At 38.4% G+C, this 405,000-nt stretch overlaps 2 protein-coding genes and 1 long non-coding RNA gene across 14 annotated transcripts in view; 1 reads left to right on the top strand and 2 right to left on the bottom strand.

Annotated features, from left to right (window-relative positions):
- Positions 1 to 19,714, bottom strand: part of zbtb16a (zinc finger and BTB domain containing 16a) — a 111,218-nt gene extending 91,504 nt beyond the window's left edge. Inside the window, exons 1-2 of one of the 2 annotated variants that reach the window (XM_017492930.3) lie at positions 19,595 to 19,714; positions 15,828 to 17,182 (exon numbers count right to left, since the gene is read on the bottom strand). In XM_017492930.3, the coding sequence (XP_017348419.1) occupies positions 15,828 to 17,089 (1,262 nt within the window). In that variant the 5' untranslated portion in view covers positions 17,090 to 17,182; positions 19,595 to 19,714. Of the gene's footprint in view, positions 1 to 15,827; positions 17,183 to 18,749; positions 18,874 to 19,594 lie in introns of those variants that run through there. The other variant, XM_053687701.1, reaches the window with a different exon arrangement.
- Positions 18,900 to 21,822, top strand: LOC108279033 (uncharacterized). Its single transcript, XR_001815445.3, has 2 exons — positions 18,900 to 19,035; positions 20,680 to 21,822. It is a non-coding gene; the product is annotated as an uncharacterized LOC108279033 (long non-coding RNA).
- A 20,674-nt stretch (positions 21,823 to 42,496) lies between these two features.
- On the bottom strand, positions 42,497 to 361,248 carry ncam1a (neural cell adhesion molecule 1a). 11 transcript variants are annotated; one of them, XM_047162039.2, is made up of 22 exons: positions 361,003 to 361,248; positions 158,302 to 158,376; positions 156,485 to 156,691; positions 154,190 to 154,333; positions 150,115 to 150,252; positions 149,758 to 149,875; positions 147,146 to 147,306; positions 146,269 to 146,411; positions 135,809 to 135,838; positions 122,768 to 122,918; positions 117,148 to 117,332; positions 113,951 to 114,047; positions 109,170 to 109,337; positions 101,610 to 101,735; positions 97,641 to 97,655; positions 91,163 to 91,210; positions 78,402 to 78,526; positions 77,633 to 77,813; positions 61,043 to 61,250; positions 57,988 to 58,104; positions 53,780 to 54,214; positions 42,497 to 46,277 (listed from the first exon to the last, which is right to left on the bottom strand). In XM_047162039.2, the coding sequence occupies exons 1-22, from the start codon at positions 361,052 to 361,054 to the stop codon at positions 46,154 to 46,156; spliced, it is 3,048 nt and encodes a 1,015-aa protein (XP_047017995.1). In that variant the 5' UTR covers positions 361,055 to 361,248; the 3' UTR covers positions 42,497 to 46,153. The 11 variants fall into 11 exon arrangements, with proteins under 11 accessions (XP_047017995.1, XP_047017997.1, XP_053543968.1 ...); XM_047162041.2 differs by lacking the exon at positions 97,641 to 97,655; XM_053687993.1 differs by lacking the exon at positions 135,809 to 135,838 and having other exon boundaries at positions 361,003 to 361,246.
- Between the last annotated feature and the right edge of the window lie 43,752 nt (positions 361,249 to 405,000).

Raw genomic sequence — 405,000 nt, 5'->3', positions numbered from 1 at the left:
AGCCAAGAAAATTTAGCAAACTGCAGGTAGAAATCATCAAAGTTCTTCAATGTCTGGCTTCGATGAAGTTTGGTGCAAAGAGACACAAAACTGAGAATGCAACCGATTTGGCTTCAAAAATGTTTTCATCTCTGTGATGTTCAGTTTTACAAAAATAAATAGCTAAAATAAATAAAGTCTGAGATACTGAACAACTCAACATCTCAACTCAAGAGTGTGTGATTATACATGCAGCTTACTAACAGTGTTATTGTTACTACTCCTCTTTTGTATTAGCGAAATTTGCCTCATATCTCCAGTGCAAATCTAAAAAAGCAAAAATGTGTTTGCTGATCAGAGGTCAAACGATGACAAGTTTTTTTTTGTTTGTTTGTTTTTTGTTTTTTGCTTGAACTAGCCCTTAGAATAGAAACATTTAAAACACAACTCTGACACAAAGGTAGACGGACAGCCACACATACCCACACAAACACAGTGAAAGTCTCACACCAGGTGTGAGAATGTAGGTCTGGAAGTGAAGGACAAGATCCAGCACCTTTGAAAGAATTCTGCATTGCTCCCATAAAATAATAAAAGTGCTCCCTCTGTCACTCTGAATGGAGCCAGAGAGTAAATCAAAGGCATGAGGGAAAACAAGAGATCAACAATTGTCTAGTCCTGTACATTTCCTCCATATAACGAGTCTTGCCTCTGTGTCTGTGTGTAGGCTAAAAAAAAGTCAAGGTTAATATAAGCAGGAAATAAGTGAATACACATTAAAACAGACAAACAGCCTTCTTTTGTCTTGCAAAATACATTTATCTTTAATGCAGGTGTATTCTATTAAAGATAAACTCACATTACACATTCAGTGAAAATATAATTAGGAACAATGTCAGACACAAAGCATGCCTAGACTTATTGACCAAGGTGTCAATTTGATCAAATATTCTTTTAAGAAGTATTTGCTAAATTTGTGTACAGAAAAACAAGAAGTAACCCTCACAAAAAAAGTTCCCTCACAATACAAAATATGAACAAACAGCCCAAAAAGGGCAAAGCGCTCACAGTGCAAACAATGTCAGATTCTTTGAATTGGGAAGACAATGCAGGGTCTCAAGGTTTCTGAGGTTTGAAAATTAGTTCCAGTGCCACTATTAACATGGTGAAGTAGAAGACTCAGCAGGGGGTCGAGGGTGCTCCAAGAGCCCACTTCTCGCTGAGGAAAATCGGACTCACGGAACAAAGGCGCGGGTCAAGACCTTGAGGCCAAGCAAAAGCCGGAGAAACTCGCACCACTGAAAGCCCATATAGCTGCAGCTCTGAAGCTCGTGGCCTTCAGGCTGAGATTCAGGCCTCTCTCAGCATTTATTACATGTCATAAGCGAGATGACGTCACCCTATCCAACTCGACAGAACAACAGTCTTGAGACGACCAATTCTGACCGTTTGCATTGCAAGCACTCACCTTTGCCCAGCTGTGTCAAGGAGATGGAGGAGAATAAACAATGCAAGGCAGAGCTTTCCAACACAATGGGATTACAACCTAGCACTCATAAAGCAGCAAAAAAAAAAAAAAAAGTGGGACAACCAATATTTTAATATTTCCATTCTTGTGCTCCCACACAAAATAATGGCCAAGGGCAATATTTAATGACAATTAAATTGCAAATATATCGAGTACAGGAGGGGAGAAAACCTTACATTTACATTGTACATTAAACTTCTTTCATTCTAGGGATATTGTTAATTCCTATAACATACAACAATGAACCACATAACCTTGTGATCTCTGCAGGCTGCGACACATAAATCTGAAACCAATTTAATCAGTAATGGACAGAACCCAATGTACCAAAGGCTTTTACAACTACACTTTGTGTTTATTCAAGTTCATTTAATATTAATTTGGATTTCTGAAAATAACACCCAATGAAAATTTTTCAGAAAGAAATTAGATAAAGAAACGTCAAGCAGGCTCATTGCTACAGTGTAGCTCCTCAATGAAGAACAAACTAATTGAGTTGTAGCAGGAGTATGAATGCCCTTACACTGTACATTTAAAAAACTATCACAACCAAACTGATTATGGAAAAATCAATCCTGAAAAAAAAATCAATCTTGAACCTCCAAGTAAGGCCTCCATGTTTGTTTTGCTTTTGCTATCTTGTAGTAAAGGGAAAGCATGTTTTTTGTATGAGTTTCGATGTTTCCAGTTCAAAAACTAGCCGTTAGCGTGCTTCCCATAAGTTTTTATTAGGCAGAAAAATCAGTGGGGAAAAATGTGAGATGCCACATCTTAAATCTCTCAGAATTTTAATTTTAACTTATGCAGTATCCAAAGCTTAAGATATCATTTGCTCTGGTTTTATTTTTCATTCCTTTAACTGGTTTGAGGCCTGAACTCTCAGCTGTACTCATGAACATTCCTGATCAGACATTGGTTTTAAAGAATTTTGAGTAAAATATTGCTAAAGGTCAAAGAATCTCTGGATTGAGACGCAGGCGAAATGGATTCAGGCTGTGGCAACATTCCCGATTGTAGTCCAGCTTACAGGAAAGCTATCTGACCTCTGAGTGTTTACATGGCACAGAAGATAAAAAAAAAAAGCAGTATGATCACATTTGACTACTCTGTTTAAGGGGAGTTTCATTTTTCCTTTAATCAGAACTTCTTTTACGTTAAAAACCCCTTAATCCTTTCACATCATGAACACATTACATGTCAAATGAACCAAAAAACATGCCACTATTGATCCAATACTTCATGACCAGGCTTGCCTCAGGACCATTAATGTAATCCATCTATAGCTTGCTTTTCTCTGCCTTGTATCTGTTGGAAGCATATGCACTGCCCGATCACTAGCATTCTTCCCCTCCCTGCATTAGACTCCAGGCCTCACTCACTGGATATTTTCTCCAGCTAGTGTACACAAAAGGTTTATTTTTAACCATTCCACACATTAGACAACAGAGCACAGCTGACAGGCCCAGAATGAAGGAGCCATTACCTCATCACAATAGAGGGGGAGAGGGGATGCAGAGACAATGGGGCGAGGGGGAGAGGAGTCGAGGCCACTGAAGCTCACACAGGCCTCGCACAACTCTATTTGGCCCTGGAAGGCCAGCAAGATCGAGAGAGATGTAGTGCTCATGCCGACTGGGCTGGAAGTGGAGCTCGGAAATGACTTTAGCCAGTGGAGTGGAAGGACAAAATGAGCAAAGGCTGATAAATCTAAAAAGAAAAAGGAGATGTTGCTTTTTGTAGCAACAAACCAGAGTACCAGAGTTTGGTACCTTCGGAAAGAAAATTATGATCCGATTAATATTTCACTTGTATGGGATCTTCAAGCACACTTTTTTATAATTTAAACAAAATGTTCTTTCCTCACATTGACTGGCCAGCATTTTTATAAACCAAATTCAAAGCCTCTGTCAAACTAAGCTTGAGGACAAAGGGCTTAAAGGTTGGGGTCATGCTAGACCCCACCACCCCACCCGGAATACAGACCTCTGCCCCTGAACTCTGACCCTCCTGGCATTGTGTAACTAAAAATAATAAAACCTGTTCCAGCAGACGGTCCTGTTCTGTGGGTTAGATGTAAGCTTCACTTTCTTTGCCTGCTCGCTCTTTCTCTTTCTTCTCGAACATTTAAATCAAGATTACGCCAAGATTACGTGGGATTCTGCTGGCAGATGGTGCTTTTGCACCGTGCTTAGAAGAGCTAAGAGTTGGCTGCACCACTTTCTCTTTCTTAATGAAAGAAAACAAATATTACTGCTTTCAAACGGCTTTGGGGGATTGGATCCAACGAGAAGGCATATGACGAGTTTAAATGTGTCGACTTGCATCTAAGTGTTAATCAATAACACGTCGAAGCACATGGCCAGTGTTATTACCAAAATGGAGAAAGTGGCAAGAGGTTTCATGTGGTAGAACAAAATTATGTAGAGCGCTGCATCCCAATCTGACGAAAGAATGCAGACAAAAGAAAGCTTTTACATTGTCTGCGAAGTCCTTTGTGCATGTGACGAGAATGACAGTGGTGTGTTCTGTCCCGTCCTACAATCTGAACAGCTCTGGTCCTGACCACTCAATGTCACCCCCACTTGGCTTTTCTAAACTTTGCCTGTGTGACAGAATTCTTTGCTGATCAATAATAAAAAAAAGCCTTACTATGAAAGCCCCTGGAAGTCAGCTGCCCCCACCCACATTGCTCTTTGACCTTACTGAAGGCCTGACTGAGCAAAAACACTGCTTTTCCCATGAGGCCCCTGGAGGCTCCTGTTTCACTAGGGCAATGAAAGGGACTACTGTAAATAATGGGGGCCTGTTTGACCCCACCTTTGTCTGCAACGAGACCCCTGCATCCACTCTACTGTAACATAGCCGACCTCTCACAATGGAGGCTCTCATGGCTCCGAGACCCCCAGGCTCCCAGCACTATATCTACAGAGGTGGGATTTAAAGCCAGGCAGACCCGGACCCTGAGCTCCAACACTTCTGTGCTTTTCTACACGATCGATTGGCCAAAACTTACTGCAGAGTTCCAAATCACCAACACTGAGCCAGAGGTTAAACAAACAGCTCTATGGCATGGTATTAGTGCTAAAATGGGACGTTTTAACTGTTTAAAATTAATAACACCAGAAACAATCACATTATACAGGCAAGTTGTGATGCAACTTTTACCAATAAGAAACTGGGAGTCCATTTGCTTAATCTGTGACAACAAGCAAACTGGTTCTACAAGCTTGTCTTTTGTCCTGCCCACCATTTACCATCAGCACCCGATGCCATCTGTGGCAAATGCAACTGGTGATGGTGAGCCTCCATCCCAGCCAGAACTCGCTGAGGACTTGTGTGTGTTTGTGTGTGTCCATGTACAAGAAGTCAGAGGCTAAGTGAAATACTTCCTCACGCTGAAGCAAGTGTTAGGGTACAGGAAGCTGAGGCCCAGAGATAAGACATGATATGGCGATAAGGCACAAACACCTGTTAAGGACTTCAGTTTCTATATACAGTCAATGAATGAAAGACCCAGAATTAATGTGACTTTCCTTCACTGCGGAGGTCAAACAGGAAACTCAGGGCACAAAATCACAAGACATGGCTACAGAGGATGGCACGCTGGGGGAAGAAAACATGGAGACTCTGCATCACACTATGCCTAATGGTGTACGGCGCCTCCTGACAGCATCATCTGTATCGCCCTGCCATGGACACAAACAGCAGAAATGATGCGGTTTGAGTCATGACTTGTCACAGCGGGCTGCACTGGTGATCAGTCCAGTAAACGAAATGGCTTTTGGACTCCAGACAGCGAGGGAACATAAAATACTTCAGCCTGAACTGAAAAGAGAAAGCTCAAGTCCCTGTAACGCGTCAATAAAAATCCAACCCCTATTTTCAGTGACAAGTCAAAAATGGGTGAGCAATAAAAAAAAAATAAAAAAAGGGGTAAGAGCTATATTCATTCATCCACAGAAACACATTTCGACTCGTGTATACTCACTTTGGATTTGAACAGGTCATAAGAATGATAAAGTGCAGACCACAAACAATATGGCTGTATAGGAGCATCAGAAAACAACAGTGGCATGGTTTAAAGATTTGTCGAATATTTCAGTTTTACATAATGGTCTTACTCTTATGGATGATAAAGTGAGCCTTAACGGTTGTATTGTTGACCACGTAATGACCATTTGTACTGAGGGAAAGAGAAAGAGCCTGCTTCGGGCATAAATGAGAGCAGTGTGCCTGGTGAAATCATCCCTCGTCTATTGAATTAGACGCATTATGAATTCCATAATGTAAGTGTTTCGAACCCCGTCACTCTCCCAGGCTCAGTCTCCTAAGGGCATGCCATCCATCATCCAGCCATTCCTACTGGCAGTCACAACGGGTGCCTCAAGTCAGCAAATATATAAATTAATTATGGTTTTAAGCTTCATTCCACACTTTATCCAACTGATCTCCCAGGATTACAATGCGGCTTAAAACATACCACGCGGATTTGAGTTTCCTTACTTTGTCCATTGAATGCCGCCTGCTCAAGATAATGCCTTGAGACAGAGTGAGGCTTCTTTGCGCCAAACCAAAAAAATAGAGAAGGAAAGAAACACTCCAGTGCATGGGATACCATATATGAAGCAACACCAATATTGTTTTCAAAGACTACTGAACCAACACTAGGACAGGTTTAACAGATAAACAAGCACATGGAGTTCTCCTACCTGTCCCGGCTGTACACAAATCTATTGTGATGGGTATTTTATGGCCCCCTTCTTAGCACACTTGTATCGCTCTATCGGGGGCCCCTTGCCAGTCTCTGGCACCCTATTCAACAGGCAACAAAGCAGCTAATTAGAGCCCCTCTTGGTGGAAGCCCGTGGAAGGCTCTGATTTGATACTTCCAGGGGATTCCGGAGCCCCAGCAGTGCATTCACACAGCCCCCATGCACGCTTGGCTTGGCTCTTTGCTCTGGCCCTTCATTGTGCACGGAGCTCAGCAGCGCATTAGAATCACCGAGGGGGAACCGACATGTCTTCTTTCATGTGGCAAGAGCCAGAAACCAGATGCTAATGGGAAATTGATGGGATTAAAACACTGTACTTTGCCGGAAAGAGGAAACTGCTGGCTTATAAAGACCACTTGAATGAAAACACTTTCATAAAGCAGTGAAACTTTTCCTGGAAATAAGTAGAACACAGGGATGCTGGTCATTTTCGTTGACACAACTTTAAAACACGAGTAGGTACTTAAGTACATTGTTTGAGGACTTTACCTGCCATATATTTCTATTATTACAACATATTCATAATGGCCACACATTTAGGACATCTTCCAAAATGCACTAGCTCATTACTTTACATTAGGTTAGATTACTACACTTTATATTCCCACACGTTATACCAGGCATAGGCATCAGGATTACATTTGTAACATCACAAATTAACACCTTTTTTAAACTAAACTAATTTACACAAACGACCAATAATATAAAAATTCCCAAATTTTTGTCCTAGACTGTTTGCTCGTAATTTGTGAACACGGTGAATGCAGTGCTCTCGTTCAGGATGTCAGCTATTTTGAACATTTCAAACCACATCAGTCTCTTACTGCTCCACCTGAAGAGATCCTGGATCTGATTGACATACCAAAAAAAAAAATAGAGTTCTTTGGATAATTAATTCGTTTTAGCTGCTTAATTTCTTGAACTTTAAATCCTCTGTAACAGGGAGCACAAACTGTTATACGGGCCTGCGAAAATGTTACGGGTTTCCCCAGAAATTTGAGTGGCAATATAACACGTGTGAGAGCTAAAAAGTATGAAAAAGTGTTGTTTTTTTTCTCTTTTTTCTTATGTGAAGACATCTGAAAGGCGGATAGATTTGACTTGCCTCCGCTTTCCTTCCCTTCCTTAACGAGGTGCATAGCAGAACAGTAGCCTATCTAAGAACCCCGTGGTGACAAAAGAGAGTTCGACTAAAGCCTCCTTAAGCCGAGCTTGCTTGATGGGTAGAGGGTCAGACGCCCGTTAACCAGTGGCTATTCAACACCAGTGGCCAGGTGAGGGAGGGCTCGGAGCAAGCCAAAATAAAATAATAAAAAAATAGGACACAAGGCCTCCTTCGTTCTTTACGCCGCCCTGTTATCTTCGCTAGCCTGTGCTCGCTTCATCTCCATCGCTATGGCCACTGCTTAAACCTGATTTCTGTATGTGTGTGTGGTGAGGCAGAATGGCTTTAGATGTTCACAGAAGGCTTGGTGTGCCACCTGGCACCGTCCTGGGCTCCCAGCACTCTGCTCGGACTGTAATCCCTTCATCTCCAGTTGCAGGCTGCAGATAAGGAGACGGCTAGTGAAAAGCACCTCGGTTAGAAAGCCCTGTGCACAACCAGCCTGTCTCTCCACTAGGGCACACGATGCTTATCGCTTTAATAAGACGAGGCTGCCTTGTCTGCCTATCTGCATTTACTTTTACTTGGTATTCATGCCAGACTCACTCACACTGCTTCTTATTTTGTAAAGCCTACAGTGAGTCAGTGACACTTTTATGTAAATTTATCATCGGTGACAATAAAAATGCAATCTTTTTTTTTTTTTTTTTTTTTTAAAAATCACAAAATGGAGCAAGAACAAGCTACTTGTTGGAGAGATGCTCTGACACTCGTCCTGTGCTGTAGTAAAGACACGTGGTCCAATTCATGTGATGTAACCCTGTGATAATTCTTTAATCGATACATCTCACTTCTCGTCAGGGAAGACAGAAGCCAGATCTCAGATCAGAGGGGTGCCGGTGTAAATCTTTACAGTTCAACCAAGGCCTTTTAAAGCCTGTCCATAATTGGGTGTCCGCCAGCGGACGCTGTATTTGGGTTTAATAAACAAACGATAGCTACTTATAAAGCACAGCAAGACATGTAGTTTTATTAGATAATAAAAATCTAGAGCTTGCCAATTGTACAGAAATATAGAAGAATCTTCCTATTCAGTAGGAAGTAGTTTAGTTTTTCCATGATGTGCAATGATAGAATCAAAGCCTGTGAGAGGGATCAAATAATAAAATCACATACAGCTATCAAATGGAGTGCCTGTGAGTGCTCAATACATTGATGAATTAATAAAAAAAATTTTAAAAATAAAAAGACTTTGGAAAAATAAAAAGACGACTTAAATCCGACACAGATACCTGCTAAGCAAAACAATATAATGAGCAATTAAGGGTATCTGATTGGAGAAATTATCTGCAAATAAAATGAAAAAAGAAATTAGAATTAACATCATGAAGGCATGTCTTACCTCTTCATAATAAATTAATATAAAGGGTTCATTCTACAACCCATTTTCTCCTTTCCAAGGCAACCTTTCTGACAAAAAAAAAAAAAAGCAAGTCAGAATGAAGCTATTTTAATTGGCCAAGCTGAAAGTCACATAGGTTTAATTATCATCATACTCAATTAGCATATTGTTAAAGAGTTAGGGACTGTATTAACTCAATCCAATCAGCTGGTGAAAGGCACATTTTACACAAAACAGGGCAGATAAATGGACAAACTTTAATGGCACCTTTATAGGCCCTTGGAATTTCAAGGGCTCTTTAAGATGTTGGCTGGGTGTCCCATTTGGCCATGTTTTCTCCAACTGATTATGGAAATCAACTAGTAAAAGACAATACCTCTGTGGGAGACTGGAAGAAAAACTTGTGGGCCAAGTTTATGGAGAAGGTGCATGATGTCCTGGATATGAAGAGCATTATACTGTCTAAAAGCACACAGTGAACTAAATGCACCAAATCTCTTTTTGTGCAAATGGTGACTATAACTTTTACAGCCAAAGTGTTGGACAGCAGTGAGTGATCGTTATAAGCCACATGGTCTGGCTTCGAGTGCTGCTCGGAGTCACAGTTTGTTATGCTGTTGCGTGAGCGTTGGTGGTTTTGTGGTGAAGCTCAGCTGCACTCATTGCCTCTCTCACATCGCTGCAGCCTGACGCTGGTGTTATCTCACCTCACAAGCTCCATGAAGCTTATCGGGCCAATCTGCTCTTGGTGTACTGGAGAGGAGAGTGCAGGATTATCAGTGCCTCCGATATTCAAAGATAAGACCGGGCTCCTGTTTAAACACCGAGGCTAACTGGGGTGCTAGGTGCATCCAGGAAGCCCGGGTTGGGCCTTTTAATCTGCGGAATCAAACCGTTTATTCATGCAACTGTAAAGGTCGTTATAAAATAATACCACATTAAGATCTAGCTGGTGGAAGAGCCAGTTACGTCAGTTAATTGAACTCAGGTTCTATTGTACCGTAGTGCGAACGTCCATTGCTACTGCACTCAAGTTTACAAAAAACCAAACATGCACGTCGGACCAAGTAAACCTAATCTATTTTCCAGCACTAATTATATGTATAAGCATATTTAAATGCAGAATAAGTTAGCAGCTACAGTGAGGGGAAAAAAGTATTTGATCCCCTGCTGATTTTGTACGTTTGCCCACTGACAAAGAAATGATCAGTCTATAATTTTAATGGTAGTTGTATTTGAACAGTGAGAGACAGAATAACAACAAAAAAATCCAGAAAAACACGTCAAAAATTTTATAAATTAATTTGCATTTTAATGAGGGAAAAAAAGTATTTGACCCCCTCTCAATCAGAAAGATTTCTGGCTCCCAGGTGTCTTTTATACAGGTAACGAGCTGAGATTAGGAGCACACTGTTAAAGGGAGTGCTCCTAATATCAGCTTGTTACCTGTATAAAAGACACCTGTCCACAGAAGCAATCAATCAATCAGATTCCAAACTCTCCACCATGGCCAAGACCAAAGAGCTCTCCAAGGATGTCAGGGACAAGATTGTAGACCTACACAAGTCTGGAATGGGCTACAAGACCATTGCCAAGCAGCTTGGTGGGAAGGGGACAACAGTTGGTGCGATTATTCGCAAATGGAAGAAGCACAAAAGAACTGTCAATATCCCTCGGCCTGGGGCTCCATGCAAGATCTCACCTCGTGGAGTTGCATTGATCATGAGAACAGTGAGGAATCAGCCCAGAACTACACGGGAGGATCTTGTCAATGATCTCAAGGCAGCTGGGACCATAGTCACCAAGAAAACAATTGGTAACACACTACGGTGTGAAGGACTGAAATCCTGCAGCGCGCGCAAGGTCCCCCTGCTCAAGAAAGCACATATACATGCCCGTCTGAAGTTTGCCAATGAACATCTGAATGATTCAGAGGACAACTGGGTGAAAGTGTTGAGGTCAGATGAAACCAAAATGGAGCTCTTTGGCATCAACTCAACTCGCCGTGTTTGGAGGAGGAGGAATGCTGCCTATGACCCCTGGAACACCATCCCCACCGTCAAACATGGAGGTGGAAACATTATGCTTTGGGGTTTTTTTCTGCTAAGGGGACAGGACAACTTCACCGCATCAAAGGGACGATGGACGGGGCCATGTACCGTCAAATCTTGGGTGAAAACCTCCTTCCCTCAGACAGGGCATTGAAAATGGGTCGTGGATGGATATTCCAGCATGACAATGACCCAAAACACACGGCCAAGGCAACAAAGGAGTGGCTCAAGAAGAAGCACATTAAGGTCCTGGAGTGATCTAGGCAGTCTCCAGACCTAAATCCCATAGAAAATCTGTGGAGAGAGCTGAAGGTTCGAGTTGCCAAACGTCAGCCTCGAAACCTTAATGATTTGGAAGAAGATCTGCAAAGAGGAGTGGGACAAAATCCCTCCTGAGATGTGTGCAAACCTGGTGGCCAACTACAAGAAACGTCTGACCTCTGTGATTGCCAACAAGGGTTTTTAAACCAAATACTAAGTCATGTTTTGCAGAGGGGTCAAATACTTATTTCCCTCATTAAAATGCAAATCAATTTATAACATTTTGGATGTGCGTTTTTCTGGATTTTTTTTGTTGTTATTCTGTCGCTCACTGTTCAAATAAATCTACCATTAAAGTTATAGACTGATCATTTCTTTGTCAGTGGGCAAACGTACAAAATCAGCAGGGGATCAAATACTTTTTTCCCTCACTGTATGTCACTAACAAAGAGCTATTGGAGCAAATGGTAAACTGCCACTAAATTTGTTGAGACATAAATAAATAAAGCCTAAATAAATTAAGATAAAGCACAATATACATGAATTTGTCTATGACTGAAATGTAGCCAGCTTCAACAGACACACTTTCTATGCAACTGTGTGTTCTACGGTATATGCAAGGAAAAAAAAACTAAGGGGCACGCCATTAGAGGAAAATAAGCAGTGATGGAGAGGTGCATTATGACCTGGCACAAAGAAAATTGATCGAAATAATTCCGACCAATCTAGAATGAGTCTAGAATTCAACGGCATTGTAGTAGAAGAGAAAAGTATCACATGACAATACACAATTTTCTAAATACACAACGTGCCTCACTAGAATTAAAACACCCACACCAAATTTAGGCAAGATCAATGGTGTTGTGTGTTAAACAATTTAATCATTTTCTACAAGAATATCAATGCTGGTACCAACAAAAAAAAACAACCACCAGTAGATCATATCCTTATATTAACCAGTTTCCTGTTAATGTCATATAGTTTTACTGACTGGCTAAAGACTGAACTATGATCATTTTATGCAGTTATGATGTACATTGAGTGTCTTTGGTGCAATTAAAAGTCTATAAAGCTCTAGTTTAACATGTTCAAGCCTTGAAATATGGTTTAGGACACACTTTACACCCTTACTTAAGATGTTAAGCTCAACTGGAAAACAGGACTGACCTAAGATGACCTTTTGGTTAGACCATATGTGAAACACCAAGAAAAGAACTTTTAGTGCATGAGCTTTCACCTGAATTGTTGCTATTCTCTGCAAGCTGATTATTTTCTTATCAGGAGGTTATTAAAATATTCCACTAATCCTGTCTCTGATGTCATGGCACCACAATCTCTGCTTTCCATAGCAAAATAAGTCAAGAACTGCAAGCAGAGACTCAAACTATGTTGGAAAAAAAAAAAAAAAAAAAAAAAAAAAAAAAAAAAAAAAACTGCGATACTGCTGAAAGAGAGCTGCGATTTAGTCCCGGCAGGAAACCACGGGTGACTGCAAAACAAACAAACCCTTTCATTTTAGGTAATCCAGAGTCGTATATCTCTCCCTGATTCCGTCACATAACTCGTGAGGTCCATTCCAGCAGGCCGTCTCCTCGGCTCTCGCTTCATCCTGGACCAGATCCACATCACACCGATTTGCCCGGGGCGCCATGACATAACTCAGGGCACGGCTGAATAAATGGACCACACTAAATCCACGCAGTAAGCGAGTACTTATTTATACACATGCATACGTGTATATGGTCCCGTGCCATGCCTGGAAACAATTATAGCTAATTACGTTGACCTGTTTGTGCAAAATGAGCTTTCAAATAGAAAGATTTTTTCACATTTGGAACTGGTGATGGCAGGGTCCCTGGCACAAGACGCTGGGAAATAATGTGTAATTACTCACAAGACCCGTCTCCCTGCGTGCCGCAAGCTGTCAGGAGTACAAGCCTGTAAATAGCCTTAGAAAACAAACACGGCCGTCTCTGTCACACGACAAAATCAGCACTTGCATTCAAAAAGGAATCGAATTAGGATTCGTGCCTTCACTTGATATTATGGGCAATAAGAGAAGGAGAGAAACGGCAATTAAAAGAAGCCTTTTAAACACCACAGCTGCAGTAATGAATTCTTTTCTATAGGAAATGATTTCCGTTTCAAGAATAATGGAAGAGTAAATATTAATTCAAGAAATGACAAAATGAAAATGCCTACTTATATACTGGTATGTAATGACAAGGATAAACACCACATTAACCTGTACTGAAATACATGTAATTCAGTACTACTTACAGGAATTCAAACCAGTTTTATTTATCCGGGATCGTTTTCTTTTCTAAACACACACCATGATACACCTTCAACACTCAAGCTCAATGAGTCAGCTCCTCATGATTCACTCATGCACCAACAACTTTTACATCACGCAAGCTTGTCAAGTGTTTTTTTTTTCTCTTTCACTAAAAACATGTTTAAATGTCATTGAGAGTGACGCAACCTCAAGCTGGTCCTTATCTAATAAATATTTCTTTATTGGTTAAAATCAGCTCATCTACTTCCCTGTTCCCAGCCATACTCTGAAAGAGGTCTGAAACTGAATCTTAGACAAATCTTGAACTTTACCCAACGTGCATTCCAGCAGATTATGTAAAATCTCAACTGACTCAGTAAATAAAACCACTGAAACCAAGCGTGTTGAAAAAAAAAAGCCATTCAGTCAGCAAGTGGCACCCAGACAAGCGCTTATGTAAGCAAATCATGAGGAGAATCCATGTGAAAGAATTCTTGGAGGAGAAGATAAACACTACTAAGTTATCAGTCTTCTATCTCTGTGCAATTTGTATCGCATTTGTGAAATTCTAGTTGGTAAAAAGCGATGCTGCTTGTGTTCCCTGGAACATAAACACGGTGAACGCTCCAAAACCCAAGCGTTGAGATTTCCATCCCTCGACAGCAGCACCCCCTCCAGCTATGCTGATGAGAAGCAGAGGCCAGCCGAGTGGCCAAAAGGTTACAGCGTGGAGGCTGGCCCAGGCCCTGCGCACAGCCCTCATTTCCTGATCTGGACACTCGGCCCCCCTCTCATAAACCTAATAAAGGCTGTGGTGGGAGGCTCGTCACTGGCCACACGGTGGGGGTCAGAGGCTGGACTGCAGGCTGCTTCCCATTAACCAGGCTTCTCCCCAGGTGTTGCTAATGGACCCGAGCAGCGCCTCTCCAGGAGCTCTCACAGCCACTAGAGCAGGCCTGGAAATGATCAGGACTCAAAGCTGAAGCTCCACCTCAAGCAGCACGCGCGCACATGCGCGCACACACACACACACACACACACACACACACACACACACACACACACACACACACACCACTCACAAGACCAAAATGAGGCATTTCTGCTAATCTTGAATGATGATTTTAAAATGTACGCTAACCCAAAGTGTGGTCCATGAAGCATAGGGGGTCCATGAATTTTTAATCACAACCCACCATTATTAAAGTTATTATATTTGAGCTTGTTTGACTAATCCCTTGAATGGACTGGGTTTACACAAAACCTCAATAACTCACAAACATGTAGCCAAAACCTAACCACAAAAAAAAGCTCAGGAATAAAAAGCTATATAGCTCTAATGGATAGAGGAAAATATTATTAAATTAAATTAATGTTCATGGAATAAATCTGTACTGGGAGGGTCCATGAAATTTATTTTACGTTTAATGGGATCCCCAGCTCTGAAATTGTGAGAGCTCCTGCTCTAAACTATGTAATTATGTTAAAGAGTACACACTTTCGAAATGTTTTTTCAGATCATTTAATCTGAGTAATTTTCCAAGGCTTTAGAGTCCTCTTACGAGCTATAAACCTCCTTTTGTTTCATGTTTTGTTGTGTTGATTTGAATTATCGCATTACATATCACTACATTATATTTTACATACACATAAAAATATATACACCTTTTAATACTATTTTTATAATAGCAAAATTTTCCCTCGTTCTAACCTTTTTAGTGCCCTATAAAATCTAAATAATTATATTATATTATATATATATATATATATATATATATATATATATATATATATATATATATATATATATATAAATAAAACACAGCACTAAAATATAATCATTCCCAGCTGCTAGTCAACAAATCATTAACCCTCCAGTTGTGAAAGAATAGGTTTATGGTTTCTAAATGACTTTTCTGTCTTCAAGTCAATCTGCAGAACGTCTGAAAAACATCAACACTGACTCCTTATTTCGTCATTCCTTTGCTAAAGGATAAATATATTCATGTTTGCGGAAGATCAATTTCCTGTGTTCATGAGGAACTTATATTTTTATACAAGAAAGACCTACAAGGATAAATTGGTTATGTATTAATGCATTACCTTCACTGCATGTAGTAACGGAAACTGACCTCTAACATTAAGATAAGCAATCAGCAGCCACCTTTGTAAATGATCTTCAGCTGGCAGCTTCCTTAACCTGAGATCTTTAATCAAGGAACTTACACATGCATATCTTCCGTTTCTTCACTTCACTGACCAACAATACTAATCGTATTGTGGTAGTGCATGCACCTTTCCCCGAATTAAAATAATGAGGTGAATTGAGGTGAAGACTGACAAAACTCCTCTGTGTCAGTCAAGATGAAGAACTAAGCCTGGAAACTTTTGAAACACCTCCACAATGCTCTGAAACATGACAGGAGATGATGAGTATTAGAAACCACTCACCTGTGCTGCTCCACAGCCTCGTTGTCGGGCAGTTCGGCACCGCACACGTTGCAGCGCTCGTTTTGCCCGCCACGCCCATCAGGCTTCATGCCAGCTGCTAGCTCGCCCAACTTGTTGAAGAACTCTCTCTGAATGAAGCTCTGTGGCAGGAGGCTGCTGTAGGCGCTGAAGTCCATGGACATGGCCAGAGCTGGAGACATATGCAGGGTCGAGGCCATGGAGGCAGGCATGGAGAGCAAGGCCTCACTCTTATGGTTGGGTGGCAGGCCGTAGAGAGAGGCCAGGTGTTTCTCGGTCATACCTGCCATACTTTCCAGCCCCATGTGGCTGGCCTCGGTTGGGTGATCTCCTCCCCCATCCTCACGGACATACTGTAACCCACGGGCACTGGTGATTACACTGCTTCTAGTGGGGGTACCAGGCCCATCACGGCTCTTATCACCATCACTATTGCGGTCTCCGTTGCTCGAGGTGCTGGACTCCATGGGTCTGGGGCTCTCACGACCATTAGCGTCATCCACCTGCATCATCTCAGTTTTGATCTCTGGCATTATAGAGTGAGGGTTGCCCTGTAGGTTCTGATCAGTGCCCAGGCCATGCTGCATGCTGTTCTGTAACAGTGACTGGCCGATGCTCATCAGGCTGTCCACTGCAGCTTTGGTTGGGCTCATCGTGGAGAGACCGAAGGAAGTGGAGACAGATGGGCTCTGATCTATGATGCTGGACAGTGCCAACGCTTGCTGGGCAGTGGATATATAGCCACTGTCCTCAATGGAATGCTTCTTGGAGCTGGCAGTGCTCCTGCCATGCTTCCCTTTGTGCTCGTCATCCTCCTCTGTACCGCCATCATTCATATTGACCTCTGCATCGTTCTCGTCTGAAGACTGGATGGTCTCCAGGATCTTCAGACATTGCTCTTCAAGATACTCTATCTCGAGTATCTCTGCTGCGTACAGCAGGTCATCCAAGTCTTCCACTTTTGCTTGGAGCGTGGCAGTGTAAGCATACTCAAGAATCTGTTGGAAGGTCTTTGGTGAGAGAAAGTCAAGGGTATAATGCTGGCTGTTGCGGTGGAAAAGGATCTCGAACATCTTGCTGGTACAGGCCAGCACAGTCCGGTGAGCATGGAACTCCTGGCTGTCCACCATGATGACCACATCACAGAGCGTGCCGGCCAGGCGCATCTGATTGGCCTTGTGCAGCAGCGCAGTGGGGTGGTTGGGGTTCTGGAGCTGTATCATACCCATTTTAGTCAGATCCATAACGTCTCCGTAACCCGCCAGGCCAATTCATGAGTCTCGCTCTTTCCACTCAGCAGTCTGTTCAGTTATCTTTGTAAACAAGATAAGGTGAGTCTAAAGAGAGAGAGAGAGAGAGAACAAGAGAAGCCACAGTTAAATATAATCAGGAATGTGTATTACATGCTCTTCATTGATCCAAGTTACAATGTATCAGACTGTTGTTCTGTAATTTAAAACTCTGACACTGATTGTCCAAACCTGTAAGATTCACATATAAACTCCAGTAACCGGTTTTAGGAAATGTCAGCTCTCGACAGATCTAAATCTCAAAGCTTCACAGCAAATCCAAACTACTGTAAATTACTACCCAAACAACACGACCTCTGTGTTCCAGTCTTGCAACAAGGGTGAAAATCACCACCTATGCCTCGCAAAGAGCTAGTCAGCCCCAATGCGAAGCCTGAAAGTGTTGCATTAGCACTAGGAAACCCTGCCTGTAATCACTCTTTTGTTTTGGTGTTCGAAGCTTGCTTCACAAAGCCCATCAACAGCCGCCTGAAATGAAATGGCATCTTATTCAGTATTCGCATCACAGAGCGGGATAGGGAGCGGAGCATGGAGGGTGAGGCAAGCTGTTGCCAGGAACAGTTGGAACAGAGGATGTCACAAAAGCTCTGAGTGGCAACAACGTGCCCACCTAAAGCTGCTTTTTAACGCACTAAAGCATTAACGACTGCAGCGCAAAGAGCACAACACAAAGGTGTTTGGCTTTAAAGATAACATTATGAATAAAGCACCATATAGTGGATAGGCCACAGCGTGTCTACGTGTAGACGGGCAGTTTGGGTGTTTTTTTTTTTTTTTTCGGGGGGGGGGGGGGGGGGGGGGGGTCATTTCGATGTGAAATAAAGGATCATTTTTCACACCTGCATAAGACATAATAAATCATTTTAACACATGATGACTACAAGATTAGTCACACCAATATTTCTACATAAGACAACTCAAAGGTAAATATTGCTCTTACTATAATATATATGTGTATGTATGTATGTATGTATATTATATATATATATATATATATATATATATATATATATATATATATATATATATATATATATATATTTATTATCTCTCTCTCTCACACACACACACACACTCACAATGTGTGGTAGCCTCAATCTTCTAAAGTGTAATCACTGTTTAAATGTTAGGCTCATAAAACTGATAAAACGCATCCAATGAGAAAGATGGATTCAACCATCGCCCCAAAATACATTATTAATACAGTATAATACATACTATTATTTTACATGTGTCTGCTAATAATTTAAGCTCACGTCGCATGTTATTTCTTGTCCAGCCAACCTACTCTGAATGAACACACCGAGGAAATGTTCTTAACTTCAATACAGCGTAATATAAGCAAGAGTAAAGAGTCGCGTGCGCCGATGCGGAACGCTGCAAAACGCGTAGGTCACAAGCTGCAAATAAAACAATCAAAGAAACAAATATACGCTCGTGCATTCTTTGGAGTGAAAGATCATTGACTTGTTAAACCGCACGTCTCCATAAATTCAGGGTGAAACGGCAATCAGCGCAATTGAGCCGGAGCGCAAAACGATGCACTGTGCGTGTGCGCGCAAAAAAACCCACCAGCAAATAATCAGATAACAACCTTTGGAGTCCTACGAAACACGTGAGTCCAATATCTCAGCTATTGTGATACCACCGAGTCTACAAGGCGAATTAAAGAACACGCATGCAGCAGGTCGATATTGGAGTTTACAGACGAGTTACAGACGAGTTTCGGCTCGCAGGTGATTCTGTTTAAAGCGAAATGGCAGCTCACGCGCGCACTGTACGAAAATGACGCCGTTACCTGCATGTAATCAGTCAATCAGCATGAAAAGCGTTCATTAGGAATTCATTAAGAAGAGATAAACAGTTGCCGAGCACACATCGTGAGTATGGATGATGCATAGAGGTCTACTCTGTGAAAAGTGGGCAATAATAATAATTTACTTAAAATAATAATAATAATAATAATAATAATAATAATAATAATAAAATACTCGTGCAGTGATTTAGTAATTTGGGCATGTGTGTGCAACAGTGAGGCTAGGAGGAGCAGTGTAATCACCGATCTTCCAAACAAACACTGTCAACATTACATCTGTGTACGGGTGAAGCGTGGCAGATGAGCGCCGACTGTAATATGCATCAGGTGCTTCACTGACAGCGGTGCCACTTGTACTTAAAGCAACTTCCTCGCCTGGTCTTCTCTCCGTTTCAACACGCCGTGTCCTGCGCTGTCGCTTTAAATGGAGCGAGCAAACAGGCGAGGAAGTTGAGCTCAAAGCGTGTTTTGTAAGCAAACACGTTACATTTCGTCAAGCACTGACGCCAACAACACTCCGACTTGCGTTGCCAACCCCCCCCCAAAAAATACTCCAGCTTTCCGGTAAGCCGTGACCATGCCGAGCCGCGGTACCGCTCCCCGCTCCCCCTCCGATTACTCACCTGCAGGTCGCTTGCACGCGCCGCTTCCGTACAGGGCTCTTATTGAGGAGACTCGTGCATACAGAGCGCAGTTCACAGTACCCGCTCTCGCGCGCACTGACTCCCCTCCGCGCGCGCCTCAGCAAATCAACGGCGCGGTGACGTCAGCGGCCGCTCGCCTTCATTAAGCGCCTCGCGCACGAGCGCTGCGAAAGCGAGACACCTAGGGGGGCTGCAGAGGGGCTGCAGAAATCAGGCTGCAAAACCTAGGGTCACATCCAGCTAGTCTACTACTACTACTACTACTACTACTAATAATAATAATAATAATAACAACAACAATAATATAAAAACAATAATAATAACAATTTTTGTTTTATTATTATTATTATTATTTTGTGTTCAACGTGTATTTAGTTTGTAGCACATTTTATACAGTTTGTAAACAACAACAACAACAATAATAATAATAATAATGCAGTATTTATAAATAAATACAAATATTTATTTCTAAATGTATACATAGAAATTGAATTGTCATTTGTTTATTTATTTATTTATTTATTTTAACTGATACTAAGTACATTTAAATTGATATTTTTGGGTGATGTTTATTTTATGTATTTACTTTTAAGCACACTATGCTGCATGTTTATATATTATATATTTTTGTTCAAATAAATAAAACAAATGCAAGTAACTAAATTGTTACGTAAATTAAAAATGTATATATTTCAGATTTGTAATAGGTGCTATATACTAAAATGATTGTTTAAAAAATATTGGAGAACATATTTTAAATAATTATTATTGTTGCTGCTGTTGCTGATGCTATTACATTTCATTACCTTTACCAACACTTGTCAGAGACCAGACTACAGATCTTTACATCACAGTCATTTTGATGTTTAAAAAGTTGTCACAATTAAAACACACACACACACACACACACACAAAAAAAAAAAAAAAAAAAAACACACCACAGATATGAAATAGGTGTTGAGCAGAAATCAAGATTAGGATGAGTCTCCTTTGGTTATAACAATTGAGTTTCATTATTGACTTTCTTTAATAATTTTCCTGTTTTTCTTTCTTTCTTTTTACAGATACAGCACATGCTCCATAAATCCTGGGGCAACTGTCTCTCCCACCTGTTACATTTCTCTCCTCTTCACTCACCTGTACACAGGCTTAAAAATGAAATGTAAAGTTTGAAAATGTGTTTCACTACAACAGGCCTGGTAAAGTTTCACCCAGCTTCCTGCCCATCTGGCATAATCAGGGATAAAGAAAAAAATAATCACGACTACAAGCTGCACATAATCCCTGATTTATCAGGGATGAACAAAACGAAAGCAAAATGATAATTCTGTACTGTACTTGACTTACTGAATCTCAGTGCAGTCATAGGATTTAAAATCTCTTCATGTTTGAAGCACATTGCAACACAGAGGCTGCTGACAGATGTGCACAGTTATGTCTTTGTTAGTGTTTGACCACACCAATGTATTGAGCTAACCAAGGGATGGAATATTCTCTTCATTGCCAACTTCAATACAAAGCTTCTTTAATTGTACAAGTAGACATGATGATGATTCATACCCAGGAGTAATAATGATTATTAAAGATGTACTCTGTAAGACCATAAATGGCAGATCAATTACATGTGGTATACATCTGCTGTCCCTCTTTTGGTCCATCAATGACAAATACTCTCCAGATGAGAACACGTTTTGCTTTCACTGTTCCTCGCCCTTTTACACAATAGGCAGAAGAGGTAGATGTGGACCTAACAGTTGACTTTTGAGCTCCTGCATTGAATAGGCTCTTTTTACACTCATATAATCCCAGTCATGCCCTGGGACTCGGGGCCCTGCCTCCATGACCTCTGACCTCTACCTCTGACCTTGGCTAGATTTCCTCCTGTACAAAACCCCCTTCCTTGTGACCAGTAAAAGATGCCTTTTCCAAGCTGTTAAGCACATACACTTAAAAGCTACCTTTAAAGTTATTACATCAGGAATATACAGGCTGTTGGGGTTAATGTTGGACGAAGTGTGTATGGTGTACGAAGTGTGTATAGGAATGACAGCATTTAGAACATGGAATCATGTATTAGAAAGAAAGTCAGACTAAACTAAGACAACAACATTATGCAAATCCTCAAGACCTCAATTTAGATTTCATGATATGTATGACATTTTTTATATACAAAACCATAATACACTAAAAATGTTCTTGTATTTCAATTTGATTGATGCTTTTGATTTTTGGTACGTGAACAATAAACACCATATGGTACCAATATGCTGGAACCAGAATCTGATGGAAATGTAAATCATACCATGGCATTATGTTCTTCATGGTGATGACAATAATGAAGATGCTTCACACTGTTTAATAGAAAAATGCTTTCATTACAAAACACATATATTTTATTCAGTCAAGGCAATATCACAGGTTTATACCACAGTGCTGTAGAATTCTTGTTTCTGATCATTTTCTATAACAGCAGATCTGACAGTAATTGAAATCAAAATAAAAATATATTAATGTACCTGTTCTAATACATTACCGTTTCTATAGTAACAGTTTACACAGGGAATTGTATGCTGGACACTCAACATAAATGGATGTTAAAAAGATGGTTTTCTGTAAGGAGTTGTTTAGTCAGCATTTATGGAAGGAGTCGCCAGTGTCAGCAGTCAAAGGTAAAGCTATTTCTTTGCTTTTTCAGACATGGGAACGTATTCAGGACAGAGGGCTTTTCGATTTCTCAGTACATAAAAACCTGCATCTTATTAACTTCAAGAGCGAGAAAAAGGAGAGGCAAACATGAAACTAGCTCATTTCAAAGACATTCCACAACATTAAATTTAACTACAAATAGATAAAAAGTACAATATGAAACAAAAATTTTGGCAAAATGCTATGGTATTAGAAGAATAAAGCACTTTGGGATGCTCAGTTATAGGAAAATAATCCATATTGGTGTGGTAACAGTAGCTCAGCTTCATCACACCAACAAGTCATTGATAGTTTTCTTATAACAGCACACCCCCAAGTGTTTTATTCCTTACATAATGTCTTCACCCTGCCTATTTTAGGTTTATGTTTAGAATCACAGGACAGGGTGATTTTTAATAAAATTACAATGCCCTTTGGAACTCTAAATCTAGCTCAGATTGGCCCACCCAACATGTGACATCTGAATGAAACCAGACGTTCTCTCCTCCAGCTCTGGAGTAGAAGAATGGCCTCCGTTCTCATTGTTAATGGGTTGAAATGGCAATGTTGACCAAGCAGTTTTATTTACTGAGTGTGTGTTTGCCAGACCCCCCCCCCCCCATGTCTCTCTCTCTCTCTCTCTCTCTCTCTCTCTCTCTCTCTCTCTCTCTCTCTCTCTTGGCCTGTGACTGTTTGGTCAGATGCCAAGGTGATCTCCTGATCAATACAGATCTGGTATCAGCAAGCAGGAGGGAGAGGAGCTATCTTATTAACCCTGCCGCTTCCAGGTAACACAAGTCTCCTAATCAGAGGTAACTGACCCTACAATCACTGAGCACCACCTTGGACATTACAAGAGACAAATACCAGTTACCAATTAAGTCTCTTATTAACCTGTGACACAAAAAAAGTACGCAATTATCCAGTAGGTCTAATTACACCTCTTAGCTCACCTTGTGAATATACAGCCTGCTATTAGATTTAATGTGTCATAATGTGTTTCAGAGCTGCTTGATGAGAGGAAAGGTTAGTGAGTTCTCTGTAAATCTGAATCAATGTGCTCCAGTCAGGGAGCGCTCAGAGGAATTCCAAAGTCTCTGCAGAAGGAAGAGGAGGAGGTGGTGGTGGTGGTGGTGGTGGTGGTGGGGCAGGGCCACATCGGTGATTGATGTGTCTGTATTTGTGCTTTGTTAGTTGTGTCCTTCTAATGGACTGCAGATGCGAATGGTCTTGGTGCAACAGCTAATTGGCCATGTTTAGAACTGGAAAATAAACTGGAAAGACACAGTGATGTTGAACAGACAAAGTTATTTAAACCATGTAAAGAAAGTGAACAAGCGGGTTTTGTTTACAGGGCTCTCCTTTTTTCCGTCTCACTTTACGAATCCCAAAAGATTTCCAGAGAACGTGCGAGAAAAAGAGAGAGAAATGATCATTTTTAACATCCCTCCATTACTACACTCTTTATCTAATCTTTAATCTTCTGTCTTTCCTCACCCACTCCTCAAAGCACTTAGGATCACAATGCACAGTTTACTGTAGAGATCACCTCAGTGTTTTCTCATTATTTGATCATTGATCATACAGATAAAGGCCTTTCTAAGTACTTGATGTATTGCCTGAAATATTTGCATTTTAACAGCTCATTTAACATTGACTTAAAGTTTGTTAAAGTTTATCAAAGTACCTCCACTAATACTGGCAACCTTGGTAAATATGAACAAAGAATGCTGTGAAAAATGATCTTTATTCACAAAAATACTCTGCTTTCATGGATATCAAACAATTGCAAACACAACACAGGTTTATTAAAAAAAACAAACATATTTGTTAAATATATGTGTGCAACATTTATTGTCACCCCTATGAATTCATATGAGAAAAATATATTTGAAGTATATTACCATTGATATTTTACACTTTTTTTAGTACACCTGTGTGACTATGAACAGGAAATTGTTCAACCATGACTTCCTGTTTCACAGGGGTATAAATATGAGGTAACACATAGGCCAAATTCCCTTAGTCATTCATAACAATGGGTAAGACCAAGGAATATAGCTGTGATGTGTAACAAAAGGTTGTTGAGCTCCACAAAATGGGAAGTGTCTATAAGAAAATAGCACAAGCATTGAAAATGCCCATTTGGAGGTTTTGGCGCACACAGAGAGGTAGCCATATGGAAAAGCACCTCATGCCCATGGTTAAATATCTAGTGGCTCTTGTTTTGGGGCTGGTTTTCTGCCAGAGGACCTAGACATTTTGTTAGGATACACAGCATCATGGACTCTGTCAAATATCAACAGATATTAAATGAAAACCTGACTGCCACTGCCAGAAAGCTTAAAATGGACTGTGGTTGGATCTTCCAGCAGGAAAATGATCCAAAATGTACATCAAAATAAACAAAAAAATGGTTTATTGACCACAAAATCAATGTCCTGCCATGGCCATCCCAGTCCTCTGACTTGTCTGCATGTAAACCCATAGAAAACAGGTGGGGTGAAATGAAGAGTAGAGTCCACCAGCATGGGCCTCAGAATTTTAAGGATCTGGAGAGATTCTGTATGGAGGAATGATCTCAGATCCCTTGTCATGTATTCTCCAACCTCATCAGGTATTATAGGAGAAGACTCAGAGCTGTTATCTTAGCAAAGGGAGGTAGCACAAAGTATTGACTAAAAGGGTGCCAATAATTGTTGCACACCTATATTTAACAAAGATTTTTTTTTGTATAAACCTGTGTTTTGTTTGCAGTTGTTTGATATCCATGAAAGCAGAGTATTTTTGTGAATTTTTTAATAAAAGGTCAGTAGGTTTAAAACTAAAGACAATTCACAGCCTTCTTTGCTCATATTTACCAAGGGTATATTATATCAGTGTATGGCCCTGTATATACATTAACAACATACATAAAACAATATACTATTATTTTGTGAGCTAAAAGTTATGTTACTTAAATTCTTCTCAATATAAATGAAATTGTCCACTTATTTTTATTTCCATTAAACACAATGCTGTTTAAAAATTTATGGTTGATACTATGACATTATAGCATCAGCACATTTATAATTTAAGAGATATCAAATAACTATAAAATACTGTATGTAGTGCATGAAAAAAATCAAGAGAAAATTTCTTCTTTTCGTTTCTTACAGTAACTTTCCCCTATGCTAGTAATAAAGTTCTATAAAAAATAATACATTTTAAATGTAATAAAAATAATAAATACATGCAAAACTATCTCAATCTTACAAAACAAAAAAAAAGTTTATCACACCTTTCCTACATAATATATCAATTAAGACACTTTCTGAGTCAGAACTTTCAGCTACAGGTGTAACAGAGATTTACAACCTCCACACTTAAACGTTATTCCATTTCTACATAGGAGTTTCATACTGTAACAGTCTAAATGTAATCAAATAGGCAACTTAAAGTGTAACTACATTTTCATCTGAAAGCCATTCATCCTACCTGAGTCCAATACTGGCATGAATTGAATATATACTGAGGAACTCGATACAGTTTGCGGTGAATGTGTGATGATTTAGGCATGCAGCTTGTACAATGCTAAACTAGCAACTATAATCTTCCTCATTTTTAACTTCATTGCTCAAATGTACGACTTAAACAGCAAACATTTTTTGGCTGAGAGACTAAATTGAGATGAAGAGGAAGTTGTCTAAAAATATTCTTAGCTGAGTTGTCACTTTAATAGGGCAAGTATCATTCAAAGTACAGGAGGCTTTATAAAATGTTTCTGTAATGCTGGCCACTTATGTACTGTATGGTTAGTGATTAGCACACCGCCAGGGTTGAGGGTTCGATTCCCGCCGCTTCCCTTTGTGTGCGGCGTTTGCATGTTCTCCCCGTGTTGCGGGGGTTTCCTCCAGGTATTCCAGTTTCCTCCCCAGACCAAAGACATGCACTGTAGGCTGACTGGCATGTCCAAAGTCTGTGGTGTATGAATGTGTATGTGATTGTGCCCTGCGAGGGATTGGCACTCTGTCCAGGGTGTATCCCGCCTTGTACCCGATGGTCCCTGGGATAGGCTCCAGGTTCCCCTGAAGGATAAGCAGCTTAGAAAATGGATGCATGGATAGAGAAATAAGGCAACATATACAGATATACAGTACATAAAGAAATATATAGATAATGTTTACCCAGTCTTCAGCTGTCCAGTTTCAGTGAGCCTGTGTATACTGTAGCTTTAGATTCCTGGTCTTAGCTGACAGGAGTGGACCTCACTGTGGTCTTCTGCTGTTCTAGCTTATTCACCGCAAGGTTTCACGTGTTGTGCATTCTGAGATGCCTTTCTGCTCACCACGGCTCCAAAGAATATTTTTTTAGCTACCATAGACTTCCTGTCAACTTGAACCAGTTTGCCCATTCTTCTCTGACCTGAACAGAACTGCTGCTCACAGGAAGGTTTTTGTTTTTTACGCCAATCTGTGTAAACTCAAAATACTGTTGTGCATGAAAATTACAGAAGATCAAACCAGCTTCTCTGGCACCAACAACAATGCAACAGTCAGAGAGATCCCATTTTCCCCCATTCTGATGTTTGGTGTGAAACGAACTGAAGATTTTGGCCTGTATCTGCATGATTTCATGCAGTGCACTGCTGCAACAATTTAGGCATGCAGCTTGTACAATGCTAAACTAGTAGGTGTAAGCTTCCTCATTGTTAACCTTATAGTTCAAATTTAAAACTTAAAAAACAAATGTTATTGGCTGATATACACTGTCTAAAAGTATTTTTTGCTGAATTGTCACCTTAATGTAGCCAAAGAATGTTCATTTAAAAGTAAAGTAGGCTTTATAAAAGGTTTCTGTAGTGCTTGTGCTGGCCAATTATGTATACTCATTAGTTTGGACCAAATTATAAAACTAACTAACTAACTAACTAACTAACTAACTAACTAACTAACTAACCACTTATTTATTTAAAATGGAGATCAAAACAGTCTGTTTGGCATCAAGAACCATGCCATAGTCAAAGTCACAGAGACCATATTTTTCTTATTGTTATGTTTGATGTGAACGTTAACTATAGCTCTTGATCTGTACCTGTATAATTTTTATGAATTGGGCTGCTACCACATGATTGGCTGACTGGATAACTGCACTGATGATCAGGTGTACAGGTGTCAGTGAGTATGTACACACTATATAGTATACAGTCCCCTCCAAGAGTATTGGAACAGCAAGGCCAGTTCTTTTGTTTTTGCTATACACTAAATACATTTGGGTTTGAGATAAAAAGATGAATATGAGACAGTAGAACAGAATTTCAGCTTTCATTTCCTGATATTTGCATCTAGACGTGTTAAACAACTTGGAATATGGCACATTTGGTGGCAGACCACCCGATTTTTAGGTGAGCAAAGGTACAGGAACAAATAGTTGTAAAGTAATTAAAATAAACAACACTTAATGGTTGCACATCCCTTGCGTGCAATAACTTCATCAAGCCGGCAACCAACTGATAGCACCAAATTGTTGTCTTCTTGTTTTGTGATGCTTTTCCAGGCTTATACCGAAGCTTCTTTCAGTTGTTTTTTTTTTTTCGAGGGTTTCTCAATTCAGTCTCCTTTTCAGGAGGTGAAATGCATGCTCAATTGGGTTAAGGGCTGGTGACTGCTACTGTAGAGGTACAAGTGCTGTATAATACACTGAGTTTCCAGTGAAACTGCATATTTCAGATAAACATCCTTCATCAGGAGTGCTTCTGAGGCTTCTAAGGCTTTTTTAACATTTGTAATTTGCTTGCCATTTCATACCACCATACAGTTTCATTAAATATGTGTCATTGGATCCATTTCATTAAATGTTCATTAAATTCAAATAAATTAAATTACCTTAATTTGTACTTAATCAAATTACCACTTGCCTTATAAAAGCTGTGCATGGTCTTGTGACTGTGAAAGTGAAATTTGTGCGTGTAATACTTTATATTTCTGCTCTTAGTCTCACTTGAAATGTCCAATAAAAGATATAACATGGAAGCTATCTTTTTCGGATGTATCGCACAGAAAGTGTCCCCTCTTATGCGTGTCCAAATAATTGTTGTCCCAACTTGCTGAGTAGTAACTAGTTGATATTAGCAGGCTGTGTTGTATTGGTGCAGCTCTGGATAATGAGCTGCTGGGAGGTGCTGCTTTGTAAAGATGCAGGAAAGGTCCTAAACTACAGAGAGCTCTAATGAATAGTGATGCATTTAAAAGGCACTTCCCTGCAGTTTCCATTGGGTGGAAATTTTATAAACTTTCTTTTCGGCCTGAGTCAGCTTGGAGTGACCATTGTCTGCCCCACTGAACGGCACACGGACACTCAATACAGTTTAAACAAAGGCTACTATGATTAACGACAGGGCCATGAGACAAACAATGCTTAGTTAGGCTTTCACTCCCAGAAACCCCGGGTCACAAAAAACAACACTCTCTGGCTTCAAATCAGACAGGTGAAATACAGCTGAGGTGATAGTGCTCTTTAAATATTTAGCGAGCAGCTGTGAATGTGTTTTATGTGTTAAAATCAGCACGGATATACACTTAAAGCAACAATAAAATAAAATAAAAAATCCTAACAAGGACTTACTGAATCAGTGCCATGACCACCCGAAGACAAGTTTACAAACAGAGTAAACATGTTTCATTTTTATAAAAACAGGAATTTTAGTGTTTGTATTCTCACAGCACGGATATTGTTTGAAAGCCTATTCGGTTGCAGTACAAAAAGCTAAATGATTTTTAACTACAGTACTGTTCAAAAGTCTTAGGCGTCCTATTTTCTTTAGTACAAACTTTGTTATAAAAGTTTACTTTATGACTTTATAAATAAAGTTGAGTATGAAAATGTGGATAATTATGAGTTTGTTTTTTATAATGGGGCAACAGTAGAGGAAATGATACGGAGGTTAAAAAGAACTAAGTTTTCACTGCAGATTTTTAGTCTTGCATGATAGGACACATATGGATTTGATGTAAAGTCAGTAAGACTTTGAGATTATTTAAGTGAAACAAGCGTTTCATGACAATAGTATTTTTCAAATATGAAACCCTGTGATCATGGACAGGTATCTGAAGTTATAGCAGAATTAATGTAAAAGGTTATTTGGCACGAAACCCCTGCAATCACGGACAGGTATCTGAAGATATAGCAGTATAAATGTAAAAGGGTATTTGGCACGAGACCCCTGTGATCACGGACAGGTATCTGAAGTTCTAGCAGAATTAATGTAAAACCCCTGTGATCACGGACAGATTTGCAGCCAATGACTTTTCTTCCCATGATCGTTGGCCTATGAAGATTCTCAAAATAGGCCACGCCTACATGATGACCTGATGATCTGTTATGTTGTCCTGAAATCCCTTTTAAAAAGTGCCTGCCACGATGACATGTTAACTTTGACACATTCTTGCAAGTGGGCCTCACAAAATTTTTATCCTGGTTATGGCTCTGGTAGGTGGAATTAGTTATGGCACGTTTCCCCTGCACGGTATGGCTCGACTCGACTCTGCTCGCTTTTTGGGGACTTTCCACTGTGGATAGTACCTGGTACCTGGTACTTTCTTTAGTACCACCTCTGTCGAGGTTCCAAGCGAACCGAGCCGATACTAAACGTGAGCCACGCACTGAGGGAGTAGGGAATTCTCCTTAACAAGTGGTTTGTTATTGTACCTGAATAAATGTGTCATTTAATAGATACTTTGCTTATGGTAATATTCTATTAATTGAAAATTATGTATCGTTTATTTCATTACAGATAAAATTACAACAAAGGTTTTTGTATTAGGTTTTTACGTCTTGCTTGTTACCAATTTCCAAACAGGCGTTAACCAAGTCACTCCTGTTGCGGCTGAATCTGACTTCGTCATATTGAACACTAAGTAGGGTCTATAACGCCGTTATTTTACATCCTTAATAAGGTTCATGTTCAGTGAACAGAAAAAGCATTTGGAATACGGCCTGGCCATGTATTTGTACAGGGCTTTGTTAATACAACATTATTCCTGCGTGAAGGTGAGTGGAAGATGGCACCCACGTTGATGCGACACTAAACTGCAGCTCAGAAAAGTAAAGCGAGCCGAACCGTGCGGTGGAAAAGTGGCTTTAGAAACATGTCCCCCATATGGACTAATGAAATGTGCCTGAGAGTGCTTCCCGGTGGAACAGTAGGTGTGTAGGAGGGGTTCTGGGTCTCTGTGGAGATCCAAGGACTCCTGCTGACCCAAGCTGTTGCACCTCTGCTGACCAGCGCATTACAGAGCACTACACAGCTGCCTTCCATTCAGCTTAAGAAAAGAACTGTTTTTTTCTCCCTTCTCCCTCTCTCTCTGTCTTCTTGTGTCTGAGTGTAAGACCCCAGCTGTCCCCAGTGGAGCAGAATTCCAACCTTCCCTCCAAAAACTTGCTCTCTCTCTTACTCTCTCTCTCTGTCCCTGCCCCCATTGTCCATCCGGGAGCATAGTGCTTAACCACTAGACCGGGCGCAAACAACAAAGTAATCATATTACAGTGTCCCTGGGGAAAAAGGGACAGCTATCCACAGGGAATCTCCTGCGGCTAATCCCTGCAAGAGCGCCGCTTTTCTTCTCCAGGGCCAAGCCCACCTTTTCACAGCAGCTCCGGAGGCACAGTCCTTTAACCGCTCAAGGATATCGACTCTGCGGCTGTGCTCCCGCAGTCCCTGTAAATGCCACCGGCTGGGGACAGTGAGGGGGCTAACATTATATTGGCAATGTATTCAGTAGTTACTTGCACACACACACACACACACACACACACACACACACACACGGAATGTGTGTGCATCATCTGCCTCTGCTTTTCTCATTTATTCTGTTTTATTTCAGTCCTATCATTACCTCACCTTCATTCCCTATTCCATCATACCTCTTTTTTTTTTTTTACTCCTTATGACCGCAAGACACGATCGCAGCTTTTTATCAATTATTAATACGCCACAATAAATCACCTCTAATTAAACACGTTCGGCGGCCGGGTGTGTAGATTTACCACCCCGGATCCTCATCCAGCCACATTAATAGCAGCCCGGTGCACATGAATGATGCACTATAAACACAAGTCTCCATAGAGTCAATGCAGCAGCGGGGTCTCTCTAGAGAATGAATCACTCGGTAGTGTGTTTGAGTGTAAATAATCATGGTAATGCTCATGTACATTTACACCCTTATGAATATTCTCGCCTTTTTTTAAAGTAGAAACCTTCCATTAAAATCTCTCTCTATCTTTCATCCTCCTGGTCAGTCCTTCTTACTTTAATCTCACAAGTCAGACTTCTAGCTTTTACTAGAGAGTCTGGTGATTTTTTGTGACTATACATGGAAAAGAACTGCCTACTTTTACAAGAAAAGGTGGTTGACTGATTTCTATGAGAGTGTAGACTTTGACAGCAGCTTACTCTGCCAGTCAAAAGTTTTGACACCTCCAAAGACCATGTGAAGTAACAATTAAACCAAGAAACTAAAATCTTTCTGGCAATTATTAACTTCTCTCAGACCTTGAAGGGTCTCTAAACTCTATAAATGTTCTATTAATGGCAGGTTCATTTGGAGGGTAAAGCAATTAAGCTTATAGATAATACACATAGAAAGTGCTAGTAGTAATTGCCCTTTTGACCTTCTCTGATTTGATTTACTAAACATTTAACAATATTTCTCAATTCACATATTCCTTGGTGCGTTTTTTTGTTGTTATACTTCAATTGAGGTCATTCAAACAATCTTAGCAAGTGAAATTATCTTGAATATAATCACATTTATCTAGGATTTCCTATTTTTTGATTACAATAAACCAAATATAATATTATTAAACCTATTTCTATATATATTTTAGCTTAAAACCATCTTGTTCTATTAGCGGATAATGTTTAAAAAACTTTAAGCATTTATTTCCAGAAAGAGACAAAATTATCTACCAATAGAATACGCAAAAATAAAGCTTGAAATGATTATTAATATCTAAAAATGAAAAGTTGAATAATCTTACAGTTGATTTGAAATAATCTCCTAATAATAAATATTAGATCAATTCACCCATATTAAAGATATTTTCACTTGCTAAGATATATATATTTTTTCCTGCTCTTTATGACTGGCAGTGTTAAAAGATTCAGAAACTTTCTGAGATGTTTATCCTTACATTTTAAAAAAGAATCATATATACAATTGTGACAGAATCCAATCTAAGCACAGATCTGAGCTGTTTAGCGTTGTGTTCACAACCTTGTGTTCACTCACTAAGAATCGAAATCACAGAGACACAACTGTCCTACATCCACTCACAGAGCGGCTCAATCCAAGAATCGACTATAAAAATGAAAAAGTGAACACACACACAATATGGAAATAGGAATAACTGAAACAGGGAAGCAGGACAAAGTACAGAAAGGTCAAGGCGCTCTCATTTAAGAGTTGCACCTGCAGAGCGGCAAATGAAAGGCGCCAACAAAACCAGCAGCTGGGCTGATGTGTCAACAGCAAGGACGGATTTAAAAGGGAAACTCTGAAACTATGGAAGTTTTTCTCCCCTAAGAAGGACAGTTCAAAAGCGAATGCTAATAATACCATCAGAGCCAAGCATACAAGTTTTAAAATATATGTTAGCTCTGCTTTGTCTGTCTTTAGAAATAAAACCTCAGACAGATCTAGAGGGAGAGAAACTATTAGTAATGGGCCTACAAACATCTGTGTGAGTCTCAAACACTGACACGAAGCAGTTAGTATTCCAGATACAGTGATATTAAGACACTGTTTGCCACTGCACGGCTGAATTCTGAAAGCTGATTGGCCGGAGGGTGTTGAATCATCTTCTATAACCGCAGCTCTGAGATAGTTCTGGCTGCAAAGCAAATCACAAGTTTATATTAATGCACATGTTCTAATACATTATTTTATTCTCAGGGATGGCATGTAGTATAAGACTAATAATGTAACATGCAAGATAATTGTTGATATGGTGAAGTTTTCTGTAACGAGATGTTTATTTAATAGTTTTTCATTGTAAGTGTCAGTGCATTGTAAAAGCCAGAAATAAAGCTTTGTTTTTGAGTGGAAGGGCTTTGCTCTTTCTCAGTTTAAATGGATAAAAAAAAAAAGTATGATACAATCCCCTCCAAAACTATTGAACAGAACGGCCAATAAATTTGTTTGTGCTATACACCAAAGACATTTGAGTTTGAGATCAAAAGATGTGACGAGATGAGTTTAGGATTTCAGCTCTTATTTCCTGGTATTTACATCTAGATGTGTTAAACAACATAAAACATAGAACCTTGTGTATCAGACCACACAATTTTAGGTGAGCGAAAGTATTGGAGCAGATAAGTCTTGAATAACACTTAATATGTGGTTGCATATCCCTTGTTTGAAATAACTGCGACTCATTGGCAATCACCAAATATTTGTTTTCTTCTTTTGTGATGCTTTTCCAGGCTTTTACCGCAGCCTCTTTCAGTTGTTGTTTGTTTTGGAGAGTTTCTACCTTCAGTCTCCTCTTCAGGAGGTATAATGCATCCTCAAATGGGTCAAGGTCTGGTGATTGACTTGGCCAGTCTAACTTCCGCTTTTTCTCTCTTGATAAATGTCGTTTGTTGAGTTTGCAGTATGTTTTTGGGTTACTGACATACTGCATTATAAAGAGCCTCCCGATTAATTTGGATGCATTTCTCTGTAAATTGGCAGACACAATATTCCTGTAGACTACTGAATTCATTCTGCTGCTACCATCATGAGTTACATAATCAACAAAGATTAGTCAGCCTGTTCCAGAAGCAGCCATGCAAGCCCAAGCCATAACGCAACCTCCACCATGTTTTACAGATGAGCTTGTATGTTTTGGATCATGAGCAGATCCTTCCTTTCCCCACACTTTGGCCTTTCCATCACTTTGGTAGAGGTTAATCTTGGTTCCAGAACATTTGTCAATCATCTCTGTATTTCTGTGCAAATTCCAACCTGGCTTTCTGATTCTTACTGCTGATGAGTGGTTTGTATCTTGTGGTGTGGCCTCTATATTTCTTCTTCGAACAGTGGATTGTGATACCTTCACCCCTGCCCTGTGGAAGTTCTTGGTGATGTCACTGACTTGGTTTGGGGTTTTTCTTCACAACTCTTTCACAACGTTTCTGTCATCAGCAGACCCATTTGGTGTCTGTTGTTCAGTACACCAGTGGGTTCTTTCTTTTTCAGGACATTCCAAATTGTTGTATTGGCTGTCCTCAATGTTTGTGCAATGCCTCTGATTGATTATCCCTCTTTTCTCAGCTTCAAAATGGCTTGCTTTTCTCCCATAGACAACTCTCTTATCTTTATGTTGGCTTATCCTTTTTAACAACAAATGCAGACTTCACAGGTGATACTGAAGGCTAAAACCAAGAGTAGATTTTCAGAGCTATTTATTGTTTAAACAATCAATCTAACAGGACACACAGGATGTGTTGTTTTTGGAAATAATCAACTTCAGAGTAGTAACAGTAACTCACTGCATGCCCTGACATGTTTTATTCCTTACTTAAGCACAAGATAAATAATACGCTATTGAAAAAGCTGACAGCTAGAAACTAACAGCATAATCTATAATAGTTTACATGCAAGTAGGCAGATGCACAATAACATTGCACAACTATTGGCTAAGTTTGTACAAGCTGTTTCTTCGGATTTACAGCACAGTTAAAAAAGAAAAGGGTTTCACAAAAAATCTAATCTATACAGTGTTCCACTTCCTCCAAATGATGTTGATGAGTCAAGCTTCACATTTGAAATTTTGCACTGGAGCCAAGTAGCTAACAAATAACAAAAGTTGATCTTTCCCAAAATATTACATCTTCATAAATGTTTTTTTTTTCCCCACATGACATCACTAAGCTACTTGTTAAATTTTCATTTTAAATAAACAGGTTTGTGAAAGTCAGCACTTACAACTTTAAGTTCAAAGTTTAACATTATTATCATTCACCTGTCTAGGTGGAATGATACAGAATTGCACTAAAATAGGCTCCTGTTGTCCAAGATGTCTGCCCAATAATGTTACAGCGTTTATGTTTATAGGTTACAGCAAGTCACACGCATCAGCAAGTCTGTTACTTTACTGGGAAACTGAATGTGGTTCGAGGCAGATATTTACAGAAAAAGATTCCATGTGAGATAGGCTTCCATTACTTGTTGCCAACATTAGCCAGACTTGGCTGAACAAATGCATTTGGGATGAAGGGGACAACTGTATAAATTCTTTTTTTTTTTTTCATTGCAAGTAATTTCTTTGGAATTGGAAGTTACACCATGGAATTTTTTCAATCTGCTTATTAAAAAGCCCTTATTCTCATTCATTCTTTATTTTTTGCTTATTGATATGGTCTTTTCCTCACAGATCGAAGAGGAAATATCAGCTGTGTCTAAGGCACATGACAGTTCACTGTGGAGACTTTAGGTATACTGGAACCAAAACTATATTCCAAATAACACAGTGAGTGATGTAACAACAGCATGATTTAGGGTTGGAATGATGATATGAAGCACAGTGTTCTTGAATGGAATGCTAGCTGGCTAGAAGTGTGGTGTGTCAGGACGAAAAACACTGAAGGCATTGGAACTACCTCTATATAAGTAGTTATGGAGTAAAGCATGGAATCCGGATCTCTATTTTTAAATAAAATGTAGCTAAAAGGCCTTAATTTCTTTAGTAAGCAATGAAATTGAGAGGGTGTTGTTTCCTGTTACAGGAAAATAATGAACAATCGGGCAGTATGATATGGCTAAAATAAAATAAGTCATATATATATATATATATATATATATATATATATATATATATATATATATATATATATATATATATATATATATGACTTATTTTATTAGAAAAAATATAATTGCTGTGATATAAGAGGAATAAAAAATATTTTTGAGGAAATAATGAATATATATATATATATATATATATATATATATATATATATATATATATATATATATATATATATATATATATATATATATACATATATATATATGTGTGTGTGTGTGTGTGTGTGTGTGTGTGTGTGTATCTGTTTACAGTTAATCGGAACATCCACAAAACAAATTAGTTCCTGCCATCACTTATGTTATCAAAAACAATATGTTATATAAAAATATATATTTTTTAAAATGTCATGTTACGTTTTGAGGAACTGTAATACATAGTAAGTATAGAAAAAATCCTCTGCCCTGAAGACCTTTCCATTGTGGAAAACTTGAGGAACAGCCTCCTTTTACCTCTGACTTTTGTAAAGCATTGACACTAGAGACTCCATCCAGTAATGCTAAAAATGCTTAATCATAAATGCTTCAAGAAAACGTCATCATATCGAGAATTACACACTTTTTCAAAATCCTGTTATGTGGAGCCTTCACCATACAAGTCCCTGTGAAAGTTGTTACTATAGAAATTCTAACCTACAAAAGTGTGCATTAGTTTAAACTTGTGATTTGCCTTGCAGCTAAACTACTGTCAGAGCTGCTGTTAGAAAATTAATCACCACTGACCAATCAGAGTTGAGAATTCAACAGCGTTATCTGTTAGCCTAAGACTTTAATGAGTTCTAAAGCATAAGTTGGGAAGACAGTTGGACTATGTTTGGAGGACTGGATCCTGGGACACTATCTGGGTGAAAGATCCAAACAAGTCTGCGACTTCATCATGTGGTCACAGGTCAGGCCATTGTTATGTGTCAGGGTTGGGACAACTGGCTTCAGGGGGTTCTTCTGGCATGTGTTGTTGTTACTGCAAAAAAAAAAAAAAAAAAAAAAACCAGGCAACAGAGATAACACAATTGTCAATGCTGGTAAAGAAATGGTGTTCATGGGTAATTTTACGATCATTTAGAGGTTGTAACTCTAAAAAATGAAACTTAATTAAAAGTATTTTCCAACAGTGAATCTAAGAACATGCACTGAATTAAACTTTAAAAAATGTGCTAACCCATCTCTGGCATTGATGTATCATCTTGTTCCTTGTATCATCGTGTATCACCTTGTTCATCTTGTTCTCTTAAATAAGTAACATATTTGATAGTAACACGGTTGAAATTTTTAGCATATATTTAACAAACACACAAAATGTGGTTAACAAGCATCCATGCTAATGGCATGAGGACATTGGACACTGTAATAACTGACTCAGTGTATACTCTACTTAATAATTACTTTCAATATATAATTTGAGTAATAAGGAAGTGCTTTCAAAGTGACTTTGTCAGTCAATATCACTACCACAATATTACAGAAAAAGAAAATAGATGATCATTTCTCATGATATTCTAGAAATTTGGATTATGCAACTTCCTTTTGAGCATGTGACTTGTGGAATATTCCAAATATTTCATCAGGGTGATTCGGGTGAATGTGTGCAGGTAACAGGGTTGAGTGAATGTTGACAGAACCGAAATGTAGCATGAGATACTAAATTCAATTTGGATTCAATTTGAACATTCAAATGGAACACTAATGCAAAGAAAAAAAATAAAAATAATAAAATAGGTTTTGGAAATACTTTAATGATTATATAAGGAAAAAATATAGTTATAGTAGACTGTGACAGACAAAAATGTTGTTTTCTAAGGACTGTTTTCAGTTATTTATCTGAAATATCCACATAGGTTGTTGTGAATGACACTTCACACACTTGTAAATGTAATGTCAGTGGGACGCAATAGGCACCTCTATCATAAAATCACCCTCCTACACGCATAGCACTTGTTCACGACTTTAACCAGATGGCGTTTCCATCTCCAACGTAATTCCCTCCTCTGTAAATTCCTTAAAATCAACATCTTGAAAAGTTTAAGGCCAGAGCATCTAAACAGGAAATATCAAAAACAGCTCAATGAGTGAACACATGCCCAATGTTTGGACAAACGAGTGAGTCACGTACATAATTCGCACGCCCAACATTACATAATCTACTTAGAGCTGAAGAGGACTCGGGTGGCCTAACACTGTTGCCCAATACTGCATAATCTAACCAGACACCACAGCTCCTCAACAAGAACCCAGAGGACTTGAGAGACAAATTTGTGGCATTTGAGGTCATTTTGGGACAGCACTTGTCTCTGGCTGTCCTTCCTGTATATTTCATAACCAGGCAACAAACCACAGCCACAAAAAGGCCGCCAGATGTGGCCTAACTGCAGGCAAAAGAAAGCAGTACAATCACTGCCAGTTCCTATCATATTCCTGTCACCATACAGTCAAATTTCCACTCGTCCAGACATTCAGCCAATGTTGTGTGTGTGTGTGTGTGTGTGTGTGTGTGTGTGTGTGTGTGTGTGTGTGTGTGTGTGTGTGTGTGTGTCAGTGTGGACCAAACCAATTCTTCTCAAGGCCACAACTAGCAAGGATAATTTCTGTAGTTCACCAAAAATAATTTATAAGCTTAATTGAGTCTTGATAACGGATATAAATTCATCACAAAAATAAAATGGCTGTCCACTGGTTTAAGCTCCAGGATGATGAAGGTTATTTGTGAAGGAATTTGGGTATAAAGCAAAAGCTTGTATTGCAGTGAGAACAAACAGCTCAAAGATAGTGCTTTTCTGTCACCTTGTGGGAATATTTGTGAATTGCAACTGTTCTTTTTTGTTATAGGCAACTGCATGTCTGTGCAAGCATCCATTCATTCATTCCTTCATTAGTTGATTGATCGATTCATTCATTTATTCTTATGATCTTTTCTTTCAGTTTCCCCAACAAACATGGTAAACAAAATACACCACACCACTTTTAATCGACGTTATGGTAATACTATACCTTAAAGGCATTGCAGTGGATATCATTGCACTCACAGCTCCAGGGTCTCTTTTTTGATCCTGCACTCAACTTACTGTCTATGTGGATGTTCTAATCATGTTCTCCTTGTGGATTTCCTCTCGATTCTCTGGGTTCATCCCACCTCCCAAAAACACTCCAGCAGTGTGCTGGTTACACGAAATTACCACTAGGTGTGACTGTGTGTTTGGTACGGGAACTGCACAATCTCTGACTGCAAGACCCTGAGAACAGCTGAAAAGATCATTGGGGTAGTCTCTACCCACCAGTGACACATTATACAATAACCGCTGTAACCGCAAAGCCACCAGCGTAGTGGATGACCCATCCCACCCCTCGCATGGACTTTTCACTCGACTGCCATCTGGCAGAAGGTATAGGAGCATCCATGCCGCCACCACCAGGCTCAGTTTCTTCCCAGAGTTAAGAAGATTACTCAACACCTGTATACCAGCTTATTTATGCAGTTATCCAAACAACAAACAAAACAAACAAACAAACAACAACACAAAAAAACAGTGATTGAGCGACAGTTCCGTGGGTGGAAATGCCTTGTTGATGAGAGAGGTCAGGGAAAATGGTCAGATTGGTTAGTCTGTGTTAATGGTAGCCTCATAGTCCTGTTCTTTCACCTCAAGGTGTGATGTGTGGTGTGTTCTGAGATGCTTTTCTGCTCACCACTGATGTAAAGAGTGTTATTTGAGTTACTATAGACCTCCTGTAAGTGCAGACCAGTCTGGTAATTCTCCTTTGATCTTTCTCATCAACAAGATGTTTCAGCCTGCAGACCCTCTACTCACAGGATGTTTATTTTTGTTCTTTTGTGTGAAAATCCCAGATCAGCAGTTTCTTAAATACTCAAACCAGCCCATCTGGAACCAACAACTATGCCATGGTTAAAGTCACAAAGATCACACTTTTCCCTCATTCTGGTGTTTGATGTGTACATCTCTTGACCTATATCTGCATGATTTTATATTTTGATTTTATATTGGATAACTGCATAAATGAGCAGGTGTTCCTATTAAAGTGGATGGTGAGTGTATACTAGCTATATAGAAGAATGACAATAAAAACTTACTTGACTTAAATGTGTGTGTGCATTCTGTGATGGGCTGGAGTCCCATTCAGGGTGTTTTCCCACCTTGCGTCCAGTGATCCCGGGATAGTCTTCAGATCCACTGTGACTCTGACCTGGTCAAAGCTCTTACTGAAGATAAATAAATAAATTAATTAAGTTTTGCATGGTAACTTTTCTGTACTTAACCAAATAAGTCAAATGATCAACAACTTCATTAACCATCAATTATTCATTAATTCAAGGCCACAGTGAACAACATGAACAACACCTTAATGTACATGTTTGTGGTTGTTAAGTAGCGAAATTCAGAGCTGTGGCTGAAGCAAGTTACAAAATTTACACCTAAACATTTATTACCATGCTGTAGGATTGTATCAACAACAGTCAATGCAGGTGTGTTTCAGTGTGTGTTAACTTATGGTTTAATAATAAAGTTCATGGTTTGCTAAGGTTCATTAATGCTGTAAATACTGTTAATAAATGGAAACGTAACTGTATTGCACTTTTATTTCCAAATCATTGTTATTGCTAGCACCTCTCTAGTTTCTGTGTGTATGTTGAAGTTAAGCTTTGTCACCACCTGGTGGTCATGATGTAGAAAACATCAGTCTGAATTCACGTAGTACCTATGGTTTCCAATCCCAGTTTGGTGGACAGAGTTGACAGAGTCTGTCTCGGTGAAAGATGACTTGTGCTTGTCTGCCACAACCGATGGGGCATAGCCTTTGTGCCTGCCTGTCACAGCGAAGGAGGAGTGGCCTTTCAGTCGCAGTGAATGATAACTTGGGGTGTTTCTCAAACAGAAGGCTGCGTCCTAGTGAAGATGTCTTTCCTAGAACAGTCCTTCCGAGGCTTCTAAGACCTAGTAAGGCCGCATGGCTACGTTATGAAGGTTTCATAAGAACATATGCATACAGCACCAACAGCTTGAGCTAAATAATAATATATTCAAGCTTAATTTAAATCTTTATATTAACTGACTTTATATAATGCAACACAGCGAATGCAAATTATATGACAACCGTCTGTGACCTCCCACACATAACATGGGCAGAATTTAATTTACAACAAAACAAAAAAAACAAAAGAAAACATGAATGTTTTCATCTCCAAAACATTTTTGGTCTTACATTTTATAACAAACTCAGGGAGCTCAGTGCCGGTTCGTGTCCCGCCATTTGTTCTGTGAATTTCGGAATGTGTGTAAAGAATTGTGGGTGATTGGAGGGCGCAAAGGATACACTGATGCATCCTTCAATATCTCTGAATGAAGGCCACAAAACGTAGGCTGTCTTCCAAGTATCCTTCAAATGGAGACAGCCTTTGATGGTGCTTTATGAGGTGGCAGCTGAGATATGGGGCAGCTGTGGCTCATGTGGTAGAATGGGTTGTCCACTAATCACAGAGTTGGCGGTTCAATCCCCAGCCCACATGCCAAAGTGTCATTGGGCACGACACTGAGCCTCAAGTAGCTCCCGATGGCAGGCTTATTGCTGTGTGTGATTGGGTGACTGTGAAACAGTATAAAGCTTTGCAAAACCGCAAAAAAAAAAAAGGTTAAAAAGCACTATATAAGTTCAGACCATTTACCATTTGCAGCCTTCCATCTAAGAAACACTCTTGGACTTGTGCCCGTCTGTCTCACTGAAGGTGTGGTCTTTGTGCCTATGTGTAGTCGCCTGTGGCTCAGGTGGTAGAGTGGGTTGTCCACTAATCGTACAGTTGGCGGTTCGATTCCCAGCCCAGATGACTCCACATACCGAAGTGTCCTTGGGCAAGACACTGAACCCCAAGTTGCTCCCGATGGCAAGTTAGCACCTTGCATGGAAGCTCTGCTACCATTGGTGTGTGTGAATGGGTGAATGAGAACCAGTGTAAAGCACTTTGGAACCGCTAAGGTTATATAAGTTCAGACCATCGACCATTTACCATGTGTACAGCATAAAGAAGCTGGGGTAAATTTGTGGTGTGCTATACTAATGCACTTTCAGAAATGACTGCTATAAATATCTGCTCTAATATTGAATTCTTTCTGCAACAAAACTTCCATTCCTAATGAGGTGAACTGCACTTTCAGGGCATTTTTATGAGTTATCAGATGCCACCAGGCGAAGTGAAAGTTAAATGAAGTGTATCATTTAATTACTTAGCTGGGCCTCATTAGGTCCTGGTAACTGCTCATTGGCTAAATATTAGCCTGTAGGAATGAAATTTCTCTAGAATACTTTATATTTCATCAGGCAAATGTAGTATTTCTGGTTTAAAAAAAGCAAAGCAGACAGATGAGAGCTTACTGTTTCCCATTTTATTGAACACATGAAAAGTCAAAATGGTTTGAGTTAGTACTCAGTATTTACACCAGTGAGAGAGAGAGTAGAGGGAGAAGGTGGCACCGGTGTATGATGTGGTAAAAATCTGTATACAAGAGTGAGAAGGCCCCTGCAGCTCAGAATGGATGGGTGGATGAGTATGTGAAGAGGGTTTTGGGAGGAGAGATGTGATTGATGAAGAAAGATAAGAATGTGAGTCAGCTCTAAGCCAAAAGACAGTTTCGGGATGGACTCGTTTGCTTGGCTAAGAGTGCGAGCTGTTGGAAACAAACTTTTCAGCCTTTTTTGATGGTTTACAATGTTGGAATGACGTGAGTACAGTGGTAAACTGCTAGCATGTAAACTCACATAGAAATTGGTCCCACATTTCAATCCCCAACACGACTTCAATCAGAGAAACACATGACATCATGAGGTGCAGCTTCTGGGTTCATGTACCAGAATTCCACAAATGAAAAAAAAATAAATTAAAATTAAAGAATAGTTTGGACAAAAATGTACACAATTTTCCACTCGCCCAAAACGTAGTTAATAATCCAAGACATTATGGGATCTGAAGTTGCTTCTTTAGTGTTGCATTGGAGCTAAAAGCTAATGTAGCTAACATGGAATGTACGCTTAATCAGGATTCATCTCAAAAGACATACAGGTAAGTTGGATCAGTAATACCATTTGTAATGAAATAGTTTCACAAAATAGAATACATCTGCATGAAAAGTATTACAATTCCACATAAATCTGCAGCTTTATGTCCTGAGGGAATGATTCTTCAACATGGCTGCTAGGATTCTTTAGCTTTGTAACCTCCTTTTGTCTTAAAAAAAAAAAAAAAGATATCAGAAACCACATAAGTAAGTCTGTTTGAGACATTGAACAATTCAATGTAGTCTGAGGTGAGTGTGTAATGATTTAGACAGAAACTAGCAGCGATAAACTTTCCTTACTTGTTAGCTACGTTAGCTTTTTGGCTCCATTACTTCCGAACAGGCAAATGTCAGACAAATGCTTGGCTGGTTGAGTTCATGTGTGGTGTAAATGATGTACATTTAAGACATTTTGCCAAACTATTACTTTGGCCTGTAAGTGCAAAACACGTTCACAAACCAAAAATGCAACAGCAACTTCAGTAAAACATCGTCAACTCAAAAATGGAAAGGCCCTTATTGAACATCACATGCTCGTCGATGATTATCTACAACGTGCAAGAGTTGGTGGGATATGGAGAGTTGGAGGCTGTTTATGAGCGATGTTTATTTTTTTAAAACAAGATAACTTAGATGCGAATGCTGAAAAGCCGGCTAAAGGAAGCAGGGTTATTCCAAAGAACGAATCACTCCTCACTATAACAACATCGTAATAAATTGTTATTGTTACTTATTGTTGCGTATCTCCAACGAGGATCTAACGTTTCCATTTTGAGTAAATAATGATGTTTTTCTGAATTTGCTGGTGTGTTTTTGGTATTGTTGTTGCATTTTTTGTCTGTCCCTTGATTTGCACTTACAGGCCACCACATTTTAATGTAATGTAAAAGAATGTCAAAAATACAAAGCAACAAAACATACAAACAAACAAAAAAAGTGACAATGTTAACAGCACATTTGGACAGAGCACTCAATTAGACCCATAAACAACAATGAAAGTCTTTTGTCACTGTTCTTCATTTAACAAATTTACTAGCAAACCTCAACACTAATGACATCTAGTTAAGAATACATTGCATGCTTGTTTCAGTTTTTAAAAAATAGTCGTTATGGACATGGTTACATTTTTGACTGGACCACAGCAGTGCTGATCATGGAAAAGGGACTCGGGCAGCTCGGCCGATTGATGTGAAGATGACGTGTCTGCATTAGTGCCGAGCTTTTATGTTCTTGGGGCACTAGACAACAAGGTGCTATAACATTTCTGATCGTGAACACATGATCTTGTTTTGCATCAGTTAAAGAGAGGCAAGTCGTGAAGGTCTTGGGCTTGCTACTAATCGATCACACCCATGTACACTCTCATACCTCCGAAAGTACACAATACAAACACGCTTAGAAAAGAAACCATTGTATTCACAGTTTACAGAGCAAAACCGTTTCCCAAAAACAAGAACGTGATTCTGGTCCCGAACTAACTCTTCTACTCCCATAGTGGTATGGAACGATCGAACCACTCAAACTACACACCTTTTAACATTGAAGGCACCTTCTCCTTTGAATCGTGATGAGTTTTCACGTATATTGGTTTGTGTCATTATATTTTGAATGGAATTTTACGGAGATGGAACATTATCTGTACTAATAGCTACACCTTTCACAACCTATGGATATTTCAAGTCTATGACAAAGAACACACTGTATTCACACTAGGATATATCACGCATTCACAGTGCACAAACTGGCAGACTAAAGGAACTGGAAAAAAAAACAGATAAAAACCTTTTTTTTTTTTCAAATATTTTAAATTGAGTACTATGGCTTAAATAAAGAAAACAATATGGCCATTTGTTTATTATGCATACAAAAAAAAGGTTTATATAAATGAAAATTCTCTATTAATTTTGCTTTGTTAGTGTTTAAATAGTACTTCATAATAGGTGGTACTACTGTTTAACAATTATTCAAGCTATGACCATTGCAGCAGTGGCCTTGTTCTCTTTAGGAGTCGTTTGATCTTCATTTCCAAACGCTCCGGTCTGGTCCTATCAAAGACGGAAATCTGGAAAATAACAGCAAGCTCCCTTTCTATTGATTTACACAAACAATTACTTAGAAAAGAAATAAAAAAAAGAAATGAAAAGCTGGACGTGATAACTAGGTGTTACTATAAAATGATCACAATATCTGAATCTGACCAGACTACGCCTCTCAGTCATTCAACTGTGCCTTCGTTTGTTGCATTGTGTGTTAATGGGAAAGCTTTTTTTTTGCTTCATGTTCATCAACATAAAAAAATATAAACTCGGGGTCATAATGAAAACAATAACCGTGGGGCATTATGGGACAAAATCTGCAAAGCAAGCATGCGAGCAATCTATTTCTAATTCTCAAAAATAAACAGTGAAAAAATAAAATAAAAGGCAGTTACTTTTATACATTATTTAAACACAACAAAACGGTTAAAATAAAATTCCCCAAATCCATGTGTAAAATAATAAAATAGGGCAATACTGCATGTAATAAAACAGTACTCAAAGATGGTAAAAGTATCGACTATATGTGTGTGCACAACGTAAAAGGCATTATTCAGGAGTAAAGCTAACGTTCCCAGTTATTAACTATTCACACTGATATTATGCTTCTCTTCCGAGTAAAAGACAGCTGAGATTGTTCTGAGGAGGTGAAGTAGAGTGCGCTAAAGGTTATAAAATTAAAAAAAAAAACAACAACCTTCCTGCTTTGTCTGAATAGGAAAAACAGAACGAGAAACAAACAAACAAACAAACAAACAAAAAAACCCAATAAAAAAAGGCATTTGCACGAGTTCTTTAGGCGCTCTATACATCTACAAACTCTTGTTCTGCAAACTCATAGAAGACACTGACTGAAGAAAGGAACCCTTTTTTAATTAAACCATTTGTTTCGATGTGGTAGTGACACTCTGAGGCCCTCGGATCAGAGGATCACGCTTTGCTCTCATTGCCGTTTGTCTGCGGGGCTTCATTGGGGACCGTCTTCACCTCAGCCGAGGGTTTCTTCACCTCCGTCTCGGGTGCTTTACTCTTCCCATCTTTGACAATCTTACCACTGGGGAAAGAGAGAGAGAGAGAGAGAAAGAGAGCGATAGAGAGGCACTTTGTGAGCTATAGCAATCATCCTCGTGAGTACACTTTAGTGTTTTGGGAAATTTATCCCAAGAGAAACAACACATTTCACACATTTTATCCTGACAGCAGAGATGGACCATTACAGGTCTTTTAATGAGAAGACGAACCCAGACAGAGTGATGTGATGTTGATGAGGATGACCGAGACAGTTTTTGTGAGCGAACAATAGCCAGATGATAATGGCGGCTCTCTCGCAGAAGCCCAGAAGCATCTACGCAAATGTTAACCTTCCCTTTGCTGTCACTTGAAATGTTTTTTTTTTTTCTCTGGGGGATGGCTGAAACAGCATACAAAAGCACTGCAGTATAAATTGTGTATAAATATGAGACATTAAAGAGGTAGTTTTCTGCCTATGCCTGATAAAAGAACTTTTTTCCCACATGATTTCTCAATGGACCAATTCATTGCCAGGCTAAATTGGCAGTAATGGAATTGACTAGCCTTGTACCAGTGTGCCAAATCATTCATAAATGGATAATGAATCATGAAAATGAATGACGAGCCTTGCGAGAGGAAAATTGGGGGAGACGCCACTAATTGCATGTCTGACATGTTTCCTCCCTTCAGACACGCTGTTTTATTTTGTAGGCCATCTGATCTGCAGTTATTAGCCAGTTATGCATGGCTGCTCGTTACACACATCGAAAGCAATGTGAGAGAGGCGACTGTTCAACTTCGGCTCCCTTTAAACCAAAACATGGGACCTCCAGGATGCGGTCAGTGCCCGCTACACTTTTCCACACCCGTCTGTCACAGCCACAGAGGACTATTGTGATGAAGAGAATGGGATCGGTGGAGTGCAGCCATCTCCCGTTACCATGTACACCATATCAGTGGCACGACACAATCTCAGCTGGGGGCTTAGTCAGGTTCAGCGGGCTGAGCTTTTGTTTCCTGTCCGAAAGTGATCTTCAATGCTTGGGACAGAGGCTGAGTATCATTAACTTCACCACTGCCAGCAGTTGAGTGGTATGACCTTCATCACAAATGAGGCCCGAGTCTGCTAGCAGCTAGCAAAAGCGAACAGGCACTTGGTGGCAGTCACACAATAATACGCTTTGTTTAGAGTCTTTAAAGCAAGAATAGCATCACTGAGGTGATGTAAAAAGTCAAACGTACACACATCTACTTCTTAGCTCAAGCAAAGGTGGTAACATTGCTAACAATAAAATCCCAGTAGGAGATAAAGGGGTAGTTTTCAGGTAACTGTTGTATCGCCCTAGAAGTGGGTCAAAAATCATAAAAGCTATGGCTAAAGTGCAGATGTCAACACTTCTGCTGAAACGTAGTCAGTTAGCTGAGATATGTTTAGCATTTGAGGATCGAGTAATATTGGAAATAGATTGCACCCAAAATGTTTTCTTTAAAAACATGGCCTACAGGTAATTCCAGTAGGAACCAGTAGGCAAATCTTACTATTTTCAAAGAGTGCAACTGGTAAGCAGTGTTGGGGAAGCTACTTTTCAAGCTACAAGCTACTTATAGTTTGAAGTTATTAAGCTACAGTCAAACTACCCTTTTAAAAAAGTAGTTAGCTACACTACAAGTTACTAACAAAAAGTAGCTAACTACTGTACACTGAAGCTACTTAAATGGGCAACATTTTTAGTATGTCATAATTGTGAATCAGCTCTGTGTAGAATTTTGCATGTGAATCATAACTGTGTAGAATTTTGCATAAAGGAAATCAAACACAATTTGAAATAATTCAGAACAATTATGAATTTATAATGTGCACATTAGGCTACTTATCCATTTAAATTGACAATCGCGTTCATCTCTATACGTGACCTTAAATGTGTGCGTGAACTCTTGGATGTCGTATTATAATCGAAGTATTGGACACAATATTTTATCTTTGATTTGCCAAGATTACATATAAAAGGTATAAGATTTATTATTTGATTCCTTAATACAACTTCAACAAATAAGCCATTTAATGCTCCATTATGGATAATAAGGATGAATGTGTCAAACTTGAATAATTGATACTTCCAATAGGCCAATAATAATACAAACAATTATTATTAATATTATTATTATTATTATTTGTCATGTAAGGTGAGTGCAGTCAGATGCAAATGCAGTAAAGGCTTTGTTGAAGAAAGGCCAGCAGACAAATCCAAATCGTATGGCTAAAACATGGTCATAACCAGGCAGAGAGTCAGGCGATCAGCAAACAGGTAAAACAGGATAAAAATCTGAATCACAGAACCAGAAACAAGAACAAGATCATATAACTGGGAAAGTGAGACGCAAAACACTGAAACAATACTTCGAAACTTAACAATGAGACAGGGGTTTAAATGTACAAACTAATTAAAAGGGGGAAACAGAAACAGCTGTGGACAATGACAACACATAAGTGAAACAACCAATGACAATACAGGGGCGGAGACAGGACAGAAACCATAAGAAAAGCACACGTGGAAACATAAAAAAAAGTCAATGAAAACGCAGAAGCACACGCTGTTTCGCTGTGGGCAGTTCACGTATACTGAATGCTCTGGTACTCAGTGCAAGGGGAAATTCGTGACATTATGATTATTATCAATATTTATGTATTTATTTAATTACCAGTGATTAATTAATTAATCATGGAAATATAAGAAAATATGTTAAGTTTTTTTTATCTATTTTTTATATCAGCTTTTATCATGCTGCTCCCTTAAACAAGAAACACAGTCAGACTGCTGCATTAAGAATATAAAATAAATCCGTCGGCATGCACCGATAAACTTATTGAATTATTTTTATTTTCTGTACCGCTTATTCTACTGGGTCACGGGGAACCTGGAGCCTATCCCAGGGAGCACGGGCACAAGGCGGGGCACAATCACTTACACACTCACACACCCACTCATACACCCCGGACAATTTGGACATGCCAATCAGCCTACCATGCATGTGTTTGGACTGGGGGAGGAAACCGGAGTACCCGGAGGAAACCCCCGCAGCACGAGGAGAACATGCAAACTCCGCACACACAGGGCAGGGGTGGGAATCTAAGCCCCAACCCTGGAGGTGTGAGGCAACTGTGCTAACTACTAAGCCACCATGCGCCCCTATTTTATTTTATTTGTAAGTTCACGTCTTCGTAGAACTTGTAATTATAACTTGTAAACTAGGAGTTTTCTGAGAGACTTGTACCACCTGACCACTGCAACGTCATGTGGAAACACTCAAATTCAGCAGTAAAATGTAGTTAAGTAGTTATCTCATAATATTTGTGTCATAATTCGTGTAATTGACTATTATTAATATCTTAATAAGCAAGATTAATCTGAAACTAAAGGAAAGACAATACAATAGTTTCATGTCATTTTGTAGTTGTCAACTGGTTGTCAACAACCAAGTCCAAGGACGTGAACAGCTCCGAGTAGAATGTCCAGGTTGTCATCTCGTAATTACGGTAATTCCGACATGGCGTGAATCATTGCCCCATACATCACGTAACAAACTGTGGTTGTTCGCTTTACGTGTCCAACAGACGATCTCTTCTTATCCATGTGAGGTACAATGAGGCTTTTAATTCCTGTGGAGCAAGCGGGCACTGCAGATATGCAAAGAAGCGCACCATTATAATTGGACAAAAAAAAGTAGCGTTTGCTTGTGCTACATTACTACTCATTTGAAAAAGTAACTTGTTACTGGAAAAACCACACTATTTTTAAAGTATCCGAGCTAATGACACACTACTGAAAAATGTAGTTAAGTTAGTAGCGTTGCTAGTTTTAGTTAGCTACTCCAACACTGCTGGTAAGAATTAGTAATGAAGCCTACTGGTTTAAATCATTAAATGGAACATATCAACTGGTTTGGCTCATGATGTTTACCAGAGAGTTAGTGACTATTGTTATTTATTTGCACAGCAGGTAATCTCACAGCTTCAGGGTCCCAGCTGGCTCCTGAGTTCAGGTTACTGTGGAGTCTCCCAATGTTCTCATGGGTTTATTCTGGCTTTTCCACTTACTTTCAACCTTCCAATACATGCTAGCAGGTGAGTTGACAAGTCTAAATTGCCCCTAGCTGTGTATGATGCAATGGACTGGAGTTCCAGCCAAGGTGTATTCCTGTCTTGCACCCAGTGTTCCTGTGATCCACTCCGGCTCCATTATTACCCTGACCAGGATAAAACAAGTGCTAAAGATGATCAGTATTAATATTAGTTTTATTCTGTTTTTCTATGGTATTTTCTTGGAGCCCAAAAAGAATATTAATTCTTTTCATTAAAAGACCTTTACATAGACTAATCTATCCCAATTATATTAGACCCCGCATCATAAAGCTTGAAGCTGGAATTATGAGGTTGTGAGGATTATAATATGGCTTCACTTCGAATTCAAATTTGTGTATTTAAAAATGAAATTTTGTAGTTTACCTATCTTGATCAATGTAAAGACATGATAATTTACATTGTCATTATATATATTTACAGAAAGGATTTGGGGTGAGACAGGCTTGCATTACTTGCTTACAATTAAAGATGCTAAAACTAAAGATGGTGATCTATGACATTTGGGGCAGAGGGAAAATCTGATCATTTAAATCTGATTTTTCAACAAACTGTTTAATCAAAGTCGCCATTTACATCCTGATTAAGTACCTCTAGATGCAGATTATCCACATAAAAACCTGAAAGTGCAAATGCACCCATTTGCAATAGATCTAAATGCTATCGCTCAAAACACTTTAGGAGGTCTGAGACGCATTTTAGCCATCTGTCATGCCAAGTCATATTAAATAACAAAAAACCCTCCCAATAGTTGATGCACGTGCTTCATGAATGCTGATGTTGCCCCTTTTAAAATATCTAGTGAGATTATGATTTTTTAAAAAATTTTATATGGCAACCGTCATTAAAAAAACACGAATTTAATGACCTGGTGTTTGAACGTAATGACCTGATGTGCATGTTAACACATTATCGGATTTTGGTCTGGCCAACTGGAGATGCATTTCACTACAAGTGTAGACATGGGCGGTGGTTAAAAATCTCAAGATATGATCCTGGTCAGGGTTGTGGTGAATTCCCAGAACACTGGGTGCGGGTTGGGGTTACACTGTGGATGGGACGCCAGTTCATTGCAGACCACCATCCAGACACACATTCACACTTAGGGGCAATTTTGAGTAGCCAATCGACCTGCCAGCCTGTTTTTGTGAGGAATCCAGAGAAAATCCACACAGACACGGGGAGAACATGCAAAACTCCACTTAGATGGTAACCTGTTACCAGGACTCAACCAAGGACTCTGGAGCTGTGAGGAAACCGCTTTGCAGCAAAATCCAGATACAATCCAGAGACGCAATGAAACAACCAGGTGAACATGAGGTCAAAGCTGCATGCCCAGTGAGAGAGAGAGTCAGTTGCACTATGGCCAAATCATATCAATTCATTCCGCCTGGATTCACAGTTTGAAAGCATATTCGAGCTGACCTGACACTCTGACAGTAGCAATAGTGGGCGCGCTGACGACGAATCACCTGAGGGAGCAGAGATAGTACCACCTCCCCGTCACACTCATTAAGACAAATCTCTTTCTCCATCAAGATTTAGCATCGCCTCAATCACACCTCGACTTGGGACACATTAAGACCACATATTGACTTTTTATTGTGCCCGTCCGTTTGTGAGTGCCTTGGGCATGAGGGAAGCTAAACAAGAAGGAATGCTCCGATTTATTTATGGCAGGAGCTTTCTGTTTGCAGTCACTTCTCTCAGAGATAACAGAGAAATCAATTAGTTCGTCCCTGAAAACAATTCCCCCCAAAAACGCAACCAATTTCACACTTTCATAATGGTGTTTACGTTTAACACCTGCCACAAATGATCCAATTTTCACCAGTGGCACAAAGTGATGCAGAGCAGCTATGTTTAGGAACACTGTACATCAGAGCACGTAAGAACAGACAATAATGGTGGCTACATGAGGATAGAAGATGCTTGTCCTTATTTTGCCAGGTAATAGGTGTCCTGGGTCTACAAGGGAGTAAAATTTGCTAAAACAAACTCAATCACCAATAGACTTTCTTTTCTTTGGAACAATGACCTGATTTGCAGTAAAATAGTGGTTTGAGTTATGCAGCATTCATAATGGCTTGTTCACTCACTACATGGCTAATCAAAAGTTATTTTTTTTATATAGTTTGCAACCTATAGAGATAGCTATTTTGCTTTAAGAAAGGATTATCCGTTTTATTTAAATGGTGCACTTATATAGCGCTTTTATCCAAAGCGCTTTACACTGTGTCTCATTCACCCACACACACACTCACACACCAATGGTAGCAGAGCTGCCATGCAAGGTGCTAACTTGCCATCAGGAGCAACTTGGGGTTCAGTGCCTTGCCCAAGGACACTTCAGCACGTGGAGTCATATGGGTCGGGAATCACTGCCAACCCTACGATTAGTGGACAACCTGCTCTACCACCTGAACCACAGCCACCCTAGTTCCATCACAGTTCAGGAATATTTGTCTAAGTCAAAGTTCAAATTGAAGCTAAATAAACCAATGAACGACATTTTAACCTATTATAGCCATATGGTTAGGAATAATAACGTCATGGTCTATCGCAAAGACAACAACAGCAGGACCCTAAATCAGCATTTTTGTTACTGTAAGTATATTAAGGGACCACCTTTTCCAGTTACACTTCCACTCAGTATGTGAAAGCAGAACAGAAAAGCACACACCCTAGCATCACAATTTCAAATCCCACTGATGCCACAGCCATCTGTGGCCTGGGGCAAGGAACCAAAATTGGCCATGCTCTCTAAATGGGAGGGATGGTATACTCTCTGCTGTCAATCACAGCAACATTTGAGGGTGTCTTTGAGATAATACATACGAAACAGGGCAGACCAGCACCTGTGAGTGGCAGTTCAAAAAGATGTGGTTGGCTGGCTTCACGTGTCTCTGAGGAAACACACATTAGCCTTCACTCTCCCCTGTTCTATGATAGGGGATAACTGGCTGAAGAGTAGAAATTGGCAGGTGACCAAATTGGGGAGAACATGGGGAAAAATTATACTGAGTATTATTATGCATTTTATGCTATGCACTACATCAAGCCAAACTGGAAAATAAAGTTTTGGTGATGTCACTTTACCAAGTTTGTGTTTTGCTGATCATTTTTTTTGGCTCAGGTATACATCACTTGGCAGAATCTCGACATACATCAAATATGCTTTCATAAGTAATGAATGTTTCAGGGCTGGAGTGCCATTTCCTCATGAAACACACTCAGATTAGTGAAATGAGGAGAGGCAAAGTGAGTGGAATGAATGTGGGTGTGTGGATTATTGAGGGAAGAGAGACTAACACTACCAAAAAAGGTAAAAAGTAGTGAGGACAAACACACACACACACACACACACACACACACACACAAACACACACACACAACTAGAGCCATACTCGTCCTGGCTGGGCACAGCTGGTGCACTGGTGGAGTTGGAGTCATTGGTCAGATCAGCATCTGATGCGTGGTGGGCTCCTCCATCTACCTGTGAGACTGTAGCTGAATCTGTATTTTGGATGGCATCTGTAGCATTTTTGGGTTTGGATGAAGAGGGAGTGGATTTGGGGATTTCTGAGTGCCGAGAAGCCTGGGTGGAGGGACCATCACTCAGGTCCACCAGTGGGGTGTCAGCAGGCAGGGAGGTAGGAGAGGTTACGTTGGCTTTGGGGGAGCTAGACTGCGGAGGGGCTGTGGTTTTGGGGTCAGGCGCAGGGGCGGTGCTGGAGTTGAGGGTGGTGCTGTCACTAGCAGGACTGTCAGTGACTGACTCTGAGTTAGTGGCTAAAGAGGGAAGCAAGTCCACTACTGTGGCAGTGGTATCAGCAGCATGCCTGAGAGGACAAGGGGAGATGAAAGAGAGGGTGAGATAGAGCAACAGAAAGAGAGAGAGAGAGAGAGAGAGAGAGAGAGAGAGAGAGAGGGAGAGAGAGAGAGAGAGACGGCCATATTATCAGGGAAAAAACAAGAAAAGAGTGGGAGGGATGCCAAAGCACACACATATGCATACAGTATAAGTGAGGGGTGGACGATATGGAAAAATCATATCACAATGCTTGAAAACATTGTCACAATACACAATATGTATTATGTTATTTAGCTTTGGAATAAAGTAGCAGCAAAGCAACAGAATCACATAAAAATGGTGATGACGGTCATTTCTAGTCCTGAAACCTGATCATTTTTCGATACAGGACCTTCTGTTTCCTGCATTAGTTGCAGATAATATGAGTGGGTTATGATGAGGAAAGTGTGTCTAAATCAGGGTAGAAGCTGAGAGAGAGACAGGAAGACATCGAAAAACGAGCTAATATCTGAATGGGAAAATGGGCTAAGCTAAAGTGTTGACCAGCGCCACTCACGCTGAGGCACTAGTAAAAAATAGTAAAAACATTTTTTTTTTTAAATCTTGAAGAATCAAGACACTGAGATTTTATGTATTTATACTGTGAATTAATGCACTATCTTTCTGAAACATTTAGCTGACATGGAAAAAAATACTAAATGTTCTCACTAAAGGCAAGCTAGCTACATAGCAAATGTAACTTAGCCACAATGAAGGAATAGCTATGACGAATGCTATCATTCCTGCTAATTAAAAATATTAGCCAGTTGTAAAATAAATAAATAAATAAATAAATAAATAGTCTAACAGCCAATAACTTTTCTGAATTATATTTCTTGATTCCTACATCACTATAACATTCCTGGTAAATATGGCTAGTAAAATTAGCAAGCTAATGCTTTGCTAGTGACAATGCTCCCCAACATGTTAAATGGTAACTTTTGTACAAGTGTCAACTTTTCAACTCTGGCAATTGTACATCTGAGAAATTGATCCTGTGTGAAGAAATAAGATAAGCTATTCAATTAGGATGAAAATAATGGCACCCAATAACAGGAGGAAGATATAGTGTGAATGTAGTGAATGTAGTGTGAGTGTAGTGAATATGATGCAATAGCTGAGGTGCATTACTGGAAGATTAACCACTGCTCTTAGGAGGCATTCTTTCATCATTTTGTCATTTAGAGCTCTCTGTGAACTTTTCCTTTTATGGGGCTTTGTTGGTACAACTAAATATCAATCAGCTGTGCCTTGAAAGCTTGGTAATTTACAGGCGATTAGCATTATCATCATATGCATGTTAGTATGAAGTAAAGCTTGTTTTGGCTCTATGAAAACATTTACAAAACTTACTCAAACATAACTGATAACCGTGCTGAAAAAAAAATAGAAACCATCAAAGAAATTCTAATGGTTTCCACTAAAATACAAATACAAACCATCAGCTGTTAACTATTAAAACCATTACCAAATGGTTTCCATTATATTACATTACATTAAGTACGTAGACTAGACATAACATGCAACCAATAGAAGGCATTACTAATAGAGACCCACAGGGACCATTACAATTTGCATTAAAACCAATACAATTCCTATTATAATCATTAAAACCATTACAAATTCTATGAATGTTTCTATTGTTTTTTCAGCAGGGAAATGATAAATGAGGCCCAAACTGCCAGCTATTTTCATTGTGCCATACTACTGTCAGAAAAAGAATGTACAGTGCTGTGAAAAAGTATTTGATTTATTCTGTTTTTGTCTATATCTCGTACAAAATGGTTGTAGATCTTCAAACAAAATACCACATAAAAATAAAGGCAACCTGAGTAAACTCACAATACAGTTATTATTTTTATTATTTTATTTAAGCAAAAAAAGTTATCCAAAATCTATCATCAATGTGAAAAACTAATTGCCCCCTTAAACTTAAAATCTGGTTGTGCCACCTTTAGCAGCAATAACTGCAACCAGACGCTTCCGGTAACTGGAGATCAGTCTCTCACTTACTTCTAGGACTAGGACTTACTCCTATGCTTTGGATCATTGTCTTGCTGCATAATCCAGTGGCACTTGAGTTTCAACTTACAGATTGAAGAACCGACATTCTCCTTGTATTTTGTTGTAGGGAGCAGAATTCATTTTTCCCTCAATTACTGCACGTTTGCCCAGCAAAGTATCCCCACACCATCACACTTCCACCACCATGCTTGACCGTAGGCATGATGTTCTTTTTGTGAACAGATGTAACAGGACCCTTGTCTTCCACTTTTGACTCATCAGTACACAGAACATTTTCCCATAAGGTTTGAGGATCATCATGGTGTGCTTTGGCAAAATTAAGATTAGCCTTAATGTTCTTCTGGGTTAGCAGTGGTTTTCACCTCGCCACTTTTCCATGGATAGCATTTTTGCCCAGTGTCTTTCTGCTAGTGGAGTGACCACTATGAACAGTGACGTTTATTGATGCAAGAGAGGCCTGTAGGTCCTTTGATGTTGTCAACGGCTCTTCTGTGACTTCTTGGATGAGTAGTTGCTGTGCTCTTGGAGGAATTTTGGAAGGTTGGCCACTTTTGGGAAGGTTCACTACTGTGTCAGGTTTTTCCATTTGGAGATAACGGCTCTCACTGTGGTTCTTTGGAGTCCACGCTCCTTTGAAGTAGCTTTGTAACACTTCTCAGACTGATGTATTTCAATCACCTTCTTCCTCATCATTTCTGGAGTTTCTTTCAATTTTTGGATAGTGTGTTACTGGGTAAGACCTTTTAACCAACTTCATGCTGTTGACAAAGTTCTATTTAAGTGTTGATTTGATTGAACACGGTTTGCAGTAATCAGGCCTGGTTGCATCTAGTCCAGCTGAACCCCATTATGAATACAATTTCATAGATTTGCGGAATTAGTAACTAACCCTAGGGCAAATACATTTTCACACAGGACAGTTGGTATTGGATAACTTTTTTGAAAAAAGTTTTGTGTTTATTCAGATTGCCTTTGTTTCATCTTAAATTTCTGAAACAATTTAATATGAGATATACACAAAAACAGAAGAAATCAGGATGGTGCAAATACTTTTTCACAGCACTGCATATAATTTATAATAAGTGATGTAATTTACCATGCTATCAATATAATATCGTCATCTAACACACTGCCCAATTGTAATGACTGCACCATGCAATTTCAATGTGAAAAAAGAACACATCTACGTTTGCACCTTGTCAAACACTCACGTATATAAACATGCACAGATAAAGCATAACGTAATTAAAGCACAGCATGGCGCATCTGTGAAAAACACTACATGACCGGAAAGACAAACATTAGACTTGGGAGTGTTCCTTCCCTGGAACTGAGCAGAGTAATTACACCAAGAGCAAAACCTCTAAGTGTCTGAATCACGTGTAGAATTCTGAGCATGGCTCCATTTCATTAACTGACCACGCGTAAATAGCTCTCCAGCAGGTAATGTATTAGCTTCTATTCAAATCACTCCCCACGCTGACTATTCTGACATTGGTGTTATTAGCTGCCTATTCTCATTGGTGTTATTAGCTGCCTATTCTCATTCTCATTCTTTCAAAATAAGCTTTAATGCATGCCAAGGCTTAGTCACCCAGACCACCATTAACTCCACCTGAGAAACCTTTTCCTTGCTTTCCATGAATGACTTATGAGTTCCGTGCATAACTGTGTGTGTATGTGTATATGTGTGTGTATGTGTGTGTGCACGCACGCATATATGTAAGAGAGACTCACTCAGGGTCGGTAAGTGGGGTGGTCTCATTGGGTTCAGTGGGGATTCCTCCCTCATGGTTGGGGGTGCGCTCTTCCTCAGTCCTCACTTCCACTATGGGCTCTTTTGACTCATCTTTCCTGTTAGAGGATAATGGATAAAAGATTTATATTTTTCAGATCCAGTACAATGTTATGACCTTAGGTACATATTATTGTCCTAAACAGCTTTACAGATTCTCGACAGAGCAATATGGCCACATTCTTTTTGTGCTATAAAATGAATGGTTGTCTATCGATGTAACTTAAAAGTGCAGATATAACTAATAACTAATCTGTCTAGTTGTGCTGCATGTTCCTGCAACAACACCAATTGTTAGACATTTTATGTATACAGTGCTGTGAAATAGTATTTGCCCCATCCTGATTTCTTCTGTTTTTGAAGAATCCTAAGATGTCTGGTCTTCAGTCCATAAATTGAAACTCAAACTCAACTGGATCATGCAGCAAGACAGTGATCCAAAGCATAGGAGTAAGTCCACCTCTGAATTGCTTAAAAGAAGCAAAATTAAAGTTTTGGATTGGCCTAGTTAAAGTCCTGACTTGAACCAATTGAGATGCTGTGGCAGGACCTTAAATGGGTAGTTCATGCTCAAATACTCTTAAATGCGGCTGAACTAAGGCAGTTCCGCAAAGAAGAGTGGGCCAACCCCCCCCCGCCCCGTTTTTTAAATTTTATTTAAAAAAAACAAAAAAAAAACTGTATTGCTTGTATCCACGGGTTTCCTTTGTTTTCATATTGTATTGCGTTTAAAGATCTGAAACTACTTAGTATGAGATATACACAAAAAACATAAAATCAGCATGGGACAAATACTTTTTTACAGTACCCATGTAACCGTTTTTAACTGATTTTTAGCTAACTATAAACACTAAATAGCAACTTTAAACTATTTATTTTCTCAAGTATAATTATGGAAGAGAGGCAATTTAATTATATTGAGGAAAAAAAGAGCTTTGTTCACTTTTTGTTAGTTGAAATTTTGAATTAATGAACCAAAATCAATTACATTGACCAATTATATTATTCCCTTCCTGTGTCTCATAGAAGATTTATAAACCTAGGATTACCAAAAATCGAGAGAAGTCCATTCAGCTCAGTAATATCTACATCTATGGTTATGACATGCATTTATTAATTTGTTTTAGTATTATGGTACATTTGTGTTATGATTTTTTTTCCCAGATGTGCCTTATTAACAGTTTGCATGAAGTAATCTGTGATTGGTTGCAGTATTACAAATGAACACATATAAACAGAAGAAGTTTAACAGCATGGTGTCCTGCTTCTGCTTTTTGCCCCAACCAGGCCAACTTGACTCTTCATTAGCTAAATAAATGTTCTCTATAAAGCAACTCATGGCTCCCTGTTGGTTCATAACTGACTTGGCTTTGGGTATGTCTTAAGCAGCTTCCTAGTTCTGTAGGCTGCGAATTAGTATATTGTGTACACAAGTTCGGGCACTGGTAAGGACCCTGGCTCACTACACAGTGGGACACTGATAACCGAATTTCTCACGACATGACTATGTATTAGCGTTGTAAAACGTCACCAAAAAATTCAAAACTTATTATATTAAATTGTATATGTCATATAAATTTGTTAGCTTAATCACATGCATTTCTGTCATAATATGTCAAGCAAGATCTTAGATTAGATTAAACAACAGAATGTAAAATAAAGTAAAAAATCGCTAACATAAGTAATCATTTGAGAAATACAATAACGATAACAAGCTACTTACATTTTTCGAGAAAGTTGGCAGAGAGCTTCAGAAAACATGACGTCATATCCAGTAAGGGAACATAGTGAGCATCGATGCTCCCTGATTTTTGCGGTGCATTGTGGGATTTTCCCAGTGCACTGGAAAGATTTTGTGATTGAGACAGCCCTTAAAATGGCCGACTGCCTGATCTGTGCCCTGGCTACTGAACTAGGGAGCTGGTTGAGACCCACCTTTTGTTTATGCTAGGTAGTTACGCAAATAAAACTACACTAGAAAAACATTCACAAAAAAATCTGACAGGTTCTAAAAAGGTGATGTACATTATTCTCCTGCAATGTTGTGAGTTGGACGATCAGTATAGTATAAAACAATATAGTAAATTTTAGTGTTAACATATTTACACAGAAAATTTGTTCTATGGAGGTTTTACTGATGTGGTTCAATAACAAGTGTTAACACATGGTGATCTGTTACTTCTGTTTTTTTTCTTTTGTTTGTTTATTTGTTTATTTATTTGTTTGATTTTGCTAAAAATTACCATTTGATTTGAAATGATACTACCAGACGCAAAAAGTCCAGGTACTACATACATTCTCAAGGACAAAATGTATAATGAAAAAGTGTTGTGCTTATAATGTGATATTTGAGACACAAATTTTCAAAAATGTTCTTAGAAAACACAGAAAACTCAATAGATCTAGAACGTGAAAAAAAAAAAAGTTCAGAAAACATTTTGCTAACCTAAAATTTGTAACCGGTTCAGGATTAATCATTGTATTTTTATTTTTTACTTTTCTAGCTTATTTTCAGGCATATCTCTGATTCCTGAAGCCATTTCACTTTTCAGATTATAGCAATGTGATTAGCATAAAACACCAGCTTTCAGCTCAGGTTAGCCTGGCCAATTTCTTTATAGTATTGTTCTTCCATATATTTAGGCTTCGGAGATTTTAACAGGCAAGATTTCCCTTACCTCATTGGCGCTCTGTGCTCAACACACACAGAATTATACCACTTACAAACCAATTTCACTGTAACAGTTAACTATAGTGATTTTATGTCTATGACACCGAGACTCCACATTATTCTTATTGCAACCTACATCATGGTGCCCTACTCCGAGTGAGCCGCCCATCATATTGCCATTATTCTCATTCATAGAGTCAGATAAGCTCCAATCAAGCCTGTTACTGATGGAGATGATAATGAAACTGGAGGTCTGATGAATGGCACAGTGCCTATAGCACAGATTGACACAAAACTGAGGGAAGCAAAAGAAATTAAGTGCTCACGTGAAAGCTGCCTTGCCCTCTTCAATGTCCTTGCCCTTGGCGGTGGGGCCAGACTTGCCGCAGAAGTTGACAGCAATGCACATGAGCAAGCCGCATTTGTTGAGGAAGTAGCAGGTGACGTCCACGCCGATCAGCAGCAGGAGGAAAACCACGATGAGAATGCCCACGATGGCTCCTGTACCAAGGCTTGAACCACTGGCCACTGGGTCTTAGGAAGAAAGAGAAAGAAACGTGCTAAGTGTAGGGTTCTTCGATGCACAAGACTTCTTCTGTGACTACGTCAGCACCAGATTGTGTACATTTAGATTAGGATAACACTTTACTAAAAATCTAGTTTGTGGCCAAGACCAAAAACATGAGTCTCCAGTGTCAGAATTTAGCACCATAGGTGATACCAGGAACTAACTTACATTTACGGGACTCAAGGGTAAAATGTATGACCTGCTGTTCTTAAATCAGTAAAAAATTAGGCAAATTGCCGGTGTATAATACTGTGTTTAGGACGTGTTATTATGGGAAAATAATCACATTCATGGTGTTACCATTAACTTTGCTTTGCGCTGGGCCACGTTACAGAACCTCTTCATTGATTATTTTTCTAAATTAGCACACCCAAGTCTTTTATTCTTTACATAAAAGGAATAGTGTAACATTTTAACCTAACCTTTATCCATCACATTTTACCGTGTGATGATCCACATTTTGTCCATGATCACCACAGTCAAGGATTTCAACATTTCCTTGTACTGAGAAAACAACATATAACTCACTGGAAGGATAAGGGCATTATTGAACGGTCAGCAAAAATTCAGCAGTCTTACGAAACAGACATGAAGGATTTATTTCTTCATGCGTTTTTAAGAGTTTATTGGATAATTAACAGTTATTATCTTTAAAGAAAAAAAAAAAAGGTTCCACTTTGAACAATTTCTCAAAAGGAAACACTCTCTTGTAGAGTTCTACTTAGAAACTATAAGGGTTCCCCCAAAGGGACAACCAAAGAAACTTTAATGCTTATGAAATTTCAAAAAGTGAATAAGGTTATACACTTTCCTCAAGGTTTTGTGGCAGCCATGCACCATCAGGCCATAATTGATGCACTTTGATGTTTTACTTTGAGTTATACTGATTACGTCTTGCCAAAATATAACCTCAAATAATTCCCTCTAAATAGTCCTATCTCTTAAAATATTAATTATACAGATTTAGAGCAACGCACACAAACATACTTGAGAGAAGAATTTAAGAAATCATTCCAGGAAAAATATTTTGAGAACACATTAACATTTACTGTCTGTCTCAACAACTATTCAGATTTTTTCCCCCAGTACAGGGAAGCAGATTAGATTAGAAATACATTAGATTAGAAATACAAAGGAGTGTTCCTGTAAACTAAACTCATCAACTCATGCTATTACTGTGCGTATCCTGACATAAAAAGAGTGATTGGAAATGTATTGAATTTTATTACAGATGATCACTTGTCTCTTAATTGTTGTGACCTAACTGTGACTGATAAAGAATAAGCTTTAATAGGGGAATCATACTTAATTTGTATAGTGATAGATGACACTATGGTTATGGGTTATAGGTTACTCAATGGTTCTTTGCATGTTTGATTTGAACAGGTTATCAATAACCAGAGCAAAACAACAGAAACAGTAAGTTAAAATATAATGCATCATTACTCATCCAGCTGAACAAATTTTTGGTGCGTCCCTAAGGGGAATAAAAAATATAATTATTCATTCCTCAATGAAGAACAAAGCCAGACACACACCACACACACAAGCTTCCTGTGGTTAAATACAATAGCTGAAACATACAAGACAACACCTTTTTCTAAGGAAAGACTCCATAATGTTTATGCAGTATAACACAGAATGCTGAAAACCTGATCATCCTGCATTACTCATCTGCACAGCATCCACTTTCAGAGGCAAAGGTTTTTGCAGCTTGTGTCTTCCATCTAACAAAGTTTTTTTTTACACAGAAACTGCGCTGGCATGAAATTGAGACTCTAGTCTTATTATTAAGGGTTTCGTGCTTTAGAGCATTGCTACTTTAGAAGACTGCATAGCCATATAAAACACAGGCTTACACATTGACAAACTCTGAAATTGGACCATGCTATGCATTTCAACAGGAAAAAAGTAAACAGGAAGTGCTGTACTACTTACCAGTGATAAAAATGTTTACACCATGGTTTACACCATGTTTACAACAACCTGCTACTACAAGATTTTCTTAGATATATGGACACAATCTGAAAAGAATCTAAATGTACAGAACACTTTGAAGGAGTGCGTGGGTGGTGGAAACATAGTGAGAACATTTGCCTTTGGTCCATGAGGTCATGAGTGCAATATGAGCTGTTAATATCCTGTTAATGTTCTGCTACTGTCATTGTGCCCTTGAGCAAGCCTGCACCCACACAGTACTCCAGGGGGAATGGAGTGGTAACCGAATTTGTGCTCAGAGCAAAAATATCAGCTGTCCATAATAATATGAATACATCTACAGCATTTTTAAAAACAATTATGCATATCCCACAGCCTTCTGATTGGTCAGGAGGTGGTGACTGATTTTCTATAACATCAGCTCTGACAATCGTTCCAGCTGCAAGATTCATATAATATGCTCATTCTAATATGTTACGGTTTCAATAGTAACAACTTCAGGGACTTGTATTGCGGACGCTCCACATTAATCGACAAAACAGCCTGGCCTGGCCTGGCAAATGGCTGCAGTATAAGAGGAATAAAAAATAAATAAATAAATAAATAACACTTGCTTGGAGGTGCTTTTATAGGAATATAATCAACTTCAGGTGGGAACAGTAACTCCACATCGCATGAGGCAACATTTTTTTCAATACTTAATCCCAGTCTGGGATAAAGTATGACATCCATTAGTGGCTTTACAATTAAAAAAAAAAAACCTACAGTGTAACAAGGTGTGATCCTGAATGACCCATAATTTATAATGTAAAAATTATGGAGGAGTAAACATAAATATACAAATGGTGGATCTTAAGTGTAATGGCTACAGATTAAAGCAGCAGTGTGTAATGTTTAGGGAAATCTGCTGTATGTGAGGTGAATTGCAATTATTATAAAACATTGACAAGACTTACTTTCATGCCTCCAACCTATCACATCTGACCCCACCTATTCTATTGAAAATAAGTTGTCTGTTAAAGGAAAGATGGCAGACGTGAGTGACTCTGTTCTGGGAAGAGGTCATCTCAGGGCCAGAAAAATGCAAATGAAAACAATACTTTAGCCACATTTCATGAGTGACAATATTACAAATAACAGCATGTAAAGGTGTTTTAAAATGTTTTAATATGCTTACTGTTTGGAAATATGATGTGGTTTTTCAAGGACACATGTTTAATATCACAGACTGCAGCTTTAAATATAGGAGATTAGATGAGATCAGATGGCAGGCCTGCTTGTTGATTAATGAAGATTATCCCAGAGTAGAGTAAATGCTAAATATGAGCCAGTTTGCAAGTTAATTTTTTTTTTTTTTAATGGAAGTATAGTCAGAAGCAGAAATGTAATGCAAATGTATCCTTGAAGGTGCAACAGTGGTCCTTAGAGTCCCCAATTATATACTGTGAATAACTTTAATATGTACACTACATCCTTTTGGTCTTCTACAGAAAGTAGAGGTACAAAAGACAAGCGACAGGTGTTTATACCCTGAAAGATACAGTTTATTTGTATAAATGTTGTATAGAGTTGTATAGATGACTGGAGAAACTGAGAAGCACAAAGTAGTGAAAAAAAGAGGGAAAATAGGAAAAAAAAAGGTTTTGCTAATTCAGCTCTTCTGCTGAATTAATATTAATTGGCAGCATTCACTGCTTCTTTTCCTCCATAACAGCCTCTGTGAATCCCTGTTATCTTTCTCCAGCATGTGCTTTCCAGTCAGTCATCACTGCCAGGTTCTATGCTTTTCAGGATTGAGAGCCTGGGCTATAAGGGATATGTCTGATTGAAGCACAGAGCTGAACATGAACACCTCTTTCAAGTTGACTTATTATTTCTTAGCTTTCGAAGATTAGGTTGGAAAACATTATTTCTGCAATTTTCTAATATACCAGTCTTTACTTTCACTCAATAAACATTTCTGCTGAACTCTTCTCATCAAGAACCGTTCAACTCAGGAAGTACAGTCTTAGCCAAAAAACCCTCAATGCTGTATTGGCTGTGTAATTAATTATCATTAGCTGACATTCTGTCAGGGTCTAAACTAAAATATCTATATCTAATGAAATGTGCCCTTCATTTACAGCCTTATAAATAAACACATTTAAATGTTTCAAGAGACCATGAATTATTGATGCGTTCAAAGCAGAGTTAAGACGGAAATAGATTAGAGAGAAAGCAATTCAATTTTCACCATGCTTCACATCGTAACCTGCAGCTTCAATGTGCATCAGTTAGTAAGGCATACTGTGTGAAACTTCTCTTAGAACACTTTACGCAAAAATCTGTCTTAACTAGTCTCTGTAGTTATATGAAATACCTCTTAAATCTAAAAAAAAAAAAGTGCTACTTCTTTCAAACAATATTTGTATTCATAATACCAAATACTTTTTTGCATCAATTTTTTGAAAGAACACCAGATAGCATTCTTCAGTTTGTCTCTCTGAGGGACTTCCTGGAGGGTTTTACTTTCAGAGAAGCTGTTAAGTAGATCTTCTTTAGGAAACTAGGACCCTTAGACATGCCATTATTCCTTGAGGAAACACACTTTTTAAAGCATTACTTTCCAAATACACATATTCTAAACTTGTAAACTACACCAAGTCACTACTTTGACTTGTATTTAAACAAAAAAACATATAAAGATAAGGTATTTGATGTTTTACCTAATCAACTGCATAGTTTTTTGAAGGTAAACATTTATTTTGAAATTGATGCATGCAACATGTTCGAAAAAAGTTGGGACAGAGGCAATTTAGGACTAATGGTGATGTGACAAGTTGAAATAAGAAGGTGATGTGAAACAGGTCAGGTAATCGTCTAATCACAGAATATAAGGAGCCTCCAAAAAGGCCTAGTCCTTCAAGAGCAAGAATGGGTCGAGGCTCGGCAATCTGCCAACAGATGCGTCAGCGAATAATCCAACACTTTGAGAACAACAAATCTGTAGGATTTTGGGCATTTCACCTTCTACAGTGCACAATATTATTAACAGATTCAAGGAATCAGGTCAAATCTTGGTGCGTAAAGGGCAAGGCCAAAAATCACTTCTGAATGCACGTGATCTCCGATCCCTCAGACGTCACTGTCTTAAAAACAGTCATGAGTCTGTAATGGATATACTGACATGGGCTCGGGAATACTTTGGTAAACACCATTTACCACTGCATACACAGATGGAAGTTAAGGGATATTAGCTGTCCATAATATGATGATTATTGGTTGTTCGATATGAGCAAAAGGGTGCTTGCTTACATTTATGCAGAGAACTGCAGACACAGGATGTGTAAAGCTTTCAAATTTTGCTCAGTTTGCCTCTAAGCAGTTTCTGCAACTCAGAGAAAGGCATCTTAAGATAGGCTATGTGGTAATCTAAAGCCATTATTAGATCATACATTAAAAAAATATTTTTATGCAAATCTAAGTTATGAACATATTTTGTGATTTTGATGAAACAGAATACGGAAAATGGCACACGGTTAGCAGGTTGTCCCGATTAAAACCAAAACACAAAAGTAGATGATCCCTACCCGGGGTCAAAATAGACTATTTTATTTAAATAACACATCGATACATAGTTTATCCTCTTCTTTCTGATTCGTCCAGAAATCTGCCATTTTACCCACAACGATTTAGCACGCCTAGCACCTAGCACACAGGCTTTCATTTCTGTGGAGTTCTCTGGGATCTCATAGAAACAGTTTGTGTCCAAGTCAGATTATATCAGAGTTTGTTGGAATATCATACCACACTGCTCAGACATTTCACGACCGACAAACGGTAATTGAACATTTTCAGTTTGTGAAAACAAACGCCGACCAATGCCAACAGGATTAACACACCGATCTGACAAAATCAAACAAACGTGTCTGTTGGTGTTGGTTGGCGTCTGTCTAGTGTGAACTAGGCTTTAGAAGAAAAAAAGATCCATCTAGTCCCATATATAGTCTTCTTTGTTTTGACCTTCTGGGGTACCACTTAGAGATTTCTATGTAGATCCATACAACAAACGGTTTTCCTTTCAGAAAAGATGGAACCCTTTTAAACTATGCTCTAGTTGTTCTTTATGTACTTTACGGCTCTTAGCTTCTGCTTAAAACTCTTTCTCTTTGGTAAACACTCACTTGTAGGGTCCTGCACAGAACCTCTAAAGGTTCCCCCAGATAGACAAGCTCCCTCAAGGGTTCTAGGTTTATTTAAATTTTTTTTTTTTTTTTGCATCATATGCGTTCTTAGAAGAAATGGTTCCACATAGCTGTTTTAAACACCCTTAAAAACACATTTGTTAACAAATACAACTATTCTTATAATGTACATTTCTTTCTCTTTTTTAAATTATCATTGGTAAACACTTTACACTGAACCTCCAAAGGTTCCCCCAGAGGGACAACCAAAGACTCCTTAAGGGTTCTAGATTGATCTTTTCCCCCCTCAGTGTTAAAAAACTATATTCTCATAAGAAAAAGCATAATCTAGCACCATAAAGGGTTTTTCTGTTGATAGTCTTGAAGGGACTCTTAAAGATTATATGTAGAACCCTACAACAGACATGGTGAAAGATACTAAACAAGTACATTTAAGTAGTTAAAGGTTCCATAAATTTTGTGCATTCAACAGGAACAGATTAGGATTCTACATTGGCGTCCTATAGTAAACTACCTGGATCAAGCAAAAAAATTTTTAGCATGTTTCCAATGGATCTTCAAGTAAAATTGGCTCTTCTTTGAACTATTCTTGAACCTCTGTGGAACCCTTTTACATAGTATACCTACAAAAAAAGGTTCTAGAAATCTACAACTTTTTTTCAGCTTATCCCTTTAGGGGCCCCTTAAAAGTTCTAATAAACTTACAACACTAGGTATGCTCTTCAGGAAGAGTTTTAAGCAGAATGCATTTAAAAAGCTAATAAACCCTTAACTATCCAAAACAACCTATGGCCCTGTTCACACCTGGTATTAACATCCGTATTGAGTTATCTGATCACAAGTAAACAAGATGCATAACCATTCACACCTGGCGTTAGTGAACACTTGTGTTCAGATATCATACATCATTTCCTCTAGAGGAAGGGTGCCACACATTTATAATGTCAGCCTTCTGCTGAATTTATTTTCAGGCAGAAATGTCCCACAAATCCTATTTTATATAAATGTAATAGGCTGTTTCAAATGCTTCACTTGCGTGGTCTGCTAACAAAACCTATAAATTAACAGGCGGTGAGACAACACAAAAAAGCGATGTGTCTCGCAATGATTACGTATTTTTTACGGATAGGACGATGAAGCCTTTGATTAGGCGGTCCTTTGTTGTTGTCCGAGACGCATTGAGATATATTCACGTTCACAGTACAAATTTGACCAGACCACCTCCAAATTTGGACTGAATGATCGGATCACAATGTGTAGTCAAGACGCATTTGAGTCGATTCACACCTGTACTTAGCGCTGTCCACTTACGATTGGATCACCCAGGATGCATGTTAATGCCAGGTGTGAATGGGGCCTAAGAGTGACCTACACTTATAGGCCATTTTATCAGTACGACTTACCATCTAGGTCACTCTGAGGAAATATAATATTGGTCTGTAGTCCATCTGCCTCAAGGTACAGTTTGCCACCTAGTAGCTACCCCATCCTTCAGTGGAAAGGTTCCTCAAAGGACCACCACAGACTACATATATTAGTACCAGCACAACACAGACTACTGTAGTATCTGTTCTGAAGTGGTTGACAGGCAGCTTAGAGGTGAGCTGACAAACTGTGCACAGCAAAGGTGGGCTACAATCAGTGGATGTATACACTATACAAATGGGTGACAAATTAAAGGAAAAAAACAACAAAGTGTGTTAGTTAGATCCTGAGCCACAATAAGTCAGCACAACAACTTCAATCCTACTTGGCATCAATTTTACAAATCTCTAGAACTGTACTGGAGGGATGAACATCACTCTTCTAAAAGAATAGTGGTGTTTTGATGGAGGTGGAGTCTAACATTGCACTCCAAAATTCTCCCATAAGTAAGCAAATGGATTGAGATCTGAAGGTTGTAGCATATGATTGACATCATTTTTATACTCAACAAACCATTCAGTGAGCTCTCATGCCCTGTGGATGGAGGCAGGGTCATCCTGGAAGAGACCACTCCCACCAGGATAAAAATGTTTCATTATAGGGTAAAGGTGACCAGTCAGAAGAACTTTGTATTGATTTGCAATGACTTACCTCAATGGGGACAAGTGGATCCAAACCATGCAAGCAAAATAAATACATTCCCCCATAAGATAACAGAACCACCAAGTTTTCCTTTAATTTTTCACACATCTGAGGCACACTTTCCCCAAGCATTCTTTGGATATGTAAGGGTTCTTAGCTTTCTAAAGGGATTCTACTTGGACTCCCTTCTGATATGGAAACGCCCTGTTGAAACTTAAGTGACAAACAAAAGAACACTAAGATTCCAGGTTTAACTAAGGCAAAGCTTAGAACTCATATTTTGGTTATCTAGTGCTGGTTCTTGATTTCACAGTTCTATGTGTTTGAGATGCCTCCTTCTTTAGTGTGTTAGAGAATTCAATGCTGGGATTATCACTTCTAAAATCTTCAACTGTTAGCACTTTTCCACCGGGTCTGGAGCCGGAGCCGGAGCTGGAGTCCAATCTTGAACCAGGTTGCGCTTTTCCACACAAAAAAACCCTGGACCCAATTCCTGGAGTTGAACCGGCGCTGAAATCTTGCGGGTCTTGAACAAGGGCACCTGACGCTAGTAGGCTGAGCTTTCACTACAGACCGCAGTTTGAAAGGTGTCATTTTTAAAAGCTTATTTCTGAGTTGCGTTAAACAATCACAATTAGAGATTAAACATGTTCAACAGTGGTCGGCAGAAGAGATAAATGCCCTCCTTGCTGTCTGGTCGCTGAGAGAAATTCAAGACTAATTGGAAAGTAGCATCAGAAAATGATGAGGAGATAGCATGGGAAATGGCCACCATAGGATTGTGAGATGAGATGACAAGAAAAGGCAATGGATTAGTGGATAGTGGGTTCAGCTTGCATTGTTGATGACATAGTGGGTTCAGCTCGCTTGTCACTGGAAACACGAGCTGGTTCTGAGCGAGTACCACCCTCTGGCCAAGCACCGGCTCCAGCTTCTCCAACAGCCCTGGTGGAAAAGTGGTATCTGTCTTATAGATAAGAACTGATCACTTACTCGGGCAGCGATACTATACTGCCATTCAACCTCTATCTCTCCGTCTGTATGTCTGCCAGTGTTTTTCTCCATCTCTGATTCCAGCTGTGTTTTGGAGAGCACATCTGGCTTGAGAAAATTGGAGACATGACTGGCAGCTTTAATCTACTGCCCAGCTCGAAATGGTTCAAGGCTCTCTGCGGCCTAACATTTGTTTTCCTCTGCACTGGGACACATTTTAAGCGCAGCAATAAATCACATCACACGTCTTAAGAACAAAGGCTGGCTCTGAGCTCTCCAACACCAAAGCCCCCACCTGCTGAGTCAGCAAGATGTCCAGAATGTCCTATAAGCTTCTCACCTGTCTCCACAAATTCTCACTGCACAGATGACAACCTGAATATGGAACACTAGCTGGAACATGAGGAGAAATGTATCAGGCTGTTTAAAAAGTTTCTTCTAGGTATGATGTATCTTCTAGCATGATATATGTGCATTTTAAAAGGAAATGAATATGTGATTCATGATTGTAAGCTGGAAGCTCCTCTTCTCTTCACAGAATACTGGATAAGTGCAGGGTTTAAAGCTAATCTGTATTTAATAACACATTTCCCAATAATATTTAATGAGCCAAACTATGTAATGCAATTTATTTTGCAGTAAAATTTGCTCCTAATTACTGTATGTCATCTAAGACTTTTTTTTGCTGTGTATAAAATAATGAAATAAACCATTGAATAAACTATTGCTCATAATAATAAACTATTGATCATAATACTGTGATAAAGCTAAGACAAACTGCTGTATTATATAATTGTATTGTAAAAACACAGAAAACATGCTAAAGTCTTATGTTTAGCAACAGATACAGCCACTTAGAAAACACAGATGAAGTTAATTAGACATTCCTTTTCAAACAGAATTTATAAGAATTTGCTTCTTGGCATTCTACTTCAAGCCAGCTCCAGACTTTCTGACATTCTCTAATAATTTTGCATTTAATATAAGTACAATAAATTGAATGGACCTGCTGTGCTAAATACTAAAAGTACCATGCTCTAGACTGATGGTCAAAAAAGTGTTCATCACGCAGAGAAGAGATTTAGCTACAGAGGGCTTGAATCACCCCAGTTTGTATTCCAGGTGGTTTCTGCTGGCTCAAATACAGAACAGAAAAAAATGATTAGCTGCATATGTCTCTGCAATGGCAAATTAAATATTGCAAATGTAGTCATTCATGAGATTTTTTTTTGTTTGTAACCTACAGTGGTGTTAATTGTTTGTGAGCCTTTTAGAATTTTCTATATTTCTTCATAAATATGACCTAAAGCATCATCAGATTTTCACATCAGATTTTCTTTGTCTACTTTAAGGACTTGTGTGAAAATATGTTGTTGTTTTAGGTCATATTTATGCAGATATATGGAAAATTCTAAAGGGTTCACAAACTTTCAAGCACCACTGTCGCTAAGTTGTGTTAGTCTCAGGTTAGCATAGTGCTTAGCTACATAACTATTTACATGTGGTCATGTCTTATGTTTTATCAGTGGAATGGAATTATCAGTATTGCTGGACTACAATGTGGTGTTTGTGGAATCAGCTTCTGGTTAATTAATTCCTACACTTTTTGGTATGCTATTATGTGTTGTCCTTTTTATAGTAACATTTCTGAGATTTAATGCCATCTATCCCACCAACTTATAACCAATTTCTCTTCCCTAGAATAAAATTGCTGCTATGATATTACGACTATGTCTGCTGTTCGCAAAAGTGGATACCAAGAGTGTGAAGCATGGATGAGGTCATGAGGGGGGCTGAACCATTTAAATTTGAAGCCCAGGCCAGGTCATGTTTCTGATGGTTCTAAAACCAAACCAAATTCCAATCAAACCAAAGCAAACCCAAAATAAAAACCAAACCAAACCCAAAATTAACACCAACTAAACCCTAAATAGAAATCAACCCAAACCAAGCAAAAGAGGAACCAATGGATTTGTGGTCCATATCACTCCACTGCCATTCATGTCTATGTGATTTCAGTGGTAAAATGTCCTACTGACTGAAATTTTTCTTGACTGCTTCTCACAGCTGACTAATGTACTCATCCTAAGCTGTTTTACTGAAGTTGACTGCAAGCATGTTACCTAGCTAGCATAACAGTTATGGCATGTAAACCATTTTCATTGCATGTTTTTCCAAGTCACTAAAGATTGAGGAATTAGTTGAGTCCTTGGATTAGGACAAGATAATCACAATGTTCAACAGTCAACCATAATATTTACAAACTTCGTACAAAAAGTATATAATGACACGAGCATGGGTGTAATCACAAGGAAGTGGGCCTGAGCTACCCTAATGTGGATATCAGGTCCATCCTAGATTTCTGATGGCAACAAAAAGGAACAAAAGGGCCCATATGTAGCATCATTACCAACATAATATACCATAATATCTCAGTAAATATACTATTTAAATGATCTTATTGGTAAAATGTGTTGGCAAACTGTTATATGCAATCTTGGCAAGGAAACAAATTTCAGTCTTAAATGTTGGTATCGTAAAAAATTTTTTTTAAGAGAACATAGCAGAGTCATTGTTCTACAAAGAGATAATTGCAATCTTCAACAGTCGCCTTAGATGTCTACAGTTAGTGTTGCAAAAGGTAGGTCTCTGGTCAATTAGCCTATACATGCCATGGTGCCATTAGCAATTAAGCAGTTAAACGCAAGGACAACAAGGCAATTGTGCGTTGTTTAAAATTGAAAAAATGTGGTTTTCCCCTCTCTGTTTGTGATAATGAGGTTAATTATCATTCTCATTAGGAGACATAATGCTTGCTTACTCGCTTTCCTGTTCTTAACCAGGCATCCGTCTAAAAACTAAAACTTTGGCTATAACCCTGGTGTGGTGTTAAAAAATGTCTAGGTGCTGTAATCCTACCAATTATTTTATACAAGTAAATAAATAAATAAATGTAATGAATAAAACAACCTCCTGCTTAACAGGCAGACCCAAGCAGGTGATTGGCAAGTGTTTCCAAGAATCATAGTGCATAATTTTTTATAATTTTATTATTATTAGAATCAGGAAGCAAACGTCACTCTAGAGATGTTCCCAACGTCATATGCGACTCATGAGCTTTTACATTGCAAGACATTTTGACATTAGTCATTTGACAACTGATTCCCTCCCTGCAAGTAAAAAAAACAACAAAAAAACAAAAGGGTTTTCAAACAACTTAATGCTTTTTGATGCACCAACCTTGGTTAATGACAGACAGTTGGCCAGAGGGATTAATATAGCAAGTGTCACAAACGTTCTTTTATTATAAGTGTTACAGAAGAAGTTCACACAAATGCCTATGGGTGTCGTGTTTGGTTTTCAGACAAGGAGTGAGGTATCCTAAAAAATGTCATTAAGAAAAGAAAACAAAATAAAACAAAAAAAAAGCTCTAAAAATTTAGCAGTCCACATGATGATGGATGATGACGAGAAACCACCAGTACAGAAGAACACACTTGCCTTTCACAGCTGAAGGCTTTGTGGGTCAGTTTGAACCAACAATCAGCACCATGGCAGTGTGGAGAAAACACACACTACAGTACGTTCACACTGTATTATGATCCAATGTATTATGAACTCAAGCTAGCATACGGCTATGACTCAAGATCCCATAGTGCGTCTTCCTATTGATCCAAGCTCTCATTACTTCTTCATTTAAAATGCATTTATCTTACTATTTTGTTTTCTTAAAGCCTACAATGATTACTGCATGAGAAGACATTGGTATGTAGTTACAAAACCGTATTACAGAATAGAATCAAATCACACTTCGGACAGTGGTAGTATGTTTTGAATACTGCATGTTCTTTTTCTTTTTTCCCCCTCAAGTAAGAAGCAAAGAAAAGAACAAAGTAAATCAAAATGAAAAAATCCAGAACAAGAAGCACACCGTCATAATTTGTTTTTAGAATTATCTAAAATTATGTACATTTTGTCACAAAAAAAAACATTTTTTTATATTAACACACAAACCTGACCTCTTGAAAATAACCTTCCATTATGAGCCCTGTGATCAAACTAATAGATCTAGGAAGAAAAAGGAATAAGAAACTGAATATAAATTCATGTGATCAAAGCAGGACTTGTATAAAATCCCTTGGTTGAAGATGCCTTGTCAGTGATAGTACACTGAAAGCATCACTAAGAGAAGCCTGGAGACGTTCTTGGTAGGCACAAGATGTTCTACAGTGCTTCAAAAAGTCCATGATTAAAAACAAAACAAAACAAAAGCTTTCAAACCACACAGATGGTGCCTAATTTTGACAGAAAAAGTCATAGGAATAAACAACAGAGAGTGTAAAATCAATCAGAACGAAAAACAAACATTCAGAATGATGCAAGTATTGAGTACTCGGCGTAACCCCGTTAACATGTAATTGATATTTCTTTCTTTTTAGTGTTGATCTTGTTTGTTAAGCTTGCAGTGGGATCAGAAGATCAGAGGATCAGAAGGTTGGAGGTTGGAGAGTGGGCCAGGGGGAAGCAAGCACTCTTCTCTTCAGTCGAGCTCCAGTTTATGAGAGCAAGAACACAGTCAGCATGGGGAGCATGAGAGTGACCAGAGCGTACGTGACACAGGAGCAGCCAAGTGTAGCTGAAGAAGCCAACACCGCGGCCACACCATAAACACAGCGGCAGGAGACCACAGCGACAGTGCACACCACCGCAAAAAAACCCCCAAAACAAAACAAAAAAAAAACAGAACCACGTTTCCAAAGGAGAGGGAAAAAAACATAAAGAGAAATCAAGACCGAAGTGTTTTTGCATATGAAAATGTGATGGTCCAGCAGTGTCCAAGATTACGGATAGAGACAGAACAAGGGAAAAAAGAAGGGAAGGAAATGGGAAAAAAGAGAGAAAGAGACAGAGAATATGTCAAATACAGAAACATAAACTTGAAAGATTACTATAGATTAGAAAAGAATAAAGGAAAATTCAAGCACATTAATACAAACAAATAAAGAAAAGTCATAGCATGTTAATAGTGCAGAATGAAGGGGCAGCATAGCAAGCCATTGGTAGAGGATATACAGAGATGGTAAATGATGAAGGGACTGGACAAACAATGCGTGGCGTAAAACATTAAGCAACTTCCCTGTTATTAAACATAATGAATATTTTGTAAACAAATTTGAACCCTGATTTATTTAATAATTTCTCAATGTACAGGTGTATATATATATATATATATATATATATATATATATATATATATATATATATATATATCTATGAAATTAAATAATGGTTTCTCCTACTGAACTGTTTTCACCAGGGAATGTTGCAGTTGGACCAAAACCTAAAGCATAAACAAGCAATGATGCAACATGGTGTAAATGGTTTGTTGGATGACTGACTGAGCATTCCACTGTTGCTAAAACTGAGCAACGTTAGCAGCCATTGCTTTAGAACAGCCTCACTCCTGGTCAGCTGTATCTGGGGAGATTTGGATAGCTGAATGGAAATTTACGATGGATTAATGTTAATGCCTCAGTGTTACAGTTCCCACCAAAAGACTTAAGAGTTTACATTGCATTATGTGTCTCATCCATGTACCAAAGACAAAAGGTCAGGTATTATGTAGTCTCAGATTGCTGATATCTTTTCCCCCTACCTTTTTAGCCAAAAACTTCAGGATCATGAACTTTGCAATCTGACTGGCTCGCTGCACTTTGTTAAAATGTGACAACAAACTTTTATATCAAATCCCATGACACAATGAGATTTTTGGAGCACAATAAAGTCACTGGATTTAAAAAGTTCAAACAATCTTTAAAGTTCTTCAAAAAGTTTTGGTTGAATCAGCGGGCGGGTAAATAAGATATCTTTACACGATAGAGAAATGTTAGGCGGCTTGTCGTTTTCAACATCAGTCAAATGACGTCTTTTTAAAAAAAAATAGTTTCATGATGAAATGTGCTAGACTCTCTAACAAAAGCCAGAGGTCTGGCTTGTGAGATTACGTATGTATTACATAGATCTAAAGCCGATAGACCTTTATGTAATCTGGTACTAATAAAAACAGAGAAAATAACTGAGACAGTTTCTGAGCAGCTGCTTTCGAGGCTGAAGCAATGCAGATGCTCGACCAAAAATAAAATCCTTGATGTCTTTTGATTGCCCACATGTTACACACTGGAGATAACTACTTTGGCACAACAATGTGTAAGCGTGGGCCCGTTCAGTAAATAAGGAGCAAAAGAAAAACACATTGAATCTATCTTTTTAAACTCAATCCATCTGACCCTGAACCATCTGCTATGCCATAGCAGTCTAAGATCCAAACCTCCCACTGTTTTATTTGACTGCTTCCCATCAAGCGGATGAGAGAAAGCAGGTGCCATGCACCAGCACAAGCCTGTTAGGTCCCCAGAAAAGCATTAACAGATTAATCTGGTTAAAGCACCACCATGCAAAACCAAAGGCTGCATCCCCACAGAGACAAGACCCACAGTCCAATCAGCAAATGCTTGGTACTGCAGTGAGCCTGCAGTAAGCTGAACCTTAGCCTTTCAGACAAAGACAGAGACAGAACTAAAGCAAAACAGAAAGAGAGGGCCCATTTCTTTGTCCGTGGGGAGGCAGGTTACATAAGAATGCAAACTTGTCTGAAACCACAGCCCTGCAAACAAAGCACAAAGCAGCCAAAGCCAATGGAAGGGAGGGGTGTAGGGGTGACAGGGATTCTGTGTGGCTTTGCTTCTTGAGTACCAAGCAGAAAATCTCATCTTTGCCGATAGAATCTTTGAGTGGGGCAATATAGCTGGGTGAAAGAGCAAGCCGAGGGTTGCCAGAAGAGTCAGGCTGCAAGTAAAGACCTGGAGTGATACGAAACTTGAGTCACATCTCCAGGCTTAACCCCCAGCAGCTCTCCTAGCCATCTCTTACTGTTTTATGGCTCTACTGAGCTAAACCAGTCTCATCAAACTCTGACTGTATCGCTGTCTGTAAAACCAGGAGAAGCCTGGTCACAATCCAGATAGCCCACATAATCCCTAACCAGAGCAGAGGAGAAAAGAGTTAACTAGGGCTAAAGTGGAGGCTTAGCGGCTGCGGGCTGTGCTGATTGACAGGGGCTATGGCTGGGATAGGGATTACAAGGGAAGAGTCAAAATGAATAATACCTGGGATGGCTGTGGGTTCTGCAGAGGTCCTGAAGAAGAGGATGCCTGGCTGGGAGCGGCCCTGCTGGTTCTCTGCCACCACAGAAACCTCATACTCTGTGTTCCAGTCCAAACCTCTTAGCACCAAAAACTCACTGCCATTAGGAACACGGATCACAGGCTTCCAAGTGTTCTGGTGTTTCTGTTTGCAGACAGGCATAGAAATACACAAATGGTTAGTATGGGTGCTCTCCATGTAACAGTCTGCAACCTGACCTCCAACATAAACCCAATCAGAAACAGGAAAGACAAGAACTATGGAGAGGCAACCCCCCCCACCCCCCACCATCCTTAATTACTGTTGCGTCTCTTTTTTTTCTTTTAACTAGAAATCTGTTTCTGACTAGACAACCATAGACTAACATGTCTGACTTATGATATCGATTATGTGGCAGTGTGTCTCTGACTGGAGAAGTTTTTTTACTGGAGCACTTTGGAGTAACGTGCTTCTTACTGGAGACCTTTGTATCTGACTGTAGAACAATAGGTGACATGAGTCTCTATGGACCACTCTGGAGTATCATGTAACTGATTGGAAAACTATGGATTGGTGTATTTCTGACTGGAGAACTATGGTGTGACATATTTCCGATTGGAGAACAATGGAGTATCATGTAACTGATTGAGAAACTATAGATTGGTGTATCACTGACAGGAAAGCTATGGTGTGACATGCTCCTCACTGGAGGACTATGGAGTATCATGTTACTCCATATCCCATCATACTCACAGGTCTAAAGCTCACTAGGTACTGTTTGATGGGGGAGCCCCCATCATCCTGCTTGATCCAGTTGACCTTCATCTCATTGCCTGGGGACTGCAGCTTGGCCTCCAGCATTGGAGGATTTGGTTCTCCTGAGGAAAACACATGTATAGTGAGAGAAGAAACAAGATTTGCTTGGGTATAGTGTGAGTGTCCTAGCCCAGGCCCCCGACACGTACACTGTAAACACAGGAGGCTTAGCTCACACCCTTTAGAAATCAGTTATTAACTATAATATTCAATCCAATTTTTGCTTAATCCTGAGCGTATGGTATTGCGGTGTGCCAGGAAAGGTCACGATTAAAAGGCCCTTATCGATGTTGAATCAGTGAATGTTCAATTTAAAGCCTACTAAATGGTAGAATCATTACTTCCTGAACTGGGCTTTATAGCAAAAGTGTCATGCAAATGACATTACTTACAATGCTAATGAGTTTTAATACAGAGACAATTGTTACCCTTCATGTATTCAAATAATTTTACAGCTGGTTTAGAAGATATGCTAGGAAAAGTAAAATGAAGTAATTTTCTCAATATAGGCTTATATTTTCTGGTATCGATATGTACTTGCTTTGATGTCATGAACCGAGAATGGTTCTCTCTGCCTCCCTGAAGTATTCCTGGTCCTACCTAAATATTGAAGATGCATCATTACCATACATTCCAACAGGCACAGAATAAAATATCTATAATTCACTGTGACACTGCTGACTAGGTGACTCATAAATGTTCACTGGAGCAGAGTACGCAGCATCCTTCAAACACTTATAGGAATGTTCTTTCTTATCACGCTGTTCAGCATTTATTTTCCAAATGAATGCTCTATGTCAATAGTTGGCACTAAGCTAGCTAACATAACATAGGTTAGGTCATGTTAATTAACATAACATAACTAACAATCGGTGCAAAAGAGAAATGTAACACAATGGAGTGTGCTGTTTTAGAAAAATTTGTCAATGACAGGTCGGTATGGTGTGGTGGTAAAAATGGATCATTTTCTTATAACAGAATGTCTCCAACAGCTCTATTTGTCTTACAGTAATTTGGCAATGATATATGTTTATTTATTAAAAAAGATATGTTTTACTTTTTTATCCATTTATTTTTCCATTTACCCATTTTAATGCTGTGGAATATGCGTTATAAGAGCTATGAACAGTTGTTACCTCACCAGCTTCTCTTTTTCTTTCTCTTGAAGTTAATAAGGAAAAAAAATGCAGCTTGGCATACTACTGAGAAACTGAGCTGACACTGGAGACTCCTTCTAAAAATACTAAAAAAAAAAATTTCCTCAAGGAAAACTTGAGGAGATTTGAAACAGATTTAAAAAATCTGTTTATGTGGCGCATCCATCATGCAAGTCCCTGTGTAAGCTGTTACTACAGAAACGATAACTCATTAGAACGAGCATATTAATTATAAACCCATGACTTGCCTTGCAACATCTTCTGAGCAGTCTGCACTGTGGTTATTAGCTGCTTGATAGCAGGGATATCTGTTGTTAAAAATTGCACCATTGTCCAATATTTCTTTATTAGCTTTTTATATGCAAGATCAATTCCCATTAGACTGTAGGGATGTTTTGTACTGTACACTTTGGAGCAGTTTAACAACATGGTAAAGTGAGAACAATTAATCTGCTGATTTTAATCGTAACCATCCTGGTATGGGCAGTAACTTAGTGCTGGAGCTGAGTGTTGAGAGATGGCATTGCGGTATATATTTTTGAGAGGCATAATGAGGTCTTTCGTTAAACCATTTTCTGAATATTGAGCATTAGTGAGAGTTCCTGGCTCCTGAGAGAGGGGAGTTAAGACATGGACCGTGTTTGGCGGTAATGAGAAGAGGGCTGGAGCAAGAGGGCACTGCTGCAATGTACTCTCAGTGGGAGCTTGTTATCTCACTGAGTCTGCTGCCTAATGACAGTGCTCCCTTAATTATCCTGCTCACGTTGATTGGAGGAGCTCCTCCATTATTTTTAATAATATCAGCGAGGCCAAGGGTGAGCATAGGCTGCTTGTTTGGATTGTTAGCTGGCCACCTGTGTCACCAGAGGAACCTGGGAGGAGACTACAACTCTTGTGGATTAATCATAGCAAATAGTGGCAAGTACAGCCCCATTAGCAATTGGTGTGACATTGGCCAAAGACGCCACTGCTAGCTTCTCTACACACAAGACGGACATGGGTTATGAGATGACGTAAGCTATAGCTACATATCTGCGTGGATGTAGTACTATAATGGAATGAGAGAAAAAATTCATGACCCTAGTGGGAAAAAAAAGGATGGATTAATCTTGAAATATTGCTGTTCATTTTCCCCTTGTGGTGTTTTACATCAGGCAAAGGCACTTTTACAAAGGTACTTTAAATAGATACAGACCATTAGCTTATTAGTTCAAACATGCAGGAAACTAGATCTTAGATAATACTTGGTTATTTTTGGCACTGCATGACCCTAATATTATATGCATGCATGGCACTGTATGACCCTCATCTAAATGAACATAAAAGGCCTAATAGAACCTTATAACATTAGTAAGATCATGGCTGTCACAACACATGGCTTGATGCTGAAATCCAAATAAACCTGGGTTAGTAATAAAGACAGCATTTCATTCATAGATGGCACGCATCAATGGAAATTAGCGATCCAGTCACCAGCATCATTCCCAGTTAGGTGAAAGTTTTCCAGATGCTACGAAAGTAAAAGGGTTAAAGTAATAAAGAAGACAGATGGACAGACAGAGGCATGCTCTACCATGCAAGAGTGAGACTGCAGTCTCTGATTTACATCCCAGTCTACCAGGAATGCCAAGAAAATTAAACAAAATCAGAATCCAAGTCGTCAGTTTCATTTTCATGACCCAGGGTAATGACCAGTGTACAGTACCTTAAAAAGAGAGAGAGTGATGTGCTCTATCAGCATACATGAAAACCAGACTATGACAGTGCAGACGTGGACACAGGCACACATAGAACATGCATGCGAGAAAACCATGGGACCAGGACAAGTCGCAGGCCTGAACAGAAGTGTGTGTAAACTTGCATCCGTGCAGCAATGTATAGTGGAACTGTTGTATAACTGTTAATTTAATCAGGAAAAGTCATATTAGAGATGGTGCATGCTGGAAGTGGAACAATATAGTGTAGAAATACATGATATGCTGTTTCAATATTAAATCATGAATAGCACAGGAGAAGAGTTTAATTTTATGGGTAAACTGATTAAATATTTAAAGAAACAGACTTCATTAATTAGAAGTTTTTTTTTAAATCTGGTTGTTCTTTAAAATAAAAGAAATAATAATAATAATAATAATAATAATAATAATAATAATAAAACATATTATAACCTGGAGCTTATATATTTTGTGACATATAGAATACTGATTAATGCTGTAGTATGTAACATTTGGGTATTTAGAGATTTGGTGACCTCTCTAGTAGTGATATGTTACTACAGGCAACTTTATTGTAGAACCATCACAATTTTTATTTTTAATTTTCTATTTGAACTGACATACTAAGATGAAAGTGTTATTTATCCTCTTCCACATACATGAGCTTACTGACACCCACGAATGGCCAGTGCCTCCATGATTGAGGGGAGACAGAGTTCCCTCCCACCAAGACAGCATGGCCAATTTTGCTCCCTTGGCTCTCAGCCATGGATGGCTGTGGCACTGTTGGGATTTGAACTTGCTATTCAAATTGTAGTTTCACCACTTGGAAGTACTGTTTGTTTGTTTTTTGCATAATAGTAACCACACAAAAGATTTCTTTGGTATCATGGTCCCATTTGAGTTGTGGTTCCCATGGCAATTAACACCTTATACTTTGTTTGTTTTGGTTTCTTTTCTAGTCCTGTCATTCGATTCTGTTAACCTGTTTTGTGTTAGTTCCTGATTATGTTGCCCTTTTATATCCTCTGTTTGTCATTCTTTGAAAAGTCTTGTCATGCTGAAGGTACATTCACATATACAGCAATTTTATCACTGCACGTTGCCAGTCGCTGTACTATGAAGTCACCAGTAGGTCTTCCTACCACCAGCATTGAACTTTTGGCAACAAATCAGTTTTCTTGCCAGTAATTTAAACATTCCAGAGGGAGAGCATTTGTATACAAAATTCACCAGTGTATATACAGTCATGTGACAAAATAAGTACACCCCATGGAAACGGTTGACTTTTTTGACATATTTGGGCAAGCAAACATTTGATGATCTTTGAAACAGTGCCTATTAATGAAGTTGATATACTTCAACTTACACCAGGCTTGCCGGAATATTTGACCACTTTTCCATGCAATATTCTTTCAGTTGCAAGATGTTTGAGGGTTTTCTTGCATGTACTGCCCGTTTCAAATCCGGGCTTTGACTAGGCCATTCCATAACCCTTAATTTCTTCTTTTTGAGCCATTCCTTGGTGGATTTGCTAGTGTGCTTAGGATCATTATCCTGTTGAAAGGTCCACTTTCGGTTCAACTTCAACTTTTGGACAGATAGCCTCACATTATCTTCGAGTACTCTTTGATATGATGCAGAATTCATAGATGAATGAATGAATGCAAGCTGTCCAGTCCCTGAGGCAGTGAAGCAACCCCAAACCATAACATTTCCACCACCGTGCTTCACAGTTGGTATGAGGTGCTTCTCCTGAAAAGCTGTCTTTAGTCTGCACCAAACATATCTGCTGTTACTGTGGCCAAACAACTCTATCTTTGATTTGTCTGTCCAGAGCACATTATTCCAAAAGGCCTGGTCTTTGCCTATATGCTCATTGGTCTTGCAAAGGCTTTTTCCTGGCATGCCTTCCATGCAAGTCATGCAGGTCAAAGCTCCTTCTGATTGCAGAAGCATGCACTTTGACACCAACAGCTGCAAGACTTACTAATGGATTAAATTTTGGGGTTCTTGGAGACTTCTTTTTGCATCAGACGGACTGCTCTTGGGCTGAATTTGCTGGGATGGCCAGTCCTGGACAAATTGGCAGTCTTTTAAAATCAACACCATTTGTAGATTATTTTGCTTACAGTGGAATGATGTATTTCAAATAATCTTTTTAAATCCCTTGCCAGACTCAAAGGCATCTGCAACCTTTTTTCTGAAGGCCTTAAATAACTCTTTAGATCTTGGCACGATGACTCCATATGCTTCAATAGCGAAGGAAACACCAAACACTAGATATGAGAGGGGTATAAATAAGACAGGTTCCACCTGCACTCCCTAAGCAGGTTCTAATCACTGGCACACCATCTTGAACATTTAATTCTAATTTTATGGACTTGAAGGTGTGATAAACGTAGGGGCAAACTTACTTTTTCCATGTGACTGATCTGTTTTTTGTTCATTTAAATTGTGAAAATTACTACAAAATGTCAAAGAGGATCAAATGTTTGCTTGTCCAAATATGTTAAAAAAAAAAAAAAAAAAAAAAGGCCAACAATTTCCATGTGGTGTACTTATTTATTCACATGACTGTATACATCATATCCTATGAGATGAAGGAGAAGCAGTGTGTGCTCTTTGCCACTGCGGCCATCTATCTGCGGTGAAATCGCCAGCGCTGTACTGCCTTTTTCAACGAAACAATTCAGACTCGCAGGCAGCATGGCGGATCACGGATCATGTGTGCTTGTCTGTCATCATTCTCATTGGTAATCGCTGCACCAAGTTGTCACAAATTTGCATTAAGTGAAACCTTTCTCAACTTTCTCGTGTTGCTGGACACGCCTGCATCTAGTCGCCAATAGTCGCTACTGCTCATGTCGACAGCTTTCACTGAAAATGAATGATTTCCAGTCACGTTGTCACTGTGAGTCACTATATGTGTGAACGTACCTTGAGCCTTGATTTTTGTGTTTTCTAATTCCATATTCTCCTTGTTTTGACCCTTGCCTCTTTTCCTAGTTTCTGATAGTCCATTATCCATGTTTAACTATGACTGAATATGTTTTGACCCCGTTATAGACTTTACCCCAATAAAAAGAGTTCTATATCTACTCATCACATGATATACTCTTTTTCAAAACAGGGGTGGGCAGGATATAGAACAAATTTACAAATTTTTAGCTGCATAAAATAAATATTTTGCTGCAGTCCATCAGTCTATTATTTAGCACTCTGCATTATCCTTTATTTTATTGCACACTTTAGTGCATGTTTTCAATTGTTTCTACTCTTAAAAAGTGTGGTTTTAATTTAAAAGTAGGCACCATGCTATATAAATATTGAATAATTTAAGTAAACTAATTATGAAGGCTACCGTGACAACCTAAACACCAATGATGATTGGCTCTTATGGGTTCAGGTAATGTTAATACTCCCTGCATCAGGATTAATCTCATGGTTTTGAATGGTGTGGTAATATATATATTCAATGAGTATTCAATTAATTTATATGTTTGTAGCATGATGACCTATTTCTGATGAAGCTTGAAAAACCTGTGCCAAATCACACCAGCCTATACCACATTTTATAGAGATATTTTTTCCCTACTGATTCTTCTTTAATAACAGAAAGGTTACATACTGCAGCTTTAACAATATTATAATCAATATTTCTGATTTGATTATGGTGTATACATAACACCCCTAGTGCATTACTTTTACTTTTAAATGGTTATAATGGCATCATAAAAACCATGTAGTTATGTGATATTAAAATGATGAAACACTAATAGTAAGTGGTATTTCATTCACATCTCCACAAAACATTGTAGGCACCAGGGCTGAGCCAAATAAAAGTTTGAGTTATTGGATATTAAGCTTCTGTTTGGACTCAGCCACAAATCAATACAAATCTCGGCAGTAGGATATTAACTGAAAATAGAAGTTGTATAAGTAAAGAATTATGAATGCTGCATTCGGAACTATATATATAATATATAACCTCTGTTACGATTCACTATTTGCTGATTAGTAAAATATATTAAAGTAGAGGCCTACAGGTTTACCGTTCAGACAGAGTGTCTGTTTTTAACATCCAGAAATGAAGTGGGCAGTATAAAGTGAATCAGTGGCTCATGAATGAAATGGTCCATGAAGTTGATGGCTTAGGGTGAATATATTTTCTCTAACTCATGACTGATTTCTGTTTTCTCTCCTAACGTGCAATGCAGCCAAAACGGTAAAGAAACAAAAAATTACCTTCTGTTCACCAGCGAAGACGACATCATCAGCACCATGCAAGAGCCACATGACAAAGTCACATGATACGCACGTGCAACATTGGTTGAAAGGAAAAATGGGACGGGATGAAGGGGGGGATCACATGAAAAATACAAAACATCGTAAATCAAATTACACAAACGTGGAACGGAAAACGTAAGAGTGTTAACACACACACACACACAAAAATACAAACGGGAGACAAACAAAAGAGAACATAAATTCAAAACATAATAGGCACTTCTCTAAAACATTAGATTATGTATACAAAGCATGGACATTAAGATATCAAGATCCATAAAGCAGTTTCAGGATCTTCAGGATGCAGTATTATGTCCAAATTGTACAAAAATGATGTTTTATGTTAAAAATGATATTCACTCATTTTACTGGCTTTGAGAAAAACTGCTTTCTGAATCCTGTCAAGACGGACTTTCCTCTGAACAAGAGCATTTTATTGGGTCAGGAAAAAACAAACAAACAAACAAACAAAACACAATGAAAAACATTTATTTTGTTGGCTTGTGCTTTTCGCCTGTTATCGATGACAGTAAGAAGAGGGCAAGCAGAAGCAAAGGCAATGATTTACAACAACAAAACAAAACGAAATATCCAATGAGAGAACAGTGATTATAGAATGACATGTTAGGACAGAGGCAGGCCTCAGCATCATGGCTGAGACAGTACAGTACATTAGAGCGAAGGGCAGCAGTCCAGTTTAACTCTCCACCTACAGAACTGTGTGACTGAACCATACTAGCTGGTGGACCCCAGTGTGTGAATACAGGGAGAAAACTGTAACAATGGTGTAGACATGAGCATGTAAGACAACAATCTAGATCTAAACCTCATGATACCCAATAAGATCATGAGGAATACTTACCTGAGCATTAGGCACACAAAACCCAGAAATGTAAAGGATAAGTTTAGTTTTTTGGAACCAAATCAAAAACGTGTCACATAAAACAGTGTATTTTATCCTCAACACTGTGTGATTTCCTCCTACAGTAATTCTATATGGAAAGTTGCAATGGAAGTCAGTGATATAAGAAAAAATGGCATATGTAGGTTTTATAATTACGTCCTGAATTAAATCTTTAAAGCTGAATGTTTACTGCAGGCACATTCACAACATTTTCTTTCGATTTTATTTCACATTCCCGGCACTTTGAGGCATCAATACGACAAGCATGACTGGGAAAAATAGTAAACAACGGAGCAGAGTTACATTTGCCATCTCAATGGTTTTTATTATTATTATTATGTAATTGCAGCACATAAGTGTTTTATTCCACTTATACCACAGTGATTTACCATTGCTTACATTTTTGTTTATGAAAGAGTGACGTCATTCTTTTTATCTGTTTACTGCTATATTTAATGTTGTAGAAGGTCTGCGAAACAAGTTATCACTTACAGCATGTTGTAGCAGCTATAAATGGCTGTTCACTCACAGGTCTCTTTTTTTCTCTCTCTCTTAAAGTTAATTAGACAAAAACACAGTTTGTCGTATTACAGAGAAACCGCAAAATGTGACGTAAAGTACTCCATCCTGAAGACTTTCCGGGGTCCGAAAAAACCTACAGCTTTACCCTTGACTGTTACAAAGTGCTGACACTGGGGACTCCTTCTAGAAATGTTAAATAAACATTAACAAAGTTAACTATGAAAATGATTATATATTTTTCTTTGTTAAACAATGTGTAAAAAAAAAAAGTTTATTATTAGTGTTATGTCATGTGGAGTATTCCCAATAAAAATCCCTGAGTAACTTGTTACTATAGAAACGATTATTAGAACAAGTACCAGAACTACTGTCAGAGTTTAAGAATTCAGCACTGTGGTATAATAAGAATTACTTGTATTAAATAAAGTAGGACCCATTGGTCTATCCAGACGTCTCAGTCTTATAACCACACACTTTTAAAAAGTTCACTGTAGTTATTAAATATGCTTAAAGATGAATGTTAAGGTGTTAAGGAGTTACGGATAGGATAGAATGTACATACTGTTGTTAAACTACATTCGCACTACAAAATTGTTGCTAATGAATTCTGATGCCATGAAATTTGTTCTTGAATGATTTAAAGGATTTGTTTCAGAAAGAAAGTTTCAGACTTCCAGTGCAGCTCCATGATGAGACCCACTGTTGCAGTAAATTACTCAGTACAGAGCAAATCACAGAAATGAATGTCTCGGATGAACGCTGCTCACGTGATCCAAAGTCATTTGATTCAAAACTTATCCTTTAAGGATTAAAGTAATTATTATGATTTCCAACAGTTTACTATAATTATATTGGATCATGCATGCTTCATGGTAGTCCCAAGATTTAACACGGAAGCTTGGCTCCTTGCTTCATCCATAAAGGATAATCAATAGAGTTAATATTTCTGATTTTTCCTACCTGCCTTTACCTTTTTTTTCCCTCTTCATACAATAAACATCCTCACTGTGAAATTTCTTATTGACTGAGTATTTCAAGGGTAGCATTTCACGCATTTAGGCAACACTGATTGAAATTTCTGAATCAATTGCTTCATATATCAATATATTGTCATTACTAAAAAATCCAACATTCTCGGGTTAGCCACAGGATGCATCAAACTCACCAAATAAACCTGATTCATTTGCACAATTGTGTACAAAATATGTATATTATAATATTCCTTGTTCTGCTTTAGATAAGTTATAACTTCTGGCTGTTCTCTGTAAACTATATGCACAGGAGTCTTGTACTTGCCGTTGCAGAAAATCTCCACCCATGCCTATTTTTTTCTGAAGAAACCTTTTCCAAAGACCCATATTTGTTCTCTGCTTTTTTTTCCTATTAATTTTCACTCCTTCTAGTCAAACTCTGCTAAATTTCACCATTTTTCCAACTTGGTATTTTTTCTACCAGCCACAAAGCAGCCTAATAATTATCTTACAGAAGTGCATGCCTCTGGTTCCGCATAAACCATTTACTGGCTTTAAAATCTAATCTAAAGTTAAGTCATGATATTAAAACAATGATACATATTATTTATGTAATCAAATATGAATACATTATTTTGAATGAACAGATTATTGTGTTCTAAACAGCTACAAATACAGATGTAGGTTAATAAAAAGGAGGTTTGTATATTTATTTATTTATTTTTATTTTTTTTTTATTATTATTATTATTATTATTAGAAATGTTTTAAAGAAAGCCTGCCAGAAAGGTTTACGGAGCATCTGGTTGGTAGAGGTGTGCAGAACTGGGAACCTGCTGGACGCAACAAAAAAGCTTTACGCAAACCAACAGTCAGATCTGAAGCTTGCTTGACGAAGAAAGCTCACATTCATTAACAGCATTAATTCATTCATCCTTAGTAACTGCCTGGTCAGGGTTGCAGTGTTTTTAACTACCAAATCAGTTATAAAATATTACAGTTAGGTACAAGCAAATATAATAATAGTGCAAGCTGGATTTCAAAAACAGTCCCATTCACATCCCTAATGGAGAATTATTATTAACTCGAGTGATGTAGCTGAGGTTGAGGAACTGACAGAGCCAGAATTCACAGATCATGCTGCATTGCATTGAGTTGCACCTCTAATACAAACATATTTCTGTATATACTTTCTGTGGAAGGGGGCTAAAAGTGGAGGGAGGTGGGGAAGGACAGTGCAGGGCCCCAGGTGACCACCCCTTACACATCTATACCTCTGAATTGGATTGGACCAAATCTCATCTACCTCTCATCGTGTCCAGGATATTCCTGCATGAACATTCTTTTTTGCCTTCTTTGACATTTGACAAAGGATTTATTCAGGCATAATAGCAAGGCTGCCATTCAAAAGCCAAAAAGCAGACAGTTGCCTGACTGAGTCCAATTCTAACACCTTGTCATCCTTTCAGCGGAAAATGAAAGGACATTGTCAAAAACGTGTCAGTTTTGCGTTGTATGTGTACTTGAGCTATTGTAATCCACGATATCACGTTAACCCTATGTTAAGGTCAACCTACATGAGGCACACTTAAGGCGAGTGCCTGGAGACACACGTTAGTCCATAAGTTTGACATCTTTTTTTATGCTGAGATTGAAAACCAAAACACACACACATAAAACGTGGGACAGCGGATTCTATGAAGTGAAGTTATGCAGCATCCTCAAGGGCTACCAATGAGGCACTAAAGTTAACCAAAATAATATGTTGCTTATTTTGGTTAACAACGCAAGGGCAGATCTCTTGTTTTCTGTGATCAAACAGCATGCAACACAGCTCATGAATATATGCTAATGCACTACACCAAAAAGGCGCCATGCTGTGTTTTTCAAATGAGACAGGGCAAAGTGGGGGAAACCTTCCACAGAATAATCCAATGTTTTAAAGAAGTAAATTAGAACACTAACACAACTCCAAGCATCAGTGATTTCACATTTTGAACATCCTACATTCAAAGGAAACGTGCTGATCCAGTGAACATATGCTAGGTGCTGACGAGAGAGGCCACTCTACAAGCTGGGGTTAGTAATGATATTCTACAGTATAGCAACCGGATGCACCAGCTGAACGCAAGCTCTATCACAGCCTAGTTTGATCGTAAATGTTGGGAGTTTATAAACTACTAAAAAACTAGCGGTTGCACCAAGTAACATCGTTTTTATGTAGCCTGAAGTTATAATGAACACCCCTAGTAAGTAAACATTCTGCCACTGTAGCTCATTCACCTCAAGGTTTGACATGTTGCAATGCCTTTCTGCTCAACACAGTGGTAAAGAGTGGGTATTTGAGTTAGCCTTCCTATCTGCACAAACCAGGCTGGACATTCTCCTCTGACATCTCTCAAGAACAGGGCATTTCCACCCACAGAACTGCTACTCACCAGATGTTTTACATTTTTTGCACAATTCTGTTTTTTTTTCTTCATTCTTATATTTGATGTTAACATTAACTGAAGCTTGTGTCCTGTATCTGTATGATTTTATGCATTGTGCTGCTGCCACATAATTGGCTGAAAAGATAGCTGCATGAATGAGCATGTAAACAGGTGTTTCCATTAAGGTAAGTGTATATAGCACTAAAAAAAGACAGTCATTAACCCGTTCCCCTGACACGCCTCAATCATGGACGTAGCATTTCCTGTTTATGTTAAATCATGTTTCTTATTGGCTAGTGATGGTGAAATATGATACTATATTTATGCAGACTTTACATACTACTAGTTACGACATAGTGTCTGTGGTGCAACCAGAATTCTACACCGCACCAGTTTTAAACTCTCGACATATGGTTTGGTCCTACTTTACACACTGACTTATGATCGAACTTAAGTTCAGCTGGTGCAACTGGCCCCTGGGGTCTGATGTGATGAGATGGGTCTCCTTCAGGATGAGACTATCTCACTCCCTCAGCCCTGACAAACATCTACTCAGGAAATTTGTCTCCCTTACTATGGGTGCTCTTTTGCTTTCTATGATGAGTGCCAACATTATGGACTTCAACAGTCTAAGTAAGAAACGCAGCAGTATAGCAGGCAGGTTAAGAGGGGCAAACAAAACCACACACACTGCCCAGGCATACTCACTAAGGGCTGCAGTGGTTGGAAGATTTGTGGTTGGAGTCACTGAAGACACTGGAAGATGTTGAGAACATAGTGAGGTGTGCTTGCTTTGCCACTGCATTCATAGCAGCACATCATAATCTCATTCAATCAACTCATCAGGTTGCATTCAATCCAGATGAATAACATAACAGCATACATACAGTACCTGGGCAGAAGATCCATTTATGTTGCTTATTACATTTGGATTTAGGCTAGTACTACAGTCTTTTGACATATAACATGCATCAAAAGCAAGCATGTCCTTTCTAACAGCTTTGTCCTATCTTAAAGTCAGATGTCATGAATCATTAGAACATTTTTACATCATCTAAACAGCTTTGAAAGCAAATAGCTAAACCTCTTCTAGATCTACTGTTGGGGACAAAAGGTTGAGAGATATAGTCTTTTCTGGATCAAAACACTTCAAATCTATTGAAAGAGGACTGAAAATCTAAGAGGAAGAAGCTTTGAAGTCTGCTCTATACCACTGTCCATTAATCATTAAAAAGGATTCATACATCTTATCATCCCATCCACATTTCAAAGACATCTTTCAAGTCATTCAAAAAACATTTCTCATAGAGTTGCTTTATGAAAAGGTATGCGAACCTGTACTTTCTTGCTGAAAAATGGTCAAACAAAAAAGAAATGAGTATTCGGGCACTTTAAAATACTATTCCTGTCGTATCCATGTCAAGACAAGCTTCAAAAAGAGAAATATTCTAATCTACGCCATGACTCATATCACGTCATGATGACTCCAGCTGCACACTTGCCTAGGAGCGTCTTCTCCTTTAGGCTACTTGGCGAAAAATTGGATTCGCACTGTAGAATAATTGCCTGGGAGACCGTTATTGCCGATGACATTATCATCTTCTAGACTTCCACATCAATCTAACTCGTGTCTCTGAGTGAAGGATGGTGTGCACTACCGTGAACCAAGAGCCATGGTGTAAAATGAAAAGCTCTTTGAGTGGAAGGTAATAATATAACAAGAGGCAAAGAAAAAAAAAAAAAACTATTGCCTATTTCCTGCTAGGAGCCAAACTTAATAATAAGGAAAAAGCTCAGTCTGTTAGTGAGCTCAATTTCTGACAGATGTCAAGGGGAAACTCATTTATGAGTATTTGCTAGTATAATAAGGACTGCATAAGACATGTATGCAGCAGGCCTGTAAATTTCTGCTTTATTCGTGACAGGGGATTCTTAGATACAAATGAATTGATGGGTATTAAGAAATATGAGGAAGCCATACAATTCATCTAAGCCTATTCCTTTGAGCAAAAGTCCACTTTCAAATTCTAAATCAAATATGTGTCTTTATTTGACACATATTAATTAACTTAAGCCATTTTCATCTCCACCACTGTCAGCTATATTGTATTCATGGCTTAGCACGTTTGCCTCACACTTCCAGGGTTGAGGGTTCGATTCCAGCCACGGCCTTGTTCCAGCCAGGTTCCCTGCGACCCAGTATGGATAAGTGGTACATGGAAAATGGATGGATGGACCTATGGGATGTGCTAAACTGAAATATGTTCTCTTCTGCATCTGAAGTACAAGTAACGTTATAACAATTTAAAGTCTAGTTATCCCCCAAAACAGTGATAAAATCACATTTAAACATGCCATTCCAGTTCCAGCAAAAGATAACCAGACTATCTCTACATGTATAACCTAATCTACTTAAAGGAAAACATGACTGACAACTTTTTTTTTAATGAAGTATAACTTTATGATGTCAAATGAGTTCTCATTTTGATTATGAGCGTCATCCACAGTATCTGTCTCATTACCTGAGGTAAAAGTCACTCAAGGCTTTTAAAGACAAGCCTCATCGTCGTCTCTTTACTTGTCTGATCTTTTCTTTGTACACACTAATATTTGTGTTGAAATAATCAACGATTAACTCAATTCAACTGCATATTAGGTCAGTACTGTTTGTTTTTAATGTATTTTTCCTTGTCCCCTGTCATCAACACAGAGTGTATAAGCGCTCTTCTTTTTTTGATGCTGACGTGATGATGCAGGACAGACATTTTGACAGGAACCACAGACATGTTGACAAGACAAGGTTTATGTGCACTTTGCTATGCCATGTAACTATCCAAAAACATTATCAAATCATGATTAACGCACACTTAGCTAGCAAGGTCTGAGACATATTTAGCCACACTGTTTGCATTTCCTGTAAACCGCATGATCCTTGAATGCAGAAACCCAAGGAGATGTTAGAAATTAGCCTAAATAAACACTTTTCTACTGTAAGTCATTTTGGTAAAATATGTCTATGTTTTCAGTGTATCACATTTGAAAATCTGTGCCTACTTTTGGGTTTCCTCAAAGGTTTGTTAGATAGTTAAAGATCCGAGCTTTCTACTGGAACATTATTTCCATAAAACTTTATATCTGTCTAGGAGCTTGCACCAAGGACAATCTTTAGAGCATAGGCTGAATATTAACAGGCGGAAATAATTGCCTCTATGGACTATCACTTATTATCAAATCAGAAGTGTTTTGTATCAAGTAGAATGGAGAGGTAGTTGAATATTCCATCAGGAGACATTGAAATTAATGTACTTACGGTAAGGACACTGACAAGGTACAGGATTGCCTTGTCTCCTGTTCCTCTGGCTTTAAAGTGCACTCATGAAACGGAGATACTGGCATAAGACAGCAAAACATTATCATCTCTGAATTTAATTTCACAGAGTAGCCTGAAAAGAGTGACACAAGGTGCTGACTTATTACTATTGACGACCATCATTTCCTGACCATCATCATTTATACTGAAGGTTTCAAGACTCAGTTGGATGTTGTATTGAGATGGATTGGAACACAGCAAGCATGTTGGAAATGGATTGGTCTGTGCAGGAGTAAAACTCTGAAGTATTTGAGCTGATGACTCTCTGGGACTGAACAGTCTCTGCACTATGGGCTGTTGCACTCGTATTACACCCTGCTCGACTTGTAAATGTCATAAAGATACAGTAGTAAGAACTGACACAAATCCATCCACTTCCACTGTTTCATGCTTCACGGGATTAACATGAGCAGAGAATGAGGTCTCCAGATGAGCTGTTAAACCTGTCATCCTTGATATAGCTCTGTTTAGTTTCTCCACTCTGGGCCTCTCACTCACTTGGGCTTATAGGTAGGTAATCATGCCTGGTGTTGGTCACTGCCATCCAGACATATTTCCTAGGCTGCAGTTACAGTACCCTCCACTAATATTGGCACTCTTGGTAAATATGATCAAAGAAGGCTGTGAAAATTTGGATTTAGTGTTTAACCTTATATATTTAGATATTTTGTTAAATAAAATTCACAAAAATACTCTGCTATCATGGATATCAAACAATTGCACTGTACTGGGCCTTTATACACAGTTATATTTCTGACACAGTCTGTTAATATATACCAGTGGTCACCAACCCTGTTCCTGGAGGGAACCTACCTTCCTGAAGACTTTAGTTCCAAAAATAATTGTGCCCACTTGATCATCCAATCATTGCCTTAAGAAGCTCTTGATCAACTAAAACTGGTGTGTTAGATTTTTGTGGAGATGAAACTTACAGGAACAGACTCAATAAGAGGGTTGGTGACCACTTATATATATGAAAGAACGGATCCATATCTGTTTCTGATTTTAGCATGATTTCTCTGCCAAAATACGCACAGCTAAAGACAGTGATTACACTCTGATAACTGCATCTATACCGTCTTTGTATTTTGTAGGACCGACTGTATCTACATTATGCCACGGCCCGAGAAATGTCCCTGAAGTCTGGTAGTCTTGGGAGCATACGTTTTATTCCTGCTAGTGTAAGAATTTAGTGCTCGTAATTTTTCTATCTGCAGGCTCATATGCCATTAACAGGAAAACAAGAAAAAAAGTATTTTAAATTTGAGTCAAATGACCAGATATCTGATATTTTTAAAAAGCAGCCTATGTTGGATCTGAAAATATCCGATCCGAACCGTTTACATGTATGCAACAATATCAGATCTGTGTCAGAAGTCAGCGAAAAAATTGGAATTGGATGGCAATGTAAATGCAGCCCTTGTGACCACCACATTCAGGGGTAATGGTGGCTCAGTGGTTAAGACTTTGGGTTCATGTGAAGGTTGGGAGTTCAAATGCCAGCTGTGACTGTTGGGTCCTTGAGCAGGGTTCCAACTGCTCAAACTGCTCCAACCTCCAACTGCTCAAATGCATCCTGTCAAACTTGTAAGTTGCTTTGGAATTTACATGTCAGCCAAATGAATAATTGTAACTCTTCAGATTAGTGTATTTTCAATTAAAACTACATGGAGTGCTCGATCTCAGTGTCCTCTAAATGTTTAACATCCTTTTACACAACTGTCTCTAAGAAGACTTTGTTAAAGATGTCTGCTGTCTTTTCCATAAGGAAGCAGATTAAAGAATGAGGAGAGGCTTTGGCAATGGGCATCATTTCTTTGGTCCCTGAATTGGGTTTTGTGGGCTGGTCTCCAAAGCTCTAGTGTAGAAACAGGCAAGGTGGGAGCGGCTGCCAGAGCTCTGTGTGATGCCACCAATCATCTTTTTCTCTCTTCTGTGACAGACCTGGATCAGTCAGCTAGAAAGTCAGCTTTCATAAACCTCCATGCTGCGTGTCTCCTAACAAACCAACCCTGCCACTGGCTGTGAAGTGTCATGGACAATGGCCAGGCCCTGCAGCATTTTTTGTTCAGGATTGTTTACATGCCTCGCTATTATGACTTCCATGAGCATTGAGGTGGAGCCAGAGACAGCTTTCTCAGCAGAACCAGTCTCCCAAGTACCACCGAACATGACATTCTCTGAGTATCTGTTCACACTTCCACCGTCTTCCTCCTCTGGAGATTTCTGTCATCAGGGGAATGCCTCTGGTGCTGAAAATTCTGATGAGTACCTGTCAGAGCTCCTTTAGCTCTCAATAAATGTCAAAAACGAAGATTTCTCCACTGTGTGGAAAATTGTAGAGTGTTGTGTGATAGCACATGATGCCTCTTCTATATGTCACATAACATTCTGGGCTGGAGAAAGCAATGAAAATATGGATGCATCTCTCTCTGTTCTCTTTTCTTTTAACATACACCAACAGTTCATACACCAACACCAACTTAAAAGAAAGTGAGTTTCAAGTCAAAGAACTTAGGTTATACTCCCAAGTGAGTGCACATAATGTCCCAACCAGTACCTTACTCACTACATTCAATAATTTGCAACAAGTTCAGCAAGTCTTCAACTTTATATTCATTCTGGTTCTATTCCCGTGGCCAGGGATTGGCAGGTAAATTCACTCCAGACTGTCAACAGGGCTGTTTAGCAGTAATATGATGACTGTCTGAGGCACTGAAGTGTTCCAATCCTGTCAACTGTAAGCTGATAAATGTTTAGTGAATGTTTGCAGCATTTGGATCATTATGTCGCCAATCACCTCACACATCCATGGAGTCTATCTCAACAACAAGAGCAGACAATGCCATCCATCTCCACTGAACATGATCACATTACATTATCATTATAGGATATGCGCTCCACCATGCCTGTCTGCTTCTTTTCTCTTATAGCATAATGACCATGAGGAAGTGTCCTCAGGCAAAGTGAACCAGATCACTAGCAAATGGGAACTAAAGATAGTCATACCAAGACTCGACTATAAGTCAAGCAGCAAAAAAAATATGTGCTTTCTTCACTACAAACTGAATACTCATCACTTTGAAGCAAACTTTTTAAATGCGTTATAGTAACCTAAGTCTTAAATCACTGTATGATTAGTGCTGGAAATAGCCATGTCTAAACATCTACTATGCTGCAAGCTGCAGAAGTATGGTTTTATTGAACTACAGATGATGGAGGAAGGAAAGTATGTACTGGTGGTCAACAATCCTCCTGGAAATCCACCTTAATGAGTACAACTTGAATGTACTGATTGAATCAAGTATGTGGCCTAGTTTATGAAGGAACAGGGCTGATGACCACTGGAGCAGGGACAGCTTCAACGTAGCAACACACATTTTCAATTACTAAAAATCTGCAAAACGATCCCAAAAATAAAACCTTTGCCCATATTCAAGTAATAAAATAGAATCATATCTGTAAGAATATGTGTGTGAGAGAGAGAGAGAGAGAGAGAGAGAGAGAGATGTGGCATGAGCTCTCTAGGGGTCTTTAATGCAAACATTCTACTTAATGCCTTGCTTCAAGGAAATGAGCAAACCGGCACATAATTCGGTGAGAAAACAGAATATTTCAAATCCAATTTCAGAGAGGTGTATGAGTCCACATGAAGCAGGGAATACTTTAAGTCCTCATTTGAATTTCTCATTTAAGCTTCACTACCTTTGGCTAATAGCTTCCATGTGGATATAAAAGACATGTTCGGAGCAACTGGTAGAAAAAGAAACAAACTAAGATGTGAGAGTCTGAGCCAGAGAGAAATAAAGCACTTACTTGTGAAAGTATAGGCTGAGTTGTCCGGTGGAACAAAAACAAGATGGGAAACATGACGAGAAATGCAAAAAACAGAAAGAGAGAACACATGAGAACAGAAATAGACAAGATGGCAGAAAAGAAAGGTGAATCCAACTGGCCACTTTCGAGTTAATTCAGCAAAACTTTTATAAGAACTGCTCGAAGTCCTAAAGGGACCCAAAATGGCACAGAGGAACGACCTGATTAATCAGAGAGAAAAATGAGAGCAGGAGAATGGGAGTGAATGGAGGTTGCTATAGAAGCAAAGGGTGGCCAAGCACAGATGGAAGCGTGATATACCAAGCAGATTGGAATTACTGTCATCCTGCCTATGACTAATGGCAAGGCTAACCATAATAACAAACTACTGCTCTATAGTAATCATTCACTTGCATGTCTACCAAATAAATATGACAGAACTTCCCTGCACTTTCGCTCTAGTTTGACAATCTTCAAAAGGCAAAACAGCCAAGAAATGCTGCTGCGTGAACTCTTTTCTTTGGTGATTTCATTACACAGCACTTCATGAAGATGAATCAACTGAATCGTATCAGTGGAGAAATTCTTTTAATAAAAGACTGCAGAGGGACCAGTAATTATGTGCATTTTTATAAAGTCACTTAATCCCTACTAGTTTGGAAGGAATCAAAGAGTTGTTGCTTCGCTATCGTCACTTTTCCTCACACTCACTTATTTTTCTAATCTGCTTCTAGGCAGACTGAGCAAAAAGACGCCTTTATTACATTCAGTAATTATCCAGCGGGTTGAAAAAAAAAAACCCTTAAAGATTAAAACACGTTTACAATCCATGGAATGTGCGCCTTAAAAAAAAACCCAAAACACACACACAGCAGAGAAAATCCATATTTTTCTTTTGAGTTCTAATTTGACATCTGTTCTGTAAGTACAATCCCGACCCATTCAGTTGAAAACACTGCCATAGCATCAATTTTCAAAATGAATGCTGTTAGTTTACCAGTGCATAAATAAGCATAAAATGGCACAAAAGATTTAATAATGTAAAAACCTTTCTACCTTATTCAAAACATAACTGTAAACATTGTTGCTTTCACCAACCTAATCATTTAGTGTGCCTGATACTTTTAGGGATTTTATCTTTTCATTTATATATGCACAAACAGATAGGTGACAAATTAAAGGGGAAAAAAACCCCAAAGTGTATTAGAAAGGTGTTGGGCCACCATGGGCCATTAAAACAGCTTCAATGTGCCTTGGCATCGATTGTACAAGTCTCCAGAACTGTACTGGAGAGATGAACACCATTCTTCTAAAACACATTCCCCCAGTTGATGTATAGTCACTCCAAAATCTCTCATAGACGTTCAGTTGGGTGTGAAGTGTGAAGGCCAGACCATAAGATTAACATAATTCTCATCCTCATGAAATCATTCAGTGAACCCAATGCCCTTTTGATAGGGGCAGAGTCATCCTGAAAGAGACTACGCCCATCAGGATAGAAATTTTGTACTGATTTGCAGTGACATTTCCCTCTACACAACACAACACAACAGGACCACAAGTTTTCCTTTTAATTTGTCACCCATCTGGTATTCATATACTGCATTTATTCCACTTGTACAAAGTATTTGGTTCCTATTTTGAGATTCTTCATAATATATGGATTAAATATAATCGACAGTGATATTTATGAGCTAAGCTAAAATGATTTAATTTGCTAATGCTAGATATTACATTTTATTGACTCTGGAAAATTAAAACACATGCCTTCCATGCATGTGTTTAAATGTCAGATAATTTTGTGGCTTCTGGCTTTCAAACACATTGAGAGTGCAGAAAAAGGCAATTTCATTCCGCTAAAGTAGGATTTTGTGAGCTAATCGAATCCAGCTCTCAAAGAAAATCCTGCAGAGGTAAAACTGAAACTCTAACTCGCCAAACAGGAATAACTGCATGACCAGTATAATATCTAAAAAGACTGTGAGATGCTCTGGGGGGAAAATAAGGTTCAAAATATAAGATGGATGCAAATTACAGTGTATATTTTGCTTATAACAAAAACACAGGCTCTATTTAACATTGTGAACAAGTTGTGAATATATAATATGAATATAATAAAATCGTATAAATATATCATATAAATCAACTAATATTAATAATAGTATATTAAGTGATATTAAGTTAATAATATTATGTGATAATTTTAAGGAACTTTCTGATCATTAAGGTACTAAAGCATGATCTTTTAAACCTTCTTGTTAATAAAAACAGCATGAATGGTATCATTTCGTCAACTGGAGCTAACAGACTTTAATGCCAATTTAATACCTGCCATTCCATTGTGATAAATTGCACATGCAGTCGCTGTTTAGGTTTAGTTCAATCACATTGTGGGGGCTAAATTGTATATACACGATACAGCCAAATATACGTGAACACCTAACCATCACACCAATATGTGGGCCTTCCCCAAACTGTTGCCACAAAGTTGGGAGAACACATTTTACAGGAAGCACAACTGTATCTGATGTATTTGTATGCTGCAACATTGCAATTTCACTTCAATGTATTCTAAGGGGCCCAAAACTGTTCCAGCGTGAAAATGCCCCTGCACACTAAGCAAGGTCCCTGAAGACATTATTTGCCAAGGATCGAGTGGAAGAACTTGAATAGCCCTGACTTCAACCCCACTGAGCACTTTTAGGATGAACTACAATGCAGACTGCACCCCAGGCCTTGTCACACCATATCAGTACCTGACCTCACTAATGCCCTTGTGGCTGAATGAGTACAAATCCTGGCCACAGCCACGCTCCAAAAGTGGAAAGCCTTCCTAGAAGAGTGGAAGTTATTATAAAGCAAATGGTAAACAGTCTGCACTTATATAGCACTTTTTAACCTTAGCAGTTCCAAAGCACTTTACACAGTGTCTCATTCACCCATACCAATGGTAGCAGAGCTGCCATGCAAGATGCTAACTTGCCATCGGGAGCAACTTGGGGTTCAGTGTCTTGCGCAAGGACACTCTGGCATGTGGAGTCATATGGGCCAGGAATCGAACCGCCAACCCTACGATTAGTGGACAACCCACTCTAGCACCTGAGCCACAGCCATCCATAGCAAAGGGGAACTAAATCTGGAATGGGATGCTCAAAAAGCACATATAGGTGTGATGGTCAGGTCCACACACTTTTGGCCATATAATGAATGTATGAATATATTCTGTATGCTCCAATTCTCATCCATTTAAAGGAGACAAAATGTCAATGGTGCAATTGACACACAGTCCTCTGTAAACAATGTTAGTAAATCAGGTTGCACACTTTTTGCAGGTGATATCAAGATGTTTTACATGTATGAATCATTAGTAAGTCAGTAGACTTCTCTCAGTTTTTCTTCAGCAGATTCTATGAATTCTGATTTATACAATTTAAGGATGTACTATGTTCCTAAACTGGCCATATAATTGGGAAAAACATGATAGGATTTGATGTGACTGTCTGTGCCCTAACCCTACCATTGCTTAGAGGTGAATCTAAAGTTTTCAGTAAGTCTTTATAGACAGAGATAAACAGATCCAAGGATAATTTTGTAATCTAAATCTCCATATGAAGCAGGGCTTGAGCCCATCAACTCAGACCACACTCGGAATGGATGCACATGCCAACTGTTTGGCACTGGCAAGAACTGGAGGGGGTGAGGGGGTGGAGAGGGAGATGCTGGACAGTCAGACTGCAGGGAGCACTGGTAGAGCTGGAATCAGACATTAGCCAAGCAACTCTCAGTACTCTGTGGCTTTCTTTCACTCTCTCTCTTTCTCTCTCTCACACACACACATAATGACTGGCAGCACATTTGCTAGGTGAAGCATCCTGATTATGGCGTGACCTGCTGCTGGACTAAGGGTCGGTGAGGGAGTGTGAGCACCAGAGTTATGTGGGATAGAGAGAAACAGAGAGCGGTACTTACTGACAGGGAGCGTTTTAAAAGTCTCTGGGGGACTGCTTTCTCCTTCACCCTTGCCATTGATGGCAGACATCATGACCTCGTATTCGGTCTCCGGCTTGAGCCCAACGATGGTGATGGTGCTGTGGCCTGAGGAACGACAGGATTTTCTGATAAACAGGCTGACACCATAGCACTGAATGAAAGAAACTGCTCAGTGGATATGACTTGTGTGCATAAAGCACATCCAAAAAGAATTCTCTAAAGGCTTCAAAAATAATGAACTAAAATATTGCTAAGTATCGAAATAATTACTGTATTGAGCAATAATCAGTAAAACAAATGATAAAATGCTGAATCAAATCAAATGTGCCTTTTTTTCATTTAAAACTTCATAAATTCTCTTAGGCACACTCACTCACTCACTCACTCACTCTCTCTCTCTCTCTCTCTCTCTCTCTCTCTCTCTCTCTCTCTCTCTCTCTCTCTCTCTCTCTCTCTCTCTCTCTCTCTCTCTCTCTCTCTCTCTCTCTCTCTCTCTCTCTCTCTCTCTCTCTCTCTCTCTCACACACAGAGTTTTCAAAGGAAATTGGCTTGTGGGTTGTTGCAGGCTTCTTGGAGTACCTGCTACATTTCTTCTGTCTCTGCAGGTAAAATCCCAGATAGATTTCTCTAGAACACTGAATTTGATAAAAAGGATAAAAAAGTTCTGGAATCTATTTTACTCCCTACTCGCACTCTAATGCATTAGGCCTAAAATAGACATCTAAGATAAAAATTGCTTGGTGTTTTTCCAAGAGTCTGTAAACCTGTGCCTACTGTAGCCTCAGATTCTTGTTCTTGGTGGACAGGAGTGGAATGCAATGTGGTCTTCTGCTGTTTTACCTCATCCACCTCAAGGTTTGGCAGGTTCTGAAATGCCTTCCTGCTCACCCTGCTTGTACAGAGTGGTTATTTAAGTTACTGTAGCCTTCCTGTCCACTCGAACCAGTCTGGCGATTTTCCTCTGACCTCTCTCACTGACTAGCTGTTTCCACCCACAGAACTGCCACTGACTGCATGTTTTTATTTTCCCCACCATTCTGTTTAAACCCTAAAGACTGCTGTGTATGAAAATTCCAGGAGTTCAGCAGCTTCTGAAATACTCAAAATAACACCCACGGAATGGTCAATGTCACTGAGATCACACTCAGTACGTTTACATGGACAACAGTAATCCGATATTAACCCGATTACCATTCTGATTATTAACAGCGCTTATTGATGACCTTAATCCGACTAAAGTCATACTCAAAGTAAACAAATCGAATTAAGACGTGGAGTATTCCTGTTTTAGTCGCATTTCGACGTGCATTACAGACATTTAAACACCTTAATCACACTATTAACGTCGTGTGGGAGTTTTCGCCACATTTTGCATCAGGACACGTACACACACGGCAGTGCTCAACCATTTGACTGCAAACAAGAGAGCACAGTTGCGTCCGAAACCATGTACTTACCTACTATATAGTACTTACCTACTACTATATAGTAGGTAAGTACATGGTTTCAGACGCAGCCCACGGCTTCAAGCAGTTGTCTATTTGCACGTATAGCACGACTAATAATGAACTGCACTTGAAGCTTCCATAAAATTAAAAATGAAACACCCAAAACTGTATACGATACCATAACGAAGACGAACTGTACGTTGATCTGAACGTTGGACGGCCTGGCTTCAGGACGTAACGATGTGTGCCGTTAATCAAACTATGTTCTATAACATATAAAACGGGAACATGAAAGGAATATTCTAAAAGCAACTCATGTAAACACCTTAATCACAATATTGTCTTATTCAGAATAAGGTCAATAATTAGATTACTGCTGTCCATGTAAACGTAGTCACTGATGTAACATTACCTGAAGCGCTTGACCTGTATACAGTATGCATGATTTTATACATTGTGCTGCTGCCACGTGATCTACTGATTTTATGATGATAAAATGGTAAAGGTATGCCTAATAAAGTGGGTGTTTATATCGAAAGAAATATTGGGCACCTAAGATTTGTGCAACTTTTTGTTTATTTTTCAACCTTTAAGGTGTTCTTTGCTTGGTTTTCTTGCTATTGCTGGATCATAAAAAAGAAAAGATAAGTACAGCCCATTAGTAAATGTCTAAGCACGAAAAATTATTAATGGTCCAAACTTCCTCAATGGTAAGATTAACAGATGATAGTTAGAGGTCGATGGTAAGTATAAATACAGCATAATTTTGCAAATGCTTTTCTGACAGATTTACCAACTTCTCTGTGGAAAATGTTAACATTTGCCGTTAGTGCAGTTGCTTTAATCTGGTGATCCCTTTAAGATTTTTGTGCTTACGATGACGTCGAAAGTCACAGGACAATGGCAACATGGCAGCTGTAGTATGTCCGGGATTGTGTTCATGCTACACACACATACTGATTAATACGTATGTACGGTTTCAATGGCCGTGCAGTAGGTACTGCATCGAATGCACCATGTACCGTCACAGTACACGATTTCGGATGCAGCCAGTGAGAGACAGACAGATGACCAGCACAAAGACATGTGAGCATGTGTGTGTGCTTGAATGATTTGAATAATGCGAGCAAAATAGGAGTACCTGTTAAAGGAGAAGCATGTGAAAATAATATTTGCACAGACACAGAGACCTTATTTAGGTGTGTAATTGAAAGCGTACTTTGTCTAATGTATGTCTTTGCTTGTATTTCCTCATTTCTAAGTCGCTTTGGATAAAAGTGTCTGCTAAATGAATAAACATAAATGTTAATGTGTGCTTCGTGTTAATATTTTTACCGTACATCGTGTCTGACAGATGTTGATTTTGTCGGACATTTCGAATTTTTTACGGTCAAAAACCGGTATTTACCAGCTAACGGAAACTCCAAAAGATACAGTTTTTTTGTTTTTAAATCACAATAATATGTTGTAGCAGCTTGCTATTTCAAATAACAGTGCTGGATGAGACTTTCTCTGTTTATCTAACAGAAGGTGTGCAACATCCTGTATTTTCATTAGTTGAAATGTTTGATTAATTACAACAAGTTGCTGCCCCCAGGCCTGTTCTGAGTGACTACTAGTGGCCAGTGAGAGAGAGCGAGCAAGCGAGAGAACTCATCCCGTCAGCTACATTTTTTGGACACTAACCAAAGTAGTGCATTATGGTATTTCTAAAGAGAATTGGATACATTCTGTTTTTTGAGATTTCATTAGGAAAGAAAGGTTCTAGGGAGATATTGTGGAGAGAGGTATACTCCAGGGGTAGCTGTAGTGCACTTATCCCCAACTGTACCCTTTTTCTTTTTCAAACACACAAATGTGCTTGTATGCACATCTCAAGCTTGTTCTCATGAGTGTCCCATGGAGGACTGGCTGATTGAGTGGGCTGTCAGCAAGAAGTGAGCTGACATTTTCCCCCTTGAGATGGACACTGGACGGCTTCAAACAAACAGACCACATTTCAGCCTCTGACAACAGCTTGCTTACTTAGTATTCAGCCAAACCCTATGCCATCCCCACTATTGTGCGCTTTATTTTAAGGAGATTTTATATTATACTTCATGCCCGCAACAAACAGCTCCTGTGAAACAGCCAACAGTATTCTGCCTGTAGAAAGAAAAGGTTTGGTTTTGCACAGTTCCGACTGGCAAAGGTTGTTCTTCTGTCGAGCCATAGATGATTTTATTGAGATGCCAGTGATCCTGACCCTTTCTGCTCTTCGGACCTGCCCGATCCATCTGGTTACCCTACCTCTAGATGGAGCTCTCATCAACTGGAGGCTACAGCCTGGAGATTGCTTAGGATGGTACTGCTTGAAGTACCTTAAAATAGTTTTGGACCTCAATTCCACATGGACATTCTCGCTGTGGTTGCTGGGACTACAGCTGCTGCTATGGTCTTGGGACTGCAATTACCACATGCAGTTTTGCACTCAGGTCTCCTTTGGTGAACAGTGGACTAGTTCAACAAACACTTCCTTTTAAAACCATAATGAACTTTCTTTTACTTTTACGCTATCCGTTGTTACCCAGATGAGAACGGATTCCCTTCTGAGTCTGGTTCCTCTCAAGGTTTCCTCTTTATATCATCTTAGTGAGTTTTTCCTTGCCACCGTCACCACCTACTTGCACAATAGTGATAAATTCACACACTTAAAATCTGCATCCTGTGTTTATATGTTTCTATAAAGCTGCTTTGAGACAATGTCCATTGTAAAAAGCACTATACAAATAAAATTGAATTGAATTGAAAGTTGTGGGAAGGGCTGAGTGCAGTGCACATGGGAGTATATGGTGACACTGAGTCATTAGCATGGTTATTTTTTCACTTTCTTCCACCAGAGGTCATTTGGTGTTTTTTTTAATAGACGTTTAGGTTAACCCTATTAGACCAGCACTATGTATGAAGCACCACTGCTTCTCAGTTCGATGTATAAGAGAGGTGCAGTTGTTCCCTGCAAACATAGATAATGCACCAGCAAGCACTGGTGTGATAATATGGGTCAATTCCTTCTGTCATTTAACTGTTGTACAAATGTGTTTATACCACAGTGCACAACTGGTCAATTCTCAACTGGTCAGAAGTTCTGACAGAAGTTTCAGCTACAAGGCAAATCACAGGTTTACATTAACACGCTCATGCTCATGTGTTATACTTTCTTCCCAATTGTTTTGACTTCATCCTGTTTTTTGGTCACCTGCCAATTCCTAGCCGGTTCTCCCCTATCATATGGCAGTGTGAAGACACATAACGCCAGCCAACTGCATCATGTCACTCTGCTGCAAAGCGCTATCTACCCTCTCCTGCATACATGAGCTCAAAAATGCCCAGGACTAGCTAGTGTTGCTATGATTGACAGGGAAGAGATTGAGATGGAAGAGAGGGTATGCCATCCCTCCCACCCAGACAGCATTTTTCTCCATTGGCTCTAGTAACAACCTAGAGAGCTTTATGGTGGACACTTCACATAAACATATAAAAAATGTATAATTGTTGTATGTAATTGTTGATATGGGGAAGGTTTTTGTAAAAAGATGTTAATGTAGCACTTTTGAAAAGAATCTCCAGTGTCAGAGTTTTCCAACACAGGAAAGTCTTCAGGCTGGAGGACATTGACTTTGTGATCTCTCTTTAACATGACAAGCTGTGTTTTTTTGTCTTATGAGATTCAAGAGACAAAAAAAGGTGCTGAAGAACGATTGTTAAGAACTGCTATAATGTAAGTAATAACAGGATGTAACTTTCACGTACGTGCCACAAAATTAAGTATAACTATAAATGGATATAAAATATGATGTATCATTATTGTAACTGTTGGCAAGTTGTTCTAGAATAAGAGGAATAAATAACTTTGTGACATGCTTTTATATGAAAATAATTCAAGCAGTCACTCAGCTTCATGATGGACCACATCACATCATCCTGTTGTGTTCCGTTTCAAAGGGAGCTCAATGTTGCGTGAGCGACATGCTGTGGGAAGCAACCTTGCGTGCAACTTAGATCTGAATTCTGTGTAAAATCAGGTCAGGTAACGTGGCATATCTCACCCGGCGTGACTATAATACATTGGAACGAGGAAGATCCTCCTGTGTCCAGTGAGGGCTCCGTGTACTCACGTCCACCATCCACCGCTCCGGCCAGTGGCACACGCGAGGGTGCTTCCAACAGCGTGAAGCTCACGCAACATCTCGTTCTCTTCTCACGGAACAGGGTTACATGCGTAACCCAGACGTTTTCTTCCGTCCCATAAAGCACCAGACATCCATGCACGTTGTTTTTTGGGCTAAATGTGGTCAGCCCATCATGGCCTTTAGTTATCCCCAAAATAATCATCTAAAACTGGTCTTTGTTTAGTCCGTCTGATTTGGTCCTATTTTATCCCAAGAAGCCATGAAAATAAGATCACATTGCAGCATGTGGGGAATTATATCTCGATAAGAATGTGTGCTGTGTATCTGACGTATCAATAAATGTTTTAATGGTACTTTTCAAGAATTGTCTTAATTTGAGAGTAATTATGAGTATACTATTATGATATAATAACAAATATAATATATAATCATGAATTATTGAAATTGTTGAAATTAGGTTGAATGAACTTAATCTTTTCAACATTCACATTGTTACCAAATTTAGACTTAGAGGGACGTCTTTTCGACGACCTGAAAAAGATGGCTTTTCACCTGTCACTTTTCAATCAAATCTCAACATTGTTGAGATGTCTGGCTTCTTGGTGTATTACTTGCTCTATAGTTTTCATCCACCATCTTTGCCATGTGGTTTCATGATTTGTACACATTGTAGTCTTCTGACTCTGGTAGGTTGAACTGCAGACAATGAATCCATACATTCTTAGTGTTGACTCTGATTATACAAAAGCTCACATGCATTCATATTTATTGTTAGGTTTTACAGATGATTCTTCATTATCACAAAATAGTAACAAAAACGCTCAGAAATGTGCATGTTAAGATATTCATATTAATAAAAATCTAAATTAATTTCTACACTTCTACATTTCGAAATTACATATACATGGTATATACAGTAAACTTCTATTTCACTTGCCTCTGGAGAATTCTCTCTATTATTTTCTCTATTATTCTCTGTAATATCTTTGAAAGTCCCTAGACATTATTTTTCTTTTCCTCTTCGGTCGTGACTTCGTGTCTGTGCTTCTTCCCTTTTCTAAATTAGAACTGTCACGGTTGCTTATGTATCGCTAAACAGTTTCATATTTTGTTATGTCATTTTCTAGTGAAACTTCAGAATTTCTGTTTTAGATCTTGTGAGAAGTGTTATTTGTTTTCCGTTTCCTTAACTCTTGACTTGACTGCTCAAAACAAACTTACATTTTTTTTCGCCTTAAATGCGACTTAAAGTATAAATGTTTTGACTGTTTTAAGTCTTGATACATCAGCAGAATCGAATAAATTAACTAGAGCATGTCACCAGGAATGTAAACTTGCCAATGAAACAATAACTGCTCACTTAGACACAGTTGCTGTAATACTGTGCTGTAATGCTGTAAAAGCCAAATACTAAACATGGATTTCTGTTTTATAGAAAATCTTTCAAATGTACACATTTTTTTTTAAAAGAAAGCTACTTTATAGAGGAATTGCGATTCCTTAAGAAATAAAACATGACAGGTTATAAAAATGTATGTCACAAAGTGTTGTATCCCTCTTATACAACAACAAGTTTCTTACTTTAACAGATTTTTGTTTATTAAAGACCAAAATATTTTTTTTATTTAGAGAAACCATAAAAGCACAATGTCCTCTGACCTGAACACTTTCCCCATGTCAGAAAACTTTACCTCTGACTGTTACGAAGCACATATAAGAATGAGTGCTTTAATATAACCCTGAGTTTACTTGAAGCTGGAACTACTGTCATATCGTCTGTTATAGAAATTTCATCAAAACCTTCTGACCAATCAGAACTGAGAATTCAACAGTGCTGTGGGATAATGCTAAATAATAATCTACTCCTTTTGTCATTGCAGATTTATTTTGTGTGGAGAACAGTGCAGGAGAGAGACACTTACCCTCCACCACGTTGTACACTTTGCTAACCCAGTCTTGACCCTTCATCCTCCACTCAGCCTTGTACTTGAGAATAGGCACTCCTCCGTCTGAATCGGGCTCATCGAACTCCACCATGGCTGTGCTGGGGTACGGTTCAACACGGTCGATAACTGGAGCCGATGGCACCTCTATACAACAAACAAGCAGGTTACATACAGCAGTCTTGATGGTTGTCAGGTTACTCTATTTTCCTTTTTTTTGCTCCTACTAGGTGCTGTATTGTATATAGTATATTGATATGCAGTAGTACATATGTTATAATTTCTGCATTAGCACATTTTTGCCATACAAAGGCAAGCTGGCTGTAACAAAGTTAGTATTGAGGAAAATGTTCTACCAAATGTGTAAACTTTAATTTAGTTTCTCAAAAAGACAATAGGTTTGAACCTGGTTGCTTCTCCAAAAGTTTATTTGAAGTCAATTTTGACCAAAACTGTAGTTACTGAGCTGATCCACTGCAGAGCAGAACTGTAATATGCAAATTCTTAATAGTTTTTTTTTTTTTTTAAACAGTAGGAGAACTAGTTAACTTAGTTTGCCAGCACATATGGAAAAACTAGCATTATTGTAGTGGCAGTGACTGTAAAAACAAATTGACTTGCAAGTGAATTACAAAGTTTCATCATTCAATTCTGAAACATAATTAAAAGCTTTATAAGCTAGATTTGCTATTTGTTATTATTATTGTTTTTTTTGTTTTTTTTTTAAGCTAAAGCCTTTGCTACCACCAAGACAATAAAGTAATGCTAGTTTGTTTTCATCATCACTCTTATGCTCCTTTATGCTAGCACCAAGATGAAAGTAGTGTAACTTCCTTTAATCTTCTTCATGGTTAGCACAAAACAGTGACTAGTGAACAAATTATATTGTAGTAGTAAATACTGAAATCGTATAATTCACTTCTGTTAGTCTGGTGCTACTGTAGAATTAAGAAGTACAGGAGTGCTAGTGGAAACTAGCATTACTGTAGTGTCAGTGACTTTAAAAACAAAGCCACTTGTAAGGGAATTAAAGTGTCAGCCTTAAATAAATACTGCTGCATATTCTTCATGATGTAGTTTACTATTTGTTTGTATTTTTAAACTATCTGTGCTAGGAATTACAGGAATGTTACAGGAAGCTACATGACTGCTATTTCAATGCTAGCATAAAACTAAACAAAGCCAAAGAAGTGTGGGTAGCAATTAGCATTAGTGTAGAGGCAGAGATTGGGCAAAGTAAGACTAAAATTAATTATCAATCCATGCATCCATCTTCTACCGCTTACTCCTTCTTCAGGGTCGTGGGGGAACCTGGAGCCTATCCCAGGCAGCATCGGGCACAAGGTGGGATACACCCTGGACAGGGTGCCAGTTCATTGCAGGGCACACTCACATACACACTCACACACCCATTTATACACTACGGACACCTTAGACACGCCAATCAATTACAAATTACAAAATTGCAAAGACTTAAAGCTCAAAACTTGTTTTGACATATATCTGTTTAGTAATGCTGGGAGAGGACATCTGTAGTAATTATTTCTACTAATCTTTTTATAAAAATGAACATGGAATTGTTTCAGACATGTGCATGTGCAGTCCATATAAAATATTGAAATGACAGATTCAGATGGGACTAAAATCCCAAAGATTGTCAGATAATAATGACACCTTCCCACATCTTCAATTTAAACTAATCCCAATCCGAATAGGGTTTTTAACACCAAAAGTGCTGTCTGATTGTTCTCTGATTTTTTTAAGCACACATATGGCACATTTTAAATTACATTAGCTGGAAGTATGGCATACAGAACAAATAACACAGGACTAAGGTGAAACAATGATGCAAAAAAAAAGATTTTAAAATAACTTTAAAAGGATGAGTAAATTGCTGACTCACTGAACAGGATGTTTACCATGAGAAAACAACGACTTCCTTCAGAGCTTTTATTTCCTCACATAAAAGCTTTCACCAAGAAACACTTTAGAGAAATAATACAAGTCTGGCTTTTCCAATTTAGTTGCTGATTGGGCAAGTGGGGAATTGCGGACGCACGGACGAAGATGGGGAATGGCGTCATGCCGGCACTGTCCATCGCGCAGAGTCTAAATAATCGTCTCAAAGCCACCCATGCTGGTTCACGGCTGACCCACTTTACAGAGCGTCAAAAATATCTGAGCTGGCGGCATCTCTGACTATCTGCTGTTCAGCCTGGAAATTATGTCCCGCTGCATTTATTACTCTAGAGCCTCAACCTAAAAAACTACATGCAGAGCCTATACTACTGCAGCTAAACCATTTCTGTATGAGGGTAAATTACCTTCTTATTTGCTGCAGTTTTGACAGTTAGCAGGACAACTTACTGTATATATACATATGCCATTTTCCACGTGTAAGGAATATATATATATATATATAGGCATTGACAATAGATTGGTACTTCTTGGTACTCTCATTGGTTTCTGACTTTGGATTTTCTGACTCTGTGTATTGTCATCTGCTAATGACATCGTTCTAGTGCACGGAATGATACCAAATAAACATGCACTGATGTTTTAGGTCAGGGGTTCCCAAACTTTTCCAGGGCAAGGCCCCCAAATGGCATTAACATTTGACCGAGGCCCCCCTTTTGCAAGATGTCTTTAAAACACATTAAAAATACAAAAGAATTCTGAATATATCCCCCTTTTTTATTATTAATAATTACATCTTACATCTTTCCATTACATTACATTACATTAGGAATTGATTGTGTGTGGTTGTCTGAGAGTGAGAATTTATTTTTCACACCAAATTGTTGAGGCCCCTCGGGCGCCCCCTGGTGGACCCCAAGGGGGCTGCGGCCCCCACTTTGAAAAACACTGTTTTAGGTCATATTTATTCATATTTATGCAGTAATATAGAAATTCCAAAGGGTTCACAAACTATATAAACAAACTCTATAGTTCATAAACTATATATAATATTATATACAATATTGCAATATGCAATTCAGATATATACAGTATCTCACAAAAGTGAATACACCCCTCACATTTTTGTAAATATTTGATTATACCTTTTAATGTGACAATACTGAAGAAATTACCCTTTGCTACAATGTAATGTAGTGAGTGTACAGCTTGTATAACAGTGTAAATTTGCTGTCCCCTCAAAATAACTCAACACACAGCCATTAACGTCTAAACCGCTGGCAACAAAAGTGAGTACACCCCTAAGTGAGAATGTCCACATTGGGCCTAATTAGCCATTTTTCCTCCCCGGTGTCATGTGACTTGTTAGTGTTACAAGTTCTCAGGTGTGAATGGGGAGCAGGTGTGTTAAATTTGGTGTCGTCACTCTCACACTCCCTCATACTGGTCACTGGAAGTTCAACATGCCACCTCATGGCAAAGAACACTCTGAGGATCTGAAAAAAAGAATTGTTGCTCTACATAAAGATGGCCTAGGCTTATCTAAGCTATAAGAAGATTGCCAAAACCCTGACACTGAGCTGTAGCATGGCGGCCAAGATCATACAGCAGTTTAACAGGGCAGGTTCCTCTCAGAACAGGCCTCGCCAGGGTCGACCAAAGAAGTTGAGTGCACGTACTCAGCGTCATATCCAGAGGTTGTCTTTGGGTAATAGAGGTATGACTGCTGCCAACATTGCTGCAGAGGTTGAGGGGGTGGGGGGCCAGTCTGTCAGTGCTCAGACCATACGCCGCATACTGCATCAGACTGCTCTCTATGGCTGTCGTCCCAGAATTCTAAAGATGAATTCTAAAGATGAATTCTAAATTCTAAACTTCTAAAGATGATGCACAAGAAAGCCCGCAAACAGTTTGTTCAAGACAAGCAGACTAAGGACATGGATTACTGGAACCATGTCCTGTGGTCAGATGAGACCAAGATAAACTTATTTGGTTCAGAAGATGTCAAGCTTGTGTGGCGGCAACCAGGTGAGGAGTACAAAGACAAGTATGTCTTGTCTACAGTCAAGCATGGTGGTGGGAGTGTCATGGTCTGGGGCTGTATGAGTGCTGCCGGCACTGAGGAGCTACAGTTCATTGAAGGAACCAAGAATGCCAACATGTACTGTGACATACTGAAGCAGAGCATGATACCCTCCCTTCGGAGTCTGGGCCACAGGGCAGTATTCCAGCATGATAACGACCCCAAACACACCTCCAAGACGACCACTGCCTTGCTAAAGAAGCTGAGGGTGAAGGTGATGGACTGGCCAAGCATGTCTCCAGACCTAAACCCTATTGAGCATCTGGGGGGCATCCTCAAACGGAAGGTAGAGGATCACAAGGTCTCTAACATCCACCAGCTCCGTGATGTTGTCACGGAGGAGTGGAAGAGGACTCCAGTGGCAACCTGTGAAGCTCTGGTGAACTTCATGCCAAAGAGGGTTAAGGCAATCCTGGAAAATAATGGTGGCCACACAAAATATTGACACTTTAGGCCCAATTTGGACATTTTCACTTAGGGGTGTACTCACTTTTGTTGCCAGCGGTTTAGACGTTAATGGCTGTGTGTTGAGTTATTTTGAGGGGACAGCAAATTTACACTGTTATACAAGCTGTACACTCACTACTTTACATTGTAGCAAAGTGTCATTTCTTCAGTGTTGTCACATTAAAAGATATAATCAAATATTTACAAAAGTGTGAGGGACGTACTCACTTTTGTGAGATACTGTATATACTAGAATTGCATATTGCAATATTGCAATGCATATTTCAATTCTATTCTCACATTACATTCTCACCTGCTTGGATTAACAGCAACTCCTTAGAGTCGCTGCCAATTATATTGGTGGCTGTGCAGTTGTAGCTCCCGAAGTCACTCTGGGATTCAGGGGTGACCTGAAAGCAAGCAAGAAAGAGAGAAAGAATGAATCATGCCGCTGTGTGCTCTGACCTAGCATGACACACACAGTTTGTTATTCGGGTGGATGGCTTCTGGGAAGCTCATGGCCAGGGCACCTACAGTGGCCTTTTATTCCGTGCTTGAGGCAGTCATGTTGCTCTATAATTACTGAACGACTCAGAGATAAACAGAGAGCGATGGAGAGAGAAAGGGAGAGTGAGAGACAGATAGAATATAGTAGTGGCACCATTAGCTCCAGCAGCCTGGGAAAGTGTGCCACAAGTGCTGGGACTTTATGTCACAGAGAACATTGTGAGCTCCATGAAATGGCCTGAAAACCTGACAACTTTATGGACACAATTTCTCTCTTGTTCTCTTTTCCTACTGTGTCACCATGAGGTTTTTTTTTCCAGGAGGGACATGATGCCTGCCATTAAAAAAAAAAAATTAATAAAATGTATTTCTTTTTCATTATTTGTGGGGGGCACAGTGGTTTAGTGGTTATCACTTTTGCCTAGGACCTCCGGGTTTGGGGGTTCAAATCCCGCCTCCGCCCTGTGAGAATGGAATTTGCATGTTCTCCCCGTGCTTCTGGGAGTTTTCTCTGGGTACTCCGATTTCTTCCTCAGTCCAAAGACATGAGTTGTAGGTTGTTTGGTATCTCTAAATTGTCCATAGCATGTGATTGTGTGTGCGATTGTGTCATGTGATAGGTTGGCAACACATCCAGGGTGTCCCCTGCCTTGTGCCCTGAGCTCCCTGGGATAGGCTCCAGGCTCCCTGTGACCCTGTGTAGGATAAGCTGTATGGAAAATGGATGGATGTATTATTTATTTGTTTGTTTATTCAGTGAGTTTTTGTGTTGCTTCCAAGGCAACTGACAATGCTGTTTATGCATTCATTATTGAGAAAACAGTTTAATTAGTGTAATTAACGTAATAGGTCGCCTATGAAGGAAAACAAAACAATGAGAAAATCATGCTGTTGTAGAAGCAAAATTATATATATTACTCAGCAGTGTCATTAAGTTGATCGAGTGCAGTACATTAAAAAAATGGTTATTAAACTCCAACCTCCTGAGCTCTTAGACAAATAAAGTTGACAGATGCATATTCCAGCTTAATTTAATATGGAAGTACACAATTTGGGGTGATATTACATTAAGTAAACACAAATTTATCAAAGATAATGGTAAAAATATAATACAGTTTATGAAATGCCTCAAGTGGTCACGTGGACAACACAAGTAAATGAAGTACCCTTGTAGATTTATCTCTTTCAAAATAAAACAATTTATATAATATATATTCACTTAATTTGAACAAAATGAAAGAAATGGTGGGTTTAACTTTTTGCTCACTGACTTGATCGAATGACTCCCTGAGCTGCAGTGTCTAAAACCTGAGCAGGATTTGTTTAGGTCATTTGTATACTACATTATTAAGATATATAAATAACAAACAACAAGTGCTAATTGGTATGTGCGCTGGAAAAAACAACTGCATAATTGCTCAGCTAGTTAAAAAACGTTTAAGATATTAATCCAAAATGAAAGAGCGTATGTTCTGTTAGTAAATTGTGAATAAATCATTTTTACAGGTTTCTTTTTTAAATTATACCATTTCTACTTTATTAAAAATGTTGGTATCAAAGGTGAATATGCAGTCATTATCGAAAATGAAAACAACTGTGGCATTGTAATATTTAGTAATAATTTAAAGAAATTTGGCCATTTTGAGATACTAAAGTATATTCATGAATAGTTTTCTCATTATTACAATCTACAGAATGTAGCTTTGTCTTCAACTGGCTGAAATGGTCAATAAATGGTCAATCCCCATCATTTGTATTCCGAGATGTCCCACCCTCTGTACTACCTTTTTTTTTTTGCATTGTTTAGCTATAGTTGCTATGGTGATGACCTATGTTGAATCCTATCTTTAAATGTCAGAAATGGTGTCTGTGGACTGGCTAAACTAGCTTGATACCTGTATGTAGCTTGGTTGATCATTTGGGTGAAATGTATGTGGAAAAAATAAATAAATAAAAATATTAAATTACAGGGATGATGGTCGGGTCATTGTGACACAAGAGTAGCAAAGTCTAAAAAAAAGTGTTAAAGGGGTCATGTGATGCTTTATAATGTTTTCCTTTTCCTTTAGTGTGTAATGTATCTGTTTGTGCATGTGTAAGATCTGCAAAGTTACAAAGTGCATAGACTCTCACAAAGGGATTTATTCTATCTAACAGAGAACACTGCTCCAGACCTGCCTAAAACACCTCGATCGAAGTCCAGATATTACGTCTGTCAAAGTGTACATCACAATTTGAAATATCAACATAATGCCTAATTACATTTTTTTATTCAATTTTTATAAACTGTATTTTATGTTGTCACTTCAAGACATAAAGTTATTACAGTGACAAATTAAACCGTTATAACATCACATCTGGAAGGTAAGAGCGCTACCAAATAAAAACTTACCACTGTGAAATGTTCTGCTCAAGTTGTGCTTGCAAAGTTGGTTCTGATCGAACTGCTTGATCATCCACATTTTCAGAATCTGACTCGGGCTTGTACTTGATACGGTAAAACTAATGACATTAGTAACTCTCTTTCTAATTGCTTTAAAAACCATGGAAGTAGAAGCTCGTGATTATGGTAAGGTGCGTTATATTTCTGACACAAACTTGAGGTTTTTGGCCTATCACAACGCAGTGGGTCAGCTGGCCAATCAGAGCACTCTGGGCTTTTTGGAAGGAGAAGCTCTGCAGAAACCGGAACTCAATCAGAGTGTTTCAGACAGACTGGGAATAGAGGAACTGCACTAATGTATAGTATGTGAAAAATAATGTGTTTTTTGAAAATTAAAGCCTCTATACTATTATACCCAATAAACAAAATAATTAACTTTTAAAATCATCATATGACCCCTTTGAAAAAAACAACTGTTCTTTATCTAAAACAAAAATGTGCCATATGGTCAATGGCACAGAACACTGTTAGACTGAAAGCATGATGTTTAGTTATAGCTAGAGGTTTAGTTAGGGTGTCATGACACGCAAGCAGAGGCAGTCAATGGATGATGGACAAACCTCCAGGTAGCTGATGGTTGGTGTGCTGTAGATCTTCATGTTGGTGGTGTTTACTGCTGGCAGCTGCAGTCCATCGCGAAACCACTGCAATGTTGCACTTGGATGAGCCAGAACCTCACATGTGAGATTAACAGCATTCCCTTCCCATGTAAACCTTGTCACTGGGCCCTGGATCTTTGGAGCATCTGTAATGAACCCAATCAAAGCATTAGTCAAAAAATTATTTGAAAACAGAGGCAAGGTGTAGTCTAGTTTACGGTTTGCCCTGTTAATGTTGCCAAAGCTCAGTACTGTATTGTTTTTTGAGTTGACACTTTTGCTACCGTCTGGATTTTAATCCCTCTCTCTGAGCTCCGGAAAATATCTGTCTGGAGGGATAACCTAAGCCAGGAGGCTAAAGGTAACACTCGGCATGATGCTACCACCACCATGCTTCCTTGCAGGGATGCAGGGATTACATTTTGTTCTCATCAGACCAGAGAATGTTTGGGGACTCCAACATGTCTTTGGGCAAACTTCAAACAGGATTTCATATGGCTCGCCAGGTGTTCAGTGCTCGCCCTTGGCCTCTTGGTTCCTTTTCTGGCTAATGCCCTCCTTATCCAGTCACTGACTTTTAGTGGATGTCCTCCTCTAGGCAGAGTTGTGGTTGTCCCATGTTCTTTCCATTTTTTAATAATGGATTTAATATCACTCTGCACAATGTACAAAGTTTAGAATAATTTTAGAACCAAAGCCTGATTGGTACTTTTCTGAGAACTTTGCTCCTGACTTGCTTTGACAGCTGCTCGGTCTTCATCGGACTGTTTGTTTAGGTATTTTCTCTAACAAACTCTAGGACCTTCAGCTGTATTTATGTTGAAATCATGTGACAAGTCATTATTGCACACAGGTGAACTCCATTTCGTTACCTCTGATGGCAGCTGATTGCATCAGATCTACAGTTATTTAGGGGTTTCATACCAACAGGGGTGAATACTTATGCAAATCTTTATTTTTTAAATTTGTAAATATTCTTTTTCCCACCACTTCAATATTATGAACTACTTTGTGCAGATTCATGACATATAATCGCAATTAAGTCCATTACAGTACCAAGTTCAACGGGGTAAATTTTTATTTTGTCATTTTATTTTTTATTTTGTCTCATATTTAAATTTTGTGATTCATCTACTTAAAAGCTTAAAACATTCTGTTAATAATTTCGGCAAAGACGTTTTGACATTTTGGACTTTTTCTACAAAAGCATTTCTCATGCCTAACTGTCAGGCGATATCCACTTGGCACTTGTGTAATTTGCCTGGCTGTAAAGCTGGCCGTACGGGAGAAGAAGGCTCCATTGGGTAATTGAACTCTCTTATATTAGACCGCTAGGCACCAGAAAGTCAGCACATCTCCATGGTGCTGCTGTGATAAGGCAAATTCGCCCTCCAATCTTACTGCCATCTGTGAGCTCCTCTCAGGACCATAGGCTTAAACGCCGGTGTTCAGACAGCACAAACACATTAAACAAATAAGGTTATTTAGGAGTCCAAAATAACCTTATAATTGCTCAGCCATCCAAAAGAACATAACAAACCCTACACACATCAGAGATAACTTCCTAGGACATGTATTTTATCTCTGAAAAGCCTGTCAGATGATGGTCCAGTTATACTGATCTATAACATAGTACTGCTGAATTCTTCACAGAAGGAGTTGATTAATTTTCTATAACAGCAGCTCTGATAATAGTGCCAGCTGTGCCAGATGAACATCACAGGTTTATATTAATACGCTCATTCTACTATGTTATTGTTTCTATAGTAACAGCTCATTCGAAGGTATGGTGGATTCTACATATGACTAAGTAAAATAAAAATATTGGTTAACTGTTGCTTTTTAACAAAAACAAAAAAAATGTTTTACTTGTTTATATGGTGATGATTTCTGTAAGGATATATTTATTTAAAGTTTATGGAAGGAGTCCTCAATGTCAGCACTTTGTAAGTAAGTTTTTTTTGCCATAGGAAAGTCTTCAGGTCTTTACAGTTTGTGGCTTCTCAGTAATAAGCAGCATTTTCATCTGTTTACAGCTGCAATAATGTAAAATGGTAACAGGAAATAATTTTGAGGATGTGCCGTAAAATGTGCTGTTCTTAATCGATCTTGGCAAACTGTTGCCAGGTTGCTGTGGTATAAGAAGTATAAAACACTAAAGGACCATATCACACTCCCTAAAGGCAACATCAGACCTCGATGCACTATAAGTCTAGTTGTAGGTTTTCCTGATGTACAGTCCCCTCTGAAACTATTGGAACGGCAAGGCCAATTCATCCATTTTTGCTGTAGAATGAAGACCTTTGGATTTGAGATCAAAAGTTTAGATTTTCATCTTTTATTTCCTGGTATTTATATGTAAATGTATTAAACATAACACAATTTGTAGGTGAGCAAAAATATTGTTTAAAGAATTAATAGCTCTGAGCATCTACTCTTGGTTCTAGCCTTCGGTTTCACCTGGGAAGACTGCATTTGTTGTTAAAAAGGATAAGCCAACTGAAGATCAGAGAAATGTCTGGGAGAAAAGCAAGCTATTTTGAAGCTGAGAAAAGAGGGGAAATCTATCAGAGGCATTGCAGAAACATTGGGCATAGGCAAAGTAACAATTTGGAATGTCATGAAAAAGAATGAAATTACTAGTGTACTGAGCAACAGACACCGAATGGATCGGCCAAGGAAACCAACAAAAGCTGATGACAGGAACATTTTGAGAGCTGTGAAGAAAAAGTGGAAGGTTTTAGACTGGCTAGGTCAATCACCAGACCTCAACCCAATTGAACATGCATTTCACTTCTTGAAGAGGAGACTGAAGGGAGAAATCCCCTGAAACAAACAAGATGCTTTGGTAAAAGCCTGGAAAAGTATCACAAAAGAAGAAACCAAAAATTTGGTGATGTCACTGAGTTACAGGCTTGATGCAGTTATTGCAAGCAAAGGATATGCAACCAAATATTAGGTGGTACTTTAATTTACTTCCAGACTTATCTGTTCCAATACTTCTGCTCACCTAAAAATTGTGTGGTCTGATACAAAAGTTTCTATGTTTTATGTTGTTTAACACATCTATCTCTCTCTCTCTCTCTCTCTCTCTCTCTCTCTCTCTCTCTCTCTATATATATATATATATATATATATATATATATATATATATATATATATATATATATAAATACCAGAAAATAAGAGTTGAAATCCTTATCTCTTGTCTTATATCCATCTTTTGATCTCAAATGTCTTCGGTGTATAGCGCAAACAAATGAACTGGCCTTTCAGGTCCAATAGTTTTGGAGGGGATAGTAGTAACGAATAAACATGCACCTCCAGAGGCATGGTTGGGATTGACAGCAAGCAGCAAATTAGTGGATTTTGATTTTTTTCTGTCCTTGCTCTCAAAAGCTGTGTCCTGGATAATGACTGTCCAGGCCATTGAAAGGTTGTGTAACAGCATGAACTTATTCAGGTTCACCTGCTCTAAACAAAGCACCTTTCTCTTATTGCTAATTAATCCAACCCTCTCCAAGCACTCAGTCAAGCACCTGATTACAAGCAAGCCGTACTGCGTTGAACTGCAATTGCACATCAGTCGTGCATTGTGATGTTATCTCATGACTGGAGCAGATTACTTGTTTTTCGGGTGAGGGAAATTAATCCAATCAGTCTTTTTTCAGCTCTGTGTTTCTGATTCCCGGAACCCATTTGAGAGTGCAGAGTAAGATAAAAACTGATTTTGATCTACCCTTTTCTGTAAATTTCTTAGAAGCTAATGGTGCGTAGATGCTGCTGAAGAAAATATAATTTGATCAGATTAAAAGCTTTTGCATTACCACCTCATACTTTTTTTTTTTGTAACTGGCAGTCAGAAGTGTCATATTTGATATGCCCAAGATTGTTGTGCATGTGATTATGCATGAAGTCTTCTTAGGTACATTCAACATTTTTTTAATTCAAACTCTTGAAAGAAATGTGTGCTAAGAAGCAGTTTATGGTACATCTAACAACACAGATCAATTTTATCAGCATTTTTTAGTCAGTGTTACTGATACCAACATATAAAATATCCAATATTCAAAATCTTGAGAGATATCATTTTATATGACAAACGTTAAGCAGCTTTAGTTCTCAAAAAGTCAAAATGTTGTTTTTTTCCCCCAGACACAGCAATATCAAAACGATGTAACTAAAAAACAACAACAACAACAACAACAACAAAAAAACAGTAACATAAAATTTTACAACCCTGGACTCTCAAGAGCACATTTTTTTTGGCCCAAATGCTCAAGTCTGTACCCAGGACCGATTCTGGGTTGCGTTGAAGGAGCACATTTTTATTACAGGTTTGTTATTTCAAAAAAATAAATTCCTTTGATAACTTTGTCATTTTTGCTGTATGCAAAGTCTTCACAAAATAAAAGACAATAAAAAAAAAACATTCTGATTGCTATTGTTTATTGTTACTGTTGAATTCTCAATTCTGATTGGTCAGAAGTTGTGAAATCACACCGCTGTGTCGCTGATTGTTTTCCTTTAACAACATGACCTTTCATGTTTTATTCCTTACTTAATTGATGATTCATCGATATACTGATTAAAAGTTCAGTTTGTTTGTAATCCTTTCTCTTCCTTTCTTTTCTCATGCGCAATTTATTGACCGGTCCTTCAGTTTCTTTGACAACCCTCATATGCCTTTCTCTACACTGGTGAAAATTAACACAGGAAGAAGTGCAAATCACTGCCTGACACCAGGGGCAAATTTACACCCGAGTTAGCCTGAAGCTAATGGAGATTGTTTTTAGTTTTAGAAATTAGACATTTTATTTAGCTTTTCAAATCTTCTATAACCAAAGGTAACAGTTTTTCTGGCTCTTCTGGGGACTTCTTTGGACTTCTTCTTCCAGGAATTCTAGCATTTTCTAGTTCTCATTACATCCACTGCAAAAGTATATCTTAGCAAGTGAATAAAGATAAATGATCTAATATTTCAAACTACAAATTTTCAAATGTTTACTATTTTTTAAGCTTAAATTTGTGTAATTGTTTTGGCAGATAATTTTGCTTCTTTCATGAAATAAATGCTTGAAAAAAAAAAAATCTATGAAAAAGCTCAATAATCTTATACTATTTGTTTAATAACGATCTATTAAAGAGAAATATTGCTTGAATTGGACTATATTCAAGATTTTTAAAAGATGTTCGCAGTGCTATCTAGCCTTGTGCTTATCTTCAAAAGTCAGAGTAATACTCTAGTGATAGCCTCTAGTCCTGTCAGTGTGTTTATTTTGATGGTCTAGTTTATCTGGATTAAACATCTCATCAATCTAGTCTCTATCTCGTTTCAGTTTGTTATTGCCTCAGCTTACCTTGTGTTGTATTTGCTGTGTAAAATCATGCACACTCATGTCCACACACAATGTAGTCTTATACTTTGTCACATTATAGTTTACATCATTAAAAACCAGAACTGCTAAATAAATCTATTAGTTTGTTCAACCGTCAACCTGTAAAAATAATCTACTTGTTTTTTTTTTTTTAACTAGCGGAAGAGAAAGTACATATGAGAAAAGACAGCTGGGTTTCTTACAGCGCACTTCCAGGTACATGCTCTGGATGTCCTGGCCGATGGAGTTGCGGGCGGTGCAAAGGTACTGGCCAGCATCTGTAAACTGGACGTACTTCAGGGTGAGAGAGGACACACGGGCATCGCTGTGCACTATCACATTACTGTCCAGACTCTGCAGTGAAAGAGAGAGAGGGGTAGAGGAATGAGAGATCATAATTAGAAACTATCAACCAAATTTGACCCCATTCAATGTCACATCCATCGATGCATCCATCCATCCATTTTCCCTACTTCTCCTACACAGTGTCACAGAGAGCCTGGAGCCTATTGCAGGGAACTCAGGGCACAAGGTGGGGGATAGCCATTCACACACTACGGACAATTTGGAGATGCCAGTCAGCCTACAATGCCTGTCTTTGGACCGAGGGAGGAAACCAAAGTACCTGGAGGAATCCCCCGAAGCACGGGGAGAACATGCAAACGCCACTCACACAGGGTGGAGGCGGGATTCAAGGCCCCAACTTTGGAAGTGCGAGGCAAGCGTGCTACCCATTAAGCCACAGAGCCCCCCTCAAATATCACATTCAAATGATAATGAATTAACAGATTTAGTATTCAAATGCATTTTAGAATGAATAACCCTGTCATGTTATTTCACAAAGACAAAGCAAACATTTGTAGTAGCCACACTGTGTTCATATCAAAGAAGCCAAAGATTTTCACTTTCAATAGAAAACCACAAAGAAGCAATACTATAAATTTATCACAAAGTTTCAGATCCGCTGCTATTTGTTTTTTATTTATATTCCATATGCTGCACTCACACCAGGAGGGAAGTGACACGGCAAAGCAGCCAAGTTATTTATTTCTAACAAGAGCTGCTGATTTAAAGCGAGCAATGTGAGCAGGGCAAGTAACACACACACACACACACACACACACACACACACACACACACACACACACACACACACACACACACACACACACACACAATGAACTGAGATTCTGCAAATGAAGTAGAGAGGTTTCAGGATTATTAATGGGACGAAGGGGACATATGTTTTTCAAGTGTTTGATTAATCTGAACACAATGGCGGCGATTTTTTTCTCCTGAAATATACAGCTGTGATCACAAAGATACACTGCATGGATGCACAAGCATTTCCTTCAGAATCTTTCATTTGAGCTTGAAGACGTCTATTAGATTTGTGGTTCAAAAAAGTTCTAAGCTAAGTTTTGTAGCTAGTTATGTACTCTGAGTGCAATCAGGGAAATCAAGGCAGCTAACAGAGAACTGATTTAGGGTTAATCTGTAAGATCTGTGTAAAAAATACATTACATGGCTAAATGTTTCTGGACACCTGACCACTAGAAGAGTGACAGTTAATATAACAGCAAAGGTGAACTAAATCTTGAATGGGATGTATACCAAGCACATGAGAGTGTGATGGTCAGGTGTCTACATACTTTAAGTCATATAGTGTATCTCATCCATTTTTAGCTCATAGTGCGGTGGACCGTGAATGGATTTCTATTTACTATATACCAGAGTTTCCACTAAGAAATTATGTAATTTAACGTTTCGGACTATGCGTAGTATGTGAGATTGTGGCAGCGGGGGCGTGGTTAAGCAACAGCTGTGTATGTAGAGGAGGCGGGTCGAATCGGCAGGTGTCTGTTTGTGCTTTCAGAGCCTCCCTTAACGAACGAGCGAGAGAGAGAGAGAGAGAGAGAGAGAGAGAGGACCAGCACAGAGGCGTGTGTGTGTGTGTGTGTGTGTCGGTCGTTGAATGGGTTCACTGAAAAAACTCATTTTGTGCAGACAGAGACCTATGACATACTATGTCTAGCATCTGCTTTGTATTAATATTTTTATAGGACATTGTGTCTGAAAATTTTTGATTTTATCTGACATTTTGAATATCTAACTTTGAAAAGCCGGCATTTACCGGCTAACAGAAACTCTGCAATGTACATACCAGCGATTCAACCAGCGCAAACAAACAGGTCATGTAATATTACACATTAGATTTATATTAGAAACCTGATGCATAATAGAATTTAAAAAAATAAAATAAAGTATGCCTGAACGAATGACATGCATTTATTAAGACTCCTTTTCCTACATCACATGGCAGACGAAATGAAAAATTTTTATAAAATGCATTTTTACAAACTTAGGTGGAGGAAACGGGTATCTTAAACATTTATATACAATATGGATTTTTTGGTGGTAAAATATGTGGCTTTTATGAGTATTCAGACAGGGAAATTAGTTCCGTCAGTCCTACTTACTAGAAAAAAATATTGTGCTTAAAAAAAAAAGGAAAACATAAACAAGAACTCTGGCCTGAAGACAAAACAAGCTGAAATGTATTAAACGGCATGTGTTAGTATACAGCTCCAGAGTGACTGCCGTATTTCTCTCAAAGCTCTCCCAAGTGTGCGCTGGGATGCAGTCAAACAGGAATCAGTAATGAAGTGGACCACACAGCAACAGCCACATGGCTTTTGCCTGGTGAAGCCTTTTTGAACTGCACAGCTGGACGTTTAGACACTGCTGAACACACACACACACACACACACACACACACACACACACACACACACACTCTCTCTCTCACTGCATTAAGCTTTCAAATGGGCCCTAATATTTTGTTCTAGGAGCCTCTCTAAAACACTCACAAACACACACACACACACACACACACACACACACACACACACACACACACACACACACACACACAGCATTAAATCTGCCAACTCATGTCTATAGCAACAAGACCCTCAGAGAGCTTTGGACCGCATGGTGAGCTCTACAGTGAATCTCAAAGCTTTTGGACAACAGCGGAGAGCCATTTAAGAAACATTAGCGATAAGACAAAAAATATACATCATATGAGGATACATGAGGACATTTTCATTAGACTTAATGTGTATCTTGATATTTAGGTTTGCTAACAAAGTGCCAGTGAAAGCTCTGGTGACAAAAATAATACTACTGACACATCCGAAAGAAATAAAACACATACTTTCATGGGAAAACAATCAATAACGAGGTGCTGTGATGCAGCCTGACACAAAGCAGAGTGACTCCTACCACCCAAAGCTCATCATCTTTGTTATCACTTACGTTAGTACACCCTTAGTGTTCCTGTTATACCTGAGCAATTTGCCAAGACTTTTATTCACTAACAAACAACACGTCATACTTTCACATCTGTTAATATCAACATTTAATATTGTAAAAATGTCCACATATCATGAAACGTGAGTGGAGACGGGAGCAGTTGCAGTTAAGCATTTTATTAGAGGCAGGCAGACAGATCCAAATCGATAGGCAGAGACAGTATCCAAAAACACGAGTGGGTCAGGCGACAGGCGATAAACAAAGAGGATGAACTAGACAGGGCAAAACACAGAAAACAGGAAACAGGCAGAGAATATACAAACAACACTGAAGAAAGGCTCGGTAAAGTCAGGCGGCGAAACACTGAACAATACTGCACAAAGAACAACAACACACAGTGGGGTTTAAATGCACAAACTAATGAAAGGGCAAATGGAAACAGGTGAGAACGATCATGATACATCAGGGAGACAACCAATGACGAAGACAAGAGTGGAGATAAGACGTGAATCAAAACAAAACCACGCATGGCAACATAAACTAAGACAGCCCAGAAGCATGCTGCTTATGCACACTTCGGCATGCTGTGCGATCGGTGCTCGGAGGAAATCCCTTGACACCAGGAAACAATTTATTTCCTGCTATCACTTAGGTTATATATATAAACATCTGTTTCTTAACACTCTCTCTTTTTTCTCTCTATTATAGTTAAAAGGATAAAAATACAGCTTGTTATTTCCAAAAAGCCACAAATAGACATGTCTGTGGCAGGAAGCTTAAAAGAACAGCTTTTTCATCAAAGTGTAGACACTGAAAACTCCTTCAAAAATGCTAAAGAAATCGTAACATAGAACTTCACCAATTACATACATTTTTCAAATCTGTTTACATGACTGACAAATGGAATTTTAAAAATAATGTTGCTTGGTTAATCTGTAGGGGGAATTTATTTATTTTGCTGGCATGGTTTGGCTTCACTTATCCCCTTAGATGGACGGGTCAATACAGATCAATACAAAGTTCTTCTGATTGATCACCTTTATCCTATGATGAACCATTTATATCCTGATGGGAACTGTCTCTGGATGGATGACTTTGCTCCCAGCCACAGGAATACGATGGCTGACTGAATGGTTTGATGAGGATGAAAATGATGCAAATCATATGCTATGGTCTTTGTAGTCAGGACATCACAACCAATTGAATGCCTATGGGGGAGATTTTGGAGTGATGTGTTAGACTGCAATCTCCATCACCATAATTAACGTACCAAATGAGGGACTATATTTTAGAAGAATGTTGTTTATGTTTCCAGAGACTTCACGCTGTTTTGGTGGATTATGGTGGCCATATTCTTTACTAAGACACTATGTTGGTTTTCCTTTGTCACCTGTCTAATATATCATGTTGTACTTTTAATTTCCTAAATTTTTACTCATAGTGACTATGGCTTTGGGCGAATGTAAACGTCGTAACTATTGAACCGTCCATACTGGATTTTGCTGAGTTTTTTTATGATTGGTGTGGCCAAGAATGCTTGATTTTGAGTTTCTGTGCTTTTTGTGGAAAACTAGTTGAACTGGCAAAATTGCAATTGCACAAAATTGTTTTGTAGGGTTTTTTCACAGTGATGTTGGTAAATGAGACCTTTTAGCTCTACTCACGTTCGAAACATGTGACTTGAAGAGGGCTTTGGCTGAATGAGCATTGTGAAAAGGTCACATGATGTGTCTTGGCCTAAATCTGTGGTAATTTTGAAACATTGCAGGCTCTGCATCCTCTGCATATTCCGGACTCTTGCTTGATCGCAAAATCTCAAAATCCTGGTGGGACTGATTATGTATATAGTTATATGTATATATGTATATATATATAGAGAAAGTTGCCATAGAAAGGAGACTTGCTGTAGATCGAGGAGTGAAATGGCTGCAAACTACAGGGCAGAGAATACGAAACGTACCACCAACTGATGAGTGAGTTGTTGATGAGTAAGTTGCTCTAAGTACATCTGCCTGCTTATTAAAGCACAGCACTGGATGATAAACACTGTAAAACTAGCCTCTTCACTGCCCGAAAACTCCCTTCTGAGAAGCGCTTCTTCACACTGAACCAAGACAAGAGAGTCAGAACCCTCATAGATGTGTCTTAAAATTCAAGGCATTTCATAAAAAATTTGCTGATGAATGTCTCTCACAGTACATCATGTACATGGAAATTAACTGACTGAATGCGTCTGAGTTGCGTGACATGGCCTATGCTAATCAGCTGACGCAGCCTTTTTTATTAGTCAATGCAGATTTATTAGTCATGCAAGATGACTCCCTATTACTCAACTAATAAACATGAGCTTCTCCTGCATCGTCTTATTGAAACTATCGGCCATGCACATCACGTGCCGCGGCACTCTGCGCAATCAGTTACGGAACATTTGCTGTGAAAAAGTGGTGTTTTTGAAAATAAAATAGAAAAAAAGAAGCCATTGAATAAATTGAGTAGGCTTAAAGCAAAGCTCATGAGAGACATTTCTCACAAGAGACATTTCTTCCAACCAAAGTGAGTCGATTTCAGCAACGCTAATTCATCCCTGCCTCTGCGGACAAATCACACACAGGACTACTCGGAGTGCCAAGTGTGTATTCCCTTTTTCAATCCATTGTGTCACTAGTTTAGAGATTCCAAAGAACTGTTTTAATTATTCACCAAGCAAGCAAAATGACAAGCCCCTGCCTGAATCATCACTGCTAACTTTGAGCATTGGGATTAGGAGAGGAATGTCAGAATGAGACATTTCTGAAATTTGCAGTGGCACTTCATTTATAAAGTGCCTGCTCAATAGTCAGTGAGAAATCTGACTGCCGAGCAGGATGGGAGCGAACACCGCTCGGAAATTCAATCAATTCCCAGACTTGATTTAAGGCACCATGGCTTAGTCACGATCGAAAGCATGGGTCGTAAATTTCATCCGGTTGGTGCCGTGCATTCAGATACTTGTTAGCATGCAGTGTTGCCTTCTTTCGCATAGTAATAAGCAGCAAGCTGCATGTGCAAGGCCTTGTTACGTGTTCTGAGCTGGCGAGATCATTACAGCGATGTTTTTCCATTCGCACCGCCTGAGGTGTTACTGTGAGCGATTAGTTTGACCTTGGATAGAGCTGCAGAATCGCAAGGCGCCTCCGCTATCTCGTCTGTTGTGAGATTTCACAGAGAAAAACACACCAGAATAAAAGAGTCATGAAAAAGCAGCTCAACTCGCTGGCGGCTCGCAATTACGGGCCCGTGTGCATCTCATTATCTGCTCCAAAGGAGAATGCAGGAAAGCATCGTTTTACTCAGACACTTTCTTATAAATGTGCAGCCAGTCAGCATGCTGTGATTTTTCTAAAGGTCTTCATGTGGCAGAGAGAGGAAAAAAAAAACACTTTTCTTTTTTTTTTTCCCCCAGCAGAAAGGGATGATTGGTGCATGTGATGTTACTCATACTGTGTGGAAACAAAAGGGGAAAAATCACTGGCTAAGCATGATGTACCTGATCAATATGTCCCACACTTCAGCCGGGGCTGACACACATCTAAAAACTAACAGAGAAACAAAGAAGCCCTCAAGCACAGACAGCTATGCACACGGGCACCCACACAGCACACAGAATGACTTAACTTCCAACAGTGTCCGAGGACAAGGCAAAGGAAAATGAACTTTTACTAAAAAAAAATTACTAGTAAAACATTAGGGCCACATGATCTGAACATAAATGATTTCATTTGAATGTTTTAACCATGTCTTTATTTCAGTGGGTTTATTATAAGCAGCCAGTTCTATAAAAACAAGGGAAATTTATTTTAGTAAGTTTCTTTTAATAAGTAATTTTAATAAATTAAAATGAAATCAATAAATGAAGAAATTTTACTGTTTAAATTTAAAGTACTTATGCAGGCAATGCACGCATCCAGAGTACGTGATCTTCTGCAATACCCACATGTACAAAACAGACACTCCCGTCTCTGTAATAAACACGGAGATGTTAGTCCTGTCCAAATCGATACATGGACTCATAGACAATGGATGATAAGAACTATATGTCACGCTTCAAAGGTGGAGATGGATGCAGGTGCATAAATTCAAACATTTAATAAGGAAACAAACAAAATACACAGGCCACTAAGAGTAAGACAAACCACAGCAACAGAGACAAAGGTATTGTAAGACAAACGTGAGACAAAGAAAGTAGTGAAAACTGTGGCTATATACACGAGTGCTCGTTAACCAGAAAGTGATTCAGGTGCAGTTGATCATGTGACTGATGAGTACGGTGCAGTGGCTGCAGGGAACTGAAGTCCAGAGTTCCTTCTCTGATGCCTGACACTATAACTCAAACTACATTGAGAAAACTAGTCCCATCCGAATAGGACTTATGACTGATAATTAACATTAAAAAGTATGTTGTTATTTAACAAATAAAATTCATAGTTACGGTGAAGTTTTCTGTCAGCAGACTTTATTTAACATTCATGGAAGAAGTTTCCAGTGTCAGCACTTTGTAACTTTGTAACAGTAATGTTCCACAATAGCTATGTTTTCATCCACGTATTTTTATGCGATTTTGGGATACGCTGGATCGACATGTATGTGCTCAACTGAGGCGGATAATATTTTTAATTCGATAAGAGCCATGCGCATACACTATGATGGAAACACATTTACTGCATAAATTCCTCAAGTCACGTGATTTTGTCCCCCCAAAAAATCCCGGATTGGATAAATGGCTGATGTGATTGGATATTCAGAGAATGCAGCCAATTTATACTGGCAATGTGTTTTTCTGTCGGAACTGGGTCGCAGTGGGTCGCATCACCGGACTAACCAGTGCACAGCATCTCAAATGTTGTTTTGTCAAAAGTCTGTCATCGAAATGATTTGGTATAATAAGTGTCTCCTGGAACTGTCTCACACGATTCCATTCACAAATGTAAAGCATCGCGAGATAACATGAGGTTTGTGATAGTGTTTCCTCTGCATGCTATGAAGCGCAAGTCTATTAATATATTGGGAAAAAAAGAGTCATAATGACTTCCCCGGTTGCAACAACTTCCATTTGTTTTGATACTTTGTACCAGTTTCCCCTGAAGTGACGATTTTGTTCTCTTGAACACATGGGATGGAAATGGTGCTTTATTCGCAAATGTTTTATGCGATATTCCGATTTTTCGTAAAAGTTCAATTTACAACTTGGATGAAAACATGGTTAATGTCAGGTCCACTCAGTCCATGAGCTCCACTTCCCAGGACACACCTCGGCTTACGTACATGAACACCCCAGACTACACGCCCCAGAACCCACTTCCGCTAACCCGCTCCTAATCACCAGACTTTTTATTACATGCACCTGTCACCAATCACACATAGACACAGAGAGAGCTTAATAGAGCCTCTCACTTATGAGCTCTGCAGAATAAATGCTCAGTTTGTGCATCTGACTTTTACTGAGCTGTTTGGTTCTGTTCAGTGTTATCCCAGTAACTTGACTTTTGCTATCTTCCTGGTTTGGTGTTGTCTTTGCCCAGTGAATTCTGTTTGTAGATCGCCTGACCCAAGCCTGTTGCTGACCTTGATCTTGCCTGATGTTTAGATTTTTTTTTGCATATCTCTCAAAAGATTCTTTACGTCAGCCTCATCCCTCATCCCATCCATTTCATGACACACTGCATGAGATATAACACATTAATCAATAAAGAAAACTTTAATCACTGGAAAAATTGCTGTTGTGTAGCAGGAATAAAACACAGTAGCTCATCACACCACTGTGTTGTTGATTATTTTCCTATAACATCACACCTCCAAATGTTTTATTCCTTAATTAACACCTGTATCTTGGTTGTGCTAAATTGCACACACAATCTCTAGTCCCAAAGTGACTTCAGGCTGCATTAATTCACAGTGCAGGTGCTAAATTAATCTATTTGCATTGATTTTGTACTGTATTTTGCATTTTTAGGTAGAAACAGCCCAGACTGCATATTCATTAAGGCAAACGTGCAAAACGGGCAAGATGTTTTATTTTGCTCATGTGAAAGACTCAAGCCTCTGTAGACTCAGTTAGCATATCAGAATTTTTTGCAAGTGTTATCTAATTATTTTGATTTGTCCCCCCCCCCACGTAAACCTCATAAAATCAGGACCAACTAATCCTACCATGTAGAGTGGATATACAATTACTAACTGTAGCCTATCTGTTGCTATGAACTATTTGCTGTTCAATGTCCAGTGTAGGACCACAAGGACCTCAGGTTCGAGGTCAATTTAGGGTTTATTTTGAGGTAATTTGAGTGTGTGTGTGTGTGTGTGTGTGTGTGTGTGTGTGTGTGCTAATGTAAGTGTATCAGCTGGATCAGTGTTGCTAAGCTACACTAGCACTGCTTGGTTTGAAAAATTCCACCAAACAGAAATCTCCAGCCTAGTCAGAAAATGACACAGATGAAGTCTATATAACGATTAGCACAGGCTGTACACCTACATGGTGAACTAACAAGGGAATAAAGTGGAGTGCAAGTTGTTTAAATGTTTTAAATCCCCAGCAACCCTGTAGCACATGATACACTAATAACAGCACTACACTCAGTATGGGCTTTAAGCATTGATGGCTGCAGAGACTGCTACAGTGGTCAAAATTAAATCTGTGTCTACGGCGTAGCCATGGAAACCAAAGTAAAGCAGAGCTCTAATGCTTTGGTGGAAGAAAATATCATAAAAAAAAGTAAGAGAAGATTTGCTTTCTGCATTAGAAGATAAGTTCATTTCAGAGGAAGAGTTTGTACCAACAGGAAGAGGAAGAGTATGATGCCAACAGGTCTGTTAACTTAGATTGTTGGATTTGTGGATTCAATGGATTAAATTATAAGTGCCTTTGACTAAATTCCTCTGAATTCATTAAAGGAATAGTGACATAGTGACATCTAGAGTAAATAAATACGAATTCAACATTAACAATGTGGCATTACCATAATGAAACCTCATATTTTGGTGAATACATCAAACTGTTTGTGTGATAGAAGAACTGCAGGCAGGAAGTGGTGTGTCAAATTTTTTACGTATACGCTGTACAGCTTGGTTTTTCTACGTCATTGTATAAAGTCCCTACTGCAAATGGATCACAACCGGAATAATACCTGGTCACTAGAGGTTCTGTGGTGGTTCTTTTCCACTGATGGGCTACAGTTAATAAACCTATGAAATGATCTATATGGTGGGTAAAGCTGATAAAATAGATGTAAAGTAGGTGTACTTAATAAGAAGCACTGCAATCCTCAGTGGATAATCTTAACTATCCATCCATCCATGCATCCATTTTCCTTACCACTTATCCTACCCAGGATCGAGAGAGAGAACCTGGAGCCTATCCTAGGGAACTCGGGGCACGAGGCAGGAGGACGCCCTGGATGGGATGCCAACCAATTGCAGGGCACAATTGCACACACATTCACACACTATGGACAATTTGGGAATGCCAATCAGCCTACAATGCATGCCTTTGGACTTGGGGAGGAAACCAGAGTATCCAGAGGAAACCCCCTAAAGCACGGGGGAGAGCATGCAAAATCCACACACACAGGGCAAAGGCAGGATTTGAACCCACAACCCCGAAGGTGTGAGGCAAACATGCTAACCACTAAACCACTATACCCCTAATCTCAACTAGATACTGAAAATTTGTACCCAAGTACAGCTGCTTTAATCGTAAGGACAGTATGTCCATCATAGGACTCTTATTCACAACTTTTTAACACATACACTTTGACTTTATAGCAAACAATTCTAAAAGAGTAATGATTTACAATCACGCAATCCTGTGTCATCCAGAAGAGGACGGGTTCCCTTTTGAGTCTGGTTCCTATCAAGGTTTCTTCCTCAGACCATCTCATGCAGCTTTTCCTCACCACTGTCACCTCTGGTTGCGTATTATAGATATAAGCCTACATCCGAACTTATAAAAAGCTCCTTTGTGACAAAGGCACTTGTTAAATACACTATACAGATAAAACTGAATAATAAACTGTTGTCTCAGAACTAACTATATGCATGCCTGAGACAACATCTGTTCACAATGTTCCTTAAAATAGCTTTGAACAACTTTGTATTGGTGTAAAATTTGCACATTATAGGGGCCGTGATGCTGTAGATGGAGACGTGCAGTAATGCGTAGGTGGTCATATAATTGCAGGCTTTCATCTTGTGCAGATCGTGTGCTGATACCTTCCCACACCTTCCATATGCATCTGAATCACTCATTATCAGCTGTGCAGCAAACACATGAATATTTACAACTAAACCATTAAGCAAGTAAACAGGAGCATCTAAATTTTCGTTTTCCACAGGCAGAGTGGTGTTCACAATTTACATGCTCTCATAATTCCTCCATAGTGTATTTAGCATGGGTAAAGTGTAGTTAATGTGGGATTTATTTGTGCGCTAAGGTTATGTTCACGTCTACAGAGCAGGATAGGAGGATATTAGTGTACACTCTGGTGCTGCTACATATTGTCTTTTTGTCTAATTATTCCTAATGTGTATTAGCCATTTGTATTATTATTACTATAGTGTATAATTATTATTTATACACTAAATAATAATTCCCTCCACCCCAAAAAAAGAAAAAAAAGAAGAAAAAAAAACCCCAACTCAGACAAACATTATATGTGCACAATTTTCTCCTAATCCCAAATGCGGTCAATCAGCTTGGTGTCATATGTTTCGGAGCTATAAGGCTAATGCTGCTATCAAGTAAGGGAAGCTAATGGCTACCAGTTTGGCATGATACCATGTCTAAACCATTACACACGCAACTCAAATCACACTCAATATTTCTGACAGAATATGACAGTGTTTTCTATAAAAATGCTGTTAAAAAAAAGATGGAAAACTTCAAAACTGTCATAGCTCTATCTTCAATGCTGATCATATTTTTCTTTAGCACATACAGCATCAGACTCAGGTAGCAGGCATGTATTATCTGACACGAGATGTTAAGCCAAATGAAAACTTTAAAATTGCGAATTACATTAGAGAAAGTCCAGATTTTTTGGGGGGGAAAACATTTTTGTCTTATGAGAGCTTTGTGCAAATTGATGTATTAAGGAGACTCTCTCATATGAACCTTGATTGAGTGACTGTATAATTCTCAACGAGTTATTGCAAGTTTATATATAGATTACTCGGTCATGATTAAATCGCTCATTTATTTCAATTACACACGCAAATGAACTTGGATGAGTCATATTAAAGACATGAAAGAAAACAATCCGAAACAAATCCAGAAATGAAGACAAACAAGACTAGACATTCAAATAGAATGGTACCCTAAAGGCAAAAGAGTTAGGATGTTTACGATAGCCAATGTTTAGTCTTAAGAGCTCTTTCACTTTGTACTCTTTGTACTTGCTTCAGACACCAAACATGTCATGGCTGATTTCACAGCATTTGTGTAAGGGTAACAACGTGTCAATTGTATTCATTTTGGCCTGAGCTGTTCCTTTATGTTTCATGAAAACAATTCTGCTGAGTGGAAAAGAAGAAGAAGAAGAAAAAAAGGCTGTTCTCATACTGGAAATGGTTCTTGTGGTTTAGAAAAGCGCTGATAGCATCTTCAAGCCTTCTATACACAGAAGCTATCAGAGAAAATAATAAGGCATATAAGAAATAAATGAAACAGCACTTCTTTTGGAAAAAGAGGGCTACTTCATTAACCCTGTGTGTGTGTGTGAGAGAGAGAGAGAGAGAGAGAGAGAGAGAGAGAGAGAGAGAGAGAGAGAGAGAGAGAGAGAAAGAGAGAGTGTTATGGGTTTGTGAAGAAGTATCTAACACTAACGATCTGCTCTAGTAATAGTGGGTCTTTCTAGCATTAGTGCCTAACTGGGCTATGTGTTCAGTAGCTGTACCTTGTGTTTCTCAGGTCGAGTCCAAGAAGCCTGCAGAGGACACACAAAAAAAAGAAAGAGAAAAGGGAACAAAAATGGCAAACAAAGCCTTAAAAATGACATATCTGCCACAGGTTTTAAAGATAAACCACTCACAGCTTGTGTGCAGCTGAGCAGTATGAAACATTGGGCAATATAAAATAAAACACTGGAAAGGAAAACAAATCCAAGCTCTCATTATATGGTTCAAAATGTTCAATGTTATTCAATTGAACTATGCAACATGGCATGCTTTATTCATTCTGTTTGTTTAGAGATGTTCAAGGTCAAGGAGAGCTGTAGTATCCACTTAGTAATTCGCCTAACTATACTAGTCTCTCTAGGACAAGGCCATTCAATCCCTGTCTCTATTCATTTACCTTCTGTTTATCAGGCAGGATGGATTTCAGTTCTATGATCCTTTTCATGCTAAATAAATGAAAAGAAGTTCTTCTAAGTAGCAGTGGAGTGAGTGAATTCTTAGATCAAGGCTATTTGTATGTGTGCCTGTTAAATGTTTCAAGAGAAAGTCTAATCTAAACAAACTTCAAACCCATCCTTGTCTTGGGTAACAAGAATACTGATATAATGAGTTACTGAATAAAAAAACCCTTTAGAAAGGTAGAAAGATTCATCATCCTAATCAGCCAAAGAACTTCTGAGGTACCCCTTTCTTTCTTTTTTATCTCGATTTTCCTCCCATTTTCTTCCTAATTTGGTCTTGGCCTATTCCTACCCACTAGCCAGCCCTCCCCATCATACCACAGCTACTCACCAGGGATAGTGAACACTAGCAAGTGCTTCCTCTGAGACACATGAATCCAACTAATTACATGTTTTAGCTGTGACAAAGAGCATTGTAACACACTCAGAGGAAAATGTTATCTGCCCTCTTCCACATTCATGAGCTCACAGACATGCACAATTGGTGAGGTTCACTGTGATTATTTCATCAGTAACTCAAACAGATCAAAAAACAAATAACAATAAAAAAAAAAAAAAAAAAAGAGTGAAGTAAAATATTGCAACTGTGAATAAATCTTCTAAAGGAACCCCTTCAGAAAAGTCAGAAGTTTTATTAATCAAAGAAACCCTTCAGAATTTATTTTTTCAAAGAATTTGATTGGTAGAAAGAGCCAATGATGTGAGGGTCCTGGAGCGACTAGATAATTTGCAAATAATTCGAACAAATTCAGAATAACATATATAAAGCTTTCATCACTGCCATTAAAAAAATATATTAACGACATTAAATAACCATGAATTTATCCAAGCAAAAATGAATATTTTTACTCGCAATTGTAATGAACTAAACAGGAACAACACTGTAGCCTCGGGACAGTTGACGAGCGTACTGGGAATTGTTGATAGATTCCAACTATCGCGATGGTTATCAAATCAGATGATGGGGCAGTGGTGGTTTGGTGGTTAAGGCTCTGGGTTACTGATCGGAAAGTTGTGGGTTCAAGCAACAACACTGCCAAGCTGCCACTGTTGGGCCCTTGAGCAAGGCCCTTAACCCTCTCAGCTCCAGGAGCACTGTATCATGGCTGACCTGCGCTCTAACCCCCAACTTCCTGACATGCTGGGGTATGTGAAGAAAAGAATTTCACTGTGCTGTAATGTATATGTGATCAATAAAGACTCATTCTCATTACCTGTCTGTCGGAAAACACGGTGTCTGCAGCTTTAAAATGGACGAAAATTAAGTATATTTAAATTATTCTGCATTCTATATGTATATAATTTCAGAGCAGAGCAGCACAGCATCTTTCTCTGACTACTGCTGCTGTCACCAGAGAGCACATACATGTGTAGTTTATATAATTATTTAAAACTTGTAATGAGCTTAGTTACAGCTTAGAACTAATTACAGTATAATGTGTAAGCATTCTTGACCTTGTCAACATGTAATTAGGCAAAACAACCCCCCCCCCCCCCCCCCAAAAAAAAAAAAAAAAAAAAAAAAAAAACATGACTAAACACTAGCGATTACAGCTACAGCTTATTGTAACCAGCATACAGTATTTTTGCAATGTAATGACGTGAATTGCGTTACATATGTCTGGCCACTCCCCCTTCACCCAGCCCCCCCGTCAACTGGTGATCATTACGGGGCATTACAGGATGATCTCATAAGCCTACTACACTGCTAATACTATTACTAACAAATACACATTTGAGTAGCTACACACTCAGAATAAATGGCTAAAATTTTTATAAAGTGTAAAGGTATTTCACATCTTGATGTCCTTGTGCTCTGAATATGCAGCAGGATTTGACTTTGGATAATAAAATATCTTTTCAAAGCAAGAAGCACAGCCTGTATTTTCACTCCAAGCATTAGAAAACCTTCTAAAGCTGACCTTCAAACTTTAACTACAAGAGGTCCACATCCTGGAGGTCCTAAATGTTTGTGAAGCTAGTTGTAGACCTCTGTAAAACCTTTTGATTCGTCTTCTCCCAGAGCAGCTTGACTGTGTCAGATGGATGGACAGGATGTTCCAGCCAACCGTGCGTTCCTCCTGTCTAAATATCTAATATCTCTTTTCCGGGAATGTGTGGGTTGTTTGAAAAAGAAATGTTACTTGGAAAATACCAAATTCTTGTCGACCAAGATGAGTCAGCAAACTCCCTAAATACAGCAGATGTGATGGGGCTACTCAATGATTAACCATTAACCAAATTATTTATGGTAGAGAGACTTTCCAATGCTGCAACCGGAATATCTACCTGCTCTGTAGGACTTGGTCAATAACAACCCTATTTATCACGTGCATTCCTGAGATGATGCAGATGCTGATTGGCACGTTCGTATTGCCAGGAAGCATTAGCAAGTTCCTTATCTGGACTCATTTCTCTATGTGACTAAAAAGGGATCAGAATGCTTTGTAACGACTGCCATGATGAGTAGGTTTCCCAGGAGCCTTTTATACCTGAGTCACATTCATTAAGCCAAAATCAATGAAGGGTCTTTTTGAGCTCCATGTTTTATCAAACAGCTCACAATGGTGTTTTTTTTTGCAGATTTTATCTGCACCAGTGATAAATTAAAAGACATGAATAGAAAATTAATACATATGTCAAGATTCTCTTGTGACTCCTGACATGCTGACAACAAGCCAGCGAAGCTCACGTTTTTTTTTTTAATACTGCATAATAGCATTGCTCTATTGTGGATGTCCTTTCATCCAGTCATCCAGTGATCTGGCACAGAGCTAAAAGGAGAATAAAGGCCCAGCACTGGGAAGCAGAGTTGCAAATGGAACCTGGCATGAAGGGAAAAAAGGAGTCATAACTCATTCTCTGAGGGAATTATTCATAAAAGTATCAACTGGCCTACCAAAGTCTTTGAAAACACATTTAGTTAATTGGAACAGACTTTAGGAGGCTTGTCTGGAGCACGTTTATACTTAATGGAGTTACACAACATCTAACGGATAAGAAACTCTGCTGGAATAGGACTTGGAGCATGACAAAGACTGAATGCTCACACTCGGCAGATAAAAAGAACATAAAAAGTTGAACGTGTGCTTTATTAGACTGACTTGTAATAACGATTTTCAAATGATTTCATTATCTCTTCTTCACCAGTCTGCCATCGGGTCATCAGGGCTAAACCCTTGTGTTTTGTCCTGACACTCATTTCATCTTACTTTCTCTGCGATAAACATATTCACAATCACACAGCCGTCTTTTCCTGACCTCTCCGACACATGCTGGGTATTAACACACCCACTCAGACACTGGCCATGCATACAGCAATGAGTTTAGTCACTTGGACTCTTGTCTACTCTGAAAACGCTTTGTAAAAATTGGGTTTTTACAAGTGCTCTTGATGGTGATTGTGAATGGGATTATGCAAAAAGCTGAAATATCAGCTTTCCAATTCCAGCGAGATTTCATTCAGCATTGATATTCATACCTGACCTCCCATTAAGTAAGGCTAATAAGGGATTAGGGTCTTACAAGCCAAGCACTGCTCTATACTGAGGGCGAGAACAAGAGTTGAGACTCCTAAAATGCTGCACTCATAGCTGAATCATGTTAGAGAGATGAAGATAAAAGAATATTCTACTTTCCAGTCATATGTCTGTACCTAGTTTTTGTTATCATCTGCATTGTAACTATATACACTGTATTTTCTGAACAAGTTGATTTCAAATATTTAAAAAAAAAAAACATCTATCTCAAAAAAACAAAAACAAAACAACATTAAACATATTTATACCACAGCTCTGATCTGACCAGTCAGAAGGTGTTGACAATAGTTCTAATACCATATAATTTCTACAGTAAAGAGACTCGTATGGTAGATGCTTCATATAAACAAATTAAAAATGTTCAAACTTTGTGATATAGTGACGTTTTCTGTGAGGACACATTCATTTAGAGGTAAAGCTGTAACTTTAAGGTTTTTGACTTTGCACTGTCCGTTTTCTCAGTAACATGACGAACTGTGCTTCAAGAGAGAAAAAAGAAGCTGGTGAGGGAACAAGTGTCTATAGCTGTCATAACATACACCGATCAGCCATAATATTAAAACAGGTGAAGTGAATAACATTGATTATCTCATTACAATGGTACCTGTCAAGGGTTGGGATATATTAGGGAGCAAGTGAACAATCAGTTGTTGAAGTTGATGTGATGGAAGCAGAAAAAATAAGCAAGTGTAAGGATCAGAGCGACTTTGACAAGGACCAAATTGTGATGGCTAGATGACTGGGTCACAGCATCTCCATAATGACAGGACATCTGGGGTGTTCCCAGTATGCAGTGGTTAGTAACTACCAAAAGTGGTTCATGGAAGGACAAGCGGTGAACTGGTGACAGGGTCTTGGGCACCCAAGACTCACTGACGCGTGTGAGGTGCGAAGGCTAGCCCATCTGGTCTGATCCCACAGAAGAGCTACTGTAGCACAAATGGCTATGATTGAAAGGTGTCAGAACACACAGTGCGTACACAGCTTGCTGTATATATCAGAGTACCAATGCTGACTCCTGTCAACCACTGAAAGCACCAACAATGGGCATCAGAACTGGACCATCGAGCAATAAAAAAAAAGTTGGCCTGCTCTGATGAATCACAAGTCCGAACCATGGAGGTCCCACTTTGCAACTTAAAGAACTTAAAGGATCTGATGCTAACGTCTTGGTGCCGGACACCACAGCACACCTACAGAGCTCTTGTGGAGTTCATTCCTCGACAGGTCAGAACTGTTTTGGCGGCGCATGGGAGACCTACACAATATTAGGCAGGTGGTTTTAATGTTATGGCTGATCGGTGTAAGTGATAACAGGAACTAACTTGTTTTTATGGACATATTAAATGTAAATATAAATGGATAAAAAGTACAATGTGTCATTGTTTAATATGTCGGGTATACCAATAACTCATATCAGCCTGCAATGCAGCAGCCAGCTGTTGATTATTTTTCTTTAACAGCATTTCTACTCATATTAAACAGCAGTTTATTTAATACCTTAATTTGTTTATTAGATAACTATAACTTTTATGTTTAACTAAAATTTTCAGCACATAATTAAAATGTGTTATGTTATACCACATAACCTTTGTATTGGCAACACAGATAACAACGTGTGTGATTTTAGCTACAACTCCTGATGTATTTAACACCTAGCTAACTAGTTATGTTGAACCCTCTGTGCAATGATAACTAGCTTAATAGCAAGCTAACACTAGATAGCTAGCTTTAGTGAACACTTCTTTTTCAAGATTAAATAGTTTTAAATATTGCCGTATGGTATGATACTGTATTACTTGCCCTTTGTATTAGCAGCATTGCTAAAATTATGTGTGATTTTTTTCTATAACCTCTGAGGTAAATTACTTACAACTGGGCTATCACAATTTGACTAATGTAAAAATGATGACAGGTACATGATTTTACTGTTTATATGAAAAAGAAATGGTCTTTTCTAACATCAACCCTGGCTCTGTTTTTGTCTCAGAGCTCATGTAATAATAATGGAAAGACATCTTCTCTGCTTCTGGGTGGAACATGAAGTAATACAAAAACAGAAGCCTTTTCATTATTTATCTGGTTTGTCTTTTTGGATTAAGTGAAGGTGCCAGGCTGAAATACATACCGAGAACACTGAGTTCTGCTGTTCTTCACAGGGCTACTGTGCATTTCTGACATTTAAAAAATAATAATAAATTTATTATGACAATAAAGCCTAAGCATGTGAAAAATTGGAGATTAGATTGTGATTGGTAGGTGAGCTGTAGCCACTGACAAAATATGCTTATTTTCACTCAGATCACAAGGTTTTTGAATACATCATTAAAGGCTATTCATATTCAAATAACAGCATATGTAAGAACATACATGATTTATTCAAAAAGCACCAAACAATTGCTCATAAATAGAAAATCAGAAACGTTTTAAACCTGGCTATTGTTATTGAAAGTTCAGAGCTGCGTAATGCTGTCTGAGCATTTCACACATTTAAAAGGGGCTACGTGAATGGGAAAACAAGAGCAGATTTCATTCCAGGATAGAGGAGACTGGCAAGAGATCTGTGTAAATGATCAAAACAAGATTATCTTCTTAAGATAGTATGCCATGACGGTTTAGCTGCATTACCTTTTTTTTTAAATTCAGGTTTTCTAAGAAGAAAAAGAAAATCACACATGCTGAATGGATGAGATGAATACTCTTTCTTGTCATGATTTTACTCAGGCATTCTCATCTTGGGTGTATAAACCGCTGTATATGGCAGCCTTTGTGAGTTTCAAAGAAACAGTGACAATATACTTGGAACTGAATTCCTTTTTTTTTTTTTTTGGCTAGATTTCCAGGTTAGCTCTGGATAAAAACATTTACAAAATCCAGCATGCAATCAGGTGGACTATTGTAACTCAAATATCACCTCTTCTAGACATAAACATGAGGTATATCTCGTTCCTGCAGACCAACAGCAGTCCCCGAGGCCAGACAGACAGGTCTTTAACCAGGCGCTTTCAGCAGCATATGCGATACATGAAGCCAGGAGCTGGCTCTGACACATCAGCTGTTCAATTCAACACACTAATCCCTACACACAAGGAGCAAAATACATTCCAGAGAGGAAATGTTCACCCAGAACCTTAACCACACAGGTCTTCCAGCTCAGATAAGGCTGTGTAAGAGAAACGCATACAGAATGGCTGAGAACGTGCATCTCAGCGAAACTCGACACACGGAGCCTGTGACCGTAACTAGCTCTGAGTACAACAAGGTCCAGACTTCAGTAGTTCCGGAAGGTTTCATTTTAATTTTCCTCCCATGTAGCATTTCCAGCTGTCAAATTTAATATGACAACAGTGATGTCATGATAATGTGGTGGCAGAATGTAGACTACTGCAGACTAAATGCATCCAATTCTCGACTGACCTCAGAGTAGCTGAGGAGGATGTATAAGGTTTTCCCATAGATTTAATCACCCATTATGTTTACAGACCTGCCAACTGCAAAGAGGAATAATGCATACTCCTACCAGAGGCGGTGATAATGGGAGGCACAAAATAAAGCATTAAACAGAGAACAAAATGTCGTTTTTGATCATTTTCAGTCAAAAAATGTTGGTGACTTCACAAACAAACATAGTTAGCTGTTGTTAATTACATATTTGTGTAATTTTAGCTAAATCAAACATACACCAATCAGCCATAGCATTAAAACCTGTCTAATATTGTGTAGGTCCCCCTTGTGCTACCAAAACAGCTCTGACCAGTTGAGACATGGACTTCATAAGACCTCTGAAGGTGTGCTGTGGTATCTGGCACCAAGACGGTAGCATCAGATCTTTTAAGTCCAGTAAGTTGCAAGGTGGGGCCTTCATGGATCGAAACCATTCCTGAACAATTTTTGCAGTGTGGCAGGGCGCAATATCCTACTGAAATAGGCCACTGCCATTAGGGAATACTGTTGCCATATAGGGGTGCACTTGGTCTGCGACAACATTTAGGTAGGTGGTACGTGTCAAAGTAGCATCCACATGAACACCAGGACATTAGGTTTCCCAGCAGAACATTGCCCAGAGCATCACACTTCCTCCGGAAGTTGGTTTTCCCAAACATTCTCCAATTATCTTGACAGAAAGCACATTTTTCTAGAAAATCAAATCAAGACCACTGACTAAAGAGTACGAATGTGAGATGGGGAAGGGGGCGGGGCCTTCTTGAGATCGGGTAATGTTGGAAAGTTCGAATCACCTTTGCAACAGTCTGTGCAACGTAACAGAAACGATACATTAGCAATTGGTTTAATGCATATTCAGTTTTGTGACAACTATGAAGTGAACCTCAGTATTTTCATCCTGGTTATGGCCCGGGCATTCGGGACCCAAATTATCAGTTCTACTTTGCCGCATCAGGTCAAAACCGTTCTGCAACCTTCCTGTTCAACAAGTCTGATTATTACGCTCAAGTGCAACTAACAATTAAAGCAATTCAGATGTCAGTCGAGACCTGTGTTCAGAAAGAGACGCTAGACACTGTGTAGCCTTATCATGTTTTTCAGAAGAATGCAGGGAGGGGAATAGGAAGTGGAGCGAGGAAGCCAAGTAGAAGGATAAAGGACAGTGAGACAGACAGACAGAGAGAAATTGGTTCTGTGCAGGGCTGAATATCGATAAGAGCTGTGAGCGGATGTCGATTGATGCTGTTCGTCTGTTTCCGGATGAAAAATGAAGGAATGGAAATGGGCCATTTCATGGCTAATAATTATGTGTAGCGGTGGAAAGGTGCAGAGGGCAGTGTATTTATAGCACAAAAGCTGCTTCCTGCTGTTCCTACTGCATCTATATGATACCTTTATACATACATACATAGACACACACACACACACACACATATATATATACATATATATATATATATATATGCATTAATATATCAGCTAGAGTGTGATAAAACTGAACTGTGTGACAATGCTTTTCTGGCTGCCTCTTTATTTATTCATTACTATACATTATTTATATTGTGAAGACATTTAAAAAGAGTGTTTTCACACTTTAGGATTCTGTGCAAAGGAAGTTCGGGAGCTATATGCAGACGTTAGCTTAAACAAGAGCTTACGCTAAATGCATATGAGAATAGAATTGACAATTTAGATTTATATACTTGTACTAAATTGGCATTTATATTCATCGTCAACAGTTATACACTTAAGGTGCATTCAGACATACAGCGACTCACAGTGACAAAGCAACTGCAGACCATTCATTTTCAATGAGAGCTGGTGACTTCCAGCAACACTGGCGACTAGATGTGGACATGTCCAGTGAGAAAAGTTTAACTTTATGCAAATGTTTTAAAAAAAAACAACTTTATGACATGGTGCAGTGGCTACCAACGGGAGTGAAGACAGTAGAGCGCACGTTATCCCTTATCAGCCATGCTGCCTGTGAGTCTGAATTGCTTCGTGGACTTGGACAATCAGGAGTTTGCACTTTTGCCACAGATAGGTGGCTGCAATGGCAAAGAACACACACTGCTTCTCCTTCATCACATAGGATATGACGCATGACGGAAATGCTCTCCCTCCTGAATGTTTTATTTTAGCAACAAGAAAACTTGGTATCTTGTCAAAATGTTAATGCTAATTGAGCCACCCACTGATAAATGTTACTATGGCAACCAGTAGTAGGAACACATACAGCGACTGGCAACTTGCAGCGATTAAATCACAGAATGTGTGAACGTACCTTTATACTATACACAACGATCCACCGTATGCAAAAGTGTGTGCCTTTACCAGACTCTTTCAAAAAACTGAGGCCAAAATCAAATCTAAAATGTCAGGGCACTCTGAACCTAAGAACTTAAAAGCAAATGTTGGATTAATACAATTCTGACAATCATTATTATTACTTTAATACATTTTGTTCAAAGACACAGCTAAGACACACCAAGCTTCTAAAAAATTCAAATCAAAAATAAAAAGCATTTATAAAAATGATCACAACTCAAGTGTTACCGGGTGGATTATCATTCTAATAGATAAACTGCACCAATGCTGTCATACTTATTTTTTTTTATCTGCGAATAGCTTAAATGAATGATTTAATAAGCCTACCAAACAGAATGGACGAATCTGAACTTTGCACGTTCTTAAAAAGAGCAACAGGGCAATCCTCTGACCTTTAAATGCCTGTGGCATGACCTTTTGATCAAATCTGTATGGAAATTTAGCCTTACTAACTCCCCTGACCTCATATCAAACACTCGAGGTCAGGAAGAATCCATTTAATATATTACACTGGCTTCAGCCACCGAGTAATAACAGGCTGGGGAACAAAGCTGAATAAAACACTGTTTAAATAACTCATCAGCAAACAAAAGATGACCCTGTCCTGACCAATGCCCTCTGAACCCAGAGTTTCCCCACAAAACATCCAACCCCCCATCCCCCCAACCACCCCAAGCCCAGCACCTGTTCTCCCTCGCTGAAGACGCGCCTGCCGAAGCTCCAAATAATGCTGGGAGTGGGGTCACCCGTGGCCTCACAGGTCAGGACAGTCTGTTCCTCTAGCTCTGACGCTGTCCGGTTCTTCAGGTATGTGATCTTTGGTTGCACTACACGCACACGCACACACACACACACACACACACACACACATACACACCCAGTACAGAACTGCTGATAAACTGCTGCTGAGAAAATATCGATCATGCATATGTTAAGACTGCTAAAACACTTGCCTAGACGCAATGAGCTGGAAAATGCAGTGTTGCCAATTCAACAAATCTATTTCAACATAAACTGTATCCTGATGTACCTAATTATTTAATGTCTAAATTGTATATATTTTTTATTCAGCTTCATTTGTTGAATGCTTTAAGCGATATTTAACTTGCCTAAATAAAATCACTTTCTCAGTTAAGCCATGTTTGGTGTTCGAAGTGCGCTTTTTCACTTATAATTTGGATAATTTGGATGCATATGCAATATGATTCTAAACGGATAATTACAAGCTTATGTTACTTGTTAGCTACATTAGCCTCACACCTCCACTGCAAAAATAAACATGCAAACATCAGACAGCAAACACGTCTTGGCTGATCGAATGCATCCGGCTTATGTGAACAGTTTTCATTTTTGGCCAAACTATCACTTTAAGCATTGCTCATCCAGGGCACATAAGGAGCATGTGCAATTTCATCTGACAAGATGGGAGTATCACTGAAGAAGAGCTATCTAAAAACTTGCTTAGGATTGCAACCTAAACCATTGCTCATCCTTCATATAGACTATAATTTCAATTCTCCTGCTGAGGCAGGACACTCAGGGATGATTATCTGTCTCTTACCAAACACCTTGAGGCTGATCTCCTCCTGCTTCTCTCCTGCTTTATTGCGGGCGATGCAGGTGTAATCTCCCTCGTCCAGCTTCTTCACATCTTTGATTGTCAGCTCTGAGCCGTCATCATTCAGGCTGTATTTCTCATCGGCCACCAGCACTACATTATTACTGTGCCAAACAAGAGGGAGAGCGGAGAGAGAGAGAGAGAGAATTACTGACCTTCATATTCGCTATACATCTGCAGTATCTTGAATATATTTGCTTCCTTTCTCACATGCCTTAGAGATGTTTTTTTTAATAAAAAAGCCATTCTGTAATCATATCCAACAGTATACTGAATGATATCCAGTGTCCTCATGAAATCCCAGAATGCATTGCAATTGGTTAGCTTCCAAATGATGGTACAAAATACCCATAATGCACATTGACAGTTGTTGTAGTAGGATTTTTTTTTTTTTTTTTAATTGTGGTTGTTCAACCAAGCCATGTTTAGTTTCTAAAGTTTGCTTCTTTAGTTCTTGAGGCATGAGGCTAATAAAGCTAAGCGTGGATGCAATGAGAGTCTATTTCAGCCTGTAAATATCTGCCTCAAACCACAAGCAGTTCTTCAGTGAAGTCACATAGACTTGCTGATGTGGTTAAGGACATGTGTGGTTAATGTGACTTAGTGTTATCTATAATCTATAAACATAAAGAAAGCTTCACTGTATAGCTAACGTTGTCAGAGATCTTGGACAACTCACTTTTTCCTTCAGTGCATGTTTATTTGGTATCATTCCGTGCACTACAACGATGTCATTAGAAGATGATAATATACAGAGTGCATGTTCTCCCTGTGCTGCGGGGGGTTCCCTCCGAGTACTCCGGTTTCCTCCCCCAGTCCAAAGACATGCATGGTAAGCTGATTGGCATGTTCAAAGTGTCCGTAGTGTATGAATGGGTATGTGAATATGTGTGTGCCCTGCGATGGACTGGCACCCTGGCCAGGGTGTACCCCGCCTTGTACCCTGGGATAGGCTCCAGTTTCCCCGTGACCCTGAAGGAAGGATAAGCGATATAGAATGGATGGAATATACAGAGTGTCCAAAGTCAGAAACCAATGATAGTACCAAGAAGTACCAATCTATTGTCAATGCCAATCTATGTCAGTGTGTGTGTATATATATATATATATATATATATATATATATATATATATATATACATACAAACACACACTGCAATCATCCATATCATCTTCACCAAGGCACAGCTGATTTACATTTAGTGATGCCCACAAAACTCCATAAAAGTTCAGAGATGAAAATAACAAAATAACATCTAAATGGTTAAGAGTACACACACACATAAACACACACTAACACACACAATTACACACACACACACACACACACACACAAACCCATCTTTTTATAGGACAGCATTACTTTTGTTCTGATTGCATGTCTTATTTGTCTTAATTTAGAGATTTGTTTTGGATTGCTTTCTTTCAAGTCATTAATATGAAATGACAGATTTGTGTGTAATTAAAATAAGCGATTTAACCTTGACCATGTAATCCATATGTAACTTATCCCCAATTACATGCTTTGAAGCCAATAAATCAAAGTTTACATTAGTGAGTCTCCTTATATGAAATTTAAATTAACTCATTGGATACAAAAGTTTATCTGAGCGAACTGGATTTTCTTGTGTAAATGTTTCTGAGACTGATTTATGAATAAATTAATTGGAATCCAGCTTGATAAACAAGAATGTACAAAGCATGTATTTACAGAAAAGATTTTGGGTGAGACTTCCATTGCATGTTAGATCTAGTGCAGAACAAAAGAAACAGCCTTCAGAAACTAAATGTCTTGGATGAACAATCACATTTGGTGTAAAGAGAAAATTGTGTACATTTTTGGTGAGCTGTTTCTTTAAAACCGATTGCACAGGGCTGGCACAAAAGAAGGAAAGATTGTATAAATTCAGATCCACACTGCTGCCAAATCAGAGTCAGTGCTAGAGAGTGAGAGCAAATGAAGAGGAGGTGAAAAAAAACAAGGCTCATTTGCTCTGTCACACTTCGTTGTTTAATAGTGCGGTCTGAGCCGACATAACAGCCATAAAGAATACTCGGAGGCCATAAAAATCAAGTACTGATGTGAATCTTGGTTCACGTTCCAAACCGCAGCTGTGACCCCTGTGACTCTAAATCAGGTCGGATCAAATCCCTGACCCAACCAGCTCGAAACAGCAGCAGCCATCCCAAATGGTGGCCAAATGACAGTGCTGTCAGTGCAGTGAGGAATAAATAAGGTTCAGGTAGTGAGGCTTGATGTAATCTTCTTCTGCCTTGCTCTCTTCCTTGCTTCTTTTTCCAAAATAGTCACTAATGCTTCAGGGAAGCGCCCACTAAAGGCTGCCAGACATCGCTGCTAACAGCATCTGTAATGATAAAATAGCACTTGGCCACCCTTTTATTTATTTCTTTTTTACAAGCTACGATAATGCTGAACTCCCTCTGCTCTGGATGGAGAGGGTAGCTAGTGTTGGTGAGTTACTTAATGGAGACCTGGCTAAACTAAAACTGCGACAGAGGTACAGTAAGTGTTTGTGCAGTGCTGCCCTACTTACCGCACCCATGTGACTGTTGGCTCTGGGTAGCCATCCGCATAACACACCAGTGTCACAGCCTGCTCGATGTCTGCAGTGGCATTGAGCTCTGCATAACGGGTCCTAATACTAGGCAGAACTGAGAGAGAAAGGAGCATGTGCTATAAATAAAGTCCAACACATGCAGGTCAATAGCGTATGCGCTAATTCACATGTACAGCCCCACTGAATCACTTTCACTAATTGAATAGTGCTAGTATCCACAGAGATTGGGTCAATGGTACACCCCCCCTTCTTATCTCCCACCTCCCAAAATGGATTAGGTTGTAAATCCAGGCTTTCAGAATTGGATTTCATGCATTTGGATTGACTCCTCACCATTGACGATGACCTTAATGACCCTGAGGTCGATCTCTCCCCGAGCCATGATGCGCCCCTCGCAGATGTAGTCGCCCTCGTCTGACTTTTTGATGCCATGGATCTGGAGGTGGTTGTTGCTGAGGAACTTGAAGCGAACTGGCAGACAAAATACAAAATCAGTCAGTAACTTTTCCTGATTGGGATAAGAAGGTCATTTTAACAAACTCATCATTACACACCAGCCTGCATATTCTGTCTTTGGGAAATGCTGTAAAATAGATCCATATTGCAGCCACATAGTAAAACACTAAACCCTGACCAATGTTTATGGAATAAAACACTCAAGGGTGTGCTGTTATAGGAAACTAATCAACGATACAAAGGATAGTGACTGTTACCACCCTGAAGTTTATTAGTTTTCAATAACAGCAAGTCCCAAAGTGTTTTGTTCCTCTTATAACACAGCATAACACAGCAATTTGGCACTGTTACCGTTTATGTTATACTGTAACAGCTATAAACACTCACTCCCTCACCTTTTTTCTGTTAATAAGACATAAAAATGTAGCTGGCCATGTTACCAAGAAACCGTAAAGCCCTCTGTCTTGAAGACTTTAGCTGCTTTCAATGCATGTCATAATTGCCGTAATTATCGAAATTACAAGATTCTGGCTTGTACAAAGCATTCATGTCCTCATAGAACTTGTAAACTAGGAATTTCTATAAAGACTGGCTGAAAGACAACACAGTTTAATGTAATTTTGCAGTAGTCAACAAGTCATGGATATACCGGAAAAAGACTAAAGATTGCGATTCCCATCATCCACTGCACCATAGCACATGACTAGTTTCACCTGTTTCATATTTGTTGGTTAATTAGCACTTGTATATATGGTCACATTTGTATATATAGTCACATTCTGCTGTTGTCATGTTGTGCTATCCCTTTATTGTGTTCTAGTCTTTGTATCTTACCACATGTTCATAGTTTCTTTTTGTGTTTTGGTTTTTTAATCTTTATTAGGCTAAATCTGCATTTACATCCGCCTCAACCTGCTTATTCTGACACAACAACATCATCTCACACATCATTCATTTAATTCCGAGGCCAAGGATGTGAACAGCTCAGAGTAGAACGTCCGGGTTGTCATCTAGTAATTACGGTAATTCCGACATGGCGTGAACACCGTTTCCCACATTGAAAACATAAGGCTAGAGTGTTATGTCTGACTATTAAAGATGCCAAAAATCTTAGCAAAGCAAAAGTAACTACCAAAGTAAGTAACTACTAAAGCTACTCAAAATAAATGTGCACATTTCCCTTATATGTTCCATGTCCTTTCCCCTTCAGTGAACTGGCTTTTCATCCAGGCAAATTTTATTAGCTGCTTTAGCTGAGTAGTTTTTAGGTGGATCCCTTATCACTGTAGCAAGCAGTCACACTGCAAACAAAGACATCTTAGCAGAAGTAGTAGAAATACCTTAAATATAGTCAAATATAGCTAGAATTTACTTTTATAAGATTACCATAAACCAAATATAAGATTATCGAACACAATCCTCGCCATTTGTACTAATCTCAAGCTTGAAATAGTCTTCTGTCAATAGAATAAGAAATATAAAGCTTGATATGAATAAAAATTACTATAAATAGGTTCAGAAATCTTATGTGGTTTATTGCAATCTTATAATAGGAAATACTAGACACTAGTTGACTATATTAAGATGTTTTCACCTGTTAAGACTTTAAAACTGTAAAATGATAGTTACAATGCAGATGTTGGCATCTCTGCTGTTACAACGTGCTGACACTGGAGACTCTTTGAAAAATGCAGAACATATCCTCACATAAAACGTCACATTATAAATGTTTCCGCATGTTTTTGTAAATCTGTGTAAGTCCCTGTGTAAGTGGTGACTATAGAAATTATAACATATTACAATGAGTGCATTATGCTCATTGTAAATCTTTTAATATGTTATATTAATATAAAACCAATATAGCTGCTGTTATAGAAAATTAATCAATACCTTCAGAAACAACCATTCAGCAGTATTGTGGAATAAATGATTTTTATTATTAATAAGTGTTATAACAACACTCATGCATGTGATGTTAATTTGAACAACCCCCAAACATATCGTCAGGTGATAATAACTCACAGAAACCGATTTTTTCTGCATGATCACAGTCGTGATTTTACTTTCTTGGATGCATTAATTTTTTCTTGACAATAGAATAAAACCTTATCCTTAGACAGGTGCACCACTTGGAGGTGACCTCCCAAGTTTGCACTTTAAATTAACAGTTGTTTGATAGTTTCTGCAGGTAAAATCCCAGAAAGCTTAATGTTTTTTTTTAAATTCAGAAACATGAACTATTACTGAATATGATCCATTATTTAACAAAATACAGACATTTAAATGTAACATTAATGACTTTCTCTTTTATACTGACACACTGGTGCAATAAGCATAAAATGGACATCTTCGACTTTATCCTAGTCAGCTGAATCCTAGGACCATGTGGCACAAATCCACCCGTGATGCGATACTAATCGATCGCAGAACACCGTGCACATCTAGGGGCAAGTTACACTAACAAGAAGTGAGAAGTAATGGAACCCAGAGGAAACCTCCATGAACATGGGAGAACGTGTGACGATTCAAACTGACACTGAGACAAGCTCAGGACTGAATAAAATGGACATGTGAAACAAAATCTATATTAAAACAATGCACAGTAGTTCTGCACAGTACTGCATACTTTTATGATTTTGTGAGTTTCTGTTTATCAGGAAGCAGTGTCTTTGTAATTTTATTTTATGCATAAAGTATCATCTTATGGGCTGATATCATCCTCCATCCCTTTTCTGTACCATTTATCCTACACAAGGTTGCGGGGAGCTTGGAGCCTATCCAAGGAAACTTGGGGCACAAGGCGGGGGACACCCTGGATGAGGGGGGCAGCCCATCACAGGGCACAATTGCACACTACAGACAATTTATAGACAATCAGCCTACAACACATGTCTTTGGACTGGGGGAGGAAACCAGAGTACTCAGAGGAAACCCCCAAAGTACAGGGAGAACATGTAAGCTCTGTGCACACAGGGCAGAGGCAAGATTCAAATTCCCAACCCCGGGGGTACAAGGCAAACATTGCTAACCACTATGTCCCCCTGATATTATCATATAAATTATATTTTTTATTATTGATTATTACTGAAATGATAATGGCCATGATGTTTTAAATAACAAAAAACAATTAAATAAAAATTATAATACAAGACAATTAATAACAATTAAAGTTATTTTGAGGAATTAAGTCACCTGAACAAAGTTGTGTACATTAACAGTTTTACATGCTGTATAGTTATGTTCAAAATTATTAAATACATTTGTAAAATCCTGATAGAATTTCTATTTTAGTTAACTATTTTCTTAAAATCACTAAGGCTTGGCCAGCCCATCCAGCACAAATGTGAAACAATAATGTGACTGACTAAGTGTACTGACTAATTGATGATTTGCTTATTGTCTCATCCCTAAAAAAATATTATAAAATAATGTTTTTGCTAACCCAGTTGATGTCTTCCAGAATTCTGCTGATAAATTAAAGCACCAGGGTTTATAACCTCCAAGACCCGCTTGCAGAAAGTTTGGCCTTTAAAGCCCCGAGGAGGATAACTGTAGAAAAGTGGAAACTTTGCTACAATACATATTGCAGTTTGGGTTTCGGTCTCTGCTATAATTAGTGGTTTTAAAGTGGAAAACATGTCCACTAGCCAGCCAGCACAAAGCTGCGGTCACTCTTTTCCAGTGGTCTGTGAAGGAGGAACACTGGGAAGTTAAAATAGGTCTATCCATGAAAAGATTGTGCAAAAAAAAAAACAGCACAGAGGGATGAGTGCTCAGAATACATACAGTGGTTTTGGGGGTAAAAACATCACAGCTTTCGAAAATGCTGCTATTTGACAAGGTGTCCACACGAGTGAGTGAGTGGGGAGGAGGAATGTGTTGATCATTGGAAAAATAACAAGAAAAAAAACAGGGAGGTGACTGCGAAAATGGCAGAGATTGCTCCTCTTACCGTCTTTTTCCGGCTGAATCTTGGTTCTCTTGTATTTCCAGATAATTGTGGGTGGCGGAGAGCTGATGACGTCACACACGATGACAGCATCATCCCCCTCGTTAAACTCCTGAGGAGACGGAGCGTTCTGGAAAGTGAGTTTTTCTGTAAAAAGAATAATAATTGGATTTGGTATATGCACCTACAAATCATACAACAGAAGAAAAAAAAAAGACACACAAGACACACGGACAGTATTGGTTTCCTCATGGGGTTCTGTCCACAATAGCACAGAGTAATGACAGGGCATGAAAAACCACAATAGAGTTTGTCGTTCATGGTGGTGAGCCCTCAGATCTTATAAATAACACTGACTGGTATTCTCATGACACTGAATGAATTCAATGTATTCCAAATACAACACACAATATGTTTTGCAATGGCACAGTCAGCTAAAACGCAGTTAATGAATAGCCATTCTACTAAACAGAACACATTGCAAGCTGTGATATTTTAAGATAACACCCTAGGATCCCTAATATAGCTTTGTTGTCAACAACAACAACAACAAAAAACCTTTGCATGATACCAAATTGGAGTGTTACATTAAACATTCATGGGTGAAAATTTGGGTGATTAAAAAAACCCAAACAAAGACAGTACCACAAATGAAAGTGCACATAGACCAACATGAAAATGGGTGTGGCCTATAATCTAATGAGGATTCTTTACTGGTACTCCCCAATACAAGATTCTCATAACAAATCACTGAAGCTGTATTTGTCAATTCAACATTTATCAACCTACGGATGCTACAGTTGCTAAACAAGCTTTGTCTCACTAACGTGGCTTTAGATTGCTTTAAACGAGGACAAGCTTCGGCAGCCATAAAGATTATGCAGGTTCCCCCAAAAGACATGCCCACTTTACACTCAAACATGAAGTAAACTGAATACAAATGTATTATTAGGAGTGAACAGATAATGTGTTCTGAACATATACCAATACATATATCAATAGCAGGTGTAAAGCTTGCCAGGGCATCTGGTTGAAGCTAGAAGTGTGCATTAGATATGAAGCTTCCAATGACAAACAAAGGTCACTTTTATTAACATGAACATGCTGCATTCATCGATCCATCCTTGGTAACTGCCTGGTCAGGATTGTGGTAGCTTAAATTGGGCTACTAATTTATAGAACCAACTAAAACTTATAGAACTTATAAAACATATAGAACCAACTAAAAAACGATCCCATTCTAGTTGAGCCTAATTCGAGTGATGTAGCTGAGGTTGAGGAACTGTTGGAGCCAGAATTTACACAACATGCTGATAGTTCCATCATTTCTGTCCAGAGTAGGCCACTGCTACTTTGAGTTTAAATCCGAACACAGATACTGTTACGGATATTTACAACACTAAACAGATTCAAATAGTGGCATTGTGTTATACCCTTAATGTACACAAAGCTTTGTAATTTGTACCATAACATGGAAGCATGTGTGGCAGCCTGGGAAAACGCTCCACATAATGAAATTTCAACATTTTCTATAATATATATAATTCTGATGACGACAGACTTTCCTGAATAGAAATATTTTCCTCATTGTGAAATAGGTTTCTGTCATTGTAGCATACCCTCAGATGTGAAAAGAAAGAAAACTGCTTTTAAGGATTTAATTGTGAATTATTTGAAAGCTGGTATCTGATTATAAACTGAACTGATTAAGTTTATGTCCATTCACTACAACACCTTGCTATTCAACAACATGATCAAAGTGTGATGTTCACAGTGTGATGTAAGTTTTTTAGTAAGTAGGAAGTGTTATTAATTTTTTTCTTTTTTTTTGTTCTTTGCTAAGCTCCCTGGGATAGGTGCCAGGTTTCCCCGTGACCCTGAAGGAAGGATAAGCGGTATAGAAGATGGATGGATGGATGGATGTTCTTTCCTAAAATGTTGTTCCGTTTCACTTCAATTGAGTTGGTTGCTATGTCACATTAAAGGTGGAAAAAGACCTGATGATTTATCATGGTTTCATATTTTACATCACATAATACGGCAATTTTAACAGGGGGTCTAGACTTTTTATATCCATTGTAGCTAGCAAGGTTTTAGACATCTTTACACATGCCGACTGTTTCTACCCAGCATCAAGTTTATAAAGTAAATGTGAAAAACATTTCCATTTTATTTTGGTGAAATTTATGACACGTGCCATATTGTTATACGCAGTCTGCTAGAATTCAGCTGCAGGAACATCTCACACCACTACAAATACACTTCTAATTTATTATGGTATATATTGCAATCACTTACGGTAGATCTTGACGTTGACGGTGGCCTCGGCTTCCTTGTCCCCGTTCTTGGCCACACACTTGTATATGCCGGCGTTGTCCACGGTAGCACTGTAGATGGTGAGCGTGGAGGTCTCATCATTACGGCTCACACTGATGTCCTGTCTATTTGGCAGTAGCTTCTCTCCATTGGGAGCAAACCAGTCGATGTCCTTCACATCACCGACCACTGTGACCACAGTGAAAGAAAGGAACCTCAATGAACTGTCCGTCAGCTATCTTTAAACCAAAAGAGACTGCCAACCATTCTTCTTTAAAACCTGAATTTGTATTGCCAAGCTCTGCCTTAATTTTTTTATTTTTTTTAAAAAGGGCAAACCTCAGAGCTCATGGACATGTTGGATATGTGGTCGAATTTCAATATCTGTCACAAGCTTTAATGCCCATTGATGTGTCAGGGAAAGGTGCAGCAAAATCAGCTACGTCGGGTGTTTCTCATTATAATTGAAACATTAGATCTAGCAGGTTTAGCAGGTGGGACTAATGACTAATGGCCCAGTGCCAGTCCACGTACACCACTTTCATATGGTCCATCTGCAGTCATGGAAGGACGGAAATGGACTATTCCAGATCTAGCTTGCACAAAAGCTACAACTTACCTTGTCTCAGGCAGGATATGGAGCAGAACTTACAGTTGGGGCACTTTGGGTCCAAATTGAATATCAATTACATATGATGGTTTTATTTGGGCCATTTTTTGGTTTAGATTATATTTAACATAAAAACCGTCAGCCCATAATACACTTAGGCCTATTGCCAGAAATTACCCTTATGTGTGAAGTGTCTGCTATTAACGTTCAGAATTAAGTTAAGCTCATGTATTGAGGAGCTACTTAATACTGAAATTGTGCATATAAGTCATCAGACACCTTGACATAGCACATTTACTGAACAATGTTAAACATAAATAAATATAACATGTGCATATGTTATAAACATGTTAGAATATAATTAACTGCTGGGAACCCTGAAAAATGTTTTTCATGCATGTTTGATCTTTGTCGTTTTCAATTTGTTGATTTGCACACATGCATAACAATTTTTTTCTTTGTGGCTTTAACAATCCAAAAAACAATCCCTCCAGGATTTCACAATTTTGTGATCGCAGAAATGAATGCAAAATCATGCAAACTTTGCAATATACGGAGGAGCTTGCAATTTTTCAAAATTACCGCAGATTTGGGCCAAGGCATGTCGTGTGACGTCAAACATGAGTACAGCTAAAAGGTCTCATTTACCAACAAACATCACTGCAAAATAATTTTGTTCATCGCAATGTTGCATCACAAATTCAGAAAAAAAAGCTGCAGCAAACTCAAGCATTTTGGTCACACAAAAAAATGCAATCCAGTGCAGACTGATAAAAATGGAAATTTTATAGACTGCAGACAAGGTTTAAAATCGCTCATTTTGTATAATATTTAATTTGTTTGAATTAGATTTTTATTCACTTTTGCTTTTAGACCACATTGTATTGCAACTGGGAGCAAAACAGAGATCTATAGACATAAACAGAGATACATTAAGTTATCAGGTTGCAGTTTCTTGCTTAAAGATGAGTCTTTGATTTAAAGACCATGGTCTTGATAGTATTAAAAAAAAAAAAAACCTACCTGGCAATGACTTGAACTGTGCGCAGTTCATTTTATTAATCTGAACAGTCGCCCAGAAATTCAGCCCAGCACAACTCTGTATAGTGATATATGGCTCATGAACACAACCCTGAATACTCAGAAGAGCTCTATTGCTCAGGTTTGTTTCAGTATACTTATGACTTACCTTCACATAAAAAGAACTTGGATTCTCCGACGCTGATTTCTCCATGGTGTGGAATAATCTCCACCTGCAGTGAGACTGCAAGGAAAGAGAGAAAGAGAAAGAAATTGTTAGAATGGGATATGTTGAGAGAAATACAGATCAACCAGACAGGAAAATCGGAAAGCAATGGGCCTTAGCTGTCCACGTCGCCTTAATAACACTGTGGCACATTCATTTTAATTAACTACAGAGACAGTTTCCACAGAATTACAAACATCCTGGCAGAAATCCATCCACCGCCCATTTGAGGTTGGTGAGTGATTAAAACATCCAATTTGGAAGGACAGATTTGTGGGAGGATGAGGACCAGAAGGCCATTTTTTAAGACCTACAAATAACAATATGTCAACCATCTTATTGCAGTCTAAGCCCGAGTCTGTTTTTATTGACCGATTGGAGTGAAGGGTTTCAGAGAAGCAGGGTGAGGGGCCTAGGTACAGGGATGAAGGACTTAATGCGGGCAAATCAACCCATAACCCTGCCAACCCCTGAGTGCTGTCAGGTGCATTTACTGGAAAAGCTATCTGTCTGATGTTCTTCAACTAAATATGACAATTAGGACAGAGCAACATAAATTACAAACCTCGCAAAACTTATTTTCTACTAACAATTACCCACGAGTCCTGAGTCCTATTTATAATTCACCATAAGTCTCCATTTTCTCCAGTTTAATCAAAGACACCTGGCTTTTTTTCTCTCCCACACTATGCAGTTGGGAAGAGTAATACCATAAATCATTGCATATTAACGTTCTGAGATGTAAGCTAATATACTTCCTCTCTCTTCATCGACTTTAGCTGATGACAAGATTGAACTCCAATCCGTCAAAGAAAGTCATGTGCTGTTTGATATGGTTATTATTTTTACTTTCTTTTTTTCTGCATTACTGAGTAAATTGGAAATAAATCAAACTGCAAAAAAAGTGAAAAGAATTATTTCTGCCTTCCTCCATAAGCCTTTATTGCTTTGCACACACCCAGACACACTATTACATCATTATTCTGATGTGATTGATGCACGCTTTATCTTGTTCTATAGCTTTAGAGTCAACATATGAACTGCTCAAATAACACAATGAGATACAGGCCATGGTACACATTGGAATATAATACCACAGGACATTGCTGTTATAGTAAAATAATCAACAACATTCTGTAATGTTATGACATCCGATGCAAAGCAGATTTACACTCAACACCCTGAAGTTGATTGTTTTCCAATAACAGCACACCCTTAAGTATTGTATTCATAGTATACCACAGAAACTTGCCAATGTGCACAAGTTTTTATTTCTTAAAGAATGGCAATTCCGTCCATCCATCTATTTTCCATACCACTTATCCTACACAAGGTCACAGGGGACCTGCACCTGAGCCTATTCCAGGGAACTCAGGGCACAAGGCAGGGGACACCCTGTCCAGGGTGCCAACCCATCGCAGGGCACAATCGCACACACATTCACACAGTACAGACAATTTGGAAATGCCAGTCAGCCTACAGCAAATGTTTTGAAGGGGTTGCCTGAAGGAAACCCCCGATCCACGAGGAGAACTTGCAGGCTCTGAGGTGGGATTGGAGCCCCCAACCCTGGAAGTGCGAGGCAAACATTCTAATAACTAATCACTGTGCCACCCTGAACAACACTTTTTATCCGTTAATAGTTTCCTGCTATGGAACTGAGGTCAGGTTTCTGTCTGTGTGGAGTTGCACATGTTCTCCCGTGTTCATGTGGGTTTCCTCCAGGTTCTCCTGTTTCCTCCCACTTCCCAAAAACATGAGGGTAGCTGGATCTGCTACACTAATTTCCCCTTGGTGTCGCGCACACAGTGTTGCCAGCTTAATCCGTACCCATACCAGGATAAAGAGGTTACTGAAGATGAATGAATGAATGAATGAATGAATGGACGAATTAATGAATGAAAACAAAACATTATCAGCAACTCTAATAATCCTGTGGATGGCCATGTAGAGTGAGCTGTTTGGTAAATGACTGAAATCTCAGATGGACTTGCCACACATTCTCAGCGATGCTTATCACAGAAAAACTGAATGAATGTGCTTTAACTCAAAGTGCCTTTCAGCGCTTTGTCAAGTGGAATGCAGTCCATTCTGTCCAACGCAGAGCCGACAAATGCTCCAGGTAGAATGCTTCCTGCATTTGGTTTATATGTTCAGGAAACACCTTCAACTTGAGATGTTAACAGCTCTTTAGTCACGATATTTTTCAGCAGTTGAATTTTTAGTTTTTTGCCATATACGGTGAGAGTATGCTAGCTTGTTTTAAATCATTGCATTTTCAATACAAGGTCTCTGAGTGGGACGGTGTGTACTCTTCCAACCACTACAGCTGAGCACAGTTGCACTTGTGGCTGAAATGAGAATGTTATGAATATAAACCACTCAGAAACAAAGTTTACAAGATGACAAAACAACAAGCCAGATTGCATTGAAAATGATATCTGTTATCTGATAAACATATTTTTATGTTTTATGTCCCAAATCAATGTATTGTGAAGAGCAGACACTAGGTCCAGTGAAGATGAGATTCATACTTGATTAAAAATAAATACCTTAGCTTGTGCAGTAGGCAAGCTAGAAGGCCCAAAACATTCAAGCAACACACTGTAGAATACAGCCTATCTAGGAACAACATAAGGCAGTGGTTCCCAAACTTTTCCAGGGCAAGGCTCCCCAAATGGCATCAACATTTGACTGAGGCCCCCCTTTTGCAAGATGTCTTTAAAACACATTAAAAATACAGACTTCTGAATATATCCGCCCCCCCCCCCCTTTTTTATTATTAATAATTACATCTTGCATCTTTACATTACAGTACATTAGGAATTGATTGAGTGTGTGTGGTTGTCTGAGAGTGAGAAAGAGAAAATCATGTATTTATTTATTTTTCACACCAAACGTTGAGGCCCCCCGGGCACCCCCTGGCGGCCCCCAAGGGGTCCGCGGCCCCCACTTTGAAAACCACTGACATAGGGCATCGTTAAACAGTAGATACTGACAGTGGTAAAGAAACAGCATTTAGACTCCAACTACTTCAGAAATCACCTGCCAAATATTCTTTAGTATATTGTATACAAAGGATTTTAAATTTGGTCAGTTAGTGGCCCCCTGAAAAATTTTTCAAGTCAGACTTACTGTAGTTATGTCCAAATATGAGAAGCTGTCTGGGAAAACCTGTTGAACATTTCTGTGGCTGAATTATTTCAAAAAGCCAAAACTGTTTTTTCTGCCTAATTTACTATTACATCAGAACTTCAAGAAATATATTTCACCAAAACAATGTGGAAATGTTTTAATTTACTTTTCAATCTTCCTTAGTAATATATGTATACTGTATGTAACTGTGGTGGAAATTTCATATGTTATGCATTTCTTCTTGATATTCTGCACATTTAAGCTTTAACATGGTAGTATGCATTAAAGTTCTAACTACTGAAGGTGAAAGACACAGGACGAATGTGTTCAAGATGTTATTAAAACACAATCTGTCTTTTTTAGAAAGACTCTTGTACTTTTTTATCTTAAGCTTCTAGACACCAGAAAACAACTCCATATATGGAGTAGTTTTCATAGACCTGTGATCATTAACTGAATAGTTCATACAAATATCAATAGAAAACTGATACGTATTGATTCTTGGTTGCTGGGCAGACGAGAATAACAAAATTACCCATCTGCACAATCGTACACCGTGCGTTAGGTGAGTGCGCGATGCAGGGGTGTAACCGAAAGCATAACATCTTCTTTTTCTATGTAGGTACTAAAGGCCTCGACCAAAGCGACTTTCGCCCTTTCTATATCTTCTAATTTTGTATGTGAGCCTAGCCCAATGAGCCTAGATGCTTAATAAACTTAATGATCTAACCTACCTATGTGTGCAGCTTGATAATTTTTCCAGAACAGTGATAATGCCATGTTGTATCCTGAGCCTCGTTATCATCCATTTCATGTCCTCTTACTAACTTCTACATAAAATAACAAGATTCTAGCTTTAATAGAAAGAAGAAAAGTAAACTTGCGAGTCTGAAGTCAGTGGTAAAGTCACTGCATGCTGACCAAGACCAGAAAATGCATTGTTGTTATTTCTTTCACTATTGGATGAAAAACGCCACCTAATTTTATTGCACTTGATTTTACACCACATTACACCGATGAAATAACTCTGTCTGACATGACACTGTGACTGAAGTCGTAATCAGTGGCCAGTGAAACGTAAGATTCAGCTCTGAACAGGCAAGAACAAGACACAACAATTGTTTAGCACTAGCTATTAAATGTATTGAAACATACAACGAGATGTCTTAAAGAAAGAACGGCTTGAATGTATTTTAAACAAACTGCTTGTTTTAAACGATTCAACCCGATAAGTGAACAAAGGAGCGGAGTGCAGTGACGCTGACACTGCTGTAGAATTTCTAATGCGCTCTTACAAAGCTAAGCGATTGGATCTTACAGACTGTTGACACAGCAAAAGTAAGACTGTCTTCCCTGACAGCTAAATAAACCCAAGGAAATACAAAAGGATGGTAAATCGATAAACCTAATTGCAAAATAAATCCAAAGCTCCATGGCCTTCATGGTAGCAGCAGTACCATTCTCTAGTGTGCATAAACCCTTTATGTTTTTATTCCTAAATAACAAATAAGTATGGCAGGGTAAACTTACAACTGATGAAGTAGACTCAATATTAAACTCAATACCCCTGCTAGGTTTAATTGTTTTATATATATATATATATAATATATATATATAATATATGTATTATATATATATAATACAACAAATATATATGTGTTGTTAAGACTCAACTGATATTACAAATCTGAGAAACCACAGCAAGACAAATTAAATGTGCCACTTTGTCACTTTATGGATGAGGAAATAACGGCTAAGTTTGTAATATCAACATGTGTCCTATCTATACCACAGCTATGTTCCAATTCTCGATACTGCTCAGAAAGTTTTGATTAAATTCTGTAACAGCAACTCTGACAATAGCTCTGGCTTCAAGATTTATATTAATGCACTCATTCTAATATGTTACCTTTACTACAGTAACAGCTCACTCACAGGGTGAGTATGGAGGATGCTCCACACCTAAGAGACATTTATTTAGCATTTATGGAAGAAGTGTCAGCGCTTTTTTTGACACAGGGAGAAGAAGAAGAAGCCTTTATTACAGATATATTACAGCACAGTGATATTCTTTTCTTCACATATCCCAGCTTGTTAGGAAACTGGGGTCAGAGTGCAGGGTCAAGCCATGATACAGCGTCCCTGGAGCAGAGACGGTTAAGGGCCTTGCTCAAGGGCCCAACAGTGGCAGCTTGGTGGTGCTGGGGCTTGAACCCCTGACCTTCTGATCAAAAAACAAAAGAGAGGTGAGGGAATTTGCCTACTTATGCTATGCACTAAAACTATGAACTCTTTTTGTGAAGAAAATGTACATACTTTTGAGTGTCTAGCAAAAGAGTATGCAAGTACTGGGACATACTTACATATGTAAAGGAAGAGAACATTTTTGCCTAGTTATGCCTCACTGTCACCGCTAACACACTCCTTGTTGCATTTCAGCTTTTCCTCATTCATTATTCCTTATATAATTTATACTATATCATTAAATTTACCATTCCCTTGATTTATTTTTCCACATTTCATTTACACCTCTCTAAAATACACATCATCAAGGTTACACTCGTCCACTCGTCAGCTATTCATTCATTCATCTTCAGTAACCACTTTATCCTGGTCAAGGTTATGGTGAATGCAGAACCAGGAATACACCACGGATGGGACACCTGTGCATGGTAGAATACCATACACACACACATACACAATTACACCGAGTGCAATTTAGAGTAGCCAGTCTAACTAATGCCATGTTTTTGGGAGGTGAGAAGAGCTAGAGAACATGACAGAAACCCAGGTGTATATGAGGAAAGCATGTGAAACATGTCAGACAGCAACTAAAGCTCAGGATTGAGACGGGGACCCTGGAGCTGTGAGGCACCAAGGCTACCTGCTGCACCACTGTGCCGCTCACAGCAGGTATTACATTAGAAATTTGTTCCAGTAATTGATTCTCACTGACAAATTGAGGGTCAATAGTTTATGCAATATCTCCAGATTCATGGGAAAAATACTTCTCCCATAATACTCTCTCTCTCTCTCTCTCTCTCTCTCTCTCTCAAAGAACACAGAAGCAACAATGCCCCAAATACAACAGGAAATTTGTGAAGCCAGTGTGATATTGCACTGTAGTATTTCATTCATATTAACCTACAACTCTGCTGAATGAGCCAGCATTCCATGTGATATACATAATACATACCTAAGAAACTAACACAAGTGACCTATAACCTGAAGAGCTGCTGCTAATCAGAGAGAAGCGAAGAAAAGACGAGCTGTACACACACCATCGAATTTAACTGTCAACTCAGAGCAGACTTAAATCTTTGCTGGCCAGATTAAAGCAGGGAACGACTTTCCTCCTCCGCCCTGCTAGTTTATTTTTATCATTTTGAGGTGGGAATAAAGGTACTTTGAGATGCCATACCAGGCAGGGCACGAAGGAAAGATGAAAGCAGAAGTGCAATGTCATATTTTATGACTGTTTTCTTTCCCTCAACAGATTTAGATTTAGGACTAATAAACACACACCAGTTCACAGAGAAACTTGTTACAGGTTCCATCTGAATTAACAGACTTTAGGTAAACGTCTTCATGTGACAATCAAAAATAAATTAATGTAAAAATAATTAAAAATAAAAAAACAAAGCTCTGAATGAACATCTAAAAGCAGCACTGCACTATGAACTAATGAGAAGGTGCTGCTGAGTGTGTGTTCAATCAGGATTATCAAATTAGCATATTTATATTAAATGACCTAAAATATGCACTTCGCTCATATCACATAATCCAGCAGAAGGTGTAAATTGTGTCACTTTATTAAAACAAGGAAAATCACAAGGATGAAATAAATTTGTATCACAATCTTAAATGCCTCAGATTTGTTTTTATTTATTTACACTCGATAATGTTTTCCTGTTGATGATACCGAATTAATGAATATTTTTCATTCCTAAGATCCATGTAAAGGTGGGAAATAGCAGATAATTAAACAGTGTGGATGAGCAGAAGGAAAAAGGAAAAAGTATAACAATATATAACAATACTACTACTATTACTATCAGGGGCAGCTCATATCTATGTTCTAGAAGAGCTAAGCCCCACATCTTTCAAAGATTAAGTATAAGGTTTCTTTTTGTATTTTTTTGCAATTAACAAATGTCTTAAAGAGGATTGTTTTGGATTCACAGAGATGATAAGTGACTGTCATGCCAGGTGATAAGACAGAGTGACATGCCCCATACATTTGAGCTTAATTTAGGCTATGATCTTTCATCCCGTTTCGGAGACGCTTCCATTATACATCGTCAGCAGCCGTGTTACGGACACAGTCGCAGGTCGCACTGTCTTCTTATTCTTATTATCATCATCATCATCATCATCATCATCATCATCATCAAAACGTCAGGATAGGTATTAGTCAACCTAATAATTCAATTGTTGAGCTATTAATAGATTTTAGCCCTCCCATCTAATATCACCACTGGTTACTATTACTACTACTACTGCTACTGCAAATCATCGTCATCACCATCATCATTTATCAAGTGCTTTTCAAATGATTAAAAAAAAAAGACCAACTGCTTTACATCCATTATATTAAACCTAGTTATTGATAATGGCCTTGGGACAGACCCCTAATGGCCCAATTATTTTCCTATCTCAAGGCTAAAAAGTTTAGAAATGTATGTTATATACAAAATAAGTATATGTGTTTTTTTGCCTTCAAATATTATGAACGTTTCCAATTGCAGTTGCACATATACAAAATGAATACGTCTGCTTCACTTTACGAGATCATACACTGATTGTAAGTAGCAGATATTTCATAATGATGTATAGCCCAGTTGCTTTAAGACATTGTTTTAGTCCAATGTAACTGCATTACAATCTTGCTCATTTTTCTTATTAAAAAGGGTAATTCAATCAAAACAGCTGCTTGGAGACAAGACAAATGTAACATTTCTAGTACACGGCTGGCTGAAAACATAAGTGAGATTCTGTTTAAAAAAAAAGAAAAAGAAAAAAAGAAATCATTGTTACACAAATGATCCACCAGTTGATCTGTTAGTTGAACCAGTTTGGTTGAACCAAAACAGGAGTGCTTCTTACTCTGGAGTTAAAAATTCAACCTCACTGCCTTTCCTCAGACTACTATTTACAGCAATTCTCTGAAGGATGCAGCAGATTGAAGCGGCTGCTACTCATGTGATATGTGAGGCACTAACTTTTCAACATATCAGTCATTAGTGCGCTTTTTCTCTTGGCGTGCACCCATACGCTTCTCTGATTAACTACACAAGAGAGTAATTGATGTTATTCCAACTTTTATGCAAGGCATAAAACAAGTATGTGTGCCTAATTTGAGGTTGGTGCTAAATGAGATGTTACAATACGACGCTGTGTAAAACAGCTGTTTCAGTTTAATACTCCAGCCGTGCATCATAGCCACGTAGCCAGAACAAGACGGCGTATATCTGTAGGGTTATGCATCTCAAGAAATCTGAACGTGCCAGGCGGTAGTGTGAACGTTTCATGGAATTTACACTGGTGAGCAACATTGAAAATATGGCAGGCACTCCACATAAATGGATTTAAAATCGTTGATTGCTGATATGGTGACATTTTTGACGAGAAGTCATTTAACATTTATAGAAGGAATCTCCAGTGTCAGCACTCTGTAACAGTCCGAGGTCAAGTTTTCAATCATGGGAGGGTCTTCAGGATGGAGAACTTTGTGCTTTGCAGTTTAACAGGACAAGCTGCTAAATTGATTCAAAGATATTCCACAACATAAAAGTTTAACAATACATTAATCAAAAAATTCTTACCCTTGGTATAAAAACACATCAGGATGTGCTGTTACTGGAAAATAATCAACTTCAACTTCAGGATGATAACGTGACCTGATTATTTTCCTAGAACAGCATACACTCTTGTGTTTTATTGCAGGTCAGAATGAAACGTGCACATTTTTACCAAAAGTGAGCTAATTACAGTCCTACGGTCCAACGAAAGCCAGGGTTTATATATCATTAAAAAATTTCTGACTCCTCTGCTGAACATAACAACCCTTTCCCTGGCACCATGAAACTTGAAACAGGAAGTAACGTGACCAGTTGAAACAATCACTTTACTCGGCATGCAGCACCGAGCGTGAATAGCTTCCACATCACAAATTCAGTTGAAGCGAATCCAAGACCAGGCCTGTCACAATAACTACTTTTGTTGGACGATATATTGTCCCAGAAATAACTGTGATAAACGATATTATTGTAATTTTAAGTCCATTTTATTCCACTGACATAATGATAATATAATAGCATAATACTACAAGTACACGCTTTCAAAGAGCAATGAACTTTTAATTCTTAAGAATATTCAGACATTATAAATACAATATAGTGAATTCTTTAGGCTTTAGTTATTCACTGTCTGTGTTTTAGTGCATTGTTATGGAAAGAGTGCATTTACGACGTGATTTAACATTCTACCTTAGCGCTTTCTTAAAGTTCAAGTTCACTTATGTATCCGCATCATTTTGTGTGGAAGCAAGTTGTAATATTACGTTTATGATTAATCCCATATGTGTATAGGATGTGTCTGGATGAGTTAATTAATCCGCTAGTAAAGCACAGCAGTTTACTGGTGTTCATTCACTGTTCGGCTTCAGCTCAATAGGAACCCCTACTATGAAGACTTGTAGGCCTTAACACACAGTAATTTCCCTCTCCTACTAAAATACGTTGTTAGAAACACAAGAAATATCTTAATTACTTTTAAAATCCCTAATATTAAATACATATTTTAACCTACGGAGGCCAACATTACGTGACATGCGCAGTGCACTCTGAATCGATGACGTAAAATGGTTGCACTTGAGCACTCAAAAGAATTAGCTCACAGCAAGAAATTAAAGCTGTTCTTGAACCATTTGGAATACATGCATGGTTTTGGTCTTTTTTTTAAAGGTGGACTAAATATTTCTTAATTGGATATAATTACAATTATAAATATAACCTTTGCCAGTGTAACAAGACTGTTTTTGTCAGGATGTCATGGATCATTGGATTACTATGAGGCTTCATAAGAGTTGCCTCCATTTTGTAAGTTTTTTGTATGTTGGTGGTCTGACAGAGACATTGATTGTAGCTGCAATTGTGATTGTATCTCAAAACGGTTTATATCAATCGAATCGTAAGAATCTTAGCTTTCCAAAGATATGTGTACCTTCGTACACTCAGAAGCTGTGTAGATAGCACAGATTTGCTCATAACATGATGACAGCGCACTGGCTGTTGGAATTTTAACAGGATAAAGTATACGATGGCGAGATGGCTGATAATCTCTATACATTATTGATATTAGAATATGTTTAATCATAAAGCAATAGTTTAATCCATATCAATTCCTTGAACCAAAAAAGCTCTCGGTTGGCGTAGAGATGCAATTTCTGCACAGACACCATTGATTTTGCCCCACTCTCGCCTCCTCACCTCTCTGATCGTCTTAATTTTGATGTACATTTTGAGTAGTGTCTTCTATATTAGCACTTATGTTACGCTCGACATGTTTACATCTGTGTCGGGTCGCTGGAGAATCAAGATTGTTGCAACAATTTAACCTCACTACCCAGAATGCATTGCGACGTAAACAGCATTGGCAACCTACGAGTGCAAGGATTTGTCTTATTTTAAAAAAAAACTGACATCCAGATATATAAATTAGCGAATGTCAGCGTTAATCTGATAAGTCATGCAAGTCTTTATGTAACTGGTTGTAGTCTGCGTTGTGTGTTTTATTTTATTCGAAGAAAAATAGGCGGACGGCAACTGGGTCGACTCTTTGTTTATTCTCTCTCTCCCCTCTCTCTCTCTCCCATTCAAAAATAACACAAAATACCTGTAACATACCTGTTAGATTTATATTCGAGGTTCCCTTTAAAGGGAGTCAATCCCTGACATTTTTGACTAGGACTGGATTATTTAAAACACTAGAACTATCCTTTCTAGATTTTTCTTCTTCAAAAAACGTTGTTAGAGCATTTTTAATATCTTGCGTGATATTTTTTCATCAGCATATATTAATTAAAAATTGGTGCTACACATCACAGTTTTTGCATTTGAATGTGCATTTCTAGTTTTAATTCAATGAATATTTGAAGTTCTCATTTTAATTTGACAGCCCTAAAGCAGATGAGAGGACAGAAGCAGCGTGAATGCTAAAATGTTGGTGACATTCATTTTTATGTAAACAAACACGCATATAAACACAGCGGGCAATATCAAGGTCAGCAAATATTATTGAGGTTATGTCCATATAACGTATGATTAGTCGATAATGTAATTAACGTGACAGGCCAGGCCAAGCCAAGACCACCATTGCAAGCGGACCAGGGATTGGTTCTCTGTTGTACCTCCAGGCTCTGGAGTAATAAGGAGTACCTTATTTTCAATCTTGAGCCGAAATAAATGGTCTGCGTTTCTTGTGTCCATATGCAAAACCAATATAGGGTCAATCAACATACACTCTCATATCAGGTCTAAAAATGAATGTTGATTGAATATTTTAGGCCAATAACAAGCTGATTATGAACAATGCTCATATTCAGACTGGTGCAACTCTTGTACAGGGGTTAGGATGACAGTATTCTTCTCCGACCGAGCGAACAAAATATGCAGAGCATGCAATATCAGTGCTCTCCCACTGGCCAGAAAAATGTAAGGAGCAATTATGATAGCATTTTCAGCATGTACTGTTTCACTGTTTCACACAGAAAGTATGATTAATTTCTATTTCGATGCTACAGCATGTCGAATCCAATTACAAACCAAAGAAAAGTGCTCAGACATTTTAGAACATAAATCCACAAGGTTACAAGGCCACCTCACAACACATTGAGCAGACAATGGAGTGGCTACTGAGCACCATTTCCAGAGATGATGAGGCGGAGAGATGAAGGATGAACATAATTCGGCATACACGCACACTCCTCGCTGGTCATAATTACATTCTCAGGGCGGTCGTGTTGCCTCGGCGGTGGACAACTGTGCATTGCTGCCAAAAATGTGGTTTTGTTTTCGCTTTACCCCATTTACAAAGAAAACGGCAGACAATAAGGAAGGACAATAAGTTCAGGACAATTACGATCGGGGCTATAACTCTGTGTACAACACTCACACACTATACTGCTTTCAGAGGACCTCATCCCTGACTAATTGTGTCAAAGCAGAGGAGGGAGAGATAAAGCAAACCAGTGACAATCTCTTTGAGTTGACAGAACTGTAGAATTACAGCATGAGAAATGGAGGGAAATCAATGCGTAGGACAGACAGATGGGCAATAATGTCCTTTAAAGAGATATGAAATGGACTAGAATGACATAAATGGTGCTTTGAAATGAAGCTAATTATTTAAGATGCTTTGGTGCCCTTTAAAAAGTTCTTAAGTGTTGACAAGGGGGGCTTATTTGCAATAAATGCTGAAAGCTACAAAGCTAATGAGATTACAGACGGAGAGTAATGAAAATCTCATGAATCCAGACAAACACACACACATACATACGTATCAAAGTGTATAGAAAAAATGTTTTTTGTTGATATTGAAAAACATGTGTAATACAAAAGAAGGGGGAAAAATGCAAATCACTATTGGGACTATTGGGAAAACATTGAGGAGACCAGTATTTAATTCAGGGAGAGATTTTCAAACAGGACAGACTTCTCCTTTGCTTTCTAACCTCATGTACAGTGGCACATTTCAAAGCCTGGACTAAAGACCCTAAAGAGCCATGGAGCAAAAGCAAAGCCTTACGAGCCTCAGTCCAAATGGTGCTCTCATCTGTGCCATGCAGAGATGAAGAGGCTGGAGGCATGGTTATAGATGTCTAATGCGGAGAGTGACACTGCTGTGGCGAGCAGAAGGGCACAAGACAGCGGGCCTTGAGGCTACTGAGTGAACTCACGCTGTTTTAATATGACACGTCGGTCTATTACAGGCCATGCCAACCTCTCATCATTTCTCACAAGCTGAGCTCCAATGAACCAAAGAAATGATTTGGCATAGATGTTGGCATGGACCCATGGCATTTTCAGAAAATAAAATATGAAACAGAACATAAAACCACTGTGATAGTAACTAATAGTGGCTTTTTTTTTTTTTTTTAACCTAAACTCAATCTGATAATATGATGGTATAGAATTGAACAAACGGCAGATTATAAATGAGATGCACGAAGTCACTGGAGCATCTGCTTTAATCATTAGGCCTACCAGAAATCGGAGATTCTTCTCAATAGTAAATGGTTTTCTTCATCAACATAGCTAAAATGGCATGTTTTTTCTTCCTTACTGTCTGTAAAAAGTAATTATCATACAAACCTGATCGTTTTCTGGCTTATGAGTGAGCAACTTTGTAATTTGTTATTCTAAAATCGTCCATGTGCTCTGCCCATTACAACCCCTTAAGACCTGTTCACACTGGGGGTTTTTTTTGTGTGTGTTTACACCCATGCATTAAACACGAGCGATGCACTTGTTGAAAAGCAGAAATACCCCGGTACACAAGGTGGCGCTGCACAACTTTCCATTTCTGACACTCGCTTATCACTGAGAAGACGAAGAAAGCCAGTATTTACGTCTTTGCAAAAAGCTGTTCACACACTTTTTACAAATTGGCTAACTGAGATTAGTACATAATATCTATAAGCACCGGCACTAACTACAGCAAGTGATATATAATATTTTTGATCTAACATGTTCTACATGTTCTGTCGAAATGTAAGGTATTTGGTGATTTGGCCACTGCAACAAATACTTCTTTAAAGCTAAATAGTATATACTCTTTTTAAATAAACAATGATATGAACTAAGTCACAGCAATAGCATTAACATACCCAGAAATCTTTTTTTAAGGTCTTTAGTGTATAAGGCATTGTTCTGCCCAAAAATGTTAAAGTTTCTGCAAATTGATGAATACTTTATAAGCTGAATAAGAATACTCTTTTTTAATACTCAATACTCAATAATGGGGCACTTAGCTATTTGAATAAGAGGTCAAGAATACTTATAACAAAAGTGAGTACACCCCTAAGTGAAAAAGTCCAAATTGGGCCCAAAGTGTCAATATTTTGTGTGGCCACCATTATTTTCATATTATTTCATATTATTATTTTCACCATTATTTTGAGTGCTGAACATGTGCACTCAACTTCTTTGGTCGACCCTGGCGAGGCCTGTTCTGAGTGGAACCTGTCCTGTTAAACCGCTGTATGGTCTTGGCCACCATGCTGCAGCTCAGTGTCAGGGTCTTGGCAATCTTCTCATAGCCTAGGCCATCTTTATGTAGAGCAACAATTTTTTTTTAGATCCTCAGAGAGTTCTTTGCTATGAGGTGCCATGTTGAACTTCCAGTGACCAGTATGAGGGAGTGTGAGAGCAGTGACACCAAATTTAACACACCTGCTCCCCATTCACATCTGAGACCTTGTAACACTAACAAGTCACATGACACCGGGGAGGGAAAATGGCTAATTGGGCCCAATTTGTACATTTTCACTTAGGTGTGTACTCACTTTTGTTGCTAGCGGTTTAGACATTAATGGCTTTGTGTTGAGTTATTTTGAGGGGACATCAAATTTACACTGTTACACAAGCTGTACACTCACTACTTTACATTGTAGCAAAGGGTAATTTCTTCAGTGTTGTCACATGAAAAGATATAATCAAATATTTACAAAAATGTGAGGGGTGTACTCACTTTTGTGAGATACTGTATATATATATATATATATATATATATATATATATATATATATATATGCCAGATACAAAATAAATACAATGGACTATCAATCAGTGGATTATCATTTGCATATTTGCAGAGAAGAGACAAAGAAACAATATATAATATTCCTTCCCACAACTCCCTCTTATCAACATATTTGTAGTCACTGTGGTGTTTATAATAAAGTTCTCTGTGTTCGGACACCAAAGACTCCAGCAGCTCCACGGTCATCTTGCTACTTGTTGGCATCTTCTTCTTTGCTTCTTTTTCGTCTTCTTCTTCTTTGTCGGCAAGACAGTTTTGTACTTGAGCACCATCAAGTTGTACTTTTATGTAACTTTAGCGGCTCTGAGCATGTGAACAAAAGCGCAAATCTCATTGGTTGGCCAGATTTTGATGAGGTGTGTAAAAAAAACAACTAACCCCTTCACGTTAAAAAAATTTGATGCCACGCATTTTACTTGGGGTGTGAACACTCCCATTGACAGCCATTGGTGCGTTAAACGGACCGGTGTGAACGGGCCTTTAGTTAAAGCTTTCTTCTACAATTGTATAAACCATTAACCAAATTAAACTCTATTTTTTTTTAGGAAAAGGGGTTCTGAACATAATTACTTTGTGCATATATTATTAATAAATTACATTGTGCATTCTGAGATGCTTTTCTGCTCACCTCGGTTGTAAAGAGTGACTGATTTACCATAGACTTCCTTTCAGCTCAAACCAGTTAGGCCATCTTCTCTGACCTCTTTCATCAGCAAGGCATCTGCAAGCATTCCATTTTGTTGGGAATTTCCCCTTCTCTGGTTTATCCGATACGATTGCAGAGTGTTGCAATAGTGCTATTGTTCACGTTGCATGTGGCAGTAAAACATTACCAGTGCTGGGTAAATTACTAAAAAAAAGTAATCCACTACAGATTACTTATTACTACTTTAAAATTGTAATCTGATTACATAACTGATTACTGCATGTAAAAAGTAATTAGATTACTAATTACTTTACTACAAAAATAGACTACAAAGTGAAACTCACAGTTCTTTCAGTAATTTGAGCACGCGTCAATGTATGACATGATCAGAAAAAGTCAGATTTATCATGACACTTGCTCCGGTGTTGTCACTGTTTGTAGTACTATTAGACCGATAAAATATTAAACTTTTCTAACTAGGCTAGTTTGGTGTCACTAGCCAAGGAGAGGCACAACTAAGCTATCATTGTATGAGTCTATACCAGCTGTTACACAGCCATGCAAAGTACATGATCTTTCCTTATGCTCTGCTCATATCATGTTCACATAAAATGGAACTCATATAGACATTTACACACCTTGGTTTTCCTGCTCAGCATGAGAGGAACATTACACACAAAAGACAATATTCCTCTGCCCAGGAGAGCAACCATCAAGAAAAGGTGTTAAAACCAATCCTCACCCAGGACAACTGGAAGCTGCTAGAGACTGGAAAATGCTGACAGATGTTGATCAACGACTTCTTTTTCCACCTGAGATTGTCACTACAAACCTTTGACCAGATATTGCCTTGTGGTCTGGGTCAGCAAGCCTTGTTCACCTGGTAGAGTTAACAGTACCATGGGAGGATGTTGTAGATGAGGCATATGAGAGGAAGAAACTGCGGTATGCTCAACTAGCCACTTAAACAGAACAGCGAGGATGGAGAGTCTGGGTTTACCCGGTGGAAGTAGGATGTCGAGGATTTGTGGCACATTCTACAACCCGGTTTCTTAGAGATGTCGGATTCAATGGCCAAGAGTTGCGTCACACAGTGAAGAACTTATCTGAAGCAGCAGAGAGGAGCAGCAACTGGCTGTGGTTGAGACGGAAAGATTCTGGCTGGGAAGCTCAAGCACAATAGAAAGAAAGAAAGGCTGAGGTACAGGTAAGTAAGCTGGGTTGAGTTGAGTGGGGGACGGTGGGGGGTGATGCTGGGACGCCAGAATCACCGCTGAGTCCTCTTGAGGTGTTGTGGGCTAGTCGACGAAACACTGAGGATGGAAGGTGCCCACTTGAAGACCCCAGAGATGTACCCTACTTAGCTCAATCCAGACGGTTGTCAAGCTGATGCGCTGGGGAGACTTTGGTTCTTTGGTTGATCCCCGGAGCCTGCATTGCAGCCGTTGTGTGTGCTGATGCGCTAGGGAGGAAATAAGCTGATCCCTGGAGCCAGAATTATACTTCAGCCATCAACACCAGACAGAAGGATATCAGTATATGGAAGGAAATGGATGGAGACACATATGGATCACATTAGTTTGCTGTGAAGTTACGTCTTAGTTGGTACTTATCTTGGCGAGAGCCAAGTTCACTGGCCTAAAATCAGCATGAAGTTTTAACATCTACTCTCATGTAATGGAAATCATAGTGTTTCAGTTTCAATCCATTTACTGGTTAAACAAAATCGGCATATTATCCACATTTCCTAAGAATCAAATGCATCTTGTATTGTGTGTGTGTATTGTTCCGTATCCTTGAACTGTCTCATTGTGTGCCTAGAACATAAGTGAAAATCTTTCCTATCTAAAAAAAAAAAAAACAGTATGGGAGGTATACTTGTAATAAGGATAATGAAAACCAGTAGATTGTACAAAAAAAGCCTGAAAACTCAAGAGGCTCTCTTTCACCTCTATCACTACTGAGAGTTGTTTGCAGAATGCTAATTGCACTGAGAGAGTAAACTGATGATTTGGATGACTATACTCAAGGGAAATCAAGTGAACTCCCTAAAATGTGTTAGCAACCCAGCAAGGACACCGTTAAAAATACATTGTGTTTTCCACTAGTTTCTGATCTAAGACAAGGCAGGAATGAAAATTAACAAAAAAAGACAGTATATATTATAAACAAATCATGTGCTATGACCTTCGCAGTTATAAGATCTCAACCCTACTGAACACCTATGGGAGATTCTGGAACGATATTTTATGCTGGTTTTATACTTCCAGAATTACAAATTATTACTGTGATTAATTTTAATATTATTACTTGTCACACTGTATAAGAAGATCCCAATCCAATCTTGGTTAAATTCGATAACAGGTTAATATATGTCCTCTATGTGTGTCAGATTATACGATGAAGCTCCCTTATAGATAGACCTGTAATTGAAGAGGTTTTTCTTACAGCATCTTGTGTGATCTGGGTTTGTGTGGAAAATGGGCTTACATAAACAGAAATATTGTTCAGTAAAACTTAAGTGATAAGAATTTTTTTTTCTTCATTAGCATGTTTCATGTTTATGTTTTGCCATGGCTAGTAATGTATTCATTACTTTTTTTTTTTTTTGCCATGGCTAGTAATGTATTCATGAGTTCATTGTAGGTCATCCTTCTGCTGGTGGGCAAGACTCCTGATCTCAACTTGCTAACAAAAACATTATATGCAATTTTATCCACCACAGCAAAATCAGGCCAAAAAATTGTACAGTGTATAGCTCTCTACAACCATCATTGGGGGGGGGGGGAAATAAACAATTGAGGAATTGAGGGAATATCGTATAGTGTTAACTTTTAAAATAATGGTGTTTGAGCCCTCCAGTACAATTCCAGAGACTTGTAGGATCTATGCCAAATTTCATTGAAGCTGTTCTGGAGGCTTTTAAATATTGGGTTTTCCTTTAATTTGTCACCCAGCCTACACTAGTCTTGGATGTGGCTTATCAAGTTGAATGAGGTAGACTGCAATATACATTGCTCAGAGGAGGAGCAGAGCAGCCAGAAAGCACAGTGCTGGCAGTCAGATAATGTTGGCATCAGGGCTAATTAAACAAGGAGAAGGTTTAAGAAGAGAAAGAGGATGAAGCTCCTTGCTGGGTACCGGATTAATTCTTCGAGTTCGATATGTGCATGCTTTACCCAGATAGTCAGATGCACAGTCAGGTCTGGTTCGGTTCATCTTAATCACATTTAATTGACTTGTTAAAAGTCATCAGGAACAGTCAATCATTTGCAGCATTTGCAAAAAAATTATTATTATTTTTTTAAAAAATCAGCTTAAAAAAGAACAAAAAAACCCCTCATCTGTCGATCTCAGCTTCTAATCCGGGTTTCCTCAGGGATCTCAGAGATCTTGGAAACCTCTCCAACTCGATGTTGTACATTAGTGGTGCTTTACTGCTTAATCTTTAATTTAATTTGATGCTTTGATGCAGCGGGAAAGCTGGAAAATGGCCATGTCAGCAAGGCATCTGTTTGATCTTCTCTAAAACAAGTGAGAGGCAATGTAGGTAGCTACAAATTAGCTCATCCCTTCAATCACAGTGAGCCACCGTGGCAGACAGCTCCTCCTTCAGAGATCATACATTTGCTGACTGCAGTTTAATTCGATCCATAAGCCAAAAGGAAAAGGAGCTTTAAATGGAAGTCCTAAATTGAATTCCGGAAAAACTAAAAGTCATGATAAACCTGGCTTATATGGATCAACAAGTCATGAGCGCTTCTTCCAACCCGAACCCTGGTAGGACACATTGAAACTCTTTTTGCTGCTTGTACGTAAGAGCCCCAGGATGGCCTTAAGCAGAGAGTGTAATTAGTTTGTGCTGTAGACCATGGTCCCCTAGGCAGGGGTGCTAGGCAGAGTGATAGTACACGCAGTAATCCCTACTAAGCCGTGTGGTGGACGAGGGAGGAGCAGTGTAGTTAGCCAAGCTGCAGCTCTCTGCATGCCTACTGTGTCTGTCCCTGCCTGATTAAAACCTGGCATTCAGACCAGACACACAGACAGAAAAACTGCCAGACACCTTCATAGCTGACCTCTTCTAGCACGGGTCATACAATGAGACCACTTATATGGGTGTTGCTGGTCTTTCAACACCTCATGGCAAGGCACGAATGCATACAGGGATGCATTAATACACCTATATACACAAGAAATGTATCTATCAAGAAAGATATGCAGGGTGGCACGGTGGCGCAGCAGATAGTGTTGCCAGCACACAACTCCAGGAACTCTGATTTGATCCTGAGGTTGGGTTACTGTCTTCATGTCTCTGCGTATCCTTTGGGTTCGCTTCCCTCCTTCCAAAAACAATACAATAGGTGGATTCCCTATGCTAAGTTACCCCCATGTTTACTGAAGCCCCATCCCATCCACGGGGCCAGGATATTCCTGCCTAATGCCCAGTGTTCCTGAGGCTCCAGATACACCAAAAACGCTGATTAGGAAAGCACTGACTAAAGATGAATGAATGGAGGAAAGAGATGTAAGATACCCTGCCCAAAATCCTGAAACAATTCCCTACTTGAGGACTTTTCATTCATGTTGGGACAGCACATGATAAATATCTCACTGAGAAACTGGACAGACAATACAGGTTCTTGAAATGGTAGTTTGTTCACATGGGTGTTTTTTAAGGTTTGAATGATATATGATTAAGCTGATAAAATCAGTCAATGTACTATTATTCCACAGAATCGTTTTATTGATTGATTGATTCATCTCCAGTAACCACTGTATCCTGGATGCAGTAGATCTGAGGCTATCCAAGGAACACTGGGTGTGATGCTGGAATACACCATAGATGGGATGGCAGTCCATTGCAGGGCACCACAAACATACACGCACATACTCACACATAGAGGCAATAAAGCCAGTTCAAATACTGGGATGTTTTTGGGAGGTAGGAGGACACCAAATGGCATAAAATAAAATTGATGTCCAAAACAGAAGGCAAATGAGATGTGGTGATGAATGAGAATGAAATACACAACTTTTTCCAGTAACCAAGTAACACCTGATGTCTTTTATAGTCTAGATATCAAGCAACCAATGCGTTTGTAAACAAATACACTTTCACATCTAATTTCATCCATCCATCCATCTTCCATACCGCTTATCCTCTTCAGGGTCACAGGGAAACCTGGAGCCTATCCCATGGAGCATCGGGCACAAGGCGGGGTACACCCCTGGACATGGTGCCAATCCCTTGCAGGGCACACTCACATACACATTCACACACATTCACACACTACGGACACTTTGTACATGCCAATCAGCCTGCCATGCATGTCTTTGGACTGGGGGAGGAAACCTGAGTACCCGGAGGAAACCCCGGCAGCACGGGGAGAACATGCAAACTCTGCACACACGGCCACAGTGGGAATCGAATCCCCGACCCTGGAGGTGTGAGGCGAACGTGCTAACCACTAAGCCACCGTGCGCCCACATCTAATTTCAGATTAATCTAATTCTACCCCATATGTGGTTCTTCCTCAAACTGTTGCCAAAAACTTGGAAGCACACAATTGTTTAGGATGTTTTTATATGCTATAGCAGTACATTTTCCCTTCACTTGTCACTAAGAGGCCCAAGCATGTTTCAGCATGAAACATGCCCCTGTGCACAAAGCGAGATCCATGAATACACGGTGTGCCAAAGTTGAAGTAGAAGAACTCTAGTGGCCTGCACAGAACCCTGACCTCAACCCCACTGAGCACCACTTTGATGAACTGGAATGCTGACTGTATCTCAGGCCTTCTAGCCTGACCTCATAAACACTTTTGTGGCTGAATGGTCAAATTTCCACAGCCACATTGTAAAATCTAATGGAAAGCCGTCCCAGAACATTGGTCGTTACAGCATAGCTAAATCTAGACTAAATCTAGAATGGGATGTTCAAAAAGGATATATGGGTGTGATGTTCAGATGTCCAGAAACTTTTGGTGTACTTAAAGCCAAATAATGCCACATCCACAGTCCACAAAATCCCCCAAATGCACAGAATGCAAATAATTTGTTTGACCATTTGTCGAAAGTTGAGTGATTTAGTGAGAATTTGCCATGTCACTCTGACAGGAAACCAATGATGTGCGTAGGAGCAGCTGCAACAGTGCAGTGGGTGGTGCATATACAAAACATTCTGCACCTTTGCACCCTTGATGTTCCATGACACAGAAACACAGTATTCAAGATGACAAATTATTATTATTATTATTAGTAGTAGTAGTAGTAGTAGTAGTAGTAGTATATACAATGAGGTCCAAATGACAATGGAAATCTGGGAATTTAATTTTTTCATTTACAACTGGAAAAAAACAGAAACGTTTAGAATTTTTAAATATTTAAAAGATAGAAATAATATTTAATATTCAAGATTCTGCACTATTTATAGGCCCCTATTTAAGTATGCATATTAGTGATATAGACCATGATAACTGCTTTGTACAAAAGGTCAGATTTTCCTCATGCCTAATCTCTTCTATTGAAGCATGTGTCCAAATGACACTGAAGGATTGGATCATAAGGTTTCGCATAAATTTGTGGAGTCCATGCCAGCTTGAGTGCACAATGTCATTAAAGCAAAAAGGAGACTTACAAAATACTAGGAAAGTCTGAAATTCATGTAAATATTTTAAAGATTCTACCTTTCACTCAAGTTGTTGTCAGTAATATACTTTGTACTTAAAACTGTTGTACTAAATTAGACAAGAGTGCAAAATAGAAGCATTTTCACTAGTGCTCTCAAACTTTTGGACCACACTGTATATTTGAATTACTCCACCAGGTTAGTAATTCTATTTGAACTGCTGAATTATTGTAGGCTTGACTTATAATTATTTTATATCAAGACTGAGGTTCTGCTGTCATACCAGTGGAGCCCTGTTAAACTGAAGCTGTTTTTGGACTCAACAGTCTTTTAAGATTACTACTGGTCACACTTTATGAGACGATCCCAATAAATATCTTGGCCAAATTTGTGTCCTGCATGCCATATTATAAAATGAAAATCCTCTCTCTCTCTCGCTCCATCTCTGCAGTCATAGAAAATGTCTAGGTTTTGCTTATATCATTCAATCAACACAGTGCCATACTGAGTGCTGGGGTCTTACTGTTTGAATTTTTCATGGTATGATATAAATGTAATGGTTTAATGAACCATTTAAAAACAAAAAAAGGTGGTGGTAAAAATTTTATTCTTGTAAAATCTTTGCACATCTTTGTATATATAACAAAAACAACAACAAGAAAAGATCAAATCCCATAAATTAATATCCCATTTCTTAGAAATATATTTTTGAGAACTTTTCCCTAAAATCTCTTACATTGTCACAGTATTACATTGCTGTTGTGTGATGAAGAAAGAGTCTGTGAGGAAAGGAGGCTAGCACTGTAACACCTCAGTCTATGAACAGGTCCTCCCTCTATCAGAGGGTGCCGTCACCTGAGTTTTAGTGGCACTTCCTGTTTACAGATTTATGAGCCATGTGTCTCATACAACACATTGTGAAGTATTGTCAGCATTATTCTGCTTTACCAAGCCATTGCTGGTATCATTGTTTTCTTGTGCCTTGGCCTTCTGCCTGTTTATTTGATATTCCGTTTTGTCTATTGTTTGGATTTGTTTGCTTACTCGTTCACCTCTCTGTTTGAAACCTTGCATGGACATGGCTACAACCTTGCCTGACACCTTGGATGGTTTGCTTATTGTCTTCCTCAGTAAAGGCCCTTTGCATTTGGATTCTAACACACCTCCCGCTATGGATACCTCACAAGCACGGCGGTGTGCAGCACTAATTAGATACTAAAAATAGATAGTTTAGGTATGATCAGCAATGACATGTTCATCTGTGCATTTGATATACAGTACAGCAGCTTTTTTTCCCAGAGTGCCTGGTGTTTACTATAAACTCCCCCTGTATATACACACTCCTGTTTCTACTGCAGTTAGTTCTATTGCTGTGGAGAAACAAAGGTTGATGTACAGTATGATGATTTAGTCCAGAGGGAGGAGAATTGCAAAAATATTTGGATAGTCACATCAAGTCACAAGGGATGAGAACCATTGGACTAAGGATCTTGAAAGATAAAATGTAGGCGTGTGCTTGTCCTGCTCCAAACCAGTTTCCCTGTGAGCCAGGAAGAACAGACTTGATCTTTATTCTTCATGACCGCAGCTAGGAGATGTAGCCGAACAAGTCTCAGGGCGCCCAGGGGTATTTGCGCTTGGTATCGGCAAACCCATCTGTGTCTGATTTCCTTAGAGAGACACAAGGGCTGTGAAGCATCTCCCAGCTTTTCTCTCACAGCATCACTTACCCTCCTACAAACAAGACCAAACAGGACAAAAATCCTCATTCAATAGGACGGTTTAAAAAAAGAATGTTTGGAATACGTTCCAAGAAAACTGGGTCCAATTCAGAACTAACAGCCAAACGCTTGAGTTTTTGTTTCATGCAGTAACGTCGCTGGGCAGCTCTATACATAAACTGTTTGGAGTATTGCTCTCATTCCAGTAATTTACACCTTGTGAGAAATCCATTGTTTAAATGAGATAAAGACTGACAAAAACACCTTCAAAGAATAGGGGGGAAAAAAACACAGTATTTTTTCTCTGGCATCATTTCCATAGCAGCTTTCAGAGGACTAATCACCAAATGTAGTAAACAGAAAAGGACATGAGAGGCCAAGAGAGGATGAGAGGGTGACAGATCAAAGTATGAAGAGAGCGCCTATGGTTAGGTGAACAGGCTTGGAGAAAATGCCCCAGGGATTCTGCATGCTGTACAATGCTTCAGCGACTCCATCAACAGTGCCAGTGCAGGTCACTTTGAAAGCCTTTTGTGATGCTTGCGGGAGTGATTAAAGCTTTCAACAACATTATTCTTAAACTGACAATCTGCCGGAGGGAATAGAGGAGCTGGAGAAAAATGGGCAACATTAAAAATTAAAATCATTATGTTCAATATTTATAATGACGGAATTCTCACAATGTAATTATGGAGTCTGACAGATTCATTTTTTTGACCAATTTTTACATGTTGACTTGCTTGCTAAACCAAACACTATGGGTGTTTTAAAAATCAACAATCAATATTAACATGTAAAACTATAGAAAAAACAGTAGACCCTCAGGGGCGCACATACAATCAGAAAACTCTAAGGTTCTCCTGTTAAAAAAAAAAACCTTTATTCACACACTGTCTTCAAAAATTTTATGACACTTTGCCTTTTTTTTTTTTTTTTTTAATGTTCCGATGTTCAATTTTCAGTGTTCACAAATGCACCTTAAAGCTCTGCAAGAGGTCTTTCATTCTGGACCAAGACAGTGCTATCTGTAATAGAATGGCTTGTCCAGTCACCCAACCTTAACCTAATCCTGCTCTGGGATGAATCAGACAGAATGGATTGAGAGATGTGTCCAACTTGCTCCGCAAACCTCTGGGACAAACCTGACAACATGGCGTAGCATTGCTGAAGAAACTAAAAACAACAACAACAACAACAACAAAAACTGTAAAAAAAAAAAAAAAAAAAAAAAAAAAAAATCATGTGCCCTGCAGTTTCATTGTCATTTAGTGACTGTCATGAATATGTGCATGTCGGATAATATAGTTTTCTGAATGAATACAGCAAATATCAGTAACAATGGAATATCACAATACAATTAACAATAATATCAGATTTATTTGATTAAAACAGTATTGTGGAAGCACCACAACACTACAAGACAACTAACTAAATAATATTTAAGGAACTCTGCCAATCTAGATAGCCAACATAAAAAAGCTTACACAAGCTAAGAGGATCATACAAAATCCAATTTTAAGGAACAATATAGCTAGCCAGGTATGTACGATAGCTAGCTAATTATAAAACAAATCCCCAAAACTAGCAAGCTATCATTAAAGACTAGTGCATCCCACATAGTAACAACATACACAAGGTCTGGCACTGCAGAATTTCCATGTAAACGGATTTAAAAATGCAGCTTTTGATATAGTGAAGTTTTCTGTGAGGATATATATATATATATATATATATATATATATATATATATATATATATATATATATATATATATATATACACACACACACTTATTTTAAGTATTTTGTTGGCAGTCTCAGTGCTAATAGTGAAATGTGACATTGTACTTAATATGTACTAATATATTATATTCAACTCATTTAATCGTGTTTTTATTCTAAAAGCAGATCTACAGGGAGTTTGGCCTCATCACGTAGGACATCAAAAGAGTAGCTCCTTAGCAGCTAGCCAGCTAGTATAAATAACATTAATTATGCTAATGAACAAATGACACCTGTGAAACTCACCTCAACATGTCTTTTACAATCATGTAACCCAAAAAGTCGCTGTTGAAAACCTGCAAAACTGTTATTTTTGACACTTTAGTGTAATCTGTGGTGAAGTGTATTGTGTATTTTCTTTTCTTTTTTTTGGACATTCTGCCATGACGCTGCGTAACACTACAGTGATAATGAACTGATGGATGAACTGAAGAGAGAGAGAGAGAGAGAAAGAGAGAGAGAGAGAGAGAGAGAGAGAGAGAGAGAGAGAGAGATCGACTTTAAAGCCCGCACTCAGAGAAAACTGATAAGTCTACCTAGCAAAAAGAGAAAGAGAAACCAATCAGGATACGCTCTCTGTTAATCTCTTGCTTTTGTCACTCGTTCTCTGTTCCTATGGTCTCTTGCTCGCTCTCAAAATTGTCTGTGATTGTTTCTGTCTACCAGCATCTCTATGTTATTCATAAGAATATGATGTGACTGATTTGGATCCACAGGCATATCCAATGATTCCATGGGGTTAATTAATCGAATTTTGTTATTTGTTTGGTGATAGAAAAGAAAAAAACAATTCAAGATGTGTTCTTAATGGGGGGGGGGGGGGGGGGGGGTTATCTACTTTGTTTCACTCTATCAGACCACCCCATCTGTGATCATATTACTACAATTACTAGTAATATACTGTATATTATATTACTATAATTTCTACATACAAACTTAATACATTACTGACTTTTATTTTCATTTCATTATTTCTTTAAAGAAAGTCCACAAATCTTGATGTAGTGCTCTGCCATTTCTTAAGGTTGAAGCAAAGTGGAAACATGAACTTTGTGACCCGGTGTGTCAGTCTAATTAATGGAATAAAAATAGCTATAATAGACATCTAGTGACAAAAAAAAGAAAAAAAAAATCCATTTTTGCAAAGGTCAGGATTCCTGTCATGCGATTACCTGATTACTGAGAGAACAGTGCTCCTGTTTTATTAAAATACCCATTTATTAAACCAGTTTGAAAAGCTAGATGTCCCTGAACTTTTGACAGACAGGTTTAATTACTGACTTTGAGTGAAATAATATAAATGAAGTATAATCAATTAAACAATAATCAGTCTATTGTCTGTAAAGGCCTATAAATTACCCAGTAGCAAGGAAAAAAGTAGGGAAAAAGCAAGGAAGTAAGATGACTAATCACTCACTTTAGGAATAATTTTCTTACCATTTATTGCATTCTAATAATGGCATATACATTACAAGAAGGGTAAAAAATCAATTTCTCCCTTCAAATCAGATTATAAAATGGTTTTAGCCTCAGTATCACATTCACTGTAACCTATCACCTCCCATAATTTGACTCAGGTTGAATGCATTCTTCCTGGCATTTGGCCTCTCTGTAATGTAGTGTTATTAGATAATTCGAACTGAAATATCGGATGGTCTTTCTGCGTGCTTTGACTTAAGTGTTCTTGTAATGTAAAATTATCTGCATAAGCATTTTAAAGAAATGTATGTACAAGAAGTTCAATTTCCAAAATGTTCCCTTTACTGCAAATGATCGCAAAATAGTTGAGCTATGTAGTCATTTGGTTTTGCCCTGAAGCTTTAAGGCTATTTTTTTAAAACACATATCTTTATTGTGTATTTGTGTATGACATGTTATATCTGGAAACCCACTTTCCCTGCCTTTCTCGATATTGATGTGCTTTAAATTCTACAAAATGTAAAAACAAGTAGAACTTGAAGCCAGCAGTGTTGATGGAAATGCCTGTGCCACCAAGTCGAGTCTTTCTTCTGTCTAATTTGTATGCCTGAAATACCATTACAATATACAATATACAATATACAATATAAAACACACTTCAAACTGAAAGGAAACTATTGAAGAGAAGTTATTTCAGACATTTGGCCCTGGTGTGACCATAACCTGGGTTGAACCAGTTCATCTGCTGGGTGCAATGATAATTCCATATAAATCCTACAAACATTCAACCAATCCTTCTTGAGATAACACAGTAACAAATATAACGGATGGACAACCCGAAAACATCAGTCATAATAAAAATGACACTACAGTATAAGTATAATATGTTATGATTTCTCCTTGAGACAGCGCTGCAGTTTGCAGTAAGCTCGGAAAGCCAAGTCGGTTGTTTTTCTTTCAACCTTTTCGGTTGTTTATGACTATGACTTTGTTTACTGTGGACACGTGCGTTTGTTTTGATTATGTTCTGTCTCCGCCCCCGTTTAGTCATCGGTCATTTTCCGAAGGTGTGTCAATAGTGTTTCCAGTTGTCCGTGTTTACCCATGATTACGTTACTCATTTAAACCCCTTGTGTCTCTGTGCAAATTGTGAAGTATTGAGTTTAGCTCATCACCTAGCTCTCGTTTCTCGTTTCCCGGTTATCGTTTCATGTTTCATTTTATTAACCTTGTTTCTCATTTCCTCGTTTTTGATTCCAGCCTAGCCCAGTTTATACCCAATTGCCAATCGCCTGACCCATTGCCTGTTTTGACCACGTCTCCGTATCACAATTTGGATTTGTCTGCCTGGCTCTCTCTTTAATAAACGTCTTTATCTGCATTTGCATCCGTACTCACTACAATACATCCCGGAACATCACAGAATACTGTGCATTAACATGGATACAACAGGAAAGCGAGGAGAGCATCAGGCAGTGTACATGGGGATATCTGGCCACCTTTCATGTCAGTCCAGTTTCCCAGTGGACTGCCATCAGCCTCCCGGAGGAGAATTGTGGATTGTGTGACTACCCGAGGCAGTTCTTGTTCCACAGCCAGATGTACTTCTCAAGCCTAGCGCACCCCAAGTCGGACAAGAAACAGTGGCTTGGGTTCATGGTGTACCGGTGTTATGGCCCAGCCCATGACTGGGTGGAGCATCTGGCCAGTACAGGGTCCAGTGCCCTCTATAATGTAATGCAGTTTGCAGAACTATTCTTGGAGGTATTTGGGCATCCAGGGCAGAGCAAGGACCTGGATCAACTGTTGAGGATAATCAGTGTGACGAACAAGGCTGACCTGCCATTCCACACCTATTACGAGTGGATTGACAGGGCAGCCTCCACAGCTCAGCTTCAGGCTCCAGCCAACAGGGCAATGGTGGAGGTGACACGACCTGCATGACCGAGGCTTGCTGCAAAGAGGCCCAGCTACAGTGTCCCACATGCAGGAAACGTGGGATCCAGGGATCATATTTCTGCTCTCAGGGGTGCTTCAAGAGCAGCTGTCGTCCTCACGAACGGCTCCACAAGAGAGCACCTGAAGAGCTCCAGCCAGAGGTCAATGTGGCGACCTCAGCTCCAGAGCTCCAACCTGAGACCCACGAGGAGGGCTCACCTGCAGAGCTCCAACCAGAGGTCAATGTGGCGACCTCATCTCCAGAGCTCGAACCTGAGACGTACGAGGTGGTCTCACCTGCTGAGCTTCAGCCGGAGGTCAACGTGGGACCACAGAGCTCCAGCTCGAGACCTCTGAGATGTTTTCACCTGCTGAGCTCCAGCCAGAGGTCAACGGGGTGACCACGGCTCCAGAGCACGAACCTGAGACCCATGAGACCAAGTTCTGCTCACACCCGAGTCTGCTGACAAGGACATCCAAGTTCTGCTCATGCCCGAGCCTGCTGACAAGGACGACCAAGTTCTGCTCACGCCCAAGTCTGCTGATACGGACGAAAAAGTTCTACTCACACCCGAGTGTGCTGACATGGACGACCAAGTTCTGATAAAGCTCGAGTCTGCTGACAAGGACGGCCTAGTTCTACTAATCCCTAAAGCAGACTTCATGACTAACCAAGTTCTCCTCATGTCTGAGATGGATGACACAGCCAACCAAGTTCAGGCTGCAAAGTCGATGGAGAACGACGCTCAGACTCTCTGCGTGACTAATGCCACTCAGCCACCCTGTTCTACTGAGGAAGTTTCTCCATCTCCCATTGCAGCCAAAAGCTCCATTTTGCTTCCCTACGCTGCCGTGGATGCCTCTACGTGAAGATTCGCTGAGGACGTCGCTCTGCTTTCCTGCTCCGCTGAGGACGTCGCCCTGCTTTCTTGATCCGCTGAGGACGTCGCTCTGCTTTCCTGATCCGCTGAGGACGTCGCTCTGCTTTCCTCCTCCGCTGAGGACATCGCTCTGCTTTCCTGATCCGCTGAGGACGTTGTTCCGCCTCCGCGCCCTGCTGAGGACATCGTTCTGCCTCCATGCTCCGATGAGGTTGTTGCTCTGCCTTCCTGCTCTGCTGAGGACGCTGCTCAGTCTCCTGGTTCAGCTGGGGACATTTTGCCATTGTTTGACATTGTGTAAGACTGTGACTTTGTTTACTGTGGACACGTGAGTTTGTTTTGATTATGTTCCGTCTCTGACCCCCGTTTAGTCGTTGGTCGGTTTCCGAAGGTGTCAAAAGTGTTTCCAGCTGTTCGTGTTTACCCATGATTGCGTTAATCATTTAAACCCCTCGTGTCCCTGTGCAAATTGCGCAGTATTCAGTTTAGCTCATTACCTAGCTCTCGTTTCTCGTTTCATGTTATTAACCTTGTTTCTTGTTTCCTCGCTTTTGATTCCAGCCTAGCCCAGTTTATGCCCGTTTACCAATCGCCTGACCGAATGCCTGTTCTGACCACGTCTCTATCACGATTTTGATTTGCCTGCCTGCCTCTCTCTTTAATAAATGTCTTTATCTGCATTTGCATCCGTACTCACTCCATTACATCCCGGAACGTCACATAATAATAATACAAAAATGTTAATCATTTAAATCAATAGAGAATATATTAGCACTTCAGTGAAGTTTAGAAACAACATAACTTTAATTATATTGTTTAATTGTACACTAGCTAAACATGATGCCAGTTATCCACAGGGTTTAAAATGAGCAGATTAAATTTTTTCAAGATATAGCAATCAAGCATGATTTAAGCAAGCACAGAGTAAACAGAGGTTCACAAAGCTGAATTCATCATTGTTTTGGGTAAAACAAAAATGCAGATTGTAGGACTTATTGGAATGTTTGTGACAGTCATTCTAGAGATTGTTTTAAGTATATGTTTTGAAAACATTTGCACTTTGATTGTAATTTAACTAACAACATATGGTGGCTAGCAGTTTAGCACCAAGAAAATGCCTAAATCACACATCAGCCAAAACAGTGTTAATTTGTTTAACAGCTCAAACCAGCAAAAGGATATTGCAGATCTAATAACAGTTGTAATCTTCCCCAGCACATGCTGTAGTTATCAACCTTTCAGACAAACTCAGCTCAAGTATCAGGCCCAAAGTCTAAAGGAGGTATTGCACTTTAGATATGATTCAGATGATTAATATAGTTACAAATTATTTTGTATTTCATTTCTTTATTTTTATGTGAACTGTAGATTTATTAAAATACTGTACAGACTGTGTCTTTTCGAGTGAGTGTGTAATGATTTAGACATGCTATTAGCCTTTAAACAGTTTTATATACTATGTTTTAGAGATAATTTTAGAGATAATTCAGAAAATCCAGCAGCCTTCATTGTGTTTTTTAATATGCTTTCTTTACTGACATACAAACATTTTTCTTTAACATAAAAAAATAATAATAATACGGTGCTTAAGACTTACACACACACACACACACACACACACACACACACACACACACACACACACACACACACACAAACTATATATATATATATATATCTGTTTGAGAATTAAACACTGAATGACTCCAGGGTCTGCTAGCTTGCTAGTTGATAAACTAGACCCATGGTTTTCTGAGCTGAGAGATGCATGTTACTGGAGATTTCCATTCATTTGATAAAAGTTACAAAATGCTCTCTCTCTCTCTGTCTCTCTCTCACTCTCACTCTGGCTTGGACAAGAGAGACAGTGTGTTTCCAATCTAATCAACTAATGAAGAGCACACAAAGATCTCCTCTGGATGGAATATCCCCTTTTCAGAGTGGTACAACATGGGGGCGTTTGGGGGGGGGGGGGGGGTCGGAGATATCGTGGCGTGAGAAGGAAGGTCTGGCACTATTCAACTTCACTTATATTGGAACTTTTGGGGTCATGGACCTTGTCAATTAAGATTTATGTGTTTGGATAAAATGTTTCATGTGTCATAAAGCGAAGGTCTTAATCCAGAGCCAGATGGATTTTTTTTTAACCCAATGCCAATATATAACAATATATTGTTTTCAGTGGTACCATGCCTAGAATGTTTTCAATGTCTTCCATTAATACATTCAAAACTGTATTTATCAAATGTCTGTGGTATAAGAGGAATAAAAGACTTCAGGATATGCTGTCACTGGAAAATAATTCACTTTGGGGCAGTAACAGTAACTTCATCTACTTCATGTCAGGCTACATCACACCACCCCACCATTGATTATTTTCCTATAACAACACACCCCGTCTTGGTTTATTCCTTACATCAGTGGTGACCAACTCTCTTCAATGAGATCTACCACCATTATGCTTGGAGCTAAACCCTGAATGCGTCCAAAATCGCATACTGTGACCATACTTACTGCATTCGATTCACTACCTACCGCTCAGCTGTTGATACAGTATGTACTGATCAGTGAATGAATACAATCCGGACATACTACAGGGCATGGATTCTGACAGTTCTTCCATGGCAGTCCCATTGTCTTATGGGATAGAGCAGTGTACACAGTGTCCAGTGGTTCCACACTGCAGAATCGTGGCGGAAGCAGTAGGTCACCTGGGTATTTCTCCCCTACTATTTTGTGAATACGGAGAACTTGGACATACTTCTCCTGTGGTTTAGTGCTTTTCACCTACTGTGTAGTAGGGTAGTAGGGAAATTTTTTGTGTGAAGAAAAAGTTCATACTTTTGAGTGTGTATTAAAATAGTATGTAAGTACTGGGACATACTAACACATCGTGTAACAGAAGAGAATGCTGTTGAGAGAACAGCGGCAGAGAACACTATCACCGTATGCAAACTCCTTGTTACATTTGAGCTTTTCTTCATTCATTATTCCTTTCCTATGTATATAATGTATAGTATATCATTTAATTTATTGTTTCCTTTATTTATTTTTCCACATTTCATTTACACCTCTCTAAAATGCATCCTTGAATTCGGCAAAGCAAATCATCACAAAATGATTCGAGCAAGAAGTTGTGGGCAATATTAGCTGAAAAAGCGTCCACGGATCTACACTTTGAAAATTTACTGGAAATAGCAGACCATCCTGGTACCTTTGGGATACTCATTTCACCATTCTACAATTTTGGACACACTAATTCTCATCTTGGATACTATTTAGTACAGATTGTATGCAAATTGTGACGCAGGGAAAGTCTTCAGAAAGTAGATCTCCAGGAACAGGGTTAGTGACCACTGCCTTACATAAAGAAGGTATTCCACAGGTCTAGTTCTTTGCATAAAAAATGGTTTAAAAAAGGAATTCGTAAACAACAACATTAGACAGAGACAAAAACTCTATAAGACACAGTCACAGCTCTATTTCTGGCTTCATATTCATAGTGTTGCTTATTGCTAAATAATATGTAACAGTATGTGTGTGCTGAGAGGCAAAGGTAAACTCATCACAATTAAGCTGAGTCTGTTTGCTTTTTGAGTGCTGCACTTTTCACCTCTCCAAATGCTGGAGCAAGACGTTGATAACTTCTCTAGTGCAATTTAACTGTAGTTAAGGGTACTTGCACTCACCGTTAGGTAATTGCATGACTTCTCTCTCTAACTCTAAATGCCTTGTGGTAGTGGAAATTCTAAAGCAACAGGAATAGCAAGAGTATTGAAGCACAGAGAACTCATAGAAAGTAGAAAATCAAGCACACAAAAAAAGGTCATGGTCTAGACAAAACCTGAATATGACTATTGTTTCGCTTGTGCTTTTATGGTATTATTGATTCAAAAATTTCAATGAACACAGGGTGCAAACTTTAGCCGCCTTGCTAAAATCGGGCCATAATGGCATTCTGGAGAGCTGCCTCTGGAAAGCTGATTTCATCAAATCTATTCATGTGAGGTTGTCCTGTGTGGCTCGAAACAAATCGGCCGCATTTAAGACCCGTCGACACTTCACCTGGCACCTCTTATCATTTGGCACATACAATGCAGTTAGGAGTACGTGGAGTTGAAGGAGAAAAAAAAGAAGAAAAAAGTCTAAGACACATCTCCAGTGCAATCTATCTCGCCGGGTGCTCTAGTCCTCTGACGCTGAGGAGATTTGTCCATTATCAGCCAGATAGAGCCTTGCTCTGGACTGCCTCCTCTTTAAGGGTTACTTGCTGGGTTTAGGAATCTCTTCTACTCTGTTGCCTGGCAACACGCCATAAAATAAGGCAGGATCCTGAGCATCAGTGGCAAGGCCGGCTAAACAGCATCTTTGAAGGGAAGATGGTAAGACGAGGCCAGGGAGTCTTTGTGTTGATCCATAACCTCAGAAAAGGGCAAGAACTCAACTCCACCTCTGCCATATTCATTATATCAGCAAAAAAATCACTTTACTTTGCATACTGATAGCTTTCTTTCTGTCTTTATTGCTTTCTTTATATATTTGATCTGTGCAGCTACTCTGCTGCGTGCAGCCGAGAACTAAACAACTGCACCCGCAACTTTATGCTCGACGAAGTGAAAAAGTTTTCTCACAGGAACGACAGTCACATTTCTTCTACACACCACCACAGGTCATGATCACACATTCTTGACAACATCTCTCAGTTGCTGGAAGTGTCATGGTGATGGGCTGGGAAGTAAATACAAACAAAATGGATTCCCTTGGACAGCTGCAGTGAAACACATGCTTATGTGAGAGAAACGATGCATCGCATCCAAGTCTCTAAACAAGTCCGCACACAATCCTCGAACAAATGGGGGAAAAAAGAAAGAAAAGAGATATGCTGAGCCCTTTGTGCCCTGACATTGCTTACCCGGTCCATTCTGAGCGGCAGAGATAGCACAAAATGTCTTCAATGCCTGTTCAAAGTGCTCTCAAGTCTATTCCCCAGCCAATGACCATGAACTAAAGAGTTTACGCTAAAAAAGAAAGTGTGCCCAACACACACACACACACACACACACACACACAATCACACCAAATCACACTCACATTCCCAAGTGGAGTTTTCGATTTCTTGTTCAGAAATAGAGAAAAATAATTAATAGGCTATCACTGCAACAGAGTGTGAAAAACAAGACTAATGCCACTCAGTGATCTCCACCCCTGAGAAACGTGACAGTCTCAGCTCAGACAAATCGCCTGTATCGTTCAGAAACAGCTGTGAAAGGAAGTCCCTGAGCAATTCTGGGCCATCTTAATCCTTCTCCCTGACACCGTGTGTGCACGTCTATATGCTGAGATGATGAGCACACTTCTATTCCCAGCGAGAATCGAAGTACACACCAACTATAATTAAAGCAGAACGAGGAAAGCTCCTTCACTTTGTTATAAGTTAACATGCAAGCGAGCTTAAAATTAGAAACGAAACAGAAAAACAGAACTCAAAGAAGCGCTCTGTTAGTGCTGCGCTACCCTAATTATCATTTTTACCACCCTGTTGCCTGATGCTTGTTCCTTACAACAATTATCAGAAGAGTTAAGGATAAAAGAGTTGAAAATACCTTATGGTTGGTGGGTTTAAATGCAGCAGGCATCTGGTGGTGTCACACACTAATTTTCACATGAGGCAGTTGCTGGGTACTTGAGATCATCTGACTCTCTAGCATACATAGAGTTGCTGCCATAGTGTTAGCAAAATATGTTGCATTCTGCTCTCAGTCTGTAAATGTGACACTGGGACACCTGCCTTGACTGATATGAGTGTTGTTCAACAGATGCGCCTCTGAATGTGATTTACACACATCGACCGTGTGTTCAGCTTAGGCCTAAACAAACCGCAGCTGAACACCCGAGCCATGTCAAGCTGTCATAAATACAAAACCGACGATTGATTTCCCGCCTGCATTCCATTATGACTCAGCCATGTGTCACCATCACTCTCACCCCACATCCCACTCTCGTTTTCTTGCTCAACAATAACTTATGCTAATTCATCAAATTCTTCCAGAGGCATAACTATGAACCCCCTGAAATATTCTATGCCCATTCCAAATGCTTATCATTCACTGGTTAACTTCACACACACAGTGCAGCTGAATTTTTGCAGTAACTGGGCTATACAGTTGAGGTCATACGTTTACATAAGCCTTGCAGAAGCTGCAAAATGTTAATAATTAAAAAAATAAAAATAAGAGGGTTCATAAAAGTTGCATTTTGTTTTTTATTTAGCACTGCACTGAATAAGCTATTTCACAAAACAGATGATTACATATAGTCCACAAGACACAATAATAACTGAATTTATACAAATGAACCATTTCAAAAGTTATGACCTTATGACCTCAACTGTCACGGTGGTGCCAAAAGGCACAGAACTACCGGTCAGCTACCGATCAGCCCCAGCATGTCACATGCCTTACTAATCACTTTCACCTTGTGTTTTGTTATGCCTTGTTAGCACCTTTAATTAAGTTCTAGTTTTTCAGCATCTCACTGTCAAGCTTTTGTTGTATTTGTCATTTGTTGTTGTGTGTTTGCCACTTGATCACGTACAGTCTGTATGTTTCTTGCTGTGTATCCATAGTTCATGTTAATGGTTCTTGTTTTTTACTGTTTTATTTGTTCTGGCTTTATCTTCTCCCATAAATTACCTGCACTTGCATCTGCCTCATTTGCCATTCCTAACACTATACCGATGTTCATCATTATGATGCCCCCATATTTATCATACCCAGTTGTCAAAAGAATGTCTCATAGTTTGTTTCATCACATTTTGTTAGCTACAAGACATGAGATGGGGTGTGTTATATATCCCAGGTCTTAGACACATCAAGCGTGCCTACAGTTGCAATCAAAATTATTCAATCCCCATTGCAAATCAGGTTTACTGTCAAGATTTACAGACTTTCAGCTGTTTGCAATGAACAAATCAAACAAATGCAATTGAAAGAGGTCAACACAACGAATGCTTCAAGTGGTTTCCCCAAATTCAACTGAAAATGAAACTCATTATGACTTCTTCAGTTTAAAATTATTCAACCCCCTGAACAGAATCCCTCGCAACAACACAAATATGCAAAACAGGTGTTGTTTCAAGCAAATCTGATGCAACTAATCAAGGGCTTCATTTGTTTCACCAGGTGTGCTTGAGCTGGAACACATGAAATGCCTGAACTGGCTAGGGGCGAAAAATGTATGAAATACCTGGACGGAGCAGAAAAAGGAAGCCAGCAATGGCTGCAACGAGATGTCTGAGGAGGCAGGTTTGTGAATAACCCTCGAATAACTGCAAAAGACCTGCAGCAAGACTTGCTGGCAACAGGTACTGAGGTTTCAATGAGCACAGTATGGCGCGTACTAAATGTAGGAGCTTCCTATGCCAGAACTCCAAGACATGCGCCGCTACTGACCCAAAAGCACAAGAAAAGTCGGCTCAAAATCATATAAATAAGGCACAGAAGTTTTGGGATTCTGTTCTGTGCAGCAATGAAACAAAACTGGAACTTTTCAGCACGATGGATCAGTGGTATGTCTGGAGGAAGAAGAATGAAGAAAGAACATTCTGTCCACAGTCAAGCATGGTGGTCGCTCGGTGATGCTTTGGGGCTGCTTTGCATCCTCTGGAACTGGAAACCTGCAGCGTATGGAAGGCAAGAAGGATTCATTGAAGTATCAGGAAATACTAGGAGAAAATGTCATGCCGTCTGTGAGGAAGCTGAAGCTTGGTCGTCATTGGACCTTCCAACAGGACAATGATCCCAAGCATACCTCAAATTCCATCAAGGCTTGGTTGAAGAAGAAGTCCTGGAAAATTCTACAGGACCATCACAGTCACCTGACTTGAACCCCATAGAAAATCTCTGGTGGATTTGAAGAAGGCGGTTGCAGCACGAAAACCCAAGAATATTACTGAACTGGAGGCCAATGCTCATGAGGAAGATTCCTCAGGAATGCTGCCAGAAGCTGGTGTCTGTCTATGCATCTCAGTTGTAGCAGGTCATAACAGCAAAAGGGTGCTCTACAAAGTATTAAAGATACTTGCCGTGAAGAGGGTGAATAATTTTGAAACTGGAGAAGTAATTATAAGTTGCATTTTCAATTGAATTTCGGGAAACCACTTTGTTGTATTTGGTTGATTTGTCCATTGCAAACAGCAATGAAAAAAAGTTCTATTGTTTGATGAATAATGCATTATTAATAAAATGCACAATAGATCATTTTTCCACCACGCAATATAGCATGCTAACAGTAAGCTTTAACACCATGGGCAAAGACCAGGGCATGCCATGAACAGAACAATGACTTAAGTGTAACAGTTTAAAACTTTTGGTTTAAAACCTGCTGCATTAATAGAGAATTCATTTTTTGGGGTTGGGTCACAGGTGAGTACATCAATGATTTTACTACAGTTTCTAATGCGGCTCAGCCAATCCAATTTTAGAACTGAAACTATCAGTTTTTTTTTTACTGGAGGTCAACTTCTGGAAAAGAAAAAGAAGGGTAGATCTGGTTTCATGAGATAGAACTGTCATGAAATAGATGCATTTTATTTTACGACACCTATTAGAGTTATTAATATGGCAAAATTTGTTTAAGGGTAGACCGAGAATTAAATAATTAAACAACAAATTCTATCTGGCATTTGAGGAATATGCATGAGTGGATCATATTAATTAATTAATTAAATTGCACAGATCACAGAGTGATTTTTTTTTTCTACTTAGCACATTTCATCTTCTGCCCCCTGAAATTTATTCCTGGCTACACTGCATGCACCAGGGGAACACTGCTGCCCTTTAGAAGAAGAATTAACACCATGTCTCCTATCCCAAGACTTTGTTTTCTTTCATGCGGGAGATTTGTAGTCCACTTGTTGGTAGTTGGTCTCTGAGCCACTCGCTCCATGATTTGTAGGGCTGCACCCTTGGAATCATTGCTTCCGCTGGTCTGAACCATGTGCCATCAATCAACACAGCTGAATGTGAAGAGCGAGAGCTTTGGCACATGCTCATGTCATTAAAAAGCCTGTGATGTTGGGTGAGAGGTGAAAATAGGTGTGTGGTGTGTTTATCTGTAGTATGAGTCCAGTGGTTTAATGCCGCATAGCTGTCTATCACTTCCCTCTTGACCTGGAGAAGCCCCACCAAGACATTTCCCCAACGTCTTCCAAATCCAAACAGTGTGGACAAAGAATGGGGTATTTGTTCTCAGCCTGCTCTCTAAGTTGAATGCATTCTCCATCCATCCATCCATCCATCTTCTATACCGCTTTATCCTTTTCAGGGTCACGGGGAAACCTGGAGCCTATGAGGCACAGTCTCTTTAAAATAATCATTCTATATATCATTAACTCAAACAGTGGGATGTCTAGGTGTGTCTTCCCCACAATCTATGGATCCACTAATTTGTTTAACTGATTCATTAAATGAGACGGTTTATTTTGAAAATCCCCATGAGATTAAATGCACATTCTACTCTAAAAGAGCAAAACAGAGAAAACAAATCCTCATTGCAGAGCCAGTGATGAACTCCTGCAGCTCGTTTGCTTTGCCTTTCATTAAGTGAAGGACTGTTGCAATGCAATTTCAAAGAGCTTCACGCAGCGAACAGATTCAATCAGATAAACACATTACTGTGGGCTATGGAATCGCGGCATAAATGAAAAGACCCAGGTTTATCATGGAAATGAGAAGGTATTTGTAGAACTGATGTCGAAACCTCTAACTCCTGTCTATTTTTGCAGGTACTTCCTTTCCAGAGCTTTAATATAATTATACAGCATGAAACAGGCATGCAAATAATGATGGTACTTCTCTCAAAAGTATGTATGTATGTATGTATGTATGTATGTATGAGGGATGTAACTGATTATGAATACATGTTCAGTGTACAGTGTTTATTCATTCATCTTTAGTAACTGCCTGGTCTGGGTCATGGTGGTTTAAATTAAGCTACTGGTTTGTTTATATTTTGGGAAACAAAACCAACTAAATTTGATAAATTTGGCCTCTACTTGAGACCAATTGTGAACTTAAGTCATGTAGCTGAGGTTGAGGAATTGTCAGAAACAATAAATCCAATCTAGGCCATCCGAATACATTTCAGATTTAAATACAAATACAAATATGGCTATTTGGAGCACTAAACAGATAAACAGATACAAATAGTGGCATTGGGTTACACCTCTGTAAGGTAGTGAGAAAGGCAAGGGTGATGTAAATGGGTAAATAATGGACCTAAGCATGAAGTCTAGAAAAAAGGCTGCAGTAAGTAGAACTAAACAGGGATTTCATCCTGTTCATTTTTGTGTCAGGGTTTCACTGAAAAGGTGCTTAATTGCTATCTCCCCCAAAACACATTGAGCATTGTATTCTTGGTCCAGCAAGCATTTGCCAGGGACCTTTTTTTGTAATGCCCCAAAATGGCTCCAATTTCATAACTGTCAAATTACAGCACTGACAGCATTACAGCACCACAGCTTTCCAATTTCACTAACGCCACCCAAGCCTGTTCTGGGACCTGCACTGAAGTGTATGCCAGACAGGGCTTTTGGACACAAAGTCTGATTGAGCTGTCTAAAAAAAAAAAACAGCTTTTCAGAATGCTTTCTAGGCTTGATGTTTCTGGAGGTTTTTTAGGTGATGTTCTAATTTAAGTTAGTCTAAAGCTAATAGTCTTACTTGTTGCTGCTTTTACAGTTGGCAACCTTTCAGGAATTATATAATTTAGTTTTGTTAAAAAGAAATATTTGATAATTAATGTTATTACCTTAATCTCCCTTTGAAGAATGCTTCTGTTTATCCGAGCACATTTTCTGTATGATTCCTGATTGCACTTTTGCACATTGATGACAGAAGTAGAACACAATTGTTTTCTTTTTTTTAGGCATTACGAAAAGCTAAAAGTAATTACTCAGTTCCAGCATTAAACCTTTGAATACATACATGATATATATATATATATATATATATATATATATATATATATATATATATATATATAATGTATACAATATAATGACTTACATAGAAACAAGAACTGACTATACACTTAACTACACCAAGACCAACACGAAAATAAACTAAAGTAAACTCCACTAATAAAGTGTGTTTTTAAAAATATTATACAAAATATGTTTCTATTTAGTGTGCTGCATTGTGTACTCTGGGAAATATATGAAAGTATGCCCTGCTGTGCTACTGCCTAAAGACACGATGGAGCTGTAAGTCATTAACACTATGTTCATCCCACCTTGTAGCATTAAAGGTCAGTCTAACCCTCATAGACTGCTTTTTTAATTTTGTTATATCATCTCTCCATCTGTTCACAGAGCATGATTAGTCTAAATCTACTGTGCGAACCAGCTCATCTTCAGCGAACTATATAAAAGACTTCATCACTTCTCAACTTCATCATGATATAAAACTAAAATACTTCTCTGTGTGGGAACTCGACTGATAGTTAATTTTATCTAAGGCTTAATCTATAAACATAAAACTTGCTTAAGTCTGATTTAATCACAGATCTTTTCTGTTTTGGCCGCCCTGTGAGTGACAGTGTTCTGGCTCGAGCTGGAATAGATTAGCTTTTCTGGCCACGCATTACTGTAGATATGCAAGTCACTCTGCAAGATGAGGAGACATCCCTGCTTTTTCGGGGCTGTCACTGATCTCAAAAAAGAGATTTCTTGAATCTTTCATCTAATTTTCAGATAAACATATTCTATGTGTGCAGAATACTGTACATTGGTATGTTGAAGAAAAAAATGCTGGACGTTTTGTTTGCCATGATCTTAACCATTGGTCTGGTGACTTGGACTAAGAAGATGAAATACGGAGAAGACAAACATAACTAATACATTTCTCAGGACTGTTGCAATAGCTTCTCTGAAGTTTAAATACTTGTATGCAATATTAGGGCCTTTATTGCACAAGCAATATGATAAATTGTGGGTGCAGTTAGTGGATGTGTTGTGAGTGATTTGGAAATAAGAATTGCATAAATTACATAATATTTCAAATAAACACTTAAAAGGTTTTTTTTTCTTTCTTGTGTGTGTATGTGTGTGGTTGTGTGTGTGCTATCTATGGTGAATTTGGAGCTGAAAAATAATCTCAAACTGAAATTCAAGCATAACAGCAACTAAAGGCAATGAGAAGAGTCAAATAAATAAAATACAATAGGAATATACAATTAAATCTTGTAGACATGAGTGTTTGTTCTCTTCATAATGAATATGTGAATAAAACTTTTTATAGGCTCTTTAAATGTTATTGGAATCAGACATGTGGTGAATATCTAACCAGCTTTACTGTGGTAATATTTACAAGATACGTTTCCAGGAAATATTTTGAGATACTGGGATTTTACTACAATAATGGTTTTAATTTGTGTGGGATGATGGAAACAGGCTTAAGCCAATTTAATACATGCCCTTCAGTTGTATTAATTTGCACACACAATCAAGGTTCCCAAAGTGAAGTGAGTTTCAGGCTGCCGTTAATCACACTGCAAAATTAACCTATTTATCAGTCACCTGCCTATAAATTGCAGTTTAAATTTGATTTTTAAATTAAAATTTCAGTCTGTAGGCCCTGTTAGTAAATCAACTTGCACATTTTTTGCAGGCTTTCATGTGTTTTTACAGGCAAACCTTTATTAAATCAGGGCCTGGGTCTGCTACAACCCATTGCATTTGCTGCGTTTAGTTTAACTCTTGACACAATAAAACTGTCAAATGGAGCTAAAACTACGAAGTTTAACTCAGTACTTATATAGGTTAGACTACTGACATGAAGTTACTCCCTCTAGTACATACTGTAGAACTGTAGAATTCCAACATAAATAAGTTAAACCACTTACAGTGAGTAAATTATTTGAGTATTTTCTAGAATATTGCTTTCTGCCTGCCTTTATTAAACAAAAAACAAAAACAAAAAAAGAGAAACCAAATATATGGCCTCTGAACCTTAGGTTTTAATGAAGCTGGTAACATGAACACTCACTGATCGATTTTGTGTAAAATGCTGAGAGCAAAGTAATTATATATAACTAATTAGCCTGGAACAATTAAAAAAATTTGGTCTGATTACTCTCATAGATTTTGAATCTCTCCAAATAACCCATGGTCCAAATGAGTAACATGAAATGATAATCAGATAGCCAAAAAGACAGGATTTTCAAATTATACACCAAATTAATTCACTCATCACTGTGAGCAACATGCCTGTTTTTGCTATCTAATTTGAATGTGTACAGTGACAATCAGTCTCAGTTATTCCTTTAATCTGGATTGATTTCCCATCACCCCTAGTCGTATCATAAACAATACAAAACGGCAGTAATTACATGAGTTTGTCTGTTTTTGCAACTAATGTATGCCATATGACAGGTGAGTCACTACGGTTTTTTTTTATACAGCTTCCAAACCTCTAACAGGCTGTGATGATGCACGATATGCAAAATGCACTCGGCTGTTCTATAAGCAATGTGAAAAGCCGGTTAAGTATCAAAGTGAACGCATACTTTTGTATTATTGATGCAGCACATGAATGCATATATCTATACCTGCTCTGATACTGACCTCACTCATACTCATCCATCTGTTGTCAGAGATTAAAGCGGTACAAGAAGGTGGACTAAAGTTTGTTTAGAAGCCACCTTATGCTTCTCTGGATATTGCCTTGAAGTATGATTACATCAGCACTTATTATTGTTACCGTGCCTCGGCAGGTTAGACCAGGTATATAAAAATGGCTTTTTGTGGACAACAGGTATAGAATACTAAACATAGTTGAGAAAACTGTGGATGGCCAGCACTGAGCAGTCAGTCTTTTCATAACAAGCTGCTGGACAATCTTCTGACTCTGGTACAGTACTTTCTAATGACATCTTTCTTAGAAAAAAAAGAAGGTACTGAAAGTTTCAGACTGCACTTTAGGGTAGAATGTGGTACATGGTATACATACCATGAGCCGACACTTCTTGGTGTGGATGCAGCTTTATGGATTCCATGACATTGACTCAAGTAAAAGAGCTGACTTTAATAGAACAACTGGCAGAGAAACAGTTCCTTGCTAGGTACTTCATGCCGTCTGTCAACACTGTCATAATGCTAGTGGCTGTACTGACACAATGTATCCTACAACAAAGTGAATCAATTTCAGGAAAGTTTTGGAAGGAAGTTTGCTGACCAAACTGCTAGAGCTCAGCATATAATCACCAGGCTCTCACTGAACTCCAGGAGCATGAGAGAGAAGACAAGGAGTTAGGGAAATTTCAGCAGCTATTCAGGCTGTCTATGTCAGGTTCTATCTTATCCAGAGGGAATGAAGTTTGCAGCGATGACTCAGACACTTTAATGGAACTTAAACATGACTGTCAAAGACACTAACCAGTTGTGTTTTTTTGGTTGGTTTTGATAAGAGGCAGAGTCCCTTCATACTCCTTAGCTAACTACATTAAAAGCAAATGAAATTAAAAGGAATCTCATTTTCTCCCTCATTGAACAAACACTTTATAAGAAACAGAATGGTTTAAAACACAGTAAAGTCAAGCACATAGAACTTCTCCAATAAGCACAACTGTCTCTCTCTGGTGGCCGTTTTCCATCCCTCCAGGCCACAAACTGCCTACAAATGTCATCCCTTGCTATAATATATAAAGGCAGGGATAGAGAGTAAGCTAAAATACTCAGGTACCAATCTGCAGACGTCAAATACGTGCCCTGACTCTGTTTCTAATCCCGCCTCCTGAACCGCTCTACATTTCTAATTTCCACACTCCTACACATGCATTGGCAAGGCACCAATTACTATAATCCCCATTCCACAGCTAGTCTTGGTGTAAATTGTCCTAATGATGGTATGTTGATGGCAGGGAAAGGCTACTAATAAGAGAGATTCTGAGGATACAATAGGAGCGGGTATGCTTGTTAGCAAGGTGCAGGGCGCTCTTTGCTTGTTAAATAATGGATGACAAAAGACAGCCTCTGGCTGTGAGGACAGCAAGCAGTTGGAGACGCATGAGCACCTGACAAAGAGCGGCAGCAAACAGAGACCTATTTACACAGAATCTTGCCCTTGAAATAGAAGGGCGACAGAGCCAGACGGGACCTAGCTCTGGCTCTGTGGAAGGAATGAAGGAATGACTGGGCTCTGTGTTGCATTCCAAATAACTTTTCCCATTTCACAAAATACAGCCATGGCTCCGGGTGTACCATGGAAGCTGGATCACTTTTTGGCTTTCTTTGTGGAAATAAAGGGCATTAAAGGCAAATTTTAACGAAATTTAATTAATTTCGTGCTCATGCTCAGACATGCATAAATTCTGCTGCCCTACTGTGTTTCCTAATGGCTGCTAGGCTCACTGTTGTGAAAGTAAGTTCTAGAAGCTTCATTTCCCTTCCATCTTTCACAGAATGAATGGTTTGTAGATGTCACTATTAGCATGTGTTTTCTGTAGGGGGTGCTCTTGCATTCAAACCCATCTATGGCCATCTCCAGATAGACTAATCGTATAGTGTATTTATCTGGCTTGAACCGCCTATAAAATATTCTCTATGTGATACTTCCTTGGCTAACCCTGTAAACAGACCATTCAGCCATGGATGTGAAGATGTAAGCTCCTGCCCACTCCACCACAAGCTGCTCTATTATTGCCTTTGATGTTGTTGTAACACAGCATGTGAGTGGCAAGCCAATATTGCTCATCCTCGTCCATCGAGATGTGCTTTTGTTGCAACACATGATAGTGTTCATCCCTACAAGGCTGTCACTCTGAATTAACCAGTTAACATCTGTCAACTAGCCAAAAGTATGCTGAACAAGAGTTTCATTACCAGAGAAGCGACCCAAAGGGAGGACTATTTATCACACTATTTATCATACTACCTCATAGATAAGAGCAGATGGCACTCTTTAACAAGGGGAAGCTGCAGAACTAAACAACCCCAGTACCAAATGAAAACTTCATTAAATACTGAGCAACACTAAGGACCGAAACATGTGTAAAAGAGTAGCAATGACAGAGTGACTTGGCCTAAATATATAAACTGGAAGTCTGGTTCAGAGTTATCCAAGTTTACTTGCTGCCAGTTATTGCCAGCTATGGAGTTTTTCCCATTGCATGACAGCTACCTTATGGACACAGCAAAGATTAACACATACAGTATTTCCTTTAAAACATTTGATCTCAAAGGAACATACTTGGGGCCCTAAGTTCTTTAATGTGTACACATAAGTTAAGATATTGGCTAGGTTAACAGGGTAAAAAAAAAAAAGAGAGCAGGGGAGTCAATTGGTTTTGGCAGTGTCAGCATTTAAACTCATGATCCTCTAAAAATAGGGTGAATTTTCAGACCACTGCACCACTTGGATGCCCAAAAAATCCAATCAATAAAATAATAGACCTTTGTTGAGGAGCTTTGATAGCAGAGCCAGGAGTACTTTATACTGAGTATTCCAAGAATAAACTGAGGTGAAGCAAAGGTACTGGCCGGGATTAGGGGTAGTCTATCAAGCAATTGACACCCACAGTGTGTGAAGTCCAAGACTTCCAGGAAGCAGTAGACTAATGTATTTAAAAGGCAAACAGTTAAGCTCACCTTCATCTGCTACTTACCAGGAGGTTAAGGTAATAGGAGAAAATGAACAGAGATGCAGAGTGAAAAGGGAGACAAAGAAAAGAAGAAAGAGATTGGGAGAAAAGACAAAGATATAAAGTGACAAGAAAGGCTTGCTTGGCTCAGTTCAACTCCAGGCTTTGAAACCGGTGTTTGAACACAGCTCTCAAAGAGAGACAAGAAGACAAGCTAGTTTCTACCCAGTCATGTCAAATTTAACATTCAAAGTTTGTGGGTGAAAACAGATAGAGAGATAAATGCTGATCAGTCTAGTTGGTGGCAGGTGTTAATTTTCTTCATTCATTTTCCTAGGTGGAAGCTTGAGATGACATGGTTCACCAATACAATGTCACCCATTTCAAATGAGCCATGCGGGAAAAGAAAAGGGTTGGAGCACTTCAAAAGTGGTAAAAGAATTCAACCACACACAAAAAAGACCTGGAATAAACAAGCAATACGATACTTGAAGAGTTGAAAAAGACTTTGTTTAGAACAGTGGCTATGTATTTGTCCTCAAGCATCTGTTATTAATCAAGAATGTTCCAAAAACATGCCGTCCTCCAAATGCCTTTCAGTGCTGAATACCTGTGGTTGCTGAGTCGCAAGAATTGAACATGCTCTGAAAAGAGAGTTTGTGCTGGCAGCTGAGACCAGTGGTTTCCGCTGTGACTTCTCCTTGCCCCTGGCTTTGTCAAGCTAACAAACATCCAAGGCCTCCCTCCACTCATGCTTGCTGTATTCTCCTAGCTAGTGCACTGAGAAGAACCACTGCAAATATTCACAGAAAAAAGAGAGGTAAGCTTTACTTCCGGAAAGCTTTGCCTCTCGGGCAAATATATTAAATATATTGATATTTAATTTTTTATGCTGTACATGTAGCTAGATATATGTAGATCAGACAATGAATATTGCTTTCATCTTCCCAACAGCAGCGTAAAATGTGGTTCGCATTTGGTATCTGTTTAACAAAAGGACAATGGAGATGGTGGGTTTGTGCTGGAGAATGTGGTTCAATGCCATGGAAGGTAGTTACAAAAGCCAGTTTTACACTGTGCAGTTGCAGTGGTCTTTTACAATTATTACTTGTCACACTGTACAATAATTCTGTAACAGACTGTATGATAACATTAAATGATGAAGATATAACATGTGGTAGGCAAGTAAGGTCACAGTTACAATAACTTAGGACACTAAAGAGACCTATCTACTAACTCTGAGAAACACCAGAAGAAAGATGCCTAGGGTGCCTGCTCACCTGCATGAACATGCCATAGACCTGCTGCAGGGAGGCATGAGGACTGCAGATGTGTCCAGAGCAATAAACTGTAATGTCCGTAATGTAAGATGCCTAAGAGAGTGCTACAGGGAGACAGGAAGGACAGCTAATTGTCCTTGCATGTAACCATATGTCCCCCCAGACGTGATCGAGAACTTGCAAATGCCTTGGTGGAAGAGTGGGGTAACATCTCACAGCAAGAACTGACAAATCTGGTGCAGTCCATGAGGATGAGATACTGACCGTTCCTTTTGATATTGACCCCCCCCTTTGCTCATGGACTCATTATTCCATTTCTGTTCGTCAAAATGCCTATGAAACTTGTTTGGTTTATGTCTCAGTTGTTGAATGTCTTTATGTTATACAAATATTTACGCATGTTAACAAATTTGCTGGAAATAAAAGCAGTTGAATGTGAGAGGGTGTTTCTTTTATTGCTAAGTATATATCTCACTGATCTTTTTTGTTTAACAAACCAATGAACCACCGATGTCTTGTAGTCTTGAGCATGTGCTAATTCCCATTCGACATACCCCGGCTGCCCTTCCTCTCTCCTACAAGCTAAATTTGCTCCCTTTTCAGGGATATGTGGAGCACTCCCCAATTCCCAAAGCCATTTATTCAACTCTGTGCCTGTCAGGAATTACGCTGGGTCAGAGCCGTTGCCAAGGAAACGTTCTACACCAATTAAAACAAGCATGCATATAGAAGACAGAGACAGAAATATATAGTGCTGAAACCTCGAGTTACCCCATGAGTGAACATATCTCGTCACCGTCTGTGTGTACTTTTCGAAGAGACAAACCAAATACCACAACTCACCCTAAACTTTGCTTTTACATGCTTCTTTTTGTTTCTCCGTTTCTTTCACTTAATCCAAAAACCCTCTGTGCCCATGCCAAGCTGCTCGACTCGCTTTGATCCAGAAAAAAAGTGGTCTGTTTGTTCAACTAAGTTTGTTTCAGAGGGCGATATGTAAAAAAAAAAAAAGAAAAAAAGAAAAAAGGACATGAATACATGTATTAGAAGGCTGGTGCCAAATGCATAAACACTTTTAAACAGTTCTTTCAGGTCTCGTTCAGAAACTGTAAATTTGAGTCTGATCCAGGGAAAGGGTGAATGCAGGGGTGGATCCCTACTAGTGTCCTTACTTCTCTCCCCTCTACAAGCTCTTTTTTGTTTCTAACAGTTCCTCTTTTATCATCTATCATTGCCAGTGGAGGATGAGATGGCAGAATTGTTTAAGCTGCCAAAGACAAACCAGGACACATCTGAGAAGACAAAAGAAAAACAAAACCAAGTATATCAGTGCAACTTAATTGCCCCGTCATGAACATTCATTGCTACTGTTGTTTCTTCAGGATTACCACAGACTGCTGAGAGCTTTTGAAATTGTGCAAGCCATGAAATGTACAACTGCTAAAGGAATGGCTATAAATGGAACAAGTAGAACTCGACACAAATGGAGTCGACAGTGGTTGCCTTTGCCACCACTAGTTTGTATTCCACAGATACCTTTAAAATATACTTCAAACAGGAAATAAGCTATTGAAGGAAAACTTTTGACCTTGCTGTGATCTTGACCCTATTTGGATCAATTTCAAAATCTAAGTTTATTTGCTTGTTACAATAATAATTCCATATAAATCCTACAAACATTCAACCACTTGTTCATGAGATCTCATGCTAATGACATGCCTATACATAATGCCTCCATCACCTGATATATCATACTTTTTCTCTGTTTATAGTTACTTTTCATGTTGTCGAATGTTCATGAAACAATTAAGATCCTGTTATCACTTACATTACAGCAGCTACAGTATAAACAATAGTTTCCTCACCATCTTCTATTTTTTCTCAGTCCTGAAGTTACACTCACACTGGAGACTCCTTCCATAAATTATAAATAAATGTCTCCTCACAGAAAGTTTCATCATATCAATGATTAAATGCATTTTGATGTTAAATTAAAGTATGTTCTAATCCATTTATTATTAGGCTTAGATTATGTGGCACATCCACCCTATTTCCTTGTGAATGACCTGTTATTATGGAATAGGCAACGTATTAGAATGAGCGTTCATATAAACCCATGATTAGTCTTACATTCAGGACTACATTCAGAACCATGCTGCTATAGAAAATCAACACCTCCTGACAAACCAGAATAATAACTCATCAATAAATAATAGTTCAAAATGCAAGTTGTTTAGATGTCGGCCATTATGTCTCTTCATTAGAAGCAAAATTTCAGCTGGATGGCGGTCTGCGAGAGCAAAAAATAAATGCTTTAGTCAAGCACCATGGAGGATACTATCTGAAATGGCAAAGCAGATGCCTCGTGGGAAGCCATTTTGTCTGTTTACATCTGGTACCTGCTATGAATATTCCACAAGGCTTTCATGTTGTATGATCAGCAGTGTTGGGTAAGTTACTCAAAAAAGTAATCCACTACAGATTACTAATTGCTAGTTTACATTTGTAAACTGATTACGGCCTGTAAAAATAATCAGCTTACTAATTACTTTACTTTCATATTACAGGTTTTACAGGTTTACTTTCATGTTTATAGGTTCAAAACCTATCAAACCTACAAAAATACACTACAAAGTGAAACTAATAGTTCTTTCAGTAATTTTAGCACGCGTCAATGAATGACAAGATCAGAAAAGGTTGGATTTTATCATGTAATTGCAATCAAATGACATAAATTTAAACTGTTATGCATTACATTACCGTACTTAGATTAGAGTAACTAAAACCACCCAACTCTGATGATCAGAAGATCATGATTGGAATGCGGAACCATCCCCAGCTGCCAGGTTATGCCAGAATACTTCTTAAAATCGGACTGTGTTCGATATTGATTCAGCCCAATGTAAAAATCATTCAACTGTGGTTTTAGTAGGACTCATATTTCACTGTGAGGGTAAGTAATACAGTCAGGGGCAAAGACTAACAAGAATTTGCCTGACCTTCAAACACCGAACTGACCTCAGGCATGACATGGCCATAAACAAGCTGTAATTCCTTTTCTGCCATGGAAGCAGTTTAGGGATTGATAGATTCTACATAGGCCGATCTGGGAGACCTTATGTGCCCTGTGCAATCCTGAGAAGATTAGCCTGGCACATCACGCACACACGAACATATGGCACAAGCCAGCTATCCTGGTCCGGTGGCCTGTCAATCAGCTGCTCATGACAGTGTGACTGCTTACAGCGTCTGCTTACTTCTGGAGACAAAAGTGATGCATTTTTTTTCCATATTTGAATGAAATAATCGATTTTGATGCTGTATACGTAATGATGATAGGATTCTGACATCCACAAAGATGTCAGAAATCAAGCATACTCTCTGCAAGTTGCTCAGATATACTAAACATCACAGAATATGTGTTTACTGGGGATGTGCTATCTGCTTAATATTAATATTAGAAAATCAAGAGTTAATAACTGAATAAAAGCAAGTTGAATGCACCATATTTAACTATCATATGTCCACTGCAGTAACTTTCCTTCTGTTCACATTTTTTTGTTTGACAGATGTAATATATAAGGAATGAAACTTAACAATGCTATTATAGGAAAATAATCAACAATGGGGTGGTGTGATGCAGCCTGATGCAAAGCAGAGTTTCTTCAACCACTCTAAAGTTGCTCCCCACCCATTTGGCTGCTCACCACAGCTGATAACCCCTCCACATATTTTGATTCTGACATAAGTATTATGCTAGATGCCCTTCCTGGCACAACCCTCCCCATTTCCCAAGCTTGGGACCGGCACGGAGAATACACTGGCTCATGCAACCCTTCAGTGGCTGGGGTTGGTTCCCTGACCAGGAATCGAGCCCATGCCACAGTAGAGAGAGCACCACATGCTGGCCACTAGTCAACCAGGGAACCACAACCCTAAAGTTGATTATTTTCCTATAATAGCATGTTGAAGTGTTTTATTCCTCATATACCACAGTAATGTGAGAATGACATTAATGTTGTTTAATGGAATGTCTGCAAAATAACTTCCTGTCATCAGCTACATTGTAACAGATACTGTATATACAGTCATTCTCTCACCTGCCTCTCTTTTTTTCTCTTAAAGCTTTTACTGAGAAACTGAAATATGCTGTTTTCCATAAATATTACATCTGCCACTGAAAATTTCTCCATATCAACTATTAGATGTTTTTTTTGTTAAATGACATGTTTTAATCTGTTTATTATAATGTTTCTTTATGTTGAGATATTTTACCATTTTATATTACATTAGTGAATGAAAACACAGAAATGAATGCTCCATGCAAGAGTAGTGTGTGTACTGATGTGTGATGTGCTGTGTGTTTAGCATCACTTCTGGCGTAAAATGGGCTAATGTGAAAACCCAATATGTGATTTGTGTCCATTGTAGTGTAGGAATTTTAATGGAGCTGTACTGTGGGCTTAATATCTTTTTCATATTTTCACATTGTCTATGTGCATCTCTGGCATTTACACCAAACAATATTTTGACAAGTTCTTGCTTATAATGGACATCTGGTGCAAACAATAACATTTGCAGGAAATATATTTATATACTTGTGACATGGTGTCTGCAGCAGAATAAACATTGCAGTGTTGTGTCTTAAATTGCATCCATATCTACTATTCTAGACAGTTATTTAGTACTAATATTAATTGGTTTTCCTTTTGTTAGTTAGTGTTTGGATTTTAAAACCTCTCATGTAGCCTTCAAACTTATGAAGGTCTGTCTTGAATACCTTTTAGATTAGTAAATACTTTTGAATGTAAGGTCATAGTTTTCGATTTGACATGCAGCTCATGACAACAATCATGATGACGGCAAAATTTTTTAAAGAGAAACCGTTCATCAGTGTTCATGAAATCGAAACATTTTACAGACTGAAAAAAAAAAACGTGACGTGACGCAAGTGTGTGTGTGAGCAATGCTGCTTATTTTGCCATTGAATGTGGGTGCAAAGTCACGAGTCAAGTATAAACCTAGCCTTGGACTTCTGTTACAAGTTTTGGCAAGTTTTTTTTTGTACTTTCCTCAGTATAGGGAATCAAATTTCAGAAAATCTTGTCTATTAACCGTTCACTGGCTACAGATGCTGTTGATAGATATAAGGTTCCTGGAGTATTCCTTTAAACACTTTGTGACAATTAGTGGTCATGAGCAGAACTACATACATCAGAGGATTATAAAAGATATACATTCCAAACTAATTCAGCCCAATACTAGCTCAATACCAGTCATCAGTATCAGATCAGCGCCTCCTTACTAGCTTATTTACAAACTCAGAGGTGAGAAAGAGGTCAGAAAATTGCATAAAACATCCTGGAGAAGACAAGACAGTGAGTGAGCTTTGGTCCAGGTGCAGCTGATTTGTGAGGAACGAGCTCACACTCATACAAAACACTTCTCCTGCTGTTACACTGTCCCTCCCCTGACTATCGCTACCATGGTGACGGCTCCCTCCCTCTGCCGCTCCCTCCCTTCCGCCTCCTTGCTCGTAATCCTGCTATAAATAGGATGCAAGAGCGAAGATTTGGGGGAAAACAGCTTAACGTGGCAGAAGATGGAGGCAGACATCTGAGGGTTGTCACATCCTCATGAGGCGTTTTCTCTTGCTGTCTTTTCTTTCCTTCTGTAATGTTTTAACCATTACTGCTGTATCCAAACAGTATCCAAATGCTGTAAAAACTGGTGGTTTGTGGATTAGCGGTTTATACACACACAAATAAAAGGCTTTTTATAACTTCTTTACACTTTTGTGCGTGGTACGTTTCACAATCCCATTGTATCACAATATGCCTTCGAAATTATGGGTCTGTGGAGTGAAACATTGCTACCAGAAGGCAGAAAAAAAAAACATGCAAGGGAGTTGCAAACTATCGCACAAAGGGTCAAGTTCACGTCAAGTGATGCAAGTAAAATTTGACCAAAAATAACCCTGCAAAAAGATTCAAAAATTACACTTAACCATACTTAGTAGCTCCTATGCTCAGCAAAATGTAGAAAGTCCAAGCTAACAGAATGAAGATACGTTCAATTCTATGACATTTCCTTTCATGAATAATCCATGAGGCAACTTCTAAGTGCTACGACACTTCCAGGCAGCTATGAAGGCCAAGATTAAGTGATTGGAATCTAGAAAGGACGTGCCTCTTCTGTGGGTGTGTGTCAACGACCAACCTCATTGAATTATCACAAATATCAGCTCTGGGTGTGGTGCGAGATAGGTTGCTTTAGTCATGGTAGAAGATAAAAACTATATATAATAACAAGCAAGAGGAGAAGAAAGGAGAAGAGGAGCTTTAAATCTTCACCTGGCTTCAAAGCAAGTTCATAGTGCATCAGGATCCAGGACTGGAAAACTATTAAGGGAGAGTGGAATATCTATTTGGGGTGAAACATGCCACTTGCTTTGGTTGGGGTCTTAAACTTGTTGTGTGTACTGTTTTTTTGTACAGTTCTTCCTAAATTTTAGGTAAAGAGGAGAAAATGAAAAGAGACACACACAAAGAGCTCGACCGAAGAGATTAGAGCAATGGAGCAATGGCGAGATCAAGAACAAAGCGCTTACCATTTCTCTCTCCTCACATTCTCTTCTAATCTCATGTTTTTCAACTTGCATAAAATGAACTCCTTGCTTTGATTCATCCCATAAAGCCAGAAAGAGAAGAAGAAGTGACAAGTATGTAAAATATCAGAGCCGAAAGCCAAGATGTAAGACGCGTTTATGGTTATTTTATGGCCCCATTTCAGCATTTGGCTAGAGCCAACAGGGGCTAATTTGGCAAAAGCGGCGAGCTGTTTCGCTTCATGTTATTTATGCATTCCTGACATCGTGCATGCATTCAAATGATGAATGCACCTGAATATTTAATAGCAGCGACTCATGAGACTGAGTACTGTATTCCATCCCATTAAGAAATCAACAGCTATTTTCGCAGAAAGATAACTGTCTCTCTATTTATGCGAGCAGCCATTCCAAACCAATAACAGGCCCTCGTTCATCATCTCCTTAGCAGATGGAGGAAAATAAAAGGAGTTACAAATCATTGACATACATCTTGTCGTCATTGGTGTGGAACCCTGTTTTGTTTGCTGTCCCGAGTGAGATCAACACTTCCTGCGGTTCTAGCAATGCAATTAGGATGATTAAAGAAGCATGAATTATGCTCAGTAAAACATTCTTACCTTTAAGCAGCAAGAAGATGGGAGATAAGCATCAGCCACAGCGTTGGAAGGGCAAAGGACAAAGAGAGAGAGAGAGAGAGAGAATAAATTACTATATGGTATACCACTGGAAGATACATATAGTCAGCCGCAGAATTAATGAAAATTTAATAAAATGGTACTGAAAAAATATATATATATATGTAAATATAAATGATATATATACAGTATATATATACACACACTCATATATGTAGCTAATGTAATATATATATATATATATATATATATATATATATATATATATATATATACACAGTGAGGGAAAAAAGTATTTGATCCCCTGCTGATTTTGTACGTTTGCCCACTGACAAAGAAATGATCAGTCTATAATTTTAATGGTAGATTTATTTGAACAGTGAGAGACAGAATAACAACAAGAAAATCCAGAAAAATGCATGTCAAAAATGTTATAAATTGATTTGCATTTTAATGAGGGAAATAAGTATTTGACCCCTCTGCAAAACCTGACTTAGTACTTGGTGGAAAAACCCTTGTTGACAATCACAGAGGTCAGACGTTTCTTGTAGTTGGCCACCAGGTTTGCACACATCTCAGGAGGGATTTTGTCCCACTCCTCTTTGCAGATCTTCTCCAAGTCATTAAGGTTTCGAGGCTGACGTTTGGCAACTCGAACCTTCAGCTCCCTCCACAGATTTTCTATGGGATTAAGGTCTGGAGACTGGCTAGGCCACTCCAGGACCTTAATGTGCTTCTTCTTGAGCCACTCCTTTGTTGCCTTGGCCGTGTGTTTTGGGTCATTGTCATGCTGGAATACCCATCCACAACCCATTTTCAATGCCCTGTCTGAGGGAAGGAGGTTCTCACCCAAGATTTGATGGTACATGGCCCCGTCCATCGTCCCTTTGATGCGGTGAAGTTGTCCTGTCCCCTTAGCAGAAAAACACCCCCAAAGCATAATGTTTCCACCTCCATGTTTGACGGTGAGGATGGTGTTCTTGGGGTCATAGGCAGCATTCCTCCTCCTCCAAACACGGCGAGTTGAGTTGATGCCAAAGAGCTCCATTTTGGTCTCATCTGACCACAACACTTAAACCCAGTTGTCCTCTGAACCATGCAGATGTTCATTGGCAAACTTCAGACGAGCATGTATATGTGCTTTCTTGAGCAGCAGACCTTGCGGGCACTGCAGGATTTCAGTCCTTCACGGCGTAGTGTGTTACCAATTGTTTTCTTGGTGACTATGGTCCCAGCTGCCTTGAGATCATTGACAAGATCCTCCCGTGTAGTTCTGGGCTGATTCCTCACTGTTCTCATGATCACTGCAACTCCACAAGGTGAGATCTTGCATGGAGCCCCAGGCCGAGGGAGATTGACAGTTCTTTTGTGTTTCTTCCATTTGCGAATAATCGCACCAACTGTTGTCACCTTCTCACCAAGCTGCTTGGCAGTGGTCTTGTAGCCCATTCCAGACTTGTGTAGGTCTACAATCTTGTCCCTGACATCCTTGGAGAGCTCTTTGGTCTTGGCCATGGTGGAGAGTTTGGAATCTGATTGATTGATTGCTTCTGTGGACAGGTGTCTTTTATACAGGTAACAAGCTGATATTAGGAGCACTCCCTTTAACAGTGTGCTCCTAATCTCAGCTCGTCACCTGTATAAAAGACACCTGGGAGCCAGAAATCTTTCTGATTGAGAGGGGGTCAAATACTTATTTCCCTCATTAAAATGCAAATCAATTTATAAAATTTTTGACATGCGTTTTTCTGGATTTTTTTTTTGTTATTCTGTCTCTCACTGTTCAAATAAACCTACCATTAAAATTATAGACTGATCATTTCTTTGTCAGTGGGCAAACATACAAAATCAGCAGGGGATCAAATACTTCTTTCCCTCACTGTATATATATATACATACATACATATATATATATATATATATATATATATATATATATATATATATATATATACCTTTTAACTGATTTATGAAGGTCAACACACGTTTATGTCATTTCATTGACATTTTCTCTAATCACCTCCATTGATGAATGATTAAGAGAATTTGGTCTCTGTGTCACCTCATGTTCATACCCCAGTAAACCAGGAAGACAAAGGCCTAACAGGTGACCAGGAATAACAGTTCCTAAACACTTATATCAACTTAAAAAAAGTAAAATATAAATTGGAACATGCTTCAGTTACATTATGTTCATATAAATTTCTATTTTTGTGATGTGTTGTTTAAAAATATTTATTTTGTCATGGAATAACATTAGTTCAATTCAAGACTTACCTCGGATAAAACATAGTTTTTCATAGTTTACCTTTTTGCCCTTCTTTACCAAGGGTGCCCATAATTCTGGAGTTATTATAGATAAAGCCATAGATATACATACAGATAAAGATCTAAACAAGTGAATGTGGAAAAATGACATTCCCTTCAGCAATTTAGTTTCAGCCAATTTTCATATTCTTTCTCTGTCACACCTTTCCACACTCAATGTTTGGAAAGCTAAACAGCTGAAAACAGCACTAACCACTCACTTCTTCATATATAGTCATGAATAGCAGGTGTACTATTCCTTTTTATTTTTTACAAAATTCTGCCAGACAGTTTGAAATTAGAGGTGTGCATTAGAAGGTTTTTACATTCATGCGTGCATGAACAAGCAGTCAGATATGTAGGTTGTGGGACAAACAAAGACTGTGTTCAATAATATGAATGTACAGCATTTATTTATTCATCTTTAGTAACTGCCTGGTCAGGGTCATGGTGGTTTAAATGAGGCTCAAGGGACACAGCTGATTTTGAGGACATGTCTGAGCAAATGTTTGACCCACCCATTTTTCTTACTCCAAGAACATAACTGAATATGCTCTCCTGGACTCCTCCCCAAAGGTGACCACAGTGTGAAGGGAAACACTTAGATAGTTTCACCATTCAATAGCCAATCAGCTTTTTGTAAACCTGTGCAGCATGTCATCAATTATTAATTAGATTCTTGCAAATAATAACGGCTTGCACCAATGCTCAGATATGTAAATGTATCATTATGAGTGTGTCTCAGGCTTTTATCCTCTCTGAGGATGCTGTTAATTGGTACAGTGGTGAAAGTTGAATTACATCATCAGTTGGTGGTCTTTGATGGGGGATAATAGGTCCTCCAGAACAAATTTCCCAGTTTGATTAAAAAAAATGTTTTAAATAATATTTACAGATTCAAAGGAAAGGAATTCCTTTTTGAGGTTTAAGAGCACATTTTCTGACAGATCTTTCCAAACTTATGGACAAATAAAACTTTATATAGCAAAAAGCATCTAAATTCATGTCAATATATGGCTTTTATTAGTTTTTTTTAATAACATACAATACTTTTTATTATGTAGCAAATTCATAAGGAAAGAATGAACTATTTTATAGAGGATTTCCTTGTCGGAAAATATCAAATTTACATTTACAGTCACAGGAAACCACCATATCAAAAGGTATACACATTTTTAATCCATTTATGTGGATCCATTATGTTACTCTAGAAACAATAACATATTATAATAAACGCATTAATATAAAACTGTGATTTGCAGCCAGAAATACTGTCAGAGTTGGTGTTATAGAGAATTAATCAACACCTTCTTACCAATCAGAATTAACACCTCAACAGCATTGTGATATGAAACAATTCCCACAACCACTGTGCAGCTCATCTACCTATCGTTTAAATGTTTCAATTAGTGCTCTGGTAGACATTAGGAGAGAAAGCCATCCATACTGAATGATGCTGATTATGATGATTAGCTTTCTCTCCTACACAATCCGAAGTAACACTCTCTTCGCCACAATACCTGACCAACAAGAACTGCTAATTTACCCAGAGTACAGAAAAGCAAAGCCTGTAATCCAACCAAAAGCCAATTTAGCTGGATGTAATCCATGCATGGACGGGATGCGCAGAGAGAATTAGCAGCAAACGACTGCTATATATCAAATTATTGGAGTCCCAAGGCTGTGTCTGCTGATTCCAACACAAGCACCCTGCATCTTATTAGCAGGCACGCTCTCTGCCGAACTGAAGAGAGATGTTGCTAAGGGTCTGCTTGGGAAGACAGCGAGATCATCTCTGGACAGCAACGTAGATGCACAGTTGAAAAAGCCAAGATAATCCTACGCATGCCTTTACGCGGAACATCAAGTGATGCTTTGTTGTTCTGCTGTAGAGTTTCACATCTGCACTCCTGTGCAGTCTCAGCAGCTTATAATTACTGAACAGGGGTTGTGCTAGGAAGTGATCTTTCATATTTACGTTGGTCTTAGTACTGGTATGCTTAAATCAGCAAACACTGATTTCACACGGACTTGGTGATTATTTTATGTGAACTACTTAAATCTAATATGTAGTTTGAAGATCATGAATAAATCAAACCTTATGGACATCATGAAAATTAAATCAATAATGCAATATATTTCTATTTATGTTTCATGGCATAAAAAACATAAAAAAAAGGAATAAAACACGTATAGGAAAATAATCAACAATGGAGTGGTGTGATGCAAGCCGATTATGGCACGTCCTAAAGTATTTTATTCTTCTTATACCACAGAAATTTGCCAAATATTACAGTGTTTCATTAATTAAGGAATAACACAACATACTTTTTAGCGGATTATAGCTGCATTTAATGTTGGGGAACATCCGTGAAACAAGTTCCTGTTATCATTTACATCATAGCAGCTATAAACAGTCGTTCCTTCACCCTCCCTTTTCTTTCCTATGTCTTGAAGACATTCCTGTTTCGATTTATTGACATTGGAAACTCCCAGTTAAATAAATGTCTCCATCACCATATCAAGTTTTATACAGTGGGGTCCAAAGTCTGAGATCACAGTCAAAATCTTTTTCATTTAAAATTGGAAATATACAGAAGGTTTGATAATTTTGAAATATTTCAAAGAAAGAAAGTAAATGTTCATTATCTTCAATATTTTAATGTTCAAGATTCTAGACTATTTAAAATTGTGATATTGACCATGTTAACTGCATGGTACGAAAGGTCATGTTTTCTTCATGACTAATCTCTTCTACTGAAGCATGGGTTCAAAGATTCTATTTTTCACTCAAGTTGTTGTCAATAATATCATTTGTAACGAAAAATACTATATTAAATTAGAAAATAATACAAACTTCTATTGCTTCTTTATGTAAAATGTTCACTAGTTGTCTCCAACTTTTGGATCCCACTGTATATGTTAAAAAACAAGCACGTTAATTTTGTTATTAGTCTTAGATTATGTGGAGTGTCCAAGTCCCTGTAAATTAGCTGTTACTATAGAAATGACAACATATCAGAACAAGCACATTAATACAAATCTGTTGTTTGCCTTGCAACAGGAACTGTCAGAGCTGAAGCTATAGAGACTTCAACAGTGCTGTGGTATAACTATAACTAAACACTTTTCTGAGTATTGTGAGTATTATCAATTGCCAGTGCTTTTATAAGGCCATTGTTAGTCATTGTAACAATTAAATAAATGTATGTTATCTTTAGAGGACCGTATAAATTAAACAAAACGGGGGCATAGGTTTATTATTAGTGCACAAATTTTTTGAAATATCCTTTTTGTAGGGATACTCCAAGGCTATGTAATATCTTGGTCTGAAAAGCTACAAAAAATTTGCATCACTGTTCTAAAGGTTTGTCAGAACCTGGCACACAAAAGTCCATCCATCATCTTCTACCGCTTACTCCTTTTCAGGGTCACAGGGAACCTGGAGCCTATCCTAGGGAGGATCGGGCACAAGGCAGAGTACACAGTTGGGTGTCAATCCATCGCAGGGCACAATCACATACACACACTACAGACATGCCAATCAGCCTACCATGCATATGGGGGAGGAAACCAGAATACCCAGAGAAAACCCCCACAGCACAGGGAGAACTTGCAAACTCTGCACACACATGGCCCCGCCAGGACTCGAACCCCGGGCCCTGGAGGTGTGGGGGCGAACATGCTAACCACTAAGCCACCATGTGGCAAACAAAAGTGCAGAAAGCTAATCAGTAACATTCAAGATTTTAAAGCATTATGATCAGAAATATGAACTAATGGAAAGAAGGATGGCAGTTATAATTTTATATTGTTTATGGGGAAAATGGTGGCCTGTTATTGCTTATGTGGATGACAGGTTGTGTTGCTGGTTTGAAAGAATCAGAGGATCAGTAATAAAGAGCTCTATTTGCTGATGATGGTAAGTTTCGAGCTGACTATAAACTCTGTGGCCAGTAGCATGAAATGACCTTGACTCCTCAACTCCAGAATGCCAGCAGACTGCCAGGCTGGTATGGAGCGTGGGAAAGTGATACATCACTACTGCTTTCTACATGGCAGATCACATATTCACCCTGTGGTGGAGTGAGCCATCGATTTCTTTGAGATACCAAAAAAAAATCCATCAATTGGACTTAATGTGTATCTGGCCAACTGTAAACTTCATCCTCTTCACAGTTGTATACCATTATATCCACAAAATGATGCAGAATCAATATTAGGGTCTTATTGTGCAAACGCTATGATTTCTGAAATTGTTTCGCCTCTACTGTGCACATGAAACAACCTTGGGAGAATCTAAGCAGAGCAGATTTGATGAATTGTGATTATGAAAGGTTTATGTTCTGGCATTGAGTATACTTTGTGCACAGCACAATGAGGAATGTTCGACACACCAGAATGGAAGATGAGAGAATAACAGAGAAGACAATTAACCACAATACACTTAAAAAAGTGCCTTAACTTTTCTGCAAGGCAAACTGCTGTCACTTCAGTACATATTTTTTTTCTATGTTCCATCACCTTTAAATAAACAACCATGCTCCCATAATATTAATTTACTGCACTGAAAGATCATGGCTTTATGAAAATCTGAAGCCTTTCCAGCCAATATGTATAATTAGCTAACTTTGCCAGCAGTGCATCAATCAGTAACCACATGACAGCATATGCTCCATATAATTATTATAAGATCAGATCAGATCATTCTGTCATACAGCATTAAGCTTACCTGGCCACATGAACATATGTGATGCATGTGGAAAAGGAAAAGGGTAGATTTCTCACTTTCATGAGTAGCAGGAATTAAATATATTCTTGAATCCTGTGTGAGTAGCAAGGACTGAGGAAGCATGACATGAGGACAGGGAAAGGAAACCAGACAATACGTGTGCAAGACAGTGAAAATGAAGTGCTGAGTGAATCTGTTAGTCCAGATGTTGAATTAATCATCTTTACCACTCGCATTGAGGAGCTTGCAAGTCATAATATCCTGAATTATTCATATCCCAGAGCTGGAGTAATTTGTCTCTGAATTATTGAATTCAGCAATTCAAAGACTTACTGGCTTATTGGCCTTTTTAACTCTGCTCGGCCTACTTTGAAGAAATTCCAGCCTCCCTCATTGACTGGTTTGGAGTCACCTTGATGGCAGAATTTAAATTTCAGTGAGAACTAGGTAAAGGGAGGAGAGTGAATGCATCTAATCTATATGCAGTGCTTTAAAGTTCATTCATTCATTCGTTGATTCATCGTCAGTATGTGCTTTATCCTGCTGGATCTGAAGTGGGAATTAGCATGGAAGGGAAATCAGTCCAATTACCACACACATTTGTAGTACTCATTCACACCTAGGGACAATTTAATGTAGCCAGTCCACCTTCCAGCATGTTTTTGGGAGATGGGAGGAAACCGGAGAGCCTGGACAAAACCCACATGTACACTGGGAGAAAGAACAGACAATACAGACGCTAATTTGAGCTCAGGAACGAACCACAGAAGGCCACCCTGCGTTAGAGTTGCACTATGTACTGTTCAAAACCTGAATAATCATATAATTTCCATGATAGCTTTCAAAAATTCAGAATTCCAATATCACCTTGCAACGATCTGGCTCGTTGCTTTGGTTTTAAATTTCCTTTATATTTTTCTGGCCCTGAAAAAACTGCTCAGCTCTGCCCATTTTCCTTAAACAGCAACTCACATGACATAGGCAGTTTAAACAATATGGGGCAGAGCACTTTGGGGAGAAAGTATGTCTTGATAATCTTTTCACTGCAATTTTACTGCAAATTTACCTTGCAGGCAAATATCACATTGCTCCTTTAATGGAGCAATATATTTATATTCAGAGATATTTATATTTGACCCAAGACAACAACTAGCCAGTTTGGCTATTTTTCACGCAATATAAATCCACTACTGTTATATATTTAGCCTCTTTCAGCAACATACTTGCATTGGCATTGAATATATTTGGTAACATAAGATAATTATAAACATTCTCTCCAAGAAGCATGTGTTATTTTCCTTACATGTATATCAATGTTAGTGTGATTATACAACACCTAAGAGGAGTGTGAAACAGCTTGGAACTGGTGGATGCATGGTCCCCTGAAATATTAAATATCCACATTTTGCTCCAATCCTGTGGGAAACCTGGAAAACAGGCCGATCCATTACTGTGAAATCCTCACTTCACAGAATCAAAGCACTGGATGAATTCTTTGGCTAATCTCTGTTCAGCTCTTTACACTCTCCGTTCCCGTCAAGCAAGGCTCTCCTGCTTCATTGCTTGGCTCGAGTCTCTGAGTCTTGACCAAAATCATTCCATTTGCCCAAAAAAACAAAAAAACAAAAAAAAAACAAAAAAAAAAAAACACAACAACAACAACAACAACAAAAAAACAGCAGCAGCTGACAAACTTTGGTGAGTAAGAACAGAACAGGACAAAGCTACCGTATAGCGTCCGTCGTCACGCATGATATTATGAAATTGTCCTACCTTTATGTAAAATAACACAAATAAATAGTGAAAATGTTCCTGAAGACAAGCCAGCAAAAAAGCAGTTAGAAATGTCAATATTCTGCCACTTTGCACTAGTGAATGATGACACATTTGCTTAGTGTTAATTAGACTGCAGTTGCACGTCACTTATTTTAATTTAGTTTTTTCTGTCTCTTCCTGGTATCCAAGTCTGAAGTACATTTTTCAGGTCTATAATTAATTAATCAGTGCGATTAGAAGCAGCAGGCTACCTTCCTATCCTGCCAATTAAATTTCTGTCTCCCAAATGCATCTCATCAGCTACAGGTGAGACGGTGCTTAGTTATCTGTCTCCTTTTCTTCTTGCCACCACAATCTGCTGCCTGAACTAATGCAAGACCTGATGTCTTTGACAGTCTGGTTCCAGTGGTAACAGAATTGAACATTGTTTCATATGCCTGGCTAAGTTACAGTGCTCCAATCTGAGATGGCAGGCATCATGGTGAAGCATTCGCTAGCAGAATGAGAGTGCTCCAGCTGCCGGAGCATCAGGTGTATCAGCTCTTTCTTTTTTTTTTTTTACTCGTGTCTTTACGCTGAGTGCTTCCTCCTATGGTGTGCCTGCCACACATAACCACTATCTCATCTCTGCCATTCAGCACTGCCTGGGGTACAGGCTGATTTTAAAGGCTTGATTTCTTCTGCTAGTGTTGAGCAAGGAGTGCTTAAATGTAGACCAAAATTGTTGATTTAAATGACCACCTACAGAAGGGTGACAAAGGGGGAAAAAATTATGCCTGTTATCTGGGGACACAAGGAACTCAAGGCTTTGAAACTGTTCTGGAAGCTTGCTTTGGTCCAAGTCCTTACTAACACACACCACGTTGTTTTTGTCTTGTAAACCCCTGTACAGTATGTGATATTGGAATGCTGTATCCCTAATATATCCCTAATATATAGATCATTCTTTAGAAAGATTAACATAAGTAACTAATCATTTATAAAAATCAAAGATTTTGACTTAAGGCACTTATCAGTGGTGTTCATAGTCAGGAAGAATAAAAAGGAAAACAAAATTAGGTTGAATTAGCTATAGTCTGGTACAATAACAATTGTACTTTCACCGCAAAGATGCCCATTTGATTTACATTTCAACTCACCAACCACACTTTTTTCCATAGCCTGTCAGCATATACACAAGGCTGTAATTTACTTGGCACTAAGCACTTACAACACAAACTCTGAAAATGGGCTGTCAAAGTTTTTTTTTTTAATGTAGTGACGATATATATTGCATTAAAGACCACTAGTGTGACCATTTGGTTTTTTGGTGGGTTCTAGAACCAACTAATATAAACTAATACTAAGATATGTAAACAGGCTCATGAAACTGGACAATTGGAGAAACATCGCCTGGTCTTTTTTGCAGTAGCCATCTGTCTAGTTTTGGTGAACCTGTGCCTACTGTAGCCTCAGATTCCTGTTCTTGGCTGACAGAAGTGGAACCCAATGTGGTCTTCAGCTGTTGTTGTTGTCGACGTGTTGTGTGTTGTGAGATGCCTTTCTTCTCATCATGGTTGTCAAGAGTGGGTATTTGAATTATTGGGTAGTCATGTGAGCTCAAACTGGTCTGGCCATTCACATCTGACCTCTCTCGTCAAGAAGGTGTTTCTCCTTGAAGAACTGCTGCTCACAGGCTGTTTGTTTTTCACAACATGCTGTGTACACTTAAATCTGTTGTGCATGAAAACAGTGGATCAACAGTTTCTGAAATAAGCACACCAGCCTTTCTGGTACCAACAGCAACAAATTACTGGCACCCTTATGAATTCATGAGAAAAATATATTTGAAGTATATTCCTATTGATATTTGACATTTTTTTAGTACACCTGGGTGATTAGGAACAGGAAGTTGTTCAACCATGACTTGCGGTTTCACTGGAGTATAAATATGAGGTAACACATAGGCCAAATTAGTCATTCATAACAATGGTAAGATCAAGGAATATAGCTGTGATGTGTGGAAAAATGTTGTTGAGTTTCACAAAATGGGAAGTGTTTATAAGAAAATAGCAAAAGCACTGAAAATGCCTATTTCCACGATCAGGGCAATAATTAAGAAGTTCCAGTCAACTGGAAATGAATCAACCTGGAATTGGACGCTTGTCTATACTGTCTGAACGCAGTATGAAGAGGATGGTTCGATTGGCCAAAAAAATTGCAGAAGTTAGTTGCGTCTTTGGATCAGAAAGTCTCCAAAACTACAATCCGAAGTCACCTACATCACCACAAGTCGTTTGGAACGGTTTCAAGAAAAAAGCCTCTACTCTCATCCAAAAACAAACTCAAGCATCTTCAGTTTGCCAGACACTACTGGAACTTCAAATGGAATGGGTGTCTATGGTCAAATGAAACCAAAATAGAGCTTTTTGTCAATAAACACCAGAGGAGTTTTTGGCACACAGAGAGGAAGTTATATGGAAAAGTACCTCATGCCCATGGTTAAATATGGCGGTGGTTTTTCTGCCAGAGGACCTGGACATTTTGTTAGGATACATGGCATCATGGAATCCTGATGTGTTCTTCTGCTGTTGCAGCCCATCCACCTCAACTTTTGATGTGTTGTGTGTCCTGAGATGCTTTTCTACTCATCACGGTTGCAAAGAATGCTTATTTGAGTTACTATAGACTTCCTGTAGGCTCAGATCAGTCTGGTCATTCTCCTCTGATCTCTCTAATCAATAAGGTGTTTCAGCATGCAGACCCTCAGCTCAGAGGATATTTGTTGTTTTTAAAACTATTCTGTGTTAACTTTAGAGACTGTTGTGTGTGAAAATCCCAGGAGATCAGCAGTTTCTTAAACACTCAAACCAGCCCATCAGGTACCAACAACTACGCCACAGTTAAAGTCAAGAGATCACACTTTTTCCCATTCTGGTGATTGATGTGAACTGCTGAAATGCAGCTCATTGCAAGGAATAAACTATTAGTTAAAATTTCTATACTTTGGATGACTGAGAGTTCTGGATGTCAAATGGGGCTCCACTTACAACCTTCTCTGAAAAATAAACCTTCTGCTTTAGGGATCTACATATAAACTTTAACGATTAATCTAGGGGAACAAACCGAAGAACCATTTGAGTGTTAGTTTTTTCTGAATGTATTTTCTATCAATTCTCCTTGGCTGATTATTGCCTGTCATGTGTCAGTCATTGCCAGTATCTTATTACATCCTATCTCCAGACCTAGTGGCAACCTAATGTGCATTTCATAATGGAATGAATGGCTCCTACATTCATTTTTACAATGATAGGTCAGTCAGGTATGCTATATTCTAGGCTTGCTGCAATAGACGCTGTTCTCTGTGTTACCGGTGTACCGCTGCACAGCGATTACATCGCTTTCCCACCGCGACACCGCCCCACTGTCATTTTGCCTGTTTATAGTAATAAAAATAATTTACGAGAGAGAGTGAGGCAAGCTGACTGACAACACGATGGCGGAAGATTTGGTTTAATATAAGTGAGTTTGTCATTGTACTGTTTTGTAGTTGTTCTGTTTTTCATTAAGAATAATAATGAACCCACCATTCAAGCAATTGCTGCCCCCGAATTGCCGCTAATTCGAAAGTGATAGTGAAATGCATACAGCTGCACTGGCATTCATAAGCGAAAGCCTCCCCCACCCCCACCCTGGTGACATCAGTATTACCGGTGCTGTCACACGTCGATTAACCGGTGGGAAAATTTCCTTACCATCACATCCCTACCATATACTATGTTTTTTTTTTCTTCTCATCAGTACAATGTACTGGAAATGAAAGTGACAAAATGGGTTTTGATCAGTACATGCCATCAGAAGTTTGTTCTGACAGCAACAGTGTTTTAAAATCAAACAAACATTGTTCTCATTCTGTAACTATGCCCTAAAATACTACTGAGGGATTTCTCATTTCTGAGCCTTTAATTAATGACGGTTATGATCTTACATCAGTAACGTTTATTATGATTTAAGGCATCAAAGCCATTATGCATGTAATGCGGCCTCTCCACAAGCTGACTGAATTTCTCCTTCACTTCGGTGATCATTAAAACTAATTAGAGGAACTAAAACGACATTTCAGATATCACGTAAAATATCTATACACTACAGTGGATTTAAGGCTGATTACACAACCACCATTTAGCCCTCTTAAATCTTAGACAATATAATTAAAAATACTTTTTATACTAATATATATTTTTTTCAACATTGAATCTAATTTAGCCATTAAATGAGTTAACTCATCTCCGACAACAATCTCTCTCTCTCTCTCTCTCTCTCTCTCTCGCTCTCTCTCTCTTTTTCTTTTTACAAAATTGGCTGTGTACTTTTTACAATACTTGGCTGTATTTTGCTCTTAAGTGACTCACATGGTTTAAAGTAACAACAAGCAAACACACAAAATGTGGTTGACTAGCATCCATGCTTATTGTGGACATTAAGAACATTCTAATGATTGTTATTTTTTAAAATGAATAAATTTGATTATGTCAAACTATAATTTGCGTAACTGCTGTACTTTCAAAGTGTCCTTGACAGTTAATATCACAATATCATTGAAAAAAAATAAGGATAAAAATAAGTACTTATTTTATTTTTCTTTCCGTGATCATCTGGAAATTCTATTGATGCGATTTCCTGTTTAACATGTGACTTGTGGAACATTCCAAATATTTCATAGGATTCAAAAGGATGATCTTGTGTTTAAGGTTCTAAATTGATTCACACATTAACACAAAAAAACATTATAATATATTTGAACTATTTTAATGTTTATATTTCAAAGTAAAGTATAGTTATAATGTTACATGTATACTGGTACAGACAAAAATGCAGTTTTCTAAGTGTTTTAGATGTAATATAATTTAGACACATATGGCACCCCCTAGCATCGAATCACCCTTAAGCTAATAGCTTTAACATGTTGCGTAGGGGAACTACATTAAATAAGAAACTCTTTTGGATTTAGCCCAAGGTTCAATTCTCAGATGTTTAAAGTGTTCTCATTACATATGGATAATCATGCCTTCTCATTTACCCAACAACTGTTTGCCTGCTAATTGTAGCATGTTAGAGCCTAGAGAATGAGGGAGAGAAAGAGAGAAAGTGTGTGCGTTCTTTGTTGGAATATATATAAGATCCCATAGCATCTTTACATCTGGAGAGACGCTGCCTCTCTTAGATACTCTTTTTATACCAAATCGTGTTACTGACCTGTTGCCAATTAACTTAGTTTTCCAGCCTTTTGTTGCCCTCGTCCTCATATTAAAATGGTACATTTACTCAGTTTAAACATTTGATATGTTTTCTATGTTCTATTGTGAATAACATATGGGATTATGCGATTTGCAAATCATTGCATTCTGCTTTTATTTACATTTATTTACATTTTACACGGTGTCCCAACTTTTTTGGAATTGGGGTCGTATATTCTGTGGGCAACATCAGAACATTTCTCTGGCACACCCTCCAAGTTTAGGAATACCTTTTTTGATGAATACAGCTACAAGTTCTTTGTATACCAATGAATAACCTACTTAGCAATAATCGATCTGTTGTATCATAGAATATGTTCTTCAGCCCTGTTTAGATTTAGTAGTTAATTTGAAATGAACTGCATTACTTAGCGACATTAGTTACCTTCGATCGAGTAGGGTTGCTGCAGAGAAGCGTGGGTTTTGTTTTCACTTCAGAATACCACATCTGAACTTCAAGAACAACATCCTGGGTAGGATATTTCACTAACCTAAAGTTTTTCTCACCTAGCTTTCTTTACCTAGCTTCCTGCACTTTGCTGCTCCACTGTAAAACTGGATAAGTCCATTTAACCCAAAACATTTGAAGAAACTAATTACCTCAAAATTTTTAAGTTGATAAATCAATTTCTTTAAGCCAAATACACTTAAATATAACAAGTTTGAGTAAAAATTTTGTTATATTTAAATGTATTTGGATTAAAGAAATTGATTTATCAACTTAAAAATTTTGAGGTAATTAGTTTTTTCAAATTTTTTGAGTTAAATGAACTTATCTGGTTTTACAGTGTGTGTATAGTGTATATTTAAAATGTTTTATCAGGTTATTTATATCGTAGGAAGATGCTGTAGATGCCTCCTTTTGCAGAGTGCTGTTTGCAGTCTGATTTGCTTTATTGTCATCATTAATTATGAAATATGTCCAGATATGTGCATATTTCATGTTGTTCATTAGAGAGGTAAGGTACACTACGTTTACACTGCATAATATTATGTGGTATCATATGTTGGGATCAAAAAGCTCTTTTTCATGAGAATAAGTATGCGTAAATGAGCCAGATATTGAACAGATACTCAATACTAGTATTGGTTAAAGGTTGACCGATTGATCGGTTCTGCAGATTAATCGCACCGGTTATCAGCAAAAATCCAGTTAATCAGTTATCAGCAATAATCCACTCTGATAGTTTTTCCCGGTTACTTCAGTTGCAAAAGATCCTGAGAAGGATCAGCTGTTGTTATACAGTACGAGAGCTGCATCTAGAGGCAAAATAAAAACTACCACTGACTAATTTTGTTGTGTTATTTGAAGTGTTTTTTTTTATTACTCATTTTGGATGTCTCCATTTTTATTTGATATTTGGAGTGTTACTTTTTGGTTCAGTTTGAATGTATAACTCATTAACTTTAATATATATTAATATTTATATGTTTATTTCATTTTAAAAAGTAAAGTACATTTTCATGGTATAGTCAGTACTGTTTATTTTTGCAATAAAGTTCAGCAATATTTTACTTTTAGTATTATGTTTTCATTAGTTGAGTAATTGATTATTGGCAGGTACTGTCCAACTTAATTATCAGTAATCTGCTAGTATTGGTGCATCTATGGCATTTGGGCAAACATCCTTATCCAGAGTGACTTAAGTTTATCTCATTTTATACAACTGAGCAGTTTAAAGTTAAGGGCCCAGCAGTGGCAGTGCTTGGCAGTGCTGGGATTTGAACTCTCAACCTTCTGATCAGGTAATCCAAGGTTATAACCACTGAGCTACCACTGCCCATGTACTGCTAGTGACGCATCAGTTTACAACAGTCCCGTCTCAACCGATTGTGTGCAATATTGATTTGGGTGGGTTGGGGGTATGCTCAGGAAAGCAAGGTTGAAACTTGACAAAGGAAAAAGGTACACAGGACAATCTCGAAACAGAACAACTGTGGACAGGGCTGACCCAAGCACAGGTCTGCTTGAGCAGCTATGATGGACCACTACTGTTCTTTACTTGGTCAAGCCCATTGTCCCCCCCCCGCATGCTTCTTGAATTGCCATAGAGGTGGAACAACCCCATAGCACTTTTCAATCACACAGTCTAATGCATTCTCGAGGAAAAAAAAAACATTATAAAACATGACTGACATAAATGCCATGCTTCTGAGCACCATTTTTTTTACAAGCTCTTCACCTCAACCAGACATGTTTGTATTGCAAAAAAAAACCTATTAATTCTCATAAGACTTTTTTGTAAGCAAATTAGTCACTTGATCTTACTTTCCAGTGTAGGAATCAGATGCACCACTCTTGACTTATTGGCTTGTTATAGGCAGTCTTATCCTATCTATGACTCTCAATAAAGCTCTTAGACATTTTGAAGATCTGGGTAATGCAGGCAATCCATCACCATAACAACAGAGCAGAAGCGTTTTGCTGTAAGGAGCCTGGTTATTCTCACAATAATTCAATAATGCTGAAAGCACTCACCAGGCAGCTTTTTTTTTGCAATATAAGATTATAACCCCAATCAATGAAAACATAAGAAGCTTCATCATCATCCTAAGAAACTTCATTCATCATCTTGTGCTTGCTTATTGGTAACTCCACCAAAAATACTTACCAGCATTACATTAGTGTCTATACTGTATAATGCTGCAAGGTCTTTCATCAACTTGAGCTTATACCTCTTTTAAATCCAATAAGTAAAATGCAGCTTTTATACTACATTTTACATAAAAGTCCACTTAAACCAATGTCATTTATTACATTTGTCTTTAGACTTTTGTTTCCTCAAGGACAGCATTGGCATACAAAAAACACACACACACACACACACACAGTTATTTTGTTTAAATTATGAGTTTCGAGCTCTGGCTCGTAATGACTACTGGGATTAGTGTACTGCTATATACATAAATAAATTCATCAGCTAGTGGCTTTGTTTCCTACGGCAATATTTTGTGATGCATAGAAAGACAGTTCTCATCCAGTTCCACTGCAACAACCAAAAGATCAAGATGGTCTCACACTTTGTAATTTTACAAAGTATGCAAAGGTTAAAGTTAGGATTCAGGCAGGGTTATCATGTGTAGGGTTAGCAGGTGTTTGCATAAGGGTGTGCCATGTGCTAGTTCAAATTCATACTTTTTCATCAGATATGATTAAAACACTAAAAGAATCAACCACTAAGTACAAAATTCAGAACAGAATGTGACCCAATGATTTTTATAGCTTTTTCTTTTTTTTTAATTATCTCTGCTTGTCCTGAGGTAATTAGCAACATAGACTTTGTCAGCTCAGTTTCTTACTCAGTTATGACTTGGTTCACAGCATAACCTTTCTTAGCTTAAGATACTCAGTTAATGACACGGCCTTTGTTAGCTCAGCTTGTTCGGTTAGTATTTTAGCCCTTGTTAGCTAAGCTTACACAGTTACCATCCTAACATTATTAACACAGTCTGCTTGGTTAGCGCTGTAGCCTTTTGATGGCACAGTTATTAGTGTCATTTAAGCCTGTGCTTATTTTCCTCATAGGAAAATAGGTAAAAAAATAACAAAATCCAAATATAAGAATCCAAGAAAAACAAGAATTAAACAATTTAGGACAGGAAAGGTCCCTAGTTTTTCCACAAGTATTTGTAGAGACTAGCAAAAGTACATGCCTGAATTTAAACTCATACTCCTGAGGACAATATTTATCAAAATTTTATTCAACATTTACATACACCATAAACATGAAATTGAAATGCCAAGCATACTCTGCTTTACTTATCTGCTTTCCTGTGTTAACAGGATACAGATCAGCTCCCCTGACCAGCCTCCAGCTCCCTCCCTGCCCCCTCCACTACATACACACATACACCACACACTACCCAAATAAAACATACCCAAATACACCCACAAACAGATAACATGTTGACACACGCCAGCATCACCACCATCAAGCCTTCCAGCTCTCACACCTGGTGTGTACAAGCTCCTTTGGGACCACTAGTCTGGCTGCAGCTCACCCCCAAAATCACTCCTGCTTTGCTCAACCCCAGACAGTGATTTACATCCCTTTGTCTGAAGGCCGACGTAATTCTCCATCTTTTCCATTGTGTATATGGATTGGTAGGGGCAAGGAGGGGCAGCTGGCTCTCTGAAAGCTCCAAAAAAAAAAAAAAAAAGGGACAGATTGGGGAAATAACATTGCTCAGTCCACCTGCTTAGCAGGATCCTGACACCCTAAACTTTTTGCAAAGAGCTATTTTTCGACTCTTTGCAAATGTAACAATGGCGCATGCAGCAGGTCTAAAAATACCGCCTTATTACAGGGATGATTTATCAACATAAGGTATGACATATGCATTAAGCAGCAAATCATATCAGCTGTACTTGAAGCTATTTATACATGGCAATACCAAATCCCAGCACTCCAACACAAACTTAGATGTGCAATAGCCTAAAGAAAAAGGAGACAACACCGCCTCGTGCCACCCTGATTACAATTAATCTTACTTTGCATTAGAGGCAGATATGGTCGTTAGGGCTAAGCCACTACAAGACTCCTCTACGGCAATTTGCAAAGCCCTTGAGAGGCATCGAGTGTCACCATCCCCACTAATGAAGGCTTTGAAAACAAAGGCTTTTCATTGGGCCCTAGGGCCCCTGGGACATAAGGGCTGATGTCATTGTGTCTATTCAGTCACCAAAAACAACAACAACAACAACTTCACCATGACAACCAGGGAGATTGTTCTTGTGAAAATGGGGGAGGGTGTTTAAACAAAAGCATGAGTCCCCTTTAGCCTATCACATGGAGCTAGCCCTTGCTTAGCCAGGCTGGAAAGTTTGCAGAGCTGACCCTGCCATAAGCACGCAAGTCCTTCAGCGTAATGCTATTATATCTGATGCCATCAACCATAATCCAATCTACAAATGTTATGTTTATCCGGGCATTACCATGAGAGTTTGCAGTAAGGATAATACTATAGAGGGCAAAACAATGATTATATGACAAGAAGAAAGACCTTACTCTGCTTTCACAGTAGAAATAGAGAAGTTGGTAATGTCATCACCCATTTAGCTCTTCTGGGCATGTCACAATCACTTGTTCACTTGTGCCTGTATGCTAGATGGCTTTTTTGCAATTCTTGTAAGAAGTCTTTGTAAATATTTAGGCTACATTAGGCTATTTTAATATTGTTTTTAGTTATGTATTCAAATAGTTTGCATTAAATATTCACTACCCTATCATGCACATTCATTTGCTCATTCATATTAATCATAAATCTTCAGGAACCAGGACTAGGATTATGAAGTGTATCCCAGGAACATTGGGAGCGAGATGAGAATACACCCTGGACAGGAAACCAGTCCATCACAAGACACCACACGCACACACATTTATACCTAGTGGAAATTTACCAGCATTCATAACATATATTCACCACTTAGTGTAACCATGAAGCTTGCTTGTCTCCTGGTTATTACAACGCTATATTACACTGGACATTGTTTAAAACTTGAATTTTTCTTGAATCCAACTGAAAGTGAGGTTCATAGGGACCAAACACAAATAGGATCTGAAAGGTCTGACATCAGACAATAGTACCATATGATTGGTCAGAAAATCTAGTAGACCCAATAATCATGTCACTTGTCTACTGGTTGCTGTGTCATTTTCAGCAGCTATCACCAGAATGGCAGCTCCAATTCATGCACTGCAAAAGGAGATGAATGACTGCATGCCATTTTGTTGCTTGTGAGTGTGAACATAGAGTCCGAGCCTTTCATCAGTCAAAACCTGAGATTTAATAGGCGTTTGACCTTTGATCAGGTTTGCGTCATTCAAGCTTGGAGCCTTCAAATGGCATTTTACAAGGATGGACATATTTACATTTGCCACGAATGTCTCATTAGACAGGATTGATGTACAACAATGACCATATGCAATATTGTGTCCTGGAATTGGTGGAATATATTTTTCAAACACCTGAATTTACTAAATCACATGTATTACGTCTCTATATGTATGCCATATTCTGCTGGTGATACTGTAAATGACACATCTCATACTGATGGTGCCACTCAATCTGTAATTTTCTCCTTTATGGCCAACAGCAGCATCATTCCTCTGTTCTTCAGGCAATTCTATTTTTTTTGTATAGCACTTTTAACAATAGACATTGTCACGAAGCAGCTTTGTAGAAATCCCAATGTAGATTTATAATTAGATCCCTAATTAACAAGCCAGAGGTGACTACTTAACAAGACATGAGGAAGAAACCTTGAAAGGAACCAGACCTAAAAGACACTGGATAGTGAGATTATAAATCATTAAAGTATACAGGTGTAGAAGACTAAAGACAAAAAGTACTGTGTGTGCTAAGATCAGTTCTTAGGTACAAATCTACTTAGGTACAAAGTATGAGCGCATCGTTCCCAATACCGTATAGATTTGTGTTTACCGCTTGTTAAATTCCTCCACTAGCTCTAATTCTGGTAGACTGGTCTAAGGATTTCATCTCTGGTTTGTATTCATTCGATCTGTTCCCAGTGAATTACAGTAATTTCAGCATGTGAAAGGGCCTTTAGCTAGTACTTTGAGGGTAAACATGGTCAACTTGAGGGCTGCTATTGCTGCTATGTATTGACACCGCACTCTCATGGGAAACAATGCTTCCAGTTTCCTTTCTAAACATGCAAACTGCAAAAGGAAGTTTCAAAATTCACCACAAAGAACCACAAATGGTATTGCTGAAACAAGGTAAGACCATTCCCTGTTGCTAGCCTTACTGTAAAGAAGATATCAATTTAAGTAATTTGTAATTAGTAATCTATAATAGTAGGCATGACAAATTTTTCCATTAACAATTACATGACTATGATGCAGGGTTTTTTAGTTTGTTTGTTTTTTTATAAATCTGCATGAATGCTATCTGCTGCAATAAAACTTCTGGCTTGTTCAAGCCACAATCTAAACAGCAACCTAATATTCCATGTGACCGTGAGTCCGACAAAAGTTCTCATTTTTCAGCATTTGGTACATGGTGTCTTGATAAAACTCACATCCACTTTCAGCCAAGCTTAAAGGAAGTGAGTATATTCGGTGAAGGATGAAGTCATATATCTTGATCCCCATGCTGAGCGGGTGATATGTCTCTTTTTAAAAACTACATTGTTTGTGAGGAATGAGTGTTGCTCTCTGCCATACGATCTGCGGCTCGCGCAGGTGTTTTCCTTTTTCATTTTTGGCTAGGAAACTGGACTTATTTGGCAATGAGGCAAGGAGCTTTCAAAGTCATGCTGGAAGACTAATTCTTGGTCATGCTTCAAATCCATTTTAATTGCAAACGGGTTAATGAATGCATTACTGCAAAAGAAAATGAATGAATAAATAAATAAATAAATAAATAAAAACCTAATTAAAAACAACTCACATTATGCATTTTGACAGCCCGAAAGTTCTGTCAGTGGAAAGTAACCATTCCCTCCAGACACCTTCTGTTTAGACTACAGACTTGCTAATGGCCTGAACCATTAAGGAAAACAAGAGGAGGAAATTCTATTACTGGATACGATACCCAGACCTTTTTGGTTGATCGATTGAGAAGTAAATAGTGCTAGCCTTGTTGCTCTACTCATGTAATTGATTCCATGCATTGTACACTATGATGGGTTAACCTGGTCAATATGCTCACTGCTCTGTCCTGTGTCTTCCTAGAAAAATGTATTTGCACTAACTATGCTTTCTATCTAAACATAAAGCAGGAGCACGCCAAGGTCCAGTGAAGAATGTCAAGCCTCATTCAACTTCTCTGGAAAATGACTCCCCAGTCGTTTAACTGCCCGAAATGGCTCACAGAGGAAATCCGTGACAGGCATGGTTTTTTACAGTTCCACATATCTACTGGATGAGCGCACCTCTTTTCTACTCAGCATCTGCCCAGCCATGTTTTCAGCCTTGCCATCTCAGATTACAAAAATCGTTTTGTTGAATGAACCCTGCAGCTTCTACACTGAAATTTTACAGTTCCATTTCTCCACCAGCATAACTAAATAGCGAGAACTATGGGTTCCTTTGTCACCAGCTGGAACTGAGCTTCGGGCTAACTTTAATATCACATATGAACGTCTTTTCTGATGCGTCTACAGCTTTCCACACAAAAAAAGTCTCTGCCAGCTCCAGTCTGGTTTTGGGTTTTTAAATGAAAAACGACTCCTGAGTCTTGCTACAGAGGCCTTGTTTCGACTTAGTGTTTTCCCTGCAGCTAATGTTCCATCTTCAAAATGCTATGGTGCAAGAAACAACTAAGTGCAGTTCTGTGTGGATCGAAAGTGATTACTTTTAGTGGGTGGTTTACTGATTTTGACAATTTCTGGAGTCGGCTGGCTTAGTAAAAGTGAAAATTTATGTTAATGACTTAAAAAATTACATAAAACCCAAAGTATTAGAGCATGTTGCAACAGATGACAATAAGTATAAAGTATTTTAATGTTGTTCTGGATGGTGTTAAGCACTTTAGTACTTATTACCATTCAATATGTATCATTCATTAAAGTCTATTTAACATAAACTGTTTAACCTTAAATATAACAAATGAATTCATTCATCTTCAGTAACTGTTTTATCCAGGTAATGGTTGAGGTGATTCCAGAACACACCCTAGATGAGATGCCTGTCCAATGCAGTGCACCTTCACAGCTAATGGAAATTTAGCATAGCTAGTCCACCTACTGGAATTTTAGAAGATGAGAAGAAAGCAGAGAACCTGTGAAGCTTGCACATACAGTGACCTGAGCTCAGGATCAATCCAGGGACCATGGAGTTGTGAGGTGGTAATGCTACCAACTGCACCACCGTGCTGCCCTAACAAATTCATTTGTCATTATGACATGTGTGCCACTGCATGTCTCCTGGGTCCAGGGTGTTCAATCCTGATCTCGGGTTACAGACGTATGGAATTTTGCATTTTCTCCCCATAACTTTACTCACAGTATTCCTGCTTTCCAATAAAATTCTTGTAGGTAAAACAGGCCCTTATGAACACTGAAAATTTGTTGAAATGATCTGAGTGAAGAGCTTAAAATGTATTCAAGCAACTGGAAGGATGGTTCCAGATACATTTGGGAAATACATGGGGGAAATAAGCAAAAGGAACACAACCGTTAGGTGATAAATGAGAATGAAAGCCAGCAGTCAAGCGAGTGTGTGAAGACTGTACATCTGCAGATGTTCTGAATAAACTACCAGCTCTGCAGTGGGAGCCGAGGCCAATCTTGCACCGGATGAAAAATAAATAGACCTGTGGAGCCACCGAAGAAGAACTCCATTCCTCCACAGAGACGTAAACAAACAGACACCATTATCCCTTGCTTATCCTTGGTTATAAAGGACATTCTTTGTTTCAGGATTAGTTTTGTTTTTAATTTCTCAGCCTCGTAGATTAACATTCTATACCATGCCAATCTCACCAGTTTGTTTTTAATTAACCCCTTCTGCTTTTTATATACAGCAATTACGACAACAAAAGAATGAAAGAAAAACAAAAGAGTTAGGGAACTCTATTTTAACAGATGGCGGTATTAACTGTGTACTTTCTCACTCAAGCATAGCAAAGCTGAAGTGTGACACAGGCAGGACGAAAAAAAAAGAAAAAGAATAAAACGCTCCGCTTTCAAACCCACTGGCTGTACAGAACAATACGTTGCAAAGCAAAGCATGAATGCCACATCTACAAACAGCGAGCATATTTTGCTACCATAAATTAAAGTGATGGCTCTGAGACGAGCAAATGAAGACAATGTATTCAGTGCCATCCTGCTTTGCTGAGCCCAATTTGCACCCGTTTCCCAGGACAGCTCATTTCACCAACATTAGGAGGCGATTTCACATTGTCAGCAACTGCCATCATTCATTTCCATCAACAGAGTGCCTCTGAAAGAGGCCCGGAACTCATTCACACGGGCCATTGAAGTTCCTGTGGGCCTTCTCTTTCAGGATTTCATGGGCTTTCACAGAGGAGGGTTATTCAGTAAGGGAAAACTATTATTCAGCAATATGATCAATGTATTGCCTCATTAGAATATTAAAGAGGATACACTTATAGGTAGATTACCAGTGCAGGAAATATGCTTTCTGAAATCTAGAGTCAACTGCTATAGTTTATGCACCCTTGAAATGAAAAAGAAAAAATGGAAATTATGCCAACAAAACATTTAAATCTGGGGTCGTCAACTAGCAGACTGTGGTCCAGATGTGAATCGAGCAAAGTATTTCAACAGACCAGACTGAATATTTGAAAAAATATAGCCCATCTTATATACATATGGGGAAAAAATGGCTGTAGTTTACTTTTTTAAACATAAACCAATGTGGTGTCTGTAGCAGATTCTCTTTCATGGCCAATCACATGCAGTCATGTGAATTATTTAGCTGAAGGATGATTATCAGACTAGACAATACCTACAGGGCTAAGACATTACCTCAGAAAGGGGCAAGATTTCACAGACTTTCATAGATTTTTTAAAATTTATTTAGCCTCTCTGGTCTGATTAGTGATTAGTGACTCTGCATTCTTGAAATCTGTTCTAGACACTTAGGGGCCGTTTACACAACATTTTCAAGTAAAAAAGGAAAACTTTTTATTTGGTTTTGTTTGAATGGGGATCGTTGACAACCTTGTTGTCTGTACGTGAAACTTTTAAAAAATGCAAAGAAAAAACTTTTCCGTTTTTAGTACCCTGTTGTCATGTAAACGTGTACCCTTAGAGTGCACTGGTAACTCTATGTGCAAGGTTTTTCTTATGGTTGTTTTCATTTTAAGTATTTTCCTATTGATTTTAGTTTCTATTTTGGATTGTTGCCTTTTGCAAGGATAAAAAAAAAGATTTTGGATAGAATTGATTTTATTTGCAGATCAACTGTAAAATACAGACATTTTATTTTTTCCCCATTTCCTATTACAAAAGCCATGGGGGATACAAACATTCGCAAACTATGTCACCTATATGTGAGTGTCCAGTTACGTTTAATCAGTACTCCCATCTATGCATGTACTAGATGTACTCTAACTAAACCCACATTCACATACACTAAAGCATTCCCGTCTTGCTCACTCAAACTGAATGTAGATGGAAACACTGGGTGCAGAAACTTGAATCGATGCCTCCTTGACTCATCAGTCCTATATCCTTCAGCTCATGACCTGAAAATCAATCAAAGTCTGCCAGCTTTCAAAGCAATAATACACAGGTGCTTTTTATTGTAGAGTGTGATGTAATTCTATGATACACAGGTCCAGTAAATACAGAGATATAATTGTACAACAAGAAATCTTCAAAAAGACTTCGCTCTATAGCAGACAAGGGCATCGTATTTAGCAAATATATTTGTGTTAAATCCTCTATAATTACATCCTGTGCATGTATTTTTATAGGACGTGTGAAGATGGGAAAGAAGGAAGTTCTTTTTATTTGCTTTATTATAAGCCATAATCTGAGGTCTTAAATCAGGAAAAAGAACACACAGGGGGAAAAAAAAACTATTAAACTTTAATCACTACTCAAATATTGAAAAAATCTACACTTTTCAAAGACAAAAATATTAATAACAGCAATGCTCATCTGCTTTCTGCTGCTCATAGGCCAGAATTCTCTAAAAAATGTTGTTGTTGTTTTTTTTTTTTTTTTTTTTTAGCTTTTTTGATAAAATTTTCTTTTCACATCACTGTTGAATTCTCAATTCTGATTGGTCCAAAGGTTTTGATTATTTTTCTATAACAGCAACTCTGGTGGTAGCTCTGAATGCAAAGCAATGTTTATATTAATGCACTCATTTACAATTACCTCTTTTGGCTAATGCTTTTTGTTTTTTAAACCAAAGCAACTTATAATTGAAACAGAATGCAACTAAGCAATTATGGAAGGTATATGGCTTTTGCACAAGGACCCAACAGAGGAAGCTTTGAACTTGAATTTGAACTCACAACCATCTGATGAGGGGTAAAAGATTTTAGAATTTTTTTTTTTTCTCTAAGGCTGTTTTACCATCCAAGGTTTATACACAGCACAGAAACATCACCGTAGAAAGTGATAACCCTTACAATGATCACATCTTATTTTAATTGTTGTTAAAGTTATTAAAATGAACTAAGTAGCCGAACAAGTTGCTGAACAATTGTTAACAACAACAAAATAACACCACCTCCCAATGCTCCTAATTTTGCCGGCCAAGACCATTCACTTTTAAGACTTACGAGAGGAGAGGAGCTGAACCAGAGGGAAATTAATAGTCAGTCTGCACCAGTTAACATTTATCCTTCGAATAGATATGATTGTAAAGAGTACTAAAGTACTTTCCTCTGCCTCCTTCTGAAATGCGTACTGTATATATAGTGTCTCACAAACCCCATTTTTGGGGTTTGAATTGAGAAGGATTTTACGGAACTTGCACACTTATTACGCATCAAATCTCATGGAATTGCAAGCAAGACTTGAAAGACTCAGCATAAAGTAACTTGTGTTCATATAGACAGCTGTGTGAATGCATTTTGAACCATTCTTCATCTTGAAAGAAAGTAAAAATCCATCCATTTTCCATACCACTTATCCAACACAGGGTCGCAGGGGAGCCTGGATCCTATTCCACGAAAGTCATGGAACAAGGCAGGGGACACCTTGAATGGGGTGCCAACAAATCATAAGGCACAATCGCACACACACACACACACACACCCATTCACACACTACGGACAATTTGGAAATGCCAATCAGTCTACAATGCATGGAAACCAGGGAGGAAACTGGGACAGGGCAGAGGTGGGATTCAAACCCCCAATGCTGGAGGTAATAGTAAAAATTTAACTCATAAATAACTTGTCATTATTAATACAGCATGAAATAATATTACACATTTCTATTATGTCATCTGTTTAAACCGAGGCATTCATGTAAATGTAAATATGTCTAAATCTATCAAAGAATTAATCAATCTAGTCAAACCTCTTTGCTATTGTATTTTAATTGTCATTCATAGTCATGTTCATTTGTAAAGTTACTTTATGGGTTTGGTGGTGTAACACAATGACTTAAAACACTTTAAAGCACCTGCACACATGCACAATACAGTGGCTTTATTTTATCATTCTAGAACTTAGGTAACATCTTGTTGTGACAGCAAAATATCACATCATCAAAATAAAATGAGAAGCTCATTGTACCAGCCAAGGTGAACAGAAATCCAACAAGCACACCGTTTAGGCCATGAAACACCACCAAGTGGAACCACAAGGACATAATTTCAAGCTACATCACAAGAACACAGAAAGAATAAGAGTGGTTAAAGCACAATCATGGCTAAAGTGTCATTCCGGAAAGAAAAATACGTCTGGGTTATAAATGTAACCCTGTTTCCTGAGAAGGGAACGAGATGTTGCATACACTTCATGCTGTATGAAGCGCCCTCGCACGTGAACAGTATCTGTAGTCTGTGTAAAATTATGCCTATTTATTGGCCTGCCATGGTCAGTTGACATGGCATATCACACGTCATGTGACTATAAAACGGCGCCTGTAAACAATGTCATCAGCTTTTCTTTGTCTGAAGTGCAGACTCAATTTACCGGCATACCCCATTATGACAAAGCTACACAATGTCTCATTCCCTTCTCAGGGAACAGGGTTACATGCATAACCAAGACCTTCCCTTTCAAAGGGAACTCAACAATGTGTGAGCTTCACACTGTGGGAATGACTATACCCACTCTGTAATATTGATTGTAAAGCCAGTCACAGAGGCTCCATCAATAGGGGCATGGCTGGCAAAAATGGCAGCCACATAGATCCTAATTGTAGAAGGAGCCAACCTTGCAAAGAAACATTCCTGTAAGAACTCCAGGACTGTAGCCATTGCACAGTTTACTGGGTCTTACTGACGTTCCTAGTGTTTAACATGGTCTCTACAACCTCGGTTGAGAGACCGGAATCTATGAACTGGTGCCCCTCAGGGACCAGACTCACAGTTTCAGCTGAGGGTGATAAATCAACCCTCTGGCATGAGACAATAGATCCCTGCAAATGGGAATCTCACAAGGAGTGCCGTCCAACAGAGGTATTATCTCTGAGAACCATATACAAGCTGGCCAATAAGGCCAAACTGTAATACTAAAGTATAAATACCAAAATACAAAAAGACCACCCTGCTGCAGCACACACATCCGCTAAGTGTACCTCTTACATAAAGCCTTTGAGGAGACAACCCCTCCTACTGGAATAAGCTCCTATGGTAGCGAAACCACGCGCCTCATAAGCAATAGAGATAACTTCCAATATCCAAATAGAGAGATGTGCTGCTTTGATGCAACATCACCTCTACTGTCACTGCCGAGCAAACCAGCAATGCTCCGACATACGGAACAATCTTCCTCATTCAGGTGTAAGGAACGGGAGGGGAGAAAGCCTGCAACACTACCAGCTGGGCAGCAGACTTGGGCACTAAGGAATAATCCAGCCTAAGATATAGGGAGGCCTTGGCTAATCCAGGGGCAAAGTCAAGGCAGGGAGGGGCAACAGAGATGTCAGGGCCAGCCAAAAGAGCTACCTGTAGGGTCAGAAGCTTCTCTGAAGTTGACTCTAAGGGCCCAAAAGGGGCACCTGACAGACCATAGACCACAGAAAGGTCCCAGGAAGATATGCTTGGACTACAGATGGGCCTCAGCCGAACTTTGGCCGTATGGACTCACCCACTTGTGGATAGAACCTCCAATCCCCGGGCCTCAGGCCCTGCATTGACAGGATGTCTACCCCAACATTTCGGTTGCCTGGAATGTACATTGCATTCACTGACAAAACTTACCCTCTGCCAGAGAAGAATTAGTTGAGCCTAGGGCTGCACTATTGTGGCTAAAATGATAATCCCGATTATTTTGATCGATATTGAGATCTCGATTATTTATCACGATTATTTTAGGGACAACATTTTTATTGCACTTTCACATTTAAATAAACAGACCGCTGCTTTCACCTCCATGTTATGCTACATTCCTGCTAATGTACAAATCTTTGCATGAAATTAGACTGGTCCTTAAAGTGCATCATCTCATAGAAGCAAAATATAAATAAAATTGTACCCAAAATATAGGATAAGTAAAAATAAAAATGCCATCAACCAAATGAATATATGCATCAAATATAACAATATGCAACCAAATGAAAACAATTCAGGCGTATGCAGAAAAGGTAATAATGTTTACAGGAGGAGAGACGCAGACAAATCACCCAATAGAGCGGTGCAGGGGTGATGTCATTTTGTACCGAAACCCGGAAGTTATCATCACACCAGTTCCCTCAACAAAAACCCAATAGGATTTTCACATAGGCTTTTGGATTATTTGGATTATTGCAAAAAACATGCTCTGTGATCAACAAAAATTTACAACACTAACACATTTTGTCCATCAAGATAATTTTCACAAATGAACACAACTTTTATGAAGTTTGAAGCCTAAATACAATCGGCAGAAATAAACAGCTAACCGTACGCTATAAACGAACTACACTACAGTCGCTCGACTTCAACATCACCATCACCAAGCTTCCGACTACTTCTCCAAACTTGATTTAAAACATTTTCCATAATACAGATTTCTCTGTGGATGAATCTTCATCCACGTTTTTTGGGGGGGAATTGTGAGAACCAGTTTCAGGGCTCTATGTGAACAATTTATTTACAATTACAAAATTACAAAAATTTAGGAGCACAGTCAAAAATTTTGGAGCACGGTTGAAGTTTAGGTTTTTTTTTTTATTATTATTATTATTTTAGAGATGGTAACGTTAATGTGCCACAATAAAACACATAAGTAGGCATGAGAAAACTTGAGCTTGTCAATTATGACAGAATTTAGGAACATAGTGTGAGCCATGACAAATTAATTTATTTTCTGATAAACTAAATTTAATATTTTCAGTTAATTTTAGACTGTACTCAAAAACAACCTTTAACCTGTTCCACCTTGTAAATTACAATAAACCTCACTGTTCAGTCTTTTAAGTCTGCTTGTCCTAAATATATTTAAAGCTACACTATTAGACATTTTCCATTGTCATGGTTCTGGGCTGGAGTCAGTTCTCGAACCGCTCTGTGTATATTGTGTGTATATCTGAATAATCTCATATAGGATGTGATTGGGTGAGTTCATTTACCCATCAGATGCAAAGCGCTTTAGTTTAATGGTGTTCATTAGGGACGCTCCGATCAGGATTTTTACAGCCGATACCGATCCAGATACCAATCTTTTTTTGTTTAAGCTTTAATCAGGAGGTCTGTCATAAACAGTTAAATGTAAGCTGTCTGCTCATGGTCACTGTTAATTGAATTAAAATAATAGCAATGAGATACTGTTGGTTAATTGATAAATAAACAAGCATAAAATATTTATTTTTAAATATCTTAAACAATAAAGAGTCCTAATTAAAAGTAGATTAACAAAAAATGATCCATAATAGGAAAAAGGCTAATAGCTTTCTAATGAAATAGCGAACTAAGCTTAATGTCAAATTGATATTAAATGCAACCCATAGTAATTAAACATTTTCATTTGTGATTTTATTTATATTTTATGAAGTTATTATAAGATCTATTTTATATATTAAATGATTTATTTATAACTAAGCACATTTTCTGTCTTTACATTTTAGTATTTTGTGTGTGTGTGTGTGTGTGTGTGTAAATGCATTTTGGACTTCCTGTAGTTTTTATTCTTTTTTTACTCTTATTCTTTTTATTCTTTATATTGTATTATACAACTCAGAACAGGTCACTCACACCGGTGCAAATAAATGTTTATTCGCAGTCGCACAAAGTACTTTTCAGTCGTAAATGCGAGTGAAATTGTTGCACAGTAGAACCCTGAGTTTATCTGCAAAGTTTTTTCCTGTTTGGCGTGATAACGTTTAATGTCCCTGACAACCTCTGTAGTGTCATGATTTCTGAAGCGAAGTTAGCAGCTCGAGCGCTAAAATTCTAACCCCGTTTCCGGGTTTTGGCATTACAAAATTACGTCATTCCTGCGCCGCTCTATGCTGATTGGCTATAAGTTTAGGAAGCACTCGATTTGATCTGCAGTGGAGTTCTCTATGAGCGGAGGACGAACTTTAAAGGTTAATATCGCAGTCAACCATGTTCATGTAATCGTGGGGAGTCAAAATCGTAATCGTGATCGATATTCGATTAATTGTGCAGCCCTAGTTGAACCTGCCTGAAAAGCGGGCGAAAACGTAATCCTCCCTGGTGGTTGATATCGGAGACCACTGCTGTATAGTCTAACACATGGTGTCCTCTCAACTGAGGAGAAGAATTTCAGTGTTAGGAGTACGGCCAACACTTCTAGGCGATTTATATGTCACACTAGATTAGGGCTGCTCCAGAGACCATGAGGGAGGCATCTGACATTACTGTCTTACGATAAGAGATGCCCCTCGAATGTGAACCGAGGCTAGAATCTTCCAGGGACACCTCCAAGTTCTCAGAGCATGTAGGCATCACCGTGTGACACTGATTACTGTTAGGGGTTTCAGGGGTTAAGTGGTTGTTAGGACAGTTAACCCCCAGTATGGGGGCTAACTGTCAACGCATGTCTTTGGACTGGTGAAGGAAACCAGAGTACCCAGAGGAAACCCCCAAAGCAAGGGGAGAACATGCAAACTCCGCACACACAGGTCGGAGACGAGTATGCAAGGTGTGGTAATTAAAAATAAATGTTGCCTTACATCAACCTAAAGAACCTTGCAAGTCATTAATAGCTATATGAATGTATGCTAATATGCTGGATAAAAACAGCCTATTTACAAGTATGCAGCAAGCACTTTCAATCCGTCAGTCAATCTTCTAAAACACACATCTGATCGATGGAGGTTGAAAAAAAGACAGGGTTGAAAAACAAAAACACACAAAAATGTAGTGCTGGAAAAATAAAGTAGAATCCATAAGGCTCTTTATATATTAACCTCTAATGATTTATGCGTCAGATGAAAGCTTGTTGACTCTCAGTTTGATGGTTTTGCTAAATAATTTCTTAAGGACTACAGTGCTAGATTGATTTTTTTCCGAGTCTACCACATCCAAAAATATACAATTACACTTTTCTTAACCTCTGCCTTTTAAGCACTGTGGAAGCTTCTTCCTGTTTCACCCAAATTCATACCCAGTGACTGAAAATACAACTTAAAAGACTATTTATTGCTTTCATCAACATGGGCAATTGCTTTTAAGAATAATGCTGCACTCCTGGTGGGCTGTAAATTCATTCAATGTTACTGGACTTGCTGATTGCAAGTTTGCCTGCCCATTTGCTGCTCAGCAATTTTATAACCTTAGGTGACTGTTGTTTGATTAAGAGCATTCTGAACTTTGTAGAGCACTTTTAGAGGTTTACATGCCATTTTTTCCATTAACAAAGGTACAATGGGTACACCCGTGCCATAAATTAGGAGAAAAAAGCCACAGATTTGTAGAGCACAGCTGGATGGCAGCTACTTTCCTAGCATAAATTCTGATTCCTCTACAGAAAGGGTTGGAGATCTGACCTGAGCTGAGTCTCTAGAGGCCAGCAAAGTGGAAAAAAAAATACAACAAAGAAAAAGTCTGTCAAACATAAAGAAAAAAAGATGAATATAAAAAAGAAACCCCAGTTTTTCAGTCTCCTATTGAGCCACGTTGAGAGGACGTTGAGTAAGCACACATCAATGTGCAACAGAGCTTACGCTTGTTCGGTTCAGGCAGCAATGTGTTTTGTAATTAATAAAGTGGCTAAACCTATTCGCAGTGTGCGAGTGACCTACACAAGCCGCACAATCATTGTGCTGTTTCTAATGGAAATTATTGATCCCGCTGTGGAAAAACAAGCTGAGAGAGGAAGCATGTTTACTTTGTTCCCTAGCTGAGGCTGTGTTAGTTACAGATTAGGAAAGATAAAGGATAAAGACTGCATACAACCAAAAAGGGTAGCGGAAAGTTTAAGCAGAATGTAAAGCATACTGCTCTGGAGTTTTCAGCCAGTACAGATGCAGGTATTGCAACAGAAACTCTGTCTATTTTGTTGTCCTTACCACTTTTTCAGTTTTATACTATTTATGTATGAGACATGGTAAACCAACAAATACAAATGATGGGCTCCTGTAAATTCCCATGGTGTGAAAGGTCCTACATCCACCAAATTCATTACTCGCTCAGATTCAGCATCCATTACAGTGCACCGACCCCACCTTTTTCCATTTTCATTACGATACAGACAACACAGTTATGGGTATCTCCCAACGCTCTATACCATGTGGTGGCCCCTTTAAATGTCAAATGAATTTTACAGACCCCCACAGTACAGACATATTTAATTTTTATCATTCATGTTTAATTTAAATGTATACAATCTTTTGGATATTTACTGGACCCATATAGCTTTTTTTTTATTCCTGAATGGTCCACCCACTGCACACATTTTAATAAATATTTTTATTAAATTCAAGTTATTATAATTATTGTTATTTCTAGACCTACTTGTTTTTGAGTTATTAATGTTTGTATTGAACCCAAGTGAACGGTCAATAAACAAATAGCTATAAGAATGCAATAACAATTAAAGCTGCAAGCAGTGTTTAAAGGGGCCAAGCACCAAAGGCGTATGCAAGTGCAGTGTGGAGCCTGAAGAACACAAAGCAGAGATGAGAATAAGATTTAACAGGAAATGAACAGAACAGATGCATTTATTTGCATATCAAGAGGCTGAAAGGTTACTGCAATACTGGGCCACAAAAGAAAGGAACCAAAGATCCTTTCGTTCAACAATTATAACCATTTGAAAAGTGAATATTTGAATTAGAGGTGGTGCTATAGAGTTGGGCCTAGAGACCCCATAATTGGTCCAGATACTACTCATGGTCATATGTATAAGTCTGCCAAATTTCATAATTTTCCTACTCATAGGGCTGCCATAGACTCCCAATGGGGAATAATAAGAAGAAGATGAAGAAGAAGAATGATAGAAAGAAAGAAAACTAACGGATAATGTAGGTGCCTACACATTACAGTAGTAGTGGTGATTGGCCACTAAATATAAAAACTTTAACATTAATAGATTGTGATTTTCAATGCTGTCTATACCTCGTCTTCTCCTGGGATTCAGCAAATGAAACTGAGAAACAGTGCTCTATAATAATCTAATGTTGACACTTTCTTAGTAAACAAGTAACTCTATAAAAGCTTTTGTCAGCCATAACACTAAAAATGGCAGGATCTGTATCATGTCAATCACCACTGTAAGCTTTCAAGGCATAAAATAAGGAAGCTCATATCTGAAATGTAGTTCAAATCAATCTGATATCAATCAACCATTTCAGCCCAGTATCCTCGCCTCCAGTACATCGCATACATCAGTGTTTGCCACACAAAAAAACAAAACAAAAGAAGAACTCATAATCATGCGACCATTATGTACTGAAATTTCTTTAACAATTATCTTCAGTAACCAATTTATCTTGGTCAGGGTCACTGTGGATCCAGATCTATCCCAGGAACATTTTTGTGTGTGAGGTTACTAAAACAAAACAGGGATTATATTATGTAGACTGTCCGCCATACAAGTCCCTTTGAAGATGCTGTTACTAAAAAAATTATAGTGTTTAATAAGGAGTGACAGCACTACTGTCAGAGCTTCTGTAATAGAAAATGAATCAAAACCTTCTGACCAATCAGATTCATGGTATAAATAGCACGCTGATGTGTATGAATGATACAATCGACTAGACACGTTTGGGCTAAAATTTCTTATTACAAAACTATTAGACCGGCCACGCCTACAATCAATATCTGTACTGCTTGTATATACAGTCCCAAGACACCAGAGACTTTTGTTTGAACTTTAGAAATTCAAAGGACGTGCCTCCACGTCCAAATCACATGATGCCATTTCCGTGGAATAACTCTAGGAAGATAGAAAGATAGAAACAAACAGAAAACTGCACGAAAGAGTGTAAGACAAGCTTTCTTAGAACCTTACAGTAGTTATCAGTCATCAGTAGAGCTGTCTGTATATGAAAAGTAAGCAGAGATATTTCAGGGTAAAGCTAACCAAATGGTAAATAAAGAACAGAGTATTCATTTTTCATTTTTCAATTTTCATTTGGGCCACCTTTAAATGAAAAAAAAAAGTATGTGTCCGAGTGACACACAGTACTCAGATAAAATGGAAATGAAATGCTCATCTGAAATCCTTAAAGAGTTTCTAGCAGTGATTATGTATGACCTTTATGAAAACGAGTCATTCTCTCACTCCAGTAGGATCTCCCACACTTTTGCCACACTGAATTACTTGCACACTAAGAACCGTGCTATGACATACACTTTAATAGGGACATATATAGATACACCTGCTTATTCATGCACTTATCCAATCAATCAATTACGTGGTAACTGCACAATGTATAAAATCATTAAACATCAAAATGGTGGGAAATATAGTGATGTCAATGATTTTGGAAAAACCCCAAAAAGTATTCAGTTAGTGGCGGTTTTTGGGCAGAAACCCTTTGTTAAATGGTCAGTCTGATTCAAGCTGACAGGAAAGCTATGGCAACTCAGGCACAATCTTGGTGAGAAGGAAAACATTTCAGAATACACAACATGTCAAACACTGAGGTAGTTTGATGTTTTTGGGAATGCTTTTCTGCTCAGTATGGTTGCAAACAGTGGTAATTCGAGTTACTGTTGTGCATGAAGAACCCAGGATTTCAAAGTCACTGAAATCACATTTTTGATGTGAACAGTAACTGAAGCTCTTGACCTGTATCTGCATGATTTGATGCATTGCACTGCCACCACTTGATTAGATGATTGGATAATTGCAGGTGAATAATCAGTTGTGCCGGTGTTTCTAATAAAGTGGCCAGTGAGTGTATATGTGCATGACAGGCTGCCTTCAATCCTCTCTATGCTGTAATCATGAACAGAATTATCATCATAAGAGGTGGAGGTCTTGCTGTAGATTTTTCTCGTTTTTTTTCTCAAAGGGGCGGGTTTGTCATAGCCGAGTAACCTTTTGAAATTGCTTGGAAAGTGGGCAGATCGATAAAGGGGCAAATTCTCAACAGGAATGACATAATATGCCTTTCACAGAGGTGTGAACCTGGTATTTGAAAAAGCAGTCAAAATGTCTTTCTGAAAGTGACCAGTTTGACAGAACTTGTGCCCCTTCAGGCTCAGTCATAAGTCGCTCTTTTTTAGATGACAGCATGTGATTGCTTCTTCTGGTCATTTAATGCAATCCAACACACTGACTACTGTGCAAGAATCAGTACATAGGCTACAGTATAATAGAATAACCCAACCCTGGGCCTGACTAGATTCGCCAGTTGAACAGGGTTTCTGTTATGTGTTAAGTAAGATTCTGTTTTTTTGTGCTGCTGGTGGTCTTGTTTACATTCTCTCCACCTGCCAATTTCCGATCCCCAGAGAAGCTTAAGACCTTCAGGAGAGCAGCATCCATTATGGAATAACTTCCGAGTTTCATACACAAAGAGAAGACACATTTCATCTTAAACTCAGCCCTAACTGCAGCAAGTGTACATTCACGATTGTTGTGCACTTGCCAAACTAGCTTTTGTCTGCAAACCTCACCAATCTATTGATTTTGAATTCAGTCAGGGTGGGGATCCTGTGGGACCAAACAAAAAAAGTCATGGTAGTGTTTATTCTAATGTGGATGTAGGTGGTTAGATCAGGTATATGGCTGCACTACACATACACCAAGTCTGGTATAAAATCGACTTTCATTCCTTCCTTCATTTTAGTAACTGCTTTATCCTGGAAAGGGATAATAACATCATATTTTGTGAAGTAAAAAGAACTAAGTTGATCAGAAAATATTGTGGGAGGATACAAGCAAAGTAACCACGGGAAAGCACAGGATTGGTCAAACTCTCTGCGTGAGCATTTGGGATTGAACACCATGCCATTTCTCTACCAGTATTATTGCTCTAATTCTAAAGTTTATTAAAACACTCAGAAAACCTGCCTGGAACCTCTGTGAAAAAAGTGGTTAATTAGATAGTCAATATTGCATTAATGATTCAAAAATGATAAATTGTACAGCTCTATTTGTTACTATGCCGATTTGACATTGTGATTAGGGTGATTAGTCCATCCAATACCATGCTTATTTACTCATACTCATGCTCTATACTGACATCCATACACATACACTATATGTAACTATGTCAGATAAGCCTCATCCTTTACGAACAGACAACACAAAATGACAGCTATCCGAAGGCAAGCGAAAATAGCAGCTCTTGCCCAGTATATTCTACTTTACGATCATTCTCTATTGGTCATTTACAGTAAGGAATTTCAACACAATGGAGACAATAAAATTTGCATTACTTATAGCTGTACAGATACATTTTTTCCAAATTGAAACAAAACCATCTCACCGCTGCTACCCTACCTGATTCCATGCATTCATTTAGGGTGCATCTAAGTCAGCTCCCTAATTCAGTAGTCAGGGCACTGATCAGGGAGTCGGCCATTTTGAGAGCTGTCTCAATCGCAAAAATCCTTCCAGTACACTGGAACGTTCAGTTGATGCTCACTATGTTCCCTTACTGGAAATGACATCATGTTTTCTGAAGCCTTTCAGCTCGAAAAAAAATGGGGGACAAACTCTTAGCCAACTTCCATCTACAAATGTAAGTAACTTCATTTTCAGTTTGCTTGAGTCTAATGACTTTTAAGTTAATAATATATATTTTTTTAATCCACTAGCTAGCCAATGCTTGATGTACCATGACAAAAACACGTGTGATTAAGCTAACAAATGTATATAACATATAAAACTTAAAAATTTTAAGTTTTACTTTTTGGTGACATTTTACAATGCGAGTACGTAGTCATGTCACCAGAAATTGAGTCAGTCTCCCAATGTGTACTGAGCCAGGGTCCTTACTAGTGCCCGAACTCATGTACACCATATACCAATTCACCACCTAGGGAGCTACGGAGCTGATCAAGACATTCCCTTAGAATGAACTAGCTAACTTTATAAAGAATGAGCCTAGAAGCTTATGGGTATGAACATGCACATGTGCACATTTCACAGCCACTATGTTAACAAAGGGAAACATAAACAGATCTAAATAAAATGTTCCATGACACCCCTGACTGATTAATACTAAGTTTTTTGGTGTCTGTTCTGGTTCACCCTTAGTTATACTATAGTGATACTACAGCTTGTAAATTCTCTACAGCTGGATTCTTTAATTTTTATGCTTAGATTCCGGACAGTACCCAAAATCCTCTCTGAAAATGTTTTCTTTTTATTGTAAGAACAATAACATTGTTATATAAATGCTTCCTATGAGCATCTGCTGCAGGTTTGTGCTTCTTGCCTCTTCATAGCCAGAGGTGAGAAAAGACTGTCTGGTGCTTCACAGCTATAAATGAGCATCTAGGGAGGGAGTCGTGAGATAATATGCTCTCAAACCAACCATGGAATCAGACCTTATTGATTGCTATGACAGAACGAATATAAAAAGCACCCAAATGGAGTGGCAGAGATGCAAGTAGAAAAGCCAGTCACTCATGATCCATTAGTGGCCTCTGTTCTTCTTTGAATATTGATTGCAGCCTGCATGCTCAAACAGATACATACAGCTCTTGCCATGGAAAATCTAAATATATAACACATCTGATGGCCTTTTAATTATTTATCGCTAATTTTAACCATGCTTCCAGTAAATATCATATGGTGTCTATAGCAATACAGACTATTAAACCCCTTATGGGAGGTATACATGACCTACTCGCAGAAATCTTACACAGTATTTATTACTTATCTTACTGAACATATATTTGGACATTGCAATAGGACATATATATGCTCAACAAAAAAAGAAAGGTCCCTTTTTTCAGGAGACTGTATTTTAAAGATAATTATGTAAAATCCAAATACGCTTTACAGATATTTATTGGAAAGGGTTTAAACAGTGCTTTTCAGTCCTTAAGACACTAACAGTTTGCAGGCAGTAGGCAATTAAGGTTACAGTTACAATAACCTAGGACACTAAAGAGACCTTTCTACTGACTCTGAAAAACACCAGAAGAAAGATGTCTAGGGTACCTGCTCACCTGCATGAACATGCTATAGGCCTGCTGTAGGGAGGCATGAGGACTGCAGATGTGTCCAGAGCAATAAACTGCAATGTCTGCAATGTAAGACGCCTAAGACAGTGCTACAGGGAGACACGAAGGACAGCTGATCATCATTGCAGTGGCAAACCATGTGTAACCATGTGTCCCCCCAGACGTGATCGAGAACTTACAAATGCCTTGGTGGAAGAGTGGAGTAACATCTCACAGCAAGAACTGACAAATCTGGTGCAGTCCATGAGGATGAGATGCACTGTAGTACTTAAAACAGCTTGTGGACAACAGATACTGACTGTTACTTTTGATACTGACCCCCACTTTGTTCAGGGACTCATTATTCCATTTCTGTTCGTCAAATGTCTGTGAAACTTATTCAGTTTATGTCTCAGATGTGGAATATTTTTTATGCTAATACAAATATTTACACGTTAAGTAATTTGCTGGAAATAAAAGCAATTAAATGTGAGAGGACGTTTAATTTTTTGCTGAGTATGAGTATATATATATATATATATATATATATATATATATATATATATATATATATATATAGTTTTGGATTATATCATCATTTGGAAGCTAAGAAGTATCTGCTGTATTGACAACATGCTTCTAGTAGGGGCAAATGTGTAATTAATTAATAACAGATTACCCGCAGCAGAGCCAGCGATTCCCTCTCCATCCCTACCGCCTGAGCCAAGTTCTACAGATCTCTTGAAACCACACAGATTTTATTGACACCTGACAACATGAATCAGCCATGTTTGTTCTTGTTGGAAATTCTTCTCTCTTTTTTTTTTTTTTGATTTGCCAAACAAATTTGGAAATGGACCCTGCAAATGTTGGTAAGCCCTGAAGAACAAATCTGTCCATGCTTAAATCTGTCAATGAAGCATAAAATGTGAGAAAAAAGAAAAGAAATATATATATATATATATATATATATATATATATATATATATATATATATATATATATATATATACACTAATAAATAAAGCAATGCATGAATTTTAGAAATAAAGAAATAAAGAAATACAGATTGCGGATTAGTGCCGCAAGGGATTACCAGTATTTATAAAGATACCAAATGCATACCATATTCCAATTTCTTTTACATGTTAGTGCTGTGCAGTATTTATGGGTTAAAACACAACAGGGGAAGCAACATGTATTCCAGGTGGCATGATACAGCCTGATGCCAAGCAGAGTTATTGTTACCACTGCAAAATTGATTATTTTCCATTAACAACTCATTCCAAAGTGTTTATTCCACTTCTATAACCACAATTTGCCAATGCTAGTGATAATTCATTCACTAACAAATGACGTTATACCTTTTATCCATTTATAGTTAGGATTAATGTCACTGAACATCAGTGAAACAGGTTAGTTCTTGTTATGGTTATTCCCTCTTTCTCTCTCTTCTCTCTCTTAAATTAAATAAGATCAGTCAAATTACCCAGAAACCACAAAGCACAACATCCTCCTTCTTGAAGTTATATCTTTATCTCTGACTGTTACAAAGCTCTTACACTGGAGACTCATTTCCAAATTGGTGAATAAATATCTCCTCGCAGATAACATCATAATATCAATAATTTATTTATTTAAAATCTATTTAAGACCCTGTGTAAGTTGTTACTATATAAATGATAATGTATTTGAACAAGCACATTATAATAAACATTGCAGCTGACAGAGCTGCTGTTATGTAAAATTAATCAACACATCCCAATTGAGAATTCAACTTATATATGTTCACATTAATGGGATTTTGTGGTGACAGATGATCAACAGCATTATATTTTCAAATCATTAGCCTATGTTTCTATGTAATTGTCAAGGAAATGTAGCTGGTACACTTGAGCAAACATGAAGTTAATTATAAGTGAATTTACAGATTTACTAATCAGATACCAGTTATAATGTAAATTGTTTTTTAACCACAGTAAGGTAACAGAGGATTTAAAAAAAACACCTTAAAGTATGGGCCTATTCATGCTCTTATTACGCATTCACATCATGCTTGAATTAACAGAATTACCAGATGAAATCAGAGATTCTCAACAAAATTTCTCAATGAAAATAACTTAATAACTTAACATATTTTAATGACTTGTAGGTAGCATTGCAGGTTAAAATTCAGTGTACTGCACCCAAAACTACAAACAGTATAGAAACATAGTTAAATCCTGACATTTCACTCCTAACTACACCTAAATGTCCAAGCTGCTCCAATTTTTTTTTCTGGTTTATAATGTGACATTCAAAAAATTCCCAACTGCTAATTATGAATTCAGCAGAGATGAGAGACACTTTTTGCAAGCTGAAAGCTTGTAATTATGGTAATTCGGACATGACGTAAATGCACTATTCACGTTTTATTCTTTGTTTAATCATAATGTAATTGTGCATACATTATCCCATGTAAGTTTAAATTCCTTATGTACTAGTGATGTAACTGAACTGGCTTGCAAAATGCCATACTCCATCCATCCATCCATCCATCCATCCATCCATTTTCTGTGTATCCTAAACAGGGTCATGGGGAGCTTGGAGCCTATCCCAGGGGACTCAGGGCACATCACAGGGCACAATAGCACACACACTCCGGACAATTTGGAAATGCCAATCAGCATTATGTCTTTGGACTGGGGGAGGAAACTGGCGTACCCAGAGGAAAACCTCAAAGCACGGGGAGAACATGCAAGTGCCATGCACACAGAGCAGAGGTGGGAATCAAACACTTAAAGGATCCCTTTTTTGACTGTTTGAAGTAGGTTCTGATAACATGTCCAATGAGCTTTTCTGCTCTTTCTGGAACAAACCCCAAATCTAAAATTATCTATTAAATTAAATATTATTATAATGCCATTGTTGTCATCTATGAACAGCATTTCCCTGATTTGGGATAGAAATTGTTGTTTTGAAAGATTTTCAATCACACTGGCTTAAAATTCTGCCAGAAATATCACAGGGCACCTAGTTAAGACCGATTATGAATTCAAGTGACATAACCGAGGTTGAGGAACTGTACAAGATGAAGTTATGTACTGCAAATTGGTATTTGTTGTTATATAACTGAATAAAAAGCAGCCTTGTTTTTTTACCCCAGTGCTTCCAGAGACATAGTTTTACGGGTAACATTTAATACAGATATTGGGTGTATTAAACAGTTACACATGCAGATAGAAACATTATGCTTCACCCCAATACCATACATTTCCAATAACCTTTTAGGATATTTCTAGGATTTTTTTCCTTCCACTGTACTTGGGAACTTAATGAGGTATAAGTGTCAAGGTCACAATTCTTGTATCATGACAACACTAACAAGGAGCTGTTGGAGGCTGAAGTTAAATGAAAGGGAGTTTTCTGTGCTGAAACACAAAGAGGTCTGTTTCTCAAGGCCGATTCTCTTGTTAATTATCAGCATGCCCCGGAAAGTTTCTTTCTCTTAACCTAATCCAACATTATTGAGGACATCAATTGCCTTAGATCAGCAGCAAAGCGTCTGCTGGCATGGCTCTCTTCAGGCTTTTCCTAGATGGAGAGGAATCAAAACCTTCACTTGCACTATACATGCAAATATATATACACACACTCATGAACGGGTAGGTCTTGATCAACATCAGCAACAGGAGGCCGACCGGTTGTCATGACAACATATTCTGCTGCTGAGAGGGCACCGAAGATGCCTGTGGAATAGCAATGACCCCGGCAGTGACTTCAGAGAAATGGGCCACCATAATAATTTTAAGAACCACTCATGGTAATATGCTTATCTCTTTAAAATAAAACTTGCTACATATGTTTTTGAGAGAATGTTCACTGTAAACAGTAATCATTTGTAACCTTCAACATGTTTTTCGCAGAAGGAACGGCTTAATAGTGTAACTTTCTAATATCTAATATCCAATAATTAGATGGATATTCAATAGTGAATATTTCACTATTCATGAAATAGTGTAACTTTCATCATTCTTTACCCATCCCTGGCATTTGACCAGTTTATTTTCTATGTGATTAAAAAGAGATAAAAGGCAAAAGCCATGCTTTCTGATTCAAGTAAGAGGTTGGAAGAAATTTCTATGAATGCCACGGGCTGTACTGCACCTTCCACACTCTCAAAAATACATAAAACATCAAGATATGATGAGATCCCTATCTTGTTTTAAGTTATTGTTATTCCATCAGATAATGCTTCATCTCCCAAGAAGCATCGGATGTAAACTCAGCAGAGTGAAGACTAAAATTGTTTTTGTTAAACATACCAACTATGTGAGGTATAAAAAATGAAAATGTCTTATTAAATCTGAATAGTGGAGGAGGAACTGAACTGTAGCACTTGTAAAAGCAGCAGTGTGGGATGAGTGTGAACTTCCAGAGACCATTCCAACACTAAATGTGACATTGAGCCGCAGTACCAAGTAATGCCAAGTGCCTTCAGATTTGATCAGGAGAAGAATCCTTTTTTAGAGAGATAAACCATGGCTATGTGATGATGCAAATGTAGCAACAGGTACCTGACCAGAGCATTGTGATTAGATTTTGTTCGATTTCAAAAGTCGTTAGAAAAGGTACATTAATCCTGCCGTTTAACCCTAAGCTTAAAGGAAATTTCAGCCTCAAAAATATGGAATATGTTTTTATTGAAATATTTATCATATTCTAACTGATTCTATTGAAAATTTGTTGGTTGGTGTTGTATTTTCTTAATTCACATAAGGACTTAGCAGTTGTATGATGGACTAATGTCACAGGGGGACATTGTTATTGCTTGTGCAGTTGCACAATAGGAGATTAATAGGAGAAAAATTTTCATTTATTTCAAACATAAGACATAATCAGGTTTGACTTTTATATTCTAAAAACAAAAGAACTAGAGCTTCCTTTCTTACTCACCATTTTTCAACAATATTCAATGTAATATTAATGAGAACTCCAACATAGAAATAGTGAAGACATAGTGAAAACGTTGGACTCAGAGTTATAGAATACAATGCAGCTACTGTAAATGACACAGTTACGGGGTATGGTCAACAACCTTAGAGAACTTAGAGATCTACAAGAAAATCATGACGGTATTGACAATGGTAATAGCATGGAAGTTGAAGTTTTGAATTTGATCTGTTTGAACAGAGTGTACACATGAGGTGAGAGAACTGGACAGACTAAAGGACTAAAGCTCTACTCTCTGTTTAGGCTAAGATGTAGCAAATACTGTTACCAGTATAAGTGGGTACTCCAATGGCACTGTAGGTAATTGTAATGTAGGAAACAGTTAACCAAAGTCAAAAAGTCAAATTTGTAGTTAAATGAGTAAGGAATGTCAAGAAAGTTAGGAAACACCAATGATTCCATGGAAATGTAAGGAGTTAATAGTCAAAATGTTTCATTTTAACCTGAATCTAAGATCATGATTTTTTGTGTGACTCGGCTGCTTCACCAGTACACGTTGACTCAGTTGGTATGTTCTTTTTGATAAATCTGGGACCACGTTGACCCATTAAAACCAAATTCCATCTAACTTTATCTTCCTCATTAAAATTAATAATGTCGCTTTCCTCCATCTCCCTGTTTTCTTCTTCTTAAAACATTTACAATGGTGCCAAGTATACAAAAAAGGGGCTTGTGGAATTGGATCATACTGTACTTAAAATCCTCCCTTAGAGGGGGTGCTGGTAGTAACCTTTCCAAACAAAGCAGAGAAAATAATTATTGGGTTTCCTCTGGGGGTCGAGTTAGAGATGTACTGTATGTGAACCTGTGAACTTGTCATGGGAAGCCAGATCAGTGTGGAAAAGATAATTTTCCCTCTCACACTCACACTGAGAGCAATGTAGGGGTTCTCTGCCTGCCAAGTCAGAGAAAGAGGCAGCAGGGCCAACAACCAGCAGTGATCACACTCCTCCCACTTTCTCTCTCTCTCTCTATTCCCTTAGCCTAGTACTATTGGAGTGAAGATTTCAGGTTCGGACTTTCATCAGTTATCACTTCTCAGCACCGTCTTATGAAATACACCGCTGCCTATAAAAGCCTGATGAAAGCTTGAACGCTGTTGGTTAAGACACATTAAATGGTCACACATGGGTAAACCATGGTACTGCAACTCATTCATAACAATTTGTTTTGATTTAATGACTGTATACCCTGATAACAATCTAGAGACTGCAGATCACAGTAAGGTACTTCAGTGTGCTTTTTTTTAATGAAAACTTGAAAGTGTCACAACAAGGAAGGACACAATGCTGCTAGTGAGAACAAATCTCCTTCATTCACATTTCCTCTTCTGTGACGAGTGAAGGAGGGGATCAGTATGTGTGCCCAAACAGCCTTTAGAAGGGTTGGACGGAGGAAGGAAAAGAGACTGATATGTCAGCCCATCTTTCTCGCTCTGGCTGAGCCTTCATGGTGCCAATCAAATATATTGTACTTTTTGAAATATGTCCTTTCTCCATGGTTTCAGGCAACAGGGAAAAACAGTGGGGGGAGGACAAAGTTGGCACTGGATCTGGAAATGAATTCATTGTACAATTTATGACCCAAAAAATGAACTTCCTTTCCCCTCTGAGATGCCATTATGACAAAGATTAGCCTGTCAGTCTATTAGAACAGGGGTTCCCAAACTTTTCCAGGGCAAGGCCCCCAAATGGCATTAAAATTTGACCAAGGCCCCCCTTTTGCAAGATGTCTTTAATACACATTAAAAATACAGACTTCTGAATATATATATCTGAATATACCCCCCCCCCTTTTTTTTAAAATTAATAATTACATCTTACATCTTTACATTACATTAGGAATTGATTGTGTGTATGTGTGTGTGTGTGGGGGGGTATTAGAAGGTTGTGTTGGCCACTTGATATCTACAAGATACTATACTAATCAAGTACTAAGCATAAAAGTAAATACATTTTGGACATGTACTGAATCTGGATACCACAACAAAGTGGAACGACACTAACTTGAATGGCATTACAAAGCCGATACATAGCTAGCTCGTTCTACAGTGAGTTCTAACCTCTCCCATTTGTTCCAGCTAAACTTGCCTGACCGTTAATCCTAGCTGGGTTCTAGGCTAAATCTGTCTGAGCTATCAATCACAGCAGCCTGATGAGTGTTGAAGCAGTCAGCCATGCTCAAGAGATCCACTTCTGTCCGTCACACAAGTCTTTTTATATGTGAAAGTACAACATGAATAGAAGCTACAGGGAAAGATATTATATAAAGAAGTGCCAAAATTGCTAAGAAGAAAATCCACAGAATTTTTCCACAAAACCCCTATCATATGTGGGTTTCTTCATGCTAAGAGCGTAAAAGAATAACAGCACAAATGACAAAAAGACCATTCTACCTTGTGCTTTTACCAACTAGAGACTACAGCCCTGCCATATTTTGGTTCTGTATTGGTTCTCAGTACAGAAATCTCTGCTTTTCTATTGGTTCACAGAACATCTGAGTTACGTATGCAACCCTGTTCCCGGAGAAGGAAACGAGACCTTGGGTCATGTTTGAAGTTTTTGGAATGCCCCTTAGTGGAAACAGTGTCTGAATACGTGTGAAATCATGCCAATCAGACTGGCCTGCCTCAGTCAGGTGACGAAGTAGAAACGTGTCACGAAGACTATATAAGGTACCCACAAACTACACCATTCAGCTTCTATCTGTTTGAATGAAGACACAATTTGCAGGCATGACAAATTATGGCCAATGAGATGCAGCGTCTCATTCCCTTCTCAGGGAACAGGGTTACATGCGTTACATTGCATCACGCTTGATGTTTTGGGAACGAGAATACCCATTGCGCCATACTGAACCATGTCTGTCAAAAAATGTCTGTGAAGTATATTACACACAAAAACACTTCTTGAACAAACATAGAATGTCTCATCTTACAGCATACCCTCAGGTAATGCCTTGGAGGAAGCCAAACCCTCAAGTGTAACCACCTAAGTCTGCTTGAATGTGCCCCTGCAGAGTCCCAGCACCTCAGTTACTGATTCTACTGGCAATCTTTATACCACAAAAGAATAGACACGTATTAGAGCATACATTTCCTTGTAAAGCTCTAGTATTGAAAACATTCTCCCAACCTCATTTGAGAGACACCTATGAGTTGGTACCCGCTCAGGGGCCAGACTTATAGCCTATACTGCCTCGACAATGCTATGATGTCTGAAACCTTACTTGGAGTTGGTCAAAGCAGAGCTACCAACAGCAGACTTTACTGGTTTTGACGAACCCCATGTTCTGAAAACAGAGCTATCAGGAAAGAGACATGGCCTCAACCACTCCACTCCCCAAGCCTCAGCCCCTACCTCAGTAGGATGTCTGTCTTCAACAATATTCCCCTTATAGATATGAGAAGAGATATTTCCTCAGAAATAGACCGCATTCATACCAGCCCTAACAGACTCGACTGAAAGGAGGCGGGGTGTATGTGGGAGTGTGCGACATTTAGATCTTATTGTGACAAATCAGTACTCAAACTGAATGTACAATACGGTAGAATATGTGTAACATATTGAAACTGCACGTATGATGAGCCCGGTTTCAGGTAACGCAATCTAACCTCAGCTACACTCCAAAAGGCCCACCAAGAAGCCTTGGGCTATGACCCCTCAAGATCAACCCCAACCTTTACTTTTAGGACCCCTCAGGCAACCTAAAATACTGCTTCATGTGGTAGGGACTTTCCCCCTAAATATGAGAGAAATATTTCCTCAGAAATATTATAGACTCATAACCACCCCAACAGCCTCAACTGAAGAGCGAAGGGAGAAATGTCGATGTGGGAAAAGTGACTTTGGATAAGAGTGTCCAAACTGGATAAAACATCCAGAAACTGCACGTAAGAGAGCACGGTTTAAATAACGCAATCTAAACCAGCTAGCTCCACTCATCCCTTTTGCCCCTTAATGAGCATGTGGCTACCTAAAAAGCAACTACGCAGTCAGTTGATAAATAGCCACACCTCCAGTCTGCCAGTGAAACGTCTCGTAGCCCCGCACTTCATTATCCGCACCACGAAGTGAAGTAACACATATTCAGAGTATTCACTTCCCCGTGGGTTAATTTGAAGCGTTTGTAGAATCCACAGCACTATCCTGTTAGTCACTGGGTCCCACTAAGCTACTGGAATCACGATGTGTAACAGATGTGTAATAGAGCGTACAACTTCCCCGTGATAATAAATACGCTTTTTAAACATGAGAAGAAATATTTCCTCAGAAATATTCTGCGTTCATAAAAGCCCAACAGACTTCATTGAAGGGAGGGGAATACGGATGCAAGAATGTGCGATTTTCAGATCCTATCGTGATAAATTAATACTCGAACTGAATGTGCAAACGATAAACTGAGTGTAACACACTGAAACAGTGCAAATAATGAGCAGAGTTTCATGTAACACAGACCTAACTCAGCTGCATTCCCGCACCCTGACAGACTCAAGGGAGAGAGAGACACTTTACTTTTTTTTAAAAGTGAAAGTATCATAGGTTCGTTACCCTGCCCAGCTCACTAAATAGGGACATAAGAACATGGGAGATCATTGAATAGATGACGCCCTACAGAAATACTGGGGGCAAGCACAACCTCAAAGTCCCCGTCACCCCACTTTATCAACCCCTCGGGACTACTTCCTCAATCTAGTGCATAGAATGGTCCTCAGATCCATTCTTGCACCTCTGGAGAATTGGGATCACGGCTGCCTGGACCCCCTGACTCTGCATGGAGGGAGGCAGGAAACCACACTAGCTTTCTCTTCCTCCCTATCAGTGCTAGTTCCAGGCTGAGGACTACTCAAAGCCCTCGGGAGCTCGAAGCAGCGAGCGAGGAATTCATTGATTGATTCTGACTGGTTCTTCACTTCCAAAAACCTGTCCACGACAGTATTTTCTGCATCGCTGGACAAGCCAGCAGGAGAAATGGGGCATTCAATAAAAACACTTTGTCTCCCTCTTTTATTGCCAACAAATTAAGCCACAGATGCCTCTCCACAGCCACCAAAGCAGCCATAGAACGGCCGATGGCACCGACTGTCTGCTTCATGGCATGGAGAAACAAATCCGTGGCTCAGTAGAGCGCCGCAACTGCCTCGGGACCAATATCGTTGCTACTATCGAGCTCTATTAGCAGGTCAGCTTGATAAGCTTGAAGCACAACCAGAGTATGCAAATCCTCACAAGCCTGACCTGTTGCCACATAAGCTCTGCCCATTAATTGTGAGGACACCCTGCAAGGCTTCGTAGGCAAGGCTGGCCTCTCTAAGTGTGCTACTGTACCAGGAGAGAGATAGCCCTCAAGCGTCTCTTCAACTTACGGCAGTGCACTGTAATCGTACATCAGAACCGGAGGAAAGTGCACGTGAAAGGGACTCGCCTGTCTCTTACTCTTCCTCCAAATCCATCGGAGACCCCCATGATTTGAGCTGGCAGGCTGCCTCGACAGCGCCCAGTCCGGAACCATGAGACGCAGATGCACAGCTCACTTCACTCGAGAGGAGAACCAGCCGAGCAGAGTTTTTTTGGGGAGAATTCCTCACAGTGCATGCACCTCCTCAAGGACATGCCTATAATGCTCTGCTCCCAAACATTTAACAGAGAAACTGTGCCCGTCATCCTCCATGAGTGAATGGGAGCATGGTGGGACACAATTTCTAAAACCCCTATTGCTCATAGTTTTTTGGACAAACAAAATGACAGACAATCACATATAGTGCACAGACATGCGCTTCCTGAAAACACAGAAGCTGAATGACATAGTTTGTGGATGCCTTATATAGTCTTTATGACGTGTTTCTACTTCATCACCTGACTGAGGCAGGACAATCTGATTGACATGATTTCAGATGTATTCAGACACCGTTTCAGCCAAGGGGCGTTACCAAAGCATCAAGTGTGACGCAACATAGAGTTCCCTTGAAAAGGGAAAAAAGGTTATCAAACTCAAAGAGCAAAGATAGCATGAAGCCAAAGAAAGCACAAAGAAAAGCACTCGCACATCTTTCACATCCAATATCCTATCCCCTTCAGTGAATTGACTTTTCTGTGGGGTTAATTTTATTCACATTTAGTCTGACCTCTGATTCTGCTGAGAAAGCAGAAAAGCACTGCTTTCAGGTTTCTCCTGTATTGCCGTGGCAAGGGCTCAAAGATCATAAATGCTACAGCTAAACCATAGCACCTCTGTTATATATTCCAGAACATGCAGTCAATTAAAATGCTAAGTGCTTGGACTATAACACCAGGAAAATAAAGAGCAATTTTGAGTCTCAGCTGAGTTTATCTGTCACTGTTGTAATTTCTGTTTCTCTAAACTTGACAGGAAAATATATTACACTGACATTAAATCTATGCAGATGGTTTTATCCAGAGTTACTTAGAGAAAGTCTAAATAGATGAAGGCACAACAGGACACAGAGTCTCTCCAAAGTTCAGTCCAGGTTATCACTGAACAGGCTCCTCAGTAAACCTGGCCAAGAACCACCTGCTTTCACAGGAAGCAGCAATTTGACTGACACTGCAGATGACCAATCTATTCCTGGAGATCATTGGCAAATGCACAAGGATATCTCTTTTAAACACCACCAAAAAGATTTAAAGCTGTGAGTTCATATTCAATCCAGTAACAATATCTTGCTCCAAACAGCTCTTTGTGTCACAAAGAGTTTGTTTACCCATCCAAAGAATAGAAGCACATATACACAAAAGTTAATAGGCAACAGATTGCAACCTTCTAGGTTCTGAAGCTTGTAGACAGATAAGTGTACAATAGGTATCAGAGCCATGTAAGTAGTCTACAGAGCATCTGAAGCTGAGAGTAGAGGTCAAACATAACAAAGTCTACAACGGTGCAATTTTTTTTTCTACATCCAAAAATAAAATGAAAATTTAAGTGATCTTTAATAAATGGCAGAGAAATTCAAAAATATAATATCTTCAAGATTGTCTGAAGAATGGGAATTACATCCTGTGTTGTCATTACAGCATTGCTGCTTTGCACGTCTTTGATTAGAAAAACTGTACTGTAGTTTGCTTCCAAAAAAAATAAATAAATAAATATACAAAGTGCTAGCAAAGTGCTTTTGTATATTCCTCAGTGTTAATCCATCATCTTCGTTAGTGCTACATAGTGTTAAGGATTTATACACATTTTAAACCACAGCCGATATTTATGCACCTATTAGGAGTGTTTGACATATGAATGACATATTTAATCAACTCAGTTTGTTTTGAATATGAGGATACGTGATGTTACTGTCAAAAATGTAACGGATATGCAAAAGCAGAAAAGCCATCATCATTTGAATCTGAAGTGGACTGAAAAGAGACACTGTGTATCTAATGAAAAGTTCTCATTGGCTCATCATCCTTTATATTTTGTTCTGCCATCACCACTGCTATTCTCTAATGGGGAAGATTTTTTTAATTGTGGTTTCATTTCTGCAGTCACTCAAATTTAGTCTGATTTCAAAACCTTCACAGCAGCTGCATGTGTAACAATAGGAAATAGTATTTTGCATTTAAGGTTAATTAATCCTAAACTTGAATAAACAAAACAAAATCCGTAATCAGAAGCCATTGCGATCGTTCATAAAAATAAGGAAAAATCTAAATAGCTAATCTAGTCATACCATCTGGAACTGCTCTAAGTGGCTATACCACTAGTAAAGTATATTACAGGCAATTGGCCACTTGTTATTGTTTAAGAAAATTATACATTCACAGCATGTGAAGCTAGCCTATATATGTATATACAAGTATACCCACATCTGAACATGTAATTGCTAAGCATTCATGTTTGTCATTAGACATGATTGGCACTAGGAAAACAACCTAAATCTGGTCAATTGCCCTGGTCTCCATGTTATTTACAGCAAACAAATCCTTTCTTGTGTCATGCAGATGGAGCCTGGGCAAATAACGGAAAATTCAAAAGTCTCAACTGTGGAGTACAAGCCGAGCAGCAAGGACGTCTTCTTATAAAGCGCTTTCACTTGTTGTTAGTACTTTACTGATGTCTTTGTTCTGACGCCTCCCATTGTTACATATAATTGATTTTTCCATGGTAGCACCCCAGGAGAGTTGTGATGTTATAGAAGATTGTAAGAAAGAGAGTGGTTGGTTATTCTTGTGTCTCACAAGAATAGGCATGTGTATATGCCCTGGGGGTCAGCGTCAGGATGAGGTAATGCCTTCTCTATCATCTCAGTAGGCTGAGGATCCTCCACCCCCTCCTCTACCCAGTCTGGGTGATGCAGGTCCCTGGCTCTGCCTCTTCGGTGGACACATCACACCAACAATAGACTGCTAACATCTGCGCTGAGAGCCCTTCATGCACTAAGACTGTGGTGTGTGGAGCTCTTCTTTTCGAAGGACAAAAGCCTTGCCACGTCATGCAATGAGCTGGCCTTTTGTGTCCCTTTAGAGAGGGGAGTCTCAAGCATCCAGAGTCTAGGGAAATTTGCATTCAAAAAACATCCATGCCCTTTATAGTGCTGAGGATTGCTCTGTTCTAAGATAGAAAGGTTGAGGAGGAATGATCTCTAGATGAACAAACAGGAATAGTAAAGGAATAAATCATGAAACCATACCATCCCATTACAGACTGGTTGTGCCTAGGTCAGTTGTAAAGCATCATCAGCAGAATGACCTCATACTGACCACACATTCTCTTCTCTTGATTCTTTCACCACTGGCCTTTCATTGCTGGTGCACCATCCAATCACAATGAAGATTTTAGAGTCTAATCCTATTTCCTACTAACAACACACACAGGGACTAATATGGTGGATGCTCCACATATGGATTTAACAAAAACGTGTGTAATTGTTGATATGGTGAAATTTTTTATGAGGAGGCATATATTTTGCAATTTTGGAAGGAGTCTCTAGTGTCGGCAGTTTGTAATAGCCAATAACACTCTATGAAAAATCGATCTACATTAAAAATGCTAATTATGAACCAGGTACAGTGCAAACTATCTAGATTTTCTATTAATTTAACTAGAAGGTTGAAGACAAAAAGAAAATACTAAGAAAAAAATAACATCCATGACCTAGCATTTGACAATAAACCTGAGCTGATATAATCATGTTGTTCTGACATGAAAGTTCAAGGGCCCACAAACAGAATGTAAATTGAAACCTAGCTCTAAATGCTTTGTAATGTAACATAGTAATAGCTGGTGCAAGTTAAACTTTACTGCTAAAACTAAGCATAGTGTTAATTTTAGAGCTACAAGAAGTAATCGATAACGTCGATAATAATCGATTATGAAAATAGTCTCAACGAATCTCATTGTCGATTAGTTGGTCTGCGTGTGGCACCGGGCACATTTACTCATTGCGTTACTTCTTCTCCGAAAACACACATCGAAGAGTAAATACTAAAGTTATGTCCCAAATGACAGACTATACACTTACACTATGCGCTCTATGGTCTAGTGTATGAATTTTAGAAGGGTAATATTGTCTCATATGGAACACTAGCATTTTTTTACTAGCTGGAAATATAAGCCATTTCCCAGACGATGGCACATGACGTCAAACACACGTATTGCGACACCACAAGCTTTGGCAGAATACATCAACGTTAACTTTTATGCCCAACATCCCCAGATCACCACCAGACGGAGGCAAAATCGTCAAGAGACAGCGGAAAAAGGTGTGTGGCCCAAGTCCTCCGAGGAATGGGAGCATTTTATATTAAATGTAGTGTAGAAGATTGTAACCTGCAAATTTTACAAAGTGGAGCTTGTGTAGCATGGACACAGCATGACAGTGATGCACGAGCACAAACTTATGTTTATATCCAAAATGCTCCACTGTGTGCAAGGGGTTGGGGAAACTGGTGTGAGTTGCTAAAGAGGTTCAGTTTAAATCAAGTTTATTGTCATTATATGCTGTATTTGCACGCTTGCAGTGTAATTTCTGTCATTTATTATAACGGGATAGTACTCATGCCTCCGTGTAGCAGGCCTATGGCATGTTCAAGCAGGTGAACAGGCACCCTAGGCATCTTTCTTCTGGTGTTTTTCAGAGTCACTAGAAACGTCTAGTTAGTGTTTAGTGTAAAGTTATTGTAATTGTGACCTTAATTGCAGACAACCTGTAAACTGTTAGTGTCTTAAGGACTGTTCTACAGGTGCATGTGCAATAATTGTTTATGTTTCACTGAACAAGCATGAAAAACATTGTTTAAACCCTTTCCAATAAAGATCTGTAAAGCTTATTTGGATTTGTACAACCCCAATTCCAAAAAAGTTGGGATGCTGTGTAAAATGTAAATAAATGTAAATAAAAACAGAATGCAATGATTTGCAAATCTCATAAACCCATATGTTATTTTTCAATATAACATAGAAAACATATCAAATGTTTAAACTGAGGAAATGTACCATTTTAAGAAAAAATAAGTTATTTTCAATTTCAGGGCCGCAACACATCTCAAAAAAGTTGGGACAGGGCAAGAAAAGGCTGGAAAAGTAAGTGTTAATGGTTTTACCCTGTGTAACAACACGTCTTATAGAACAGTACTTTGCCAATGATTAAAATGTTCTGTTAATTAAAGGATGACACATTATAGCTTTTATTAATTTATAATTACATTTAATGTTGTGGAATGTCCATGAAGTATGTTACTTCCTGTTATCACTTATTTATACCAGCTATTAACAGTAGTTCTCTCACTAGCCTGCTATGTCTTGAAGTTATTAAGACAAACATGCAGCATGTCATGTTACCTAGAAACAGGAAATCCTCTTTCCTGAAGACTCTCAAGTTGTGAAAACATCTGTTACAAAGAGCTGACACTGATGACTCCTTTCAAAAAGGCTAAATAAACATCTCTTCACAGAAAACTTCACCATATCCACACGTTTTGTTTAATCCAACTATGTGGCATGCCACTATAAAAGTCCCTGTGTAAGTTATTATTAGAAATTATACTGTATTAGAACAAGCCCATTAATATAAACCTTGAAGAAGGAAATACTGTCAGAGCTGCTGTTATAAAAATCAATACCGTCTGACCAATCAAATTCGAGCATTCAACAACATTGTGGTACAAAGTATAATTAATGTATCTGATGTGAATTGTAGCAAATAATCCAATACAGTGGCATGTTAATAGCAAAAGAAACAGCGACATTGTCAGAAGGACAGAAAATGAACCATCTATTGTTCTTTCCTAGAGACAGTAATTCATGGCAGAAAAGAGAACGGAGGAAAAAAAGATGGGTACAGAAGTCTCAGTATGTCCTGATGGATTCTGTGTGCATCGAACCTCCTTCAGACTGACGACCTCCAAGGGAAAAACTAATCCGATTTTCCAACACTCCTATGTCATTAACTGACAGCACTGTGGGAGAGCGAGGGGAACCAACACACGATTTTTCAATACCGTCACCACCTACCTGATCCTTCATACTTCCATATTTCCCTTTGGATTTTTTTGAGTGGGGGGATTTTGTAATTCCAAGAAGACTCATCCTGATATGATCAAAAAGAGCTTAGTGCTCGGAAGGCTGCTGTTCCATCTAAAGCTTACAGCTTCCGGCACTACACAAAGTGCACCATGTCCCGTGTGCTTCATGCTTGTTATTCTGATGTTGAGGAATAATGGAAGTATAAAGAACTGGAGGCCTTACCTAAGTAGGATCCAGTTGATGCCAGGCAGATAGGAGAGAGACAGCAGTGACACACCAGAGCAGAGGAGGGAATAAAATAGAAAAGAGAAAAATATTACTACGAGCAAACAATAAATTAATGACATTTCCTGGACACATCTGACCATGTGTCCAAATATAATAAAGCCTTTATAAAGATGTCTATTATCAAGTCCACTTGTACTTTCTGAGATCCCTGACATATACAACATAATACAAGTACATTTTAAAAAGAAAATACACTCCAATGTGACAGTGAACACCTTCAAAAAGGTAGTGGTCACAGATACCCAGAGTAGAAATCCAAGGATTAGGGCACATGTTTCTACAATGGGCAGCCAAGTGTGAAATTAATAGAGCTGGAGGGGAGTGAGCTAAGCCACAGCCTCCTAGTCTCACCTCAATACTTGCCGTTGAGTTTCTTTTTGTCTTTGCAATTGCCTGCAATCACTCTGCACTGCTACACTCCAATACGCTGCACACAGTTAGGAGGGCTAAACCAAACCCAGTCACCTCTATCTCTAAACACAAACCAGCAATCTGCTAAAGTGAAATGTTGCTATCAATCACCGTTTATCTTCATACAGTTTACATTAACTCTGAGACACTCTCAGAAAAAGGGTACTAAGGGTACTAAACTATACCTTTACTTATTACTGGAGCCTTTCAATATGTATTTTCCTGGAAATTTGGATATAGTGTACCAAAAGACTCAAGTTACATAATTGGTCCAGGTAAAAGATACATACTAAAGGTACAAAAGATGTACACTTGAGGGTACCATGCCACAACAAGAAATGATACACATTAGTACCCTTTTCCCTGATAGTGAAGCAGCCAACTGCTTTAAGCCTTATGTTCAGTTCACTACACTCTTAGCAAAAGGGTTCTTCAAGAATTCTTTTTCCCCCAATATTTATCCTATAAGTGTTCTTAGCTTCTTAAAAGGGTTCTAGGTTTTTAATCTTTTCTGTTAGAACAACCAACAGACAAATCGTCAGATTAGTGCTGATAGTGGCGGAGGACTACAGCACCCATCAGTCACTGCACACCACATGTTCACATCATGCACCAAGTCACAGTAGGCGACAAACAGTACGCCAAAGTAGTAGTATGTACGAATTCTCAGTATACATAAAATAGTAGGAGAGAAATACTTGAATGAGCTGCTGCTTCAGCCAAGATTCTGCAGTATGGAAGCAATGGACATTATGCTATCCCATAAGGCAATGGGACTGGTGCAGAAAAGCTGTCAGAATCAAAAATGGCGGAAGGCAGCTCATCGGCTCTGTGTAAGTTGTAGGTCACATAACACTCACTTATAATGATCAGTACGTAAATTATCAATGGCATGGAAACAGTCACAGTACACAACTTCAAATGCAGTCTTTAAGTCACATTTGTATGGTACCCTTTGTCTAGCTTCTGTTGTGAGTAGCATCATTGTATATCGTTGTATCCATGCTATGCTTATGAATGATTCATGCTTGTCCAGTTTATGTTTGTAGTTATGTTATGTCTCCAACCGATCCGTGACAAAAAGTTAAAGATTCTATATCTTACCTTTTATTTATTTAAGATAAAAAATGTAATTTGATATTTTAAGAACTCAACTGGAATACCCATTTTATCGTTTCACCACTATACATAATATGCAGTGCTCTACACTAATATTGGCAACCTTGGTAAATATGAGCAAAGAAGGCTGTGAAAAATTGTCATAATTGTTTAACCGTTAATCTTTTGTTACTTAGTGTGATGTGATGTGCAGAAAAGGGTTGTTGAGCTTCACAAAATGGGAAGTAGCTATAAGGAAAGAGCAAAAGCACTGAAAATGCCCATTTCCACCATCAGAGCAAATAATTAAGAAGTTCCAGTCAAATGGAAATGTTATGAATCAACCTGGAATTGGACGTATCTATATTGTTTCAGCGCACTTTGAAGAGGATGGTTAGAGTGGCCAAAAAATCTCCAAGGATCACAGCTGGAGAATTGCAGAAGTTAGTTGCATCTTTGGGTTAGAAAGTCTGACTACAATTCGAAGTCACCTACATCACCACAAGTTGTTTGGAAGGGTTTCAAGAAAAAAGCCTCTACTCTCATCCAAAAAACAAACTCAAGCGTCTTCAGTTTGCCAGACACTACTGGAACACCAAAATCAACACAAAAATGGTTTACTGACCACAAAATCAAGGTCATTCCATGGCCATCCCAGTCCCCTGACTTCAAACCCATAGGAAATCTGTGGGGTGAACTGAACAATAGAGTCCACCAGCATTTAAAGGGTCTGGAGAGATTCTGTATGGAGGAATGGGCTCAGATAGCTTGCCATGTATTCTCCAACATCATCAGGCATTATAGGAGAAGACTCAGTATAAAAGGTTGCCAATAAAAGGGTGCCAATAATTGTTGTCCACCTACATTTAACAAAGATTTTTTTTTTTTTTTTTTTGGGGGGGGGGGGGGGGGGGGTAAACCTGTGATTTGTTTGCAATTGTTTGATATCCAAGAGAGCAGGGTATTTTTGTGAATTCTTTTTTAACAAGAGAGCAAAAGGTTAAACAGTAAAGACAATTTTTCTATCTTCTTTACTCATATTTACCAAGGGTGCCAATATTAGTGGAGGGCACTGTGCAAACAATACAATACAAACAGTATTGATGAAAATGGGGCATTACTTATTTTCCCTTGGAGGAGCACTCTGAGAAAGACTTTACCATTTCTCCCAATTTGGTCATTTTGACAATTCTCACCGACCAGCTAGCTGTCTTTCTAAGACATCCACATCTTTTCAAACTGCAGTTCATGCTACATTACAGTACAGTTGGAGCAAACTTTCACTCACAATTGGCTAGTGCTGTAAAGATTGACAGAGGAAAGAATAAAGGGTCATTTTGACCCAAACAGGGCAAAAACACACAAAAAAACCCCAGCCAAATCATCAATTACATGGAGCCTTGAAGGCCGGTAGGAACGTTTTCGGTACAGATTAATGGGTGGGGACACAGAAACCAGAACCCTGCTAATGCATTTCCTATTACTTGGCTCACAAGTCATAGGCAGAGCTCGAGGTTCAGCAACAGCATGGTTCTTAAAACAAGAAACAAAAAAACTTTAAATAAAACAGCCATTTCTCTCCTCATGTGCACAGCATGTGTCGAAGGAAAGCGTGTTATTATGGACAGACATCAGAGAGTTGTTTCTGTTCCACATGAATGTTTTGACCTTGTCCTAAACCACTCTGAGATAATAACAGCTTCTGCAGTACATAAAAATATCCATCGTATTCTAGTCAAAGCGATAGCAGCGCAAGTGGGGGTGTTATCCTGGTCATTTTCAACCACAGAATTCACCATCCTATGCAATGCATCATTAAGTGCAGCAGTACCGGGGTTTGGGTTTGACAAAATACTGCAATGTCATTGCGCCTGATCAGAAATTCTGATTTAGATGTTATGCTAAGGTTAGAGTGCATTCAGAGAGCATGATATTAATTAGTACCCAGCACTTTCTCAGCTGTTTCATCTTTTATTTCGCATTACGTGTTGCTTGTTTCTTCCTTTAGTGCTACGAAAGCTGCATATTCATGTCTCTTTTCATGTGTGCAGACACAGATGTCTGCTCTGATCTCACTGAGGTTCGACGAGTAAAAACGCTTCTTTGCATTCTGCATGTCTCTGGCTGCCTGCTTTTTTAACACTGGCATGTGGATTTGTAATGCTACTATTCCTCTTCTCCGCTCTGAATTAATTAGAACCATTGCTCTCCATTAGCCTGTGCATGCTGAACAAAGAGCTATAAAGCTGTCTGCAAGGACAACAGTGAAATCGGATTAATTTACCAGGTTCAAATACATTTTGCAGTTTGACCATGGTATACTTTAAACAAACATTTCAGGTTAACAGGATAGACATTGGTTGACATGAATGATATGTGGGCCAGAGTTGACATATGGCCAATTCAATTTAGAAATGGGTAATACAATAAGTAACAGCATATGAATACACACAGACCGAGCCAATGTTCAGGTAAGCAGCCCAAATCTGATTTTCTGTAATATGACAAGCCAAAAAAAACACTTTAAATCGGACTTTTCCCATTTTGTATTAACATTTCTGGTTAAGCATCCAATCAAATCAGATTTCATTATTTATTTTTTCATCATCAGAAATTTGCAAAACAATCACAAAAACTTTGTGTCTTTTCTTAGTCTTTTCTTGTGTAATGTGCAGTGAACAGAGATTCTGTGCAAGCCAAGTGTGCAAGCTTGGTATTGTTTTATTTTGGTGAATTCAGAAATCATAATCAGAGTCTATGAAAGAAGGTCAGAACACAGGTATGCAAAATTAAACAATAGGAGACTAAATCAGGAGAACTAGGAACTAGGAAATGTGAAAATCAAGGTGTGATAAGCCTTTGCTATGAATAATGACACAGAGTATGTAAAAAGGCAAAATAATCAAGAACTAACACAAAACAGTGGAACACAATCATGTAGCAAATCAATCACAGGTCAGGGGTTGAGAGAGGACTAGAACAGAAATCAAACAAATATGAGAACTTGGCATTCATCGTCATAGGAACTATGATGAGAAAGGGGGAAACAGTGACATCTTGGTGGTGTCTGTGCTGAATACCTACATTATGTAAAACACAATCCACAATATGGCTTTCGCATTATATTACAATGCTAAAATACTATTCAAACATTGATCGTATTCATGAATTAAAAGACAAAACTCCACAATAGAATATTTAGGATCAGCTTTTAATCCACTTTAAAACCTATTAAAACATGGGTTTAAGTTTAGGGAACATAGTATCTACAACACATTTGGTTGTACCCTATGTAATGAGTATATATAGTGAAAAAAAGACATTTAAGATTCGGCTGCATTGTGTCACGCTCGGTTGCCTATGAAATTTAAAATGTATCACAAATCAGCATCAAGAAACTATTGTTTTAGCGAAATAATTGTCATGTGATCTCTCATCAGCCCCAGCAAATCATATGATCACCCACACCTGTTTTGTGTTCCCTTTCAAAGGGAACTCCACGTTGCGTGAGCTTCACACTGTGGGACCGGTATCTGAAGTCTGTGTCAAATCATGCCTATTTATAGGCCTGCTGTGGTCAGGTGACATGGCATTTCACGCGTCACATGCCTATAAAACGCCGCCTATAAATCATGTCATCAGCCTTATTATCTTAAGCAAAGACCACATGTCGGCTGTTTGTGTGAACGCTCGTAAAATTATTCACTTCCTCTCTATTTTTTTCAGCAAATCTTTTTTCAACATTTACTTTTCTCTCCCTTTGCAAAAAAAAAGTATGAATCAGAGAGACTTCAGGAAGTGTGTTACAAATTGCTCCCATTTTGTGCAAAGTGTCTGGGTGTGGAGCATGCCGCAGCAGCCCTTGAGGGCCCTTGTGAACACTTAACAATCAGGCAGCTACGCTCTCAACTCACTCTCTTCTCAGCCAAAGGGAGTTGGGTTGTGGAGCCTCATGGCTCTGGACTGGCCGCTGCCAAGGCAGCCAGCCGGCATAGGTCCTGGGGATCATGTATGGATCTGAAGGAGGAGCCTGCTCTATCTCTTGCTCTGTCCTCCATGTCCGACTCTACGCATCCGAGTTTTAGAGCTCGCGTTGTGACTCCTCCTTCCGGTATGAAGAGTCATCCCACCCTCTCTGACTCCGAGGAGCCAGAGGGGGGAGCCAGTGCACTAAAAATAGAGAGCAGCTCTCAAGAATATAAAGAGCTGCTTACAGTGATTACTAGAGCTGTAGAGAAACTGAATTTAAACTGGCCCAGTGAAGCGGAAGTGGCTCATAGCAGGGTGGGCAAGCAGTTCTCCCCAATAAAAATAAATCTCCCTCACACCGCAGAAAACTCCCCTTTTTCCAGAATTGATTGATGAAATATCATGCTTCTGGGGAAAACAGTACACCAGCCGTATTTATAACCCCACGACATCGGATTATTTGGCCATCGATTATTTGGCCTATCAAGCTGAACTGCTGAGTGAGCTTGACAGAGGGGAGGGAATTGGGCCTGAGACAGTGGCGGAGCTTTGCTGCTCCACAGATTTGTCTCTTCGAGCGACCAAGCAAACAGCCTGTCATATCAGCCATTCAATGGGTAGCTTGGTTGTGGTTGAGAGGCACCTATGGCTCAACCTCTCAGAGATGGGGGATAAAGAAAAGGTCTCCCTGCTGGACGCCCCCGTTGAACCTTCTGGCGTGTTCGTCAGCGTGGTTAAAGCCATCGCTGGCAGGTTTTGCGAGGCAAAACAGCAAACGGCAGCGTTCAACCATTCCCTTCCTGCCGTGTCTAGTTCGCCCGGGCATCCATGAGTGGAGCCCTGGCCAGCACTAGTATAAGAGAGGCACAGAAGGCAAGTGTGGCGGCCCGCCTCCCCCCACGGAGAGCCAAGGGGACCAGGTGACCACAGTCGCAGCCTGCTAGTAGGCCTGATCTGAGAATAATCATTAATGCCAAGCAGGCAAAGAAAGAGCGGTCCTGATGTGTCCGAGGGAAGTATCAGGGGACGTGAGGTTGTTAGGGCAGTTAGCCCACAGTATTACTGTAGGGCCAACCTAGCCAATGTCGTCTCAATTTTTCAGTCTTCTCTGGTCAGCGAGCTGTCGCAGGGCAACGGAAAACTGATGTTTTCCCGCCAACAGAATGGGGAAGAGTAACTGTCGCTAAAAGACCATCTGGTAGCATGGAAACTACTGTCAAATGTGTCTCCATGGGTTCTGTCTACAATAAAAGGAGTTACCAGGTCCAGTCAGAGTTCAACCCCCCCGGTTCAGAAGTGTACTCACCACAGTAGTCAACACAGACAAGAGCCCAACGTTACCGCAGGAAGTAAGATCCCTCTTGGACAAAGGTGCCATAGAACCATGTACCCCCTCTCTAAGGGAGGGAGGTTTTTACAGTCGTTATTTCCTGTTCCGCAAAAAAGAAATGAGTATGTGGCCAATTTTAAGTCTGCATCATCTGAACTGTACTCATTGGACATACAGGTTCAAGATGCTGACGCTCAAACTTATCATTCCACAGATTCAGTTCAAGATTTTATGTATAGTCTGTTGTTTTCTAAAGTCTGTTGTGTGTTTCATGCCACATTTCCCTAGCTTCTGTTTTACTATTTTTATGATTCTACTTTTAACTTTGTGTTTTTTTTGTCTTTTTGTTCATTATAAACCAGCACTTGCATCTGCTCCCATCTCTGCTGCCTGACAATATCTGTGAAATCTGTGACGTGAAAATCTATGATAAAATTATGTTGCCTTTGTGTACTTTCTTGCTTAAAAAGAGACAATTTTCACATTTAGTGTGAAGTGTAGTTTAACTGAAGGTATCAAACTGTAGGCTAATTAATATTCTAATGCTTTGGAATACCAAATCTATTCACAAATCAAAGTCTGACAGCTCTTCTCCACAGAAAAAAAAATCTGATTTGGTAACTTGAATTTGAGAACTAAATCAGATTTTCCCTGCTATCTGCACATAGCCTGAAACCTCACAGAAAATAGTTACTCTGGACTTTATTGTTATGTGTGCAATCATCCAATTAAAAAGCATCTAATGCAGCAGCAGCAGCCTATAAAGAACTCTATAATAAGCAGAGAAACAACACAATGTGTTCTGCTTCTGTTTATTTAGGTGCGGCTGGATTCTTGACTGGAAGCCAGAAAGAGTTCAACTAATTTAGATATATTATTTCTAATTCAGTGAGCTAGATATGAGATTGAGATAATTACAGATTCACCTCATTAGTAACTTAGAGGTTGCTGAGGTTACTGTGAGGTAGTTGGAGCAAATGGAAATTCCTGTGGTATAAAACTCCTAGAATAAGTTTTTCTTTGGCCAGAGTTTGCATTAATTCTGGTTGGATTAAAGGTCGTTTGAGGGCTACACCGACTGATTAGAATCGCCTAATTTTTTTCTGCTGTGCTGTTCCCTGTTTTTCCTCCAACCAGTATGATTTATTATCCATGTGAGGGGGTTCATGAACACTGAAAAAGATCCTGTATAAAATTGAATGCTGATTTTTGCTAATACTGCTAAAATTATACAAGGGGGAGACTTGAAATATGTACATCAAGGGTTCATTGTTAAGGAGGGGAAACACAAATATTATGATTAGTAGCAGATTGTGAATGAATGTGAAGGAGTTCTGAGATACACATCTCCATGCTCTTTGAGAAGTCTGAGTATACTAGCAGGGTTCGGTAGGTCAGTCTCTGCTTGAGAGCTACAACATTGATATCATGACTCTTGTACTGTCGAAATAAGGTAGCAAAAGAAAGGATTAATCATCCAAATAATATTTTGAGGTATCAAAGTACAGTAGGAGGTAATGCATGGGAAAGAGACCTTGTTTAATAATAGGCATAGTGCCTATTGTTTTGTAACTTTGAGTGTTTTGCTATAATTTCAACAGGTTTCCACAGTGTGGATTGTAAGTATTGTATCCTTCTTATGATTCATTCATTCTAACATCTTCAGTATGTGCTTTTCCCTGGTTAAGGTCATGGTGTATCCAGGTGTAACCCAGGAACACTGGGTGTGATGCAACAATACACCATGGATGAGTCATACACCATGTCCACCAGGCACATATTCAGTCATACCAAGGGGCAATTTAGTGTAGCCAAGCTACCTATTGCCATGGTTGTTTTTTTTGAGGTGGGAGGAAACCAGAGAACCCAGAATAAACCCACACAGATTATGGGGAGAATATGCAAAACTCCACATACGCAACCCAAGCACGGGATCAAACCCTGGAGCTGTGAGGGGGAAAAAAATGCCAGACACAAAGCTATTTGAACACAACCGATCACCAGCCATCATCAAGTGCAATTTGATGTGTTGTGAATAGCATCATCTCTAAATCAACTGGAGATTGGATGGAAATGAAAGAGGGAAATAAAGGAGAATAGATGCAGAGGCATATGCACAATTTAGTACCACAGCCAGCACTGATATCTATTTAGCAGCAGCTCCAGATTTATTCACTCTCCCAGGAATTCAGTGAATGCAAATACTAACTAGATGAAAACCTATGCAGTATAGCCAGAGCTAAACCCCAAGGTCTCAATCATACCTTCCCCACCTATATCGCCCTTGTCGCCACTGGTGAAATATGGCATCTCTGTCACAATTTGATACAGTATTGCTTTGACTAATGTTCCCAATTATAAATTATAAGTCTTTCTGCAGGAGAACCTGAGGCAAAGCTCTGGAACATTCTTCAGGCCAAAAGGAATACCAGTAATCTCTTCCTTCAATTCTGCCAGGGGTATAAGGAAAGTGTGAATCTTGTGGCAAGCCATTAGGGTTCTTGCAAAAAAAAGTGGAAATAGCATCGCTCCTCACTGATAAAAAGGTCACCACGTATCCAATTACTACTGACATTTTCCACTGAATTCTCAAAGATGGGTGACGAGGTTCTCTGGGACCATTTTACTGCTTAACCTGAGCATGCTTAAAGAGACTTAACGGTCTCACTGTGTGTCAAATGTATCTGTCCATCACCATACTCCCAAGCTTTTCACAGGTAATTAAACCTGTTTACTGAGCCCTTGCCACTGTCACATAACAGGTGCTTGTATACTGCTCAGTGCACAGTAATGGCAGAGGAAATAGAATACAGACAAGACTGGTATTTTAGGAGAATCAAAAGAAATGCAAAGGCATATTAATCAGTCTAGTTCTCTGGTTATATATAATTGTGCCAGTGCAGGAACAAAGAGACTCCTGCTTAAGGTCTTCTGTAGTATATGATATAGAAAATGCAGATGTATGATGTCTACCCTGAGCTTGGCTAGACTGCATCCAAGGCCTGAGAGACATGATTTATACAAATCATTTGTTTCATCCTTTCACCTGATGGATCAGTCCAGGCTTTCCGGACAGCCATTTTTCAATCCACCTGAAAATATCAATGAAAGCCTGAAGCACAGGTGCTAATGACAGTTAAGCTATTCTTTCAACCAAGGTGAATTAACAAACATGTGATGGTCCATGAGTACAGTGAGAGCAGATGAGTATAAGGGCTCTTTTGCTGGTGCTGCAAATATGCAGTGGCCTCTCAGGCCCTTAACCCATAAAGCACACATGAAATGAACAGTGGCCAGACAGCTAAGTTTTAGGCAAGCTTTTTTCCACAGAGCACTTCACCCCACTACACATCGGCCTGTCTGCGCTCGAGAACTCAAAATGCTGTCTACACTTGAATGAGCCCTAAATTACACGCTGTACTGAATTATTCTGCAGTCACATTTAGTCAGTTGCACTCACAGAGCCCCTGCGTGTGATGAAATGAGCCAAGTTTATTTATCAAATACTGTAGGCCAGAGAACCATGTCTGCAGAACTACTGGTAAAGAATAGCATTGACTCAATGACTACACATGCAGACAGATATGCAACAAATGAATATAACATGGTGTGAAGTCTTTGACCAGAGAAGAAGCTTAATTGACTAAGAGTTGCCTAAGTACCTTTATACCACCATTGTGTCTCAATTCTGATTGGTCAGTAGGTTTTAGTAGTTCCAGCTGCAATGCAAATCACAGGTTTATTAATTTAATTAATATACTCAATAAAACACATTACTGTGAAATTTCAAAAAATGTAATTAGTGATATAGTGAAATGTTCTCTGAGGACACATTTATTTAGCATTTTTGGAAGAAGTTTCCAGTGTCAGCATTTTTAACAGTCAGAAGTAAAGCTATAAACTTGGCTTACTGTAGTTTCTCAGCAACATGATAAGCTGTATTACTTTGTTATATTAACTTAAAAAAAGAGAAAAAATAGAGGCTGGTAAGGGATGCCTGTATATAGCTATAATAATGTAAGTGATGACAGGAACTAGCTTGTTTCAAAGACATTTTTAAACATTAAACCTAACGATAAACTGATAAAAAGTACAACTTGGCATTCTTTGATTTGAAAAAAACAAATATTGCAGTTGTAATTTGCTGTGGTGTAAGACGAATTAATAGTAAATGTAACTCTGCTTCACATTGGTGATTCATTTCCTATAACAGCATGCCTTACTGTGTTTTATTCCCTACATACAGTATCTAGCATCTTGCATATAGCACCTTGATGTATAAGGAAAGAACCTAATAAACAAAAGGAACAGAATGCTAGGCAACACTGTGCTCACCACGTGTGCTCAACGATGTGATATAAATGTGCCTAGCTCCCTCTAAGAATTCATGAGGCTTTTCATTCTGCCAGCACAGCGGTCCATATACCACATCTAAGCTCACCCTGCTTCAAAGGCTTTTTTTTCGCAGAAAATGGCAGCGATCAGTCCTCAGAGTTTTGAAATCTGAGACAATTCTACTGACAAATTGCCCATTCAAGAAACATACGGCATTGGCACCTCGAGAGAAGAATGTAAAGTCATTCTTTCTTTGCTCCCGTCTTGACAAAGTGAAGAAATATTGATAACGAAAATGGCTGATGACAACAGAATTTAAATGTTGCCTGTGATCTGTCTCAGTGGTTCAGTTTTAGATCACTTAGCAAGTCTGAGAACTGCTGGTAAACAGGCAGCAATATGGACAGCCTGGGTGAGCTGACCCTCAAATAACCTTGTGTTGTTTTTTGAGCACTTCAGAAGACGTGTGCGTTGAGAAAGGTTGAGAGAAAGGGATGTTTCTATGCACCACTTTCTCAGTAACACACTCTGCTGATAAATAGATGAGCAAAAGGTTAAGCATGACACAGCTAATCCTCCTGGGAACTGTCTCACCTCTGTGGTGCCTCCATTTTGTATAAAAAAATGTCTTTAAGGAGGAGAAACCTTGGAGGCAGAGAGACATTTTACATGGGGGAACATAGCCTTCCTGGAGACCAAAAGAACTCTTTCAATTACTGTTTTTTTTGTGCAAATATGATTTTATATATATATATATATATATATATATATATATATATATATATATATATATATAAATATATATATATATATATATATATACATACATATATAACTGCAGGAGAGTGAAAGTGTATTGAGAGATTGTCAAAATAATAACGCAAAAGCTAAACTTTAAGGTTCAATTATGCCCAGCATACTGTATATTTTAAGTGACTTCATCATCTTTCTGGAATGTTAAAGTTGTCTAGACAGTGGTTGGGAAACACTGATTTTTTAGAAGTGTTCTGCTAGATTGGAGTTCTCAAGCTTTTTACAGTTAGTGGCCCCTTAAACAGAAAAAAAACATCATTACAAATTTATTTTACAAACTATTAGGCCCATTAGTAATTATTTTTATTTCCTGAACTTTCCATGCATAGATTCCATAATTATAAAAAATCAAATGTTGATTATATTTCTATGATCATGATCAACACTTAACAACTTTGATAATGTTGGGCTATAACAAAATTAGCAAATCACAACCCCCTGGCTATGCTTCACAAACCCACTTTGAGAACCATGGTTCTCGATAACCTCTGGCTCCCAGACTTCCAGCCTGAAGTGTCTGTTTCTGGATTCATGTGTCTGGGCTTTATTAGACATGTCTAAGGGCCTCCCACACTTCACTCCAGGCCTCCAAACCATACAGTCACATGGCCCCAGTGCTGGAGAAATGATTAGTCAAGTCTCATTTGAGGCCCCTAGGCCACTGGAGCGGACACATATATTATTTCCCCGTGTCATCTGCTAAAGTCTTCAAACGACTGCAAACTGTCCTGACGCGTTTGTTCCACTCGGATTTTTCCACATAATAAACCAAGCGCCTGTGTGACACTGAACCCGGGTGATGGTGAATAACTGTAAAAGTTCCGAGAAGGTGGAAATTTAAAAAACCATCACTTATACAACATCCGTAAAGCCAAAGATCACACCGGATCAGTTTTAGTCTGCAGCTGGTAGATTTTTTTAAGAGAGCAAATCACCCAGCAGTCATGAGGCTGAACTGCTGAAATCCAGCAGACCAGGAAAAAAATCTTGACTATTGCTAGAATCCTTGCTATATAATTCTCGCTGTTGAATCATCAGAAGCTATTTGTACGTATAGGCTCTATTGTGCAAATCACTCGTAAGAAGACTTTTAATCTGCTACAATAGACTTGAATGCTTACACTGTGCTATACAATATGAAAATTTCTCTAATAAAAGAAGGTTGAGAGGATTCTTGTCAGATTACTCATGGCTGTCAGAGACATGAAAGGTGTTAAATAAGTAGTAGAATAAATAGTGCCGCAGGCTCCTTGTGTACCTTCAAATAGGCTTGTCATAGTGATTAGAAGTTATTTGGTATGAATTTATAATAATATTTCCATAACCCTAAAATGTTACAGTTTTATATTTTTGGACCTTTTAAACAACAGTACACCTAGAATGCATTAAACCTGCATTAAAGGCTACAATATGTATAAAGAATGAACTTCCTACTCATTAGCAACAAACTAGACTAATCTGCTAGACACAGCACTGCTGAGTTCTCAATTCAGATTGGTCAGATGGTGGAGATGAATTTTCTATAACAGCAGCTCTGACAGTAGTGTTGGCTTCAAGCCAAAGCACAGATTTATAATTATGTACTCATTTGAATATATTAGCATTTCTATTGTAGCAACTTACACAGGGGTTTTCAAAATAGACACTCTTCATAAGCTAAGTCTAATAACAATCTGGTTAAAAATGCTGTTTCTTAACAAAGAAAAATGTCTGTTTGTTGATATGGTCTGTGAAGATGTTTATGAACTATGGTGATGTAGTTATGTTTATTGATATGGTGATATGGTCTGTGGAGATGTACATTTTTGGAAGGAGTCTCCAGTGTCAGTGCTTTGTAACAGTCAGGAATAAAGGTGTAACTTTATTTTATTCGTCAGAGGAAAGTCTTCAAGACAGAGGATTTTATCAGTATCATGACAACATGGGCAGGCCAAAGCATTAAATTCTAACACTTCCTTGAACTAACCGTTCTTCCTTTTAGGGGTGTAACGATTCTTTCAGATTCAGAAAGATATTCACAAGCTAGTAACACAGATATTTGCCTGAGAAATATTAGAGATGTCTTTGTTGAATACTCTGATATACTTGGTGTTTAGTGTATTGAACTGAATCAATCTTAATTTACCAAAATCTCATTAAAACGGAATCAAAACCAATGAATCAAATCAAAGCGACTGACTCTCTGCACAAAAATCCACAGTCTTTCCCAGTTCCTGATTGTATTCCTTTGTATTAATGTAACAAATTTATAATAGTTGAAAACATACAAAAGAAAAGGAAAGTTACAGCAGTGCTCTAGTATACAATAAATGAATATGTCATGATTCTCAGCTTATTATTCATCCCTAGTTTTTAGTTGCATTGTTCCCTAGTTGCATTGTTGTTGGAGCATTGACGCAACTCTACTAAAAAGTTTGCTAAGGTCACAGTTGTTATGGACAATGGAATACATTTGCATAACAATATCCTTGGACTAGAATGGCCTTAAGAGCAATATCTTTCTCTCCTCCTTGCTTTTGTTTTGTTTTTATAACCAAAGGCCTTTTAAAAATAAATAAATAATAATAATTTTTAATTATATATATATATATATTAGCTACAGTTGATCACAGTGGAGCTGTGAAATAGGAAGGCTGTTATCAGAGGCATAAATTTGAGGAAATTAAATACTGGTGACTACTGGACTATGCAGGTGAACTCACTCTCACTTTCTGGAAATGGCTGGAAGCAAAAGAGAGGGACAGCACCACACTTAACTCCCCTCTCCCAGCGTCATGGGCTGTTAAAAGGGCCCATCAGGGCTCGTAAATTAAGACAGAGCTTTTTATCTCTTTAATGGGAGAAATGTAAAAGCAGAGGGTGGCATGGAGTGAACAAAGCACTGAAAGCACTATTTCAGTTCTCTGGCTTCCCAGTAAATAAAATTTAGGGGAAAAAACACAACAGTTCCTCAAGGGTTCTTTGGACAGTTCCAGGCTTTTAACTTCCAAGAAGAGCTCTACTTAGAAACCTCTCTAATAGAGCAAACTCTGTATGGTTAAACATACAGTAGGGGTTTAAGGGTTCACCCAGAGATATACAAACCAATGAACATTATAAATATTATATTTTTTAGACAGAGAGGATTTCTTGCATGAACATACCTTCACAGAAAAAAAAGTTTGCTTGCAAAAGGTTCTGTCCTTTCAAAAGGGGTTCTACCAGGAACCCAATCTAATAAAAAAAAAACACGTAAGGTGCATCCCAAATTGCATATTTATGCTCTGTTCTATGCCATTTTATATTGTGAGTGGTGTGTTCACACTGAAAATTCCAACTTCAAGTACCTGGATGATGCACTTATTCAACTGAAAAAATTAAGTGTGGGATGTTGGACACTTCATGCACTCAACAGTCACAGCTTTGCTTGTATAGAAGAAGAGGGGAGGGGCTACCAGTTTGCTCAGAATCAAAAAAGGTCATGTTGGGCATAAAAGGTAACATTGACAAACAGTAAAATGAAGAACTCCATATTCATTTACTCTAAGTATTCTGCTACAGCTAGCCATTGACTGGAAAACAGCTTATACTTCCGGTTAGTAAAAAAACCATTAGTGTTCCATTTGAGATGATACTACCCTTCTAAAATTTATACACTAGATGGCAGGATATATAGTACATAGTGTAAGTGCATAGTGTATAGTACGTCATTTGGGACACAACCTTATAGAACCTTTAAGATTTGATCCAACGAGACAGTTTGCACATAATGTTGCTGTTTTTTGCTTTTAACCGACCACACACATGGGTTATTTGCATGGGTTTCAAATGGGTTCTTTGCATAGTTTAAGATCTGACCCATTAAGGTATAAAAGACCATGCATACATTTTCTTTTTACCAAGTGCACACTCCCCTTTAAAAGTGTTATTCAGGGGTTCCATGGGAGTCTCCTCGCTCTACCTTTTTAAGGGTTTGAACCTTTATAGGTTCCATGAGATGGACAAATCAAAGACACCTTTATATTTCTAGATTTAATCTTTTTACAAACTAAAGTGAAACTAAAATAAAATTTGAATCTATTTTTATTTGTCTTGAGATTTGATGTAGCACAGTATAACCTGAGGTCCTATTTTTCTAACGTTGCTGCAGCTGCTTTCTCAACGCATTTATTTTCACACATTTCACATTCTCCACATAACTTGATGAAATCCTGCCCAGGTCACTGCTAGTCTACTTTCCTGAGTGCTTAATATTATTACAACTTGACTGTACAGTCGAACGGATCATGTATCATCATCCTTTGAATGTTAAATTTCTACCGTGCATATAACCAATAATCTGATTTTTCACCTAAGCCTGGTGGACTAAAGTGCAACATTAGAGAACCAAGTTTCTACCTCTGCTAATTGTTTTAGCTGAATAGCTAAAGTGATATGTCTAGCAGCTGGGGATCTCTAGTAATCTATTTCCACAAGTGCACAGTGCTCAGCATTACGCCATCTGTATAGCTGTCTAAACAAAAGAAAAAAGACACTATAATAGACCAGCATATACAAGAGGACAAGAGGACAAAGCACTTGTTTAACCTTGTGTCATATAATCAAACAGAGATAAATATTAAATATGATGTGTGATTATATAAGAGCATTGATACTTGGCTCATAAGTCTATTTATAAACTGGATTTATATTACATGTTCATGATATATTGAGCTAAGAATAACAAAACGGCAAGTGATTTTGTTCTTGGGCACATTCCAGAGCTCACTTAATTACACTCCCATACACACTCAGAAATAAGGTGCTAAACTATACCCTTCATGGTACCACCCTAGTAACACAGAAAACTACAGTTTCATACCTTTCTCAGCTGCATACCTGTGGACACTTGTCAGATCCACAGGCTTGAGAAGAGCTTTTGGTTCTCAATTTTCAACATTATGGTTTAAACTGCTAACAACAGAAAAGGGGATTTTTAAATAAATGTTACAAATGTATTGCTAAAAAACAAAAGATGCCATGGGTAGAAGTTGAAAGTCACAAAGTACAATTACTTTGTTACTGTACTCAAAGCTGGTATTTAAGTATCTTAACTTACAAACTTTGACAAAAAAAACAACTCTATATACAAATCCATAACTAAACTATACTACATTTTCAACATCACTGCTTTCAGCTTCAAGGAGTTTATCTAAATTCATAATAAATCCAAACTTTACCAGAGTGAGACCTAATAACTGTAATCTATCAGTCACTATATACACTCACTATTTACATCTATTAGCATTCAACTAGTTTGTAACATCAGAGTTCTCATCCTAGCTAAAATGAGAGAGATTAGCAATAAAGCTGCTGTTAGTTAGCCTTAGCTAATGCTTTCCATTGTTCCTTGGTGAAAGTGGAAATAATTTAACATCAGTAAAATATCAGTGTGTGATCTGAGGCAGACATCTTTTTCTTTCATGGAGCTCTTCTGTACTTTTACTTTCACACTTAAAGTGAAACTTTTGTACTTGAAGCTATATTTTAGCTTGAGTAAACAGTTTAGTTAATTTTACCACCTCTGGTCTTTTGTCAATAAGACCTCCACTGTCAATGAGTGAACAAAAACAGGAATGTTAATTACACTGTTCTTAAATAATATAAAGAAGGTCACATGAGAACCCTGCTCTAGGTCCAAAGAAACTTTACCAGTCACTATGTTAGCCTGAGTGAGAAAACAGCAAAACATAGTTTTTATGGAAAATTCTATGGAAAATTGCAGAATCTATAGTAACTGAATCACTGTTACTCTTTAACAGTCTGCAATAGCCGTTGAAATATAAGGCAGCTCGAATTCCAAGCAGTATGAGGTTACCAGGATGCACAGATGTAGCAGAGCTAATTCATAGCACTGATCATGTTAAAGGGGTAGTCCTTACATAAGAGTCCAGTATGCTTCCTCTATAATTAGATTGGCCATGTTCCTCTGGCCAGAGACAATGCAAAATGCTAAAACGGTTGCGATCAATAATGAGCTCATGAGAAATGTTATTCAATTATTCACAGACTAAAACCTACAAATCTGATTTGACCGAATGGTTCTGTTTCTAAAGATCCATCTTCAGTAATCCCTTATTAGTGTAGGACTGGCATGGCGTGGCTTAAGGATCTACAGGTTATCCATTATTATGCTGATGCATAATATGCATTTTTTTCTGGAAGGTGAAAAAATAACACAATGTTAATGTCATTTTTCCTAACCTGCGTGACTGATACTGATGAGTCATGCACAATATAACCAGAGACATGAACTAATAAAGGGGGAAAGGACATTGTGGGGGCCTCCTGTGTGATGCAACAGCGAACTGTTCTCACATTTGTGAAATCTTGACAATGCCATAGCCAGCCCTTCTGTTGCCATATCAAGCTTTTCTCTATAGACCTTGGAAATTAGAGATCTTCTGATATGTTGAAAGAGGAAGGTTTTTTTTGTTTGTTTTTTTTCCATTTTTAATTTAATTTTTTAAATAATGAGGGGTTGGCATTTTAGTGGTTAGTTAAGTGTTCACGAAGAGGTGGGTCTTTAGCTGTTTTTTGAAAATCGTAACAGATTCTGCGGTCCGGATTGAGGTTGGAAGTTCATTACACCACTGAGAAACAGTTAGCTTGAAGGTTCTGGAAAGGGACCTTGAGCCACGCTGAGTAGGCAATACTGTTGGTCCATTAAAAAAAAACCCTGAAAAAAGTCAATTGATACATTTCACCTCTGAGAAAACTCAGGAGAATGCTTTGAAGTAGGTGAAGATTTTGGGATGAATATGTTTTAAGTGGTGTTTCAAACTCAACATGCTCTCATATCCATTTACTCACTCAGCTTCAGTAAGCACTTTATCCTGGTCAGGGTCAGGGTGGATCTTGAGTCTAGCCCAAGAATACTAGGCACTAGGCAGGAATACATCCTGGATAAAAGTCCAGTCCATCACATGGCTGTTTCCATATCCATATTTATTTTCCAAAGTGACAGAAGGCAGAATCTAATCCAAACATGAAGCTGAGCAATCTATTAAGAGGGTTTAAGTCTTACTTAATGGTTAAACAATGGCTCTCGGGCAGATCTGCTAATTGATTCCCACAACCTTCCAGTCACAGGCATACACTGGGAGGTTATTCACAAAGCAACAATTACCATTCATTATTTCTGCTTGACAAGTAATGAACCATCATACATGTCTGGCTATTGTATAGGTTCCAAGAAATAAAATATTAGTAATGTATTATATGGTACAGTGCTGTGAAAAAGTATTTGCCCCATTGTGATTTGTTCTGTTTTTGTGTATATCTGTTTTTGTGTATATACTAAATTGTTTCAGAAATGAAAACAAAATCTAAGATAAAACAAAGGCAACCTGAGTAAACACAAAATACAGTTTTTAAATGATAATGTTATTTACTGGAGCAAAAAAGTTATCCAAGACCAACTGGGCCTGTGTGAAAATGTATTTGGCCAGTAGTTACTAATTCCCCAAATCTAAGAAACTGCATTTATAATGGAGTTCAACTGGACCAAACACAACCAGGCCTGATTACTGCAAACCCTGTTCAATCAAATGAACTAGAGCAGCAACAACTAATCGATAAAATTGATAATAATGGATTATGAAAATCGTTGTCAACGAATCTCATTATTAATTAGTTGGTATAACCAAAATAGAGCTTTAAGACAATAAACACCAAAGGCAGTTTTGGCACACACAGAGAGGTAGCCATATGGAAAAGTACCTCATTTCCATGGTTAAATATGGTGGTGGCTCTTTTTCTATTGTCTGTGCCTGTTTTTCTTCCAGAGGACCTGGATGTTTTGTTAGGATACATGGCATTCTATCAAATATCAAGAGATATTAAATGAAAAAATGACTGCCTCTGCCAGAAAGCTTAAAATGGGCCATAGTTGGATCTTCCAGCAGGACAATTATCCAAAACATACATCAAATTCAACAAAAAATGGTTTACTGACCACAAAATCAAGGTCCTGCCATGGCCATAACAGTCCCCTGAGTTGAAACCCATAGAAAAAACTGTGGGGTGAAATGAAGAGTAGAGTCCACCAGCATGGACCTCAAAATTTAAGGATCTGGAGAGATTCTGTATGGAGGAATGGTCCCTTGCCATGTATTCTCCAACCTCATCAGGCATTATAGGAGAAGACTCAGAGCTGTTACAGTATCTTGGCAAAGGGAAGTAGCACAAAGTATCGACTAAAAGGGTGCCAATAATTGTTGCACACCTAAATTTAATAATTTTTTTTTTGATAAACCTGTGTTTTGTTTGCAATTGTTTGATATCCATGAGAGTAGAGTATTTTTGTGAATTTATTTGACAAAGTATCAAAAGGTTAAACAATAAAGATAAATTTTCACAGCCTTCTTTTTCAAGGGTGCCAATATTAGTGGAGGGCACTGATTATATATATATATATATATATATATATATATATATATATATATATATATATATATATATATATATATATATATATATATATCAGCTGGATTAAAAGGCCAATTTTTATGTTCAGTATTAAAAAAAACAAAACCATGTTATTTCACATTCTGCCCAATGTTGTCCTTCAAACATTGTGAAAAATTGAAGGCTATGAAAAATTTATTAAATGTATCTGTGTGGGCTATGCTATACATTGTGCAAAGGATTTATTTTTAATAATGAAATTATATTTTGAAAACAAAAACACAACTGATTGTCCACAAGCTTTAAAGCAGAAGTTAAATAACTAAAAACTAACTAGGTGTTAACTGGTAAGAGGTTGAATGTTCTGCAGTAACACACACATTCACTCACTTGAACATAGTAACATGTTAACACGTCTTACATTTATATACAACTGTATTTATATACAATTAAAAATGTTATAACCTCATTATAATTACTGCTCTCATGAAAAACACAATTATTTTTGTTTCTAAATATAGCTAAATATAGCATAAAACAACATATTTGATCAAAATTAATATTTTAGTCAGAGTTATTCCATTTTATTGTGCGCTGTTTGACTGACGCGCATGCGTGGACTTGCGCTCAAATCGATTAGTTTTTGCAGTGGGAATACTTGCTTGCCCACCTGTGCACACACAAACACACAAACAACACACTTGAGGCCACATGAGCAGGAACATAAGCACTGAAATAACCTCAAGAACAGCAGGAGGTAGAGGTGACTCAGAATCAGGTTGTTCTGGCACACCTCAGGTATGGGAGGAAATATTAACAAAGATTATTGTATAGATAAATGGTCACCAACCTTGTTCCTGGAGAATTTACCTTCCTGTAGACTTTAGCTCCAACCACAATTGCGCTCACCTGACCATATAATCATTTCCTTAAAATGTTCTTGATCAGCTAAAACAACTGTGTTAGATTTTGATTGGAGATGAAACCTGCAAGGAAGGTAGATCTCAAGGAAGAGGCTTTGGTGACCACTAGTATAGATCGATTATTGAAGTTAGTGCCAGAATAAAACTAATGTAACTTATATCATGAGAATTTTCTAAGAAAGTTAAGTAGATTCTCCTGGTGTTTCAGAGACATTGTGAATAATGATAATTGTATACAACATTTTTTCTTCTCTTGAAGGGTGCCAATACTTCTGGAACTAATGTATATGTATACAAAATACACTCACAGCTCAGGGTATACAGTCACTAATGCAGTGACTGTGCCAAAGTTAGACTCATGTTAGGGTTTAATTCCTGTGTGTATTAACACCACTTTTAAAAGTCTTTTATAAGATGGTGAACTGCAGAAAATGCAGAATTTCTGCATTCCGGCTCATCCATTATGATCTGGATGAGGCAATAACCCATTTTAAGCTATTCTTATACTGTATTTCAGGCTACAGAGCTGAATCCTGCACCTTATATCTCATTTCCATTGCCGCTGAAACTCAATAGCCTAATTACATGTTTGTGTGCGGTTCATTGTGAAAACCTGTATTTCATACTCTCTTTGCGGCAAAGTTTCTTTTATTTATTTCTTTTTCTCACACTGGGTTTGATTTGCAGTCTCACTGATGCATTACTCATGCTAATGCAATCCCATTCAGTGGTCGATCAGCAGACTTAATTTCGGGGCTTAACCCAAACCTGGTGTATAAAGACACCCCGAGCCATGCTGCATCCTTCTACATCTGCCTCTAAATATATGGCAAAATTTAAAAAGGCATTTTTCTCCTTGCAGGAATTAGCGGTACTTTATAACAGTCAAATGCACTGCAATGCTTGTGTGAACATTCTTCTCGAATGAGCAGGTTTGGTAAGTGCTGACAGCTTTTGCTAGATTGCCTTTCAAGGATCAAAGATTAATTGAGCCCATTAGAATGGGATGACTCGATGTAGGGACAAAATTAAAGTGAGAATGATTTCCTACTCGCAAGGACTTTCCTACTCGCAAGGAATGTAGGTCCAAGTCATTTACAAGACTTGTAACTGTACGAAAATTATTTATTTATTTATTTTTTTTTACTGAAGTCAAATGTACAAATGCGAGAGTGCATTTCCATGCATAATGCTGTATATACACGTATCACCCCATTAGCCATCTGACCTCATTGTAGCAAATCTTTCCAAACTGAACATACCCATATGCTGCTTATTTATACACTTTGGCTAGATAAAGAACATTATTTACCCTGTTACATGTACAGAATCTCTTAACACTACAATATACTCTATATACACTACAAAATACACTCCATATCACTACAATTTCGTAAAGTTGTCTTCTTCAACTCAATAAAATTTGATGTGTATATTGCTTTTATTAATAGACACTGTCACAAAGCAGCTTTACAGAAATCCAGGTGTGGATTTAGATCCCTAATGAATAAGCCAGCCAGAGTCAACAGTCGCAAGGAAAGACTTCCTGAGATTACACAAGGAAGAAACCCTGAGAGGAACCAGAATCAAAATGGAACCCATTAACTTCTGGGTGACACCGGAAACTGGGATTATAAATCATTACAGTGGTAGAGAGTAAAAAGAAAGAGTACTAAACATGTTGAAAAGATGTTCAGAATGAGTATAATGTGAATAACAATCCTAGGATGAGCATAAGAGAGTCTTTATGATTATAGAAGCAGTTCTTAGGTACAAATCTACAGTCTCCATTTGAGATTATCCACTGAAGCAAGGGTGAGATTTGGGAAACCTCTTTTTGAAACTGCACTGAAAGGACTAAATCATTTAATAGTTCGTTTCACAATAAAATCAGTCTGCACAGTTTCACAGAGTTTTTTTTGTGATTGTTGTGGCCAAAAATGCTTGATTTTTCCTGGGCTTTTTCCAAAATTTGTGCTAAAAATTTTTATGTGCATTTTTGAGGATTACTTGAATTGCCAAAATAATTGCACAAAATTGTTTTGCATGGACTTTCGTAGATTTGATTATTGTTCAACGAGACCTTTTAGCTGTGCTCATGTTCGAAGCACGTGAATCGAAGAGTGGAAAGCTTGTGGTAATTTTCAAAAAATGCAAGCTCCTCCGTATATATAGTTTGCTTGTTTTTGCGTTCATTTCTGCTATTGCAATCCTGGAGGGACTGTACAATTAAAAACTATTCACAGATAACCCACAACTTGTTATAACTCATAACCCTATCTGTCACAATTCATTATTAGTTAACCAAAATTGTTTTTGATTTATTAATGTACTTTTAATTATTTATTTTTTTTTATCCTAATGAACTCCACACCTGAGGTTCTGCTAGCTATGGCATGCCTGTAGTGAACGAAGATGATGGAACCCTGAGAGCTGGAGGACTGCGAATCATATATTGCCAAGCACTGCACCTGTCTGGAGATTAATATTGTGCTTGTTCAACAGGTGTTTTGCCAAATTGCATTTTATGCCTCCCCTAGTAATGTGGGGTTTATTGCATTTGAGGCAGCAAGCATCATCATCATGGACTCAACTAAAATATAACCATACATTAATGTGATCCTCTGCCATCCAGGATTTATTCCTACCTCATGCCCAGTGTTCCGACGACAGGCTCCAGATCAACTGTGACCATGACCAGGATAAAGTGGCTATTAATGAATGTGACAAGAAATGAAATGTCAGTATCAGTAAGTTCAGCTGGTACTGGATTTTATACTGGACCTCCAAATACTCACTTTTTATATAATTATAACAAATCCAGCTTAGAAATGGGTTCAGATCTCTAATCTATGTCGATGAAGCCATATGAAGGTCAGTTTTTTTTCCATTTCTAAATGCACCATCACTCTTGGTTGCTAAGGTCACACCAGCATTCAGCCTCCAACCTCCACTCTCTTTGCTAAATCACTATCTGTCCTTGGGCATTCAGAGCCCAAAGAATTTCAAGATACAGGCTTGTATCTCACTTTTACATATAAAGTTCATGAACAAACAGTGACATACAATACATTAAGTCCAAAGGTTTCTTTTTAACTGTTATCCATACCAGGATTTGAAGAGACCGCATATCCTGTTTAAAAGTTCCTCTGAATTTGTTGTGAAGTAGGGTTGTCAAAAGTACTGGTACTTCGGTACCAAGTCGGTACTAAAAAGAAAAAAAGTTGACGGTAACAGATTTTCATAAGTACCGGTAGTACGGAGTACCGGGTCAACCCAGGACTGATAGTCCTGTCAGTCGGGAACCCAGTTACTCAGTCGGGAACTTTTCATGGGTGCACCATGCAGTACGAAGACATGGCGACCGGCGGAGCTGCTGTTGCAGCGGCCCCACAGCCACAAAATTTGTGGACAAGAAAGTTGCAAAGATCCACATCTGGAAATACTTTGCATTTGAGTACCATAGAATGTTACTGCTATTGGTACCGACTACTGAAATTTTGGTACCGTGACAACCCTATTGTGAAGCTAACCGTACATACGTTAAAACTTCCAGTCAGAAGAAAACCACAGGATTGAAATCACACAAACCCCATTACTTCATCATTTCACATATCTTTATGAAAATATATTGTGTTTTACTCACTCCTCAAACTCGCTGGCGCTAACGGCTTGGGTGCTAATGGCAAACACATTTAGAAGGGGATCTTATAAGCAGAGATGGCATGTTAGCTATAGATCTAATGGATCAAAATGGCAGCAATAAACACAAACATTAAAACAAGAGATAGTTTTCCCGGAGCAGACAGCGAGCACTATGGGTAAGTGTTAGGAAGCCAGTAAAAGCCTTTGTCAGAGGTTTAATCGAGTTTCACCGGCACTTGGAGAGAGGAGGATCTGATTAGATGCGGAAGGGAATGCAGTGATGGATGAGGCAGACTCTTCTAAACCCTTTGAGCGGCACACAAAATGGCAGCTCGGAAACTCCCTCAACACATTGATCTCTATCATTAACCTCCCAGGGCCATATGGCAATGCTCCATACCACATGTGTGCCCTAGCATGCCTGTTCACCTACCCTACAGCTGGGCTGTTTCTACCTTTATTCCTTCCTGCATGGGTTCTTTCTTTGGTTGTTTACACTGCAGGTCTGTTTTAAAAGTGCAATTCATTTTTAACCAATTGACTAATAATTTATTAACTGTAAAAGTCAAACCTATACAGTATTTTCATACTGTAAATTATTTTTTATGTGTATATGTATTATTTTGTTGCTTTATCAGGTGCACTGTTAAAGGGATTAACTAAATCAGTGCATTAAATGTGCAAAATAATTCAGTGTATTATATTACACTATTTAATGCCATGTTGACTACAGGGTGTCCCCAAAGTCTCCAAACATAGGGGAATTAAACACTTTTTTAGCAAACTGTGTTAAAAGATTTTTTTATACATGCATATGTATATATATATTTATATATGTATGTATATATATATATATATATATATATATATATATATATATATATATATATATATATATATATATATATATATATTTCAGATAGCCTTTAACAATGCCTTTGACAAAAAAAGAATATATTAAAATCATTCATCATTCTCAAGGTTGCAATTAGGGCTGTAACTAAGGATTATTTTCATAATTGATTAACTGGCCAACTATTATTATTGTTATTATTGCTATTATTTTTATTAATTGATTAATCAGATTTCTTTTTTTTTAAATCCTAATTTCTAATACCATTTTTTATAATACACAACCTGAGTGTTATAAATATAAACTTCAGACTAAAACTTTACATTAACTGTTTGTCCAACTATATATATATATATATATATATATATATATATATATATATATATATATATATGTACACACGCACACACACACACACACACACACACACACAAATACTTATGTGTTATTTCTGCTGATAATTATACTACAGTCCTAATTTTTAAAAAAAATTACCTTAAAAAAAAAAAAAATCACTTTCACTGCACCTTATGGTTTCTGTGTCTCACTACCTTTAGGCATATTGTTTGACTTTGATTGTACCATTTTAATTAAACTTTACAGATCTTGAATGTGCTACCACTGTTTATCACCGCGTTTACTTTGTGAGTGAGGAACAATGAGGTTTCTTTACTAATAAATCGCTGCGTTTATAATAAACGACAGAATTTACATTGCAAGTGTGCCAATACAGCATATAATGACAATAAACTTGAATGAAACTAGACTTTTTTAGTGATTCCCATCTATTTCCTGTCTTGCTTCCGTGCTACCAAAGCTCCGCTTTGTAAAGTTTGCAGTTTACAGTCTTCTACACTGCATTTAATATAAAATTCTCCCATGCCACTGTCACCTGATGATTACGCCTCCATCTGATGGTGGCTGAGGTTATGTTTTGCATAAAAAGTAACATTGACAAAAACTGTGAATGAAGAAATTTATTAATATTAAATTAAGAATTGAAGAGCATAGTGTAAGTGCATAGTGTATAGTACATCATTTGGGACACAACTTTGGTCTGTACTCTCTGCCATATTTCTGATGCGTGTTTTTGGAACAGAAGTAATGCAATGAGTAAGCGTGCCTCATACTGTCGCAGATCGATTAATCGATAATGAGATTCGTTGACAATGATTTTCACAATTTTATCGATTAGTTGTTGCAACTGCAGTTGCGATGGACATGCAGTTACATGCATAACACCAGATTTGTTAACACGAGTTCATCATCGACTCTGTGCGTGTTTACAAAGAAATGGCAATCACGTAGAGGATCGTTTGTAAATAAAGTTACATTTTGCTAAAATGAGTTAATTTCCCCTGTGTTTGGAGACTTTTAGGACACCCTGTATAATCATAGATACTGGAACTGAGACGGAGCAGCATGGAAGCCCATGTCTATCAACAGAGCCCTCCTTATAGCTGGAGGCTACTATGTCTACAGCAGCAACTAAAAGATTTTTTCCCAGGCCGATTATGACCCAGGGCTTGAAGTGCTTTTATCCACCAATAACTCCATTCAGTGCTGACTAATGAATGTATACGTCGATTAGTCTAAGCAACCGCAAGTCTATTTTTCTGTTGTGGTTGAACTGAAGAACAAAGACAGGAGGCACTTTACACTGAGCTTTAGTCAAACGTAAGGGTATATAAGTCGGCTTTTATATTAATCATCACAATACTATGAGACTAAACTGTGCTGTTAAAGTAATCACTGATGTCATTTTGCACAGCTGACAAAAGTGGTAAGTAAATACATCACTGTGGATGAGCTGTATTCTAGCGGAATCGAGTCCAGCTTACTGTGGTTGTCGCTCCTTTTGTGAAAGTGGTGGTGGAGAAGTGCAGCGCCTTGAATAAACTAGCCATTGCTAGCCTATGTCCATGATAATCAAGGAAGTGGTTAATGCCAAACAGTTTCCTGTCTGACATGCCTTCAGGAAACTGTTTTTCATTCCTACAAAAAAAAAGCCTTGATGCAAACAAACCTAGTTCCACTCACTTTGCCACATATGCCTATAAAACACTTGCCCAGCCTTATTCGAGTCAAAAATACTTTAAGTATAATCATATAGGCATATGGTAAAAATCTATTCTACATGACACTCAAAAAAAATCACAAGAAAATCTGCAGCACATGCTAATATCTGGTTGTCAGAAACAAAACCCAACATAATCCATAAATGGATTGATGCTATTTTAAAAGAGAAAAGTTTATTACCAAAAGTTTGGAATGACTCATAGCTATAGACAGGCAACATTTCTCAAAGTGATGGAAATATTATACCAGAAATATAGCAAGAAGAGCCTAAATTTCAATATTACAATGTGAAGCTTGAATGAGCAGGTCTTGCTACGAGCTAAAACGTCCTACACCAAAGCACTTAGTTGTTAGCAGCCTGAAGCATAGCTGTCATATATTTCAAGGAAGGAAAACAATTCAAAGTTGTTTTTTTTCCATCTGGAAATAAACATGCTAACCTTGTCAAAACTGGTGTATTGTGGGCGATCAGTGTAAGGGAAGAGAAGGAGTGCACCACGGGCTATGAGGTATCCTCTTATATTCATTTCAGTTTATTACAAGACCAGGAAGATTAAAAAGCTCATATGAGCTAAAGCCGAGATATTAATGCTCCATGTGTAAAACAATTAACTCCCAACCCCCGCATTTAATCAGACACTGTATATACGAATCCTGTTACACACTCTAAAATGGATTCGGCAGCATCAAACGAACTAAGAAATCGTGTCTTTATCAAAATTAATCAGATGTGTGTTGTGATATTGGTGGCGAAACATTACCAATGCAGCAAGACAAAAAAAGCTGACTATTAATTTAGTTTTCCTAAACCAAGCTCTTTCTGTGTGGACTGCAACAGTAATAATATGCTCCAAAAATAGGCTAAAGCCAGCACAACTCTAGTCAAGCCTCAGATTCAGCCAGAATTCACTTGACCTCTTTTCCTTTTTTTAAATGTGTGCAACCACAGTGATCTCTACAAAGCTGAGCTTTAACGCTGTAATTGTGGTCAGCTGGGGTAATTTTCAGGGCAATGGCCCAACTTCTTTTCTTTTTTTCTTTCTGTTGAACGTGAGTGCGGTTTTGAGCTTTGAGCTTTCAACTCCAAGTTCTGTTTATTTGTTACTGAAGCTATGCTTCATAGGTCCAACAAGATTGCCATGAGTTTGACCTCCATTTCAGAGTCATCAGTGGCAGAGCGGCAAGAGGCAGGCATGGCTGGGTGAAATTGAACACTGTGGGGAATAGCTGAAATTGTCATGTCTTCAGAGAGAAGAGTCATTGGTAAGAACCTTCAGAAAAGGCAACGTCCTGTTTTCAGACTAACTAACAATGGTCTGACAGATGGCTTGGGATACCACGTAGCTACCAAAACTAACCTTGTGGCCAATCAGAGGTTGCCCATGGAAAGGCGATGAAACCAACAGCACTGGAATATGAATGCCAGAGGAGTGCTAACTCTGGCATGCTATGCTGCGTTTCCACAAGCCCTCCTGACATCAGCAAATTGGAACGCTGAGCATCTCTGTGGCCCTGCTGAAATATGCACAGCATTCCAAGAACCATTGTCTATTTGTGTTCAGCTGCAATCTCTGGACTCTCACAGAAGGCAGCATGAAATAATACTTATCAAAAGGAATGAGCATATGGCAGACAACAACAGCCTCAGGGACATCTTTGATTCTTTAGCCCGAGCTCTGCCAGGGCCTGCCTACAAAACATAAGTAACAAAATAAAAGCAATTTGAAGACGGAGACAAGGCTGTGCAGCCAAAAATGCATTCCGTCTTAATAATTTGTCAATTCCAAATGCGGCATGAGTCATTCTGGAAAGCACTTTAGGTAACCTGTAAATAGCAGTCAGTAAGCTGGTATCTACTTTGCTCTTATTTGTGTTGGATTTCATCTTCTTGGATAGATGACTCCCTTCAATTTACCATGGGCAGTGCTAAAGTTTGGGATACTCAACAACAAACTGGTGTTTCTCTCACCAAGTACAGCAGAGAATGCAAGAAGGACATGGCCAACTCTGAGGAGTTAATTTCAGAAAGACTAATTAAAGTGTCAATAGCAATTAGAGAGTCCTCGGTGAGGGACAGTCTGGAGAAACCTGCCTGCCAGACACCCACAGGCATCTGCCACAGCGAAAATGTTTTTATGGGACCTTGCTAAACTAGCAATCAATATGAGATGTGTCACATCAAATGTCATATCTGGGCAAGAGCCAGAGCTTTTATAAAATGCTGGATTTATTTGAAGTATCAGAAAGTGCTCTTTTTTCTGGTTAATCTAATGTCTACATGAAACTTTCCGTTTTCTTCTCGTGAGAAGGTAAAAGTAAGGGTTAAACCACCAGGCATCTTTAAGGTTTCTTGTGCTAAATGTTTTGGACTGCAGATCATGTAGATAAACAATTCAAATATCAGATCAAATCCTTCCAAATAGCTTTAAAAGTAATAAAAATAAGAAAGTGATTAAAATACTGTTTGCTCTCATGGTCCAGTCACTGGATATGTGTTTGAACAATCAGAGCAGCAGATTAACGGTGAAAATGTCAGCCATGTGGAACGATTTCACAGTTTCTACAAGGAACATTAGACAAGCGGTTTGTAATAACTGTTCATGCCAAGTATCAAAAGGGGGTACAATAACCAAGCACTTCTCCACTATGGCTTTCACACACAACTTGAAAACACAGCATCCCACTCAATATGCAGAATATGAAAATACAGAAGGAATACATGCTGGAAGTCCCTGCTTGCAAGCTGAGGCCCTCTGTAGAGGTTTTTTTTTTTGGGGGGGGGGATTTTTGTTTAAAATAATATGAAACAATTGGGTTATTGCTGTTATTGAAAGTCATATTAGTAGATTAGAAGTAATAACTTTAGAAAGTTCATTTTATGTTAACTGTTTTTATTTACTATCAGCTTAATTTTGTCATATTGACAGCTCAGGACTATCAATAATCCATCCATCCATCTATTTTCCGTACCATTTATCCTACACAGGGTCGCGGGACCCTCGAGCCTATCCCAGAGGGCTCGGGGCACAGGGTGGGGGACACCCTGGACAGTGTGCCAACCCATAACAAGGCAATCAAACTACAATGCATGTCTCCGGACTGGGGGAGGAAACTGGATTACCTGGAGAAAGCCCCTGAAGCACAGGGAGAACATGCAAACTCCATGCACACAGGGTGAAGGCAGGATTTGAACCCCCAACCCCAGAGGTGCAAGGCAAACATGCTAACGATTAAGCCATAGTGCAGACCTTCCCCCTCCCTCTTATCAACAATTAACATATTTCTTCCTTTAAAAAGTATGTTGTATTAAGACAAATGGATTAAAAGTGGATTTTTTTCCTTATTATCCACTTAATGAAACTGGCTTCTATTTGGTTCATCTTGTCAGTCTGCAATGGAAAATTCAAGGATGCAAAACAAAGCAAGGCATGTACTGTACACAATTTCCAATATACAGTACTTGAAATTCCTCATGGAAACATGTCAAAGCTTTTTTCAAATGGAAACAAACCAAATTCACAACTATTTGCACATTAATAGAACTAATACTAACTCTTGTCAATGGATTTAACAGCCTTGAAGCATGGACTTTAAAAAGCATTCTTATTTTTATCTAATGTGACATATGCCATTGGCAAAGAGGTTCAGGATTGCTTGAGAACAGCCATGTGATCAGTTCTGTCTTGCTGGTGTTGGAGCATTCACTAATGACTTATACCCAGGCCACTTGGCTGCTGGAATGGGATGACCCTGAACGCTGAGGGCAAATCCGGAATCAAGAAGCTGTACCTCAGCCAGGAATAAAAAGCTCTGTCACAAAACAACAAGCACAGCAGCTCTGGATTGAGCCCAGCAGGCCAGTGCCCACTCTGCATTACTGCTTCAAACTGGCTGGTGGACTGGGAACAGAGGACTTTCTTATGAGGAAAGTGAGTAGATTAATTAAGATACAGGCAGAGAGACAGACATGCCGTCTGAGGGTCTAATCCTCTTTCCTAATATCTGCTATCATCACAACTTATCCACACAGTCCACCTGGGCCCATTGATGGGCCTGAAGGAGTGGTCTCAAACCTCCAAAAGCATACAGAGTTAATTAGGTCTGGTATCTGAGCTCTCTCCTCCCCACTGGCCCTCTGCACTTACATTAATACATCCTCCCCAATGCTAACGATGGCCAGCTAACAGGGATTTCAGAGTGAATATCTTACATTTCACTCCTTTACTATGAGTTATCCTTAACTTCTGCAATAACTTACAATGTTGGAAGCCCACCAAGAAAAACAACATTTCAGGGACACAAATCCTGTCTTCAGGGGTGCAATCAATTTCAAAGTGACGGCAAGAAGAAGCCATCCTCCCAAAACGAGGACGGAGACTAATAGGAGTCCATGGAGGCCATGCTCCCCACTCTTGTTAGCGCTGCTTCTGAGCTTGGCCTGCTTCACCAGAATGTACACCAGATCACAGCTAATTTTACCTTTCAGAGCAATAAAAGGTAGCTGCTACTGTTCCTAAGCCCTGGCTTTGACCCTGGATTGCAGACCGAGCAGGAAGGGGGATGGAATGGGGCCTAGCACACAGCACACACAGCGTGCAGATGCTATCGTTTAAAAGACAAGCAGCATAGAGATGGCCTCCAGAGAAACTCAGTGAGCTGGTTAATCACAACCAGATTTGCCGCATTAAGATGGAAACAAAACTCAGACAGCTTGTAAAGTTTATGGCTCCTAGATTTGTGTACGCATGCATGTACACTATGTGTGTGTGTGTGTGTGTGTGTGTGTGTGTTATACAGTTAAAGTTAGATTATCAAACTGAAAGTAGGGATGAACAAATCCAATACTGTCTATACTGAGTGGATTTAACATTTTTGATCCAATCCACTAAGATACTTTATGCATACCAAGGATCTATTTTCATGGCCATGCAAACTTAACAGTGCCTCCGAGATTTAGGAATTTTGAGATTGCAGAAATAAATGTAAAATCAAGCAAACTCTTTTTCAAAATTACTGCAGATTTTCCACAGATTTGGACCAAGGTGGGTCACGTAATATCATCACAACACGTATTCAGCCAAAGCCCCCTTTGATTCATGTGCGTCAAACAAGTACAGCTAAAAAGTCTCATTTACTAACAAACATCACAGTGAAAGACCGTGCAAAACAATTTTGTGCAATTGCAATTTCGCCAATTAAAGTAATTTTCCACAAAAAAAAAAAAAACTGCAAGTTGCATCGCAAATTTTGAAAAAAGCCACAGCAAAACCAAGCATTTTTAGTGGCTATAATAACAAAAGACTCTTCGAAATCCTGTACAGACTGGCTTAATTTATGGCTTAATGCCAGTATGTTGCTTTTTTTTTCATTTGCATTCTGCTGTTGTATTCATGGTCATAAATTAATATTAGGGCTGGGCGGTACAGCTAAAAAATTCACGATATAATGTTTCATATCATTCGGTTTTGATCATTATTGATACATTTTAATCATCTTTCTACAAAGGCGAGTAGAAAGAAAGGTTTGAATTTAACCACTGTATTTTGAATTTACCCACTTTATTAAGGTAAACAACAAATAATTTTAGTTTTAACAGTCAAAAACAAAATAGAATTTAAACAAATATCTTCTCTTATATCTTATATGAAGATTAAATAAATAAGTGTTCAAGAAACTATTGAACTTCGTAAATAAAATGTTACAAAATATATGCAATGTAAAAGTGCAAATGTAGAATAACTTAAGGAACACTTTGAGGGACATCAACATCGCATTATAGCGCAGAATGGGCCTCCTGGAGCTCTGGTTTGTGCTCAGCCTAAACTTACACTTGAACACTTACTTACGGATAACACTATACTGAGGTCCACATCTGACGAGCCGAGCTCTTGCTCTGAGGACTCACTGATCTCCCAAGAGCCAACATTTTAACAGAAAACACACAAAGCGGCAAAGTGTCACCTTTCTTCCTCGCCCGCTGTTCAGAGCCTGCCAAGGAGATTGTGAATAAAAAAGGACATGTCAGCTCACCAGTGTGGCCCTTTTTTCACATGTACAGTGCACATGTGCGGAGCACTGTACATACATGCGCACTACAAGTCTCTCACAGCTTGTTTCTCCATACTTGGCCGGGACATTTGTTTTTGCAAAGCACACAAAACTGTTCTGATTTTGGTCAGACAAAAAGAAACCAAAAAATGGCCACACTGGTGAGCTGACATGTCCTTTTTTATTCACAATCTCCTCGGCAGGCTCTGAACTCATTTTCACAAGTGTTTGTGTGTTCTGATGTCACATGGCGATGGCGTAACCGAACCTCACAGATACGCAACTTCTTATTGGCTGTTTGCTTGTCACTCATAGCACACTAGTTTAAAAAGGCATATGATAGGCTGTTTATGATCCAGGGACGGTGCATGCTTGAGGGTTGTTCATGCAACCAAACTTCATGTCTGTTTACATTTTACTGAGCGTTATACCGAACATTTTTTCTATCGTTACAGATAAAGATGTACCATCAATAAATACCGATACCTTTTTGTTGCCCATCCCTAATAAATATGCTGCATTAAAGTAGGCGGAACAGTGCAAAAGGGAGTGTGATGTTCCAAATCATTTGGGATTTCTGTCATTCAGTAGAAAAATGTGAGCACTTCTATTTAAGTCTCTTAACTTGTGGAAATACAGCTAAAATACCAACTATAAATTGATAGAAATTCAATAAATCAAAGGTCACTACATTGAACTGTGCACACTCGGTTATTAAAAGGAATAAGAAGAGCTGATCTGATCAGATTACGAAAGTATATAATACACCACATTTAGGCCCTGCTTTTTTCCCCCCACATGCACTATGATCACCAAACTGAACCTGGTACGTTTGCTGATAAAAACTAAGATATGATAAATAGTTTAGGACATATTGGACATAAATAGTGGCATGCCACTATAAAACATGTGAACTTTAGGATTCATCTTGGTCACTGTTAAAAAACTATATTGTATTAGTATCACAAAAAAAATTTGGATGAGTGCATCCCTAATGATTTATTATTAATAAGCTTTTGTTAATACTAAAAAAGAACAACACCCTTACCTTATGAGGAAATGAATGATGAGAGCAAATTGTGTCAAAAGGCACCCAGAAAACCATACCAATTCAAGGAAGCAGCACATAAAGAGAGAAAACACAAACAAGTTAGAAACACCGGCCTGAAAAAGAGTTCACATCACATGAAACAACATACAATGGTGCTTGAAAGTTTGAATTTTAGAATTTCAGGAGTTTAGAATTTTAGAAGTTATGTTTTGTGATGGCCGAATGAAAGTCCTGACCTTACTCCCATAGAAATGTTGTGGAAGGACCTGAAGCAAGCAGTTCATGTGAGGAAAACCCACCAACATCCCAGAGTTGCTGTTTTGTACTGAGTAACGTAAAAGCCGATGTGCAGGACTGATCAACAATTACTGGAAACGTTTAATCACAGTTATTGCTGCACAAATGGATCACACCAGATACTAAAAGCAAAAGGTTCACATACTTCTGCCACTCTTTTGCCACTTTTGCCATTCTCATCAATAAATAAATGACCAAGTATAATATTTTTGTCTCATTTGTTTAACTGGGTTCTCTGTCTACTTTCAAAACTTGTGTGAACATCTGATGATGTTTTAGGTGATACTTATGCAGAAATGTAGAAAATTCTAAAGAGTTCACAAACTTTCAAGCAACCCTGTATGAAACACACAACCCATATCCCCCAAGCTAGAGGAAATTAAGCATCTTTTTTATTTTACACTTTGTACCATCACAAAGAGACATCTCTCATGTACCTGGTAAGGCCATAAATCACACAAAATAGTAAAGGAAGCCCTTGACCAAAATTAATCCCTTTTAGTATAGTGCTGATGAAAAGGATGAGAAGATCACCAGTGCTGTATGAAATATAAAAAAGTGTTGCTTTATAAAAAGTTTTAAACCACTGCCTTCATTTTCTCACAGCAGGAAAATCCAGGCAGCCGTCAGACTGTTTGCTGTTGGTAATTAAATTTGTGTTAGCTTAAAAGATTAGTGCTATCTCTAGTTACACATCACTGGGTCAGTGCTTGGGTCACACAGTGATCAAATGTGAGCGCAGAAATAAGTGAGCCACATCTATACGATGCATTCTTGACTGAGTAGCGTGAAGACAAGTCCTCAGGGAATCATAGAGGTATATGTCAGGTATTTCCATATGAGTTGGTTTGGACGTCTCCTGATTAAATTTGTGTTGACTGGAACATAATTCACAAAGAAAATCGTTCAATTCAGCCAGAAAAGCCAGGCATGGTTATGTGAGAAGCTAGTGTTAGGTAACTATACCATAGCAGACCACACAGAGAATTCCGGCTAACCTCTTGACATAAACATCATGACTTAATTCATCTTGTAATGAAATTAGAATGAATGGAAGGCCAAGAGGCCCTGGCTAGGAAGTGCACTGAATGCTGGGAGAGGAAATCAAGGCACATTAGAAGCAAAAGGCCTTAATGAATGCCAAGGGTGAGCATGTTCACATGAGAATGTCATTTATATGACCCGATGTGAGAGTGATAATTAGTGCAGCAATGCAGAGCATTTATCAAGCCAAAGGGCATGCTTGTGAGCTCAACATGACTGGGGCAAATAGTCAAAGAGTGGGGGCACCTTTCCTCATTGTAAATGCCTAAAGCAATTCCTTTCAGGCTGGTGGTCTTAATGCTCAAAGCTCTTACTAAAATGATACGTGGAGGGGTATTCAACTAGACTTTATGAAGGTCCAGCTACATAAAATTTAATTAATTACATGTAATGGTTAACCATTAATAATTAGTTCATGGCTATGATATATTTTGCTTTGCATGGGCCTTTAAAATTACCACCACTTTTGAATAGTACCATAGATAGCTGACTGACATTATTTTTGAATTTGATGTCAAGAGAAAAAAAAAATACTACACCCCACCTTTCTTTAAACATTATTATCGTCAAGATATTTTGTCATCAGTGATAAGCTTGCTTATCAGTCCAGACGAGGTAAATAAAATAAAAATCTATGAAAATATATGTAAAGGGTGTGGTGGCTTAGTGGTTAGCATTCAATAATTCAAGTAGGAGAAGTGGTATAGAAAATGGATGGATGAAAATATGTGAAAACTCACCTCTTGTGACCTAATATCCCTAGCCTTGTAGGTAGTCTCTAGCTATTTTTTGTTTGTTTGTTTGTTTGTTTTTATTACATATATGGTCTGTGAGTAGTTGGTTTAGTCCAATAAAATTCTTGGCTGATTTTGCATCTGGACCACTGTCCTCGGGTTGATAAGCTCTTATGTAAAGTGTAAAACTAAGTTTCTTAGAAAACCAGATTCCATTTAGCACCCTAAAAGTTTTTCATTGACCTCTAAAGTTACAGATTGAGGACTCATTCAAAAGTCCTTTAAATATTTCTATTTGTGTTTCAGAGGCATAGCCCTGCTGGAGGTAGGAGCAATCCTATTTGCAAAGAACACAAGCAAGAAGCTTGAAAGCAACTCTTTCCTGCTGTGTTCATCTCATTCTCTCTACCCCGTGTCTCTGTGTCCTTTGGTACACAAGCACCAGCTACACCTCACCTAACATATACATGACTCAGGCAAGTCTTCGTTAAGATTTACTCCAGGAACCAGCCTTAGAGTTGGCTTTACTGGTGATCAAAATAGCCATGCCACAGGGCATACTTCACTTGCATTTTTCTTTACGACACCACCAAGCATAACTTGGACTTGCTATTCTGTCTCCTAGTCACCTGTTTGATTATCTCTGCTCAAAATAGGCTTCCATATGTTAAGCACAAACACATTGATGTTCTTTGCAGCATTAGAATTGTTGATTCTCTCTGATGCTTCACAGCTGTGACAGTGCAGTTGCTGCTTCCGCCAGATTTCAGAGAGGGAACAAATTCTTGCTGTCTATCGACATCTACCCATGTCCACGCCATATAAAGCAATTTGTTTGTAAAATTGATGGCAGGAAATCACAGGCTCTGATGGATTTTGTTGTTTTGGGCGAAAATGTGTATAAAGGAATCAAACAAAAGAAGAAGCCAAACAGGAACACAAACATGCATCATGTAGTGCTCAGAAAAACAGGCACCATTGTGTCCTTTAGTATGTAATTTTCATCTGCAAAAGTATATGCAGTGTACCTTTAATACTAATTTCAGGTACCATATTAGATTATTAGATATTCGGATTAATATTAAGAACCATTACTGAAAAGCACTGAGCGCCTTAAATGACTTTTAAAGCAAACAACATTCACATTCTCAGATGAAATATGCATAGGAGTACAAGACCAGTGAGAGGTAATGATATAGCTTAGTACCTCTCTAAGTGCACTTTCACACCTATTAGTCTCTATGAGTCTGAATCAGAAAAAAAAGATACTGTTGGTTCATTTGTTTTGGTTTGGTTTGATACTATAGATAATATAGTAAACCAAAAGGCCAAAAGAAAATTTTTAAACGCTTTTGACTGAGGGGCGTATTTGGCAGAAAACATACTCGTGAAACTATTTCACTCATTAACAGAAATACGGTGGAAAAAAACTTCAACAAATGTTTGTAGAAATCATTAAAAAATGCAAGTATGGAGAATATGGAGCATGCTCTAAATAAACGATTTGATGTGTATCACCTGAGTATTAATGTTCTCCTTTTGTTCATCAACCCAAATGTCCAGAATAAACAGCACTTCTGCATGTACTACAGTCTGTGCCTTAGTTTGAGCCTCAAGAATCAGTTTAGGAGCTCCCAAAATACACAGCATGTTTTGTTTACTTCTTGCAGTCAGGTTGATTCAGGGTTGAATCGCTTGCTCACTGCACAGAAGCTCTCATACTGGCTGTTTTGCTGTTTTGCTGTGCGCAAAAAAGCCGCACTGACGTGGAAACCAGTTTTCCAGTCAACTGCACTAAACAGTGTACATGTGAAAGCACCCTGAGAGTGTCCATGCTCAGTTATAGTTTGAAGTAGTGGTCAGTTGATGGGTTTTTGAAGGCTTCAACCCAATACATATATTTTGACTTGATATATACCAGCCAAAAACCAGTACTGGATTGTGAGTAAATTCCTTTTTTTTTTTTTTTTTTTTTTTTTTGAAACAACGGTTACAATTTTTAACACATTAAGCACATGACATTCACCTGTCCCATATTCATTTTCAATAAGAGGTGAGTAGGTAAAGTGATGTGAATGGATGAGCAGACAGTGTGGTGAGTGAGTTCAACATTCAAGAAACTTTCGCACGTGTGCCTGAGATGAGTACACACCTGAAAGGTTATCAACTTGACCAACAGTTCCTGCTTTGTTAGTAAACTTATTTGATACTGATGCACAGAGTTTGCATATAATGTGATTAATCAATTCTGTAACGTAGCAAGCTAACAACTAGCTAACCTAACTTTATTGCTAGTGTTTAATCAAAAGACAGAAACACCATTTTTCACATGATGTAGTAAATGCTGCCAGTGTGTACAAACGTATTCTAATATGTAGAACTGTAAACTGTATGTAAGGATACACACTGCTTTTGGTAACTTTTGTAAGCATTTTTCATCATTATTGTTATTATCTTTTAGTAATAATAACCAATAGCCATCTGACTGACAGTAAATCACATTCCGAGGAGTATTAGTAAAATTCTTTCTGTAATATTAAAGGCCTGAAGATAGATAATAAACCAGTAATTTGTGTTTTTTTGTTATTGCTAATGTTAGCTATTTGCCAGAAATTCAGGTGGTCTTCCAGGTGGTCTTAAATTTTCCATAGGTTTTGAAACCTATAACAGGTCAATCAGCTGTATACAACTATGTAGCTAATTATACCAATTATGTCTATTAAAAGCCCAGTCCATATAAAGCATCCCGTTACAGCAAATGCCTGTGTCTTCATCAACCAATGTTTAACGTATAATAGTCCTAATGCCAAGAATTTTTAACACAACTGTGCTTTTTAAAATGCTCTTAAATAGCAGGCATATTTTCAACAAACGCAATGTTATTACTATGGCATGTTTTTGAAGGCAGTATTACTTAACTTAACCAGCAAACAAGAAAACCACAGAGTCTGTTTCAGATTTTTGTTCCACTTAAGACTGGCCTATACATTTACAGTAACCTAATTCCAGTATCAACACAAAAGATCTAGGACCACTGAGAAGCTATGGCCTCCCTCCTCCCTTGTGTCAGATACCGAAACCATGCCAGCTATTTGAGCTGCCGGTCACACAAAAGAGATAAAACAGAACAAAGCTGCATGTAGAAACCTCAGAGACATGAAGATGCAACATCTTCATCGTTTAGTGTCAGGCCTCAAAAACAACCAGCTTACCTGAGAATGTGCCAAGAATACTCCTACAACTACTGCTGGCCTGCTGGTTTTTATTTAAATTCAAAATCATGCCTACAACCGTGGTTCCATGCAACAAAATCGTTTTTTACCCCTTGTCTCTGTGTCATCCTGAAAGTGGAAGAACAACAATGACGGAATTGCCGATACATGACTGACAGCTTTGGTAATTTGAGTGCTGTCATCTTGGTACTGACTGAAAATGAGCTATCGCATTAGGATCAGGGCCTGAGAAAATGGAATGAGAAGAATTTATCACAAAGTCATCAGCTTTATAGGGCATGGGGAGAGCGTTGGTGCACTACAGAGCTCAGTCCAGACTCCTGGTGAGAGCACAGCACCATTATAATTTATGAATTTTATATATATATTTTTTAACTATTTATTTATTTATTTTATAAAAGCTATAATTTTATGACAAGAAAAGGTTTAAGGTTAGCTGGTAGAATTTTATATATATATATATATATATATATATATATATATATATATATATATATATATATATATATACACACACACACACACACACACACACACACACACACACACACACACACACACACTTGTGTGTGACTTCCACTGGTACTAAAGGGGCTAATATTATTCAGAACATGCTGACATACAGAACTGGCCTGATGCTTAATCCTTGGCAGGTGTTTATTTTCCATTATCACTGATGGATGGATTTAAGGGAGTCTAATTAGAAGTGCAATTTTCACAGTGCAATTTAGAGGTGGTTTACAGAATAAGTACATAAAAATATACAGAGGACATTTCTACAATACAGAATATGCATTATGATATATAACTTTGCTAACAATCTGCCAGTAAAACAATCATGTTTCTCTAAAAATCTGGAAGGCTGTAAGCTCAAAGAAACTTAAAATGTTTATAAAAATAAATTACTTAATGCCCAAAAGATAATAATTTTTTCTGTAATTAACATTTTAACATAAAATCATGTATTTCCAGAGTTTAACAGTGATGATTCAGAAATCAGAATATCGATATCACTGTATATCATCATATTTTCCAGCCCTAGTACAATTTTATGTACGGCTTAGCGAGACATTAATATTGTCTACTTGAAAATGCTGATAATATTACATAGAGTTTAATATGCTTAATAGGCTTGTATAAATTTTAAAGCTCTTTAAGGTTCATCATATTTCTGCAAGTTTCCACAACAAGAGCAGAACTGAGAGAACTCACAATCCTGACTCATGATAGGATGCCTCCTAACGTTTTTAGAATAATACCATAAAGCTGGGAGATTGTTCAATGCATAATATAAATTCTTCCTGCTGTTTTACAAAATTACATTATGAAACATGATATTGCTTGAAGGAAGTATATGAATATTATATTTTGAGTAAGGCTGGACGATTAATCGAAAAGTAATCGGAACCGAAATTCAGAACCTCTAACCGATGTAATTTCCCCTTGTCAATTATTTCGGTTTTTTAATCTCATTACTACTTTCCCCTTAACAACATACTATGTGTAGTCACGTGACTCTGCCCCATCCAGTCAGCAGCATGGAAGCAACTAGGAGGCGGACTCAAACACCGAGTCAACTGAGCAACAGAAGCAGCTTGTACCAAAGAAAAAGCAGTGTCCGTCATTTGGACGCATTTTGGCTTCCGTAAAGAAGACACCAAACAAAATGGCGTCAAATGTAATCACTGCAACAACAAAAAAAACGTTTCAGTGACCAAAGGTAAAACCATCAACACTTGGGGCACAATCACTTTACCACGTGGCCAGCAACAAGTGCCTCCACAAAGCAGGTGTCAATAACACAAGTGTTTAAAAAATGCTAAACAATATGAAAAGGATTCAAGAAGATGGAAAGAAACAACTGACGCCATTTGTTACTACATTGCGAAAGATATGGCTCCCATAGCTGCAGTGGAGTGCAGTGGGTTTAAACACCTCATTAAAACTCTCCACAGAAGATACACTGTGCCATTGCAACCATATTTTCCCAAACTGCGCTGGCCAACGTACAAAACATGTCATAAAAAGGTAGCTGCTGAACTGAAGTCTGCACTTTGCAGCCACATCTGATTTTTGCTCAAGTAGGACCATAGTTTATATCGTTTAATAATTTGTGTTATATAGTTTATAGTAGTTCAATAGTTTGTTTCCTTCAATTATTTTTAAATCAAAAGGATAAGAAACGCATGCTTTTATTAGAAAAAAAATATCCCACCTTTAATAGTTGAGCATATTTACAGTACAAACCACAAACCTTGTCAGTAAACTATGAGGGCAAAAAAAAAAAAAAAACAAAGACAACGAAATAATCGTTCATTAATCGTACTCGGGGTAAAATGTTCAATTAATGTTCAATTAATTTGGATTTTAGGTCATATCTTCCAGCCCTAATTTTGAGTCGTATTTTAGCCCAGTGAAAAACTAAAGGAACATGATACAACATGTGACTATGACAATGTTTGTGAACATGAGTAAATTTGATTTGACACCAAACCATTCCTTTATTAGTCAGTAATGTTAAATTAGCACAGCAGTACAGCTGATGTTACTGATAGTATAAAGAGCGTACAAAGTACATTCAGTTTCAATTTTATTTAATATATATTGTGCTTTTAAGAATAACTGACACAAAGCACCTTTACACAAATCCAGATGTAGTTTGGCAATGGATGCAGTGGCAAGGAAAAACTCCCTGAGACAACATGAAAAAGAAACTTTGAAGAATCAGGAACCATTCTCTTCTGGGTGATGCCAGATAGTGGGATTATAAATCATTACAGTATATAGGTGTCGAAAAATGAAAGCAAACAGTACTAAATGTGTTGAAAGGATGAGTAGATTTTAAAATCACACTTTTGAGTACTGGAAGTCATAGTGTGAGTCCTGGGGTGAGTTATCTTTGATTACTGCAGAAGTTCTTAGGTACAAATCTACCGTATGCAGATGGGATTCTCCATTGAATCAAGGGAAACTTTGGAGAATTGTTTTGGGGAAGTGCAAATCTTTAGGATATCCATGTGGTACCTTCCATAGCAGAAGGTGAGTAACTAATTGCAGAAAGCTCCAATGGGAAGTAGAGCATCAGAATGAATCTACACATCAGCCAATTATCACCATTTGTGTCTGCATAATTTCCTTATCGTAATAATCTACAATAAAAATGTTGGAAGCTTGTAAAAACAAATATCCGGAACGAAACATGAGGCCTGCATGTATTGTGATGTGTTTTTGCTTACACCTTGGTATTGTTCTGAGACATGTGTACAAAGATATCATCAATGGCTGCAATATCTCTACAGCAGAGCTGTTTTTAATATGCAGTGTGTTTTAATATGCGAATGAACTTCACAATCGACCAATTAATAAAAAGAAAGAAGGAAAAATAAAAGAAAATTAATTCAAGATCCTGCAAGCAGCCTAACTGACACAGTCATAAATCTTCATCATTAAATTGTGCATCCTTATGGATTTCTATTAACAGTAAAAAAAACACCAAAAAAAACCCAAACAACAAAAAAATAATTTCTGTTAACAAAGATTCGACTTTTATGTTACTCATTTTTATGAGACAAATATCTAGTATCTTCTTGGTCCATATTTGCTTTTACAGAGAGCATAAGGAAGCAGACATTGCAGTTATTTTGTCATGCTCATGAACAGAAGGCTCTGGGATCCCGTCTGTCCAGGCCTAGTTGATATGCACAAGCCAAAAAACAGTTCAGAACGTGCTTCATCAGATGGCTGATAATATTTTGTCAAGCCTACTCAAACCCACACAGGCTTTTCATCCTGTATTATTTGTTGAAGCTGAAACTGTTTGCCATATAAAACAAATGACGGGAAAAAAATTCAAGACCAACATGAAGGCAGCTAAAAAAAGGCATTAAAGCTTGATGAAGTGGAGTATCCTTTTAAGTTTGGTAATTAAATGGCACATCAAGCAGCTGAAATTTAGGATAGGTTTTAAAGATGAAGTGCAATTGACCATCAAAGATAATTTTTCTTCATTTGAATATCATGTTTTTTCTGTCCCTTTTGTTCGCAGTTATTTGCCTTCAACAGGCTCGGGGGTGGATAGAGACAACAAACACCAGTTTCAAATTTGCTAAATATTTTGGAGGACCAAATGATCCCAGGTTTAAGGTTTCCAGGTTTCCCAGGTGGATGAAAGCAGAGCTGTAGTCCACACTTTGGTGGTTTGTTTAGTTAAAGAACTTGGCTTACATTGTCAGAGATTAAATCAACACCAGACTAATATCAAATTACAAAGTAAAGAAGTGACCATGAACAATACCCCATTGCTAGGTTAGAGGACAGGCTCCAGTCAGGATAGGTCAATACCCCACATCAAGTAAACCAAAGAAATCTCAGTGAAAAACCTGGGCATCTTGCTTTTTTTTTCCAAAAGAGCAATATGTCTTGTCTTATTGACAGGATGAAAGCTGTAGTTGCCATCTCTCAGCTGTCATGTATAATAGAGAACGGTTCAAAAGTCTCATGCGATACCTTTCCTACTGCAGCACTGCTGTCATATTACGCCTAACCTTGGCCAAAAATGGCACCCTTTCTGTTCTGAATCCTAGCTGTCGCTCTGTCAGAGGAAAAGGAAATGAGACTGAAGACAGCCACCACCCTGCTATGCTCTGGGCGGATGGTGTGCTCACAGCTGCCAGGCAATTTTTGGAGATGTATTCCTCTGTGAAATGTCACTATTTATTATTGGTATCATTGGGATGTTTGCTAGTCAGCCAATCATTCAAAAAAGTCAACTGAAAAGGTACAAACTAAATTCCCAGATTCAATGCTTCTTTAAGCTATACGGTACGAATCAGTGCAATAAATGTGCAAAATAATAAATCTGTGTATATTACAATTTTTTTTAAAACCATTAGACACTTAATCATGGAGGTGAATTAACATACTTAATTGGAGGTGAGCATCAGGACTCAAAAAAAAGTTTTTACTCAGCGAGGTCGGATATGAAGCTCATGGGACAAATAAAAGTCATTCTGATTAACATGGGAGCGTATTGGATGCAGTGCTGTGTAACATATTTACTGTATTCATTCATCTAACTGCATTATCCTAGTATCCCTCACCAGGATTTAAATGACATACTTGTTTCCATTGTTTGAAATACTAAGTATACTAGAAAATATCATGGGTGGGTATGAACAAAAATGACTGCTGGAGCAGGGACTGGTCAGAATTTCATTGGGAGTGGGCAGGAGTGGAATGCCGTCCCTTATACACCTCTACACGTAACCATAAAAGTGATATGAACATGGCAACGTTCAATTAAAACAAAAGAAAAAAAATCCCTGTGTAGTACTACAGTTAACTGTAGAATTGGCTTAATCTAGTATGAATCAGGTAGCTTTGCCACCTCAAAGTTCCAGTCCCCAGTTCGATCCAGAACTTAGGTTACTGTCTGTATTTCATTTTGCATGTCCCGTGTTTGTGTTTCCTCCAGGGTTTCCTCCTACCTCCTGAAAAAAATGCCCATAGGTGGATTGGCTACACTAACACCCCTAGGTATGAATGTGTGTGTGTGCATGGTGCACTGCAATAGTCTGTCATGCCACCCAGCATGTATTCTCCGCTCACGTCCAGTGCTCCCAGGATAGGCTCTGGATCCACCTCAACCCGAGCCAGGATGAAACTAAAGATAAATGAATGTCTGAAATAGTTTAACTAACAATGCGCATTTTTAGTTAATGCTCCTCAAAGAAACTGTAAAGTGTGTGTGAAAGAGTTAGTGCAGATGCTCAGTATAATATTTATTAGGGCAATCCATAATCGGAAATGTGGGAAAGAGGCAAATTCAAAATCAAGAAAAGGGTATAAAAAGACAAGTTAATCAAGAACTAACACAATACAGGTGCATACAATTGGATAACAAAGCAAATACAGGAGAGGGGCGAGACAGGGCTAGAACAAAAACCAAAACAAACACAAGCTCATGGGAACCACAATGAGAAAGGGGAATCTGTGACAGCAATGACTACTGAATGTATTAGCAGATTAGTCTATGCAACCACTAACTCTTGAAAAGACAAAAAAAAAAAGAAAAAAAAAGAACAAGCAAGAGGTCTTTACCTTGAATATGCACCAAGTCAATTTAAGTGAAAATGATGAAGCTCGTATAAGAAAGTGGCTTGAAACACTATGGCAGATTATTTTCTTAAGATAGTATCTTAAGATGTTTTGAAAGCAATACCTAAAATTGCATTTCTGTTGCTTCATATTGCATGAATGCATGATCTACAGTCAAACAGCAGAAGGTATAGTGTGACCATCTGATAGGCACTATTTTCAGTTCCAGAGATTTTAGATATGAGTGGAAAATTTCCTTCTGGTCAGGAAATTCCCCATGTGCAAACCCCAGCTGAGTCAGTTCTCATTTAATTCACACCTTTCTTCAGCAATCCCACTTTATAAAGCTGCTTCCTCCAATCAGGCCATCACCCAACAAACCCCTTTACTCCAATTTGCAGCATTCAAACCACTAAACAGCACCTCAACAAACACTTGATTAAAAGCAAAACTCTTAATACACCGTAGTGGATTTGTTCCATCCATGTGGGGAAAAAAATAGCCATAGTAGCCATAGTAGTATTGACAAGATTTAAGCATCATTAGCATCATCCCATGCAGAACGGTATCCAAGTGCAGACTCCCAAAAATAAAATAAAAAAAATTGCTAGTATGGGGTCTGCAATGTGTGACGAACTTAGAAAGTCTCTCCACCTCAGTTAATCACAGATGTTCCCAGAGAGTCCCACTAAGGAAACGGCACACTGAAAATATAAGACGCTGCTGAGCTGCAGCCAATAAAACCTGAAACAGTACTGATCCTGCGATAGTGTCCAAGACGGATCCAAAAAAGCCCCCTGATAAAGAAAATACTGCGATCAGCCGTACCGCCTGCTGCTCAGGAATGCACTCAATTGTACCGTTCTTCTGCTTTCACACAAACATATTTCAGTAACATTCGAAATAATAATAGAAGCAGTGAAAGTTTCCAGATGTTGAGGTTCAAGGACTGGAAACTCCAGACCACAGATAAATATTTCACTACAAGTTCATACAATTTATTGTTTTCCTGCTTTCTTTAATAACAAGGTCATTTACTACACTGTGAATTCTGGATTCCGGCTTAGTTGAGGTTGATCATTAAGGCTCGAGTGGGTGCGTCCTTAGGGATGTGACCCCAGACTTCAACTTCCCCCAGCTCCCTGCGGAACAACGATGAGAAAATGAACACTACTTCGGTAGCACTGACACTGCTACATACTCTTCCCAGCGGACAGCTTGAGATGTTAACCTGTACGGTGCTTTACTCAGGCAAAACATGATGACTGAGGGTAATGTCAATAGCACTGTGAGAAAAGTTGCCCTCAGGGGCTGCATGCCATGTAGTGTACATGAATTCTCATGCAGTTTTTCACAGAATAAATAAATAACCAAATAAATTTTAGACTCTCTGGGGATCACACAATTGATTTTTTTTAATGTGTCATGATGCAATTGGTGGCACAGCGTATGGAGTTGCTGCCTCACGGCTCCAGGCTCCTTGGGTTGCTGTCTGTGTGGGATAATCAATGCAGTACTACAATGCCATTATGTTTCACCCCATTCAGTGAGTGTAAATAGTGAATAAGAAGTGAATAAGAAGTCATTTAGGAAGGTAGATTTGGCCTATCTGGGTCAATTTACCTAAATAAAGTTGGGTTAAATATGGCACATTTTATATGGATCGTCCAAAGACCCCAGCATACTTCATTTGGAAATGATGTTGTGTTGGATTCCAAGAACAATATGCCGCAATTGCAGAGCAAATAAATATTCTGCCAAATGGCAGCTGGGAAAAGTAGATGAATTAGCATGTGACCAAGCCTGTGATTGGTCGTTTCAAAACAAGCTATGCCCAAGATATTCATTCCAAGACTAAGTTATCATCAATCTTTTTCCTGTAGTCAAGAAAATTGTCATGAAATTTTAATAGCGCCACCTGCAGTACTGGAGCACTCACACACGGAAATGCAGAGAAAATGTGAGCTTATAATCTCACAGAGGTGATTTAAACTTCCCACAGCTATCGTACAGTAGATGTCATCTCTGGATTAGTATGCTGAGGGCTTAAGATTGATCAAATCTAGTCAAATAACAGCGAGAGGAAAACTATTTTGAGTAAATAAATGAAAATTAAACAATAAATACTTATGATAAATATGTGATACTTTCAGATCTTACAGATTTGCAATACTGTTTTGGACTACTGATAATATCTGTTTTGTAGTAATTAAGTAAATAAATTTCAATGCAAGAAAACTGACTCATAACTCATCTCATAATGTTAAGTTATAGAAATAGAAAAAGTTATAGTTATATAAAAATCTAATTCATATATTGAATCAGGAACTAACTAGAAACATCTGGTACATTTTCAATCCAAAAAGCCCAATAAGAAAACAAACAAAACACCATAAGCTTATGTCCAATTAGGCTGGTTTGTGCATCGATGCATAGAAAATTAGAAAATCACTATGTATCAAAGAGTTGATTTTTTTTTCCAGGCCTAATAAATACTGTACTTGGTGGATTTTCGCTTCATTGGTTCTGTCCAAACTACAACAAATCAGCATCCTAACATGAGCTTGAACAGAGCTTCCAAAAAGAGCCTGTCATTAAAGTCCACTGTTCCTGTGCTGTTCATTAAAAGATAAGGCCACATGGTCGACCGGTTCTTCTACGTGAATCAGCTTCGAGTTGCGAAAACAAGGCTATTAGGGAGGCTGATGGACACTTTAAATGACATGAGTTAAATCATTTCCTCATTATGCCTTTCAAATGGAGCACTCCTGTTGAAGTCACTGCTGTTAAGATAAGTAAGATTAAATTTTTAATATGTTCTCAGCGGCTCTCTCTAATAGGCAACCTGTAACCTGAACACTTCATAGAATAATTAACACTAACTAGTTGAAGACCAATTATTCCTCTTAGACATTTTCTCGCTTACAAGAAGACAATGTGCAGGCTGAGATTCCTGCTATGAAATTCTGAGAAAAGTTATTTCTCAGAAGAGCAGTCTGATGATGAAGACCTCAGGTGCATATTGTTGTGATTAACCAGACAACCAGAGCACTCTACAGAGAGGTTTCACAGGAACACAAAGAGGACAAAGGTCAAGTCAATAAATATGAGGAACAACTGTTCATAGACTCTAGAACCTAGTGATAAAAGGAACTAACCTGTTTTGCCAACATTAAATGTAACTACAAATAGATAAATATTTAAAAAGTGCACTGCATCATTCTTTAATAAATAAAAATTGTAATCATTGACAAATTGCTGTGGTATAAGAGAAATAAAACAATTCCTGATATGCTATTACAGGGAAATAGTCAACTAGTAACAGTAACTCTGTTGTGCGTTTGACCATATCACACCACCCAGTTATTTTCCTTCTTTCCTTATATAAGACAGCACGTGTACACATCATGGTGACAGTGGCAGCCACTAATATGATCATAAAATATTATTATTATTATTATTATTATTATTATTATTATTATTATTTTATAATGTATGGAGTTAAATAAATAAAGCATGTGTAGTCTAGATTTACTAGAAACTGGTACATAATAAATGTGATGCTGTTTTATCCACCTGTTTAATTTTATTTTATGCCTTTAAATTGAACTTGAATGTGTAAACACGCAGGACTAAAAATCACCATGTAAAGCAATCAAATCCTCTGTAACGCAACCTTATAGAAAGTCCTAACTATTGTCGCATAATTATCAACTGTATTTTTTGCCCCAAAATTTATATCATCCATCTCTAAGCTGTCCTGCGCTGCTCATTTCACAGAAAAACAATATGAGAAATAAGTTAAAGGCTGGCATTCCTAAATAAGATGCTACATAGCGATACATATATATATATATATATATATATATATATATATATATATATATATATATATATATATATATATATATGATAGAGAACATTCTGTAAGCACAATCTAAGCGAAATTGTCAGACAGGACCAAATGAATTAAACGTCCGTTACAAATTCTTTTGTTGCGCTACATGTTTGGCAGCACTAACACCACTAAAGTGTCTCCCTAGTGCTTTATGGGAAGGCCTGGCGAGGCCACGCTGGAATTCTGAGTGTTTACTGAGAGACCGGTGCTGGTAGCCAAGATAAGTTAAATGACTGTGATTGCCTCCTGGAGCTGATAGATGTAATCTAAAGTACTGATTACTGACACAGACCTATACCCATCCATTAGAGCATCACTTCACACTGTGCCAACCATATTTTACACGACTTCAGAGAGAGGAAGTAGTGGAGAGTGCCAGATTGTGCTCACTCATATGCGGCAATTTAAAATGCATGAAATGAAATTCTATAAGTTTGATTTTTCATTCAAACTGGACTGAAGTAGGGCTGGGCGATAAGCCCATATAATAGCAATACTGAGATATATTACATCACAGTACACATTTCACTGATTTTAACAGTATTTTTAGAAAACTCACCAACTCTGACGTTAATCGTAGCAACACTGGATGTAGGAAAAGACACGTTATTTTATGTCCTTTTCCTTGTAAAATCATGCAGTTTTGTAGACATGGTGATATGTAAGGTAGAAAACACTTTGGGACATGATGTTACAGGGAAAACAAAATCAATGCCAGACTTGTGTGATGTGACCTGACACAAACTGGAGTTACTGATACCACCCTAAAGATGACTATTATCCAAAAACAGCACATCATGAGGTGTTTTATTCTTCTTAATCCACAGCAATTTGACAACAATTAAATTTAGATCTATTAATGAATGGAACACCATACTTTTCTTCCATTTATCATTGTGTTTAATGTTGTGCTGACACTGGAGACTCCTTCCATAAATATTATCAGCGTCTGCTTACAGAAAACTTCAAGATATCAATTATATAACTTTCCGTTGTTAATTAACAGCATGTTGTCTTTACTCCCTTTGTAGAGCATCTGCCACACATGAATTAGCTGTTATTATAGAAACAATAATATATTAGCATTAATATAAACCTGTGATTTGCCTTGCAGCAAGAAATAATTAAATCAACTCATAAACACAATACACAAAATATAATAACTGGTTCAGGAGTTTGCTGTGAGTAGCAATAGAGCTGACAAGTGTTGGGTGGTACCTGCAATACCTTGAAAAACTGTACTGTGACATGACATCACAGTATTTATAGAATATTTCCAGGAATAATCAAATAGAATTATCATTCAACTCGGTTTTTCACAGTTTTTGACATACAGCATTCAAGTTATCCTTAGCAAATCAAAAATAAAATTACTATATATTGTCTATTATATATAATACACAATATATAGTACAACTGTTAGTTCTGGTCCACCAATTTGATTGGTTGAGCAGCATTCCAAGAGTGCCTATATTTCCTTTAACCACACTGGGATGTTTCACAATGTGTATTACTTTGTTTGTCTGCTTACACCATGTCAAATTCTTCATGGTTACTACAGTAGTGTTTAACGACATCATCAGCAAACATGGCAAACAATATTTTTTCAGGAATATATCTTTTGACTTAAAATATGAAAGTTCGTCAGATGAAGATGAAAAGGAAGAAGGGACACCAATTGGAATTCCAATTACTGGAAGCACCTTTAATGGGATTGGACAAATGGGATTGTGGCATCTTCAGAATCTATTTCCATTAGCGGTGCACAAATGATCAGAACATTTGGCCATATCGTGTCTGAAGTGTCACTTACTCAATATTAATTTCTTCTTTATAGAGCTGTTGTATAAAAGCAATATCACAGTCACAATTATACTGAATATCAGTGCGGCTGTGTTTCGCCGCAGGCATGAGCATGCAGGGTGATTGCTAAAGGTAATCACAGTTGCACCCATATTCAGTATAGCCGCACTCTTGCTCGTGCAATATTGTTTAATCATGAAAATGTCCGTAGGTATTGTAGCCTAGTGAATGTACAAACAATGCTAACCCAAGGAATCATAATTGTGTATGAGAGATGAAGCAGCTGCAGGGCCAGTAATGAACTCTGTTAGAGACATTGTGGCATTTCATTTTACAGTCAAATATAACCTAAGATATTTAAATTTTTCCCGGAATGCCCCTTTGTGGCAGCCAAGCTACACATCACCTTTCACACTGGGCTTCCTGTGGGGAGAAGCAGCACGGCTGCATGAAGCTCAAACCAAACTCTGGTCACGCTGATTAACAGTAGCGCAAAGAAACTTAAACTGCTGGTTTGTTATGCCTTATTTTCCCCTTGAAAGTCGAGTTCTGACTGAACGTCAAGAGGCAGCAGTCAACTCCTCTGAGCCAAGGAAACTTTTTCTGGAAACTCTTGTGACAGACTGCATTATAATAAATCACAATGAGAGTAATTAGCGAGTGAGAAAATCTGCTCAATTCTGTTCGGGTCTCTCTGCCGCTGGTGATGGAAGACGGTAAAGTTTTGTGACAATGATTCTTCAGTGTGACTGCAAATTCTGAGTAGCGACTAATCCAGAAAAACAGAATGACAGAATGTAAAGGCAGATTTATGTAAAAGACGAAAGTAATACAGAGCAACCGTCTGGCAAATACACTGAACAGAGAATCAGGACAGGCTATGGAAGACAGATGTTTCCTTCATGCCAAATAATTACTTCTGGCACCAAGGGTGGGTTTAAATCCAAAGTCAAACTAGTTATGCTCTAATACATTCGACAAGTGAGGAGAAAATTTGAATTAAGCCACTGTGTCCTTTGGAAGCTGTAGTTGGACTTTTAGTCTTCAGTGGTAGTGTTAAGGACAAACTGTGCAACCATAGGTCAAAAATCTTGGAGATATTTGTGACTCCAACTTGCACTGTGATAAACAAACCAGTGCTGTTGTTAAGGGAAGCTTCTTTCATTTAAGATCTATTGCAAAATTAAAACAGTTTCTCTCCAGAAAAGACATAGAAACCGTGATTCATGCTCTTGTTACATCATGGTTGGACTACTGTAATTATTTGTATGTTCATCTCTTCACTGGCTTCCCATCAAGTTTAGAGTTGATTTTAAAATTCTAATTTACGTATACTCTTTCTGGTTCTCGTTAACAGTACATAATTGACCTTCTTCACTTTTACTCTCCTACTAGAGCATTGAGATCATGTAATCAACTTCTTTTATCTGTCCCCCATTGTCATACTAAGACAAAGGGTGATCGAGCCTTTTCTGTGGTTGGTCCCAAACTTTGAAAGTCTCCCTGTTCACGTGAGGTCCGTTCCATCTTTAGCTATTTTTAAATCTTCTCTTAAAACTTATTTTTATTCTTTGTGTTATAATGATATTTAATGTGATGAATTTTAATCTGTTGTACAGCACTTTGTATCAACTGCTGTTATCTTTAAATGTGCTTTATAAATAAATTTGACTTGTCTTGACATAGGCAGGGAGAGAAAAAGAAAAGCTGCAAAGTGAAGATGAATGTGAACATTCAGGAAGGAAACACAGGGCCAGACTAACTACCAACAAACATACCAACAGCTGCGTCAGAACTGTCTTTTTCCTTTAATTCCTTTTCCTTGTCAATACTGGTCTTGTTATTGTGCCTCTCAAAGGCATTCCTTATGTACTGTTCTCTCAACACTACTGTTAAACTGTTGAAGCTCCGAAATGTACATTATTAGCCATTATCCATGTCAGAGAGGAACTTCTGCACCAAGTAGGAAATTTCATTGACTTGATATGCCAAGGACCAATTTGAAAACCAATAACTCAATAAGTTTCTTGTGCAGAGCTTTTTAATCATCAATCAATGGTATCCTTCATTTATATAAATCTTAAATGCAAACATGTGTTCAGAAATAGGCTTCAGATCTATACAAAAGAAACCCTAATATCCCTTAATAATAAACCCTTTGATACATTTTTTCCAGTATATACCCATGAACATGCCTCCTATATTTGTTTAAGTGTTAGATATGAGTGAAAAAGTTCACATCAATAAGGTTTATGACCTTGACTAATTCCTGTGCATGGGAAAAATCCATCAAAACAGAAAGAAAGTAACACAAATGGACACAGTGATTACTCCTGGCCCTTGCATGTATTACACAAATACACCATAGTCTTTTAACTTAAGTTGAAACTCAACCTCCTCCTGCCTGAGATCAAAACATACACACTCCAGGATCTACAAAACAAGCCACCAACTGTTTCTCACCTCTCATATTATACTAGCAATAGTGCAAACCTGTCAAACTAACATCACTCACACTTTTTTATATGAACTCTGTGTGCTTACACATCTGACCCCTCAAAATAGACTTAATTTTTCTCTATAATACAAAATGTTATGGCTTTGAAGGGTTTGTCCAAGCAATCAAGAAAACTCAGCAATATTCGCAGGAGCTTGCAATTTTGTGCAATTGTAATTTCACCAATTTCTGCTAAAAAATATCAAAAACTCCTTAAGTTGCAAAAAGCCATCGTTTCAAACATTTTTGGTGGCAACAATCTAAAAAAACTCTGCAAAATCCAGAATAGACTGATTATAGCTCAGTACTTTTCAGTAAATTAAAAGTTGGTTAGGGCAATTTCAGGAAAAATGAACCTGACCATAAAATTAGACTTAACTTGAGTCCTCTTGAATGCTTGATTCTGATTGGTCAGATGATATTGGTTAACTTTCTATAAGAGCAGCCTTTTAGCCTTACGTGTCATTCTTTAATAAATAAACGATTGTTAGTACTGTCAAATTGCTGTACTATAAGCATAATAAAACACTTGGTGACATACTTTTATTGTAAAATACTTGATTTTAGGAGGGTAAGAGTAGCTCTGATTCATATCAGACAGCATCACACCACCGTCAGTGATTATTTTCGTGTAATAGCCACCCAGTTGTGTTTTATTCCTTACTTATTCATCCTTAGATTCAGTTGTTTCTGCAATTAAGTAGATACATACAGTATGTGATTTCTACAGTTCATGAGGCAATGTAAACAGCTATAATGGGACATTGTAGATGGATTTGCACAAACCTTAAAATACTTCAGGACTAAAAGATGAGGGCATGCACTCAGGATGGGGCATGGTCATCCATAGGGATAGGGGTAGTTTCAAAGAAATGTTTCTCAGGCACCATTAATGACAATCAAGTTACATCTGTAACCCAAATTGTCACATTTGTAACACTAGCGCTTCCTTGGTAATGTACGGTACATTAAGGTACCAAAACAAAGGTCTATAAAATTAATTACTTGTCTCCTAAAAATGCCAATCTGATGTGACATTCATTACACTGATAAACTGCTGGATATCTGTAATATGTATATTAATATCTTTTTTTTTTTTATTATTGGTCTGTATTTTGCACTGAAAGGTGCCTTGAAAAATATGTAAACTGTTTCTCTAATGGTGCACTTGTGCAGGTCGTGACCCATTTTCCAAGCCTTTACGGATTCAAAGGTCAGATCTGTAACTTTGGAATTGCCTGTTAGTGAATTACTGTGTTTCAGAGGGCATGCTGCTGATCATGGGGTTATTTTGTTACACCCACCAGTCTGCTGCCCTTTTTATTTTAATTTAATTTAAAATTATAAATTCATAAAAATCACCTCACAAACTTATGGGAAGGAAGCTGGATCATATCCTGAAAAACAAACCATTCAACATTTAGACTATCCAGCATTGATAATAGGGATGTTAATGCATGCTACGCAGGGTAAGGCCTTGCTCTAATGTATAATGGATAAAAGCGCCTATAGATTTGTACGTCTGAACCTATGACACACTCGTGGCACCATTACTTATAGTCTGCACTCAGAAATCAGTCTGTACATGGCCTGGAGGCTGCTAAGAAGAAAGCCATTACTGTAAGCTTCTCTAGCAAAACACACAGGGCACTGTCTTCCACATAGTTAAAACTTTCACAGGATCTTATCCTATTCAGAAAGTAAATAACTAATGCACTCCATTGTTTCAGCTATGCGAGCATGAAAAACTAAACAGTAGCATTTATTTCAAATGAGGATAATAGAGACTACTTTGTCCCACTTCCACAGCACCGGAACTCCAAATACATCGGAACACCAGGCATGTAAATATCATTACTGATGGTGGTGACCCAGCAAGACTCCAATGGACTACCAGCAGCAATTTTTACCACCAATAAGCCAGGAGTCCAATCGCCACTCTAGCAGGGAAAAGAAAAAGAAACCATGGATAATTCTAAAAGCAAGAACTCAATCTTCTTGGGTTTTTACGGATAATAAATGGAACGGCATTCAAATTTATGGAAAAGGGAAAAAAATTGTTCGTGGTTACTACGGCTCTTCAGAGACAAAGAATTGCACATCTCTGGCTATTATTACTTATACATGGCTTTAGAAAGAGCTGTAATGCATGCAGCGCACGTCCAAGGCACAGCACACCTCCCCGCTGTCCCATTAAGATGCAGCAAAGGTTTTCAACCCACCACCATTTGAACATAGAACTGCAAAATTTATAATTTGTAGAATCAAAAAAGACAGAAAAAAGTGAGGCCCCTTGAAAGTCTTTTATATAGTCTTGAGAACACAAAGCCACAAAGGAGGGCGCCACAGCTATAGCGTTTTAAAAAGTGAGCCACTCTCTGAAATATAATCAGGGGTCTAAGGTGAAAATAAATCCAGTGGACAGCTGCTACTTTTGCGCATTGTCCAGCCGACCCGCCAAAGTAACATATGTCCCCCTTGGAGCCTGGCAGCTGAAGTGTAAAAGCAACTGTGGACACAATGAGAAAGCTTCTACACAAGTGTGGAGGCAAGCAGTGATTTGTAAGACTTTTAAAATATTTTACAGTTGTCACTTTGCCCAAAAACAAACACACATTTATTGTCATGTCGTTTAACTCGGCGGTTCTCCAATTTTTTTTCATCAAAGGCTAGTTAAAGGATAGTTAAAGGATGAAAAATCTACTTTTGACCAAAATTAGGTTCTCCTGTATAAAACATCATTCGATATCCCAACTTTAAAAAAACATAAACATATTTCAACAAAACAATGTGAGTCACGATTCAAAGTACAGACGGAAGCAAGCGTAGATTCTTAAACATTTAATAACAAACAAACATATGAAACAATACAACGAAACAAAACACTGTTACCAAGACAAAATACGGCAGCATAGACAATGCTATAGTGAGACGATAACGTGAGACAAAGAGTGCATTGCAAACTGTGACTATATACAAGAGTGCTAATTACCAGGAACGTGAACTGTAGTTCAGACCCCCAAGCAAGCTTGTCCCGGAACACCCAAAATACACTCCCTCCCTCTGGCGGACCTGGCCCCCTGGGCAAGATGTCCCCAGCTGAACCAGGAGACTGAACGGTGTCCTCAGCGGAGCAAGAAAGCAACGCAACGTCCTCAGCGGAACAGGTAAGCAGAGCGACGTTCTCAGCGGAACAGGTAAGCAGAGCCATGTCCTCCGCGGGGCTGGAGCTCAGAGCGAGTTCTTCTGCGGGGTAGGACTGCGGGACAACTTCCTCAGCAGGACAGGAGAGGGGAGCGCTGTTCTCTGCAAGGCCCGAGGGAAACTCCAAGATTTCCACGAGGCCAGAGAGGGGAGCGAGGTTCTCCGCGAGGCCAAAGGGAGGAACGATGCTCTCCACGGAGCACAATGGGGAAACAACGTGCAGCAAAGAAGATACAACGCGCAGTAAAGAAGAGGAACGACGTCTTCAGCCGAGCAGGAAGGCAGAGCGATGTCCTCAGCCGAGCAGGAAAGCGGAGCGAAGTCCTCAGCCGAGCAGGAAAGCGGAGCGAAGTCCTCAGCCGAGCAGGAAAGCAGAGCGAAGTACTCAGACGAGCAGGTAGGCGGAGCGACGTCCTCAGACGAGCAGGTAGGCGGAGCGACATCCTCAGATGAGCAGGACGGCAGAGCGACGTCCTCAGCCGAGCAAAAAAGCGGAGTGCCTTCCTCAGCGGAGCGGTAAAGCCAAGCAATGCCCTCAGCGGTGCAGAAAAGCAGGGCGAGTTCCTCAGCAGAGCAGACAAGCACAGCGGCATTGTGCGTGGGTTTGGCAAACAGAGGGGGGCACTTGGGTATGTCGGGAAATGGAGCAACGTCTTCAGCCAACCAGGGCAACTGAGCGACGTCCTCAGCTGATTCGAAAGGCTGAGCGGTGTCCTCAGACGAGCAGGGAGGATGACTCATGTTCTCCACTGACTCCGTCCACTGGACCAGATCCACAATAGGGGAGGGAGGGTGGGAGTTGGCACCAGCCTAGTCAACAGGCTCCCACTTGTACCCGGACTCCTCCATGTCCTCCTGCTGCTTACGTAGCGCTGCTTGGTGCTCCTTCTCCTGCTGGCGTAGCGTAGCATAGTTCTCCATGAAAATAGGTGGTAGAGTGAAGCCCAGGTATTTCATGATTATGTGCTGCTTCTGAGTTATAGGTTTCACGTTCTGTCACGATTCAAAGTACAGACAGAAGCAAGCACAGATTCTTAAACATTTAATAACAAACAAACATACAAAACACTACAACAAGGAAACATAACACTGTAGTAAACACAAAATACAGCAGCATAGACAAAGTTATAGTGAGACAATAACATGAGACAAAGAGTGCATTGCAAACTGTGACTATATACAAGAGTGCTAATTACCAGGAACATGAATCAGGTGCGGGTGGTCATGTGACAATGAAGCAGTGGCTGTTGGGAACTGTAGTTCAGAGTTCCCTTACTGATTTCATGACAACGTGAAGTTGTTTTTATGTACTTATTAACATCTAGGTTTTCTTTCTGTTTTGTAATCTCCTCACACAGTGAATGATGCCACTTTTTGATCCATATGTTGAATAGCTATATTCCAGACTGAAATGGATAGAAACCTATTCAATTCAGACTGTAATCAGATACCAGCTGTCTTAATGTCTATAATCCTCCTTCGCTGCAGTTGGAATGCAATGTTTAAATCTAATTCTTTCTACATTTTCCTTTTTAAATGTATCCAGGTTTTAAAATGCTACAACTTTACTTGTGGATGAAATACATACAAAAGAGAAGCATATTTCATTTCAGGTTCAATAATACATGTATATAGAAGTAAAAGGCAAAATTTCACTATGTAAAGGGTCTTCCAAGGCCACCACACATAATTCACTGGTTTACAGTCATACAATATATTGCCAAAAGTCACACTCGTGTGTTTGTTGAATTCCAGATTTAGTTCTCCCTTACTGATATAATAACATCCACTCTTCAAGGAAGGCTCTCCACTAGTATGTATGGCTGTGGGGATGTGCCCTTTTAGCCACAAGAGTATTAATGAGGTCAGGCACTGATGGTGAGCGAGGAGGCCTGCTGGAGCAGTCGGCGTTCCAGTTGATTCCAAAGGTATTCAGTGGGGTTGAGGTCAGGGCTCTGTGCAGGCGAGTTCTTCCACTCCAAATTTGGCAAGCCATGTCTTCATGAAGCTTGCTTTGTGCACAGGGGCATTGTCGTGCTCGAACAGCTTTGGGCCCCTTAGTTCCAGTAAAGGGAAATTGTAATGCTACAGCCTACAAAGACATTACATACAATTGTGTGCTTCCAACTGTTCAGGTGTCCATAAACTTTTGTCCATATGGTGGATAAGCTCTTTGCTTTCAACATTGGGCAGTTGTTACCTCATTTCCGAATTTAAAACTCAGTGGTTGATAATAACACTTACAAATTTCAAACACATGCATAGGTTTGTACTGGAAAATCAAGGGCAATGTTTTTCAGGCACTACTACTCAATGTTCAAGGTATAAACATTATTCAAAGTTAATTACTATTAATGTTTTTTGTTATCTGAAATTTTTCTTTTTCATATTTGGTGCTTTGCTATGTTCAATTAAAGATTTGATTTATACTTGCCGAAAAAGAATCTTTCATGACGGTTATAGCATTTTGTATTGGGCCAAACCGGCAATTCCATTTTAATGAACTATAATAAACCTACTCTTAATGAAAATGTGTATATTTTCAAAAGGTTTCTCATCCGTATAATATAAGTTCACCAATTAATAAAAGGTTGAAAATGAAAGCAAATAAGAACATTTCAAATAACATCTGTTTAATATTTTTATTCAGTTTTCAAAGAAAGAGTCAGGTCGATGCTCGATGTAAAAATGAGTGGTCAAGACTGAGAACACCCAGAGTTTTGTAATAATGTATCAGTCTATTTGCACCTGCGTGAGAGAATTCATGATCAAGATTAATTGCATGTTGTTTTGACTTAACCACAGAGCGAGAGAGAGAATTTCCTTCCATGCTTCTCCAAACCTGTGATTGGATTAATTTATGTGCTGCCAAAAGCTAAAAAGTTAGCTTGTCATTTTTACAAGTTGCAAAATTGGCAACTATAAGCCATTATACCATGGTCTGTCTGAATACTCAATTCTGACTGACTGGAAGGTGTGCGTTAAAACTGTATGTAGCACATGTAGTTCCTGTCAGTTTAATCACTGTTGTAAATTAATGCGCTGCCTATAAACAACTAACTATAGTAACATACACTAGTTAAACTCATGGCTTCATTATTAGTATACACGTCACAGATACAGGTAATTAACACAATAATCCAAATAAATATAATCTTATTGCACTACTTTATCTCGACTTGTATATAAAATAACTAATAAATTAACCGTTATTTTTATCCTTTCAGTCAAATTTTACACTGGTTGCAACCTCCGCGTTGTGCATTACAATTGTGTAATGCACATCTAGCCATGGATTATCCCTTACTTATATCGTGCTATTCTCAATTCTGATTGGTCAGAAGGTGTTGAATAATAACAGCGTCTCTGACAATAGTTCCATCTGCAAAGCAAATCACAGCTTTATATTCATGCACTCATTCTGTTATCATGTCTATAGTAACAATACAGTAAATATATTAACAATATGGTGGACATTCCACATAAACGGGTTTTGAAAATGTGTGTAATTATTGATATAGTGAAGTTTTCTTTGACGAGATATTTATTTAACAGCGTTTGGAAGCAGTCTCCAGTGTTTGGAGCAGTCTCCCCCTCACTTTTAAATCACTTATGAATGCCTGTGCACATTTCACTTTCGCTTTTGAATTCGGGGGCGGCAATGGCCAGTGCATGAAGTATTTCCGGTGAAATCTCAGGATGTCCGATTACTTCCGCCGATCGTAGAGTTCTATGCTACTACAGGAACGCTAGTCACCAAAACAGCCACAGCTAATTTTGTTGATGCTTGTTTGCTTTATATAGATACATGTATTTATGTTTACTTAATATCATAATGACATGTACACTGCATCCGGAAAGTATTCACAGCACTTCACTTTTTCCACATTTTGATATGTTACAGCCTTATTACAAATTGGATTAAATTCATAATTTTCCTCAAAATTCTACAAAAAAAAACTCATAATGACAACGTGAAAGAAGTTTGTTTGAAATCTTTGCAAATTTATTAAAAATAAAAAACAAAAAAAGCACATGTGCATAAGTATTCACAGCCTTTGCAATGATACTCAAAATTGAGCTCAGGTGCATCCTGTTTCCACTGATCATCCTTGAGATGTTTCTACAACTTGATTGGAGTCCACCTGTGGTAAATTCAGTTGATTGGACATGATTTGGAAAGGCACACAAATGTCTATATAAGGTCCCACAGTTAACAATGCATGTCAGAGCACAAACCAAGCCATGAAGTCCAAGGAATTACCTGTAGACCTCCGAGACAGGATTGTATCGAAGCACAGATCTGGGGAAGGGTACAGAAACATTTCTGCAGCATTGAAGGTCCCAATGAGCACAGTGGCCTCCATCATCTGTAAATGGAAGAAGTTTGGAACCACCAGGACTCTTCCTAGAGCTGGCCGCCCGGCCAAACTGAGCGATCGGGGGAGAAGGGCCTTAGTCAGGGAGGTGACCAAAAACCCGATGGTCACTCTGACAGAGCTCCAGCGTGTCTCTGTGGAGAGTGGAGAACCTTCCAGAAGAACAACCATCTCTGCAGCACTCCACCAATCAGGCCTGTATGGCAGAGTGGACAGATGGAAGCCACTCCTCAGTAAAAGGCACATGACAGCCCGCCTGGAGTTTGCCAAAAGGCACCTGAAGGACTCTCAGATCATGATGAAACAAAGATTGAACTCTTTGGCTTGAATGGCAAGTGTCATGTCTGAAGGAAACCAGGCACCAGTCATCACCTGGCCAATACCATCCCTACAGTGAAGCATGGTGGTGGCAGCATCATGCTGGGGGGATGTTTTTCATCGGCAGGAACTGGGAGACTAATCAGGATCGAGGGAAAGATAAATGCAGCAATGTACAGAGACATCCTTGATGAAAATCTGCTCCAGAGCTCTCTGGACCTCAGACTGGGGCGAAAGTTCATCTTCCAACAGGACAACGACCCTAAGCACACAGCCAAGATAACAAAGGAGTGGCTACAGGACAACTCTGTGAATGTCCTTGAGTGGCCCAGCCAGAGCCCAGACTTGAACTCGATTGAACATCTCTGGAGAGATCTGAAAATAGCTGTGCACCGATGCTCCCCATCCAACCTGATGGAGCTTAAGAGGTCCTGCAAAGAAGAATGTGAGAAACTGCCCAAAAATAGGTGTGCCAAGCTTGTAGCGTCATACTCAAAAAGACTTGAGGCTGTAATTGGTGCCAAAGGAGCTTCAACAAAGTATTGAGCAAAGGCTGTGAATACTTATGTACATGTGCTTTTTTTGTTTTTTATTTTTAATAAATTTACAAAGATTTCAAACAAACTTCTTTCACGTTGTCATTATGAGGTATTGTTTGTAGAATTTTGAAGAAAATAATGAATTTAATCCATTTTGGAATAAAGCTGCAACATAACAAAATGTGGAAACAGTGAAGTGCTGTGAATACTTTCCGGATGCACTGTAAATGCATGAAAGTATCATTTCAAAGATGGGAGGACAGCACTTCTAGCCACCACTGCTGTGTGCTGCAGTCTACAGCATCTGCTAAATTTAGCACTTTTCTCAGTTTTCACACGTTTCCCAAAGACAAGGAAATACAGAAGAGATGGGTAGTTAATATACGACGAGATAATTTTACAGTTACAAACCAGTTACAAGCGTGTGTAGCCGACATTTCCAAAGTCCAACTCCAGCTGGACAATAACATCTGAAGAATGGAGCTTTTTCTTTGGAACAACTTCATTCTTCCAGCCCCAAGGATCAGATTTTGGGAAAGGATAGAGCGACCAAACACGGACACATTGCATACTGATGACCTCTCTATGGATGTAGAATATTCGGACCACGACTACTGCTCCACTGCTGTTTGGAGTGGTTTGCTGCCTCCAATGATGACATTAGGTTTTACAGAAGGTAAGCTGACAAATATCAACAGTGTTTGTCAGATTAATATAAAATTACTAGGGCTATCAACAACAACTAGCAGCACAGTCTGCTTTCAAGAATAGCTGGAAAATAAAGTAAACAAACTCCAAAATGGCTGACTGTCTTGATGAGGGTGTTGGGAATGGATTTGTGATCCAGTTTCTGTTCTTGTTAACTTTCTTATTCTGTAAACGCTGGCATTAGGCTTTTTATTCGGTCAATTCTTCGCACACATTGATTGTAACCTTGGGCAAATCCAGCAAACCACGAGTAAACTTCGATGACTCTGCCATAATCCCGTTTCCCTCTGCTTTTAATCTTCCCTACCAGAAACTGAAGAACGGCCTTGTGTCAAACACGGAAGTTACGCGTGCATAAAGTCTATTGCTTGAGTGGTGGGTTCATTATTATTCTTAATAAAAAACACAACAACAAAACAGTACAATGACCAAATCACTTATATTAAACCAAATCTTCCGCCATTGTCTTGTTAGTCAGCTCGCCTCACTTTCACCACATGATAAATTAAATCTGACTCCTGTTGATCCGTGCTGCGACTCTGACTCATTCGGCTCATGCTGAATTCAGTTTTTAATTGTATTGTCTGTTTTCTCGTTCAAAACACAATGTTGCATGCTGCACCTGTGTCAGACTCAATCACGATAACTGCACATGGTTTTAATGATAATTAAATGTGACACGGTATTACTAACCGTCTGGGAATTTTATGGTGTTTTATTGTGAAACCGGTAACCGTTTCATTCCTACAATCCTCCACATCCCATACTTCCCTACAATTGCACACCCTAGTGTTTCATTCATTACTTATTAATTGTAGGTCTGTAATGTATATCTTGAGTGCATTAAGGGAATCACTCGAAGCTCAGTAGTATTACAGGAGTATAAAGGCTTTAGTATTCTGAGCACACTCATAATCATAACTGTATAATTTCAGCTAGCTAGCTCGTTGTTTGCAATGTATTATGTACTGCTGTAAAAAAACACTGCCCTGCTTAACGGGGAAGCATTATGACTCATTTCAACATAACAAGGTTAAATCTCATCTGAAGCCCACGCATAAATTCCTCTGTCAATGATTTATCACGTCTCCCAAGACCAGAAAGAAGTCGTGTTTAATAAATCTCGCAGGGATAAGCTGTTTCAATCTAACCTTGACACATTTCGCTTGGTGCTATTTTAGGAGCTGGGCCAGAAGCTAGGACAGGACTGACAGTAGGAGAACACACCAGGGGGAGAGAGAGAGAGAGTGAGGCAAAGAAAAAGGTGACACTATTTAGGGAAGTAGTATGTGATTTTGGATGTAGCCTATAGGTTAGATGATTCCCTTTAATTCATTCTCCTTATTATCGAAAGAGTAATTCAATGATAAAATGGCATTTCGACACTGTGTTTTTTAACATTTCGTTAAATTAGCAACATTCACACACAATCTCACAAAGACAAAAAAGGGACATTGTTTAATGACATAAGACAAGAGCCAGCATGGAGCCACACAAGGCCATCACAAGTCATTCCTCACCCGCAGGCGTAGATAAGGCCAAACACCAAATCTCTATCTCAGTGACATAAATACAAGTTTATTGTTCATAATGCAATCTTTTTTTCATCAACAATATTATCTAATGTATCCAATATCGCTTTTGAACTAGGCCAAATGTGTCATTTTAACCAATAAAATTATTAGAAAAATAAAAACTACCAAATATGGCCTAAGAACTTGTTAGCTACAATGTAGGTCTAGTGTAATGTAGTATCTTAAATACAGGCAAATGTATTAAATTAATTTAAAAGGAAATTGTGATTTAGGCATTCTGCGATTGTCGGTGTTCCCAGTCGGTGTTCCCGGTGTTCCACAGTGTTTGACCGCACACCGATTACATCGCTTGCCCACCGCGGCTCCGCCACCACTGTCGTTTTGCTTTTTTATGGTCATAAAAATCATTTAGTTCAGTTAGAGAACAGACACTACAATTAAAAACTGATCGCGTCTGCTCAATTCAGCATGACCCAAAAGAGTCAGAGTCGAAGCTCAGATCAGATTTCATTTACCATGTAACGAGAGTGAGGCGAGCTGACTGACAAGACGACGGCAGAAGATTTGGTTTCAAACGTTCTATGTTTAATATAAGTAAATTTGTCATTGTACTGTTTTGTTGTTGTTGTGCTTTTCATCAAGAATAATAATGAACCCGCCATTCAAGCAATTGCTGCCCCCCGAACTGCCGCTAATTCGAGAGCGAAAGTAAAATGCGCACGGCTGCATGGGCATTCATAAGCGATTTAAAAGCAAGGGGTAAAAGAGGGAAACGCCTCCCCCACCCCGTGATACCGGTACTACCGGTGTTGTCACACGGTGATTAACCAGTGGGAAAATGTCCTCACAGTCACATCCCTATTGTGATTGTTTAATGCAAAATGCACAGAAAAAACTAAAAACATAACATTAACATCACATTACAGTGTTACTTCTCTCGTTTATATATGGTTATATTTTTCCTTCTTTAAGTAGACTAAGCGGTAATGTTTGCCCCTGCAGCTGGAGATAAAGAAAGAGAAGATAAAGCCTGACATCATTGAGCCACCCTGAAATCCAACAATGGATTGTATCTTGTAATAACAGGTAGCGTGAGAAGCCATGGCAAACAAGGCCCTTTAACAATGCCTAAGTGAATATGGTGTCCCTATGAGACACTTATAATGTGCAGCCAGCACCAGCAAGTCTCTGTGTCGCCCGTGAGCTTATCCTCAGCCTCCACTGCTGCTCTGAAGAAACAGCCTACCATCCTAGAAATTGAGCTAATTTGTATACCTGAAATGCTTCACGCATTTTTTACCTAATTAAGTCTGCTCTTTAGAAAAAGCCGAATACGGGATCTAATTTATGCGCTGACAAAAAGACAAAGGTGCTTGGTTCTGTGTCTGTGCCATAACCCCCCCTCCTAACATCACCCACCCCAATCTGCCACGCTGACTCAGTGTCACAGGTGAGGCCAGGCAGACGACGACTGCCCCCGAGGAGCTAGTGATTCAGGACTGCAGTCTCGTCTGGCTCCCTGTGGACCCAGGAAAGTGTGTCTCCCAGAGAGTAGTCACACATCAGGCTGGCGCCAGGCCATCTGCTACATTCACCTGGCACCAGAGCTGCCAAGACCTCTGCTCCCCCAGATACCACCAGCCTCCTCCCTCAGCTACACAGGCAGAGAGTCTGAGTCAGCGGCTGAACTAGTGGGCTCACTATTTATTATTTAAGAATCCATTTAATTATTCATCCACACACCATTGTGTAAATACTCTCCTGGCAGAGACATGGCAAGCCCTCGTGGTTCCACAGCAGTGTAGCTGGCGCCTGGAGCACAGTCCTTAAGGACAGTGGTATTTCTCTGCTTATTTATCATATTTTTGCTTCATTAAGTAAATCCTTGATAATTCATAAACCTGTTGTTGCGCTGTAGGTTGGAAAATGTTAACTTTGACACATGAAATGCTTAATGCACTGTCGTACGGCTTTATGTTGTGTACATTTTTTCACTGTATGGGTTTTCATTTTGTAACTAAGGAATGTCAGAAAAAGGGCTGGCCAAAATACATTTTCACAATACGTAATATGTATCACTTCATTCGGTTTGCTTACATAGTGCCAGCAACATAGTAGTATCACATAAAAATGTTTAAATACGGAAATCTTATTTGGAATGATCCAATTACTGTACTGTCTTCAACGTACTGTATTTAATATTGTATTAAGAGCGGTTACTACACCATAATAGTGTGAATAAAACCCACAAAGCTGTAAAGAGTAGGAGTGTAAAGAAAAAAATTATTCAAATTGGACAATTGGTCAAACAGTCTCCAATATGGCTACCTAGAATTTATTTGAAACCAAAAAGAAAAACAGTTTAAAATGCCATTGGCGTTGAAAATCAATGCATATGAGAGAGCATCTTCTTGTCATGTAATGAAGGCGAAGAGGGATGCAAGTGTAGAATTTTATTGTGCATAGTGTAAAAATAGCTAATAAAATAGTGGGTAAACCCAAAACAACAAAACATACAGACTTTTTTCAGGCAAAGTAACAAACAGAAGCAACAGGAACTTGACAACAAAGCCCAGAAAAAAACTAGAACTTAAATAGTTGTGCTGATTAGGGTGAAACAGGAAACAGGTGAGCAGTGGAACATGTGACATGCCTGATGAGTAGTGTAGTCCGGCGCCCTTTAGGCACTAACCTAACACTTAAGTATTAAATCAAAACTTTCAATCTAATTTGAATACAATAAAAGCTCAGCAGTAAGTCTCAACAAAAGCACTGCTATATGCATAGCTATATGCAACACTGCCATAAAATATACTTGCTGCACCACAAACCTTGCTACACACCTACGAATGCAGCTTTGTAAAGGTGAGCCTGCAGGTAAAGATGCAACAGGTAATGTTAGCCTTAGCAATTTCTTTCATAACTCACTACCCCACACTAGCCAATTGAAGGCAATAACTGACGCAATTGGTTACTTTATTTGCCAGACCATGCACCTCTATAGCATTACAAAAAATATTAAATTCAAACACGTGATAACTACACTTGAACCCAAATAAGAATCACTGACTTGGCATCATTTTATTGAAATTTGGTCCACATGCATCCACACTAGGGCTGTGACGGTGGCCATGACAAGCGTACCACCACGATGGTAGTTTGCCACCGCATTGGTGGAGTGTCACCTGTGGTGGTGTCACATCACACGCAACGTTAATGTTTCTGCTTGAATGGGCACTATGACAAAGTACAAATTTTGTTTACAAGTTGCCAGTTGCTATATTAATTCGTATTTATAGCTTACCATATAGCAAGTGTTTTTATGTTAATACACAAATTATATAATCATAATCAAATTCTGCTATTTCACTTCGGGTTATTGCCACTGTGATGGATCTTGTTGGGAAACCAGATGGTTTCCCATTTGGGAAAATGTTACATCAGCGATCTGGGAACATTTTGGATTCGTGCCTAACGAGAGAGGTGAACCAATAAATTTGGATGAAGCCATATGTCGGCTTTGTGGGGAAAAAGGCGTGTCACCCCACTGCGTTTTTATAATTTTATTTAATATTTTGCTTTTTAGCGGGGCGCACGGTGGCTTAGTAGTTAGCACGTTGACCTCACACCTCCAGAGTCCGGGGTTCGATTTCCGCCGGGGCCATGTGTGTGCGGAGTTTGCATGTTCTCCCCGTGCTGCGGGGTTTTCCTTCTGTCCAGGGTTTACCCTGCCTTGTGTCTGATGCTCCCTGAGATAGGCTCCAGGTTCCCCCACGACCCTGAAGAAGGAGTAAGCGGTAGAAGATGGATGGATTTTGCTTTTTAACATATTATTTAGGTTACTGTCCTACTGGTATTTTTTAAATAAGTTTTATAGGCTTGTGGTATACTACACTTGTAAAAGAAATAAAGGATTCGTCAGAAAAACGTGCGACCGTGTACTCTATCTCTTTATTATCCACTTCTTCTCCTTCTCCCCGGGGTCAATCACAATACTTTATCCCCTCACAGCGCCCTCAAGCTGTTTCTCATTGCAACAACACAACGAGGCTTTATTGAGTTGTTTCAGTGTCGGATGTGCTAAAATAAAGCCTCATTTAATTTGTTTATATTTAGGATTTTATTTAATTTAAGCTTATAAAATTATATATATATATATATATATATATATATATATATATATATATATATATATATATATATAAACATAATATAAATATAAACAATTAAGACAAATGAAGACAATTAAGTAATGTTTGAAACTGTTCCTTATAGAGCCAAAACAAGGACACTAATTACATGTTAAATTTAACTGAACTGAATCATACAGGATCTGTAGTGAATCGAAGTGCATGGAATCATTTGTTGTTTTGTATTGTATAGTATAACACGTATCAATATACTCCAATAGTAAAGAGTGCACACTAGTGATGGGAATTCCCGCTTTTTTTCACTAAGTCAGATCATTTGGTTTGGCTCCTAAACGGCTCATTGTACTGAACTGTTTTTCTCTGTGAAGCAGGTTATGAGATTTCAAACAGTGATTCTTCTCCTTGGCCTAACTGGCTGAAATTGTTTCATAAAATCTTACTGCACCTTCAAAATAACAAGACAACATGAGTATGCATTACATTTTATAAAAATCTATATAAAATTTTAATGAATTTGATAAAAGGGATTGCGCCTTCATCTCCACACTATACAAGCACACGGGTAGAGTTGATGCAGCATAATTGGCAAACAGATAATGATGGATATTATTATTCATGCAACAATAACAATTGAAGTGCAAAACCAGCTTTCTTCTCCACTGCCAGCGTCCATACACAAGAGCAAATAGAGGGTCAACGATGAATGAGGCAGCATGTGTCCTGTATTCTTACTCTCACCCAGTCCAACCTCTGCTAGTCCATTATTGCTCAACCACTCTTCTGACAGATTCGTGTCTGCTATTGACAGACAATACAGTGTCCTTTCTGAGTAACAGTAAGGGCACGAGTGTGTCGTGCACTCATCTCCAGCTTCTGCATCATCTGTCAACGTTGGAAAAGTCATGCTGCACTCATTTTGTCTGAGCTGAAATCCTGAGTAATGGTCACAGCCAGAGGTCGGCATGCAACAATACCTAATGTAGGTTACGACAATGATAAATGTGACATCCTTAAAAGAAACTTGTATTGCATATTCGTGTAGCTTTTCAACAACACAGTGGCAAGAAATTATGCTTCCTTTAAAGGAAGGAAAGAGACGTCCTAGTGACTGAATAGTGATGTGACTACTCAAACACAGCTGCAGCCAAATAGCCGTCTCTTGCCATCTCTTTCTGTCTCTCCCCTGGACACTCGCCTTTCATCCTCTTGTCCCTTCATTACAAAGCAATGCACAGCTGTCACTCTGTTGCCCAGAAACACAATAACTACACACTCCCTGTCTAGCACAGGACGGCTGTTACTGACTGTCTGTGTCTGACTCAAATTTCCTTGAGCTTTGGTGAGAATCTAAAAAAAAAAGAAAACATTAAACTTTCAATCTCACAGTGCATAACACAAAGGTGGCAATATTGCCAACAAGCAAATTCTAGCCAGCAGAGAAAAAAAAATAAAAATTTTACCACTAAAACCTTAGCACATATTGGTATACAAGACAGCTTTGTTTCAGATATGCACCAAGCAACAGTAACAGGTCCAGTGTGACCACTACTTAATAATAAGCCTCTACTCCTTTTTATGGACTAAACAGACCACACCCCACCTAAACCAAGGTTGACAAAATCACAGGTAAAAGTTCTACCAGAAGTAAAGGGGCATCTTTTCTGTCCTATGTCCTTTCCCCTTCAGTGAAATGGCTTTTCCACCAATTTTTGGTCTGACCACTTTCAGTATTCAGGTGGCTCTAGTATCACCATAGCAAGCGGTAAAAATCATAAATGACACAGCTAAAATGTACCTCTCATAGCATGAAAGCATGATCATAGTCTGACGTCATCATACATCAAATTAAATAAAATAAGCCTCAGCGTGTGTGGTTTTTTTACGTGAATTCTGTTGTATTCTGAAATTTCTAAATACTTCATTAAAGGTTTCAATGAAGCACAGCATGAAATAACTATCATAAACTGACTCGTAATGAAACTGTCAGAGAGCCCTGGTGTACAGTGTGCCAGTGTGTGTGTGTCTTTTATTGAAGAAAGAAAGTCTATGAAATCACTGTTGACTGACTTTTCAGACTTCAAATTATCAATCAGCCTTGGCTTACAATATGAAATGTTCTTGGCAAACTTAAAAAAAGACATTTTCAGAATACAAATAATGCAATAATGTTGTGTATACTGAGAAAACCATACTTTTAATTTTCTAATGGAGCTTAGCATTAAATTAATGATCATACTCTGATTCATACTGAAATCTGAAAATGATTGATATAAAAAACACCATTTTGACTTCCCTTCCAAACCTCCAATATCAAACAAAAGAACTGAGAAAATCGAGCAAACTGCTGTACCCTAAACATTTTAATGAAGCACAGCATGAAATAATGATAATAGACTGACTCATTAGACAACATCCAATTGTGTCAATGAGCCTTGGCATACAATGTACTATTCTGCATGATTTCTGTTCTGAACCTTCAAAATCATGTAAAATGAAAGTAATAAAAAATTAAAGCCTCCAGGGACACGGTTTCAAATTTGAAAAACACAGTCATACTAAACATCTTTCATTAAATAAGTATTATCAATGGTAGAGTGAAGAAATATATAACTCTAAACAGGAGTTAATTACAACAAAAAGCTACAAAAAAGGTCATATTTTCTGTGTGATCAAATCTGTATAGGTACAGTGCCCTCCACTAATTTTGGCACACTTGGTAAAACGTTCTGACCCCAAGAAGCAACTAAGTTCTGCAATTCTCCAGCTGTGATCCTTGGAGAATTTTTGGCTACTCTAACCAACCTCATCCCAGTGCATTGAGACAATATAGACACACGTCCAATTCCAGGTTGATTCATAACATTTTCAGTTGACTGGAACTTCTTAATTATTGCCCTGATGGTAGAAATGGGCATTTTCAATGCTTTTGCAATATTCTTATAGCCACTTACCATTTTGTGAAGCTCAACAACCTTTTGCTGTACATCACAGCTATATTCCTTGGTCTTACCCATTATTATGAATGACTAAGGAAATTTGGCCTGTGTGTTACCTCATATTTATACCCCTGTGAACAGGAAGTCATAGTTGAACAATTTCTTGTTCCATCCAGGTGGACTACAAAATGTAAAATATCAATGGGAATATACTTCAAATATATATTTTTTCATATGACTTCATAGGGGTGCCAATCATTGTTGCACACCTATATTTAACATTTTTTTTATAAACCTGTATTGTGTTTGATATCAATGAGTGCAGAGTATTTTTTGTTAATTTTTTTAACTAAAGATCAAAAGGGTAAACAATGAAGACAATTTTTCACAGCCTTCTTTGCTCATATTTACCAAGGGTACCAATATTAGTGGAGGGCACTGTATGTCAGATCCTGTCTAGCAACGTAAACAACTTTAGAATAGTACTTGTGCTCAAAAAGCATGAAGAAATGACAGAGGAACTTCCTCCATATGTAAATCACGAACATTTATCAAGTTAGATATCAACACATTTATTCATAAATTGTTCACAAGAGCATTTACACAAGAAATGTGGTAAAAAAAAAAAAAAAAAAAAAAAAAACATTTGAGTTCGTGAGTTTGTGTAAATTTATGTACAAGGAGACTTATTAATGTAAAGTTCAACTGACAGGAGTTTAAATGTTTCACTGTTTAGACATTATCTTTTCATTATCAGTGCTCTCTGAGCATTGATATTTATGGGGTTTTGAGGGTGTCAGTAAATGTAAATCAGTTTTGCTGTGAATGTGTTTAGTAATTTACAGGTGATTAGCATTTATCAACATACATATGTGAATACGAAGAAAATCTGTTTTTCTGTAACTTTCTGTAAATCCGACAGGATTCTCTTTAGCATAGTTTTGCCTACCAAACATTTACACACAATGTAACTAAAAAAATTTCATGAGAACCATGTCATTGATGTATTTTGTACCTATTTCTAGTAGCATAGTGCTCTCCCAGCTCTAGTCACACAACTCACAAGCTTCGTAACAAAAAAAGTGACAATAACAGTATATCCTTTGGTCAAGGTCTTCTTATGTATGGCCTCTTGAAGCTCCTGAAGATACTTTCTGCTGACTAATAAACAAGTACAGAAAAAGATGCACTTGATGTGACTGTAAGTGTTTGAGAGTTAAAATGGATTTGCCTTAGTAATAACGAGTGTGAGAATATTACAAGATGTCCTCAAGTGGCACTAAGCTTTGTGAAGCTGGATCACCATGTTGGCAAATGAACTAATTAAGGGCTTTTCCTTATCCTGGTCAAACTGGTGTCCAGAGACTGTCTTTCCCAATAATGCTAATGAGAGCAAGAGTCCTGGGGACTCATGAGGTGCCTCCATCAGCACAAAAAGAGAGAAGAGACACGGTGCTCTGTCCACTGGAAGAGTAAACTTATTCCATTCTGAACTGGGACAGTGGCCTCCTCTTTGTTCAGTTGGCTCCTTGCTGCGATACTCATTAAGCTCCATAAACAATGGAAACAGCTTTTATAATGAGAGGTCTTCAAAATGGCCTGTCTTTGGAAAGCCAGCCAGGCAGGATTTCTGCTACGGCTGAGCAAGCTTTAGAGTTTAACCATCCAGAATGGGGTCCAGTTCACTCTAGCATCTTCTATCACATTTTTTCCCCTTACATTTTGGGGTGGTTTCTAAAGCTCTGACAGGATGATTAATGTTGACTCTACTGCCAAAAATGTAAAGTATGGAAAAATGTTCCCCTTTGTGTTGTGGTTCCCAGGTGCTAGTGATTGTTTTTGCTTCTGTTCTATTCCTGTCTCTATCACTGTCCTGTCATTGGTTTGTTGGCCAATTGTGTTCACCTTCAACTGTCTTTGTGTTCACTGTGAAGTCTAATCAAGGTTTTTGTTTTTTTTTTAAGTCCGAGCCTTGATTTCCATTTCTAAGCTCCATACACTCCTGGTTTAGACCCTTGCTTGTTTTTCTAGTTTTTTTTCTTAATATGTCACTCTTTTGATGCCAGATATAGACGTGGACTGCGATTCTTGAATTGACCCCATTAAAACATATACCAAGTTTATACACTTGCATCTCGTCATCAACAGAAATTCATATAACAAATGTTAGGATATTGGCATCTGTGCAGAAGTCTCATATTTTATCATCTTTAATGCTATCCTTCCGAGCAAAGTGCAGAAATGGATGTTACTAGCTTCAAGACTCTGAATTAGAAGACAGCACTGCAGAGACATGGTGACTAACATTACACTCACAGTTGTTACTCTGTTGACACAGCCCACATCTCGCCCACTCCACACCATCTGGCCCAGTCATAGACAGACGAACAAATGAGGAGGCCTCGGAGCCATAAAGACCAACGGTCTCCGGCAGGCTTTTAGAGCAATCTGCTCCGCATTCACTGGCTTCACCCTAAACGGTTGTCAATCTTAATAGATTTTCTCCACCTGGCCCCAGTCTGAGACTCAGCTACGCATTAAAAATCAATATCCAACTGTTTTTTTGTTGTTGTTTTTTTACAGAACTGCTGTGACATGGTCTCAGAAAAGTAACAAAACTTGAGTTTTAAAAAAATAATAATTAGTGCATGCAAAGATGTAGGCCACTGCTCAAAATTCACAGCATCCAATCAATCACCAAATTCAATGAAGGCTGTAATCACAATAGCATGAACAAACAAAAATACTATTTTAGAAATCAAATCTGTGACTACAGCAGAATCTTCACAGAGTCACAATTGCCCATCCATCTTAGAAACCTTTGTCAATTATCTGAGGCTTGACATCTCTTTGTTCCTAAAACCTAAACAGATGTCCAAACTCGGGGGCTTTGTGTTAGCAGTGATCTCACTGATGCCTCCGCAGCTACCAAAAGCCACAGGATATATGCAGGAATGAGAACTCTGGTTATAAAAACATCTTTTCAGAATGTGTAATCCAGGGTAATGTTTTTGTACTTGGAAAAGTAATTTCATACCTTTGTGATCAAGGGTACTGACAGAAATGACCACGCAGAAAAAAAGCCATACTTAATCCTTAATCCGTAACCTTTGTTACTTAGAGCACCACGGTACTACAGAGTGAAAAGGCAGAGGAGACTATTTTTTTTCTCGTAATCACCTAAAGCCTCTAAACTCCTTTGCTAGAGTAGATACAGAAGGAGTTTTCATCTCAGCAGGCAACGTCATGCCTGGAATCTTTATGAAAGGAATGCAAAGAAGACCTGGGATTCGGACGATAAAGCAGATGGTTTGTTTTTAGCTTGAAGGCTGAATTAATGGCCCAAAAGTTAGCGACATTTGGCAACATAAACTAGAGTCATTATCTTCATAACACTGTAATATTACAGTCAGAAAGGGCTTCCCTGGGCATATATTTCAACACTAACTGTTAGAAACAGGAGTATTATTTACTTTAATGGTTAGCATCTTGATATTCAAGCCGTGCACTGTGATTACGACGTATTGCAGTGGCAATGGAGGAGTGACACGAGGCAGTATGAAGGGTGGCAGAATATAGAGAGGCGCACAGAAAGCGATCAAAGGTTAGGAGGCAATCACAGCGATAACATCACACTCCCCAGCCTCAGCAGGATGCTCAAAGGCTTGTTCCAGGAGATTGTAGAGGTAAATAACAATACAATAGAATAGCATGTGGTGCGGCATCTTTCCATTGCAATTTTATACAAGTAGCAGATCAAATGTCATTGATGTTTCCTTCAGTGATGCCACTTGCTATTAAAGAAACAGATGCTGATATCAAGAGGCCCTTCCTAGCACCTTTTACTCTATTGGTTATGAAATTTACACATATTTTCTTAACTGGAAAGGACTGAAACCAAATCCCAGCTGGGTCACCAGTGCAATGATCTACTAACCTCAATATCCAAATAAAAATAAACACTGTCGTGGTCCATATTGGATGTCTGGATAATTTGACACCCCACACACACATCAGATAAGGACTTTACAAGCATGTGCACTTTCATTAGGCACGTTTGTCATCTCCTATTCAGAGCATGTGTGTGTGAAAAGAATACTTTCAGCACTCCTAGAACAATGTCAATATTAGTCCTAAATAATGATGTTTGTGAAGAGCAAATGGCCCAGCTCGATAGAATAAATAAAGCGGTATTTAAAATAGCACACTATGACCTAATACTTACTGGTATTTACTACGCACTAATGTAAAAGTTCAGTACACAGAAATGCACCTTGTTCATGTTACTGAGAAACTGTACACAAAGAAGCCCTCCGTCCTGAAGACTATCTTATGGTTGAAACCTTAAAGTTAACTATTTTACCTCTGACACTGGAGACACCTTCTAAAAATGTTTAATAAATGTCTCCTCACAGAAAATCTGTTAATATGGTTAATATGGTTCCGGTGCAAGCTGTTACTATAGAAATGTGTTAGAATGAGTGCATTAATATAAACCTGTGATTTGAATTACTGCCAGAGCTGCTGACATTAAATATTAATTGACACTGGGAATTCAACAACGCTGTGGTTTAAGTGCATTTTAATGCCTTATGTATGAACCCACATAACAGCATTTTTTTGACTTACTAACTTTTAGTGAGAAAAAAAGAGGTGTTTTGCAGATGTTACACAACATTAAATGTAACTAGAAATGGATAAGAAAGTAAGACATGTCATTTTTAAAGTAAAAAAATGCTAATGTTGACAAATTGCTGTTAATTAAAAAAAAAAAAAGAAAACCACTGGGGTGTGCAATTATTGGAAAATAATCAACTTCAATGTCATAGTAACTCCATCTGTGATAATACTCAGAAGAGCATGTAGCAGTGGACACTATTCCAAACACTGTAATAAACTGCAAATTTTCTACTTTGAGCATTGTCTTTTACTTTTGTTGAGACAAAAAGAAGGTTGAATATTTATAGTTTGAATGACTAAAACATTACAAATCCCTCCCTAGCATGTAAATTCCCCCTTATTTAGAGGAGACACTTATTGTATATTGATGTATATAGTATATAAGGAGGAGCACCACCCATGTGGTGGCATTAACAAGTAATAATGTAATTTCATAGCTTTGTGATTGATGGCTATATAGCTGTATAGGTTTAAAAAGAAACAAGGAGCCATTACCAGTAAGTTTAAGCTTATAATATTAAAGACGTTATCTTAATCTTTAATTAGGCCACATCTCATTGATAAGGATGTTACACTAGACAATGCTGGTGCTTGAATCATATAATATTTCAGGCAACGAGTAGAGTAAACTTTTTAGGAGCAGACGCTTGTTTCCAAGATTGGGTACCTTATTGCTTGAACTCAGCATCCACCCTTGAAAATGTTATAATCTGGCTATTCCTTACAAATGAGGCACAATCCAAACCAAGCACAGAGCTGATCAGCTGAGAATTTTGTACTCACAACTTTCCAGGCACTTACTCAGAATCTGAACCACAGAGCAACCCACAGTACTTTTTATGCATTTTATGAATGCTGTATTACAGAACTGCATACGCATAAGAAATCCCAGTAACCCCAGGCCAATGAGGATGAGGTCAGCTTTGTGTGTATGGGCTCGCTTGTCCTTCACAGTAAAAGAGTCCGTTCAAAGTCAGATCGGTCTTTCAGCTGTACTGAAGTCTTTGCTATTGAAGAAAGTTATCTGTAAAAGAAGATTGAATGACAAATGACAAAAACACTAACAGCTAGCTGAAACTTGCATGTGTATGACCTTTAACCTTAATGGTCATTCTGTTACAAGTTAAGCACCCCCCATTTTCACCAGACAAAAGAAACACATTTTCACTCTTGCATCTAAGTTATGTTTAATATATTGTTTAATGTCCTTGTCTCTAAAGAAAGTCCAAAATCCAAAATCCAAACTGGGACATCCAAGAAGATTCAAGAGTCATTTCTTTCTGGTGTCATATTAATAGCCATAAGGTGAAATTCAACTCCCAAAAGAATAAACAAAGCAAATACAGCACTCTCAGCTCATCGCTCAAACATAGCGAGACATTCATCTGGGGCTGTCCAACGCCCCAGGATGCGCGAGTCACCATTGCTAGGTATTACATCAGAGACTGATGAGTCACTCAGAATCACGGTCCCAAAAATCACTATGCATCAACATCTGCAAGCCACAGAGGAGGACAGGGATGAGGAGATGGATAGACAGTCAGCCAAAGAGTAGGTCAGGGAAAAATAGAAACAGAGAGAGAGAAACAGAGAAAGGATAACCCCTTTTCCACAGATTTGCTGCTAATGCTCGATTTGGGGCTGATCCAGGCAACAAGCGAATATTTTAAAGGACCGGGCAAGTGTTTTTAACTGCTATAAAAGATAAAGCATTACATAATCAATAGTTTTGAAATGCAGTATATAAAAACAGCAACACGTTACATCTGGCTTTAGGTCTCAAACATGTCAATTTTGTACCAGTTTACAAGTTAAGCTCAAGCAGGTATAAGGACATGGGGAGAACAAGCAAAACTCCACACAGACAACAACCTGAACTCTGGATCAAAACAGGGTTCATACCTTACCTTAGAAATTCATTAATATGAAATGGACAGAGTGCAACCACTCCATGTTCTTTCAAATTTGTACAAATGTCTCATGTGATAAGTTTGAATCTCTCAGCTTCTTTTTATTAAAATTGATTTTAGTTTTTATTTTTTGCTGTGTAGCTGCACAAACGAGGTTATATTAGTAGTAACAATGTATTCAACCATATTTTTTTCAACAATAATTTTAACCCCTTCACAGTACATATCATATTTTTCATACACATTAACTGAAACTAGCTGTTTTAAAACTCAAAAGCCAAACAAATACAGATCCTTCTTCCAGTGTTCCCTCCAAAGCCACACCCCCATATACAGCACATGCACATGCCCTGCCTCAGACACAACACCTGAATGCTAATGTGAGTTTAGAGTGTAGCCCCTTGGTTTCTGCATGAACAAATGACACCATATTCTACAGTTTATTGGTCGTCATTTAAGATTTGCCTGAGTTGTTGCCATTGTGACAAAATAATCCCCACCTAAAGCGATCTCTTCATGATGGAAACGTGAAGAATAGTTTCAGAACTGGCACCAGAACCAACACAAGCACTGTGTCACTGGACAAGGGCTAAGCTGGAGAAATGCTTGGTCCAGAGTTGGAGGTTCAGTTCTCTAACATCTGCACTCTACTCATGAGCCTGTCGGCCTGCAACTTTATCCGACCCCTCTCCTTCAGTGAGGAGAAAGTCTTTCAGAGCTGGAGGGGGTTAGTGGCTTTTCAGCATGACAAAGCCCACTCCATTTCCATCCTTTTTTCCCTCTCTCTCTTTCCCCTCACTCCTCAATAGAACGGCTCCGAAGGCAGCACAATGCAAATCAGCCTGGGTCCGCATTCATGCAATGATTAATATGCACAGACCTCCCATTCTTATCAAATGACAAGCAGTGAAAAACAGCAAAGAATTAGAAGACGTTTTGTTGCTACATATGCTTTACATAACAAATTACAGCATTTTTAAAGTCTTTTTATATGCAGCTGCAGTGTAAATAATATTTACATATGTATGCACAATCAAAACAATTAGGCATGTGCACACTGCCTAATTTTAATATTCGAACAAGCATAAGAGTTAATGAATGGATATTAACTGCTATGTAGGAAAGGGAAGGGAAAAAATGCATTTTAAATGTGCCGTAATCAAATATCATTTTTTCCACTGCAATTAACTTTCCTCCTGTCTGTAACATACACAATATAGCGTAATGCTGAATCGAAGGCAAAAGCTTTACTGACTATCAGCATTACTGGATGTCAGCTTAATATTTCAGGCTGTGGTCTGGCTCTAACCATGCCTGCTCTATCACTGGCTTAAACTCATCATGAAAAAATCATGAAAGTTCTAACTACAACAGAGTTTAGGAAGAAAAAACCTGATTTGATTCTCAAAATTTCCTGTGATTACAAAGGCAATTCACATTTATTAAAATCTGATGGTCAGTACAGAAAGTGTGTTATATTTAGTAATCCACACAAGAACCAGTGTAGTGTCCCAGAGCATGCAGCATCTCTTTTATCCTGCGAGGTTCCTATCTAACACCTGCGTGAGATTAATAATTTCCCGTTTACTCCTGATGCACAATGTAGCAGTGCCATTCTCTGCCTCAAAATATTACAAGATGTGGCTTTTCTTTCTTATATTTTCTCAAGGAATTATCGTCCACTTGACAAATACCCGAACAGCAATACGTTTTCTTTCTATAGTACCAATTGATTTACTGGGATTTGCATGACAGATGTTCCATATATTAAAAAAATAAAAAATAAAAAATAAATAAAAAATAAAAAAAACAGGTTTAATTGTTGAAATGGTGAAGTTTTCTGTAAGAGGTGTTTATTTAGCATTTTTGGAAGGAGTCTCTGTAACAGTCAGAGGTAACTTTTCCAAAACATGAAGGGCTTTTCAGTTTTGGGCAACACAACAAGCTGTCTTATTTGTTTTTGTCTTATTAATTATAAGAATACGGTAAACAGTTAACCATACAGGTATTTGAATACTCAAACAGCCCTAGAAACAATGGTTCAAAAAAAGTCCTGCATAATTGATTCAGTCTGTCACTTCACTTGTCTGAGATGTTTTTTTTTAGCTCGGTTCACACATGTATCTTACTGTAAAAGACATCAGGTTTAATGGGCTGCTGAGCTTCTAATCCGATGTCAGGATTTATTTCTCAGACATCTGGCATCGCTAGTGGAAACACTGCTGAAATTACAGATTCACAACTGACATAAGGTCAATACAACATGAAAACAAATGTACTTGGAAGATTATCATTATTGTAATGCTATTTTTCACAGCTGTAATGAGTACAAATACGTAAAAAAGGCGCAAACAAGTAATCAACTTCAGTCGCCATCACTGCTCAGCTGTATCTATTTTTTAAAGCACTTCCCAAGATCAACTGTAATGAGTTGCATTTTAACCGTCATCACAGCACAAAACTTGGTTGTAGATATTTGTCCTTGTCAAATGAGATGTTCACAGTCTATTGAGTAATAACAGTGGAACAGCATAAGGTCCTGGGGTCAGATATGGCCATCTATTAAACTCCATCCATCTCAGTGTTACACAGCTTATGATATTTCTTAAGACAGGTACATTTTCTTTCACTGAAATGGTTTTCAGCTCTGCCTCACTGCTTCAGAATGTCTACTCCAGGCAATTGTATGGATCATTACGATGCATTGCAATCGCTAACAAGCATTTTTCAATTGCAAGTTCACTTTTCCAAAGTGTTGCACACAGTTCACACAACAGCCCTCAATGTTGTGCCAAAGAGTGAATTATTTTTTTTCCCTCTCTTTGACACAAAAAGCATTCATGTTTTCAATGGTCTTGCATTCAGGTCTCATTCTAGACTCAGCAACCAGCCAAACTGTGTAATTTTAAAGATCAATTTGTGAAAGTATCTAAACAAAGGGCCGGAAATTGCTGGATAATAAAATACTAGATCGAAGTGCAATGAATACCTTAAACCATAATGGTTCACAATACCTAATGATGAATAAACAAAACAAACCAAGACATCATGGCGAAAAAGTGTAATATGTAAGAAATAAAACACAATATTTAAGTGACCATTTCAGAACTGCAAAACTTTACACATTTTGAGTAGCTTCGCATTTTAACAGCAGAATGCAAACATATACCAAAGAGCAGTCTTCTATTTTCCCCTATTAAAAAAAGCAGATGAGGCAATCGACATTTGAATCTGAAACGGTTGACAGTTGTGCAGGTGTCTGAAATATGCTTGAAATAAGCCCTGATACAGCTCTCTTGCTTTCCGTCATGGTAAATTGAGATTTTTTGAGTTCATTGTGAATCTATCAATGTGTGTCCGACTTAATTATCATTAAATAAGTATATAATATTAAAGTCAATTGGCCTTCATTGAAGTGTAAAATCTAACATTTCACAAATAATGTTGATGTTAATTACAACTGAACAGCGATATACTGTAAAAGAGTCTTCAGCATATTTGTGCATGTGTGCATTATGGTAGCTCATTTGCCAGTGGCCATAGAAAATGCTGCATGGTCTTTCAGAATCATTAAATACATACTACTGGGAAAAAAAGCAGTCTAACAATAAGAAAGTGTGTATATATGAATGCTCACTGCACAAAAACAAAAATGTGCAGGTTAAAAGAAATAAGAATAAAATATTTCCTTCTCAGAAACTGTCAGGACTAAGCCTATATAATTCTTATTGCACAGAAGAGTCCACAACATTATGGAAAATTAAAATTTATTAATAGTAAATGTTTATTAAGTCACATTATATTACATAAAGTCCACAGGATTAATAATGAGGACTTCAGGTACTCATGACCTGACTTTTATACTTTACTATCGATGAATATTTAGTTTTACATGTTCAATTACATCATTTTATATTTAAATTATAAAATGTATACGCTTTTCTGAAGTGCGGATGGCATGACTGTGACAATCAGAAACCATTCATGGGCCAGTAGGGTGTTAGACAAGTGATTTGTAAAAGGATTATTTTTATTTCGAAAATGTACTGTTATGTTTCTTACTGTTAACTGCGTTTACCACCATCCAGTGTTCTGGTGTATTATAAGACTGTGGTTTTATAATAGAATAATATTCTATATAATAGATGTTTGTTTTTGTTTTTTTTATTGCTATTGTCAGTTTTGGGGGAACATGGATGGGGGGTTGGGGGGTTCACCATACAAGTCCCTATAGAACTACACAAACAATAAAGTATTCTAACAATCACATTAATATAAATCTTTTGGTTTCCCTTTCAGTCAGAACAATTGTGAGAGCTGTTATGGAAAATAATTCATCACCTTCTGACCAATCAAAATTGAGAATTTTTTATTGGTGCTGTGGTACTCAGTAAAGCAGACAGAGCATTTTAAACATGTATGGTGGAGTTGGTCTGTGTAATGAAGAGCTGATATCATCCATTGTATTTTCCATAACTGTATCCTCAGCAGAGCCATGACATGGTTCATGGAAACCCTCCACTGCCAAAATAATAACCAATTAGTGGTAGTCCCTTTCCACTGATGGACAAAGCACAGCTACAAAGTGACCTTTATCATACATGTGCATGATAAAGTGACAACTATGGACACAATACACTATTTCTTACCCACACAACTCCATCTTGAGTCATTCACATCGTCTAATTTGGAATATAACATCACCTACAATAGTTCCTGCTTCCTCTTCACACACCTGTCACAGTCAACACTGCCTTTCACTTCAGTTAATGCAAAAAAACTTGCTCACTCTGCAAGGGTTATCCGGTAGGGAACACTTTGCTTAACAATTTTCCCTGTTTGTATTATACTGCATTTCTATCCAAATTGCTGGTTTTCTGACCCACAGAATCGCACGCAAAATAACACCATGGTTAGACCAGAGACACCCCAGAGCAGTCAAGAAACCACAAATGAATTCTCTGCAGCTAAAAGGCTGAATATGCATAAAAAATGTAAATGAATTCATATATTAAGGAATGTCTTGCTCAGAAAAATTTTTGTTTTATTGCTGGTAACCGGCATACATAAAAGTGCACAGAACTGATCCGATTGCAACTTTCTGAAACTAGATTCTGAAGCTTGTGGCCAGAAAAGTATGCAACAGATGTAAAAAAAAAATCTGCAATTATATGCATGCTCCAACAATCAAAGATCTAATGTACTGCCCAGTCCCATTTTGAACTGTAGCAGATCTAGAGAGGGGATGCATATTGATATTTAGTTTAAATATACTGTACATATTAAATAAAAAACTTTTCTGAGGATAGCAATAGCAAGGAGTGTTGTTTCTTTCTGTTTGTTAAACGAGAGAAGAAAAAACATACTGAGGACCGCTAGCATACTGAGCCTAGTTCATCCACACTGATAACTATAAGTAAAAACAAACAGCCTTAACACAAGTGAGGTACTTGATCACTCTTCACTACGCTACACCTGATACATCTGTCCGCTGCCATTTACTGGAATAATCCACTACTGACCATGATTTAGTCCTAAACAGGGGCGTAACCTGACCTGGGCATTTAGGGCTGTAGCCCTGAAGATTTTTTCTTTAGCCCTGAATAATTCTCCACTTGGAGAATTTGGAGTTTGTCACTACGTAACCGAACATTAGTGAATGAAGAAGGGGCAGTGTTGTATTTTTGAATCTTCAGTGAAGATTTTAAATCTTCAGAGGCGAGACCAATCAGACAGGGTTTACAGGAAAATACATGGAAATACTGGTGTCTTATTGGCTGTCAGTCTCAATCTTGCCAAACGCTAGCTCACACTGTCAGTTAGTGTAAGGGGAAAAATGGATATACACAGATTTTTTATTTTTTTAACCAGTGAAAGGGTTGAAACTGAAACACTAATATCCTCTCTTGCTGAGCAGGATAACAAGGTGTGTAAATGTTTCTTTGAGTTCCAAGTTACATGAACTTGATATGAGCAGAGCCTAAGAACAGCTAACGTACTTTGCATGGCACTGTAGCAGCTAAACCCATACAATGATAGCTTAGTCGTGCCTCCCCTTGGCTAGCGACACCAAACTAGCCTAGTCTCATGTTAGATAGCCAAAATGTTTTATAGTTTATTTGTCTGATAGTCCTGCAATTACTAGATAACACCCAAGGCGTTATGATATTTAAGATAAATCCTAAAAAATTTTTTTTCCAATTTTCACATTTTTTAAACAATTAACCCTCACATGCAAGAAAAAAAAGAAACTGTCTATATAGTACGTTAAAAGATGTTTTTTCTGATGGAGAAAAATCAGGGCTCAGCCCCGGATGATTAACAGTCCAGCTAACACCCCTGGTCCTAGTCTATTGACACTAACACATTATGTGGTGTTGCTGTGTGGATACAAGGTAGATGAAACCGACAACAGAGTGTATAACCATTATATAAAACCTCACTAAAGTGTTCTTGGTACATCACCAGTCTTTATTTAACAACAGAAGGTGAGACAGGAGCGTGAATAATGTTGCCCAGCGTAACATCAGCAAACCACCTAAGCTAATGCATTAGTAACAGCCAGATGAGGCAGGATGTGACGGCTTCACAGCACATATTCATATTACAATTCGCAGGTATGTAGTTTGTGACACAGGATGATTTCCCCATACACTATTAACTAAAAAGATAAAATCACACAAGATAATGAATCTGCTGAAGACAATCATCGCTCACGTTGCACAGATTACAGTTATGTTTAGATGGGTATCTGTTCATTTTTCTCTTGTACACATTCACATGACTAGGTGATTTTTTTCTGATTAGCATCAGGATGTTTCTTTTTAAAATGTATTAAATTCGAGGGATGAAATTCTTGTCAGCCTTGAATACAAGGTGTTTATGCAATGTGAAATTGTATTTAGCCCTAAACAACTGCATGTAGACTATTTAATCATACTGTATATTCTTTTTTAAGGGATCCCAATAGGTATATATAGCTGTGTAAGGTTTTGCTCTAGTGGGTGGAGGAAAGGATTCCTCTCTCGCTGGTCGATCAGCTCGACACGAAAGACGGTCATGGTGACTTAGCTAATATGAGGGAAGTGGATATGACTATAAATTACCAGAGAACACTTAATGATATGTGATCATAAAATGATATGTGATTACAAAAATAAGCTACTAATAATGTTCCATCTTTTTCCAGCAATTAACCACAGTTGTGATTTTTCCTCAGATTTTGTTTTAAACTCACCTGAATTTTGTCACATTTCTGGACTTTACACAAGCCATAGAATTCCAGAGCAAAGACAAAGTGGGGTATAATTTTCTCTGGTTAGACCTATTTCCCCATTTTTTTCCTTTCGCTCGTTCTTTTTTTTTTTTTTTTTTTTACAGTTTCCCCCTCGCAAAAATAGGCCGTTTATGTTTTCATAGTGGCTTTGAACTCACCGCATAAGTTTAAGTTCCAGATGTGAACAATTTTGAGACTTTTCTCCCTGCTTGTGGTATTTCTTTTTTCTTGGCTGTTGACTCATCTTAAACTTTGTCTTTCTCTTGAGGTTAAGCTGCAGATGAAACACTTAGGAATGGCACTTTCTTAACTTTGGTTACTTTTTTAAATGCATGTTTATGAAATCTGTTGATTTCAGTTTATTTTGTAGTTTAAGTGAAATCTGATGAAGGTATGGAGGGCACACATATCAGATTTCTGTTTCATGCCTATTGCTGCGTCCCAATTCACCTACTATCCATCCAAAATAGTATCCGAGATTAGAATAAGTGTGTCCCAATTCGTAGTATGTTGAAATGAGTGTTCCAGAGGTACCCATTTGGTCTACTATTTCTGGTGTGTATCCATAGACACTTTTTCAGCTAATATTTCTCATGACCCCGAAACGGAGTTAGCATTTTAGCCCTCGAGCTGCCAGCTTCGCTTTGAGCTCCAGCGCTTTGCGTGAGGAGAAATCATGGCACAATAAATAGCACTACGGAGGTTGTCGGGGACATAAAACGTCATTACGCCGAACGGGAAAAAACTTTGCAGATAAACTCAGGGCTCTACAGTGCGACCATTTCACTCGCATTTGTGACTGAAAAGTATTTTGTGCGACTGTGAATAAATATTTATTTGCACCGGTGTGAGTGACCTGTTCGGAGTTGTATAATAAAATTGGGATAAAAACTACAGGAAGTCCAAAATGCATCTACACCGAGCCACAGTTACTTTCACACTGTTTTTCATCTCCTCAGTCAACCAAACAAGTGTGGAAATACTGCAAAGAAGCCATTATGATGACAAGTAACTCTGTACATCATCTGCTTCAACTTCCCGATCTCACAAACCGCCATCTTTTATTGATCCCGCAAAATGACCTGAACTTGCACCTGCTCGTGTAGACACAGCGGCTTGGCGCGATATAAATTAATAATAATGCTAACGGTACATGGTGGGTTTAATTCAAACTTCTTTATTAAATAATTCCTCACCAATCATAATCAAGAGTAGTAACTGTTCGGTCTGTAAACATACAATATGCTGGCGTTCTCCTTCACTAACTCTAATTCACTTCATTTAAACTCACGGTTGCCAGATATCACTAGAAAAGTCAACTCCAGTTTCCATGTTTTGATTTAATCCCCCAAAACACAATATTATCAGCAGACATGGACACTGTACTGGGGGACTGATAAACAAACTAAAAATAAAACTACTAAAATGTAAAGACAGAAAATGTGCTTAGTTATAAATAAATCACTTAATATAAAAGAATAGATATTATAATAACTTCAGAAAATATAAATAAAATGAGAAATTAAATAATGTTTAATTACTATGGGTTGCATTTAATATATATTTGACATTAAGCTTAGTAAGCTATTTCCTTGGAAAGCTATTAGCCTTTTTCATAATATGAATAATTTTTGTGCTAGTCTACTTTTAATTAGAACTCTCTATTGTTTTTAAGATATTTAAAAATAAATATTTTATGCTTGTTTATTTATCAATTAGCCAACAGTATCTCATTGCTATTATTTTAACTCAGTTAACATTGACCATGAGCAGAGGGCTTACATTTAACTGTTTATGACAGACCTCCTGATTAAAGTTTAAATAAAAAAGATTGGTATCTGGATCGGTATCGGCTGTAAAAATCCTGATCGGAGCATCAGTAATAAACGCCATTAAACTAAAGCACTTTGCATCTGACGGGTAAATTAACTCAACCAATCACATCCTATATGAGATTATTCAGATATATACACAATATACGCAGAGTGGTTCGAGAACTGACTCCAGCTCAGAACCATGACAGCGGAAAATGTCTAATAGTGTAGCGTTAAATATATTTAAGAGGAGCAGACTTCAAACACTGAACAGTGATGTTTATTGTATTTGTTTACAAGGTAGACAGGGTAACAGTTGTTTTTTGCATGCAGTCTGTAAATTTAACTGAAAATATTAAATTTAGTTTATCAGAAAGTAAATTAATTTGTCATGGCTCACACTATGTTTCTAAATTCTGTCATAACTGGCCAGCTCAAGTTTTCTCATGCCTACTTGTGTGTTATATTGTGGCATGAGAAAACTTAATAAATGTGAAAGTGCAATAAAAATGTGTTGTCACTAAAATCAATTCATACTCATGATAAATAATCAAGATCTCAATATTGATCAAAATAATCTGGATTATCATTTTGCCATAATCGTGCAGCCCCACAACTCCTTGTGAGAGGGAGGAGGAGTGATTATTTGCTTCACTGAATTCAACCTGCAAACATGGTGGACTATTTGGGCATTTTAGAGAGAAATGAAATGTGGACAAATAAATCAAGGGAACGGTAAACTAAATTATATCATATAAATTATGTAAAAAATAATGAATGAAGAAGTTTGTTGAAGTTTGTTATGGTGACAGTGTGAGTATCTAGGCAACAACGCTCTCTAACGTTACATGACATGTCAGTATATCCCAATACTTTCTTCACAAACCGAATACATTCTTTTAGTGCATAGTATAAGTAGGCGAATTGGGGCGCATCATATTTCTCTCTCTTTCTGTGTCTTGTATATATTGATTGCCTACCCTCTACCATATATTTCATACACAGACACACAAAAGCAGCTGCAAGTCAACATTAACATGTCAACACCTCATGGCACTGAAAGCAAAAGAATCAGTGCAAAAGAAAAATGGAGGGAGAATCAAAAAGACTGACAGGTGCAAGCGTGCTTTACAGTTACCAGCAGCAATTATTTTTTACCCATCTTACTCTAGTACATCACCATATTCCTGAGCAATTACTCAACAAATACATCTTAAAAATAGAGCCATACACAGAGAGAAAAAGAGGGAGAGCGGAAAATTGGATGGGGACGGGAGAAGAAACACACTGTGGGGGGGAATAGAGAAAAAAGAGAAATACTGAGAAAGAGGAAGACACTGTGAAGAGTGTGGGGGGACACATACACAGTGGGATGCACTGCAAGAAAACAGAGATACTGAGAAAAAAGACAGTGAAAGGAAGAGAGAGAGAGGTTTGAAAATAGAGGGATGGCAGGAGACTGAAAGGACACAACCAGAGAGTGATGGAGAAAAAAATGAGTGACACAGAAAGAATGAGAGGGTGATAGACAGAACAGAAAAGGATAGAAGTGATGAGAAGAGGAAAGAGAAAGAGAAAGAGAAATAGAAGACACTGAGATAGAAAAGGTGACTGGGGAAGACATGGAAAAAGGTGAAAGATACAAATAAAGAAAGAGATAGAAATGGGGTGAGAAACAAAAGGGAAAAAGAAACAAGGATGAGAGATATGAGCAGAAGAAGAAAGGGAGAAATGGAGAAGATTGAAAGACAAGGGAAAGGGAAGAGAGAGTGAGAAACTGAAAACAGAGACACTTTTAATAAAAGAGTAGTGGTATAACCCCGGTGTCCTCACGAAATTCCCCCATTGGCCCTTCTCTATCATGGCCCCCTAATAATCCTCATCACTCTCTCCTCTCCACTAATAGCTGGTGTGTGGTGGGCGTTCTGGCGCACTATGGCTGCCTTCACATCATCCAGGTGGATGCTACACAGTAGTGGTGGTTCAGGAGATCCCCCCATACTATGTAAAGTGATTTGAGTGTCTAGAAAAGCGCTATATAAATGGAGCTGTAACTGTAACAAGACAGATGGGGACAGAAATGAAGTGAAAGAGGGATATGAGAAGTAAGAGAGACATATAGAAAGAGAGATACAGAAGGAGAGAAAGGCAGCAAGATCGAGAATGAGAGCGAGATGGGGGGGTGCGCGAACGTGTGTGAGAGAGTGTGTGTGTGTGTGTGTGTGTGTGTGTGTGTGTGTGTGTGTGTGAGGAGCAGAGAGAGAGAGAGAGAGAGAGAGAGAGAGAGGAGAGAGACTGACTGTATCATTCTCTCCCTCCTCCCCTCCAAACCAAGCAGGTCCCGCGCTCTTTAATAATAACTGAAATGTGGGCTAATATTGAATCAAAACGTTTAATAACTGTACGGGTTTGTTTTGTTTGTTTGTTTTTCACATCTCGGAAGGCAATAACCTTCCCGCCTACACAACTTCCCAAAACTTGGTCCAGATTGCGCCTAAAAAATTCCCTCCAATTATAGGTACTAAAGAGGGTTCATGTAGCCTACTTAGAGATTGTGCATTTACTGTTGCGCGCGCATGTATGCATGAACGTGCACAAAGCAGACCAATATTTTGCACAGCAATTCATTAAATACGGACAAAAAACTCTTTTTGAAAATACGTTGGGCACCTAAATTATACTCTAACTACGCTATTGTTTCAGGAAATATAGGGCACCAGGTCAGCCTTGTATGCCTACACAAATCCCACAACTTTTTTTTTTTTTTTTTTTAATGTGTTATTGCACACACAGGAGCGCAGAAATAATAAACCGAGGTAATGTTGCACTAAGGGCAACGCGCGCGCTTGGTAACTATGCATCTATAACATCACAGTTACATCATCACAAGCAGATGCGCGAGGTCAAAATAAAACCACTGGCTTGTTTACTATCAAAACAACACTTTCCCGATGTGCACTCTTCAGTGAGTCGCGAGTGGCTGTTTGTTTATTTTCGCAAAAACGAGCGAGAGCGCACGTCGCGCGCACCGCCACTGTTTCACATCCAGAACAATTAGAAGCTACTAAGAGGCTCGATGAAACGCGGGCCTGTTATTGGATCAAATGTGAATATATATATATATATATATATATATATATATATATATATATATATATATATATATGAAATCAGCGCGATAATCCGATGATATAATACTACCTGCACCATGCTTCGTTAAAACGCTGAAACTCAAACTGCACGAGACGTTGTTCGATAATAAAATGATGGACGTTAAACGGCACCACTTTAAACGTTAAACTTAGTGAAAACGCAAAATTACAAAGTGCACCAATCAATGCATCCCGTAGGCTTTAAGCAGTTAAAACCGCATCAGGACCAAAACGATGCGTGCAGGATCTTAAAAGTTGAATCCCTTCATAGCACCCCCCCCCCCCCCCCCCCAAAAGAAACAAACAAAAAAAAAAAATCTTATTAGCATCTTTACCTGCATGTCCAACGAGCAGCATGGTCCAGATGAGATCCCGTGTTTGAAGCATTGCAATCTCTCTCCGTGAGGAACGTGAATGATGATTGAGCTCGGTTCGTATTTTCAAGCCTTAGCGCGACGCTTCCTGGTCGTTTCCCGGTTATTTGAATAAAGTGAGTAGAGGAAAGAAACGGGTCCGCTGAAAGGAAACGCGCTGAGCGGAATGAGAGAGAGTGGAGCGCGGTAGCCGAAGCACCTCCTTCACAGGAATCAATGCGCCAGTGCGCAGAGAGTGGAGTCCCCTTTCCACAGTATTAATGAGCCTGGAAAGAAAGTAGTGCGTAGTGCGGCAGATAGCGGCGGTTAATTTGGATTTTTTTTAAAAACTCCTAGAGCTCCCAGTGGTCGTATATAAAGGTCACGCGTTTAGATTGTTCTTTCTCTTTCTCCAGTTTTTCTGAGAAATCCAGAAACCTAATTACAGTCTCTTGGTGAGTAAGAGATTTTAAGAATACACAGAACTCTTGAGAAAGAGCAAAACTGTGCAAAAATGCTCCTTTATTCAAATGCAATCAAAATCAGACATATAGTCAAAAATTTTTAATGGTTTAAGTGTACTACTAATCTATAACAACTTCAAACTAGCACTAGTAGTGGCAGCTACTGCGGATCACTGGCATTTGTTTACAATGAGGTTGAGGCATGAGGTTGAGGCATGAGGGCAAGTTCAGGAACGCAAATTAAGATCGGCCACAAAATTTTAGGCATAATTGAAGCTCCAAAGGTGGCTAAAATGCCTGTCCCAATGAGTTCTAGGAAACGGGGCTTTGTCAGTTTTTAACCATCATTCTCATTCAGTGTGTTGTCACTGATTAATTATTGACAAGATTAATTATTGCAAAAAAAAATATGTCTTAAAGTATAAATCTTTAGGAAGAAAATCTGTCATACTGCTAATGTAGTACATCAGGCAAGATATTGTCAGTGTCCAAATTTCATTATAATGATTTTCCACCAGAGTTATGAGGTTAACATGGCTAACAAAACATGGAAAGGTATAACCACCAATTTTCTCCAAAGTTCAATGAATGGCAAGGCTAGGATCAGGCCACTCTTTTGCCTAGTACACTATTATATAATCTAAGGACAGGACATACAAAACACCCACTGATTATTTTCAAGATGACAAAGCATACACAAATATCCCCCAACAGAACTCTGATTCTCTGACAGTAGAAAAATGATACTTTTTCTGATGCCTGTAGTGCTCTCTGGGACCAGATGGTTTCTCAACAAAAGAAATTTAGTTTAGAACTGAATGCACTTTTGAAGTATCTCACATGCATGCTTTTCAAGGGAGCTATAAATAAGGAAATAAATAATCAGATTGGAAGTAACACCAACTCCTGCCATAATTAAGGCTAATAAAGGATAATGATAAAAATCCTCCACCATGTAAAACTGCCATCTTAGCTATCTATCTCCGATGGCTTACCATCATTATGTGATATACTGTCAATTATCAATAACCTTCAAAGAAAAAAAAAAGTGCTGTTGATTGTCTTTAAAACTGTTTTTATCACAACATTGTTAAATTCTTGAATTTGATTGGTCAGAATGTTGTTATAAACCCTCTTTAACAGCATCTCATAGTAGTTCAGGCTATAATTTAGATACTATGTGAGAAAGACATGATGTAGGCGGGAGGAGTAACAGTGTTGAAGGGGAGAGGGACATGATGTGGGATTGGAGAGGTTAAAGGTGTTGAAGGTGAGAGAGACATGATGTAGAAGGGCAGAGGGACATGGTGTGGAAGGTCAGATAGACATGATGTAGAAGGACAGAGGGACATGGTGTGGAATGGGAAAGGGACATGGTGTGGGATTGGAGAGGTTAATGGTGTGGAAGGTGTGAGCGACGTGATGTAGAAGGGCAGAGGGACATGGTGTGGAAGGGGAAAAGGACATAATGTAGAAAGGGAGAGGGACATGATGTGGAATGGGAGAGGTTAATGGTGTGGAAGGGGAGAGGCACATGGTGTGGAAGCTCAGAGAGACCTGATGTGGAAGAGGAAAGGGACATGGTGTGGAATGGGAGAGATTCATGATGTGGAAGTGTAGAGATGCATAGTGTGGAAGGGGAGATGGACATGGTGTAGAAGGGCAGAGGGACATGATGTGGAATGGGAGAAGTTCATGGTCTGTTCCCCCTTACTGACTGTGTGAGCTAGCATTTGGCAGATTTGAGAGCTGACAGCCTATAAGACATGAGTATTTCCACGTAATTTCCTGTAAACCCTGTCTGATTGGTCTCGCCTCTGTTCACTGAAGATAAAATGCAATACTCTGTTAACTGAAGATACAAAATGACAACCCTGCTGTCTTCTTTGATTGACGTTCAGGTACATACTGACAAACCGCTCCAATTGCAGAATAATTCAGGGCTACAGAAAAAATCTTCAGGGCTGAAGCCCTGAATGCCCAGGCTAGGTTACACCCCTGGTGTGGAAGTGGAGAGGAACATTATGTGGAATGGGAGCACTCCATGGTGCGGAAGGGGAGAGGTACATGAAGTAGAAGGGCAGAGGGACATGGTGTGGAAGGGAAGAGGTACATGATGTGGAATGGGAGAGGTTCATGGTATGGAAGTGGAGAGGGACATGATGTGGATCTTACACAAAAATACGTGTAAGGTGGATGATCTACATTATCTTCAACTAACAAGCTGTTATCTAACAAAGAAAACAATATAATAATTGATTTTGTGACGTTTTCTGTGAAGTGACATTTATTTTACATTTATGGAAGGAGTCTCTAGTGTCAGTGTTTTTTTAACAGTAAGTTTTCCGCCACTGCAAAGTCTATCAAGGACAGAGTACTTGCGTATATGTCAAGCTGCAATTTTTTTTGTGTTATAAACTAAAGGAAAAGGGAATGGATGGTGAGGGAATGGCTGTTTATAGCTGCGATCGTTTAAGTGATTACAGGTTCTAATTATAGAGTTATAAAGCATAATGTGTCGTTCATTAGTTAATTATAAAATCATTGCCAAATTACTGTAGTATAAGAGTAATAAACATTTTGGAATGTCCTGTTGTTGAAAAATAATCATCTTTGAGGTGGTAAGATGTTGTAGACAGCCCTGCCTCTGATATGGAGTTCTCAACCTCTCGTTGCGTTGTATATCCTATCTCACCAATTGAACAAATTACACCCTGAAACAAAAATGTAACTCTTGGTGACTTCTTCCCAAATATTACTAAAGCCTCCCTCAGAGGACATTCTGACATCTCATACTGCAAAAAAGATCCCACAGGGACAAGAGAAGAGCCAGAAAGGAAAGAGCAGAAGAAAAGGCAAGAACAATAAAGAGTCATCGGGAAGTGCTGATCACTGACAACTACCACATGATCCTGCAGTCTCTGAGTGCCCAACAGATTGCTTTAGCTGCAATGGCTGGAAATGCCATGGAGATGTTCAGAAACAGATACAAAAAGTCATAAGAATACACAGAACTTTAAGAACTAAAATGTATGTAGAAAATATTACGGTTAATGAAGCAGCCAGCACACAAGTCTGCTTCTTGATTGAAAAAACACTTCCTGCTCTAGTGTAGCGTACATATTAACTGAATGAACACAAAGTGTTAAAAAAACAAAAAAACAAGGATGCTGTACTGCTTTTGCTTGCATGTGTGATATGAAAAGTGCAAGGTGTTAGAACAACAAGATGCTGAAAAACTGATTAAAGGTCACTGAGGCATTATGAAGCCAACAGGTGGACGCAACACTATATTGTGGGTTAGCTGAACATCCTGTGCCCAGTGACTGAAAAACACACACACATACTTAAAGAAATGCTTAGCAGATGTATACTAAATTTCTTTCTTCTCTTTTCTGAAGGACAGCCCGTAACCTGTCAATGTTTAACTTGTTGCTAAGGATACCAATTATTCTGACGTTAAGGATCCAATGTGCCTTATACTATATATTATATATTGTATGTGAAACTGTTTCTTCTTGGCCAAGATTTTCATGGTGAAGATCTACGCCGTAGTTATTGTTAATTACTGTATTGACAATTGTTATCCTGCTTGAAACTATTCTGCAATAAACCAAATCCACTTAGGTGGAGATTTGGAAACTTTAGAAGTGACTGGTGAGTCCTCTTTTTCTATGATAGACTAAGACTAGAGTTTATTATTTTCTTCATCAATTTGGACCGAAGAGTAAGCCTGACGTGTAAGGCCGCTCCTGCCCCAGAGGCTCAGACCTTAACCTGAGTAAGTAAGAAAGCTTCTCATTATGATGTAGACTTGAACAAGGTTAAATTGTATAGCAGGGAGCTAGTATGTTCTTTTCCCGATAGAAAGCTCACCTTGAGTAAGTATTTTTGGGGAATTTGTTGCATATTAGCCGGAACCACATCAAAGAGCAACTCTGCATCTCATCTGGACACTTCATGTCACCCCATCATTGATTATTTTCCTATTATAGTAAGCATCATCATGTTTTATACCTAAATTAACCATGTGAAATAGTCCATTATGGTTCCATTATAGTTTGGTGTGGGTATTCTTTATGTGTAGAGATTTATTTATTTATTTATTTATTTTTACGTCTGTAGTAAGATTCATTATAGCCTTCAAATGGGCTTTATGGCATTTCAGTGCAATTTAAAGAATTTTTTTCATCACATTTATATTTTTTTCTAAAGCTGAGTAGGCTTTCTCCTGAGCATGAAAATAGACAGTTGAATGTTGCTATACTCTCAACTTGTCATCTGTCGAACCTACCATTCAGTCCTGAGAAATTCCTTAAAATTTAACCACTGGCTATTTGGTTAGACTTGAATATTCTGTATTAGCTTCTCCTTATTTATAATTTCTGATGTAAGGTTAATGCTCAGTAACAGCAGGATGAAGAAGTGATTGAGTTTTCATACATATGCATATACAGACGATTGATCATTTAAAAGAAAAACCAACATAAACTATTTTAGTAAGGTTTTGGGTCACCATGATCCACCAGAACAGTTTCTCTGCACCTTGGCACAGATTCTACAAGTCTCTGGAACTGTACCGGAGGAATGAACAGCATTCTTCCAAACGATAATCCCTCATCTGGTGTTTTGTTGATGGTGATGTCTCAGATGTTACACCAAAACCTCTCTTAGGTGTTCAGTTGGGTTGAGATCTGATGAGTGTGACAGCATATGATTAAGTTACAGCATACAATTCAGATAATTTTTCATTCCCATCAAATTGTTCTGTGAGCACATGTGGTTAGGGGCGGAGTCATCCTGGATGAGATCACTCCCATTAGGATAGAATATAAATGTTTTTTATCATGGGTTAAAAGTGATTAGGCAGAAGAATTTCATACTGATTTGCAGTCACACTTCCCTCTAAGGGGACAAGTGAAGTCAAACCAATCTAGCAAAATAAATATATGCCTTCCACAGCATAACAGAGCCACCAATTTTTCCTTCAATTTGCCACCTATCTGTACATATACACTACATATCCCTTGATCTTCAATTTTAGAGGAATAAACTGTTTGTTTAAGGGAAATTGAAGAAAAATGAAGCCCATTGCTTTGGTACCTAGAATATAATATGGCTGCTGTTTCACAACATTCATTGAACATCATTAATTACAGCCACATCAGGATCATGGGATTGTATTGGAATTCCATCCATCCATTCATCCATTTTCTGTACTGCTTATCCTACACAGGGTCGCAGGGAGCCTGGAGCCTATCCCAGAAGACTTGGGGCATGAGGCAGAGGACACCCTGGATGGGGTGCCAACCAATCGCAGGGCACACATTCACACACCCATTCACAGACTATGGACAATATGGAATGCCAATCAGCCTACAACATATGTCTGTGGACTGGGGGAGGAAACCAGAGCACCCATAGGAAACCCCCGAATTACGGGGAGATCATGCAAACTCCACACACACAGGGCGGCAGTGGGAATCGAGCCCCTAACCATGGAGATGTGAGGCAAACATTCTAACCACTAAGCCACCATTGGAATTGTATGTTGCTATTCATCAGAAATATGATAGCACCAGAAATATTTATTCATTCACCAAAATGTGGTGACACCTGAAACAAATAAGTTTGAATGGTAAATAAAGATTGTAGTATTAAAACTAGATGAAACTAAAGCAATCCATAAAATGCAATAGTACTAGCATGGATATTTTAACCTTGAACAGAATTACTTTAAAGTAATTTATTTCTTTATGGAAACCAAAGTTCTGTTTTTGGAATGCAGAAGTATCCCAAGCTCAAGATCAAACCAGGAACCTTGAAGATGTGAGGCACCAATGCCACCCATCATATCACCCAGTGCTGAAATCGAAGTTTAACTAAAATAAAAACAAATCTTTGATAATTTAATTCAGTTTCACATACACACATACACATACAAATGCACCATTCAAGAATAAGAAATAACACCCAGTGTGTTGTAATGACATACCACAATCTGTATGTGCCCGCATGAGAGAATTCATGATCAAGATTAATTGGCTGTTGTTTTGCCTTTTCGTCCTACAGTGAAAGACAGAATTTTCTTCTACGCTCCTCCAAGCTTGTGATCGGTTTATTTAATATACTGACAAAGTGTAGCCCGTATGTCTGAGTGTGACAGTGTATACAATATGTATGTAGGATGGGCAAAGCTGAAATATTTGTATAGCCATGCATAGATAATCACGTGCCAAAAAGAAAAAAGAAACCAGTTTAGGTGCTTTTAATATGATACTAGAACAGGATTGACTATTATTCAGTAAGAAGTAAACCAGAGGAAGCATTGTTGTGATAAATGACTAAGTCATTTATCAACAAAAATACTCTGTACTGTCACTGCTGCATGTCTGTACAGGAATAGTTTGGTAAATAATAATGATAATAATAAGTTTGCTTCTTTATTTTTTCACAGGAGCTACAGTGCTAGCAGGAAGTTGCTAACAAGAAGATTAGATAAGGGAAGCTAAATAGCTAAAAGAAAACTTAGCTACTTGTTTAGCTATAATTAAATCATCCCACACCTTAAACCTTGGTTGTATTGGAAACAGACTTCCTACTGCGGTTTCTGACACTGGGTGGCATGCAATTATCTATATAATCGACAAAAGGACAACACAGAGCAAAAAACAATCATAGCTCTACCTTGAAGCTGAAATGCTTAGCCCATCAGACTGATGTGTCATCAGTCTTCAAGTGCCTATGAATTCAGAGGTTATGAACGTTGTGACTATATTGACTAGCTACTATCTAATTCACTCACTAATATGAATTTGGATTAGATTATAATTAGATAGTAGCTAGTCAATATATTTCAGTCTTTAGAGTCAATAGTTTTACATGTTTATGTTTATTTCTGACCTCCATTTTACGAACTTCATGCAATGTAGCATTTTTCTTATTTAACTGTATAACTGTGGTGTGGTTTTATTACAACATATGTTATTTATACATTCATATTTTTGCGAAATTTTACAGAAAATAGATTTTCTTATTATCCAACAAATTGTTGGTGAAGTTGCACTTTACAATATACCTTTTGAGTTTGCACATTGTCATTAGGTTTGTGTTCAAGTGGTTTTGGTCATTAAAAAATGGATAGTGTGAGAAAAAGTCTTTTGTTTGGACTTATTTTTTAGTAACATTGATGACAACAAGCAGTTACTACCTAAATCTTAGCATCTGCTGTATGCATCACATATTGGCAGCCAGCATGAAATTTTATTATTGCCACTCCCCCACCGCAGAAAGGTCAGGGGTCATAGACATGACTTTTTGAGCTTTAATTGTGGTTGTGCTCAAGTGCAGTCATCTCTTAATTTACGATATTTCTGACAAAAATTGAAGACAGCATCAGACCCTGTGTTCCCAGGATAGACTCCAGATCCACTGTAAACTCCCCACTGTTTCCGTTGCCTCTGGCTTGTTTATTAGGGAACTAAATCAGAATTTTGAATTTAATAAAATTTTGTGAGTTTAGTGTGTATTGTTAACTGTGCTACAAAAATTTAAATGATCATTAAATATAAATTGATGTAAGCAGATACACCCTTAGGTTGGGTATTGGGTTAAACAATTCTAATGTTCTATACAGTTCCACCTTGTATCTCGTTTGTTCCTCATGGTTTGCTAATTTCCACTGGTCCTTAAACTAGCCAGCTGGAGTGTGTTTGCAGCACCTGCAGGGGAGGTTTCACTGGCCCAGTCAGCAAGTGTACACTGATGAGGAGCTGTTAATGAATGATGACCTCCTTCCAAAGCTCTTCATCTCCCACACCTAATGAGACTTGCTACAGGTAACAGCGTGCCCTAAGATGGGAAGTGCAGCCAATTAAACAAATGAGGTCAAGTAATTATCTAATTACATTAATATAGGCATTATCATAAATAAGCATATTGTAGTAATACGTGTTACCTATTAGAGGAATATTGAAAGTGAATCGCTGAACGCTGAGCTTCATTGGTTTCTTTTTATAACCTATATTAATATGAAACTGAGAACAAGTCTCCTTAAAAATCTTCTGTGATGGTTTTAATTACCATCTCACAGAAGAAGTGAAAACTTCTCTTGCTTTTATCTTAAGAAAAAAAACTCATCTTGAAGACATTAATATTAGATTTTGAGCTTTGACTTTTAATCTTTAAATCCCTCTTTAAGTATATACTGGAGTTATACAGAATACTAATAAATGAAGATAGAATTCAGGAGATACATAAATGTATTAGTAAGATCAGCCTCATAAGCCTACGACATACTTCATGATGCCTAAACCATTTTCCCCCAAAACTGCTATTACGTATGAGATTTGGTCCTGAATTTCATTTTTGGATTCATGTCTAATTGACTATATTGCTATTTTTCCATGCTTAATGTGACTGGCTATATAAAAGAGAGTGTCCAATGCCTATGTTATCAGTAAATAGCTGCCTACATGTCATTAGAGATGATGATTGTTCTTAAAACTTATCAGAATCTGGTTATCAGAGGTTTAATGTGAGATCTGGGTCACTGTGTCAGACATCAAGGAAACAGTCAACTCCTGATTAAAGTGCACATAAACACAGAACAATGAGATATCGTAATTGTTGATTGTATGGCAAGTAATATATTTGATTTATGTAATTTTATAAAATAGCTTCTAATTTGGAGACATGGACACACAAAGGGACATTTTCACAAGCCAGCCTTCAGTCGTTGGAGGTCAAGGTTGAGGTGTTTACACTTTACAGCAGATAGAAGTGAGAGGAGAAAAAGGTCTGGCTGTGTTGAAGTGTGAATCCCCCCCCCCCCCCCCCCATGTTTTCCCTCATATACTCTGTTATATAAATCTATTATTTAATTATCCAAGGATCCTCACAAACAAGCTCAGCAAAGAATAAAACACAAGAACTCAACAAACATTGACGTCTGAACCTAACCAAGTGCCAGATGTTCTAAGCTGCTTGTGTCCATTTTCAGGCGGAATTACACTGCATTCTGTATGAAAAACTTTGCGTGTTATCTACAAAACTGGTGTACAAGCATAAACACTCAGTTTAAGCAGCATTTGCACAGCAGATCACATATCGCTCTGAAAAAAGCAGGAAGTAGAGATGCACAGGTGGTTTCTACTCTCATGCTGGTGTGAGTGGGCATTCAGATATTAAGCTCATACACTCTAATGCCAAAATTATCTGGACACCTGACCATCATACGGTGCTATGGTTGTGCTAATAAATGTACATACCCTTTGCAGAATCTGCAAAATGTTAATATTGAAAAAAGAGGGATCATTAAAATTGCATTTTGTCTGCATGTAGTCCAAAAGACACAATAATAACTGAATTTACACAAATGAAATAGTTCAAAGTGTACATACCCTTGATTCTTAATACTGTGTGTTGTTACCTGGATGATCAACGACTGTTTTTATGTTTTGTTTTTCATGAGTCCCTTGTTTGCCCTGAGCAGTTAAACTGCCCACTGTTCTTCAGAAAAACTCCTCCAGGTCCTGCACACTCTTTGCTTTTCTAGCATCTTCTGCATATTTGACCCCTTTCCAGCAGTGGCTATATGATGCTGAGATCCATCTTTTCACACTGAGGACAATTGAGGGATTCATACACAACTATTACAAAAGGTGCAAACATTAACTGATACTCAAGAACACAACACGGAACATTAAGTCATAATAATTGCTTGACAATAAGACAATAATTGACAATACAACAAGGCATAATGTGACAAGTTGCAAAGTGACATTACTGCTGTTATAAAGTGTCATTACTGTTATTACACATTAATGTGTGTTGAACAGTATTATGGCATTGGGGGAAAACTATTCCTGAATCGCTTAATGTGTGTTCGAATAGTCATGAGTCATTTGGCAGAGGGCAAGAAAGAGACAGAGAAAAGTACCTGTTCAGGGTGACTGTGATCATTCATGATGCGCTGTCTTACTGAGGCAGCATGAAGTGTACATGTCCTCAACTGCTGGTAGCTGTGTGCCAATGATTTTCTGAGCTGCTTTAACAACCTTTTGTAGGGCTTTCCTTTCCAGTATGGAGCAGCTGCCATACCAGGATGCAATACACCCTTTAGGGAAAGACTCCTCCGCCCTTCTGTAAAAACTGGTGAGGACTGTATTGGACATACTGGCTTTCTTCAGATGCCTGAGGAAATAGAGGCGTTGGTGAGCATTTTTGATGATGGATGCTGTCTGACCCTTAGGAATCTGAACCTCTCTACTTTGTCCTCTTTGATGTAGATGGGTGTGTGTACCTTATCCTGTTTCCTAAAGTCGGTCATCAGATCCTTCATTTTACTGATATTCAGAAACAGGTTGTTGCCCTGGCAACAGTGTCCCAAGAGTTTCACCTCCTCTCTGTAGGCCGTCTCGTCATCGTTGGTGATCGACCCACAATGGTGGTATCGTCAGCAAACTTTATTTAAACATTAAGAGCCGGGGGGGGGGGGGGGGGGGGGGGGGGGGGGTTGTAAACTTTTGAACATGATGATTGGTATAAATTGTTATTATTTTGTCTTCTGGAAAACATGTAAATATCTTATTTAGCTTCTGAGGGGCAGTACTAAATGAAAAAATAAGATCTTTAAACAAAATAATAACAATTTACACTGATCATCCTGTTCAAAAGTTTACACCCCCCTGACTCTTAATGTATCATGTTGCCTTCTTGACCATCAGTGAATGTTTGCCGCTTTTGTAATAGTTGTGGATGAATCCCTCAGTTGTCCTCAGTGTGAAAAGATGGATCTCAATATCATAAACCACTGCTGGACAGCACTAAAATATGCAGAAGATGCTAGAAATGCAAAGAGTGTGCAGAACCTGGAGGATTTTTATGAAGAACAGTGGCCAGTTTAACTGCTCAGGGCATATTACGAATCAAAGGTGTGTAAACTTTTGAACTGGTTCCTTTGTGTAAATTTAGTTATTACTGTGTCTTGTGGGCTATATGTAAACATCTGTTATGTGAAACAGCTTATTCAGGGCAGTACTAAATAAAAAACAAAATGCAATTTTAATGGTACCTCTTTTTTTTTTTTTTATTATTAACCTTTTGCAGATTCTGCAAGGGGTGTGTAAATTTATAAGTACAACTGTGTATGGGGCATTCCCCAACCTGGTGCCACAAAGTTTGAAGCAAACAACTGTGTAGAATGTCATTGTATGCTGTATTTTTTAAGATTTCCCTTCACTGGAATTAAAGGGCCCAAACCTGTTCCAGCATGAAAGCGAGCTCCATAAAGACAGGGTTTGACAAGGTTGGTGTGGAAGAACTCGAGTGGCCTACACAGAGCCCTGACTCAACCCCACTGAACACCTTCAGGATAAATTGGAACGCTGACTGTTCACCAGGATTTCTCATCCAGCATCAGTGCCCAAACTCACAAATGCCCTTTTGACTAAGTGAGTACAAATCACCACAGTCACAATATAGTGGAAAACCTTCCCAGAAGAGAGGATGCTGTTATAGCAGCAAAGAGGGGACCAACTTTGGAATAGGATGTTCAACAAGTACATACAGGTGTCAAGTGTCCACATACATACAGTGGGGGAAAAAAGTATTTGATCCCCTGCTGATTTTGTACGTTTTCCCACTGACCAAGAAATGATCCGTCTATAACTTTAATGATAGATTTATTTGAACAGTGAGAGACAGAATAACAACAAAAAAATCCAGAAAAACGCACGTCAAAAATGTTATAAATTGATTTGCATTTTAATGAGGGAAATATGTATTTGACCCCTCTGCAAAACATGACTTAGTACTTGGTTTAAAAACCCTTGTTGGCAATCACAGAGGTCAGACGTTTCTTGTAGTTGGCCTCCAGGTTTGCACACATCTCAGGAGGGATTTTGTCCCACTCCTCTTTGCAGATCTTCTCCAAATCATTAAGGTTTCGAGGCTGACGTTTGGCAACTCGAACCTTCAGCTCCCTCCACAGATTTTCTATGGGATTAAGGTCTGGAGACTGGCTAGGCCACTCCAGGACCTTAATGTGCTTCTTCTTGAGCCACTCCTTTGTTGCCTTGGCCCTGTGTTTTGGGTCATTGTCATGCTGGAATACCCATCCACGAGCCATTTTCAATGCCCTGTCTGAGGGAAGGAGGTTTTCACCCAAGATTTGACGGTACATGGCCCCGTCCATCGTCCCTTTGATGCGGTGAAGTTGTCCTGTCCCCTTAGCAGAGAAACACCCCCAAAGCATAATGTTTCCACCTCCATGTTTGACGGTGGGGATGGTGTTCCAGGGGTCATAGGCAGCATTCCTCCTCCTCCAAACACGGCGAGTTGAGTTGATGCCAAAGAGCTCCATTTTGGTCTCATCTGACCTCAACACTTTCACCCAGTTGTCCTCTGAATCATTCAGATGTTCACTGGCAAACTTCAGACGGGCATGTATATGTGCTTTCTTGAGCAGCGGACCTTGTGAGCGCTGCAGGATTTCAGTCCTTCACGGCATAGTGTGTTACCAATTGTTTTCTTGGTGACTATGGTCCCAGCTGCCTTGAGATCATTGACAAGATCCTCCCGTGTAGTTCTGGGCTGATTCCTCACTGTTCTCATGATCACTGCAACTCCACGGGGTGAGATCTTGCGTGGAGCCCCAGGCCGAAGGAGATTGACAGTTCTTTTGTGCTTCTTCCATTTGCGAATAATCGCACCAACTGTTGTCCCCTTCTCACCAAGCTGCTTGGCAATGGTCTTGTAGCCCATTCCAGACTTGTGTAGGTCTACAATCTTGTCCCTGACATCCTTGGAGAGCTCTTTGGTCTTGGCCATGGTGGAGAGTTTGGAATCTGATTGATTGATTGCTTCTGTGGACAGGTGTCTTTTATACAGGTAACAAGCTGATATTAGGAGCACTCCCTTTAAGAGTGTGCTCCTAATCTCAGCTCGTTACCTGTATAAAAGACACCTGGGAGCCAGAAATCTTTCTGATTGAGAGGGGGTCAAATACTTTTTTCCCTCAATAAAATGCAAATTAATTTATAAAATTTTTGACATGCGTTTTTCTGGATTTTTTTTTTGTTATTCTGTCTCTCACTGTTCAAATAAATCTACCATTAAAATTATAGACTGATAATTTCTTTGTCAGTGGGCAAACGTACAAAATCAGCAGGGGATCAAATACTTTTTTCCCTCACTGTATGTATTATGTAGTGAACGTTAGAAACACATCTGTACATCTTTAAAAAAAATTTTTTTAAAAGACATTACCTTTTGAGACATTACCAATTTTCCCAATGTTACAGAAGCCACAGTTGACCATTTGAATGATTGTATACAGTTTACTTGCGCATCTTTATGCAAAGTAGCATATTCTGTAGCTTACACCACTGTATTTACAGTCATATTAAAGCTGTCCATGCTGTTTACCTGTTCTCACAATAATTATTTTAAAAAACTTACATTTACATTTATTCATTTAGCAGACGCTTTTATCCAAAGCGACATGCAAATGAGGAAATACAAGCAAAGCGATAAATCAAGCAAAGAACAATACAAGTAGTGATACCATACAAGATCTTTAATTGAGTTCTAAAAAAAAGCAAAGTGCACAGAGTAGAGGTGTAAGAGCCAGAGTCATTTAGCTATTTATTTATTTTTAGGGATTAGTTACGTGTTCATAGAAGAGGTAGGTCTTTAGCTGTTTTTTGAAGATGTTGAGAGATTCTGCGGTCTGGATTGTGGTTGGAAGTTCATTCCACCACTGAGGAACAGATAGTGTGAAGGTTCTGGAAAGGGACCTTGAGCCATGCCGAGTGGGCACTACTAAGCATTGGTCATTAATCGATCGCAGATTGTGTGAGGGAACGTAAGCCTTCAGGAGAGTGTTGAGGTAGGAGGGTGTGGTTCCAGACAAGGTCTTGTACGTGAGCATCAAGGCCTTGAACTTGATATGGGCGGCTACAGAAAGCCAGTGTAGAAAACTTCCTGTATTAACACATTATCTTTATTACTGAACTTCCTCTGTTGTTGACCATTGATTATCTTCACCACTTCACTTCAGCTTTTAATTTTCCCGTTTCATGGAGATTGAATTAGTAGGTGGTTTCAGGGCTTTTTTGTGTGATGAGCTACAGCCTCACAAAATTGATCGTTAATTTTAGATGCACTGCAAGTGCATTATGTGGCTGGATCAAGTTGCTTTGAGCACTGTAGCTCCTTATGTATAGTACATCTTGTCCTGGATCTCTTAGAAATGAGAATTACATAATTTATAGTTCATTCATTATTCATTCATAGTTAGTAACCACTTTTCATGGTCAGGATCACAGGGGATCCAGAGCCTATCCTGGAAATACTGGGCATGAAGTAGGAAAACACCCTGGAAGTGCGCATCAGTCCATCACTGGGCACTATGCACACATACATTCACACCTATGTGCAATTTACATGCAAATCCCCAATCCACATACTGTCATGTTTTTGGGACGTGGGAGAAAATGAAGAAACCAAGAGGAAACCCAAACAGACACCTGGAAAAACATGTGAAACTCCATACAGACAGCAACCTAATCTAAACACACCCTTACTTTTTTTGCATTCATAATATGCAAATGCAAAAATGGTACAGGGTCTAAACAAATAATTCAATGAAGATAAATGTACAAAAAAATATAATAAACTGCAACAGCTTGAAATATGCACCTTGGTCACATTTCAACATAATTTTCATGATTAATTTACCCATTTCATTTTAATCACGATATCAAAGTTCTTGGAGTGAGCTCAATTCCAAATCGAATAAATTAAACATAATAAATATAGCAATTGTCTCACAGCTAAATTATATTCATATTTGTATTGCATTTTTGTATTCAGCCAAGGCTGATTTACCTTAAAGTGGCACAGACCAAACACATTGCTGCAAACTATTCACAACAAGTTTAGATGTTCTTACCTGGTAATATTTCTGAGCACAGTGCTCAAAAATTAAATATATATATATTTTTTTAAAAACACCTGCACCTTTTCATATGCTTCCTCAGAATATGATTATGAAAATATTTGTGATCATTCACAGTACAGTAGGAAAAGAGTGCATGAAGTCAAGGCTCTACAGTCTGGTTTTCATTTCATCCATGCACCATAAAGACGTGACTGATAAAAAAAAAAAGAATATGAAAAGAGCATGAAACATTTCCTTCCTGTCTTCTGAGATGTTGAATGTACCCAGAGCCATGTCTCAGAAAGCCTCGAATACATGCATGAAGCTTATGACGTTCACACTGTGACAGACTTGCGCACGACTTCTCTAAGCGTCTCAAAGCTGAGCAATTACTCTGCAAAACTGAGCATTGATCATTTTTCCAAATTAAGTCTCATTTTATGGTAAAATGGCACACAAGCCGGTTCCTGAAATTAAGCACTTTATAAACTAATTACCTGTCAGATGGATATCAGCACAGAGGGTGAGTAAGTAAAGTTTCCAAAAAATCTAATGGCAATATACTTGAAGTGGCTATCAGCAATCCAGTGGGCACTGGACAAAAGAAAACAGCAATAATAAGCCTTCACTGTGCTGATAAGTAACCGTCTGTGACAGCATGGTAATTAGAATGAATTATGGGAGGAGACAAAAGGTTAGCAATTGCTAGTGTGGTTTTCTGAAATAAGAACCATCTGATGCCATTTTCTTGCCAATCATATGCATGTGTCAGTTTTCCTCAGGCCCCACCAGCATGTCTACAGATATTTCTTGAAAACGTAGCTATCTGCTTTCTCTCCCATCTACATGAAAATGGTACTTTGGGTCAAAACAAAGCTTTTAAAAACCTGTGGATGCCCTTTACGGTTTTATGTGTGTTACAAATGTGTTAGGGTTCTGCTTATCATTGCTGCTAACCAGCAATTAATTAATGACCAGTAATTTCTTGTTTGGTAATGTGTTTGAAATTTTATTTCACTTTATTTTTATATATATATATATATATATATATATATATATATATATATATATATATATATATATATATATTTTTTTTAATATTACACCCTCATACGGAGGCACCAGAACATGCTGTACTGTTCCTGAATCCAGCTGTTTGAATGAACAAATTGCATTCCGTACTGAAATTTTGGCTAAGACCCAGACTAATATTGTATTCAAGTATAACCTTAAGCAGCAGATTCACCTCATTATTGCTGCATGCATATTAATCCTTGTGTTTGTCATTTTATGTTTTTACCGACTTCTCTACCATTCAATGTGCATATTATAATGTTATAATGTTATTCATGAGGCTTTTAATATAAGAGTTTATGATGTACTACCAACACCTACTGGACTGGAGTGCTTATGTGAGTGTTTTACTATTTTTTTCTGTGTTTGCCTGGACAGAGATATTTACAAAAATAAATCTTGTTGCTGAGTTTCTGTCAAAATGAAAGGATAAAAACTTCACTTTTGGAAATATCCATATACCTGTGGATAGGGCCTCAGTCATACAGTATTTGAGACTCACATTCCAGCATACCTTGCTCCAGATTCTGTTAGCAAACCCTAAAGCTATGTATTGAAATCTGTACCTAATATGTGAAAATGTTATGATTACAATGTAAATTTTGTCCATATCAGAATTTCTACAGATATAGTGTTATCCAAAATATAAGGCAAAATCAATAGAAAAACATTCTGAAAAGACTGAAAAAGCAAGAAGTCACCCTCTTGCACTCTTGCACAGATCTGTTTTGGAAACAAAATGCATTAGTGTATTACAGTACATCTGCTAGAGTTTGCACATATATGTTAAAAAGAATGTGCAAAGGTTTGCCAAGCAATCTGGCAGACTTAAAACATATGTGTGGAGACCTGTGAAAATCCTTCACATGGGTCAAATGTTGACATTTTCTACTATATAGTATATAATTCTTAAACTGCAGGCTTTCTTGAACAGAAATTACTCTCTTATTTGCAAGTATCTCAACCATAAGTAATGTTTCTGCATTTTAAAGTCTGGTTAGCCCCAAAACTGTCTAACAAGATTGGAGACACATATTGAGCATCTTAGACCAGTCCTCCATGCAGTTTTATTGTGACAAAGTAAAAAATGAAGCATCCACCTAAGTGGCACTGATCAAATACTGAACTGTATGTCAAGCTTTTAGAGCCTTCAAGATATGAAGATAAACATTAGGACTTTAGTACTGGCGTCTACTTTGTCTTTAAATTAAAACCTGCATCTATAATAAGCACTTAATTAAACACTAGTCATACACTTGACACAAAAAGCAATCATGAATTACTCATGGTTCAGCACACACTCTTTTTTTTCTAGCTTGTTATCTTTAGATTCTTGTCAAACTGCAATAAGCATAAGGAACTATTTTCTGAGCACACAAATAAGCAGTACTTAAGAGTGTCTGCCAAATGTTAATGTAAATGTGCTGCTTTGCTCTATTTTAGGAGTGTTTGGGTTCACAAGTTCACTCCTTGTTTAAGCTTCAGTGTAGTGCCTCATTTCTAAGTTTATTCACAGAGTCAAAGAAAAAAGCTTCAGTGAGACATGTTAAATCAACAGAGATTAATGTATATTAAATTGCCAATCGGCAAAGAAAACTCATCATATGCTCTGTGATATATTGCAGTTGAGCATTTGCAGGTGTCAGTCAACACAACAGTCACTGATATAGGAAATACCACATATCATTGCATTAGAAGCAAAATCCTGCATTGCCATGTACATACTGCATATATTAGAGACTTTATGACACTAATAGTATTATGAGGCATACATGTGAGATGTAATGAACATATAATTATCTTGTAATTTGTCTGAGATCTCTTGTAATTAACACGTATTAACGAGTGAATTAAGAAAGAGACATTGGAAAAATGTGGAAAATGAAAGCAGGAGCTGTGAGGAACAGTGTGGGCTTGTGAACAGGAGAGAAATGAATCACCTATAGAGAATGTAATTTGCAGGAAGAACTATCCTAGACTGGGAATGGGGCTTTTTACATAACCCATAAATTAACTCTCGATCTCTGGTTAAGTTCGGTCTCTGGCGCCTTTGCTTCTCAGTAAGCAGGAAATTAAATTTGGGGCCATCTGACAGATTGGTGTTCCATTCTGAACAAAGGAAATGTATTACACCAAGCTTGATGTGAATTTTACTGTTAATGCTATCTCCGACTAGGAACAAAGATCACAGAAGAAAGTATCATGAATTTCTTGTGGGCTGCAAAAAGGAAAAAAAGATACTCCTCTGCTCCTCTGGAGCACAGGCAACAAAAATCCCAGCAGCAAGTCACAGTCAAATATACATTGGATTTTATATATATATATATATATATATATGTATATATATATATATATATATATATATATATATATATATATATATATATATATATATAGAGAGAGAGAGAGAGAGAGAGAGAGAGAGAGAGAGATTTGGGATATTTTTTCAAAAACTGTAAGTGTAAGTTTATTGGAAGATGGATGGTTGTGGTATCAGGTAGGGCTGGGCGATATATCGATATTATATCGATATCATGATAACTTATTATGCGATACACTTTTCTGAGATATCGTTGCTAAGGGGATGTATTTTTCACATTTTTTCACACCTTCTCTGTCTACGTAGGCATTAAAGAAAAGTATCGTCAAACTCAGTTTAACGTTTTTTTGTTTATTTTAATACTGTTTTGCAGACAGTTTGTTAGCAAAATTATTTATCATGATACGCATTGTGTATTGTAGAAATGTATCATGATATGATATTTTTGTGATATTTTCCAACAAGTATATTATTTTATCAATGAAGAAATGACAAATTATACAGTATTATGATCCTTTTATAGTTAAATAAATGTCTCCTTACAAAAAGCTTCCCCATATCGATCAGAAATTGTACATTTTTATTATTGGAAATTAATGAATGGGGGGCACAGTGGCTTAGTGGTTAGCACATTTGCTTCACACCTCCAGACTTCGGGCTTTGATTCCCACCTCCGCCCTCTGTGCACGGAGCATGTTCTCCCCATGCTTCGGGGGTTTCCTCTGGGTACTCCGGTTTCCTCCCCAGTCCAAAGACATCGTGTGTGCGATTATGCCCTGCGATGGGTTGGCATCCCATCCTGGGTGTCCCCCACCTTGTGCCCTGAGTCCCCTGGAATAGGCTCCAGACTCCCTGCAACCGTGTGTAGGATAAGCAGTACAAAAAATAGATAGATATATGGAAATTAATGAAAAATTTCAGACCAATCTTTCGGACCAATCAGAATAGAGAATTCAACTGGTATAAATGTAAAATATAAGGAAACATGGTTGATTGAATTGGTTTTTGGGCATTAAAAAATTCTAACATGTAATGAGAACACATGTAAAAACAGTGGAGGTCAAAAAGATTATTTAGCATAGAAAAACCATTTTTGGTTTCCTAACCATTTTTGATAAGTGGAATTTTTGTTGGTGCCACAGTGAACTGAAAAAAATCCTGTCATAAATATTACCATTGTTTTGAACGATTCTTGGGATGGAAAATGATTATTCACTTTATAATGGAAACCAAAATCACAACAACGCAAAGAACAATGGACTGAAAGGTTCAACTAAAATCGTTCTTCTATGGCATCGATTTACTAAACCTTTTCAGGTGCCTTTATTTTTTTTAAGTGTGTACGTTTGAATTATAGTTTTAGTTAGCCAGATTTGTTATACTCATGAAAGGTAAGAGCACAAAGTTTATAAAATGATAAACTGCTGAAGAGTTGTGAGAGTAAATGTAGTGGAACAGTAGCTTTAAGCATTACGAGGCAGCTCTAAGCAGCTGGTCCTTGTCAAGCTGTCAGGACCCAGAGAAAGGCAGGAGATGCTTGACACCCCCCCCACCCCCCCGCATTCCACCTCCTCCTCCAGATGTCTCAGGTTCTGTGTCCCAATGATCTCCTTCATCAGAGAGGAGTGTAATCCCAGCCAGAGTGCAGAGAACATCTATACACGCCAAGGAGCTGACTCCACAGTCTGTCTGTAGCGGAGGGTTATTTCACTCCATTTTGTTCCAGAGCAAATTACTGTATAGTTTCGTCATGTCCCTTATTGGAAGTTATATTGAATTTCCTTCCATTTTTACCCCAAAGTACAATCAGGATGTGTGATTCCTCTTAAGTCACAAAGTTGAAATTTTCTTTGAAGCATATGTTGACTGTAACATGTCTAATCTTGTTTATGTTGATGGTTAACAATGCTCTCGGAAGGTCCCGCAAGATTTACCACCACACATGTAGTAAAATATACCCACAATAAGTGGATGTATAACTTAGACTGAGTTTTCCCACAGTCACATATGGCATGCATGAGATATTTTTTTTGGCTCTACAATAAAGGCAACCCTCATGTAAAGCAGTTATAATCAGGATACCTCAATACCTCGAGATCTCATTTTAGCACATTATATGGTTTAGTCCACACCAGGGTTTAGTTACTTCTGGAGCTTGTATGGTAGCACTACTTGTATTGTTCTCTGCTTGATGTCGCTTTGCTTGTATTTTCTCATTTGTAAGTCGCTTTGGATAAAAGCATCTGCTAAATGAATAAATGTAAATGTAAATGTAGTGTGAGGCCTGTGGTGATCATGCATTATCAGCCATAATTGACAAATTCTATATTAGTTTTTAATGTGTAATTTTTTGGGGTTTTCACCAAGTTTTTCCTATCATTTGAGTTATTGGCAATTCCCACCCATTGGCTAGTTCTTTCCAATCAAACGACCACTACTCACCTTTTTCAAATTGCTGCTCATGCTATGTAACAAGGCACACTATGGAGTAGAATTTTAACTACCAGGCTAATAGGTGCTCACATCTGGCTAGGGGTGAGAGACACATGCCATATGTTTCACCTAGAGAGCATGGTTTATGCTCTCTTGGACTCCACAGATTTTGTATGTATTCAAATGTAATATATTGTATTTTTGCTACACATTTGATATTCCCCCTTGTTTAGAACCAATTAAACACTGCTTACCTTAGACAGGTTATTCAGAGATTCTTTCAAAAGCTAATAACTCTTCCTTCTATATGGAACCTTTACAGAATCCCCTAGAGTACTAATGACCTTTATTGAACCTTTAACAGTTCCCCCAGAATGCTAACTACCTGCTTCCTCATACATGAGCTAACAGACAACAACTTTTTAGGAACTTTTAAGGATTCATTAAACAGTTATAGATATTTAGGGCTATAATTTTAACTCTTTCTGAAAAGAAAACACTCAACTGTACAGTTCTGCATACAGTATGCTTTATTAGTTTCTTTAAAGGGACAATGAAAGAATTCTTACAGGTTCTTGATTCAATAATTTTCTTAACAACAACTTTTCTCACAATTTTCTTCATTATACATCTCCTCTTCCTCATATATAAGCTAACAGATGTCCAACATTTTTTCTTAGGGCTTTAATGAGAATACTTTCTGAAAAGGAAAAATCAGTTGTGCAGTTCTGTGAATATGAATATATGAATATGAATGAGCTTTATTGCCAAGTATGTTTACACATACAAGGAATTTGTCTTGGCGACAGGAGCTTCCAGTGCAGAGGGAAAAAATGGAATATCACACTATATCTATCTATCTATCTATCTATCTATCTATCTCTCTCTCTCTCTCTCTCTCTCTCTCTCTCTCTCTCTCTCAGTGTGTGTGTATATATATATATATATATATATATATATATATATATATATATATATATATAAGGAAGTGATAAGGAAATCACTTTTTACACACATTATATATATATATATATATATATATATATATATATATATATATATATATATATATGTGTGTGTGTGTGTGTGTGTGTGTGTGTGTGTGTAAAAAGTGATTTCCTTAGCCCCTTTTCTCACTCTGAAGGTGTAGAGTTCTTGGAGGTTGGGCAGGGGGGCACCAATAAATTTCTCAACAGTCCTGACTGTCCTTTTCCTTCTGTCAGATTTGGCAACTGAACCCAACCAGACAGTTATAGAAGTATCAGCAGCTCATGTGGCAGGTTGAGCTTCCTCAGTTGGCAAAGGAAGTACAACCTCTGCTGGGCCATTTTCAAAATGGAGTCTATGTGAGCATCCCACTTCAGGTCAAGTCCTCTACTGCAGCCACAGTGCTGTTCATGATGGTGAGTGGGGGAAGTGCAGGGTGTGGGTTCCTTCTGAAGTCTACTGTTATCTCCACTATTTTGAGCGTGCTCAGGTCAAGGTTGTTTGAAACCACACTATTCAGCCAGCTGTTCAACCTCACTTCTGTATGCAGACTCATCACTGTTGCGGATCAGGCTGAAGACTGGTGTCATCTGTAAACTTTAAGGAGTTTAACAGAGGGGATGTTAGCAGTCCAGTTGTTTGCATACAAGGAGAAGAGTAGAGGAGACAGAACGCATCCCTGACGAGCACCAATGCTGACATTGAGGGTCCTGGATGTGAGCTTCCCCAGTCTTACTCACTGGCATCTGTCTGTCAGGAAGCTTGTGATCCACTGACGGAGAGGGGTGAGCACAGAGACTTGGGTCAGTTTGTTTGAGAGCAGTTCAGGCATGATGGTGTTGAAAGCCAAACTGAAGTCCACGAATAGGATCCTTACATATATCCCTGGTCTGTCGAGGTGTTTCAGTATATAATGCAGTAACATGTTGACTGCATCATTCACAGACCTGTTTGCTCTGTAAGCAAACATAAGGGGGTCCAGCAGAGGTCTAGTGATATAATTCAGATGGGCCAATACTAGTCTCTCAAATGACTTCATGACCACAGACATGAGGGCAACAGGTCTGTAGTCATTCAGACCAGTCATTCAGATCAGTGGAATGATAGTGGAGCGTTTGAAGCAGTTGGGAACATCACAATTCCCCAGTCAGTAATCTGTTGAAGATCTGTGTGAAGATGGGGGTCAGCTGGTCAGCATAGGCTGACCTGAAGCTTTCCTAGTCTTATGTTTTTGAAAGCAAGGCCCACTTGTTCCTCACAGACAAGAATTGCAGGTTGAATAGCAGGAGGGCAGAGAAGGGGGGGTGCGGGAGGTGTTGATGGCTGCGTGAAGTGCAGATCAGAGTAAGGGAGGAGTGCAAGACCAGGCTTTTCAAACCTGGTGTAAAACACATTCAGTTCATCAGCCAAATGCTGATTCTCAACAGAGCAGGGTGATGGTATCTTGTACTTCATGGCCAGCTTGTAGCTCCTTTTAGCCACACTGATCTCCTTTGTTATTGTGTTCCTGGCCTTGTTGTACAAGACTTTATCCCCACTTCTGTAAATATCCTCTTTGGCATGATTAAGCTTTCTGAGTTTAGCTGTAAACCATGGTTTATCATTATTGTATAATAAGAATGTCATAGTAGGGATGCACCTGTCCTCACAGAAACTGATGTTACAGTATCAGTGAGCTTGTCCAGGTCTGTGGCTGCAGCTTCAAAAATACTCCAACCAGTGCAGTCAAAGCAGGCTTGTAGATCCCGCTCTGCTTCAATAGTCCATCTTTTTACAATCCTTATTACGGCATAAGATGAACTAGGGATGTCACGATACCAAAAATCTAGTAGTCAGTACCGATACCACCAAAAGTACATGATACTCGATACCAAAGTCAATACCACGGTGTGGTATAAAAATAAAATTTAAAAAATAAAATAAAAAAACTCTCCTGGAGGACATCCTCCTCTGGCTGATACTGGCAAAGAGAGGGAGGGGGGGTACTTTAGTTATCAATCACTGTCTGACAATGAGTCTCCGGAGGTGCGCGCACACACACACACACACACACACACACACACACACACACACACACACACACACCTTATACTCTGAATGCAAGCATTAGTTTAAATTCACTGACATGGTGGCAGGCCAAAACGACTTATCAAAAGCATGAACGTTTGAATAATTATTAGTGACATTAGGCTACATTTAGCTGACAGGACACAGGCTGAATGGCGATGCAAGCAGGCCCAACCGGAGGTAGTTTGTAACATTGCAATTGTCTTTAACAAATAACTGGCAATCGCAAACATTACATGGAGCATAACGTTAGCTGGTTTCATGGCAACAATGCCAGCTGCCTCAAACAAATATAATATAGGACCGTCTTTCAGGTGCTTCGCCAAATTCCAGGTGTTTCCTCACTTTGTTTGAAATGAACGATAGCATCGGTTGCACACCGGAAACCGATACTAGCTTTCCTCTCAACGAGTCGGGGCGGAGCTAAATTTGTTAAGCTAAGCTAAACTTCTGTAGTTTTTTCCGTGTTCTTGTAGGCATTCCTCTTCTTCTTCACCACTTGTGGACACTTGCGCGTATTTGCTGCCCCCTTCAGGTCCGGAAGAATCGCAACCTGGGTACTTTCGGTACTTTCGTTACAAACTGTGCTAACGCTACTGCAGAAAAACAAGTACCATCACGTTTTAAGAATGTTGGTACCAACTTGGTACCGAAGTATCGGTTCTCGTGGCATCCCTAAGATGAACTAGATAATGATCAGAAAGCCCCAAAGCTGCGCGTGGGACAGAGTGACATGCATCTTTTACTGTGGTGTAGCAGTGATCCAGTATATTACTCTCTCTGGTGGGACATGTAACGTGCTGTCTGTATTTTGGCAGTTCACAGGAGAGATTCACTTTATTAAAATCCCCAAGAATAATTATAAGAGAGTCCGGGTGTTGTTGCTCCATATCAGTTATCTGATCAGCCAGCTGTTGCAGTGCTGCATTCACACATGCATTTGGAGGGATGTAAACATTCACTAGAATGAATGAGGAAAACTCCTGTGGCGAGTAGAAAGGCTTACAGTTAATGAAGCACGCCTCTTAATTAGGACAGCACATCTTCTTCATGGTTGTTATGTCTGTACACCACCTTTCATTTATGTAAAAGCATAATCCACCTCCTTCTGTTTTCCCCGTTAACTCTGTGATACGGTCTGCTTTGAAAAGCTGAAAGTCCGGCAGATGTAGTGTGTTGTCTGGAATAGCTTAATTTAGCTAGGTTTCTGTGAAACACAATGCAGCAGAGTTTAAAAAGTCCTTGTTTGTGTGGTTGAGGAGAAGTAGTTCATCTGTTTTGTTAGGAAGGGAGCAGAGTTCGATAGATGAATACCTGGGAGTTTGGTTTTGAAGCAGCAAACTGTTGGTTGTGAACTGCTGTTCATCCCAGGCCATTCATCCCCCATGGGAGGATCTTGCGATCTCCCTTCTAAAAGTTTTCTACATAAACTTTTAACAATTTCCCTTAAACGAACAACCAAAGAATTCTTAAAGTTGTTTTTCTTCTTCTTAACCCTCCTTCAAGAAAGGGTTTTACTTTCAGAGACTTCCAAGTAGAACCCTTCTAAGAAGCAAAAAACCTTTAACTATCCAAAGAACCCTTAAGGAATTTTTTCTTAGCAGTGAAGATGCATAGCTCAGTTCCCTTTCAAAGGGAAATCAACGTTGCATGAGCTTCACACTGTGGGAAGCACCCTCACGCACGACCGGTATCTGAAGTCTGTGTAAAATCACACCTATTTATAGGTATGGTCAGGTGACGTGGCATTTCACTTGTCGCATGACTATAAAACGGCACCTATAAAACATGCAATGGATTTAAAAGAGGTTGGCATTCATGACACCTGCATAAGCACTACATGAGCATAAGGTCTACATGACAACTGACATAAGGCATATTCCAACAGGCATCATTTGTCATAAAGATTGTTTTTGTCAAATTTAAGGTTGACTTAAAGAAGTGACACTTCTCACCCTGATGTATGTTCATGACAACTGACATAAATCTACATAACCATTTAAAAGGCTTTCTTCAATTTTAATGTCAAGACAGCATAGGGTGATGTTATGACACTTTTCAGGCTGATGACAGGCTGATGCTGATGATGTACAGATATAAATCAACATAAACTGATAATTTTTTAAAAATGTTAATTAAATTAAATTTTTATTTATTTATTTATTTATTTATTTTATTTTTTTTTTTAGATTTTTTTAGTGCATTTCTTTTATATCAGAGTTATAAAATGGTCAAGTGGCATGAATAATATGAACACCCAAATGACCTAACTTTACGGTTAGAGAAATGATGTCATGGCATTGCCTTAGGTATTCATAAAAATTTTATAAACAGAAATAATAATGCACTTTAATTAAGGGCTAGAGGAAATGCACATAACCCTGTTACAGTGTCGTGAGAGTAAATGTTAATTCCATCGTTTGGCAAACTATGGCACATTATCACCATTACATAACTCTGATATACCAGAAGTTAGGATGTTCAATGTCATACCACAGTGTTTTATCACTTGACTCAGGATCAGTGACAGCTGGTTGTGATGTTAATGGGAAAATTCTACTATCTATCAATAACTCTGCTTTACTACTGTGAAACCATTATTGTTGAGCCTTATAGCACAAGCTCACATCATATGCATAAAAATATTACACGTACACACAGGAAGACAGACAGCCAATAACATCCATGAAACAAAAAAGCTGCACTTGCCATTAGTCAGCTCTTTCACTCAAACCCAGTACTTGGTCCTTTTCTGTTCGCCCTCTATACTTGGTCTCTCGGTGAGGTCATATCCTCAAATGGGTTTTCATACTACTGCAATGTGGATGCCACTTAACTCATCCTTTCCTTCCCTCCATCATACGCTCATGTTTCCACTCACATATGATCATGGATGGCAGCTCATCATCTGAAATTTAATCCCAGCAAAAGTGAACTGCTGTTCATGATTCATCTCCATGTCAGGATTGTGCGATCTCCTTGGACAACTCTCTGATCTCACATTCGGTCACTGTACTCAACCTTGTGGTAACTATGGACAATCAACAGTCCTTTTCCTCTTGCATCTCACATTCCTCATGACATGCATCATAATTTTGATTTCTCCTTTACAACATCAGAAGGATTTGTCCATGTCTATCCACACAGGATTCATTCATTCTACCGCTTCCTGAAATATTTAAATTAGCACAAATTAAAAAACAATTGAGTTGTCTGTGTGCTTTTCTTACTATATTACCTCCCCAACAGAGTTTTTAGACTGATGGTATTCTTAGTCCGTGACCTAGTGAACCAGTATCAGGATATATTTATTGATAGAGACTTCAGAGCACTTCTCTAAGTTGCTCTGGATAAGGACATCTGCCAAATGCCATGAATGTAAAATGTAAATTTATACCACACAATGTTTGCAGTTCTGATGTTTTTACCGTTGTGTAATTTGTACAGTGATTTATAAGTGTTTGCTTAGTCTACATACTTCTCCAAAGTAATTCACCTTGCTCATGTTTATTACCCACTATTGTATTTCACAAGTGTCTTCTCAGTCACTGATGATATAATTTGCATGATGTGTCTATGGAGTGTTTCACTCTGTGTATCATCTGACAAGACTGACACTGAAAGACTGGATGAATCTACAGTCTGGACATAGACAAAATCAGCCCCAGCCTCTACTTCATACTATTCTGTGTATTTTTGCTTACAAGTGCTGGTAGTGCTGTTGTTCTTCATTCTACAAAGCAAAACCACAACCATTTGTTGCCAGAAATTTAACTATAATTTTATGTGGCCCTGCTAGCCCATTGCAATATAAAAATTTCACAGACTAATTTTTATATCAGCTAAGACTTATAGAAATAAGTCTTTATAAGTAAATATATACATCTGTCAGCTGTCATGAATGGTATATTAAGGTGGCATGTAGTCCTGCAAACAGTACCATTAAGTGTTTACCCTTACTGTGAACACTACACTTAAGTAATATTTTGCATCGTCCATTTACAGCACAGTGTGTGCAATAATAATTTTTTTTTCTCTATACACAGTGTCAGAATAGCTAAGTGTTATTTGAATGCTATGATTTTCTCATCATACACTAACTGTTAACAGTATTTGCATTTTCAAAAATAACAAGTTGCCATGTCCATCAACATGCAGACTTAAACACAAATTGGCACACCAGTGAGAGAAAAAGAGATAATATAATGCATATAATATCATTAGACACCGTTAAAGAAGCAGCCTGCCTGCTATTTCCCATCACAAATAAATGGATTAGGAGTTAAGTGACTGATGTACTTTTATATACTCTATAATGTTGCTTTATATGATAAATGACGATTGGGCCTAAAAGTCATAATTAAATCTGCTTGTACATTCAAAACTTCTTAATTATTCCCCTGACAGTGGAAATGAGTGTGATATTTTCTTATAGCCACTTCCCATTTGGTGAAGCTCAGCAACCTTTTGCCGCACATCACAGCTATATTCCTTAGTCTTACCCATTGTTATGAATGAATAAGGGAATTTGGCTGATGTGTTACCTCATATTTATACCCCTGTGAAACAGGAAGTCATGGCTGAACAATGGCCTGTTCCTAGTCACCCAGGTGTACTAAATTTTTTAAAATATCAATGGGAATATACTTCAACTATATTTTATCATATAAATTCATAGGGGTGCCAATAATTGTTGCACACCTATATTTAACTATTAAAACCTGTGATAAACCTTTGTTGTGTTTGCAATTGTTTGATATCCACGAGAGCAGAGAATTTTTTGTGTGAATTTTTTTAAACAAAAGATCAAAAGGTTAAACAACAAAGACACATTTTCACAGTGTTCTTTGCTCATATTTACTAAGGGTGCCAATATTAGTGGAAGGTACTGTACTGTATGTGTGGTGGTCTCACATCTGTATGGAGCATCATATACATTCTGACAGCCGGTATCAAAGCACAAACTGAACTAATTAGGCTTATGTACATTTTACTATAGCTATATATAACTATACAACATTAATCTCAAAGTGTGTTGTCAAGACTAGTTGTTTTTACCTCCATGTTTGTTAAACATGATCTCTACTAGAAGATTATGGAGTTAGGAAGTACATAAAAAAAACATCATTTTCACACTGTTTTAGTAAATTATATTTATAGATGCATGCAAAAGTTTGGGCTCCCCTGGCCAAACTACATATTTTATTGATTTTTGAAGTGAAAATAATTAAACACTACTGCTGCAGCAAACTATTTTTAAAAATCTGGTCTATTTTTTATGTCCATCAAATATAAAGTAAGTGTGCATTGATTAACCAAAATGAGTGTACTGCAGAAATTGTGAAATCAGAGAAACATATTAGTTGGCCAGGGGTACACAAACAACTGTTTATTGGTTAAAACACACACACACACACACACACACACACACACACACACACACACACACACACACACACACACACACACACACACACACAAAATCGAGGAGAACAGTTTTTATGTTATGGAAATAATTTATGTACTTTGTAATCTTGCCCAGGATTTCTGCAAAGGTCATGAAGCCAAATGAACAAACATGATCAGTCTGATGAAAAAATCAAACAAAAATGGGCTGATTTTACTGTCTAGCTCACCATCAGTTATCATGATTGATAGCTGACAATGCTGGTTAAATAGCATATCAGATTTCAAGATGGGTGACAGTATGGGTCAGTTGCAACAGTGTAAACAAAGTAACAAAAAAGATTTTACAGTCAGTCTGCCTAAAGATGTCAAAAACCTTTTCAGCTAATTCTGATGTCCTCATACAGTGAAGGTCACGTTTTGATCAAGTTGTTGGATAGATCAATTCTGTATTGAAATAGACATGAGCCTACTGAATTCAGTTTGCAATGAAATACCAAAATGTCCACAATCCTGTCTCACAGCTTGAATTAAATCATAAAAATGTTAATTTATCAGTTTTCACTTTTGAGAGTATTCAGACTTCAAAATGCTAGAACTTTACTTGTGATTGAGATGCAAGACAGAAAAAAAAATCTGTAGTAGAAGTGGAAAATGTCAGAATTTCACAACCTGAAAGGTTTTCCCAGGCACCCACACACATTTCTGTGTGTGTAAAGCAACTCACAGACAACACATACCATTCACCAATACATCATAATTCTCCTGATAGTTGCAGCTGTTATTCATCTGACATTCACATCTATTACCAGTATTGCTAGGCATGGAGATTTGGTAAAATGTTTCCCCTGAATCCTTCCTTCCTGTGATGTTTTCATTCTGTTTGAAGGAAACGGTATGAAAGAGGGAAAATGACATTTGGAATCCAGCCTAAGGACAAAATGCAGGCGGAAAGGCAGGCACCAAAATGGAGTTGTATAAGAATAATAGTTATATGAATATATCAGGATTTCTATATGCCACAAAACAACTGCATTAATTGCCATTACTCATTATCTTAAGGACTATTTCAGAATTGAACTTTTTATGGGTTAAGGGGTAGGAGTAGAAGTAGAGTTCAACCTGCAAATATTGTCTGAACCACATTAAGATGACTCAGCATCTCTTGCTAGGAGAGAGTGGGGTAAGTTGTCACATTTTATAACTTTTTTGTAAATCTTATGCGTAACATTCTTAAGCTCACGTTTTTTGACACATGGTAGGTACAATTTGCCTGTTAACAATTGAAAATGATAAACACTACTTATCTGTTAATATGGATCAGCCAAAACATTAATCCACCTGCCCAATATTGTTTAGGTCCCCCTTGTGCTGCCAAAACAGCTCTGACCAATAGGGGCATGGACTCCACAAGACAAGTTGTGAGGTGGGGCCTCATTCCTGTACAATTTTACAGTGTTCTGCAGTGTTCAGTGTTCAAAGTACTGACGCATTCAATACTTATTTCCCCCACTATATGACTGTTAGATCATTCGTGGTGAAGACTTTGTTAGATCATGTACTGTAACTTTGATATTGATTCACTCCATAATATCTGAAGTTTATTGTACTATTATTAAAAGGTTAATAAACTGAACCCAAAGATGGGGGATTTGAAACCTTAGAAACTTTTGTGGGCAATAATTACTTTAGACATAAGAAAATAAGGAGGAAACTACGACACACCCTGCGCCCCAACGGACCGGATTCTGCTACCTGAGTGAGTATCATTAACTCTTGAATACAGAGCCGCTATCCTTAGGGAAGTGAGGATTTGACACATCCCAAAATAATTCATGCAACAGAACTTAAAGAAATCCGGTAAAACGAACTTAATCTAAATTTATCTATTTGTATTATTATTGCTCAGGAAAACAATAAAATAGACATCAACTAAACATCATTTTGTGTTTGAAAACATTTGCTATAACATTTGCTTTTAACATAAACATTTGCTGTTAATGATATATTGCCGATGCTAAATAAAGGATTTAACCCTTAAACACATACCTTGGGTCGTTAGAAACCCGGGATGACATCCAGTACTGTCCCCCTGGTTAATTTTATCACAACTTCTTAGAATTCCTCAATCATTTATTATCAATAATATAACAAGAAAAATATTTAAAATTGTCAGATAATATCTGTTCTATAATTAATTTACTGTAAAACGTTTATAGGGTTGCTACTGACCCGAGGTATGTAAAAGTGTAAGTATATTTTTCTGCGCAACAGTGTTGAATCTCACACGGCTCAATAAGCACAATTCTCATTTATTCTTCAAGGTGGGAATGTTTGGTAAACAATGAGGATGTAACGTCTCAATCATAATGACTGCAGACAGAAGAAATGTTACAAAACTTGACATCGCTCAGCGAGTTACTGCAGAACAAGTTTCTAGTGAAGTTTAATGAAGACTCACTTGCTGTCAGGATGAGCCTTTATGTAAAATGGAAATACTGGCGTGAATTTCTAACATTTACAGATAAGGATGTAAACGGAAAAATTTTATTTCTGCGCCGAAGAAAACATGTCTTGAACAGCACACGCATATGTCGCAGCATCTGACATGACAAGCCACGTTAAATACATTTACAAGTTTGTTTGAAGCACTTAATATAAAACATTCTCATGTTTTGGACGACTTGGATCGTGCACTTTTCCTGCAGCAGCTCACTCTGTGACCTGCGCTGTTTTTCAGATGTGTTTTATTCATAGAAATGCGTTTTTCACTATTGTGACATGACGTCACTGACAGAGGTTATCCACAGTGATGTCACCCAGCTAATCGATAATAAAATTAGTTTTAGATTATTTTATTTATTATGGATTTTATCGATTAGGTGTTGCAGCCCTATTAGCGGCATTTGACGGTGGATTTGATGAAGCTGTCAGCAAGCAAACTATTGATGTTGATGCTTATGAAGACTATAGTAGCCTGTTGAGAGTAACGTATTGAATGATCCAGATCCCGAATTTGAGCCAGATGCTGTATTTATCAGGGGAACTGCAGAAGATGCCACATTTGTTTATAATAATATTACTTGATAATATTGTTTTTCACCATGAAAATTATACATAATAAAATGATTTTAATTACAAAAATATTAAATATTGTTATGTTTTTAATTTTGTTATAGTGACTGAAATGATTGAATGAAAATGCTACAATACTTTCACTATTTTGGCACATAAATTATTAGTCAGTTTAATGACAAATAAAATGTCAAAATATAACAAAATATGCTGTATTTTATTATTTTGTAATTGTTAATAAAATTTTAAGACAGTTTTATACTACTGGGGCATTTTAGAAATCCATCCGTATTAGATACATACGCCGGGTCGCTAACAACCCGAACATGTATGCATTTAAGGGTTAACTGTGAATATGGCTTGCTTTTCATGGTGGTCAAATACTAAACTTGTAGTATAATTATACCACTGTATTAATTTAAACATTGTTACTAAACATATGCAAAGGACATAGAATGCACGTGCAGCACTGCAGAAACCTCAAGGTACTCATGGTGTTGATTTGCACATGTGCAAGAGTCCAATCGGTTCAAGTAAACTTTAGGTGGGTTTTTGTATTTTATTTTGTGAGCACTTGCAAAATAATTGTAAGTAACCCAGTAAACTAAATAAAACATACACTTGGCATGTTAGCCACATATTTACATGAATTGATTCAATACAAAACTTACATCACAGGAAGATAAAATTCTTTTTTGTCATATTTTCTAAACCCCCGAATCACATTTTATGCTTCCTCCATTAGGTGCCAGTGTGCTCATCCATGCAATATGGTTGAACGAGTGGTTGAATGTTTATAGGAGTTATATGGAAATATTATTATAAACATCAGATGAACTTACTCGATTTTGGAATTAATCTAAGCAGGGTCAAGGTAAATTTTTTTATTCAATATCTTCCTATTTGAAGTATATTTAAAGCAGATTTCATTCATACACATTGGTAACAAGTAGGACTAGACTTGTTGGCGGTGGAGGCATCCTCGATGTCGAGTTGTACTTGTTTCAGTTTAGATGAGGAAAGTTAGTTTAATACCTTAAAATCTGGCTTTTACAATAGAATCTTCAGAGCCACACAGAGTGAGTATCACAATAAAGCTTGTTGCTGACTGGATTGAGCGATTGTGTTACAACTGACCCCACTCTCCCCTATTTTCCTTTATCCTTATATTCATTTGCAGTTGGTGCTTGCATAAATAAGGACACCATATTTTTTACTTCTGAAAAAGCCACAGTAAGTAATTAGCATTTAAATGCACTTCTTAAGGTGAAATGGAGGTGCATAAATCTCAAAGCACAATGTGGAAAGTGGAAGTATGTGCACTAAAATAGTCATTCATGTTGCTTGATGCTGCAATTGTTAATTAGTGCCTTTGTCTAAAATTTCACATGCAGTTAAGAAGACAGATGTGCCATAAACATTTCTCAGGAGTTTTTTTTTTTTTTTTTAATCTCATTGTCAGTTTTGACAGCCTTATGTGATTCTTTGGATTCAAAATTCTGGATTAGACTGTTTCTCAAATTGAGAATATATTAATTTTTTTAATCAGCAAAAATATTACCATATTACCATATCATCATGCAGAGTATTCCCCAGGAATTCCCGGAGGGAATCCATGGGCCTTTCTCAGCATATCATTATTCTTTTTCCGCTTTATCCTTTCACTCTGCACCACACACACTTCCTTAATTCCCTAACGGAACACATTGGTGAAGTGATGAGGCAGTAGGCTGCGTTCTGCCCATCACCATCTTCACTATAAAATCTCCAAAGCCTTGCTGGCTGACATTTTCTATAAACATCTGGTTTGCTCCATGATCATGGGGGATGGTGATGAAATGGAAAGTTGCACAGCATGTAAACGTGTGTGTGTATGTGTGTGTGTAGGTGTGAGACAGTCATCTGCTGCAGAGGCAGAGTATACTACAGATATTTCCTTTACTGAGGAGTTATTGACAGTGTTTAAGGGAGGAAATGACTGGAACAGACAACGTGATTTGAGGTTAGGGTGAGAATATGTGGATATGTGGAATGGTATTGGAGCTTGTTTGCTTACATTGGTGTTTTGGCAGCTCAGGCAGTATCTGACAGCTACTTTGTCAATCCAAAAAAGGGCAGAGATACTGATACACAGAAGGGACTTTCTTTGTCAGCATTTATTGCACTTGGGAGAGATCATTAATCAGGTCTTTGTCAGTTCGTGTTTAACCCTCAAGGAAAATCCACCCTGAGCAACTTGAATATAAATCTTTATAATTAGCAAGTGATCTTTGAAAGGGCCCAATATTTATTTTGTAATAAAATATTGAGTTTTTGAGACTTTTGAAACTTTTCATGAAAATTTACGTCTATTTTTACTCTGGTTAACGGTTTCCTACATTTAAAAAAAAGCATTTTACAAAAGAATACCAATAGAGAAAGTACGGAACATATTACATAATACACCACGTTGCAGGGGAAAAAACCCCCACAGTGAAGGCTTTCCTGCAGGGATTACCTGCAAAAACAGAAGTAAGTTCTTATAAATCTGTATGATGTGTACCTGAGACTACTATTTTATATTTAAAGGCAAATGGTTATCACACCAGATATTGACTTGGTTGTAGTTCATTGTTTACTACTCTTTGTATACATTTTTTAAATGTTGAAATCATGTAATTTCTTGAAGAGGTCTTTGCTTTACAGCATTTCTTAACATGTGTTCTTCTTAACAAAGACTTTTGCACAGTACTGTATTTACGTTTTTTTAAAGTAAGACACTAAGTTCCTGATTTAATAAAATCACAAACAACGCATATATATTTACCTGTGCAATAAACAGAGATGAATTGCAGACAGAAAGTTGTAGGTGGTGTGCAAAAAATTGAAAGAATAATTTCAAAAGTACATCAAATGCAAATTTGGGAGGACACAATATGTAAATTAGGTTATCTAAGAGGCTTGTGCATAACTGAAAATGAAACTCAGCACACAGTAGTAACTGTGTACAAGCTTTAATTTGAGGGTATACAAGTCCATCTCTGGTGAACTTTACAAGAAACAGAGCCATGTAGTACATAGTCTGTTTAATTTCCGGGACTCAGGGTTAATTGGATGTCTGCTTGCTCAGGAAATGCAATGATCCAAAATGTCGAAACTGAGTTGATTCTAGGTGTGATGTCTGCCTTTGGAGTCTTGCTGCTTTCTCTTATCATGAGGATCAAAGAAGTGTCAATGACAGTGAAGCCAACCATGATGAGACCAAGAAACAAAAATAGATCTGAAAATGGTTGCATTACAGGAATGACATCAGGAAAGAAGGCTAGCACATGGTAATGTCTACACTGCAAAAGAAATGACATATTAGCAAGGAAATATCTTAAATAGTGTCACATTTACCTCGTATTTCCTATTACAATATTATATTATAATAAACCAAATATAAGACTATGATACTTATTCCTAGTTTTACTCATTTAAAGTTTTAAATTGTCTAATTCCATTGGCAGAGATTTTTGATTCTTTCTAGAAATAAATGCTTAAAATTATCAAAATGATCTATCAACGACTATCAATGACTATTAAAAGCCTATTTCAAGCTTGAACTTGATATGCACAGAGGCACACCTTACCAGAGAGGCCAAGACTCAACAACTGCCATGGTGCCCAACAGACAGCCGATGCCACAAACAGAGCTGAGGTTGCCAGTCTTCCAGCAGGGGGAAGACATTGAGAACTTCTTGCACCGATTTGAGAACCTCGCCAGAACTTGGAAGTGGCCAGAAGATTAATGGAGTTATCGTCTCATTTCACTGCTTTCTAGGCAAGCACTGGAGGCCTACCTGGCCATGACCAAGGACCAAGCAGGGGTTTACAATAACCTGAAGAAGGTGCTGTTGGAAAAGTTTAACATCTCTCCAGAGACCTACCACCAGAGTCTCCAACCAAAACTTGCCATCAGCTGAGGAATCTATACCGTCGTTGGGTGAAACCTAAGCTGCACACAAAGGAGGAGTTCAGTGAGACAGTAGTCCTTGAGCAGTTACTCTGTGTTCTCTGCCCTCTGAGTTCTGGGTATGGGTGAAAGAACAGGAGCCAAAACTAAACTGGCTCAGCACTACTTCAATTCTTACTGTGGTAGTCAGCACTCTCAAACCACGAAAGATAACTTTAATGGTTCTCCCAGGGGATCTGGGGAATCTCCCATAGACTTTAACATGTAAAGAAAGTAGCCACTGAGAAAAAACTCATTTGCTTTTATTGCCAACAACCGGGTAACAAAGCAACGGTGTGTCCACTGTGTAAAGCTAAACTGACTGGCTTTTGTTATGTCCCAAGAGAGGAGGACAATGCCGTGAATGTGGAGAGCAAAACACAACATATTCAAGTGATTGTAAATGGATAATGCAAGAATGTTCTGTTTGAGACTTGGATGCTCATTTTCTTTGCTTAAAAGGAATATGCCACATGTTCCATTCACTAACCTGGTCAGTGAACAATGTGTTCATGGGGATGTTAAGCATATCCTCAAACTGAAGTTAATGTGTGTGTACAAGCCCAAACTTACTTGTTGGATGTGGCTATTGTAGATAACTTGCCAGTTGACATGATTTTGGGAAGAGACTTACCAGTGCTCACTGAGCTGTTGCAGGCTGCCAAAGACTGTGCAACCATTACTGCCAATGTAGATGTATCCTATTGTAACACAGACCTAGGCTAAAGTGGGTCTGCAGCCGTGACCAGACTTAGACCATAGTCTTCTGCAAGTCAGGACCAAGGGCTTCAGAAAAACATGTTATCAACGGCGACTGGAAAAAGGGCTTGGTGCCCCAGCCCCTGAGATCCAAACAGAGTGTCTCAAAGTTCAGGGCTGGAAGGTCCCAGAGAACATTGCAGAACTACAAAAAGCTGATGAATCTTTGAAAAGTATGTTACTGTCAATGATGTATTGTACATGCAAACCCCTGATTCCACCTATTTGTTTGTTCCTACGTGTTGTCATCCATTTGTGTTACACTTGGCACATATTGTTCCATGGGCAGGACATATGGCACTCCAAAAGACCTGTGCACACATAAGCTCACGATTAATTGGTCCCTCCATGTACACTGATGTACAGACCTACTGCACCACATGCCACACATGTCAGAAAACCAGTGCTGTGCGCCGACAGGATAGGGCACCTTTACATATCTGTCTGTCATATCTGTCCTTTTTCAATGCATCGCCATGGACATTGTGGGGCTACTGGAAAAGAGCAGTGTGGGGTAGCAATACATCCTGGCCATCAATGACTACACAACAGGGTATCCTGAGGCCTTCCCTCTTTGTTCCATCACTGCACCCAAGATCATCAACACTCTCATCCAGCTATTCTCCAGAGTGGGAATTCCTAACGAAATCCTCACCAATCGAGGGACCAACTTCATGTCGTGGCTGATGAGGCTATTGCACTGTCAGTTCAAGACCATCCCATACCACCCACAGACCAATGGACTGATGGAGTGCTTACTCAGAGGCTGAAGAACATTCTTTGCAAGTTTCTGTCTGATACTGGGAGGGACTGGAACAAGTGGATACCATTCTTGCTGTTCGCCTACAAGGAGGTACTGCAAGCATCATCAGGCTTTTCTCCATTTGAGCTCCTGTATGAAGGGCGCGTCCAAGGGCCTCTGGATCTCCTGCGGAAGAGCTGGAAGGCCCCTTCGTCTGAGGAGAAGACGAAGGATGAGAAGGCACATCCTGCCTACATTGATCTGCTTCATCTGAAAGATGAAGACCCGTTATTCCACATGTTTCATCATTGAATCAAAGAAAAAATTAAAAAAGGATGCTATTAAGACCCATGTCTTTATGTGTTGATCCATCTCAGACAATAATACATCTCTCTTTATTTTCTTTTCTTTTATCTTTTTTTGTTGTTCTTGTTTTCTCTCACAAAGTTTCTTTGCTGACAGTGGCTGCACTTGAGTTGAAAGTAACAAAATTGAGGGTTTTCATTTTTTTGCATAAAAACACAAATTCAATTTAACTTGCATTCATACTAATGTATTGAGAACATTCAGGACTTTTAGTTATATTATATTATATATATATATATATATATATATATATATATATATATATATATATATATATATATATATATATATATATTAATAAAAAAAGATTTATTTTAAAACTATAATTTGGGTAATAGGATTGAAGAGGTTATGTTGTTAGTCAACATCACCATATTGAAAATAACCACAAAAAAATATTTTTTAAATTCTTCTTATGATCTTGAGATAATTAGGATGATAAAATATCCTGTTAAAATGTGACTTGTGGATTATAACACAGCGGTAAATATTCCAGATAGCATGGTTTTATGAATGCTGTTTTTCATAGCCTATAACAGATGACTAATGGGAGAGGATGTTTCAAGCGCATGATGTTAAATGGATTCACACATTAATGCAAAAATGGTTTCTGAAGTATTTTAATGATTGTATTTAAAGGTAAAGTGTAGTTACAGGTTGTTGGAACAGCCAGAAATGTTGTTTACTTTAGACGTTTTATTATTGTTTTCAATCATTTATCTAATACATACACAAGGTTGTGTGAAGGACATTTTAGCTAAGTTTAAAATGTCTTTTACCTTTACTTTACATACACATTTGTAAATGCAATGTAGCTTGAAATGCTAAATTCAAGCTAGCATTCTGCATTGTAACCTCATGGTAATTGTTTAATTTCAAATCCATTATGTTAGAAGCTCCATTTATTAGTAGCATGAAAGTGCATGAGGGTTTTTATTGGAGTATTTCAAATATTTTGGTTATAGTCCATATCAGGACAGAGGTCAGAACACAATCAGACAAAGTAATACATGGCAAATCCGTCCATCCATCCATTTTCTGTATCCTACATCTTATCCTACACAGGATCGTGGGGCAGCCTGGCACCTATCCCAGGGAACTTGCCCTTAATGGGGTCCCAACCCATTGCAGGGCACAATCACATATACATTATGTGACAAATCCATAATCATTAATATAAAGTATAAATCAAAAGCAGGAAGTGCACATGAATACAAGAAACAAGACACTAGAAAAACTCAAATAACTTAGGCTGAGAATTGAAGGTGATAAAGCAGGACAAGGCAGACTAAAGTAATGAGGATAAATTGGGAACAGCTGAAAACAATCAAGAAAGGAAACAGTAGTTAGGTCAGAGCAGAGACAAGATTAACACTTGCAATAAAACTGAAACAAAGTTATACTTGCCATGGGAAATGCAATGCAAAAGCTGATACTGTGACAATACTGTAATTTATGGGAATGATTATCCATGTACTCACATTTAATATATAGTAAAAAAAAAAAAGAAAAAAGTATTACTTACTTTCTTTCAAAACACTGGTCTGGTTTCTTCAGAAGTAGTAGAATTTGTTTCCTTACCATGTACTAATAGCAATTAATAGTCAAAGTCATCACCTTGTGACCTTGTCCTCTCATGTGATTCGATTCCTGCCTCCTCCTGAGTTTGTGCATTCTCCCAATGCTTTGGGGCTTTCCTCCGGATATGCCGGTTTCCTCCCCCAGTCCAAAGACATGGACTGTATGCTGATTGGCAACTATAAATTACCCATAGTGTGTGTTTGAGAGTCCCCTGGGATAAGCTCCAGGTTCCCCGCGACCCTGTGTAGGATAAGTGGTACAAAAAATGGATGGTTGGATGGAACACACCAACACTTAAAAATGCGGCAAAATTACAATAGAAAAAATAAAACATTGGAGTTTAATAAATAACAACTAACAAAAGCAATTCAACATCGTCGCAATCAATTCGAATGGTCACAATCATCACAAGAATTAAGAATCATCACAAAGGCAGACGTCTGATTTTCACTGATAAATGACCAACCATTAAGAAAACCTGAAACACTATTAGGAATATAAAACATCACTGCAACCCACTGAGGAGTCAATGCTAACACAGGCACTATTGGCTATTTCTAATTATCTCCATTATTTATCAATGGACAGCTAATCCATGAGCAAATGTAGCTAGTCTCCCTCTGGCCACTGCACCACATTGATAGATTTCTGTTTTAAGTTTTTAAGCTAAGTTTCTAGTTCATTTACCTGCTTTCTGAAGTTCATGGCTCATGCGCTTAGCATAGACATATCCATTTGCTGGACCTTAAATGTGTGATTGGTTTATTTCATACTCACTTCCTGATTACGTTGGTGGTTAAGCAGACATGTAAGTTGCTAGATGTCTGATCTTGTATGATTGTATCTACCCATATACCATATATTTTTCATTACTACTACTACTACTACTACTACTACTTCTACTACTACTACTACTACTTAAATACATCTACTATTTACAGAGCTTTAAATACATGAATATTAATGATGAACAAACTAAAAACTAAATTAAACAAATCTATTCAAAAATATAAAACAAGTTGAACTCAATGCCAGCAATGTTGACAAATCTGTATGCCTTAAAATATACTTAAAAAGGAAAGAAGCTATTGAAGAAAATCGATTTCAGACATTTGACCCTGTTTGGATCAATTCCAAAATGTAAACAGTCCATCTCCTGCTTACAATGCTAAGTCCACATAAATCCTATAAACCTTCAACCAATCATTCTTGAGTTATCACACTAAAGAAAATCTCAGTCAGATGGAAAACATAAAAGCATAATGCCCCCACCATCTAGTGAGGAAGGTATTAAAAATTCCAGGTATGCTATTTTTTTTTTAGCTCCCAGAGATCCTTGGACCTTCTCTAGGAGACACTCACACGGTTTGCCTCTGGTCAAATGCATATTACAGCTCCCAATAGTACTTATGTCAATACTTTTCCAGACCTGAAAATTTTTCACTATATATTTTTCAGGGTCACAATTTTACTACATTTCATCTTAGTTTAACTTACAGACATCTATTAAACATATGTTTTATCACGAATCAGCTTAAACCACTGGTAGATTACACTTGACAATTTATTTTTAGGTCACAATTGTAACCAAATACAAATAATTGATTCAGAATGAACAGATAATGTGTTTTATATACTGTAGATACAAATACAGATGATAATAGAGATTGCCAGAGAGGTTCACAGAGGCTAGAGCTATGCATTTGCTCCTGTGGAAAAATTGTTTGAGCAGGAGGTTTTTACTTTCATGCAGGTGCAATCAAGCAATTGAGGGACAAACAAAGACCACTTTCAGCATCCTTAGTAATTGCCTGGTCAGGATCATGGTGTTTTAAATTAGGCTACTAATTTGTTTATATTTTGGAAAATAAAACCAACTAAATTTGTCGAAAAAATATGGCAGACAGGTACAAACAAATATAATAACTGTGTGAGCAGGATTAAAAAAAGGGTCCTGCATATGTCTAGTTGAGACCAACTGTCAAAAACAGGAGAGGAGACACATAGATTGACTGAACAGGTGTTTTATTCAAAGAATGGCACAAGCAGTCCTTTTTCATAGCCATCAGCAGGTGAGTGAATGGCACAAACAGTTCAATATGGAACGTTGCAATTAACTGAAGAATCTTTTCCTTCTTGTAGGATGAAGCGTGGAGCACACAGGAGAAACATGGACTGATGGATCAAGGGATTCGGATGGCGATGAAGGTGAGGAGTCATCAGGAAGATAGTCAAGTATGCTCATGCTGAGACTGACAAGACTGGACAACAGGTAAGTGAAAGCTGTGTGCTTCTTGATTGGGATGTGACAGGTGTGGCAGGATAATACTCAAGTGATTGTGAATGGATAGGTGAAGCTGAAGGACCTGGGGTTGATGGTATCTGGCTGAATCTGTGTCACCGACTTGAAAGGTGTAGCTGATGTTGAGAAAATATTATCACGCCCACATCTAGTTTCAACCCAAATACAGATACAGATGTTTCACGCTCTAAACTGATACAGATCCAGGTAGCGTCGTTGTGCCACACCCCTTGTTCCCAGTAATCTTTGGATCTTTTCTACATGAGGTAGAGATCTTGGTACTTGTTTCCAATTCCTAAATTCTAACACCACTGACAAGACTTCTGTTAGATAGATGAGATTCTGACATGCTGCTTATTAAATTCAAAGGATCTGTTGTTCTTAATGAAGCGTTCATAAAGTATCTGATGCTGGTGTGCCATTATATAAGAACATTCCATTAATTATAATAATATTACAACATGTCAAACACTGTATATCATGTCAAGCTGTACCATATGGGAAAGCATCCAGTTAAACTCTGTTTTTGTTCAATCTTTTTCCTCTTGATGGATTAGCTGCCATAACTACAGAACTATCTAATAAATTGATACACGACAAAGCAAGCGAGAAAATGTCATAGTGATCCAGTTTTAGGTTTGTACTAGGTAGTCAGAGCAAGTCAACATTAATGGAAAAAAAGGTTTTTCAGTAAGATGTTATAACAAAAATAGTTACAAATTAATATAGAATTTGAACCCTGTTGAAAACCGGTGGTCAGAAATGAAGAGGGAAGTCCACATGCACAAACTGAAGAATATAAAGGAGAGTAAAATGTTATGCATGGAGGAGTAGACTGTACACGTGTCTCTGATCTTGTTAGACAATACAGGAAAAGACTTAGGATCGTTACTGTCCCCAGTACATTAATTGTAAAGGTGCAGATAATTTTGCAACCACTGTTTTGTAGAAAACACCACATTAATTCCCCCAGCACACACATATATTCACACCTAGGAGTAATTTAGTATAGCCAATCTACTTACCAGCATGTTTGGAGGTAGGAAGAAACCAAAGACCCCAAACTGACATGGGGAGAATGTAAATGGTAAATGGCACACTTATATAGCACTTTTATCCAAAGCTTTACACTGTATCTCATTCACACACACACACCAATGGTAGCAGAGCTGCCATGCAAGGCACTAACTTGCCATCGGGAGCAACTTGGGGTTCAGTGTCTTGCCCAAGGACACTTCAGTATGTGGAGTCACGTAGGCCGGGAATCAAACCGCCAACCATACGATTAGTGGACAACCCGCTCTACCAACTGAGCCACAGCCGCCCCATGTGCAGAGGAACTGCACATGGACAGTAACCTGATCTCGGGCTCGAACCAGAGACCCTAGAGTTGTTAGGCAGCCATCATGCTGAATATATTTTTAAAAAATTATTTAGATAAAGCTATGCATGTTTCTGTTCAAAATATCACTTATTTCACATGGTAT

This window comes from Ictalurus punctatus, chromosome 18 (assembly GCF_001660625.3).
Source record: "Ictalurus punctatus breed USDA103 chromosome 18, Coco_2.0, whole genome shotgun sequence".
Lineage (NCBI taxonomy): Eukaryota > Metazoa > Chordata > Actinopteri > Siluriformes > Ictaluridae > Ictalurus > Ictalurus punctatus.
Note: the sequence above shows the minus strand (reverse complement) of the source record. Positions and strands in the feature narration are given on the sequence as shown.

Coding starts and splice junctions, on each gene's coding strand:
- ncam1a (XM_047162039.2), bottom strand. CDS start 361,054: ATGCTTCAAACACGGGATCTCATCTGGACCATGCTGCTCGTTGGACAT. Junction 158,377..361,002: donor GCTGCTCGTTGGACATGCAG/GTAAAGATGCTA, acceptor CTTTCCTTGCAG/TCTCACTGCAGGTGGAGATT. Junction 78,527..91,162: donor TCCAACCACTGCAGCCCTTA/GTGAGTATGCCT, acceptor TGTTTTCCTCAG/GAGAACCAAATCCTCCAATG.